At 39.1% G+C, this 565,817-nt stretch overlaps 2 protein-coding genes across 7 annotated transcripts; both read right to left on the bottom strand.

Annotated features, from left to right (window-relative positions):
* Positions 1-91,705: 91,705 nt before the first annotated feature.
* On the bottom strand, positions 91,706-400,344 carry HS6ST2 (heparan sulfate 6-O-sulfotransferase 2). 6 transcript variants are annotated; one of them, XM_045583508.1, is made up of 5 exons: positions 399,802-400,344; positions 398,455-398,973; positions 171,789-171,821; positions 129,698-129,784; positions 91,706-94,721 (listed from the first exon to the last, which is right to left on the bottom strand). In XM_045583508.1, exons 1-5 carry the CDS (start codon positions 400,269-400,271, stop codon positions 93,824-93,826), a joined length of 2,007 nt encoding a protein of 668 aa, XP_045439464.1. In that variant the 5' UTR covers positions 400,272-400,344; the 3' UTR covers positions 91,706-93,823. The 6 variants fall into 6 exon arrangements, with proteins under 6 accessions (XP_045439464.1, XP_036299351.1, XP_045439465.1 ...); XM_036443458.2 differs by having other exon boundaries at positions 399,844-400,335; XM_045583509.1 differs by lacking the exon at positions 171,789-171,821 and having other exon boundaries at positions 399,802-400,342.
* A 67,659-nt stretch (positions 400,345-468,003) lies between these two features.
* Positions 468,004-471,079, bottom strand: USP26 (ubiquitin specific peptidase 26). Its single transcript, XM_036443514.1, has one exon. The coding sequence runs from the start codon at positions 471,073-471,075 to the stop codon at positions 468,355-468,357; it is 2,721 nt and encodes a 906-aa protein (XP_036299407.1). The 5' UTR covers positions 471,076-471,079; the 3' UTR covers positions 468,004-468,354.
* Between the last annotated feature and the right edge of the window lie 94,738 nt (positions 471,080-565,817).

The raw sequence follows: 565,817 nt of genomic DNA, 5'->3' as shown, positions 1-565,817 counted from the left end.
TTTGGAGTGAAGGTCTCCTGGCCAGTGTAAGCTTCCTCAGACTTTACCTGCAACTGTAACAGCTGCCAGTTGCTTGAAGATTCTAGTTGCCCTGGTGACAATTAAGTGGGAGTGTAACTGTAATTACATTTAAACTTTCATATTTTATATAGGTCAGAGAAAAAAGAAACTTTAAAAAATGTAGTATACTTAAGTGGTACATTTATCAACATGTTTTCTTACATGCTTCTGGCATTTAAAAGGTCCAAACACTCAAGTACAAATATAAGACCTCATAATGCAGGTGATTTTCAGAGGGGGCAGGGATGGAAATTTGGAAAGATTGTTTGTCTTAATATGGTTTCTCTGAAATGATTCCTTTAATGGACTTTGAATGGCATAACAAGGAGGACAGGATGAGGAAAGGCAGGGGAATTTAAATAAATGGTTCATAACTATATATATAAAGTGCCAGGGGTCATTGCATTTGAAATAACCGAACGAACAACCAAACAGGTTGAGTGGGGCAATCAGGCCAGCAGGGGACTTAGTGAGGGACAACCAAACGACTGAACAGCAGGCTAGATGGGGCGACCAGGCCAGCAGGGGGAACAGTGAGGGTCGACCAGGCCAACAGGGAGGGCTGTGAGAGGAGACCAAGCCAGCAGGGGGTGGAAAGTTGGGGGTGACCAGGCCAGCAAAGGAGCAGTGAGTGGTGATCAGTCCAGCAGAGGGGCAGTGAGTGGTAACCAGGCTGGCAGAGGGGGGCAGTTGGACATCCCTCTCACAATCTGGACCACTGGCTCTAACCTGCCTGCCTGCCTGATTGCCCCTAACTGGCTCTGCCTGACTGCCTGATTGCCCTTAACTGCCCCACCCTGCTGGCATGGTTGCCCCCAACTGCCCTCACCTGCCAACCTGATCTTGCCCCCGACTGCCCTCCCCTGATGGCCTGATCTGGCACCCAAAGACCCTCTGCTGCTGACCTGATCTCATCCCCAATGGCCCTACCTAGTCAGCCTGAACTTGCCCCCAATGGCCCTCCCCTGTTGTCCTGGTTGCTCCCAACTGACCTCCCCTGCTGTCCTAATCTCTCCCTCAATGTCCCTCTCCTTCCAGCCTGATCTTTCCTCCTACTGCCCTCTCCTGTTGGCCTGGTTGCCCCCAACTGACCTCTCCTGCCAGCCGTATCTCACCACCAACTGCCCTCCCCTGATGGCCTGATCTGGCACCCAGCTGTCCTCCCTTGCTGACCTGATATTGTCTCTAATAACCCTTGCTTGCCAGATTGATCTCACCCCAATGGCCCTCCCCTGCCAGTCTGATCTTGACCCCAATGACCCTCCCCTGCCAGCCTGATTACCCCTAACTACCTCTGCCTGCCTGATCACCCCTAACTGCCCTACCCTGCCATCCTGATCTCACCCCCAGCTGCCCTCCTCTGCAGGTCTGATCTTGCCCCCAACCTCCCTCCCCTGCCAACCAATTTGATTCTGATTGATTGATTTCTATGCCAATCAGTGTCCAAAGCTCTGCCACCTAGGCAGCCATTGGTTCTTCACAGTTCACCCAGATTTGGTTCTGATTGGTCAGTTTCTATGCCAGTTAGTGTCTCTCGGCCTATCAACAGAGCCTGATCAGAAAGCCAGGGCTGATCAGCAGCCTCAGTGGAGGCCTGGAGAGAAATGGAGGCCTAGCTGATGGCCCAGCCCGGAGAGAAGAGGCAAGTGCTGATCAAGAGCTGCCACACAGGCTATGGATCAGACTCTGCTTCTCTCTTCAGGCTTCTCTCCTGGCCTGATTCGCAGACCCCTCAGCAGTCAGGGCTGGGTTGCCACATCAACCCAGGGCTGACTGCAGGACTGACCTACAGTTTGTCAGTTGGTCGAGCCTCTGGTCATGATGGACCCAGGGTTTTTATATATTAGGATTAGTTTCAGATGTACAATATAGTGTTATGTTATCAGAGGATTACACAAAGAGAGTTTGTTTCTATATTGTCAATTGGAGTGGAGTTATTGGGCCACTGCTGAAATAAGTATTTTCAGAGGCCCCCAGAGGAGAATAAGTTGTGGCAGAAGACTTTACTTACATGAAGTTACATTCCTTTGGTTGTAATGTTCTATGTTCCTTAATCCAGTCTTAGAAAAGGGGCAGCTGTGGATTCAGCAAAGCCAAAAGAAGGGCCAGTGTCTAGATTGTCCATTCCATGGCAGAGCTGGATACAGCATAAGGCTAATCACAGTTCATTTGTTCATTGTGTGCCCCTCAGGAGCACAGACAAGTGGCAAGAAAGAGCCAAGAATCAAGAGAGAGTGCTTTTTTTGTCCATGAGTTTAAATATTCAGGTTTCACACCCGTGCATTAGCCATGCCTATTCTGGCCACTGACTTGTTTCCAGGTGTGACTGACAAGCAAGCAACTTCCCATATCATTCAGACCCTACTGGGCATGGATCAACACTGGCTTTGTCCAGCCTTTCCTCCATCGATCACCAGGGAACAGACTTGGAGATTGTTTGTTTGTTTTAATTGTTAAACACTTTTAATTTTTTACTAATAAATTTTTATCATTCAGATTATTATATATTTCTCTCCCTCCACCTGGTTCCCACCCCACTCTTTGCCTTTACCCCTCCACACTATCCTCATCCATAGATGTACGATTTTTGTCCAGTCTCTTCCCACACACCCCACACCCTTTTCCCCCTGAGAATTGTCAGTCCACTCCCTTTCTATGTCCCTGATTCTTTTATATTCACCAGTTTATTTTGTTCATCAGACTTGTTATTCACTTGATTTTTAGATTCACTTGTTGATAGATATGTATTTCTTGTCACTTTGTTGTTCATAATTTTTATCTTTAACTTTTTCTTCTTCTTCCTCTTCTTAAAGAATATTATTCAGCATTTCATATACTACTGGTTTGGTGGTGATGAATTCCTTTAGCTTTTTCTTTATCTGACCTTTAATTCTGAATGATAGCTTTTCTGGGTAGAGTAATCTTGGTTGTGGGTTCTTGCTACTCATCACTTTGAATATTTCTTGCCACTCCTTTCTGACCTGCATAGTTTCTGTTGAGAAATCAGCTGACAATATGTTAGGTTTCAGATTGTCAAGGGCCAGGCCATTCATATGCAAAAGCATCTGGACACAGCTTGGGTGGGGCTGCAAATTGGTTGGGTTGGGGTCTCCAGGAATCACCAGGGTGGAGCAAACAACAATAGATGACCATCAGCCCTGCCTGGAAGAGGTCCCGTGTCTCTGGGTCCTGCAGCACTGTGCAGGAACAATGATTGCTGCAAGCACCTCTGAGAGAAAGCTTCCCTCGAGTTCCTCCCAATGCCAGACAGTCTAGTTTCTCCCCGTATAGTTCTGGGTCCCCAGAGTCTCACCTGGAACTGGAGTTCAGAGCAGTCGGGAGCTTGTATCTCTCTCTCAATTGAAAAATACAACACTGTGCTCAGTTTCCAGCCCTTTCCATGTGCACGCACCTTCATACCTCTGCACTTCACTTTTGCACCTCCACCCCTCCTCTGAGTCTCAGTGTGCTTTTCTCTTTTCTTCTAGTTTAGGGGTGTCGAACTCAATCAGAGAAGGGGCCAAAATCTAAAATCCAGCCTAAATCGTGGGCCGAATGGTTTACTGAACAGTCATAAACTGTCATTGTGATGGAAACGCAGCGGAGTGCAGTGATGACAGCGCGGTGCAGGCCACATTGCAAGGCCTGGCGGGACGGATTTGGCCCGCGGGCCTTGTGTTTGACACATGTGTTTTAGAGGCTTTAGTCTGCTGTTTTGACTTCTCTTTTTTGGTTTGTCACTTCAGTCTGTTTGATCTTTGTTCCCCCTTTCCTTTTTGTATTCCATTTTTGTTTGAGGACTTATTCTTCTTTCCCAATGCTTTTTGGCCTTTTCTTCCACCAGTTGCAGGAGCAGGGTTACCTGACAACCTCATTGCTCTCTTGGATTCTTCCTTCAACAACCCTTCAATTTAATTGACCTTACTCTGGGGCACCTTAGAGAAGGGAAGGCTCGATCTGGGTGCTTGCAGAGAGCCTCTGGGTAGCTGAAATGCTGGGCCCTTGACCTCCCCTAGCCTTTCAGTAACTTTTGAATACAATTTTTGTACAATATGATCTCAGGATTAAGACAAGTACTCCAAAAAATGTTGAACTTTAGTTTGCTGGCTTTTTTCCCTCAGAGACATGAGTTAGTCATACTGAATTTCTTTCTGTGTATTTTAGAATTGACCAAATATGTAGATAAATTGTGGATAAGGCCAGCCAGGTTTCTCATTGTCAGAGAAGAGACTTACAAATATAGAAAATGAGGGAAATAGAATGAACGCTTTAGTGTTGGATAGAATTTGGAGGTATCATTGCAACCTAATAGATTTTAATATAGATATAGGCATGTAAATACCATCCATGCTCTCACAAATGGTAATACCTCAGTCTTTTTTTATAGCTAATATTCTATTATGTGTACCCCCCAGGTATTAACTAAGATAATATTTGCAAATGTGGTATGTGTGCCTTAATGTTCTCTGAAAAAGTAATCATTATTAAAATTATTTAATAATGCTTATTGTTTAGCAATGTGGACTTATTTAATCTTCATAGCAAACCTATTGAGGTAGATTCTATTACCACCTCATTTTATAGGTGAGGAAACTAAAGTCCAAGGTCATACAGTTTGTAATTTGTAGATCCAGGCTGTGAGATTTCTCTGAATGTAGCATTGTATTCTTAAACATGATGCTGTGTTGATTGTCATTTCTTTTGTTACTTAATTTTAATTTCATATATTCTTTTTTTAAAAATATATTTTATTAATTTTTTTACAGAGAGGAAGGGAGAGAGAGAGAGCTAGAAACATAGATGAGAGAGAAACATTGACCAGCTGCCTCCTGCACACCCCCCACCGGGGATGTGCCCACAACCAATGTACATGCCCTTGACAGGAATCGAACCCAGGACCTTTCAGTCCGCAGACGGACGCTCTACCACTGAGCCAAATCGGTTTCAGCTAATTTCATATATTCTAACACTTCTCCAGATTTTAAGAATATTTACAGTTAATAGTTTAGGATTTATTACAATCCCATGGTGGCTCTCTATTTAACACAATACTATTTTGGTTTTATATAATTTGTATACCTTCCTTTCTATTTTCTCCTTTATATATTACTAGAATCACGGTGCACAAAATGTGTTCCTTGGGGAAAGGGGGTTTTCCTCAGCACAGACTGTACCTTCTCCAATCTGGGACCCCTTTTGGGATGTCCGACTGCCCATTTAGTCCTGATCCCAATGGACAGTCGGACATCCCTCTCACAATCCAGGACTGCTGGCTCCCAACTGCTCGCCTACCTGCCTTCCTGATTACACCTAACCACTTCTGATTGCCAGCCTGATCATCCCCTAACCACTCCCCTGCCAGACTGATTGATGCCTATTTGCTCCCCTGCCAGCCTATTTGCCCCTACCTGCCCTCCCATGCAGGCCTGGTCACCCCTAACTATCCTCCCCTGCAGGCCTGCCCGCCCCCTCCCTGCAACTGCTCTCCCCTGCAAACTTGGGTCCCCCTGCCAACTGCCCTTCCCTACAGACCTGATTGCCCCCAACTTCCCTCCCTTGCAGGCCTGGTCCCTTCCAACTGCCCTCTCCTGCTGGCCATCTTGTGGTGGCCATCTTGTGTCTACATGGGGGCAGGATCTTTGACCACATGGGGATACCCATCTTGTGTGTTAGAATGATGGTCAACCTGCATATTACTTTTTTATTAGATAGGATAGAGGCCTGGTGCATGAGTGGGGGCCAACTGGTTTGTCCTGAAGAGTGTCCCAGATCAGGGTGGGGGTTCTCTTGGGGCATGGGGTGGCCTGAGCAAGGGGCCTGTGGTGGTTTGCAGGCTCGGCACATCCCCCAGCGACTGGGGTTTATTTATATTCTACAATTGAAATTTTGTAGCCTGGAGTAGATAGAGCCAAGCCTTCTGCTCGCTCTGTGGCCATAGCCATTTCTGTTGGGATTTATTTACCTTCTATAATTGAAACTTTGTAGCCTTCAGCAGAGTCCTGGGCAGGCAAGGGCAGGCAGAAAGCTGCTTCCTCCATCACCAGGGAAACTCAAGCCTCCCTCCTGCACTCCTTGGCCTCAGCCATCTTGGTTGGGTTTATTTGCATATTTGCTCCTGATTGGCAATGGGTGTGGCTGGTGGGCGTGGAGAAGGTACAGTCAATTTACATATTACTCTTTTATTAAATAGGATTCTTGTAGCCTTCCTTATATAAAATTATGTGGAAACTTTCTCATTTCACTTCTCTCCCCCCCCCCCCCCCGAATCTTCCTTAGACTTGCACTTAATGGCCTACATGTGACAGAATAATGATTTTATACAAGAAAATGAGCATAATGTTTCCATTTTGTTTCCAGTCTCATTTGTGAAAATGACTGAGCTTTTAGGAAGCCTGCCTTGAATGAAACTGGTACTTGCAATCTTATCTCTGGTTAAACTATTAAAATAGGACTCTGAAAGTGATTGGGGAGTGTCTAGAAATAATTTGCTTCTCTTATGCTTTACTGTTTGCTTCCTTTGGTAAGAGATAGGTTATTATTCTAATCATTCTTTCAGCTTTATATATTTAAGCATGGTAAATAATTTCTGTAAAAGTGACAATAGATATGTAATAGCTATTGGAGTTTGTGAGGGATACTCTGACAGTTAAATTTTTGACTTATCAAAATTCCAAAATGTGAATTAAATTTTGGCAAATTTACTCCTAAATACTAGTTTTAGAAATCTACAACTTAGCTCCATTCACAACGGATTGGTTCTTCCTTTCATAAATTTGCAAATATATGAGGCAATCAAATCTATGTGTAAAAAACAAATCCACTCATTCTTTTAAGCCAGTCATGAAGCAGTTGTGTTTGAACTCTTCCTCTTTCAGGAAATTAGGATGTGTGATTGTATATTTTCCTTCTCACTCTTAAAGAAATAACTAGCATTACATGAAAGTGGTAAAGAAATTATTTAAAAACAACAACAGTAGTTTGGTATAGTAAAGGATGCCCCACACTTCTCTAAAGTTTGTTCAATTTTCTTTAATTTTTAAAAAATTTCCCCCTGGAATGGACTGACTGTTCTTGGGGAAAGAGAGGGAGGAAGAGACTGAACATAAACTGTGCACCTATGGATGAGGACAATGGAGGGTGGGGAGGAGACGGAGGGTGGGGTGGGAACCTGGTGGAAGGGGGAAGAAATGAGGAACCTTTGTAATAATATGAACAATAAAGATTGATTAAAAAAAAATTCCCCCCGTTCCTCAGATTGCATGCTGTGGTCTGAATGCCCCCCTAAAAAAAGTCACATGTTGAAATTCTAGCCCTGATGTGCTGGTATTAGGAAATGGGACCTTTGGGAAGGGATTGGGTCATGAAAGTGAAACCCTCATGGAAGAGATTAGTGCCCTTATAAAAGAGAAAATGAAGAGATCCCTCATATTTTTCCCCATGTGAGGAGACAATGCAAAGATGGTTGTCTATGAACCAGGAAGTAGGCCCTTGACAGATACCAAATCTACTGGAACTTTGATCTTGCACTTTCCAGCTTGCAGAATTGGGAGAAGTAAATGTATGTTGTTTATTCTATGGTGTTTTGTTATAGCAGCCAAAATGAACTAAGACATTGTATAATCTCTATTGGTCTATATTCAAGTTCACTGATTCTTTCTTTTGGTACCTCAAACCTACCATTGAATCCTTATAATGAATTTGTCATTCAAATTATATTTTTTAATTCTAGCATTTCCATTTGATTTGTTTAACTATGGTGCCAGGAGGCTTTTCTTAACTGTTTCTCTGATTTTCTCTCTTAAACTAGCTGCTCTGCTATTTTGCTTATATCTTTGGTTACCAGCCACTATTGTTCTCCACCAAGATCTTCATTGCTTTCCAGAATACACTCATGCATAGAGTTCTCCATACTCTGTTCCAAATAAAGTTAATACCTGCAGGCAGAATTGTGGAGAACTTCACTCTCTTGGCCTTCCTCTCCCTCCAACCAACCCCTACTCCCAACCCAGGCGTAGTCCTTGCACTATTCACATTGGAGCTGGGGCCAAGGACCTACTTTTTCTGGAGTGAAAACATCACCCTATGAGATTGCTACTGAGAGGTTGTGGCAATCTCTGATCTTCCCGGGTTGTCCCTGAAGGTTTGGAAATTTTACCTTGTGAGCCAGTTAGGGTGGGGATAATTTAGGCCAGTATTCTTAGTTTGCTGCACTTAGGGTAGAGCTTCCACCCTATAAGAAGGGACGTGGTTGGAGGAAGGATGCAGTCCTTTTGACCACTCCTTCCTGATATAGAGCATCTACAACATGATGTTGGGGAAATGAGAAACATTAGAATCCTGATTTTCTCATGTTGAAACCCTGGCCTCAGACTGGAAATGGTGGAGAGTTCCTGTCTTTTTGGTTGCACATACTCAAGTTAGAGCTTCCATAACACAGAACTGTGAGAGGTGATCAAGTATTTTGCTGTTCTTTCACAGTTTTGGTAAATTTACTTTAATGAATATTTCTCTGTTTGCTATATGCCCTTAAAACAATATCCAGAGATTTTAAATGATTGTTTTATATAATTTTTAGCAGTCCAATTGTTGTTTTGCTGGAGATGGGCTCTGCTGAATTCCTTATTCCACCATTCCAGAATTTCTGCTCTGGCCTCCCCTGTTGTTTTTGTTGTTGTTGTTGTTGCTCGTTTGTTTTTAATAGGATGAAACGGAAGTCCAAAGAAATGGTAAATTGTCTACATAGCAATGAGGCTTTGACCAAAATCCAAATCTAATGTTTTTCCCTCCACTATTTCAGGTGCGTCAACTAAAAAGAACAGTGGTTTACTTACTGAGTACAGTATATGTTATCCATGTAAAGGATCGAATCATAGGTAGATCCAATATTCCAAGTTTAAAATTAGTTCATTAAATTAATGTGTCAGTTGACCTTACTGTTTCCTTTGTTTTTCTTTTGATTATTTTCTGCTTCAGTGATCCACCCTTTCCCAACTTTATCTCCCAACCCACACCTTGCATATACCAAAGAAAGATTATTGAGCAGTGGTGAAATTTCTAGAACAATTATTCTACTGAGAAGAGACACATAGCTTTGAGTCTTTCTGTGAGTATTGAAATTTGAACTTGTATGCTGCTGTAGTGAGTAGAATCTAGGCTTTGACAGAAAACTCAGTTAAAGACTATAGCTTATCCATTTCCTGTTTGGGTATTTTCAAGCATATTGGGCAATTTTTATGAAGCTCAGTTTCTGTATATGAAAATTGGAAATAATAATATTCTACAGAATGTTGTGAAGAATCATTGTAGTCAGGAGTATATAGAGCCTGGCAAGGACCAGAGACTTAATCTGCAGCACCTTCTTTCCATCCTCAGTATCATTGCTATTAAAGAGAAATTTATTATTAGGGTTTCACTCACTGTTCCTTTCTGCAGATTATTGCTTAATTTCTTATTCCTGATGCTATCTCTTTTGGATATTATGCTGTTCAATTGATGCATGTCCTTGGTATTTGACATAATGTTGTGCTTTACCTAATAATAAATGTAGTCCTATATATAATATTCAAAGGGCAGATCATCCTTGGAGATAGTCTGAATTTCTATCCATTTTGTTTTAGTTTGTGAATCTGGTGTTTCTACTTCCACCCAGCTTCTTGTCTATTTTCAAGGCCATCCCATTAACCTCAGTTATCAGAGAATCTAGAAATAGTTCTGAAGTAATTCACTAACTTAGTAGTCTAAAGTTCTAAGGGCAATTGTTTTATGTAAGTGTTTTACAAGATTCACATCTTTCCAAACAAGCAATTTAGTAAATCTGTCCAGTCTAAGTGTGTTATGACTAGGCTAGATTAACCTCCTCCCATTAAAAGAGAAATACAGAATTCTATGCTGCAGCCAAAGGGAACTGGCTAATGTCCACTAGGGATAAACAAAATAGTTGCTTAGTCCGAGGCTAACATTTTGTTTCTTAACCTCAGAATTTTTAATGAAATTGATATGAAACTCCCAGAGTGGTTAAATGATATGTATGTGTGTGTGCTTGCTTTGGAGGAGGATATGGAATATCCAAGGCCTTGGAGGTTCATGAACATATCAAGACAAGTCACCAAAAATAACAATAATAATTAAGAATTACATTGTGTTTATAATTTTGAGGCCCTATTTTAAGTGGTTCATAATTATTCATTCATTTTGTGCTCACAAAATGCTGTGAGGTAGTTTTGATTATTATTCCTGCTTTATAAATGAGTATTATGAGACACAGAAAAGTGACTTGCCTGTGGTCAAAGTTGTCATAGAAACTAAAATGGCCAACTTCAAATTCATTTTCAATTACTATTCTGCCTCTTGAAAATGATGTGGACTAAGAAGCATTCAAATGGCTTTTCATTATTCCTAAAACTGCATTCTTTTTTCCCCAAAAAATGTTTATTTTGGTAAAAAAAAATTATAAAATTAACTTCACTATTTTTCAGTGTATAATTCAGTAGTGTAAATAACTGCTTCTCTTTTTAAAGCTATTCTTTCTCTCTGCCAGTTTTATTGAGGAATAATTGGCAAATAAAAATGTATATATTTAGGGTGCACAATCTTTAACCAAGTAGTGTAAACAAAGGCTACCAAGTGAGCAAATAGCAATGAGTACTCCTCCTCAGCATGGCTCAGTGGGGAAGCCTCCCACTCAATCTTGGGAAGCTCTGCTCTCAATCCAAGTAGGAGAATGCGTGTATCTGACTCTAGGGTCTCATGCTGTCAGCCCCAGAGATGATAAAGAGGCCACTGAGAGGGAGCTGCTGGAGCAGGTGCAGCAGACATAGGTTAACTCTTGACAGCTATCTGGGGAGTTTCTGCATGACACTTTCAGGAAAAGAAGCAGAGTACATGCTGATAGTTTAGAAGCTTACCAGAGAAATGCTAAGTGATATCCATAGGAAAGCCCAAACCCCCAGGACTACTCTGAGGCCAGGTCAGTGTGTGAGTAGCTCTCTCTCTTCCTAGAGCCCAAGAAGACGTTAAAGAAGTAATTTTCAACCAGTGTGCTACGGCACACCAGGTGTGCTGCAAGAATTTTTAAAATATGCAATACCCAACTATTTAGTCAGGGGCACTGACCTCTTTTCCCTTAGGTTGTAAAATAAAATTAAAAAAATGACAGCAGCCAACACACACAATAGCTGTCCAGTGTAAATGAATAAAAAGTATACCCATTTTTTGTCAGATGAGCAAAAAAAAAATATATATATATATAAATATATATATATATATATATATATATATATATATATATATATATATATATATATATTGGTGATGCCACAGAATTTTAATAATTAGTTTATGTGTGCCATGAGATGAAAAAGGTTGAAAGTCACTACATTAGACTCCTGCCACTTTTACTGCAGCAGACTGACAGGGAACTCATAAGGAAAGCAAAGGCAGTTTTCCTGGACACTCAGGATGCTGGATAAACTCCTCCATCTGAACTCAACCTTGGGAGGACCCACATGCCAAGAGTTGCCCTGATTCTGAACCTCTGATTGGTGAGGCCCATGTGTCCTTGACATCATTAGAATATGGCTGCTGACATCATTAGATGCTCTTTGCCTATTTAAACAGTGTCTGTCAGCATAGGATGCATTCTATTTGTGTGTTTTACAAATGTGTTTATTGTTGATAGTCTTACAGATGTCTCCCATTTTCTCCCTTTTTGCATCCCTCCACCAACCCCCCATCCTAGGTTTTCTTCATGCTATTTATTGTCTATGTCTATAAATTTGCATAGATGCATATATGTTCTTTGGTTAATCTCTTCCTGTTTCCTCTCCCTCAACCCTCTTCCCCAAAACCTGTTATTCTGTTCCATGCATTCAAATTCTGGCCGTATTTCATTCATCAGTTTATTTTGTTCTTTAGATTTCATTTATAAGTGAGGTCATGCAATATTTGTCTTATTCTAACTGGCTTATTTCACTTAGCATAATACTCTCCAGGTCCACCCATGCTGTCCAAATGGTGAGAGATCCTTCTATTTTACAGCTGCACAGTATTCCATAGTGCAAATGTACCATAGCATTTTTATTCACTCTACTGATGGGTACTTGGGCTGTTTCCAGATCTTGTAAATTGTGTTGCTATGAATAGAGGGGTGCATATATTCTTTCTGATTGGAGTTTCTGATTTCTTAAGATATATTCCTAGAAGTGAGATCACTGGGTCAAATAGGAGTTCCATTTTTAACTTTTTGAGGAAACTCCATAGTTGTTGCACCAGTCTCTATTCCCATCAGCAGTGCATGAGGGTTCCCCTTTCTTCACATCCTCGCCAGCACTTGCCGTTTGTTGATTTGTTGATGGTAGCCATTCTGATACCTTAGTGTCATTTTGATTTTATCTCTCAGATGGTTAGTGACTTTTAGCATTTTTTCATATGTCTATCAGCCTTCTGTATGTCCTCTTTGGAGAACTGTCCATTCAGGTAATTTGCCCATTTTTAATTGGATTGTCTTCCTGGTGTTGATGCATTATATTTGTGTTGAATCTTTTATTTTAGAGGTTAGTGCTTGTTTGTTACTTTATAAAGAATTTCTTTCATGTGATGTAGGTACCTAAAAATTAGTTAAAAGACCACAGAAGTCAGAGTTAACAGAAGCACATTGTGATAATTTTTTTGCCTACCAATGATTTTCGTCTGCCATTTGCTCTATTGTGGAAGGGTTGGAGAGGGGAAAAAACTCTGATGATTCATCCAAAATTTAACAGTCAGTAGTTGTACCAAAACAGATGCAAGGAGACATATTTTCTACCCATTTCTTTACACCCTTGTGTCCCCATTGGTGAGTGTCTTACCTGAGAGTATATTGTATCCTATGCCTTTAAGAGAAAGTGAAAAATAATGTGTAATAAGCTAGTTACACACATCTAGGATGTCATTCTCAATTGTTAATTCAAGCAGGAGGCTTATCTAGCTTTTTGTCTAATCGAATGAAGGCATTTGATACCTTGTCTATATTCAAATTGATTTCCTCTTACAAAATAACAAGTGCAAATGACTGCTCAACATGGATTGATTGATGCTATACCCTAGAGGCCACTGACTTAAGATCCCATCTGTTGAGAATCTCAAAAAAGATTTTGGCCCATTGTCCTGCAGTGGAATTACAGTGGGGAAACAAAGGAGCACAGAAGTTTGTTCAACTCCTACCCAGTATAAGGAAGAGTTATACCTTATTTGTGTTGTGATATGTGTTAGCAGAAGCCAAATTGACCCTGTGCTAATAGGGATTTTTGTTCTCGTGCTTCCATTCCTACATCATCTCCTCTTATGCCCAACCAGTTCCTTCTCCTCTTCTCTTTTTTTGACTTTCCTCTGAGTTCTCATTTTCTCATCTCAATTTCTTTCTTTTCCCTTGCCTTCTCATTTACATTTCAAATTATCCCTGTCATTGTATTAACAGTATTTAATTTACATTTCCCTAATGAATAACAATGTTTAACATATTACCATGGCTTATTTACCATTCTTATACCTTCTCTACACAACCTTTAATCAGGTCATTTACTTCCTTTAGGTGGAATTTTAGAGTCTCTCTCTTCTCTCTCTCTCTCTCTCTCCTCTACACACACACACACACACACACACACACACACACACACACACACTACAAGTTCCTTGGCAAATATCCTACATAATAAAAGGTTAATATGCAAATCGACCAAACAGCAGAATGACTGGTCACTATGATAGGCACTGACCACCAGGGTCCAGATGCTCAACACAGGAGCTGTCCCTGGTGGTCAGTACTCCTTCACCGGAGTAGCATAACTCAGCCTGGCTCATGGCTGGCGAGCACAGTGGAGGTGGCAGGAGTCTCTCCCACCTCTGAGGCAGCACTAAGGATCCCTTGGGGTCTCAGACTGCTAGAGGGCACAGGCCAAGATGAGGGACCCTCCCCCAGTGCACAAATGTTATGCACTGGGCCTCTAGTTTGATTTATAAATCTTTTTCCCATTCTCTGGCTTATCTCTTATTTTTCTTAAGATTTTATTTTCAAGAACAGAGTTTTTAGTTTTGATGAAATCAGATTTATATGTGCTTTTTTTGGTATCATATCTGAAACTCTTTGCCTAAATAAAGACCCAATAATTTCCTCCTATATTTCCTCATACATGTTTTAGGCTTTACATTCCTTTCAAGGATAATATTTTGAGTTAATTTTTGTGTACATTTCATTGTAGGGATAAAAGTTTATATTTTTGCATATGGATACACAATTTTCCAGGATCATTTATTAAAATTGATTTTTGACAAAACTACAAAGGCAATACAGTAGGAAAATGAAGTCTATCATTTCTCTACTGTATTGCTTTTGTAGTTTTGTCAAAAATCTATCTCTTGATTCTTTATTCTGTTTCATTGGTCTGTTTGTCTATCTTTACAGAAGTACCACACTGCTTTTATCACTGTAGCTTTATAGTAAGCCCTAAAACAGGAAGTGTTTAACCCTCCAATGTTGTTCTTTTTAAAAGTTATTTTGACTATTTTAGGTCTTGAATACACATGTCATGTGAATTGTAAAACAACTTGTCAAATTGTACAAAAAGCCTGATGGGAATTTGAGTGGGATTTCATTAAATCCACAGGTAAGTTTTGAGAAATTTCACTTCTTTACAAAACTGAGTCTCCTAACTTATGTACAGGATATAATTCCCCATGTATTTAGGTCTTTTTTAATTACTTTAACCAATGTTCTATAATCCCAGTGTCAGATTTATCCCTAAGTACTTCATATATTTATGCTCTTACACAGACAATAGTGAAGGCCTGGGGAGGGGTTGGTGACTGAGACAAAATATGTGAGCCGGGACCGGTTTGGCTCAGTGGATAGAGCGTCGGCCTGCAGACTGAAAGGTCCCGGGTTCGATTCCGGTCAAGGGCATGTACCTTGGTTGCAGGCACATCCCCAGTGGGGGGTGTGCAAGAGGCAGCTGGTCGATGTTTCTCTCTCATCGACGTTTCTAACTCTCTGTCCCTCTCAATTCCTCTCTGTGTAAAATCAATAAAAATATATTTTAAAAAAATATGTGAGAGTTAGAATAAATTAATGTAGACATGTGATTACGACCAGATCATAGGGGGCTTAGAATTCCAGATAAAATTATTATTATGATAGACAATTAAAAGTTTTTTTTAACAGAAAACTAACAAAATTCACAGGTATTTAAGTGGATGTTTCAAATATCTTACCTGCCTTGTAGGAAATACACCTTCTTCTTCCTTATCACAGTATCTCTTGCCATTTGATGAGAGGCAGTAGAATGGACAGAGCCTCTAGAATAAGACAAACTTCCTTTTTTATTTTTATTTTGCATTAGTTTCAGGTATACAACATAGTGGTTAGACAATCATATATTTCACAAAGTGTTCCCCCACTGATATTTCAAATACCCAACTGGCACCATACATAATTATTACAATGTTAGTGTCTATATTCCCTACACTGTACTTTACATCCCCATGACTATTTTGTAATTACCAAACTTTATTTCTTAATCCCTTGACCTTTTTCATTCAGTCCCCCAGTCTCCCTCCCCTCTGGTAACCATCAGTCTGTTTTCTTTATAAGTCTTTTTCAGTTTTGTTTGTTCATTTATTTTGTTCTCTAGATTCCACATGTAAGTGAATTCATATGGCATTTGTATTTCTCCAACTGACTTATTTCACTTAGCATAATAATAGCCTCTAGGTCCATCCATGCTGTTGCAAATGCTAAGATTTCATTCATTTTTATGGCTGAGTAATATTCCATTTATACATGTAAACTTTTTTTTCATATAAACTTCTTTAACCACTCATCACTTATCAACATTATCCATGGGTTGCTTTCATATCTTGGCTATCTTATTGAATAGAAGTGTAATATGCAAATTGACTGCACCTCCACTACACCCACAAGCCATGCCCACCAGCTAATCAGGAATGAGTATGCAAATTAACCCAACCAAGATGGCTGCAGCCATGGAGAGAGCAGGAGGCTTGGGTTTCTCCAGCAATGGAGAAAACCAAACTTCCGGCACACCCTGGCTGACCTAGGCCTCCACTCAAGGCTACAAAGTTTCAATTATAGAAGATAAATAAATCCCAGATATCAAGGCCTCCCCTTGGGTTGGCTGGGGTGTGTGGCCAGCCTGCAAACTACCACAGGCCCCTTGCTCAGCCCATCCCATGCCCCAAGGGAATCCCCACCCTGATCTGGAACACCCTTCAGGGCAAACCATCTGGCACCCACCCGTGTACCAGAACTCTATCCTAATAAAAGAGTAATATGCATATTGACCATCACTCTAACACACAAGATGGCTGCCCCCATGTGCACACAAGATAGCCATCACAAGATGGCCAGCACGGGAGGGCAGTTGGGAGGGACCAGGTATGTAAGGGAGAGCATTTGGGGTGATAAAGTCTGCAGGGGAGGGCAATTAGGGGTGACCAGGCCAGCAGAGGAGGGATGTTGAAGGTGACCAGGCCTGCAGTGAAGGGCAGTTGTGGGCCATAAGGCCTGCAGGGGAGGGCAGTTGGGCAGGTTTAGACCTGCAGGGGAGGGCAGTTAGGGGTGACCAGGCCTGCCTGAGAGGGCAGTTAGGGACAATCAGGCTGGCAGGGGAGTAGTTAAGGGGTGATCAGGCTGGCAATCAAAAGTAGTTAAGGGCAATCAGTAAGGCAGTCAGGGAAGCAGTTGGGAGCCAGCAGTCCTGAATTGTGACAGGAATGTTCCAGATTGGAGATGGTTCAGGCTGGTCTGAGAGACACCCTCCCATGCACAAATTTTGTGCATTAGGCCTCTAGTCTATATATATAAAAGCCAAGTGATTAGAACTCTGGTATGACCAGAACAACTGGTAGCTATGATGTTCACTGCAGCTGGCCCATGGGCCTGGTTGGAGGAGGGTGGCCACTCCCCCTGACTAATCCCAGCTGGATCAGGGGTGGGACTTGTTGGACAACTTCCCACATCCCTCCCCCATGCTGGTCCAGCATGATCGGCCCCCATTGGGGTGAGCTGGCCCAACCCCACCCATGCATGAATTCATGCACCGGGCCTCTAGTTATTAATAATGCTGCAATGCACATAGGGATACATATATTTTCTGAATTAGTGTTTAAGATTGATATATATATATATATATATATATATATATATATATATTGATATATATTGATATATATTGATATATATTGATATATATATCCAGAAGTAGAATTTCTTGTTCATAAGACAAATCCACTTTTAGGACATACAGATGGCCAATACAAAAATATGTTCACCATCACTAATCACTGGAGAAATGCAAATTAAAACCCCAATGAGATATCACTTCACACATGTCAGAATGGGTATCATCAATATATCAACAAACAACAAATGCTGCTGAGGATGTGGAGTAAAGGGAACCCTCATGCACTATTGAAGGAATGCAGATTGCTGCAGACAGAATTCCTTTAAAATCTGCCTCTACCACTTACTCATGGGGCATCTTGGCCTACCTTGATTTTCTCATCTGTAAAGTCATCTTGTGAAGATTCAGGAAGATAATCTATGCAAAGTATTTGACACGTGTTAAGAACAACATACATGTTAGACATTATTACTATTATTATGGCAAATTATGGGGAATCCTACTGCTATTCTCTTTCTCTAGGGTAGGGGTGTCGAACTCAATCAGAGAAGGGGACAAAATCTAAAATCCAGCCTAAATCGCAGGCCGAATGGTTTACTGAACAGTCATAAACTGTCATTGTGATGGAAACGCAGCGGAGTGCAGTGATTACAGTGCGGTGCGGGCCACATTGCAAGGCCTGGCTGGACGGATTTGGCCCGCGGGCCTTGTGTTTGACACATGTGCTCTAGGGAGTTTCCTGCTTTTCAGCCAGAAACAATGGATCTTTTTTTCTCAGAAATTTTACTTTCTTAGAGGCAGCAATAGTACAGATCCTTTTAACTATTATATTAAATGCATCTTAAACATATCACATCATATCCCACATGTAGAATTGGGATGAAGATAGAAAGAAATTATTGCTGAAAGCTTGACTATTACTGTGTTACCTCACGAAATGGAGTCATAATGTCACCACTCAAAGTCTTTTTCATATATCTATTTCCAAAATGCTTGTAGGAGACTCACACCATGCTTGTCAGGAACATTGCCCCTATCTCAGCATATATATACAAGCCCAAACTGAAAAAGTTAAATATTATATCATCTTCAGTAATTTTTGATGGTTGAATAAAAAAAAATACTCTCCTGTAGATGATCTCTGTACTCTGCAGTCGAAATTTCAAAGTAAGAATCACTAGTGTCTTGCTTTCATATTAGTGACAGAAAAGGAAGATGGCTTATCTTTGCATCTAGTAAGGCATTAAACAGTCTGCTAATTAACTTTTGCCCATCACCAATTTTTATGTAATTTTGCCAAGGATTGAGCTACAAATTAATTCTTGTGGATACACACAGCACATTAAGTGATCATCATGTATAATGATAAGTCATTAGCAGATTGCCTTTAGCTAAAATGAAATTACCCTTGGGAGAAACCAAGATGGCGGTATAGGTAAACACCTGAAATTGCTGCCTTACACAACCACTTCAAAACTACAACTAAAAGACAAAACAGACATCATCCAGAACCACAGAAAGGCTGGCTGAGTGGAAATTTTACAACTAGAAGGAAAGAGAAAAGCACATTGAGACTCAGAGGAAGTACAGAAGTTAAGTACAGAGGTACGGAGGCATGCACGAACAGAAAGGGCTGGCAACTGAGTACGCTGTTGTATTTTTCAATTGAGAGGGAGACACAGCTCCTGCCTTATCTGAACTCCAGTTCCGGGTGAGACTCTGGGGACCCAGAATCATATGGAAGGAAACTGGACTTTCTGGCATCAGGTGGAACTCGAGGACTGCTTTCTCTCAGAGGTGCTTTCAGCAATTACCAAGGGACACTGAGACTCAGGGGCTTCTTAAGGGAGGGCTGAGGATCAGCCATAGCTGTTGGCTCCACCCTGTTGATTCCCTGAGACCCCGCCCCACCCAAGCTATAACAGAGGCTTTTGCATATGAATGGCCTAGCCCTTATCAATCTAAAATTACCCAACAAACAGCAGCTAGGTCAGAGATCCCCAGAACTTCCAAAATAAGGCCCAAGGCTCCACAGCAGCTTGCATTGCTTTAGAACTGGGCCTCATCTGGGAACCTCCAAAACCCAAACAAGGAAGAGTGATCTGCAGATCTTTCCATAGCTTCTGCTGGGTGGCCTCAGGCAGATGCTAAATTTGTACCTTCTTGGATATATAAGAGCTAGTGTACCCAGTGGTTAGAGTGGGACCATCCAGATTACAACTCCTCAGATCAATAACGGACACACTCAAGGGTCAGACTAAGTGAGCACCAAAACCCCACTGAATAAAGTCTTGCCACATAAGGGTGTCTCCAGCACAGAAATTCTCCCATCATAGACACAGTTGATCCTCACATACAATTGGCCTAAAGGTCAATTCCTCCCAGTGATACCAATAACAATCAAGGCTTAACTACAATAAGACTGTGCACACAGCCCACAAAGGGGTCACCAAGAGTGTCCACCTCAGGTAACTGAGGAGGCTGAGCTACTGGGCCCTATAGGACATCTAGCACACAGAGCCACTCTTTCAACTCAGGGAAGCAGCCAAAATGCGGAGACAAAGAAACATGCCACAAATGAAAGAAATGGAGGAAAACAAACTACTGAATATAGAGTTCAAAACCATGGTCATAAGGTTTTTCAAGAATCTTCTAAAAAGCGCAGATAAATTTAGTGAGACCCTAGAGGATATGAAAAAGGACCAACTAGAAATTAAGCATACACTGACTGAAATAAATAATAATATACAGAGATCTAACACCAAACTAGATGATCACAAGAATAAAGTCAAAGATTTGAAATATGAAGAAGCAAAAAACACTCAACCAGAAAAGAAAAAAAAAAAATCCAGAAATATGAAGATAGTGTAAGGAACCTCTGGGACAAGTTCAAGCATATCAACAACTGAATTATGGAGGTGCCAGAAGGAGAGAGAGAGCAAGATATTGAAAACCTATTTGAAGAAATAATGACAGAAAACTTCCCCCACCTGGTGAAAGAAATAGACTTACAAGTCCTGGAAATGCAGAGAACCCCAAACCAAAAGAATCCAAAGAGGACCACACCAAGACACATCATAATTAAAATGCCAAGAGCAAAAGACAAAGAGAGAATATTAAAAGCAGCAAGAGAAAAACAGTTAGTTACCTACAAGGGAGCACCCATACAATTGTCCGCTGATTTCTCAACAGAAACTATGCAGGCCAGAAGGGAGTGGCAAGAAATATTCAAAGTGATGAATAGCAAGAACCTACAACCAAGATTACTCTACTCAGAAAAGCTATCATTCAGAATTGAAGGTCAGATAAAGAGCTTCACAGATAAGAAAAATCTAAAGGAGTTCATCATTGCCAAACCTGTATTATATAAAATGGTGAAAGGTATTCTTTAAGAAGAGGAAGAAGAAGAAAAAGGTAAAGATAAATTATGAACAACACATACATATCTATCAACAAGTGAATCTAAAAATCAAGTTAATAAAAAATCTGATGGACAAAATAAATTGGTCAATGTAATAGAATCAGGGGCATAGAAAAGGAGTGGACTGACAATTCTCAGGGGTAAAAGGGTGTAAAGGATGTGGGAAGAGACTGGACAAAAATTGTACACCTATTGGGGGGTAAGGCAGAGGTTGGGTTGGGAACTGGGTTGAGGGGAGCTATGGGGGGGCGGAGAAAGAGGAACAACTTTAATAATCTGAGCAATAAAGATTTATTGAAATGACAAATAAAATTACTTATCAGGCTCAAGGCCTTGGACATCAAATATGAATTTTTAAGCAATTAGAATGGTAGCATCTCTTACTTGTGATCTCCCTGAAATAATAAGTTGATGTTTAAGTTATAATTCAGTAGTGGCTGAGAGAACAATTTGCTGTGTATTTTTTGTAATACTATCAGATTTTTCATTTGAAAAATTTTAGTTATGCTAGGATGTCTTCACCATTTCCATTTCTGGTGTGGATTCTAAGTGTGAAGCCCTATGTGACTATACATATCACAGACCAATAAAGCTGGCCCTGTTCCTAGATTTTTAAAATCCCAGAGTGGGAAACTTTGCATATAAAATTCCACCTTTATGTTGAGTCAATGGTCCAATGATCTTCAACACTTTGCAGTAACTACGATTTCTGTTACCTCTTTCATCTCCTGTCCTCCTCTTTATATATATATATATAATTTCAGAGAGGAAGGGAGAAGGAGAGATAGAAACATCAACGATGAGAGAGGATCATTGATTAGTTGTCTCCTGCATGTTCACAATGGGGATTGATCCTGCCACCTGGGCATATGTCCTGACTGGGAATTGAACCCTGACCTCCTGGTTCATAGGTCAATGCTCAACCACTGAGCCACACTGGCTGGGCTCTTGTTTTTTTCTTAACGACTCTTACACTTTATCTTGAAAAGAACAATATGTTTATTTTAGTACAGTAAGAATGTCTAGACTTTACTTCCTTTCAGATTTTGTCTTTGATACCCAGATTTAAAAATCTTGCTGACATGAACTTTGATGATAAAACCTCCACTCCATAGGTGTTTACTCTCATTGGGACTTCTTTTTATCTTAGTTTTAAGGTTTGTGCCAAATAATTTGATATTATAATGCATGTAGGTTTTCTCTGTTTTTCTAATCAAGAAATATATAAAATTCTTCCTTTGTTTATGATTATGGGTTTTTTAAATTGAATTTTAGAGCCACTTTTCTCAATTTTAACCTACCATATTTTTTGGACCATAAGACGCTCCGGACCATAAGATGCACCAGTTTTTAGAGAAGGGAAATGAAGGAAAAAAGATTCTGAAACAAATAGTGTCCTAAAATATTTTATGTGCATTAAAACCCAACATCACAGTCATAAACACATGTAATCAACCCTGTAAAGTAAACAGCAGCATTTAGAACCATTTTAGAGCCGGGCAAGCACACAGAGACCACACAGAGCCGGGCAAGTAAAAAAACTTTTTTTTAAAGTATATGTGTAGGCTATATTTGGACCATAAGATGCAGGGACTTTTCCCCCCCCACTTCTGGGGGAAAAAAGTGCATCTTATGGTCCGAAAAATACGGTAGTTACTTCCTTTTTATACTAATCCTATCTCTATACATAGCATTATTTTCTTTTGTTGTTATAGCCCCAAGTTTTGAGTTGATTTTCATCAATTACTCAGTAATTGGATTGAGCATCTGCTAAACTTTTGATCTAACAGATTGGCTTAGTTGAAAATCTTCAACAAGGTTGTGCACTTGAAACAGATTTTTCAGCATTGGTGTATCCACTTGTAGTAGATTCAGATTGCATTGTTTATAGAAAAAAATAATAGGAGTATTCCTGATTTCCCTACTGATGTGTTTTTTAATAGACCTCTTCTTTTATGGATTTTTTTTTAAATAATTTTGTTTTATTTACTATTTTCAACCCTTTTGCTATTTCCATAAACACTGCCCCATTATGTATCTTAATATCCCTGAAACTTTTGGTTTTTAAGTCTTATTTGTAGAAGTGTCTAGCACAAAGCTACACATGTAGAGATTTCTCTGGGAAAATTTCTTTTAAGGTATTCTTAAATTATGCAGTAATGTTCTTAATAAAGGCCTTTTACAGGAGCACTACTTACAAGAAGATCAGATTTTCTTGTCCTTCTTTGACTTCTTAGCAAAGAGCACATATTCCACCTTTGCTCCACTCTTAGACCACACTCTTTACTACTGAAGAGTTAATCATTACTTTAAAGTAGAATGTCACTCATTGGTATTCATGAGATGAACTCCATCACTTTCACTTCCCAACACTTCTCCTCACCATCAGAGGAAACTCTGACTTATGGTAGAACTCGGGCTGCTGATCACAAATGTGGAAAACAAAGCACAGCAGAAATAGTGAGGTCTGTAAATACAATAAATTATCCTGGGGTTACGGATCCCTGTCAATGTTATGTAGCCACAATTCATTACTTATCAAACTCTACAAGACACTAAACCTCTTTTTCTTCTCTGCTGATTGTCAACTCAGCTCAGATTTTGCAAGGTTCACCATACTTTTGGAAAGCAAGTGGGTCACAACAATCATAAAGCAAGTCCAACACTCTTATAAAGTTCAAAGCATATTTGGCAGAAGCCATACATATGTGTGATATTATATCAAAGAAGCAAAGCTTCTAAGCTGTCTGCTGAAGGTAATTCCCCCCACCTTTTTGCATTCCTTCACCTGCTAAACTCAAGGCTTGGGGTGAACTTATAGGTGAAGATAGATTACAGAGGAATTCCATCCATCTACTAATAATTGATAACAGGGTAGTGATTGAAGGTTAGGGAATTTCAAATAGGTGGGGGAGATTATAGAAATTATTGACTAGTCTACTTTCAAGCAAAGCTATTGGAGGATATCTAATTCTTACAACTCTAAGTGAGATGTGGCATTTATGGTTTTACCTAATGCAATTTGTGTGATAAGCAGTCTGAAAGGGCTCCCAAGGCTTAGCTCAACAGCTGTTGCTGACCACCCAGTAGAGCAGAGATATATCCATGGTGATCTTATTGTTTCAGCCAAAATAAGGATTCCCATGGGGCCTAATAGTTTAGCATATTTCTAGCATCCTTAATATATTAATTACCTCATCATATAGGGGGAAATCTGTAATCTCCTTTCAGAGATGTTGAAGGTAATGATATTTGCTATATTATGTCAGTAGGGGGTAGATAGTAAGAAAAGATTCAAATTGGAGGTTATTGAAACACCTCTATTCTTTGACATGTCTTATTTTCTCCATTCTTTAATCATGTAAATGACCAATAAACAACCTTCCCAGGGGCGTGAAGTATGTGATTGATTGCACATTACAGATGATGAGAAGGATGCTATACTGAATGAGACAAATAGTAAAATAAGCAAATTTTATGGAAAGACATTTTTTCATTTAATGTCCTATTAGTTTGGGAACATTTGAGGGAGAGGGGAGAACAGACAAATGTGACAATTTAGAGAACATCTGTAGCTGGGTATGGGTGTGTGTAGGCCAGGGATTTGATTATTTAAAGCATACTAAGTAATACATTAAATCATTCTCTCCTCCCCTTTTTCATTTATTCTAAAATGTGCATAGATGAGGCAACAAAAAATGGTACTGGTTTAGAGAGAGAGAGAGAGAGAGAGAGAGAGAGAGAGAGAGAGAGAGAGAGAGAGAGAGAGACTCTAAAGCAGTGTTTTTCAACCTTTTTTGGGCAAAGGCACACTTGTTTCATGAAAAAAATCACGAGGCACACCACCATTAGAAAATGTTAAAAAATTTAACTCTGTGCCTATATTGACTATATATAAAGTAATTCTCTTGAATAGGAATCAAACACAAAGAAAGTATTTTATAATTACTTTATTATGAAATATTAAGTAAACAAAATAGTGAAAAATTATAAAATTCTTGTCTTGTCTGCACCTACGGCACACCAGGCAACATCTCGCGGCACACGGCCGCGGAACAGCGGTTGAAAAACGCTGCTCTAAAGGATGCCATCTTGAAAATCTTGAAAATATATAATTGCCATCTTGAAAATCACAGAGGCTGTGGCTCAGAGAAAGGAACAGAGGACTTTGCATTGGGTGTAGTAACATGATAAGTCAGAGATGGCTGTGGAGAGCAATGGGGAATGGACATGGAAGGGAAGCCCAGAATGATGGAATGCTAACATGGTAGAAGTCCCAGAAATGCATTAGAGCCACAAGAAAATAAATAGCTATCTATATCCATGGCTGATAAAGAAGAAACCAGAGGATTTTTGGACGGGCTTTAGATTCCAAGATAACAAAATGACTAGATGGTTTAACATTCTAATCAGAGCCTATAGATCAAATGAAAGCTGTGGTTCCTGATCCTGGAGTTGCAGGTTTTTTGTTTGTTTGTTTGTTTGTTTAATTTAGTAGCTATAGGTGGGAATCATAAATATAGTATTAAGGTCTTTAGCAGATTATGGTACTTGACCAGCCTTGCCAACTGCCATTTTAGACACACATAATTTCCAAAACAACCTAAGCTATATTATCCCCGTGTTTTGAAAAAAGTGATATAATAAATACAGATTTTTAAGGTAATTATTATTTTTAATATGTTATATTTTATCAGACAGGTCCCTTTCTTTTTAAAAAAGTATAACTTTAAGACCTATAGCCCTGGCTGGGTAGCTCAGTTGTCATCCCAATACACCAAGGTTGCAAGTTTGATCCCAGGTCAAGGAATTTATAAGAATCTCTCTCTCTCTCTCTCTCTCTCTCTCTCTCTCTCTCTCTCTCTCTCTCTCTCTCCTAAATTTAAAATATTAAAAAAATATTTTAAAATAAAGACCCTATATCTAAACAAGTACCCAGTAGATCTACTTCTGTTTGGTGATAGAACACTTAAATATTCAGTATTATTTTTTCTTATTTTCTTTTCTTTTTTTGTTGTTGTTTGTTTGCTTGCTTGCTTGATTGGCTGTTGGTGGTGGGAGGTGTTTTGCTTATTTTGTTTTTTGGCTTATTTGCTTAGCAGGGGAAAAGACCAGATTTGAATAGTTAATCCTCCATCCCTTGAGTTCAGAAAGAATAGGAAATAGTATATGTGTTCATATACAGTAAACAAATTACAATTATGAAAAATACAAGTAAATATACTGGCAGCTTTCATTTACAATAGCTAAAAGGTGGAAGCAACTAAAAGGTAGAAACAACCCAAATGTCCATCAATGGGTAAATGGATAGTCAAACTGTGGTAAATACACACAATGGAATTGTATGCAGCCTTAAATAGGAAGGAATTCCTGTCACATGCTACAACATGAATGAACATTGAGGAGACTATGCTAAATAAAGTTAGTTATAAAAATACAAATACTGTATGATTCCAGTTATATGAAATACTTAGAGTAGTCAAATTCATAGAAACAGAGATTATAATGGTGGTTGCCAGGGTCTGAGGGGAGAGGAAAAATGGAAGTTGATTTTTAAAGGGTATAGAGCTTCAAAATGAAAATATTCCAGAGATCTGTTTCACAATGCTGAAGATATACTAAACACTATGAAAGATAAAAAAAATTATTAAGCTGGTAGATTTTATCTCATGCAAGGTTTTTTAAAACCACAATTTCAAAAAGAAAACATTGGCTATCTCTCACCACCATCAAGCCATACAGAAATTTCTCTTCCAAGTATGTAATAATTTTGAACTCTGGCATGCATTTGTTCTGAGCTTCCAATAACTTGTTTTAAAATAGTCCAGAATCCTGTAAGCTATTAAATTTATAAACTCTTCTTTTTCAGTATTTTCTTGACATCCACAGTTGTCCCATGGTTCCCCTTTCCAAATATTGAGTGCACAAATAATTTATTTCTTTGTTTGCCTTTTCTGAATTTCATTGTGAAATAGAAAGTACCTGTGGGAAATGCAAACTTCTTGCTCTTCCTTACTTTAATCCTACATAGCCTACTTCTAGCTCATATGCAGCAAAATAATACTTTTGTATCCCTGGCATGTACATCTCCCAGGTAATCACAATGTTCTCGCCCCCTCCTTGATTATCCCCTTGCTGATCCTTTTTCAATGTCATGTCCAATTCAATTTTCTTTATAAGAAGTCTTTGTAATTCATTTCTTATTTAATCATGCCATTGTACTTTTCAGAGATCCCTTTAAATTGTTTTATCTTTTCAGATCTGAAGGTTCCCAAACAATGTATTTGCTGTATTAGAAGTGGGAGTGGATCCTGTAAAATTATCCAGAAATTAATTTATGAGTGAAAGAATATTTTTTCATAAGAAAATTTGGTTATTGTAGAATCCAGAGGACTTTGACCATTTAGAGTGTGAAAAGTTGTGGACTCTTCTTAATAACATTTTGAACTATTGCTATCTTTTGAATAAGAAAATACACAGTGACACAGTGAGTGTAATAACAATTGTATCAATAACATCTAGATACATTTGAAGAATAAAAGCATATAAATGTGATGTACTATTTAACCAGAAAACTTTTATAGGTCATATAACTGTAGGAAGCTTCTCCAACACCATACCACCATCCCACTCACTGCCCTTCAAGAGATCTTTGATCAGAAATTTAGCAAAATTGTTATTTAGACTAATCCCTGGTTACAAGTAAGTTATACATAAGTAACTCCAAAGAGAGGGTGATGTAACCCATCCTAAACACCCCCAGCAAAGGAAAGTCCATAGGCTTACACTTCCCATTCCATAAGCTATTGTGGCAGCACTTAATAATTTCATTTTAGACTCCCTGCCTGCCTCAGACATCCAAAGGCAGTAACCCAAGGCAGATTTTATTTTATTTTTCCAGCCCTGCTCTTTCCCGAGTCAATATATACAATCATTTTCGGGGTGACTTCTATTCCCCACCTTCATGCTTCAGAGGTGAACAGCAGGGAGCCAGTTATAGGGATATGGATTAAGAGATACCAAGTCTCACATCATATGTCATTTATTGTCATTTTGCCTGTTGATCTTGGACAAGTTGCCTAAGTTCTCGAGTTTTCATTGTTAATTAATTACAGAGACAGAGGAAGAGAAAGGGGGAGAGAGAGAGAGAGAGCGAGAGAGAGATATGAGAGAAACATCTATCCGTTGCTTGCTGTACGTGCTCTGACTGGGCCTCAAACCCTTAACCTGGCTATATGCTCTGACCAAGAAGGGAATCCTCAAACCTTTCATCAGTGCATGGATGATATAATAGATACTCCAATCAGCTGAGCCACACTGGCCAAGGCTCTCTGATTTTTTATAACCTTGTTCAGTAAATGGAGATGGAAGTATTGTAGTTGACATTATGCTGTGGAGCTTAGGTAATTAAAATTCTGGCTCTGACCTTATGTTTTCTAAAGACTGTGAGCCTGATAAACAATTGTCTTATTTAAAATCATTAATAAAGTTAGTAAAGAAATTGTGCTCAGTGCTGACCCTTTGATGGAGAGTTATACCAAAACTAAAATCAACATGTGTAGCTATTAATTACGATTATAGTCTTTATGGAACTTTAGTATTCACAGGGTTTTTTTTTTTATTAAAATATTTTATTTTTAAGATATTGTATTTTTTGTTAAGAAAAATATAGCTGATAGTAGATTATCATGAAAATAGCACTAGACATAAATGAGATATCTGCTATTGACTGGTTTTATTATCTTAGATAACACTCAACTTGTCAGAGCCTGTTTCTTCATCTATGAAATGAAGAGATGGAGTAGCAGATTTAAAAAGCCCATACAGCCAAAATCAGTTTGGCTCAGTAGATAGAGTGTCGGCCTGCGGACTGAAAGGTCCCGGGTTCGATTCGGGTCAAGGGCATGTACCTTGGTTGCAGGCACATCCCAGGTGGGGCGTGTGCAAGAGGCAGAATGATTCTCTCTCATCGATGTTTCTAAATCTCTATCCCTCTCTCTTCCTCTCTGTAAAAAATCAATAAGATATATTTTAAAAAATAAAAAACCCCTACAACTCTGCTTTCTCAGATTCTATTTGCAGATCACATTGCAGTCAATTGAGACAAATTACATTATTTTAGAAAACATATGTTTAACATAATTTGTGACAAAAATGATACAATCATAGTAGGCTAGTAAGTATCTAAACAGCTATTTTATACTTACCAACTGTAAACTCATGATTTGCAAAATGATAAATACTGGAAAATTTTTAAAATCTGAGCCAAGACCTTGAAGGTCTCTAACATCATTCTCCACCTAAATGAACTAAGGAAACAGAGAAACAGCTAATTCCAGGGATAGAACAAGGAAAGTACAAGATAAGCCTGGGACATCTTGTTATATCAGAAAGCAATTCAGTGCAAAAAAAAAAAAAAAAGGGTATGTCACTGGACTCAGGAACTAACTTGGAGGAATGCTCACTGGCTAAATCCAGGACAACTTGAGCATTAGTATAATTAAGTAATAATTATAAACTCTTGTGGAAAAAGTAGAAAATTATGAGGTCATATCAATAATAAATAACTAGGGAGGAACAAAAAATTCTTGCCTATAATCCAATGCTGAATGCTAACTAGTAAATGAAGAGGAATTGCTGTAGTTAAAAGGTCAGTATTTTGCAAGCAAAATAAAGGTTTGGTAAAATAAAAATCAATGGATGTTAAATCTCGGTATAAATTCTAAAGAAGAGCAAGATATTTGCATGAAGTTTGTGTCTTCCTATAGACTACTTATTTGTTGCAAGGGTGGAGTAATTATATATGGGAGAAATTGGACAACCATTTGGCCAGGTGACCAACATTAACATCATTAATCATGGACACATGAATATTGTGAACCTTCAGATGTAATACTCTGAGATCACAACACCTATGTAATATTCTAGACTAGCATGCATAGCCTGAATATGATCATGAATCAGACTAACCTCTCAAAAAGGAACATTGGAAATGTCAATATCTTTTTGTTAAGCCCTAGCCAGTTTGTTTCAGTGGATAGAGTATCTGCCTGCAGACTGAAGGGTCTTGGCTTTGATTCTGGTCAAGGACACATGCCTGGGTTGCGGGCTTGATTCTCAGTAGGTGGTTTGCAGAAGGCAGCTAATCAATGATTCTATTTCATTATTGATGTTTTTACCTTTCTCTCCTCTCTGAAATAACACACACACACACACACACACACACACACACACACACACACACACATAGTACGGCTGTAGAATGTTCTAGAATAAAAAGGACTAAACAGATATGACAACTAAATGCAATACTTAATCCTAGACTAAATTCTGTCCTGGTGGGAGAGAAATGTTATAAAGGATTCTATTAAGCAAACTAAAAATGGTTTAATATTGATATTAAATTAAAGTAGTATCTATCAATGAAAATTTGTGGTCTATAAATTCCCTATAGAACCATACAATGATATATTTAAAGGTAAAGGAATGTGATGTATAGAATTTATGTTTAAGTGATTCAGGAAAAGAGGAAATTAGGGAAAATGAGAGAGAGAAAGAGAGAGAGAGAGAGAGAAACATAAAGGTGGTAAAATGTTTAGGAAAGTTAAAGCTAGGTAAAGTTATACCCATATACTTTAAACTATCAAACTTTTGCAACATTTCTGTATGTTTGAAATTATTACCAAATAAAAAGGTACAAAAAACTTTAAGTAGTCAAATATTTCTTAAATACAACACCCCAAAACATAATCCATAAACATACTAGGCTTAATTGGTAAATTGGACTTCATCAAATATAAAAACGTATACATTCATTGTGAAGAGAATGAAAAAACAAACCATAGACTAGGAAAAATTTTGGCAAACAATATGAAAGGCTTGTGTACAAATAAAAGACTTGAATCCAAAATTCAGAATGATTTGCAAAGTAATAAATACTGCTAACACCATTCTCCAAGTAAGGGAACTAAGGCAATGAAGATAATGGCAGAAAATGCAGAATGTTAGAAATAGAGAAAGGAACTCTCACTACTAAATAAAACAAAAAATAAACCAATAAAAATAGAAAAAAATAGTTGAACAGATATCCCATCAAAGAAGATATACACATAGCTAATAAGTACATGAAAAGATGACCAAACTCATTATTTGGTAAATTATTTTTTTAAAATATTTTTATTGATTTCAGAAAGAAAGGGAGAGAGGGAGAAGCATCAATGATGAGAGAGAATCATTGATTGGCTGCCTCCTGCATGCCCCTTACTAGAGACTGAGCCCACAACCCAGAACCCTTTAGTCCACAAACCAATGCCCTATCCACTAAGCCAACCAGCCAGGGCTGGTAAATGATTTTAACCATAATAAGATCCCACTGCACACCCAGTAAAGTTAAAAAGTCTGACCATATCAAATGTTAGTGAGAATGTAGAAGAATTGGGACACTTACATGCTGCTGGTAGCAATTTAAAAAGGTGCAACCTTAGAAAATATTTTGACATTTAGTTAAAAAGTCAAATCTGAACTTATTATATTAGCCATCCACTCAACTCAACGGTATTTATCTAAGAAAAGTAAAAGTATATTTCCACACAAAGACTTTATAAGAATGTTTATAGAAGCTCTGTTTGTATGGCCCAAATCTGGAAAGTACTCTAATATCCATCAGGAGGTAAATGACTAAATAAATTATGACAGAACACTACTCAGTAATAAAAAAATAATTAAATACTGATACATGCAACAACCTAGATAATCTCAAAATAATTATGTTGAACAAAAAAAATGCAGACAAATGAAAGCACATATTGAATGAATATCCTATATAATAAAAGGCTAATATGCAGATCAACTGAATGGTGGAATGACTGGTAGCTATGATGCTCACTAACCATGAGGGGGCAAACACTCAATGCAGGAGCTGCCCCCTGGTAGTCAAGTCGCTCCCACAGGGGGGAGCACTACTCAGCCAGAAGCCTGGATCATGTCTGGCGAGCACAGCAGTGGTGGTGGGAGCCTCTCCTGTCTCCATGGCAGCACTAAAGCCATCAGTTGGACATCCCCCCAGGGCTCCCAGACTGTGAGACAGCACAAGCTGGGCTGAGGAGTGCACAAATTTCGTGTACCAGTCCTCTAGTATCTATATAAAAGTAAAGAAAATACAAATTAATCTGTAGTGATAGAAGGCAGAAGAGTGATTGCCTTCAGCAAAAGGAGATGGGAGAAGGTACAGGAGGCAAGGATTTCAACAGTGCACGAATAAATTTTTGGGCTGAACAATATTAAATACTAGAGGCCTGGAGAGTATTATGCTAAGTTAAATAAGTAAGTCAGAAAAAGACAAGTATCACATGATCTCACTTATATGTGAAATCTTATGAACAAAATAAACTGAAACAAAATATATCCAGAGACATGGAAGCATGCAATAGACTGAGGATCCTCAGAGGAAATGATGGGGCAGGGGGAGGGAAGAGATCAATCAAAGAACTTATATGCATAATAGAGACCAGGTGCACAAAATTCATGCACTGGAGAGGGTGTCCCTCAGCCCAACCTGTACCCTCTCCAATATGGGATTCCTCAAGGGATTGGGCCTTAAACAGTAGTCAGACATCCCTCTCACCATCCGGGATTGCTGGTTCTCAACTGCTCACCTGCCTGCCTGATTGCCCCTAACTGTTTCTGCCTGCCAGTCTGATCGCCCCCAACTGCTCTCTCCTGCCAGCCTGGTCATCCCTAACTGCTCTTTCCTGCCAGCCTGGTCACCTCTAACTGCTCTGCCCTGCTGGCCTGGTCACCCCCAACCACCACCCTCCCTTGCCAGCCCAGTCACCCCTAACTGCCCTTCCCTGCCAGCCTGGTTGCCCCTAACTGCCATCCTCCACTGGCCTGATCACCCCTAACTGCCCTCCCCTGCTGGCCTAGTCACCCCTAACTGCCCTCTCATGCCAGCCAATCACCCCTAACTGTCCTCCCCTGCCAACCTGGTTGCTCCCAACTGCCCTCCCCTGCAGGCCTGGTCCCTCCTACTGCCCTCCCCTGCCAGCCATCTTGTGGTGGCCATCTTGTGATCAAATGGGGATGGTCATCTTGTGCAAGGGTGTGATGGTCAATTTGCATATTATGTCTTTATTATATAGGGTAATATCAATTGAGGTGATAGTTTAATCATGGGTATATAAGTATGCCAAAATTTATCAAAATGTACATTTTAATTATGAATAGCTTTTTGTGTGTCAATTATATTTAAATTAAATTGCTTTTAAAAGTGGTTAGCACAGTGGCTGGTACACACCAAGCATTCACCACATATGGGTTCTCACCTCTTTCCTCTACTAACCCCCACTCCCTATTCTTTTCTATGCCAAAGAACATCAGTTTTCATTATATTGGGGATTTTTTTTTGTCAGAAATTTAAAGACCAAAATAGAAACAAAACAAAAAAATAAACAAAATCTGAGCATCAGTTAATTCTGTTTACAAAAAAAAGTAGCAACAATTAATAATTTTCCTAGATTTTAAGATCAATAAATGGATAGATAATAGATTCCTGCTCCTGCACCACCTTCCCCCTCCCTATACTTTTCATCCTGCTTCCCCTTTTTCTCCTTATTCTTCTTTTGACAACTAGATTTTGCAAATTTGATGAAAACAACAGCCAACACCTTGGGATATGAGCTTCCAGGTCAATTAAAGAGCAAGAAAAGATTTCAGATTCCATCTCAGAACACCTGCAACTCAAAAATTCATGGAAATGTAAGCAGCTACATGTCTATTAACAACAAGTTGAAAGGGGTTAATTGTTCTTTATTTCTTTTTTTACAGATTGAGATTGAGGGAGGCAGCAAATTATTCTATCTTTTTGGGTGATGCACTCTTAGTTGAAGAATGAGATGGGATGGGTAAGATGGGTTTGAGATAGATCAGAGAGTGTTCCCTCCTGAACTGGAAATAATGTCCTTGGAAATAAAGAAACTTTGAAATTCTCTTTAAAAATCACAATCAGTTATGATGTTCACATTAAGGTTTAGGCTAATATATCTGTTCTCTGCAAATATTGACTCATGAGTAGAAACTGACAGTACTGAGGAAGATTTCCTGTCTGCACAGGTTCATCAGATACCACCAAAATGATGCAAAGAGAGATTTTTGTCAATCTTTATTCCAACTTTTTAGATGGGTCACTAAAGTTGTCATAGCAATATATACTAATACATACACACACACACACACACACACACACACACACACACACACACATATATATATTAGAGGCCTGGAGCACAAAATTTGTTCATCGGAGGGGTGTTGTCTCAGCCTGGCCTGCACCTTCTCACAATCTTGGATCACTGGCTCCTTACTGCTCACCTGCCTGCCCACCTGATTTTCCTAACCACTCTGCAGGCCTACCTGATGTCCCTAACTGCCCTCCCCTTCCAACCTGGTTACCCCTAACCACCTCTGCCTCAGCCCCTGTCACCATGGCTTTGTCCATAAGGACATTCAATGGATGTCCAAAAGATGTCAGGTCTAATTAACATATTACCCTTTTATTAGTATAGATATTTAATGAGAAGTATTATACAATAAAGGCAAAGTATTGAAAGACAAATAAATGAGCAAAAATTGCAAGACAAATATTAAATCCAAGTGTTAACTTAATTTTATCAACCAGAAGAGTAAGTACAAATAGGCAGAATAGCATATGCTAATTGTGAATATATTAACTAGAAAGTATAGTTTTTAATATTTTGGTGTGTTTAAATAATTTCACATTTCTGAAAAATAAAATAGATAAAGCTCTTTTATGACATATGTTTTCTGGTAACAGATAAATTTTATATTTTTCATGTAGTGCAGATCAGTAAACCAGGACTTTCTCTAAAAATTTCTGTAACTCTTTGGGGTTAAAAGGGAATTTTATGACAGCATAAAACCTAAGGGGTCTAAATTAGCACATAGTAGACCCAAGGAATAGAGAGCGTGAGCTGGCAATTTAAGAAATAATGCTCTGAGATGAAGTAGGCATTTATAAGGTTATAAAGCTCCACAGTTGGGCAAAGTTTTTTCTCTGTTTAAATAGAAACACTAGAATTTGTATTAACAGTGACAGGACTGTGAGGATTAACTGAGTTTAAGTCCAAGGTAAGATTAATGGAGCTATTGCTTGGCCAAGGAAAGAAAACCAGCGTAGAATTAGTTCAATATTTGAGACTAAAAAAATATAAATTGTTACCTATATCTTTTGTATCTTCAAATTCATGTTTACATTTTTATATGGACACAACTTCTAAAGATAACTGCCATATTGTACTTTTGTGGTGGTTTAAAAAAACAAATAAAATAAAATAAAAGGAATACCATTTGGTTGCTTTTTAATTTTTAATAAAATTAAAATTGTTTTTTTAATTTGCTCCTCAATTCTGTAAACCCTGCTGAGAGATGAACTATGAGGACCTATGTTATACTGACAGGAGTCAGTAATAGGGCAGTGACCTAAATGGCAGATGTTAATCTAAATGACAGATATGGTAGTAAGGAGATGCTAACCTATCTCTAAACTGTTGTGTGTTCCACAAGTGTCACCTGATCTGGTGAAGCTTTATCAGAATGAAGATTTTCAATTCATGGAACCAGTCATGAAAAATGCCTACTTGGTCTTAAGTGTAATTACATTGAGTTTTAGTTCATCTTTGTGTCACAATATTTCCCCGTTAATGTCCAACTAGAAAATAAACAAAGCAAGCAAATAAAGAAATTGAAATAGAGAACAAGCTAATAAGATAACCAGGCAATTTATTTTCCCCAAAACAAGACTTTGGAGGCCTAGATAGTAAATTTAAAATACCTCCAAGATTCCAAAGAAACAACCAACACATTCTTTTTCATGCATGCAAAGACTTTAAAATCCTGTAAAAAATAAATAAAGAAAGAAAGAAAGAAAGAAAGAAAGAAAGAAAGAAAGAAAGAAATGATTCTTTGAAAATTCAACTTTGAAATTTGAAAATAAAGGCAGTAATATGATCTTATAATGTGAAAGAGTTTGTTTTTTTTAGATTGCTAAAATGCTCAACTTTTCAAAAGCCAATCTCTATCCCTATCTTTTCACTTCATGCTTTTGTTACCCTGTGAATATCTATTTCTTTCTTACCCAATCATTGTTTTAATATTATCTTTTTTAGTTACCTCTAACCTTCTTTCTTCGCCCTCCATTAATTGGTTATAATATAGAACAATGTTTTTAAAAAAGATAACATGCAAATATAATATAACCTTTTAGTTTAAAAACAAGATGAAAAACAAGATTGCTTTTTACTTAAGTGATCTTGATTTCCCCCCCCCCCCCCCTGTGGGTCAATGGCCAGTAGAAAATTTCTCCACCCTTTATTTATTTAGCCAGTGTTAGGCACTAACAAAGATAGTAGGATGAGGAACCAGCAGGAGTCCAGGAAAACTTCTGTTCCATTTTGTTTTTTTATTAAACTCTTACCTTAAACTCATTTCCTGAGCAATGAAAGAAAAATATTCTTCCAATTACTCTGTTGGCCCTGCCCCTGTTCTATGAACAGACACTACTTCTCTTTGTGGGAGGGATGTGGCTCCTCCTAATTGCATAATGCTTTGGAAATATAGGAAGATTGGGCCTTTACTTATAAAAAGAAATGTAAAAAAGAAAAGAAAAGAAAAGAAAAGAAAAGAAAAGAAAAGAAAAGAAAAGAAAAGAAAAGAAAAGAAAAGAAAAGAAAAGAAAAGAAAAGAAAAGAAAAGAAAAGAAAAGTCTGATGGGACTGGCCATGGAATTTCCTATCCAGAAGAATCTGGGAGAGTTTCTAACCCTCCTGTTGTTTTACTGGTCTCCTCTCCACCTGATCCTCCGGCTCCCCCACATCCTGTAGCTGTGTTGCCAACAATTCCACAGGCTCTGGGACACTTACATTGATTGAAATACTGCCTTCTGTGTGCTTGTTTAAGCTTCGAAGGAAATTGTCACATGCACCTTTGTAATCAGGAGATGCCAATTTGAAACTGAGCATGTTCACAAACAATATTCTATATTTAATGTATTTCCTCCTATAGGTGCCTGCCCTTGTTATTCAGCATCTTTTCAACTCATAAGATTTTTAAAAAAATCTATTTTATTGATTTTTTACAGAGAGGGAGGGAGAGAGAGAGAGAGAGAGCTAGAAACTCGATGAGAGAGAAACCACTGAGCCAAACTGGTTTCAACTCATAAGATTTTATTCTAGAGACTGACTCACTACTTTAAGTGTGTATTCTTATGTTTATCTTATGATTTCTAAACTTAGAATTATATAGCTCCTTTAACACTTTAAGTGCTTATCATAAGCTTGAAACAAAATAAAAAGCATTATTATCCATAGAAATCTAAGAGTTCAATCATCAGAGAATCTTAAGGTTATACAAGACCTTATTTTAGTTGCTAGGTATGTTTTTAAGAGGCATCAGAACAATACCCATAGGGAAACTAATGGCCTCTTCAAAATGGCCATGGGATAAAAAATGACTTGGTTGTTTCTCCTAGTTTCTGATCCTCAATTCAGACTTTTTATATTTTAGCTATCTTCTCAATTTGTAACTTGGTCTCACCTAGTGACGTCTGCATATGGACTTTGGTTCTCTTTACAACCTATCATCTTAGACCATGGACTGTACCTACAAACCTTCTCATTTCTTTCCATTACAGACCCCACTGCTCCTGATTTTGAAGTTGACTGAGTTGCCAAGGCCAGTGGCTCTAAAACGGAAATCATATTAAAAATGTATGTACTACTCAGCTATAAAAAAATAAAAAAACAAAAAAAAGAAGAAGAAGGAATTCTAACCTTTGTAACAGCATGGATGGATCTGGAAAGCATTATGTTATGTGAAATAAACTACCTTCATTCTTTCTGATTAAGTAATTTTTCCTACCTTGTTATCTAATCTTCTGCTTCCTCTAACGTATTATTTTTTTCCTCCAGTGTATTCTTTATTTCAGATGTCATTCTTCATTTCTGACCATAGATTTTCATGGTTTCTATGTCCTTTTTTTTCATGCTGTTGAGCACTTTAAAATACATTACTTTATGCTTTTTTTTCTGATAAATTGCTTGGCTCCATTTCATTTAGCTATTTTTCTATTTGAGGCCCGTTTCTTTGTTTCTCCATTTTTGCTGTTTCCTGTGTTTGTTTCTATGTGTTGGATCAGACCGCTATGACTCCCAATCTTGGTGGAGTGGCCTTCTGAAGTGAGACTCAGTGGTGTATTCTCCTTTACCTTCTGATCTGAGTGCTCTAAGAATGTCCCTTGTGTGGGGTAAGTGGCTCTCATGTTTTAATTGGGTGGGCTCAGCCCTTGGGCTGGCTAACTATGAGGCTCAACCACAACTACATCATGCCAACATTCTACAGATGCTGACAGAACAGCACTTTCTACCTCTCTTCCTATCCTTCCTCCATGTTCCCAGCTCTCTCTATTTCAGGCCAGCTACATTTTTACTGCTTTTACAATCCAATTGCTTTGCAGTTTAGCCACAAATTCAGTCAAGTTTTGGGAGCAAGCAGACGGAGCTTCTGGCTACTCTGCAGCCATCTTGGAATTCTTTGAGGATGGCCATGTCTCTCATCGCACAGTCATGTTGTTGAGGCCTTAATTATTAAAATCTGCATTGTGAATAGGCAGTCATAGCAGCAGCAGCAGTGGCATCCCATAAATAGATATGTTGATGAATAGTTGAATCTTTGAAAGCATCCCTCAAATAGAAGGTTTGCTATTACAGATAGAGTCTGTTAAGAGTAAAGATGTAGAGCAAAGTGAAAAAGAGGGAACCATTATTAGTTCCATTCTCCTTTTTTTAGGGTGATGGGACAAAAATTGCTAATATGTGGGGAACACATCCTTTTCTCACCTATCTGGAGAAGCTTGCCAATTTTTCTCATACCTGTATGTCGCATAACTGAGATTTGCTTTGCTCATTTATCTATTTTATTTCTTATCTCCCCCTGCTAGAGGCAAGCTCTGGAAGAACTGGAATTTTTATCACTTTTGTTTCATGCTGTATCCCCATCATCAAGAACAGTGTTTGGCATGTTAAGCATTCAATCATGATTTATGTAATGAGGGAATAAATAAATACTGTGTATTCTTTGAAGCTTTTAGCAAATTCAATAAAAATAATTTAAAATATTTGATGGGTGGCCAAAGTATGTCTTTCAAAGTGGTGGGTTGGGGGGTGGGGCAGAAGTACAAAGAATTCCACAGTATCCTTTGTGTAGGTTTTTTGTTGTTTTATTTTGTTGTTTTATTTTTAAGCAACTTATGTTTCACAAGAGTATCATATAATCTGGACTTCAGAGTACTAAATCCTCAGAAGCATGAATCACCCTAAGCCTGACAAACTTTAATTAAATTTGTGTATCTGTTATTTCCACAAAGGCATGTAATGTTGTTTTTTTAAAAAAATATTAACAGAAATTAGTCTTACATTTCCTTCTTCCTTCCTTCTTTCCTATGCAGAAATGAAAAACAAAGTGGATTTGAGTTTGATATTTTATGAGTTTTAGGAATTTGCCTTGCTTCTTAAATTTTTAGTGTTCACTAACACAGTTGGTGAGAGGATGGGTCTGCACATTTAGCAGTTTTCTGTTATGTCTAGAGCTGGGATCAGGTTTATCTTTTTCAGTCTTCCCAAAACATGTCTACTAGGTACTCCATGTTCTATTATTCCTTGAATTAATCAACTAGGACATAAGATAGTCAGATTTTGTAGCCCTTGGTCTGTTAAACTCTTGCTCACCACTTCAGGACTTGATATTTAGCTGACTATGAACTTTTAAAATATGCCTATTATAGAGACCTTCAGAAATTATATAGGGAAACATGCTTAGAATAGGGTCTGGCTCATAGCAAGTACACAATAAATGCCAGCCATTATCATTATCCCTGGTTCAAAATTCTAAGTCTTTCCTGACTAAAAAGCATTTTGATGTAAGTATATTTTATTCATTGCTAAAATATTAATTGTGTACTTACTATGTGAAAAATCATGTGCAGATAGTTAAACAAAATGATAAGGTACTGTTGTTTCATAGAACTTTAAGATGATAAAGAATATTACCAACTATCTGAGCTGCCTATTCCCCTCCTCAGTTAACTGTAAATGCTTTTGAATATTGTAATAAAATTATATTGATACACACATTTTCTTCCCATCAGAGAGAGACTCTGAACAGAATAAACTGGTGAATATAATAGAATCAGGGGCATAGAAAGAGAGTGGACTGACAATTCTTGGAGGTAAAGAGGTGTGGGGGTGCTGGAACAGTGGAGGGGGGGGGATAAGGGCAGAGGTTGGGGTGGGAACCGGGTGGAGGGGAGCTATGAGGGGAAAAAAGAGGAATAATTGTAATAATCTGAACAGTAAGTATTTATTAAATAAAAAATAGAAAAAATTCTATGGCTCAGAAGTTTTTTAGAGGTATTCTTTTGTTAATGGTCACACATTCTAGTTACAAAATTGCTACTTTGATTTACAAGGATCTACTTAGAGCTTAATATGTAAGTTTTCAATTTATAAAGCCGATGATATAATATTATTTGTAATATCCAGGATTGTTCTCTCCTTTGTGAATTAATTATGGACATTTCTTTTTGAAGTATTGTACCAAGCAAGAAGTGTAGTATGGAGGAAATGAAGAAGTAATGGAGATAGAGACATGTAATTTAACTTTTGCAGCCCTGTTTGGTTCCTGGTCAATCCTCAAGCCTACCACACACATTCTTTTCCAAATGAAGTAAATCAAGCGAGTCAATTTTCTCATCCTATTCTTGTGCATTTTTCATAGGAAGTGTTGGCTCAAAAATTCTTAAACTAATACATGGTTCTCCATCTGTAAAAATATAATTCAACACCTTGAAATTAAGTAGCGTATTTTCCGGCGTATAAGACGACCCCCTAATTTTACAGTTAAAACATAGGTTTAGGCCTATATTCGCTGTATAAGACTACTCCCCTCTTCAAAGAAAAGACTTACTTTGCCGTCAAGATCTGCAGGTAATTTTTGTGCAATAATGGTCTTTTGCCCCCGATTTTCGTTTGACTTTTTTTCGTTTCAAAAGTCGTCTTATAAGCCGGAAAATACGGTATAAATAGTAAAGTTTTTTGAAATGTTGGTTTTGTCTGATTTAGTAATTACTATCTGGATTGTATCTGAAGATAACATTTTGGCTTTTTGTTGAGTTAGTTGGATATAAGCCTGGTGACACAGCATGCATGCAGCCTGTACTTTGTGCACTTTTAAAGCAAAAGAAAGAGCCAAACCTTTTGGGAATATCCTTGGCTTGTTTTGTGTGGAGCTGTCAAACTCTATAACAATCAATCAGTTATTATTTAATTGACATAGAAAATTATGTACCAGCTCTCAAGTCATGTTTGGGCATGATAGTACATAATCCATACCTGTGTGTGCTTGCTCTACTTAATGTGCATGGCGATACCTGTCAGATTCCACCTGTAGGCAGTTTCTGTGAAGAAACAAACTTTAAAAAAAGAAATAAACCTTTTCAACTGTATCAGTGAACTTAAATTTGTACTTTTAAAACTGAGAGAAATTTTAAACTCACATAAGCAACATCTTCATTTTGGAGATGAAAAAAAAGGAGGCCATAAGTTGGGGCTGAGTCGCCTCAAAACACAGAATAAGCTAGAAAGAAGTAGAGCCTTGCTGGAATTCAGCCATTTTCCCAAGTCAGTGCTCATTCTTATGTGTAGGCTGCATGAATGGGCCAAGTCATGACACAATGTTTGAAGTCAATAACAGACATAAACATTTTATATCCTGTAACATTTCCCAGAAATAAAAAAAAGATAGCATTGTTATGGCATATCTGCCAAGAAGCAACCTCAAAAGTGTCAACAAGAACCTTGAGGATAGAGGGAAAATGTCTGACAGTTCTTATAAGGGCTACCAAGTTTAGTTATTAGTATCAGGCTCAGGTGAGTTTTTGAATCTTATAGCATGCTAGACTACATTTTTCTAATTGGTCATTGACATTGAGTTTTTATACTCATATTCTTGATTACTACTAAATAAGGAAAAAGTAAACTTTGAAAGATAGTAAAGATAACTTGGCCAAATGATTTGCAAATTATTGGTGACTATAATATATTCATATTGAGAAATAGGATAAAGCCACATTGCTGACTGTTTTCCCAGGATGATCATTTATGAAACTTGGGCACATCAAAAATTATACATTGATTTATATATTGTTATTTTTTTATTTTATTTCATTGTTTAAAGTATTACAAATAGTAGTACTAATGTCTCCTTTTTCCCCCCATTGACCTTCCCCTCATCCCACCATTCCAGTATCTTGCATCAATTGGTTATGCTTATATGCATGCATACAAGTCTTTTGGTTGATCTCTTACTTCCCTCCCTGCCAAACCTCCACAGCCTTCTCACTGTAATTTGAAAGTCTGTTTGATGCTTCTCTGCCTCTGTATCTATCTTTTTGTTTATCAGGTTACAATGCTCTTTAGTATCCATAAATGAGTGAGATCGTGTGGTAGTTTTCTTTCGTTGACTGTCTTATTTCTCTTAGCATAATGCTCTCCAGTTTCATACATGCTGCTGCAAATGGTAAAAATTCCTTCTTTTGTAGAGCAGCATAGTATTCCATTATGTATGATAGATGTACCACGTTTTTTAATCCACTCATCTGCTGAGTGGAGCTGTCAAACTGGGCATTTAGGCTGTTTCCAAATCTTAGTTATTGTAAGTTGGGCAGTTACAATAGGTGTGCATATATTCTTTCTGATTGGTGTTTCTGTTTTCTGGGATATATTTCTAGAAGTGATATTACTGGGTCAAATGGCAGTTCTATTTTTAAATTTTTGATGAAACGCCATACTGTTTTCCACAGTGGCTGCACCAGTCTGCATTCCCACCAGCAGTGTATGAAAGTTCCTTTTTCTCTGCATCCTCTCCAACACTTGTCATTTGTTGATTTGTTTATGATAGCCTTTCTGACAGGTGTGAAGTGGTACCTCATTGTTGTTTTGATTTGCATCTCTCAGATGATTAATGACTTTGAGCATGTTTTCATATGCCTCTTGGCTTTCTGAATGTCCTTTTTCAAAAAGTGTTTATTTAGGTCCTTTGCTCATTTTTTGATTGGATTGTTTAACTTCCTTTTGTTAAGTTGTATGATTTCCCTGTAAATGTTAGAGATTAAACCTTTATCAGAGATAACATTAGCAAATATGTTCTCCCGTGCAATGGGCTTTATTGTTGTTCTGTTGATGGTTTCTTTTGCTCTACAGAAGCTTTTTATTTTGATGTAGCCCCATTTATTTATTTTCTCCTTAGGATCTGTGTCTGTAAAGATATTGCTATGACATATGTCTGCAATTTTGCTGCCTACGGAGTCTTGTAGAATTTTGCAGTTTCCCACCTTATATCAAGTTCTTTAGCCATTTTGAGTTTTTTTGTTTGTTTGTTTGTGTGTGTGTGTGTGTGTGTGTGTGTGTGTGTGTGTGTGTGGTGTAAGTTAGTGATATACTTTCATTTTTTTGCATGTATCTGACCAAGTTTCCCAGCGTCATTTATTAAAGAGACTGTTTTAACTCTGTTGTATGCTCTTGCCTCCTTTGTCAGATATTAACTGAGTATAATAGCTTGGGTCAATTCCTGGGTTCTCTATTCTGTTCCATTGGTATTATGTCTGTTCTTGTGCCAGTACCGGGCAGTTTTGAGAACCATGGCTTTGTAATACAGCTTGATATCTGGTTATTGTGATCCCTCCAACTATGTTCTTTTTTCTCAGGTTAGCTATGGTTATTCTGAGTCTTTTATTTTTTATTTTTTATTCCAGATGAATGTTTGGAGAGTTTGTTTCAGATCTTTGAAATATGCCATTGGTATTTTAATAGGTATTGCTTTGAATCTATAGATTGCTTTAGGTAGTATAGACATTTTAATGATAATGATTCTACCAGTTCATGAACACAGTATCTTCTTCCATTTGTTTATGTCTTCATATCTCTCTTTTTTCAATGTCCTGTAGTTTTCTGAGTACAGGTCTTTTACATCCTTAGTTAGGTTTATTCCTAGGTATCTTAATTTTTTTGTGTGCAATGATAAATTGGATTGTTTTTATTTTCCCCCATTTCTTTTTCTGCACATTCATTATTGGCTTATATAAAGGCCATAGATTTCTGGATGTTAATTTTGTATTCTGCTACATGGCCAAATTAATTTATTAGGTCTAGTAGGTTTTTTTTGTGTTTTTTTTTATGGAGTCTTTGGGGTTTTCTATGTATAGTATCATATCATCTGCAAATAAGGAAAGATTTACTTCTTTTTAAATTTGGATGCCTTTTATATCTTCTTCTTGTGTGATCGCTATGGCTAGTACTTCTAGTCCTATGTCAAATAGGAGTAGTGAAAGTGGGCATGCTTATGTTGTTCCTGTTCTTATGGGAAATGAGTTTAGTTTTTGCCCATTGAGTATGATGTTAGCTATACACTGAGTGGCCAGATTATTATAATCTCTGAACACATAATAATCTGGCCACTCAGTATCTATTCTATATAATAAAAAGCTAATATGGAAGTTGTCCCCTCAACCAGGAGTTCAACCAGCAGGCAGGCTGGCCAACCATTCACGTCCCCTACCGCTAGCCAGCCTGGCCACCTTACCCATGCCTAAAGTCATGCATTAGGGCTCTAATCTACACTAATAAAAAAGAAACAGGCAAATGGATTATACCTCCACTACACCCACCAGCCAATAAGGAATGAGTATGCAAATTAATCCAATGAAGGTGCTGGCTGCCATGGAGCTGAGCAAGCACAAGGCTTGGGTTGCCCCTGGCAATGGAAGAAGCCAAGCTTCACACCTGCCCTGGCTGGGCCTGGCCTTTGATCAAGGCTACAAAGTTTCAATTATAGAAGATAACTAAATCTCAGATACCTGCTTCCAGCCGGCCCTGGCCTCTGCTCAAGGAGGCGCTTAAAAATAGAAAAAAAGGAGAGGCTGGGAGCCTGGGTCACCAGGGGCCGTGGCCATCATGAAAATAGCCCTCAATCCCTCACCCAGGGTGGCCAGCCTGAAAATGGCCCTCAGCCCCTCCCCCTGGCTGGCCAGGAACCCTAATGGGAGCCCCTCCACCCTGAAGGGGCTGTGGCCAGCCTGCAAACAGTCATCAGCACCTCACTCAGGCTGTCTAGGCATCCCAGCAAGGACCCTTACCCTGAAGGGTCTAGAGCCACCCTGAAAACAGCCTTCAGCCCCTTACCCAGGTTGGCCATGCCTCCATGGAGTAAGGGTTCTCACTGGGGGGCATGGCCAAATTGAAAACAACCATCAGACCCTCACCCACTCTGGCCAGGCACACCAGTGGGGACCCTCACCCTGAAGGGGGTGTGACCAGCTTGAAAACAACCCTCAGCCCCTTACCCACACTGTCCACACATCCCCAGCAGGGACCCACACCCAATGGGTCATGGCCAGCCTGCAAACCACCACAGACCCTTTGCCCAGGCCACACCATGCCCCAAGGGAACCCCCACCTTGATCCAGAATACTCTTCAGGGAAAACCAGCCAGCCTCCACCCATGCACCAGGCCTCTATCTATACTAATAAAAGGGCAATGTGCTAATTAGACTGGGAGACCTTCCAGGAGACCTTCCGGAGGTTCTTCTGGCCCAGCTGAGGTAGAGGCATTTAGAGACAAAAAGGGGAGGGCAGTTGTGGGTAATCAGGCCAGGATGGGACAGCAATTGTGAGTGATCAGGCTGGTGAGAGGCAGTGCCATTGAGGGTAAGTATACCAGCAGGGGGCCAGTTTGGGGTGAGTAGGACATCAGTGGGGGTCATTTCGAGGTGATCAGGACAGCAGGGGGAGGGGACGACAATTTGGAGTGAGCAGGCCAGCAGGGGTGCATTTGGGGCATGCAGGCCAATGGGGAGGGAAGGTGGAGCGAGAAGGCCAGCAGGAGAGGAAGTTGGGGGTGAGCAAACAGGAAGGGGGGCATCTGAGGGCAAGCAGGCCAGGAGGCAGAGTGGTTAGGGGCAATCAGGAAGGCAACCAGGCAGGTGAGAGGTTAGGAGCCAGCCATCCTGGATTGCTAAAAGGATGTCTGACTGCAAGTTTAGGCTCAATCCCTGTAAACCAGCAAAAGGACACCCTTCAAGGGGTCCTAGATTGGAGAGGGTACAGGCTGGGCTGAGGGACACCCCACCCTGCATGAATTTTACGCATCGGGCCACTAATATATATATACACATTATATATTATATATAATAAATACAATCTCTTTCTATGAAGCCAACATTACCCTAATCCCAAAACCAGATAAAGACCTTCCTGGAAGGTCTCCCAGTCTAATTAGCATATATATATATACTGAGTGTCCAGATTATTATGCATTCAGAGATCATAATAATAATAATAATCTGGCCACTCAGTGTAGTTTTGTCATATAGGGCTTTTATGATATTGAGGTATGATACCTCTATTCCCTCTTTGCTCAGAGTTTTTATCAAGAAAAGGTGTTGGATTTTTGTCAAATGCTTTTTCTGCATTGATTGATATGATTATCTGATTTTTGTCCTCAGTTTATTTATGCGATGTATCACATTTATTGATTTGCAGATATTGCACCACACTTGCATCCCTGGAATAAATCCCACTTGGTCATGGTGTATGATCTTTCTAATGTATTGCTGAATCCAATTTGCTAGAATTTTGTTGAGTATTTTAGCATCTATGTTCAGCAAGGATATTGGCCTGTAGTTCTCTTTTTGTGGTATCTTTATCTGGTTTTGGGATTATGGTAATGCTGGCTTTATAGAAAGAGCTTGGAAGTGTGCCTTCCTCTTAAATTTTTTTGAATAGTCTGAGGAGGATAGGTTTTAGTTCTTTGAATGCTTGATAGAACTCCCCTGTAAAGCTGTCTAGACCCAGAGCTTTTGTTTGCTGGAACAGTTTTGATCACTGTTACAATTTCTTCAGTAGCTATTGGCTTCTATGGGTTTCTTTATTCTTCTTGGTTGAGTTTTGGAGCTTGTATTTTTCTAAGAATCTGTCTGTTTTATCTAGGTTGTCCTTTTTGTTGGAATAGAGTTGTTCATATTATTTTTTTCTGAATTGTATTTCTATGGGATCAGTTGTTATTTCACCTCTTTTATTTCTGATTTTGTTTATTTGTGTCCTCTCTCTCTTTGCTTTTTGGTAACCCTGGCTAGAGGTTCATCAATCTTGTTTATCCTTTCAAAGAACCAGCTCTTGGTTTTGTTGATCTTTTGTATTGTTTTGTTTTGGTCTCTATTTCATTTATCTCTGCTCTGATCTTTATTATTTCATTCTTTCTGCTTATGTTTATGCTGGGCTTTTCTTGTTGCTCTCTTTCTAAATCTTTGAGTTGTAGGATTAGGTAATTTATTACTATTTGTTTCTTTTATTTTGTGGTAGGCTTGTAGACCTATGAACTTCCCACTCAAGAGTGCTTTCATTGTGTCTAAAGACTTTGGATTGTTGTGTTTTCATTGTCGTTTGTTGCCATGATGTTTTTTTACTTCTTCTTTGCCTCTCTTCTAACCCAGTCATTGTTTAATAGCATGCTGTTTAGCCTTCAGGTGTTTGATTTTTTAAATTGTTTTTATTGTAGTTGATTTCTAGTTTTATGGCACTATGATCTGAGAAGATGCTTGATATGATTTCCATTTTTTTTTAAATTTGAAGAGACTTTGACTGTGACCCAATATATGTTCTATCTTTGAAAATGTCCCATGTGCACTTCAGAAGAATGTATATTCTGTGACTTTGGGGTGAAATGTATTGAAGATGTCAATTAAGTCTATCTGATATAGTGAGTCATTTAAGATTGATGTTTCTTTGCTGATTTTTTGTTCAGAGGATTTGTCCAATGGTGATAGTAGAATACTAAAGTCCCCTATTATGGCTGTATTGCTGTGAATCTCTCCCTTGATATCTTCCAGAAGTTGTTTTTTTTTTGTGTGTGTGTGTGTGTGTGTTTAATGTATTTGGGTGCTCCTGTATTGGTTGTATATGTTTAACAGAGTCATTTATTCTTGATGGATTGCTATTTTAGCCTTTTTTAATCTCTTGTTATGTCCTTCACTTTGAAATATAATTTGTCAGATATAAGTATTGCTACCCCAGCTTTTTTTGTTCATTTCCATTCACCTGAAAAACCTTTTTCAATCCCTTCACCATTAGTCTATGTGAGTACTTTTTTTCTGAGGTGATTTTTCTGTAGACAGCAGATATATGGGTCATGGATTTTATCCACTTAGCTAGCCTATGTCTTTTGATTGGGACATTTAATCCATTTACATTTAAAGTTATTATTGATAGGTACTTGCTTGTCACCTTTATTTTTTATGCCTTTGTTCCTTTTTCCTTTCCAATTTCTTCTTTTCACAGCAGACCTTTTAGCATTTCTTGCATTGCTGGTTTGGTGGCAATAAACTTTTTTAGTCCTTTTTTGTAAAAACTAGGGAAACAACATAAATAACAATCCAGGAAAAAAAGATATATAAATGTCCAGCGTTATGCATGAAATGACAATTTAACTAATAATTAAAGACTTGGGGAAAAAGGGAAGCTTTTTTTTCCCCCTAAGAAATAACAATGTTAGTTTGTGTATATTTTGAAACACTTAGGTTTGGAAAGAGAAAACATTATTTGGGTTCTGTTGTCATAGATGTCATCATTGTAATTTTACTTTTCATAAACAGCTAGCTATCAGATCAACTGAAGCCCTTCTGGGGTGTTTAAAAAATTAAGTGCTGTGATTATTTCTAAGTCCCATGATACTGTGTAGAGTTAAATAAGAGATACACCTGTATTTTAAAAGTCTGTAACTTCAGTTCATCTGCACTGTGCATATCCACAAAGCCATGTCCTCATTGGGAGATGGAGAGCTGGCATGGAATTGTGAAATTTCTCCCAATGGTACTTGGACAGACTGACATTGACAGTGCTACAATAATACTTGATACTTAATCACAGTTGGGATGTTGTCAGTTTCCTCACAAATCAGCAAAGCCTGTGATATGACACATAATCCACACCAAATCCTAGTGGTGTGAGTCTACATTTTCTTTCTTTTTGTTTCTTATTGTTAGATTTTTCAAACATACAGAAAGGTTGAAAGAACACTCATATATCTACCATTAGATTCAATAATTGAAGCCACCATATTTTAACCATAGTGGAGATGTGTTTGTAAATACCTTTCTATATCACACACACACACACACACACACACACACACACACACACACACAAATATGCATATACAAAAATGAGATCATACTTTACATGTTCTTCTGCAATTTTTAAAAATTTTACTTTAATATAGATCATAAATATTTTCTTGAGTATCACAAGTCATGTTCAATGGCCCTTTAGTGTCTGTTCTATGGATCAATTATAATTTTTATGATCAATTCCATAAGTTTGAACATTAGTGTTTTTACATTTTTTCTCTAATAAAAAAAGATAAATAAAATTCATGTAGTTTTTTGTTGTTGTTGTTGTTTTAATTTGGGTAAAAATTTTATGAGATAAATGCCTAGAGTGGAAATTGAGTTGTCAAACGATATGTGCATTTCACATTTGACACTGACTTCTCAGTTGATATCTGTGTACAGTTGTTTGGGATTTGTAATAATCTGACCTGAAGATAATCTAGATGGTTCTACCACAGTGTAATAAATTCTTATCAATATAAAGTAATTTCAATTAAGTCTGACTGTTCATAAAATTTATTTTATTTGTCTTGCCTCAACTTTGTCCCCATGCTTAGCCTCTATAATAAAAAGAGGCAAATATTAGAGGCAGAGATATCCACTCCTGAACAGAAGATTTTATTAAACTATTCCTTATCAGTAATTGATTCCCATTATATTTTAAACAGCAAGTCCTACACTTTTATTTTGTAAAACAGTGGTTTGATTTTGTCAATGAAATTAGCTAATACACTATGCTACTAGCTAATACACTAATGCAGAGCACATTTTATGGGAAAAAACACTAATATCTAAACTAGTGCCATAATATTTACTAATTTCACTCACACAAAAGCACGAGCTGGGTCTATGTAATCAAAGTGAAGTGGAGAATTAAAGTAATTTGAGATAATTCAGACCAGAAAATTTTACCTCAAAACCTTTCACTAATTGCATCAATTATCTAATTGAAACAAATCTTAGGACATTGAGGCTTGAATTATTCTAATAATTGATTTAATTTTCAGTTAGTTTTGAGTGTGAAAATACACCCATATTCACTCTACCTTGAACCTTAATAGTAAGTGACAAGCGAATGCACCCCTCATCACTGCAACTGAAATAATTTATCAATTATTTCTTCACATTGGCATATCCCAGCTATAAGACTGCATTGGCATGGTCATGATAAAGCTCTATGGGGAAAGCTTCAATTTTCTACAACTTGAATTATGCTATTGGATGTTGTTTTTTGGAGGTTGTTTTCCTACACTTCTAATATAGAAGTTGTTTTCCTACACTTCTATTTTTGTCCTTTACAAAACGATTTTTTGCTTTTTCTATATATCTGGCATCTTGCTGGAGAAGCTGGAAGACTTTAGTTTGGGAGAAGAGGAGCAGGGGAGATTTTTCACTGCTCACTTCTTCTAATTCAAGATTTCATACAGTACAATTCCCCACATTAAGTATACCCTCTGAACTGGCTGTAGTAGTCCCTCCATTCTTGAGGTTGAAACAATTTTCTCCTGCTCAGCTGGCATGGCTCAGTGGCTGAGCATCAACCTATGAACCAGGAGGTCATGGTTTGATTCTTAGTCAGGGCACATGCCAGGGTTGTGGGCTTCATCCCCATTATGGAGTGTGCAGGAGGCAGTGGATTAATGATGCTCTATCATCATTGATGTTTCTATAGCTCTCTCCCTCACCCTTCCTCTCTGAAATCAATAAAAATATACTTAAAAACAAAGAACAATCTCTTCTTCCTTCTTCGTTCTTCTCCAATTACTAGTAATTTTAAGCAGTTCAGAAGCACCAACCATTTATTTGCCTACTCAGACTTCATCACTAATAAGTACCTAAAGACTTATTATCAATAAGTACCTAAAGTCCACTAATAAGTACCTAAAGTCCAAAGCAGTATCACAAACAGAAACATTAAGTACAAACAACTGTAGAAGTTACTTCATTCAACAATAATTTAGCAGTACTGAGTTGGGTCCTGGAAATACATGATAAATAGAATCCCTGTCCTCCAAATCTTCAGTATAGATAGGAAGAGACACATGAAGTGGCAAATTTTCAATCGAAGCTGAGACTGTTTCAAGAGGGTAACTGATCAGAGAGTACTAAAAGAACACAAAGGGACCCCTGACCCAGGCTGATTCTGAAGTTTAGGGAAGACTTTCCAGGTAATGAAGTTGGGCTTATTTTAGGGCAACAGGACAGCATTCGTGGGTTATAAGAAGGGAAATGAAGTTATGAGATAACTGGCTGTGTGTCAAAGAAATTGGTGGGAAGTGGATAGGATGGCAAGAGCAAATGCAGGAAGATTGATTATCAGGGTATTACAATGGTTCAGAGAGGATGCAATTAAATATGTAGATAAATGAAGAGTGGAGAAAGATATTAGGTTAGGGAATCAGCAGGATTTGATGATCAACTAGATGTGTGGGAGGGGAGAAGGAGGAGAGGGAGGTGCTCAATAAGACTCCTTGGTTTCTGGCTGGGGCAATTGGGTGGATGGTGGTACCATTTACTGAGCCAGAAAATATAAGAAGAAGAGATTTGGGGTTGTATTTAAAAATCGCTCAATGAGCCATTCCTTATTAACAGCAAAAGCTTTCATATGACCTTGAGCCAACACAAAGTATTAGATGTCAATTAAGACTCACAAGAATCAAAAATTTTATCTGATATGAAACTTAACTAATACTTCAAATAATACAGGTTATTTAAAGATAAAGGTAAATATACTGGCAAAGCATAGAAAAGTATGAGATCAGCAACCCTCTAGTGTAAGTGAAGAATATTTCTTTAATACAAATAATTGCTGATTCAAATTTGTTCATTTTATAAATTCAGGTTTTATTATCTCAGATTTTCTGAAATCGAGATCTACTTCTAGTTATATTTACAACTATTGTCAAAGTACATGAGAGAGTATTATTAATGCCATCTTTTTATTATCACTTTTAAATGCATTTGCAGTAAAATGGAGGCTTAAACTAATTATATAAATACTTTTTAGTTGAAAAGTAATGAAATATTCCCAAGATTACATTTTTTTCTTAGAACCTTTCTTTCTTTCACTTTGCTACTAACCTTTATAAATTTAGTTTATCATGATTGAACTCTTAGAAATTAGCTAGAAGTCCTAACATCCAGGGTGCAATGTCGTTAGTATTTCCAGACTTGCAGATGGTCACACTAATGTTTTGTTTGTTTTATTCTTACCAGAGGTTATTTTTTAAAAGTTGATTTTAGAAAGGAAGAGAGAAAGGGAGAGAAAGAGAGAGAAAAAGAGAGGGAGAGAGGGGAGGAGAGAAGAGGAGAGGAGAGGAGAGGAGAGGAGAGGAGAGGAGAGGAGAGGAGAGGAGAGGAGAGGAGAGGAGAGGAGAGGAGAGGAGAGGAAATACTGTGAGCTACTTCTAAATATGAGATCAAATATGAGAGATGTAACTTATATGTGGAAATGTTGAAACTTCGTGACTATTCCCATGGTACATTACCACATAGAATAGGTGTTTGATATTAAATTTCAAATTGTTGCTAATTGAAACTGTAATCATTCTCTAAATGAGTATAAATAAAAGAGATGTGCTCTAAATAATCTGTTCCAGGCAAGCATTCTCCATTTCCAAGTTAGGGTAAACTTTAAAAAAATATATTTTTCTCACAAAACTAGATTTCAGAAAGGTATACCAAATCAGAGTAAGACTGTGGACATATGAATATAGTAAATAAAATGGGAAAGGTTCATTTATGACTCCTTTAAATGTCAAATTAAACCAGGTCATCATTGCCAAAAACTTTCTTCTCTCTTTTTATGAAAAGAAGACATTTTGTTGTAATATAGGACATGACATTTCACAAATAATTTTTCAGCTGATTAATTATAAAAAGTAAATTTGTTACAGGAAAAGAAAGAAGCAAAAGCTAACATTTTAAAAACTAGGCTGTTTAAAGACATCACATTTTGATCATTTCAGCTGTCTAATGGCCATGCATTAGGTGATTAAATAGAAAAATCCTAACTTTAATTACTCCCTTAATCCATACGGTAGCCTGAACTAGAATAGCTGCCTAAAAGCTGTGTTATCTCGCTTATAATCCAACAAATTAGTTTAAGAAATAGATTTTCTCAGGCACTGAATTCAAACATAAAGGCATGTTTTAGGCTGAGGGAAGAGCAGCTCAGTCTACCATGATGCTACAATGTTCATGTGCTAACGGACAAGTGCTGAAAGGATGAGACGGTTTGTAACTCACACCTGAGGTAATCTTCAGGATCTGGGTAGAAACTCACACAGGTCCAAAATAACTTAAGAACTACAATGCTTTCTAGGAACTCTCAAAATCAGGTGTTTTAAAAGATGTTTGGAACAAGGAGATGGGAAAATAAAGCAAGAGTTCCTCATAAGCAAGTAATTTTCTGGTGTGGGGGAGACCAGGATTCTTATTTCAAGGACTCAGGAGGTGAATGGGGGAAACTAGAGGGATCAATTCTTCATCTAATCACTTTTTTTGTGACTGGGTCTATCTTTTCCATTAAACTGCGGACTCCTTGAGAGCAGTCTATTTCTGTTTGGTTTAATGCTGACTCCTCAGTATAGGTAGCACACAGTAGTAGGTGCTCTTCAGATTCCTAATGTATCCACATAAAAGAAGCTTGAGTAGGGCTAGGAATCAATGTACCTGTCTGTGAGTAACCTTGACTCGTTCCCTTGCAACACAAGGGGGAGTGGAGAAGTGAATCCTAAGATGGCCCAACCCTGACTGAACACTTAACATTACTGAAAGAGCTTTCAAAATGCAAATGGAAGGCTTAGTCCCCTGAAAAACTCATTTAATTTGTCAGGGCTAGGGCTGGCCATTGGTGCTTTTTACTAGTTGTCCAGGTGATCCTAGTGCATGGCCAGGTTAAGAAGCACTGCCCTATAGTAATATTTGAGGAATTCAATCCACTGGTGAGTGTGGGTCTCACGTTAGTTTGCCAGAGAATCATCTTTTTGTTTAACAAATGGCTTTTAAAAAATATATTTTATTGATTTTTTACAGAGAGGAAGGGAGAGGGATAGAAAGTTAGAAACATCGATGAGAGAGAAACATCGATCAGCTGCCTCCTGCACACCCCCCACTGGGGATGTGCCCACAACCCAGGTACATGCCCTTGACCTGAATCGAACCCGGGACCCTTAAGTCCGCAGGCAGGCCGACGCTCTACCCATTGAGCCAAACCAGTTTTGGTTAAATAGCTTTCTTGCTCCCACTCCAAAACATCTTGAATCCGTGGGTTTGACAAATGCTTGAGCTAAGAATCTGCAGTTGTAGAAGCATGTGATTCTGTTGCAGTAGATCAAAAGACCACACCTGAAAAAAAATAAATAAATAAAAGGAGCCACTGCCTTTGTTCTCTGAAGGTACCTGGCTTATCTTTGAGAAAAGAAACCTAAATGGCAATGGGGAGATTGAGGGCTTTGTCTTTAAAATGAAGTGGAACAGATGGGCATTACCATAAACACGATTGTTTCCTTTTCATCCAGCAGCCTTGAGGAAAAGAGCATGAGTACATTATTCTCATTTTTAAAGATTGAGAGATTGAGACAGAAACTGACCCTAAGGCAGGGCTATATTAGATTGGGAAAAATCAAAGCCCTGATTTGATTTGTGTCAAAAGCACTTTAACATCTCTGACCTAATTTTTCCTTACTAATCCCCTTATGAAGTAAAGTGGGGGCAGGTGTCATTCTCCTCAAATCTGACCTTATTTGTGGGAGGAGAAAACCAGCACATGTATGAGTTTTCTTAAGTCCCCACTACCAATAGACCTCTCCCATCTTTAATGCCTCAAGTTCCAGCTTTAGCAATCATTTCTTGGGGTTAAGTTGTGTCCTCTCCGTGTCTCTTTTCATGTGCAGATATTCTAGCTATGGCTTACATGGCATTGGATATTTTTAGCAGGTGGTCTCATTTGCTATAGGGGAGAGAACATGCAGTAAAAGAGCACTGAAAACTAAGTAAAGAGGGAGCATTACCCAAAGAGGCAATAGACCCAAAAGTAGTGACTATGGAAAAGGGATGTTTTATGTCAGCTTCACCTATTTTTTCATGTTACCTGGAGCAAGCTCTGGTCCCCAAGTGCAGATGTGGTGTTTCAGGGACTTTGCCATATTGATTAGAACTGTGTTCAGGGACACATTCCTCATTAATAGCAAAAATACCAACATTGAAGAGGAACTAAATTGCCTTAAAATTAAGATACTATTTACTTGCCATCTTTTCTTTTTAAAATGTTGACCTTTGGAAAATCTAAAGTGTTTCAATACTGAATCAGTCTGGGTGACATTCAATTATACCCTTAACATAGAAAGGACACCCTCTTATTTTCCTCCTTAGGCAAAGAAAGCTACTCTCTTGAACTTTCATTATCCCTTTGTTAATTAAAAAATTAGCATTTGCTTTCCAGACTCTCTTATTCTTATCACATTCTTTGGAAATAAAAAGAGAGGATGGTCGGGATATGACCTTAGTAATGTCAGATAGAGATTGTATAGGATCAAACAGAAAAAAATATGGATGCAGAATTCAGAGCTCAATAATTTTTCCAGCTCTAGAGGATGGAAAAGCCTAAATATGGGTCCTTCATTGTGGAATCTGCTTTGTGGTAGATGTTCTCATGGAGATATGAGTTCACACAGCAAGTTCAAAGCAAAAATCTGGACAATGTGTGCTCTTCACAGATGTCAAGGTATAAAGCCCAAGGTACAATAGTTCCATGTAGCATACTGGAAGGTCAAGGTCAGTAAGAATGGTTTTTATAGATGAAAGGGTATACCAGGCCAGAAAATGCCTATGGTGACCAACAATAATAAGATTGCCAAGCTGTTCAAAGAAATGTGGGTACACTACTTATAGACATTAGGAGCTATAATCTTAAACCTGAGACACAAATGACAGAAACATAGACCATGAGGAACTGGGTCTTAAAGGGAAGAACAAGAATCCCCTTCAACTCAAAACTAATCCAAAGACAGCTGAAGTTCTGCATTCTTGGTCCCAACTTTGTTATAAGCTGATTTATGGAGCCTAGGCAATTCACTGATTTACAGAATGAAGGGATTAAGCTAGATCAATTGATTTAAACCATGGTATGGCTTATCATATGTCATTCATAGGAAAGAAATTTTAACGACCTTTGCCACACTTAGAGAAATGTATCCTGCAGAGAAAACTCATACATGTGTAGGTATCAGAGGAAAAGTTTAAAACTTACTTATCTTGGGCACTGTTTCTCAAAATTTAATATGTTTCCAAATCACCCATGGATCTTGTTAAAAGTAGATTCAGATTCAGTGAGTCTGGGGTGGAATCTGAGGTTCTGCATTTCCAAAAAGCCTCCAGATGATGTCGCTGTTGCTGGTCCATGGGCCACACCATGAGTATCAAGTATATTGAGGATCATACAAGCTCTGAAATTCTATGATCCTAATGTACCGGTATAATTACTATGTCCCCAACCCTCTGTCTCCTCACTCTAAGTCATGATCAGCCCAATATATCAGGTTTTGATGAGTCTGCTGTGAGGCCATGTAGGTAAAATTGGGAACTAGGAAGATCATTTCCCCAGCCTGACTCCATTGTTTCTGTGCTGTATATAACATGTATGTCAGTAGTCCTGACTCTGGGTTCTATGATATTATCAGCTCTTGGCTTTGGTAGACCTCCTTGCTATGTCAAATTGGTGGAACAAGTTTACAGTAACAGTCTCTCTGGGATATCATGGCATCATAGTCCGTTTTCATCAGAGGCAGGTTCTTAAAAGCAGAGAAAGAAACACCGTTGAGGAGAAAAAATGGACAATCCATGTGGAAATTTTCTCCAAGACTTCTGCCAATAAAATATTAATTTCAGCCAAAACCGGTTTGGCTCAGTGGATAGAGCGTCAGTCTATGTATTGAAAGGTCCCAGGTTCGATTCCGGTCGAGGGAATGTACCTTGGTTGTGGGCACATCTTTAGTAGGGGGTGTGCAAGAGGCAGCTTATCTATGATTCTCACTCATCGATGTTTCTAACTCTCTATCGCTCTCTCTTCCTCTCTGTAAGAAATTAATATATATATATATATATATATATATATATATATATATATATATATATATTTAAATACTGTCCTTTCTCACATTGATGTGTCTCTCCCCCTTCCATTCTCTCTAAAAAAAATAATCAATGGAAAAATATCCTTGGGTAAGTATTAACAAAAACAAACAAACGAACAAAATATATACTCATTTGACTTTACCTGTATGATGTAATGAATTTTGCCTTCTATTTTAGTTGAGTCCTCCTTCTTCAGCACTATACTAGTTTATATACCCAAGGCCCACCATAGCACATAGCGCAGAGCAATTGTTCAGTAAATATTTGGTGAATGTATGAATGAACTAATTAATGAGTCAAGCAATTGGAGCTACAGTATGCTTAGAGGAAATTTCTTTGGGGAAGTCAGCAGGAGAAACAATGGAAACAGCAGGAGGCAGAGAGCAGGAAAGCATGAATTCATTCAGGCATAGTTCTCTTAAGTGTCCTGCCCTTGTTCTGCCCTTTGTTCTTCTTTAATACACAACAGGATGCACCTGCCCAGACATGGGGACTTAGCTTTGTAGATAGGAAAGCTGATACAAAGCCCCTGTTAATTAAAAAGGTTTTGCAATTGGAACTGTCTTCTAACACAAAGTGCCTGCTTCTTGATGGGTTTGATGTTTACATGTTTTGAGAATATACGGTGAACAGTCCCAGGATTATCTCCTAATCCTGAATCCAGCAAAGGAAATAAGATCTATCCAATGTCACCACTGGTCTGTTATTTATTATTTCAAAACCAAAAATTAAATTGATGAATAGCCAGATGGCCAAGAAAACCAAGTACACTTTTCTAATGAAAATAACCTTTAAGCTTTTCTGCCCCAATTTCCTCTGGTTTCTTATTCCTTGTTCCTACTTATCTCTGAATATCTAGCTAAGTAATAGCACTGATGCCCAGGCTAGCACTTTGAGAATGATCTGCTCAAATAATTTACACCAAGCTATGAAAATCTAGGGGAATTTCCATTTTGAAAACGAATACTAATTAAAATAACAAGATGGATCAGAAAGAAGATGAGTGTGGAGAAAGTGGAGGTGGAAAGAAAATTCTCATGGATCTCACTTAGAGGTCAGGTAGCTAGGCCACCCTACCTCTGCCATGCCTACTAACTAGAACCTGTCTAGCCTCACTAAATAGATTTACCATCAAGATATAAAAACAGCTGAAACCGGTTTGGCTTAGCCTGCAGGGGTCCTCAAACTTTTTAAAGTGGGGGCCAGATCACGGTCCCTCAGAGAGCTGGAGGGCCGGACTATATGAACTACTAATTCCTACTGTAACACCTCGGCTGCGCTCACTGCCCAAAAAACCTGGCGGGCCGGATCAGACTCCTCTGCGGGCCGCATGTGGCCCGCGGGCCGTAGTTTGAAGACGCCTGGTAGAGCGTCAGCCTTTGTACTAAAAGGTCCCAGGTTCGATTCCGGTCAAGGGCATGTACATTGGTTGCGGGCACATCCCCAGTGGGAGGTGTACAGGAGGCAGCTGATCGATGTTTCTCTCTCATCGATGTTTCTAGCTTTTCATCCCTCTCCCTTACTCTCTATAAAAAAAATTATATATATACATATATATATATATATATATATATATATATATATATATATATATTTATATATAACAACTTGTTATAGCCAACCTAAATCCATTCATTGAACAGTTGCATTTATGAATTAGCCTAGGAAAATATCTCCTATTGATATATTGAAAGGTAGAAGAATTGCCATCTATTTGGCTTGAAGAGGACTCCTCTGTGGCCTCCTGGCTGCACTAAATGTCCTGGTCCTCAAATTAGACAGATTAAGGTCTAAAAAGACCAGAGAAGTTGGAAAGTATTTTGCAAGTTTTCAATTCAGAAATCAGTGTGCTCCCCTGTGACCAAAGCCCAAACTGAAGCCACTGTGCCGTAGACCCAAAGCAGAGACTGTTTCTGCTAAAGCCTCACCATACTTACTATGTGGGATGCTTTATTTTTCAGGGCAGAGAGTAGAGGGGAGAATAGTTAAAAGAGCTTTAGAGGAAAATCTAAATTCTGCTTCCAGCATTACTGATTTTCTCTTTGAAAATTAGCAGCTCTCTAGTAAAACCCTTGATAGAGCTCCATTTGGAATAATGTGTGACAAAGAGTAGCTACTAATAGCCCCTAATAATGAGTAAGTGGATTGCTCAGAATATTATGTATTTAATGAAAAGTAATGGCTGTCTCACTGCAGCAAGAAGAGGGATGCTAAGTGGATCTCTACGTGCGTGTTCCTTTTTGTGCTGGCCTTTGTTAGATCATACGCACTTGAGAAAAACCTAAATAAAAATGACTCACCCACCTGGCAGCAACTACTACAAAATGCTCCCAGAAATTGCTTTCAGTCCATTTTTTGAATGCTTCATGGTACTTCCAATTTATGGTTCTATAGGTTGGAGACCATTGATCTAATGGAAACAGACCAGAAAGTAGGGACATCTAATTTTTTTCCCTCTGAATCAAATCTGCACTAAAAGGCAGGATGATGGCAATGATGACATCTGTGTCACTGTCAAGAAAATGAGAGGCTTGGGCTCAACAGCCTTAAAGTTCAGTTCTTGGAGATCAGGTTCTAAATGTTGCCAAGTTTCTGCTCAGTTTGGAAATGGAAAAGTGATATTACTTAAGAGAACACTTGAAACATATAATACACATGTGTCAAACACAAGGCCCGCGGGCCAAATCCTTCCCGCCAGGCCTTGCAATGTGGCCCGCACCGCGCTGTCATCACTGCACTCCGCTGCGTTTCCATCACAATGACAGTTTATGACTGTTCAGTAAACCATTCGGCCCGCGATTTAGGCTGGATTTTAGATTTTGGCCCCTTCTCTGATTGAGTTCGACACCCCTAATAATAGATCAGTTGATTGAAAGCATATACTTTGCAGGCTTTCTGGTTTCTGTACTTATTCAGCATGCCAGAATGTGGGAATAGCACCATAGCACTCTTCTTGCCTTAAAAGTATTTGAGAGCTGCTACATCTCCACTCTCTTATTTGATTAATCATGTTTTCATAACATAATTTTCATCATCTTTGTGGTGTGGGGAGTCTTCCTTCCAGGATACTTTAATTCATGTTATAATCAACAAGGAGGAATAGAATTAGTCCTTCCTAGAATTATGTCTTACCTCCCCAATGCAGTGACAGTAACAAGACTAGAATTAATTGAATTCTGCTATGTAGCATGACTGTGCTTTATACCTATTATCTAATTTAACCCTAACATCATCTCTAAAGGGTATGTATAATTAACCCGCACATAACAGATGAGAAAGTAGAAACATAAAAAAGTTAATACAGTTTATGTGTGATCAAACCAGAACTTAAATCCAGGTTATTTTACTCCAAAGTCCATGCTCTTTCTACTACATTATATTTATTATCATTAAAATATAATGTACCCATTCACAAGCCTTGCCTAAAGCTTGGGAAGAATTGTGCCACAATTCAAAGATAAATGAATTATAAAATGATTTTTAAACCAAGTACTACAACTAAATAGTATTCATATTATACATATCATTATACATATGAATATGTATTTACATTTGTATTTGTATTCATGAAAAAATTGTATATGTCTTATTCAAAAAGTCACTGACAAATACTCTTCCTGTCTTGGAAGCTAATTTTTCTCTCAGAGATAGAGAACCATGTTCTCCTACAACTCAACTCAGCATGATGACCATTCTTCTTTTTTCTTTCAGTAAATTGTTGCTATGACATTATTATCTTTGTTAGCTTTGCTTAATTGTGATACTAAGGTACCCCAAATATTACTACTAATAAAGCTTAAAATACAATAAACCAAACATGTAATTCATATAAGAGACATTCTAAAAAGCAAGCAAACATATTTGGAATTGGTGTAATAAACAAGGAAATATAAATTAAAACAAAAATGAGGTGCCCCTTTTCTGTTTGGGGAACTCCTACTTTCATGCTAAATTTGCCCATGTTGCAGAAAAAAATGTAGTAAAATATATTTAATCTAGTTCTCCTTTGCATTCCTATGGAAATATATGTGGGCCTCTGTTATAGCACTTGCCATGTTCTCTTCTCCTTATCTACACACAGGATGATGAATTCCTCCTAGGAAGTGCCCAAATTTTATCTCTGTGTCCACAGTACCTGACACAATACAAGTTCAGTAAACATATGTTGAATACATGCACCATTTATATATGTTATTCAACTAAAAAATGAAAAAAATAATAATTTCTAGACTGCTTTCAATGGAAACAAGCATACCCATTAGCTACTGGAATCAGTATACATTGATACAATATTTTATGACCCAACTGTATAAAAAACAAACATAAAATGATAGCCTCAAAACCAGTAAACTCACTTCTAAAAATTTATCAATGCATATTTGCACAAACACATTTTAGTAGTATAATGAGATGAATGCTGAAGTGGCTTAAAAGTCCAACAATAGGGAAATTATTCAGAAAATTATTTTAGTTTGGGGGAATATTAAGCAGCCATTGAAAATGAAAGATAAGAAATCATGTAACAGGGAGTAATATTAATATTTGTGAAACACTGGAAGGATTCAAATTACCATGATTACAATTAAGTTATTAAAGTATATAAATACAATTTGGGAAGTAATGAGGAGAAATGAAAATTCATAATTAGTTGGTAAAGGTTGAAAACATTTTTATTATTTTTTAAAAATATAATGTTATTGATTTCAGAGAGGAAGGGAGAAGGAGAGAGAGATAGAAGCATCAATGATGAGAGAGAATTATTAATCAGCTCCCTCCTGCACAACCCACAGTGGGGATCAGTCCACAATCGGGCATGTGCCCTGACCAGGAATCAAACCGTGACCTCCTGGTGCATAGGTTAATGCTCAACCACTGAGCCACACTGGTCAGCATGTCCTTTAATGTGATCATAACATTTTAAACAAAATTTTGAAAGCTAAATTATAAGTGGATCTTATCTGTAAAGCAGATTATGGTCCTGAGATTCATTTATAAGTTAGATGTCTGGTACACTGAAATAACATGCACGGTGCTTTTGGGGAGTGTCAAGTGATTTGAAACTATCCTACTGGAGTTAGCCAATTATTGTTAGAGATTGTGGGAGTTTTTGAGCACTCCAGAGAAGTCGTGGACTATGCCCCAGATAGTTTTCAGTGCTGACACAAGGCCAGACCTTGAGATATGGTCTCATGGCTCCTTTCCCTTGCACCTCACAAAATAGCCTTGCAAGATAGAACACTGTCAGCTTTCTAAAGAACAGGATAACCCTGTAAATAACATGTTCTTCAACAGCATGAACCTAACAGTATTTGGAAAAACTGTTTTGTTTTGGGTTGCTTTCTCTGCCAAAACAGGATGTGTTTAATGTGCTTAAAAGTGGTCTTGCACAAAGGGTCAGGGATGCTCTCTGAACTCCCTGCATGGAGAGAGAACAGTTACTGGCCGGCTATTAAAGGCTCCCTAAATTTTAATTTGGTCTGAACTCCAGTAGTCATTCATTTGAGTCCTCTCCACAACAATTATAGCTCAAACAGTGTGAGTTTCCAATGGAAAATCAGTATATTTGATAGGACGTTAATATCCAAAATATGTGAAGAACTCATACAACCCAACACCAAAAAAAGCACAAAAAACAATCCAATTAAAAATGGACAAAGGACCTGAATAGACATATGAAAAGATGCTCAACATTACTAATCAGTGAGATGCAAATTAAAACCACCATGAGATATCACCTCACACCTGTCAGAATGACTATTATCAATAAATCAACAAACAAGTGGTGAAAATGTGGAGAAAAGGGAACCTTCATGAATTGCTGGTGGGATTGTAGATTGGTGAGGCCAACATAGAAAAGAGTTGGAAGATTCCTCAAAAAAGAAAACTACCTTATGACCCAGAAATTCCATATCTGGGTATATATACAAAAAAAACACAAAACACCAATTCAAAAAGATACGTGCACCTCTGTGATCATTGCAGCATTATTTACTACTAGAAGCCTGGCGCATGAAATTCATATGCGGGTATGGTCCCTAGGCCTGGCCTGCAATCAGAGCCATCTTCCCCAGCTGCCCTCAGCCAGCCCTGACCCGCACCACCACCCACCGCCTGTTCCCTGTTCCCCATCAGGTGATTGGTGCCTGACAGCCAGTGGAAGAGACCAAGAAATCGGCTGTTCCCAACCATTTGCCAGCCCTGAAACTGTCGCTGGTGGCCATCAGGCGATCAGAGCCTGCCAGCCAGGGAAAGGGACCAAAAGATGGTGAGTGCACCTCATAGTGACTGGTCTAGAGATCATTCTGGCTGCTATGCAGTTAAGGTCAATTTGCATATTACCCTTTTATTATATAAGATAGAAGCCTGGTACATGGGTGGGAGCCAGCTAGCCTGCTCTGAAGGGGGCCCTGGATTGGGTTGGGAGAGTCCCCATTGGGAGGCAGGGCCTGCCTGGGCAAGGGGCCATGGGTGGTTTGCAGTCTGGCTACACCCCCGGCTTTGTCAGGAAGGATGTCCCAGAATGACATCCAGAAGATGTCCAGTCTATCTGGTGTAATTAGCATATTACCCTTTTATTAATATAGATAGCCAAGATATGGAAGCAACCTAAGTGCCCATCAATAGACAAGTAAATAAAGAAGTGGTGCATATGTACAATGGAATATTATTTGGTCATAAAAGCAAATAAAACCCTACCATTTATGACAACATGAATGAACCTATAGAGTATTATGCTAAGTGAAATAAGTCGGAGAAAGACAAATACCATGTTATATACAGAATCTAAAGAACAAAATAAACATAACAAATTAGAAACAGAATCATAGATGCAAAGAACAAATTGATGGCTGCCAGATAGGAGGGTTTTGGGGGGCTGGGTGAAAAAGGGAAAGGTTTAAGATGTACAAATGGTAGTTACAAATACTCATAGGAATGTAAAGTACAGCATAGGGAAAAATAGTCAATAATATTGTAATAACTATGTATTACAGGTGGGTTGAATTATCTGGGGGATCACTTCATAAATTATGTAATTGTCTAATCAATTACTTCACACAAAAAAAACTAACATAAATTAATATTAAATGTCATTTATAATAAAAGTAAAGTTTTAAAAGAAAAAGAAAGAAAAGCAGTATAAAACTATATTGTTGCAATAAAATAAAAAAGGCCATTTTTTACTTCTTTTGAACACTGATGGTACTTAGGAAAAGCAGTATAATTAGAGGAAGATGAGAAACGTGGGCAGGGACTTGTGTTAAGATTATGAAGGGGTCTTTGGATATTTTCAAGGACTTTCACAGTTTAAGGCACTGGTTCTTTGTATAATTTCATACTATAATGTATGAATTTCTCCTTGATTCAAGTGCATCACTATCATTACTCTTAGGCATTTCAGACATGATTAGGTGATTTTTTTATTCTTTGTGACACACTAATGAGATGAGTACAGTGGGAAAGAAAAATTTTTTTTTTCCATAAGGTAATCTGAATAGAGAAAGAAAAACTAAAGGTGGTTGAAGCTGGAAATTTTAAGAGAGGGACTGCAATAAAATTGTATAAATATAAAGACAAGGCCATGCTTATTTCTGAAGATCTAGCAAAATAAATATGTTGATTGATGTTCCTGCCTTTAAGAAAACCAAGGCCTGCTAGTGTTGCTCAGTGGTTAAGCATCGACCTATGAACCTGGAGGACACAGTTCTGTTCTTGGTCAGGGAACATGCCTTGGTTGTGGGCTCAATCCCCAGTGTGGGGCTTGCAGGAGACAGTAGATTAGTGATGCTCTCTCATTATTAATGTTTCTATCTCCCTCTCCCTCTCCCTTCCTTTCTGAAATCAATAAAAATATTTTTAAAAGCTGAAAATGTTGAATGAAATATTCCAAACATTTTAAAAGTTTCATTAAGCTAGAAAAAAGAATTAGTAGTTACCAAACCAAAATGTGAGGGCTGGAACTTAGAGAGCTAAGCTGAGCATTAATAGTTTTTTTGAACTAAGGGCATTTACTAAACAGGGAGAATCTCAATTTGAATTTTTATGGACTCCTTAGATATGTGTGATAGAAGTTTAAACTCAGAGCCACAAAAGGTAAGGAGTCTAATACTGATTATTTAATTGTAATGTCTTGTGAAGCCAAAAGAACAGAATAGGACTGAAACATATAGCAAATGTCTGTTTATATCATGAAAAGAATACATGAGGCTAGTTCTATAATGTCTAATCATTGCTAGAAAGGATAGTAAGAATATGATCAAAATGTTTTTGATATATTAAGCATGCATGTTTTCATTTCAAAGATAGCCATTGAAAGCATTGAAGTTGAGTCTATAACTTTCAAATTAGAAGAGGAGGAAATGGAATACTTATACACCTTAAATCCATCTAACAACAGGTAGTACAAATAAAAACAGGAGAGCTGAGACAATTTGAAAGCATAAAATATTATGGTAGATATAAATCCAAAAAGGTCATTAATTATATCAAGTGTACATAGATTTAAAGCTCTAGGTAATAACAAAGATGTTCTGACTAGATTAGTAAAATGATCAACTAAATGTTGATCATTTTACTAATCTAGTAAGAGGCTCATCAGATGAATAAAGATATGGAAGGGTGAAAGTAAAATAGCAGATGAAGATAGATATTTCATGAACATGCTAAAGAAGAGAAATACATCATTACTAGATTATAGCTGTTAAAATTTACTTTGAGTCAAAAAGTATTTCTAAAGATGAAGAGGATCACTTTGTAATGACAATAAGCTTAGTATATTTTTAAATGGAATACTACACAGAAATTGAAGTGAATAAAATACTGGTACATGCAGGAACATGGATCAATCTCACAAATATGAAAATTCTAAATTTGTATTTCTTGGTATCATAGTCTCAAAATACAAATGGCCTATAAAAAGAAATAGAAAATTCCACAGTAGTGGAAGATTCTATGCACACTTCTTTCAGTAATCCACAGGAGGAGCAGGGGGGAAAGGAAATATAAAAGATTTAAATAACACATATAACAAATCGTCCTAAGAGGTAGATATTTTAATACCCCCAAACTGCAAAATTTTCCAAGCATACATAGAATATTTTATAAAATTAAAGCTTCAATATATTTTTAATCTTCAAAACTATGCAATTAATTTTGTCTTACAGCAATGCAATAAAACTAGAAATCAATAACCAAAAGGAAACTGGAAAATATATTTGTAAATTAAGAAACATTTTGAATGGGTGAAATAAATTATAAGGCAAATTAGAAATTAATGTGAACTGAAAGTTAATGAAAACCACACTAAGAGACTACAACATTCCCACAAGACTGGCAAGAATTAAGCAGTCTGACAACACCAAACATTGATGAGTCTGTGGAGCAATGAGAACTCTCCTATGCTGCTGATTAAAATGTACAACAATGGAAAAAAATGGTTACCTAGATGAACATTTGCATACTTTATGATCCAGTGATTTTATAAGTATATGCCCTAGAGACTTTTGCACATGTGTCCCAGGATACATGCACAGGAAAGTTCATAGTACTATTGCATGTAATTGCTCAAAATGGGAAGCAGCTCCAATGTTGGTAATAATAACATAGATATAATAATGTTAATAACAATAATAATTTTGGATGAATAAACTATGGAATATTTTTAAATGGAATGCTGCATAGAAATTTAAGTGAATAAAATACTGCTACATGCAGGAATATGGATCAATCTCACAAATGCAGAGTATACTATGCTATTCATAAAAGCAGACTGTATAATTCCATTTACATAAAGTTTTTAAAAAGCAGGCAGATTAAACTTTAAAGGTATATACCCAGGTGGTACTAATGGAAAGATAAACAAGGAATCATTAAAACAAAGTCAGCATTGTGGTTTCTGGAAGGCTGAGAAAGAAGAATGTGGTTCAGGAAGAAGCAAAACTTCCAAGATGTTGGCACTATTCTATTTTTAACTGGGGTGAAAGTTGCACAGGTGTTCTCTAATTATTGTTTAAAGTATGCCTGTCACACATGCACTTCTGTGTGTGTGATGTATTTTGTAAAATTAAAAATATATTAATTTTTTAAATAGAGAAAAGAAGGGGGTCACTTCCTCTTTAACTTACTTTTTCACACATTCATCAAGGATTTACTAAACAGATATTAAGTTCTTACTATGTGCCAGGTCCTGTTCTAGAGAAGACAGTGGAGATGCAGGAATAAGGAAGACAAAATCCTTGTCTCAAACCTTTTGTGTTACAAATGATAAAAAATCAAACTCAAACTAGCCCATGTCCCTCAAATGTCTTGAGGCAGATTTAATCTCAAATGAAGTTTGATCTAGCAGCTCAAAAATATTACCAAGATTGTTCCTGTCCCTCTGTCCTGTCCACCGCAATGTTGGCTTTATCTTAAGATTTCCACATTATGCCCTCCATAGCATATGTTCCACTCCTGATCATAAATAGCTATAGCACCACAAGCCCTGTGGAAGAAAGAAGCATTCTAGACATTCACAGCAAATGCCCTGCAGTTTACCTTTATTGCACCATTTTAAGCCTGGATTATATTCCCAGCTCTGAAAAAATTAGCAGAACTTTGTGTGTGTGTGTGTGTGTGTGTGTGTGTGCGTGTGCGTTAAATTATGCATTTAGGCTTTGAGTAGGCAATGGAGTCAATTTAGTAATTCCAAGCACATAGCTAAAAATTGTATTTGGAATAAGGACACATATGTAATACCTTAATCAATAAAGAATTTTTTAAAAATTGTATTTGGAGTGTTTCCCAAATCATGAATCAGGGGGCTATTGCAAGGAGGAGGAATGGAAGTTAGAAAGGCCAATAAAATCATTCTTACAGTTCCCACTGTCATGGAGCACACATTATTGGGAGGGGTGGGGAAGTCAGAGAATAAGTAAGTAAACAAATAAATATATAAATAAGATAGTTTGAAATAATGCTAATGCTATGACAATAATAATAGAATAGAAGCTTCAAGAAAACAGGAGTTCTTTTTTGTTAATGTTTTGCTCACTGGAATATTCCACCTATCTAGTCCACTGCCTAGCACATATAGGCCAGAAATAAACGTTGAGTTGAATTGAATTGAATGGTAAATAGGGTAAAATGACAGTCATTGCTCTGTATTACACATTCTCTGCTCACAGTCATTTCTCTGCCAGGGCTCCTTGTTGGCCACATGCCTTTATTTCTGAAGTTCTTCCCACCTGGAACTCCTTCATTCTTCCTCTGTTCATTCTATACATCTTCCCAAACTTTGTCGAAATCCCATCTTCTTCAGGAGTCTTCCATGACATATCTGCTGTTCTTTGATTTCTTTACATTCTAATTATTCCCTGCCCCCACCAATATTTATCAACTGTGTACATTTTAACCCTGCTTTTATTACATTTTGTAATTTGCCATATGCTCTTTTGTAATGTTACTTAAAATTGTTCTATCATTGCATGTTTTTAATCCCAAATAAAACATAAATTACCTGTGGAGAGGCATTGGTTCTTTTTATAGCCAAACCATTTATTAGCTATATTTGAGCTTGAATAAATGATTTGGCTGCTTTGAGAGTAAGGTTATATATGGGAAGTATCTCTGTCATAAGGCTGCTAAAATAATGTATGCCAGTACCATGTGGTAAGTACTTGGTAAACAGCAGTGATAATTATATGATGACTAGAGGTCAGGTGCATGAAATTCGTGCATGGGTCAGGAGTTCCCTCAGTCCAGCCTGAACCCTCTCCAATCTGGGACCCTTCGGGGGATGTCCAACTGCTGGTTAGGCCCAATCCTACAGGACATCCCTCTCACAATCCGGGACTTCTGGCTCCTAACCGCTTGTCTGCCTGCCAGCCTGATTACCCCCTAACCACTCCCCTGACAGCTTGATCAATGCCTAATTGATCTGATAAAAATCAACTAGATGTTGATCTACTTTCCCCAGTTTTATGGCCTCTTACTAGTCCTCATCTTCAATGAATCTTCTCAGGTATTTGGTACTATTATCATTTTCTTCTTTTTGAAACTCCTTTTCCTTTTGACTACTGAAAAATATCTCTTGTCTTTTCTTCTGTCTGACCATTCTTTGTTAGTCTCTTTGTCAAATTGTTGTTCCTCAATTGAATAGATATTGAAATTTCTAAGAAAATTTTCCTAGCTTCTTTTTATTTTTATCACTTTTTACATTTGACATGGATAGATTCATCTTCTCCTAATATTTCTATTACTATCAATGTATATGATAATGAAAAAATCTAAATTATGTAGCCAAATCTCCCTCCTAAGCTCCACACAATTCCACATCTTACTCTAGTTCTCCCATTTTGTGAATGGAAATAATTCTGCATTCCTTCTCTATTTCTAGCCACTTATCCAAGTCAGAAAGCCACAAGTGTGTTGAAGGAGCTAGACTGGTCTTACTCATATGTGGAATATAATGAACAAAATAAACTGATGAACAAAATAGATCCAGAGACATAGAAGCATGGAACAGACTGATAGACTTTAGGGGCAAGATGGGGATGGGAGAGTGGGTGGGTGGGAGAGATTAACAGAGGAATTTATATTCATATTAGAGGCTTGGTGCATGAAATTCATGCACAGGGGAGGAGGGTCCCTTCAGCCCAGCCTGCATCCTCTCCAATCTGGGACCGATATCTGACTGCTGGGGTTCTAGCCTAAACCAGCAGTCAGACATCCCTCTTACAATCCTGTACTGCTGGCTCTTAATCATTTACCTGCCTGCCTGCCTGGTTACCCCTGTTTCCCCAATCTCCCCTAATTGCCCTACCCTGCTAGTCTGGTCATTCCTTACTGCCCCCCCTGCAGACCTTGTCTCCCCTAACTTCCCTTTTTCCAGCCTAGTTGCCCCTCATGTCCCCCCACCTCCCTGCTGGCCTGGTTGCCCCATGCAGCCTGCTGTTCAGTCCTTTGGTTGTCCCTCACTAATCTCCCTGTGGGTCTGTTCATAGGCAGCCATCTTGTGAGGGCATGAGGATTAATTTGCATATTACTTCTTTATTATATAGGATGGCAGTGATGATGATGATGATGATAAAGGATTATTTCCTCCTTCTTTCTATATCTTTCCCTTCAGTACTTAGCCCACTTAAGGGTACATAATAAGGGCCTAATAAAGACTCACTGAACTTCTCAAAGATTCCCACTCCTAAAATGCTGCAGGCTTGATGCCTCTTGCTTGTTTGCCACCAGTGTGAACACCCAGCCTCCAGCCTACTTTTATTTCATTGTCAACAGGGGGGAAGCCTGAAACACAACCAGCTAAGCCATCACACTGCTGAAGTGGAGAAGCCAGACAGAAGAAAGCAGCAGGAGCAGGAGCCGCCTGTGCCGTGACACAGCCATCAATTACAGCCATGGCACTATTATTGAACTAACAAGCACCTAGCATTAGTGTGGCCTGAGTGACTAAAGAGACACTCACTCAGTAGTTTCCTAATTGACTCAAATGATGATCTGTGTGTTGCCTGGGTACTGGCTGAGCTGTCACTGGGAGTGTAAACAATGCTATTACACTAAATTGTGTGCATCACCTGGGTCATAAATCAACTGATACTTCATCTGTGAGGGCAACAATGGCAGAAATTAAGGCAATCACAATGCCATGGAGTGGTATTAACAGAACAAATGAGAACTCTGTCTCCGAGTAAAAATCAATCTGAACTTTGGGGGTGAAAAAGCCTTGCCTAAACAATTCTGTTTACTTTTTGTGCAGTAGCTCCTGATTACTCAGTTAAATCAGGCATGAGCATTGTGTCTCCAAATGTAAAGCATAAAATGGGTATTCAGTTAAATCAGGCATGAGCTTCGTGTCTCCAAATGTAAAGCATAAAATAGGCAGGCTTTTCCTCTAATTCTGGCTCCTCTATCAGCTGCCTCATTGGGTTTAGAGTACACCTACTGTGGTCACAGATACAAACTTCCCTGCATGATAATTTACACCTAATACCTTATCCTAGTCCACCCAATCCAGCATCACTACCCATGCCAGAGTGAGATTTAAGGCTGGGGAAGATCACTACTGAACAATCAGATTGAGTGAGTAAAGCCTGAGATCCTGGCCTAGACATAACACTGGCAGGAAAAGCAGTTCTTGAATGTATTCCAGATATGCTCATTCTAGTAGTTAAGAGCATAAGTTGTGAAATGAGATTGAATTTTGCCACTTATTGGTTATTGGCTTTCAGCAAACATTTAACTTCTCTGGGGAAAGAGACAGGATCTACATTATAGAGTACTTATGAGAATCAAATAAGATCATGCATACATGGTATTTGGCATGCCTGGCACAAACTAATTGTTTAATAATAATAAATGTTAATCCTTATCATAATTATTGGCAGGGGCAGTGCTGATATTGAGAGTAATGGCTCTGACCACACAGTTAGTTGTACTCTAGTTGTACTAATGCTATCATGTAGATGAGCTTGTAGCTGCTCAATCAGGCTGGTTTTTAAGGAGAATTGGCTAGTTTCATAGACTATAAGTGAGCTAGGACACTTGCAATTTTAAAAGAGAAAAATATTGCTAGATATATTCACTAATGAATTCTACCAAACATTCCAAGAAGAGTTGATACCTGTCCTTCTCAAACTCCTCCAAAAAGTTGAAGAAGGGGCAATACTTACAAGCACATTTTATGAAGCCAACATAACACTGATACCAAAACCTGACAAGGATAATACACACAACAAAGTAAACTACCAAGATCTCTGATGAAAACAGATGCAAAAATCCTAAACAAAATACTAGCAAATCTAATACATTAAAAAAGCAACCTATCACAATGAACTGAGGTTCATTCCAGGGACACTAGGATAATTCAACATATACATATCAATCAATTTTATACACCACATTAACTAAATATAGGATAAAAATAATATGATCACATCAATAAAAACAGAATAAGCATTTGACAAGATACAATATCCATTTGTGCTTAAAACACTAAATAAAATAGGTATAGAAGAAAAGTACCTGCTATGTTATAGGCACTGCAGTAGATGCTTTCTATCTTATTTCAAAACTACACACATCCATGTAAGGTAGATATTATTATGCACATTTTATAGATGTGCAAACTGAGACTTTATAGGTTAGTAGAGCCATGTAAGTGGGAAGGTTGGAACTAGAGAGCCCAGGCATGGTGAATCCAAAGCCCAAGTTCCTTGAGATGTGAAAAATAATGATGAGTTTTGGGAACCATGGACTATTCACTTTGGCAGAAATATGTGTGGGTAGTGAAAGAAAATAGGCTAGAGGAATAAGTAGGTCTCAAGTCCCACAAGGCTTTGAAGACCACGATCAATTGTTTAGACTTCATCCTGACAGAACGGAGAGTTCTGAAGGTACTTATGGTGGGGGAGTGATATGATCAATTCCATATTATAGGAATATCTATTTTGCAAAAAGTATGGGGGTTAAATTTGGAGATGAAGATTAGAAATATGGAGGATAGTTAGAAAGCTGTTATAGCAGCTCAGTGGTAAAGCTCTAGAACAGGGACATAAAGCATTGCAGTATTTACTGTTTGGGTGAATGGGCTTATAAAAATTTCAGAAATCTGAGTAACTTGTCTCCAGAATCTTTACAAAGCATCTGCTGCTGTGTCCATTCTTTCTTTTACTTCCCTGTTTTTAACCATCTGTATGATTCAAGATTCCACAAACAGGGAGCTATCTAGGAAGGAGATCATAATGCAATAGAAAGCTATTATTTATTAATGGAAATATGTCTCAACAAAGCTATGGGCAGTAAGGAAACATATGCTTAGATGATGGTGGAGGTAAAATAGAAGAGTGGTGGCAGCAAGCAGTGATTCTGCAAGTTCCACCAAACGAGGCCATATGGTCTTTCAAGTCATTGGACAGGGAATACTTCTCAGTTCTATATATTTTATTTGGATTCTTGACAAGCAATGAGGAAGCCTTGGGTAACAGAGTGGCCCGCTTCACTTTAATAGGAGGATTATATATGTTCTGGTTGGTTACCTGACAGCACTTTGATTCCACTTTAGCCACTTGAATGCACTAAATGGCTTAAGCTACAATGAGGAAAGGGGAAAGCTCACTAACACTGACATTAATAAAAATTCTTATACTAACTTATTGAATGATCTCCAGCAGATAGGTCATCCACATTTTCAGGGCCTCAAATGTTTCCTCTGCATGTAAGGCAGCACAATGTTGGCATTAGAAACATAGACTTTCTGGCCAGACTGCTTGGGTTCAAGTACAACACCACCACTTACTAGCTGTGTGACCCTGGGCTAGTTATTTGATCTCCCCATGTCTGAATTTCCTCATCAGCAAAGTGCGGATGTTTGCAGAGTTGTTATAAAAATTAAATTATTTATTATCTGCAAAGAACTTAAGACAGTACTTGGTAAATGTGATATAAATGTTCACGGTGGGTATTATTAACATCTAGTCAAAGAAGCAAATGGACCCAAAGTTCTGAAGCATTTCTAGAGTCCTCCTTTCTTCTAACCTGAGCCTCTCCCCGACCCTGGCTAGATTGTCCTTATAGGACACCCATACTCTCTTAACTATTGTATGACCTCTGGCTCCATGCCCACACTTAAGATGCCTCCTCTCTTACAGCCCATCCACATGCTTGCTCTACCCACCTCCTGTGCAGATCCTGCTCCACATACCCTAGCCACCCTAAAATTTTCTTATAGCTGAATTATTTGTGGTATATATTCTAAAACCTCTTTAATTTTGTCATGAATGCAATTATTGCCTCCCCACTCCACTGTTATATCTCTGAGGGCAGCAGTGGGTTTTCTATTTCTGAGATGCCCCACAGTAAGCCTACGAAAAGAACTGAATAATTAGTTGATATCAGAAGAGCAAGAGTTGAGTTTTCTCAGAATCATTTCTGACTACAGTTAGCCTTGTGTGCTAACAGAAGTAGTGTCAGTCTACATGGTGCAACTGGACATGTTCAAGAAGATCTCCTTGTCCAAAATATTTCCCTTACTAGGGCAAGGCACTCCAACATCACTAATCTATGTCTATGCCCTAAGTTTTGTCCTCTTTCTAGAACTCTTTTGAAAAATGTAAATATTCATAGGATCCTTATAAGATGAAAAATGTAGCAGGATTCAGGATGGGAATATGTGAAAGAGTAGTGGGGGAAAAACATGTAACAAAAAGTCAAGTGTCAGAGTTTCAATTCCTGGGTTTTCTAACTCCTATGGAGAACTTTCATGAATCACAACCCGTGTTTCTTTCTATTAAAAGACATATTATGATACATAATTCCCAGGTCTCCTTTTGGCTTTAACCTTCTCTGATTCTACAAGTGAATCAAATAGTGAAAATTCAGGGGCACCGTTAGATAGCTATAAAAATAGTTCTTGCTTGATAAACCATCTTTCGTGACCTGAAATTGTTGATTGGTACAATGAACTCAGAAATAAATTTTGACATTTATAAAAAACTTAAATACGTTCACATTCTTTGATCTAGTAATCTCATTTCTGTAAAATCATTAAAAACACAGCAAACTTTATGAATGAAAACTTTAAATATAGTGATATTTATAATACTAAAAACAGAAGCAACTTAAATGCTAAATCATGTTGAAAAGTTTACTTAAACTGTATATTTCACTTATTTGATTATCAAGTTGCCTTTAAAAAATAACAGCAGAGGAAAATGTTTATGCTATTAAGATAAAAAATGTTAAAATATAAAAATTACATGTAGAATATCCTCACATCTATGTAAAATAAACAAATCATAAGAAAATTATGCATAAAAGATAGAAAGAAAATATAATAAGTGGGACCTGAGTATGAATATTTTAATATAAGAATATAGTTGTTTTATAACAGAAATTACACTATTATATAAAATACTCTAACAGAATTCAATATGCCATAAATTATGAGATGGATGCTCATTTTGTGAACATTAAAAATGTCAATAAGTTATCTCAGACTACCCAACTTCAGTCTTACTAAAGAGTGACCTAAAGATGGTCAACTCTGCCACTTTTACTTAAGTTGAATAAGTCACTTAACTTTTCTGAACTTCTATTTACTGTTTACTCCAAGTGAAAACAGAGGTTAATTGTATAATAAAATTTAGCGCAAAGCCTGTCTCATAGTAAGTTGGTTATTATTGGTTGTAATAATATTATTAAGTTTTCCCTTGATTTATGTAGAAAAAACTTACAAGAGATTTTTTATTTTTGTTTTGGACTGTGTTTTTTTGGGGGGGTCTGTCCAAACATGAAGATGGGTTGGATGTATGTCTACATCCATAGCTTCACTTCTCTAATTTTACACTTTACTTACATTAATGAAAATAAAATCATGATATGAAGGAGGAGGAGCTCTGACTATCAAAGACCAGAGAACAGGTTCTGACTGTGTATTTATTGTAAAAAGACTTACTGTTCTATGTAGAGAAAAAGCACAGTGTTTATGCAATTGGAGATTAGTCATTTAAACTCTGGATACCACGCCCCACTGTAGGATTAGAAGGGGCTTCTCAGGCATTATCCTCCTACCTAGCACTATATTCAGGAACTAACAATTGCATTTCTTGGCATAAGTGGATTATAACAAACTACCTATTTGAACACTTAAGAAATAGATTATATCTTTACACTTTTCCCCTGCCCACAAAAGATTTGAAATAGCTACGTTTAAAGATAAAATGGAGAGAGCCAAATCAATGAATAAGATTCTGCTAACAACAGAATTTGAGAAAAATGTTATATATGTTGTATCAAAGGAAGTAGAAATAGTGAGGTTCTTTCATTGTGTGGGAAATCAGTGCTGAAAATCTCTCTCTCTCTCTTCTCTCTCTCTCTCTCTCTCTCTCTCTCTCTCTCTCTCTCTCTCTCTCTCTCCTCTCACACACACACACACATAATCATAGCAGGCAACATGGGCTGCCTAAACTTCCATAGGCACATAATAGATATTGAACAATCTTAATTGCTACTGGGCATTAAAAATATCTCTTAGGACTTTCTTTTAAAAAAAAAATATATATATATATATTTTATTAATTTTTTACAGAAGGAGGGGAGAGAGATAGAAACATTGATGAGAGAGAGACATCAATCAGCTGCCTCCTGCGCACCCCCCACTGGGGATGTGCCCACAACCAAGGTACATGCCTTTGACCGGAATTGAACCTGGGACCTCTCAGTCCTCAGGCTGACTCTCTATCCACAGGGCCAAACCGGTTTCGGCTCTCTTAGGACTTTCATCCTAAAGTATTTAAAGAACCATATAGATTCTTTGAAGAATGACTATACCATGTTTGGAAATTCTTGGAATCTAGAGTTTATATAAATTTAAAAAAGATATAGTTACCACCTACCTTTTCAGAAAGGGTAAAGGATCAATGTAGACATAAAAGATAAATCTAATTTTATAGGGTAACATAAAAAATAATTCAGAAATAAAAATAAAGGTAAGAACAGCACAGTGTATTGAGTAACAATCAACACTACATTATGAAGAAAAAAATCCTGTTGATCCAATGTAATTTTTATTGGTAATAGACGACAAGCTTAATGGATTTGGGGTAGCAAACAGCATAATATGTATTGAATTTACAAAGGCTTTTTATTCTGCTCCTGGCTATGACCTACTCATTAACTACCTTGAAAAATATGATTCAGATCATATACAATTGGCACTAGAGGATGATATTGACAAACTCGTTTTTGATAATTCAATAAGAACCAGAGGCAGGGAAGCACACTGTTGTTTTTCTCAAGATAGTGACCTAAAGCTGATGCTACTTAATATGTTAATCAATACTTCATTGGGTGGAAAACAAAATATGCCTGTTAATTATAGAAAAATATAATAATGAACAATTTTAAGCCAGAGATAAGAACTTACATGATAGATGGTAGCGATTTTTAACCTTCACCTGCAAAAGCAAAAGAAAATAGATCTAGAAGAATATAGATTGATGGGCAGAGGAAGATAAGGCACTAGTCTTTAACACATACTATCTTTTAGGATAAGTATAAAAGGAGGTCCTGGAGAGTTAAGGTGGGAGAGCAAATAAATTATGGGAATCTCAGAGAAGGAGTTATTTATAGATACACAGATCAGGGTAGCTAGTGGAAAAGGCTGTAAAGTCATTTACAAATATAACTACAGGTCAGAATCTCATGGCAATGTATGACGGGCAATCTATATGCCTGTTGGGAAAAAGTACACCAGACCGCAAATTGCTAAATATGTCTTAGGAGTGTGTTTAAGGCAACTGCTCAGTGAAGAAAATAAAATAATCAGCTAAAATGGTTATCATTCATCATGGCGATTTTTCCTCTGAGTGTAAATATTATAGTTAAGGAATCAAATGTGGATTGACCTTTGATGGGCACTAACATGCAAGAACATATAGGATACTCATAAATGATGAACATTAAACAAAATGTAGTATAAGACGGATGCTTTTAACAAATTAAAAACCAAGATAGAAGGCCCCAGGGGGTCATAACGGAAGTGTGGGCAATTCTATGGATACAGGAATGGATCATGTCATTAGCAGTCCTTATGAAGAAGGAAGGGAGCAAGAAATAGGGTTGGCTAAAGTGACAATTCCCCAGATCTCTGGAAAGCAAGTTGGAATTATTTTACAAAAGTTCATATCTAGCCAGATCACAATGACAAGTACAAAAATGTATATGACTATGTGTAAGTGCAATTTGGAAAGCCCTAACGTAAGAAAAGACACAAAAGGTAAAGAGTAAACTATTCTTCAATTAGTTAAGGCAACAAAAGAGGCTAAAAAAAAATGTCCTTCATGCTGCTAACAGGTACTGTGAATCCATCTACAACATTCAAACCCCAAACAGCTGAGACAACACTTACTTGAATTGAGACTCTTGAGCCATCTTAATCTGCTGTTATTTTACTGTCCTGTACAAAACTTAAGTGGCATAAAGTAAATGAGCCTCAAGAGAAAAGTTCATGGTTAGAGGGATAAAGCTCTGTATTCCATTCCACCCATCAACCCACTGAGCATATCCAGTGGCAGCAGAATCTGTTATATAAAAAGTGTCAATTTACACCACAGTTTAATAGCTTACTGCATAAGTAACAAAGCGAAGAACTCATAACTAGCTGACAGATTTACAGATTGTATACCTGATACACATCACCAGGATTTCAGAGCCAAGTATGACTACAAATAGGTTTTATTCATTCTCAAACGCTGCAGATAACATTTTGGTAAAACGTACAAATTCCCTGGCTCTCTTCCACATTTGCTATCTTTCCAGTGCTTAGGTCCCATCTGGAAAAACAAGAAAGTTGTAATATTTAGAGGACCAGGATTCCCCCTATTACAAGTAGAGTGTATACCATGTGCACAGTCACTGCACCATCATGTGGCCATGCCTGTAAACTGCACACAACTTGTCAAGATCCTCTCTGCTAAAATTTTGTAAAAGGTCTGTTACCATCTTCTCTTCTCTTGTTCTCATCTCAGCCATAATTCCATAATTGGAAAGGAAAAACTATGCTAGCTATGCTAGCAAGTCTTACCCAATGTCCAAATCTCTCTCTCTCTCTCTCTCTCTCTCTCTCTCTCTCTCTCTCTCTCTCTCTCTCTCTCTCTCTCTCTCTTTCCTCTGTCCAAATATCTCTTGTCAAAACTGTCTCAATGCCCTAACCTCAATCAGAAAATTTTAAAGTCAGATAAAGGGACTTTCAAAATAAATTATTCACAAAGGTACTATTTTCTTTAATCACCAATATTACCTACCCTGAATAGCAGGTCTATGTTTGATTTTTGAACAATTCTGCTATAATACTATATAGCCCCTGAGAAATTATTAAAAAGCACATGTAACTATATACATTTTGTTTCATCAGCAAAAAGACCCTAATAAACAAAAAAAATCAGCTTAATCACTGCAGAAAAAAATTACCTTATCAGGTCAGTAGAATGGCATCTCTCTGAGGAATGTGATGATGTGAAATATTTAAATGTTTGGACCAAAGCACACTGAGGCTGATTCAGTTCAACAGGCAACTCCAACACACTCAAGCAGCTTTGACTGAAGCTCATTATTATCTTCTACTATAAAGACTAAGGAGTATTTGATAGCTTCTAGGCTCCAAAGAGTGAGGGCTGAGTCAAGTTCATTGTGTTGGCTTAATGGGCCCACTTGCCTAGGCTGAACTAAATTTCCAGTATACCCTTCCCTGTGTGTTTTTGTTGGAGTTATTCACAAGAGACATTCTCATGGGAGATGTGGAGGGCAAAAATGAAGCAGCAAACATGTAGCAGTTCACACATCTTGTGGCTTATCCATTTTAATTTTTTTTTTAGAAACCCCATACAGTTTTCCATGGGGTGGAGGAGCAGGAAGAGATTAACCAAAGAACTTACTAGTATATGCACATATGTATAGCCCATGGACACAGACAATAGTGTGGTGAAAGCCTGATGTGGAGTGGGGGGAAGGGGACACTAAGGGAAAAGGAGGGACATCTCTAATACTTTCAACAATAAAGAAATTTTTTAAAAGAATGAGTGATAGAAATGACCTCAGACAGCGTTACTCGCTATCTCCCCCAAATGTGCCTAACCCTATCAAATTTTCAAAAGTGTATATAAATCAAAGGATGACAAGATATTAAGCATTCACAGAAAAGACTACTGTGCTGGGGTAAGTTCTGGGATGAGCATTGATTGATACAGGGCTGAGGGGAGCACAGAGGAGAGGTGACTACATCCAATTTGGAGGTAAGGGAAGACTTGACAGAAGTAGAGTCTGATAAATGAGCAGGGATTAACCGTGATAAGAGAATGCATTTTGTGTGTGTGTATGTGTGTGTGCATGTGTGATTGGGTGGGAGAGCATGTAGTGATAATAGAGAAGGCAAAAGTGAGGAGGATAAAGAATAGCATTGAAGGCAAAGAGAACAGCATGTGCAAAATACCTAGAGGTGAAATGAAGGATGATTGGGAAACTCAAATTGCTCTTCTTGGCTTGTGAATGGAGTGTGAGGAGAAAGTGTTGAGAGATAACACAGTAAAGTCAGCAGGGGTCAGATCATGAAAGGCATTTGGAATGACAGTCAAAGATGTTCACTGAGTGTGCTTTATTTAGAAAGATTCCACTTTGTTGGTTATATACCACAAGTGATTAAAATTGAATACATGAAATAATGCTAAAATTTAGTACTAATACTAAAGATAATCACAATTTTCATATCAAAAATGGAAACATATGGACTGATAATGATATAGAATAACAGAAATTATGAGTACAGAGCTAAGTATACAATGTGCATCTGCTAAATAGTAATTCCTATAATTATTGAAAATAGACACTGGTTTCATCTATCAAAAAAGGGTATCTGCCTACTTTCACAGATGTTACTATGTCCAACAAAGTGCCTACCATGTATGAAATACAGCTCTAGACCCCATGAAGGAAGAGTGGGAGAAAAATAGAAATAAAAAAAAGAAAGAAAAGGAAAAAAAATAGTTTCTGCAGGGGTTTTAGGTAAAAAATATATATATTTTCCTTTTAATGACAAAGAATCCAATTACTCGGTAACTTATCAGAATACAATGAATGGAATGGAGAAGAATGTAAAACATTACCAAGAAAAACAGTGTAGGTGTTCCATAAAATGTAATGAATAAATAAAACATATTAGTAAAAAAAAATAATCAATTCTTTCTGGGCTATAAATGTTTACCTATATTAATCCAATAAAATTGCAAAGTACCAGAACTCTGTTCTAAAAACACTTTGCATGTCTTAACTCATTTAATCATTACCACAAATCCATTGGGTAAGTACTATTATAATTTCAGTTTTACAAATGAGGAAAGTTAGGCTTGGAAAGATGAGGTCATTTACCCTAAGTGATACAGTTAATAAGGGGTTCAGCCAGGATTATGATCCCAGGGAGTATTATTATTATAGTGGGAATACCAGAGAAAGTTCTACTTTGGGCTGAAGGTCAACAGTCCATGGAATGAAGAGAGTGCAAAATAAATGGATGTGCTAAAAATATTTTATTAAAACACTAGAGGTCCAATTCACGAAATTCATGCAAGGGGCTTGATCCTTGCAGCCCCAGCTGCCTCAGCCTCCCTCGCAGCCTCAGCTGGCCCTCACAAACCTGGCTTCATCCAGAAGGTTGTCTGGACAGTCATTAAGCTGTTCAGTCTAATTAACAAATTAGCTCTTTATTATAGAGGATTAATATAGTAAAGACCAAGAGAGATCGGAAATAGGATCTTAATTCTGCAAATAATTCCCTGTGTGATCTTAAGCAAGTCACTTGCCCTTTCTGTGTATCAAGGTAAACCTATAAAATGAGGGAAGGAGGGCAGAAATGTGATATGGGTTTGCGTGGTATGGCATTATAAGATAGGTGCGTCCCAGGTCATACAACTACTGTAGTAAATGGAGGGTCAGAGTTGTCAGAGCTGAAAGAAGTTTTAAAAAATGTTTTCAGATAATTTCCAAAGACTTGTTGCTACTCTAGACACATCTTACCCACCAAGTACAGAGACCATAACTCCTTTAATTTAGAGAAGTAGAGTGTATAAATAGATCAGTCTCTAATAAGAAATGCAATATATCAAGTTCCAAGGGCCCAACTCAGACTGATGAGCAAAACCATTTTGTTGAATATTAAAAATATTCTCTAATGCCCTAGATTTGAACCAGGAATAATGCCTTTTGGGGGGAAAAAAAAACCAACACACAGAGCTATTGATCAAAAATCCTGACATCAAGGGCCAAGGTTGACTGCTTTCATTTTTGAGGCCTAGAAGAATATTTATGGGGCTAATAATACTGGGCTCAAGGATCAGATGATCTCAGGCTACCTCTCGAAGGGCAAAGGTACCAAGCAATTCCCTTCCAAGAATGTGGCCTGGATGTCTGTGTGTCAGCAACAAGTGTTGAGCAAGGTGAAATCCAAAGTTCCAGAAGGAAGACAATTATTTTGTAAATATTCCTAATTGGGAAATAAGCCATTTGTAATTAAATTTCAAAGAAGCCAGAAATGGTTTCCTAGTTTGTCTATATCAGGAGCTCAAGGCCTTCTATGAGTATATGTTATTCCAGAGGAAGCTTCTATTATAAAAGAGAACTCCATTTGGGATAAAGCAAAGGCTTTGGAATCAGACAGACTTGGTTGTAAAACTTAGACTCTCCATTTACTAGTTGTGTGGCCTGGGACACACCTTTCTGAACCTCAATTTACTTCTCTATATAAAAGAACTAATAAAACTTACTCTTCAGCATTTTTATAAATAATGAGATAAAGCTTCTTAAAGAGATACATACATAATGAAACATTTACAGAGGATGTCTAAGAATCTTACATAATAAAAGAGTATTATGCAAATTAACCATCACTCAGCCACACCCAAAAGCCATGCCCACCAGTCACGCCCAACATCCAATCAGAGAAAGTATGCAAATAAACCCAACCAAGATGGCTACAGTCAGAGAGCAGGAGGGCAGCTTGGGTTTTCCAGGCAAAGGAGGAAGCCAAGCTTTCCACCTGCCCTTGCTGCCCTACCCCTCCTCTCAAGGCAACAAAGTTTTAATTGTAGAAGGTAAATAAATTCCAGATACCAGGGCCTCCACTTGGGTCACCAGGCAGTGAGGCTGGCCTGCAAACCACCATAGGACCTTTGCCCAGGCTGCCCCACACCTCAAGGGAACCCCCACCCTGATCCAGAACACCCTTCAGGGCAAACCAGCTGGCCCCCACCCATGCACCAGGCCTCTATCCTATCTAATAAAAGAGTAATATGCAGATTGACCATTTTCCAACACACAAGATGGCTTCCCCCTTGTGGTCAAAGATGGCTGCCCCATGTGACACAAGATGGCCACCACAAGATGGCCAGCAAGGGAAGGCAGTTGAAAGTCACCAGACCTGCAAGGGAGGGCAGTTGAGAGGGACCAGGCCTGCAAGGAAGGGCAGTTGAAGGTGATCAAGCCTGAAGGGGAGGGCAGTTAGGGGTGACCAGGCCAGCAGAGAGGAGAAGTTGGGAGCAAACAGGCTGGCAGGGGAGCAGTTAGACATCAATCAGGCTGTCATGGGAGTGGTTAAGGGGTGATCAAGCTGGCAGGCAGAAGCGGTTGGGGGCAATCAGGAAGGCAGGTAGGCAAACAGTTGGGAGCCAGCAGTCCTGGATTGTAAGAGGGTAGTCGGACATCCCTCAAGGGGTCCAAGATTGGAGAGTGTGCAGAGTGGGCTGAGGGACGCCCCCCCCCCCAGCCCCGTGCATGAATTTCGTTCACTGGGCCTCTAGTTACTTTCTAATATTGTAGACTATAGGGAAATAAATGAGGACATAGATTAACCAAGATTGGCAAAAAGTTGATAACTGCTGAAATTGAGTGACAAAGAAATGGGGGTCCATTGTGATATTTTCTTGACTTTTATAGAGGTTTGAATCATCCTACAATAAATGTTTTAAATAATGCATAAAATGAAGAGATTGAGCTCTGCAGTTTTAACTAGGTTTGCTATGCGTTCCTGCCTCTAACTAACTGAATTATTGGGCAAGTTAATTAAGCTCATCTGGTTCTCAACATATTCCTTTTTTAAAACATGGAAAGTAATTATTCCTCTTTCATAGGGTGGTTGTGAAGATTAAATGAAATTATGCATGTAAAGGACTTAGTACTGCACTGGAGATATAATACAATTTCAAAAAATACTATCTGTTGCTATTGTCCTTGTCTATTATTAATACTAGTAATCTGGTGCACAAAATTTGTGAGTGTGTGTGTGTGGGGGGGGGAGGGCTGTTCCTCAGCCTGGCCTGCACCCTCTCCAATCTGGGACCCCTCAAAGGATGTCCTACTGCTGGTTTACAGGGATCAGACCTAAACCGGCAGTTGGAATCCATCTCACAATTTGGGACTGCTGGCTCCAACTGCTCACCTGCCTGCCTGCCTGATTGCTACTAACTACTCTGCCTGCTGGCCTGCTTGTCCTCAAATGCCCCACCCCCCAGCCAGATCACCCCAACTTCTCCCCATGCCAGCCTGCTTATCCCCAACTGCCCCCCTGCTGGCCTGCTCACTCCAAACTGCCCCCTCCCACTGTCCAGGTCACCTCCAACTGACCCCCATTGATGGCCTTGCTCATCCCCAACTGGCTCCCTGGCTGGTCTGCTTACCCCCAATAGTCCCTGCAGTGCCATCCTGGCCTGATCACCCCCCAGCTACCCAAGGTCCCAGCCCTTCCTTTTTTTCTTTTTCTTTTTTCTTTTTTCAGTGCCTCCTTGAGTGGAGAGCAGGGTCTGCTGGAAATAAGTATCTAGAATTCATTTATCTTCTATAATTGAAACTTTATAGCCTTGAGCAAAGGTCAAGGCAGGCAAGGGTGGGCAGGAAGCTTGGCTTCCTCCATTGGCCAGGCAACCCAAGCTTCCTGCTTGCTCCAGCTCTGTGGCTGGCTGTCATCTTGGTTGGGTTAATTTATATACTTGCTCCTGATTAGCTGATGGGCATGGCTTGTGGGTGTAGTAGAGTGATGGTTAATTTGCATGTTTATCTTTTATTAGTGTAGATTAGTAGTAGTAGTAGCCCTGAGCATGAATACGTGCGCCAGTAGCTCACTGCCACCCTCCAGTAGTTCTCTGCCGCTGCCCTGCACTCCTGTAGCTCCCCCCACCCCACTGTCCCCACTCCCCTTATAGCTTGCTGCCTTTCCCCCTCTTGTAGCTCTCTGCTGCCTGCTTGTAGCTAGCTGACCCATCCTACTGCTGATCCGTGATCCAGTCTTTATGTGGTCGGTTGTTATGTGTCAAGGTGTAATGACTATTTGCATATTATATCTTTTTAATATAGGATTATTATTATATTACTAGAGGCCCGGTGTACGAATTTGTGAATGGATGGGTTCCCTCAGCCTGACTGGCAATCAGGATGATCAGGGTTGTCTCGCCCAGTCCAACCTCTCACGGTCCCTCCCCCAGGCTGGCTGGCCACAGGAGGTTGGCTGTGGGAGCACACTGATCAACAGGAGGCAGCTCCTGCATTGAGCATCTGCCCCCTGGTGGTCAGTGTGCATCATAGCTACTGGCTTGCCATCCAGTCATAATGGTTGCTTAGGCTTTTATATATTTATTATTAGTAGTGGTATTAGTATTAGTATTATATTAAGGACCCAGAAGAGCAGTTGGTATGCAGTAGATGTTTAATAGATAGTATTGATCATCATCCTAATTATCTTCAGCATCACCAGCAGTTGAACTCTTCACATCTGGTCAGAATGCACCTTTAAGCTGAGCTCTTAATCTCACCAGAATGTTGGTAGATATGAGCAGTAAAGTCTCCTGGCTGAATAAGAACTGTTTTTCCTTAGAGGAGTGGGGCTGTTATAACTTTAGCCAGCAGCTTAAGTTCAGAAATGTCCCTCCAGGAGCAAGTCCAACTAAGTACCTCAAGTTGAGCTGTCAAAACCTCCTCTACAGAGCGTCTGTGAATAAGAGACAGTTGCAGATTAAAGACAGTTGGAGATATGTAGTTCTACCAGTGAGCTTTATTCATGGGGGGTTGGAGCAGGGCTCTCGGCCTGAAAGAGACACAGTGGGAATCACTTTCATAAAAGAACCTTTTCTGACCTCCCTCCTGGCTTTCTGCTTTATTGGGCCTAACTCACATTAAAGTGCTTAAATCAGGTTTGTCAAATGAATGGACTATAGAACATAAATTACCAGAAGCTGGCACTGGGTTCATAAGTAAAGCTGGTGAAAAAGAAAAGCCTCCAGACTCAGGATGGGAGTGTTTCCAGAGTCTAAATCTGGTCAAGCCACTACATGGAGCATGGTGGCTAAAGCTATGGGAATCAAACAGGGAATGAGAGTAGAGCTTCTAGTGTGATCTGAATGACCAATTTGTAGTCATGCCTTATGGAGATTCCATCAGCTTGAAATGTTCCTACCTTAGGTCGGCTTCCTATGTTCTGTACAGACACATTCAAAGTGGAAACTTTCACCTGCTCTACTTGCTTGCTCTGATTGGTAGCTACTTGCATTTGATCTAAAGCTTATTAGAGTTCATTAAAACTCTATTAAGATGGCAATCAGCCTATGTAAGATTTTACATATAACCTGTTAGAATCAATGATATCTCAAAAAATCCAATTGAAATTCATTTTGGAAGACCCAGTCCTGAAAAGGGAGTAAAGAACTCTAACCTGAAACAAAGGTTCAAGCAGGGTGGCATTCAACATCAAGTCTGGGAAGAGCATTGGGTTCAGATCATAGAGAATTTAGTGCATTTAGCTGAGTCTGGGCCTTCATTTGCAGATAGTAGAGAGCCCCCAATGCTTTCTGAGGAGGACTGTGATAATCAGACCTATCATTTAAGCAAGTAGCTCTCAAATTTTACTAAGCATTTTAGAATCTCACAACAAAAAAGAACCTCATTTTACACCTGAGATTTTGATTCAGAAGATCTGTGGGGCCTGTGAAATCTGCATCTTTAAACAAATACATCAGGGAGTATTCTGAGGCTACAAGTCCATAAATTAGATTTCAAGACAGTTTTAGGAAGGTGTGGTGGTTAATAAAGAGGCTGATCATTTGAGAGTGGTTAAGAAGGTATTATGACCATCCAGGTGGGCAACAGAGAAACCTGACTTACAGTGGAAGTGCTGGGAAATCAAAACAATGTCCACCCTACCAAGTTCCTGGGAGTTTGAGGAAAGCATGGTTTCAACTGCATTGGGCTCTGTGGAACATTGGGAAACTACTGATGTTTGTTATGTCAAGCTCATTCTCAATAAACTGTATTCCTCTTGACTACTTAATGCTGAGGCATCTTACTTAATTTTCCTTCCTACCTGTGTAGCTTTGTGAAGCCTAAATCTGCCTCTTGAACCAAATTAAGGAGTAGTTGCCATGTAATGCCAAGGACATTGATGGACAGAGGATCCTGCTCTAGCTAGTTTCAAGGAGAGAAGACCTCTTTCAGGCCTGAGGAAAAAACCAGTCGTGTGTTTTAATTAATCCGTGAAAAGGTCGGTTAGGATTGGCTCCAGCTGGCTGTTTCAGTCCTGCCTATGGTATAGCAATCTCTTTTTACACTAGACATATCCTCTCATGTTCTCTCAAGTCACATGAAATTCAGTGGAGCATTTTTAAATCACAAAAACTGTTAAACTTTTCTTAAGCCCAGTTAGGCACCATTAAATCTTACCAAGTTTAGTGAAGTCACAAGATTTAACCGGGCATAATGATCATTGCATTTATACAACTTAATGAGACTTGATGAGGATTATTGAACCGTATCCTGCCCTTAAGGCAACAACATCAACATTTTAAAATTCAAATAGCATAGGAGAAAAATATTCTTTTTCTTTCTTTTTTTTTTTAAGTGAAGTGAGCTACCTGAATTTACAAGCCTTGGGTATCCCCTTCCCTGAGGGTTCTTCGGAACTGTGAATCTGATAAATTATTATGTGCTAATTTTTAATGGGTTACTCTCCTTCTTACCTCCTAGGCAGCAGCATATATGCATTTTAATAGGGTCTTCTGGACAGGCTGCTTTCACCTAGAGTACAGACTTGGAGTGTGGGAATTCCAGACACCAACCTAGACCTGTGATGGGGGCAGTTCAACCTTTGGGCCTCTCTCAGATCTCACTGTACAAAGAGGCCCATACTCTGGCAATGCTGGGTTGAGAGTTGGGTTGGAAATGAAGGAGGATGGCGGTGAGTCATCTTTGGCTAAGTGCAATAAAATAGATTCCAAATTATCCAGGGACGTCAGATAATGCATTTTCATTGCTGAAGAGAGAATTGGTGACTCACTTGGCATTTTGTAGATCTTTCAGAATACTCATCACTGGCTACATTCAAATGGGTATTTATACATTTAATTCTGTAACATTTGGTAATATATATAGTTATTTTTAGACAAGTTCTTTAATTGATTACAATAGGACATATACTACCTTTTGCTTCTTATCTTGCCAACATTTTCAATTCTTGATCTCAGAGTCAGTCTTTAGCTATTAACCACATAGGCACTCATTAGGCATCTAGCCTTCAATACTAATAATAACTATCATCATAATACTATCAAACACATACAAGGCTTATTCTGTGTCAAGTACTGTTCCAAGTGCTTTACAAATATGAACTCATTTAATTCTCACAACATCCCTCTGAAGTTGGAACTATTATTTTCTTTATTTACAGGTGAAGAAACTAAGGCATGGAGAGATTAGTGACTTCCCTAAGGTCACAAAACTAGTAAGTGGTGAGATTGGGATTCAAACCTGGCAATATGGATCCAAGGCCTTCACTTGCAACCTATAACATCAGCAGTACTCAGTTTGGGGGCTTAGGGCAAACTATCCATTATATTCCAGTTTTATATAATAGGAAAACCGTGATATACTTTTGAACTTTTTTTTAAAAATTGGAAATTGAGTAACAATGACAACAACATGGTTTCATTTTTCCTATCAACATGATGTGTGTGTGTGAGAGAGAGGGAGAGAGAGAGAGAGAGAGAGAGAGAGAGAGAGAGAGAGAGAGAGGAGAGTTGGGGACTAGGAGGAATATTAGATTTGAATGTGCATAAGATAAGGAAGTCTGGAAGAAATCACATAATTACACTCAATATTTTGGGATAATGAGAGTTGTGTAGGTAATTTCACTTTTTAATTTACATACTTCTATGTTTTAATTTTTTAGAAGCATGTGATAAAAAACACACTGAAAAATTAATTAAGCTTTTAACTATACTCTGTGACACACCATTTGGTTTAGACGTCCATAATCCTGAGAGAAAAGATCAGATTCTTCCTTGTTCTCAAGCTTAATGCACTGACTTTCATGTAATATACACCAAATGGCCAGATTATTATGATCTCTGAATGCATAATAATCTGGCCATTCAGTGTATATCCTATATAATAAAAGGCTAATCTGCAAATTGTCCCCTTGACCAGGAGTTCGACCAGCAGGCAGGCTGGCCAACTGCCCATGTCCCCCTCTCTCTGGCCAGGCTGGCTGGACCCCACCCATGCAGGAATTCATGCACCAGGCCTCTAATATATACAACTGAGTGGCCAGATTATTATGCATTCAGAGATCATAATAATCTGGCCATTCAGTGTAAATTTAGTAAATGTTGTGGTTTTGGGAAGTATGTTGTTTGAATCACACCTCTGTATTCTCTCAGACTCTGGGATCATTATAAATTCTGCAAAGATTTCACTGTTTAGGAAGTTTTAATTGGCTCTCCAACTCAAAAGTTGACCAATTTTTTTTTTTCTTTCCAGGGCAAGAAAGTAAATATTTTAGGCTTTTCAAGTCATAAGATCTCTGTTGCAACTACTTTTGCCTCTGTAGTGTGAGAATAGCCAGAGGAAATATGTAAAGAATGTGCATGACTGAGTTCCAAAAAATTTATTTACAAAAGCAGGTGGAGGGCTGCATTTGGCCCAGGTCCATATTTTTTGAACCCCTGCTCTAGCTACTCAGAACAGTGTCTCTTGTACTGAAAAACAACTGATTTGCTTTGACAACAATATACTATTCTCAGGCAGTTTCAAGGGTTTTAAACATTTGTGAAGGTCTGATTGATATATTATAAATTTACTTTAGAATTGTTAAGGTGTTGATCTAATTAGTATTACCTTATTCCACAATCCCATGAGGTTACATTTGGACTCAGAATGTAATCTTGTTAGATGATTTACAAATATTTGTTTTTTGTTTGTTTGCATAGTTTGATCCTTAGTAAAACTGATAGAAATTCCCCCTTAAGACAGGGCAATAAATCTGTGGGTTGCACGTCACATCACCCTGGACTACTCTGTTGGTCTCTTCTGTGTTTCAGGTATGGGAAAATTGTAATTGTCTCAAACCTGTCATGTGATGATTTTGTTTCTTTACACCACCACCCATGGAAGGAAATCATCTCTGTGCATGTACTGATTTTGTAGACTTCCCATCCCTCCAAGATAGCCCTGCTCTTATTTGGTTATAACTCCTATGGAGAATCCTAAGTCCTTAGATACTTGGCTAATGAATTAATTATTCATTATAGCTCCCCTCTGGGCTACCTCAATAGCCAATTTCCTTAATAGCCAACCCTGAACTTGTGATCTGAAGCATAGTACAGGTCTTCTACCTGTTCCCACTTCAGTAATAGTGCCCAGATCTCCAAGGCTGCCCTCTTCAAGGGAAAAAGTCTTTATTTTCTAAATATTGTATATTTCTGTTAACCATTCCTCCCAAGAGGTTGTGGGACCCTTATACAATCAGGGCCATTGGTCACTCAATTATTACTCAACTAGAAGCCTGATGCACAAAGATTCGTGCAACGATGGGCCTTCCTTCCCCTGGCTGCCGGCACCACCTTCGCTCCAGCTGGAGCTGCCTTTCTGCCTTCACTCCATCCTGGAGCCACCTTTCCACCTTTCCACACTACCCAGATGCTCAGAGCTGCTGGGGGTGGAGGGGTACAGAACACCTGCTTCCCTCCCCACCCCGGGCCACTCAGCACACATATGCAAATTAACTCACCATCTTTGTTCGGTTAATTTGCATACTCACTCCCAATTGGCTGGTGGGCATAGTGAAGGTACAACCAATTTGCATCTTTTTCTTTTATTAGTGTAGATAAACAGCTGATGGGCACAATTTTCTAAGTATAAATAGTTTACATGCTGAATATAGTTAAATCCCCCTTCAATCCCATGGAAATAATACCTAAGTTCTTTTTTGAAAAGGGCAAGGACAAACAATTCCCATCAATAATTTTAACCATAAGGCTGAAGAAAAATATGCATTGGCTATTATTAGAGTACCTTGTGTTCCATAAGTTTAAAAATCAACACTTTATTGCTTACTTTTAACCTTTCTCCTGTGGACACAGGGGATAGATAAGAAATAAGAAGTGCTATTTTTCCTTCCTGCATGTTCTAAGACATGCACATATCTAGTTTAATGAATTTTAAATTCAAACATGCATTCATTTGCATAGTATAATGGGTTGAATGTGCCCCCTCTCCGAATTTCATCTGTTGAAACCCTAATCCCAATGTGGTGGTGTATGTAGGGCTTTTGGGAGGTAATTAGGTTATGACTGTGAAGACCTCATAGATGGGATTAGTCCCCTTATAAAAAGAGGCCATATAGCTAGTTAGTTGTTTCTGCCATGTGAGGAAACACAAAATGGCATTCTGCAACTGATAAAAGGATCCTTACCAGAACCTGACCATGCTGGCACCTCGATCTCAGACTTTCAGCCTATAGAACTGCGGGAAATAAATTTATGTTATTAAGCCACCCACTTTAGAGTATTTTGTTATAGCAGTCTGAGCTGACTAAAATATGATAGTAAACCTTGTCTTTCATGAACAACTCTGTTTTACTCAAAAGAGGAAAGAGTGTGGATTCGCAGAGGAAAGTGACCAAAGTAAAGGCCATTTAGATTAGAATGGATCATCTCATTTCCATGTGAGGTGGCCAAAAGGAAAAAAAGGAAGTTCCTTGAGAAAAGAGAATTCTGTCTGTGACGTCATAATGTCTAGAGGCTACATACCTCAACTATAAAAAAGAAATTACTCAGAGTCTGCAATTTAAACTTTATTTCATACCTACTGTTAAATTACACAAAATTAGTGAATGGTTTGTAAAGCTACACCATTTGGACAGATGTTTACAGTTGAAATCATAATGCTGACAAAAAAAGTATATTTATAACATACCCTATATACAATAATCAATACAGACAGAAAAAAATGCACTTAATCTCTGCAAACCATGCACACCACAGCAACAACACAAAATGATTTTCTGAAACAAGCTTTTCCACTGGCTCAGGCTTCATCTTACTTTCTAACAGTAACTATCAGTTTTAAAAGCAAACATTATCAATTAAAATGAAACAAATTTGAAATACCACAGTGATCTACAGAGTCTTTATTTTAAAAACACAATGTACACAAAATAGTTTCACTCTAAAATACTTTGACTTGAAGGTATGTTTTATTTTCTCAAACTCTTTTCAGTTTTTCTGTTCTTAGAATTCCCAGGACTACAATACTGTCAGATAAAGCAAAATTTAGGAATTTTGGCACAAGCTCAGAGTCAAGAAAATTTATTTTCAACTCAAATACTCAACTTCTTGTCCAGCTTGTGGCCATATTATTACAGATGAAACTAGATCATGCAAATGAGCAGATTGTACAAGATGGGTCTATGGTCACACTTCTAAGCATGGCCCTTCTGAAAACAAATGCCACTTCCAGTTGCCTTGTTTGATCAACAGCAAGGGGGTTAGTTTAAGTTCTTACAAAAGTACAACAAAATCTGTAAAATGCTTCATAGAACATTGGGTTATGTACTCCCTGCTCAATTCATAATCAATACCCTAAAGTATTTATTTGTAGACTAACTTTCCTCAACTTATATGCTGATGCTTAACTTCATGGCAGAACACTGTCTCCTTTGGTTCTTTCTTAAAGCAAAACCTGGTAGAGGGTTAACCTCAAAGAATCAAGGTACAGCATTTGGTGTTATTGAAAAACTGGCTATCCTAATGCTTAGTCTACCATTGTTTTTCTTGTGTAATTGTCTACTATCTGTCAACACAAAAAAGAAATAATGGGCTAAAAATAGCCAGCCCAAATGGAAACATTACAATTAAAATGTACAAAAGTAAATAACAATTCATTCACATTCAGGTTCAATTCTATTTGATCAAGAATAACTTCAGCAATATTTTTAGACACATTATCCTATTCAAGAACTTCTTGATAAGGACTCCACTACACAAATATTGATAAGACAATTCTATAGAAAATCCTGACTTTTATCCAGGATTATATATCACAATAAATTCAGCAACACACCATTTAAATGACAAAGGAAGATTCTATAAATGTGTTAGTTTGGAATGAGCACAACTCAGAAGCCTTAAAATGAATGAGAAGCAGCGCCAAAAGATTCCAGAATTGTTGACATTACAGTGCCCAGAAAGTTATCTGGAAATTAGGTCTTTACATTGGTATTCCATTTAGAATAAAAAGTGTCTTGTTAATATGAGATACACCCTGTTTAAAACCTTTGAGAGTAGAAGGTAGAAAAAGTTTTAAATTTTAAACATCTCTTACATAACAAGATAGTGTCTTGTTCTACTTGAAAAGCCAATACTTTTACATACAATTACCCATGTTTGGAGAGAAATTTTTCATTTTGCACATTTTGGTAAAATGTAGAAAATGAAAGGTTGTGTGTTTAATTTTAGGCTTTTAATGTTTATATTTATGCTAACGCCTGAAAAAATGCTTCTAAGACTGAATTTTAATAGCGTACCATAAATAATTTAAAGTCCATTTTTTAAGCGATAAGTTGTCACATTTTGTTTTCATTTTGTCTTTATAACAAATTTAAGAACTTCTTACAACAGCTAAAGAGCAATTTCTCTTGATTCTGATTTGGCTTTTGGATTGTGTAAATACTCCAACAAACCAAAAATAAGTGGGGGGACAATTTAATTACATATTGAATGTTTTTCTACCCACACACAGTATAACATTTAATTGAAAGACAACTGTAAAGGCAACATCTTAACTCTTACTAGCTTCCAAATTGAAGGAAGCAAGATGTGTTTGGACACTCTTCTTTTCAGATATGCCATATTTTTACTGGCGCTTTGGGATGAGTGAGCAAAAGACTTCGTGAGCCATTTAACGCCATTTCTCTACACTGCCTATGTAGTCATTAGTGCCATTGCTGGTGTTGCTATCGCTCTGCTCTTGGCCTGGGTCCTGCTTCGGGCTTTCCCGGTTCTCTTTCTGGATTGAATTCTGACTTGAATTCTGAGTCAGATTCTGAAGCAGATTCTGAATCAGATTCTGAGTCACGTTCTGATTTGCATTCACATTTGGGCTCTGACTCTGATTCTGACTCGGATTCTGGCTCTGGCCCTGACCCTGGCTCTGGAAATGGGTCTGAAGGAACCTTCCCTTCAGGAATTTGCGTTGTTCCTGACGCTTCCGCCTAGCATCTTGATGATCTTTCTGCCTCATAAACTGATACCTTTGCAGAAAAAGATCTTTCGCAAAGCTGTACAATTCCATATCCAGAAAATTCAGTCCCTCAATTCGCTTTTGGGTTTCCTCACTGATTTCTACACTAGAGGCCCTAGTGGTATTATATTGGGTAAACGGCGAAATAAAGTTCATGTTGAAGGTTTTCTCAAACAGATATTGGGTCTTCCGCTGAAATTCAGTTAGGCCGAAGAATGCCATGTGCTTCAGATTTGATTTGGCACTTTCTAGGAGGACCTTGTTTCTTTGCTTTTCTGGCATGACAGAGAGGTTGTAGCAGCCTACGAGGGTCAGGTCAGAGAGCATGCGCACCTGGCGGTTGTTGGCCAGATTATAGGGACAGTCCATGAACTCTTTCAGAGGGCAGCCAGACCAGTCATCACCAGTGTAGCAGCTGGGTAGCTCTTCGGAGGTTGGGGGCCTTCCATCACAGACATGCAGCGATGCTTTCCATGTCGCCCCTCTCTGGACATGCCTCCATTCACTCAAGTACCGCGACACTGGGTCTCGGAGGATGGTGATATAGTGGAAATTCCTATGGAAAAAGCACAAAGACCAACAGTCAAGGATATGGGTAACATAGTGGCCTCAGGGAGGTGTATGTGATGTTCACTGGCTGGTAAGGAAGGCAAAAGGGGAATAATGGAGAATTGGTGGCATTTGCCCTGTGAACTGTGCTGTAGTCTCCTCTCTTGAGTTTCACTAGCCTGTTCAAGAAAGCTAATTCTTTCAACTAATTAGCTGGTATTAAAAGTTTAGGCCTAGGACATCAGTTTTGTCATGCTTCACATGCTCTCTGTTTCTCTCTCCAAACAATGACAAAATCCTTTCAGTGGCCCCATTTGCTAAGTAGGCAACCATTTTATTTCAAAACACTACCGGCAAACTCCCATTAAATAATCATGAAATGGAGACTCAGTGGAAGTGATTTTATTGAAGTGTTATGGAATTGATAAGTGAATATAAATTCTAATCTTTCTTGCTAAATACACAAATGCTTTTTTTTCTCAATATCCAATATAATCAGAAAATCATCTCATTTAAAAAATATTTTTATTGATTTCAGAGAGAAAGGGAAAGGGAGAGAGGGATAGAAACATCATCAATGATGAGAACCATTGATTGTCGGCTTCCTGCACGACCCCTACTGGGGACTGAGCCCACAACCTGAGCATGTGCCCTTGACCAGAATTGAACTTGAGATCCTTTAGTCTGCAGGCCAACACTCTATCCATTGAGGCAAACTGGCTAGGGCTTAATCAGAATACCTTATTTTTTTCTTTATTGATTTATCCCCCTTTTTGCCCCTCCCCCCCACTCATACCCTCACCCCCCGGTGTCTGTGTCCATTTGTTAGGCTTACATGTAAGTCCTTTGGTTGAGAATATCTTATCAAAAAACAAAACCTCACTGAAAGATTGTCTGATATGATATCTTTGATTTTGGTTGCATAAACATCATGGCTTATACATCATGGAAGTGGAATGCATAGATAGGAAGCAGTCCAGGGCCTCCAGAAATAAACATTGTGACTAATTACTGACTGAAATAAACATGGTATCTGCCAATGGCATATATGCAAGCTACTACCTTGGTTTCAGTCTTCACTCAGATGATACTTTTCCCGGTAGGAAAATTAACTCTGCAGGTATCAAAATGCTCCCTTTCTTTACCCACTGAAAGGACAACTCGATGTCAGCAAGAGCACAGGCTTAGCTGTGTGATTCTCTTCACTTTAAAGCTGAAAACTGATAAAATTCTTTGTTCAAATAACAAACATTAAAACCACGCACGTGCGCGCGCACACACATGAACACACACACACACACACACACACACACACACACACACACATTCCAAAACATTAAGCCTGTATGTGATCAGGTATGCTCAAGGGGAGAAACAACAAGGGGGTGGGCTTTTAATAAGAAATTAATTTCCACCCTAGCCGGTTTGGTTCAGTGGATAGAGCTTCGGCCTACAGACTGAAGGATTCCGGATTTGATTCCAACCAGGAGCACATGCCCGTGTTGTAGGCTCGATCCTTAGTGGGGGGCATGCAGGAGGCAGCCGATCGGTGATTCTCTCTCATCATTGATGTTTCTATCTATCTATCCCTCTCCCTTCTTCTCTGAAATCAATAAAGAAATATATTAAAATAAATTTCCACTCAGTTGCAATGCATAAAAGAAGAGGAGATAGGAGGGCATATTGTGGGAGGAAAACAAAAATAAACACTGAATATTAGCATTTAGTTCCTTAAAATAGCCTGGGGAATGGCTTACAGTTTTTTGAAATTTATTCATTCCCATGTGAAAGGCTGGTGGCTCTACACACATGCACAAGGAGCCAAAAGGAACCAACTCCATCACCCAACTAACTAAACCTGGGAAATGTTTCTTCCTAGTCTTGGCTTTTGAGCAACTCGGGCACCCTGGGACCTATGCTGTAGGCATGGGAGGTTGGTTGTGGGAGCGCACTGACCACCAGAGAGCAGCTCCCACATTGAGTGTTTCCTCTACCTGGTATGACCTTCCTTCTTTGACTGGAAAATTCTACTCATCTTTCAAGTCCCATCCAAGTACTATATTTCTTCTGGGAAAAATTACTGCAACCCTTGCTGCCAGCCATCACCTCTTCCCTGTGTCACATAGCAGTTCCACACTTAGCCTGTACTGGAACACTTTTGATACTAAATTGCAATTACTTGTTTGTATTTCTGCTTAAACTATGTTTTCTAGGACAGGAGCTCTGTGCCATCTTATTTATAAAAACCCTGGGTCTGTTACATCCTCAATAACCAAGAGACTCAAGCAACCAGAAGTCAGTCCAGAAGTCAGGGCTGGGTTACCGTGGTGACCCACCACTGACTGCTGAGGGGGGCTGTGAACCAGGCCCGAAGAAAGGCATGAAGAGAGAAGCAGGGTCTTATCTGTAGCCTCTGTGGCAGCTGTTGATCAGCACTTGCCTTTTTCTTCCTGGGCCTGGTCAGCAGCTGCACCTCCATTTCTCTCCAGGTCTTTACTGGGGCTGCTGATCAGCCCTGCCTTTCTGATCAGGCCCTGTTAATAAGCCCAGAGATGCTGACTGGCATAGAAACCATCCAATCAGAACCAAATCTGGGTGAACTGTGAGGAACTAATGGCTGCTTAGGAGGTGGAGCTTTTGATGCTGACTGGGGTAAAAACTGACCAATCAGAACCAAATCTGGGTCAACTATGAGGAGCCAATGGCTGCCTAGGAAATGGAGCTTTTGTCGCTGACTGGAATAGAAACCAACCAATCAGAATCAAATTGGCCTGCAGAGGAGGGCAGTTGGGAGTGAGATCAGGCCAGCAGGGGAGGGCAATTAGGGGTGATCGGGCAGACAGAGGCAGTTAGGGGCAATCAGGCCAGCAGGGTAGGGCAGTTGGGGTGATCAAGCAGGCAGGGGAGGACAGTTGGGGTGATTGGGCTGGCAGAGGAGCAGTTAGGTGTTAATCAGGCCAGCAGGAGAGTGGTTAGGGAGTGATCAGGCAGGCAGGCAGGTGAGCAGTTAGGAGACAGCAGTCCCGGATTGTGAGAGGGATGTCTGACTGCTGGTTTAGGTCTGACCCCACAGTTGGACATCCTCCTAGGGGTCCAAGATTGGAGAGGGTGCAAGTGGGACTAAGAGACCTCCTCATGCACAAATTTCATGCACTGGGCCTTTAGTAAAGTATAAGAACAATTGTATGTCAAAATTTAGATAATGTAGGTAAAATGGACAAGTTATTAGAACATTCAAGTTATCTAAACTAATTCTAGAATGACCCTTGACCAGGTGGCCTCACTGGGAGCAATTAGGTGTTGATAAGGCTGGCAGGGGAGTGGCTAGGTGGTGATCAGGCTGGCAGTTCCACAGGATTGGGTCTAAACCGGCAGTCATACATCCCCCAAGGGGTCCCAGATTGGAGAAGGTGCAGGCTGGGCTCATGGATACACCCCCCTCCCCCCAGTTCACAAATTTCATGCACTGTGCTTCTAGTCCTTCTATAACTCTCACACTATCCATTCCACCTTTGTACCTTGGCCTTTACACCTGGTACAAAGCAGAATCTCAGTAACTCCTTCAATTGCTTATTTAATTTACTATTCTGGAAAAATTGGAAACTAAGAAGGATATGCCTGATCATATAAAAACTTTGGCAAATCTTCTAAGTGCCTTGCAAAAATTACATAAAAAAAAATTTAATCACTTTCAATATTTTTCTAGAATAAACAAGCATGAACACAGAAGCATCTTGGAGTGAAGATGAAGAGGGGGCCAAGACCACCTTCACATATTCTCACTGCTTTTCCTAGGACCTGACTTAGTGGCTGCCACTAAAATTCATCTCAGTGAAGACACACTGTTAATGAATGGCAGTTCTTGTTCCCAAGCAGCCTTTAACAACAAAGGTGACTATTCTCAAGGGCTTCCTCCTTCCACTCCAAGATTTGGTATTCATTCATTCATTCAGTACATAGTTATCAAGCCTTTATGTTAGGCGTTAGGAGATAACTTAGTGACAATTAGTATGATCATTTGGGAAAAAATGAAATTTATGAAGTTCAGTGACACATTTGGATTAATCTTTCAACCTGCTTTTCCAGGCATGCATTAAAATGGGGGCTGCTGGGTGTTTTGAACCACCATAGTGGAGTCACCTCCATGCTTAGTTGACAGTCCTTCCCTAGTATGTTTTCCTGATTTAAGCCTACAGTGACATCTTCTGGTAAATTCTAGAGTGCACCTCAGTTCCAGTCTGAGATGCTCCTTTCTAACAACTCTCCCTTACCTTTCAGAGCAGATTAATGACAATCAACAGGGTTAGTGTCAGGAACAGAGATTTCTAAGTACCATTCCCACATGGAGAGAGAGAGAGAAGACATCACAGAAAGGCAGAGACAGACATTCCAAGAGTCTTCATGTTCTGGCTGTATGACTCCTTTCACTCTCAGGTCCCTAGTGTCTGCATTAGATGAGCACAGACCAATGTGGGCAGCCTGAGTCTCTACACTGTAGGGAATATCATGGAGGCAAAAGGAATTAAAGGACCCTCCACATAGGCATACATGCAGGTGTGCATGCATACACACTTCTCTGTGATAATAGCCACCCTACATTCAGATGGCAATAGATCTGGAGATTCAGTGATTGCCAATGGCCCACTTCCTCCAGGGAAAACAGGCCCAGAGGCACAGCTTGCCATAACTGGAAACACTTAATGCTACTTGAAAAATAATCTCATAAATTAAAAGGAAGATCTGCTAAAGGGCAGGTCTCCAGGATTGTCCAGTGGCCTCCAGAGTTGCATAATGTGTTGGTACTGAGAAGGCAGGTAAGAATAAAATCTGGGAGGTTTAGCTGGGCAAAGGATCCAGGATACCAATTCCTCAGAGTGAAGAGTTGTTAAGGGAACATTAGCGAAGTGGTCTTCCCACCCACAGCAAATAATGATATCCAAGCCCAACCTTATGGGAATATATTGGGAATCAAATAAGCTCAGGGACATGGGTGGCACTTTTCCACTGGTTAGTTCAGTTTAAGCACCTAATGTGTGCCTGGCATTGAGACAGGCATGGGGGACAATGACAAGAGTAAGAGGTGGGAATCTAAGCAGAATATCTATATATATAAAAGCCTAGCAACCATTACAACCAGAACGACCAGTTAACCAGTTGCTATGATGCACACTGACCATCACAGGACAGACGCTCAATGCAGGAGCTGCACCACGGTGGTCAGTGTGCTCCCACAGCCAACCTCCCATGCCCCCCCCCCCTGCCCAGCTGGCTGGCCAACCTCCTGAACAGCCAGCCTGCACCCCACCCAATTGGCTCTGATGGGGGAGCCTGCTGGCCAACTTTCTGAGATCCCTCCCCAGCTGGCCTCCCAATAGACCTCAATCACCAGCCAGGCAGAGGGATCCTACTTGTGCATGAATTCATGCACCAGGCCTCTAGTTTCAATATAATGTTAGAGCAAGTACAAGGCACAAAGAAGGCAACTTGCAATGATTTTTAGCCTAAACTGATGAAAGAAGAAGAGTTTGTGTAACTTATTTTGAAAAACAAGTAAGAATTAGATGAGGCAAGAAGAGAGAAATGGAGTACGAGACAAAAAGATCAGCATGAGCAAAGGTACAGATATATAAACTACCATGTTGTGTGTGGAAGAAGTGCATTAAAAAATCTTATTGGGAATTCCAAGATGGTGGCAGGAATTGAGGGTGAAGATGTAGCAATAAACCTGGTTGTGGAAGGCCTCAGATGCCATATTTAAAAAATTAGACTTTTGTGGGTGACAAAGAGGCTCTTAAAAGGTTTTAAGCAGGGAAGTGTCATGATGAGATCTGTGTTTTAAAACAATCACTATGTATGGTGTGTGAAGATGGAATTAGAGAAATTAACTTAGGTTACTGTAGAAAACAAGACCAAGAAAGGGAGGCAGACTAGAAAAATATTTGAAAGATAGAATTAACAAGACTTGTGACAAAATGAAGGTGAAAGGAAGAAGGGATTAATGATGCTTCCCAGATCTCTTGAAAAATGTCTGAAGTGACTGCAGAACATTTAAAAAGAGAGTTGAATGGACGGATCTAGTACTCAGAGAGTGATATGAGCTTAAAATAATGATGTGTTGTCTGCAAGATGTGGTAGTTTCAGGATGTGAGGACCTGTTTAGGAACCTTTCTTTCTTTCCTTCCTTTTTTCTCCCTCCCTCCCTCTACCCTCCCTCCCTCCCTCCCTCCCTCCTTTCTTTTCTTCCTTCCTCCCACCCTTCTTCCCTCTCTCCCTCCCACCCTTCTTCTCTCCTTCTCTTCCTCCCTCTCTCTTTCTTTCTTTATTTCTTTCTTAATCCTCGCCCTAGTATGTTTTTCCCATTGATTTTTAGAGAGAGAGACAGACAGAGAGAGAGACATCGATGTGAGAGACACACAGACAAATCCACTAGTTGCCTTCCACACGCGCCAACCCAGATATGTTTAGGAGTGAGCCTGCAACCCAAGTATGTTCCCTTGACCAAGAATCGAACCCACAATCCTTCAGTGCATGGGCCAACTGTCAGGGCTAGAGACTGGTTTTTAATTCCACACATATGGCTCCAGATATTTAAAAGAAAACATGTAATACCCAGAGGTTTTTCTTCTTTGTGCTAAATATGGTTCTCAACTATTCTCTACCCAGTTTCTACTGCCCTTTCTGTCCTCTTCTTTGCCTGTGAATATATCCCACTTTATTGCAATATGCCCTCCAGGCATAGTCTGACAAATAACACATAGGGACAGTATAACCTCCCTCTCACTCTTGACACCATTTTTCTAAATGTGGCCTCATATCACATTGGCCTTGTTAGCAGACATGCCATACCACTGACACACAGTCAACTAAATTATTTCATTCATTTACACATATACCATTTTGAAACCCAAACTACCTTATCCTAGCCTGACGCCGTTTATTTATGGTCCCATTTCTTTTTGTTAGAATACCGTAAGTCTAAGCCTGTCAAAATGTATCCGGATTTTGACTGTACCCCACAATAACATCACCATATCTTGTCATTCCTTTTGGCAATGCCCATATCCAGGCACTGATGAAAACAAAACAAGATGCAAGTGAAAGCAGGTCTGGGGTAGTTGCTGGAAATCTCCTTTCAGATTGACATAACCCCAAAGGTTGTTGCTGAATGGATTGATTTCATTTTAAATCAGTGAGCCAAGTTCAGTCATAAGAAAATCACACTCAGTCTGTTTCATTTAATAGTATTTGGATGGAAATATCTTGTGACTAAAAGTGTCATTTAATTTAGATGACCAGGAATCACATCTTTAAATTGGAGACATGACTCCCAATCAGTTACCTGGGTTAATGGCCATTGTTTTTTTACTCTGTATGGCTTTGCAGGCAGAGCACAGTGAAATGAGCTATCCTGCACAAGTCTAGGCCAACTTTTTCCTGTCATTGATAAGTAACTGAGGAAACAGCAGCAACCAATGAAAGAGTTGTCCCAGCAAGAAACCTAGGGGACACCCTGCCTCCTCTGTCTTGCCCATCACTAACATATGAACTTTCCCCCAAGTCCTGTTGACTCTAATTAAAAAACAAAACAAAACAAAACATTTTTATTGATTTCAGAGAGGAAGAGAGGGAGAGAGAAAGCGATAGAAGCATCAACGATGAGAAAGAATCATTGATTGGCTGCTTCCTGCACACTCCTCTACTGGGCATTAAGCTTGTAACCCAGGCATGTGCCCTGACTAGGAATTGAACCATAACCTAGTGGTTCATAGGTCGACCTCAACCACTGAGCCATGCTGGCCGAACCTGACTCTAGTTCTTTAATAGCTTTTCAGTCCATCCTTTCCAATGCCCAGTGTCACACCCTCATCACTTCTTTACTAGATCACTGTAGTAGCATTCTGGTCCACCTCCCCACTTCCAGTGTCACATTCATTTCACACACCCCTATAGCATACATCTGACCTGTCATTCCCTAGTTAAGACCTCTCAATGGCTCCATATCATCTATGATAGGGGTGTCAAACTCAATCAGAGAAGGGGCCAAAATCTAAAATCCAGCCTAAATCGCGGGCCGAATGGTTTACTGAACAGTCATAAACTGTCATTGTGATGGAAACGCAGCGGAGTGCAGTGATGACAGCGCGGTGCGGGCCACATTGCAAGGCCTGGCGGGACGGATTTGGCCCGCGGGCCTTGTGTTTGACACATGTGATCTATGACATGAAGTCTAAGCTCCTCCCCATGGGACCTGGCAACCACCTTTCTCTCTCTTGTTTCTATCAGACATTTTCCTCCTTTTCCTGTGTGATTTTACATCTCCCTCCCCTCCTCTGAATCCCAGGTATTTGGCAATATCTGGAGACATTTGCTTGTCACAACTGGGGGCAGATGCTACTGGCATCTAGTAGGTCGAGTGTCAGGATGCTGCTAAACATGTGACAATGCACAAAGAATTATCCAACCAGATATCAATAGTGTCAAGGTTGAGAAGCTCTGTTCAATATTCTATGCCCCAGGTATGTAAAAGTAATGTTAATTTTCCAAATTGGTCACAGGCAATGATTCTACAGGTCTCTTTCCTTTGCATATGGAGGGCCCACTCTGTGATAGTTTGTATCTGTAATTTTGGAGGTTATCTGGAAAAGCCCTTAGAACTCAACTCAAAGATTGACTCTTCCTTGAAACCTTCCTTGGCCTTTCTTGGCAGAATTCACTGCCCTGATGTTCCTCTGTTCCCACTGCACTGGTATTCTCCCATTGTAGCATTTATCACAATGTGCTGAGGTTATGTAGCAATTTGTCTGCTTCTCCCATTGTACTATGAGCTCTGGGAGGACAGGGACCAGGTATCATTTATCAACATTATCTCCTCTGAACCAAGCACAATGTTTGGCATCAAATAAGTGATTAATAAAAGATTGTTGAATGAAAGTCTGCAGCAGAGCTTAGGATCAACTAGGAAAATACATACATTTTTCTTTGATAAGGAAAAGCCACTAGATGTCAGTATTAAATAACAGATATACCATTTTATGTCTGTGATGGAATATTTTAAAGAGATCTAGCTACAAAGGACATCTGGTAATATTTAACAGCTTCCCCTGATTTTCTGTGCAGTATCTCACTATTTAAGAAGGCTGGGGAATTTAAGAATATTAAATGTAAGGAAATGGACAAAAACATGAACCATATATTTTTTTTTTTACAGATTATCCTGCAATGAGTACCTGAGTACTAAGTCATGCAATCCTAGACTTTCAGAACAAGAAGGAACCTTTGAGATAACAAAACACTTAGGTCAAACCCTTATCTTTTGAGGTGAGGAACTCAGGGTCCTGAGAGAGGCAAGAATTTGCCCACAAGTCACAAGTGGCAAGTAGCCTGTGGGAATCAGTCTAAGTGCAAGGAATATTGCTGGGCTGAAGGCCTGTATTTTGATAGATTCTGTCTTTGTGTTTGTTAATTACCTAGGACAGCAAATAAACCAAGCCTGAAAGACCTCACTAATCCTCATGAAGGGAAAATATTAGGCTCGTGAGAGACAGCACTTATACCAATTGCATATCTAGGAGCTGGGGGCGCTTGTGCCTAACACACATTAGTCCTTATACCAATTGCATATCTAGGAGCTGGGGGCGCTTGTGCCTAACACACATTAACTCCCAACAATACTGTGAATTAGATAATATCACTCCCATTTCAAAGGATGAAGAAACTGAGACTCAGGGAATGAATAGACTCAGGGCCATGCTACAAGTAGGGGTACTTAAACTTGAACCTAGTTCTCTCTGACTCCAGAACATGTATTCTTCCCATTCCAGTATTGGGACACAAACCTGTTAGTTCTGCCTCTACAGACAAACTACCGAAGTGGTTCTCAAATTGTGGTCCCAGACCAGCAGCCATCAGCATCACTTGTAAACTTGTGAGAAATGCACATTCTTGAATCCATTAACTGAAGCAGAAACTAGGGGGTTGAGCCTGGCATCCTGTTTTAATAATCCCATCAGGAAATTCTGATGCATATGCATGAGAACCACTGTCCCACACATGTGGCCTCAGAGATCAAAAGTCTCTCAGAGATTCCAGGGAATACCCAGAGTGTGAGTAAACCGAATTTCCTCCCAAGAGCAAGTCTGAGCTCCTCACTGTACTCCTTAGACAAGCTCTACGGATGCCCTTTTCTGCCCAGGGAACTTTGCCTGAGAAAAGTTATGAGGATTATGCTGGAACACTTACTTTAAGGCCACTGTTTAACGAAAGGCTACAGTAAGATTTTTCTTGTGCTACTCAAAGGGGAATAAGTACCAAAGCCTTTTTTTTTTAATGGAAGAATGCCAGCAAAACTATACCACTTAAGGTCATAGGAGTGATCAATGAAAAGTTAATTTAAGAAAGGGAACAAATCTGTAGCCCAAATCAATAGAAATAAAGATTTTATTATATCCGTAGCTTAGTTGCTTTGTGTTGGATTTTTTTAAGTTCAACCTTTGCACATCTTGTTTTTGGATCAAGGATGAGTGGTAGAAAAATAAGAACTGTGGTCTGTTGTCATAAGTCTCCAAACAGTAGGAGTTCTGCATGACATTGAGTCATTAATGCTGAAGGTCTGGTCTCCTTCCTCGATTAATGATGTCTGAACCAACCACATGGAATCTCCACTGCATGTAAATGACTTGGTCAAATCAAGGAATATGAATGTCAGATCAAACGACATTAATATATGAGCACAGAATAAATAAAAGCACATGTAAGTAAATCAAAAGGAAATATGCCTCTGGTGGGAATGGATCCTTCAAGCCCTGGAGTTGCCACTTTAACTGCTGCTCTTGTGTGACTCAAATACTGGCAGTCTCCAAAGAAGAGTTCCATAAGCATTGTGATCAGCAGAGACAGCAGTCTTGTAAAAGAAGTGTAGGACTTTGAGAGGGGACTATTTTGAAATGGGTGGATACTCACTGCATGATTGTTTTTTGGTACATTTGTCAACAGTCTTGTGGCTTAGTCATGCTTTATCTAGTCATGCTTTATCTAAGCTATCACCTTCCCATAGAATGGGTTACTTAGAGCAGCAGCATCCATGATTTGATTTGATTGTCTTTACAACACTAGGAAAACCCAAATGATCTGGACACTGAACCTCTCCCTTTCCTCCTCAAGTTGATGTTATGGTCAGGATCTCTTGGTCAACCCAAGAGATGTGAGGAGAAGGACCAACTCTTTGGAGCCCACTGATCTATAAGAGAAACAAAATTTTCACTGGAATGGGTTGCCTACAGTCCTTAGCAAGACATAATCCTTCCAGGATATAAAACCAAGTTGGAAGAGGTTACAGGTCTTGTACACACCAAACAAGTTATTCAGTTCTTCTTGCAGATATTTTTTGCTATTCTTTTTAAAAAATATATTTTATTGACTCTTTACAGAGAGGAAGGGGGAGTGACAGAGAGCTAGAAACATCGATGACAGAGAAACATCAATTAGCTGCCTCTTGCACAACCCCTACTGGAGATGTGCCCACAACCAAGGTACCCTTGACCAGAATTGAACCTGGGACCTTTCAGTCAGCAGGCTGATGCTCTATCCACTGAGCCAAACCGGTTTCAGCTTTTTGCTATTCTTTACACCTCACCCAAAGGAATAGTTTTGTGTTTATAAGCTAATAACTTTATTAACAGCTTAGTTAATTGATTTCCCCCCTCTAACCTATCTTGTGTATTGTGGGGGGACAGTAAACAGAGCACAAATGTGTTTACATTAAACAAAAGGACATTTTTCTATGCCATTCTTCTTTCTCTTACAAAGTAGGAAAATTATGTTTTCTTCTTCCTTGAAAAGGAAGCAGGATTTCTAATGTCTGTAAATTCAAACCTAATGTGGAATTCTTCACATAATAAGTCCCGGTGATATTTACTTCTTTTGAAATAAATCTAGCTCTCTTCCTTCCCAAAGCACAGTAGGCTCCAAAGTACATAAATCTAGTATGGACTTGCAAACAGTGAAAAAGCCGATTTCTTCAACAAGATGTGAAATTCCAAGCTTTATGACCCGTAGTTATCAGGCTTTATCCAGAGTTCATTCAATTGCTTGGCGGCATGAAAAGTTTTGCAGCTTACAATGCCTCCTGAATTTTTTTTTTGCATTCTAAAATTATTTTGTGAGTCTCGGTTCATTAATACTCAGTGTGCTTTTTGAGGTGGAAAGAACTTCTACAGAAATCCCACTTGGGTGTGTAGATAAGGAAGTTAGGGCCCCATGAAGGGAGGCTTGGGAAATGTCTAAGTGCCACCACAGGAAAGTACGCCCAGTTCCCTCAGCTCCCTAGCAGGCCAGAAATGGCCTGAGGCACAGGCAAGCCTCGGATGGTGGCTGCCAAGCCCCTCAGGGCCGCCCAAGGCTCAGGTAACCAGGGGTGGCCAAGGCTTGCTCTGCTGGCAGCAGACATGTGATAGGGGTGTTGCCTTTCCCTGATCGCTGGGTTGCCTCCCACCCCTGAGTGCTACCAGACTATGAGAGGGGGCAAGCCAGGCTGAGGACCCCCCCCTCCAGTGTATGAATTCTCATGCACCAGGCCTCTAGTGTGTGTGTGTGTGTGTGTGTGTGTGTGTGTGTGTGTACCCCCAAAATATATATACACTTTGAATAATTATTAATTCCAATGTGTTAAGGACAGAAAACATCAATTCAACTATCAGCTGTTAAGTGCATGTGTGGGTGTGTGTACACAAACACACATATACATACTTAGGTCTGTTTTGGGATATAACAATAAATACCAGTTACTATTATTGTTGTTGCTATTTAAACAGATAATGGTATTTAGCTATAATACTTTATTTAACCATCTAAAACCACAGCTAGTGAATGTCTGTCAGGTCTGCGTAACTGCTGAACACAACTCTTGCCCACTGCGCTGGCTGATGCTCTATTTGGTTTTTGGATCCTCATTACCAGGCACATCTGAGCCTCCAGAGTGTGAGTGCTTGCTTTGCACAGCCCAAGGGCACAACTAGTCTGGTCAGAGTAGACATTTAAAGTAGGATGTAGTTGAATATGCCAAATTGTGAAAAAAGTGGCTGATTCTGTGGTTTTGGTGTACCCACGAGAGAGCCTTAGGAATGGGATCTGGGCACATCAGTGCTGGGGCCAGCAGAGGGATGCAGTTGGCAACCATTTTAGCTTAAGCTTCACATTCCACAGACGAGGAAACCAGATAGCAGGCTCCCTTGCCATCTGCAGACTGTGAGAAATCCAGAGACACATGGAATCATTTCTTTAGGGACCTCCATAAAGACAAGGAATCAGGTAACAGGGCTTTTTCATATGGTAGGCAGTCAATAAATATCATTTAAGGTAATTCTGAGCAGGCTGTAGCCGGTTGCACTCATTCACTTGGGCCTGCTGTCTGGGAAGCAGGCACCTTGAGTGCACTTGGGAGAAATCGTTAGAAGAAAACTAGTCAAGATAAATGCCTGCTCTCAGCATTGTGCTATTTTCCAGAACAGCACAGGGGAAATGTTATCCCCTAAATGAAGGCTGCCTTTCTTGAGTCGAGGGTTGATTTTAATGAGCTCTAATACTGTTTTAAGGTGATGAGAGAGATGAAGTGAAAGCCCTGGTTTTTGTGTGGGAAGCAGACCTTGTTAATCACTTAAACTGTAAGGAATTGTAACCATTCAGGATTTCAAGGGCTGGCAGGGCTGTGCCTCCTTTCCCCTGGGAGAGATTTTTTTCTGCAGATACTGAGGCTGCAAAAGGTACACATACTGGGTAACAAGGTTATGCTGTATGTGTGTGGAAATAAGCATTATACTGTATACAGTACCAGGTACAGCGTGTTTCTTTACAGTGATAACTTTGTGAATGGAAAGAAACCTCACTCACCCCCCGCCCAATCTCTCTACCTAAAAAAAAAAACAAAAAAAAAAACAGATGTCACATTTGAGTGAGTATAGGAAAGGTCACCAAAGACAAGAGGATCCTGCTTGTGCAGAAGGAATTATTTTGAAGGGTCTGTTAGCGCTAAAAGCGTACAAGAATTCTGCAACTTCTGCGTGTCAGAGGTTACTTTTCAAGGCATAGATAAAAGACTCTGGCTGCCTGTGTTTAACATTTAAGGCAAAAAAGAGAACCTATCCTGAAATCATTTCGTTTGCAGTGGGAAGTTTAGGGGGCCAAGCACCCTTTCCAGCCCCTCCCCAGTCAAGAGTGCTCCTCCAGGTTGCAAGTGAATATCACACTGTAATGTCTTGAGTCCTAGAGAAAAAAGGTATTTTTGTTCCTGTCCAAAATGTGCCAGTGTGGGCAAGCTTACAGGACGTGAAACCAGACAGCTATGTATTTTGTGAAATATGTCACGGTTCCATTTGGTTGGTGAACACATAAACATCTCACGATTTTTGACAGAGTGTAAATTCTTTTTTTAATGGCATTTTATAAGCACCTTCTTGTGCAGAAGGGGACTCTCTGTTACTGAGGAGGGGTGTGGTCATCCTATAGTCACAGTGAGGAGCAGTTCAGTGAGCAAGAAGCCTGAGAGTACTCCATAGCTCCCTCCATGCATAGGCTGAGCTCATGGCTGCTCTCTAGATGGTGGAGAGCCATGTTCTAGGTGTGTAAGCTGTCCCACCTGCTGATACACAAAGCCTCTGTGAAGGGAACTGATGGGAGCCAGACAACAGATGCATATTTTATAGGGTAGTGGGGCTGGCAGGCCCTTTGGAAGTCAATCGGTCCAATCCCTTTACCAAGGAGCACACCGATGCCCAGAAATAAATGATAAGGGCTTTTCTGGGGTCACATGGCCTGTTCTTGGCAGAGTCATGAACCAAAACCCACAGTGTAACTCCTTCCCCAGGTTTCAGAATATCATGCTGGTTTTGCTCAGTGGATAGAGCGCCGGCCTTCAGACCAAACAGTTCCGGGTTCAATTCCAGTCAAGGGCATGTACCTTAGTTGCAGACTCCTCCCCTTCCCAGGCCCTAGTTAGGGCACATGCAGGAGGCAACCAATCGATGTTTCCCTCACATAGGTTTCCCTCTATCTTTCCCTCTCTCTTCCACTCTCCCTAAAAATCAATGAAAAAAGTGTCCTCACATGAGGCTTAACAAAACAAAAGAATATCATGCTCAAGGCGACTGACAATCATCAGCTTCAGGAAAATGGAGCCCCCTTGTTTAGTAGAAGCTCCCTTATTCTCCAGTGCAAGATTCGAAAGCCATAAAGAAGGACTAAAAGTCAATGCTCCCACTGACAGAGATATCTGACTGATTTTCTAACCTAAGGCAAATGCTAGAGTGTGGCACCACCCTCGGACTCTTCCATTAATCATTCCCTTTGAAGATGTCAGTGGGGAGTCAGATTCACTTACATGCCACATGAACCACCTACAGAGATTTGCCTCCTGGCTTGGCTTTTCTCTATGCAATTGAGGTTAATTCTCTGAGATAGTGACTCGCAGCAAGTTGGATTTAAAGCCACAGATGATTACTCTAAATGACATCCCCCTTCCCACAATGGTTTTTCAGAAAGGTCATCTGAAGAAAATCCATTGATATCAGTGCCTGGGAGAAGGAAGGAGGAGGGAGAGAGAAAAATAGGGAAGGGAGGCAAGCCAGGTGAATAACAATCAGAAGTTTCATGAGAAAAGGTGAATGGCTCACCATTCTTATTTCTTTTTAAAAAAAAAATATATTTATTGATTTTTTTACAGAGAGGAAGAGAGAGGGATAGAGAGTTAGAAATATCGATGAGAGAGAATCATTGATCAGCTGCCTCCTGCACACTCCCTACTGGGAATGTGCCCGCAACCAAGGTACATGCCCTTGACTGGAATCGAACCTGGGACCTTTCAGTCCGCAGGCTGATGCTCTATCCACTGAGCCAAACCGGTTTCGGCTCTTATTGCTTTAGTTTCCTACACACTCCCTTAAAGTACATAGGACAACACATAGAATTACAGTTTTTCAGAAGAGAAACTTGATTGAGCCTCAAAGGAAGTGATTTGCCCAAGGACACACAACTAGTCAGCAGTGGCTTTAGGATGAGAACACAAGTCTCCTAACTCCCAATTCAGTGTTTTCCTCACTATCTTCTGTTGTACATGAACATATATAGCATTTTGTCTTTTAAACCAGGCTGTACATTTCTAAAAGTCAAGATGACTAGGCACATCTCCTATCTCTCAGCACAGGACCAGCACTTGATGGGATTGCAGACTGGTGGGTCACGTTGACTGAATGTGTACCATGAAGCCTTGAATTGCCCAGGATGGCCCTTTCTGCCTCTCCCACTGTACATCATCAGCTCCTCTTCCCAGCTCATTCACCATTAATCAGAGCCTGGGTGCATTACTCTGCAAGTCACACACGCCCCTTATTGCCAACATTACATTTTCTCTGGCTTCCTACAGTTCCTCAGGCCACAATTTTGGAATTCCCCAGTCAGAAGAGACTGTTGTACGCAAAATACCACCTGACAGGGTGAAGAAGGTCCCTTTACCTCAAACATTTCTCCACTGATATGTCATGCTTAGTTAATATTTATTTTTTTCCTTCATTTTGGCCAGAAGATATTGTCCTTCAATCTTCTCTATCCCCTGTCCTATGCCTTTTGCTTTATCCCTGCTGGACTCTCTCAGCTTAGGCTACTCAAAATCTTAGCTCTAGAAGGAACAGAGATTAGAAAAATTCTTTTCATCAAGGTGTCATGTACTTAGCAACACCAGAAGGATTTCCATTTTGCAGAGGCATCCCGCTGAGGAGCAATGCTGTGCCCTCTGCACTTAGAGAATTTCTGGCAGCAGCAAGGCAAATACTATGAAGTCGGAGGCCTTCCTGAAATCATAGCCTGTAAGTGACTGGCCATTGCATTCAGCTGAAAGGCTGCTTCAATAGTCACATTCAGGAAGCCTGTCCCTTTCTGCTCAAACAAAGCACAGCAATTTAAAATGAGGACATTTGGTGACAGTTTTGATCAAACCTCTTTTCCTTTTCAGAATCATGAATCAGTCATGAACACACTAAGTGAAAACAAGATTTATCTCCCTAGATGTACTTTTGAAGTCCTGTTGTTCCCCTACCCTACCTCTTTCCATTTAACGTTCAAGAGTCAAAGTGTGAATAGAAATATGTGTGGGGAGAATACATCGACCTTCACCTTCTGTGTGGTGGGAAGAATGTGTTGACAGTTGAAATATGGGCAGGTACATTTTGGAGTGGCTGGTGTTGCTGCATTTCATTGTACCAAGCAAACGTCTGGTGATGAATGATTCACCTTTGAGGCTCTTAAATGTGAAATATTTATATTTCTAATTTCCTTTTCAAGGGTTAAAGATCTATGATTCCAAATCTTCTTGAAGGGACAACACCCTCTTTGTCCTCTTCTAAAAATGTATCTATGGTAATTTTTTTTTTTTTTTTTAGCAAGGCACATTTTTTTCTTCTCTCATTAGATCCTCATATGCCTGTGAAACAAATAGGCCCAATCCATTTCATAGGTGCAGATATTAGTGCACAGAAAGGTGAAAGATCACACAGCTCATAAGTCATCAAGTTACATAAGTCTGAAACCCATGTCTAGACATTCAGACTCATTCTGCTACCCTGTGACACTTGGCTCATTTATTTGAGAATGAAAGGCATTTAGCATAAAACAGTTCAGAGCTTTCCGCAAGACCCTAAAATAGGACCTGCAACCAGGGCCAGCCTGTGGGGTGGCATGATTTTCAGGGGTGCTGGGAGCACAGCCCCTCCCTCTCATGGATGGCTAGAAAAACCACAATAGGAGGTTTATTCCTTTGGTTTTAGCATCTACCTCACGTGTGTCTGGAGGGGGCAGGGGATAAAGGGTAGAAAGTCATAAGCCATGAAGAGTTACCAGGCACTTAGATGGGGGGAGTGTAAATGACCTCTAAGATAGCCCGCCTATGGATTTAATAATCAGGAGCCACATTGATGAGGAGGAAGGGTGTGTGCAGGGCATTACAGAGATGGTCACTGAGTTTCAAGGAAGAAAATAAGACTGAGAAGAAAAATTAAGGACACCTAAGTCAAGCTTGATTCCCTTAGAATTTTGCTGGGGCTAAGATCCTGTCAAAAATCTTTGGTTTAGCCCTAGCTGGTTTGGCTCAGTGGATAGAGTTTTGGCCTGGAGACTGAAGGGTCCTGGGTTCGATTCTGGTCAAGGGCACATGCCCAGGTTGTGGGTTCAATCCCCAGTAAGGGGTGTGTAGAAGGCAGTCAAACAATGATTCTCTCTCATTATTGATGTTTCTCTCACTCTCTTCCTCTGCTTTCCTCTCTGAAATATATATATAATGTTCAAAAGAAATATCTGGTTTCAAAATAAATGTAGCCCTAACCGTTCGGCTCAGTGGATAGAGCGTCGGCCTGCGGGCTGAAGGGTCCCAGGTTCGATTCTGGTCAAAGGCATGTACCTTGGTTGTGAGCACATCCCCAGTAGGAGGTGTGCAAGAGGCAGCTGATCGATGTTTCTCTCTCATTGATGTTTCTAACTCTCTGTCCTTCTCCCTTCTTCTCTATAAAACATCAATAAAATATATTTAAAAAATAAATGTAAAAGCAATGGTGTAAATGAAGAAGAACAAGGCTTTGCAGAGAATATTACCAGGCTGATTTTAGATGAATAATATTCATGATTTATCACTAAGTTACTGGTCCAGTCTTATCTTCCATCCTATCTCTGATCCTCTGCACATGGACTCCCACATTCTAACCAAACCAAACTCTTCCTCCCTATCTTCATTTTGCTGCTTTCTGCTTTTGCTTATGCTTGTCCCCCAGTCACAACACTGTCTGCTCCTCTCTACCTGTCTGTTCAAATAGGACTGTCTTCTCAAGGCTCCCTTCCTGGTGATGTCCACAGCTGAGGCAAACATACCTTCCTTTGAACCTCCAGGAAGGGTTATCCTGACTTCTCTTAGGGGACCTTGTTCATTTGACTTTGTAATGTAAGGTATTCATGTCTAAGTTTTCTCTTCCGTCCGAGGCTATGGGCATCTTGGAAAGAGGGCAAGGCCATGTCCCTTTTATATCTCTTCTCCTCTCTCTCATGGACTAGCTGGCCCACAGTCATGAGAAAAGGCCAGCCATTGATAAATGCTTTGTAGTTAAGATCTGCCTCTGAAGTCACACAATTCTGGAAACAAGCCCTAGCTTATGTAACCTTATGCAAATTATTTAACCCTCTAAGTATTGGTTTTATCTGTGAGCGCCCATTTCGCACTGTCTTGATTTATAAAATGAAATAACCCACGTAGAGTGCTTATCATGATGCAGGACATCTGGTAAGTATCCCACAATTATCTGTTATCCATATTACTTTTCTCTTAATAACATGTGCAGTCCTCTCATGTTTTCTTTATCAATAACTAAGAGCCATTATCTTAGAAGCAAAGGGAGTCATGTTAGGAGGTTTGTTAAATGCCCTACCACTGTATTTACAGTGACATTTATCCCATCAACATGAGGGAAAGGCAGGAACTGGTTTCAACTTGAATCCGATATTTCTGTAGCCCACATGCTGACTACCGTCAAAGCCTCCACTCCCTGGGCGGCGGTTGTAGAGATGGAATAGCGGCAGTTTTTCATTTTCCGGAGTCCACTCACCCTTCCAAGAATCTCAATGCCTCATTGATTCATAATACACTGCATAAAGATTTCATTTTTCCTGCCCACAGTGATACATTATGGAGGCAATCTGTTTTGCCACTGAAAAGTTTGCTTAGCAGAAAAATTTGGAGTTTTGACATTCAGGAAATTACAGTCATCTGTAAAACACGATTGATATGCCAAGGCTAACATTTTCATTGCACTCGCAGAGCCAGAATAACTATGATAAAACATGTGTTACCCCACACACATTTTGGGATCTTTTAAGAAAACATTCGTTAGCTCTGAGAACCCCTCCCAAGACTCCAGGCCTGTAAAGGTTGTGCCAGTGGGCTGTTCGCCATTCACAAGGATATGTCCACTGCCCCAGCCCAGACTCAGGTGCCAATACAAAGCTGTGGCCGAACACATATTTTAACTTGGTCTTAAGTTCGAGGCTGGCATTCTTTATTTCCATACCACCAGGTTAAAGATATGAAAGGGAATCAGGAACATGAGTTAAAAAATTCCACCCCCACGGTGGAATACTTAGGCAGTCACAAAAGAAGCAGGTTTATATTAGAACTAGAAGTTGAAGGTTTACAAAGAAGAAATTAGACTGTTCTCTATTTTTCTTACATTTTAAATTTGCTCTCTCTATAATTTTACATCCAAGCATCTCTTTGTGTCTTTCCAGGTATAATTTTCAGTGTTAAATGGTATCAGAAGCCTAAGTTTCTGGATCTATCCACTTGTTCAACATATGGTTTCAGAATGATGAATTCCATCAATTTAGCTGAGGAGTATGGGTGACCTTTATGGCCTTACTGAGAGAGCTATCCACTCAGAGTCAGCTTTAGCAAGGTTATGGGGAGTTTTTACTTGGCCTACATCCATTTAGACCCATAGAAAGTACACATGCACATTATGTGGTTATGGGGGTAAAGGTACAAGTGACACTGCCCTTGGTTTTGAAAATGGCTTAGAGTGATGATCTCTACCTGATCCCAGGTTGCCTTTTTCAGGTACTGAGGAACACATCCTGCCCAAAACATGTGAGTAGATCTGACTCATGGATCAAGCAGTCTTAAAATCCTCAGGGAAGTCCAGCATGCTCCCACACTCAAACAATTATAGCGAGTGCTCACTGACCTTAAGCTATAAGTCAGACATGAATCTAAGTAATTAACATGCAGTAATTCATTTCATTATTACCACCATTCACGAGGCAAGTAAGATTATTGTCATCCTCTTTTTATGGATGAGAAAACTGAGGTACCGAAAAGTAAAGCAACTTTACCAAAGTCACACAGGTAGTAAGAGATCGAGCTGGGATTCAAACTTCCCAAAAGGGTGGAAATAGAACTCATGCTCTTAATGGCTATGCTTCACTGCCTTGCTTAAATTTGGTTTTGAAAGACTTGTTTACTCAGTCCTATTGCCTGGATTCTTATTTTTAAATACTCATCTGAGAATATGCCGGTTTTTAAAATTGATTTGAGAGAGAGGGGAAGGAAAGGGGGGGGGGAGAGAGAGAGAGAGAGAGAGAGAGAGAGAGAGAGAGAGAGAGAGAGAGAGAGAGGCACTTCAGTTGGCTGCCTCCCATATGTGCCCCAACCTGGACTGTGAGGAGACCGGGGTGGGGGTGGGGTGGGGAGAGATAGGCACACACTCAATAGAAGTCTGAATGGTGTAGGGTGGATGCTTGCCTGTCAGTATAGCCTGAAGAACAGTGGATTGGCTAGGGGTTGGGCCCCATCAGAAGCATGTGAAATCTTGGAAAGGTGGTTGGTTAGTTTGAAGAAGCTCCTGGTTAAAATCTCCAAAACCCTAGCCAGTTTGGCTCAGTGGATAGAGGGTCAGCCTATGGAATAAAGGGTCCTGGGTTCAATTCCAATCAAGGGCACATGCTCAATCCCCAGTAGGGGGCGTAAAGGAGGCAGCTGATCAATGATTCTCTCTCATCATTGATGTTTCTATCTCTACCTTTTCTTTCCTCTCTGAAATCAGTAATAAAAAATAATTACAAAAGAGTCCCATCTTTTGTTTGCTCTTGTGCTCTTGCTCTCTCTTGCTCTGTGAATAGCACTCACCAATGGTATGTTTGCATGTTCTCTCTTCACAGTCATGTTGTTTTAAGCAGCTGCATGGCCTATGGCTATGTAGAGCTCACATGCAATGGACTCCATCTTGGAACAGTAGCTAAACTAACCAGTTGCTGCAGGACAGAGAGAGATAGGACCTTAGAGGGGAACCCCCTTAATTTTACATCATTAATAAAGCTTTCCACAAAACTGCATCCTCCCATGGGGGTCCTCATAAAATTCATTTCTTTGGGGCACTGCAAGAACTCCACTTGCACCAATAGCAAAACCATTAAAGGGGATCATTTAAGCACTAGTATGACTGACATCTTAGGTGACTTATAATTATTAGTTCAAAATTTGTGCACTAGGGAGGGGGGGTATTCTTCAGCCCAGCCTACACCCTCTCCAATCTGGGACCCCTTGGGGGATTTCTGACTGTCAGTTTAGGCCCAATCACTGTGGGATCAAGCCTAAATCACCAGTCGGACATTCCTCTCACAATCTGGGACTGTTGGCTCCCAACCGCTCGCCTGCTTACCAGCCTGATCACTCACTAACCACTCCCTTGCCAGCTTGATCGATGCCTAACTGCTCCCCTGCCAGCCCGATTGCCCCCAACTGCCCTCCCCTGCTTGCTTGGTTGCCCCTAACATCCCTCCTCTGTTAGCCTGATTGCCCACAACTACCCTCCCTCTCCTGCTGGCCATCTTGTGGTGGCCGTCTTTGACCACATGGGGGTCAGCTATCTTGTGTGAGGGCATGAGGGGCAATTTGCATATTATCTCTTTATTATATAGGGTAAGCACAAAACTTCTTAGACAGTAAAAAAACAATATATCCTTGACCCTGGCCAAGTGGCTCAGTTGGTTGAAGCATCCTCCCTTACACCAAAAGGTTGCAGGTTTGCTTCTTTCCTGGTCGGGGGCATACTGGAGGCAGCCAAGCAATTGATATTTCTTCCTCACATCGATTCTCCTCTCTCTCTCTCTCTCTCTCTCTCCAATAAAAATATCCTACAAGTATAAGTATTGAATATGAAATAGGAAACTTTTACTTGAAAAGAAAGGCTGTTTGGATGTTGCAGATGCCAGGGAAAGGAACTGAGAGGACACCCAAGGGAAGAACAGAGTCAGTGCCTGCTGGACACCAATTCCAGCATGTCATATAATTGCAAGAGTTTCACCAAAATGTTGGTGAGGCTTGGGAGGTTCAACAAGGGCTGAGCCACAAATGTAATTACCTGTTAGAAAATGGTTTCAGGAAATTTCCCCAAACCTAAAGATTTGTATATATTATTGTCTGCTGCTAGACAGTTCAGGGCATCTTAAATCTACATGTTACACCTGAACAGCTGTAGGCTATTCCCCACTCTGACAATGCTTCTGTAAACCTTACCCTTTGAAGTGTATAACTCCATCTTGCCTTAGGACAAATTGTGTTAATAAATAGCACAAGGCCCTTGGACAAAGGGTAGTCTTCAGTTCCTTTAGCTGAAGCTCCTCTGACCCCAAATGCCTTTCAAAATTATCTTTCATCTTTGGACTCCATCTTAATCTATGCATCAGCCCCTTTATCCAGACTGCAGAACCCTTCCTAATGATGGGAGAAGAACCCAGGCAAGTGCCCAAAATACTTCACTCACTTAACAATTCCCCCAGAGTTTATTGGCTAAAATGAGAAACCACCAATCTATTCATGTCCTTATACAGTCATTCTTCTCATTTATATAACATATATAAACTCAACTTTAAAAAGCAGTTCTTAAATACTTCTAGGAATGAGTAAGAAAGCCTTTGGAAGTAGGCAGAATATAAAAAACCATAGTGGGAGGAAATTATAAAGCCTTTCTTTTTGTTTATCTTCAAGATGTCTTACAAATTGATTTAGAAGGCTTTATTGTTCTGTTAGTCACACATTTGACTTACAGCAGGTTTTGAAACCCAAAATCCATAAAAAGGATTTAGTATTGTGAGAAAATTCAAGGGAATTCTCATCTAGATGGTTTCTGTGTTCACTGTGCTGAGCTTGCCTATCACCTCGCCTACCTCCTGATACCACTCAAGGTACTGAGGATGCTGCTGAGGTTTTGGAACTAGCAGCATCAGTTCTAGTCAGCACCCTCATCATCCAGGATGAGGAAGGCAAGTGACTGTAACCTCTCAGGGGCTGCTTTCTGATAAGAATTTCACAAACTCCGTGAGTAGTTGAGAGATGGGCAAAAGAAATGCACCCATAATGTCCTGGTCCCACTTAATTAAGTAGCACTTTTCTTTTCAGTCCCTCCTGCTTCAAACATATACCAACTATGCCCATTTCTCTCAGTGATCAGTCTTCAGGACCTCAAGAAAGCAAGGCCCTTGTGAGACTCTTCAGACACCAGTCACAGAGGGGCAGCTCCAGCACTCCTCTCTCCCCGTAATTTCCCAGCTGTTCTTTCCATCCTAGCCCCCTCCAAAAAGTTCTGTAGCTTCATCAATTCAATCCCTTTCCCACTTAGCAATTTTCTTCATTCCTGTCCCTAGTTTCACTCACACCTCCCTTTATTGTTCTCTTTCCTCCAACTCCTGGGTGATCAATGACCCAATAGCATTTACATTTACAAAGCAATTGTATTTACATAACAGAGCTCTTATCAACAGCTGAAAGAGGCACAACTATAATACATATATAATAAAGAGTGCCTATTCATCATCCACATTTACAGTACTTTCCAACAGTACAGACTGTTCTAGAAATTGGTATATGAGGGAAGAGAGCCTTGCAAAATTTATCACTAAAGGTAATCAATGAGTTTCAACTAATACGTTCCATACCTCCAGGTGAAAATATACTGAAAGTATGGGGAAACCATATTTAGTCCTTAAAGTTTCCTGAATTTAATTTGACCTTACATTGATTTTATTTAATACAAAGTTTATATAATAGGAAGTCAGTAGCAATTGAAAATATCAAGGCTAGTCTTCACACATCAGGGCATTTTGGTAATATCTAGTAAGGGCAGTAAATTCTCATTTATCTGAATTGGAAATGTAACATATATTAGCTTACAGAAACTTAATCAGTGTGATAAAATTAAATGGGCCATTCAGACATGCCATCCTGATTAAGGCACTTGCAATCACTTCACAATTAACAGAGATTTGTGGTGTTAATGATTTAAACTCTGTTTCCCCCTCTAGGGATTCAGCCTTGGCACTTTTTTTTTAACTAGACAATTAAAAAACTCCATCCTTTATTTTGAAAAATGTTGCAACAGTGTTATTGACATTGATTCTCAAAGAATGCAGAATAGTTAATAGCATGTGTTGCTGATTTTTTCCCCTTTAAGAGTCCCTGCCTTCTCTCTGGGATTAGGGTTATTTATCTTGAAGTGTTAGCTCTTAGGAATGGTAATAAAATTTGGCAATAGGGAAGTGACCATTTTTATGTATTTAAAATATTTTTATTGATTTCAGAGAGGAAAGGAGAGGGAGAGAGAGAAACATGATGAGAAAGAATCATTAACAGGCCGCCTCCTACACACATTGAGCCTGCAACCAGGGCATATGGCCTAACTGGGAATTTAACCATGACCTCCTGATTCATAGGTCAATGCTCAACCACTTCCAAATTTGGCAGTGACCATTTTTACATGTATTAGGGAGAAACTCCACTTTTATGCTTTCTGCAAACGTTTTCTAGGTTTCCTTGAAAGGGCTTTGCTTATGGCCCTATTCAAAAATTACTTTGGCTAAACTGTCCTGTTCTGAGTAGAAGACTATAGAATTATGCCATTTCTTCTAAATGTGTTATTAATAGACCATGATAAACAGTAGTTTCAGAGATGTGAATTATATCCCACCCTTTTCAAAACTATTCTTCCCAGTGCACTTCTCTGAAAATGCAGCAGTAGTAAATTACCTGGGAAGGATCTTATGCTTCTAGCTCTATTATTTGTGTAAATAGGGAGTGGGGGGGGGTGCGGTGGGGGAAGCTGTCTAGCTACTTATTTCTACTTTAGTCAGCAAAGCCAATACCTACATTTAACAGCAGAGAAAACAGTGATTCAGAGAATCAAGATGGTAGAATTATAATATTAAGGATAAGGTCTGGCTTTAGAATCCCAGTCTTTCCATACTCAGGGCTTGTCCCTCGTTCTTCTTGTGTTTAGCTCAGTCTCAATTATGAAACATTCCAAATCATTGGAATATGCCTTAAAGTATGATATACTATTGAACAAGTGACTCAGTTAATGAAGTTAAGGACAAGAGTGGAGGAGAGGGAGGAACACAAACAGGATGAGGGAGATTATGTGCTGAGATGGGGTGAGGGATCTGACTTCCAACAGATCCCTTAGCAGCCTGCTAAGGCAAGATGATTCTAATTTCCACCAAAAGCACTATCAAGCACTATTTCCCAGTTACTAGGCAAGGACAAATGATGGTTTGAAATATAAAGGTCTGCAGGGTAAGGGCATTCTACAAGTACTCCTGACACCTGTTGAGTCCTCCACTTGGTTCAAAACCAAAAACCCCAACCCAATGCTCTTTGCTTAAAATAAGCTCAAGAATATTTAAGGCTCAAAGAGAAGGATTCACTCATTTATTAATCTATTTATTTAAAAATAGGCCAAAGTCATCTTAACATTGTCACATATTGAGTTACAGTGCATTCAATTTCTGCCCTAGCAATAAGATGAAACAAGAGAATACGTGTTTTCCCCCCAGGGCGTATTGAAGGCATTATATTCTGTTTACTAAAAACAATTTACAAAAGTGTCTTATATCAGTGAATATACTGAAAGGCCATGATGTACTCTGGTACACTCTGTGGGAGATTAAAATAAAAAGAAAGAATTATACCAACTCTTCCTTATGGAGCCATAGCCATATGTTAGCTGGAGAGATCAGTAAATGGGAAAGTTAACAATAAGAATGAGAGAGCTATTATTTCCAGAACTCTGTCTTGTATTATCCAGCACCCAGTCTTCCAGCAGCATCTTCAGTTGTACTTTCCTTGCAGAATACACCACTTTGTTTCTTGGATTCTATTTATCTGTGTATATTACTACTAGAAACTGAGAAGACTGAATTTGTGCCTCTTTTAACCCTGCTATCTCCATTTCCTCCCCTCCTCTCATTTCTACCAACATATTCCCACCCCACCTCAGCCTCTAATACTGTGCTCATCACATACTAGATGTACAAAATTTGCTTATTGAATTAATATACACACTTTACTGCCTGATTAAATTCTAAATGGATATTGTTCAAGAGAAGGGAGAGATGCTCTCAGGCTGTATTAGGAGAGACATTAAAGAGGAATATTGTGTTTTGCAATATGAGTAGTAATAATAGTTCCATTAAAAATACTTTTTTATTTATTTCAGAGAGGAAGGGAGAGGTAGAGAAACATCAATGATGAGATGGAATCATTGATTGGCTTTGCACGCCTCACACTGAGGATCCAGCACACAACCCTGGCATGTGCTCTGACCAGGAATTGAATCGTGACTTCCTGGTTCATAGGTCAGTGCTCAACCACTGAGTCATGCCACCTAGGCCAGTAATTCCATTTAATGAGCACCAATATGAACCAGAAAATTTGCATGTTATCTCACTAAATCCTCAAAAAATCTCTAATAGAGAGAGGTCCACTGAATATCCCCATTTTACAGATGAAGAAACTGAGGCTCAAATAAGTTAAGTAACTTATCCAAGGTGCTAGATCTGGAATACAAACCCATATATATCTAACTTAAAAAACTCTTACCAATAAACTAAGATTTATTTTTAAATACATTTTATTGGCTATAGAGAGGAAGGGAGATAGATAGAAATATCAATGATGAGAGAGAATCATGGATCAGTTGCCTCCTGCACCCCCCTCCATCAAGTATCTAGCCCACAACCTGGAATCAAACCCAAGACCCTTCTTCAGTCTAGAGGCCAACACCCTATCCACTAAGTCAAACAAGCGAGGGCTCCAATAAACTAGAATTTAAACAGGTTTAGTTGAAATATATCATTCAAGATATGTGCAAGGTATGAGGAAAAAAAGGCATTTGGGAGACAAGGAGGAGACAGCATAACCAAGAGGAGCATTGAGGCTGATAACACTAGTTATTAATAAGGTTGAGTTAGTCAGTGAACATGAAACAATGGAGAGTTTAAATTTCTAACAAAGGTGTGTATAGGATTATATAAAACTAGAGGCCCAGTGCATGAAATTCATGCATGAGGGGGGGGTCCCTTAGCCCAGTCTGCACCCTCTCCAATCTGGACCCCTCAGGGATGTCTGATTGCCTCTCACAATTCAGGGCCACTGGCTCCTAACTGCTCACCTGACTGCCTGTCTGATTGTCCCATAATTGCTCCCCTACCTGCCTGATCACCCCTAACTGCTCCCCTGCTGGCCTGATCACCCCTAACCACCCCTGTCTCATCCCATACCTGGGACCAAAGATCCCTCCTCTGGCCGGTCACAGGCACCCAGAACCTGGGATTCCCTCTCTCTGGCTGGACACAAGCCACCTACAGTTCCCTGTGGCTCTGGGACCTCGGGGGAGGCAAACCTTGTCCCTCTCCTAGGTGGCAGCCTAGCTGGCCCCCATTCATCTCTTGCAAGCTCATTTGTGCCTAGCTGGTCCCCATTCCTCTCTTCTGAGTGAGTGTTGAGTGTCTAAGCCATTACAGCATGATGGCATGAGGGTGTGATAACCATTTGCATATTATCTCTTTATTATATAGGATACCTACAACGACTAAAAATTAGGGGGAAAAAATGTGTGTTTTGTAATGGCATTCAAGTTAACAATGGAGACTTTGGCCTAAACACCTGACTGGATATTTTCTGGGAGAGGATAACTTTAGCAACTAAAATAATCCTCTCTCCTAGCTAATAGTCTTTTCTTCCCCTAAAGGTTTCATTATTGCCTAGAACAGAGGCCAGTTTGAGGAAATAAAATGGAAACAGTGTATATTCATTTAATCTTTAGAGCAAAACTTTTCCCCTCCACATATTTCACGTCCAGCATAGATTTAGACTGTAATCTCAGGGAACAATTACTTGTCAGTCTCGTTCCTTTCATTTGTTCAGAGTAATTTGGCCATATGAAGGGAAATTTAGTTTGTTTTTGTTTCTTCTTCTTCCTTATTTTCTTTGCTTATTTATTTTGTCTTGTTTTTAAGACCTTGCAGAATTAAGTAACGGGACTGCATGATTTCCCAATAGCCAGAGCTGCTGTAATTGGGGAGAGCTAAGGCATGGCAAATAAAAGCTGTTATCCCATATTCTGCTCACTGGGTATTCTCAGGCTGAATCTATACCTGTCATTATCAAACTCATCTGAAGCAGCAGGCCTTTATATAGTCAGACCCTACTAGAAAAGAACATGAAAATGGACTCACTCAGGAAGAGGTGGAGTAGATGCCTGGAGCCCCATCTATTTGCTACTTTAGGCTCCCCATCACTCCCACTTTCAGCAGGTTTAAAGATCCTGCCTCAGAACCAAGGAACTGTACAGAATATAGACAGAAAACTACTGGTCTACTCAAAAAAAGAACATGGTAAGGGTATTTTCAATGGCTCAAGGAGACCAGGTAGTTTTTAAACCTCTTTTAGCCCTTCATCCATTAGAAGCCACAATTTACTTTTCAGTGATTCAGGAAGAGGGGAAATGAAACAGAGAGGGAGAGAAAGAGAGAAAGAGAGAGAGAGAGAGAGAGAGAGAGAGAGAGAGAGAGAGAGAGAGAGAGAGATTGATGAAGAGGGAGGATCATTGATAGACTACCTCCTGCATGCCCCACACTGAAGATCGAACCTGCAATCTGAGCATGTGCCTCAACCGGGAATTGAACCATGACTTCCTGGTTTATAGGTGGGCACTCAACCACTGAGCCATGCCGGCTTGGCTAGTAATACATTATGATATCAGTTTATAATTTTGTCATTTGTCTTTTTCTATAAGGAAGCAATTGCAGGAGGGAACAAAGGGGAGAGTTAAAAAAAATAGGAAGGCATGGAGATAAACAGGTATCAGTTTAATGCTTTGGTATGTCACAAGCCTTTGTGATATTAGACTTAATCTAATAGGTAAAATAAGATACTACTGACATCATCATCACATAAAATTACAATAGTTATTTGAAAAGTTCAATACTTAGCCATTGATTGCTATGTTCATACAACATACATTGTGAAGTGAAAGTGCACATGTACACACACACACACACACACACAAACACACACACACACACACCGTTTCATACACAGAGGCAAAGCTAGGTATTTCAGTGGTAGTCACAGCCTTTAGTCTTAGAAGTAATATAAAGATCTCAATGAGAGGAAATAGCATAATCATGAGATCATAGTATGCAGGACTAGATTCTCTTGATGTATATATAAACAGCTAAATCTGAACATAAAACTGTACCACTCTGAGTTCACACTAAAGAAAAGAGACCTTACCTCTTCTTTACTAAAGCAGGAAAGTTTTTATTTTGGCTCCCGCCAACCAAAACCAAAAATGTGTTTAGTTTATTTATAAAGGTATATGCTCCTGACTACTTTCATCTAGAGACTGCTGAATAGATAAAGAGGTCCGTTTGTTATGAGACAATTTTAGCAAAGCCAAGTTAGAGTCAGTTTTCCTGTGGCTTCTGCTACCAGTGTAGGCTCTGGGTAGATCGGTGAAGTGAACAAGATTTGACTTGGCTATCTCATATTTCCCTTTTGTATTGCTTTTTCTCCATTTTAGCATCTTTCTCTCTCTCTAGCCTGATTCATTTAGCCAGCATTTATGGTATTTAGTTCAACATTTACGGTATCATTTACAAGGCGCTTTGCTTGGGTGGTCTGTCTAGACCTGTAATATGCATGGCATTCACTAGTATTTGAAAACTGAACGAGGTCTTTGTCATTCCATAGCCTGATTCTATGTGAAAAACATTTCAGGCTGAGAGGAGTGATTGATTTACATCAACCGCAGCAACTGTCTGCAATCTAATGTTTAAATTGATGCCTGTGAATCAATTTACACACACACACACACACACACACACACACACACACACACCACCTCAACCTTGGTTGGCTGATTTGAGGGAGACCAGCTGTAGTGATCTACAAGTTCTCTTTATTGTTTCCTGAATGAAGTGGTGTGTTAAAAGCTTGAGATCACTCAACAAACATGTTGAGAAAAAGTGACTGTCCAAACACAATTAAAATGATGGTCTTTTAGAGAAAAGTAAAGCATCTAAAAATTGCATACTATTTCCTTTTTTTCATTATTACTGATACATTTTTTAAAAGTATAATGATTCGAATTTCTCCCCCAAAGTCTCCATTTACGCAGCGGCTAATAGAACCAACCCACACAGATATCAGGGTATATGGAGGACAGTGCACTCAACCAGACATCCTGAGACAAGGCTCCCAGCCTCCTTTGGCACGGTTAGTTGAAGTAGTATCTTGCTATCTGGGAGAAGAACGGTGGCATACATTGTAGAAAAAGCATAGGACAATTATGAGAAGATTGAAATTCTAGGCTGACCTCTGTGACTAACTAGATATGTGACTGTGGGAAGTGTCCAACCCTTCTTAAATCTTCATATACTTATCTTTCAGCAAGAGAGTTGGTCTCATGTAAAGTACATTTTGATACAAAATGCAAATTTGTAATGGCTCTTGTGGCCACCTCATATGCTCAGCCTTCACCATTTAAGTGCTTGCTGGGAACGATGCAATTGGTCAGTGAGTGGATTGTCTGTAGCCTGATATGTTGGGCAGAAGAGAATCACATTACCAAAGAGAACCAAATGTGAGGTTAAATGCAGTGACCTGGCCTGGTTGGTCATGGGTCAACCTTGGCAAAACCTATACTTCCTGTTCTCAGAGGTATGGTTCTGCACTGGTAGGTGTTTGTGGGTTTTTTGTTTGTTTTTTTTGTTTGTTTGTTTTTCTGTTCTGTCAATTTGGTTCACTGTTGGCAGAGAAGCAATTGGGTATACCTCCCTCAAAGTCATTTCCAGATTAGGTGGCTCTGCCTCTCAGACACATCCTATTCCATCCCTTCCTCCCCAAAACAGAGGGTTGGCTCTCCAGTTTAAGGTCCAGGCAATGAAAAAGCAAGCAGAACTGCCACAACTTTCGAGCTGTAGGCTTCTTAAGCTACTCAGCATGCTACACTGCATGTCAGTTGCCCCAAATAGATTGAAGTCAGAAAACACAAGGCATAATTGGCCATTCAGTTTTAACTTTGACCTAATCCACAACTCCAACTTGTTCTTATCAACACCCAAGGATTCTGCTCAACTTAGTGACTAATTTGCATTTTCCACTTCTGACCTAGACTTGCTACCTGGTAAGTGGAGATAATTAGAGAGTTTAGGGGTCATTTCTCAGAATAGTTCATTGACTTTCCCACATGATGTCTTCCCCACCTCAATCCTTGCATTGCCTCTAAAATAGCACCATATGATTGTTTCACCTCATCACAACCCTCCATCTCTCCTCTAATAAGACTGTGAACTCCTTAAAAACACTTATTGCATCTTGTTTTTCTCTATTTTGTCCCAGGGTCTAGCACAAAAGCACAAAAAAGCTCAATATTCTGTAGTTATTATTATTATAATAAATATTAATGTTAAAATAGGGTTTTCCCAAAATTTTTCATTTGAAGACCCCATGTAGGCTCACAATATCCTCTCTAAACTTCAATTTCCTCATAGTATAATAGAAATAATAATGGTGCTTATTTCATGAGCTTTTGGTGGGTTAGGATTTATGAGACAAAATGTATCAAGAGGTTGACCTACAGCACTCCCTCACCACATATTAGATATTATTTTTAGCCATGATGTATATTTGAGGCACCTTGACTTTTGAATTTTTTTCTTTGAAAAAAACAGGAGACCCAATTTCTTTTCAGAGAAAAAAAGAACACTCTATCTCCCAGCTTTATCTGGTCTCAGAATAACTGAGGAACTCTTAAAGTCTGCTCCATATCCCACTGTTATTAAGTCAAATAACACAAGAAAATCCAGCTGAGCAGCAACCTCAATGCTGACTAGTGTGAAAATACACCACTGGAATATGTCCCGGGGTATGGAAATCTACCTGTTTCCATCCCACCACCTCGCACTCCCAAACAAACAAACAAACAAACAGAAAATACATAGGAAATAACCACTTTGAATTATAAAAGTGATGCCTGTGAATCAATTTACAGATAATGTTCTAGAAAATGTGAAAATGCCCTTCCCCCAATAATTTCCCCATGTTCATGGAAGATCAGTACTGCTCCTGTTGACAAAAATATCCTTGGAAGGAGAAAATGTGCAGAGACAGAATTTTTTTTTTATCCCTCTGAAAACCAATGGGAGATAAGTAAGAAAAAAAGATAGCTTGCATACATACCCATGAAGGGTATATTGGATATGGGAAAACTTTTTATTTTACATCAATAGTCAACAAAAATAACGAAGAATTAAAAAGAACTAAAAATCTGAGTTATGTACACGGCAAATAAGGGACACCTAGCTCTCAATGTGTGAAGAGGGAGGCCCTCACCCTGGTATAAGCTTGGGATGTGTCCAAATGCAGCAAGTGCAATAGAAGATTGTGTTTATCTACTTAAGAATGCATTTATGCTGGCCTCCCACTGTTAACAACCTGGATATGGTATTAGGTATGCATTCTCTATGTCATTTTAACTCAAATGTTACCAACTGTTTCTTTTGTGGCTCACGCTGAGATTCTGCACTCAAAAAGTATGAGGCTAGGTTCCTACAAAGCCAAAAGAAACAAAACAATGCCCCTTTCAAAATTCAACAGCAGTCATAATTATATAATACATCAGGGTCTAATAAATGGGAGGTTGCATCCTGCCTTGTCAGTGTCACGACTGTGTACAAGGTACCTGGACAGGGCCTGTCATTTCTGCAAGCATGGGGTTGTTAAATCTGATTCTCCAATGCTGTCTCTATTAACTGAGAGTGCAAGCTGATGATGCATTGGGGCTAATGCACCAACATTCATCTGCTTGGGAATGTGTACATCAATCCAAAGGAAGGGATGCCTTCGTAATTCAGACAGCATTTTGATTGTGGTGCTCAGTGATAAATTACTGAAGTGACTTCTAAATGATCTCTAAGATTTAGTCTTTTGTCTTCACCACTGCTTTTTATATTCTCCAGGATAGCCCACATTCAACTTTATATGCAAACCTGAAGTGGTATTCAGGAAGAGAAAAAGAAGGGGCTGGGAGGCAACCAATATATCTTTCACTTTGGGGATTGAATATAAAATCACATTAAAAGTGCAGCATTTATGGTCCAAAGCTGAATACATAAAAATTATGACCATTACAGGTTCACCTTTAGTAACAAAGCCATGCTCTTGTAGTGACATATCTTATTGCTAGATTAGGGCTTTTAGCATTATGAAGGCATCTTTCACCTTCTCCTAGATGTGTCCTGGGTGCTTGTTCTGAGCTTTATTTCTGCCTGTCACAATTTCCCACACCCTAGAGAGAGACAGCTTACAGACAACCAGAGTCATTCACCAAAGGGCTGTGGCCACTTTGAAAGGGAAGTGCCTAATTGGAGATATTTCATCTGCAGGGATGACACCATTTCAGATTGCCATGCTCTGTTGAATCCAAAGAGTGAGAGCGATCAGCCAATGTTGTTTTCTGGAATTAGCCCAAAGCAGTAAATACAACATTGCAAATATTCAATGAATACAAGTTTTGGTGATACCAAAAAGACAGTTTCAGGTAGGACATGGTACATGCTAGTTACAAGAAAAAAATAATGTAAATCAGAAATATGGTTACAATGTACATGCACATTGTATTTAAACCAGGACATTTATGGAATGGCTTTAGAGATTCTTCTAAATCAATCCTATATCTTCATATATTGATCAAATACAAATTTTCATAGGTTTTGCAAATTATAAAGTGATTTATAAGTGCTGCTTTTTTCCTTAATTTTTTAAACTCATAGTCTAAATCTTGCATTGATATAAGTCCTTGCCCTTTGTAGTCAGCCCTCAAAGCTATCTTTCCAAAGCCATCTCTTAACTTTCCTCTCTCTCTCCTTCTCTTTCTTTAGTTCTTCCCACATCCAATATTCCTTACTCTTGCCTCACTCATTTAAATTTCCCAATGACTAGCTCAGTGAGAGGCACACAGGAGTCATTCCGCAAATCTCTTTTGAATGAATATGAATGAATGACAAAATGAGGACAGCACACAGCTTTGTGATAGCTATGTTAGTTGTACAATGGCATTTTTCACTTACTTCCCACTCTTAGATGTGTTCCGCGCCTTTTTGGATGATGGAGAGTTGGCATCTGGATTAGTGTTTGGAGAACCCCGTCTATCCTTACTATACCCACAGAAAGAATAAAAATTATATACAACAATGAACACAGAGACAGAAAGCAATTAGTCATTTCAATTAAAGACTCTAAAGGTCTCTCTCTCTCACCTCTCCTTTTTCTTAATTTCTTTCTTCTCAAAATAAAGCATGATCTTATTGAATGATGTCATCCAAAGGTAAAGAGAATGGGAATCATTGTTCAAGTTCAAAGAAAGCTATCATTTTGGCATTCAAAGCTTGAGCTAGCGGATTCCATTAATGATGGCACCACAGCCTGGGCTCCAAGGGAGACTCTAGCAATACTGGTCTTAAACATAAAATCCGTTATTTTCAGTCTGGATCCTCTGTATTATAAGTTCAGTTCTGAAGCTGCTGTTAGTGAAGTATAAGGATGCCAATTGACTTCTAAAAGTCTTTGGGAGATACTATCAGATGCATTAATAATTTTCATTCATAATGTTAACACAGGAAGGCCATGAATTCAGTTTTTCTTTCAGGAGAAGCATCACCTGCTTCATGAGTAATTGGATTTAAATCTCCACCTTCAATAACTCCACAGCTTATGTCAAACCTTGGAAACAATTACAAAATAAATCACTAGGATGGCCTGCTTAATCTCATCAAGTTAATAAATGCAGACAAATTAATCACTTGAAAGTAAACAAAAAGGAATAATTGAGTGGAGTCTTCTTGATTACTTTATTCTATTTCCTTTATCAAACTATTTTTTTTACTATTATCTTCAATTCAGCTGCTTTGCCTTGAAATTAATGCTTTATTTCATCTTTGGATTTCCATGGAAACCAATTCAAAGCATTTGATGATGTGTGGAATTATTTATCCTGACTTAATCGGAAAGATTTCTTTTGTTAGTAAGATCTACGTCAGCATAACCTTTTATGAAAAGTGCAGAGAAAAAGAAAAATGCACATATTAGCTTTCAGTGAGTATAACAGAGCCATCCAAGGGCATAGAATATTGTCTCAGAGAATGCTAAAGAGCTTACCAGATGTTTATGGCTCTTTTAAGTACCTCAGAACTAGGTTCCTGCAAGTAGCTGTCTTTATATGTAAGGCGGGCCTCACAAAAGATATTCTGCCCTGTACCACTCAGCTTTAAGTGTGCATGGATGTGATTGGAACAAGAGAAAATCATGGATTCCTGGTTATACAGATACAGATGTGTGTGGGCACATACAAGAGCTAATCAGGCAGGTAGCAAGAGCCCCAGCAGGTAGGATTCAATGTGCAGGAGGTCCCAAAAGCAGTTCTTTGAAGTGAGAGACAGCAAGATGAGCTTTGATACTTGTGCTGGGGTGGGTGACTCTTGAGAATGTTGACATACCTTTTATCACAAAAGAGGTGTGAGAAGTCCACTGATACAAAGTGGTGGGATTCTGCACTTTTCTGAAAGAATATGGCTACATTCTGAGTGGAGATTACAGTGTGAGTTCTATAATCTCCACTCATAATGGACTGCATCCATTATGACTTCCTGGGAAATAATTCTTTAATCGTACCTGGCACCATACCAGCTCTCCTGCTCCTTCAGCACCAAGCTCAGAAACTAAGGAATAATATTGAATAAGTGGATAAAAGACTTGTAACTCAGAAGAATTCAAAACTATCTCTTTCAGAAGGTCAATGCAGTCTAATGCAAAGGGCACACTCTGGTATATGTTCCAAATGTGAGCAAGTCTCAGTTTCCTCACTTCCATACCCTGGTCACTGGCCACTGAGTCTTCCTTCTCCTAGCCCCTCAATAGAACTGGAGGTGGCGGGAAACTTTACTGGAAGCATTCTGAAAAAAAAAAAAAAATGGGTCTGGTCTTTTGATCCTGCCTGCTACTAGGTTCAGAGTAGGTGGTCATCTAGCACTCCACAGAGTCACTAAGTTCAGGCATTCAGATTCTTTTGAATTAAAGAACTTTCATCCCCACTGCTAACTTCCCATGTCTGTGCCTTGGGCGCAAGGGTCCTTTATCATCTGCATGACAAGTGATCCTGTTTAAGCTCAATGCAGGGCACAACAGGACATCAGGGAAAGCTGTCAGCTGGCAGTGGCAGTCTTATTATTGTTAACTGCTGTTCTGGAGGGGGGTGGTCCTTCAAAGATGCAAATGAGGAAGTCAATGACCTACTGGCAAATCCTGCAAGCGCTGATCTGAAGGGAATGAAGAAGAAAAATTGTTCTCAGAGAAAAATCACATACAGAAGGTATGGCACCAAGAGTGGGGGTGAACAAAATCAAATCAAAATGTTTTTACCGTGCAAACAGCAGATCCATTCACAGTGGCAAAATGTATATGAATGAAGGGAGGGGCCAAGCACAACTTGTAGCAGGCTTGGATCCTAGGAGTTTAACTTTGTATACATAACTATTATATAGAAAGGTTTGAAGAAAAAAGAAGCATTGTTCCAGGCTGTGTAGCGTAAGTATGGACAAGATGCCTTAATAATGACAAGATGAGAGAGAAGATCCTTGAGTTTTCCAGAAGTGCCCCATGAAGTGTAGGAGATAACCCCGGAGCTGCAGACTCTCTGGGAGTCTTAGGAAAACACTGGTTGAAGACCCAAACATTAAGATACTACCAAGGACTCTGGCCACTAAAACATCCAGCAATCCCAGTGACTTAAAAGAATAACCCCTGTCTGCTTTTAGGTTACATGGGTGGTAATTTGGAGTATATGAGATGGGTAATGGGATTTCCTTGAATGAGAGCTAGTTTTCAACCATCTAAAGCAGACCAACCCAAGTTGTCATCACTTTATCTTTCTCTATCAGTCCTCTTTACTTTCATCTCCTCTTTGGATTGCAATCTGAAAGGCTGTGGCCTGAAATCCCTGAGGGCATGGCTCCAGGCTTCTTCCATTACTCCTGAATAGCTATCCTCTTCTAAGGTTAAGATTCTTTCCTCCTCTCAATACCAGATATCAAGCTGTATTACAAAGCCACTATTCTCAAAACTGTCTGTATATGAACAGACATATAGACCAATGAAATAGAATAGAGAACCCATAAATTGACCCAAGCCACTATGCTCAATTAATATTTGACAAAGGAGGCAAAAGCATACAACAAAGTCAAGACAGTCTCTTCAATACATGGTGCTGGGAAAATTGGACAGATACATACAAAAAAAAAAAAAGAAACTAGACTACCAACTTAGTCCATATACGAAAATAAACTCAAAATGGATAAAGGACTTAAAGTAAGACAGGAAACCATAAAAATATTAGAGGAATACACAGGAAGCAAAATATCAGACATATGCTAAAACAATATATTCACTGATACAGCTCCTAGGACAGTGGTTCTCAACATTTTTAGTGCCAAGACCCTTTTATACAGTTCCTCATGTTGTGGTGGACCACAACCATAATTTTTTTTCGTTGATACTTCATAGCTGTAATTTTGCTACTATTAATGAATCATAATGTAAATATCTGTGTTTTCCGATGGTCTTAGGTGACCCTGATAGTGGTTCTCAACCTGTCGGTTCATGACCCACAGGTTGAGAACCACTGTCCTAGGGCAATAGAAACTAAAGAGAAAATAAACAAATAAAACTACATAAAAATCAAAAGCTTCTTCACAGCAAAAGAAACTACCAACAAAACAACAAGAAAGCCCATTGAATGGGAGAACATATTTGTCAATTCTATCTCAGATAAGGGGTTTTAACCTCCAACATTTACAGAGAACTCATACAACTTAACAAAAGGAAGATAAACAACCTAATCAAAAAATGGGCAACGGATCTAAATAGATACTTTTCAAAAGAGGACATAATTCCAGCCAGAAAACATAAGAAAACTTGCTCAAAGTCACTAATCATCCCAGAGATGCAAATCAAAACAACAATGCAGTACCATCTCAAATTTTTCAAAATGGCTATCAACAGCAAATCAACAAACCACTAGTGCTGGAGAGGATGCGGAGAAAAAGTAACCCTCATACACTGCTGGTGAGTATGCAGACTGGTGCATCTACTGTGGAGAACAGTATGGAGTTTCCTCAAAAAGACTAAAAATGGAACTGCCATTTGACCCAGTGATCCCACTTTGAGGAATATATTCCAAGAAACTAGAAACACCAATCAGAAAGGATATATGCATCCTTGTATTCAATAGCAGCACAATTTACAATAGCTAAGATTTTGAAACAGCCTAAGTGCCCATCAGCAGATGAATGTATTAGAAAACAGTGGTACATCTATACAATGGAATACTATGCTGCTGTAAAAAGGAAGGAACTCCTACCATCTGCAACAGCATGGATGGAACTGGACAGCATTATGCTAAGTGAAATAAGTCAGTCAGAGAAAGATAAATATCACCTTATCTCATTCATTTGCTGATTATAATGAACAACATAAACTGATGAACAAAAACAGATCTAGAGACAAAGAAGTATAAAACAGATGCTCAAACCTCAGAGGGAAGGTAGGGGAGGATGGGGTAAGGGAGAGAGATCAACCAAAAGATTTGTATGCATACAGATAAGCATAACCAATGGACAGAGACAGCAAGGGGTAAGGGCATGTATGGGAGTGGGGTGGGGGTGGTAATGGGAGGATATGGACACATATGTAATACCTTAATCAATAAAAAAAAAATGGGGAAAAAAGATTCTTTCCTCCCTTCCTGCCTCATCAAAAGTCTAGAAAAACAATTCCAGGACAGGTCCTCATAGGAAAAGTTAATGAGTACCAGCACTTCTGTCTGCCTGCTCAGCTGTCTGCCACCATCTATCAAGTGAGCTCTTTTCCTCAGGCCCAACCAACACCAGAAAAGTGGGGAGAAATCTGCAGTATTCTGTACATTGTATTCAGGTGGGGAATCTGTGGCTAACCTAACTCTTCAGCATTTTCAAAGTGTTTCTGATTAAATAATTTGATGCTGAAATGGTATTCAGTGTGCTTAACCTAAAATGCCAATCACATCCACTCCAATCTAGAATTTTCTATTATGTCAGAGAGGTACTTAAGGGAAAAGAACCTGGTGATTTCAAACACACCCCACTCCCTTTCTTGATGGGGGGCATACAGAAACTTCTGCATTTCCCATAATACTTTATAAGCTCTTTTGAAATTAATTTATATCAAATCCATGAAAAAATAGTTGTGGTTCTCTAACTACAATAGTACTGACATTTTAAAAATTAATTTTCAGGTTCCTAGGAAGTTGAAATTGTATTTCAGAAGAGAGAGTTTGTCTATAAGACTTACTGTCTACAAGTCTTTTATTTGGCACTTAGCATGTGGTGCTTGTAGCATTGTTTATATTTATCTTTCTTTCCAAATAGCTCGAATGAGGGTGCCCAAAATATTTGAACAGATAAACAAAAAAGCTGCATTTGGGTACAGTTGAAAAGGACTGATTATCAGTGTCTGGCACTGTGTGAGAGAAAGAAGTGATGACACATGTCACATATTTTCCACCCCTGAAGAAGAATGGTCTGAGAGGACTGGATTCTAGTTACTGATGGTTGATCAACATGTGGATCACAAAGACAGAGAGCTTAGAAGGGATTCTCAAGCAAGCTTTCTTGTATAGTTGGCTAGTGTCTCTGAATAACAACAATCTTGTATAGCTCTTGATGTTTTCCAGTGTGTTTTCTTGTAAGTTGTAACTAAAAATGAAACCCAAGCTATTGTTAAGGGGTTATTTCAAGTGTCTCTGGGGAAATAGTAGCTACTCTGTGCTCCCTAGAGATGACTCTCGACTCCATCAAGCTGCCAGGATGAGAAAATACATTTAAAATACAAAAACCCTACCAGAGATAGAAGCTCATCTAATATGTTTCCCCAAACAGATGTTTCTACAACTTATCTACCAGTGGTCATCTCTTGAGAGGCTTTTTAAACTCATAATTGTTTCCCCCAAAAAATCTTGCTTTTCTATGTTCTAATGGGCTCACATTTTGAAGTATTTTTGCCCTGGTGCTATTATTGAGCAAGACAGCTCTTCAAATATTGATTTCCTTTAATTAGAGCTGATGAGATTTCTTTATTTCATTTTTCTATCTAGCTAGGTTATATCCTGAGTGGTTTCTTTCTTTGCTCCAAACTTTTTCATTTTCTTGTACCCTAAGTGTCTAAGTTAGAGTCTATGCCCCTTTAAGTGTCCTGTACCATTATGTATTTTTTTCTTCATCACCAAGCAAAGAATGTTCAGTTCATTAAACTGTGCTTTTGTTTAGCTTCCTCCCCTACTTTCCTTTGCTTAACTGTGGATAATGACTGAGGTTTTCATGAGAAGAGAAAAGTTCATCTTTATTGCTATGAAGTCCAATGTAACTGATCTCTCGGAAGCAACCTCCTCTGATCAAAATATTTATTCAGGAATCTTGAGTTCTTATTCACTGACAGCAAGCATACAATTTTTTTCTGTATTAGTATTCTCATCTATAAAGCTGAGTACATTAAACTGATGAAGTAAACCATTCACACATAAGCTCAGAATTTTTGGAAAGTGCAAGTGAGACACTTGCATTAACTTGCCCTCTCCCCTTCCTTCCATTAACTTTTCACTCTAACAACTCACCACAGAGGCATCAGGGACTGGAGCAATAAGCTTATTGAGTTATTGTTGCTATTTTGGTCTCTTCACCTCTTGACACATGCTGTTTCTGCCCAGGGAAGGCAAGCATATCCCTGAATGCTTCACTGGGATCAAGAACGAAAATGAATCAGTTCTTAAATTATACCTTTTGTCATTTATGCTGCCTGTTCACTTACGTCTTTACCAAGAATTTGGACGCTAGGTTACAAACAATCAGGGGCCACTGGAATTGTATGTTACTACTATTGCATTCACATATAGCTCTGGGCTCCTCCATCAGATAGGGGATTGAAGAGGAGAAAATCATGGTTTTGGTATTACATAGTTTGAGGTGATTAAAACATGAAATATATTGGGAGCATGAACTGGAATGGTTGTTATAGAGGTGGAAAGAAGGAAATCATATCTATCTATCTATCTATCTATCTATCTATCTATCTATCTATCTATCTATAAAAGCCTAAGCAACTATTAAGGTGGAATGACTGGTCGCTATGATATGCACTGACCACCAGGGGACACTCAATGCAGGAGCACCCCCCTCTGGTGGTCAGAGAGCTCCCATGGGGGAGTGCTGCTCAGCCAGAAAATGGCTCATGGATGGCGAATGCAGCTGCCATGGCAGGGGCTTCTCCCAACTCTGTGGCAACGCTACTGCGTGGCAGGCTGCAGGCACAGCGGGCCAGGATGAGCAAGAGTGGCATAGCTCCCAATCCCAATTCGGGCTCCGCCCTGGCCTTCTGCCACTTGGCACACTGCTACATCCCCCGAGGGGTCCTGGACTGTGAGAGGGATGTCTGACTGTCGGCTTAGGCCCAATACCAGTGCCGTTCTCTGTAGAAGACAGTCAGTCTAAACAAGTCAGTGACTCAGGAAGTACAGGGCACTTAAGGTGAGCTTGCCTCTAAGCTTGACTCATCCACTCAATGGTGTTTGCAGAACAGACAACCGTGGCCCAGCCTGTGCACAGGCAGTAGCTGCTGAAGCTTAAGCAGCAGGCTGTGCAGCAGCAGAAGGCCATCCAGCCACAAGCCCCTGAGACGTCTTGGAATGAGAGAGGGCACAGGCTGGGCTGAGGGACTTCCCCCCTCCCTGGCTGACCCCCCCCCTCCCGTCAGTGCACCAGGCCTCTAGTAGGAAATAACTGAACTTCAAAATTGACTACATATGGAGGATGAGAATAAAGCCTAATGAAAGCGGCTGAGAAGGTTTTGAAAGAGACAGATTAGTTGGGAAGGGAACCTGGACTATAGAAGATGACAGATTTGGTTTCAAACACATTCCGGTGTATAAGACGATCTCCTAATTTTACAGTTAAAAAATAGGTTTAGGCCTATATTAGCTGTATAAGACTACCCCCCACTTCAAAGAAAAGACTTACTTTGCCGTCAAGATCTGCAGGTAATTTTTGTGCAATTTTGGTCTTTTGCCCCCGATTTTTGTTTGACTTTTTTTTGTTTCAAAAGTCGTCTTATAGGCCGGGAAATATGGGTAAGTTAGGGTGTTGATGGACAGTGACCAGCAGGCAATTAGAGAGATAGCACTGCAGCTCAAGAAGAAAGACAGGGTCAGATGTATAGTCATTGCTCCAAAGTGGTAGTCAAAGTAAGAAAAACAATGAGGCCTGATGGGACAGCCATCCATTGTGATTAACAAGTAAATACTTCATGGTTGGGACAGCATATGCCAGAATATGCTTTTTTTCAACCCAGTGTATGAGGATTTACAAAGGCTTATATCCCAGGGGGCCAAGTAAAAGAGTCTGACCTAGTTAAGTTAGTTTGTAAAGTTCAGTGGTAAGATTAATGAAGGAAATCCCAGGCCTTGATCCTTGTGTGGGCCAGTGATTTTCTTCATCCCATGCCCATAGCCTACTTCTCCCCATTCTCCTAGTCCAGCCGGATTACTTACAGATGTCGAGAGGAGCTGGGTGCCAAGAGGTGAGTTGGGTGTCAATCATTGTCAACCCATTCCCATGACAAAAACACCTCACAATGTATATTCAATGCTGCTGTCATTGTGGTGTAAGTTGGGCAGACTGACAGATGAATAAAACTGAGCTGTAAACTCTGGCTTTACTTGCAGCTCACATCTTTTCCATTTTGCTCCCCTTTACCAAGAACTAAACATATGTCAGGGACTATACCTTTAATGGCACTAAATTCCACTCCTATTTTTCTGCATGATCCCCTTCCTGTTTCCTGTTCTCAGTCTTTTCACTGTTTCTCATTAACTGGCACCCTCAGTCACCTTTTTAAGCATTCGGGGTGGAACAAGAATGTCACAGCTAGTAGCATCACCACACTTGTGGGTGGGGACAGCCTGTCTTTGAGCAAATCAAGGACTTTGCCCTTGGAAAGCCAAAGTATCCTAGGCTTCTTGAGTTGACCTTAGTTCAAGAGGGCAGTGGTTAAGGAACTATACTATATGGCCATTACTTTTCCTAAAGTGAGGCAAGCTTTGGCCTTTAATTAGCCCTGGGTCTGCAACTTAGCCAATGAATCACTTAACATCTCTAGGTTTCAGTTTCCTCATCTGCCAGTCCTATTTCTTAGGACGATAGCATAGTTTTGAAAAGTATAAAATGCTGAACAATGTATTCAAGCAAAAATGCTTTATTTGTTTGGGGCCTTGGAAACACCATGATAAGTGTGACAAGGTTCCTCCCCTCAAGTGACCCAAAGACTAGTGGAGGAGGTGAGTATGTTAAAAGGTACACAACACAATGCAACAAATGTGATAAAGCCAGTGTTAGAAAGTGCTAGAGAACTAAATTGAAGTGGCCACCTATAGTTAGGGAAATCAGGAAAATCAGAAGTAAAGCTGAGTTACTAATAAAAATTACGAGTATGAGTTCCCATAAAAAAAGTGTAAATTAGAATATAAAATCCAGGTTTTGAGTGTTTTCACAAGATACAGTGAAATTATTCCCATCCTTAGTTTGAAACACTTTTCTCCCAACAGTGGCTCATAGACTTAATCATATGTTGCAATCACCTAGAGAACTTATACATGCAGAAGGTGGGCAGAGTTTCTGATTCAGCAGGTCTAGGATAGGGCCTGAGCATTTACACTTCTAACAAGTTCCCAGGGATGTCTATGCTGCTGAACCATGAAGCACACTTTGCGAACCGCTGCCTCAAAAGAAGCATGAGACAGCCATACTCAGTAGCAAGATAACAAAGAGCCCTATCCATAGTCCCTGCTTTCCAGACAAGGCAATGAGAATCTGCTGGATAAAGTGCCCTCGCTATACTACTCCTGAGTCAGAAAGAGGAGATCGCAATGGACTGCCAATAGACATCCTGCTCTAGAGAAGCTCCTCTTTCCACCGGAAGTGGCAATTACTGCAAACACCACAGAATGGAGCTCAATAGCAGGTGAGACAACATTGGATTTGGCAGCATTAATTGAACTTGAAGTTCTATTTACTGATAATGTTCTGGCATAATTAAAAATTCACAACTGGAGCCCAGTTGGTAAACACGGTACATTAGGGAATCCCTAGAGTAAGTCAGAAAAATCTCAGTGAACCCTTTAAGGAAAAGCCAAAGAGGCCACTGATGTGGCAGGAATTAAAACAGAGAAACAAGACAAGTTAGTTAGACCACTTATTTAGAAGTGAGATACTGACATTGCACTGCAGGATGATATGAACCAAGGGCATTAGGAGTCACAGTGGAGATGGGGGACTGATCATTTATTCATTTCCTTTTCCCTGGTGAAGTCACTTTCCATTTACTTTCTACTAAATATTTTCTTATGGGATTTTCAAGAATATCCACTCTGCTGCACATTATCTACATCTATCTATCATCTATCTATCTAAAAGCTTAAGCAACCTTTCAACTGTTAGCTATAATGTGCACTGACCACCAGAGGGCAGACACTCCGACCAGTAAGTTAGCTGGATGTTGGGGTCCAGCGGATAAAGACTGGGAGAGACAGGCCAGATCCACCCTGGAGCCCTCTTGCAGTCCCTCCCTGGCCCCGATCGCGCACTGGCAGGGTCCCTCTGCCTAGCTTGTGCCCTCTTGCAATCTGGGACCACTCAGGGGATGTCAGAGAACCAGTTTCATCTGATCAGGGCAGGCCGAGAGACCCCACCGGTGCATGAATCCATGCACTGGGCTTCTAATATATATTATATCTTTAAGGACAGGGCAAATTGTGTTCTTATAAAGTTTCTTATAACACCTGTCATACAGAAGTTATTCAGTAACTGTTGACTGACCATCATCCTGATACATTTGGCTTCTAACATATTTGAGCAACTGAACTAACACATATTAGAGTTTAGGTTTAGTAACATATTCATGTGACTTTGATTTTTTTGTTCAAATGACTTATGTCAGAAAACACTGTATGCCTAAAAAGGTGAAAGCTATCCTGGTACCATTTCTCAGATCAGTGACCACAGATATGAAACTCAAGTAGGGAAAAACCAGTGAGAGTTAGAAACTTTGGATAATGGTGTTGCCAAACTATTAATTGGAGATACCTTTGAGATTGTGAAATGAGTATAGACACTGGAATCAGTCAGAGCTGAGGTTATTCTGTCTTTGTCAGAACTGGAGTGACTTGGAGAAGTTGAGTCACTGAGGCAGGTTGGTCTTGCCTAACAAAGGCCTCTGAACTTAAGATTGGGGTATCAGGACACAATTCTCTAGCTACATGTTGGTGTCCAAAGCCAGGAGTGTTAAAATATATCTTTGTTGCTGAACTCAGCATCTTAAGTGCTTTTCTATGGAGATGAATGTATTGAAAATATAATGGCTCCTTAGAAGTCAAGTATAAGGGCCATGTCAGCAAGGTGTTGAAAATACTTTCTAAAGAAGCAGAAATTTTCTCTCAACCATGCTCCAATGGGTCTCTTAACAGCCCCAAGTCTCTACACCAAAGGTGATTACTACACTTTTATCTTAAAATTGAAAGTGTTTTAATTTTTAAACTGCTCAAGCTTCACTCATTTAGATATCGTACATTTATTTAAATGCATGTTATTTCTAAGTAGGGTCTCATTTGCAAATGCTATCTGTTCCATGATGTGTACAGACTACTTCTAATTTTCCTTTTTGAATTAAACCCAATAGTTGTCTTCTCTCTGTTGTCTTAAAATTTGGAAAACTAAGAATTATTTTACTGTGCGTGTTCATAAAAGATTAAATTCTAACAGTTCATGGGAGCAAAACATTTCTTGTTGTATCTCTTCCACTAATCACTGTTGATAGTGAATGCTAGACTTTGGCCCTGGCTGGGTGGCTTAGTTGGTTGGAGCGTTGTCCTGTATACTCAAAAATTTTCAGGTTCCATCTCAGTAGGGGCTCTTATGGGAGACAAGTGATCAATGTTTCTCACACTGATTTCTCTCTCTCTCTAAAAAATATCAGGACACATATCTTTGGGTGAGGATTTAAAAAAAAATGATATATCTTGTATAATTTATAACAATATACTTATATCCATGACTGAGTTTTTAGTAACAGTATAGTCTAAAACAAGACTCTAGCCAAAGACTGAGGCTCTCTGTTGAATATACCCAACCCCATTCAAAGGAAGATGTTATAGAACTACTGAGCATAAGTGTCCTTAGAGTTAGTAAAGTCTGGAGAGGAGAAAAGATATACACAAGGATGCAACATTAAGTTAAAAATAGAACTTGGCAGGCACCTAGCAAAAAGAGCCAGAGCTCCCACAGAGTACAGAGCAAGGAAGGAAGGTGTAGGACCAAAGATGAGGTAACATTAATAAATTATGCTTCCATTTGCAAAGTTAGTAGTAAAAACAAACAAAAAAAATGGTGAACAAGCATCTCTTTTCCTTTTTTAATTATTTATTATTTATTGTGAGGGGTGAGTATGTAGAAGGAAATGGCAAGTTCACTTTGTGGTTATATTGAGTTTTGTGTGCCTGTAGGATGCCCAAGCAACATGTTTCATTGACAATTGGAAAAATGGATGCACAACTAAGCTGGGTATAGATATCTCAGTTGAAAATGGTCTACAGAGACTGAGGCATCTTTAGAATATTGGTGGTAGTTGAAAACTGTATAATAGAAGAGATTACACAAAAAGAGTGTGTAGAATGAGAAAAGAATGGCCTGGGAAAAAAGTTAAGAATAAACTAGAGTGGAGAAACTGGTCTCCCGCAAGCCAAAGGAGACACTGGATCTGGGGGCATGAGTGTTGCAATCATAAGAGACTCATTTGCTGATTATAAGCCAGTTTTGTGTCTTGGTTTCTAGCTACTGCATGTTTCTTTTCCCATAGTTACTTTCTCATGTTACTTTTGATTAGTTGTAGTCTTTCATCAGTCCTGCTGTCCTTTATAGTGCCAAGAGTATTTGATAGACAACAAGCCTCTTGATCATATACAACTTGTTCTCATCAATTCCTGGAAAGGATGACCTGAAATATGCTGAAGGAAGCATCATGCACCAAACAAATCCATATTATAGGCTTTGGATATATTTTTTCCCCAGTCTGGCTTTATTTATTTTAACAAAGATCAATAAAACAATAAACTGTAATAGTATCTAAAAAAATGAAAGAACTGTACTAAAGTTTATGCAAATATGGTTGCTATCATCTCCCAAATAAACCATTGGTCTGCTTTTCATTATTGTTCCTGTTGTTTGCTTCCTCTATTGTGTGCAAAATCAGAAACAGGCCTTATTGTTCTCTGCTTGCCTTTAAAACTTCCAGAAAATCTTGGCTCGGGAATAATTAGAATTTTAGTCAGTCATTTGACATGACCAACTTATTTTGCACCCTTGGGAGGGCTGATTGTCCTAACAGTCATGATATTACCTCTTTGTAAGATCGGTTCTATGCTTTGAAAAAGACAGCCCTATGGTTCCTCCTATCTATAAACAATCAATTTCCTACTTAACTTTTTAAAATTCTGTACAAACTGGATATCCATGCATTTTTTCTCAGTAGCAAACAATGAAATCACAATGCATGATCTCATTGTCTGAGGGTACTTCTTGGGAAATGAAAAAATAGAAATACAGAAAACTATAATCAGTGATAAAAAGATGAAAGACAGAAATGAAGCTTATTACTGTAAAAGTCTGAATGAAGTAAAGAACTAAGTCTTTGTGGAAAATGTCCATATTACTGGCCAGGAGTAGATCCTACTGTGGAAAGAGCCTTCCCTATTCCTTACTTCTCTCAACCTTTGTAATAAAATGATTGTCTTAACTCTGCTATGAAAGGATGCCATGAATATTTAACCATTTCCAGATTCCTCTCAATGGGGGACATATGAGTCAGGACACCCCAGTGCTGAATTGTAAAGAATTACTCTAAGTCATATAGGCACATAACTTAAGCTGTAAAGGGGCAGAACCCATTGAGACTCAAGAATGTCAGCTAATCATCAAGACCTTGGGCATGACCAGTTCTTCAGATTGCCCAGAAAGTAGAACTGAAAATTCTAATCAGGGAAAACAAGAATTGGGAGGAGAGACAACCAGAAAACTGCCTAAAAGGGACACAATTGTGGCTTGGGAGCATAAGAAATGTGCTTTTAAAAGCTCTTCAATGTTTCTCCAGGCATACTTAAAATTATAAATTGTGTGGCCTGGTCTATTGTATGCTAATTATGGTTTTCCTTCTTTTTTGAGCATGGTTTACTTTACTAAAGTCACCTTTGACATTCTCAGCTTGTCTAAGGCTTATGGGAAAAGCAGTTCAGCATTAAATTTGCAGAAACTCAAAAGGAGATGAAATCCCAGAAGGAAAATGTGACCCTATTGCTCTGAACAAGTTTTGTTGTTGTTTCTTTCTTTGAATTTCCCTGAGGAGTTCTTGCTCTACTCATCCTTTGTAGGCCTGGGTGGGAGTTTTATTTAAATTAATGGCACATGTCCTTTACTTCCTACTTGCCCTATTGTCAAGCTTCAGCCATATCTTGTACATTGACCAACTGCCCATGGTTCCAGAGATAGGTTACCCATAGTCTATGCAAGACCATAAGCTGCAGCTTGGAGCCTGACCCCCTCCAGTTTGTTTCTGGGCACAGTAGAAGTTTTTCTCCCTGAATATCTGTTCTGGAATAGGCTTTCTCTTTCAAAAAATTAGTAGATAGAGCAATTAATTCTATCAGGTGATTGCTACAAACTGAATGTCCAATAAAGCACCAACTAAAACAATCTTAGAATCAGCCGAAACCGGTTTGGCTCAGTGGTAGAGCGTCGGTCTGCGGACTGAAAGGTCCCAGGTTCGATTCTGGTCAAGGGCATGTACCTTGGTTGCGGGCACATCCCCAGTAGGAGGTGTGCAAGAGGCAGCTGGTCGATGTTTCTCTCTCATTGATGTTTCTAGCTCTCTATCTCTCTCCCTTCCTCTCTGTAAAAAATCAATAAAATATTTTTTTAAAAAATTAAAAAAATAAAACAATCTTAGAATCAGTAATTGCCACAGCTCAGCCAATCCTCACACTAGAAATTTTTTTATTTAAATGGAAATGCCCTTCTTGGTAGTTTTATCCAACTGGCTCCAGAGATAATAAAAAACAGGGAGGTTCATACTACTCTATGCCACATGTCACTTTTTCTGATACTTAGAAATATAAAAGTTATAATTAAAGATTTATATAAGTAAAAGCATCAAATCTAGTGGGAAAATGGGGGCTATAACTAACAGAAACACAGTTAATCCCAAGGAGCTCAAGGTACAGAGTCAAATATCATGGACCAGTGAGAAGGCAGGATGGTGTTAAACCATCACAGACTAGGCCACATAAATATATATATATTAAAATCTACCTATAATATGACCCAGGATAAAGATCAAGATCAATGAAAATATTTTTAAAAGCGAAATCCATTATCAAACTTTTGGACTACATGGTAAGTGAAATTGAGTGCTAAGGCAAGCTCTGAATTTCCTAGCAACCAAGGCCATAGAGAAACATACTGGGTAACAGCATTCTGAACTTGTGATAAAAAGGAAGGGTATCATTCTGTCAGGGAGTCAAACGTATTCCTGGTACCAAGTCTAAACAAAGGATTTTTTTTTTTTTTTTTGAAATACGAAGCATTTTCCATGGGGCAGAGTCTTACACAGACTTTTTAAAAGGTAGAGTGGAGTATAATTTCCACACTGCCAAATTCACCCATGTTTATTTAGTAGCTGAGGAAACGGTATTAGAGTAGGCAGCTAAGCTCATGTGGTGTGGGTGCATGAAAGTTGCTGGTTTCATCCTTCCTGGTGATCTAACTTGACAATGGGGAGCATAGACCTTGGACCAATGGTTCCACAAACCACTTGCTCCTTGGACAGTAATAAGAAATGCTCCCATTGCCAAGACTGGTTTGGCTCAGTGGATAGAGTGTCAGCCTGAGGACTGAAGGGTCCCAGGTTCGATTCCGGTCAAGGGTATGTACCTTGTTTGTGGACACATCCCCAGTATGGGGTGTGCAGGAAGCAGCTGATCAATGTTTCTCTCTCATCGGTGTTTCTAACTATCTCTCTCCCTTCCTCTCTGTAAAAAAATCAATAAAATATATTTATTTTTTTAAAAAAGAAAGAAAGAAATGCTCCCATTGAGTCATCTGTGTCAATGGATTTGAGAGTTTCCTTCCCCAGCACAGCTCATCTGTCTGGATCCTGTTCCACATTAGCAGTTATATCTCCTGTCAACATCCTTTTGGGACCTAGTTATGTGGCCCAAAACCTCAGAAAGCACTTCTCTTCATTTTCCTTGGGTCTCTTTCTAATTCTCTGTTCAGGACTCTTGGGACATAGAACTCTCGTCAAACTCTACCATCTATTCTCTTATCAGAATCTGCCCCGTGTATTGACAATTCTTCTATGCTTCTTATCAATTCCTCAGGGCAAGGCAGTGGCTCATCACCTGAACTGCAAATCTAATTATTTGGAAGTTTAGAGGCCTTTTTGTTTCTTTCTTGCCCATAAGTTTCCAAGGAACAGAGTAAAGAAATATATATCTTTCCCCAAAGGCATATTCACTTGTAATCAAACAGGACACAAAAAAGGCACTTGAGCAAATAAAAGGCTCCCTCTTTCAAGACCTCAACAAATTAAAATCCAAATTAATTAATTCTTTGGACCTTTAATTGTTTCTGTATTAAATATACTGGGATGATTTTTCATTCCAGTCCAGGTTGTTGCAGGCTCAATAATTCACTTAGGGAATTCTGACATAATGCATTTAGCCCTGCTTGTCTATGGAGTCAAAAGGAGTAAGTCATTAGCAAGTAAGAGGAATTAATTAGACTTTTGTAAATGGATACTCATGAAAGATGCTGGTTTCATCCAGATTTTTAGAAGAACCAGGCTCAGAGTTATGTGGCAAATGGATTACCAATATATATAGATAGGTAAAACAAATGTTTAGCAAGCACACCATGGCTTACTGATCCTCTTAAAGTTGTCACCTAAAGAGACTGTATACATATTCCAATGATGCTGCTGGCATTTACAACATTCTAGAGCTCTTCCCTAGAACCCTTTTCACAAACAGCTATGAAACACATGATAAGTATCATTCATGTCTGTGTAGTCACATCTCACCTTTGGTCCCAACTATGGGACCCAGGTTGGTCATCCAATTAGTACATCAAAGCTACCTTCTGATGATATTTGACTGATTCCAAAAACCTAATCCACCCTCAATGGACAAAGATGTCTCCCCTCTGAGCAGAGTCAAGAGCACACGCTACAGCAGTTGAATGTAGTAACCGATGCAGTGACATGGAAAGTCTGCACCCATTTCCACATTTATTTATGCTATGCTTGTTAAAAATAAGTTCATTCCATTCTCTTATTCACTATAGTGCTTTGATATAATTTTTTCTAATTAGAAATAAATCCTTATATTTGTAGTCCTAGATAACTTTTTGTGAGCTTTTTTAGTGGGTAAAGGTGAAAGAACCAATATCATGCTAACATGCTCCCCATCTTAAAGCTCCTCCCAACATGTGCTTTTTCACTGACTTCTCTAATGGAAATAGTTCTGCTGATACGTGAGGAAACATCCATATGTCAGTGCCTTCAAAGGTCCATTAAACATAATGTTATTTAAAAGCACATTAACTATCCTAACCAGTGTAAAACAACAACCAGGGAGGTACAGAAGTTTGCAAACTAATGTAGAGTTTTAGGATGCCAAATGAGAATGTAAATCACAATTCTCACTAATTAAAACTTCGACCTTTTGATTGCTCCTGGATTAAGTTCAGTGTGGCGATTTTTCATCCCTGCCTGGGCTGACACAAGCCCAATAATTCACTCTGGCATTCTGACTTCACTTGCTTGGCTCTGCTTGGCTGTGGAGTAAGCTGAAGTATCTCACTGAGGAGTGCAAGGTATAAATTAGACTTTGGTAAATAGCAATTGCGAATGATGCTAGCTCCTGATTTCATCCAGACTGTTGAGGAGCACCATATGGGGAATTGGAGAACTAGAATCCTCGTTCTAAGTCAACACACCAGTCCCTTGATTGATTGGCATGCCTTTGTTCACACAAGTGAAAAACAGGGGGGTAAAAACAAGGCAATCTCATCACTTCAAAGAATAACAATGGTAATACCTGGTAAATGGAAGATTATAATAATTTAATTATTTTATAATTAATATATGGGATGATTCTGATTTTATTAGTATAAGTCAATGTGTACAAGTTCACAGCTCTAAGCTACTATTGTTTCAACAACAACCCACTTACCACCTGCTATGGACAAAGGTCCAGTGATATAAGAATGTATTTTATGCTCTACTGATTCTAAAAGACATTACGGATTTGTACTATTAAATTCTAGGACTGCCGAAACTGGTTTGGCTCAATGGATAGAGTGTCGGCTTGGGGACTGAAGGGTCCCGGGTTCGATTCCGGTCAAGGGCATGTACCTTGGTTGCGGGCATATCCCCAGTAAGGGGTGTGCAGGAGGCAGCTGATTGATGACTCTCTCTCATCAATGTTTCTAACTCTCTATCTCTCTCCCTTCCTCTCTGTACAAAATCAATAAAATATATTTAAAAAAAAATTCTAGGACACTCAAATGAGCCCTTTCCTTCCCACTTAAAGCTCAATCATGGTACATTTAGGAACAATATACATATGACCCTAATGTGCAAATAGACTGAATGGCGGAATAACCAAACAACCAGTCGCTATGACATGCACTGACCACCAGAGGGTGCATGCAGAACATGAAAGTATAATAGTTGGCAGCATGCAGCAGAGTGCAGAATGTGGCAGGCATTGGCCACAATGGGATGGTGGAGCAGGTGAGCAGAGGCGCCAGACCAAAGCAGGGTTCTGGTTGCTCTCATCAGGGTGAGCCTCTGATGGTTACTGAAAATTCTTTGTCCCCACACACCATGATCCTGCCTGGTGCTTGCACCCACTGCTGGCACCTGGCGCTGGCCCCAATTGCTGGATACTATCAGCAGGTGTGAGCAGTGGCTACTGACCCTGATCTCCCCTGAGGGCTTCTCCACTTCCCCCTGCTCCTGAGGGGTCATCAGGGCAGCAGCCTCTGCTCGCACCTGCTGCTGGCACCAGCCCCAATCACTCTGCACCATCAGTGGGTGAGAGTGGGGCCAGCAGCCTTAGTGCATGGCAGCAGTAGCAGCAGGAGCAGAGCTGCTGACAGACCAAGGGCTGTGGCAGGAGGGGCCAGGTGAGGGTGCAGAAGATGGGCCAAGACCCTCCCCTGTGCCCACAGCAGCCTCGTGGCCCACAGTTCCTTTCAAGATGCACAAATTCATGCATTGGGCCCTAGTAAAGAAATAATTTGTTCAAAATGGTCTGGTTTTATGCATCTCTTATACACCACTAGAATTTCTCTGTTGTGCCCACTGCATTTGAGGGTTTTCCATTCTCTGCCAGTCTTGGGCATGTTTGCCCTAATGCCTGGATAACCTCTATTCAATTTTCATCTCTCCTCATGGGTCATCTAGAATAGGAATTGATGACAGTCTCTTGGGGAACCCAACAGTAGTAGAGGGGACGAGGGTTTGAATGGACCCTCTGGCTTATTACTTTATCTTGGGAAGAAGCAGGATGATGAAAAAGGAGAGCCAGGGAGCCAGGGATACATTCTATTATACTATGTTTGTTAAAGCAAGCTTCGTTATCTTCTAGTATTGCCTGGCTCAGTAAAAGCCCTTGCTGAATAAACCTTTGAACTTAGAGGCAATATAAACATTCTAGGCTCATGAAGGACACCCTTCTGTTAAGAAAGGGGGAAATCAATAGAGTGTGATGGCTGAGGGATCAATACTTCTCTGAATGAATTTCATCATAAGTGACACTCCTTTGGGATAAGGAAGGGGCTGACTGGAAATCATTCAAGGTTATCAACTGAACAACAATATCTAGAATGTTCAGGTGATCAGTTGAAATTTAAATCAATGGTAATACAAGAAAGCACAAGAAAGCTGCATTGTTTGTAAACTGCCCGCACAGAAGACACCAGTCCACATTTCCGATAATCCTCACACCAATCTTCAGTCAAGTAAGCAGACCCAACAGCATATGGCTGTGTTTTTATTTCAAAGAAGAAAACTCCTGAAAGCCAAATTCAAGCTTGTTCTGATGATTTTAGCCAAGCTTAAAAGCCAGGGGGTGAGGGTGGGGAAAACCTTTTTCTTAGACTTCACAAGAGCCAAAAGCAAGAGAGCTATAGAAATCTATAGACAATGGCAAGATATCCAAAAATAAAACATAATTGGAAATGAAAGGTCATAATTGTATGAAGCTATTGATTTGAAATATAAGAAACTAATGGATAAATTACGAAGCAGAGTACTCATTAATCTAGTTCAAAGAGGCAGTGATGGACATATGAAGCTAAAAGGCTCTTGACCCTCTTAGCTAGGAGAATAAATCCCAACTAGGCACTGAATCCATCCTTTTCTCTAAGATCTAAGCTGCAGCTAATATGGGTACTTGGGGGAAGAGGTAGAAAGCAGAAAATTGCCTTCATTGTATGGGCATAAATGACAGCTAATCAATGCAAAGTATGTCTTTAAATTGCATGACACATGATTCATAGGTTGAATGTCCCAACATGCAAAATGTGCCTTCCCAACCTCACAGTGCTAATCATCAGTCTCATTTATCTCTTGAGCTTCTATCCCCAGTCAGGATCAACCTTCCTTCATGCTTAGTGAAGATGTCCAGAGAAAATCATTTTAGGGTAGTATTTAAATTCTTGCATGAATTCCATTATTTAAAAAACGTCCTTGGAAAGCCCAGCGGTGTATGGCATTGCTGGGTGATGTCATAGTGAATATATTAGTAATTAGTCAGAAATCAGTACAAACAAAATAACTACCTGTCCCCACAACCTGCCCAATAGCAAAAGATGTTGCTGTAGATGTACATGTACTTGTGAAAAAGTGTTTTTTTCCAAGTTGCTGACTTAACTATTCATGCTTAAACCATAGCTAATTAATACAAAATGTGTCCTTACCCAACCTACAGAGCCCAAGTTGCTTGATTCTGGTTATAGGAAGCCGGTCATTAAAAGGGGGAAATGACAAAATTTCAGTTTTAATCTCATTTGGAATTATTAGGAAACTTAATATTACATTAGAAAATTTCAACCTCTATAGAATACAATTCATAGTTAGACTATAATTATAAAATCCCATTTTTCTAATTTGATTATAAAAGTATGGTTGGTAAATGTGCATGCAAGTCATTGATTTAGGTGTACTGAACCAGAATCCCCCCAGCTCAGAAAAAGTTATTTAAATCTTTTAAGATCATGAAGATACTTCCACTTAAAGCAGGATCTGGTGAGTTTTGAATGTAAAAAGCCAGATAGTAAATATTTTCAGATTGTCAGACTCTGCTGCTGCAGCACAAAAGCAGCCACAGACAATATATAAATGGGTGGCTTAGTTCCAACAAAGTTTATGTATTCACATTGAAATTGAAATTTCATTTAATTTTGAAATATCACAAATATTTTAATTTAAAAAAAATTTGAAAAAGAAAACATTCTTAGCTGACAGGCCATGCAAAAAAACATGCAATGGACTGGGTTTGGCCTGGGGGCTGTAATTTGCTGACTTCTAAAGGAAAACTCAAATCAGTAACAGCCCTAGGAAATGGAAAATGTCTTCCGTTTCCCAAGGTACTATCTTCCAAGCAGAAATCCTGGGAGATTCGGGTGCTTTAAGTGCAAGTATCAGCTGTTTACTCTAGTGAATGGATACATTTGTAAAAAGGAAACATTACCTTCTTTTAATTCTTATCTCATACAGAGGTTTCTCCTTAATGTGGTCCCTTTTCCCTTTCTAAACTTCCTGTCTTTACCTTCTCTCTTCCAAGTTTTTCAATAACCACAGTGTATAGCATTTAAGAGAAGTCTCTGGAAACCCATTATCAGTATTTATTCCTGACCTAGAGTCTTCCACTGATGTGTCTTTTAGAACTGCTCACCCTCTCATAAGTCCATTCCAATTCTGAAGTAGTTTTATGTCACACACAAAATATTTTAATGCTTTTCCTCACAAATCCTTTTGGAAATGACAAGAACATAAAAACCCTACTCAATCCTCTTTTGGAAAAAAAGGAATTTAAGCTGCTCTTTAAAAAAGCAGCCCCTATGTACAATACAGTGCCATTTAAAATTCCACTGGAAAAGCCAGTGACAACACTGACAGTTTCATTAAAATTTATGGTGAAAGGCAATGGGCAAACTGCAAAGTACTATGCAAATGTTAGCCAGAATTGGTGGTAGATACTATGCCAAGTGTCAAGGATGCAAACTTGTCAGAATGAATTTTTGTGAAAGTGCCAGTGTTATTACTGGGCCACTGGCTGCGTTGTTCACCACGAGCAGAACACCTGGGTTATAGACCCATTGATAGCTATGTTACTACTGATGACTAACCAAGGACAACGGACAAGTCACCTATCTTCTGTGAACCTTCATTTTGTACAATGGAATGGTTTGTAAAGATCCTTAAGGACTCTTCCATGTTATAATTTCTAAGTGTTTTCTATTGGAAACAATGGCAACAGGAAAGTGAAGCTTGCTACCTACCTCGTTTTTATTATTTTATTATTTTTATTTTTTCATTTGTTTTTTTTTCTTATTTTATTTATTTTTAAAATAAATATTTATTGTTCAGATTATTACAATTTTTCTCCTCCCCCCCATAGCTTCCCTCCACCTGGTCCCCCCCCCCCCCGCTGCCCTTACGCCCCCTCCCCCCAGCTGTTCTCATCCATAGGTATATGATTTTTGTCCAGTCTCTCCCCGTACCCCCCACACAGACACCCCTTTCCCCCTGAGAATTATCAATCAAGGGACATAGAATGGGAGGGGATTGCTACCTACTTCTTAATGTTAGGAAAGTGGTGAAACAAACACCTCAAGCTACTCTTATTTGGTAGTCCCTAGGCATTATGGGAACAGAGTAGGCTATATAGTTGCACTTTCCCTACACAGTCAGTTGCTTCATGTGACATTGTTGCTCTATTGCTGTCAGTCTTTCCAAAATGAAGTCTAGATCTTGTAATTTATTACTATTTATTGCATGTCCAGGAGGGTAAGTAAGCACAGCACAGTTCCAAACAAGAAAAAGTCAATAAATCATAAGGTTTTCCAGAAACTGGTATCTCTATGGGCTGTGGTATTCAAATGCCTTTGGCCTAGAAGAAACCATGGGACCAAAAATACTTCCAACAAATCATTCAAACAATAGTCTCCAAGGGTTTTCTCTTTAACTGTTCTTTATCTTGAACTTCAGGCAAATTCTCCTCTGTTCTGTTCAAAGTAAACCTCTTCCCCTTCACTTGGTAAATCTTAAAGAGTTACATATTTTTAACAGTCCCTCACTCCCTGGGTGTCTTGTCTTAGTCTGGCAAGGTACATACAACATGAGTGATCCATATGTGAGGGATTAAGGGGCATTGTGGCTGGCACACATTGTTCTCTGACTTGTGCACAGCTCAAAAAAAAAAAAAAAAAAAAAAAAACAAAAAAAACAAAAAACAAAAAACAAAAAACAACAACCAAAAACAAAACAAAAAAAACACTGGCTAAAACCCCTCGGGGGGAATAAACAACAAAAAGAGCATCTGTTTTCAGGTTTGTTACTTGGGCTGGGGGAGACAAGGAGGCTGGTTGTTTATAGAACAATTTATGGTTGCAATTTCGATAGTTGATTACTGGATTTCTTAATCCAGCTTCTAATCACAGATCAAACACAGGTTCCAATGACTATAAGGGGTGTCTGTGTGGGGGGTACGGGGAGAGACTGGACAAAAATCATATACCTATGGATGAGAACAGCTGGGGGGAGGGGGCGTAAGGGCAGCGGGGGGGGGGACCAGGTGGAGGGAAGCTATGGGGGGGAGGAGAAAAATTGTAATAATCTGAACAATAAATATTTATTTTATTTATATAAATTAATAAGAAAAAAAAACAAATGATTTCTTTTTAAAGAAGTCATTTTGTACATGATTACAGTCTCTTACTGAGGGCTTTTGCCTTGAAACAAGGAGCTCCCATCCTAGGCTCAGGGTATCAGGGATCAGGACAAGTGATGGGGTTGCAGCTCTTCTGCCCAGACAACACAGGCCTTTGGCCTAGAACTGTGCCCCTTTCCCACTGGTAGTTGTCTCTGTGTGCTCAATGCAGTTATGGTAACAGTAAAGTAGTAACTATTGCAACATCAGCCCACTCCCTTCTTCCTTTCACTGTATTCTTTGGACACACAGCTATTTCACCGCTCCCTGCTTGATCAACTTACATGACTCCTTTTTGCTTACCAATCAGGTCTGCCTCTCAGCACGACCTCTAAGGTCCTTCATGATGAAACCCAATTTTACACATCTTCTAAATGCCATGCCACCGCCCTTTCCATGTCATCTGTGGTAGTCCTTGCTTCTGGGCCTTTACAAAGCTGCTTCCTCTGCCTGTAGAGCATCTTCTCCACTCAGCAAACTCCTGTTTCCCTTTAAAAATCTACAGTTGTTGCATTTTCTATTGTGTGGGCTTCTTTTTAAAAAATATTTTATTGATTTCTTACAGAGAGGAAGAGAGAGGGATAGAGAGTTAGAAACATCGATGAGAGAGAATCATCGATCAGCTGCCTCTTGCACACCCCGCACTGGGGATGTGCCTGCAACCAAGGTACATGCCCTTGACTGGAATTGAACCTTGGACCTTTCAGTCTGCAGGCCAACGCTCTATCCACTGAGCCAAACCGGTTTTGGCTATGTGGGCTTCTATACAGACAACATTAAACCCTCTTGGCTCCATTTTGTTCAGATATTATTATATCACATTGAATCATAACATTTACCTATGCTTTTATCTTTACTTCCACCTTTTGCAGATTGTGGGCTTTTTGAGGGTATGTGAACTATGTTTCATCTTTGCATTTCCTCTACCTCTTTTATACCTAGGCCAATTAACACTCAGCAAATATTTGTTGAATGAATCTGGATGACCTATAACTGTATAGAATGCATAGGGAGTCACAGAAAGAACCTCTTTTGTAGGAGTATGAAACAACCTCAAAGGATGGTAGAGTGACTACCTGTTCTTGGCCACATGTATGATCCTGTCTCTCTTCCCATATAGGTAAATAAATGTCACACAAAATAAGCATGGTAGACACCTGGATAGGCAGGGCCAGGAATAAGTTATGAATCATAATCACTTTTAGAAAAGGTGGTTTGAAGTCTATAATTGACTTTTGTAAGCAGAGGGGGGCTTAAGAGCAATGCTAGGAATGGGAACAGAGGCCTGCCAAGACTTCCCACCCATTGGCTTAGAAGTTCCTCCAAGCCCATGCTGCAGAAGTGACCATCATACAGTTCTCAGACAGCAAAGGAAAACAGCATTTACCACTGGTGCCAAAAGATTCTAGGAGTAAAGGGTTGCAAGGGAGTCTAACCTTCTCCACCTGGTGTTTAGGGAAAGATTTCAGAGGTCAGAGTCTGAAAGAAGGAACAACATATAAAAAGAAAAGCCATCTATGCTTGTGTTCAAACTTCAGCATCAGCATCAAATAAAGGAAGATAAATAAAGGATAAGAAGGTTAGACCCAATTAAAATTATTGGGGGAATGTACTTTTACCACTGAGTGTTAACTATATAAACACTCCTTAAGTCATTAAGATTTTGCTTAACCACAATGATAGCTTTTGAATTTAAATAAGCATTTAAGTGCCCCTAAAAAAAGAATTTCAAAAAGAAAGTGAGCTAGTTAATACACAATTAAAGATTGTCTCATCTCCTTAAGAGGCCTAGGATGGTCTGTGCCTCCATCTCCCCAACCCTGTGTGAACCAAAACCATCTAAATCACAGATTTAATACCATGTCACATATCAGTACTGAGGAAATGGGTCTGCAATGAATACACAGGTGTCTTATTTTACAACCATATTTCCTGAAAAAAGCCTGAGGCAGCTATCACAACATTCAGCAATTTAATGTGTTCTAATATAACAAATTATCTTATATAATAAAAGCTGTGACTATAATGGCATAACGACCAGAATGACCAATCGACCAGTCGCTATGAGGTACACTGACCACCTCTCAAGCCCCCCATCCCCACCCAATCCCCCAGGCCTGCAGGCTGTGATCACAAGATGGCAAACAGGGAACCGGGGTAGGTGGTGGTGGAGCCGGACTGGCAAGCGAACAGAAGATGGCCCTGATTGCAAGCTAGGCCTAGGGACCCTACCCATGCACGATTTTGTGCACTGGGCCTCTAGTTTAAAAATAAGATTCCCGCCTTCATTCCACAAACATCTACTGAGAAACCATTGGGTTTCAGGCTCTAAGCCTAATGCTGGAGACACAAGAGTGAATGAGACAACAGCACTGACCTAAAGCAACAATAAGTCTAATAAGGGGGGTGGAGGGTTAGAAAACAACCTGTCTCCTCTTCCACTACTGATTGCACCTGCTCTCTCAAAGGTCATCAATGTCTGCCCACTGGCCAAGTCCAGTGACCTCTTCTTAAGAATCAGACTTCTTGCCTTAGCTGGTTTGGCACAGTGGATAGAGCATCAGACTGTGGACTGAAGGGTCCCAGATTAGATTCTGGTCAAGGGCACATTCCCAGTTGCAGGATCAATCCCCAGTAGGGGGCATGCAGGAGGCAGCCAATCAATTATTCTCTCTCATCATTGATATTTCTATCTCTCTCTTCCTCTTCTTTCCTCTCTGAAACCAATGAAAATGTATTTTTTTTTCAAAAAGAAGACTTCTTGGCAATCTTATTCCTGTGACATTTGAGGAAAGACTTGATTGAATTTAAGAGCCAAGTTCTGCAAATATAAAGGGGAAAGCTTCCCAGGCAGGGAAAGGAGCAAGTGCAAATGGCCCAAAGTAGCAGCAGGCCTAGTATATTTAAAGTAGGCCAAGGAGACAGGTGTGATTAGAGAAGAATGGGCACAAGGCAGAACAATAAAATATGATGTTGGAGAAAAAATAGGAGCCAGAGTGTGCAGGGACTTGCAGGCCATGGGGAGGCCTCAGTCTTATATTCTTCATGAGAAAGGGGTGCCATTATAAGGTTTGAATAGAGGAATGACAAGATCAGAATATTTTATCTTTAAACACACACACACACACACACACACACACACACACACACACACTCTGAGTGGCCAGATTATTATGATCTCTGAATGCATAATAATCTGGCCACTCAGTGTATTTCTCTTAAATACCTCATTTATTTGATATCAAAGATACTATAAATTGTGTAACTGATCAGTTTTCTCCTTTGCACTGGCTGATAGAAAGCTCAGGGTAAACAGGTTGTTGATCTCCAGCAAAAGTCTAGAATACTTTTGGTACCCATTTGAGATACAAATACACTGAGTAACCGGATTATTATGATCTCTGAATACATAATAATCTGGCCACTCAGTATATATATTAGAGGCCTGGTGCATGAATTCATGGATGGGTGGGGTTCAGCCAGCCTGGCAAGGGGGAGGAGACATGGGCAGTTGACTGGCCTGCCTGCTGGTCGAACTCCGGGTTGAGGGGACAATTTGCATATTAGCCTTTTATTATATAGGATATGCACTGAGTGGCCAGATTATTATGCGCTTAGAGATCATAATAATCTGGCCAGTGTGTGTGTGTGTGTGTGTGTGTGTGTGTGTGTGTGTGTGTGTGTGTGTATTTGCTTTCAGAGATAGATAGAAACCTCAGTGATGAGAGAGAATCATCAAAGATTGAGCAAGGAATCCAGGAATGTGCCCTGACAAGGAATCTAACTGATGACCTCTTGGTTTTTGGGGCAATGCTCAACAACTGAGCCACACCCAGGTAGGCTGAATTAACATTTTAAAAGGATCCCCAGCCTGATTACTGAGTAGAGAACAGGCTATAGGGGACCTATGATGGAAACTGGAACCAGCTTGCTGCCTTTTAAAGCAGCTCATGCAAGAAATGATAGTGGCTTAGACAAGGATAGACAAGTAGATGGGGTTGAGAGATGGTCGGGTTCTAAATAGTTTAAGAAGGAAAAGTAGAAGGAATTTGCTAATGGATTAGACGTGGCCTAGGAGAAGAAGAGAAACGTGAAAGACATGCTGAGAATTTTGGCCTGAGCTACTGAAAGGGTAGAGTTTCCATTTACTGACATGGGAAAGATCGTGAGAGGAATAAATTTTGGGGAAAAGTCAGAAGTCTGTTGGAGGCAGGTCAAGTTTGAGATATAAATTAAGGTCCTCAGTAAAAACATGGTGTGGGATGTTGGGTATCAGTGTCTGAAGCCCAGGGGAGAGTTCAGGTTGGAGATGCACATGGAAGGCAGGCTGGACCCAGCCTTTCAGCATCCTCTCCAAGCAGACTCCATATTATTCAATCCACACCATCAACTACTTGGTATAAAAACAAACTTTCCTGTAGTCAGCTTGGCCTCCTCACCTTCCTTACATATCACACTCACCCTGGTCTTGTCTCAGGACTCACTTGGCCCACAAAAGTTGGAGTTTTTGTGATGACAAAAGCCAATTAATGAAGTAATATAGGGACAAGTGTGATGTATTATAGAACATGTTATCCTGATGAACTATGCTGCACTGAGGGAACATGTTTTTTTATGGATTTACTTTTCTTCTAAGATGTATTTTTAACAGCATAATGTGAAGAGCTACATACATTCAAAATGACATCCTAAATACCCTAGAAGTTTCTGGAGAAACAATCTCAATAAAATTCAACTGGAGGTCAACCTACTATCAGGCCATGCACACTCAAGCTAAAGTCTTGTGCTATTATTTTGGAGGGAGATGGTAAATTGTAAGCAAAGCAATAAAAATCATAGTGTTTTGTTTCTTACTCAGGCCGAAGAAAGTGAAATAAACCAGATACTAAAACCTGTCTGAAGACTCAATCTTTTTGTTGCACACAATTTGTCTACTCGGGAGCTCCTTACTAAAGTCATTCCCTGGCCGGAAACTTGACAAGCACTAATTATCCTCATCAATTCCCAGACCCTGCTGGCAAAATTCACAAAAGTTTAAAAAAAGTAGTAAAATTTGAAAGCCTGGAAAACATAGTATGCTCAAAAATATCTATATAGCTTTAGAAACACAGACAGATATCCAGACTAAATGCTAGGCTAAACAAACAAACAAACACAAAAAACAACAACAAACCCCTTTGAGGTTCCTCATCCACAAGTGGTAAGAGTAGTTTCTCTCTACCACTTTCTTAGAGAGGATATTTGATTGGGGGAGCTGAGGTTATGGTCATATGTACAAAGCCTGACATCTAATGTCTCCTTCCATCTGGGCATCAGAGGCCATTAGAGATCTTCACACCATGCTCTTCTGAGCCTGTGGAGGAAAGAGAGATGGCCAGGCCACTCAGAAAATGCCTCAACAGTGGCCCCGGAAAGCTGTGCCAGTGCCAGGCAAAGGAAAGGTACCAATTTCTCAGGTCACCATGGCAATAGCAAAAGAAATTAGATGATTTTCTGTGTCTGGCTGTTGCTCTTTATGATTCATAGTCCACTGGCCCACCATAATTTTGTACTTCTCTTGTTCAGCTAGCATATCCATATATGTGGCTGATGTATCCGTTTGCATGCCTTCCTACCTGTCTGCCTTTTCATTTACCAAGAGTAAAGCTAGAGAGCTGGTAAGTTCTATAGAGGGGTGTCTTCTAGCACACCCCTTCTTTTTACAGTTGGAGAAACCGAGGCCCAGAGAGGAGTGACTTAACCAAGGTCTCACCATGAATTTAATAGAGTTGGAATGTGATCCTTGGTTGTTTTTCAATTTTTGGTCTCTGTACTTCTATGGCTAAGCCTCTTGCTAATTTGTCTTTATTTCTGCTCCTCTCTGTATGTTTGTCTCTGTCTCTCACATACACAAACTTTGGGACATTAATCTTGGTTTGGTATGTGTCCTACTTTTTCATCATTTAAAAAAAATAAAATGATCACATCCCTATCACATAAATAATTAGTCAACCCCCATTACTTTACTGCACTGCCTCAGCTCCAAGCTTTGGTCATGTTTTGGTAATACCTCCTTTGGCCAAAAAGGTCAAACAGAGTATATTTGTTATTCCACAGACATTGCTTTCACCTGTGGGATTATTACAATTAGGAAATATCTCAAGGCTAGTTTCTTAAATTCATTTTTTGATACTTCTTCTACCCCTAAATTGACCTGACCTTAGAGTAGTTGAAATAAATACTATTCATATTTCCCCATGACAAATTGAGAATCCACTTTTAATTTGATCCATACTTTCCAATGTAACCTGTTGAATATTGATTGTTCTCTCATTCCCAGTTTTTAAAAATAGTACTATAATCTGCTGCATATTATATACAAAATAGATTTCAACTTGAAAAGTCTCAAAGAGAGAGAGAAAACTCTCCAGTGGTTTTGCAAATCCTGTAGAATGTGACTTGCCACTTTCTGTTTTCTTTGACTTTATGTGGGAAGGGAAATGAACATATCAGCTGTGATGGCTGGTCTTTCCAGTTTGTTGTCTGTTTTAGATTATAAGCTCCCAGAAGACAGGACTCCTTTAATCCTCTGCTCAGTGCCTATTTAGTGCCTGAGGCAACGAATCAGTGCTTTTTGCTCAGCTGCAGTTGCTGCCAGAAATAGAAATGTGTTGCAAAAAGAAAAGAAAATCAAGGCTGGCTCTACACAACAGGTCAGCTTAGAGTTATTCAGACCCAGTCTGATTCTACATTTAAGGAGAAACTTTAGAATACTCCCTATAAAACCTTCATTTGAAGCTGGATTTCACCATTCTACCTGCCTTTAAAAACTGAAAATAAATGTAATATGTATACATGTAAATCATACCAAGGCTGCAAAGAGATTTGAGGTAAAGAAAATGAGTATACCTGCTCCATCATTTTCTATAGCAACTTACAGAATAAATCCCTCAGTAGCTTTTAACCAAACAACCTCAACCTCCTGCAGAATCTTGGTGCCACAAATTGTTTACTATTAGCATGCTCCCTATTCCATCACATTTTTTGATCTCCCTAATTAGACTGTGAGTACCATAAAAGCATGCTTTACTGACTTGCTTTGTATGATCTATATCCACCACTTCCGTGTTTCCCCGAAAATAAGACATCCTCCGAAAATAAGACCTAGCACATGGAAAAATAAGACATCCCCTGAAAATAAGACCTAGCTCATCTTTGGGAGCAAAAATTAATATAAGACACTGTCTTATTTTCGGGGAAACAGGGTAGAATGTAAGCTCCCTGAAAGCAGAAACTTTACCTATCTTATTCAATTGTCAAATCCCGAGCACTAAGAGCAGTACTGGGCTATGGCAGATGCTTAATAAATACATCTGTAATGATTGAATGAATTAATAGTAAGTAAGTCGCTGATCACAGTACTGGAAGTCACAAAGTTGGAGGTTTTTTCCTGGTTTCCCCAAATCTACTGAAGGCCATCACCTGTTTTCTCCAGTTTCTATATGAGTCAGTGCCAACTCACCTGCTAGATTGAAGGGTAAAAGAAGATGTGAAGATTAATATATTGCCATGATGGGAAATAGCTCCTCCATGAGAAGGGGAAATTAGAGATCTTGTGCTTGAGACCATAGGACAGAAGGCTGAGAAAGAGGACCATCCCCTAATTATCTTGATTTCATTTTGCACTCAGAATAGAAATGCAGTGATCAGTACTCACATTAAACTATTAATACATGGTTCATGTGCATTGAATTTTTCTGCTTTGAATTTAAAATCTGCCTAAAGAGTATTATTTTATTTATAAATATTTTACTAAATATACTAAAGGAGACACTGAAGGAGCTTATATAGAAAGGAATAAACGAGGCTTCTAGAAGTTTCCTCATGGTGGCTTTACATGAGATTTTATGATCACTCAGTTATTAAATCACATGGCTCTTTAGTGATATACCATTGCATGGTTTTCAGAGAAACTTCCTCAGAAAGCTCCCAACATCCCTCCCATCTCATTTCATTTTCTCATAAAAGATACCAGCATTTATAACTAATTTTGAGGCTCTCTCACTTTATTTCACTCCTTATGACTTTCCAAAAACCTTTAGTGTTTCCTATATAACCAGAAATTAATTCTCAGTAATTAGTCAAGAAAGTTATTTAAGCAAAAGAAATCACAGTGACCACTTTCCTTTGCGTTAGACTCAGAGGTAGGCTAATGACTAAAAGGTATACTAATATGTGAGTCAGAAAATGGCTCTTGCCTAAAGCATCACAAAATGTTCATTTCTTCTCTGTAGCTTTTGTTCCCTCTCATGCAAACAAGGTATAATGGGCTTAAGCTCTACATTTTATCTCATGCATCATCCATGACACTGTCAAATCAACTCATATGAAAAAATGGGAGAAAGCATACTCTCAGGCCCCTTATGTGCATTTACATTTTAATATAGAAACCATCAGTAAAGGCCAATGAAAGGCTCATTTATGCCAGTTTATGATAACTCTGACATTCCAGGGTTGCACAGGAGCAGCCTTCTTCTAGGACTCCTGACAAATGAATAAGAGCTCCCAGAGAAGAGAAGGTAAACTGTACCCGAGCAGAAATCAAGTCTGAAATTGTAGAAGCCATGAGAAGAAATACCAATGTGTCAACAAATGCCATTTACACGGGGTTTCTAGCGTACTTGTGGCCAAAATTATGAAAGTTGAAAAGTTTTCAAACCGCATAGGGCTTTGATGAAGCTCCTTTATAATTCCAGTGTCTACCTGACAAGGCGATGCTGAGCTGTCTGGAAAATCGATGGAGCAAATTGGACAGTAAGCCAATGAAATTGAAGGTACAGGAAGCCCTATGGTGCCACAGTGACAGTCATATTTTTCCCTAGGTGTAATTTTAGGATTTCAAAGCAGAGCCATTTGCCAAATAGGAAATCTTTCAACTCTGGAAGCGGAACTGAAATCATCTAGTAATTTCTAACTTTGAAATAGTATTCTCCATTTTACATGCACATAAGATCTCCTGTGATCCATAGTTGTACTATAAATACCCTGGACAAGACAATGAGACCAAACTAATAGAAAACATTGCAGACAAAAACCATCTAGAATAGCGAAATAGAAAGATAAAGCAGAGGCAACAAATATACCTAGAAAAGGATTCAAAGTACTGAGAAACTAAAATAAAAGGCATTTAAATATTTTGATGAAGAATGGGCTATAGCTGTAATTAAGAATGATCTTTAAAGAGATGATGTATACATTTAACTGTGGCTCTCCAGTCTATAGGCACAATCATGCTTTTCTCCATTCATTTCAATGGAATCTTGCATTTTGGGCTCTATTTTCAATCTAGACACTCTTATCTGTGTGACCTGGTATTACCTATCATCTGGCCCTAAACCTTCCAAAAAAATGCACTTTACATATTCCTAAAGGATTTGGCCCACCTTCATTGATAAAGTTCCTTGAGAATAATGAATTCAAGTGCTGTGAACAGAAGTAGTAGCAAGAAATAAACTGCAAAAGCAGCAAACAAGTAAGCAAAAAAAAAAAAAAAAAAAAAAAAAAAAAAAAAAAAAAAAAAAAGCAACTAGCATAGGTAATTGCAAATCAAGGCACTGAACAAGATGCAGTTGGCCTGAGTTCTTGCCTCAAGTCTACCACTAACTGGTTGTGTTTATTGGTCTTTGCGGGTTCCATACAGGAACTCCCTGGGCTGTCTCCCTCACCTCTTTCCTACTCATTGTCTAAGTCAAAATTCTGTGACTCTGCATCAGACATGCGCATTCCAGAATTTCCAAACTCTCTTGAGTTCTCTTCCCTTTCAGGTTTTCTTAGCACAGAATCATGCCCAGGTTTTCTCTGGATTTGTAAAAGTTTGCATTCTTAAAATCTAGACATGTGGCTGATTCTTTTGTTTAGAACATGATCAAATATCTGGCTAGTAAGTGGAATAGTGGAAACAAAGAAGGGAGTCACCAGAGGTACTTTGAATGTTGGTAAATTTCTACCTGTTCCACTTTATCTATGCCCACCTTGCCTGCTTCCACATCTTATTCCACAAACCCCAGTGCAGCAGATGTAGGAAGGGGGTGGGGAAGTTAGGGAAGGCAAGCTTTCTGACTCTTACTCCAGTTCCTAACTGGGCTTTGGCTAGGTGCGGAGGAAGACTGTCATTTTGAAGCCAACTTATAAAAACTTCCTTTGTTTTAGTGGTATTTGGTTCTTTTTGAAGATTTCCTGTGGGCAAGCTGAAAAGACAGCGGACTTCCAGATGTTCATATATAAGAAGCTGACAATTGCATCTGTGGTGTTAAATTGTTGCTCTAGCTGGTGGAGGTTAGAACAAGAAGCAATGTTTTAACTTCTTGTGACATTTACAAGAATTGGAAAACTGGCTTTTGCCGGAAAACTTATGCTTTATCTAAGCAGCTCTGAATCACTGGAAAATGTTCCTACATCGCCACTTTATAAAATTAAACAGAATGTTGGAAAGAAATCTTGGCCCATGACTCTGAAAACGACGAATTGTACCACTTTAGAGCTAGAAAGAACCTTAGGGAGCCTCTACTTGGAACTCTGGTTTTAGAGATGAATAAACTAGAGATGAAGCAGGCTGAGAAAGAGGAAGCAGCACATCACAGGTCCTACAGCTTATTTGTAGCAGCGGAGTCTGGGACCAGGTTTCCCTACTCCCTGTCCAGGGCTCTTCCTTCTCCAGAAGTAGACAAAACTAAATGCCACCACAATTGCTAACTTTTTTGCTTTGGTTTTTTTCTTAACAGGTAGTTTGCTTTGCGTAGCAAAAATGCTTTGAATAATCAACTAAAATATCCCTAAGGAATAAGTAGGCCCCTTTATATTCTACCACAGGGAAGAGGATGAACTTGACAAATCCTAATGGTGACAAGGACAAGAAAAGTGTGGAACAGAAGTCTAATAAGAAGGGTGTGTTGGGTTATACTTTAGGACTAGCTAATGAAAGGTTATCCTAATGAAAACATGATCAGAAGTACCAAAATTAGAATTGGTATCAAGTCTAAGAATGTATAAAAAACTAGTAGAGGAAACCAAAAAGCTTAAGACAAATTGTTAGTAAAGTTTGTACAAAACCAAAAGAACAACAACACACAAACAAAAAGCAAAATTTACTTTACCACTCCCCACCCTCTGAGATTAGCTTGTTCATTTAGTTTTATACTTGTTTATGTTCCACATCCCTCCAATGTGTGTGTACGGGCACCACCCCCCCACACACACACCCTCTAGGAAACAGAAGAACCAGGACACTGTCTTATTGTCCCCAGTGTATAGAACAGTGCTTGAAAAGTCCTAAGTGCTCAGGGGATACAGAGTAAATAAATTTGAGAAAGGTAAAACAAGTTAGACTATAGTTAATACAAACCAGGAGAATAAAGACATCTAAGATTACAAACTCAAGGTTGTTTTTATTATTCTTATTTCCTGTCAGAACAAGAGAAGTATACCAATGTTTCAACTCATTTAGGACAAAGGAATTAAGAACACTGATCAATATATGCACCATTATGCTGAAAGCTTGTTCCTTGAAGATCCTCAAGGGGGTGTTAGAAAGAGGGTGTGCCATCTACATATCCATAGCAGGAGCTCTGGGGCATCAGGTTATGTTTTCAGGATTACAAATGTAATGAGGGATCTTTGCATCCCCAGAGTGACCATGAAAGGTACTTTAAAATTGACAATCGGGTGGAAGAACACTTGGATTTAGGAGTTGCAATCAAATAACCATTCTAAATTTTTAAAGAAGTTGGGGTGCACCAATGAAGGCTAGAAACTCATCTGATTTATTAGGCCATTGCATTTTGTAGGGTAAGACAACCTCAGAATACTTCATTGGGCAGGGACTCAACTAGAATGGATTTACTTCATTTTTGAAGGTGGGAAATGGCTCACCCATCTTCAAAAACAATATCGTTCCCTGTGCTAAAGCTATAAGCTAGGTCTGTAGTTTCCATACAAGTAGTGTATTTACAAAGAATTCTCTTAACAATGCTATACACATTAGTCAAGATTTGCTTATCCCTTTGCTCTAATTAAGTTTCAGGGTTAGACAATTATTCTTAGTCTGGTGAGAAACACTGAGAGCCAGCTAGAAATGTACAGTACCAAAGTAATTCAATATTTACTAAATTTAAAGAAAGTAACCAATTTATGTATAACATATTTGCCAATATTTTGGATAATGGTTTAATCTCCAAAATTTACAGAGAACTCATACAACTTAACAAAAGAATGATAAACAACTCAATCAAAAAATGGGCAAAAGACTTAAATAGACACTTTTTGAAAGAGGACATACATAGAGCCAAGACCAGTTTGGCTCAATGGATATAGCATCAGCTTGGGGACTAAAGGGACCCGGGTTCGATTCCAGTCAAGGGCATGTACCTTGGTTGTGGGCATATCCCCAGTAGGGGGTGTGCAAGAGGCAGCTGATTGATGACTCTCTCTCATTGATGTTTCTAACTGTATCTCTCTCCCTTTCTCTCTGTACAAAATCAATAAAATATATTTTTTTTAAAAAAGAAAGAAAGAGGACATAGAGAAGGCCCAAAGTCATATGAAAACATGCTCAAAGTCACTAATAATCCAAGAAATGCAAATCAAAACAACGAGACACCATCTCACACCTGTCAGGATGGCTATCATCAACAAATCAACAAATGACAAGTGCTGGAGAGGATGAGAAGAAAAAGTAACCCTCTTACACTGCTGGTGGGAAGGCAGACTGGTGCAGCCATTGTGGAAAACAGTATGAAGTTGTCTCAAAAAGTTAAAAATGGAACTCCCATTTGACCCAGTAATCTCACTTCTAGGACTATATCCCAAGAAACCAGAAACACCAATCGGAAAGAATATCTGCATCCCTATGTTCAGAGCAGCACAATTTATAATAGCTAAGGTTTGGAATTAGCCTAAGTGCCCACCGAAAAACTGTGGTGCATCTACACAATGGAATACTATGCTGTTATAAAAAAGAAAAAAAAAAACCTTTACCATTTGCAACAGCATAGATGTAACTGGAGAGTATTGTGCTAAGCAAAATAAGTCAGTCGGAGAAAGATAAGTATCACATGATCTCACTCATATGTGGGATGTAATGATTAACATAATTTGATGAGTAAGAATAGATCCAGAGACAAATGGTAGAGGGGAGGTTAGAGAGTAATCAAAGCACTTGTATGCATTCATATTAGCAAAACCAATGGACACAGACCCTGGGGAGGTAGAGACTTGCCTGGAGTGGGAATGACTGGGTGGAGGGATCAATTGGAGAAAAAGGAGACATATTTAAAACCTTAGACAAAAATAAATGAATAAACAAACAAACAAACAAATAAATAAGATTGTCAGCAAGGTTATAGTCATTGAATAATTTTTCACATGCTGCAGGTATTTCTAGACCAAATTCAATGCTCAATGTACCTATATATAACTAAAGAAAAATACAAATACATAAGACACTCATGGACAAATATACTTTGTGTTCTTCATTTACAGCCCATTGCACCAGAGAGAGGAGTTCCTAGTAGGTATTCAGTAAATATATGCAGAATGAATGAAAGAAAAAAATATCTACCCTCTGAAGTATTTTCACACATTCAAAATCTTAGGCATAGCTCTCGCACTATGTGTGTTCGTGTCTATGCATGCATGTGCTCTCAAAATTCCCACATGCTCATCCTTCAGGTTGAATATATCCTTCCTCTTGGCAGGTGTGTTTGTATAACAAAACACTGAAACAAGATTAACCACACAAATAGTCCCAGGAAAATTAATTTTAATTAACATTCTCCTGAAACTCGCCAACTTTCCAACACCTAAAAACTGAACTCAATTTTCATTAGGAAAGCTGTTTACTCCTTCTTAGAAAACACACACCTTTTAAAGTTGCAAGTGCCAATTTATGTCTCTAGTTCATAATAACATAAATTCACAGTGAACTTGTGATGGTTTCCCTGGAAAGCTCATTTGAAATCACTTGCTTAATTTAAACTACTTTTACTTGTGCTTGGACTAATGCCCAGCACTTCTTTGTTTTCAACTCTGAGCACTACTTGAAGCTACATTGCCCCATCTGCATTCCTGACACAGGATGACAAAAACCAGACTACAATCCAGTCTCCTCAGAGATCCTACCCTGGAGATGCTCAGCAGGCAATTGGAAATTGGAGTTAGCCTGGAGCTCCGGAATGAGTTAAGAATTGAAGAGGTCAATTTGAGAATCAGTCGTGTCAAGGTGAAAGGTGAGTTATGTGAGGAGATGAAATTACCCAGAATGAGAACATAAAAAGAGAAGAGAAGCAGATCAATGACAGAACCTTGGGAACTGCTCCATTTAAACAGTGAAGGGGAGAGAGAGGCTGTGTGTGTGTGTGTGTGTGTGTGTGTGTGTGTGTGTGTAAAAGAGACCCCAACAAAAGAAACTTAAGTGTTGAGAAGAAGACAGAAGATGAACCAAGATAAATTATTAATGCTTTCAAGAAAGAGAAAAAGTGAAGAAGTGCAAGAACCTTCAAAGGGTTCAAGAAGACTGAAACCATAAAAGGAGCCATTAGATTTTAAAACATGGTGGTCACACATGACATTTGGGAGAACAGTCTTCCCAATGTCATTCTTATGGACTCAGAGAGTGTCCATATGTTTATGTGTACAGGTATACACAATGCATGTACTCCAAAGCGCCATAAGATTAAATATTAGTATTGAATGAGACTGGTCCTGGGTGTACCAGATAATGGCAGTAATAACCACTACTATTTATTGCCTGTTTACTATGTGCCAAAACAGTGCTAAGTATACAATATCCCTGATCTCAATGTAATCCTTGCATAATCTTGAAGGTGGTTACACTTAACATGTGAAGAAACTGAAAACCCACAGAAGTAAAATAAATTACTCAAGGTCACACTGCTACAAAGTGGCAGCACCAAGATTGAACCAAAGCACATACTCTCAGTCACTCACTAAGTGGATGTTAGCTAGGTAATCTATGCATGAAGGGAAAGTAACTAACTAATATTGGTTGTCTCAAATTGTCAAGTGTTTTGTGTAGGACATCTCCTATCACATGTATACCATCAACATTATGGCTATGTTTAGGTAAACTTCATGAAGTCATATTTTAAGAAATCTGATTCAAGTTTTTGGAAAATAACTCAAAGCTATATGATTCCAAAACAACTAGTTATAATTCAAATGTATTTACTATAATTGTTCCCAATGGTTTGAAAGATTAAAAAAACACACACAAGTGTGGTGTCATTAATTTGGTGGTTGTTACTGATATTCAAAATACTGATAATCAAACTCATCTCAAAAATGAGGGGATTCGACAGAATGATCTTAAACGCTTCTCGCCTTGACATTCTATGACTCTCATATGAAGAAATACCAATAATTTTAAAGATATAGAATATGAAGTAGAATGTAAATGCAGCAGCAGAACTGGTTGGTATGTCAGCATCCTTTTATTCCCTATAGTTAAAGTATTATAAAAACTAGATTTTGACTGTTCAAGATATTGATTGATAACTTAAACAGAAGTTTGGAAACTCCATCACAAAACGATACACTGAAAATTCAGCCAAATAATTTGCTTACAACTAACTGCAGACCTTATGGTACAGCAGGGTATAGGAAAGACAAAAACTCTGGCAATTATTATTATTATTATTATTATTATTATTATTATTTGCTGTTTACAGGAAAAAAAAAACCCCAATAACAGCACAACGCTCTCTTTCAAACAATTAGTATCACTGTGAATTTTGCATCCATATAGCAATAACAAGGCAATTGGGATGGCTTCCACTGATTGTTCCCTTCTCTCTCTGGATTAAAAAATCCATTCAGACAGCTAAATTACAGCAAGTATTTATGCAAATTTTAATTATGAGGCAGAGATTATCATTATCCTGTATATTTATAAAATTGCATGACCAATAGACATTACCAAATGAATTGTTACTTTATTATTTTACTAGTGGTTGAAACTGTGCTAGCCTTGGAAATAGTTTTCATATATCATTCAGTCCACCAGAATTAAAAATGGCCCCATCAAAATTTACCAAAGCCATTTCTTTTCTATTGCATTGGTACTTCTCTCTTCCTTTCTCACAAAGACCAGGTATAAATTACTCTGATAATAACGTCTGGTCAAATCAATCATTATCATAATAAAAATAGAGTATTCAAGATTTGCTCTGTTATGTAGTAAAACAGTTGTAGAGAGATGGTTGTATCATGCAGCAAATTTTAAAGCAAAAATAAAACTAAATTCTTAACATGTTCCCCATGAAAGCAAATTTTGAGATAACAGTTTCCATTATCTTAATGATCATCCACTCTGTTTTATTTTACAAATGAGGAAATCAAGGCTCACAGCATAGATAAGACTTAAGCAAAATCACCCTACTGGTTACTAGCAGAACATAGTACTCTTGCCACCATGATACACTCGATCTATGATCTTTAAACACATTCCCATACTAATATTGTGTTACTAGGTGTTCGTGTGTCTATATCATTTGCCTCAATAGAATTATAGTCTGACTATAGAACTAAACACTGAATTTACTAATCTCAGCTATGAAATAAACCAACTGAGGTCCTTGTAGGAATATGGAAGCCCAGCTATTGAAAGCTAAATTGGACATCTAATAAATGGTCTACCTGTTCTATTTGAATGAGAGTCTGCCCTAGTGGAGGAGTCCCAAGGCTCCAACCTTTGCTCTTGCTTACCTATTGGGCCAGGGAGCATAGGATGGAATATAGGTGGGTAGAAGAGAAAGTAGACAATGGTAAATATTTCTGGAGCCAATAAGCCTACAATAGGCCAAATCTTCACAGTACTGGTAAAGATCATGATCTTAGAAAACAATGTGCCAAGCAACTACAGCACACATTTATAAATGGCTTATGATTCTCACAGCCTCTTCAGCACTGGAGGTGATATGATTGTACAACTGTGGCACACAGTTGTTGTCTACAAAGGCACTAACCTGAAGCATTCTCAATACCCCACCGACCTCACAATTAGAAATTTTCCTGTGTTTAATCAGATCTGCTCTGCTGTAGAGCTCATGTCATAAAGGTCTCTGGACTATGGGATTACTCTATCCTGCAAGTCTGCATACAGGGAGGGGCAAAAGTAGGTTTATAGATGTGAGATGCAAAATACTGTTATTCTTGTGTTATTATTTATTTATTATTACTTTTTATACTTTTATTGATTTCACAGAGGAAGGGAGGAGAGAGAGGTAGAAACATTAATGATGAGAAAGAATCATTGATTGGCTGTTTCATGCATGCCCCCTACTGGGGATCTAGTTCGCAACTGGGGCATATACCCTAACCCATAATTGAATCATGAACTCCTGGTTCATAGGTTGATGCTCAACCACTGAGCAACACTGGCCAGACAGGTATCATTATTTATTAATTATTATATTATTTCCCATATGAACGACTGTAAATCTACTTTTGCCCAGCCCTGTATTTACATACTTTAAAAGCCCTGATATTTTCAAACAATTGATTTCCCTTCAATAAAAATCTAACTTAGTCCATAAATCACCATCCAGCCTAGCAACAGGCAGATGTGCTTGAGAACTGTGAAAAATATAATGTTGGTGGGTGATGGGGCCTTCTTCACAAAACACTCCACAGTGTCATCCTTTCTGTCAACGGAAAGGAAAAAAAAAAAGAGCTAATAATCTACTGCCAAACTGTCTGGGATGCTGGTCCTAAACATTCATCCAGTCTGCACTAGGTCTACATGTCTAAGACTACATTCATGTCTGGGTAGTTTCAGCTGTTTTAAGCTAAAGAAAATAGTCCTGAAAAGAATTTGTCCCAAGCTCCTAACCTACTTATTGTATTGAAATTAACCTGATAAGCAACTACAGAGTCTATTCTAGCTTACTTGGGTTCAGTTAGACTAAAGATGCATTGTCACTTACCTCATTGCATCTAGAATCTGAAAAATCCTCCACCTGTTAAAGGAACAGTGAAACCAGGTGCTAGCAAGAGCTTGGTAAGAAATAAGTTAAAATAGTAAGTTTTCCTGTTTGCTTTGATAGCATGGTTTCTTTTTTCAGCTTTCAAACCCACAAGGAACCAGTTCATGGATGCCTCTTTCACTTTGGTCCTCATTTAGCTATTCTCAAATAGTGGGGGAATTATGAATCAGAGTGCTGAAATGCTGAGCCCTAAGAGCCAGATCAATGGAACCTTATGGACTGAGAATGACAGATCTACCATTCAATCCTGCTAATTCTATTCCCTTTCACAAAAGCGATGGCCATCTAAGCAAAACACAAAAGTCAATAAACCAAACCAAATGCTATGGTATCACTAACATGGAAATGCATGATTGATAGGACCCTGTAGGTAATGGTGGTAATTTTTCATATAATCAGGAATATATAAAACACAAATAACAAAGGAAAAGAATAAAAAAAAGATTAAACTTTGCTGTTGTTCTCCAAAAAATGATGAAATTCCAAGCACACAGTGATACATAAAGCATTACTCTAATCCTTTCTACTCAAATGCAAAACATCCATCAAAGTAAACAATGTGTCTCTCCATAAAAATTTTTTTTAGCTCTTTTCATAATATGTCTTAAGAGTCACAAAATTCCAATTCTACTATGTGAATTTCTGATATTGGCAGGGACTGTGAAGTTGTGCATGGGTCAATTGCTAGTTTGAGGGTTCAAATGGGTTCAGTTAGCTTTTGTATTATATTGAGCAAAAGATAATATAACACTTTTGTACCCAAAACGAGTTACATGGCCTATACATTTTCTTGAGAGAATAGTTTCTTTATATTAAATTTGTCTGGAGGCTTTAGAAGTGAGGTAAGAGAGATTTTTGATAGCATTATGAGCAACAGAGCCTTGCATCATCATTTGAGAAGCAACAGAAGACTATTATTATCAGTTCCCACTGTGGCTAAGCCTTATTTTCCCTGGTTCTGTCAGTTGGTAAGAGGGCCACAGAAGCAAGTGTTATGAAAAACTAAAGTGATGGTGACTCCTGATGCCAGATCTGTTAGATATAATCCCCCTATTAGCTGACTTACCATCCAGGGCCTTATATATGCTCTTCTTCTATTCCAACCATGAGAAAGAAGTAATCAAAAGTTTTGTTTTTTTTTTAATTTACCCCAAGACTTAGTTTCCCTACACAGTAAAGAGAGGCTAATACCCCTTCCACTATACTCGGTTTCAGGAACAACAACAAAGTAACATAATTTGGGATAAAAAGATGCAAGACAAAAATAAAAAAGATGAAGCTCTATGTTGATTCTTAGTACTATAAAATTCCAAAGTCACATACGTAGCACTTTCTAAAACTGTAATTTTAATTATGCTGCACTAACAGAAATCTTCAAATAATATAAATATGTGCAGAATTGATTTACGAACTATTGCATCTCGAGATTACTTTTTAATTTATATGTATACTTCTCAACTGTCTATTAAAGTTTGTTCAGTGATTGCACTGAGGAGACTTTTAGAAGTTCAATGTCTTACCTGGTTATCCAGGCAGAGTATTCAGTGGTGATACGGGAAGATGTTATAGGTGCATCAATTGAAAGGGCAGGAAGGCATTGGAAGTGAATCAAAGACCATGCATGAAAAGCAAAAAAGAGGGAGAAGCATACTGATTAGAAAAAATGAATTAACTTTATGAACTCATTTTATATATATATATACACACACACACTTTAGTAAGGCTCTTAAATGGAATCTTTTAAAAATACCCTTTAATAAAAAGATATGACATTTATGTAATGTAACAGGGGTTCTAAATAGCACTACAATGGCAATCATATTCAAATGAATGTATCAAATTAACACATTGTACACCTTAAATTTATACGTCATACATCAAATATATTCAATAAAAATCAGCCCCCAAAATATTGATTATTTATTATGCAGCATGCATTGTTAGAGTTACTGAGTTGTAGCAGTGAACAGAACAGACACAAACCCCTGCCTTCACAGAGCTTACAATCTTATGAAAGCTTTTTAGGCCAGCTGATAGGAAAAGAGTTCCATAGAAATATAATGTATGTTATTAATGCTCAGAAAGATTTTCTCCTCATTTTACTTATGTCTCTATTAATGTATGGAGAACATATCCTATGGCATAAGATTCAACATTTGTATTATAAATAACACAAAATTTTGGTGCACAAAATTCATGAGGGAATTAATTAGAGGAAATATTTTAATATTGCTATTTGCCCTTTCTCTATATAAAAGTGTGAGAGATAAAGGAAATGAGTTCAATGTATATGAAAATAATACATAAACAAAATGATGTAACAACAACAAATTCATGATATAAAAACAACATTGATGCAAATAATGACTGATAAAATGATTCAACTTATTCTAATATCTCTCTGTATACCACATTAAGAGTGAAAACACTTTCAGAGTGCTTGACTAATTTCCCTTGTGCTGAAGTATTTACAACTTTAATGTCACATGCTCTTCGAACTAGAGAGAAAGCAACATATAACTGACCATGTCTGAAAACGGGTTCAGGTAGGAATGTTCCTACTTTGTCTAGAGTTTGTCCTTGTGATTTATTAATAGTCATCACAAATGCTGGCATCATGGGAAACTGTCGTCAAATTAATTTAAATGGGAGACCAGTGTCAGATGGGGACAAACCAATTCTTGGAATCAGAACAACCTCTCCTTCTGCAGATCCTGTTAATACTTCAGCTTCAATAATGTTAGATCATAATCTTTTGATAATAAATCTGGTACCATTACAAAGACCCCATTTAGTATTAAGATTTCTCAGTAGCATGATGATTGCACCCACTTTCAATTTTAATTTATGACACGGCATTCCTGAAGGAGTGATACCATTAAGAAATTCAATGGGAACATTTTTCTTTTCAGCATTATCTGTTGAGTCAATGGAATCATCACTCAAATAGGTGTGAAAATCTCCATCAAGTATATCCAAAATTTCTTCATTTAATTTTTGAACATGCTCATTTTTGGACAAAGAATCTCACATTTATATATATTTTAATGTTATCTATAGATATACTATTTCCAAAGGTGGCTTCAATAATAGATCCATTACAAATCATTTCATGGGAAATTTCAATAATATCCTTTCCTAAATGAAAATTGCTATGAAGTTTGCCATCTCCACGTTTTACAAACCATATGCTATAAGCAGAATACTCTGATCTCATATTTGTTTTAAGAGACAACTTTCTGAAACATCCCCAAACATCACAGTACCTTAAACTCATTTGTATTATGGCCAATCACATAGCATGAGGCACATGATTGCATCGTCAATTGTATCTTTCCAGATAGTGTCGTCAAGTAATAATACTCACTGTTTAGCAGCTTCATGAAATGTATCATAAGTTACACCTCCTACAGTTCACATATCCTCAAAAATTTTTGCACCTTTTACATGCAGAAGCAAAAGTCTAAGGTAATATCGTTCTGGTTCTCTAAAGCTCACAGTGAACAGTCTACCTAATACTTCATTCCATCCTTTCGGATTTTTGTCCACAAAGAATTATTAAACACATAATGCTGTGGCATCTCCCAATAATAATAATTCTCTGCATCAGAGTCTTCTCTATTCAGTAAGAATCAAACCATCAAAGTTGAGTTATGTCTTTTAGCCCTATTTAAAACTTGAGCAAAATCATTTGCATGAAAATACAAATTTTGATCATTTGGCAAATGAATAGCTAATCTTGTGATTGCATGAGATTGGTCATGCATTCACATCCCCAAAAAAGTCTCCAAATAGCCTCAGAAGTGTTCACATACCTGGAGTCAATGAAGCCCTGTACTTCGTCATGATTGATAACATTTTTTCCCAGAAATTTGAATATTTGCACAATCATGACCTTTATAGAAGTATTTAAATAAATATTTGACACTTCTAATTGATGCACAGACTTCAACATTTATATGACAGTTATATTTGAGGTCCAAATACGGGTTATAAAGGACAATCCAAATATTATAGACAATTTTATTTTCAATAGAAATGGTACTACCAGATCTTGGTTTGTATTTGGGATATCCATCAATATTTCCAATGGTCACATTTTGAAATGCTTTTGGATATCCCTTTGAACATTTTCCATTTTCCATACATGGACTATTTGGATTTTGTATTCCACATGGTCCCTGTACCATATTTGATTTTACAATTTGAAGAAGTCGAGGACACTGGTCTTCATCTGGAATTTCTGCCTTAACTATGTGGCCAATGTCATCTTCTGAATGTAATTTGGACTCATTATCTAATATCAATAATATGTGAGCATGAGGCAGTCCTCGTTTCTGAAATTCAATCACATGAATCTTAGCTATTACTTTGCCAAATAAATGGAATTTACATACATCATTTAAAAGAGAGTTCAGTTTAATATTAAAAACTCTGGCTACCAAGTCAGGTCTGTTTTCAACTTTTTGCCAGTGTTGTAAATTGTTTGTAATATCTGCCCATTTGGGGTTGTATGTCATGGTTATAAATAAATCGGGCTTGCCATTTTTCGATACCTCAAACGTCCCTGCCTAAAAATCAGAATCCATGGTTTCTATTCATGGTTTTACCAATGATTCATTTTATCTCAGGCAAATTCCCTTCTCCATTCTCCCAGGGAACCATATGAAATGAGAGATTTCTAAAAATCCTCCAGTTCCAATATTTTGTAATTCTCTAACAGCTTTATCTTTTATTTTGGTGCCAAGTTAGTGAAAAATACAGCCATCTCTAGTCATTTTCTCAGTAAAACATGTCATTAGAAGTTCAGAGAGCTCAGAGCCCAACATTCTGAGCTTATAAGAACATGGCCAAAACAATAATCACCAAGTTGAAATGTAGCCAATCATCATTCTTTCCAGGGCAACAGCTTTGTTTATTTGAACTATAGAGTGGCTGGTTCTTTAGTATGGAAAAGGTACACAAGGAAACTTAACTAAGAATACTGTAACAAGAAAAATCTAATTGATCAATAATTGTTGCCCCGCCCCCATTTTTTCTTTCTGCTCATGCAGTTTCTTCATCTGCCATGTTGGTGATTGCTGTCAATCAAAAGAGACCTCCATAGCTACACACTCCCAGATAGAGGCTACATAGCTGTTCAGATTTTGCAGAGGGTGCTTAAAAATAAAACAAAACAGCCGAAACCGGTTTGGCTTGATGGATAGAGCGTCGGCTTGGGGACTGAAGTGTCCCGGGTTCGATTCTGGTCAAGGGCATGTACCTTGGTTGAGGGGAATATCCCCAGTAGGAGGTGTGCACGAGGCAGCTAATCAATGACTCTCTCTCATCGATGTTTCTAATTTTGTATCTCTCTCCCTTTCTCTCTGTACAAAATCAATAAAATATATTTTAAAAAATAAAACAAAACAAAAAAGTACCCATAAACACTGTTTTGATCTGATTGCAAATCTGTGGTAGATGATAATACATTCTGTGGTAGTCAATTACCTATCACTGTTCCAGAGCTGCCAAGCAAATGGCTCATTCATCTTCTCGGGTTTCTGACACTAGGCGGGTTTGCTCACCCTCCACCCAACTCCCACACTAAGAGTTACTGTACCCTTGACTGACCACCCCTCTCCCCAGTTAGGATGCTTTCCACCCTTGTCATTTTCTAACTTACTATACTACTGCTTAATTACCTGTCACTACCTTTTGAATCTCAGGTCATATTTTCTTTTGGTTTCTGAAGAAAAATACAGGATATCCTACTGAAAACTTATTCTGCGTGTTTAATCTGCTCCCCTAAATAGTAAGGGGTTTCATGCCTACAAATCCCTGGTAAAGGATTGTTGTTCAAACTGGGGGGCGGGGGAGAGAGGCCAGACTAAAAACTAGATGATTCTTAAGGCCCCAAGAAAAATTGCTACTTGCAAAGTGTTAAAATGCTTTGCTACTTGCAGTGTAAAAATGCTTGGCCTCTGCTTTTTGCTCATGCACAAGCCTGAGAAGTGGTATGGGTTCATGGAATAAGCCCTGAAGTCACACAGATTGGGTTCTAGTCCAGGCTCTTTAACTTACTGTGTGACACTGCTCAGGTCCCATAACCTCTCAACCTTGATTTTCTCAGCTACAAATTGGGAACAAGTATAGGACCAACCAATATGGCATGGGCACCAACGAGTGAAAACAGAAGCCTGCTCAATCAGAAGAGAAACCAAATGTAAACAACCTATCTATACTTGCCAATGTGTGCCTCACAAGATTGTTTTGAGAGTTAGATGAGACCATGCACAGAAAACCTATAGCCAACTATCAGGTCATGGGTTAGGCTCAATAACTTTGTTTAATCCTTACTTGAGGGAATGTTGAGAGAGAGAGAGAGAGAGAGAGAGAGAGAGAGAGAGAGAGAGAGAGAGAGAGAGATTTGCCTCCATACAAGCCCTGACTGGGGATTGAACCTGCAAATTAAGTATATGCCCTGACAGGAATTGAACCTGCAAACTTGGAGCACAGGATGATGCTCCAACCAACTGAGCCAGCTGGCCAGAGCATATCCATAATTATTTTTATCTAAAGAAGAAGATGAGTAAAAGAACTGTCCATAAGTATAGTGAACCTATGGCAGGCCTAGGTCAGGGCTCACAACCCCCTGTTGCTGAGCCATTGTCCTACTCTGAGAACAGAACTAGCTTTGTAAAGCCAGTAGTCAGGCATACTTGCATAGAAAAGGCCACACTGAAAGCATCGACTTTTATTGATATGGGGAGGGGTGTCTCTCAACATCTATGTTCTATTACTTGGTCTGCTTTCTTCCTTGTATTATTTTAAGCCTGACAGAAATGATGCATGTTCTGAGATAGGGAGCTTCTCATGGTCTGCCTGAGAATACTGAAATCCACAACATCCTTTCCAACTTTTTTTCTAAGGGTATTCATTTTAATCCCCATTGGCACAACTGTGAAGTTTCCTAAGTTTGTCTTGACTGCTCCTCTCAAAGTTCCCCTTTTCCTCAAGATACTAAATCTGGCTTCTTGACCCATTCTCCTGGCCTACTTTCCCTGCCAGGTAGTAAGAATTTTATTTATTTATTTGTTTATTTTTAAATATTTACAGAGAGGAAGGGAGAGAGATAGAGAGCTAGAAATGTCGATGAAAGAGAAACATCATCCAGCTGCCTCTTGCACACCCCCCACTGGGGATGTGCCCACAACCAATGTACATGCCCTTGACCGGAATCGAACCTGGGACCTTTCAGTCCACAGACCGACGCTCTACCTCTGAGCCAAACCGGTTTCGGCAGGTGGTAAGAATTTTCAATTCTATCTTATCTTTGGGCAAGAGCTGAGACTACAGAGTCTTCTAGACCCACAGAAATGACCCTCTAATGCACATGTGTCAAACACAAGGCCCTCGGGCCAAATCCGTCCCGCCAGGCCTTGCAATGTGGCCCGCACCGCGCTGTCATCACTGCACTCCGCTGCATTTCCATCACAATGACAGTTTATGACTGTTCAGTAAACCATTCGGCCCGCGATTTAGGCTGGATTTTAGATTTTGGCCTCTTCTCTGATTGAGTTCGACACCCCTACTATAATGGTTCAATATCCAATCCCATGGCAATTAGAGGTGACATATTGGGCTACGGATTTTCTTCTCCATCTCTCCATCTATACCACCTAAATACAATATACTGTATACAATACAATATATAACACAGAGCTATTTTAGCTATGTCAAAACCATTTGGCTAATAGTTAGCTACTGGTTTCTTGTTCCTTAGAATTACTGTGATTGAGGAAAGACAAATGCAACACAAGGTAAGAGAAAGTGGCCTGGACTAGAAGTCAAAAGACTGAGGTCCTCCTGCCAACAACACTGGTGAGACGTTGGGCAGGCCCATTCTCCAGGGGGAAGATGGCACTCAGTTTCCCTAGCCACACAGACAGGGTGTTGGAACATTGCTTTCCCAAAAGTGCCCGTTCATTTAATGTTCTAAGACTTTATAAGAACTTGACTTAGTCAGGAGCATTTCCTATGAAATGTAGCCTGGATCCTTACAAAGTGAGGCCTGGAGAAAAAAAAATGTTTTTGCAGTGCTGCTCTAAGAGATTTGGGGGCCAAAGGCAGAATAGACAATTTTGTCTTCAGCGGCCCACTCTTCCAATTAGATATTGAGTTCCCATACTGGCTCCTCAGGGAATTGCACATAGACACAACTGAGTCATTCTGGCCAGTGCCCAGCATGCAAACAGGAGTCACAACTGATATTGAAAATTCTTTCTGCAGTCATCAACCACAGACTCAGTGGCTGAGAGATATCATTTTGTATTCTTCTAGAGGTAATTAATTAGTGTTCCGCAGCCACTTCCCGAGACACTATGGGAGCAAGGATGTGCCACAGATCACTGAATGAATGCCATCGGTGGCAGAGCCAAGGCAACACGCTACCTACTCTGTATCCACCAGAGTTTGTTGAGGGGCAGCAGGCAGACAGGCATCTGAGCCTCCAGACACAGCCATTCAAAAGAACTCAGTGAACAATGGCTGCAAAAGTCTTGGAAAACAGCCATAAAAGACCCCAAGGATGTTAAATTCTTCCTTTCTAGTAGCTGTTAAATTGTAAATACATTTCCCTAAACGTCTCTCTCACATTTTATTTTCTGCCTTAATGCACTTTTACTACATCCCATGGTAACAATCTGTGATTCTTACATTCATTTTACTCTGAGAAATGATGCCTAATGCCCTGTATTGCCAAAACACCAATCACGTTTTGAAAACCATGTGGATCTGCTGAGGAAAATGGCTAAATAGCCCTTTTCAAATAGTGTTTTTTTATCGGTTGGTGATCCAGTCAATTCTCAGTTGCACATATCTTCTCTAAGTCTTGTCTGTTGTCTGCACTCATTATTGAACCCCCTCAGCTCACACCTACCCGCGCCCACCAGTTTTAGTAAAACTCGTCCATTTTGGCATCATAAGAGTGCCCTCTAGTGCTGATCTAATTAAGAATCTGGAGATACCAATCTACATTCCCACCAACCATGCATGAGGGTTCCCTTTTCCTTCACATCCTTGCCAACACTTGTTGTTTGTGGATTTATTGATGGTAGCCATTCTGATAGATGTGAAGTTTCATTATGGTTTTAATTTGCATGTCTCTGATGATTAGTGACATTGAGTATCTTTTTGTGATGGAAGACTTGACTTGAGATGGTGAACACACAATACAGTGCAGAGATGATGTGTTGTGGAATTGTGCACCCGAAACCTGTGTAATTTTGTTAGCCAGTGTCCCTCCAATAAATTCAATAAAAAGAGGAAAAAAGTAATCTGAAGATAGTGGTTCCTGTTTTCATGGGAAATGGGTTTAGCTATAACTTGTCCTTGGCTATGTCAAGATACATTCTTTCTGAAAGCAGTGAAAGGAGTGTTTTGTGATTGAATAAACAAAGCAAAAACAAAACAAAACAAAGTCCATAAAAGAAAATCTGGCTTGTCCTTCTTCATGAGAACCATTTCCACTCATGATGCGGGGGCGCTGCTTGAATTGTAAAATAAAGACATACAGATGCAGGCCGACTCCATCAGTTGAAAGGTGACAGTGAGTTTGAATTTTGAATGTGTTTTAGAGTTCCCCAGGGGCAAAGATCTGTATTTGTATATTAGATTTCAGCAATGTGTTTCCTCAATTTGATCATATAAATTCTTTTGCTTTGAAGGAACAATAGACCATTAAGAATTCCTTAGAAATATGGGTATAACAAGGCTTGGTTTCTGTCTAAAAGGGCCTGAAAAAGTTTCACTTATAAGTGTGTGTGTGTGTGGTTTATTTTATTCTACATTGTTTGCATATTTCAGATTTTAGGGTATGAAAGTTCTACAGTGAATGCTTTTTCAGCTCTGGTTCAAATCAGCAGAAGATTTCCTCTGCAAATTTTACATTGAGTTTCACAATGGGCTGCTACTCTACTGAATCCCAAGTATTTTATGCTAATACAAAGGATGGTAAACTAACAATTTAAGATATAATGGCTTCATTCACTTTCTCACATGTTTAAAACACAAAAACTTAAAAAAAATCTCTAATATGTAATGGTTTGGCAAGTGCTAAAATAAGGATAGAGATTGTTGTCAGAAAATACTCAGCCAAGTTACTAAGAGGATCAGACAGTAGAGATACATGTAATGGTCCATTTTGGATACATATCACTTGCTTTTGGCAAGAAGCTTCCATCTCTGCTGAAGTCAAAGTATCACAGAAGCCACTGGACTGGGTCTGAGACTTCCCTCAAGTCAGCCCCAAAATGAGTGAATTGACAGGTCTGTGAAGAGGCAACATTTTTGAATGGAAAGGGCCCAGGCTTTGGAGTTGACAGAACTGTCTGAATCTCAGCTACTCTACTTTTCTTAGGTCACTTCGTTTTTTAACCTGTGAGTCTCATTTTTGTCCATAAAATTGAGAACTCCCTGTGATATCCAATAATATGTAATAGAGGACACAAACTGGGTGTTTTATAAAACCTGCTGAATTCAATACACTCCCACAATTTCAGTTTAAAAAAAAAATGAAAACTTCCCTTCATTGTCTGGATATCCCCAAAGATCTAAGTGCCTGAGCAAGTAAATGAAGCACCTATATAATGACTTCATTGTTAAAAACCTGTCTTAAAGACTTAAAGCCACTGCTGTTGTTGCCCTCATATACCCTGTGAGTCTCTGACAATGTGACAGATCAGAAGGCCCAGCACTGTGCTTAAGACCCCTGGCTAGTTTTTTTTGTTGTTGTTTTGTTTTATTTTGTTTGTTTGTTTTTGCGGATATAACATTCATAATTGAATTTACTTTGCTGCTATTGATGGATGTGCTCTTTAAAAATCCATGACCAGCTCAACATATTTGTCAGCTTTGGATATCATTCGATGTGAAGATGTCATACCATTGTTAGGGCAAAGCCTTTGTTTTCTCGAGGAAAAAGGTCTTACTTTTGCAGGATTCTCAGATTCATGTCTTACCTGAGGGTTCAAAACCAGGTACCAAATTACAGGACAAGTTTACTAAATTATCTGGAAGAGTGCACAGAATCACTTTTCTAGAATTATGGGAATTATACCCAAATGACAAACAATAACAATCATACTATTAGCTAACATATAGCTTACTATATGCCAGGGATCATGCACTTTATATAAATGATCTCATTTCATCCTGAACAAAAAAGTCTGTACTCTTTGCATAGATGAGAAAACTGAGGCTCAGAGAAACGCAAACTAATAATTCAAATCCATTGTTGTAGGATGCCAGCACTCAAAGCCATTATCAAGTAAGCTGTATTGTTCCTGTGAGGTAGGTATCATTCTGCTCATTTTACAGCTATGTCAGGTAAGGATCAGAGAACAACTTGCTCAAGGTCACACAACTAGTAAGTGAAGGTGCTAAGATGGGAATATTCAATATTCCATGACTCTGAATAGTATGCCTTCCTCCATGTCTCAGAGGCCCGAATGTGGAAGAAGTCACTGGATATAATCGCTCTGTGCATATCACACCTGCACTGACAGCTGGGGTTGCACTCTCGTTAGTTACTGTACACGCCTGCAAACTGCTTTGAAATAATTCCTTGTGTGCTTCTCTTCAAGGTTCTCATGGGACCATATTTCATTGTGAATTCCAGGATAAACTTACAGGCTGTGAGTGCCAAGCACTTGAATACGCAAGGAAGAGGGGTAGTAGCTCATTTGAAGATGAAAAGCTGCTGTAAATCTTCACCTCAGCTATGCTGCTTCCCTGGGACATAAATCAGGTGGCAGTGGGTGGGCTAGGAGTCTATAGGGAAAAGGAAGTTGGCAGGCAGACCGGGTGTCTGTCTGTCTGTCTGTCTGTCTCTCTCCCAGGGAGGGAGGCTTCTTGCAGTTTTATATATATTTATCTTTAGGAAAATGTGATTGAATTACATAGGGGTTAAAGCCAGAAAGTCCAACACAAGATGACCAAGAAAAAAAAGTGGAAAAAGCTACAATGCACATGCTTCATTCCAAGACCCATGTAATTACAGTGGTAAGAGGAAAATTGTTGCCTTGGGAAAGGGATGTGATTGCAAAATAATGGAGTCCATCTCAAGCATAGTGAGCTAGGCTGTTCACAATTTGATCTTGACATAACTGTAAAAAATATGTTTCTCACATCAATGTCTCTTCCTTCCTTTCTCTAAAATCAATTTATTAAAAAATTGTCAAAGCCGAAACCAGTTTGGTTCAGTGGATAGAGCGTCAGCCTGCGGACTGAAAGGTCCCAGGTTCGATTCCGGTCAAGTTCAGGTACCTTGGTTGCGGGCACATCCCCAGTGGGTGGTGGTGGGGGTGCAAGAAGCAGCTGATCGATGATTCTCTCTCATCGATGTTTCTAACTCTCTATCATCTCTCTTCCTCTCTGTAAAAAAATCAATAAAATATATATATTTTAAAAAATTGATCAAAATTGGAAGTTACCCTTAGAGACCACCACACATAATCTCTGCATTTTTTCAGGCCCCAAGAGAAAAAGGGACTTTTCCAAGGTCACAAATTCAGTTCATAATAGGGTTATAGCCATATCCTAAACCTCATGACTTACAGTTTAGGAGTTTTAAAAGTACCAGTGTCTTCTATAAGAAAATTAATGCTACAAGGATGGGCGTGAAAAGACCAGTTGGGAGCCAGCAACAGGGATCCAGGCATGAAGACTCGGCTTTGTCTTTTAATTAGAAAAATAACATTGTAAGGTGCTCTTCCTAACTCCTTGTACAGGTAAGGAAATGGCCTCAAAGAGAAGAAACATTCATAACAGAACTAGCCCAACAGAGGGCAGCAGCCAAAAATTCAGGTATTTTGGGTTTGAGGGGTGGGGTGTTGTTCGCTTTTAAAAAAAATTAAGGTGAAATTCATAAAATTAACTATTTTTAATCATACAGTTCAATGTAATTTAGTACACTCACATATGTGCAACAACCACCTTTATCTAGTTCCAAAACATTTTCAACACACACACACACACACACACACACACACACACAATATACCCATTAAGAAGTCACTCCTTCTTCCCCCATCCCCTCAACTCCTAACAACCACCAATTTGCTTTTGTCTCTATGGATTTCCTATTTGGATAATTCATATAATTGGAGTCATATAATGCATAGGCTTTTCAGTCTGTCTTCTTTCATGTAACAAAGTTTTTGAGGTTCATCTATGTTGTAGCATGTAACATCACTTCAATTTTTTTCTTTTTTTTAAGGCTGAACAATCTGCAATCTTATGCATACATCTCATTTTGCTTATCCATGGATCCATTGTTAGGTATTTGGGTTTACTTCACTTTTTCATTGTCTCTATTAATGTTGCAATGTCCAAGTTTTTGTGTGGAAATATGTTTTCATTTCTCTCAGGATATACCTAGGAGTAGAATTGCTACTCATGTGTTAATTCTATATTTGACTTTTTGAGGAATTGGCATACCATTTCCACAGCATATGTATCATTTTATATTCCCAACAACAATGGCAAGGGTTTCAATTTTGCCCAGAGATTCAGTTTTATTTTTTACTTCCAGAAAAGAGTTATATTAAAATGGAGACAAAATGAACCAAAATGACAGACACTTATGCTGGGCATTAGGGGCTGGGCCACTTAATTAATGAGAAACAAAGAAAATGAGGACAGAGGTAAGATCCACCACCACCATGACCAACAGCAGCAAAAATAACAACAACAACAAGACTACTCTGGGAGTTCTTCTGCTCATGCTCACAACCTGAAGGAGAAAGTGGGCAGGTCAGCAAGATTGGTCATAATCTCCTGTGATCCATGCCAATAGGATTCACGGCATCTTGCCTGCCAGAGAAGTGGGAGGAAAGCATTCTCAGCTATATGCCAAGCCTAGCAAAACCCAGGAGAAGATTTTTTGAAAAAAGGGGGGAAAAAAGACATGAAATCAATAATGACATTGCCAGTAAGGGAAAATAACATCACAGCTTTCCCTATTAGACAATAAGTTGAAAGAAGCATCAATGGGCTGAGGATACTTGAATTCCATAATATTTTACATTGGCTCCTGTCCCTGAGACTAAAGATCTGACATAAATCTTAGAAACAAGTAATAATGATTAATATTCAGCTCTAAAGATGACAATATATATCACTGAAATCTGCCCTTATGGCCTATCTCTTGCCCCCAGTGAACAGACAGCTTAACAAATATTGAATCCACTCTTCCTCTAGCCTTTATCACACCTTGGGCAGGTGAGCACCACTCAGAAGTGGCATTTAGTCTTTCAAGTCATATGATGCCATTTTCCTGAACTGCAACTATCTGGGAAAAGTTGAGGCATGATCTCATAACCCTCTACTAAAAGCCAGTGAGTCCACATTATTAGGAAAGAAGAAGACCAGGAAAAGGATCTCAATTGTAAATATTTCTCTCTTTTCTGTATCCAGTGCAGCTAGAGAGCAGTCCAGCCGAAACCGGTTTGACTCAGTGGATAGAGCTTCAGTCTGCGGACTGAAAGGTCCCAGGTTTGATTCCGGTCAAGGGCATATACCTTGGTTGCGGGCACATCCCCAGTGGGGTGTGTGCAAGAGGCAGCTGATTAATGATTCTCCCTCATGGATGTTTTTAACTCTCTATCCCTCTCTCTTCCTCTCTGTAAAAAATCAATAAAATATATAAAATATAAAAAAAAGAAAGAAAATGAAATAGTCAGACCCAGAGATAGAAGGAAAAAGCTGGGGCCAGGTGGGACAGCTGTCCTCTGATGGAGACACAGTGACCTAGAGCCAATACAGCATGTTTATTTTATACAGCAAAAACCAGGAAGTTTTACTAAAGCCCAAGACAATGGAGATCGTGTGCATTCTTGTGGCTTCTTTGTCATTGTCACTTCAGGGTGGGCCTGGATAATCATGTTTGTTACTGGTGTTTGGTTGGATTTATCGATAGATAATAAAACCCACCCCCTGATGCCTGAGCTGAAGGTCAGATTGACAACACATCTGCCTCTGGCAAAGTGTGTTTCCAGGATGTGTTTCTGCCAAGTCAGCTGACAATAATTAAATAAATGCTCACATGCCTTCCCAGGCAATCTCTAGACTCAATGATACCAATCACATCTCAAATCCTTAGCTCTTCATTAACCTAAGATTTTGGTGGGTGGCTATCAAACACTTTTAGAGGCTGGACCTCTTTTTAATAAATTTTCCAATAACTCCATTATATAAAAATCATAAAAACTGAATTGCTTTACCCTGGCTTTGTGGTTCAGTTGGTTGGAGCATCATCCCATACACCAAAAGGTTGTGGGTTTGATTCCTGGTCAGGGCACATACTTAGATTGTGGGTTTGATCTCTGGTTGGGGTGTGTACAAGAAATAACCAAAAGATGTCTGTCTGTCTGTCTGTCTCTCTCTCTCTCTCTCTCTCTCTCTCTCTCTCCCCCCCCCCCTTTTCCCTCTCTAAAAATCAATAAATTCATATCCTTGGGTGAGGGTTAAAAACAAACAAAACTTAAATGCTCTATTTGAAGTGGGGATGGGGTAAAAGAGAGGGGGTTGGAGCAGAGCTGCCATTCATTGCCCCACAGATTAGGTACTGTACAACTCTGGGAGCATCCTTCACATATAACAGCCATTCTCAAAGTGTGGCATAATGACAATGGTGGTACCCAAGACCCATTTAAAGGCTTTTCGAGATCCTCTTTTTCCAAATACATGTTTATGTAAAGCTGCATTTTATTCATATACTTCAGTCAAATAATAGAATAAATAGAATGCAGAAGCTGATATGAGAACCCATCTGTGTTCTTTGAAGCCACATGTCAAAGAAATTTACAAAATAGAAAGCATTGCCATTATTTTTTTTTTTGCTTTTGAAATCAGTTACTTTTCATTAAAATGTTTTATATTGTTATTTAAATGAGTTCAAATGTGGTTTTGAAATTTTCTCAGTTTAAAATTCAAATACAGAAGAAAGGCAAAAGTGCATCAATATAAAGAGAGAAGATCGAAATAGATAAAATCAGAAATGGAAGAAAAGTAACAACTGACATCACAGAAATAAAAAATGATTGTAAGGAAATATTATGAACAACTATATACAATAAATTGAATAACCTTTAAAAAATGAATAAATTCGTAGAAACATACAATCTTCCACACTGAATCAGGAAGAATCAGAAAATCTGAATAGATGCATTACAACAAATAAAATTGAAGCAGAAAAATACCCAAAAAACCCTCCTAGTGCCCTACCCAGTTTGGTTCAGTGGTAGAGCATCAGCTTGCAGACTGAAGGGTCCCAGGTTCAATTCCAGTCAAGAGCACATGCCCAGTTGTGGGCTCGATCCCCAGTAGGTGGCGAAGGGGGAGGCAGGAGGCAGCCAATCAGTAATTCTCTCTCATCACTGATGTTCTTATCTCTCTCTGCCTCTCCCTTCCTCTCTGAAATCAATAAAAATATACTTTAGACGAACTACAAAACTCCTAGCAAACAAAAGTTTTGGACTGGATGGCTTCACAGGAGAATTTACCAAATACTCAAAAGAACTAACACTTATCCTTCTCAAGCTATTACAAAAAAATTCAAGAGAAGAGAAAACTCGAAAGTTCTTTGTATGAGGCCAGCATTATTCTAATTCCAAAATCAGATAAAGACACTGCAAAGAAAGAAAATTATAGGCAAATATACCTGATGAATATAGATACCAAATCCTCAACAAAATATTAGCAAAGCAGATCCAGCAATACATTGGTAGAAGATCACACACCATGATCAAGTGAAATTTATTCTGGGGATGCAAGGTTGGTACAATATTTACAAATCATTTAGCATGATATATCACATAAACAAAATGAAGGGTAAAAATCACATGATCATATTAATACTGTAGATGCAGAAAAGTCATTTCATAAAATCCAGCTCCCATTTATGATAAAAATTCTCAGCAAAGAGGGAATTGAGGAAATAAACCTCAACATAAGAAAGACCATATATGAAAAACTCACAGTCAACATACTCAACAGGCAAAAATTAAAAGCATTTTCCTTAAGATTGGGAACAACACATCAAAATAGTAGGAAACTCCTAACCCCAGCAATCAGAAAATAATTTTTTAAAGTCATTCCATTTATAAAGGAAGAAGTACCAATAAAACTGTAATTATTTGTAGATGACATGGTACTGTATATAGAGAACCCTAAAGATTCCAGCAAAAATTACTAGAACTGATAAATGAATTCAGTTAAAATAGCAGGATACAAAATAAATATCCAGAAGTCAGCTGCATTTTTATACGCTAATAATGAACTATCTATCAAAAGGGAAACTAAGAAAACAATCATATTTACAACTGCATAAAAATATAACTGATCAGCCTGGCCTCTTCATTTTAGAAACCAAGAAGCTCCTCAAGCTAAAGTTCAAGAACAGTTGGGGTCACATTCATAACTCTGCCCATGGTTCAACATTCAGATTTTCTTCCTTTATTCTGGGCTGCCACCAAAATAGAAATAACAGCTATCATTTGTTCCACTCTTTTTGTGCCTGGCACTGTGCTAAGCACTTTATAAAATTCGGGTTAAGCCACCAGCAGTGCCTCTTTGTTTTCACTTTGCAAGCATATTTTCTTTGTAACACTCTGTTTATTAAAGCAACAGTAAAAGAAAAAGTAAGTAACAGTCTGTCCTCCTTCCTCCACCATATTCTCCTCTGAATCAAGCTAGCCTCGGCCTTCTCATTACAAATAATTGAAGCTGGCACCTGTTTCCTCAGCACATCTTGATAAGCAGCATACAACCCACCAGAGAGGAGATTTTTAAAAACAAAGAAATCAATTAATCAGGTTCTTGTATAGTTCAAGGAAAAGGTCCACAGGGGCAACAAATGGGAAGCTCAGAGCACCACCTTGGTGGATTGTCAAGTAGTGATTCCAAAGAATATGCCTTTGTGCTTCCTGCCCAACAAGCACCTCCAATCCTTTAAAAAAAAAAAAAAAAAACTCTGCTGGGAGGTGGTGAGCTGAATATACAGGAAAGGGGGGTGCACAAAAGTAGGTTTTTGGTTGTAATACAAATAAATAATATAATCCTATCTAATAAAAGAGTAATATGCAGATTGACCATCAGTCCAACACACAAGATGGCTGCCCCCATATGGTTAAAGATCCTGCCCCTATGTGGACACAAGATGACGGCCACTAGATGGCCAGCAGGGGAGAGCAGTTGGGAGGCACCAGGCCTGCAAGGGGGGCAGTTATGGGCAATCAGGCAAGTAGGAGAGGGCAGTTGGGAGGTACCAGGCCTGCAAGGGAGAGAAGTTGGAGGCAATCAACCCTGCAGGGGAGGGCAGTTAGGGGTAACCAGGCTAGCAGAGGAGGGAAGTTGGGGGCAAACAAGCTGGCAGGGGAGCAGTTATACATCAATCAAGCTGATAGGGGCGTGGTTAGGGGGTGATCAGACTGGTAGGCAGAAGTAGTTAGGGGCAATCAGGAAGGCAGGCAGATGAGCAGTTGGGAGCGAGCAGTCCTGGATTGTGAGAGGGATGTCCGACTGCCTGTTTAGGCCCAATCCCGGTGGGCAGTTGGACATCCCTCAAGGGGTCCCAGATTGGAGACAGTGCAGGCTGGGCTGAGAGACACCCCCACCCCCGTGCTCGAATTTTGTGCACCAGGCCTCTAGTAATAAATAACGTTACAAGAATAAACTGTGTCTTGTGTATTCACAACTGTAAACCTACTTTGCCCAATCCTGTACAGTTGAGTTAATTTCTTTACCATAGGAGTGGCAGCAGCAGGGCACACAGTGTCAGAAAAGAGCCTCCCCAAATTCTCAATCATCTCCCCAAATGGCAGGGCTGCAAGGGCCCACAGAGACAGGCTAACCAAAGTGCTAAAGTAGGAGCACACATCAGAATCACCAGAGAAGCTGTTTGAAACAGACAGGACTGCAGCACCATGCTCCAGGGAAAATTCTGTTTTAGTAACTCAGGAATGGATCCTGTTTCTGGGCACTCCTGGTGGAAACCAATCAGAAGCCAATTGCCTCAGTTAGCAGATGCAGAAACTGAGAGATGGAGAGAGAAAGAGCTTTAACTAGAACACACAGAGTTCAAGAAAAAGCTGGGATGAGAATCCAGATAACCTGACCCTTAGTCCAGCACCCCCCCACACACACAATTCCAGACTCTGCTCAGTTGAAGGGGAAAACTAGGGTGTGTGTGTGTGTGTGTGTGTGTGTGTGTATTGTGTGTGTGATGGGAAGTGTTAAAGGCCATTTAGAAATAACCAAAACGCCTTCTATCTGATTCATTTCACATTTTCCCTCTTTCTTCTACCTTATAGGTGAGTATCCTGAGGGCCAGAGTCAAGAAGGGTAAAAATCTGCCCTTGGTCAGATTTAGAACCTGTATCCCTGTGCTTTTTTGCCTATGTTCATTCCTTTACATCTTGACCCTTTACCCCTATTCTGAAAAAAAAAATGTTACTACTAGAGGCCCGATGCATAAAATTCATGCATGGGGTGGGGGAGGGTGTCCATCAACTCAGCCTGCACAGTCTCCAATAAGGACCCCTCGAGGGATGTCCAACTGCCCACCAGGATCGGGCCTAAATGGGCAGTCGGGCATCCTCTCATAATCCAGGACTGCTGGCTCCCAACTGCTCTCCCACCTGCCTTCCTGATTGCCAAAAATAAAAGGTAGTGTTGCAATGAAATAAATTATTTACATAGGTGGAACTCCTCTTTGAATTTTGCTATCTTAAGGTTACAAATTATTTTCTGGCCTTTATATATAATTAAGTATAGATGTTCTTGAAGCTTAATGTCAGTTTAAATTTCAGTCCTTGGAAAGTAATTTGATTGCATGTTCAATGAACAAACCATTTCTTATCAGTTTAAAAGACCCAGGCTCATGCATCATGAATCAAAGTTGCCTTTATAAAAACTAAAATGGTCAGCCAAAGTAGATTTGCTACTCTAGTTTAGACAGCCCTTAAAGGAGAAAAATCAAGCTTTTGGTTCTCTGTCTTAAGTACGAAATGTCTTAATTTCTTTTGGTATGGGTATGATAGCATGAGTGATATATTTTTGCTCTCCCCACACACAAAGTCAGATAAAGTTCTCATTATGCCATTATGGATTAAAGCATTTGGAGGACTGAACAATTCCTTCTACCCTCTAGGCCTCAGTTTCCTCATATATATATAAGGATATCTCTGAAGTTCTTTCAGATCTAATAGTAGAAGGTAATCAGACACACAAAGGTTATCCCTAGAAGTGATATAAACTGTCTTAGAAAGCAGTTTATAAAGTTTGAAGTTATTTAAGTTAAGCAATCAGCAGGGAAATTTGACACATGGGTTCGGTTCTTTCTTCCCTCTGTCCTCTCCTCATTTAGAACAATGTCAACTGTCCCAGCTCCTTTCTCAATGACTCCAAGATTATTCCCACTCCTTTAGAAAACTCTCTAGTTCCAGAAATCTATTCTTCCCATGCATTCTCCCATTTCTTAGGGTTCCTCTTGTAAGCATGCACATATACCAGGGCTCGTAAAGGGAATATTAATCAATACATGATCAATACATTTTGTTAAATAAAAATAAGTACAGGTCGTTAAATAGTGTATCTAGTATGATCCTATTGCTCCTAAGTAAACCAAGCATCCCATTTTTTAATGATATGGCATAAATCTAAACTAGGATGTGTTTCACTTCCCTCTGAGAGTTAAAAAAAAAAAAGGGAATTTTGGAAGTTACAATATAAGTACTTACTAATGGGTTCTCTGTTTTATCTTTCTTTGCTCTAATTGAAGGTATTAACATTTACAGAAACACTGTTTTCCAAAATGTGTTGAAACACTGGTTTTATTCAAATTCCTTGTGTGGTTGTGATAATAGTATTCAGAGCAAGAAAAGTCTTCTGAGTCTAAAATATTCTACATTAGAAAGACTGGATAAAATTTAACAGTGTGTGGAAACTTTTAGAAGAGCTGCAGTGAATCTGGATCTGAGGTGATTCACTCAAGCCAATTATAATTATTTTATGATTTTTTTTCATTTAATTCTAACAATACCTTAAGATAAGGTATTATTATTATTTCCATTTTTCCATAAGCCACAGAGAGATTAAGCTATGCATGCAAGGTCAAAGCTAACAAATTATATGGCAGAGTGGAGATTTGAACCCAGTCATTTGTTTCTAGAGTCTATGAATTTTACCTATGCTTTAAAGGTAGAATGATGTCAAAAAAAGAAAGAAAGAAAGAAAGAAAGAAAGAAAGAAAGAAAGAAAGAAAGAAAGAAAGAAAGAAAGAAAGAAAGAAAGAAAGAAAGAAAGAAAGGAAAGGCCTAAAGATATTTAAACTTGGGTTCTAGTCTCAGTCTTATCATGCTAGATAACTTCTAAGGTTAAATTTCTTTATCATCAATGGAATCCATAAAATTGCCAACTGATTAGATATGCAGATGGCAAAGAGATGATGGTGATGGAGTAGTCCAAGATGATATTGAAACTTCTAACTTTAAAAAAGTGAAGGTATGATGATTTTGGTTTTAGATGAGTAGAACTGGAAGTTTGGTAGTACATATACTAGTATATCAACATATGTGTACCTCATCTATTAAAAAATCCACATTATTAACCAGTATGCCTAATATATATCCATGCAGCCTTTCAACTGGAACTTAAGAGATAGGTCTGGGCTGGAGACACTATGGCTTTCCTCACAGCAATGATAGTGAGTGAGATGTTAAAGTGAATGTAGAGAGAAAGGCGAAGAGCAGAGGACTAGGTCTCTAAGAAATTCCAGTTAGAGGTATGTAGAAGAAAGACCTAACAACAAAAGAACAAACAATAACAACAACAACAACAAAACAGAGAAAATGGCATGCTGTTAATCAATACAAGAGAAGACAGGAATTAAAAATGGGAGGTAAAGAGAGGGAGTAAAAGGTAGTAAAACTTAGCTGAGAGATTAGTCACTCCCTCATGGCCCTTTCCCTTCTCTTAAGACATGTCTTTCCCCCAAGAGTTCTCAAGGTAATGGCGAAGCTCTGCTTTTCCCTATAGTAGGCACTCAATGTTTTTACTGGACTGAATCATACTGCACTGACCTGTTTGAATAATCACAGTCTTAAGGGTTGTCTCTTCACAAGCAAAGGCAATAGAATGCCTTAAAAGCATAGGAACAGGATCAAAAGCAGTTGCAAACGAATGCACAATTTTTATGAAAAGAATATGCCACATTGGCCTTTTAACAAAACCTGTATAGGCCTGGGTATCATCATTAGCTGTGTCATATCTATGAATGAGAACAGTGGCAGAAAGACCTAGAAAGATACAGTATGTGAGAGGACATCAGGAGAGCAAGAAGGAGTTATATCTTTTACAGAGAGAAAGTTGGTGGGGTGATGAGGTTAGGGCACAATGATAAGAACATTGAGTGCCTATTATATCCAGGGAGGAGGGACATAAGAAAAGATAAGAACAAAAACTAAATAAAGAAGGAATTTAATTTTAATTTCATTTCAATTTGTATTGTATTATTTCTTGATTTTTCAAACAGACTTGAAAAATGCAAACACAAGAACAAAAAATAATGAGATCCTGTCAATATATAGAATCAGTTGTCAACTGAGTCACTGCTCATATACAGATGTCATTTGGTGTACCAACTTCCCAGAAGGGAGGCTTGTATGTGCCCAGAATTACCTTTATCATACTGAAGAGAGATGATCAACATCAAGGCAGCAGAAGTATGTAAGGGTAGGAAGTAGGCTCTATAAGCAAGACACCTGTTAGAGAGCCTCTGGAGCAAAAGGTCAAGAATTTAGAAAGTCAAAACAGGTGTTAAGAACGTGTACAAATTCTAGGAAGTTACAAAGAAAAAGGTGTCTAAGATACCAAGTTGCAGAATCTAGTCTGCAACAAGGAATTCATGCAATTAATCATGCATTTGGGATCAAGCAAGTTCGAACAGTCTGAGCACACAAGCAATCTAAAATAAAGTGGTTTGAGGGAAGTTCTTCACACCAATTATCAGGGTTTAAAGAGAAAAACCCACTACCAAGGTCTACCTCTGTTTATACTTCCTATGGAAATCCCAATGGAGATTGGGTATGGTTGGACTTGAGCTTGAGGACACTACAGAGAATTAGCAGTTGGAGCTGAAGAGTGAGAGTACCATGGTTTTTCATGATAATTCAGGTTTGAACACCATTCACCATCTCCATAAAAAGAGGGCTTTGCAACATTTCAATTATGATCTGAGCAACTAAACACCATAATAAAGGCCATAGTAGTCTTCAATTTCCCTTTCTCTAAAATGGGTAAAGGGTGGGAACTCAATGAGAATATCATTGATAGTTATTTACTCTATGTTTGATCCAAAGACTTAAGAATAATCCTATTAATAATACTAGGTCAATACCCAGTCTCCTAAGTGAGAAACATCTTTTAATATCACACCATGAGAATGAAAAAAAAATACACACCAGCTTCTATAGCTTATTTGCACACTTTTGCCTATTTTTAAAGTTAAACATCCTTTGAGTAATCTCTGTTTTAGTTTGCTTAGCCTATAAATTACTCATTACCAATCTATCTATACTAATAAAAGGGTAATATGCTAATTACCCTGGGAGAAGTTTCAGACAAAGTGAGACCTTCCTCACAAAGCTATGGTGGCAGGGCTGAGGCAGAGGTGGTTACAGGCTATTAGGTAGGCAGAGGAAGGCAGTTGGGGTGATCAGGCTGTCATGGGGGCAGGTGGGGACTAGCAGGCCAGCTTGGAGGGGCAGTTGAGGGTGATCAGGCCGGCAAGGAGGGGGGTGGGAATTGGGGACAATCAGGCTGGCAGGCAGAGTGGTTAGGGGCAATCAGGTAGGTGAGCAATTAGGAGCCAGAAGTTAGGACCCCTGAGGGGTCCCAGATTGGACATTGTTCAGGCAGGGCTGAGGGATAATCCATGCCCCCCCCCCACACACACACACACGAATTTCATGCACATGGCCACTAGAATATGTATAAAAACTCAAGCAACTGGCCAACCATTCTACTGTCCAACTGGTAGCTATGTCATGCACTGACCACCAGGGGGCAGACCCTCAATGCAAGAGCTTCAGAGCTTCAGTGACTTGGCATCTGCAGTTCTTGGGTGATGCACCAAGAACCAGAGAGGAGGGAGCCTGATTCTGGGATGCATCACCTGAGAACCACCCTCTCTCAATCTGGGACCCTTCAGGGGATGTCAGAGGGCCAGTTCTGGCCAGATTCCTGCAGGCCAGGTTGAGGGACCCTACCTGTGTATGAATCCATGCACTGGGTCTCTAGTATTCTTATATACAGGTAGCTGACTATATTCCTAATGATATGCTGCAAGTTGCAGGGTTCCTGGACAGGGCTGGTAAGTAATAGTGCAGACTCCAACAGGGTTCATTGCAAATCACCTCCCATCTTACAAAGCTGATTGTGTTGCATATTTTTATGCATACACATTGCCTAACCAAACATTAAGCCAATGATATTACTTACAGAATAAATACTCAAACAAACCTAACATGGAAGAGTGGTATCATGTGATGGGTCTGAGTATCTTGGATAAATACAAGATTCCTCCTTGCCCTTTTTAAAAATAATCTTCAAAATGTAAAACTGACTTTGACCCATATGTCCAGATTGGACATATGAAGATAGAAGAATTGATTTTATAAGAACATAAGGAGACAAAACTCTTGGGGCATACAAAGAAAGAAATTTCATTTTGGACCAAAATGTGGCAAACTTAAACTCACAGAATGATTATTTGAGCTGAAAGATACCACAGAGCTCATCTGACTTAACTCTTTCATTTTACAGATAGAAACACTGAGGCCTAAAATGGAGGTGCTCATTGGCAAAAATCAAATAGCTAGGCTCTGAGGAGCCAAGCAAAAGAATCTTAGACTGAGGATAATTTGGGTTCCAGGAACCTCAACAAGCTAAGGAACATAGTGAAAAATGACTCCAAAGTTAATCTCTGTGTCCATGCATTGGCCTGTGAACCTCTCATTTGTAAATTGCTTGGCCCTTACACACCCCAACATCTGTTAGAATACTGTTTCTCATGTTCTTAAGAATGGACACGCATTGCTGTCATGACAACTTTTTGGGCAGGGTTGGGCTAATGTGGAGTTGAGACATTAGTTAGCAGCTGGGTGGTAGCAAATATGCACACTAGACTCTTTCTGTCTCCATTTTGTCAACTGAAGACCTTCCTTTCACTCTAGCTCCCCTACCTTTAGCAACATGGTAGAAGAGATGGTCAGGCACTGTGGCACAGGCCTGACCCTCCAAACTTATGTTCCATAATACATTCAGCCTAAACACCAGTGTGACTAAATTTCTAACTGAAGCAACCAATTGTTTTTCTGAACCATTTCGCTGAACCTTCAGGTCAATTCTGGGAAAAGTCAGACCAGCGGAAGGGACAGGCACAGCTGTTAGGGCATTTCTCTGGCTAAAACATGCCCTCTCTCCCTAGGGTAAACTGTAGGCCGTAGACTAGGGCAGGGAAGTGTCAGTGGTGGTAGCCAACAGATTAGTCATGGGAGGGCTGGTGGAGTCTCCCGCTGAGTTCTGAGATTGAGTTCCTGGAAGTGGGCTCCTCTGCACTAGGCAAGACTCCAGCCAGGTTTGAGCAGGACCTCACTCTGTTAGCTCCCATGGCCAGTTCCTATACTAAGACACACTAAGCTGGTTCTGTTATTCAACAACCCTTGAGTTAAGGCCAGAGCAGGTTTCTGACCTAATTCTGACCTGTGCCAACATCCCTCAGTGTGTCAACTTCCTCTTGAACGCTCATTACACGGCAAAAAGTCGGTCTATACTCTGTGTCTTGTTTATCCTTTCTTATAGCCCCTGAGATGGAGACCATTTGTGTACATGGAACAACCTATAATAGACCCAATATCAGTTTGCTTTGCTCAACTCACAGACACCCTCCCAAGGTCAGAGAAAGTTGACTTCCTGCCTGTTACTTTCTCATGACAAATCCAAATAGATCTGTGACTAGACCTTGCAGAAGTGTTCAAATGCTTTCCCAAGGCGGGATGCAGAGCTGTGGGAGAGAATAGAATAAGATTGTTGACAAACAATAAGGGAACCTCTGCATTTTGATATCAACAGTTAATCTACTGTGTCACATCTTTTAGGAAACTAAACTAAATGTAGTGACTGCTAAGACATTGAAAACTTGTTTCAAAAATAATTTTGTAGGGCAAATCAATCTTATACTGGCCATTGTATGCCTTCTTCAACAATGAGAAGTCTATGAAAACAACATTTTGTAAATATGGCTGCAGGTTCCTGAATGGAGACTGCCAGAATTTGCAGCAAGGGAGAATCATCTGCTTTCTTATTCTTTCCCCTAAACTCTTTCCATATTCATCCTACTCTGGGCCTTAGGTAGTGTATAGCACCACATCCAAGCCCAACTTCCAGGGCCCAAGATACTATATAAGAGGCCCATGGAGAAGGCTTCAAGCTATAGCAAGACCAACATAAACTCAAACAAAGGAAATACTTGTAGGAAACTAAACACTGGATACTATGGAGGAATGCTGAATTAAGTATGTTCCTTCTATTCCCACTTTACTGAGAGTTTTTAACAAAAATGGGTACTGGATATTGCAAATGCTTTTTCTGCATTTATTGATATAATCATGTGATTTTTATCTCTCATTTTGTTTATGTGATGTATCACATTTATTGATTTGTAAATATTATATCAGCCTTGCATTTCCAGAATAAATCCCACTTGGTTGTGATCTTCTTAATGTACTGCTGGATCCGATTTGCTAATATTTTGTTGAGGATTTTAGCATCTATGTTCATCAGGAATATGGGCCTGTAATTTTCTTTCCTTGTAGTATCTTTATTTGACTTTGGAATTAGGATAATGCTGGCCTTGGTAAGAGTTTGGAGGAATGGAACAAGCCTCTCTCTGAGCAGGAGGCAGGACACCTACATTTCAGTCTTGTCTTTGCTATTGACTAGCTATGCAACAAGTCACTTTACCATTGAGTGTCACTTCAACTCAGGATGCTCATTTGAAAAATGAAGATAATTGCACTTGCCCTTCCCACCTGCCAGGGTTTTGAGATAAAATGGTACATTTAAAAGCTTCATAGACTATAAATCACTAGATGCATGTCAGGTATTATCACTATTGTTATACTTTTCAGATGCAGCTACCTAAGGTAGCGAGTGAGTTACTTATGCACAATATTAGAGGAGAGGCATGTGCCAGGAAGTCACTGAGGGCATGGCTGTGGCATCGGAAGGGTTGACACCAGATGCACTCCAAGGTCTTTTTAAGCTCTAACTCTGTGAGTCAGGAATGAATAGGCTTTTTAGTAATTGTCTCAGTGTTGTCGATGTGTTTGAGTTCCCCAAGCCTCATTTTCTTTACTTCTACCAGGATTTTCTGATTATAAAAAAAACGTGGATAATACAGAAACATATAAAGAAGAAAAAATTGCCAATAATCCTGTCTTGGAATTGATCACTGTTTACAGGGTATATTTACATCCAGTAATTTTTCTATGCATTTTATTCTTTTTCAAAATTGGGATATTTTATAAAATGAAGGTATTAGTTTTGTGCCCTGGCAGTATTTTTAAAAATATTATGCCATAACTATTTTCCTATAACTTTAAGTTCTTAAATAGTCCCTAAAAAACAAAGTTTTTATTAATAGCTAAGTAATATACTAGTCTATAATTATACCTTAAATTTTAGACACAGAATCCTATAGCTTTTCATACTGGAAATGTTTCAATAGAGACCCTTATACATAAATATTCCTATTATTTTTTTTCTTTTAGTAAAATATCTAGCTGCACAGCTGTAGAGTCAAAGTATATGAACATTGTTAAGTTTCCTGATCACATTGCCAGCATGTTCCTCAGAAAGGCTATGATTAATTTATGACTCTTACCAGCATTGTATAAAAACAACTATTTCACTGCATCCTCAAGCCTGGAAATTTGGATTTTAACATTTCTCAGCCAATTTTATATGGAAAATAATTTCATTGTTAGTTTTAATTTATAGTTCATTGATTGGTAGTTAAGTTGATATTTTGCCTTTTATCAGCTATTTTTGTACTTAATCTATTGAGAATTGCCTTTTATATTAGCCCCTCTAAAACCTACAATCCACTATGCTCTTCAGGTGTAGTCAGCTCTAAGTCATCAATACCAAATAAGAACAGAGGTCTCCTGAATGAGCCCAACCCAACCCCATCAGAAGCTCTTAGATCTTCTCTCCTTGCAAACCACACACAATGGCAGGGGGAGGGGAGTGAGGGAAGGGGAGCACAGGTTGGTGTGTATACTGCAATCTGTTCATGATTTCTGTTTCCCTGTGTTTATTTTTTCTCTGCTTCTTGCATAAGAGCTAATGAGTAGCAAAACTGAAGAAGAAGAAAAATGAGAGAATGGTTAATCCCTTAACTAGGCTTGAGAAATGGACAGATTTGCCTTCAGAAAAGGGAAAATCATGTTTAAAGCTGTGCAGTTCCCAGTATGTACCACTTGATGGCAATCCTCCATTGGTTAGGCACTTAGCTGAGTTTTCTCAAGGCTAGGGAAACTGAGGAAGCAGCTGCTAAAATTGAAAGACAGATACATCAAGGCAGCTAACAGTTAAATACAGGTGGCCCATAGATATCACCAGAAACGTGGACCATTGATGTGCAAGGAGATGAAAAGCAAGGACCATGTATTATAGACTATGAGACTGTGGACATTGGCTGAGGAGGATTAGAGAAGAGGGAATCCATTTCTTTGGGGCTGTGGAAACTGTGGGGGCAGAGGGGGCTGTGAAGGGGTAGTTGCTGCTGCATTGTAGGAACTGGCATTGCCCCAGCCTGGCAGACTGTGCTGGTAGAGCTGTTCAGGAAAGCAGGGGCAAATTTCCTGGGAGCAGAGTGGAAAGCAAGTTAACAAGGCCCTCTAAACCCAAAGGCAGCATGTTGTAAAAGAAACAGCACAACTTTTGAGGCAACCAATCTTGGTTTTGTTTCAGCTTGGATGATCATACGTGTGTGATCTTGAGCAAGTGACTGCATTTCTTTGAACCTCTGTCTTCCTCTATACAATAGAAGATAATAATTACCTAACAGCAGACAAAAAACACACACACAAAAAAACTACTACTATGATGATGATAATGTCCCAGTCCCACACAAGGATGCAAAAAGCAGTACATATAATAGTTATTAAGATTTCTATCAGACAGTCTTGAGTCATAATATGGGCCTGCACCTTATTAGTTGTATGTTACCGTCAATAAGCCACCCCTCTGTTCTGTAAAAAGAGGATAATAATAATACCTATTCTGCAGGACAGTAAAAGTTTTAAAACAGAAAATGTACATAAGGTACACAGCACAGTGTCTGACACACATTCAGTCATTGGTAAGTGCCACTGGGAGTGGTAGTTATAGTCTTATATAAAAGTTTCTTATCAGTCTTTGGAAAACAAAGTAGAGAAAGGACTTATACTTCTAGTACATCTAGTAGTAAGAGGAAATGGTCTTGTGTGGTCTGTCAGTAAATGGAATCGGGCAGAACAATTGTCTGCAGGAGTCAGCACAGAACACAATCCAAAGATGGTATCTGTTATTTCAAACCAAGTGCCATTTGCCTACAGTGTGTTTTTCTTTCTCATTTTTTAAGGATCAAGTTTGAGATAGTTCTCCCACGAATTCAGTTTGTTCTCTTGAAGTCACTAGCATAGTCAAAGGTTAAATCTGAAGGGAACGTTGAAGCCAAACTCCTCTGGAAACTGAGAACTAAGAGGATAGGCAATGGCTTGCTGGAGTCACAAAAAGAATCAGATGAATATCAGCAAATGGTTCCAAGGCTATCAAGGGGAGTTCTGCTCTCTGTAGCCTGACCTCTAGGAAAGCCACCACATGGCTGGTCTTTTATAGAGCCTATTACATAAAGGACAAACAAGGATTCTGTATATCTAGCCTTAAAGTAACCGGCCAAAATTTCCCCGAACAACAGCTGCAAATATGGGTTTTATTTGTGCTTTTCTTAATTCAAAGCTTGAGTCTCACTTTTCATGCATCAATTTAAGGACACAATGATATGGCTAATTCAAAAATCATGCATGGACATGTGGTTTTCCATGGCACTAAATAATGTTCCTAATTTCACGAAGCCCAGGTCAATATTTAAAATCATCCACATTTTTCACATTCCCCAACACTAAAAAGATTTAGGAGTACAGGGCAGGAGAGTGCTGTCTAGAGGTATTATTTCAGGTAAATGCCTCCACATGGATAACAATGCCTGTTTGAGGGTATAGATCCAACAGTCGAATCAGGTTTCTCAAAAAGCCAAGTGAGAAGGGTAGCATATCAATTCAAGATTCACAGAAACACAACAAGTTCAATGGGAAAGATGGTGGCATGAATATCACGATAGCCAGCCTCTGCCAGACCCAATCCTTTAAAAATAAATATCAACATACTCGCCTACTCAAATCCTCAACCAAAATTATCAGGAAAGCAGATTACAAAGAGTTGGTAACTGGCTGTTCTCATGAGCCAAAACCCAGGGATCTTTGATAAGGAAGAAGGTAAAGCTGCAGGATGAGGTTTGGAAGAGCAAATAGGCAGAACATGTGGGAGACCTGGTTTCAATGGTGCCCCCCCTCCCATTGTATTTTAAGGTTTTAGCTGATAGGAAGCTCAGCATCAGCAACAGAGGGATGCATGGGGCAGTGTTATGAGAAGGCCAGGCTCCAGAGCAGTACAGGTCTGGTGCTGTACAGATACATTTTGTATCTCACACTCCCTGCTGGAGAAAATGGCAAGCTAAAGCACAACTGAATAAAAGGGACTGGAATGGTGGCAAGGAGTAAGTAAAAGATATCATACTGAGAAGTGGCTGAAAACTAAGGCAATTTTCTAGCAACTACCAGGATAATGATGGTGACTGATACTCACAATAATCACCACCACTTAGATATCAAGCACTGTGCTAAATGTTTTCATCATCTCACTCTTCAGCTATGACAGATGATGAGGAAAATGGGACTCACTGAGATATTTTAACTAGACTTGCTCAAGCCATTTGTCAGGAAGTGGTAGAGCCAAATTCAAACCCAGGCAATCAGACACCCAAGTTTGTTTGCAGCATTATTTTTTTTAAATCATCAGGGTTACTATTTATTGGATGATTTCTATGTGTATGTATCAAGGATATTATTCTAAGTATTTTCCATGTGTAATTTCATTGAACCCTCTCAACAACCCTATGAAATGCTTAAATGGATAGAGGGAATCACTGGAACTCAGATACGTCAAGTCATTCACCTAAGTTCACACAGCTAAGAAGATGCAGAGTCTGATTCCAGGGTTATTTCCTCTCTCCTTGCTAAAGAGAAAACTTTGTGCAGTAATAAGTTGCAGAGCCCCAGAAATATGAAAAGAAATGAAATATGATGAGGAAAGACTTATCCATCCCCGTGGTGTCCCAGTACAATTGATGTCTTTACTCAAATCTGGTTCCAATGGCTTGAAACAACTGGGCCCCAGTGATTGTTAAAGATGCTTTTGGCATTGATTGGGTGTCTAGCCCCCCAAGCTACAATGCTGCAGTTCAGCCTTCCTGAGTAACTCCACTGGCCCAGTCAATCAAATAACTTGTCAGTCCTACAGTTGGTTGGCTGGATTGGTTTTTCACTCCACTGACCTCTTTGACTGCACAGAATATATTGACAAGCTGCCTCACAGTTATGTAAACACAAGCCCCATTCCACCAAGAACTCTCTCTGTAAGCCCCAAACCTTAAAAGCCCCCAAGTCAAATACTTTATTTCACCATGCACCCACCACACATTCAGAGCAAAGATATAAATGAATGGAGGGCAGGCAACAGATACACTCTTGCAGTTTAAAATTACTTAAACTTTTCATTACAACTGCTTTTGTCATACTATTCTGAATATACTTTAGAAGGAATTTTTTTAACTATATGTGAAATTCTGTAATCTCCAAGGAAGTACCAGTTGCTGTGGCTGGCCAATAAAGTAAAAAACAAAATCATTTGGCCTTATAAAGCATGGTGAGAAGAGAGCATCTCAACCAGGTCCTTTTACCCTTACCCACATGCTTGATTATAGACTGAAACACAACTCAGACTGAAGCAAAGCTCCAGGTGAGAGAAGAATTAATATTACTCTCAAAATCTATAGTGTCTTGAACCTTTACAGACTTGGGGGAAATCCTAAAATTTCTGGTTTAAAGAATTGCCCATTTTTTGAACCCTGAAAGTAACTGAGAACAAGGAATGAACATATTGTCACCTTCTACTTAGGTCAGTGGTTCTCAATTCTGGCAGCACATTAGAACCACATGGAGAGTTTTTTTTTTTTAATAAATCTTTATTGTTCAGATTATTACAGGTGTTCCTCTCCCCACTTTAGCTCCCCTCCACCTGATTCCCACCCCACCCCATGCCCTTAACCCTCGCCACTGTGTTCATCAGTGTAAGATTTTTGTCCAATCTCTTCCTGCACCCCTCACACCCATTTCCTTCTGAGAATTATCACTCCACTCCCTTTCTACGTCCCCGATTCTATTATATTCATCAGTCCTTTCTGTTCATCAGATTTTTTTATTCACTTGATTTTTAGATTCATTTGTTTATAGGTATGTATTTGTTGTCATTTTGTTCATAATTTTTATATTGCTCCTTACACTATCTTCATATTTTTGGATTCTTTTTTCTTGTTTTTCTGGTTGGGTGTTTTTTGTTTCCTCATATTTCAGATCTTTGGTTTGATTCTTGGGGTACATTGATCTACAGTTGAATTTCTATATATTTTTATTTCAGACAGTGTATACTTAGTTTCTGATTGGTCCTTTTTCATTTTTATTTTTATTTTTATTTTTTTTTGCATTCTCATTAAGGTCCTTGAAGGTCTCACTATGCTCCTCGGAGGTCTCATCAAGTTTCTCGGCAGTTTTTAGAAGATTCTTGAGTAACCTTATAAATGTGATTTTGAACTATATGTCCAGTAGTTTGCTTTCCTTCATTTCTTTGATTTGTGACATGTTTCTTTGTCTCCGCATTTCAGCTGCTTCCCTGTGTTGATAGACTGGCTTTATGTGTTAGGTGACCTCTAGAGGCCAGTGGCTCAGCCTCCCTAATCACCTGAGGTGAATGCTCTTGGTGCACCCCTTTGTGGGCTGAGTGCAAAGTCTTGGTGTAGTTAAGCCTTGATTGCTGTTGGTAGGAATTGAACTCCAGGTCAACTGGCTGTGAGGACCTGCTGTGTCTATAATGGAAGAACTGCTGCACTGGAGACAAGATTATGGAGCAGGACTTGTTTCAGTGGGGCTTTGGTGCTCATTGAGTCTGCGTCTTGAATGTGTCACTTATGGATGTGAGGAGTTGAAATCTGGTTTCATCTCATACTGACCATTAGCTACACTGGCTTCTGGATCTCCAATGGGATGCAGGTTAGCTACTGTCTGAGGCCACCCAGCAGGAGCTATTGCAAGGACTAGAATTTTCTCCTCTTTGCTTGGGGTTTGGAGGTTTTAGAGCTGTCTAACCAGAGCTGCAGTTTGTTAGGTTAAGCTGAGATAGGAGAGGCCATTCATATGTAAAAGCTGCTGCGTGGAGCTTGAGTGGGTTTGTATATTGTGCGGTGTGGGATCTCAGGGAGTCACTCGGCTAGGGCGTGGCAAACAGCGATGGCTGCCAGTCAACCATCTCTGTATCTCTGAGTTTCTGCACCCCCTCACCCCGTCTCTGTGTCTCCCACCCCAGCACAGTAAACAATAATTCCTGGGCGCAGCTCTGCAAGAAAGTCACCCTCACTTTCCGACCTGATGGCAGACAGTCGAGCTTCTCCTCATAGGAGTTTGGAACTCCAGCATCTCCCCAGAAACTGGTTTCAGAGTAATCAGAAGCTTGTCTCCCTTTGGGTTGTAAAAATCAACGCCCGCCACCAGCCTGGTTCGCACCCCTCCATACCTCAACTTTTCAGCTCTTGTGCACATCTCAATGCTCTTTTCTCTTCTAGTTGTAGAACTTCTACTCAGCCAGCTTTCCCATGGTTCTGGGCGATAGACGTTTTGTTTTTTAGTTGTACTTTTGAAATTGTTGTGCAAGGCAGCAGTTTAGGTGTTTACCTTTGCTGCCATCTTGGTTTCTCTCCATATGGAAAGTTTTAAAAATACTGATGCCCAGGCCTGAACCATCAATTGCTCTGGATAGGGCCTGAGCATAATTTTTCCCCTATTTCCTCTGGTATTTTTACTTTGTCTTCCCTAAAACCTTTGATTAATTTTCCATTTTTTTAGAAAAGGCTTGAAATGTGCCATAACTGTTGAGAATGACAGACACAGGCTAGGACAAATTGAACAGCATGCTATTAGCCCCTTGTGGCCCATCATCAGCTGTCCCTCCTACAGCTTTGGCTCTGCAGAAAGAAGATGCCTGGTCCACTTTCCTGGAGCAAATGAGTCTAAGCCAAAAACACTGCCTCCAATGACCCAGGCTTTCAGGAACAGGAATAACAGTAAGTGCAAACCTGCAGAGCTCACTAGAAGGTCAGACAGGGAACCAATGCCAAACCTTTTAGTTAAGAGAGGCAAAACATATTCTGACCTGAAACTCTGGTATCCTCATAAACAACCCATCCCTGCCCTACCACTTCTGCTTGGAAGATACTTCGCCCATGCTGTTCCACAAAGGATGATAAAATTCAGCCATAGTCTGCTGGTATAACTATGTACTATTGAACAACTCCCATCGCATTTCCTGAAGTCTACAATCAGAGGCACCCAAAAGAAACACACCATAGGATTGTACTAGTATGCCCCTAGGAGACATATCTTGACAGAGAAGGCTATTCAGAATTTGAGCTAGCAAAGTCTTGGGAAGTACCATGCCCAATAAGTAACAAAGAGCTCATTTGAATTTCCCATTTCTCCCCTCTGGAGTTGTTAGATTTTTAATTTGCTGCAGAAACAAGAGTCAACCTTTGTTACCATGGTCACCTGTGTCCTGGGTCATTCAAGAAACATTTATTGCCAAAACTGGTTTGGCTCGGTGGATAGAGCATTGGCCTGTGGACTGAAGGATCCCGGGTTTGATTCCGGTCAAGGGCATGTACCTTGGTTGTGGGCACATCCCTGGTGGGGGGGGTGTGCAGGAGGCAGCTGGTCAATGTTTCTCTCTCATCGATGTTTCTAGCTTTCTATCCCTCTCCCTTCCTCTCTGAAAAAGTCAATAAAATATATATATTTTTAAAAAGAAACATTTATAATCTACTATGGGCCAGACCCTGTGCTATGCACTGGGGACATTGTAAGGACATGGTCCTTGTCCTCAAGTACCTCACAGTCCAGTGAGGAAGACAGATATGTAAACGATGACATACAATGTGATAAAGATTAAGGTGGGGAGGGGTTGTGTAGCTCAGTCTTAGAAATCAGAAAAGGTTTACTGGAGGAGGTGATCCTAAAATAGGTAGAACACTTCCTTCCACTATGGCAATTAGAGGACAAAACCAAGGGGATTAGGTCACTAAAAGGACTTTGTCTACCTGACTATTCTCTGAAACTGAGGAAGTTTATTGATTCTCAGGGCGTATGAAACGGCAATATTCTCACTGTTAGGGAACTATCGCTAGAAATAAATGAGGCAGTTTATCTGGGGAAGGGGAAGCACCAAGTAAGCTTGTTCCTTTCCTTCGTTCTTTTCCCAGTTGGAAGCAATTAAAGCACTGCCTTGCCCCTCCCAGAGAAAATGTGCTGCTCTGGACTGCTTCTGAGAGAGCAACTGAAGCATGTGATTGATACAAGTGGGACTAGAAGAAATAACCCTGAATTCTACTTCTGGATCTGTCTCCATGAGCTGTGTGACCATGAATATGTCCCTTCCTCTCTCTGAGCATCTGTTTTCCCATTTGTACAAGGAGGGGTTGGGCTCAGCACTCTCCAAGACACCCTCCACTTCTGATTCTTCTGGATTCTTGGCTTGACTAAGGATAGATACCGTAGGCATGTGGCAACACACACACACACACACACACACACACACACACACACACACAACAGTCAATCAGTACAGTCGCTCTGTCATATCTTTGTAGATGTTGGGGTTCACTATAGCAGCGTTTTTCAACCGCTGTTCCGCGGCACACTAGTGTGCCGCGAGATGTTGCCTGGTGTGCCGTAGGTGCAGACAAGACAAGAATTTTATAATTTTTCACTATTTTGTTTACTTAATATTTCATAATAAAGTAATTATAAAATACTTTGTGTTTATTTGATTCCTATTCAAGAGAATTACTTTATATATAGTCAATATAGGCACAGAGTTAAATTTTTTAACATTTTCTAATGGTGGTGTGCCTCGTGATTTTTTTCATGAAACAAGTGTGCCTTTGCCCAAAAAAGGTTGAAAAACACTGCACTATAGGATGCTAATCCTCAAGGTTCCACCCCCCCTCACCACCTCATTGGAGGTTAATGTTCTGCTTCTCACTGGGGTAAGAAAAAACAGTAAGCTTGCAAGATTTGGAAAATAAAGCTACATGAAAGGCATACTATTAGTGGCAAGTCATTCATTATTTTCTCTAGTTTAAAAAAAATAGAAAAAACAGTTGACTTTTTTTTTTCAAAATAAAGCTGCTGCTTCTCTGCCACAGTGCATGGACCAATCAGCACACCCATAAATCAGACATCAAATATTTTCTTTCTTCCTCAACAGAGCTCTCTCTGTGGGAACAGAGTCTAGTATCAATAATAGCATTAAAGGGGAACTACCCTGCAATGCAGCTAAGCCGCAATTCAAACCTGCCAATCAGACAAAAAAAAAAAAAAAAAAAAAAAAAAAAAAGTGATTCAAAATCCTCTGACCATTACGGTCTACCTCTTTGGAATGACGCTTTGATTTCTTTCTGTCTTTTCATCTTTTTTTGGCTTTTCAAGCCAATCCTGAACACTTTGGTGATATTCAGGAGTTCATTAGGAGTTTGCCTCTTGTTAAGACTTGCTCAGAAAAGGATCGCCGGTAATGGAACCAAAATAAATCTTCTCAGATTTAACTCCTCTCTCCCATAAAGTTGCTTTCCTTGGCTGTCACCACCATTGACACCATTTAAGGGAAGGTAGCTACATACCAACCTTTGGTGTCCAAGGAGGAGCTGCCCACAATTACGCATACTTGCCCATCTACAAATGCTGACCAGGTCAGAGCTGTATCTTAATGGGTCACAGTTGAAAAGAGCCTTTCTACAGCAAGAAGCTCTTTATTTAGTGCATTTCCTGGAAAACCACTCTCTACGGGAGGCCACTCGTCTCCTAACTATGGCTCCAAAATACACCGACTGTGTGCAGGCCTTTACTCACACACTTGGAATAGCTTTCCCATCTGAGCCAGCTCAAATATCAGCTCCTGAAAGCAGGGTTTCCTGACCCTCTCCCCTCCCAAGCAGAAGTAATCCTTCCTTCCTCTGGGTTCACATGGCACACTTTGTTCTTACCGCTATCATGGTACTTATTACATTACATGAGAGCCAGTTGGTGACCTGTCTGTCAACCCTGAGAGACTGTGAGCTTCTTGAGGACAGTGGCTACAGCTAATATGAGAACACTTAACCTTGGGCTCAGCCCATAAAAAAGTTTTGGAACTTGAACTGCATGGGGAGGGGGTGGTAAATGCAGTCTACAGAGCGAAGTCCTAAATAGGTCCTTTATGGCTATAAAATTAGGTGACTCTAAAAATGAAATGTGGCCAAAACCGGTTTGGCTCAGTGGTAGAGCTTCGGTCTGCGGACTGAAAGGTTCTGGGTTCGATTCCGGTCAAGGGCATGTACCTTGGTTCCAGGCACATCCCCAGTAGGGGGCGTGCAAGAGGCAGCTGGTCGATGTTTCTCTCTCATCAACGTTTCTAGCTCTCTTTCCCTCTCTCTTCCTCTCTGTAATAAAATATTTAAAAATGAAATGTGGTCCCACAGACACACTGCATTTGGGGCTTGAGAAGGAACATATTCTGGCCTTAAGAACCTGGTATAGAAATAACCATTTCCACCACAGCTAGTTTGGTTCAGTGGATGGAACGTCAGCTTGCAGACCAAAGGGTCCAGGGTCAAGGGCACATAGGAGCCTGGGTTGCAGGCTCCTCCCCAACTCGGGCACCATCAGGGTTTGTGCAGGAGGCAACCAATCAATGTGTTTCTCACATTGATATTTCTTTGTCTTTCCCTCTCTCTTCCACTCTCTCTAAAAATCGATGGAAAAATATCTTCTGGTGAGGATTTTTTAAAAAAAGAAAGAAGAAGGAGGAGGAGGAGGAAGAGGAGGAGGAGGAGGAAGAGGAGGAGAAAGAGGAGGAGGAGGAGGAGGAGGAGGAGGAGGAGGAGGAGGAGGAGGAGGAGGGGGGAGGAGGAGGAGAAGAAAAGAAATAACTATTCCCTCAACTAAACAGACCAGATATTAAGCACTTGTCAGGTGGACCCACATAATGCATTTCTGATAGGCTGGCAGATGACTGCCAGCCCTGAACTGTGGGGTACATGCCTAAGAGGAAAGACAACAGTGGGGGCAGGAGAGCAAGACAGTCTAGGTACATTTATTTTGAATTGGGAGATTCACTTGTGTAAAAGCAAATTAGAACCCTTGGCAGGGTCATTCTGCAGCATTGAAGATCTACAGCCATGGCAGCGTAGTGGGGGGAGTGCCACTGGTTACAGTTGCTGGGCTGTAAAATATCCCTTGGAACAAAGCATTTTAATTTGAAGCGATTCTCTCAGGAGCAGCTGACAAAACTTTCAAGGAAACTGGCAGAGGTAGAAGGAAAGGGCTTTGAAAAGAACTAGTGAAGTTTTAGCACAGTCTTGAACGTGAGCTAGGCCCAGTTGGATACTCGTCAGTGTGTTGCAGAAACAAAGCAAATTAACCAGGGTAGGGAGCCTAGGAAGCTACATTTTCCAACTCCCTCCTTGAAATTTCCTGTAAAACAGCAGAAGCCAACAGCCTCTGCTGCAATCTGTGGAGACAGCCTTGTGTCTGAACTGGGCAAGGTTCAATCTGGGCATGTGTACTTATAACATTCCCAATTCCAGGAAGAAGCCTGTGAACCTGGTAGGTGTTAAATAGATATAGATGTTGATTAGCTTGATGTTCTGAAGGAGGTGTTTTGTTTCATTTTTTTATAAATATATTTTATTGATTTTTTTACAGAGAGGAAGGGAGAGGGAGAGGGAGAGAGAACTAGAAACATCAATGAGAGAGAAATATCTATCAGCCACCTCCTGCACAACCCCCACAGGGGATGTGCCCGAAACCAAGGTACATGCCCTTGATGGGAATCAAACCTAGAACCTTTCAGTCCACAGGCCAATGCTCTATCCACTGAGCCAAACCAGTTTTGGCTTATGTTTCATTTTTTAAAAAGGAAAGCTGCCAACCATCATGGAAAGCCTACAAGCCACCTTGCATGGTTGGTACTAAATCAAGAGGAAATGGGTTAGGGAATGAAAAATAACCACTAGCCACAACAATCTATTTTTAAAAGTATGACACTATGTGGGCTGTACAGTAGTGCTGCTAGCTTTGTTTTTGTCTACAGACATCTGTTTGGGGTTTCTTTGACTCTGGTACTTTGTTTCTGTGATGTGATGGACCAGGGGTCTGGGAATTGGGTAAAATAACTTGCATGTATATGTGTAGCTCCCAACTCAGGCATAACATTGTCTTCAGAAGGGGATGAAGCTATCAAAAGGATTTTTAACAAGTACCCAGGAAAACTCCCCTGGCCCCAAATTCCCACCCACCACCACTCTGAACCTGCATCTGGTATCTAAAATTATACCATTAACCCATCAAGCATTTGGCTTAAGTATTCGCCCATGCGTTTGAAGGCTTAATACATATCTTTTGAATTTTTATTAGTAGAATATACAATAAACTATAAACATCAAGTTGCATCATATTTTGCTACTCAGCTCCTTGATAGCATGGCAACCAGACCAGGCAGGCTGTGCAAGGAATGGTGAACTGACCAGAAGATAAGGTCCAGGACATGGTCACTAATCTGAAAGAGGAAAGGAGACATATGATAGGCACATGGGTCCTAGTAGAGAAAGGCAGATGGATATTTCACAGGCCAAGGATTTGTTTTAGAAACACTCTAAACAGTTTCTTTATTTAAAAAAAAAATATATATATATATATATATATATATATATATATGTAATTGATGTTTTGTTTTGTTTTGTTTTGTTTTGTTTTACAGAGAGGAAGAGAGAGGGATAGTTAGAAACATCGATGAGAGAGAATCATCGATCAGCTGCCTCTTGCACACCCCCTACTGGGGATGTGCCTGCAACCAGGGTACATGCCCTTGACCGGAATCGAACCCGGGACCCTTCAGTCTGCAGGCCGACGCTCTATCCACTGAGCCAAACCGATTTCAGCAGTTTCTTTCTTTTAAAAAAAAATCCTCACCCAAATATATGTTTAGAGAGAGAAACACTGATGTGAGAGAGAAATATCAATTGGTTGACTCCTGTGCATGCCCCAACAGTGGATAGAACCTACAATCTAGACATGTGCCCTGACCGGGAATCAAACCCACAATCTTTTGGGGCACAGGACAATAGCTCAGCTCAACCTCTGGGTACATAAAGAAATAGCTGGGTAGAGAACAGCTGCCATTTTCAATCCACTCTACCCTCCAAGAGCCCTTAGAAGCAGTGTGCTCCACAAGGGGGGAGGGGTTGTTTCCTGTGACAACAGCTGCTTCTATCCCCTGTCTATGGCCCAGTTCTCAATGAGGTCATCCAACCTTCAGCTGCACAATCAAAAAAATTAAAGAGGAGGCCTCTTGAGTTATGATTGCTATGAACACTAAACTCCATCAGCACTTTCTCAGGACTGCACCTGGGAAGGCAGATACATGATGCTGCCCGTTCCCAGGGCTGCCCCTGGCTCCTAGGAACCTGAGTACAAAGCCCAGACAGGAGTCCCCACACATTCCAAATCCAAAGAATGCCAATATGCAGCTTGAGGAGACAGGTGTGAAAGAGGAAGCAAGCCCCTAGCCGCTCTCCTCTGGAAACCCCTTCTTGACCAAGGAGCCTCCTTCTTGTGGGCCCAGAAGAGGAAGGACAAGAAACCGTGGTCCTGTGGGATATCACCTTGGAAAACTATCATGTTTTGTGCTGCATCTTCCAGGATGTTCCCAAAGGCAACATCTTGCTCCTGAGCCATTTCTCATTTTCTAGTCCGCAACTGGCAGGCTTCCTGCAACATGTTTCCAGAGTAATTCCTGGGTCTGTACTCGAGTGGACACACCCCCATGTCAGCCCCAAGCTACAGAGTTTGGGCAATAATCGCTATCATTCATTAGACACCTCTCCTATGCCAAGCATTGGCTCGGAGTCCCAATGAGCTCCTCTAACCTTATAGCAACTCTACGAGCCCTCCCATTTTATAAATTAAGAAACTGAGGTTTTTATGGGGCTAGGTATCTTGCCCAGATGTCTCAGTTAAGGAATGCTTGAGTTGGGATCCAAACCCAAATCTGTCTGAAGCAAGAGCCAAAGTTCTTGTATGTGATACCGGATGGAGTATGTGGCATTGACTTTCTACAACTTCCTCTATTATAACCCCCAAATGGCAGAGCTGTTAAAAAACAGACATCAGATTCAGCCACTTATTCCAACGGAAAGCACACTGCCTGGCTTTGAAGGATCTTCTTACCCAGATGCACATGAGAGATGAGATGATACACTCTGAGTTAGTGTCAGAGCTATCTACTCCTGGATCCTAATTCCCCCAAAACAAATCCTTCCACAAAAGTTGTCAGCAACCGGAAAAACTCAAGTCAGCTTAACGATTGTGCTTTCACTGCTGCAGTTTCACTTGAGAGAATAAAGTGAAAGCAGTGTCTTTACCCAGCTTTCTGTCACAGTGTGACAGCCTCTCCAGTCCTAGGAACAGGGTAGGGGAGAGGGAGAGATGGGGGATAGATCTATACCTATGACATTTTGCCTTAAATGGATATTTGTCCTCGCTTATCAGCACTGGTGTGAAAAGAGGAACCAGAGCAACAGGAAGGACAAAACGGACTTCAGTCTCATGAGCTTCTGAGATAAAGGTCCAGGCTTCTAGAGCTCTATCTGAGGGGCAGACTCAGACAGCAAAGAGCCTATTCTTTTTGCAAAGCTTTCCTTTGCTGGCATAAAGCAGCCTCCGGAGAAGCTCCAGCTAGCTGGGCACAGAGTGACAACCTTTCTCGGATTGTGCCCTGTGTCTGTGTCCTCGCCACAAGGCTGTATGGCTGCAACTTTTGGAAATACACACTAAGGTGTTTCTAAAATAAGGTGACCAGACATCCCGCTTTTGGCGGGACAGTCCAGATTCTTAACAATTTGTCCCACGTCACACGGCGTTTTTTTAAAAAAAAAAAATCCCGATTTTTAAAACACAGCGGGACACAGGACAAATTGTTAAAAATCGGGACTGTCCTGCCAAAAGCGGGACGTCTGGTCACCTTATTCTAAAACTATTCCTTGTCAGAAGCCAAGGAATGTAACTCAGCTTATTCTAAGAAGCTCATGGGGAAACACTACTACGGTTTTATTTATATACAAATAAAGAGAATGCAGGCCAAAAAAGTCAGTGTGTATGGATCTGTCCCAGGAAACAGAGCTCTGGGAATCTGTTTTGCGTTTAGAGAGTTGGGCAGGACTAAGGCGAGGCAAGTGATGCAACTGACTTGGGTGTAAAATGTAAGGGGGGGGGTGTCTCAAACCACTAAGTAATCAAGATCGTTTTTAAAATAAATATCTGTATTTTAGAATAGTTTCAGATTTACAGAAAATGTGTGATGATAGTATTGAAAGTCCCCATATTCTCCATACCCAGTTTCCCCAATTATTAACATCCTATATCAGTAATACACCTTTCTAACAATTAATGAGCTAATATTATTGTTATTAGTAACTGAAGTATATGCTTTATTTAGATTTCTCTTCCGTCCTAGGACCACACATTGCATGTAATTGTCACATCTCCTTAGGCTGCTCTTAGCTGTGACAGTTTCTCAGACTTTCCTGAATTTTAATAACCTTGACAATTTTGAGGAGTACTGATTAGGTATTTGGGAGGATATCCTTCTATTGAATGTTTCCTGATGTTTTTCTCAAGATTAGACAGGGACTTTGAATTAATGGAAGATCACAGAGGCAAAATGTGATTCTCATCTCATCATATGAAGGGTACAGGGTACACACTATCAACATGATTTATGACTATTGATGTTGTCCTTGATCACCTGACTGAGATAGTGTTTGTCATGTTCATTCACTGTAAGGTTACCAGTCTTTCCTTTTCCACATTTTATTCTCTGAAAGAAAGTCACTATTCATAGCTCACACTTAAGAGTGGAAAATTTATGCTCCATCTCCTTAAGGGAAGAGTATCTACACAAATTATTTGTGATTGTCCTACAGGGGAGATTTTTCTTCTCTTACTATATGTTAATCATTTATTTGTATCAATATGGGCTCAGATATTATACTTTGGATTATGTTCAGATACTACTTTAGTTTGTTTCTCAAGTAATTTCAACATTGGCCATCGGGAGATCTTTCCGTTGGTTCTGGTGCCAATACTCTCAGGGTTGTTTTACTTTTTGCTGGTTTGTTTGTTTGTTTGTTCCAGCACTTCTTTACATTCTAGCACTACAAAATGCTCCAGGCTCATCTATTTTCTGCCCCAGGCCTAGAATCAGTAATTTCTCCAAGGAGCCCCTTGTCTATCCCTCTAGTATGCTCCCACATGCTCTTGCTGTCTTGTTCTCACACATGGTTGTGATCTTTCGTTTTCTCCCTCTCTCATTCCCTTTATCTGCTCCCCATGTTGCTCCCTTTCTTACATTCTTGCTCTTCCATTCTCTTTTGCATGTGCGTGCGTGTGTGTGTCCATTTTCAGAGACAGAGTCATTTACCTAAATACACAAAGTACCTCAGAGCAGAAGAATAGACATGAAAGGTTTTTCCCCCCACAACAAGAAAAATGCCACTAGGTCCAAGACCCTCAAGAGTGATCTCAGAAAACTCTTAAAACCCTTGAGGCAAAGGTGCTGTAAGGATATAGATGTGTAATCCAGCATTGTCTATCACAAATAAAGCAGACAGCTTCATTAGGAACAATCAAAACTACCAAAGGGGAAAACCACTTCACAAGCAGCAGGAGTGTCCCCTGGGAAGTCCTAAAAGCTGGAGCTCTTTGAGACTAATTGTCTAACTCACCCATAGGAACAGGATGCTAAGGCTGAGGGAGGAAGACTTGTTAATTCACCTCAAATGTGTCACCAGCAAAAGAACTTTCTACTAAAGCCAGCATCCCTGGGAAGCAGCCAGCAGAGGGCAGAGCCTTATGTAGAGTTGCTATAGTATTTCAGACAAAAGCCTCAAGGATAGAGTCACTGGATAAGCTTTTGATTTCTGGCACCAAGACAGGCTGGGAGGAGGATCACTTAATCACTTTCTCTCTGGGCCACTCTCAGCCAGAGAGCAGAGATGAAGCATGGTTTGTGGCACTCAGGCAAATGCTGCAGAATCAGATGGGTGGGGGCATCCTGAACAGCAAAATGGGAGAAAAGAAGAGAGTACCTGGTAAAGGCTGGCCCACTGGAGTGTCTCCCCCTTCCTCCCCACCTCCCCTTTCCTTCTCTCTCCTCCTTCTCTTTTCCATAAAGGAAAAGTTAAATAAAGATCTAGTCTTAGGAAGAAGAGATTTAGTCAGCTCTTCAGTGTTTTTATGATAATCCTAAAAGTCTTTTTGAGACAAAAACATACCATGGGCTAAAATAAAACTTGTACTATTCAGAAACTTTCCTCCTTATTTGAAATATTTTCTTTTTAAGAGAGATTCCAAAGTCTGTTTGGAGCACATTTATAGGAATCCATCTAACTGCAGCAACATTAAAAAAAAAAAGCATTCAATTTCCAGAATGCAGTCTGATTTTTATTAAGCTCTTTCCTCCAGGAACAGAAAGGATTAATTCTGTGGGCGCCACTAAACCTCCTACCATGTGAATAGGAGACAAAATTCATTATTCCCCAAATGAACAAACACGAGAAAACAAAATACCTCTGAGCATAAAACCTTCAGAAATTTCTATTTATTAAACTCTAGATATGGGTTTTCAAGAACACTTTTCAAAATAATCTCATGGATGAAATTTAGAACTAAAACTATTAAAAATTAGTCCTATAATAACACAATGTATTTTCAATAAAATATAATGGCCACTCAGTTAAAACTCTCTCAGTAAAGTGGAAACTATGCATAAATAGAAATGAGTGAGTGACAGGCCCTACTTCAGAGTTACTACTTTTCAATTACTCCTTCCTGATACAACTTTTGTAAAAAAAAAATAAATAAATAAAAAAAAATCATACTATTCTGATCCCTCCTTCCATATGATTCCTGAAAGCAGTGTTTCTCCACGTTCAGTTCCAAAACCAATTACAACAGAATCATTTGGTGTTGCTTGCACAGGAGTTGTTTCTCTGGTCCTACCATGATTCTTATTCTAAAGGAATGAGGTCCAAAAATCTGAATTTTGAACAGGCACACTTGGAATTTTTGAGTCAAGCTAAATTGTAAGAATCACAGACAGAGCAAAACCCAACAGCTGAAGCACAGTTCAAAAGACAGATCTCCATAATGTATCTAGTTCTAGAATTAAGCTGCCCAAGGCAGGTACATGGTTTCTCAGGAAGCAACTGCTCTTATATATGTGTCCATCAACAAATGAATAAAGAAAATATGATACACACGGACACACAATAGGATACTATTCAGCCACTAAAAGGAAGAAAATCCTACCTTTTGCAAAAGTCAGAAAAGGAAAGACAAATACTGCAGGAACTCATATGTGGAAGCTAAAGAAATCCAAGCTCAAAGAAATAGAGATCAAATTGGTGGTAGCCAGAGGTGGGGATAGTGGTGAAGGTAATCAAAAGGTAGAAACTTCCAGTAATGAGATTAATAAATTTGGATATATGTGCATCATAATGACTATAGTTAATACTGTATTATATATTTGAAAGATGTTAAGAGAATGCATCTTAAAGGTTTTCATCACTAGGAAAAAAATGTAATTATGTGAGGTGATGGGTTTTAACTGAACTTATTTTGGTACTATCTCACGATGCACACAAATATAAAATCAAATCATGCCCTGGTCAGTTTGGTTCAGTGGTTAGAACATTAACTTGCAAACTGAAGGGTCATGGGTTTGATTCTTGGTCAAGGGCACGTGCCTCTGTTGTAGGTTCAATCCCAGATCCTGGTCTGAGAGACAACCAATTGATGTGTTTCTCTCATGTAGAGTATTATATGTCAACTATATCCCAATAAAACTAGAAACATTTTTTAAAAAGACATAGCAACCAATGAGGCCTGACTAGAATAAATTTTTATAAAAACAAACAAACAACAACAACAACAAAAAACCCACAATCTTGAACCCCAAAGAGACATAAAACCTGCCCAAAAGAGAGAAAACTATGCCAAAAAGCTTGCCCAGGAGTGCCTTCTCAAGCAAGTCCACAACTCCTTAAGGCAAACTGGCCAACATACAGGGCCCTTCATGGACATTTGCCAAATCTAAGGGCATTTTCACTAAAGTACCTTCTTAAATGTGTATCCTTCTTCCCATTTCTTACTTGAGTGCTGAGCCTACTGCTGCTGACTTATCAGTCTTGTCCCCTCCACACACAGCCTGGGATGGGAAGCCTATACATTGTCCCACTGCAAAGAAGCAGCCAGCTACAGGGCACCTGAGTGCCAATGAACTGGGGCCCTCCACCCTAGGTGGTGTGAAGAATTCAGCAGCTGCAGAAACAACCAGAAACTTCAAAGGGTCGAATTTTCCCTGAGGGTTATCTGGAACATACCTCCCAAGAGACTAAAATTCCTCTCTTGGAATGCAAAGAGGCTGACCTGCTAACCTTCTTCCTGGGCTTTCCCATAATTTGTTTACAGGGGGCTTAGAAAATCTACTCCTCCCCTCACTCAAAGTCTCAAGGCCCCTTTCTCCACAAGACAAAGAAAATAATGTGAAGTATGACAGACAGACATCAAAGAAACCATTGCTGGGTTGTGCAGAGTGAGAGCAAAGCTTCTGATTTTTTCATTCTGTTCTCTGATAAGTTAGTCCTATGATATCAGAGAGATATTTCTTCTAGTTAGGAATGCATTTCTGATTGTTTTTTGGCAAACTCTTACTATGTAGAATTTACCTTCCTGAAATCCTCTGATTTCTGGAATGGCTTATCATCTCAAAGAAATAGATTTAAAAACAAATAATTTAGCTGGAGAGGATGGGGTGGGTTGGGAGTGAGAGTAGGGAGTTAGCGCTTAATGGGTACATGGTTTCCTTTGGGGTGATAAAAATATTTTGAACTAGATAGTGCTGATAATTTCACAAAATTGAGAGTATACCTAATTCCACTGAGTAGTACAATTTTAAAATGGTGAATTTTATATTATGTGATTTTACCTCGATAAAAAAGGGCAAGTAATTTGGTGATGTTAAAGCTATCTCTGTGGTCCTAAGCAGCCAAGAAAGAGAACCAAGACAATACAAAATACTCCACAACACAAACAGGAAAGATCACAATACTGGGTGATAATAGCCAGTAATTGTTGATTACCTGGGGCCTGGCACTATGCTAAATTACAAGCCTATAAGTTAGGTTCTCTTTATAAGTCATGAGGAACCTGAGTGAGGCTCAGAGAAGTTAAGTAATATGCTCAAAGTCACATACCTAATGAGGAAAGTGTTGGCTTCCACTCATGGCTATCTGGGCTATGAATCCAGAGTACATTCTTTCACAGCTGACATCTCCTGGGGTAATATATTACCTGTATATTTATACACAGAAAGAAAAGAGTTCTTTCTGCCCATAAAACACAGTTTAAGTAAAAACTGAGCTCATAGGAAGGAATGGCACATACCACAAAAAGCAGAGTTAGGCAGACAGTAGCACCGGCAACCAGAAGCAGTGATGTGGGGCCGGTAGGGGCAAGAAAAGAAGGAGAATATGTACTCAAAGTGAAGAAAATATTGTTTGTGGCTGGGGGAGGAAGAGGGGAAGGGAGAGGGAGAGGGCGGGGGAGAGGGAGAGGGAGAGGGAGAGGGAGAGGGAAAGAATGTTTGAGGGAGAATGAGAACTGTTTGATTCAATGGAAGAGAGCGGGGTTGGTATATGCCCACTTTTCTACTTTGCTCTCAACACACATAAGTCATTCACCCTTGGAGCCTGGGCATCCCTCATTTGTCAGTGTTCTCGCCTGAGGGAAAAGGAATTTGAAGCTCAGGAGAAAGGCACTGCCTTTTTTAACCATCTGTTCCATTTGTAACCCACAGCAATAAAATAATAAAACTTTGATCACTAACCAAGACTTGCAAGTACTCCATTTGGAGTGATGTGGTTGGTATTCAATTCACCTTACCTACAAAGAGAGCACTGTTTCATGGGATATGATAAAAGTGAAAAATCACTTTCTATGAATCTTCTATCTTACACAAAGAATAAAGGGAAAGAAATGACTCTTGCCTCTGCTTTGGCGTTGGGAAGCCTGCAGAGCCCTGGGTAACTGACCCTAGAAACTTCCAGAAAGATGCAGGAAAAGAAAGAAAATTACCCTTCACCTATCTAAGCGTAATTCACTAGATTGAAGAGCTCCAAAGGGAAAGTACGTCTGTTCTCCTTGGTGCGACCACATCAGCAAACTCCCAGAGTAAAAAGAACTTATGGTTCTTGGAGACTGAAAGGGGCCCTGGGAAATGACTGCCCAAAGTCAATAGGCTGCTGTGGGAGGGGAGAGGTTGCCAATAGGATCCCACTGAGAGAGAAACCCCAGGAGCCCACTGGGGCAGGGGCCCAGCCAGCACTAGAGCTTTCTGGGAAACCAATCCTGGAAGTGGGCATGAAGTTCTTTGACCCTGAAAGTGGGGATTCCAAACCCTGCCATTTCCCAGGCCAATCACCCTCTCAATCAGCATCTCTACTTCCCTGTGGGTAGAAGTGGATAATGAAGTGCTTGTTTGGCTCATGCTGCTGCTTGACAAAGGGAGTTTCTCCGCAATTGGTCCATGTGAGGAAAGTTATTGCATCTTCTGAACTGTTAGGTCCCAAATGGCAATATCAAAAAACAATGGCTACAGTCACTGCCTTTGAAGACAGTATATTTATAGCCACTTCCTGCTAAATGACAGGGAACACAGAAATGGCAGAGCAATGCATCATTGGCCTTATAAAAAAAAAAAAGTGTCTGAATCCTCTCCAAAACCTCTATTAAAAATATCACTCTTATAGGAGTCGACATGCTAATTAAAACTCACCTTAATTTCCCCATCTGTAAAATGCGGGTAATTATGCATATATCACAGGGATACTAGTTAGGATTAAATGGGTTAATGCATGCAAAGTTCTTGGCACAGGAACTGGAACATGCTGAGCTCTCAAGAATATTGACTATTATTGAAATAAAATAATTTATCATTGTTATTCAGCATTTTTTAAAAGCTTATCTCTTCTGAATAAAATACACAACTCCATTTATTAGAGAAGTACGAGATAATCCATCACATTCCACTTACTGTCTTTGCTTGAATACAAAGACAATTGAATGCTCAAGTGCAGTGATCATTCTAATATTACTAGATTTTGAGCTCCTTGAGGACAAGAGCTATGTTTGTTTGCTTTTACAATATATTTTTATTGATTTTAGAGAGGAAAGGAGAGGGAGAGGGAGAGGGAAAGGAGAGAGGGGAGAGGGAGAGGGAGAAGGGGAAGGGAAGAGGAGGAGGGAGAGAGGGAGGGGGAGGGATGGGGGAGGGGAGGGAGAGAAAGATCAATATAATATATATAATGAGAATTATGTAAAGTTCCTGGGCCATAGTAAGAACTCAATAAATGTGAACTGCTATGTAGGAATTAGCTCTAGGCTTGGATAATTGAACAGCTTAAAATACAAGGAAAAACCCTGGAGAGCAGGCATGGTTTTAAGCCTTGAAGAGTGGGTTGTGGGGCCAGCAGTCAGACATTAAAGGGCATGATTTATTCTTCATTTGTAACATGATAAAAGCATAGGCTCTCTCTCTGTGTCCCATGATTAAAATTTTAGGAATCAAATGAGCACATGCAAATAAAATTACTTTGGGAAATGCAAGCATTCTGTGCAAATGTAAGTGGTATTCTCATTGGGCATTTCCAGAGGGGGAAAAATTATATTTAGTTCACAAATACTTAGTTTTTCTTTTAATATATTTTTATTGATTTTTTACAGAGAGGAAGGAAGAATTATAGAGAGTTAGAAATTTCGATGAGAGAGAAACATCAATCCACTGCTTCCTGCACACCCACCACTGGGGATGTGCCCGCAACCAAGGTACATGCCCCTGACAGGAATCAAACCTGGAACCTTTCAGTCCACAGGCCAATGCTCTATTCACTGAGCTAAACCGGCCTTGGCTATAAATACTTAGGTTTTAATCTTCTGGGCTTTTCTGCTGTTATGCTAGAGTGCAGAGTAAGTAGCACACAGTTCAGACCCCAGATGTCCTCTTTGCAAGACCCTCTGATCTGCTCTTAAATCTCTCTAAGTCCCACCCTGTACAGATGTTTTTAGATGGGCCTGCCACTTTGAATGGATCTTACCACCAGGCCATCACTTTAGGAACCATCTTACAGCTGTGATATGTCTAACCTTGTCCACTGTGACCATGCTAGGGTAAGGACGCTGTGACTGAGGATTTGGAATCTGACTGTCACAGCTAATGGCTAAGCCCACAAGACTTGGAAGCTACCTGTGTCATCCCTCTTTTCATTTGGCAGATGAAGTGGTGGGAAGAGTTGACATTCATCAACAAATAGAAAGCAATCTCTGATAGAGATAAAACAGTCAATACACTTGCATATCAATCAGAGAAAATATGCTTTCTTGAAATAATTCATATTCAGTGCATGTCCTTCCAGATAGCATGATGGTGTGGAATGTGAGCTGTGCAGGAACAAATGTCCCTTAGAATACCAAAATAGAATTATACATACTTCATAATACATCCTTGCTTTCTAGATCCTGTGAGACAATTCTTATAGCCTGGTTACTTGATTCACTGGACTGCTAGCATTTCAACATTAAGAAACAATGGATTTTCCATAAGAAGAAATAGCACAATTCTATTTATGGGAGAATCTCTTGTATTCAGAGCAAAAAGAGACATAAAGATCTTCCAAGTTTTATCCTTTTATAAAGGGAACAGAGGAAACAAGAGGGCAAGTAACATACCCAAGGTCACACAGCCAGTAATGGCAGAGCTACAGTTTGAATCCAAGACATACTAAACATTGTAGAATGGGACATAATACAGGAAACCAGCAATTAAAGGCACTTAATAATTGATATTCTTATACAAACACTAAAAAAAAAACAAGGGTGTGTGCTGTTTCTTATTCTATATGATTGTTAATATCTTTTCAATATTGGCAGTTCAAGAGTTTGTGCTGTGATGTCTGCATTGTATCTATCAGGCATCAAGTCCTGGTTCAATAAAATTTAAGATTTAGAGGTACAAATTGTCTATGTACCCTCAAGCAGCCAGTTGAAAAGCATAAAATTCAATGGACCTCTTTTTTTTACATATTCTGTAGGGAAATAGCTCTCCTTATTTGTCTGTTGAGTGCCCTTGCAGAAATCCTTGCAGGCTAAGTTGAGTTTTCTCTACCCACCAAGTTAATGGACCCCGACTCACAGAGATTGGCTTTTTCTTCCTCTAAGAAATAATGGTGCAATTTCAGGGAATGTCTTCCATGTGGGTTAAATATATTTTTTAAAAACAATAGTAATTATCGGGGTAATTTTCGTGATGTTCCTCCCAATTCCACTTCTTGTGGACATTTCCACCCAATGAACAAGTCAGAAGTCACCCAAAATCTCCTCATTTTATTCTGTCACCTCTCACTTCCTCTGGCTTAAATGAATAAAGAGGATCTAGTCTGGTATATTTCAGTTCAAGCTTTTCTAATTCCAAGAATTTCAGGTCATCTCTAGCCAATGTGGCTAAGTTGGTTTGAGTATCGTCAAGTGCATGGAAAGGTTGCCGGTTCAACTCCCAGTCAGGACACACATCCAGATTGCAGGTTTGGTACCCTGTCTTGGTGTGTATGGAGGGAGCAAGCAGTCGATGCTTCTTGCATCTATTATTTTTCTCTCTTCTCCTGCCCCCTCTCAAAAAATCAATTAAAAAATTCAAGTCAGTATAGCAAATGTATTTTTGAGTACTAAGCACTATGAGAAATGAGATTAGGGATGTAAAATGCCTACACTAGCACCCATGTCCAAAAGGAGCTTGCAGATTGAGAAGAGAGAGATGCAAACTTCTTATGCAAAATGTCTTCTATGGGAGGCACAGATGGGAAGTCTATGAAAGGAACAATTATTCCAGCTGAAAAAAATCAGACATACCTCAATGACAAGAGACGGTCATAGTAAGATTTAAAGGGTGATTCAATTTAATTGGAAATACATGTGTGTTAATGCAGGAATAATTTAAAAAATAATGCTAGCTAACATTTGTTGAGCACTAAATGTAGGTTCAGCACTATGTTTGTTTCACATTATCTCATGTAATCATCCTAACAACCTTGTGTTGACTGATAGTTATTGTTATTCCTTGAAGAAATTAGGGCCCAAGGACTTCTAGCTAGTTAGTGGCACAGCCTGGATTTGAAGCCAAGCAGGCTGATTCCAAAGCCAAACAATTTTCTAAAAGTGTGGTCTGCATAACTTACAATCACTTGGTGAAGCTTGTTTAAAGCACAGATCCTGAGTCCAACCCCAGGTCAGGAATCAGAATCCCCATATACGAAGCCTAAGAATCTATCTGTATTTTATACAAGACTAGAGGCCCAGTGCACAAAATTCATGCACAGGGGGTGGGAGGGTGTCCCTCAGCCCAGCCTGCACCCTCTCCAATCTGGGATCCCTCTCACAATCCAGGACTGCTGGCTCCCAACTGCTCGCCTGCCTGCCTTCCTGATTATCCCTAACTGCTTCTGCCTGCCAGCCTGATCACCTCCTAACCACTCACCTGCCAGCCTCAATGATGCCTAACTGCTCCTCTGCCAGCCTGTTTGCCCCTAACTCCCCTCCAACTGCCCTTCCCTGCAGGCCTGGTAGCCCCCAACTTCCCTCCTCTGCCAGCCTGGTCACCCTAACTGCCCTCCCCTGCAGGGTTGATCACCCCCAACTTCCCTCCCCTGCTGGCCATCTTGCATCCACATGAGGGCAGTCATCTTTGATCACATGGAGCAGCCATATTGTGTGTTGGAGTTATGGTCAATTTGCATTTACTCTTTCATTAGATAGGATAGAGGCATAGTACACAGGTGGAGGCCAGTTGGTTTGCTCTGAAAAGTGTCTCAGATCAGGGTAGGGGTTCCCTTAGGGTGTAGAGCAGCCTGAGTGATGGGCCTGTGGTGGTTTGCAGGCTGGCCATGCCCCCCAGTGACCCAAGTGGAGGCCCTGGTATCTGGGATTGATTTATCTTCTATAATTGAAACTTTGTAGCCTAAGTGGAGGCAAAGGCAAGCCAGGGCTGTGGAAACTTGACTTCTTCCATTACCAGGGAAACCCAAGCCTCCTGTTCTCTCTGTAAGCACAGCCATCTTGGTTGGTTAATTTGAATACCCACTTCTGATTGGCTAGTGGGCATGGCTTGTGGGTATAGCAGAGGTGCAATCAATTTGCATATTACTCTTTTATTACATAGTATTACCCAGGTGAAAAACCACTGCAGTATAGAGCATCCACTTGCACAAAGGGAAAAAAATTATATATATATATATATTTTTTTCTCTCTCTCTTTTTTTTTTTCTATGTGTCTGATTGTCTGACCGGTCACTATGACATGCACTGATCATCAGGGGGCAGAAGCTCAATGCAGGAACTGCTGAGCTGCAGTGACTTGGCAACAGAGGTTCTCAAGTGACACACCCCAAAACCAGAGAGGAGGGGGCCCAATTCCTCACAGGGCCACACTATTCCACATACAGCAGTGGGTTATGTTGTTGCTGGGGCACTGTCACCGGAATCTGGTTTATTGCACATTTGCATATGCTTTCCACACCCTGTAAAACAGCAACTTTGCATAGTACCCTCTCGCACTCCAAGATCCCTCAGGGGATGTCAGAGAGCTTGTTTCAGCCAAACCTCACAGGTCAGGTCCCCAAAGGCCAGGCTGAGGGTTCCCACCCGCTGGAACAATCCTGCTCACTCCACAGATGCCTGGGAGGGACCATGGGAGGTTAGCTCCAGGGCATGCCAGGCCCATCTTGCCTAATCCCACACTACAAGCCACCTTCTAATTAATTTATTTTCAATGTGCACCAATATTTGCACCAGGTCACTAGTATTACTATAAAATACATCAAGAACTTCAATATTATTGATAATTTTTTTTCATTATTAACTTGCTAAGTCATTCATATTTGCCTTGGTATGGCTTCTATCATATCTAACAAAGGCAGCACTAAAAAGCTGGCCATCTGGGATTTGAAGGAGGAAAACAGTAATAAATGGATGCCAGATAATAGAAAGGGAAGCAGATTGGATTTCAAAGGCCATGGCTATGGAGGACAGTGTCAGAAAGTAGAATCCTATGGCCACATCAGTCTAATCTGGTCCTGCCACTAATGAGATCATCTGTCCCAGAAAAACAAACAAACAAACAAACAAAAAACCACTTGTCCTCCCTCAAAGAGAGTGCCAATGGAGCTATGGCTCCAGCAAATTCAATATGGCCAAGAACTTGTGTCCTCAAGGAGCAATGCTTCCATTGTTGTCACAGCAGCCACTCCTCCCAACTGCCCTTTCATGAGCCTCCATACCAAGTTAGTGCTCTATGCATTGCATACTTCATCTCATTTAATCCTCACTGTTCCCCTTTTTATTCTTACTTTCCAAATGATGAAATAAGCACAGAGAGGTTAAGCAAATTGCCCAAGATTATACAGTTAATAAGCAGAAGATATGGGATTCAAAATTATTCATGGCTGAACATGAAACCTTGTTTTTTTAACTGTGATGTATGGGCTTTCCACTTAACTGAATAGACCCATCCAGGCTCTTTTGGAGATAAAATGCCCTCCTCTTTATCTAGAAGGCTTTGGTAATTCCCCAAGGCATACATGTTTAGAGTGGGCTCCAATAGATCAAGCCTCAGAGTAAATGTGCTCTGCCTGATAAAAGAGATGTCAAATACTTTATCAGACCCACCATACCAATGGAACTTAGCTTATAGTTTGAAGACATGAATAATTTAAAAAATACAGTGTGGCCTGGCTGGCATGGCTTAGTAGTTGAGTGTTGTCCTATGAACCAGGAGGTCACAGTTCAATTCCAAGTCAGGGCACATACTCAGATTGTGGGCTCAATCCCTAATGGGGAGCATGTAGCAGGCAGCCGATCAATGATTCTTTCTCATCATTGATATCTCTCTCTCTCTCTCTCTCTCTCTCTCTCTCTCTCTCTCTCTCTCTCTCTCTCTCTCTCTTTCTCTCCCTTCTTCAATAATAATATTTTTAAAAAATAAAAATAAAAAATACACTGTGTCCCCAAAAGATGTATACACACTTTAACAGATGATAGCTCAATTTTGAAAAAAAAATTATTTTAAAGAACACTGATTTGTAATTACTCAAAGTGTGTGTGTACATTTTGGGGGACACCCTATATATAGCACGCATGCTGGTAAATTTTATAAGGAAAATAAAAACAGATATAATCCTTACTATTTCAATCCTGACAAACATCTTTAGAAATATTATTAACCCATTTGACAGATGAGGAAAATGGAAATCAGAGATATTCACTCAACCAACAACTGAACTATGCATACCCGGAACTCTGCCACCAAAGGTGGAACTTCTTCCACTGGAGTATACTGACCATCCAGAACAAGGCACAGCACTTCAGCTTTCTTATCATGTTCAACTTCTCATTTATCTCACTTTCTTTAAAATATATATATATATATATATATATATATATATATATATATATTTTTTTTTTTTGTTTTGTTTTGTTTTGTTTTAGTGAGGAAAGAAGAGGGAGAGAGAGATAGAAACATCAATGATGAACACTCTTAAGTTTTCTTTCTAAGAAGATTTGTTTGCATACATAAATCTAAGTTGTGGGCTTCTCCTAAGCATTTTTTAATGTTTTAGTTTTCATCAAAATTCTAGGCATAAATAACATTCAAATTTGCTTCTTTTACGTAATACTAGAGGCCCATTGCATGAAGATTCATGCAACAGACCTTCCTTCCCTTGGCTGCTAGCACCGGTTTTCCTCCTGCACCTGGGACCCAGGCCTTTTCTCTGGCACAGCAGAGAAGCCAAGCCTTTTCAGTCTTGAGTCTTCAGTCTTGAGTCTTCAGTCATTTTCAGTCTTCATTCTGCACCTGTGTATGCAAATTAACCCACCATCTTTGCTGGGTTAATTTGCATACTCACTCCTGATTGTATTGTGGATGTTGTAGAGGTACAATCAATTTGCATATTTCTCTTTTATTAGTGTAGATGATTAAAAGTCCTGAATAGTGTCTATATGAATCATCAAATTTCATGAAAGCTTTTCTGTTATAGCATTCCCCCTTTGAATAAAGTACTGATCCATTGATTAAATCAGTTTCAAAAATTGAATCAGTGAGGTAAAATTGGCAGGCAGGAAGGTATTACCAGACACTGATTCTTTTTCCTCAGGGTGAGCTCTATAAATGTGTAGCAACAGAATAGCTTTGCAATCTTCAAGAAAGTCTATGGTGCTGAAATGAAACCCATTAGACAAAAAAATACCTTTTTCCAACCACAAATTACCCTGTGCTTTATGAGTAACAGATAAACAAGTAAGTTTTGAAAGTGAGAAGACAATAATATTCTCCATTCAGCAAAGGTTTTCGCTCACAAAGGCCTGCAGCATTAGTACTTTAAAAGAAGAGTTAATTTATCCTCATTCTTTTTAAACCTGGGGGCACTGAATATGTGTGTCTCAGGAGGAGAGAAGTCAGCACCCATCACAGAAATAAACCAACTTCCATCCTGTAACAGGAAAGTGTCTCTGGGGAAAGCGGGTTCATCAATTGCATCTCAGAGCTATCCACTGCAGCTTTTCCAGCCACTGACTTCCTTTGCAAGACATTTAAGAAATCTTGAATGCCCTATCTAATTTCAAATAATGTAAGGTGCCCTGGTCAAGTGGCTCAGTTGGTTGGAGCATCATGGCACACACCAAAAGTTTTCAGGTTTGGCCGAAACCGGTTTGGCTCAGTGGATAGAGCATTGACCTGCGGACTGAAAGGTCCAGGGTTTGATTCAGGTCAAGGGCATGTACCTTGGTTGCAGGCACATCCCCAATAGGGGGCGTGCAAGAGGCAGCTGATCGATGACTCTCATTGATGTTTCTAACTCTCTACTCTTTATCTCTCTCCCTTCCTCTCTGTAAAAAAATCAATAAAATATATTTTTTTAAAAAAAGTTTTCAGGTTTGATTCCTTTTCAGGGCACATTACTAGGTATCAAGTTTGATCCCTGGTCGGGATGCAAAGGGAGGATGTTTCTCTCTTACATCTAAGTTTATCTCTTTCTCTCCCTCCCTCTCTCTATAAAATCAATAAACATATCATCCAGGGGATGATAACAAAACAAAACAAAACAAGACAAGACAAAACAAAAACACCACACCAACTACAATAGTCATTATTCAGTGATGGCACAAGGGACAAATAACATCCACTCCTAAAAACTTTGGGCTTGATAGGCAATTCCAGGCCAGCAATAGGCATGCACTCACAATTCCATGGAGACAGAATGAACTCCAGGTACCCGGAACGAAATGGCTGCAAGCAGCTCAGTAGATCAGAACCTGCAATGGTCCTGAGAAACTGATTTTCCTAAGTCTTGGTGTCAAAGAATTTAGGCAGCCAATACTGTATTCATAGCAACATATTCCTAACTTCACCTTTTCTGTGATGAGGACAGATACTCTTCTGTTGCTCTTTCATGAGTGCTAAAACTCACCCATGAAATATTTTCTTATTCTTCTCTAAAAGGGTGCTCAATATCATCATTATCACATCTTAACTTGATGTTGGCATAGTGTAGTTCTGCATTTATTATGTCATTTGATCCCCACAAAATCCTTAGAAGATATACCAATGCCCACACTTTTCCCTGCTACTGGATTTTATCTCTTCGAGTACAATAACTATGTTTAGCTCGTCTTTGTATCACTCATAGCACCAAACAGGCTCTAACATATAGTAGAGAGTCAATAAGTATTTGGATTGCCTTTCTGAATTCATTTCAACACCATTTCTTCAGAGCACTCTTAGCTCTGTAAAGATAATTCATAAATTTATATAAATAATCAACCTGGCCCTAACTTAACTGGTTTGGCTCAGTGGACAGAGCGTCAGCCTGTGTACTTAAGAGTCCTGGGTTGATTCCAGTCAAGGGCACATGCCCCGGTTGCAGACTCAATCCCCAGTAGGGGGCATGCAGGAGGCAGACAATAAAATGATTCTCTCTCACTCTCCCCCTCTCCTTTCCTTTCTGAAATCAATAAAAATATTTTAAATAAATAAACAACCTGCACCATTGACTATTGTTGGCCCCAAATCATAATACTACAAAACTGTTCTCCTAAATGTTATTTAATTCTTCTATTGAATCTCTCCCCCACCCCAGTTATGGTGGTCATTCTGACTCTCTTTCAGGCAAAGATATGGGTTGGTAAGTCTTTCACTTCCTTGAGTCTGCCATTTGGTAATAACTCCTTGTTTCTGAGAAAAACTCATACACTGCTGGTAGGTGCTTAAATTTGTACAGCTTTTCTGGAAGGCAGTTTGGCTAATATAACAAGAGCTATATGATGTCTATATCTCTTGACATGATGTCCAAAACTGTTAATTAGAATAATAAAAATATAAAATATCTTAAGTAAGTATCAGTAGAGAAATAGTAAGTTGTATTAGAAATGTTATGAAAATATTAAAATATTATTTTCAAAGAATAATGACTGGTAAGTGGTCATGGTATGATGCTTAGTGAATTTCTGACACAAAGATAGGCCTGGAGTGTAGAGTTTATGAGGAGAGACAGATATTGTACCAACAACTATAATTGTAATTATTATAAAGAAAACTATGACCAAGTGTGTATGCACAATCCACATACTAACACAGTGCATGGCATATAGTAGTTGTTCAGTGAATATATTTTGATTGAAATAAAGAATGAATGAATAAATGAATGAATGTAAACAAAGAGTGTAAGAAAGTCAAAATGGTGCTCTCTGGGGTATGAGACTGCAAGTGATTTTCATTTTCTTTTGTAACATCTTTTGGGCTCTTAAATTTGTTTTCTAATATATTACTTTTAATATCTGAAGAAATAGCTTGAAGAGATATTATCTATAAAGGGCCAAGGGCTAAATCTATTAGTGTGAAAGAAAAAAAACATATAAGAAGTGTACAAACTATTTGGAGGTCCTTGGGGGTATTTCTCAGATCAGAAGTTTTTTTTTTTCCATAGAATGACAAGCAGCAGCTGTTGAAACTCTTTCTTTGGGCTCTGCATATAACTTCAGAAAGGAAAAGAACTTGTAATTCTTCAGTTAGTCTCACAAGAAGGAAATGGGAATAAGATCACAAATATGTGTTTACTGTCCTGAGTGGAGGATCATATCTCAAAGTCTAAGCTGGCTGCTTGGGCTTGGATTCTATGGAGCCCTGCTCACACTGAAAGCCTTTGGCATGTAAAACTGGCAAAGCTTTGGGGAAAGTAATGTCACCAAATCATTTTGAAGTAGTTTTGTAAGGAGACTTCAAGATATTTTATTAGCATAAAAATAAATTTGGGGGTGAGTTCACAATTTGTAATTTATAAGAGCCTTTAGCATGTATTTAACTACTTCATTTTGATTTCCTTTTGATGTAACTTAGCAATTGATTTTATTTTTCGCTATCATTATTCATGAATTGGTACAACAGAACACTTTAATTTCAGAAAAGCAATTAGCATAAAATGTGACTTACTGTGTCCTAAACTATGTGTTCTATAAATGGTAAATGGCTGTAATTACTATAAGATGAATGTCATATATTGGCTACATTCTTGTAATTATTATAAAGGAATGGCATGGTCATGGTCTCAAATCAAATTTAAAAGGCATAAAATTCAATTTCATTTTCTCAGCATCTGTGTGAAAGTTGAGCACATACAAAATGTGGTTTCAAATGTAATACAATGGCTCAGAAGCAGTTTCAAAACACACATTGTGAAATGACATATTTCTATAATTTTCCCAGTGTGTGTTGTCTTATGATGACCACACTCTGGATCAGAAAAAATGCAAAAATCTGGTTTAACTGATTCCTAATCCCTCTTTGTTATTTCCTCTATGAGGAAACAAAACACCATCACCTCAAACTAAAGATGCAAGAAGGGAAATATTGTACTAGCAGAGCCATTTCTGACACAAAGGAATAACACTATAAGCCTTTCACACTTGTGTTCCATTGATATATTTATATCATAAATTTAAAATACAAAATTCAACACGAACCCACTATTTTGGCTATACTAAAAACGACAGGCCAAGAGATATATAAAAACATACTCAAAGTCACTAATCATCTGAGAGATGCAAATCAAAACAACTATGGGGTACCTTCTCCACCTGTCAGAATGGCTATCATCAGCAAATCAACAAATGACAAGTGCTGGTGATGATGCAAAGAAAAAGGAACCCTCCTTCACTGCTGGTGGGAATGCAGACTGGTGCAGCCACTGTGGAAAACAGTATGGAGTTTCCTCAAAAAAATTTCAAAATGGAACTGCCATTTGATCCAGTAATCCCACTTCTAGGAATATATCCTAAGAAACCAGAAACACCAATCAGAAAGAATGTATGTACCCCTCTATTTATAGCAGCACAATTTACAATAGTTAAGATTTGGAAACAGCCTAAGTGCCCATCAGCAAATGAGTCAATTAAATCAACCGAAGGACTTATGTGCATACATATGAGCCTAACCAGTGGGACGTGGGGGCACGAGTTGGGGGTGGGGTGATTGGCATGGGGAGTTAAGACAAATATGTGATACCTTAATCAATAAAGAAATTTAAAAAAAACCTGTGGTTCATCTACACAATGGAATACTACTCTTCTTTAAAAAAGAAAGAACTCTTACCATTTGCAACAGCATAAATGGAACTGGAGAGCATTATGCTGAGTGAAATAAGCCAATAGGAGAAAGATAAATACCACATGATCTCACTCATTTGTGGAATATAGTGAACAACATAAACCAATGGACAAAAATAGGTCCAGAGACAGAGAATCATCAAACACACTATCAAACCTCAGATGGAAGGCAGGGGAGGGTAGAGGGTAAGAGGTCAACCGAAGGACTTGTATGCATGCATATAAGCATTACCAATGTACACAGTCACTAGGTGGGTGAGGGCATGTTCAGGGGGATAGAAGTGGATGGAGAGAGGTCAATGGAGGAAAAAATAATAATATTGTAATAGCTATGTACATGCCATTGAGGTACTTGAAATATTAGGGGGACCACTCTGTAAAGGATATGATTATCTAACCACTATGTTGTGCACCTGAAACTAATATAAAATAATACTGAATGTGAACTATAATGGGGAAAAAATGGGGAAGGGGATGGAAAAAAAAGATAGGCAATTACAAGTTTGTCATTGGCAAAAATGTAGAGCAATTGGAACCCTTAACCATGCTGGTTAAAATATTGCAGGCACTTTGGAAAACAGACCGTTCCTCAAAAAAATTAAACATAAAATCACCATATAAGCTAGCAATTTCACACCTAGGTATATACCCAAGATAAATAAAAACACATGCCCACCAAAAAACTTGTGCACAAACATGCAGGGTAGCACTATTCACAATAGTAAAATATGTGGAAACAACTTAAATATCTCTATCAATGAATGGATGAGTAAACAAACTGTGACATATTCATACAATGGAATATTAGTAAACCATAAAAAGATGAAGGACTGATACTGCTACAACACTGACAAACCTTGAAAACATTTAGCTAAATAAAATAAATCAGGCACAAAAAAGTACATATCGGACAATTCTGGAAATATTCAATACTAGAGGCCCAGTGCACAAAATTTGTGCATGGGGGGAGTGAGGTCCCTCAGCCTGGTCTGCACCCTCTCCAATCCGAAATTCCTTGGGGGATGTACAACTCGTAAACTGGGACCACTGGCTCCTAACTGCTCACCTTCCTCCCTGCCTGCCTGATTATCCCTAACCACTCTGCCTGCTGGCCTGATGTCCCTAACTGCTTCCCCGCTGGCCTGATCACCCCTAACCACCTCTGCCTGCTGGCCTGATGGTCCCCTAACTGCTCCCCCCTGCCAGACTGATTGCCCGTAACTGCCCTCCCATGCCAGCCTGATCACCCCCTAATTGCCCTTCCCTGCCAGCCTGATTGCCCCTAATCACCTCTGCTTGCTGACCTGATTGTCCCACCACTGCTCAACAGTCCCCAGTCCCACCCCAGACTAGCCCCCCTTCATGTTGAGCGACTTGGGGGCTGGGGAAAAGGGGGTACCAAGAGGTGCTCCACGCATTTAATGGTGACCAGTCACCCGTTCAGTCGTGATGCCATCTAGCTCTTTATATACGCAGAGTGGCCAGATTATTATGATCTCTGAATGCATGATAATCTGGCCACTTAGTGTATAGCCTACATAATAAAAGGCTTATATGCAAATTGTTCCTTCAACCAGGAGTTCGACCAGCAGGCAGACGGCCAACTGCCCAAGTTCCAACCCCCTGGCTCGGCTAGCAGGACCCCACCCATGCACGAATTTATGCACCAGGCCTCCTATATGCATTCAGAGATAATAATAATCTGGCCACTCAGTGTATATATTAGGATTCTGTATGCTGTAATCTATATCTCTATAACTATTCTGTAAGTATGAATTTGTACTTGTTAATTTCTTCATCTTTTCATCCAACTCCCCAACTCCCCTTCCCTCTGATAACTATCAATTCTCCATATTGATAAGTCTATTTCTATTTTATTTATTTTCTTCTTTAGATTACATATATAAGTGATATGATATGGTATATATCTTTTCCTGACTTATTGCATGCTATTGCTAAGGGTAATATTTCATTCTTTTTATGACCAACAAGTATTCCATTGTATTTATGTACCACAGTTGTTGTTTTATACACTCATCTATTGATGGACACTTGGGCTGTTCCATATCTTGGCTATTGTAAATAATGCTGCTATGAACATATTGGTGTATATATTCTTTTAAATCATCATTTAGGTTTTCTTAGGATATATTCCTTGAAGTAGAATTGCTGGGTCATAGGCAGTTGCATTTTTAAACTTTTTTAGTAACCTCTACACTGGTTTCCATGGTGGTTGCACCAATCTGCATTCCAAGAATAATGTCAACTATATGCTTTAAAAGGGTGGATTATATGTTATGCAAATTTTACATCTCAATAAAGCGGTTATTTAAAAAAAACAATATTAAACAAACAAGCTGAAAATAAAGGTAATTACTCAAATAATATGTGCCAAGAGTTTAGAATGTATTAATTCAACAGCACATTATTCAAAGAAGAAAATGTTGATGGCCTATTGTATGCCAGACACTATTCTTTGTCCTGAGAGTACACAAGTGACCATAACAAAGTCCATGCCCTGAGAGAGAGGACATTCTAATGACCCAGCTTTGTAAGTGCTGGCAGATGGTTTCCACTTTAGGTTTATAGGAACTCCCAATGAGAAGGCTTTAGGAGCTGGGAGAAGAGCTCCTAAACAATCTTGTTCACTTACAAGAAGTGCTATTTGCTCTTTTCTGTTCTCCCCACACATTTCTTATTACTACCAAGTGCGAATATTCCTGCTTCCAGAAAATAAGCTCCTACATACGGTAGCTCAAAACTGTTACGAAGCTAAATTCCAGTCCTCATGCAAGGACACCTTATCTATTCGGAGAAAGCCATAGAATGGGTCATGAAAGACATGGACAACTGAACTTGAGGTTAATTTAAAAAACCTTCGGTGAACTGATCAGCATGAGTTATAGCTACAAACACAATGCATTTTATTTAACTTGGGTAATAGAACTCTTTAGAACTGTTTAAAAGGAGTATCCCCCACAATTTAGTATTTTCTCATGGTCCATCTCTGCCTCCATGGTCTACAATGGTTACTATTGCTTATAACACTTAGCAGTTTTCAAGGCCCTGATTTCAGAACCAAGAGCATCTTGTCCATCCAAACTTAGTTCTCAATCTTCCTCTAAAGGTACTGCTTTATGATCCAACCAGGGAGAGCATCCAGGATTTCCTTATAGACACCATGCTAGTTCTCTTCCCATGCTACTCAAAATGCCCACACCTTTCTCTCTATGTTACTTTTCAAGGCCCAGTGTAAGTTTGACTTCCTCCAGGAAACTCTCCACAGCCTTTCAACCCATATTGGCCTTGGGCTGTTCCACACAGAACTTCTCAAAAATCCCAATTCAAGGATGGCCTCCTTGAGGGTAGGTATCATATGATTGTCATTCTTCTCCCACCTCCCTTAGCACATTAGAAGTCAAATAATTGGTAAGGGCCAGTACTGATTCTAAAAACTTATTCTACTTCAGATATATGAAAAGAGCATATTAGGGATTTTCTTTTCTAAGAGAAATTATTAAAAATATTTCTTTATGGGAGACAATAAAAGAAAATGGATATAGGTTCCTCTTCTTTCCTAAGTAAACTGAGCTTGAATAGCCTCGAGATCTTCAATGACTCACCATCTACTGAGGCCACATCATTCCATTATTAAATGGCAGGCTGATTAGACTCAGATACATCTTAGCAACTGTATGGCTTTACACTTCCCCATGACATTTTCTATTTTAACTTTCAAATTTTAATAACTTTGAGAGTTAGCTATGATAGAAATAATATCTATTGTTATTTCGGCTAACAAACCAAGTGGATTTTCCTCCTTCAGCTATCATGTGATTCAATTATATCTGTCATAGTACAGGATTCATTGTTTTACAGCCATTTCCATTGGTCTCAGATCATGAATAAAATGTACTGGGACCTGGCGGTGTGGTTCACTTGGTTGAGCATTGTCCTGTGCACTGAAAGGTTGCAGGTTCGATTCCCAGTCAGGGCACATACCTAGGTTGCTGGCTCAATCCCTCGCTGGGATGCATACAGGAAGGCAACTTATCGATGTTTCTCTCCTTCTCCTTTTTATGTTTTTCTCTCCTTCTCCTTTCCCCTCTCTTTAAAGTCAATAGGTGTGTCCTCCGGTAAAGATTAAAAACAAAAAGTCCTGGGATTATGTTGCTGCCCTAAACTTTCATATATTTACATTTAACTACTGGTTACATATAGATGGTTTGCCAGATTAACCCCTAAATTATTAAAATGTAAAAGTGCCCATGATGTGCTTTATGAATACCTTACGTGCCATAAACTTGTTAATCTAATCAACATGGATATTATACATTTTTTATAAAAAGAAACTCTGAAATAAAAGTGTTCTTCAAGTGTGTTTTACAATCGTTTGAGATAAGGATGGGTGGATAATCAAATAATTTATTATCACCCTACCATGTTTGGCTCAATGGATAGAGCGTTGGCCTGCAAACTAAAGGGTCCCATGTTTGATTCCAGCCAAGGGCATATGCCTGGGTTGTGGGCTTGATTCCCCCCACCCCCAATAGGGGAAGTACATGAAGCAGCCAATAATGATTCTCTCTCATCATTGATGTTTCTATCTCTCTAGCTCTCTCCTTTCCTCTCTGAAATCAATAAAAAAAATACTATATTTAAAAAAAAAATTTGTTACCATATTGTTGGAGGATAATGTAGGAAAATTGACTGAGAAATACTGAAAGATAATAGAGAACATAGCTGAAAAGAGAACTGTTGGAAGACACATTGCTGAAAAGAAGAGTGTCAGAAGAATATGGATTTTAGCCCCAAGAGCTAATCTAAAAGATTTAATGAAGCATATTAATTTGAAGAACAAGACAATTACTTTCAAAGAAAAATCTGCAGCATATACATCTTCTCATCTCCAAAACTCAAGCAAAGAAGACAAACAAATCCATAGAGCCCATACATACTATGATGTGATGATGTCTAGTGCACACACAACTAACAAATGGCATAGCTATCAATAGATTAGGAATCTGTGCTATGCCACAGATTTTACCCTCTCTCTTTGTAAAAGCAGGGATATAGTAGCTTACAGCCCTCTTCAGTCCATCCTCCTTTTGACCCATCTTAGAAACTATACTCAGAATCACTATCAAAGTACTCCTTGCATCTAGTCACTATTTTGCTCAGAAATCGAATATTTCTCACCTATTAGTCTGGCATTCAAGCAACCAACCTATTTTATTAGCCTCATCTTCTACTATCTGCCTTTTCCTCCATTCAAGCCAAGCAATCCATTCACTAGAACTTCCCACAAACCCACCAAATGTGTTACTGTCTGGAACCACAGCTTTGGCCCTTTTCTCCACCTGGAATGTGGACCTCTCTGCTTATTAAAATACCACTTAATTTTTCTGAAGGTCCAGTTTAAGTCTCTGACCACTACAGCCCATTCATTCCAGTGAACCCCCCACACTTACTTACTCATTTGACAGTGGCGTACTAACTTGTATAACAGATCACTTAACACCAGTGATTTCCTTTTGTCCTCTCTTGCTCACCACCTCCCTCCTTCATGAAAAAGCATTTTTAAAAATTCCCTCTTAATTATGCAGGCCTTTAGAATTGTTTGCCCCAAACCTAAACTCAGTCCTCAACTAATTTCATACAGCAATGATCTGTTAATGAATTTTTTGAACTGCTGAGAACACCTCTGGGATCTTATTTTTTTCTGTTCCTCATCAATCAAGTGAATGGAGCTATGTGAATTATGCTACCCACCCAGAAGTCTTCAATCTGTTATAGTTCTCAATAACCATCTTTTCCTTTTTTTCCCTCTGGAACAATGGTCATTTAGCTAACTGAGCAAAGGAGTGCCTGTGGATTTCAAAAGGGAGGTGATTTTGCAACCCAGAAGAAATGGAAAAGAGTATAGTTTCTAAGATGGTTGTCATAACTGGAAAGGGGTGCTACACATCCTATAATGTTGACCTTAAAATGTCCAGAGGACAACTTCCTACAACAAAGAATTAACCTACCCAGAATGTCAATAGTACCAAAGTTGAGAACCCCTGATTTTCACAAACACAAGTGTTGTCTACTCAACTGGATTAAAATAGTCATTCAGTGTCTAACACAGTGCTGAATATCTATGACAACATTCTTGCGGAAAATCTGTTTATTATATGTCACCATTTATCTGGTTGAGTAAAGAGAATAAAATGTAATCTAAAAACCATAGGCTAGTTTTATCCCACTTTTATCTAATGGAACTTAAATACCACACTTAAGGAATGTCATTTTAGACTAATCTCAATCTTTTATCTTCCACTCAGTTGTGGCTGAACAGATTATAGACAATTAATTCAGCCATTCATCAGACATCTAATGAACTCCTATTGTATAGCAAACACTGGGCTAGTCTCAGTTCTCAAATTTTGGTGTCACTGGGAAAAGCCATGTCACTGTCATAGCATACATTTTCTCTTGAAGCAATGCTGCAATCTTTATCATTGGTTAGCCATCAATTATATCACAGATATGATCATGCAAGGGACATACAATCATAACAAAATTACAATATAGTTTCTCTTTAAGTAAACACTGGTCTCTGGCTACAATGGTGTATATACTCAACATGCAAAATACAACTCTAATAATTTATAAATTCAACTCAAACCTAATACAGCAGCCAGAAAAATAACTATCAAATACTAGATTGAGCAATAAATGTATTTACCGTTTACTACTTTGGAAATACTTGGGGAGTGGAGTGCAAAACTGAATTTAAAGCCATAGATTTTTTTTTAAAGAATAGTTTGTTGATTTTGAGAGAGAGAGGATGGGAGAAGAGAGAAACATCAATATGAGAGCAAATCACTGAACTGCTGCCTCCTGCATCCACAAGCCTGCAACCAAGGCATGTGCCGGGACCAGGAATTGAACCAACAACCACTTGGTGCATAGCATGATGCCCAACCAACAGAGCTATACCAGCCAGGGCATCAAGCCATAGATATTTTTAGAAAAAAACTTGTATTAAAGAAGTTATAGTAGGCCTTTTGTTTTCTCCAGGACCTTCTTGGCACTTGGCAGCTATCAAAACACTTTACACTTCTAGAAAAGCTATATAAAAACATTTAGATGATCATCAGCACTAGTTTTATTAAAGGTGCCTCAAAACACTTTTTTTCAAAAAATCATTAAAGCAGAGATAAGAGAGTTCCCTAAAACTTAGAAATGAACACAGAGAAAGTTGCTGTGTGGGTGGTAACTTAAGCCACGCCCACTTACCCCAACAGCATAGAGTAAAGGGGGCAAAAAAGCAACCACCATGGAAACAAGGGCTGAATCAAGTCCAGAGGAATAGGCTGTTGCAACTCAGTCTAGGATAAATACTCTGTGTAGCTGGGCAGTAGCTTTAATTTTACAACAGTCCATTCTGAAAACAAGAGACTTAATCTTTGAAAATTGCTTCATACCTCATTAATGATACTTTACACCCTTTCCTCAAACCCATGGAGGACCATGCAGTAAATGAAGCTGCTCTGAAGTAGATTAAATGAGTGGGCTGCATCCTAGCAGGTAAAACTTCAAGAATTAGTAAAAACTAATTTAAGAAGTAGTAAAAACTCATAATTTTTACTGGGTACAAATATCACATTACAAGCATTTCAAGGAAAATGCCCAAAAGAGTACAGTATAACTGTTAGATGCTCATATCTTAGAGAGCAATTTTTAATTGGATCAAAACCTCTATAGTCTTTTAATAAAAAGCTCATCAGGATCTGAGCCATAAAATAAACTCGAAACGATTCCAAAGTTTCTTTAAATTGAGGCAAATGCAGTATCTGCAGAAGTTGATTTGGGGTTGATTCATTTGGGATTTTTTTTTTTGCATGTTCTATGATCATCCACACAGATCCCCTCCCCATCTTCTCCTTGCCACACACAGCACACACAATAATGATGGCAATAACGGTTATGTCTTGAGACTTTACCATATCCTGGTCTGTATTAAGTACTTTACATGGATAAATTCCCTTAATCTACCTATAATATTGGTACTCTTACTATCTCCAGTTTACAAATGAGAAAAGTGAGGCTCAAAGAGGCAGTAAGTGGACTAAAGCCACATAACTAGCCAAATGGCAGTGTCACAATTCCAGTCAGGCAGTCTAACTCCAAAGTCCACTTCACTGCTGTAGCTCTACTCTCAGTCAGCTGTCAGCTACCCACTTCCACTTGCATTTCTTCCCCATATGGTCCTCTATATCTGTCAGCTGAAATTCCTGCAGGAGTGACTGCTTCTAGCATTATGGGGAAGGCATTAGAAATCATGCACATGTAAAGTCAGCTGCATGGAGAACATGCCAAGCCCATCTCTGACGGACATTGGAGCAAAACTTTATTGATCTTTTTTCAGTCTCCACGAAGCCAACCCTTCTCCCATCAAGATCTCTTGTGCCTGGCTGCCATTTTCCCCACTGTCCTTAAGCTGGAGCTTCCTTTTGGCTCCTTGAGACGAATGTCCATCATGCATTTGGAGAAGAAAACCTCCCTATCAATAGTCCAAATAATTTCTGGACCCAGACTCTCCTTTAACACAAAATTTGTCCTCATATTTCTTTCATCTTGGCTGAAAACAATGTATCTGATCTCAGCCCACAATAGCTACCATTTATAGAGGGCTTAACATGTGCCAGGTACCAGGCTAAGCACTTTGCATAAATCCTATCATTGAAACTTTACAACCATTTCATGAAGTAGGCACTAGTATCATTCCTATTGTGAGGAAATTGAGAAGCAGCTTGATTAACTAATTTGCCCAAATAACTCAGCAAGGAAGTTCCATAGCCAGCATTAGGAACTGGAGCTGCAAGACCAATGTTGACTGGGTCATTTCACTTTGGAGAGACTCACTGAAGGAAATAAGAGCCCCTACTTAATGGGGTTGTTATGAGGATGAAATTAAAAATTGCATGCAAAATCTCTGTGTAATATCTACACAATATAAACCTTCAACAATGGATATTTTCCTTTCCTTTCTGATAAGTAGGCCTCATGGGATGAGCTGCTTTTCACAGGTCTCAGCCTCAACATGACAGAAGAAAGATCCAGGCTAATGAACTGGGACAGAGTCTTGAACTACTCTCTCAGAAGTAGGGGTTCAATTGACTCTGGGTTTCATCTTTGCACCAAAGTGCTACTATTCTTATACCTACTGTCAAGCCTATCACTGCACGACCTGGGAGAGGCAGCACACAGTGGCACATGCTATATAGCTGAACTAATTAGCAAGCACACTGGATTTAGTTGTGCTCTAGACCAGCAACTTTCAACCCTTCTAAATCTCATGGCACACATAAACTACTAAAATTCTGCCTCACACACAAAAAATATTACATTTTTAGCCAATTTGACAAAAAACTTATATTTTTTATTGATTTACAAAAAAAAAATAGTAATAATAATTACCTCTTTTGCTCCAACGTGACGTTTAAAAAAATCAAGTGCCTATACTTGCATATAAGGATTTATGGTACCAAAAATTATCCAATCAGACACAACCTTATTATGTGATGTGACCAATAAAATGCAATTCTAACCTATATATTTACAGCTCAAGACAGGACACTGACACCAAATGGCTACTCTGTTGGCTGTTGTCATCTTTTTATTTGACAATCTAAGGGAAAAGAGGTCAGTGCCCACGACTAAATGTAGGGAGTGGCTATAAGGTTAAGCCTTGGACTGACCTGTTGACAAAGCCACAAACAAGTCCCAGCTTAGAGGGCACAGCCCTCTTAGCATAATTAAGCTTGACCTTATGATGCTCCCTAGATCTTATCCGGGTAGCTAATGGGCTGTGGGAGGTGCAGCAAGTGCTGCCAAAACAAGTGAAACTCACAAATACACTGTAACTATGGTGACCACTATCTTGTTTACCTCTGGCTATAAAATAAAGGCTCAGCTTGTCTTCTGGATTTTTCTCTGTGGCCTTAACCAGGCACAGGAGATACACCTAGACCTAGCTTATTCTCTTTGTCTTCCTTTTCTTCAATCCTTCACCGCCTCCCCCCGCTTCCCCCTCAGGCTCACTGAATCATTGGCTCTGCTGGCACGGCACAACTAGTCAGATACTGCATGTGACCTTAAGGACATTATACTAAGTGAAGTAAGTCAGACAAAGGAAAACTAATACCATATGTTCTCACTTATATGTGGAAGCGTAAAAAAAAAAAAAAAATGCCAATGTCATAGGAAGAGAGAGTAGATTGGTGGATACCAAAAACTGTGGTGTGGGATAAATGTGGCGAATGAGAAGATATTGGTCAAAGGGTTCAGTCTTCAAGTTTTAAGAGGAATTAGTTCTGTGGATCTTATGTATATCATGGTGATCATAATTAACTAACAATATTGTATTATATTCTTGAAAACTGCTAAGAGTGTAGATTTTAAGTTCTCAGTACATGCACAAATTATAATTATGTGAGTTAATGGATGTGTTAACTGATCTGTAATAATTTCACAATATATACATATTTTATTTATTTTTAATTTCTTTATTGATTAAGGTATCACATATTTGTCCTTATCTCCCCATTCCCATACCAAACCCCTCCCCATGCATGCCCCCACCCCCTGTTGTCCATGAGCACTGGTTAGGCTCATTTGCATGCACGTAAGACCTTTGATTGATCTCTCCCCCTTATCCCCAACCTCCCCTACCTTTCTTTCCTTTGAGGTCAGACAGTCTGATCTATGCTTCCTTGTCTCTGGGTCTGTTCTTGTTCATCAGTTTATGTTGTTCATTATTTCCCCTAGATGAGTGAGATCATGTACTACTAGAAATACACTTACAAGATATACATATTTTAAATCATCAGGTTGTACACCTTAAACACTTTGAATTGTTATTGAATTTGTACACCTTAAATGTATACAGTATTGTTTGTCAATTAATCTTAATAAAGCTGGAAACAAAAAGGAAATGTCCCCACAGACAAACAAGATCCTAAAAAAATAACTAGATAGTATTTGAAATCTTTGCATAATACACTCAACCACCTATAAGGTACCAGACACCCCTAGAGAAAGCATTCTGGTATCTGTCCTTTTCCATCCACCACCTACCATCACCTCCTCCCTGGTTCAGTTCAGAAAACTGGAAATTTTTGTCCACAGCTATGGACCCCTGAGCCACTCAATTACAGGCCCCAATTGTAACAGTTACTGTTAATACATTTGTTAGCTCTCTCTTAGCCTCTCAATATTTGGTGTAAACCTCATTCAGTTATACTTTCAATTTTAAGCTGCATTTGAGTCTTTTCAACTTAATTGAGGCAGAAAATGATTAAATGTTCTATCAAAATCAAGTATTGCTGTTTAGCTTTACTCATAACTCTCAGAGAGCCCTCACATGGTGACTCCATCTCACAAGGCTGATGCTGAGGCCAAGATGTGGCCCTCGGAAGTGTTCAGAAGATCAAAATATAAAGAAATGAAGCATGAAATTGCTTTGAAATGGTGAGATAAAGATGAATTTTTCTTCCCAATCAAATCTTCTCTGGAAATACTGACAGCAAGTTTACTCAACACCCTTGAAATCTAGTCTCTAGCATTTTTTTCACACCTTGGTCTCCTGTTCAGCACATCAGCTTATAATGAAGCCCATTTACCTTTATGTCACTCACAAAGAGACACACATAAACAATATAGGACACTTGGAGGATGGCTTCTAACATGACTGCTGAATTGAACTGAAGTGCAGAAATACCTTCTGCCAGCTCCAAAACACTCCTTGCTCAAATAGCAGCACCATAATGGAGAACCGAATTCTGGGCAGCCCACTTCCAGAGGTAGGTTGGGTTCACCCCCTCTCAGATGTAGAACTAGTAGTATTTTTAAAAAGTAGAGAAAGAGAGAGAAGAGTTTGCTTTCACACTTGTTGTAATTGTTGGATTATAATGTTATTTGGTCAATTTGGTTAACTGGAGTCAGAAGACCTGGGCTCCATTCTTGAATCTTGCCACTAACCAGATATATAATTTTGAGAGATACAGACAAGTGATTATGTCAAAGGTCTATGCAAGACTCAGGAGCAATGTGACTACATGCAAGTCACTTAACTTCTCTGTTCCTTAGTCCTTGATCTATAAAATGGGAAATACAATGATCTCTGCCTGAGTAGATGGCTCTACCTGAGTAGATGACTCTTTTTCATGATGTTTACAGAATCATTGTTTGCAAACAAAAATTACTTAAGGAAATAGGTACATATATCTAAAATGATCACTTCTGGAGATGCTGAGAGAATAGCTAAGAAGAAACTTTAAAACCTATACTGATTTTTAAAAGCATATTTAAATAATTATTAAAACCCTCTTCAAAGAAATCATATGTTAAGATATATTCAATTCAAAAACATAGAAAGTGACAACTAGTTCTCATTATATAAGTATTTTTGGTAATATATTCAGGGAACCCCTCTATGAAAAAAATGTTGCGAATAGACAGACCATGGCCTAGTGAGACAAAAGCCTTAATTTTTACCAAAATTTTAAACACCTGATAACACTGTTATGCTGTAACTATTAAATAGATATTTTTAGTAGAATTAGAGGCATACTGTTAGCAGCCCCTTCATAATTTCAATCACAAAGTAATATTCCTAGAAAATATGTGCTCATTGATGAGGTTTTAACATAAAAATATTTTGTATTCATCAACAATGGTTAGAAATCACCATCCAGTTTATAAAGAAGAATATTTTTTCAGGTGTCCAAATAATACTACCTTATTTTGAGATAGTTCCCCTTAAAGTCAGAAATTGGAAGTATCTTGTAGATTGAACAGACAAAAATGCTTTAATTTTCCTTTCTTTAAATAAGCAGAAAAAGATGATCATGAGTAAAGGGTATAGTTCAATGTTTTAGGTTTTTCATGATAAAGCAGAGTGAAAAAAAACTTTTTTTCTTGAAAGTTACAATTTCCTGTCCTATCTAATAAAAGAGTAATATGCAAATTAACCACCACTCTGCTATATCCACAGACCACACCCATCAGCCAATCAGGAGCAGGTATACAAATTAACCCCAACCAAGGTGGCTGCAGCCACAGAAAGCAGGAGGAAGGCTTGAGTTTCCCTGACAATGGAAGAAGCCAAGCTTTCCACACACCCTGGAGGGCCAAGGCCTCCACTCAAGGGTACAAAGTTTCAATATAGAAGATAAATAAATTCCAACAGAAATGGCAGCAGCCACAGAGCTGCAGAGAGCAGGAGGCTAGGGTTGTCCCAGGTGATGGAGGAAGCCAAGTGTCTGCAACCTTGGCTTGCCTTGGTCTCCTCTCAAGGCTACAAAGTTTTAATTACAGAAGATAAATAAACCCCAGATACCAGGGTCTCTGCTTGGGTCACTGGGGGGTGAGATCAACCTGAAAACCACCCAGGACCCTGGCCCAGGCTGTCCCATGGCCCAAGGGAACCCCACCCTGACCCAGAATACCCTTCAGGGCAAACCAGCTGGCCCCCATCCAGGCACCAGGCCTCTATCCTATTTAATAAAAGAGTAATATGCAGATTGACTATCACTTCAACACACAAGATGGCTGCCCCCATGTGGACACAAGATGGCTACAACAAGATGGCCAGCAGGGGAGGGCAGTTGGGAAGGCCAGGCCTGCGATGGATGGCAGTTGGGAGCAGTCAAGCCTACAGGGAAGAGCAGTTGGGAGGGGACCAGGCCTGCAGGAGAGGACAGTTAGGGGCAAACAGGCTGTCAGGGGAGCAGTTAGGAATTAATCAGGCTGACAGGGGAGTGGTTAGGGGATGATCAGGCTGTCAGTCTGAAGCGGTTGCGGGCAATCAGGAAGGCAGGCAGGTGAGCAGTTGGGAGCCAGCAGTCCTGGATTGTGAGAGGGATGTCCCAGTCAGACATCCCTCAAAAGGTCCCAGATTGGAGAGGGTGCAGGCTGGGCTGAGGGACACCCCCTCTGCATGAATTTTGTGCACCGGGCCTCTAGTATGTAACATAAAAGATTACCTTGTAGCAACTTTTTTCATTAATAGAATCATTGTATTCTGGTGGGGGGAAAATATCCAGCCTATTTCAAACTCACAGGGAAGTAACCTGATCCGGGCTTTGCAAGGCCCTGGGAAAACATGAGGATGGGAATAATTTGGTACTGATCTACATGGAAAGAGTTAATTTTTTATCACAGATTTACTGATCATTCATATACCATACAATTTGCCCATTTAAATGACAGAGTTCAATGAGTTTTGTGTATTCACAGAGTTATGCAACCATTACCACAATTTAAGAACATCTTCACCACTCCAGAAATAAATTCCATATTCTTTAGTTATCATCTCTCCACCTTTCCCTAGTAACCACTGATCTGCTTTTTGTTTACATGAATTTGACTATTCTGGATATTTCATATAAATGGAATCAAACAATATGTGGCCTTTTGTGTCTGATTACTTCTTTCACTTAGCATAATTTCAAGATTCATCCATGTTGTAGTATGTGTCAGTCCTTCATTTGTTTTTATGGCTTAACTAGAGGCCCAATGCACAAAATTCATGCAAGGGGCTTGTCTCTCACAGCTGGGGCAGCTTGCCTCAGCCCTTGCAGCCCCAGCTTTGTCTGAAAAGTCAGCAGTCCAGCTTCATTAGGATATTATGGTTTTATTATTATAGATAATACAACATTGTATGGATATACAACAGGTTTTTTATCCATTCATCAGTTGGATTTCTACCCATTGGTTCACATGAGGTTTTAAGGTATAAATGTTAAGTTATCAATTAGGACTCAAAATAAGGTCCACAACAAGTACAGGGGAATCCCTGGAATGTATCCTGGAGACAAGTCGCAAATCTCCAAATTAATTCTTTATACATTCCAGGCCCTCTGCTAGATTCTGGGCTTACTGACAAAAATGGATCATGGAGCCTTCATTCAAGTAGAAAGAGTATTCAGAGAAAGAGACTGAAATAGAAACAGAGACAGATATAGTTTCCTTTTATGATGGTCCATCTTCCTTTATTATCTTGTTTTGCCTCCTAAAGTGTTGATCAGAAATCAGATTTGGTAGGAAAAGGCATCACCCTAAATACAGGGTGGAGCAAAAGTAGGTTTACAGTTATTTATATAAAAAAAGAATATAATAATTAATAAATAATAGTACAAGAATAAACATTGTTTCGAGTACTCACAATTACAAACCTCTTTTTGCCCATCTGTATTTATATAGGAACACTAGAGGCCTGGTGCATGAATTTGTGCACAGGTGGGGTTGAGACACGGGAGGTTGGCTGGCTGGCCCTGTCCCCGATTGAGGGATTTAAGGGGGGAGCAGCCAGGGGGAGAGGCTGTGGGTGGTTGGTGGGCCCTGTCCCCGGGTTGCATTCCCGGTTGAGAGGATGATTTGCATATTAAGCTTTTATTATATAGGATTTGGCTTGAACTCTACATTTGGACTTCATACATTTTTTTTATATATAGTACTCTAGGCATGGTATACAGATGTTAAATGAAGCACAATTTGAGTCAGAAAAAAATATGTCTGATGTTTTAAAATTAAACATTTTTCAGAATAAGAAATCAAAGTAGCTATGTTGCCTAATATGCCAAGGAAAGAGCCAACGAGAAAGCTAATCAAAAGCAATCTAAAATTTGCCTTTGTTTGTGTTAAGTTATTCCTTTTGGGAGTTCAACTACTTAATTATAATCCTTGAATTGTGTTTGAGTCATTCTTGAGAAGACCATATGTTCCCAGATTCTAGTAAAATAGATATTCTGTGCCATGTTTCCACACTCTGCCATTTGTAAAATTAGCTATTTCAAGGAAGCAAAAGGCTACTTGCCATTTTGCTGGATCAGTGCTTCATTTAATCTGCTTGCATATGCTGTGTGTAGAATTAAAGAATACACAATTTTTTTCTCAAGATAAATAAATTTGAATTCAAAATGGATACAAAGTTGTGTCTTGAGAAGCAGGGTTCATTTAAATCTGAAAAGAGCCCCTGTATCAGAAATGTGGTATTTGAGCTTGGATGAAGGCTTCCTTCTAAAGGACAAGGAAGTTTATCACCAAGGGAGAGGACACCACTACTTTTCTCTTATCTAAAGGACAATGTCAGCTACTTGAATATTCCTTTTAAAAATATATTTGTATTTATTTCAGAGAGGAAGAGAGAGGGAGAGATAGAAACATCAGTGTAACAGAGAATCATTGATTGGCTCTCTCCTGCCTGCCCCCTCCTGGGGATTGAGCTGGCAACCCTGGCATGTGCCTTGATCAGGAATGGATCAGTGACCTCCTGGTTCAAAGACTGATGCTCAACCACTGAGGCATGCCAGCTGGGCAACCTAACTATTCTTTCTTAAGTTTCTCATAATCACTTATATGTATGTGGAGATTTAGACTTTTAAATACTTTCACATATATCTCCTCATTTAATCTTTACAATGGCCCAGTAATACATAATGGGGAAAGATTTTAATATTTAATGTATAGATGCAGAAGTTATAGTTAAGTGACTCGCCCACAGTCACATGCTTCATAAACTGTAAAGCTAACTTTGATGTCATACCTTCTCAAACCTAGCACAAGGTCCTTTCCACAGCCCGACTGAAGTCTCAGTTTGAGAGTCCATAAAATCCTGTAAGTGGTGGAATTCATATAGAGACAAGGAGAATAGAAGTATTTTCAGCTTCTTGTCCTACCCTATCCCCCTTAGGTGGGACCACTCCTTCCCTTCCACTCCCCAGAGTCTGGGAGGGAAGAGATGGTGATGATGATTTTATGCAGGTATTTCAAAGCCATCTCTTGCATTCTTCTTACCTCTCCTTGACTGCACTACTGGGGGCTGAAATAATAAGGACTGATTGGAAACCTCCCTGGAAGAGAGGTTTCCAGGGCAGCTTAGGCAGATCTTGCTGGCTGCACAGGAGCCACAGCAGATGTACTCAAAACCCTCCACCAGAGAAGCTGTGATCCTTTTGTCAAATTTGCAAGTGCTCTCTTGCTGAACTTCCAAATAGTAAAGAGCAAGGGCTCTGAAGTCAGAAATACCAGGAATTAAGTTTCAGCTCTGTGACTTCCAAGTTATGTGACCTTGATCAACTTAGTGTCTGGGCCCCTCATTTTCTCATCTGTAACATGAGGATAATATCCTATACCTCATACGTACGATCCTTATGAAGATGGCATGAAATAATGAAAGTAAAACTCAATGTGGTGCCTGGCATGTAGCACTCACTGACCATTGGCAGATACTTTAAATAAATTCTCAAAGCTGAATGATATTTATTGTATTAAGCATGGTTGAGTGAAGTGGGGGTACAAAAGGATGGTTTGAGTAAAGTGGGAGGTACATTTCTGACATTCTTATCCTAGTTTCTCCTCTACTTGGCAGATACTGCTGGCCAATGAATCTGCAAATCACATATAATTTGTTTCTGTTCTCCTTATGAAAGGTCATTAGTGATATTTCCCATTCCACCTATGGGATTCCGCCTGCCACCTGAATACCATTTTCCCCTTTTTAATCTCCCCCCCTTTTTTTTTGATGGCACTATGACTGGGTCTGGCCTAGGGTATATTTAAAGTATCCACCATATACTTTCAATAGAAAGGGAATGACTGTTCCCCGAATGTGTTGAAAGTGGCAATTATATATGGACTGGTAAACTTAACAAGGATGTTTTCCAAAGAACTTTTTCATTTGTATTTACAGTGCTCATCACATAAAATTCAATGCTCAAGTTTGGATAGTAGTGTGGCTTTGAAACAAACAAAGCTCCATTCATGAAATAGGCCTTAACTGAGATATATTCTGAGCCGTCCAGACAGATGGTCACAATTAAAGTCAATATGGTTTCCATGGAAACAGAGCACTGAGCTATGAGAACCACCATTATCCATTCTCTCTATGTATGGCAACAAGTCTATAAATGCAGGCCCAACCTGTGGAACAAAGGCGACAGAGTTGTTCAGGTGCCTGAAAGGGACAAGAGGCATGGATCCTACATTAGGAACTGAGAGCTTACTGTAAACCCAAAGTGCTACAATCATAGTAGGGAAAGGAAAATATAGAGAAGTAAGGGGTAGATTTGTAAATAATTTGCATTACCGTCTTTGAGCTAGAATAATTTAGTAGTCCCTGAATAGCCCATCTGCTTGTCCTTAAAAAGTGGATTCTGGGAAGGTAAATTCATTTTGACTGAAGGAGGTACTGGGCTGAATTCAAAGTAATAAAAGTAACTCTGATTCCAACAAGTCCACCAATGCTAAAAAGACACAAAGATTCAATTAAGCGATGTCCTTTCTCCTTGATTGCAATGGGTACTTGTTAAGTAAAGAGCCTGGCCAGTGATGCTCAGTGGTTGAACATTGACCTATTAACCAAGAGGTGATGGTTCGACTCCTGGTCAGGGCACATGCCCAGGTTATGGGCTCGATACCCCAGTGTGGGTTGTGCAGGAGGAACTGGGTCAATGATTCTCTCTCATCATTGATCTTTCAATCTCTCTCTCCTACTCCCTTCCTCTCTGAAATCAATAAAAAAATATTTTTTTAAAGAGAGCCACATTAATTTTTAAAAGTGGTAACCTTAAAGCAACGTTGATTGGATAGAAGCCATAATATCAAGCCCCTTATGTTTTCAAAGTCACATGAAAACTAAAGTCTTCAGAGACTGCCTAACTGCAGATTGATCACTTCACCACCCTGTAAAAAGTGTCTGCCAAGAATACCCTCACTATCGGAATTCTGGGCTCTTTCCCCTGTCTGAAACTTGACTAGGAGAGGGGAATCCCCTTTAATACCTAACTGTGTAAAATTACAGCTGCCATTTTGAGACTCTTCAGATGAAAGTAAGAATTTGGGCCCAGTTCTTTCTCTCGAGTATGCTGGTGGAATGTGTCTACTTGTGAGAAAGAACTGATCGAAAGGGAAGAAGAACATTATCATTAATTCCTATGAAAGAGGAGCTGATCCCAGTATTGAATTCTAATTGGCAATCTGGAGGGAAGGCCCAGAAAGGGAAGACCATTAAGCTGACTGAAATGGAGAGTGGAAGCCTCACTCAGTAGAGTAAGGTTGCTTTTCTCTTCATTTCACCCCCACTTCTCAGTGCTGGATGCTCCCAGGAAGCACGGCTCAGACACATGCAAGGAAGGAAGCAAAAAGGATTCCTACTGCATGCTACAGCATAGAACCTCACAGTGACGCAGCATTTTAATAGAAGTCCAGGATTTTAACAATTTGTAAATTAAATTTAGGGATTAAGATTGAGATTGTGATTCTCATTTATCACCCATTCTATCAAAGAGGAAATTGAGGTCCAGATAGGAAATGGGACCTCCTAGTCCTGGTCACTCAATAGAATAGCCAGCAGTGATCTTTGTCCTTCTGTTTGCAAGTAATTATTTGTCCCTGGTGTCCTGCTGCCTCTTTGTAATTATATTAGAATTTTTCTTTTTTTATATTTTTAAGGTGCAGTTGTTTGTGTATTATTATACTAATTCAGTCTGCACAGCACATTGATGTACTCCAGTATTGCCTTATGCATGTTACTTTATAAAAGTATCTCCTGAAATATGTCTAAATATGTAATTACTTAAAGGGGAAAATGGTTCAGTGAGCCTTTAGAGAATATATCATTTGAGTTAGCATAATAAAAAATGGATTCTGTTAAAATGAAATCATTTTAGAAGACAATTTTTTTGCTTAGGCTGATATCAAGTCCAAAGTGGATAGCCTTCCAGATCTTCTAATAAGCTACCACAATCTAGCCGTGATGTCCCTAGCACCCATATTCCCAGAGCACGTAGAAAACAGAGTTGCATATCATCATTGATTGGCTGCCTCCTGCATGACCCCTAATGGAGATAGAAACCCAAACCCAAGCATGTACCCTTGACTGGAATTGAACCTGGGACCTTCCAGTCCACAGGTCAGTGCTCTATCTACTGAGCCAAATCAGCTAGGGTAGTAAAAGGGCCTTTTAGAGGAAGGCAGGACAGGCCCATGAACAGCCTCTCCCAGTTATGGATGTACTACCAAGGTCCTAGGAGGCTGAAGCCTGTCTCTACTTGATGAGCTAAGCAGCCAGTTTCTCTCCTTAGTTTTTCCTTCATTGGCCCCTCTAAGCTAGAACTTCCTTTTATGTTTTCTTAGTCTCCCAAGAAATTGCTCTCCTTTATCTCTTTTCCTAGTTTTCTGCTTAGTTTCAAGTCCCTAGTAATGCCAAGTCTGCAGAATATCGCTTAATGGATATTCCTCCAAGAGAAATGCCCTAGTCACAAACATGGTGCAAAGAGATGGTATAGGAAGTCAGGCAGATTTGCCTTGGGGTTACAAGAATTCCTTAGAATTCCCAGCTGATGTCTTGGACAAGGGACTCCCTAGCCTCAGTTTCCCCATCTGTATAAAAACAGTGATCTACCTCATAGAATGATTGATGGTATGAAATGAGAAAATGTCTGTGAATACTTTGCAAATACCTGGCAATGGTAAGTACTCAAAAAATTGCTAGTTTTCCTTAATCAGCAGGCATGACTTTAAAATATTGTTTCCTGTACAAAGACACAGCCTAAGAGTAGAGGGTTCTTGCTGGCCAACTGCACAACTTCCCTTGCAGGGCATAAAACTCCAGGCCATGATTTTTATTATTAAATCAAAACCTTATTGATAATTTATATATGAAAATCAATGACAAACTAAAATCACTGGCTTTATTTACACCTTTGTGCCTATGCCTGTTATAAAAGTGTGATTCCAGTGAATAAATAAAACAAAAGGATTGCTAAAACCTGCTTTTCTTACTCAGGCTTCATGCCTAAGATTAGGAGACTGACTGATTATGTGGTAGTGCTATGCCCAGATTTCATGATCCCCAAGGACCACCAGGGAGCCGAGTCTGATGCAATAGCAGAAAGCCTGTATTCCATGCTAGCATGGGCTCTGTCCCACTTACACTGACAGCACCATGGCAGAAGAGCGTGAGCTTCAACAGATCAAAGGGTTTTATAGGGGTGGTGATGTCACTGCTTTGGCTGACGCTGATTGGTTGTGTAAGGGCTAGGTTCCAGTTAAACAAAATGGAGGATCAGGAGTTCCGCCCTGCCCTCTCATTCCGATGAGTTAGCCCCGCCCTGCCTTTTCAGTAGTTCTCAGCATTCCAGCACAAAACTGTCATAATTGCCCCATGTCAGCCCTGTCCATTCCCACACCCATTACTTAGAATCTTATGCTAAGCAGTGGTACAGATACATGGACACTGACCACCACCTGGCCCAAACACAATAACACAGGAATCATAGGCTGGAAGCCCTTCTGGGCCTCATAAGGAAAGAGGCTGAAGTCATTACACTGCCTGATGCCAACATCGTTAGCCATGCCTATTGCTGGTCTCATACTTAACCCATTCATAAGACAGAGACATCAGCTTTGTTCTACAGACTGGTAGTTTTGGCATCAAAGTGATTCCTCTTTAAAAGAGCTTGTTGAGATAGACAGATTTCTACCCTGTCTCCAAACCTCTTCAAAATGGAAGTCCATCAGTACCATGGACAAAGAGAAAATTCTGGTGTGTATATATAACTACTGATTGTCACTGTCCACAGATATTCAGTGTGCCTCCCAGGGAACAATAAGAAAGGAAGGAGAACTAGACAGCAAAAGGGTATAGGCCCAGTTCTATAAAGAAGGCTCTGATATGAAACTTCAAGGTGTAAGGTAAGACTGATGAACTTGGAGCATGAGTTTTATACACGTGTGGTCATGTTTGATCTTCACTGGCCTTTTCAGCTTGGCCTACTGGTTGTACACAGAAGAATGGGATATACCCAGGGAAATGAAATATTACAAAGAATAATAAGTTTTGAGGATCAAATTTAGAGCATCCCAACTATAGTTAATACAGTATTTTACACTTGAAAATTGCTGACAATAGATTTTAACCATTCTCAACAGACACACACACACACACACACACACACAAATTATCCATTTTAACTATGTGAGGTGATGTTTATGTCAATTATCTTGATCTCTTTTTTTAAAATATATTTTTATTGATTTTTTTACAGAGAGGAAGGGAGAGAAATAGAGAGCTAGAAACATCGATGAGAGAGAAACACCGACCACCTGCCTCTTACACACCCCTTACCGGGGATGAGCCTGCAACCAAAGTACATGCCCCTGACCGGAATCGAACCTGGGACCTTTCAGTCCGCAGACCAACGCTCTACCACTGAGCCAAACCGGTTTCGGCCAATTATCTTGATCTTGATAACCATTCTACAATGTATATGTATTTCAAATTATCATGCTGTACACTGCAAGTATAATAATTATATTTGTCAGTTATTCCTCAATAAAGTTAAAAAATAAAATAAAATAAACACATCTCCCTTAGCACCAGTCTTAAAGTGCAAAAGCCCAAAGTGCAGAAAGCAAGAAGAGGGGAGAAGTCAGAGGTTCAGGGATCTTCCCAGAAGATCTGTATCAACAGCTTCTCTCCGCACTTCCTCCCTGCCTTCCACCTTCCTCTTGTGGCAAGTCAGATTTGCCCCTCCTTCCTTCAGCTTTCCCAGCTTAGTACCCCTCCCTGACAGAGAGACCCAGGTTGTTATGTCTGCATAGCTCAGATAAACACATACCTTTCATCTAGGAAACCAGACCTCCAGATCTCAAGGGGCCCTTCCCCAGCCCCATGCCATACCTCATCCATATTGAAATGACATTTCATTAAGGCCACAGGCCAGACAGGCCTGAAGATCAGTTCCTAAACTGGAAGCATTCCCATACTCACTCCCACAATTCAAAATTGGGTGTTACATTTATGTGTCTTGATAATAACACAATTTGGAAAGCATATTAAATTTAGTATCTTATAGGTATTCAAATCAATTTTCAGGACACAAACAGCTATTAAAGGTCACCTTGGTTGAACATACTGAATAGACTGGGGCATATTTAGTATATAATATTTCATCTTCAAACAGAATATTGTACCCAAGTCAGCAGATGATTATTAATATTAGTATCAACTTGTAGATCTCCAAGGCTGCTCCTAACCTGGATTTTCAAAGATTCTGCACTTCTCTATAGAAATTTCATTTTTAGGGAGAACTAGGTGCTAAGGTGGTGTTTGCTGAGATCAGACCTTGCCTCTGTGTGCCACATTCAAAACCAACTCCAGGGAAGTGCAGTATAACAAATAAAAGCAACTCAATCCATCTTACGAAGAGAAACTAATCATCCAATAACTCCACCTTACAGAAATGTTTCTGACTGAGAAAAGGAAAATGAGGGAATCTATAAATTCATCTAACAATGCTGCCACTACTTCTGAATTCTTCCTGATACCTCAAAGGCACTAAAGTAAACCCTTAGCTAAAAATGTCACAAAGCCTAATTCCCAGTTGTCCTTCATGGACTTATGTCATTTCTTCTCTTTTAAATCACTCTCCATACACAAATGCATACAGAGTTTGGGGATGATAGTGGCGATGATCTTCAAGTAATTCTCAAACTATTTGATGCTGTTTCAGACAGTAAAATGTTTTAGAAATTGGCAGGTAGTAAATTTTTAGCTTTCCAGGCCATAAAGTCACTATTAAAAATAGTGAATTCTGCTGTTGCAGAGCGAAAATAGTCACAGACTATTTGATTACCAGTCAAGGCACATGCCTGGGTTGCAGGCTTGATCCCCAATGTGGGGCATGCAGGAAGCAGCCAATCAATGATTCTCTCTCATTATTGATGTTTCCATCACTCTCTCTCTCCCTCTCCCTTCCTCTCTGAAATAAATAAAAAATATTTTTAAAAAGCTAAGGAGTTGAAACTTGACTTTCATTACATTTTCAAAAAATATTTAAAATGGTTGATTCTTTCTAGAGATGACTGAGATAAAATAATAAAGGTAACCTAAAGAGAAAGGGGCCAGAGATACTGGAATGAAGGTGAGTGTCAGCACGGTGGAGGCTGGAGAGAAAGAAGTGGACAGCATCAGGGCCCATGGTTATAGAGACATGCTTCTCTCTTTTCTCAATTTCCGTAGCTCTTTATTGAGTTCATGCCAGAACAGGAAAAATTGCTGAATGGCAAAATTGAAAATGTTAACGCCTAAAAGACACTAAATGATTCAAGAAACAGCTGATCAACTCTGCTGTGAGGAGCAAGCACGCTGCAATACAATATGCAGATGAACTATTATAGAATAGTATACCTGAAACCTATATAATTTTAATAACTGTCACCTCAATAAATTTAATTTTAAAAAATCCACAGGGCATGATTGGCTGAAATGCAGGCAATGCAAAAGGATACTAAGAAAGTGACGGACCCTACCTGCTTTTGCTCAATAGATAGAAGATCAGCCTGCAGAATCAATCCCGGGGTTGATTCCAGACACATGCCCAGGTTGCAGGCTAAATCCCCAGTAGGGGGTGTGCAGGAGGCAGCCAATCAATGATTCTCTCTCCTCATTGATGTTTCTATCTCTCCCCTCTCCCTTCTTCTCTGAAATCAATAAAAATATTTTTTTTAAAGAAATTAGCGGAGGGTGTTCTGGGTAACAGTGCCAAACAGCACTAGTGTAAAAACCTCATGGGAAGGTAATGCAAGGGAAGAGAGTACGATTGCTTTCACTCCCTCAAGAGGGCTCAGAGAAACTCAGAATCAGTGTCTGGCCATTTGCTCCCAGTGGGGAGGCTACTGAACCCTCTTAGGCAACTGCATTTGAGGCTCCCCAGCCCAGAGGACATTTCAAGCTCGCCTAGCCTGGTGCATTCACTTTCAGCCTGGAAGTGTCCATGCAGTCTTTCCTTGCCCCTTTACAAATTTTACCCTCATGGAGCTGCTAAGAAAATGGCTCTCCCTACTAGTAGTTGGAGGTTTGAGTGGAACAACTCCCTTTTTGCATCTCTCATCCTTGCCCCTGAAGATCAGGTCTGTAAATTAAAATCTCCCTCTGAACAAGACCAAGAATGAAGAAAAGCCAAAGAGAAATGCAAAAAAGGGAGTTGTTCCACTCCAACCTCCAACTACTCCCCATAAACATCTTTTCCACATTTCGAGTTGTCACATTCCACACTTAAATTAACATTCCTTTCTCTGAACAGAGGGGAAAAGAGTCCAATTTGTTTTGGTATTTTATATGTGTCTGTGATATGTGATTCCTGTAACTGAAGGGTCTGGGATAAAGGAGATTTTTATCTTGAAACTCTGCAGTTCCTTACACTCCAGACCCTGTTTACCTAGGAGGGCATTATCCACTCACTTCACTGTCCAAGGATTATTGCTTCATTTTTTCCAGCACTTGGAAAATCTACACTGTCAAAGACAATAGGAAAAAAAGCCTTTTTGAGCCAACTGATACTTTACAGCTCAGAAATCTAGGATCCTATAGTTGCTTTGGGAGTTAAGATCCAGCTAATATCCCCTGAAACAAGGAAGATGACAATACAGGGCAAGTTTAAATTCGCGCTCCCCAGAGAAAAAGTCCACAGAATGGCAAACATGAGGAAACTGAAACTAAATAGTGAAAGGATGCTAAATCACGGCCCGCAATTCCACATAAACAGAACTGGAATGGAGTTGATTCTCAAACCAATGCTCTGGATCATTGCCTTCTCTCTCTCAGCTCTCTCCGCTGGGTGGAGAACAGAGAATGAAAATCGCACCACTATCCCCAAACAAGATTGCATTGGCTGCAATTATGGATTTCAAAAACATGTAAGGCAGGAGTTCTTATGTATCAAACATAAAATGGAGGATTGGAACTGGGGATCAGATTTTAAAATAACAGTATGGGTGATTCTGATTTAGATGGCTGAGAACCACACTGCATGGAACACTCTTTATTGAATCAAAATCTCTTGAGTAGATACCAGAAATATGCAGAGATTTATTCAACAAATGTATTTTGAGCACTGATTATGTGGTAGGCACTGTGTCTGGTGTCCCGGATCCTAAAAAAATTATTTTTTAATAAATGTATTGGTTAATACATTGGTTAATAATTATACAGGTTTCGGGTGTAATCTTCTATAATACATCATCTGTGTATTGTACTGCATGTCCATCACCCAAAGTAAAGTCTCTTTCCATCACCATTAATCCTTGATACACCCTCTTCTACCTCCTCCCACCCCTTTCTCTCTAGTAATTCCCATACCATTGTCTGTATTTATGAGGTTTTATTTTATTGTTTTGCTTAACCCTTTAACCTTTTTCACACAGTCCCCCAACAGCCTTTCCCTCTGACAGCTGCCAGTCTATTCTCTGTAGCTATGAATCTGTTTCTATTTTTTTGCTAGTTCATTTTGTTCATGAGATTCCACATATAAGTGAAATCATATGGTATTTGTTTTTCTCTTACTGGCTTATTAATTCACTTAGCACAGTGGTCGGCAAACTCATTAGTCAACAGAGCCAAATATCAACAGGACAACGATTGAAATTTATTTTGAGAGTTAAATTTTTTAAACTTAAACTATATAGGTAGGTACATTATTATTAACTTAATTAGGGTACTCCTAAGCTGGCCTTTTCTAAAAACCCAAGGAGCCAAAGAGCCGCATGTGGCTCACGGGCTACAGTTTGCCGACCACTGGCTTAGCATAGTAATCTTCAGATCCATCCATACAGTAGCAAAAAGTAAGACTTCCTACTTTTTTATGGCCTAGTAGTATTTCATTGAATAAAAGTACCAATACATTTTTATCCACTTATCTACTGGTGAGCACTTGGACTGATTCCAAATCTTGGCTGTCTATCTATATAAAAGGCTAAGTGACCAACCGTATGCCCATCCGACCATCCAACCAACCAACTGGCCAGTACATATGCTGCACACTGGCAATTTAAAAATAAACGTTGACTCGCACATGTGCAATAGATATAAAGCTCTGGCTGGCACCAATCACAAGTATGCTTTAATTTATAATACTATATTATATACTATTTTGACATGTAACTTTTTGCAGTCTACATAATTACCACACATAATTACCACATGATTCTTCTAATTAATTTCCTTTCAATGTGCACAAATCCATGCATCGGACCACTAGTTGTAAATAATGCTGCATTTCAAATTAATGTTTTGGGTTTCTTCAAATATATTTCCCGAAGTGTAATAACTGGTCATAAAGAATATCCAATTTTAATTTTTTGAAGTAATGCCATACTGTTTTCCACAGTCACTGCACTGATCTTCATTCTAACCAACAATGCCCTAGGGTTCCCTCTTTTCCACATCCTCACTAACACTTGTTTGTTAACATATTGATGATAGCCATTCTGACAGGTGTGAGGTGATATCTCACTGTGGTTTTAATTTGCATTTCTCAAGTGATTAATTAGTGATGTTGAGCATCATTTCCTATGTCAATTGGCTAATCTGTGTGTCCTCTTTGGATAAATATCTATTTGGGTTCTTTGGCCATTTTTAAAGTAGATTGCTCTTTTTTTTGGGGGGGGGTGGAATTTTATAAGTTCTCTATAAATTTTAGATATTAACCTCTTATCAGATGTATCACTGGCAAATATGTTCTCTCATTCAGTGGGTTGCCTTTTCATTTTGTAGATGGTTTCCTTTGCTGTGCAAAAACTATTTGGTTTGATGTAGTCCCATTTGTTACTTTTTTTTGTTTGTTTGTTTCCTTTGTCTGAAGACACGTATCAGAAAAAAAATATATTGTTATAAGAAATGACCATGATTTTACTGCTATGTTTTCTTCTAGGATTTTATGGTTTTGAGCTTTACATTTAAGACTTTAACTCATTTTCAGTTTATTTTTCTATATGGTGTAAGAAGGAGGCCTAGTTTCTTTTTTTTATGTGCATCTGTCTAATTTCCCCAACACCATTTATTGAATGGGCTACCTTTGCCCCATTATATGTTATTGCATCCTTGATCAAATATTAATTTACCAGAAAGCATGAGTGTATTTCTGAGCTCTCAATTCTGTTCTATTGATCAATATGTCTTTTTTTATGCCAATACAGTAGGTCCTTGAGTCATGTTGGATATCCGTTCCTATGGTGCAACGTAATGTGATTTTCGCTGTAAGTCGGAACCCACCTACATAAGCTCCTATGTCACTCAAATGGAGCACATACATAGCAGTAATGAAGTGAAACAGTAAAAAATAAATAAAAGAACAATTCCTGACCTTTACTTGTGGTAAATAATAAAATACATAAAGCACATAAGTACCTACATTGAAATGATCAAACTTTTTTTTTTTAAATGGGAGATGATGATGTAACCACAAAATGATATACACCCAAGGACTACCTGTACCATTTGATTACTATAGCTTTCTATTATAGTTGGATATCAGGTTGTGTGATTCCTCCAGCTTTGTTCTTTTTTCTCAAGATGGCTGTGACTATTCAAAGTCTGTCATACTAGTTCCATATAAATTCTAGCTCTGTGAACCACACCATTGTTATCTTGGTATGAATTGTGTTGACTCTATAGATTGCTTTGGGTAGTATGAACATTTTAATTATGCTAATTCTTCCAACCCATGAACATGGTATATGTTTCTGCATCTTCTTCAATTTCCTTCTTCAGTGTCTTACAATTTTTTGAGTACAAGTTTTTAAAATCCTTGGCTAAATTTATTCCTAGGTATTCTTGTTGATGCAATTATAAATGGAATGTTTTCTTGATTCCTCTTCTGGTCCTTAATTATTGGTTTATAAAAATACAATTGAATTCTGGATATTTATGTTATATCATGTTTCATATTGAATTCATATATTACCTCTAGTAGTTTTTTATGTGGAATCTTTAGGCTTTTCTAAATACAGTATCATGTCATCTGCAAGAAATGACAGTTTTACGTCTTCTTTTCTGATTTTGATGCCTTTATTTCTTTGTTGTTGCTATTGTAAATTCTTGCCTGAAGATATTTTTTTCCATTTATTTTAAGAGCTAGTGGAAGGGAGAGTGGAAGGCAGAGAGGGAAGGAAGAAGGAAGGGGGGAGGGAGAAAAATATCAATGTGAAAGATACACATTAATTGGTTGCCTCTTGCACATGCCCCTACCAGGGCAAGGGTTCAAACCTGCAACCCTGGTACATGCCCTTGACCAGGAACTGAACCAACAACCCTTTGGTGCACAGGCCAATGCTGTAACAATGACTGGATGCCTTTTATTTCTTCTTGTCTGATTGTTGTGGTAGGACTTCCAGTACTATCCTATATAATAAAAGGCTAATATGCAAATAGACCGAACATGTAACAACTGGTGGCTATGATGTATGCTGACCACCAGGGGGCGTTTGTGGAACATGGCAGGCGTTGGCTGCAGCAGAATGGTGGAGCAGGTAAGCAGGGGCTCCAGACCCAGGCAGGACACCGGTAGCTGTCATCTGGGGAGCCTCTGCTTGTTACTGAAAATTCTTTGCTCCCGCATACCGTGGTCCCACCCAGTGCTTGCACTTACTGCCAGCACTGGAGCCACTGCTCACACCCACTGCCATGCAGCCAGCACTGAAGCCACCACTCACACCCGCTGCTGGCATCCAGTACCAGTCCCGATCGCTTGGCACCATCAATAGGTGCAAGCAGCAGCTGCTGGCCCAAATCATCCCCAATCACTCCATGTCATCAGCAGGTGTTAATGGGCTAGCACTATCAGCACGAAGCGGTGGCAGTGGGAGCAGGGCTGCAGGCAAAGAGGGACTAGGAGCCATGATAGGAGGGGCTGGGAAGGGGCACAGAGGATAGACTGAGACCCACCCCTGTGTCCACTGTAGCCTCATGGCACCCAGTTCCTTTCAAGGTGCACAAATTCATGCATTGGGCCCATTGTGTTGAATAAGAGTGGTAAAAGCGGACATCCCTGTCTTGTTCCTGGCCTTAAGGAAAATGCTTTTAGTTTTTGCCCATTGAGTATGATGATGGCTATGGGTTTATTATACATGGCCTTCATTACCTTGAGGTATGTTCCCTCTATTCCCACTTTGCTGAGAGGATTTTTTTAAAATATATTTTATTGATATTTTACAGAGAGGAGGAAGGGAGAGAGATAGAGAGCCAGAAACGTCGATGAGAGAGAAACATCGACCAGCTGCCTCTTGCACATCCTCCACCGGGGATGTGCCCGCAACCAATCTACATGCCCTTGACCGGAATCAAACCTGGGACCTTTCAGTCCGCAGACCGACACTCTACCACTGAGCTAAACCGGTTTCGGCTGAGAGGATTATTTTTAATCACAAATAGGTGCTGGATTTTACCAAATGCTTCTTCTGCATCTATAATATGATCACATGATTTTTATCCATTTTATTTACATGGTGTATCATGTTGTTGACTTAACAACTTTGCAGCCCTGAAATAAATTGCACTTGATCATGGCATATCTTCTTCTTTTTTCTTTTTCTTTTTTGGTGTTGTTAACCCTCACATGAGGATATTTTGTCCACTGGATTTTAGAGAGAGTGGAAGGTAGGGAGAGAGGCAGAGAGAGAGAGAGAATCATGTATGTAAGAGAGACAAATCTATTGGCTGCGTCCCACATGCATCCCAACAAGGTACGTGCCCTTTACCAGAATCAAACCCAGGACCCCTCAGTCTGAGGGCCAATGCTGCACTTAGCCATACCAGCAAAGGGAGGTATATTAGATTTTAAATGTATTGCTGGATCTGGTTTGCTAATATTTTGTTGAGGATTTTAGCATGTATGTTCATCAGGAATATTGGCCTATAATTACGTTTTTGTAGTAACTTTATCTGGTTTTGGAATTATTAATAGGATAATGCTGGCTCATAAAATGAGCATGGGAGGTGCTGTCTTCCTCCTCTTGAATGTTTTGGAATAGTTTGAAAAAAGACAGGTGGTGGTTCTTCTTTGAATGTTTGGTAAAATTTATCTGTGAAACCACCTGGGAGATTTGTTTTGTTGTTGTTGTTGTTGTTGTTTTTATCATTGTTTTAATTTCATTTGTTGTGATTTTTCTATTCAAATTTGCTGATTCTTTCTAATTCAGTTGTGGAAGATTGGGATATTTCTAGGAATTTATTCATTTCTTCCAGATTGTGTAATTTGTTGGCATATAGATATTTGTAACAATTTCTTATAATCATTTTCATTTCCTTCCTGTCAGTTGTTACTTCTCTTTCATTTTTAATTTAAAAGTTTGGATCCTCTCTCTTTTTATCTTGAAGAGTCTGGTTAAAGTCTGGTTGATTATTCAGGTTGATTTCTCTCTATTTTAAAACAAAATTCTAGGATGGTTTTGGGAGAAGGTGAGTGTAAAATCCACCTTTCACCATCATGGATACCCCAGACATCTTAAAGTATGTCTCTAATGCCACACAATGTGGCAAAGGGTCTGAAGAACAAAAACCTCATACAATTAGCTAAATATTTCTAGTTTCTTCTTATGGTTTATTTTCTTTCCCCTTCATGTTTTTCTTGCTTGGATTACTATTCTAAGAAAGGTCTCATCCAAGCAATAGTATCAACTTTATGATCCTATCACATGCCCCATAAACCACCTTGATGCTTCATTTCCATTACTATCAGCTTTCATGGGACAGAAATAAATATTATAATGAACAACAAAAAACAAACCAACAATGCCTTCCTGCCCTGCATTGAAAAGTAATGTTATCAACTTTAATCCAACTGCATTTTTCTTTGTGAAAATTAAATGACTATACAAGGTTGTCTGAAAAACAGCTTTGTAAAAACAGCTTTGTAAAACCAAGCAGCCTGAATCCTAAACTAAAGTTAAGAAAAAATATATGTGCTCTCGGATTCACAACCCTGTTTTCTGAACCTTTCATGATGGTCGTTTCAATCTTGTTACTAGACTAATATTTCTCATCTAAGAGATACTAATTTTTTTGAAATGTTGTCAATGGATCACTTGCATCAGCATCACTTATTAAAAATATATATTTTATTGATTTCAGAGAGGGAGGAAGAAGGAGAGAGTTAGGAATATCAATGATAAGAGAGAATCATTGATTGGCTGGCCTCCTGCAAGCTCCTTCCTGGGGATCAAGCCCACACCATGGGCATGTGCCCTTGACTAGAACCGAGCCCAGGACCCTTCAATCCAAAAATCTATGTTCTATGCACTGAGCCAAACCAGCCAGGGCCATCAGCATCACTTTGAAATGCTTGTTAAATATGCATAATCCATTCTGGAATAGATTAACTGCCTTATGACTCCAATTCATGGCCTCTCTGTATTCCTGTCCATTACCCTGTAATTTTGTAGACCCTTCCCACTTTATATCTGAATTCAGTTATGTGTTTTGCTTTGGCAGATGGCATGTTAGCAAACAGGATGCAACAGAGTTGAAAAGCTCAAGTGTATTTCCACTTGATAGGCTTGCTTGCTTAGACCACAAGAACAAGCCTGGGCTAGTTTTCTCAAGGATGAGAGGACACATGGAGTAAATACATGTCATTCCTGGAAAAGTCAATCCATAGCTGACCCATCAGCTGACTGTAACTGAGTACAGCTATGATCAGCCAAGCCTGGCTCAGATCAACAGAACCATCCAGACAATGTTTACCCCAGCAATGTACAAGAGTTCAGTTTCTCCACATCTTCACCAACACTTATTATTTTCAGGTTGTATTTTGTTTGCTTGCTTGCTTTTAACCATGCAATTGGCTATAAAATGTGGTTTTGATCTGCATTTCCCTAATAATTAATGACATTAAACATTTTTTCTGTGCTTATTGGCAGTATGTACATCTTTTTTAGGGAGAAATATCTATTGAAGTCCTTTGCCCATTTTTTTATGGAGTTGTTTTTGTTGTTGTCGTTCCCATGTGGATTTTGTATGCTGTAAATGGAGCAAGGTTCCTTAGACAAGTAGAGAATTCTAAGTTAAAAGAGAAACATAATCATGAATGCCTCAAATTCTTAGTTTATCTGTGCATCCTTTCTTCCTAACCCCATTTCAGAGGAAGGGCTCGAGTCCACAGCTAACCTTCTCTCTATGGTCTGGCTTCCATGCTTTGTTGCATCTTTATTAGTTATCCTTCAATTCTCCTAGTTTTGTTAATCCTCATATGAGGGTATCTTTTTATCCTCACAGAAAGAGTGGAAGGGAAGAAGTGAGGTGTGGAGGGGAGAGAAACATTGATGTGAGAAAGACACATTGACTGGTTGCCTCCCACACATGCCCCAACTTGAGGCAGGGAGTGAACTATAGAACCCAGGTACATGCCTTTGACTGGGAATTGAACTTGAGACCCTTTGTTGCACAGGCCAATGCTCAACACCAGATAGGGCAAATTTCTCCCAATTTTAACTGTCTCTTTACTGACTAATTTTTCTCAAAATATGTGCTCAAATTTGATCATCCCAAAGATAATTTCCCCTTGGATCTGTTTTGTACTTAAGAGTCTACCATCACTCTATACCTTACTAGGCAAGTTTCTATAAAAAGTAGTCTCTTATCAGTATCTCCAGATATCCATTTCACATTCAATTTTCAAATTGCTGCCACATGATTTACACTCCTAATAGTCTTGATCTGCTTCCCTCAATAACTTCTTTAATTGCTAAATCCAAGGGATAGTTTTCAGTCTCTCTGACTTGGCCACCTTGTAGTATCTGACAATGTCAACCACCCTTTCCTTACTGAAATTCCCTTCTCCCATGATTTTGATGATCTCTGTCTCTCAGTCTTGGTCTTCTTCAGCTGGTTCCTCTTAGTTTCAGATGTATGCTACATTTCTTCTTCTCAGATCACATATTTACAACATGTAGACATTCTCCAGTGTTATATCTCTGTTCTCCCTCAAGTTTATGAGCCATGTAACCATTTGATTATTGGACACTTAAATCTGGAATTCTTAGAGAAGGTTCATCTGCAACAATACTGAACTGACTTCCCTTCCTTCTCTAAATCCATGCCTATTCCCAGATTCCCTATCTTATTGAATAACAGTACAAACCAACACATTATGCAGGATGGAAAACCATGGCTTCATTTCTGAGTCTCCTTCACCCTCTCCCTGACCACATCAGATTGATCATATGTCCTAACTAGTCAGCTTCTATCTTGTATGTATCCCCTCCTCTCCATTTCCATGGCCCTAGTTCATGTCATTACTACATTTTACCTATTACAAATGTGCCACAGTTTATTATTTTTGACCTCTGATCTCTCCTCCACTTAAGTAGTCTTTTATGCTACTACCACAAAAAGCAAGCAAACGAATGAACTAGTAAATAAATAAGCTATAGTGAAAACATGTTTCCTCCATGATCAAAAACATTAAAAGCTCCTACTTTCCAAAATATCTAAAATGGTGCAATAGTCCGAGATTTATGTGTATGTAGGAAAAATGTGGGCCTTAGAATGAGAAAGAGACCTCGGTTTGAATCTAGACTCTGCCATTTGTTAGGTGTGATCTCAATTCATTTACTCCACCTCTCTGTACCTGCTTCCTCAAGATAAGTTACCTTAAACCTATTCAGTACTTATAACTTCACAGAGCTTGGTATATAGTAGGTGCACATAAATATCAATTCTCTTTCCTTTTTAATACTGACTACAGTCCCAATCTATGTTTTCAGGCCCACCTCCTAAGAAGTCTCCCAAAACTCTATGCTCTAGACCACATGTGTCAAACACAAGGCCCGCGGGCCAAATCCGTCCTGCCAGGCCTTGCAATGTGGCCCGCACCGCGCTGTCATCACTGCACTCCGCTGCATTTCCATCACAATGACAGTTTATGACTGTTCAGTAAACCATTCGGCCTGCGATTTAGGCTGGATTTTAGATTTTGGCCCCTTCTCTGATTGAGTTCGACACCCCTACTCTAGACACATACAACACTTTGCCTTTTCCCCAACCATGGCAAATACTTCCTTTCCCCACTTCTGTTTTATCCTAGCCTGGAATGACTTCTTGCATCCCATTCAGCCTGATAAAATCCAACACAGATTTCAAAACCCTCATGAAGCCTTTCTGATACCCTCTATGTATCATGTATAATTAATTTGGGTCAGTTCCTGTTGCTTGCCTTGATTTATGGCTACATATCTGTTCACCTGCCATATCTGTTCACTTGACTGTGAATTCCCTAAGTATAAAGACTGTTTCTTAAATATTTTTATACCCAGCACCTAACAATCAAAAATATGTGTTGGAGAGGGCAATGGGGGGATAATACCTTAATAATGAAAAAATAAATATATGTTGGAACAAACTAAATAGAAATTATGTATGAGTACAGTCGGGATTTATAATTAGGAAAAACAAATTTTAAAACTTCTTGGAGAGGAGGAACCAAGATGGCAGCATAGGTAAATACCTGAACTTGCTGCCTTGAACAACCACATTAAACTACAACTAAAAGACAAAACAGATATCATTCAGAACCATGGGAAGGCTGACTGAGTGCAAGTTATAAAACTAGAAGGAAAGAGAAAAGCGCACTGAGACTGGGAGGAGGTGCGGAGGTGAGGAAGTGTGGAGATACAGAGGCATACGTGGAAACAGGCTGGCAACTGGATATGCTGTTGTATTTTTTAATCAGGAGGGAGATGCAAGCTCTTGTCTGCTCTGAACTCCAGTTCCAGGCAAGACTCTGGGAACTCAAACTCATATGGGGAGAAACTTGTTTGTCTGGCATCCGGCCAGAACACAAGGGAGGTTTTCTCTCAGAGGTGCTTGCAGCACTCATTGTTCCTGCATGGTGCTGAGGGACACAGAGACCATTGTTGTTTGCTTCACCCTAGTGATTACCTGAGACCCTGCCCCACACAATTTACAACCCCAACCAAGCTGTGCACAGAGGCTTTTACATATGAATTGCCTGGCCTTTGCAATCTAAAACCTAACAAACTGCAGCTGGGTCAGAAAGCCCCAGAGATTAAAAAACAAAACAAAACAAAAAAACCACAAGGCTGACAACAGTTTGCATTGCTTCACAGCTGGGCCTCATCTGGGCACCTCGAAACCCCAAACAAAGAGAAGGAATCTGCAAATCTCTCTGTAGCTTCTGCTGGGTGGCCTCAGGCAGTGGCTGACTTTGCTCCTCCTTGGAGATCCAAGAGCCAGTGTACCCAGTGGTCAGAGTGGGACCATCAGATTACAATTCCACAGATCCATAAGAGACACACTAAGGGGGAAGACTCAGTGAGCACCAAAGCCCTACTAAAGCAAGTCATGCCCCATAAGGGTGTCTCCAGCACAGTTCTCCCACTGTAGAGATAACTGGTTCTCACAGCCAATTGTCCTGGAGGTCAATTCCACCCAGTGATAGCAACAGCACTCAAGGCTTAACTAAATCGTTTGGGCAAAAAATGAAAAAGGATCACAAGTCAAATTTATAGAAAAGATTCATTTATTAATTTTCGGTAGAGAATATGTTTGTATATTTTCAGAAAACAACTCCGAGACCATATGGATTCCCATAACAGAGAGGAATTCATAGGAGTGTTCCAGCCATGAAGACAGAAGAGAAACAATCCAGAGATGGAAGATGCTGACGATGCCTTGCCATACTAGCAGTAAGCAGCTGTGCATCACTGCAGGTTGCCCAGGACCAAGCCAGAGAGGGTTGGACCGGCATTACCACCATTTGCCCACCATCCAGAGCTGAAATATCATTGGTGATATGTACTCATAAGGAACTGTTTGACATAGAAATTGAGACTCAAAAGGACTGTTGGCCCAGAAAGAAACTCACTATAGACTGATTCATTTGCCTCTCAGCATAACCATTATTGCTTGTCTCATTTTCAGTTCTTATAAGTATATTTCTAGTATCACAGGAGCTCACTCATCTAGGTGAAATGACGAACAACATAGACCAATGAACAAGACCAGCATTGATCAGACAGTCGGACTTCAGAGGGAAGATAGGGGAGGGTGGGAAAAGGGAGAGAAAGCAACCAAAGGACTTGTGTGCATGCATATGAGCCTAACCATTGATCATGGACAACAAGGGGGTGAGGGCATACGTGGGGAGGGATTTGGGATGAAATGGGGGAGATGATGACAAATATATGATACCTTAATCAATAAAGTAATTTTTAAAAAATTAAATAAAAAAAATCCAATCCGACAGTATGTGAAATGACCTAGCAAAATTGCTCAATAAATAAGCATTTAATTAAAACACACACACACACACACACACACACACACACACACACACTGCTGTGCATACAGACCACAAAAGGGTGCACCAAGGGTATCCACCTCAGGTAATTAGGGAGGCTGAGCCACTGGGCCCAAAAGGACACCTACACACAAGTCCACTCTGTCAACACAAGGAATCAGCCAAAATGCAGACAAAGAAACTGGTCATGAACGAAAGAAATGGAGGAAAACAAACTAATGGATATAGAGTTCAAAACCACAGTCATAAGGTTATTCAAAAAACCTCCGAGAAATTTAGCGAGACCCTCAAGGATAAGAAAAAGGACCAATCAGAAATTAAGCATACATTGACTGAAATAAAGAATAATATATAGAGATCCAACAGCAGACTAGAGGATCCCAAGAATCAAGTCAAAGATTTGAAATATGAAGAAGCAAAACACACTCAACCAGAAAAAGAAAAAGAAAAAAGAATCCAGAAATATGAAGATAGTGTGTAAGGAGCCTCTGGGACAACTTCAAGTGTACCAGCATCCAAATTATGGGGGTGCCAGAAGAAAAGAGAGAGCAAGATATTGAAAACCTATTCAAAGAAATAATAACAGAAAACTTCACCCACCTGGTGAAAGAAATAGACTTACAAGTCCAGGAAGCACACAGAACCCCAAACAAAAAGAATCCAAAGAGGACCACATCAAGTCATATCATAATTAAAATGCCAAGGGCAAAAGACAAAGAGAATATTAAAAGCAGCAAGAGAAAAACAGTTAGTTACCTACAAAGGAGTACCCATACAACTGTCAGCTGATTTTTTCAGCAGAAACTATGCAAGCCAGAAGGAAGTGGCAAGAAATATTCAAAGTGATAAATAGCAAGAACTTCAACCAAGATTGCTCTACTCAGCACAGCTATCATTTTGAATTGAAGGTTAGATAAAGAACTTCACAGACAAGAAAAAGCTAAAGGAGTTCATAACCACCAAATCAGTAGTATATGAAAAGCTGAAGGATATTCCTTAAGAATAAGAAGAAGAAGGAAAAGGTAAAGATAAAAATTATGAACAAGAGCCGAAGCTGGTTTGGCTCAGTGGTAGAGCGTCGGTCTGTGGACTGAAAGGTCCCAGGTTCGATTCCAGTCAAGGGCATGTACATTGGTTGCAGGCACATCCCCGGCGGGGGTTGTGCAGGAGGCAGCTGGTCTATGTTTATCTCTCATCGACGTTTCTAGCTCTCTATCTCTCTCCCTTCCTCTCTGTAAAAATTCAATAAAATATATTTTTAAAAAATTATGAACAAGAAAGTAACAACAAATACATATCTATCAGCAAGTGAACCTAAAAATCAAGTGAATAAAAAAATCTGATAAATAAAATAAACTGGTGAATATAATAGAATCAGGGGCATAGAAAGGGAGTGAACTGACAATTTTGGGTGGGGGAGGAGGTTTGGGATGTGTGGGAAGAGCCTGGACAAAAATCGCACACCTATGGACGAGGACAGTGTGTGTGTGGGGGTGTAAGGGGAGGGGTTGGGGTGGGAACTAGATGGAGGGGAGCTATGGGGGGGGAAGGAACAACTGTAGTAATCTGAACCATAAAGATTTACTTAAAAAACATTTTAGTATCTAATGATATATGCCTTTTCATATTTCATATAGGTAATAAAATAATAACCTTTAACTAAGTACAACTATGATCACCCAAGCCTGGCTCAGATCAACAGAACCATCCAGCCAAGTTAAGTAGTGCATATTCTGCTACAAACATTATCAATATTCTATGTATTTTATATACTACTTTGACTTATCTAATCTTGAAAACAGACCAGTAAGGTAGGTGCAATTACTACAGTTTAACAAAAAAGGAAACTGAGGCCCAGAAAGTTTTAGTAACTTGCCTGAGGTTACACAGCCCATAAAAGTGGAACTGATAGTCAAATCTAGGTAGTCTAGCAATACAATCCAGTATTGTAATTAACATGGAAGCATGCTAAAATAGCAGGATACATAATCTTGGCTTTGCTGCGTATCCTTGGGCAAATCATTTCCCTTCTCTAAGCCTCACTTTCTTATATGCCAAGTGAAAAGTTTGTATCCAATAATCTGCCTGGTCCCTCTCAGCATCAACATTCTATGATGCTTTGATAGGTATGCTTTATCTGCTTGATGTCACTTGGTAACTTGTGAACCCCTCAAAGTATGTCTTCTGTTTTGTTTAATTTGTATCCCCACAGTGGTTGCCTAGGGTTGAGGGAGAGGGGTTGATTAGAGAGTGATGGCTAAGAGATGTGAGGGTTCTTTCTGCGCTGATTAAAAATCTTCTAAAACTGACTGTAGAGATTGTTACAAAACTCCATTAATATACTAAAAACTATTGAATTGTACATTTTAAATGGATAAATTATTTTATGTTTATTATCTATATCTATAATAATAATATAATAATATGCTAATTAGGCTGGATGTCCTTCCTGAAGAAGCCACGGCCAGAGGGAAGCCAGCCCGGTCCCTGGTGCAGGTGCCAGAGGGAAGCTGGCGCCTGCAGCTGAGGGAAGGAAGGCCTACTCTTGCATGAATTTTCGTGCATCAGGCCTATAGCATTTCAATAAAGTTGTTACCAAAAAAATTGGATTCCCAGGATAAGTCTGCTCAACAGATTTATTTTTAATATTGCATAATTGTACTATATGGCTTTCAACCTTCTGATTCTAAGAGTCTATTAAAGGAATGACTTATACATACTTAATCCCATTTCAGAGGAAGTGCTCAAGTCCACAGCTAACCTTTGCATGTGAACTGGCACTTCTAATGGTGTGTTCTACTTGGCAGTTTAAATAACCTCCTTGCCAACTTAATTTCTTCTTTTCCTAAACTTAACCAAATATTTTCTTCACACAGTCTGAATTGTTACCGTTTGTATTAATCGAGACTCGATGAAAAAGGTTTAACTGTATTTCTGATCACAATGTTCACTTTTATACTACACATGGACTGATTAAACTAGGCCCCAATATTTAAAATTATAAATTGCTTTGAGTTCCTCAAGTGAGAGACCTAATAGAAAAAAATGTTGTCACTACTGTCATTAGTCCTTTCAATACAAAATTAGTTATTTGATCCAAAGAGAACGGACTCTTTGTCACTAACTGGTTTTGTACCACAAAGGAAGTAAAAGAAGCATATTATTTACTGGGAAAGTAGTCTGCAATTTGTGCAATGGTCTCTACTGGAGGGCAGTTTTCTTAAAATATTTGCTGGCTTATAATTAGCTCATGCATCTGATTAAGTTATCAATTTATAAAACCTTCAACTTTGAAACCAACTGTTAAGCTATTATACTTGATAAAAGGCAGCTCCAAAACCAGTAACTTTGGACTTCCCTGCCAGAACAGAGTAATGAAACTTCCTGGCCCTAAGCAGTCCAACCACCAGCTGAGTTCTGTGCCTCAGTACAAAGAAGCCCATCAAGTCAGTAGGTAGGCAACAAAAGCACATGCACTCGGCCTATAATTGGCAGTGATCAGAGAAGAAAATGAAAAGTAAAGTAAGATCGCAGCAGGCAAAATTAGGGGAACAGTGGAGGCCACAAAGTTAACCCTGGAATATGTAATCAAGGTGATTAAAAACTCAAGCTGCTCCACCTTGTTACTCACCAGCTTGCAAACTCACTATGCAAGCTTCATAATCACTACAGATTTTTCTGATTTTTAAGAACTCTTCACCTTAGAAATTCAATGACAGTCAAATTTGCAGTGGGGCAGTTGGAACAAGATTGTGTCTGCCTACAACCTCCCCTCGATAATGCAGACATATAATACAGATACCCATGTTTGAATCATGCCAATATGCAAAGTGTTTGGATAGCTTCTGCTTAGTAACTTGGAAATAAGAGGCAGGGGAAATTATGCATAGTAATCAAGACATAGTAATCAAGACAACACATAGATTCATGGCATCTATGAAGTTCTATAGTACATACTGACAGGTACCTTATAACCACTTTGAACAATGTAGCCTGCCTTTGGGGGGAAGAATGGACTTGGGGATCTGTACAACAGCCCTCCATAGAGCCCTCAGTGAATGCAAAGTGCCCAAGATTTGTCACGTCACCCATCTTGACAAACTCTGATAAATTATATTTTGACCATATTAATTATCCTCACTCATCCAGTCAGGATTTATTAAATCCCTACCATGGGCCTCAGACCTTTGAGAATGATTCCTAAGATACAGTCTACATGGAGTTGGCAGTATGCAAATCAATTCCATTCAACAAATATCCATAAAACACACTATGTATCAGCCACTGTGCTAGGAGACACAGAAGTGAGTAAAAAGGAACTCGTAGTCCAAAGTGATTAAAAGCAAAGATTCAGGAGCCAGAGTGCTTGTCTTCTAATGTTGTCCCAGTGTGGTCATTTACTAGCTTTATAACTCTGGGTAAGTTGTCTCTCTTAGTCTGTTTCTGCTTTGTAAAATGGACATGATCATCATACCTACCTCCTATGGCTATGGTAAGAATGAAAGGAGTTTGATTATATATGGAAATTATTAACCATCTTTGTGTCATCAACAAGACTGGCCCATCTTCCCAGAATACAGACATGTACATTCATATATGATTTGAAAAACCTTATGACTTCACCAGAGACCTATGTGAAAAAACTCTGATTTCGTGGGAGAGACCTCAAAAAAGTTTAAAACCCCAATACTCTTATGGTCTATAGACCTGATATTAGGATTACAAACCATTTTAACTTTCTAGAGAAACAAAGGAAAGTAGTGATTAAGAACATGGGCTGTAGGTAGAGGACATCCTGATTGCAAGCCTGCCCTTACCACTTAACTGTTGTGTAACTATAGGCAGGTTCCTTAAGTTTTCTGAGCCTCAATTTCCTCATCTACAAAATAGTATCTACCCTATAGAATGGCCGGAAAAAGTAATAAACATAATATTTTGGTTGTGACTGGTCAACATTTCACAGTGGTCACTGAAACTAATGATAGCTATTACGGATAGGCAAAAACTCCACCAAAACAAAGAATAATGGTCAGGAATGGCTCTACATGGGAATTAAAACGAGCATCTGAATGCATTTTCTTTTGAAAATTATAAACTAAAACATCCCTCCTACCTGGTACAACTAAATCGCTATTCGTCTATAATGGGAATGCATGCAAAACTCAGTCAGGAATAGCTGTGGGAGACCAAAGGCAAGAGGTTGGTATTTAATGGCTTTTTCAATAAATACAAAGAGAGTGTACTTTCTGTATTATCAGAGCTAATATAACATGCCAGGAGAAATAGGTAGGTGTGACCAATTGAGAGTTTTTTCCCATTCCGCCAGACTGTTGAATATCTCACCACATCCTTTGTCATCCAAATCAGCAGTGAAAGGCACTGTCGGCCAACCTCCAGTACATTCAGCAGATAGGTTGCTTAATTAAATATGCCACTGAATGGGTTATAGAATTCTATTGCTTATTATGACAAGTGAAAGGCAGAAGGGGCAATTTCCTGGGTTTTTATTTAAGATGTATTTTCAATGTATCCTCCACAAAGCATGTCCCAAGGCTGCTCTTGTTTTTATGAGTTATTTCTAAACACAACTTTACACAGAATGAGCTAGTTGATGAAAACAAGCCTAACGTCAGTAACGCTCCCATTGTCCGCATACTGAGAACCAATGCATGATGGGTGGATTAGGCCATTTAGACTGTTGCAAAGCGGTGTTGAAAAATAGCCTCTTTTTCCATCATTGTTGGTGTTAATGCCTTTGGACTAGGAGTGGAGAAGTGTTCCTTCGTACCAACTGGGGTATGGCATTTATATACAGCAACAAGTCCTAAACATGCTGAATTACAGGTTAAGTAAATATCATTAAATGAAGACTTGCTAAACCTGGAATTCACCAAGTGTTGAAAAGAAAATGCTGGAGCCAAAAAAGCAAAGTATAAAGCCATATAACGGTCTGGCAAAATGTACAAAAGGTCTGGCTTGGAAGGCTTTCTGAAACATTGATCTGGGGGAAGAGATGGAGGGGCCAAGGCCCCATCCATAGTACCATCTGTATGTGATATGGACAAAATTAACTAAGAACAAGCATAACCTGAACTTCCTTGACAGCTAACTTTCCTGGAACAAATGTAAAAGAAAGGCAAGGCCCCATCAACATTGTCTTTTGGGCCATTTTGGAAATTGGGAAGGAAAATCCTCCTTCCTACGTTCCCACCTGGAGACATAATTGTAGCTGACACGCTCCAGGTAACCTTCGTTCCCAGAGCCAAACACTTGACCTGACAAGGGGACTTACATAGGAGCCCTCTCCAATACCCGCTTCCCTCTCCCCTTTAGTTTAAGCTGCTGAATGCGTGATAACACACGTCTTTAAAGGTCTTTAAAGCGAGGATGGCAACAAAACACATTGATAAGCCCACCCAGTAGCTTAGCAACTGTTTTTATTTCTTTAGGCTTTTTTTTTTTCAGAGAAGTAGAAAAAATAAAAAGAGCTTTGTCAAAGTGAATGTCACGCTACCACTACTGTATTTCTTTCATGGCAGTGGAAGTGAGAAGGCGGTCTGGCTAAATGGTGATTGTGAGCTGTGAAGCCTTCTCTTCAAAGGCCAAAAGGGGGAAGGCTGCAAGCCAGCAGTGGTGGCTCTTCTCTTCTTTAAAAGGCTATCCTGGAAGGCATCTTGACTCTCCGCAGCCGGAGGAGTACTGAAGGAAAGCAGACTCTCTCTCTTTAGTGTCAGGCTTTTAAGAAAATATTTGAGCCAAAACTGGCTTGGCTCAGTCGATAGAGTGTCGGCCTGCGAACTGAAAGGTCCCAGGTTCAATTCCGGTCAAGGGCATGTACCTTGGTTGCGGGCACATCCCTTCTTGGGGGTGTGTGGGAGGCAGCTGATTGATGTTTCTCTCTCATCGATGTTTCTAACTCTGTATTCTTCTCCCTTCCTCTCTGTAAAAAAATCAATAAAATATATTTTTAAAAAAGAAAATATTTGAGAAAGTCCAATCCTGTCCATCCAAAGTGCCCCTGCTTCCTTGCTACTGTCTTTGGACAAAACAGAGAGATGAAAGACCTCAACACACAGGGCCCAAGCCAAAGTGATCATACCTTCCTTAAAGTGCAAAAAGTTGGTCACTGCTATGGATCCAGCCTAAAGATAGGGTAGATGGTAGGGCAGGGAGCAGCCATAGGACCAGGAAAGATCCATGTAGATGTTTAAACCCAGGGGAAAGAGAAAGGGAGAATGGAAAAGTGACCTTCCTTGTAGGCACCTAAGGAAGTCCATGTAACATGTGGGAAATATGCACAGAGCAGGATGAAGACCAAACCACAAGGCTACCATGTAGAGAAATGGCAGAGCTATCCAGGGGAGGGGGAGCAAATGGAGCTTCAGCTGGTTGCTATCAAGAATCAATGTAATGAGCTAACTCTATGGTGCTGTAAGCATGAATGCCTGCTCTGATAAGTGATAGGGATATCAGGGGTAATGGGGCATGGTCACTGGCCTATAATCAGCCACAGTTGGAGCAAAGGCCTGAGCTGCTCTTCCATTCAGCCCCAATTGAGTGGCTATTAGGCTGGTGGTAGCGTTTATAGCATTGGTGTGAGAGCATAAAGGGTAAGATGCTTACTTTCACTTACCTCCTGTCAGAGCCAGAACAATAGGGATGCCCTGTATCTAATCTCCTTGTCCCTGGTCACCCAGTGTCACTGCAAGTAGGAAACAAAAGCATCTCTTTTGCCTCAGCTCCCATTAACAAATAAGCTTTGATTATGGAATGCAAACCTCCTTCTTTTTAATGTGACTTGACTAATAATGCTTGCCACCTCCCTGCCAAAAACCCTTTTTAAATATGGGAAAATTTCTTTTTAAAAAAATATATTTTATTGATTTCTTACAGAGAGGAAGAGAGAGGGATAGAGAGTTAGAAACATTGATGAGAGAGAATCATCACTCAGCTGCCTCTTGTACACCCTGTACTGGGGATGTGCCTGCAACCAAGGTACATGCCCTTGACTGTAATCGAACCCGGGACCTTTCAGTCTGCAGGCTGATGCTCTATCCACTGAGCCAAACCAGTTTTGGCAGGGAAAATTTCTTACTTTCAACAACTTGAAAGTTAGTCGAAAGCCATTTTTCTTGTCTCTAATGAAATTATAATTTCTCCATCCCATTCTCATTCTTTGGAGACAAAAGATGTCACTTGAGTGGTCCCTATCACAGATCTTCCAACCCATCAGGAGTTGAGATCTCTAAGTCCAACACTTGGGCTGGAGAAAGCCAAAATGAAGAGTTGAAAAGAGTCATTTTCTAATGACTAGAACAGCTAACAGTTACAAAACATGCTATGAGCCAAGCAACGTTCTAACACTTGACAAAACAAACTTTTCATCTTCATAAGAACCCAAGGACACAGGTACTATCATTGTCCCTGTTTTACAGATGAGAGAACTCAGCCACATAGAGTTTAAATGATAAAGTTAATAAGTGATCAAGTAGAGATCAAAATACCAGGAGTTCAGTTGTAGAGTCTGTATACTTATGCCATGATAACTCAGGAAAGCTGGCTCTGTCTAGTAGACCAAGTGATTTATGCCTCCCTTCCCTCCACTGGTTCAGAGCTAACTCTACCTCCATCCATCCATGGTTTCAAAAAGGACAACATCTCGCTTGCACATAGGAGCTAGGCAAACTGAGGCCTTGGAGGAAAGAGAAGAGTAAGACCCAGTCCAAGCACCTGTCAGACTCTGACTGAAAGGAAGGGATCCTGGCAGCTCCCCAAGCTCTGCCTGAGCTCCTAATATGTGCTATATCACTTTCAAATATACCCAGATTATTACCCCAATGCTTCAACTTAACCGTCCTAATGAAATATGAGTGGATATTAACTAAGCTGTAAAATCCATAAAAACGCTGCTTTACAAGAGACGTTTACCTATGAATCAGCAGTTGGGTTAATTCATTATTCAGTAGGCTTGTTATTTATAGCTTATTACAGCTTGGTAAATTATTTACATGTGCTTGTTTCTGTGCATGATTTTCCCCTTAAGAGAGGGGAAATGTTTATCAACCACACACAGGGAGGTTGTTTCAGTCAGAGGCCTGTTGTTAAAATAACTTGGGCTACTTTATTTTTCTCACTTCCTGCTCAAGACTTCCATCTGGCCAGGGCAGTGTGGCTCAGTGGTTGAGTGATGACCTATGAACCAGGAGACTACCGTTTGATTCGAGGTCAGGGAACATGCCTGGGTTGCGGGCTCAAACCCCAGTGGGGGTGGGAGGCATATATACAGCTGACCAATGATTCTCTCTCATCATTGATGTTTCTATCTCTCCCTCTCCATTCCTCTCTGAAATCAATATTATATTTATGTTTTAAAAGACTGACATAGATTTTAAAAGGAAGAGCCAGGGCTTGACAGAACTGTAACCAAATCATACCCTGAGCCATTAGGGGGAACCGACAGTCACTGTGGGGCAGCATTTTCCAGTGGGTGTTCTGCTGATATCACAAGGTCCATGGGATATGGGTAATTAAATAAATGTTCTGGAGACAGATCCATTTGGTTAATACTGGGTTAAAGTCTAAATTTCAAAGCTGCAGAACTGCTAAGATGCCTTTAATACATTAATGTGCCTCTTAAATCTCTAAGAGGAAGGCATGTAATGAATTATGCGATGAGAGCCTTTTTATGAACAAATCTCAGGGGACTAGAACCCACTTTAGAAACACTTTTCTAAAAAGAAGTATTCCTCATGCTTAAAGAGAACCTACTTTTGGTAAGTTGAGGGCCTGAATTCTGCCATCTTGTCCCTCCATGAGAAATTCAGAAGCGGGGTGGTCAACATGGGCCTATGGATGTAACACAGAAACCGTGTAGTCCAGTTGCACCTAAGATCTACATCATATTATTCACCACACCATTGTGGAATTGTTTAATTGCTTCATGTGTTTAATTCTGTTCTAAAAAATGACTATACTAGCATAATGACAATGCTTCACTATAGCAGTGCCTGCGTTTACCTCTTTTGGTTCTTTCTTGCAGTATAGTACATAAGTGAATGGCAACACCAGTTCCCAGGAGATGAAGCTAAGCAGCAATTAAGTAGCAACCAACTATTTCAGGCCTTAGATTTCTAGGTTATTATTTCTTCCAAAGAGAAGTAGAAAAACAGACAGCATATTATTGGGCACAGAAGGCTAGGTCGGCTAAGGTTGTAAAGTTAAATGATGACAGAGGTCAGGGAGAAAATGCATAAAGGAATTAAAAGTGGTGGGACCTTTGAGACTAGGCATAGTGGGCCTGACCCTGTTCAGTGAACAGCTTATTAGATAACCAGCAAGAATGCCTGACCACTATGCTATGGTCATCTAAGTATTTTTTTAAAATGATTTTTATTCTATGATTTGTTCTCTTGGAACCGTATACAGAGTAGGATTTTAATTTCAAAAGCCAATGCTTTTCTTTTAAATATGAGTTTTAAAAAGATTTGTTGCATTCATAAGCACAACTTTGTTCTATTCAGCAGGGTCAACATATTTTTCCATTTGAAGGACATCTGATTTTATCAAGATTCATAAGACTACAGAGTCCACGTACCAGAAAGCTATTTCATAGCAATCACTGCTGAAATCCATCTTTTAATTCAGGGATTACCTGTCATCTACACTGAGTGGCCAGATTATTATGATCTCTGAATGCATAATAATCTGGCCACTCAGTGTATATCCTATATAATAAAAGGCTAATATGCAAATTGTTCCCTTGACCAGGAGTTCAACCAGCTGTCAGGCCTGCCAACCGCCCATGTCCCCTCCCCCTGGCCAGGCAGGCCAGACCCCACCCATGCAGGATTTCATGCAGTGGGCCTCTAATATATATACACACACTGAGTGGCCAGATTATTATGCATTCAGGGGAAAGCAGGTGGGTGTAAATGGAAGAGAGTACAGAGGGGATAAATGGTGATGAAAAAAATCTAATAAAGAGGTAATATACAAATTGACCATCACTCCAACACACAAGATGGCCACCCCCAGGTGGGTACAAGATGGCTGTCAGGAAGGGCAGTTTGGGGAGACCAGGCCTGCAGGGGAAGGCAGTTGTGGGGTGACCAGGCTGGCAGGGGAGGGCAGTTAGGGGCAATCGGGCCAGCAGGGGAGGGAAGTTAGGGGTGACCAGACTGGCAAGGGAGGGAAGTTAGGGATAACTGGGCCAGCAGGGGAGGGCAGTTGGTGGCAATCAGGGTGGCAAGGGAGCAGTTAGGCATCTATCAGGCTGGCAGGGAAGTGGTTAGGGGGTGATCAGGCTGGCAGGCAGAAGCAGTTAGGGGCAATCAGGCAGGCAGGCAGGCGAGCAGTTGGGAGCCAGCAGTCCTGGGTTGTGAGAGGGATGTCCCAGATTGGAGAGTGTGCAGGCTGGGTTGAGGGACACACACACACACACTGTGTGCATCAATTTTGTGCACCAGGCCTCCAGTAAAATATAATAAATTAAAACAAAGAGCAAGGCAAAAGAAATTCCACCTTTCTTTCTACAATTCCTTTATGTGAACTCTGCTACAGCCAAACTAATCTCACTTCCTTACAAGGCTTCTGATAGTTAATGGGTCCTACACTTTGCTTCATACAGATTGCATGAACTATTTGTTCTCCCCTTTCTCCATCTCAGATAAATATTGTATTTACCTAATGTTCATTATGCTCCACAAACTATCCTTGACCACTTCAACTAGCAAGGACTACTTTTCCTCTAAACACACAATCCTTTACTACCTAAATCACTTGCTTGAGAATCACAATAAATGTCTTGTAGTTGGACACATCATAAATTACAACCAGAATGTCTTCACTCTCCATGTGTGATTGCTTTGAGGGAGAGGCTCTACTGAACAGTTTTGTATTCCTCTTCAGTGGCTAGTAGAGAGCAGGCGTCCAATAAACACTGATTTTTTTATTTGCCTGTGAACAAACCTAGCTCCATCTTTATAGGAAAAGTTGCAGTATAATTTTCTTTAGGCTTCTGCTATCCAGGATGGTAACCAGTAGCTACATATGGCTAGCAAGCACTTGAAATGTGGCCAGTCCAAAACAAGATGTGCTATAAGTATACATTACAACCTGATTTCCATTACTTAGTACAAAAATTTGTAATATCTCATATTATGTGCTAAAATGATATTTTGGATATATTAGATTAAATAAAATATAGCATTAAAATTAATTTCCTGTGTGTGTGTTTTCCATTTTTAATTTGACTACTAGAAAATTTTAAATTATATCTGTGGAACACATTATAGCTCTACTGTATGTCACTGCAATGCCCTTTGAAAAGATAAAGCATGTGAACACACTGATAATTAGATGCAATAATTATTTTCCCACTCTTCTTTTCAGAGAACGCCTATAACAACATGCTGGTGTTTGAATTGCATGTCTGTTCTGATCTAGCACTATAGATGCAGACTGTTCACAGGATATTGGAGAGAATGGGAGCCCCTGGTGGGTGTACCAGATGGGGGCCTGTCTTCACAGAAGTTGGAGAAAGAATAAGCAATGGTCAGTCCATCTTGTACCAGCTTGGTGATTTTTGTTATTAAGAAGATTGAAAGCTCCCTAGAGAAATACTAAATTAAAATATGGTCAAGTGGTTTATGCATATGAGTGGGAAGGGTGGAAAAGAAACAAACTGAGTGATTAGTGTTGGGTAATTATATTGACTTTAAGGCAGTAGTTGGGAAACTACAGAGCTTCTATTGATGAGATATCCTTCATCAGCTCTTCCTATATTCACAAAGACCATTTGTACATTTATGTTGACAGTTTAGTGTACAGAAGCCAGTTTTCTTAATCAGAAACTTATCTTTGTTGCAGTATTACTCAAGCCTAGGAATTGTTGATTGCTCTGTGCATGCAACTTCTACATGTGCTGTGGAAGCTGCAAAAGATATCTGCTAGTGCTCCAGCATTCAAAGGTCATATGCTAATATGCTTACTATAGCCTACAGTCTCTGGGAAGACTTCACAGGAGAATCCAGGCTCATGCTGACCCTCATGTGCAAGCTTCACTGGCTAAGAGACCATTTTTTTAGGGTGCAAGATGTTACAGCAAAGGACAAGAAGGATGAGAAAGAAAAGGAAAACAGGAAGTGGATGCACCTCTTGGAATGTAACACTACCAGGGAAAGAGAGAACAGCAAAGAGGAAATGTAGCCTTGAGACTTTGGGCATGTTTCAATTTTCCATCAGCAAAGGGAGATAATGTCCTCACTATCCTTCTGTGAATATTAATTAAGTTATAGAATATGAAATCACCTAACACTCATTTTGGCATATTGTAGACACTCCATTTTTTAATTTTTTTTATTAAATTATTATCTGTGTACATATTGACACTCCATTTTTAATTCCCTCCCTCATCTTTCATTTTGTGCTTAGATCTCTTTCTTGATTTCTATAATGGACACCTGAATTTTAAACCTGCAACCACTGCTGAGCTCTACATTCTTGCCCATGACATTCCTATCCTTGATTTAGATCTCTGATTTATTACAAGAAAGGACTTAAGATGCTTTTAAACCTAGGAAGAGCCAGTCCATCTCAATAAAGATGAAGATAGCTTAATTCATTCTGATATGTATGCCTCTAATAACAAAGTATCAAATACATGAGACATAATAAGAATAACCCCCTCTCTCACAGATGAAACAAATAGACAAAAAAACATAGGGATATAGAGGAATTGAAAAAAAGATCAACCAATTTGACCTAATTGACATTGATAGGAAAGTCTAACCAATAATGGCAGAATGCACATTTTTATCAAGAGTACATGGTCAATTCATCAAAACAGACCACATTCTGAGATGTGAAATAAGTCTTGTCACATGTAAAATGATTTAAATAATTCACAGTATATTTTCTGACTGTAACTGGATTAAATTTAAGATCAATAAAAAAATCTGTGGAAAAACCATGAAGGAAGCTGAGTAAAGCTCCTATGAAAAATTAGGAGCTATGACTTTCACAAAAATCAACAGCAAAATAACCAATTTGTCTCAGCAAGAGTGTATTCACTCTCTGAACCCACATTTTAAAATGACTGACCAAAACAAACACACCATTACTCAGCCCAATCTTCCTCACTCTATGAGACATCTTTTGAAAGATTTTTAAAATGTATTTGTATTTGTGAATGTAATAGATATGCTCTTTTTCTCTTGTTGATCCCTTCTAGCCCACCCCAGGCCTTCAGTCCACTATTGTGTCCATGGTTTATGCATATATGCATGTAAGTTCTTTGGCTAATCTCTTCCCACCCAGCTTCCTTCTCTCTAATATTCATCAGTCTGTTCCATGTTTCTATGTCTCTGGATCTATTTTGTTTATCAGTTTATTTTATTCTTCAGATTCCTCATATGAGTGAGATCATATGATACTTATCTTTCTCTGACTGGCTTATTTCATTTAACATGATACTCTCCAGGTCCCTCCATGCTATCTCGAAGGGTAAGAGATCCTTCTTTTTTTCTGCTGCATAGTATTCACAGTGTAAATGTACCACAGTTTTGTTTTTTATCAATTCATCTACTGATGGGAACTTGGACTATTTCTAGACATTAGCTGTTGTAAATTTCACTGCTGTAAATATAGGGGTGCATACATTCTTCTTGATTGTTGTTTTGGGTTACTTACAATATATTTCTAGAAGTGGGATCACTGGGTCAAATGGAAGTTCCATATTTAATTTTTTGAAGGAACTCCACATTGTTTTCCACAGTAGCCGCACCAGTCTACATTCCCACCAGCAATGTATTGGAGTTCCCTTTTCTCCACATTCTAGCCAGCACTTATCATTTGTTAATTTGTTAATGATAGCCATTCTGACAGGTGTGAGTGATACCTCATTGTTGTTTTAATTTACATCTTTCTGATAATCAGTGATCTTGAGAATTTTTTCGTGTGTCTCTTGGCCATTTGTATGTCACTTTCACCAAGTGTCAATTTAGATACTTTGCCCATTTTTAAATTGGATTGTTTATCTTCCTTTTGTTAATTGTTTGAGTTCCTTATATATTTTAGATATTAAACCCTTTTTCAGATGTATCATTGGCAAATGTGTTTTCCCATACATTGGACTAGGATATATCATTATAAATCTAGTTACGCAGGACTTCAGTACTAACATGCAATTCTTCTCTGGCAAAGTATTGTAAGATCTGCAAACCAAGCATTTTAACTCATCTACAGAAAGAAAACAGTCATGAGCCTTGGGGAGGTTATTTCTTTTTAAAGTCAGCATCACTCTTGCTTTATTTCTGCAACACACCTTCTTCATCACACCGCCATGTTACCTCACATGGTTCAGAACAGATGGCAGTCATTTTAATTCTTGGGGAGGAAAAGCAGTGGTTATGTTGTACCTAGTCCGAAAGCGATACTAAGACAATATGAGCATAGAATAAGCTTAGCACAGTATAGGCAGCTGGGCTCAAATGAAATAAAGACCATGCAGATCTACTCAGCTCTGCCAATGTGAGGTGGCAGAAGTCTGGGTGGTGCCAAGGACATGAAGATCTTCCCTCAGAGATTTCCTGTCAAATCATTTTAGATGAAAAACATTTTTAAAAATCATTCAAAATTGAGACACTTTCAGGACAATGGTTACCTCAGAGAGGAGGTAGAAACTTACTGGGGCAGAAGGGAACCTTCTGGGGATGATGGAATTATCATATATATTCAAGTTTTATTTTGATCTGGGTAGCATTTGCACAGATTCACAGATGTAACAATTCACCAAGCTAATACAATAAAAATATGTGAACTTTACTCTAATTTATATCACATTTTAAAGTATTTTTAAATAATTAACTGTACCAATGTACAGGCATAAAGGAAGCCTCAGGACTAGACACTGCCAGCCATGTCAACTGGCACAGCTCTTTTAGAAAGCAATTTGCCACCATGCATCAAGAGCCTTAAAATAGCTTTAGAATCTTTGACTTAGTAATCTCATTTCCGGGTGTCTCTTCTAAGTAATTAATCTGAAACATGAGAAAAACTATGTTCAGGATGATGGTCAAATAACTAAATAGAAGATGTACTTGCTTGTAAGTGAGTATGTTCTGTGAACGTCAGGTTAAAAAAGCAGGATACAAAACCTTTTGTGTGCATTATGATTTTTTCTGACTAAAGAAATATAGAAAATAAAAATGATGGAAAATACCACACAATTTCAAAAATGTTTACTCCATAAAGATAGAATTTCAGGTGGTTTCTATTATGAGTTTCTGTCCTATTGTTGTCTTAAGAGTCACACTGTGGAGAGTTTGTTCTAGGTCTGTGAAATATGCTGTTGGTATTTTAATGGGGATTGCATTGAATCTATAGATTACTTTGTGTAGTATGGACATTTTAATCATGTTGATGCTACCAATCCTTGACCACAGTATGCTCTTCCATCTATTTATATCTTCATCTGTCTCCTTTTTTCAATGTCCTATAGTTTTCTGAGTAGAGGTCTTTTACCTCCTTATTTAAGTTTATTCCTAGGTATCTTAATTTTTTTTTGTGTGTGTGTGTGTGTTTGTGACGGTAAATGGGATTGTTTTCTTAGTCTCTCTATCTGTGAGTTCACTGTTGGTGCATAGAAATGCCATAGATTTCTTGGTGTTAATTTTATATCCTGCTACATTGCCAAATTCATTAAGTCTAATATTTTTTGATGGAGTCTTTAGAGTTTTCTATGTACAGTATCATGTCATCTGCAAATAATGACAATTTTACTTCTTCTTTTCCAATTTGGATGCCCTTTATTTCTTCTTCTCTTCTAATTGCTAGGGCTAGCACTTCCAGTACTATGTTTAACAGAAGTGGTGAAAGTGGGCATCTCTGTCTTGTTCCTGATGTTAGTGGAAATGATTTTAGTTTTTGCCCATTGAGTATGATGTTGGCTGTAAGTTTGTCACATAAGGCTTTTATTATGTTGAGATATGATCCCTCTATTCCCAATTTTCTGAGCTTTTTTATAAGAAAATGGTGTTGGATTTTGTCACATGCCTTTTTCTGCATCAATTGATATAATTATGTGATTTTTGCCTCCCACTTTCTTTATGTGATGTATCACATTTATTGGTTTGCAGATATTGTACAAGCCTTGCATTCCTGGAATAAATCCTTCTTGGTCATAGTGTATGATCTTTCTAATGTAATGCTGGGATAAAAAAAATCTCAAATAGCTGAAACAATCCTGAGAAAGAAGAGCAACATAGGAGGGAATCTCAATACCAGATATCAAGCTGTATTACAAAGTCACTATACTCAAAACTGCCTGGTACTGGTATAAGAACAGACATATAAACCAAGGAGATAGAATAGAGAATGCAGAAATTGACCCAAACCACTAAGCTCAATTAATATCTGACAAAGGAGGCAAGAGCATACAGTGGAGTCAAGACAGTCTCTTCAATAAATGGGTAAATTGGACAGATACATGCAAAAAATTTAAACTAGACCACCAACTTACACCATACACAAAAATAAACTCAAAATGGAAAAAGGACTTAAATGTAAGACGGGAAACCATAAAAATGTTAGAGGAATCCACAGGCAGCAAAATCTCAGACATATGCTGAAGCAATATCTTCACTGATACAGCTCCTAGGGCAATAGAAACTAAAGAGAAAATAAACAATGGGACCACATCAAAGTAAAAAGCTTCTGCACAGCAAAAGCAACCATCAACAAAACAACAAGAAAGCCCACTGCATGGGAGAACATATTTGTCAATGTTATCATCAATAAGGGTTTAATCTCCAACATTTACACGGAACTCATACAACTTAACAAAAGGAAAATAAACAACCCAATCAAAATATGGGCAATGGACCTAAATAGATACTTTTTCAAAAGAGGACATAAGGAAGGCCAAGAGACATATGAAAAAATGTTCAAAGTCACTAATCATCTGAGAGATACAAATCAAAATGACAATGAGGTATGATCTCAGACCTGTCAGAATGGCTATCATCAATAAATCAACAAATAATCAACAAATGAAAAGTGATGGAGAGGATGTGGAGAAAAAGGAACCCTCGTGCACTGCTGGTGGGAATGCAGACTGGTGTAGCCACTGTGGAGAACACTATGGAGTTTCCTCAAAAATGGATTTCCCATTTGGTCCAGTGATTCTACTTTTTGGAATATAAGCCAGTCAGTGAAAGAAAATACCACATGATCTCACTCATTTATGAATAATAAAGAACATTATAACCTGATGAACAAAGATAGATATAGAGGCAGAGAAGCATGGAACAGACTGTCAAATTGCAGCAGGAAGGCTGGGGTGGGGGGAGGTAAGAGATCAACCAAAGGACTTGTATGCATGCATATAAACATAATCAATGGATACAAGACACTGGGGGGTGAGGGCATGTATGGGAGTAGGGTGGGGGGGGGGGGGGGCCTGAGGGATATGAACACATATGTATTACTTTAATCAATAAAAAAAAATTTTTAAGGGTTACTTTGTGTATGTGCACAACACATCCATTTTCTGCATTTTCCATTAAATATAATTATATTAGTTTCTAAAAAGGGGTCTTAGGATGGGCCTATTCATTCTTTTAAAATATACATTGTGTAAGGTGCCTCGTTAGCGCAATAGGTAGCGCCTCAGTCTCATCATAAAATATACATTGTGTGTGTGTGTGTGTGTGTGTGTGTGTGTGTGATTTTTTTAAATTGATTCCAGAGAGGAAGGGAGAGGGAAAGAGAGATAGAAACATCAATGATGAGAGAGAATCATTGATTGGCTGCCTCCTGCATGCCGCCTCTTTCCCCAGGGGATTGAGCCCACAACACAGGCTTTTGCCCTGAGTGGGAATCAAATCTGTGTCCTCCTGGTTCACAGGTTGACATTCAACCACAGCACACTGGCTGGGCAGGATGGGCCTACTCTTTAACAATTGTACCAAGGTCATTGGTATGAAGCCAGTAAAATGAACATCAGCTTAAAAAAAAATGATACTTCTCAAAGTGATACCACACCCTATATAGATTTTCTCTGATTAGTACCATATTTTAAATATCTCAATATTTTCCACCATTAACTGGTTTGGCTCAATGGATAGAGCATTGGCTTGCGGACTAAAGGGTCCTTGGTTCGATTCTGGTCAACAGCATGTTCCTTGGTTGCAGGCTCAATCCCCAATAGAGGGCATGCAGGAGGCAGCTGACCAGTGTTTCTTACTCTCATGATGTTTCTCACTATATCCCTCTCCCTTCCTCTCTGTAAAAAATCAATAAAATATGTTTTTAAAGTATTTTCCAGAGCACTTTTACATAAATACATCAAATTCAGAGAAAAAGGCAATGATAAAAATGCAAATGTAATGATGCCTCTGAATCGCTGGGATCGCATAGGCCACCTTAGGAAATATAGGCCACCTTAGGAGATATATCTGGCCACTTCCCATTTTTAGCCACTGGTTTAGTGGCTAAAAATGGGAAGTGGGGAAGTGGTCAGAGATAAAGCTTCACATGACCAAGTCTGTTCTTTAGATCCCTTCCATCTCTAAGAAATTTTTATCTGCTCTTGATTTATTTTGCTAGGTAGAGATAAGAAAAGTGAGACATATATTTTTTCACTGCCTATCATAAAAGCAAGCATTTTTCAAGTGTTTTTCATCATCTCCTGGACTTCTCCCATTTTGAACCAAAATTTTTAAAATTCCTGTCACTTCTCAGGACTTCTAGAGATTTCCTCCTTTCTACCTGTAGGAAATTTGAGGATGATTTCACTTCCCCCCTCCAGGTTTTCCATTAGCTAAAGCCATTAGAAAGACCTGAACCTTGTCTTTATGAGGCCTCCTTCAAAGTGGGCTGTCACTGGGGTTGATGGTCTGGTTACAAGATTGAAGACTTGGGCGCTGTAAAGAACTGCTCTTGAAAAGTCATTAGTGAGGTCCCCAGGCCCAAGTTTTTACACTCAAAGCAGAAATTTCCAGGGCATTTTACCCCCACCCCCACCGTGAAAACATAAATGCCATTAATTTGCATGTAATTTCCCAGGCTGGGAAATGGTTACAAATGCAGAATAGAAGAGAAGGTAGTGGGAGCAGGATGGGGGAGCATGGGGGTTGCTTTGTTTTAAAGAATTCAAAAAAGGAACAAGTATCAAAAAGCTGGCTCAGGAATTTCATTTTTACAAAACTTTTCTTCCTTTGACGTCTCAAAAACGTAACTGTACATATGGTGGCCAGTCTATACTTTCAATACAGTGGATTAAGACCCAAGTCATAAACATGAGAAGAAAGAGGTTTTCCAGAAAAAGGAAACAACTCTGAAATACTGTGATGTTATTATATGCAGAGACAAAATGCCACTAACTGACTTTGTTACTAGCAAAGGCAAAACACTTAACTAACCCAGACATCGGTCTCCTCATCTTTAAAATGAATGGTTCCGACCAAGGAGTTTGTCAGTTTTCAGGTTCTCTGGTATAAAATGGGAGCCTAAGAGTGAATTTAAGTGAAAGGCTCTATTTCTAAGATAAGGAAGCCTAATAACATAGCGGCTTCTCCTCAGGCCCAGCCACTTATAGACATTCCATAGCACACAGGCCTTATCCAACTACATTTTGGATACTGTCCCTCAGTTCTCAGAATGGTAATGCTTCGGAAATGGTTCTTTTCTACTAAAATGTACTCAACAGCTGTACTTAATGAAGACTTAGAGGAACACACACATTCTGTTCCAGAAGCAAACAAAGGAGTCAGGCCTGTCTCAGGCAGAAGCCACCCAAGGCAACAACGCCTCTCTTCACAGTGAGTTTTCCCACCTGTTAACAGATGCTTAAAGCAACAGGATGAATATGAAACAGCTGAGTTGGACACCAAAGTAGACCAAGGCAGCTGTTCCTTGCCTTTCAGTATAAAAAGCATGACAGTCATGTTGAAAAGGGTCTGCCGGTGTATAAATATGATCACTTTGCACATTCTCTTCTCTCTGGCAGTTTTTAGGACTTAAGAAATTTAACTGTAAAAATTGTAGAACAACCGAAACTTTTATATGTGATAGACAGAAGAAGACAAAATAATAGGAGACAAATGAGAATAATAACTGTTACTAAAGGAAGGAGAACAGCTAGGCAATCTCTGAGCTTCAAAATTAAACTTCAGTGAAAAGACTACATTTTATCAAATGACTCACTTGAAAGAATTCATCTTCCCACTTACCTGAATATTTTAATAAAGGCTAATCTCATGCCTGCTTCAATTTATAAAATGGATTTAAATCAAGACATGTAAATGGGAACGCATGATGATTCTGAAGGGGATCAGAATATGGCACCCAAATTATGTCACTTCGGCATAGGGATTAAATTGAGCTAATGGAAATTGAGAAACAGTAGATACAGCAAGAACTCTCTGCCCTTCCTCTTTCTGCCTAAAAAAGCCTGGCATCAGTTTCCTGTTGTGAAGCTATCCTCCCTCCACTCTCCCGTACTAGGAAGAGAAGACAAATATTATCACTAGAGACAGAAAGTCAGCACAAAGATGGGCCTGCACAACAGACCTTACCAAAATAACCTTTATCTTCCATTAGTTTGCCCTATATTTACCTTCCCATTATTTTCCACCCCTAGAAGCCACAAACCCCTTTTCCTTTGTCTTGTCACTTCCCCACAAATATATCATCCTTCGTTAAAATGCGATGTAAGCCCCAGGTTTAACCACCCATTTGAGTCTTTATATCTTTTCTATGAAGGCCTCCTTTGGGTAAACTGTAAACTATTAACATTAAATAAAATGTTTATGTCTTTGCTCCCATTAACCTGTCTTTTGTCCATGAAATTTTCAGATGCCACCTGCATGACCTCAGAAGGTAAAGGAAAAGAATGTTTTTTTCCCCTACAATTCCAAAAAATATTTTTCTTTCACATTCTGAAACTTTGAAAAGCTCTAAATCTAAACCACGGAGAACATCAGTTTTGAGGGGGAAAAAACTTGTTAAGATTATGATATTTATAACTTTCTGATATTTTTGTCTTGTATTTACCATGTTTGACAATTCTTGTTAAAGCTAAAATGTTAATAAAAAGGCTGAATATTGATATTTCATCCAGAACACACTTTATGCTAAATTTTTGTTTAGTGTAAAAATAATTTTATCCCTTCTATTTTATGATTTACATTTTAAATTCTGTGAGTTTTTAAAAACATTCACATAAATTCACTTTTACTTATTTGCCTTTTAAATACCATTTCATTATAAAATATTAAGTACATATGTGATCACTGTTGAAAATATAGGAAAATAGCGAAAAGAAAAAAAAAAAGAGTCCTGGCCAAGTGGCTCAGTTGTTTGGAGTATTGTCCTGTAAACAGAAAGGTTGTGAGTTTCCTTCTGGGTCAGGGCATATCCCTAGGTTTCTAGATCACTCCCTGATCAGGCACAGCATTTTTCTTTCTCCCATTGAGCTCTTGTTCTCGCTCTCAATTCAATAAAAACATATCCTCAGGTGAGGGTTAACAATAATAAACAGAAAAGAAAAATTCAAAAGTAACCTCAAATTATATCCACTGCTAGCTCTCTGGCAAATTTTATTTCCTTCTACTTTTCTATGTATAAATGTTTTGTGGTTGTATTTGGTTTAACAACTTTCTTGCGATAAAATTCATATAACATACAACTAACCCATTTAAATGTACCATTTGATATTCTTTAGTGTATTCACAAATTTGTGCAACCTTCACCACAATTTTAGAACATTTTCATCACTCCAAAAAAGAAATCCCATGCCCCTGAGCCATCAACCCCCAGTCCTAGGCAACTACCAATCTCCTTTCTGTTTCTATATTGTTGTTCTAAATTTCTAATTATATTATGTGTTTTTGTCATTTTTTCAGCATAAATTATAACAAGCATTTCATGTTAACTATCAAGTATACATTAAAAATATTGCAGTTGATTTAGGGTAAAATATTTAACCACTTGTTATTGGAAACTTAGATACTTTCCAACTCCCCTTTATTCTGATCAGTATAAGTTGTTTTGGGTGTAGTACAAAAACAATTCATGAGAGATTCAATTATGTGAATGAAAGTCCAGGCCTGTGACAATAGGGTAACACCAGCATTCCTGTCAGCCTATATTTATCCCTTTCTAGTGCTCAGCTAGAATTCTGCCCATGGAACCTATGGCATGAGTGGCTAACCTTGTCAAGGAGAAACTAAGACTCCAAACTGACCCATGTGACAAGCTGTCAGATGCCAGATGCCTTGTTATCTTCCTGATCTGATCACTATCACACACAGAATACCTTCCTCCATTTCCCCCTGCAATCTGATGCCCTAGACTTCAACCAGAAGCACATGGCAATTAGGAAACCTGCAAGAATCTAGTCCTCATTCAGGAAGGAAGTCTCAAGAGGCTTCCATAGACATTCACAGAAAGGGAAGTTATACATTCCTCCCTCTCTGAATATAAAAAATGATGGACAACAGCCCTAGCCACTGTTGCTCAGTTGGGTGAGCATCATGTCATGCACCAAAAGATTGCACATTTGATTACGGTTCAGGGCACCTGCCTACGTTGTAGGTTCAGCCCAGCTCAAGATGCCTATGAGAGGCAATGGATCAATGTATCTCTCTCACATCTATGTTTTTTCTCTTTCTCTGACTTCTCTTCCTCTCTCTGTAAACTCAATAAAAACATTTCAAAAACAACAACAAAAAATGATGGAAAACAAATGGGACTACATCAAACTAGAGAGCTTCTGTACAGCAAAAGAAACCATCAACAACACGAAAAGGGAACTTACCATATGGAAAAACATTTTTGCCAACAAGACATCTGATAAGGGCTTAATCTCCAAAAAATATATAGAACTAATACAACTCAACACCAAGAATACAAGCAATCCAATTAACATATGAGCAAAGGACCTAAATAGACATTTTTCCAAAGAGGACATACAGATGACCAAGAGGCATATGAAAAAATGCTCAAGGTCAATAATCATCAGGGAAATGCATATTAAAACTACAATGAGGTATCACCTTACACCTGTCAGAAAGGCTACAATCAACAAATCAACAAATCAACAAATGACAAGTACTGGCGAGGATGTAGGGAAAAGGGAACCCTAGTGCACTGCTGGTGGGAATGCAGACTGGAAAGCAGTATGGAATTTCCTCAAAAAAATTTTTAAAAATTGCACTGCCTTTTGCCCCAGCAATTCCACTTCTGGGTATTTGGTAAGAATCCCAAAACACCAATCAGAAAGAAAATATGCACCTTTATGTTCATAGCAGCATTATTTACAATAGCCAAGACCAGAAACAACTCAGATGCCCATCAGTAGATAAATGGATAAAAAAAACAAAAAACTTGTGCTACATATTTACACCATGGAATACTACCCAACTGTAAAGAAAGAAGGCATTCTTACCCTTTTCAATGGCATGGAAAAACCTGGAGATTATTATGCTAAGCGATATAAACCAGTCAGAGAAACACAAATACCATATGACCTCACTTCTTCATGAAATCTAATGAATAAAATAAACTGATGAAAAAAATAGAACCAGAAGCATTCATACATGGAACAGATTGATAAATGGTAGAGAGGAGGAAGGGTGTAGAAAACTAGATAAAGGAACATGAAAGGATTAACTGAAGAATATACACTGAGTGGCCAGATTATTATGCTCTCTGAATGCATAGTAATCTGGCCACTCAGTGTATATCCTAGATAATAAAAGGCTAATATGCAAATTGTCCCCTCAAACAGGAGTTTGACCAGCAGCCAGGCTGACCAATCACCCATGTCCCCTCCCCCTGGCCAGACTGGCCAGACCTCACCCATGCACCAATTCATGCACCGGGTCTCATACATACATACATACATACACACACACACACACACACACACACACACACACACACACACACTGAGTGGCCAGATTATTATGCGTTCAGAGATCATAATAATCTGGCCACCCAGTGTATATGCATAGCTCATGTACACAGACAATAATGTGGAGAGCAGCGAAGGAGAGGGGAGGGGCTAGAGAGTGGTTTGCATAGAGAGAAAGGGGGACATCTGCAATAGGGTCAACAATAAAAATTATATAAAAACAGAGAAAACCCAGCAAATCTGGATGGACCATGAGTTTTCAGATCACTATTTGCAGTAATCCAAAACTAATAATGACTACTGTTAAGGTCATAACAATTCTAACTATTGAAAACATTCATTGAGCATTTGCATGCTTTTATATGCTATCTCATTTAATCCATACAATGAAAACTTGGAGGTACATATTTCTATTTTCTATCTATCCCCATTTGACAGATAAAGAAATGAAGGTTCCCAGGCTAAGTAACCTGCCCAAGATTACTCAGACCTCTGTGTCCTTCCTAAGTCCCTCTCCCAAAAAAATGTGGCATAGACAGAACTCAAATTCATGCCTTCTCCATGCCAAAGTGCAAGCCCTCTGATTCCTTTAAATATCATTTACTTGCTACATAAGAGGAAAAAGGCAGAATCATGTCTTTCTTTATTAGACCTATTATGTACCAAGACCTGGATAACATACGTCCTTATATAGAACTATTCCAAACCACTGTGAGTTAAAGATATCTCCATTTTACAGTTCAACAAATTGAGACTTTAAGAAGTCAGTCCAGCTGGCATGGCTCAGTGGTTGAGCATCAACCTAGAACCAGGAGGTCAAGGTTCCATTCCCAGTCAGGGTACATGCCAGTGTTGTGGGCTTGATCCCCAGTAGGAAACATGCATGATTCTCTCTCATCATTGACATTTCTATCTCTCTCTCCCTCTCCCTTACTCTCTGAAATCAATAAAAATATTTTAAAGAGGTTAAATTATTTTGTCTGGGACTTTATAGCTAAAACATGGCCCAGCTGTGATGAAATCCCTGATTCCAACTAAAAAACAATCTTACTTTTAAACCAAAATTTAAAGAAAAATGACTTGGCTTTCAGTCATTGATAAAGTCAGGGCCCATGGCAACAACATTATTTGACGGTCCAAATATCGAGAAATTTCTTTTTGGCCAGTAAAGGAAAACAGGTTAAGCTTAGCTCAGTGGGCAATACTTTTTGAATACTTTGTTCCCAAATGTAAGATAAACTCAACAGAAATGCTATTATCTTTTTCATTATTTGAGAATTGCACAGCACACATAACTGTACTTTGTCAAAAGCTTCATAGTTCACCTTTACACTTAACAACCCTCTTGGGAAACAGCGAAATATGACAATTATGCAAAAAGCACTGTTGAGCCAATTACATGGAAAAGTGGGTGTACTTAATGGGAAAAGGGGTTTGGCAAAACTTAAGCTTCTGTCTTTAACAATGAAGAGTTTAAATTCTAAGACATAGGTGGCTCTTGCTTCCTCTCCAGGTGTTATTAGCACAGGAGGGCTCCTCATCCTTTGTTTTCAGCTTTTAGCAACCCAAGTGCTTCCTAATGGTATTTTAAGTGAGTTGCTAAAATGTTCGCGATTCATTTAACCATGTGGAGCTCCGCGGAGGTGATTTTCAGGGATCAAATAAAAATAAGCACTTAAAAGATTTCTTCTCTCATCAAATGGTGAGGAAATCCATGCCTTTTTAGCAGGCTCCATGTTTAAAAAGGTTAGTGTGGCCTTTGGAAAATACCAGACTGTGCATTCCATACGCTGTTAATGATACCCGGGATGTGCTGAGACTTTCCAGTACGTCTTAACCTTTTTAAAATGGGGCCTCCATTGTCTTACCTTAATAAGCAGTTTGTTCACCTTATGTCTTACAAAGGCCGCCAGGGTGGAAAGCACATATGAGATGTAAAGCTGCGTGGATGAACAGTGTAACAGAAGGAGTACATTCAGCACCAATTATACCAAACACAACCTGCAAAGCTCACCCCCACCCCCATCTCTGACCATAACCCAGTAATGGCAGCTGCTAGCTAAAACAGTACTCCCTGAGATTCCTCATCTCAGCATCTTCCTGGAAGTTCTTATCTAATAGTTACTGTATGCATTTAATTCTCATACATTTGTCTCTCCTCATAGCCACCAAACTCCTGGCTTACAAGTGGTCCCTGTAGTTGAGAGGACCAAACTGATAAGAAATCTGCTGGATTCATTTCACTCTCCTGTTTCAATGCCTCATATTCTGGTAGCAAAGACCATACATGGCCTGTCCCGACCACTCTTTCAAACTGAGTTCTTATTAAACCATATACATTCTTCTGCGTGGCACCAGAGTCCCCTATGTTGGACCAGCTGTTCTCTCCTCCAGGCTCCCATGGCACTTCTGGGGAGGCAGCTGAAAACTTATTGAGCATCAGCCATTTGCAACACTTAGTGCTGGGCTTTAGGGTTGTCCTAAAGTCCATGCTCTCAATGAGCTCAAGACCAAGTTGATCACAGGTCTGTGGAGTTCCTGTGATGTTGATGCAGAGACCTTTTCCACATGTGACTTGAATTCTTTCCCTAACAGTGACTGACTCTCAAGGGTCCAGGCAACCCAGTACTCTGAAGTTTCTGGGTGAAGGAGAGTGAGGCTACAAGGAGGATGAAAAGACAAATGATGAAGACAAAAAGGCCATTTTGAAGCCTCTTGGGTCTCTCCACCTCCCAAGCCAAGACATTCTCTTTTCCAGCCTTCCTCGGTGTCCTGTTTGCTGTGAGAGGCAAGACCAGCCCCATACGCCAACGCACAACAGTTTGTACACACTTTTCACACAGGTCCAATGTATTTTGTGTGCCATCTTGCATCCCTGTTCTGCCCAATGGCTGGTGAGTTGCTTTGAAGGAAGCAACTGAGCTTACTATTGTCTTTTCTATCCCCTCCAGCATCTAACACATTGCATGGCACATCCTACACTCTCCCAATTGCTTGTAACATGAACAAATAAATAAAGGCAAGTGATGATGAAACCCGTTTGGCTCAGTGGATAGAGCATCGGCCTGCAGACTGAAATGTCCCAGGTTTGATTCTGGTCAAGGGCATGTACCTTGGTTGCAGGCACATCCCCAGCAGGGGGTGTGCAAGAGGCAGCTGATCGATGATTCACTCTCATCGATGTTTCTAACTCTCTATCCCTCTCTCTTCCTCTCTGTAAAAAATCAATAAAATATATTTAAAAAAATAAAGGCAAGTGAGTATTGAATTGCTTAATGGCAAGCCTCAATTATAAGACTAAGGAATTTGAACTTGGTTGTGCATAGCTTTTTTATGAGGTGATTCAGAAGAAATAAAGCATCTAAAAGGAACTATAGATTCATTTTTTTCCTATAGAATTAAAAATTCTAGCTCCCACAGTCTAAAATGTGATATTAAAACTTTGTTGGACAATCTGTTTGTGGGAAATGAGGAGCCATTTAGGATTCGTCAGAGCAAAGAGGTTTACTTGAGCCTTGAGGTGGAGAAAAATGGTATTATAAATCCATTTTAAAAAGAAAAGCCAAAAACGCCTCGAAAGCATTCTGCAGTATAAGAGAAAAGCAATTTACTTGTTACTGCCTCAATTTCTTAAATCATCTGGCTTCATAGAGCAACACTAACTCTCTTTAAATCTACCAAATGAAATTCCATCCAATGACTCATTACCCAGGGCAAGGCACAAATTGTGATTTCTTATCCCAGTAGTTCCTCCAGGAAATGAGGGGGAAATGATTGTCTAGTACAACAGCAAAGCTCTATTTGTGTGTAAATAGATGCCATTCATACACCTACCTGATTCTGATTCGTTATGTCCAGAATTGGGACGACTAATAAAAAATGGCCCCATGACTGCTTATACAGGTTTTCCTAACTGCATATTGACTCCTTGCCACTGTGGGACCCATGGTGCCCCACTGGCCACAAATGGCAGTAAAGTTAAAATAAAATGCAGTAAGCTTGGCTTCACTGTAATTGAGCACCTGGTAGTATCACTAAATCCCAAAATCAAATGAGGACCCTTCACAGCAGGCTCACCTGAACGTTCCTTGTCCTTTCCATTCATTAGCACTTGTCTCATATATCCAGGCAAGCCATCCTGTACAGAGTAACAGTTGGGAAAAGAAAACCCATAAACTCAGATATAATCTCTCATTGAAACAGAACCGTGCCCAATGGAGAGTTCTGAGAATTCTCAGCTTGACCCTGTTCCCCAGAATCGTCCTCTCATCTCGCCAACTGTTTGCCATACTCTGCAATATTTGATCCAGCCCTATCCTGTAAGAATGCATTGTTTACTGAATGGATTTCTGTAAATAATTAACTCGAGTATGCAAATAGACATAATATCCACGTTTTTTTCTCCTCAGGAAAGAACTGTTTTCTTAATAGCACAGGCAGAGTTGCAGTCATCCAATGGCTATCTATTCTCTGCATTGTATTTTACAGCCATTGTGTTTTTATGGTTATATTCTCCACTTACACAAAAACGACATTTTAATTATTATAAGTTCTTTAACCATCTAACTCTTCTGTTAACACTGGCTTCAACTCTCCCCCTACTGCCACCCGCTACATTTCACCACACTGGCAATCCTGCAGCAAAGCTTCATAACACACACTTTCCCTTTCTCCCTCCACACATATCTCCCCTACCTTCCCCACCCTTTTCCTGCCAGAAAGAGTCATGGGTTCTGTTTCAAAGACGTCATTCATCGAATGAGATTCTAAGAACTGCGCCTGGTTCCCGTGTATCCAAAAGCATGTAGGTTATTAGCAATGTATCTTGAGCAGCAGATGGTGTTTACAGACATGGGAGCTAAGAGAAATCTAAAGGATAGGCCTGTATTAAGAAGTTGTCCAAGGGGGCTTTTGTCTCCTAGGACCTTGAATTATAAATTATAATATGTGAATTAAAATTAGACTCCACTTGGCAATGCTGAATTTAATATTTTATCATTTCAACTTAGATTTTATATTTTCCCTCTACTAACGGACTTAAACAGAAATTCCGAATTTACGTGTATTACTAATGCAAGAAAGTTTTCTTTTTGCTGAATCACACTTGAATGCGGAAAAACTGATTCTGGATTTTGACATCATTACACTCAAAAAATGCAGGTGTAGATGACAAGGGTAAAGAACATCCCATCTTCCACCACCATTAAATTTGTTGCCTATAGCAAGAGTTGTTCAAAGTAATGACATTCTGGAGCCAGAACAGGAGGGTAAAAGGTAGATCAACATTGAAGTGGAGTATCCTCTTCAGAAGGTAACCTCAGAAGAACTAAGAAAAGCAGCTGAAGACCTGTAAAATGCTCCTGACTGAATCAAGCCCCTTTTTGTTCTAATCCACTTATGCCAAAAAGAATTCGATTATATTAACAACTATATTTAGTTGGGTGGGGGTGGGGGGACTCAGAATAACGAGATAAATAATGCAGGTTCCAAAAATTTCAAACATTTTCAAATGAGGCAGGTTTTGTGTCTCCACCTCCATTCTCCTCTACTCCCTGTTTCTTTTATCCTTTTCCTTCCTCTCTTACTCCCTCTCTTCTTCATCCTCTTTTTTCTCTGCCTCTTTTCTCTTTCTTTAAAAAGTACCTGACATGCCTAGCTGACATGGCTCAATGGATGAGCATTGGTCTATGAACCAGGAAGACAATTTTCAAATTCCTGGTCAGGGCATATGCCCAGGAGGCTGTGGGCTCAAGGAGGCAACCAATGGGTGGTTCTCTCTCATCACTGATGTTTCTTTCTCTCTCTTCCTCTCTGAAATCAATAAAATATATATTTTTAGAGGTTCCTGACACATTTTTAAAATTATTATTACTAAAAATTTTTAATATTATTAAAATTAATATTGCAAGGATACTGTTAGGATTAATTGAAATTGTGTGCATGCAAAAAATGTCTAGCACAATGCTTAACAAGTTGGGGATGCTTATGAAATATTTATTTTACCTTCTTTTTCTCTTCCCTTCCTTTCCCCCATCTTCCTACTTCACTTTTTCTATAAACACTGTTCCCTTATCCAGCCATAACTGGGAACTGAAGGCAATTCTAATTTATACATGCAGGTTAAAAAAAAAAGCATAAATATAAGGTCTTATTCTTAAATGAAAGTTTATGCTCCTTGTTCTTAATAATAAAAATGGAAATGTTGAACTTTTTATATTTTCCTCTCATATATAAAGTTTATGAATCATGTTTTTTTTATTAACTTCACAGTGATATTTCACAAAAATACCAAAAACAATTTTAAAACTGCAGCAGATCAGTAGAAAACATTTTTACAGAGCTTCATTTTTTTTAAGTGCAACAAAGTTCCTTTTAGGTTCTAGTTATAGATGTTGGGGGGCGGGGGGAGGCTGGCTGGTATAGTTCAGTTGGTTGGAGTATCCATCCCATATATCAAAAGGTGGTGGGTTTGATTCCCTATCAGGGCTCATACCCAGGTTGCAAGTTCAATCCCTGGTCAGGGTGTGGGCAGAAGGTTATCAATCGATGTTTCTCTCTCTCCCTTCATCTCTCTAAATTTCATACTTAAAAGAAATTCAGCCTCCAAGTTATTTTTATGATAAATAATTAGCTAGTGCTATTATGCTGAGATGTAGTAGAAACTCATATTTTTCAAGAGTTCCAAAGGGGTCTGTCAGATTTAGTGTTCATTTCTCCAAAGGTCTCCAATGAGATTGCTCCTCTTATCTGCAGTTTGTCTTTTTCCCAAATCAAGAAAGTATCTTATCAGTATAAATACTGCTTACTTATTCCATCTTTGGATTTTCAGACCCTATGTACCTTGCAAATATACTTAATGGATATCAAACTGAGCAAGAAAGGTACTACTGATTTTTCTGTTGGAAACAACCACAGGCATGATACTGATTATGGCGTTAACGGCAAGGCGGCATTGCCTGGAATGAAGCTCATTATCAGAATTTGCCAAAAAGACTTTTGCTAGCAATGAGACTCTCAATAAAACTAACAGCTGGTTGCAGTAATTTGGTAATCTACCAAAAAAAAGGGGGGGGGGAGCCCCAATAACGATGATTCTCAGAAGTAAGGTTAAGTTTAATTTAAAAAAATGTTTTTATTGATTTTAGAGGGAGAGTAAGGGAGAAGGATAGAGAGATAGAAACATCATTTATTGTTTGCCTCCATCATGCTCTCTACTAAGGATCAAGCCCACAAGCAAGGCATGCTGTTTCCTCACTGGGAATCAAACCAGTGACCTATAGGTTCATGGGTGGATGTTTAACCACTAAGCTACACAGGCTGGGCTAACTAGATGTTCAAATCGCCCATTGAAAGTTTAAAAGGCAAGCAACCATGTGTCATGTTTTATGAAGATAAAAACCATCTTTATTGAATGAGTTTTGCAATTTATTTTCAAAATAAATCAGACTATGCTATTTAATAAAAGAGTAAATGCAAATTAACCATCAGTCCACTACACCCACAAGCCATGCTCACCAGCCAATTAGGAGCAAGTATGCAAATTAACCCAACCAAGATGTCTGCGGCCATGGAGAGAGCAGGAGGCTTGGTTTCCCCAGTAATGGAGGAAGCCAAGCTTTCTGCACATCCTGGCCAGTCCAGGCCTCCACTCAAGGCTACAAAGTTTCAGTTATAGAAGATAAATAAATTCCAACAAAAATGGCTCTGGCCACAGAGCAAGCAGGAGGCTTGGCTCTACTCAAGGTTACAAAGTTTCAATTATAGGAGATAAATAAATCCCAGATATCAGGGCCTCTGCTTGGGTTGCCAGGGGGGGCATGGCCAGCCTGAAAACCACCACAGGGCCCTGGCCCAGGCCACCCCATGCCCCAAGGGAACTCTCCATCTTGATCTGGGACACCCTTCAGGGCAAACCAGCTGCCCCCCACCAGTGCAACAGGCCTCTATCCTATCTAATAAAAGAGTAATATGCAAATTGACTATCACTCCAACACACAAGATTGCTGCCCCCATGTGGTCAAAGATGGCTGCCCCCATGTGGACACAAGATGGTTAGCAGTGGAGGGCAGTTGGGAGGGACCAGATCTGCAAGGAAGGGCAGTTGGGGGTGATCAAGCCTGCAGGTGAGGGCACTTAGGGGCCAACAGGCTGGCAGGGAGGCATTTAGGCATCAATCAGGCTGGCAGAGGAGTCTAGGGGGTGATCAGGCCAGCAGGAAGAAATAGTTAGGGGCAATCAGGAAGGCAGGCAGGAGAGCAATTGGGAGTCGGCAGTCTTGGATTTTGAGAGGGATGTCCAACTGCCCATTTAGCACTGATCCTTTGAGGGATCCCAGATTGGAGAGGGTGCAGACTAGGCTGAGGGACACGCCCCTGTGCACAAATTTGATGCATCGTTTCTCTAGTTCTTTTATAATATACTAGAGGCCTGATGCTTGAAAATTCGTGAAAGAATAGGCCTTCCTTCCCCACAACCCGCTGCCAGCAATGGCTTCCCTCAGGCACCCGGGACCCAGTTGCTTCACTCCAGCCCTGGCTTTGTTGGGAAGGACATCCAGAATGACATCCAGAATGATGTTTGGAAGGATGTTTGTTCTAAGTAGCATATTTATTATTACAGATAGGCCTACAACAATCAGTTAAATATATTATCTAGTATTTTCATAGAAATGTACTGATGAAACTGATAGACAGAACTGACACACCCATCAGGTGAAGATCAAAGGAAATATGAAGTGACCATAACTCTTAAAGTCTAAGAAGATTGAAGATGAAAGAAAGTAAGCAGGTAACCAACTATGAAGACATGATACCAAACATAAGTGATTAAAGGGTTAGAAAAATTCAACCCAATGAATGTAGAGGTTTTGTCTATATGAAAGGGAGAAAGAACAAATAAATAAAAACACAAGAAATTTGGTCACTACATCGACCAGTTTTAACTAACAAAAAAAAAAAAAACCTCACTCTACTGCTTGCCAGTGGCTACTAACAACAGCATAAGGTGGCAAATGCTCCTTGACAAGGTTTATCACCCCTCTGTGGTGGTCATATGTGTTCAATTTTGGTTTTAAAGCAGGTCTATGCAGCCTAACTTCAGCACATTCATTTTTCTTGCAATAGTTTTCTTTGCTTGTTTGCTTATTCACTTACTTACCATGCTCAGTAATTTGGTCTCTAATCACCAAACAGCTTGTGAGTAGTACCCTTAAATGTTAAATCTAACTCATAATATGAATGCACTGTGCTGTTGTGAGGACATTTTATTACCATCTCTAATTAAATATTTTGTCAAACTATCAGAAAAATATATTTTTTTTTATTCCCAGCAAACTCAGAGAGAGAAGGACAGAGAGGAAATGATATTCAGAGGCTGTCCTGCTTTCTTCCTCCCTTCTCCCCCTAAACTGGATTATGACAGCTCTGCTAATGAAGATGGTAGCCTTTCTGTTATTAACAAGCACAGTAGAATACTCTCATTGGTGCATGCAACAGGAGCGGCCTCTGCAGGATTCAGGTCCTGGTGACTCTATTCCCACGCGAGGGTCCTGTCACACTTGGGATAATTAAACCTGCCCAATCCTTACCTGAAATTTATGATATACATGGAACCAGAGGGGGGTGTGTAGCTCCATTTCAAGTACCCTGATCTATAGCTAATGATCTAACAGCAATGTACTTATGATAAAATGGTATTAAGAAAACATTCTATTTCTCTAAGGAGCAGGCAGGGTCACCACACACAGAAATAAAGTTACTCTTGCTCTGTACTTACAGCCATTTCTATGCACATGCCACAAAATAAGCTGCTTGACTCAGTTCCATTCCAGGCAGTCAAGCTTTTTTTGTATCTGTACACAGGAGGTATATCCAACTCTTACTTGGCTCACCTATCTTCCTCATCATGTAAATGACAAGCAACCACTTTTTTTTTTTACTACAAATAGATTCTTCATAATTCTTATATTCATTAAACGTCCTAAATGATTTTTAAAAAGCTATAAAGAACATTTGGCTGACAAAGTAACTGAACATTTTTTCAAGGGCCTGAATGCTACTTAAACTCATGTTTAACACTGTATTTTTTTGCCTTTTAAGTAAAAAAAGCTAAACTTTTCTTCAAAAACAAATAACTTATCATAAGATAAATAACTCATGTATGTATTTCCATTGCTGACATACCTGCTAAATACTGTACCATGAACATGGGTTTTAGTGTGTGCTCTGAAAATGTAAGAAATGCTTTAGCGTTTTGTAAAGAAACAATAACAACAGTAAAATGGTAATGGTTTTTATTTTTTATTTTTGAAGGGAGACTTACTCATCTACATACATATACATGTGCACAACTACTGGAACTGTGTGCCAACGCAATGCCTTACTTTAAATATATCTCTATTGATTTCTGAGAGGAAGGAAGAGAGAGAGAGAGATAGAAACATCAATGATGAGAGCCAATTATTGACAGGCTGCCTCCTGAAACCCCCCAACAAGGGATCGAGCCCATAACCTGGATATGTGCCCTTGATAGGAATCAAATCTGGCCTTCAGTCCCCTGCCCAACACTCTATCCACTGAGCCAAACCACCTAGGGCTGCAATGCCTTTCTTAAAAACTTAAGACAGTGGGTAGAAATAGTTCTATAACCTAAATTTGTAAGCTGGTTGAAGGACCTACTGACAAATCAATAATCAGCTCATATGAATCAGTACTGTGAAGTGGGAAAAACTAATTAATTAGGCATTAATACAACTATATTTCCAAGAACAACAGGTTGATGATGGTGTATTAATTTGGGCTGGTCAGAATACTACTGGAATCCTATCTTCACTTCTAGTTGTTATGGCCTTAAAAGGGACAATGGCAAACTATACAAAAACAACCAACATGAAGAAGAGCCTGAAGTCACAGATATATGAAAAAAGTTTGGAAGGCGATTGTGCTTGGAAAAGTCATCTTGAGGATGACATACTAGTTGTGCCAGTTAATAATGTGGGTTTTTTTTTTCAATAGATGTAGTTATAAATATATATTTTTGATTTCATATGTATGCTATTTTGTTGTATTGACAGAAAGCTTCAAAACTTCATATGTCATATTTTCGAACGGTGTTAACATCATAGATATTTTCACACTTAAAAATGTCGAAATTTGTGCCAAGAAAAGAGCATTTGCGGGAAGTTTTAATTCATTACTTTATTTTGAAGAAAAAGTTATCATATACTTCATGAAGCTTATGGTGAACATGCTCCATATCAAGATACTGTGAACACTGGTTTAAATGCTTTAAAAGTGATGATTTGGGGGAGGAATAGAAAAATGGCAGCAGGATAGACAGATGGGTCCCAAGCCTTGTCCTGGAGCAGAAAGAAAGAACAGCTGAGAGTTGCACAGGGAGTATTTGTTGGCAAGTTAAGGGATGGCTAAACTCAAAGAGAAGGTGGGGGACAGCTGGAAGGGGCACTGCTTTTTTTATTTTTATTTTTTATTTTTCCTCTTCTACTTTCTCTCCTAATCCCTAATTTGCTTGTCTCTAGTGGTAACCTTTATTGGGGATTATTAATATTGTGAATGTATCTCCATTCAGTGCCTTGTGTTTTGTACGAGATTGTGTTGTACTTTGTGCCTTTAAATCAACGCAGGAGAGACAGAACTGCATAACAAGACCTACGGAGAAGAGAGATCATGGGGAGACAAAGAAAGAACCCAAATATTAAAGAAAGGCACCAGAAAAGGAAATAAATCAAATAGAGGCAAGGAACATGTGAGAGAAAGAATTCAGAGAAATGGTCATAAGGTGGCTGAAAAGAATGGAAGACAAATTTGACAATATGAGTATGAACCTAGAGGAGATGAAGAAGAACAAAGAAAAAACAGAAAATGATATCACTGCTGTAAAGAACTCAATAGAAAGCATCAAGAGTAGACTATAAGAAACAGAGGTCCGCATCAGTGAGACAGAAGACAAGATGGGAAAAAATACCCAAGTAGCACAGCTTTAGAAAAAGAAAAAAAATGAAAAGCAGGAAGAGAGCCTAAGGGAACTTTGGGTCAGGACAAAACAAAACATCCACATAATTGGGGTTTCCAGAAGGAGAGGAAACTGAGCAAGGAATAGAAAACCTGTTTGAAGAAATAATGACAGAAAACTTCCCTGATATAGGGAAGAAAAGACCCACACAAATCCAAGAAGCTCAGAGTCCCAATCAAAATGAACCACAAAAGACTGACAACAAGGCACATTATAATTAAATTGGCAAACACCAATGACAAAGTAGGAGTCTTAAAAGTGGCCAGAGTGAGACAGAAAGTTACATACAAAGTAACCCCCATCAGATTAGCAAATTATTTCTCAACAAAAACTCATCAGGCCAGAAGGGATTGGAATGAAATACACAAAGTCATGCAAATGAAGGGTTGGCATCCAAGAATACTATACCCAACAAGGTTATCAATCAAAATTGAAGGTGAAATCAGGAGCTTCACAGACAAAAAAGGACTAAGGGAATTTATCACCACCAAACCAGCAATGCAACAAATGCTAAAGGGTCTGCTGTAATAAAGAATACAGGAAGCGAAAAAGGAACACATGGGTAAAAAATAAAAATGGCAACAAATAAGTATCTATCAATAATAACTTTAAATGTAAATGGATTAAATTCCCCAATCAAAAGACACAGGGTAACAGATTGGATAAGAAAACAAGACCCATATATTTCCTGTCTACAAGAAACCCACCTCAGAAAAAAGACACACAGAGATTGAGGGTGAAGGGATGAAAAAAGGTTTTCCATGCAAATGTAAATGAAAAAAAAGCTGGAGTAACAATACTTATATCTGACAAATTAGATCTCAAAGTAAAGGACATAACAAGAGATAAGGAAGGCCACTTCATTATACTAAAGAGAGTGAACCAAGAAGAAGAAATAACTCTGGTAAACATATACGCATCCAACACAGGAGAACCCAAATGCATTAAAAAAAAAAAACAAAAAACCTCTTGGAGGATATCAAGGGAGAGTTTGACAGCAATACAGTCATAGTTACTTTAATACCCAACTATCACCATTGGATAAATCCTCAAAACAAAAAATTAGCAAAGAAACATCAATCCTAAATGATTCACTACACCAGATGGAATTGACAGTTTAAGAACATTTCACCCCAAATACACAGAATATACATTCTTTTCAAGAGCATATGGGTCATTTTCTAAGATAGTTCATATGCAGGGACATAGGCAAAGTCTCTTCAAATTTAAGAAGATAGAAATCATACCAAGTATCTTCTCAGATCACAGTGGCATAAAACTGTAAATCAACTACAATAAAAACAATCAAAAAAAAATCAAACACATGGAGACTAAACAGCAAGCTATTAAGCAATGACTGGGTTACCAGAGACATCAAGGAAGAAGTAAAAAACATCACAGCAATAAATTACATTGAAAATACAACAATCCAAAAATCTATGGGACACAATGAAAGCAGTCCTGAGAGGGAAGTTCATAGCTCTACAAGCCTACTGCAAAAAAATAAGAAACAATGATAATAAACAACCTTGCCCTACAACTCAAAGAGTTAGAAAGAGAGCAAGAAGAAAACCCCAGTGTAATCAGAAGGAAGAAAATAATAAAGATCACAGAGGAGATAAATGACATAGAGACCAAAGAAACAATACAAAAGATCAACAAAACCAAGGGCTGGTTCTTTGAAAGCATAAACAAGATTGATGAACCTCTAGCCAGGCTAACAAAGAAACAAAGAGAGAGGACCCAAATAAACAAAATCAGAAATGAAAGAGGTGAAATAACAACAGACCCCACAGTAATATAAATGATTGTTTAAAAATACTATGAAAAACTTTATTCCAACAAACTAAATAACTTGGAGGAAATGGACATATTCCTAGAAAAATATAACCTTCAAAAACACAATCAATAAGAATCTAAAAATATCAATAGGCCAATAACTATAGAAGAAATTGAAGTGGTCATCAAAAAGCTTCCAGCAAACAAAAGCCCAGGGCCAGATGGCTTCACAGGAGAGTTGTTCCAAACATTCAAGAAGAAATAAAACCTGCCGAAACCGGTTTGGCTCAGTGGTAGAGCGTCCGTCTGTGGACTGAAGGGTCCCGGGTTCGATTCTGGTCAGGGGCATGTACCTTGGTTGCGGGCACATCCACAGTGGGGGGTGTGCAGGAGGCGGCTGGTTGGCGTTTTTCTCTCTCATCGATGTTTCTGGCTCTCTATCTCTCTCCCTTCCTCTCTGTAAAAAAATCAATAAAATATATTTTTAAAAAAAAAAGAAGAAATAAAACCTATCCTCCTCAGACTATTCCAAAAAATTCAAGAGGAAGGAACACTTCCCAACTCCTTCTATGAAGCCAGCATCACCCTAATACCAAAACCAGATAAAGACAACACAATAAAGAGAATTACAGGCCAAAATCCCTCATGAACACAGATGCCAAAATTCTAGCAAATTGGCTCCAGCAGTACATCAGAAAGATCATACACCATGACCAAGTAGGGTTTATTCCAGGAATGCAAGCAAGGTACAATATCTGCAAATCAATAAACGTGGTATCACATAAACAAATTGAGAGATAAAAATCACATAGTCATATCAATTGATGTAGAAAAAGCATTTGACAAAATCCAACACTTTTTTTTATAAAAACTCTTAGCAAGGTGGGAATAGAAGAGCCATACCTCAACATAATAAAAACTATATATGATAAACCCACAGCCAACATCATACTCAATGGGCAAAAACTAAAACCATTCCTTCTAATAACAGGAACAAGACAGGGATGCCCACTCTCACCATTCCTGTTTGACATAGTACAGGAAGTACTAGCCATTGCAATTAAACAAGAAGAGGAAATAAAAGGCATCCAAATTGGAAAAGAAGAAATAAAGTTATCCTTATTTGTAGATGACATGATATTATACAATACATAAAAACCCCACAAGACTCCATAAAAAAACCAACAGACTTAATAAATGAATTCGGCGATTTAGCAAGATACAATATTAATGCCAGGAAATCTATGGCATTTCTATATACCAATTTTGAACTTATAGAGAGAGAGACTAAAAAAGAAATTTCATTTACCATCACACCAAAAAAATTAAGATACCTAGGAATAAACTTAACCAAAAAGGTAAAAGACCTATATGTGAAAACTAAAGGACAGTGAAAAAATATATAGAGGAAGACATAAACAGATGGAAGAACATACCGTGTTCATGGATTAGTAGAATCAACATCATTAAAATGTCCATACTTCCCAAAGCAATCTGGAGATTCAATGCACTCCCCATTAAAATACCAATGGCATATTTCACAGACCTAGAACTCTCCAAATATTCATCTGGAATATAAAAAGACCCTGAATAGCCACAGCTATCCTGAGAAAGAAGAATAAAGTAGGAGGGATCTCAATACCAAATTTCAAGCTGTATTACAAAGCCACTGTTCTCAAAACAGCCTGGCACTAGCACAAGAACAGACATATAAACCAATGGAATAGAACTGAGAGTCCAGATATTGACCCAAACCACTATGCTCAATTAGTATTTGACAAAGGAGGCAAGATCATACAATGGAGTCAAGACAGTCTCTTCAATAAATGGTGTTGGGAAAATTGGACAGATATGTGCAAAAAAAATGAAACTAGATCACCAACTTACACCATACACAAAAATAAACTCAAAATAGATACAGGGCTTAAACCTAAGATGGAAAACCATAAAAATTCTAGAGCAAAATCTCAGACATATGCCAAAAGAACTTCTTCACTGATACTGCCCCTAGGGCAATGGAAACTAAAGAGAAAATAAGCAAATGGAACTACATAAAAATAAAAAGCTTTTTCACAGCAAACGAGCCATCAACAAAGCAACAAGAAAGCCCACTGTATGGGAGAACATATTTGCAAATGTTATCACTGATAAAGGTTTAATCTCCAACATCTATAGGGAACTTATACAACTTAATAAAAGGAAGACAAATGATCCAATAAAAAAAATGGACAATGGACGTAAATAGAATATTTTCAAAAGAAGAAAGAAGGAAGGCCAAGAGACACATGAAAACATGCTCAAAGTCACTAATTATCCCAGAGATGCAAACCAAAATGACAATGTGGTACCATCTCACACCTGTCAGAATGACTATTATCAACAAATCAACAAACGACAAGTGTTGTGGAGGATGAGGAGAAAAAGGAACCCTCCTTCACTGCTGGTGGGAATGAAGACAGGTGAAGCAACTGTGGAGAACAGTATGGAGTTTCCTCAAAAAACTAAAAATGGAGTTCCTATTTGACCCAGTAATCCCACTCCTAGGAATATATCTTATGTTCATAGCAGCACAATTTACAATCGCTAAGATTTGAAAACAGCCTAAGTGCCCATCAGCAGATAACTGGATCAGAAAACTATGGTATATCTACACAATGGAATACTATGCTGCCATAATAAAGAAGGAATTCTTACCATTTGCAGCAACCTAGATGTAACTGGAGAACAGTCAATGAAAGAAAAGTTCCACATGATATCACTCATTTGTGGATAATAAAGAACATTATAAACTTATGAACAAAAAGATAAATACAGAGATAGTAAAGCATCAAACAGACTGTCAAATTACAGCGGGAAGTTTGGGTATGTGGGAGAGATAAAAGATCAATGGAAGGAATTTTATGCATGCATATAAGCATAACAATAGACCCAAATCACTGGGGGGTGAGGGCATGTATGGGAGTGGGGTGGAGGGGCAATAGTAAGATATGTACCCATATAATACCTTAATAAAAAGAAAAATGGAGAGAAAAAAAATAAAGAATCCAGAAACACCCAGCCCAACAACTTTTGTGAGCTTCTTGAAATACTCCTTCCAACTCCAGGCCTGTGATTTTATATATAGTAATAGATGCTATATTTAGTAGTCTCAAAACTCTCTAAAATGCCTTCCTTGAGTCCACAGTCAGATACCAAAAATATCTTATTAAACATATTATTCATAAAATTTATTTTCTCAGCCCCCAACAAATTAAAAGTAACAAAATGAAGAGCCCTTTACAAAAATTATGCTATACACCATGGGTTGGAAAGTTTTACTTATAAAGGGCCAAATAAATATTCTGGGCTTTGTAGGCCTGTCCCTATTCAAACTATTTGACTCTGCTGTTTTGTTTTGTTTTGTTTTGGTTTGGTTTGTTTTGTGTTTGTTTGTTTTTTTCAAGAAAATAGGGTAGGCAAAATGTAAACAAATAAGTTTTCTAATAATCCTTTATTTATAGACACTGAAATTTAAACTTCATTTAAGTTTTACCTGGGACAAAATATTCTTTTTTAATTTTTCAACCATATAAAAATGTACAACCCATTCTTATTTTGCCTATCATAGAAAGATAGGAAACAGATTGGATATGGCATGCCAACTGTAGTTTGCTGACCTCTACTCTATAACTTAGAATGACAAAGTACACATTTGGCCCTTGGAATAAAAACATTTCCAGTATCTGTTAATTTCACTCAAGTTGAAGATCTTATTCCTGAGCAATGTCCAATAAATGAGACATCAGAACTGCCTTAGTATGATTCTTATACTAAGCTCATGTATTGAGATTTTGTTTGTGGGATATAATATAATTGAAAGCTGAAATGAAAATCTGATGATCTTGATCACATGTGAAGACAATTTTGTCATAAAGCTTAGCAACTGGAACATTACTCAACCTGATGCAGAAATGAGGATAGCTGCAAGAAAGTGATCCTTAAAACAGATCACAATAGAGGCAGTAGGATCTGCCAACAGTCAGTCTCCATCTCTGTCTAGGCATGTGGAACCAATAGCACTGGAATGGTACCTGGAGTGAATGGACTTTGCTAAGCAACAATCTAGTCATACTTGCCCCTCTTCCCCAAGCTCTGTGGAGGTCAATATTTTTCCTTCTGCTGGTGTAGCATTTGGATATTCCATTTGCAGAGCAGTGGTGTTTAGCTAAACTCTCTAGTTACTCCAAATGGGAATTCTAGACCACACTAGTTCTCTATTAGAGAAGTTTGAAGTAGCAAAAAAGTAAAGAGACTACGCACAGCACTTCCCAATGACACTGCCAAAGAATACTGTGTCTGTCTAAAAAAACAATTTTCTAAGAAGAAATTTCCCTGAATTTGGTAATAACTATACATCAGAAGCAACAGAGGCTCATGCATGAAGGTGGAAGTTTTAAAGATTTGGCTGGCTGATGGTATGTGCCAATCTGGCCAGTACATAAAGATCTCAACATGCTATAGTGATATGATTTTTAACCAGAGGAAATTAAATAAGAATAAATGTAAGGTCCAGGCTCAGAACAACAAAACTACCTTCACAAGTACAGTAAAGGGAATTGGAAAGAATATGGACACATGTGGCTTAGAGGGATGTCAAATATGATGAGGCCTTCAATAGAACTAGCAGGATCTTGGGTTGTATTGTTGAAACAATGTAGAGTATAAAGAGAAATCAGTGCAAATGAGACCATATCTGAATATTGTTAAGGGAGATATGAAAGAATTGGAGCCTATTTCAATCTGAGGGATAAAAGGGAGGGAGAATATGAAAACCACATTATCAGAGGAATGGTTGTGCAACATCCTACCACCTTATCTAATGAACCAACCACACTACGATTGGGAGGGATCCTTCTGTTATCTCAAAGGCATCATTTCATTCTTCATTACTTCACTCTAGTGCATTAGAGGACCCTGGAAAGAACCCAAACCAGATCAGGAAGAGTGGGAGTGGGATACCATAAAAATCTCTGAAAGGCTGGCCTACTGCAGAACAATTTGACATCTTCTATGTGGTGGCAAGAAGCCCAGCTTGCTTGGATGAATGGGAGCAATTGGGAAGAAAATTTCAACTCCATACATGGAATGGGTTCAGAGACTCCCGTCTCTGAAAGCATCATGCATAAGCAAGGATGACAACTTAGTTGTAGAAGCAGCTGGTGCATCAGATGTGGGTGGGCGGGTGGAGTAGATGAATTTTCGGAGTGCTTCCAGCCCGGAGATTCTAACAAGTATGCGAACAAAATGCTGCCAACACTGTGCTCTTTTCAGATCAGGCTAAGAAAGCACACATAAATCACATGTACTGAAGATGCCTACCTTTACCCAGTACCGTGTTTAACGCAGAATCAAAAGATCACCTGCTTTCATTGTACTTTTGGAAGGAATATTGGTATGTCTGATAATAAAAAAGGAAGCACCAGTGAGCAGGGCCTCCACTCTGCCTCCCTCAGCACTACCTCGGTGCCTGGAGATGGGCCCCTCCAGGGTGGTTGCCCCTCCAGGGTGGTGAGCCTGCTTGTCATCAGCACATGCCCAACACATATGCAAATGGAAACACAAAGAAAATATATTGCCAGATCCTGCTGTTCAAAGGAATAGTGCCCTTTAGCATTCCTGGCCCTCTTCCACAGGGTGGTACCATCCACTTTCCTGGCACAGAGCCTCAGAGGCGCTCAGCATACATTCGTCTTGCTGTCACTGGGCCATTTTCATAAATGTGTGTCATGGACTCTTGGGGATTACAAATGGGAGGTCTCTTCACTCCCCGAACATAAGAAGTATGGTAAGAAGGCCAAAATATATAGCTTGCAATTATACAGCAGGGACTGTCAAGAAAATTCTGTGCAGACACCAAGAGCATCCTTACTCATACCTATAACTAAAAGTGAACAGCATTGTAGTAAAAAACATACAAACAAACAAAAAACAAGCCTAAAGTAGTGGGAGCACAGGGTTTTCCAACTCTGGAAACACCACCCTCCTAAAATACCAACATTTCAGCAACTGCAAAAATCAGTCAAAAGCTAACTGATAGAAGAACCAAATGTGATTAGAAATGTATATGCTTGCAGAGTTCTCTATTCTTTCTAAATAATGCAGGTGAACATAGCTGCATTTCACACTCTCAAATGTGCCCAAGTTCCAATACAGCATATATTAAAAAGTAAAATGAGAAATCTCCTTGAGCTAGGAAAAAAGAGTGGGAGAATCTTGGTAACTAGAAAAAATTCAAACACTGATTTGAAGGTCTTCTTTTTCCTTCTTCAACAAATAATGACAGAGTTCAGCAAGCCACTGAAACAAAAAGCAAAGATGGATAAAAATCTCCTTTTAATGTCTGCTTTTCCCTTTGTTTTATTTTATAACACATTCCTTCTGGTGATTTTTGATTGCATAAATAATTTATGCTTTTCTTTCTTTAGGGAACACAGCATATGAACCCTCCAGTCCTCCTCCCAGACAATGCAAAGAAGCAGTCAAAATCTGGATGCAAAGAGCAGAAGGTATTCTAGCTACATATACTGTATGTACTTCATGGCTTCCAAGGAGCCAAACATTGAACTGAATATGGAAAAAATGAAATGGGGAGTTGACAGCAAAAACACTAATGCCTTTTCAAAGCAAAATTATTATAATCACAAAAGCCTACATTAGACTATAGGGGTTATGGTAACAATTAGACAATCTTTCCTACCTGTGGGAACCTCAACGTAATGCAAATATTAGCACTGAGAAAACAATAGTTTCAGCTTCCACCCTCAGCAGAACCCAACTATTCAATAAAGTAAAATATCTGGGAAAAGATGGAAGGGTTCAATGGGCACATTGACTTTATATATTATTTATTTGGTGACACTACAAATATCAGATCTGGTTTAGCTAACATGCAAATAATAGAGTTTGATAAATATTTATTGTACATATCTTCTGTCAACACAGGATATTTTATTATCTGTCAAATGCACTTTGTAAACAAACTACCTAGCACAAATCGGAAAACTTTTAGAAAAGAACTGTGTTATACATCTAAACATACTAAGACTACACACAATTTGTCTTCCCATATGCTGAAATATATAGGACTGAGATGTTTTAGAAATTATTTAAGATACGAAGTCCAGAAAAGTTACTTGACTTGACCATGGTCACTCAGCATGTCCATGAAAAAACAAATGTTTAATTTCAGTGAGATTTTGTGTTTTCAGAAAAGTATAGTCTATGATTTTAAAATATTCTCAACTGTTATATTTTAAGATAAATTTGCAAGAAAGAACTTCATTTTCTTTCAATCTATTTTCCAACCAATGTGTTAATATGCAAAAATAATGACATGCTGATAAGCCAACTTCCCCCACTTTTTATTCTCTTTAAAGTTTACCTCTGGCTCAGAATACTTCTCTGGCCACCATATGAAACTACCAACATATTTTTGCATTCTCTCTTTTTATAAAAAAACAAAGACTCAGGAACAATGACCACAGATAGACAATGCAATATGCTAAGCAGTCTGAATTCCAATTTGTGTGGCTTCTGAGGACCTCAATTTCTTCATCTTTAAAATGAAACAAACATCTACCAATCAGTTACTAACTATTCTGGGATCTAATTCCTAATTTTGTTGACTTGCACCACTGCCAAGTGGAGAGAGGGATGGAGGTGGGCTTATTAAAGAGAAAACGTCTGTGAAAGCACATATGGGAAACCTACATATTCATATGTATGGACATAATTTACATTAAATGTAAAGGCTAAAGTCTAGATTAAGAAATGGCTATGTTTATACATCTACACACACACACACACACACACCCCGACATCATAAACATCAGCATGGAATACTGCAGGTCCTTGAATAACTTCATTTCATTCAATGTAGTTTCGTTATAGCCTTGATGAGATGTGGCAGGAACCTAGTTCTTACTTATATCAATTAGCCTCTGGTAAAAATGATAAAATAGGTACTTCAGAGTTGCAGAAGCTACAAAGTTAACTGAGGACTTTCTGTATTTTCTCCCCACTAGTAGGTCAAAGTATGCTGGCTTGGTTTTGTGTACATATCTACTTCTCAGGCATTGCATGTTGAAAATTGGTTTATTTTCCCCTTTTTTAAAAATCAATCTTGTACAAATGGCCACTGCTTTTCTACTTGCCTAATATTCTCTGCCATTTATTATCATACACAAGCACACAATTGGAAACCTATTTTTGGCAAAATTAAGAGCTATTAATCTGTGTTGAGATTAGTATACACATAAAATCTGTGTTAAGAATATATTATTAGTCATACCCACTGAGTTCCTATGATCTCAGCAAATATCAAGAAGCTACAATTATTTCCATATGATACTAAGGAACACATTTCAAACTATGAGGATGTGCCAGGGAGAGGGAGAAAATCCAGTTCTAGTCAGATTGCTCTATTTTACCCAAAAATACCCAAAATTCCTACCAGAGATTCCAAAATCAACTTTAGAAATAAACACTAACCTCTGTATATTTTTTTACACAGTTACAACTTGCAATGTCCCTTAAAAAAAAAAAGCATTCCAAAGATCACACTTTCTAACATCAGAAAAACCTGGGTTCAAACTGCTGCTATGTGAGTGTGGGGAAGTAGTTTCAGCTCTCAACTTCAGGCCTGTTGTGATGATTAAATTAAGCAATGCATGGAAAATATCTAACAGATAGTAAGAACTTAACTAACATTACTACACTCCTGTTGGAGGTTACTAATGTGGGCAACAGAAATAACATTCATAGCCCAAGACAATTAAATATTCCTTCATAAATTGTCTGGTTTCACAGCTTCTTCAACAAGGACAACATAACCCACAAAGGGAAGAAAATTGGTTTCTAGGAAGGGTCAAAATAACTTTAGGTATTACATTGGTTTGTGGCCTTTCGTAATCTCACCCTACCCTTCTCCCTCTAAAAATCTAATTCTTAGTATTTAATTTCTGTTGTTAGAGATAAGTTAAATAGAATTAAACTTCCTCCTTTCAAGGATGATAATGAAAAAAAGTTTGAGAATAAATGGTCTATATTCTTTGCATTACTGAAAAGATGGGGAGATGGGAAGATGGTGGCATAGATAAATGCCTGTAATTGCCCCCTTCCATAACCACATCAAAATTACAACTAAAATACAGAATAACCATCCTCCAAAACCAGAAAGCTGGCTGAGTGGAAGTACTACAACTAGAGAAGAAGAAAGCAGAGACTGGTAGGAGGTGTAGAGACACGGAACTTGCTGGTCCAGCACCCACTTGTGCCACATTTTTAATTGGGAGGGAGATTCTCTCTGTGCAGGCTGCCTGGAGAAGCAAGGGGTCCCAGCCCCACATCAGATCCCGAGCCCAGGGTCCCAGAGCTCGGAAAAGAATTGCCCATAACTACGGGCTGTAAAACCTAGTACAGATTGGAGCTCCGTGACACAGAGCCTGCAGGAGAGCCAGCTATTCCTCTTAAAGGGTCAGTGCCACGAACTGAACTTACAAGGTCCTGCTTCCTCTGAGCTCCAGAACCAAGGGGACATAACATGACGGTGAGGCATTGGGGTAGGAACTTGGGTGTGGCTTTCTCCCAGACAGAGGTGCTTGCAGGAATCATTGTTTATGTCCTGGGACCTCCCTGGTCACAACGCTGACTGGCAGCCATTTCTGTTTGTTCCTCCATGATAATTCTCATCCAATTTACAACCCCACTTAAGCTGCCTATGGTGGCTTCTGCATTTGAATGGCCTATCCTTGCAACTCTCACACAAACTGCAGTTGAATCAAGGAGCCCCAAACCTATTAATAAAAGGCCCAAGACCCAACACCACCAGCAGCCTGCCTTGCTTCATAGCTGGGCCTTGTCTGGACACTTCCAAACCTGGGCACTTCCAAACCCAATACAAAGAGGAGGAATCTGCAGATATCTCTGTAGCTCTCCTGGTTGGCCCCAGGCAGTGGCTGACTTTGCACCTCCCTGGAAACCGAAAAGTTAGTCTACCTAGTGGTTAGTGTTATGCCATACCAGATTACAACTCTACATATCCATAAGCAACACACTCAAGGGGCAGACTCAGTGAGCACCAAAGCCCCACTGCAGCAAATCCAGCTCCATAGGGGTGTCTCCTTCATAGCAGCTCTCCCACTGTAGCCACAGCTGGTTCTCACAGCAAATTGGTCTGGAGGTCAATTCCTCCCAGTGACACCAACAGCAATCATGTCTCAACTACAAGACTGTGCCCACAGCCCACAAAGGGGTTCACCTAAAATTCCCAGCTCAAGTGACTAGGGAGGCTAATACACTGGGCCCTATAGGACACCTACTACACAAGGTTACTCTAACAACTGAAGGAGACATAGCAGCTCTACCCAATACATAGACACAAACAGAGGGAATCAGCCAAAATATGGAGACAAAGAAACATGTCACAAATGAAAGAACTGGAAGAAAGCAAACTACTAGATATAAAGTACAAAACCACAGTTATAAGGTTACTCAAGGATCTTCTGGAAACCTCCAAGGGACTTAAGTGAGACTTTCAAGGATCTTTGTGAGAATCCCAATCACATGGAAAAGGACCAGTCAGAAATTAAACATACACTGAATGAAATACAAGAATAATATACAGGGATTCAACAGAAGAGTAGAGGTTTCCTAGAATCAAATCAATGATTTAAACTATGAGGAAGCAAAATTCATCCAACCAGAAGAACAAAAAAGAAATGAATCCAAAAATATGAAGATAATGTAAATAGCCTTTGGGACAACATCAACCATACTAACATTCAAATTATAGTTGTGCCAGAAGAAGATGGAGAGCAAGATACTGAAAACCTATTTGAAGAAATAATGACAGGAAACTTCCTCCACCTGGTGAAAGAAATAGACTTATAAGTCTAGGAAGCACAGAGAGTCCCAAACAAGAGAAACCCAAAGAGGAACACCCCAAGACACATCATAATTAAAATGCCAAGGGCAGACCAACCGAAGGACTTGTATGCATGCATATAAGCAAAACCAATGGACAAAAAACTCGGGGGGGGGGGCATGTATGGGCGTGGGAGGGCAATGGAAAGATATGTACACATATAATACCTTAATAAAACAATAAATATAAAAAATAATAATAAATAAATAAAATGCCAAGGGCTAAAGACAAAGAGAGAATCTTAAAGGCAGCAAGAGAAAAGAAGTTAGTTACCTACAAAGGAATGCCCATACAACAGTCAGCTAGTTTCTCAACAGAAACTATGCAGGCCACAAGGGAGTGGCAAGTAATATTCAAAGTGATAAATAGCAAAGACCTTCAACCATTATCCCTCTACCAAGAAAAGCTAACACTTAGAATTAAAGGTCAGATAAAGTGTTTCACAAACAAGATCAACCCAGTATTACATGAAATGTTAAAGAGTATTCTTTAAAGAGAGGAAGAAGAAAAAGATAAAAAATATGAACAACAAAATGGCAACAAATATATACATATCAACAACTGAATCTAAAAATCAAAATAAATTAATAAGAAATCTAATGAACAAAATAAACTGGAGAATAAAAAAGAATCAGAGGCATGGAAATGGAACAAACTGAAGATTCTCAGAGAGAAGGGGCGTAAAGAGGTAGGAAGAGGTTAAGCAAAGATCTTAGAAGCATATATGCATTACCTATGGACACAGACAATAAGGTGGTGAAGGCCTTGGGCAGGGCGAGAACCAGATGTAGGGAGGACATCTGTTTTAATCTCAACAATAAAGATTGAAAAGAAAAGATGCACTCTTGGATATTTCCATCTTACTTCCTACAATAGGTAAGGGGTAGGAATAACCACAGAGGGGCTTTAATATGTATAAAAATATGTTACATAAATATATTGCATTGTTTCAATATAATAATAGCAAATTTTATTAGGCTCTATCTTTATAAATCTTTGTATGTCCCTCTTTTGACCTTCTAATTTCCAGCCTTATTTATTTTTTAAATTAATATATTTATTGAGAATAAAATTTACGTACCATACTATATACAATCTACCCTTTTTAAATTTTTTATTGATTTTATGTTTTAATATATTTTACATTTATTTTTATTGTTGACACTATTACAGATGTTTCACATTTTCCCCTTCTCTGTCCACCTCCTCCCCATCCCCTGCCCGCCCTCCCCTGACCTTCACCACACTGTTGTCTGTGAGCATGGGCTATGTGTATATGTTCTTTAGCTAATCTCTTCATCTTATTCTAATTCAGTCCTATTTCTAATTCATTACAGGAAAATATCAACATATTACTAGCTTTCCTTTTCATCAGGACTTGGGATAAGCAGTACTACTATATAAAAACAGTCTTGGAAAAGATGCAGATTCAATCTAAAGCTTCATGCTTGCCTATTCGTATGACTATCCATCCAATTGTGATCTCCTTCATATAAATCCATCCAGCTATCTCTCATGAATCTGTAGGTGTCAAGAGTCTTCTCCTATTTTGTCATCAATTAATGGGCCTGGGGACCCATCCCAGTATAGGATTTAGATTATGATCCTGTAGTTACCTAGAGCCATTCTATAAAATGGATAAAATGGAAGCCACAGCCATTCTTTCTCTTAAATATCAGGGTTCTCATTAAAGTGAGAGACGGGTTCCAAATGGAAGGCCAACACATACTAGTAGCTGATAGCCTCGGGCTCTACTGCCAGTCTGAGATCTTCCCTGCAATCTTTGAGACATTAAGTAGCTTCAGCTCAAGATTTATTTAGCCTTTCACTTATGGCCAGCTGCCCATAATTTGTAGTCCTGGGGGACAGCATGAGCATGGATAATTGAAATCCACAATCTCCCAAAACACCATGGCAAAGAGTGTCAGCCCTTTCCTCGTTTAGCTATTTCACTTGCAAGAGCTGTAAGATGAAAAGTAAAATTTTTCTTTTCCTTCTGCTCACTCCCCACTCCAATCCTATACAGATGTTGAATCCAGAGTTTACAAGAATAAAAGGTAAGCACGTAGACAGCAAGAAGCAAAACGAAGCAGAATATTCCCCAATAATGATTAGCAGGCTATAAATAATCAAGAACTGGACTCATTGTTTCCCAGAAGCACCAAGTTTTCTAAAATGTTACATGTGATTGTGAGTGAATTGTGTCCTGGGAGGTAAAGCATTGTGAGCCTTGGCCTGTGACTGTAGGAGGCAAGAAAACGGGAGCCACTTAGGGACTTATAAACATCAAAAGTACAAACAGCATTAACTGGTTTGGCTCAATGGATTGAGCGATGGTCTGTGGACTGAAGGGTGTCAGGTTCAATTCCCGGATAAGGGCACATGCCCGGGTTTCACGCTTGACCTCGGTAGGTGGCATGAAGGAGGCAGCCAATCAATACACACACACACACACACACACACACACACACACACACACACACACTAGAGGCCCAGTGCATTAATTGGTGCCTGGGTGGGGGCAGGCCAGCCTGGTCAGGGGGAGAGGACGTGGGCAGTTGGCCAGCCTGCCTGCTGGTCGAACTTCTGTTTGGGGGGACAATTTGCATATTAGCCTTTTATTATATAAGATATACACTAAGTGGCCAGATTATTATGCATTAAGAGATCATAATAATCTGGCCACTCAGTCAGTGTGTGTGTGTGTGTGTGTGTGTGTGTGTGTGTGTGTGTGCGCGCGCCCACACGCTCGCACACGTGTATATTAATACAATTACCCAGCCATCAAGGCTCAGTGGTTGAGCATTTACTAATGAACCAGGAGGTCACGGTTCGATTCCTGATCAGGGCACATGCCAGGGTTGTGGGCTGGATCTCCAGAGTGGGGAGTGCAGGAAGTATGGGATCAGTGATTCTCTCTCACCATTGGTGTTACTCTCTCTCCCTTTCCCTTCCTCTCTGAAATAATTAAAATATTTTTAAGTGCAAACACTCACAAACCATACTACTGTACTCTCCATTTAGAAAGAGGACCAGCAGCCCAGTTTTACAGCATTTTGAAATCTGTGCAATAGTCACAGCTTTCCTTCCATCACTAGTCACAGCACTACTCTCTACTGAGATTTTTTAAAGACTGCCATCCTCACCGTCCTACAACATTCATCTTTTTTTAAATAAAGGGATATCTTGTTTGAGGATACTCAAACTTAATTACTTCTCATCTGTCTTCAAGGATTTTGGTACTAACCTACTCATGTCAATGTAATTGAAACAGCAAAAAGTACTTGGTATGGCCTAGTGTTGTGGAAAAAGAAAAACAGCTTCTAGTCTTGGGTCTGTCTCTAACAAACAGTGCGATATTGAGTAAATCTCTGCACTTCAATGTCCTCACTTATGAAATTGAGATAATAATTCCTGCCCCCTAGGCAGAATAAAATAAGTACAAAAGCATTTTAAAGAACACAGACTATTACATGTGTATAACTTATTTCCAGGCCCATGAATAGGAAGTAAAACAGCCATAGATTTAATGTTTGTGTGGCTCCCCCGTTCCAAAGATAAAAAAAAAAAAAAATCATATGACAAAACCTAATCTCCAATGTGATGGGATTTGGGGGTGGGGCTTTAGGAGCTTGTTAAGTCCTGGCAGAGGTGATTAGGTCATGAGGGTGAGGGCCCTTATAAATGAGTCCCTGGGGAGATCCCTTGCCCCTTCCACAATGTGAGGATAAAAGTGAGAAGATTGTCTATCAACCAAGAATTGGGCTTTCATCAGGTTCTAAATCTACCTGTGTCTTGACCTTGGACTTCTGAGCCTCCAGACTGTGAAAAATAAATATCTGTTGTTTATAAGCCACCCCAGTCTGTGGTATTTCTGTTATAGCTGCCTGAATGGATGAAGACAAAGACATAATGAACTTTTGGCCTCTTCTACTCTATGATGATATGATAATAAGTAAAAATTAAAATGGACACAGGGAAACTTCCATTTTTAAAAACTGTAGGAAGACTTTCTTTTAAATTACAGACATGCTTCAAAAAGTTCTACCTAAAAGTGCTCATTATAGAAAACAAACAGCATTGTTTTGTTATGCCCTTTATAAAATGTTACCATTTATTCTGCAATCAACTGACTAAAATTAGCAGCCAGAATGTTTTGATATGTTCTAATAGACAGGAAATGATTTTCAAATCCCTCAAAAATCACCTATGTTCTCCCTCACTCCTGGCATCCAAGAATTATATTGCTCATTCTGAATGGCCTTTTGATAATTTCTGAAATGCTAGAGGAAAGAGCCAAATTTACATTTTCCATGGGTAGATCAAAAAATGTCATAGTTAATGTACTTTGATCTCTCATTAAAATGTATTTGGACTGAGTTTTAACACTCATGTGGTAAAAGTTCAAATTTGGTAGCCTGCAACCTTCAACTCTCCCCACCCAATGGGTTGACTAAAGATATTCCATGGGGTGAATTTTCACTCAGAAGATCTTCAATAGCTCCTCAATCCACTTATTAAGGTTAAATTCTTCAGGAATCTCAATGATGATAAGAGCTACCACGTACTGAGGTTCCACAGTGTCCCAAATATCATGGAGGTGCTTTACAGAACTCCTTTCATTCATACAACAATCCTTCAAGGTAAAAAGAATGATGACATTGAGACTCAGAGAAATTAAATGACTTAGTATGCAATTTCCCTAATTGCTTAAGGAGACCAGTAAGTTTCATGAGAGGAGGGATCATGTCTGTTTTGTATACCAACATATTCCCAGTGCTTAATATAGTATCTGGAAAATAGTAGGAATGCCATAAATATTTATTTACTGGTGGAATGCAATGACACTATGAACAAATGGTTACATCAACATACAAAATGTAACCAGCCAGGGGGTAGAAAAACAAATGATATATGGAATTATAAAGATAAATAATTTTTAAATAATGGTGATAAGCCGTTCCCAGTTGTGCACTAACTACAAATTTGTGAAGTTGTTGGACTGGCTTCAACTCTCTTCTACTAGGTGCTGCAAATTAATATGGCCTAAATCGTGACACCCATCCCAGTTTCCATAAGGAATTTGTTCAAAACAGTTTAAAGTAACTTTTACTGTTCCTTGGTTAGGGAGAGAACTGGTTTTGTGAATTAAGTTTTTCCTTTCTAATTCAGGCAACCTAGTATATGAAACCCTGAGTTGTTCAGTGCTTTGTTCATTGCTATTTATAATGCTCACAGCATCTCAAAAATAACCACAAAGACAGGACATCATTAGAGTTTTCATGAAAATTCAAACTTCACATGTAATTATGGATCAAACATATAATCTTCATCTCTCTAGACCAGTGGGGTTCTCAACCTTTCTAATACCGCGGCCCTTTAATACAGTTCCTCATGTTGTGGTGACCCCCAACCATAAAATTATTTTCGTTGCTACTTCATAACTGTAATTTTGCTACTGTTATGAATCATAATGTAAATATCTGTATTTTCCGATGGTCTTAGGCTCTACAGCAGAGGTTGCAAGATCGCAGGGTTGCCTAAGACCATTGGAAAACACAGATATTTATGTTAAAATTCATACCAGTAGCAAAATTACAGTTTTGAAGTAGCAACGAAAATAATTTTATGGTTGGGGGTCACCACAACATGAGGAACTGTATTAAAGGGTCGCGGCATTAAAAAGGTTGAGGATCACTGCTCTAGACCAACCTCATTTAATAATTAAATCTGAATTAATTTAGTTAGAACACATTTAGTTGCCTTACTTAGGCAATATATTAATATCAGTCATACCTTAATATCTTAAAACTGAATATTAAATAATATAAAAATGATCACTTTACTGCACACATCATACAAATTATACAAGATTAAAATTTTCCATATTTTCTTAATACTTTACAAATTAATCCATTCTTTAAAAAAAAAACACAACTGTGTTTTTTCAATAAAGACTAAATGCTACAACAAGGAAGTTTCCTTCTTTTTTTTTGTTCTTTAATTCTTTTTTTGTTTGTTTGTTTAAAGTATTACAAATAGTAGTACATATGTCTCTATTTTCCCCCCATTGACCTTCCCTCAGCCTCCCCTAACCCTCCCACCCTGGCACATGCCCTTACCCCACCCCACCCCAGTGTCATGCATCCACTGGTTATGCTTATATGCATGCATACAAGTCCTTCAGTTGATCTCTTACTCCTCACACCCTCCCCAGCCTTCCCGCTGTAATTCGACAGTCTGTTCAATTCTTCTCTGACTCTGTATCTATATTTTTTGTTCATGGGGTTATAATGTTCTTTATTATCCATCAATGAGTGAGATTATGTGATATTTTTCTTTCACTGAGTGGCTTATTTCACTTAGCATAATGCTCTTCAGTTGAATCCATGTTGCTGCAAATGGTAAAAATTCCTTCTTATTTATAGCAGCATAGTATTCCAGGGTGTAGATGTATCACAGTTTTCTAATCCACTCATCTGGTGATGTTCACTTAGGCTGTTTATAAATCTTATCTATTGTAAATTGTGCTGCTATGAACATAGTGGTGCATATTCCTTTCTGATTGGTGTTTCTGGTTTCTTGGGATATAATCCTAGAAGGAATTACTGGGTCAAGTGAAAGTTCTATTTTTACATTTTTGAGGAAACGCCAATACTGTTTCCCACAATGGCTGCACCAGTCTGCATTCCCACCAACAGTGAAGGAGAGTTCTTTTTCTCCCCATCCTCTCTAGCACTTGTCATTTGTTGATTTGTTGATGATAACCATTCTGACAGGTGTGAGGTGCTATCCCATTGTTGTTTTGATTTGCATCTCTTGGATGATTAGTGACTTTGACCATGTTTTCATGTGTCTCTTGGCTTTCTGAATGTCCTCTTTTGAAAAGTGTCTATTTAGGTCCATTGCCAATTTTTTTTATTAGATCATTTATCTTCCTTTTGTTAAGTTGTATGAGTTCCCTATAAATGTTGGAGATTAAACCCTTATCAGAGATAACATTGGCAAATACTGTATGTTTTCCCATGCAGCAGGCTTTCTTATTGTTTTGTTGACAGTTTCTTTTGCTATGCAATAGCTTTTTATTTTGATTTATTCCCATTTGTTTATTTTCTCCTTAGTCTCTCTTGCCCTAGGATCTGTGTCTGTAAAGGTATTGCTATGAAATATGTCTGCAATTTTGCTGCCTATTTTTTGTATTAATTTAATCCTACTAGGATTTTTATGGTTTCCCATCTTACATTCAAGTCCTTTAGCCATTTTGAGTTTGTTTTTGTGTATGGTGTAAGTTGGTGGTCTAGTTTAATTTTTTTTGCATGTATCTGACCAAATTTCTCAGTACCATTTATTAAAGAGACTGTTTTCACTCCATTGTATGCTCTTGCCTCCTTTGTCAAATATTAATTGAGTATAATGGCTTGGGTCAATTTCTGGATTCTCTATTCTCTTCCATTGGTCTATATGTCTATTCTTATGCCATTACCAGGCAGTTTTGAGAACTGTGGCTTGGTAATAAAGCTTGATGTCTGGTATTGTGATCCCTACAACTTTGTTCTTTTCAGGATAGTTGTGGCTATTTGGGGTCTCTTGTTTTTTATTCCAGATTAATCTTTGTAGAGTTTGTTCTATTTCTTTGAAATATGCTATTGGTATTTTAATAGGTATTGCATTGAATCTATAGATTACTTTAGGTAATATGGACATTTTAGTGATGTTAATTCTACTAATCCATGCACATGGTATGTTCCTCCATTTGTTTATGTCTTCCTCTATCTCTTTTTTCAATTACCTGTAGTTTTCTGAGTACGGGTCTTTTACATGCTTAGTTCAGTTTATTCCTAGGTATCTTAATTTTTTTTGGTGCACTGGTAAACGGGATTGTTCTTGTTTTTGTTTTGTTTTTATTTATCTTTCTGTAAGTTCATTTTTGGTGTATAAAAAGGCAATCCATAGATTTCTGGGTGTTGATTTTGTATCCTGCTACATTGCCAAATTCATTTATTAGGTCTATTAGTTTTTTGATGGAGTATTTGGGGTTTTCTATGTATAGTATCATGTCATCTGGGAATAAGGGCAGTTTTACTTCTTCTTTTCCAGTTTGAATGCATTTTATTTCTTCTTGTCTGATCACTATGGCTAGTACTTCTAGTACTATGTCAAATAGGAGTGGTGAAAGTGGGTATCCTTGTCTTGTTCCTCTTCTTAGGGGAAATGAGTTTAGTTTTTGCCTACTGAGTAGCAAATAAGTTTTTTGAGAGCTAATTACTATTAATAAACTAACCACAACCCTTCTGGTAGCCAGGCAAGACAATGTAACATTAAACAAAGCTATTGTGCAAAACTCATTACAAAAGAAAAACAATATCCCCCAAATCCACAAAACACTCAAACTGCATCAAATCAGATACCAAATTATTTGGAAATTAAATTATCTTTGAGAGTGTATTTACTATCAGCAATCAAGATTTAAACAAATAAAATTACAGAAGAAAAATAGCCAATTTTCTCCTGAGTATTTATTGTGGTTAAGCAGGCAATCTCCTGCAGCTCAAGAATCCAAGGCTGTAACCCTGGGAGCTTCTTTTGGGACAGAGGACTAAAGGAAATGAACAAAAGAAGGTTGATGCTGTAATGGGAGAAAATCTAAAGTAATACTTCAAAAACTGAATAATAGCTCATTGTGAGCTGGATACTCAAGGTGGAAATAAAACATGCATTGTCTTTGGGCTAAACAAATCTATGATAGAAAAAAAAAAAAAGAATGATCTAGGTTAAAAACATTGTTGTGAAATACCCAAAATATGAGTCATTTAAAAAAGGGCATCCTTGTTTTCCTTACAGCACTTAATATTTTGAATGTGATAAACACATAACAAAGAAAACAATCAAAGGTGGAGAAGATAGTTGAAGAAAAAATAATAGGAAAGAAAGATGAGAATGTTTGTAAAACCTTCAGTGTACACAGGAGGACCCCCTTAGTCCCAGAGAGAAAAGTGATTTGGTTGAGGTCACACAGCTAATTACAGGCACATTTGGGCAAGCACAGAAAGCTCCATGAAGGCAGAGGCTTTTGTCTGTTTTGCTGATTAGAACAGAGACTGAAACATACTAGATGTTCAAATAATGTCTATTGAAGCAAGGGAGGGAGAGAAATTAGAAGGAAGGATCAATTCAAGTTAATTCAAACAGTATGTCTATTATGTTTTATTGGGAGTTTCATTAAGGTGAGGGTATAACACACAGCTCCAGGAGTTTGCAGTCTATTTGAGGAAAACAAATGGTAGGCATGAAAGGGTGACTAAACTATCAAATGTTATATGCTGATAGGCAAATGAGTGCTGTGCATACCCACAGTGCAAGGAAGTTGATAAGCTGCAGGAGTAAGGGAATTTTGCTGTGTGTTTTTTTAAAATATATTTTGTTGACTTTTTTTACAAAGAGGGATAGAGAGTTAGAAACACTGATGCTGCACACCTCTTTCTGGGGATGTGCCCGCAACCAAGGTACATGCCCTTGACTGGAATCGAACTTGAGACCTTTCAGTCCATGGGCCTACACTCTATCCACTGAGCAAACCAGTTAGGGCAGCAGTCAGGAAATTCTTCATGGTGAAACAAGCCTTACCGTGTTTCCCCTAAAATAAGACATCCTCCGACAATAAAACCTAGCTCATGGAAAGATAAGACATCCCCTGAAAATAGGGCCTAGAGCAACTTTGGGAGAAAAAATTAATATAAGACACTGTCTTATTTTCGGGGAAACAGAGTAGTAGTCGCCAATAAAGACCTTACTATGACTGTAACTCCAAGTTTGTTGACTACCTAATTATTAATGACGTTTCTTCACATTTTTCAAAGTGCATTCAGTTTACATAATCTCCTATGGTCCTCACAAAGCACTAGATAGGTGCTGGGCAGAATGCAGTGCTGATCTCTACTGTAAAGAAGAGAGAGGTCACATTCTCTGAAAAGAGAATTCAACCCAGCACTGTAAGTGGAGGCACCTATCCATCTCCAAGAAGTTGGGAGTCTGAATGTGAATGCTGTTAGCATCTATGAGAGGAGATTCAAGTTGGCCACAGACTCCTTAAGTCAAAGGGATTATTCGGTAGTACAATAGATCAAAGCACAACCAGGAAATATAGAGATAATGGAGAAAAAGTAGGCACTGCCTCTCCTGCACAAGTTGAGCCATTCTCTCCCTTGTTCTGTAACAAGTGATCTGGAGAAAAGTCACTCTCCTCCTGGGATACCCAAGGCTACCGATAGCACATACAGTGCCTTTATGTGAAAGACTAAAAGCCTCCCACTTTGCTAACATAGCCTTATTCAAAAGTACAGGGATTGGTGAGCAAAGCAAAGCTACATTTCAGCTACCACTCATTTCCGTGGCCAGGTGATTTTGTATAATGTACAAACTGTACTCCCACATATACTGGCTCTGGACAAAGCCCATCCTGTATTTGATCTGCTGTATTAGAAGGTGCTTCCTTTTATAGAATCCAAGTCCAGCTCCTGCTGGGATTTGTTGAGTTTTTTTCTAGCCACAAAGGAAATAACTAAGTCTCTCTTCCCAGTGACAGCCTTTCATTTCAAACACATGTACTGCTTTTGTGCCCTATTCAATCAACCCATCACATGTAGCTATTTCCTTGGAAAGAAAACCAAACCAGCCAGCCACAGCCAAACTATGGTGTCATCAAAAGCACCCAAAAGGGTCTTGACATGCCAGAACAACTCTATACAGACAAAATTCATGATTCATTTATCAAATGCTAATCATGAAAGGTGGGAAAAGCAGAAGTCTCTGAATATGCAAAATACATAACCTTTAAAGAACCGTAAGAGTAAGAATAAAAAGGAAATGGAGAAGAATTGAAGAAACACTGACAGAAATTTAGTAAATTATAAAGATTTTCAGACATGTTAGCTTAAGTGACTAGAATTGCTTAGGAAAAGAAGAAAAAAGCCCAGCCAGTGTGGTTCAGTGGTTGAGCATAGACCTCTGAACCAGGAGGTCACAGTTCAATTCTCAGGCAGGGCACATGCTGGGGTTGGGGGCTCAATCCTCAGTGGGGGCATGCAGAAGGCAGCTGGTCTGTGATTCTCTCTCATCATTGATGTTTCTATGTTTCTCTCCCTCTTCCTTCCTCTCTGAAATCAATAAAAATATTTTTTAAAAGAAAGGAAGAAAATGTTGGGGGTTGGATGAGGGAAAGAATTATATAAGGAAGGGAATGATGGAGGGAGGGATGGAAGGAATAATTGTTTATATCCATTTGCATAGATCTGGTTGTCTGGTTACGGTGTTGAAGTTTACCATTAAGAGTGACTCTAGAGAAATCAAACCCAACACCTTCCTATTCATTCTGCATTTATCATATTAATTTCAATAGTAGCTCTGTCTGAGCAATCTGTGTGAAGGTGTAGTTTGTTGACTTTTTATGGTCTGCAAAATGGCCATAGTAATGGGTATATCTGAGCATATAGGTGCCATATTATCAGTCTGTAGCTGATTTGTTTTATGGTGCTTTAGCTGGCTTTTGTATTTTCTTCTAGTATTTCATGTTCATAATGTACAGTTTAATTTGCCACAGCACATTCTACCAGATGACCTCTTCATTCATTCCCATTAACTCGCAGACTCTGAAGACACAGAGACATCGTACAATACATAGTTCTCTCTTGACAATCATCACATAATAAATCTCTGAGCATAAAGCAGTAGTTTCTTTTACTGGGTATATTTCACTGGAGGCTGGATAATTCTGGTTACTTGCAGCTCACCTAAACTAGGAGTAGGTGGCCGAGGGCAAAGAGAGAAAAATGGGCAGCTTCCAATAAGCAACAATAATAAATGAATATAATTCATGTCTGTGACTTTCTGTTCATGTCTTCATTTCAGTTTTTGTTTATTGCAAAATAGACATAGGTAAATAAAAATAAAAATAAATCACCCACAACCCCATGACTATAATATACCAACTGTTTTAATTTTCCTGAGCTCCCCTTGTAGTCTGGTTCCATATGCATGTGTATCTTTGGACATGGTTGAAATTTTAGCCGACATACAACACTTCATCTAGCTGTTTTTCATGAGTCTTTATGTTGCTACATAGAGGTCATAATAATCATTTTAAGAGATGTGTAATATTCCACATTGTGTATGTAGCATAATTTACTTAACCATCCCAACTAATGACTGGATATTTTACATGGCTTTCCTTTCTTTACTTATTAGGGCTAATGCTATAAATTTCAGTCTTCAAAATTCAATAGCATGTTTTCCATATTAAAGATTTGGTGGTAGAAGGAGGTGCATTTTTTCCTTAGGTTTTTTCCTTCAGACAAATTTTCAGGAAGTGATTATTAAGTCAAAGGAAATGTGCGTTTTTATGGTTCTTGATTACTTCATCACATTTGCTTTCTAAATTGGAGAAATTCCAACTGCCACAACCAACATGAATACACCAGTTTTACCACCTTCACCCTAACCCAGAAATTTTCAACCAATGTGTAGGTATGCCACAAGAATTTTTAAAACATGCAATACCTGATTATTTAATAATGGGCACTGACCTCTCTTCCCTTAGATTGTCAAATTTTAAAAATGACAACAACCAACACAAGGATAATCATCAAGTGTGAATGCCCTCTCTTGAATATAAAAATTTAGGTCACATAATTAATTTGCATCTTATTGGTCACATCATATAATACGGTTGCATCTATATGGCTAATTCTTTGCTGGAAGCCCATTCCAGCATGTCATATTATAATTGCAAGAGTTTCATTGAAAGGTTGATAGAACTTGGGGACTCAACAAGGGCTGAGTCACATATGTTACCACCTGCTGGAATGGCTAAAGGCATTTCCCCAAACTTGAAAAGGATGCATTAAATTGATTGTTTACTGCCAGACAGTTCAGGGCATCTTAATCTACATGTTATTGCCTCCTGATGGCCAAACACCTGAACAGCCATAGGCTATTCCCCAATCTGACAATGGATTGTATAGGAAATTTTACACTTTGGTGTGTATATCTCCACCTTAATAAAAAGCAAGGGTTCCTGAGACAAGAACTTGGTTTCTTTAGCCAGGCTCCTCTGTCCCCTCTCCCCCATATGTCTTTCAAAATAATGTTTTATCTCTGGTACTCTTATTTAATTTACGCACAACCCCTTCTCCAGGTTTCCTGAACCCTTCTAGATGCCAGATCAACACCACGGGTGTTTATTCTTGGTACTAGAAATCCTTATATACGAGTATAAGTACCTGAATTTTTAAAAGTCAACTATAAAGCAAAAGGAACAAGTAATTACTATTATTTTTTAAGCAATCAAAATTATACCTATTTTTGTCAGATAGGCAAAAATATATATTTTACTGTGCTGCAGAATTTTAGTAATTAATGTGTCCTATGAGATGAAAAAGATTGAAAATGACTGCTCTAACACAAAGAATTATTATTTTCTTAAAGTTTTAGTAATTCAAAGGGTATAAAATGTTCTTTTTTCACTTATTTTGTACCTCTTTGAAAAGCCCCACTCAACTATCCCGCATATATTTTACACACTACTTGTATCTCCTGTTGTGTAAATTGTGTAGTCACATTCTTTCTCATTAACTTACCTGGGTATCCTAAAGGTTTTTCTTATGGATAATGCAATTACCAAATTTTCTCTCTTATTTGTTGCAAATATTCCCAATATCTGTTTTCCTTTTATTCTAAGTATATTTTTATTTTTCATGTCTTTATTTCTTAAAAAGTCAAATCTGTAATTTTTTTCCTTCATGATTTCTTCATAACTTACCATATAACAGATGGTTTCTCAAGTGATTTTTCAGCTGGCTTTTCCTTATAATTTGATTTTTTAATAACTGTATTCTTTAATGTTTAAATCATAGCTACTTGAAATCTATTTTTGTATAATATATCAGGTTAGGAGCTTATGTTTAATTTATTTGACAACCAGTTTTCCCAAGCCATTAGTTAAAGCTTTTTCTTTCCTTATTCTTTTGTGATGATCATATTCAATATCTATAAGTATATAAATAGAAATATCACAAATAAATATATATTCTTTTTCTTTTTTCTTTTTACAGCTTTATTAAGGTATAATTGACAAACAAAATTCTATAATTAAAATGTACATCATGATGATTTGATATATGCATAATTGTGAAAGGATTCCCCTACCTAGTTAATTAACACAACCATCACATACTTATCTCTTCTTTTATTTTTTTGGGAGGGAGAACAATTAAGTTCTACTCACTTATAAAATTTCAGTTACACAGTATAGTGTTATCTATTTTCATACATTTCCTTTCATTTCATTAGCCATAATACTATTTTGGGATGAGAGACACGCTGTTTTAATGACTGTTGCCCCTTTGGTGGGTATTTATCAGCTTTCTTTCTATTGATACATATGGTTAACTGCAAATGTACAGGAGGTGTTTCTTTATAAATTTGGACACAACAGGAGCAGGTACAGTCTAAGTGGTGGCCATAGAGTCAAGTGATATGGACACTGGCTTCAGAATCAAATCTCAGCCCTGCCATTTACTAGTTCTGTGACTTTTGAGAAAATTATTTGCCTCTTTAGATCCACAGCTTCTTTACATGTAAAAAAAAAAAAGTATAATAAAAGTACTTATACTTAATAACTGTGCCATCCAATATGGAAGTTACTGACCACATAGGCTATTTACATTTTAATTTAACCACAACCAATCCAAATTAAACATCAGCTTCTTGGTTGCACTAGAAATATTTAAAGTGCTTAACATTTACATGTGGCTACCAGAGTTAGATAGTGCTGATATTATAGAACATTCCATCACTGCAGCAATTTCTATTGGACAGACCTGCACAGTGTTGATGTGATGACAAAATAAGATACTTCATGAAAAGCACTCAGCATACTCCTTGGCACATAGTAAGCATTTAGGGTAACTGTAGCTGTAGTAAGGAAAGGGTAATATACAAGTGTTTGCAAATAAATATGAATGCACCCACTAGAAAAATGGAAAGGGTTTTCATCAAGAAGTAATAGTTGTACCTCACATTAAGACAACATTTAGAAATCAACAGCTGAGGAAGCAAAAGAAACACAAGAGTCTAATTAAGGTAGACAGACAAGGCCTCAACCTTGGAAGACAACTCAAAAATGTGTTGTGATTCTTTAGGATTAAGATTTTGCATCTCAACAGAACAAGCTCTACTGGAAAAGAGATCATACTTATGCAAATATTTCAACTCTCTTTTCCATGGAGCATGCACTAGTCTAGAACTTGGTGCTCTGAATGGAATACCCAGTAAAAGGTATATCTGATGGGTCTGCACAGTCAGGGTCAGCTGACAGTTATAAGTAAATCCATGAAACTGAACTTTATAGTTACTGGTCAGAGTCTTATAACTTCGGTTAAAAACATTCTTTCAAAGTTTCATATACTTTCAGTAAGCCTAATATTTCTTACATTACCAGCAGCATAGAGGTGCACCCTTTGTCAATAAATGTGTTAAACCCTGGTCTTTGTACTGGATTTTGAAAGCTAGTCTATCAACTCACTCTCCATTTGTTAAACAACCTATGTGGGAAAGATTTAAAGTAATGAGCTGTCTTCTATGAGCTTTTTAAAACCTTACCATGTTACTGCTAGTGAAAGACTTGATGAGAACTAAGTGACTCTTAATTTTACAGATTAAGGCATAGAGTGGGAAGAGAAGAGAAGTGACTTACTCAAGGTCTCAGCTCATTAGTGTCACTAGAACCCATGTCCACTCATTCCCAATCTCTAATGGGTGCCTATGAAACAAATCAGTGGCCATGGTAGAATTTTGCACGCATTACAGGAAGTCTTATAGTTTAACAGAATCCCTTAATATGATGTTAACTCAGGATGTTTGTTGATTATTTAATATATTTAACTAGAGGCCTGGTGCACAAAATTCATGCATGGAGACGGGGGTTCCCTCTGCAATGATGCCAGAGTCCCGTGCCTGGGCAACCTCTGACCAGAGGCCCAACCTCTCTCCCTCCGCAGACCAGGGCCAGAGGCCCGCCCACCCACCTGCCCTTCTTCCATGGGCTGGGGTGTGTGGGATGCTGGGGCTCATCACTGGGGCGATGCCACCAACATCCAGCACCCTGGCCACTATGTGATGGAGTGGTGGTTAATTTGCATATTACCCTTTTATTATATAGAGTGCTCACAACCAAAGTAAGTTCACTGAGAAGCTGATATAGACTAAATTCTAACCACTAATATGATGGCATTTTGAAGTGGTGCTTTTGTTGGGTGATTTGACTATTATAGGATTTGTGTCAATTCAAAGGCACATTAAGGATGGCTGTCTATGAACCAGGAAGCATGTTCTCAACACTTAACTTACTGTTGCCTTGATCTCACACAACCCAACCTCCAAAACTGTGGTAAATATATACCTGTGTTTATAAGCCACCCAGTCTATCTGTTATAGCAGCCTGAACAGACTAAGACAGAAACTCACTCACTGAACAATTGAGATAGTAAGAAACTACCAAGTTCACTATATGTTTTTTTAAGTAAGAAAAATAAACTTAAATGAGATCATTTCACAATTATATTACACAATGAGGCTCTACAGCCTATATACCTTTAACAATAAAAAGATCACCATGAAACAATTAATAAAATTATTTTGTTCTGGACAAGTTGATCAAAGGACAAGTTCTGCAGAGGCCCAGAACTTCCTTCTGCAAATTCTCAAAAGTAAAGGCAATGTACTGAAGAGCTATGTGTCTGAGTCTTGTGGAAAGTCAAGCTATTTCCCAACCCAGCCCATCACCTTCTGAAATCTTCCAAAACTACACTGAGGTCAATTAAACGTTTCATGAATTTTAAAAATTAGCAAGAAGGGGGAAGCTTTGGCACTGATAAGCACTGAAACATGTAACATGGACATTCTGTGACTGGGTACTCAGTGGAAAGTCCACATAAGGTACCAATTTCTCTGTTTTGCTGTCTTGCTGATACTGCAAAACCATATGGTCAGTGCAGGATACTCCAGGTCACTCTTTCTACTATAATGGTGATATAAGCTTGCTGCTCTTTCTATCCCCACTCATCCTCTCAATTTTCTCTCAGGAAAGACAAGAAACTAAATTATTTATGGATAATAATGAAAGATCCTGGGTCCTGCTTATGTATCTAAATATTTTATTATTCCAGAACTCTCATTCTCAAGGTTTTCCTTATCATGAGACCTGTGGTTATAAAAGGATATTAAAATATTTGAGAACTGGAAGCCTCAGTGTAAACTTAATTAAGATGCTTTTGATTAAAGTATCCAGTCATACTCATAGAAACTATATGCCCAGCATAGACTTAATTTCAAAACACGTTTGTTGATGGAACAAGAGAGTAAGAGAATGAATGAATGACTAGAGCAACCATCAGATAAAAAAACATATGAACTGGTTAAGAGTAGAAGTATCAATCTACTCAATGTGGGACTTGAAGAGTATAGAGTTGACTTGGATTGAGTGAAATTGTGAGCAGCTCACAATTCAGGCACCTATAAAATGAAGCCAAAGCTTCACTGTCCTAGCAGTAGACAAATTGACTCCTGGAGTGATGAGGCATCCTCTTTATCCATTTGACGGCTTTCAACAATTCCCTCCTACTTCCTGAGAATAGCTCTGCACACAGATTTCTCAAGAAGCCAGAAGACACTGCCTTCTTCCAGGTTTATCAATAACCCTGAAGCTGCAGACTTGCTCTAGGTCCAAGAGGGCACTTCCCCAACAGCCTACCTCTGGCCTTGGGAATTCTCTGTGTATACTTCTGGACAAACAAGTGATCCATAAAAACTGTCAAGAAGAATTTATCCTGGAGTTGCCCTTGAATAAGGAAGAGTTTTAATAGATAAGCAGAACTATCTATGCAACTTCATTTCAATTTTGCTATTTTTTAAACATGTGTTTTATTGCAATATAATTGACATACAATATTATATTAGTTCCAGGCATATAATATAGTGATTTGACATTGGTATATACCTGATGATGTGATCACTCCACTAAGTCTGGTAACCATCTATCATTTGCAAAATTATTATAATGTTATTGACTAAGTCTTCACCAAAAAAAAAAAAAATAGGACTAATAAATGAACACAGTAAAGGTGCAGGAAAATTTACTGTAATTCCTTAGGACACAAGAGGAGCTGAAGACACTGGTCATAGTAAAACTCTCCACACAAACAGCCCAGCTAAACTCAGAGGTACTGATGGGCACTCTCTCAAGATCCAGACCAAATACTTCCTTTACCCCTAATGCTACTGAAGCTAGGACAACTACTCCACTCAAGAGTCCTCACAACCCTTCCTGTGTTTCCACCCCTTCAAACCAGCAATGTGAGAATGGAAAAACCAAATCCCAGCTCAGTCCTTGGTCCAACACAATATCCGGCCAAGGTGACTACCAAAGGCCTCCCTGGACTTGGCTGAGTGTTCTACCTACCATGTTGGAGAAGTTCTTCCACATCATATATATATAAATATATATATATATATATATATATATATATATATATATATATATACACACACACACACACACACACACACACACACACACGATTTTTTTTTACAGAGAAGAAGAGAGAGGGATAGAGAGTTAGAAACATCGATGAGAGAGAATCATCTATCAGCTGCCTCTTGCACACCCCCCACGGGGGATGTGCCCGCAACCAAGGTACATGCCCTTGACTGGAATCAAACCTGGGACGCTCTATCCACTGAGCTAAACCGGTTTAGGCTCACATCCCCTCTTTCAGAAGGGAAACCCATGCAAAACCGGGGCACCAGAGAGTCAGGGACATACTTCAGAGCAGAAGCCCAAGAATAAAGGGAGTAAAATCCACTTCCTTGTGAAAAGAAACCTGGTGACTCTTCTCTAAGAAGAAGCATAATTCACAAAGTCATGAAACTGAAAAAGGTGCCAAAGCCTGGGGTGACAGAAGGTGGCCGGAGTGGGAATTCAGGTTGGAGAATATGGTCGCAGGTGGGGCATGCATGACCAACTTGTCAGTAATCAAAGGACTACAAGGTGCTAAGGTGTCCCTGGGAAAAGTAGACAGTTCTAGAGAAGTTAAATTGAATCGAAACATGGAGTTTACAATGAATGCTCTCTTCAGTTCAAGGTTCAAATTCAAGATTTAAAGGGTTTGAAGACCTTGAATTACAGGCCAACTTCCTGGAAATCGAGCCCTGTTATGTGCAGGGGCAGCCCTGTTTGAGACTGTAATGAACTGTTTCCATGTCCAGCATCTGCTAAGGCTACCAGGCTGATGTGAAAAATGTCAGGAAAAACAGCCAGTTGCTTCCTTTATCTTTGTCTGTGTCAATGGCACCCATGATGTCTGAGCACTTTATTATGGACTGAGGAACTGGTGAGCTTGCAATTAACACAGACCTTTCTGGAAAAACTCCTCTTAGGGGCCCTTTATGAATGGCAGAGGTAACCTTGAATGAATTTGTTTTCTTTAGCTGATAGATACAGCAGGGGGTTAACACATCTGTAGAAAAACTCACTTAAGGCCAAAGTCTACAGTGCAAGACTTGGACGAGAAGTGGATGTCCAATTTAAAAATCCAGTACACTTTTAAAAATCACAAAATTTCTCGAGCAAGGTGGAGGTAGCGAGGGGTCCCTTGGTTTTACACCAACATTCTGTTTTCAGTTAGTCCTCAAAAATACTGCCTCAGGGTATTCAAAAGGATGTGAAGTGAAAATCAAAAGAGAGAGTCATCAAAAGAAAAACTTAACTTCCTTGGAAAAGATGCTGTAACTGACAGGTTTTGCCAGTTGGTCATTTTAATGCAGGAGATTTGAAAAACAATCAGTCCTACTGTGGGAAAACCCTGCATTTCTCAAGAATGAGAAAATCCTGAAATACAGCTTTTCCAAAATGCAAATCTATAATCGTGTCCGGTGACAAATATGGGCTTGCTTAGGTAATCCTCTGAGCGCTCCCAGCCCATTATGGTGAAAATTCAAGGGACAAAGAAGACTGGATGATGGGCAATTTATGAAAGAAAGGAAGGCCCTAATCCACCGCTACTTTAGGCAAACTTCATTAACCTCTGGGACACCAGTCCCCATTTACTAAAGAACTGAGACCTATCCAGAATTCCACAGGCATCAGGTGCTAAATTAATTGGGATCTGGATCTGGTGAACTTTCTTTCTCTGTCAACAATTATTTCAGGGGTAGAGCTTTAAGTGATCTGCAGACAGAATAACAGCTTATTTTCAAGTAATTGACATGATGGGGGGGGGGGGTGTTTACATCTAGGATTGCCTTTCCTTGCAAGTTTTCCCTAGTTTTTTGAGGCTTGATTGCCTTTGGTCTGAAGAAAGAAAAAATGAGCCAAAGGGTAAGGGAGGTTCTGGGAAGTATGTGTGGGTGGGGAAAAGAGGGATACAGCAAAGGAGGGGAGTGCCCAGTCCTGAAGGGACTCCTACCTACTCTTTTATGGTGGGAGGGAAATGAGAGACAGCTTGAGGGGGCTGAGGATTGAGTGACTGCTAAGAAATCAGCTCTCATTCCAACCCACCAGCAGAGGCCTGATTACTCTTTGATTTTAACCCTTGGTTTACCGTGCCAAAGGAAAATCACACTCCTTTGCTGGCAGCTGCCATCACTGTTTCAATATAGATAACACGACCATCAAGTGGGGAATTCGAAGGAGGAAACGTTTTTCTTTGTTTTCTTCTCAAAATCCACAGTGGGAGTCTGTGCAAGTAAATATAATATTTCCTCAGCATGAAGGACATGGATTCTAAAAGAATAATATTTAGCTTCTTTTATTGGCTGCCATTCAAAGACCTGGAAACATTTACTAGCAAATTTAATTACTTTTCATTTTATAGCTGAGAAGTTGGAGCTAGCAAGGCTAAAAAAAAAAAAACTTGTTGTCTAATTCAAGATTCAAGCAACTTGACTACAACACACATTCCCCAAGTCCTGAGAAAGCTCTACATTAAGATAGTCCACAGAAGAGAATTCCTATCCAGGTCATATTTATTAAATATCTTCTATTTGCTAAGCACTTCCACATATGTTACCTTATTTAATCCTCACAAGAACCTAATAAGGAAGGTATTAGCATCTTTATTTTACAAATGAAGAAAAATTAGGCTCTAAAAATGGAAAACTCTATGCACTAAATAAGGGAAAGATTCTTATTAAAATCATTATGCTTCTCATTTAAGGTTTCCTCTGCAGTTATGCTTCTTATTAAAGTTCCAATCTTTTAATCTTCACAGCACCTTTTCAAATTATGCACATCACATATTATTAATATTTACAATGTATTAGTTGAGGAAACTGAGATAAAATGAAATTGTGAGATCCTCCCTCCCCCCAACTGGTGGGCAGAGTTATGACATTACTGGCATCTGCCACAGAGGCATCCCCAAGACATTGAGCCACCAATCAGAGCATGCCAGAGTGCCCTGGAGCCCACTCCTTCCTGTCCCCACTGGGTCCAACCCTTTCCTGTTCCTCCCCTCAAAAGGTTCCCCCAACCCTCCAAGTGCTGCTCATTGCTCCATCTCCATCTGTGGAGGCAGCCCAGCTGGGTCCTTTCTCCTGTCCCCACTCCTTCAATTCTGATTTCTCTACCTCCGTAATGAGTCCCGCTCATTACTGGGTAATAAACTTTAATTTAATATGTCTTGGTGGTCAGTTTCCTGCACCTCAAACCTTACAGAAATACGTAAAGCTCACACTGCTAATCACTAGCAGGTCTGGGTTTAAACAATTCCCTTCTACTCTAACCCTTCAGCTCTGTCCACTTATGGTTGGAGGCCATTTGGCTCTATCAAAGCTCCCCAAAAGGATAGGCTCATGAGTCAGGCACTGTGCAATCCCAGGATCAGATTCAAACTGCATTCTGACTTTTCTCAAGTATCTGCAGTCTCATGGGAACAGTGGAAAGGAGCTCATTGAACTCTACAAGAAGCCACACCTTGAATAGAGGATAAGAGAGTCATAGATGAAACCCCACAGTACCAAAAGTGACAAAGATATCAATTTCAAATGTGGACGGAGGTGAAGTTGAAGATGTTTCTTAGTCGAGATGGACTTGAAGACCCAGTAAGAGATGGAATTCAGTAACATTCCACAGGAATCACAGAAGTAATAATATTTAAAAAGAAGAGAGGGAAAGTGCCATTTGGAGAAATAGGATTTTTTAAAAACCCTCTAGCAAGATATATTCCTCCAAGTAATAAGCAGTTGTAAAAATTACTGCTTTCAATCAAGACTGTACAATTGATTCAGTTCATATTCAATGTGAATTTTTAAATGAAGATTCTATGCTACACAGAGAATGTGTTTGTGTGTTTTTTTAATGCTCGAGGACTATAAATGATAAGAAATGCAATGAAATGCATCTAAATTACACTAGAAAGCAAAATAGACTCTCAAATATCATACAGAACATTATTTTAAAGAAAATAAGATCATTTGGAATATACCTCAAGGATAATAAACCTATCACATTGTCAAAATCTGGAACATGCCCAATAAGGTACCACATCCTACACACCACATATAGTCAATTTTCTTGGATATTATAATTTTAATACAGAGCACTCCAAAATGCTTCCCTGACACCCTGAGACAGTCTGGATTCTGAAATAAAAACTAGAAAATCAGTAATGATGACCAGGATAGCAATATTTGAAAACTCCACTTCCAAGGTGAAGAACATTGTAAAAAGAAATTAAATAGCCTGGCTGGTTTGGCTCAGTGGATAGAGCATCGGCCTGTGGAATGAAGGGTCCCAGGGTCCATTTCAGTTAAGGGCACATGCCTGAGTTGTAGGCTTGATCCCCAGTAGGGGGAGTGCAGGAGGCCACCAATCAATGATTTTCTCTAACCCTTTCCCATCCTCTTTGAAATCAATAAAAAAAAATTTTTAAATATATTTTATTGATTTTTTACAGAGAGGAAGAGAGAGGGATAGAGAGTTAGAAACAGATGAGAGTCATCGATCAGCTGCCTCTTGCATGCCCCCTACTGGGGATGTGCCCGCAACCAAGGTACATGCCCTTGTCTGGAATCGAACCTGGGACCCTTCAGTCCACAGGCTGACATTCTATCCACTGAGCCAAACCGGTTTCGGCAATAAAAATATGTTTTTTAAAAAATAAATTAAACTTTACCAAAGCCAGCAACACCTCATTTGCTTCAAGATCCCCAAAGAGACTGCTTTACAAAAACTAATACAAATCACAAGAATTACTAATTACGAACATTTAAGGAATTAACATCTATACTAAATTATCAAATTGTAATGTAAAACCCAATTTCAAGGGCTTTCAACCTCTTCTGCCAAGGCAGAATAGTGAGTTCTAAGGTCCTGGCTTAAACCACATGCAAAGTTACTAATTGTGCAAGGACTAATCCCTTGAGTAATTCCACCTTGTAAATTGAGTCCTACTAAGGCAGGATGAACTTTGAAACCTCCTCCTCCCCCACTGCCTAACAGCCACCCCACGAATAAATCCTGTGCATCATAAAGAAGACTGCCTGTTCTAAAGAGTAACACATTTTCAGACCCTGGTATGCATAGAATGTGTGGCTATATCTCACTCCTGAAAACATACTGTTTGGATCATATTTTAAATCCTACCACATCCTGGTAAGTACAACAGGAAATTGACACCTTCTCAGGACTTGATTGAAAGCCTACACTATTCAACCACAAAGAAGTAGTTAAAACAAAGGGAACACAGGGTTTCCCTCCAGGAAGCTTATTAGCCAAAGCTGTCATGGTTCAAATCAGAGGAATCTGTATTTTCCGGCTAGAAGGAACATTAAGCGATCAGCTTAGAGTATGCTTTCAGCATGTTTTCATATGTCTCTTGGCCTTCCTTATGTCTTCTTTTGGAAAGTATCTATTTAAGTCCATTGCCCAATTTTTGGTTCAGTTGTTTATCTTCCTTTTGTTGATGACTACCCGGAAAATGTTTGAGATTAAACCCTTATCGGTATAACATTGGCAAATATGAGCCTCACTTCACCATGCTGCTGAGACTGTTCCTTTTACAATCTAATGGCAGTCATGAGAACATGGAAGGGAAGCTGAAGGTCACTGGTTTTGAACTCCAGGGAAGCTGGTATATACTTCTGCTTGGAGGTTGGCTGACAATCATTTGGGAAAGTTATCTATATAGGTCATAGTGCTTTTATTTTTACCTAATTATACCTATCAACTAGCATTTACAAAGGGCTTCAATTATGTAATTATCTGCTTGGGAACTCACAACATCTGAAACAAATAAATTGCTTATATTACCATGTACTCTTCTTGGTCAAGGGTGTGATAATAGGGAAGTTCCAGAACCAGTTGAAGGACTGCATATTTATGCTAGAAAAGTGGTCCTTAACTTATTTGGCTTAATGGGTCCAAGGAGTATGTGAAGAAGAGCTCCAGATTCTTTCCTCAGAAAATGCACATACGTGAATGATTCTGCATTTACCAGTCATATTGGACACGGGAAGTGTAAAAACTTCCTGAAGCACATTCAAGGTATCATTAGCTTAGAATGATACCAATGTCAGCAAGTGAGATAAAAAATTTTATAACGTGGTTCATTGGCATCATCTGGAAACCTGGTGGAAACACAGAATCCCAAATCTCATTGCAGAGGTACTGTATCAGAATCAGCATTTTGTAAGATTCCCACGTGTTGTATATAGCCTCATCACATTTGAGAAGCATTGATGTACACAGTAGAAACATCAGGGAATAAAGAGGCAGTGAGATGTGCTAGAATGAAAATGAGGACCTGGGCTCTGAGACCAAGCTCTACCATTTGGTAGCACATGACCTTAAACAAATCACTAAATTCTCTGAGCATACTTCCTGAACTCTATCCATACTCAAAAAGGTTTTTGTACCCTACTTAGAGTAATCACTTGGCAAATAGTGCTTAATGTTCTTACTATTAGAATTTTTATTACATCTTAACAACTGTCACATGTCAGTGCTTAAGTAAACTTAAAAAAATTGTGTGTAGTAGTTGTAAGTGGAAGGAAATGAGAGGAAGTAGTGTGCAACTGCTCTAAGTGGGATTAGTGGCCCAGATGACTTACGGGTCTTATGCAAGCAAAATTAAGGGTCTGCAGCTCTACTGACCAGTTGTCAAATGTATTCCTCTAGAAATAAAGGGAATAACTAAAATAAAGGCTCGGGGTATAAGCTCAAGTGCTAGAAGATAATATTGCCCAAGAAGCCCATCAGAGTTCTTCCCAGATCAGGAGACACCCAGGGGCTGGGTGGCAGAGGGAAGGAAGATGGGACATAAACAAAGAAAGTCTAACTGAAGCTGAGAAAGACAAGAGTGAAAAAGACTGAAAATGGTATTGGGTGTCTATCAAATACAACTAAAGTCAGTGTCCATTTAAAGTTTTTTTAATTTTAATATATTTTATTGATTTTTTACAGAGAGGAAAGGAGATGGATAGTTAGAAACATCAATGAGAGAGAATCATTGATCAGCTGCCTCCTGCACAACCCCCACTGGGGATGTGCCCGCAACCCAGGTACATGCCCTTTACCAGAATCAAACCCGGGACCCTTCAGTCCGCAGGCTGACGCTCTATCCACTGAGCCAAACCGGCCTCGGCTAAAGCCAGTGCCCATTTATTATGGGGATACAGGTTACTGTGTTTCCTACTTACACAGTCCTGAGACTAATTTCCAAATGGCAAGGGACAGAGGAAGGAGACAAGATGGCGACCTAACAGACGGACTTTTTCTGACCCTGGTCCCAGAACAGATAAAAGCAGCATCTAAGTCACTCAGGGAATATTGATTGGCAGCTAAGGGGCAGCGGAACTCTAAAGGAAGGTAAGGAAGGGTCCACTGGACAGGATTTCCTGACCAAGCAACCAGCGCTGCGGCGGCAGAGACCTCTCCCGGAGCTACGGGCTCAGAGGGAAGGCTGCGCCATCTTACCAGGAAAGGAGGATCTTCTCTGAGGCCTGGAAAATCCCACAGCAGAGGAGACCAACGAGCAGCTGTGACGCCCCAATCAGAGCAAACACGTGGATTCAAGGGAGTTCTTTGATCAGAAAGGAGAAGGAACCACAGAAAGGAGAAGGAACCACGGAAAGGAGAAGGAACACCACATAACCAGACATCCTGAAAAGAGAAACCATGGGGAGACAAAGAAATAGGCCGCACATGAAAGAAAAGCAGGCATCACCAGAAAAGGAAGTAAACGAGTTAGAGGCAAGCAACCTACCAGAGCAAGAATTCAGAGTAATGATCATAGGATGGCTAAAAAGAATGCAAATGGCAAGGGAAAGAACCAGGTCCAGAACCCAAGTCTTTAAATTCCATATCCAGTTCTTTCCACTACATTGCAGGAGCTTCATTCAGAAATTACCAGTAACCTAGGTTCTCTATATAATGTGCTTGGAGTTTCACATAATATGAGCATGTTCAAATCCACCTTTGGCACCCAGCAGGTCAACACTGGAGTGCTTCAGAAGCAACTGCAGGTTATATTTGTGAAGTCCATTTTGAGGGTATGTCATCACAACACAGTCCCAACAGTTTTACATTTAAAAAAAAAAATTAGAGCCCAACCAATTTTGCTCAGTGGTTGAGCATTGACCTATGACCTGGGAGGTCACAGTTCGATTCCTGGTCAGGGCACATACCCCAATCCCCAGGATGGGGCATACAAAATTAATGATTCTCTCTTATCATTGATGTTTCTATCTCTCTCTTCCTTAACCTTCATCTCTGAAATCAATAAAAACATACTTTAAAATGTTAAGACCAATTTTGTAATGGAAAATATTATTAGGAAAGTCACGTACTTCATTTCAAAGAATGATATAGTTTCCAAGGGATAATATAAATGGCTGGATGACAAGAATTCCAGTTTAATGTGAGAAGTAGAATATTGCCAAGAAAATGAAGTGAATGTTATATTTTTAAATTTCACTTCAAATGCAGCGAACTTTATTTTACCTATAAAACCAAAATCTCTTCCTTCTACTTGTCACTCAGCTCGAATTCCATCACTGATCTCTTGGGTTTAACTACTCCAATAATGTAAGAAATTAAAGTTTTCTTCCTCTAACCCATTACTTTTTACTGTCACTTAAATTTTGTACAGAGATCGTGCCACCAAGAAAGAGGTAGAAATTGCATTTAAATTTTAAGTGTGTTTATTAATCTGAGCATGGAGAAAGAAGAAATTCTTATTTTACTGCATATAATGGCTCCTCATTTTTCTAGCCTCTTTGGAGAAAGTAGTGATCACTGCGATGACTGAAGTTACATCTCAATGAGCTTAAATTATTTTTAAGTTCTAACTACATCCATAGAAATCGTTCTAAAATGTCATATATTTCTCTGACTTATTCAAAATATAAACGACATTCATATAAAATGATTATAATTCATCTTTTTCATATGTGTGTATAAAGTATATGCACATACTTTATTTTGTGGTTCATATGCGGTAGGCATTTGATAGAACTACATTTTGTCTCAATGCCTATAGGAATATAGATTACTGTTCTAGGATACTCAATAATGATAGCAGCATGGAAACAACTATCTAGTAGCTTGTTGTACTTGTTAGATTCATCTGTTTCTTCTTTCTCCTATCAACTGTCCCTTCTGCCTACAGACACTGACCTATGGTTTCCAATGTATTGCCTTAGATCTTATCAATAGACTGCGAGGGATTCTGCATGTCTACAGTGTAGAGTGCATGAACTAAATGGAAACTATTTACACAACTCAAGTATCTCTTTGCTTCTACAAGAGCACCATTCTAATATTGTCACCTTGCAGATCCGCATACTAAAAATTTGGAGAAAGGATAAACATTAGAGTAGAAAAACAACCCTAGTACATCACTGGTAAGAATGCAGACTGGTGCAGCCACTGTGGAAAACAGTATGAACTTTCCTAAAAAAATTTAAAATGGAACTCCTGTTTGACACAGTGATCCCAGTACTATAAATATATGTTAAGAAATCAGAAATTCCAATCAGAAAGAATAAATGCACCTTTATGTTCATAGCTGCACAATTTACAATAGCTAAGATTTGGAAACAGTTCAAGTGTCCATCAGCAGAGGAGTGGATAAAAACGCTGTGTTACAGCCAGACTGATGGGGTTCAGTGGAGCATTGACCTATGAGCCAGGACATCATAGTTCCATTTTTGGTCAGGGCACATGCCCAGCCAGGTTGCAGGCTTGGTCCCCGGGGGAGGGGGATGCATGCAGGAGGCAGCAAATGGGTGATTCTCTCTCATCATGGATGTTTCTCTCCCTCTCCCTTCTTCTCTAAAATAAATTTAAAAATATATATTTTTTAAAGCTGTGGTACATTTACACAATGTAATACTACACAGCCATAAAAAAAAGACAGAACTCTTACCATTTGCAACAGCATGGACGGACCTGGAGAGTGTTATACTAAACTAAATAAGCCAGTCAGAGAAATATAAGTATCACATGATCTCACTCATATGTGGATTCTAATGAGTAAAATAACCTAATGAATAAAATAGATCCAGAGATATAGAAGCATGGAACAGACTGAGGAATGTCAAAGGGAAGGTGGGAGTAGGGGTGAGAGTGGGAGGGGAGTGATTAGCTAGGGAACTTATATGCATAACCCATGGACACAGACAATAGAGTGGTAAAAGACTTGGGGGGGTAATTATAGGGTGGAGGGTGTCTATGGTTAAAAAACCCACAAACAGAGGGACATCTGTAATGCTTTCAAAAATAAAGATAAATTATTTTAAAGACAGATTAAAAAAAAAAAAAAGCAGTGGAAAACTGCCAGGCCAGTGTGGCTCAGTGGTTGAGCATTGACTCATGAACCAGGCGGTCATGGTTCAATTCCTGGGTTGTAGGCTCAATCCTCAGTAGGGGTCATGCAACAGCTAACCAGTGTTTCTCTCTCATCATAGATGTTTCTATCTCTCTGTCCCTCTCCCTTCCTCTCTCTAAAATGAATAACAAAAAAAAGTGGAAAACCTAATAGCCTTGAAGGAAAAGGGTCATATTAATTCAGCATTTGCTTAAATTAGTGACTCAATGAATATTTTGTGATTGGTATTTTGGACAGGTTATAATATAAATATAGGGGTCTTATGTCATAACAACTCGAAAGAGATTCAATGTACCATATGTGAAAGTCAGAAAGGTGATGTAGCCAAATCCAAATCAAGTACTGATAATTTATGTATCAGGAAGATTTCTGCAGAATGCTGTCCATCAAGAAAGATGACATAAAGAGCTAAGGTCTTTTTTTTTTTAAATATATTTTATTGATTTTTTTTTTTTTTTTTTTTTTTTTTTTTTTTTTTTTTTTTTTTTTTTTTTTTTTTAGAGAGAAAGGGAGAGGGATAGAGAGCTAGAAACATCAATGAGAGAGAAACATCGAACAGCTGCCTCCTGCACACCCTCTACTGGGGATGTGCCTGCAACCAAGGTACATGCCCTTGACCAGAACTGAACCCGAGACCCTTCAGTCCGCAGACCGACGCTCTATCCACTGAGCCAAATCGGTTTCAGCGAGAGCTAAAGTCTTGAACATGAGCTTCAAAGGCAGCAATTATCAAGGTCTACGCAGGGGACTATAAGAAAACCTACCACTGAAAGCAGAAGGAAGCAAACTTGACAAAACTATAAGATGCTACTCAATAAGAATGTGAATCATTTTAGAGGTTGATAGATACCTGTTGTTGATTAACATGCAGGCTCTTCCTGGGTCAAGGATAACCTAAAACAGATATTGGGTGGGGAGGATACAAAGAGTACCCATTGGTGTAGAAATTATTGTAGAAGTACAGGAAAGCTCTAGCTCTCCTTAAAATTCAGATGGAGATATGAAGGCCAAAGTACAGAGTATGGCATCCAAAAGGCCTGGGTTCTGGTCCTAGCTCAGCCAATTACTAACTGCATGTTCTAAAAGCACATAATTAAACCTCTCTGAATCTGAATTCCTCATATATAAAACAGTAATAATAATAGCACAATGTTAAGATTTTGTGAAAAGAATATATAAAGTATTCAGCATAGTAAAGATATTTAGAAGATAAAACATCTGCCAAGACTGGTTTGGCTCAGTGGATAAAGAGTCGGCCTTCAGACTGAAAGGTCCCAGGTTCCATCCTGGTCAAGGGCATGTACCTTGGTTGTGGATATGTCCCCAGTGGGGGGGGTGCAGGAGGCAGCTGATTAATGATTCTCTCTCATTAATGTTTCTATCTCTCTGTCCCTCTCTCTTTCTCTCTGTAAAAAATCAATAAAATATATTTTTTAAAAGAAGATAAAATATCTTCTATGAATGGCAGCTCTTATTATTGAGATACTTGATACCTCGTCTCTAAACACACAGAAACAAAAAGGGAAGGCAGCTGCAGAAGTAGAGAACATACCAAAAAATGGGGATGTGAGGCCTCTCAGCCTATGCTAATGTTCACCACTTCCTTCTACCCTATTCTATTTACAACCCTAGTGACAGATGAATTTCCTACCAGTTTGATCCTGAGGTGACTGGATTCATTACAGTTTCAGATGAGTCACTTCAGCTGCTAAATATCATCTTAAGCAGGATGTTGTTGCTTTGAGTGAGTGCTGCAAATGACTTTACATTTCCCCAAGAGTTTAGAAAGCAAGATGTTTTATCTTCTAAATACCGTGTTTCCCCAAAAATAAGACATCCTCCAAAAATAAGACCTACTTACAGGTTTCCTTCTAAGTGAAATATAAGGCATCCCCCCGAAAATAAGGCCCCCCTAGGCTAAACATGAGAGATTTGGTCCACTGATTCTGAAAGAAATGGAGTCACAAGAAATTCACCAGGAAATTCAGGAATTGGATTGTTATGATGATGTTCCAGAAGATGATGACATGCTTGTCATTGAATAAATGAGTACATTCTTGATACTGTAGGATTCACAGTTTGTCTGATTTGTGTTGACAACTACCCTATTACCGTACCGTATACAAGTAATAAATTTCCTTTATTTTCATTTAACAATAAATGTGTACCGTATTCTTCTTCATGGAAAAATAAGAGATCCCCTGAAAATAAGACCTAGAACATCTTTGGGAGCAAATATTAATATAAGACACTATCTTATTTTCTGGGAAACAGTGTATCTTTACTAACTCCTAGGTTCAAAAAAGGTATACTTTTCATGGTACTGTCTTTATTGACTTAGAGGAAAAATATATATGCTGCTCTTAATTTTAATATGCTGAAGAATCAGCACTGGAAAGGCCAAACCATGTAAGTTTAATCTGACTTCTGAAATATGTATTAATTCCTTCTTCCAACCATATGGAGGAAAAAGAATCAAACAACTAGAAAACTGGACAAAATATAAGGGGGGAAAACATGGTTCACAAACATTGGAAAACAGGCCATGCAGAAATGTGATCCTTGAGGGAAGGGAACAAATAAGGTAAATACTGCTACTGCCCTATCTTATTGCCTGGAGTGGTTTTCCATGCTGCCCCATAAGGAGGGGGAATGCAAACAGCCCAATGAATTGTGTGTGTTGAACAGACAGAGATCAGAGGGTGAGGAGGCCAAAGCAGTTAAAACTTGTGGCAGGGGAAATGCCAGAGAGGAGAGAGCTTCACAGGAGAAAATTCCACAAGAGAGGTCTCCTTGTGTCTTTAATTGAATTTTAATCAGCTCATGCATGGTGAGGAACACTCAGGACCAAGGAAAGAATCATTAAAAAATAAAGTAGAAAGAACAATTCCCAGAAGCTCACAAAGGGGCAGGAGCAGAGTAGAAAGACCTTGTAATAACATGAGGTATTGATTAGAGCCCTCATAAATGTATTGCTTCAGTAGTGGGATAAAATCAGCCCTAGGCTAAAAGCTGCACTGATAATATCCCAACAAAGCATAAAGCACGCTTCAAAGGAATCAAACTGATTTCAACAAACTCTTATCCAAGTTCAAAATTCAATAATATTTGAAGTAATACAAAATCCAGCACCCAATATAAAATTCTTAATATCCAAAATCTAAGAAAAAGTATTAGACATATAATGAATCAGTAAAGTACAACTCTTAAAAGCACAATCAATAGAAATAAACTCAGCAATGACAAAAATCATAAAATTAGCATATAAGAACACTAAACCAGTCACAAATATAATTCCATTTGATGAGAAACTAGAGGAAAGATTGGGTATGCTAAGTATAAACATGGAAGATGTAGAAAAGGCCCATAGTAAACATCTAGAAATAATAAAATGTATATCATATGAAATATAAAATACATGGGCTGGGATTACTAGTGCACTAGTAGAAGAAAAGATTAGTAAATTTAAAGACAAAGCAACATAAACTACACAAAATGAAAAAGAAGAAAAAGACTGGGGAAGAAATAAAGTATCAGTAGCTGTGGGAAAATACCAAGAGGTCTAATGAAGTCCCAGAAGATTTGAAGAAATAAAGACCAAAAATGTTTGAAAATTTTATAAAAACTATAAATGCACAACTCTTAACATTTCAATGAACAAGAAGAAAAAGGAGAAAGACAATTCGTTGCCAAAACTTCATCACTATAAGAAATAATAAACAAAATTATTTCATCATGGGAGAAATACCACATGGAATAACGGAGATATAAAAAGGAATGGAGAGCAATGGAATTGATAAACATGTGAGGAAATATAAAATATATTTAAAATACCTTTCAAAAATAACTATTTCTTTCAAAAATAACTATTTAAAACAAAACTAATAGCATTATATTACATTATATTCTGTATCATGTATATAGAAAATACACAAAAGCTGAAAGAAATTTAAAATATTATATTGTAATATTTTCATATTGCATGTGAAATAGTATAATAGTAGAATTTTAAAGTATAATAGTAGAATGTTAAAAGTTAGAAATATGTTATGAATGGCAGCTTCTAAAATGGCTTCCATAGTCCACTCTGTCATCTGTGCCTTTTTGTAATTCCTTCTCTTTAAGTGTGGAATGGACTTAGTGACTCAATTCAAACAAACAGAACAGAGTAAAATTTCTGGGATGTGGGAGGGAGGGAGGGAGGGGGGCAAAAAAAATCAATAAAATATATTAAAAAATAAAAAATAAAAATAAATAAAAATAAAAATAAAAAATTTTCTGGGATGTCACTGCCAAGATTATGCTACAAAAAACTCACACTTCTCTCATGTTTAACCTCTCTTATAATCTCTTATTTACTCTGATGGAAGCACCTACCATGTGGTAAGCTGCCATTCATAGAGGTCTATGGGGAAAGGAACTGAGAGTGGCTTCTGGCCAACAGTCAGTGAGGAATTAAGGCCCTCAGTCCAACAGAATACTAGAAACTGAATCTTGCCAACAACCACATGAGTGATCTTGGAAGTATATCCTCCCTCACTCAAGCCTTCAGATAAGGTGACTGCAGCCTCAGCCAATACCTTGATTGGCATCTTGTGTGAAACCTTGAGTCAGAGAACCCAGCTAAGCCATTCTGGGATTCCTAACTCACATAAATGGTGAAATAAGTATTTGTTGCTTTAGTTACCAAATGTGTGGTCAATTTTGTTAGGCATCTACACATAGCTAGCATAGTTATAAGTTGTACACTCTATGACCACTGGGGTAAAAACAAATTGAAAAGTATAACTAATGAGCTCTTAATAGAAATAAAATGGAATCTTAAATATATACTATCTCAAATGATAACAAGATTAGAATTGAAAATGATGAAACATTTATTGGGCATCAAACATACTAAAGAAAAAGGGTCTACTGCTAAGAATATGGAATCCCTACCTGACTTTAAGAAATTTTGCATTCTCCTTTGGGGGCAGGAACTCAGTCAAAAAAAGTACACTATGGAGGACAATTCTGGTTAAGGTACCCAAACATCCTATGCCTTGGTAGTTTATGGGCAGAATAATCTATCAGGTACAGGAGAAACCAGGGAAGTAGATTTGAGATGAGCCTTGAAGATGGCTAAAATTTCAGCAAGCAGAGATGTGGGAGACAGGCAAAACATTCTAAGCAAACAGTAAACAGACTCAAAGGATTAGTTTAGAAAGCTAGTTGTGTATCTTTTGAAGGAGAGAGCCAGAGGATGGAAGGCAAGAGATTTTATAGCAGACCTGGAATACTGGTTTTAATAGATCCAGAGCAGTAATTTTCAACCAGTGTTCTATAACAATTTTTAAAAATATATATTTTTACTGATTTTAGAGAGAGAGAAAGGGAGAGTGAGAGAGAAACATTGATCAGTTGCCTCTTGTATGCATGATTGAACCTACAATCTGGGCATGGGCCCTGACCAGGACCAAACCAGTGACCTTGGTTCACAGGACAAAGGTCAACCAACGGAGCCACACCAGCCAAGGCAAGAATTTTTAAAACATGCAACATCTGACTATTTAGTCAGGCTCACTAACCTCTTTTCCCTTAGATTGTCAAAAAAAAAAAAATGGTAACAGCCAATACAAGAGCCTTTTGTTGTGAATACCCTACCTTGAAGCATAAATATATAGGTCATATAATAGAGTTGCATCTTACTATTCTTATCACATAATAAGGTTACATCTATTTGGTTAATTCATGGTACCAGAAATCCCTTTATACAAACATAGGTACCTTATTTTTTTAAGTCACTTTGGAGCCAAAAGGTAGCTAATTACTGCTTTTTTGTAAATCAGTCAAAATTATAACTTTTTTGTCAGATGGGCAAAAAATGTAATATTTTGGTGTGCTACAGAATTTTGATAATTTATGTGTTCCATGAGATGAAAAACTTTAAAAATACCTGATCTAGAAAAAAGAAGGATGTATAAAGGAGGATGGGGCTACAAGACCAAATTATGGAGAGGGAGCAAGGACAAAGACTGAAAACTGAACCTGGAATTGACTGAGGCACAGGCAGAGACTACTCATCATGAATTAATGACAGAATGAGACTGTACATAGCCTCAGATTCCTCCTCCACACAGTGCTTTAGGAAGCTACTACCAAGACATCAGAATTGGCATAGAAAATATAATGTATCTGTCACCTGTGACCTAATAATTTAAGAAGCCTGGTCTGTAGAGAATGAAGGATCTAAGGAGCTTATTTTGGCATCCACTATTGTAAATATTTCTCTTTTCTCTGTGTTCAGGGCAGGTAGAGTGGTCCGGTTCCTGAGTAGGAACTGCTAGGGATTGAGAAAATGAAAGAAAGAGACAGACACAGAGAGAGATAGAAGGAAAAAGATGGGGCCAGGTGGGATAGCTATTCTCTGAAGGAGAGACAGTGACCCAGAGCCAATACAGTGTGTTTATTTTATATTGCAAAAACCAGGAAGTTTTACTAAAGGTCAAGACAAAGCAGATTATACACATTCTTGGGTGGGCCCAAGTCATATTCATTCTAGGTGCTTGGCTGGATTTAGTTAAGGTAACCCATGCCCTGGCACCTGGGCTAAAGGTTAAGCTAACAACACCCCTGCCTCTGGCAAGGTGTGTTTCCAGGACTTGGCTCTGCCAATGTCATTGGATTCAGCTGACAATAATTAAAGAAATGCTCATGTGCCTTTGCAGGAGCTCTCTACACACTATGAAGGGTCATTACGTGTAGACTGAAAAGGAAAAAAAAAAAACAAAAAAAAAAAACAGGTCTTCCTGTAATAAAGAAGGCTGATAAAATAAAATAAAATGAAATCTTGCCATTTCCAACAACATGGATAGACCTAGAGGGTATTATGTGAAGTGAAATAAGTCAGATGGAATAAGACAGACAGCTGTATAATTTCACTTATATATGGAATCCAAAATAATAATAATAATAATAATAATAATAATAATAATGGAACAAATAAAATTAGACAGAAACTGACAGAAACAGAAAACAAATTGATGGTTGCCAGAGAGAAGGGGGATGCAGGATTGGGCAGAAAAGGGGAAGGGAATCAAGAGGTACAAACTTTCAGTTAGAAAAGTTACAGAGATGGGATAATGTACAGACATTGTAATAACTATACATGGTGACAGATGGTTACTAGTGGTCATTTTTCATAGTGACCACTTGGTAAGGTAAATAAAATGTTGAATTAATATTATATTAGTGCCAAAACAGGTTTGGCTCAGTGGATAGAATGTCGACTTGCGGACTGAGGGGTCCAGAGTTCGATTCCAGTCAAGGGCATGTACCTTGGTTGTGGGCACATCCCCTGTGGGGGATGTGCAGGAGGCAGCTGATCGATGTTTCTCTCTCATCAATGTTTCTAGCTCTCTATCCTTATCCCTTCCTATCTGTAAAAAATCAATAAAGTATAGAAAATATATATATATATATATATATATAATATTAGTTTCAGGTCATACACCTGAAACTAATATAATATTGTCTATGTCAAATATAATTTTAAAATAATTGTTTTTTAAAAGAAGGAAAAATCTAGTTTTCCAAGTAGCAAGACCTCCTAAATCCACCCTGTTAATCAATGTTTTTTTTCTAAAGGGAGAACTTATATTCTCCACCTGATAAAGAGCACATAGGAAGGGGAGATGGGGCACAAAGAGATTAGCCAAAGAACTTATATACATACTAGTGGACCAGTGCAGGAAATTCATCACAGGGGTGGGGGAGGAATGTCCCTCAGCCCAGTCTGCACCCTCTCGAGTCTTGGACCCCTCAGGGACCCCTGGGACCCTTCGGTGACCACTACATGGACTATTTGTATTCTGTATTCCACATGGTTCATGTACCAGATTTGATTTTTAAATTTGGACACCGGTCTTCATCTAGAATTTCTGCCTTAACTATAGGTCAATATCATCTTCCATACATAATTTGGATTCACTATCTAATATCAATAATATGCGAGTGTGAGGCAGTCCGAGTTTCTGAAATTCAATGACATGAATTTTAGCTATTACTTTGCCAAATAAATGGAATTTACATGTATTTAAAAGAGCATTCAGCTTAATATTAAAAACTCTGGCTACCAAGTCAGATTTATTTACTTTTTTTTTTGCCAGCATTGTAAATTGTTTGTAATATATGCCCATTTGGAATTGCATGTTATGGTTATGAATAAATCAAGCTTGCCAGACTTTGTTACAATGGCCATAGCATGCTGATATCTCTGCTGCATATTTCTGGGACTACCCTCAAAGGATGATGGAAGTATTATCATTTTACCAATGGCATATTGTCATTTTCAGATCTAGGTGTGAGACAATCCATCAAACCACTATATTTTTCAACTCTCAACTTAGATTGGTTTGCTTTAATAAAATTTATTCAATTGGCCTCCATTTTTAAATATGAATACACAAAACTGTTGAGTTAATTTTCCTGCATTTAAAATAGGATTGAAGTGTCCTGCACAGAGATATGAAATCTATATTACTGCATTTGTGTGACTTGTGTCCTTACATTTTGTCTAGTATCATTGTCAATTACACTGTCATCTCTGAGTCTTAATGCAATATCCATTCCCCAGCCTTTTTCACCATGTGGAAAAATGGATAGGATATATAATTGCTTCTAATGTAGGAAACAGGATACTGATTTGTTTCATTTTAGTGGTATTCAGATTATTCGGATCTGTTTTACAATGAATGAGCAAGTATCTTTCAAAAGGAGGTTCTCCATCTTTGTTTCTCACTATAACACAACCTTGGTTATACAAGGAGAATTATGTCTACCCAGATCACTATTGCCATCATATTTCATCGCCACTGTTACTTCATGGGAGCAATACTTTTGCTGCTGCTTCAGATTGGGCTTCCTTTTCCACCTCCTGTAGCATCTTGTACAATTTTGTTAATTCGTTTATTTCATGCATGAGACTGTTCATGTTGATCATGAGTTTTTGTGAGCAGCCCTGATTTTCTGGCATTGCTAATATTTTACTTGTCACTTTGGCCTATCTAAAATATAGAGTTGAGCAAAATTCTTAGAAACACCATCTAAAGGATATAAAATTCCAGTATGGTGATAAACTTGTCTGTGTATCTTAAAACAGTATGGCCCATATCCTGATGGCAATGCAGTATTTTCCCCATTGAAGCAAAAGCAAAAGAACTATTTATGGAATGAATATTTTCTATAATATTTTTACTGTCAGAATCCTCATTTGTCATTAATCTTTTTAAATATGCCATCTTGTGATGGTGTTATGGGGTGAGGGTTAATTTACATATTGTCTTTTTATTATATAGGATACCTAAAGCCTATTGTCATAGACAATAGTGCAATGAGGGCCTGGGGTAAGGTAGAACCTGTGGAGAAAGGCAATGGAAGGGAGGGGAGAAGAGACATCTGCAATACTTTCAACAATAAAGGTAAGTAAAAAAATTTAAATAGAGCATGTAGGAAAAATTTCAGCATTAACATTATACTTGAACGGAATGTTTTTTCTTTCAGAAAAAGACAAGAATATCTTTTCTAGCCACTTTTTAAAAAAATTATTTTTATTAAATTTATTGGGGTGACATTGGTTATCAAATTATACATATTTAAGATGCACAACAAATCATCTGTACACTGTAGAGAATGTGTTTACCACCCCAACAAGTCTCATTCCATCACCATGTTACCCTCTTCTATCTCGCCCTATCTCTTTCCTTCTGTTAATCACTATACTGCTATCTGTGTTTGAGTTTGGGGTGTTGGGTTTTTTTTTTGTTTGTTTGTTTGTTTTTTTGTTTTTTTGTTTGCTTAATCCTTTAACCTTTTTCACCCAGCCCAGCCCCCACATAACCCCTCTGTCTTCTCACAGCTGTCAGTCTGTTTTCTGTGTCTATGAGTCTGTTTCTATTTTCTTAGTTTATTTTATTCCTTAGATTCCATATATAAGTGAAATCATATGGTGTTATAGCCACTTTTATTCAGCATTGTACTGGAAATTTTAGGCAGGGCAAATAGGCAAGACAATGAAATAAAGGGTATCCTGATTGGAAGGAAAGAAGTAAAACTATTTCTATTTGCAGATAATGTGATCTTGTATATAGAAAGTTATATGGAATACACTAAAATTTTGTTAGAACTGACAAGCATATGAAAATTGCAAAATACATGATTAATGTATAAAAATCAATTCTATTTCTACACAGTACCAATGAACAAAATGAAACTAAAATTAAGGAAACCATTCCAATTATAATAGCATTACTAAAAATAAAGTATGTAGAAATAAATTTAATAAAAGAAGTGCAAAATATATGCTCTGGAAACTAAAATACATTATGTAAAGAAATTAAAAGGACTAAAACATCCAATGTTCATAAATCAGAAGACTTGATTCAGTCAGGATGACAATACTCTCCAAATTGATTTACATATTCAGTGCATTTCCCATTAAATTCCTACCTTTCTTTGCATAGAGAAGCTGATCCTAAAATTCACATGGAAATTGAAGAGACCTAGAATTTCCAAAACAATCATGGGGAAAAAGGACAAAGTTGGAGTACTCATATTTCCCTATTTCAAAACATTGATCAATACAGTGTAATAGTGACATAAAAATAGACATATAGATCAATGAAACAGAATTGAGATTCCAAAAAATAAACCCTCATATTTATGGTCAATTGATTTTCAACATGGATGCTAAGCCAATGGGAAAACAATAGCCTTTTTTAACATCATAATATCAATTCTATGACAGGATTTATGACTAATGTAGCAGTACTAAAATATGACTTTCTGTTTGCATGCCAATATTTCAAAACCTACAGGTTGTCTTAAAAGATAAAATTAAAAATTAAGCATTTTTACCACAATTCTGCTTGTTGGCTTAAAAACATTACTGTGTATTTTATGTCATGGTAATTGATATGCTCAATTTACAGATTAATCCTAGCATACATTTTCACCCATATATACAAATTAAAGATTATGAAGCTAACACCTCATGTGACCATGGTCCAAGTTTATCTACTGGATAACGGTCACAGTTCAGTGGCCCTCTGGTTCCTTGATTAAGCAACATCACTTGTGTGCCCAGATGTCTCCACATCTGTTCCTGTGACCATTATCTCCTTGCTTCTGGCTATCTGATCTATTAGAATTTAGTTTCTCTTGTTTATATTCTTTTCTTAAAATCTGTTTTTTAAAATATATTTTTTGTTGATAGTATTACAGATATTGCCCATTTCCTTCCCTCTACTCCCCTTCCTCCCACCCCCAGGGCTTCACTTACTCTATTGCCCATGTCCATGGGCTATGCATAGCTATACTAATAAAAGCCTAAGTAGGTGGCCCTTGCACCCTCATGTCATCACAGGATGGCTGCCCCCATGTCATCACAAGATGGCCATCACAAGATGGCCACCCCCACATTATCACAAGATGGCCATCCCCAGATTGTGACAAGATGGCCAGCAGGGTAAGGCAGATGTGGGCGAACAGGCTAGAAGGGGAGAGCAGTTGGAGGTCATCAAGCCAGCAGGGGAGTAGTTAGGGGGTGAACAGGCTGGCAGGCAGAAGTGGTTAGTGGCAATCAGGCAGGCAGGCAGGTGACTGGTTAGGGGCTAGCAGTCCCAGATTGTGAGAGGGGTGCCCAACTGCCGGTTTAGGCCCAAGTTCTGGTTTAGGCCCTGAGGGTTCCCAGACTGGTAAGGGTGTTGCCTGGTCATAGGGACACCCCCATCCTGTGCATGAATTTTGTGCACCAGGCCTCTAGTAAGCATATAGGTTCTTTGGTTTATCTCTTCTCATCCCCACATCAAAGTATGTCAGTCTGTTCCATGCCTCCATGCTTTGGGTCTAATTTCCCTCTCTGTCAATAATGTGTGATTCAGCTTTTTGTGTAGCTGGAGCTTGTTCATTTTCACTGTTATTTAGCACTCCATTGTATGAATATACCACAAGTTTCCCATGGTCCTACTGATAAACATTTCTGGTTTTTAATATTGCCAATTATGCTGCTATTGATATTTTTGGTGTGTGTCTTATAATGCAATACCAAATTTCTATAGTTATAAGTGTCACTGCTGAGTCACAAGGGTATGCATATTTTGAATTTTATTAGATAACTAAAGGCCTGGTGCACAAAATTTGTGCAGGGGGCAGGGGGGGGGGGGCTCAGCCCGGCCTGAACCCTCTCTAATCCGAGACCCCTGGAGGATGTCTGACTGCCTCTAGCAATCCAGGACCACTGGCTTCTAACTGTTCACATGCCTGCCTGCCTGATGACCCCTAACCATCTCTGCCTGCCTGCCTTATCACCCCTAATTGCTCCCCTACAGGCCTGATTGCCCCTAACTGCTCCCCTGCTGGCCCGATCACTCCTAACTGCCTCTGCCTTGCCCCACACCTGGCTGGTGGCAGGCAACCAGGACCCTGGCTTCCCTCCTCATGCCCAGCTGCAAGCCCCCAGGACCCAGGCAGGCTTAGCCCAGGCCAGCCACAACCTCAGGTGACCATGGGAGGGCAGCTTTGCCAAGGCCACAGGCACTGTCAATCAGGACCGGGAGTGGGCAGCTTGTCCCTCTCCTGGGCCACAGCCTAGTTAGTCCCCATTCCTCTCTGGCGAGCTCATTTGTGCTTGGCTGGTCCTCATTCCTCTCTCCCCAGTGTTGAGTGTCTGAACATTACTATGTGATGGCGTGGGGGCATGATGACAATTTGCATATTATCTCTTTATTATATAGGATATCAAATTGTTTTCCAACCCATGTGTACACCTTACACTTCCAGAAAAGACTCCATTCCCACAGTACCAAAGCTTGTGTATCAGATAACTTTATTTTTGCTAATTTTATGGCATAATGGTGTCTAGGTGTAATTTTAATTTGCACTTATGATTATTACTGAGGCTGGATAAATTTTAATTTATTAGACATTTAGTTTTCTCTGCTTATTGGTCTTTCACATATTTTTTCTTTCTTTTTTTCCTCCAACTGTACTTCTCTGTATTCTGGATATTCAACTCTGTGTAATGTTTTTGCAAATGTCTTCTTCCAATTTGTGCCTTGTCTTATTATTATCCTTATGATATCTGTGTTTTTTTAATATATTTTAATATATTTGATTTTAGAGAGGAAGGGTGAGAGGGAGAGAGATAGAAACATCAATGATGAGATAGATTCATTGATTGGCTGCCTCCTGCACACCCCACACAGGGTATTGAGCCCTCAACCCAGTCATGTGCCCTTGTCTGGAAACCCAACCTGGGACCCTTCAGTCTGCAGTCCAACGCTCTATCTGCTAAGCCAAGCCAGCTAGGGCAAGAATTACATTTTATAATATGAAATCCTCTAATCCATATATGTAGTTTTTGCCTCCACTTAGGTAGGTCATATTTAATGTTTCGCAGTAAAGTTTATAAACTTCAGAAAGTTCTTGCACAGTTTTGATACCTTTCCTAAGCATTTAACAATCTTTGGTGTTATGCCAAATGGCATCTTTTTCTAAACTTTATTATTTATATATTGAAACATAATTGGCTTTTATACTAATTTTATATCTAACAATTTTGTTTAACTTTTACAAATTCCAAATATTTATTGAAGGTTACTATAGATTTTCTATTTGTACAATCATATCTGCGCAAAATAACATTTTTTTTTCTTCCTTCTCACTTCTCATACCTTTTTATTTTTCTTGCTTTACTGTGCTGTCTAGGACTTCCAGTGAATTACTGATGAGGAACTGAATGTAGACATCCTTGTCTTATCCCTTTCTTAAATCTTCTGTAATAACTCCAAAACTCTAGCAGCCAAAACAAGGCATCAATATTCTGAGGCAACAGATAGAACTGTGATTTGGTCATGCCATTCGTTCGTAGACACTGAGTTTTCTCCTTTACCCAAACTGTAAGCCATTAGCTCTCTTAACACCTTCCAATGCAATAACGAAATCCTCTGACTATGGAATCCCATAATTTTTTGTAAGTGGCTCCACGTTACAGTTGTTGAGATATAACAGCTCATCACGGGTAAAGACTTGGAGTGTGGTTATTGTGTTGCTGCCACCAAAGCCAGCTCACCTCAATGTCTTCTCTGCTTGAAGTTGCCAGAGTGAGAATGTTCCAGGAGAGAGTAGGGAACTGCCAACAATAGCCTTTTCAGCAAATGGTTTTGAGTCAAGTCAATATTCACGTGCAAAAAAACTTTTTAACGTGGAATCCTACTTCATACCATATACAAAAATTAACTCAAAATGGTCCAGACAGAACTATAAGATATAAAACTGTGGCGAAAACATAGCTGTAAATATTTAAGGCCTTAGATAGGCAATAACTTTTTGGATCTGATAACAAAAACACCTACAACAAAAAGAAACAAAATGAACTGGACATCATCAAATTTAAAAACATCGGTGTTCCAAAGAACATCATCAAGAAGGTGAAAAAACATTTCACAGAATGGGTAAAAAGTTTTACAAATGTAATAACTGATAAGAGACTTGGATTGGACTTTATAAAAAACTATTTTATAACTGACTTCTAAAAAGTCAAATAATCCAATTTAAAAATGAACAAAGATTCTGAATAAACATTTCTTCAAGGAAAAGATACAAATGGCTTTTGAGCAGATGAAAAGATGATCAATATAATTAGTCATTAGGAAATGCAAGTCATAATTACTATGAGGGATCACTTCACACCCATTAGAGTGAATGGCTATGATGTAAAGACAAATAGTCAGAAGTGTTGGCAAGGATACTAAGAAACTAAAACCCTCATAGTTTGCTGAAGGGAATATAAAATGATGCAGTTACTTTAAAAAAAAAAAACTTGGGAGTTCTGCAAAAGCTAAAACAGAGTTACCATATGACCCAGCAATTCCACTCCAAGGTATACACCCAAGAGAAATGAAGATATATGTCCACACAAAGAGCTCTACACAAATGTTCATAGCAGCCAAATTCACTAGTCAAAAAGTAGAAACATCTCAAATGTCCCCCAACTGATAAATAAATAATGCGGTACAACCCATAAAATGGAACTGTGGGTGAAAACAGAGCCACATACTAAACTTGGCAATCTCAGAGGATTCCTACATGATGACCTTATAAACTTAGAGACTGAAAGTAACCACATAGGATGGTCTGAAATTAAGACTTTCTAGCTAAAAGCAGTTTTTGGTGAGTAGTCATGTCCTAAGCTGGTATTTTTCCCTAACCAAGGTCAACCTTTACCTTAACTGAGCCTGTGTCTTTTTTTTTTTTTAATCTATGATAACAAACCTTTGGGATATCAAAGTAATTTCTTTTTTTCCAGACCCTTGGAGCACAACCACTGCACCAGAGTGAAAACCACAGATCCCCTCATTGTTATTATTATCATGTTAATTGTTAACTGCTAACTATCCTAAACCCACAAATGTAAAAAGTATGAGTCCTGCCCCTCACTCAGTGGTTGGACATCAACCTATGAACCAGGAGGTCTGGGCAAGGACACATGCCTGAGTTGTGGGTTAGATCCATCAATGATTCCCTCTCATCATTGATGTTTCTCTCTCTCTCCCTCTCCCTCTCCTTTTCCCTCTCTCTTCTTCTCTGAAATAAATAGAAAATATATATTTTTAAATGTATGACTCTATTAATTTTTTAATATATTTTATTGATTTGTACAGAGAGGAAAGGAGAGAGATAGAGAGTTAGAAACATCGATGAGAGAGAGTCATCCATCAGCTGCCTCTTGCACACCCCCTACTGGGGATATGCCCGCAACCAAGGTACATGCCCTTGACCGGAATCGAACCCGGGACCCTTCAGTCCCCAAACCGACACTCTATCCATTGAGCCAAACCGGTCCCGACATGAGTCTATTAATTTTACCTTTTTATCCAATCCCAAAGTTTCTTCCACTTGAACCTCCTCCACACCACCACCACTTTGCTTTCTATCAACTCCTAATCTATCACCAATAGATTTCATTGAATGCCTATACTTCTTCTTTTGATTGTAATGTATAAAATAAGGTGCAAAACTGCCATCCGCTGGAGCATTTTCTCAATCCATTGAGATTTTGCTTCCCCGGCAATTGTCATCAATCTTGCTCAAATAAATTCACAAAAGGTTCTACAGGTTTAGATGTTTCTTATGCTGACAAAATATAATTCAGCAATAAAATTAAATGAAGTACTGATTGATGCCACACATAGATAAACCAAGAAACTAGTCACAAAGAATCACATATTGTATTTTCCCACTTACATGAATGTCCATGATACTCAAATACAGTAGATTGATTCGTAGTTCCTAAGGCTGTGAGAAATGGAAAGACTGAGGTTGGGGGGTGAAGGCTAAAGAGTATGGAGTTTCTTTCTTTAATAAAAATAGCTTAAAATTTATTGTGGCTTTGGATGCACAACTTTGCGAATATAATAAAACCACTGAATTATACCCTTTAAATGGGTGAATTGTATGGTATGGCATATAAATTATGTACCCATGAAGCATCCATCTTATATAAAAACTTCTGTTTGAAATTTTAACCCTGCTATTTGGCTTCTGTAAATGCTTTCTTGCTTAAATAATAAGAAAAATAAGACTACTCCCACTTCAGTGAGGCCATTAAACCTTCCCTGAGTGAAGTTATCAGTGTTGGCACCAGGCCAGGCCTTTGGTTGAGATCTCAAAGCTGCAGCACATCGGGGCTCTTTAAGAATTTGCAAAAGGAGCAAGAAACACCCTAATTTTAGAGACAAAGAAGGTGAAAACATATAAATAGGGAAAGTTCCCCCATGTTGGGGTCCAGAATTTGAGAGACATTTTTCTCTCTCTAAGCATTGCTTGGTTCTTCTTGGTTTCTGTAACACCCAAAACAGTTTTGTTTGTTTTTTTAAAGAACTAGGAGAAAGCTTGAGAATTCTATCAAAGTAACTGAATAGTACATGGGTTATGTGTGCCATTGTTTTGTCAACATAAGAAACATTCAAACTTCTTGAGAATTTTTGTGAGTTTATTTGAGCTAAACTATCAATTGCTGGGAAGCAAAATCTTAAAGGATTGAGAAAACGGTACAGAGAATGGCAGTTTTGCGCTTTATTTTCTACATTATAATCAAAATAAAAGATGTAAGCGGGCTATATGAAATCCTTTGGTGATAGATTGGGGGAGAGGGTAGAAGGCAAAGCTGTGAAACCTCTAGGATTGGATAAAAAAGGTAAAATTAGAGACATAGACTGTAGGGAGTGGTCCTCTAAGCATAATTAAGTTTGATCTTCTAACCACTCCCTAGATCTTTCCTGGGTAGCTTATGGGCTGTGGGAGGGGCAGCAAGTGCTGCCAAAACAAGTGAAACTTACAAGAACATTGTAAATTACCTTATTTGCCCCTGACTATAAATAAAGCATCAGTGTTGCAGCTGGATCTATTCTGTGGCCTCAGCAAGGCACAGAAGATCCACCCAGACCCAGCTTATTCTCTTGTCTGTCTTTTTCTTCATCCTTCACCGCCCTCCCTCAGCCTCGCGGAACTTCCCCTTGGCTGTGCTTGAGCAGCACAACAGACACCTTTTACATAGATGGGTACTGGCTGATGAAGAGTCAACAATTAACATGATAATAACAATGAGAGGATTTATGGGTCTCTGCTCAGGTTGGGTTGTTATGCCCAGAGGTCCAGAAAAAGGGAAGTTAGTTACTCTGACTTCCAAAGATATGTGATGGTAGATGCAAAAAGACAATAGACAGGCTGAATTAAAGTAGAGATTGATTGGCTTTTATCAGGGAGGATTCTAGCATAGGACATGACTACTTGCCATAACTGCTTTTAGTTTAAAAAGTTTTCATTTCAGCCCTAGCCAGTTTGGCTCAGTGGATAGAGCGTCAGCCTGCAAACTGAAAGGACCCAGGTTCGATTCCTGTCAAGGGCACATGCCTGGGTTGTGGGCTTGATCCCCAGTGGGGGACTTACAAGAGGCAGCTGATCCATGATTCTCACTCATCATGGATGTTTTTCTCTCTCTCTCCCTCTCCCTTCCTCTCTGAAATCAATAAAAATATATATTTAAAATAAAATAAAAAGATTTAATTTCAGATCATCCTTTGTATATAGTTACTTTAGGTCTTTGAGTTTGTAGGCCACCACACAACCCTTCCCTGAGCTTGTCAGGTTAGCATATGGCCCCTTTTCATCCAGCTTTCTTAAATTAGAATGAGAGCATATGCTTAAAAGCCAGATCCATAGTAAAACCCCACTGGAACCCCAGGTTTGGGATTAGGAACTTCCAAAGCCTGCAGTTTACCCCAACTATCATGAAGCCAGTCACCAAGCTGTTTCTTCTGATTAGAGACAATGGGTAGCTATGAGGTGCTAAAGCCAGGTGAACATGTCAATGTGATTTTCTGCCAGAGTAAATCCTGCTAATTAAGTAAAATACTTTAAAATGTTTATCAAAACAGGGCTACTACTCAGTGGTCTCAAAACAAGGAAATGCCAGGATTTTGTTGCCTGAGGTTTTTCCAAAGTTCGTTAAATGTGCTCTACTGAGAGGTCTTTCAACTGTCAACTCGGCATTAAATTGATTTATCTCTTGGCCCAGTGGCCACCACGCTGGTGTATTTCCTGCAGCTGAAATGAAATTAGCAACAGAAGACCATATAGTAAGGTCAAATGAAATGAAGTAAGCAAACACAATGCCTTTGCTAAGAACTATTGTTTTGATTTAAACACACACACACACACAACTCTTGTTAAGGAAAAATTTTGCTAACTGCATTTATGAAAATAGAATGTTTTCCTGAGGCTGAGAAAGGTAGGGGGAAGAGGCATATGGAGGCATATGTTGTGAAGCCTTCCTCAAACCATAACAAATTGAGAGCTGTGGTTTAATATATAACCCAGATGGTCAGTTTTGTAATGATTTTAAGTTTACAGCATCTTCTTTTTTTTTCTGTGGCATTATATTTCACTTGGCAATAGTTCACATCCTGGTTTCCCTCCAACCATTTTTCAAAAGCAAAAATGTGCATTACATCATCTTGTGGTTTAGTCTTGGTATATGGAGCATTACAGCAGCAACAATAATTTCTTGTAACCCACCTCTGGCCTGTAGTGAGATCCTTAGGGAAGCAGTATTTCATGCAGCATAATTTTACCACCACCAAGGATGGCCATCACTTATATAGCTGCAGAGGAGGTAGTAAATGAGGAAATCAGAAACCCGCACCCGTCCAGCCCAAATACCATTCTTAAGTGACTATAAGATGATGATATGAACGTAAGTTCCTAATGTATTCATCACTCCACCATTTGCCATCCCGGAATCCTGAAAGCCTTCAAATGTGGACTTAAGCTTCATAATATGAGAATTTTACTCTTTACTTTCTACAACTTGTAAAAACAGTTTGCTATGAATCTTGACTGTCACCAGCCTTTCTTGGAATCAGGATTAAACCGCATAGCCAAACAAATCTAAGGATCCTATTTTAGTAAAATGCATTCTGCTTTGTAACTGGGGGAATTAACCCAAATCTCAGAACCAATTCTTATTTTTAAATACATTCTTCAGCTTTTTGAGGCATAATTGATTATTAAAATAAAATATATAGCAAAAAGATTTGATACACATATACATTGTTAAAGGATTCCCACCATCAAGTAATTAGCATATTCATTGACTCACATAGTTACCTTTCTTTTCTCTTTTGATGAGAACATTTAAGCTCTTCTCTTTTAGCAAATTTTAATTATATAATATAGTATTATCAACAAAGTCACCGTATTATACATTAGATCTTCAGGCTTTATTCATTTTGCGATTGATTCTTGTTTAAGTGTTTTGTGTGGCCAACTTTTGTGAGTATCAAAGAATGTAGCCTTGAAAATCATTATACCATAAAAAAAAGGAGGAGGAAACAAATAGCTTTGATTTGGGCTCCATTATCTTTTTCCTTGGCAATGTGTGAGACAACTTATAATAAACTCTTCTAAAAAAACACATTTTAATTAAATCACTATCAATGAACACCCTTAAGATCCATTATATGGAGGACTTGGATTTTGTTGATGCTTACATGAATCCCATGGGTGAAATTACAATTGCGTTAAAATAGTGATGAATAAACATTTTATGCCTGTGCATACCACACATAAAACAGAAAAATAAAACTTGCAAAATCAAAAGCAAGTTAGTTCCAGAACAGGAAGTGAAATCCTGGCCTTGTTTTGCTTTGTTCCAGGGCCTAGCCCACACAGGGGATGGTTTTATGTTTCTAGCAGCAAGTGGTTCCTTGCCTTTGATCCATTTGCCTCTGTAAATATAAGCATCTGATGAATGCAGGGGGAAAAAATACTTCTAGGAATCCTGTGGTATGATGTATGTTAACAGTCTTAGAGTGGAAATATTTGTCAGTATTTTACCAATAACCTGATCCTACAGGCACTTAAAAGGCCTATCTTAATTTTTTTCTCACTGCTCCTGGCTCCTTTTTACACTCCATTGATCCAACCTCCTCTTACCAAAAACTCAGTAGGTAAACAAACAAGTTTTAAATGGCATCTGGTAACAAAGTCTTACTTTAAATACACCAGCAAAGTAACACTTGCCCAATGGGTCTGTCAAAGAATTACCTCCAAAAAAGGCCTAAGGAAAGATCTTATCAACAGCTCTTGGGGAACCAATTTCAGGGTCTTTGCATTTGCAGTTCTTTTAGCCTGAACAACCTTCAGTTTCCCATGGCTAGTTCCCTTCTATATCTCCGGAATTTCAGCTCAAATGCTCTTGTAACCTCCTTGTTGCAGTTATTCCTGAGCATCCCTCTTAAGGCGTTCTTTCCTCTTACCACAAAACCCTCTAACCCTCTAGTTATGTTCATAGTATCACGTGTCAAACACAAGGCCCGCGGGCCAAATCCGTCCCGCCAGGCCTTGCAATGTGGCCCGCACCGCACTGTCATCATTGCACTCCGCTGCGTTTCCATCACAATGACAGTTTATGACTGTTCAGTAAACCATTCGGCCCGCGATTTAGGCTGGATTTTAGATTTTGGCCCCTTCTCTGATTGAGTTGGACACCCCTAGTACAGTCAAGCAGACTATGGCGTCTGCCCCTCACTAGGGTGACCATGGGCAAGTCACTTAATTCTGCGAGTCTCCTGACTCTCATCTGGATCAGGAAGAAGGCACAGTAAAGTGTAAAGGGAAACAAATTCTAGGTTGAGAATTAGGGAACATCCACTTTAATGTTGATTGTGCAACTAAACCAGTGGTGACCTGAGACAAGTCACTTCCCCTTACAGGATCTCTGCACCCTCATCTGTTCATTGTAGGGAATGGACTCAATGAGATCCATCCCAGCTCTGAGAGTGGCCTATTCTCCATCTAGATACCCTGCATTTTCACACTCCTATCTCCAGTTCACAGCTGCCTTGAGGTTGAGCCCAGGTTAGCATTTCTGGCTATCACTTGGGCTATATACCTCCCCTCTCCCAGACAACATTCAACTCAACTCAATACAGTGCATTGTTTAATGAGAACAGTCTGTAGCACCCCACTGTGTGTGGCTCTGGAAAGATGTTTATTTTACTACCAACAAATCTGTGGTTTGTGGCTCAGAATTTAACCTTCTAAAATTGCACTAATATTTCTCTTGGAATCTTCTTGCCAAATCCAAATGTCAATCTTTGTGGCTTCCATTTACTGAACTTTGTCCCCTCCACTGCCCCATTATGGAAACTTCAACCCATGGCTTCTCTTCCTGCCTCTGTGTTCTCCTGCCTTTCCTGATAAATAGCTAGTCCCTACTATCCTTAGGTAGCAACTTCCACAGCTCAGGTCACCATAGTCAGTCAACTTATGACCCCAAACCTATGTCAGGTCATGTATAGGATATGCATCTTAGGATATAGTTAATTAAAACAACCTAATAACCCATGATTAGGGATTGAGAAAGATGTTACTCAAAAAAAGCATGTTCCATCAAATCAAGTACAATTATAGTCTGTCCTAACAAATGGTTGATTATGTCCCCTCTCTCTGCCTATCTTCTCCCCTCGGATTTTTTATATTGCCTAGTCTAAAATGCTGTTCTTTTACCCACACTTTTAAATTTTGATTCAAGTCATCATAGAATGATTTCAATTTAATTCAATAAAACTCCTTGACTAAACATCTTATCTTAGAGAAAATGTGAATATTTGTTTCAATAAAAGCAAATCTGTATGTTAACTTTTATTCTACTATCTCAAAGGCATAGAAAAAAATGATGAAAGTACCATCATGTTGCTAACATTTACTACCCTGACTGTGCTTTCTGTATGATATCATCGCTTCACCCACGCACATACAAGTACTTAAATTGACCAGGGAGTTATGAAATCTGCTAACAATTACTACACTGACAATATACCTTAGCAAAGCAAGGCAAAGAGGGGCCCATATGTGAGAAGCACCAAATCAGTTAACTCATTTCTGGCTCTGAAGCGTATGTTCATAATTGAAGGAAATCAGAGTCTGTAAATTTTCAGGCTAACCACCAAATGTTATTTAGGGTGACTAATGTTTGCAACTAAGTTTATTTATGATTGTGTATTTGGCTTTCAAGATCCTTTAAGAGAAATTAACATCATAGAGCTTTGTAGATGGAAACTTTCTATTCATCCACAAAGGGAACAAGGAGGAGTGGCAACAGCCAACTCTTCAACACTGGCCCTGACTAGAGGAACCATGGCCAGCAGGTTCTATTTCTTGGTGCGACCAGATCTTTGTCTTCTCATCCTCAAGCACATTCAAAAAGCCTGCTGAATAGGGCTTGCACTCCCAAATGCAGACCTGGCACTGACTCCACTCACAAAGGGGATCAAACGCATGGATGGGGTTTTTTCTTCTTTTGCATAATTTATTTTGTGTTAACATTTTATAAACATTTCTCTGCCACTTTGAAATTGAAATAAGAAATTAAGAATATACAACTCAGGTAAAACTGCTGTTTGAATTTTTAAAACCTGCTAAGGCAATTTTCCTGTGCCTGGGACCATAACCTTTGGAGATTAACCACTGAGTTCTGCTTCTGCAAGATAGGGCCACATTCCAATGTCCAGCAGGATGTGACTGGAAATGACCCTGCAGGCTGACCCCAGTTTTTAGAATATAATCTTTAGGATTTAGAATTTAGAACAAAGGAAAATTCCTGTGGTTTGAACTGTTGCAGAGTTCCCGAGCGGTCGGACGGTGCAGGGGGAGAATTTGAAGAGACTTGCTTTGTTCATAGAGAGATGGGCTTAGGGAGGATGAGTTCAAGTTCTGGGCAAGGTTACAGGCAGAACTTTCTTTCTTTCTTTCTTTCTTTCTTTCTTTCTTTCTTTCTTTCTTTCTTTTCTTTCTTTCTTTCTTTCTTTCTTTCTTTCTTTCTTTCTTTCTTTCTTTCTTTCTTCTTTCCTTCCTTCCTTCCTTCCTTCCTTCCTTCCTTCCTTCCTTCCTTCCTTCCTTTCTTTCTTCCTTTCTTTCTTCCTTTCTTTCTTCCTTTCTTTCTTTCTTTCTTTCTTTCTTTTTATTAAAGAGCCAGCCCTATGTGGTTATCTTGATGCTGGCCTTGAAAAACAATGCTGTTCTATCCAATTGAGAAGGTACACCTGGCATGGTATTGAGATTGTGGGCATATCTGGTCTCTGGCCTACAAGGTCAGACAGCTAAGTTTATCTTCATCATTCTTCAAACGGGCTAAGCAAACTAGAAAGCAACATTTTATCTAGGAAGAACAGCAGAAAATTCCAAACAACAGTTTGTTGCAGAATGGGGGTTTTCCGTCTCAGAACCTTTAAAATTAACTACCTGCCCCTAAAGCAGCGTAGTCATGTGGAGACCACCTTCTTGTGGTGCTCTCGCAGCTGTCCTGGCCAGATATTTCAATAAATCCTTGCTTGCTTTTTTTAATTAATCATCAGCCTCCAGTGATCTTATTTTGAACCCAGGATTCAACCCCACAACAGAAATGATCATCCGTTTAAAACTTTAGAAAATGGCAATGTCCCGTTAAATTTCTAAAAGGAAAATGTACTTAAAGAAGGGGAAATTGCAGCAAACCAAGAAGCAGCCGAGTGTAAAAAGTCCCTCAGGCTATCCTGTAACCAGCCTGAATTGGAGAACGATCACCCAAAGAAACAGAAAATCCTCATATTAGCCATTGGACCTTCTCACAGTTGCCCTTTGGGGCCAGCCTCAGCTCCTCCTTGGCTTGAAGCTCTCACTGATGGTGCAGGACAGTCATTAACCCATTGTCAAACCTTAGCTATCAATCTCTGTTACTATAAACACCTAGGTTCAGTCACACCTGCCTGTCATACATAGACCTTAAAACATGGAGTCCCAAAGCAATGTTAGCTCAGCTTGGGATCAGGTTTATTTTAACAGCAAAGAAGTTTCATTTGGTTGTAATGTACATGCCAGGAATGGAGGACTTAATTCCTTAGGCCTGTATCTCCTCCTTTGATATCATCAGGAACCCTGAGGATTGTCCAAACTGTCCATTCTAGAAGAATCAGATGACAGAGACATAATTGACAGCCAGATTCAGCCGAGGAACAATGGTGGCATGGACCCTAAGAGGCAGAATTGCCAGAAAGACCAAGCTTATCTGACAGCGATAGATGGCCAAATGGCTAGTAGAACACTTGGTGCTGAGAGCTAATGATTTCCAAAGAGCTATAATTTTCATGGTAGGAGGCATTTTCTGTCATCCTTTTCTCTAAAGCAATGTTTCCCAAAGTGTGGTACGTGTACCCCCAAGGGTATGGGAAGAGTTTGGTGGGGGTACACGTTGCCCCGGAGTTTGGTGAGGATATGCACTGCACCGTGCTTAGCTATGTTCTCATGAGTACAAGAGGTACTCAGAGTTACAAAAATTATAGAAGGGGTACACATATGTCAAAAGTTTGGGAAACACTGCTCTAAAGTAAGCCTTCATAAGCACATTTTTTAAATTACATTTTATTGGGGTGACACTGGTCAACATGAACATATAGGTTTCCTGTGTGAATTTCTAAGTTACAAAATTTGCATATAGCATCGTATGTCCACATTAGTGCATTCTAATTGAAGCCCCTTTGCCACCTTCTTGGAATGTGGTCAGGTAAGACAGGGTCTCTCTTACTGTGTGGTCTTCAGGGAAGCTCTGTTGGCTGCTCTGTTTACTCTGCCAAACACCCCTCCTCCTGCTGACAGACAGCTAGTCACCCCCAGCTTAAAGATCCCTGTTGTGGATGCAAAAGACAAGAGTACTTCAGAACAAATGAACTGCTTGAGGCAAGAAAGCCTTGTTAAGGCTTCAGATCACACTTTCATGTTGCCCTAAACCCATGTAGATTCTAAGTGAGGTATGAGCCTTTCTGAAACTGAACCTGGGATATAGTTGGTCCTGCCACAGCGCACAGTGTGGCTAGAATCAGTCCTTAATTTTCAAGCTAACAGAGAGGAACAATATCAAGGGCCGTGTAGAAGAGGATGTAACGAAGGGACAAGTCATAATAGATGGGGTAATACGTTGAGTGATGTTTTACAAAATCATTTTCCTAATTATGTTTCCTTTAAAGGATCATGGAAATAACTTGCTTTTCCTGCTTTGGCAGTGGTAGTCTTTAAGATGTGTGGAATAGGGGGAAGGATTCCCCTAACCAATCCCCCAAGGTTAAAGTTCACAGTATAAAGACAGGCTAATCTCTTCAACTGGTTAGAATATTCACTTCATCCCATAAACACAGCCAGAGTTTAATATCACAAGAGAGGATAAAAGATGAGATGTGGCTTTCAAAGTTGCTACACTATAGTCATATAAACTCTCTGAATGAATAGATTTTCATGATAAAATTTTTCAATTTAAGACTTCTAAAGCACAGAGAGCAGCAGCACTGAGCACTAAAAGCCTAAGCAACATTCTCTTGAGTTTCCCCTGAAATATAATGTAACTTTCATGTTCCTTATTTCCTGAGTCTTATAGGAGTTGAAAAACTTGGGGGAAAGTGTTTTGTGCAGCTTCCATTTCCCATCCTCCCCTCACAACCTTCCAATAATGCATGTGAAGGTACTGTGGTGTGTTTTTTTTTGTGTGTCTTTTTTTTACAACTTTGATCTTCCATTAGCAAATTCCTTCAAGTAAAATGCACTTCATTCCCCCCTCCCCCTCGCTCTCCAGTTTTAAATGGCCATTTGAAATCTAAGCAGAACCGGATGCTCAGGCTGCAAAACATCCATCTGAAGCATGATTGCTCTGCTGCCATTTGGGAGGCATTTCACTGGGCAAATTTCTACCCTTGGAAGCACTTCTCACTTAACTGAATAGAAGCTGCCTGAACACATTTGAAAACCTGATTTACCCTTTTAGATCACATCTGATTGATCTTCCCAGCACTTCCCTCTAGAGAAAGCCAGCTGTAAGCATTAGTTGGTGTATGGAAAACCTTGAAAATATGAACAACGAACAACCCCTGCAATGAGTGGCTGAATTAAATGGGAAAGAAAACAAACACTGCCAAACATCAGCATAGCTGTGTTCTCTCCTAAATGTGGCCACACTCTAGAGGTAAGAGCCAGAAGGAAAAGGGGGTTCAAAGTGAAGACTGGAGAGTTGCAGGGAGCTAAGAATTCCTGAGAGAGATCCCTCCCACCAATTCATCCACCAAAAAAAGAGGGGGATGCCTTTTTTTCTCCTGCTCACCAAGGACAGTGGGCTCCTTTGTTAAGGCCAAAACAAACCTAATCCTGGAAGTGTGACATTCTGCTGTAGCAGCAGCCACACTATGTGCTGTGCCTGGCAGGGCCAGCTATATCACAGGTTCGATTTCAGAAATGCTCATACCTCACTTAAAATCTACACACAGCAACCATCTACCATACCCGGGATGCAAGCACAGCAAGAAAGATTTGAAAGAAAAAGAACATGGCAAACCATCTTTTACGTATGAGATTTATAACAAGTTGTTATTCAATGTACAATAAAATCTTCAGTAATTCAATTTAAAAAAAAAAAGAATGTGAGAAAAAGATTTTGGATTGACTGGGCTAGAACAGAAAATATTTTTCCTAGAAAACATTGAGGTGTCTCATCTGCCAGAGAAACTGAAATAAGGAATATCAAGTTGCTGGAGTTTTACCATAAATTACATGAAAAACTTTATTTGACTGGATGGATGGATGGATGGATGGCCAACTGTCAGGCTAGCTAACTGACTGGCTGGCAAAATTGATGATTGGATGGATAAGTGGATGAATGGATGAATGGATAGATGGATGAAATAAGGAAGGGAGGGAGGGAGGGCGGGCTTCTGCAAGGAGCTCTGTCTGCATGAGTTAGCCCCTATGACTTGTCACCACCACTCTAAGCCCTTGGCTTCTCACTTGTCACATTGCTTTGCCCCTGCCGCTGCTCCTAATATGAAGACAATCTAGCAACAAATGGTTGTTGCTTTATCTTACATTAAAAAAAAAAGTATTTGAGAAATATCACCTTGGTTGCTATGTAGACAATTGAATGGACGGGAAAGAGTCAGGGAAACCAGATGAAACCTATCACAATAATCCCTGCAACTAATCTTGAAGATGAATTAAATTTTCAAGATGAGGCAGAGACCAGGTTCCACCCTTGATACTTAAAGTGGAATATACAGACCAACAGCATCAGCACCACCTGGGAGCTTGTTAAAAATTCAGAATTTTAGCCCACCATCCAGACCTTCTAAATCAGAATCTGCATTTTAGCAAGTATCCTAGGTGACTCCTGTGCACAGTAAAGTTTAAGAAGTACTGGTTTAGGGAGTGAGTCAGGCTCCTTGGGAAGCTAGCTAAGGTAACATCCAATGAAAGATAAAATTGGATTTGGTTTTAAGAAGGTTGGAGTTTTGATTCTGGAAAGTTATTTTGCTTATTCAACAGATGCTGACTACAATGGATAAAAAGTCCCAGGCCTTAGAGAGCTCACATCTGGTAAGTAAGTAAATCACTCACTCACTCAATCAATCAATCAATCAATCAATAAGGCACTGGCACTACAGAGCAGAGAGTGCCAGGTTTGAGGCATTCCCAGGCTACAGGTTTGGTACACTATCCAAAATACTGCTCACCTTCCCATTTCCATCCTTGGAATCAAGAGTCAGCCAGGACTTGCCTGGTTAGGCTCAAGTTAAACAGAAAAGACCACTCTTTGAAGTTGCTCAGCCAATGAAAATTGCACATAATCCTTCAGCCAGAAATGTCAATGACTTAGGACCCCTGGGCTTCTTTCCTTCTAATTGTGTAGTTGGAGGTAGGAGAATGTTTTATAGAGTAAATAATGCTGATGAGCTGTCATTCATATCTGCTGCCTTACAGATTAAATCTTTGAAAGGAGCAAAGTCAGAAAGGTGTAGACATAAAACAACAGTGGCATTTTCACAATTAAATACTCTTTCAAAAACTTATTAGATGGAAAGGCTTTCTTCCATTCACAAATGGCTGCATCCATTTATCCCACCCCTTCAGTTTAATTCATTGCAAACAAGTAAGCAAAAGGACCACTAGGCCTTGGTCCTTATCTGAATCTGACTGGCATTTCAGTGGCTCCCTTCTGCTGGCAGAACAGCATTTTAACTCCTCTTTGCTTTCTTTAATCTCATATTTCCCATCTCTGTTTACTGGTGTTACTAACCCCTGCCATTTTGTCTACATGTTCTGCTCCTCCAATGATTCATTAATCGACAGTATATTTACACATCTACTTAATTTGATAACATATTTCTCAATAGAACTCAAAATGGTTTGAAAGCATGATCTAATTATCAGTCCAGCATCCTCTTGAGCTCAGTGATAGCAACCATTCATTTTTTGCCTCTCCATTAAGGAAACTGGAGTAGTGAACACTAAGGGGCTTAGTCCAGAGTCATTGTGTTGGCCTTAGAATTGAACCTTGGAACCTTTAGTGCCGTCCCTCTGCAAGCCTTCCTCATATATAACAGCATCTGTAAATACATTACTCAGGTGTGCAATTAAAAATAAATCTCTGGGTATCATGTGCGAAAGCACGGGACTTAACTACAAAGTCTGTAAGGAGTAAACCTGCAGGGGGAGTTGGCTGAAGGCATTCACCCCTGCCTTGATTTTTCCAAACAAGTCTGAGCCCCCAGGTGTTTACTGGAATCTTTATGCTTAGTCTTTAGACGTCCTTGCTTAAAGGACACTGTAGATGCACGTGTCTTTTCAAGGATGCTCACCCTACTGATAATATCTAATAATTAATTTTAGTTCAAGCTGTTGTTTCAATAAAAGCCGGAGTAGGCAGGTGAATGGGGCTGTTTGTTTCCTATAACCAAGCATTCCCTTAGCCCTCTCTTTCACAGAAATGTGTGTCAGAGTAATCATTCATCCGCCACTCAGGGTCTGCTGGTCAGCCTCAGCGGTATCAGGAAATGTCCTTAAAGCTCCATAAAACTTTTGCAGTGTCTAAATTTCTACAAAAATGTTATTTTCCCCTGTAGCATCCAACACTAGATTGAGTATCTTATAAAGATGACATGACTCCTTACAATAACTATTCCCTAGTTAAAAGTCTTAACTGGATAAATTCTTACTCTTCAGTTGTTCCACATCATCAGAGGTAAGCTAAAAATATCTTCAAATCCTTTGGATATGACCTATTAGCTAAATTTCATCTCTTCCCAAAATAACCAGCTCAGATTGGAAACCAGGAATCTTTATGGGACACACTCAAATGCATCAAATCTTAAAATGTATCATAGACTTAAATGTAAGTTAAAACTATAAAAGTTTCACAAAAAAACAGGTGAAAGTCTTCAAGAATCAGGGCGAGGCAGAGAATTCTTAGACGAGGCACCAAATCATATTCCATAAAAAAAAAATGATAGATTGTATATCATCAAAATCATAAATTTTGCTATGGCAACTACTAAGTAAATAAGATGAAAAGACAGGCAAGGAACTAAGAGAAAATATTGCAAACAATATATCTGACAATAGACTAATATGCAGATATATAAATAACACTCAAAACTCAACAGCTGAAAAAACAAAGAATTCCCTCAGAAAATGGGCAAATGGCATGAACAGACATTCCACCAAAGAAGGCAGATAGATGGCTAAAAGGGTGTTAAACATCTCTAGGTATCAGAAAAAATGCAATTTAAAGCCACAGTGAGATGTTACTAAACACTTATCAGAATGGCTAAAATAAATTAAAAAATAGTGAAAACACCAAATGATGTGGAGAAACTGGATCCCTCATATATTGCTGGTAGAAATGTGAAATGATGTAAAGCCATTCTGGAAAAGACAGGTAGTTTCTTATAAAGTTAAACATGCATTTACCAAATGACCCAGCAATTGCATTCTTGAGCATTTATCCTGGAAAAATAAACATTTATTGCCCCACAAAAGCCTATACATGAATTTCATAGCAATTTTATTCATAGTACCCCAAAACTATAATCAGCCCAGATGTCCTTGAATTGGTCAATAGTTAAACTATTACCATGGAATAAGCTTCAACAAAAAAGACTGAACTGTGGCTACAAGAAGCAGCTTGGATGAATCGTGAATAAATTATGCTGAATCATAAGAGGTGCCCCAAACCAGCTCTCACTCCTAATACAGCAGAAACATGATGCCCCAGTACTTAATATGAAGGTCACCAGTTGCCAGAAACCAATTCCAGCATGTAATAATTACAAGAGTTCCATCAAAAGGTTGATGTGACTTGGGCAACTCAACAAGGGAGAGCCACACCTATATAGTTTACCTGTTGGAAATGGCTGAACGGCACTTCCCCCAAACCTAAATAGGATTGTTAACTGCCAGACAGCTCAGGGAATTTTATTTTCTCCTGTTGGCCAAACACCTGAACAGCTGTAGGCTATTCCCCAGACTGATAATGCTTCTGTATCCTTTGATACCTTACCCTTTGAAGTGTATATTTCCACCTTGCCCTAGTAGGATAAATCGTGTTGAATAAAAGCACGGGTCCTCGGTCAAGGGAGAGTCTTTAGTTCATTTAGCTGAAGCTCCTCTGACCCCCAGTGCCTTTCAAAAATATCTTTTGTCTCCAGACTCTTTAATCATCTTTGTGCAGCCCCTTTCTCCAGAATGCTGAACTCTCTGTAAGACTGGGAACCAGTGGCTCTGAAACCAAACTGCAAGTTTGGAGGTGGCCATTGCAGACCCCTGAGCCCTGAAGCAGATGTGGGTACAATGATTATCCCCAAAACTGCATCTGGGAGGGAGACGTGAGAATCACTAATAGGCAATCTGCCATTTTATTATGGCAATAATTTGTCTTTTTCTCAATGGTATTTCTTTTTCATACCAAACTTAAGCTTTTTACATTTCAATTTGAAATTCCTACTATTTATTGAATATTTTTACCTGCTTAAAGTTCTGGAAGACTATTTGTTTTCTTCCTTTTAGGTTTCTGTTGCTAAGCTAAATTTGGAGAACATCGAGGTATATAACCAAGAGCCAAATGATGTTATAATTGTGCATACTGTGGGCTTTCTGACTTAGCAGATTTACTGCATATAAGAGCTCCTCTCAGTTAACCACAAAGGGCTGCATGTTGGAGTCAGACCCCAGTAAACCAGAAGAGCTGGATTTCTGTGGCCCCTGGCTTGTTTGCTGTCAGCATGGAAACCTGACTTCTGTGACATTCACTAGAGAAGATATTCTGACACAAATGTCACAACCTATGACCCCTCACCCAGTCCACTGATACCTTCCTACAATGAATAATGGTTGCATCACTGTGGTTTAAAAGAAAAACAAACATGACATTCAACAGAGCATCACAGCCTTGGTCATTCCAATCTCAAAAGGGGAGAGATTGTCAACTTAACTGCTTACTTTGATGCATACAAATCCCTTATGCAGCCTTGAACTTAGCATTCTGCTGAGCTCTGCAAAATTATGAGCCACTTTCGTACAACAGCATTAGGTGAAGTGTCTGCAATGCTGAACTCTCACTGAGATGAGCTGACTAATCTGGCTACATTAAGCAGTCTAGCTAAGCCACATACCTTGAGCTCCCCACAGGTCAAAAGCCTATCCCCTCATGTACAGAAGGAACTGCTGGAAACCAAAAAGTGTGATTTCAGTCTTACCCTAAATGGATCTTGTGACATCCAGGTCTCTAAACCCTTCAATAATAATTTTTCAAGGCCATCTGAAATAAATAGAAGTCTCACTCAAAGCAGCATATATGCAAATTCTGGCACTTTAAATGGATTCTTTCCTTAAGTGCATAAACCAGAAAGCATGGGAGCAATTGGATTAGAAAAGCAAGGGTTTAAAAAAACAAAAACAAAAAACCCTCTAATTGGCATTAAGTCACCAAACATTGTCAAACACATATCACTTGCTTAATTATTTTGTGTGTGTATGTGCATATCTTTATAACTTCATAAACATATAAATGAGAAGATGCAGATTTAATGTATACCCATATGGCGATAAATACAAAAACTGCCATAAGATTGCAAAATGCCATACTAATACCAAATGGTACCTTCTCTTTTTTCTTTTGCTTTGATTCCAAGTCACAAAGAACAAGTTGAGGGTGGTAGAAGTTAAGCATGGATTCTTACCTAAAAGGAGAAATACACACAAACGGTTTTGTCTAAAAATTTAAAATAATTTTATCAATAAATACCTTGCTTCAGCTCCATATTCTCTTACAGTCTAATTAATATATTTTATTGATTTTTTACAGAGAGGAAGGGAGAGAGACAGAGAGACAGAAACGTCGATGAGAGAGAAACATCGACCAGCCGCCTCCTACACATCCCCTAACGGGGATGTGCCCACAGCCAACGTACATGCCCTTGACCAGAATCGAACCCGGGACCTTTCAGTCCGCAGACCGACGCTCTACCACTGAGCCAAACCAGTTTCAGCTCTTACAGTCTAATTATATTTCATTAATCTTACAGCTTGTTTATGCGTAAAATCATTTCCACATGCCCATTACAATTGTTACTATTTTATGTAAATATCCTACAATACATCATTCACCCAATATGCTTCATTTCAACATGCTTTAATGAGTTGGAGTTGACCTATTATAGTTACAATGTACTGTACCATGCTCAGCAAAACCAAACACAAAACTAATAAGTATTTTTGCCTCTAGTGAATCCAGAAAATAGGTTAAGATAGTTTTTCAACCTTCAAGATATTGTGCCCGTTAATCTGCTACTTAGCAAAGTCTGTCATAAAGCATATATGAGCTAGCCATCATCCCAAGGTCATAATAGGTCTAGTTGTATTGGGCATGTTTTTACCATTCTTCCATGCCTTCAATCTAATTTCTTTGCTGCCCACACTAAAGTCAGCCAGCCTGATAAGCTCATCCTCATTTTCATATTCTCTTTAATGGCACTCTTCTAAGCTGCCTCTTCCAAAAGACAGAGGTCACTCCTAAGGGAATTTACTACCCTTATTTAGTTATTCCAGTAATAAAATATACTTTTATTCTTTTCATGGTGAGCCCCTGGGATAAAAGCAGGCTTCAGAATTCATTTTCTCTGAGACCACTCACTGAGTTTTGAGAGCAAACATCTTTATTGCACTGACTCCTCGTGCTTCAAGATTACATGAGCTGCCCTGGGTGAACTGATTCAAGCTGCCCTCCAAAAGTCTACACAGACCAAATGGAGCAAAAACAAACAAAAGAAAACTGTCACTTATAGAAACAGGCCACACTCAGAGTAGAGTAACTGATATTGCTAATGAGCCCACCGCCAATATTCCACAACAAGATAGTTTGGCCTCTTACAGATCTTATAAAGTGTGTACATCACGTTAAGTCCACATAGGGTAAAAAGTAAAATACAGTTAAGGTTTTTATTTTCCTTACCTGAAAAACAATGAATCTTTTCTCTAATATAATTCTTTAAAATTCTAAAACATAATTCTTCTGTGTAAATTAGTGTTTGAAAGCATTTGCAATACCTTGGATATCTAACTCTTTTTGTAAGAGAGAGTAAAAAAGATCTTCAGGATTCACCTTTAAAGAGTGATTTTTATTAAACTTTTTTTCCTTTTTACATATGTTTTTATTGATTTTTTTTTAGATAGAGAGAGAAATAAAGAGAGGGATAGAGAGATAGAAACATCATGAGAGAAGAACATCATCAATTGGCTGCCTCCTGCTCGGCCCCTACCAGGGATCAAGCCCACAACCTGGGCATGTGCCTTGTCTGGGAATTGAACCAATGATCTATTGGTTCCTGGGTCAACACTCAACCGCTGAGCCACATCAGCCAGGCTTAAACATTTTTCAAAGATGCTTTTAAAAAATCAGTTAACATGTTGGATCCTGATATCTTCAGATAGTCACTCCCAGACTCCATTCCACTCAGCTTGTATAGATACATCAAAAAAGAGGGTAAAGGCTTTGGGAGATTTGTCTGGGAATTTAGAGGCTATTAAAACATACCAAACAGGCCATGAGGCCTAACAGGTTTTAAATGTCAGCTCCAGTATTGACTGGCTGTGCAGATTTAGGTGTGTTATATATTTTGTTCAATTCTGTTTTCTCTTTTAGTTTTGTTTTTGTTTTTTTAAACATCTACCTCAGAAGGTTATATTGAGGATTAAATGAGAAAAAATATTATGTCCCTAATACCCCTAAACATGAATAGATCTTCATGGAAAGTCTGGCCATGCTACCTGGGTCAAACAATCACCTTACAGTAATTCCCTTTTCCTAAGTCTTTAATTCACTGTTGCATGTGAATTTAAAACAAAACAAAACAAACCAAAAAAAAAAAAAAAAAACTTGATGTGGTAAGTGAAGGATTGGCAATACTTCCAAATAATTCAGACCACTAATAGTCTTTCTCGTGCTCAGATATTGCTTCATCTTTATGCCAGACTTTATGCCTTAGTAATAGATAGTTTATTTTCAGAAATGTTCCATGTGTGTTTGAGAAGAATGTATATTCTTCTACTTGGGTGCAGGACCATTACATTGAGCTCGTTAACCATGTTGATCAAATTTTCTGTATCTTTACTCATTTTTTGTCCATTCATCTATCAATTTCAGAAAGAGGTTAGTAGATTTTACAATTTCTTCTTATAGACCTGTCAAATCTGGTTTCATATATTTCAGAACCATGGTATTAAGTGCATACAAGTTTAGAATTGTTATCTGAAGAATTGAACTTTTTCATCATTATTAAGTGATGGTTTTTATCCCAAATAAAGGTTTTTGTCATTAGTCTATTTGGCCTCATATCAATTTGCCTATACCAGCTTTCTTCTGCTTAGTATTATATTTGTGTAGTATATATATTCCAATCCTATCTACATATGTTTTAGCTTTGTCTCATATATACCATATAGTTAGATTTCATATTTTCACCAATTGTGATAATCCATGTCTTCCAACTGGTGAATTTAGTCAACTATTATTTATTGTAATAACTGAGGAGTTGACTGCCAAGATCAAAGGACCATTTAAAACTATCTCCGTGTTTCCTGGTCACACTAGTCAATTTCTAAACACTATTTGCTTCCATTGACTGCTGTAGGAAGTTAACAAAAATCCAATGATCTCCATGAGTGGATTGGAACTGACACACTATACTGAAGATTTTTTCTTTTTTTTTTTTTAAAGCACAGTTATGGAAGAAAGTCAATTAATGCAAGAAATGCTGCACACAGGCGTAATCCATTTGATGCAAATCAATGCTTTGCACATTTCAAGTGCTTTGCATTTCTTTCAGAAAAGTTGATGGAAGGGATTAATTAGGACTAAACTCTTCATAAGAAACAGACCAATTCTCTTAGGCTCACTAGGACATTTCTGCTAGTAAAATTTAAAAAACAATCAAACTGAATAAGAAATCCTTTTCATAGACATTTACATTGGGATAGAAAATGATTCTTGACAATTCAGAGTAAATGTAGTGCAAATTATTCTCTTATAATGTTTCTCAGAATTGAAGCTTAAATTGTGACTTAAAAGAGAACCAACAGTTTAATCAGAAATATGTATTTATTGGTAATTCCTATGTGATCATATGTGATACATTTATATTATAGGGTAGCAAGTTCAAAACTATTGCTAAGGTATAAATATAGAATTTATGCAGAATTTGCATGTATTGAGTTTTATTTTGAATTTACATGTGCCTATATTTGAATATTTATAATATTCCAGGAAAAGCACAGTGGAATGTACCAGACAGATTTATTTAGTGTTATGCTCTGAAATGTGTCAAAGTCTTCAACACTGTTCTTCAAGACAAAATGGCAGAGAAAAAAATGGGAGGCAATAAGACCAACTGAATAATCCATAAAGTCCAATATTTAGTAAAACTAAAGAAGTCCTTTTGACAATAAATAATTTTGACTCAAGTTTAGACAAATATTTCTCCGAGCTTACAATGAATGGCATTTTATTAGAAAAAAATATACCATTAATTGGATTCACACTATGCTTTAAGAGGGAACATTACCATTCACACCTTTCCCCCCAAATTCAGTGACTAAATATCTCAATTTATCACAAAATGGTAATACCAGCTTTTCAACTGTGAAGCACATTCTTTACAATATCAAAATAACTTGTACCCAGAATGTAGTTTGAATGGAGTTTCAACATTATTATGCAACTCCTAAGATATTATAGTAACCCCTAAGATATCCAGAGCAATTGGGTAATTAAGTATTTAACCAACTTAATTTATAGTTAATTGAGGGTGATGCTCTTTATGAAGTGAAACTGTCCTAGAAGGCAATGCGCGTACTATTAAGTGCTCTAAGCTCTCAGTTGTGGAGATTTAGAACTAGAGACCTTCACCAGCCCCAAGACTGCACTCTTCTACCCAGACCATTAACTTTGATATCAGCTTGTTTGGAAAGAGGCACATGAAGACTCAAAATCCAGGCAGTCGTGGATGTCTCTGGCTGAATAGAATAAGCCTTATACTTCCAACTGTGTGCCAGTATTAATTTCCTGTTCCATTTAACTTTTAAACATAGAAGAAAATAAGAAACCCACTCAAATAACTTTGGAATACAACAGGCAATCATCAGAAAAATCAACAGACAATGCCTGACTAGTCACCTCTGCCTTTCAGCCTGAAAGTTTATTTAGCTGAGGCTGCTTTCCTCATTAAGGACTCCCAGGATATCAAGAAACTAATGAACTAACCATCCATAGTCTCCAGGAAACTAAAAGTACACGAGTGTAATTTATCACCGTCGTAATAAAACATCATTTTTTAAATTGTTCGTGTTCACTTTTATTATCCAAGTAGTGCATTCTTATAAAGGAAATTTAGAACCTTCAAAGAAGCAGAATAAGAAAATAAGTCACTAGTCAATCTATTAATATCATATTTTATTTATATTCTTTATGCTTAGATTTGGGAGGGGCAGGAAGATGATTTGAGTAGCTCCTCTTTACTTCCCCCCTCTCTTAACATAATTATAGTTATACTGCATCCATAATTATCTTTTTCCTTCAGCATTAAATCACTAACAATTTTAAATACTCTATAAAAGGACATTTAAATGGTATTGTAATAATTCATCAAGTAAATGCACTGAGTTTTTTTGAATCATGTGGATGTTCAGATTTTCAATTTGTTGCATTCATAAATAACTCATTACCTTCCTAGTATATCCTTATAAAACCATATGCGTTTCCCCAATGGCACTTGGCACAATTTTATGCAATTAATTAAGTTGTTTCATGTCTATCTTTCCCACTCCATGAGAGTAGGGACCACGTCCCTGATTTCTCAGTGTCCCCAAGCATATCGTACAGTGATAGGAAATATTCAAGGAATATTTGTTGAATAAATTAATGAATAAATAGAATGAAAAACATGTATAAGACTATGTTTTTCAATAAAACCCCAGAAATCATGACTCAAAGAAAGAAATATTTTAATATTCTGTTTGTATTATCTCATTTATTCCAAAAGAATCATTTAAACTTATATTTGCCACCAACAATGTATGAAAATTATGATATATACAACTTGTCAACATTTTTTGTTTGGTAGTGATGGTAATGTACATTGAGTTTTTGGTTTTGTTTTGATTTCTTTAAATCAGGGTTATTTAAAGGGGCAAAAGGTTTCCTACATTTAATTATTTAAATCTGCATTTCTTTAATACCAGTGAGATTAAAACAGTTTTTCTATGTTAGTAAACTAATTGTGGTCCCCATATTTTAAACTGTGTGTTCATACCCTTTGTTTATCTAATTGGTTCATAGGAGTTCTTTATACAGGAAATATGTCATTATTTTGTTTTTTTTATTTGTTGTGCATATTTGAATCAGTTTGATATGTGCCTTTTCATTTTGGCTATTTTTTGACTCATAAACATTTCTCAATTTTATGTAATCATAAATATATTTATCTTCTATTCAAACCTTTTATTATTATTATTGATTTCAGATAAAGAAAGATAGAAACATCAATGGTGAGAGAGAATCATTGATTGGCTGCCTCCTGCACACCCTCCAATGGGGATGAAGCTCACAACCAGGATATGAACCATGATCTCCTGGTTCATAGGTCTAAGCTCAACCACTGAATCACACGGGCTGGATAATCTCTTTTCCTGACTAAGAGTCCCATGTGTGAATTGCAGTCATCATTTAAATAATGCTAATTGTGAATTAAGATTAACTGGCTTTGATAAAACATCAAAGATGGTGGCAGAGTAGATGGCTCTTTCTTGCACTTCCTCTCAGAACACCAAACTATAAATAAAAACTAAATTGGGGAACTTTCACCCTGAATTTCCAACTGAAGACTAGCTGAAGAAGAGACTTTTAACAGGAAGGGCAGAAACCACTTGGGTAGAAGGGCAGGGTTAAAAGAGGTGCTGACAGTTCCCAGGAGCAGCAGGCCTAGGGTGAGGAGGGATCTCTAAGCTGCAGGGGAGGAGTTCCCCCTGAGAGGAGTGAAGCCTGGACCCCAAATTGGGCTCCCCAGCCTGGAGCACCAGAGCTAGAACAGCAGCCCACATAATATCCAGCTGTGAAAGGCAACTGAGACTTGTATAGCCAGAGAGAAATGGAGCCTGTCATTGAGAAATGCACTTTTTTTTCTTTACAACTGTATTATAACTTTATTTAACTTAGTAAAAGCCCAAATCGGTGGTTTTTAACATGTATCTGAAGGTTAAAATCAAAGAATACAAAGTAAAATACCAAAAAAAAAAAAAAGCATTCAACTCAATACTACCAAACTCAATGGTACCTTCAATACTACTAAACTCCTGTGAAAGAAGCCATGTATAAAGACTAATAGCAATATAATAAGTGAGTTTTTTTAAAAAGTTCATTTACAACAAACAATAACAAAAAAAACACAGCACAGGATTTTTCTTTTCTTTGCAGTCACTCACCCAAGGCTTTGGTGGAAGTTGCCTGAGGAGAGTCTGGGTGGTAGGCCTTAGGGGGAGATGTGGAAGAGCAACAGCCAGGATACCCATGCATGCGAGGTCATCACCACAACCCTGCTATGGCAGAGCCATTTTTCCTGAGATGCCAAACCCCTCCCAGCAGTAACAACCCTGGGAAAGGCAATTACCCTGCCATCTGGGATAGTTTGCCCCACCCTCAGGAATCCTGCTCCCCCCACCCTTGGGAATCCTGCTTGCCTGATCCCACACAGGATCCCTGCTGCGAAGGCAACAGCAGAGGCCAAGCCTATGGGTCTGAGCAGACTGAAGGGGCATCAGTGACTGGCTTTGGGGTAGAGCTATTCCTCCCTCTTTTCTGGAAACCTGACTGGTGCTTGCCCCTCATGTGAGAACTGCTAGAAGCTTCCAGCTTCCAGTAGACCACACCACAGTATGTACAAGGGGCTCCACTATGCCGATGTCAAGGAAATATTCTGGGACAGACTCAGACGTGTGGCTCTGGAATGGCAGAGCACAGCCACCATCTTCCCTAGAATATGAATAGTGCCTCCTGTTCCCAGGAGTTCCAGAGGTCTCATTCTCCAGACTCCCACAAATGCCCTGTCAATGACTAAGTCTGACAGCTGACCTGCAGATGGAGGCAAATCCTGGGTTGAGGCTGATCCCTAGGTGCCTTGGGATGTTTGTTGACTTCCCTGGCCCAGTGCTAATAGCCCGCCTTACAATGTAGCTCGGCCCCTCCCATGCACAGCCCTGTAGAGGCAGCCACAAACTTGTGTATCGCATGAAGCTTCCAACAGGTTGCAAGAGCCAAACATTGTCATCTTCTGATGGTGCCTAGCACTAAAGTACCTCCCAGAGGGCCAGGAATCAACTTGCAAATGTCAGCCTCAGTCAACAAAAGAATAGGACCCAAAGGGAGATCCTAGCAAGCACTAAACTCTACAGAGACAAACTCCACTTTGCTTTTGTCTCTTAATTTTTCTATGTATTGCTTTATTATCTTTTTCTTTCATTATTTCTCTATTTCCTGTTCTTACTCTATTTTATCTTTCTCCTCTTTTTCTTTTCCTTTATATAATTTCTGTCCTTCCTCTTTTTTTAAATACTGTTTTCCTTTCCCTATTCTTTATTCTTATTCTTTTCTCTGCCTTCTTTCTTTTTCATAGTCTTCCCCCTTTTTTCCTCAGATGTTTTTTTCCTTTTATTATTCTTATTCTCTTTCCTAATTATCTTTTCTTTCTCTATTGTTGTTGCTGTTACTGTCTTTTGTATGTTTTTATTTTTTGTTTTGTTGTGTTTTGTTTTGTTCTGTCAGAACCTGCACAACAGCTAGCATTACATGGTTGGGGTTGAGCCTTCCAGTAAGCCAACCTGAGGGGAGATCCCAAAAATGTAAGGTACCTTTAGGATTTTCTATGTACAATATTATGTCATCTGAGAACAGTGACAGTTTTACTTACTCCTTTCCCATTTGAGTACCTTTTATTTATTCTTCCTATCTGATTACTGTGGCTAGGATTTCCAGTACTACCGTTTCCCCGAAAATAAGACAGTGTCTTATATTAATTTTTGCTCCCAAAGATGCGCTAGGTCTTATTTTCAGGGGATGTCTTATTTTTCTATGAAGAAGAATACGGTACACATTTATTATTAAATGAAAATAAAGGAAATTTATTACCTGTATACGGTATGGTAGTATGGTAGTTGTCAACACAAACCAGACAAACTGTGAATCCTACAGTATCAAGAATTTATTCATTTATTCAATGACAATCATGTCATCATCTGGAACATCATCATAACAATCCAATTCCTGAATTTCCTGGTGAATTTCTTGAGACTCCATTTCTTTCAGAATCAGTACACCAAATCTCTCATGTTTAGCAATAGCACTGTCTTTAAATGATGCATACCAAACTATATGCCAGTCCGGGCGGCCCTAGCGACCAGTTTATGGTAAATTAATTTTCATTCTGAGACAGAGCCTAGGGGGACCTTATTTTCGGGTGGATGCCTTATATTTCACTCAGAAGGAAACCTGTAAGTAGATCTTATTTTCGGAGGATGTTTTATTTTCGGGGAAACACGGTATGTTGAATATGAGTGGTGAAAGCAGACATCCCTGTCTTGTTCCCTATCTTAAGGAAAACAGTTTTAGTTTCTGCCCAGTGATTATTAAGTCAGCTGTGGGTTTGTCATATACGGCCTTTATTAAGCTGAGGTATGTACCCTCTATTGCCACTTTGCTGAGAATTCTCATCATAAATGGGTGCTGGATTTTATCAAATGATTTTTAAATCCGTTGATATAACCACGTGATTTTATTCCATCATTTTGTTTATGTACACAAATATTGTACTGACCTTACATCCCCGGAATAAACCCCACTTGATCATCATATTTGATTGTTCTAATGTATTGCTGGATCCGGTTTGCTAATATTCTATTAAGGATTTTAACATCAGTGTTCATCAGGAATATTGGCCCATAATTTACTTTCTTTATAGTGTCTTTAATCTGGTTTTCGAATTAGGATAATGATGGCCTGGTAAAAGGAGCTTGGGAATCTTCACTCCTCTTGAATTTTTTTTTTTTTTGAATGTTTGGTAAAATTTACCTGTGAAACCATCTGGTTCAAGACTTTTGTTTGTTAGGAGCACTTTCTTAATAAATGTTTCAATTTATTTAGTTGTAATTAATCTATTCAGAATTTCTAATTGCTCTGATTCAGTTTTATAAATAGTGTACTTTAAAAATTTTACCCATTTCATCCAAATTGTCCAAATTGTTAGCTTATCGTTGTTCATAATATTTTCTTGCAATTCCATGTATTTCTGCGGAGTCAGTTCTTACTTCTTTCAGTTCTAATTTTTTAGGTTCTCTGTCCTTTTTTCTTGGTAAGTATGGTTGAAAGTTTGTCAATCCATTTTATCTTTTCAAAGAACCAGTACTTGGTTTCATTGTAATGTTTTTCTAGACTCCTGTTTCCATTCTGATCTTTATTACCTCACTTTGGGCTTTGTTTGTTGTTCTTTTTCTAATTCCTTTAAATGTAAAGTTATATTGTTTAGTTGAGATTTTTATTGTTTCTTCAGATAGAACTCTAATGCTATGACATTCTCTCTTAAGACTGCTTTTGCTGTGTCTCATAGATTTGGGGCTGTTGTATAGTCATTTTAATCTATTTCAAAGTATTTTTTAAATTTCTTCCTTGATCTCATTGTTAACCCATACATGTTAGTGTCCATGTCTTTGTCTGTTTTTCAGTTTACTTTCTTGTAACTGATTTCAAGTTTCATACCATTATGGTTAAAGAAGATGCTTGCTTGATATGATTTAAAACCTCTTACATTTAGTGATATTTGTTTTGCATCCTAACATGTGGTCTATCCTAGAAAATGTTCCATGTGCACTTGAAAAGAATGTATATTCTGCTTTGGGGTGAAATGCTCTGAAGATATCAATTAAATCCATCTGATCTGGTTTGTGATTTAAATCCACTAACTCCTTGTTTATTTTCCATCTGGAAGGGCTATCCATTGATCTCAATGGGGTGTTAAAATCCCCTATGACTGTATTACTATCAGTGTCTCCCTTTATGTCCATCAGATTTGCTTTACTTTTTTAGGTGCTCCTATGTCGGATACATAAAGGTTTACAAGAATTATATCCTTTGGTCAAATAAATTTCTTTAGCATTATGTAATGTATTTCCTTGTCTCTTTTATGGCCTTTGTTTTGAGTCTATTTTGTCTAATATATTTCTAACCCACATTATTTTCTTTGTCATTTGAATGAAATTTCTTTTTCCATCTCTTTAGTCTGCATGTATATTTCAATCTTAGGTCAGCCTCTTGTAAGCAGCATATAGATGGGTCTTTGTTTTGTTACCAATTCTGCTACCCTATGTCTTCTAAATATTCCCTACCTATTCCCAGAAGTCTTGAAAAACAGATTTCTCCTTTATCTGGCCTGTTGCTCATAGTTTATAAAGCAAAGGGTCTTAGAAAGTATCTCATTTAAATATCTCATTTTTACAGACAGGTATGAACTTGACCCAAATCACAAGTTCCTCCTCACCACTGATCTATCTATACTACAGTGTTCTGCAATTCACTCACTAGTCTTTATGGACTTGAGGCTGAAGATGGCAACTTTGGTTTTTTTTACTTTGTCTTGCCTCTTATCTTCCCAAATTGCTGTTAGCACTGCTAGTTCTTAGTACTTACTCCACAAAGTTTGCTGATTCGATCTAAACTGTAACATAAACAGATGGACTTAACTCTGTTTTTAAATATATTCTAGTAAAGGTATGCCATTTTAAATACATTATTGATATTCAAATCATGTTCAAACAAAATTCTTCTTTATTAAATATCTAAAATACCAAAGTGTTCTGTTCTATTGTAATATTTGTGAGAGAAAGAATGACATGTCTTTCCTGGAATATAATGGGCATTGTTACAAAAATGTTGCCTAATGACTAACAGATATAAGAGATGACTATCTTTAACGACATTTCATATTACCCAGGTTGAGAACAGATATCTATAAAAGACACTCTAAAATCGTTATTGCCACATAACAGCAATAATATAAAATTATACTAAGAAATGCTAACTCTAAAGGACTTTTTTTTACTTCCTTAAGAACTCAGAGCTTTGTTGGGACTCCAAATAACATATTTGCCCTTCATACAAAGATGCTAACTAATACTGTTGAAGTTCTACAGATGTTATCATGGTGAATGTCTCTCCCTCTCCTGTGAAATAGTGGAAGGGTATAACAGCTTTTATCAACGATAACTCAGGAATTTCATCCTCAGTATGTAAAGCTGTCCTGGGAGAGCCAAGTGGCCTTCAGCCTGATGGACAACATTGCTGGTTGTAACAGTGCATTCACTCACTGCCTCTTCCTATACCGCAAGCATGTCAATTCATCATGTTTTATTGCAAAATCTAAAAAGCAAAGGAGTTGGAGCATGGGTGTGTGAGGTCTGAGCAGGCACATGCACTATAGAGTTATTATTAAGACATAGCATTTTCCAAATACCATATGATTTCACTTTATGAAAAAATCTGAATAACAAAATAAGAACAAACTAAATTGAAACAGACTCAAATACAGAGAACAGACTGATGGTTGCCAGAGGAGAGGAGCATTGGGAGATTAGGTGGAAAAGGTGAAGGGATTAAAAAGTACAAATTGGCCCATCATGTGGCTCAGTGGTTGAGTGTCAACCTGTGAACCAGGAGGTCACTGTTCAATTCCTGGTCAGGGCACATGCCCAAATTGCAAGGTTTATCCTCAGTGTGGAGCATACAGGAAGCAGCCAATCAATAATTCTTTCTCATCATTGATGTTTCTATCTCTCTCTCCCTCTCCCTTCATCTCTCAAATCAATAAAAAAGTATTTTTAAGAAGTGCAAATTGGCAATTACAAAAGAGTCACAGGGATGTAAAAGTATAACACAGAAAATATAGTAAATGATATTATAATAACTACACAGGGTGCCAGGTGGGTACCAGAAATACCAAGGGAACACTTCATAAACTTTGTGAGTGTTTATTATACTGTCCACCTGAAACAAATACAAAACAATATTGACTCTAAACTGTAATTTTAAAAAATTAAAATAATACTTTATTGATTTCAGAGTGTAAGAGAGAGATAGAAACATCAATAATGAGAGAGACTCATTGACTGGCTGCCCCCTACATGCCCCCTTCTGGGGATGGAGCCTGAAACCTTAACCGGGCATGTGCCCTTGGCCAGAATCCACCCTGGAACCCTTCAGTCTGCAGGTCAATGCTCTATCCACTGAGCCAAACCGGCTAGGGTTAAATTTTTAAAAAAATTAAATAAAACATAGCTCTTTCAAAATAGAGCTACCTTTTAAAAAGAAATGAAAAAAATTCAAACATTTACAATATTTAAAAAGGAAAAAAAGAAAGCTTTTCTCCATATAAATGCCTTTTAGTCCTTTCATATTAGTGATTACCTACTGAATTTTAGATAACAACTAATTACTCTCCCATGCAGCTACTGGAAAATTTAGAGATGCTAAAAGTCTAGGATGCAGCATGAATATGATGATCAGATACTTTAAATTGTATCGATACTGACCTCCTCCTCCTCCCACCCACACTGTGTGTGCAGGCCAGCACCACACCTTGTGAAGAAGAATAACACTACGACAATTTCTTGGTGTCCAATTCTCAATTCCTCCCACATCAAGAGATGGACTAGAATTGACTACAAACAGAAGGAATTTGGCTTTAAAAAAAAAAAAAAGCCTGCAGAATTTACGAGTTTTGACAGCTAGTAAGCAACAGTGTTTTATTACATTTTCAAAAATAGTCTTAGAAATTCTAGACTGAGCAGGACTCTTCTCTCTTCCCAAACAACATATTGGCAAACAGATGCATGAAATGAAATTCCAAGTTGTTTTTTTTAAAAAAGAAATGTTATTCTTAATAAACAACTTGTGCCTTTTGCCAACCAAGCATCTCTCTTTGCCCTCTCTAGGCAACAAGGCCATAGTCGTTTTTATTGAGCAGTTATATATCACCCAAACACTTTACTATATGCTGAGACAGGATTCAGGCCTCTCATGCCCTACTAATGCTGATGGGTGGTTATGACTCAGAATGTGGGCCTTGTCACTGGTGAAGGCTCCTCTGACATTTATTTACCAGGTTCCCAGCATCCTTTTATTCTTTTCTGTTTTGTAGTGATTTTCAACATAACAATCAAAAGTCTCTCTACAACTTAGCCAAGAGAACTAATCCTAGTGAGCATAACGCCTCAAAGAGATGGAAATATCTTCTTCCGACGGGTGTGGCAAGCCTGGTCCAATCTCTCATCCAAACTCACATGTGTAAAGTTACTAAAAACGGTGATGATATAGGTGACAACGATATCAGTTAACATTTGTTGAGTGTTTATTTTGTGATATTTGCTAACATGAAATATCTCACTGTACTCATCAAGGCACAGTGAAAAGACCAACACATCTATGAAGTCAAACAGAATTGGAGTAAGATTCCTTTTGTGCCACTAAAGTGCTCAGTTGAGAAAGTCATTCAGCCCCTCTGGGCTTCACAGTTATTTGATAAATGGGGATACTTTTGCCCACTGCCCTCTTCCCAAAAATAGTGCATGTTTACAAAGAGATACCAGATATAAGAAATGTGAAAGCTCATCAGAAACTGGAATGTGCTCTTCACACATATCAGGCTTGGACAGGCTGTGGTCCAAGGTCACACAGCTGATTCATGGCTGGCCTGGAACTAAGACCCAGGTGTCGGAGCTCATAGGCCAAACAGGCTAAGCTGTTGTTCACCTCGGTTCAGCACAGTAGACTTCTGGACGCAGGAACTCCCAATGGTTGACTCTCTCATCTCTTGAGACTAGTTCCTAACCCTCACACATCAGTGCTAGTACAGTTACCTCTGTCTCTAATTTTCACTACATGCGCGTACACACACACACACACACACACACACACACACACACACATATCTCACTTATACATCTCTTGGCTCATATATTATCAGAACTCACAGAACTGGTCCTGCAAGCATGGATTTGTTAACATCCTGGGAAGTTCTGGAACTCTCAGGCTCTCACTATTCCTCAAAATGAATATTTCTGGAGATGGGTAAGAATTAATGAAATAAAAAGGTGCCCTTTGGATATTATGATGTTTCTTTAGCAAAATTTCATTTTTGCAAATATTGTAAGATTCAGGAACTCTAAAAAGTGGTTCTTCTTTGATTAGACTAGATGGCACTGTGGTATCACCCATTTTATGACCAAGAAAATCTCATTCTACCTGGACAGTGCTGCTCAGTGGTTAAGCATCCACTTATGAACCAAGGGGTCAAGGTTTGAGTCCTAATCAGGGCACTTGTCCAGTTTGAGGGCTCAATCCCCAGTGGGGGCATGCAGGAGAAAGCCAATTGATGATTCTCTCCATCATTGATGTTTCTATCTCTCCCTCTCTCTCCCTTCCTCTCTGAAGTCAATATAAAAATATTTTTTAATTTATAAAAAAGAAAATTTCATTTCCCCCAAATGATTTTACTTTGATTTGCAGCAATCTAGGAGGTGTGTCTATACAACACCTTGACCTACATGTCCAAAAGGATTTTAAAAAGCATATGTGTCCTGTGGAACTCAATTTTACTTCTCTGACACAGTCACAGCTGTGGAATTTTATTTTTGCCCTAAAAAACTTTTTATATCACCACCACTCATTACACCTACAAGTTTCATCAGCAAGATAAATTATTTGCAATATTCCAAATTGTTTGCAATCTTCTTAAACACCAGAATATTGTGGTGACCGTGACTTACACAATTCTCATTGGACTGAGACAGCAAATTTCCCGAGGCCAAGATTCTCTTAAGATGACAAAAAAAAAAAATCTGTTAGCACTGGAAAGGAGAGGATAATTCAACAGATTCTGCCAGAATTTCAGCTTTCAAGAAAGGGCACTGTAAACTGAGGGAAGGGAGAGTAGGGAGTGATGATGCCTCTGAATCTCAGTGGCCACCAGAAAGTCAGAGGGCTCCATTTGCCTGAAGCTGGACAGAAGAAACTGCACTGGTTATAGCATTCCAAGTGACACCTGCAAAGCACTGCTTAGTCCAGGGCTCTGTCTAGTCCAGAGCACCTCCTAATCCAGACCAATGCCTAGTCCAGAGCACCTGGTACTGAGTATCACCCATGGAGGGTTAGCAGGGAGTGTTGAGAGAGGGTCCAGACAGGCAACCACTGAAGCAGCAGCATCCTCAAGAGCCCCTGTTGTCGCTTAAAAGGGAAACAAAGAGTACAGCCAGGACTTTACCTGCCCAGAGACCCAGTCCAGAGGCTCCCTGGCAACTAGACTTACCTTGCCCATTCCCTTACCTGCTCAGCTTATTTGTTTTGGGAAGAATGGGAGCTCTTGCTGGAGCACTTGCACTCCAACGCACCCTCCCCAGAACCACCTTATGGTACTCCATGACCTCCACCAACCCGGCATTGCAGATGGACAGAGGAAAATGTGCTCACTTCAAAAGCAAGTGGCTACTAGCTCTTCATAGATCAGGTTTTTTCGCACCAGTCCCAAATTGCAGCAAATGGGCAGGCTGCGCGTGGAGATTGGGGCTCAGGGTTTGTAAATCACAAGCAGTTTCTCAAGGATAAACCCCAGGTGGAGTCGGGGCAGCGTCCCAGCCCGCCCACAGGCCTTGAGGATCACTCTTGCACTGTAAACGGCCTAGGATGCCTGGCATGCAGCCACTAGAGAGGGGCACAAGCTGGATACACAAGCTCTCTCCTGTGTCCTCAGAAAGCGGCAGAGGGAAACCCACTCTCCTGGGAGACTAGAGCCACAAGAGAAAAAAGGAGTAGGAAAAGGGGACAAAAGTCAGCCAGGAAGAGAAAAAAAAATAAAATAAAAGAAGAAAAGAAAACAGAAAATGGTGAAATAGGAAAAGGAGGAACAAAGTGAGAGAAGAGATTTCGATGGAGAAGGCAAGATCAAAACAAGATGGGGAGCATTAGAAAGAGGGAAGGTAAACAGAAGTGAGAATAAAAGGGGGAAAGAATTCGGGAGTGGAAAAGAGGGGGGAAAAGTTTAAAGGAGACTTCTTCAGAACGGGGTGTGGAGAAGAGCTAGGACAGGTGGGATTCAGGGATATTACACACATCATGGTTCTTTCCTATGTGCCCTACCCTGTCCCAACATCAGAGTGGTGGAGTGGGGAAGGGAGGAGAGGGGGGGAGAGGGGAAGGACGCTTGTTGTGGGCTTTCCTGCACCCGCTCCCAGCCACCAAGCTGGCCAACCCTCGGACAGTGCATAGGCTTCCCTTGCTGCCAAGGCGCCTAGATCGCCGCGCCAGGACATCTGGCGCCTGCCCAGCAGGGGCGCCACCCCGAGGGCTCAAGGTGAGCACTGGGGTCTCCAGCACTCTGGCGCTGCAGAGCACCATGTCAATGTGGGCGCGCACTCACCTGGATGGTCTCAGCTTGGCATCGCGTTTGCCATCGACCACGGCAGGCACGCAGCTGGTGAGCTCGGTCCAGTCGGCGTGCAGCCCGCAGCTCCAGCCAGTGGAGAACCTGGAGAAGAGCCAGGTCTCCCGCTTACCGGGCCGGTGGCAAGTGCATTTCTTCTGACCCACGCGGCACTCGCACGGCTGCTCCAGTTGGATGTTGCGCACGAGGTGGCGGCCAAACGTGGTCCCTCCGGTCTTCTGGATGTGCAGGAACACGATCAGGTCATCGCCCTTGATGTCGAAGTCTACCTTGCGCAGGAGATCGCTGCGGCTGAAATTGTAATGGGGCACGAACCGGGCGGAGCTCTCATCCTCAGAGCGGTACGGGTCCGGCATCGGGGAGCTGAAAGCCTGCAGGCGGAGGAGCTGACATTCTGTGCCGGGGCACACGTACTGGAGGACGATCACGGCGAAGAGGAAGAGCATCACCAAAGCCAGCAGCAGCTTGTTGGATTTCTCATCCATATTCCCGACGCTGAGGGAAACCCAAGCTCGTTACGTCAATCCCGCAGCTTAGCCCGCACCCGCCGCGCGCCCGCGATCCCCCACCCCCTGGCGCCACCGTGGAGCCCCTCTCCCCCCTCCCCTCCACCCGGAGTGTTCTACCGCCGAGGCAGCAGCAGTGGCGCCCTTCCCCGCTTCCTTCCTTCCTTCCCGGCAGGCTCAGCGCTGTGGCTTCTGCCGCACAGCCTCCCCCACCTCCACCCCCAACTCCTTCCCGCTGCTCGCCTGCCCTCTCCCCGCGCTCGCCCTCTCCCCGAGCCGGAGCCGTTTCGCGGGGTTTAGTACCCCCCCAGGACCCCAGTTGCCTCGCTTTCCAACTCACACACACCCCAGTCTGAGCCCCTGCGTGTCCCCCTCCACTTTCGGGGGCCCCGTGGCTCCCCATCACCATCCCGCTTCACCCACCGGGACTCTCCAGAGCTTCTTTCTTCCCGGTCCTCTAGGCGCTCAAACAGCCGCCTCTTAGCCCGCCTCGGCGGTCTTCCTCCCCGAGACCCCAAAGCCTGAGCTCTTTCCCGCACCCGGGAGCCCACCTAGGAGGGCGCCTGGAGTGAGATCGCAGCCGGGCAAGCCGAGTTCCCCCCGGGGGGAGGGAGTCTGCCGGCAGCCAGACTTGCAGGCAGACTCCGCGCCGCCGTGCCGGTGGTGACCGGGGAGGGAGCAGCAGCAAAGCCAAAAGCGCGCTGTGTCCCTTGTCCCTTCGGAGCGCCCCAGCCCCTTCGCCAAGGGCCACCTGGAACTTTTCTCCTTTCTCTTCTCCTCGCAGCTGCCCTCCCCTCCCCGCACGGTTCCCGCTCACCGGAGCCCGGGCTTGCGAGTCCGACTTTCGCCCATAACGTACCTGGCCAGGGGGCCGAAGATCTTGGAGAAGATCGCACCGAGCACGTGCTTCAGAGAGTGGCCCAGCGCTGCCAGGCCCCGAGTGAGCAGGGCCCGGCAGAGGGAGCCCAGGTCCCAGCGTCTCCGGAGGTCGTGCATCCGCCCGCGGCGGCCTCGGGGCAACAGCGGGAAGAGTGGGGCACGCGCGGCTCCCGCCAGAGAGGAAGACGCCTTTAGGGGCTCCTCCGTCGGCGGCTGGGAGTTGAATCCGCGAGACACACCCCTAGGAGGGTCCTCGCGGGCTGAGGCGGCGACTGATCGGGGCCGGCTCTCTGCCAATTCAGCCTCCCCTCTGGAATGCCGGCAGGGACAGGTGGTGCGGGCGGGCGCTCCTCGCTCCGGTTGCAGTGACGGCTGGAGCACCCCGGCTGCACACGCAGGCAGTGCCATTCCCCCCTTCAGGCAACTCAGGGTACTAAGGATCTGGAGCGAGCTTGAATTTATGTAATACCGCCTCGCGCCTAACAGCTTTGAGCCACTTCACAAGCAGGGGGCTTGGGTTTCCTCTTGTCTTGCTTAGTAAGGGCGATCATTACAGTGAGCGCATCACTCCACTTTGGCTTGCTATTTCAAAGTCCCCTAAAATAGCCAAGGCGCCCATTGGACCCTTTCCCTCTCTCTCTCTTTGCCAATTTCCTTTCTACAACAGAAGCGGGGGCATTTTCTGAAAAGGTACGTCAACATGAAGGGAGAATCACTACCAAAAAAACATTACAGAATGGGAATGTGAGATTTTTGCAGAGCAGAGACAAACCGCTCTCTTACTACTGAATCCCTAGCATCAAGCGCGTGCCTACAGAAAGGCTTCACTTATATAAGGTTTATTGAAGGAAAGATACATGGCTAAATACTACATTGAGTGGAGACATCTAATCCTGTATGATGTGACAAATGAGGAAACTGAGACTTAGAGAGAGGAAGAAATGTGCCCAGGGTCACAGGGCAGAGCTGCAGGGTTTGAAACAAGGAAACTAGAAACCGTCAACCCATCCCTCTAATAAATAGGTACATCCTGCCCAAACCGGTTTGGCTCAGTGGATAGAGCATCAGCCTGCAGACTGAAAGGTCCCTGGTTCGATTACAGTCAAGGGCATGTACCTTGGTTATGGGCACATCTCCAGGAGCGGGTGTGTGCAGGAGGCAGCTGATGGATGTTTCTCTCTCATCGATGTTTCTAACTCTCTATTTCTCTCCCTTCCTCTCTGTAAAAAAACAATAAAATATATTTAAATAAATAAATAGGTACATCCTCAAGCCCAGGTGTCCAAAAGGCTCTTTTCACCCACAGGACAAGCAATGTAAGGATTAGCAAGGAAAGAAGAGATGTTCCCAGAACTAGATCCTCAGGACTCAGACTATCCCCATATGACTGATCAGGTGGAGCTTGCTGTATATAGGGAACTGGTGTTTCTGTGAATGAATGGCCACTCTATTCAGTCCCAAGGCTGCAGAAGTGGCACAGGTTGGCAACAGTGTTTCAGAACAATGCTGTTGGCTGGGGGTGAAGGTCAGTCATCTGAGTCCTGGGGTGGGAGCAAGTCCCTTCAGAGACAGGCTCTCCCTGTATCTCCCCAGGAACATTTGGTCCCTCGCTGAACTCTGCTCCATCCCTCCTGTTCTTTCTGTGTAATGAAGCAGCAAACACTGGTCTAGGGGTCCTGAAAAGATGTCACTTCCTGGCTGGGCAGCCCTGGAATAATCATTTGCTCCTACTGAGCCTCAGTTTCCTCTTCTGGAAAATAAAATTCATTCCTCCTTTTGGACCATTTGGGTCACTGTGATGATTGATTACCTTTGGGCAATTCCAAGTGTGAGGCTATGTTTACCTGACACTCTATGCTCAAATGTGCCCACGGGCCAATTAGGAAGGGGCCCTTGTTGGGCGGTTTTATGGCTGTGCCCCCCCTTAACTTCCTTCAGATCTTCCCAGTCCTCTCATGTGCCCCCAAACCTACTGGGAACAGTGACGATCCCTTTGTCCACCTGTAGGATAAAACTTGGGAATCCTATATTTCAGACGGTTCACCAGGTTCCAGAGGGACACTCTGAGGAGCCAGGTGCAGCAACTTGGCTTTCCAGAGAGCTCCCCTGATTCCCCAGGCTGTAGGACATGCCTATTCCCCCTGAGGGCCAGTGAGGGTAAGAGTCAGGGAAGTGAGAAGCTATGGGAGTAGCGCAGGAGCTCTGCTTACTAACTGTCCCCACCTTCTCTTTGACCAACCACATGGTCAACCTGTTTAGTCCATCTAATAAATGGCTCTCATCGCGGTGTCATTTGGGGACCCCTCTGCCATTACACCATTATCATGGCATTAAGTGAGATTCCTAGGAAAACACTTCTGAAGCAGGTGGGTGATGCCTTCATGTCTCCAGCAACTTACTCTGGAGATTCTACTCTAAGAGAGATTTGTAGGATTAGAACATGCCTTGGGTGGAGGTGAGGGTGAGGGGGTGGTAGATAGTATGAGAAAAAAAATCTGGATTTACTCATTTAGATGGTAAAAGGAGCACATACACACACACTTACAGTCTGACTCTCAGAGAAAAGGGCAGTCAGGCTGGTAATTGCAGGGCAAAGAAGGGACAACATTGTGCTGTCCAGTTTCTGATAACTAATGTCACTAACATTCTAGTGTGAATGTATACAGCAGCTCACTGGAACATCTTTGCATTTTCAAGCCTTTCTTCATGTTCTAAGGAAAACAAAGAAATGCTTCTCTCATTGTAGATTTCATCTATCAGGGCTCCTTAAAGGGGAAGAAAATTGTCTTTTGGGGCAACAGGGATCCCAAAAGTCTGAGAGGACTCCTTCTGGGGTAAAGAAGCTTCCTGTTAAGTAGAAGAGGGAATTCTTCCTGTATATGTCCCAAAAACTGTGTTTTCTTTAGACCAGGTTAAGCCTTGGCAGGAAGTTGCAATGCTTCTTGCCACCCTGGACTGCTTCCTCTCAGGAACTGAATAACAAAGGTCCTGATACTCAGAAATCAGCCTTATGTTGAAGATTGGGCTGGGATGCAAAAGAGAAAGAGAATTGTCTTCTTGAACTGTCAGCACTTTGGTTTTCCAACTCCTTATTTCTTAGACCCACCTGAGTTGTTGTTGTGTGTGTCTATTGGGTGTCCAAAAATGTATACACACACTTTGAATACTTATAAAAGTATTGCTTATTAAAATACATTTTATTTTCAACATTGAGCTATCAGCTGTTCAAGTGTGTATATATTTTGGGGGGACACCCTGTATATATGGAATTCAGAACTCGAAAGATGAGAACTCTGCAGTCTGAGCAGGGCTTCTGGTTGTCTCCACAAAAGGTTGATGATTCTGGGAGTGAGAGTAAAGGTCAGCTTGCCTTGCATACTAAGCAGTGTACCTCCAGACTTTTATTTGGTTGCTGTAATCTGAAAAGATAGCAAGAGGCATTTGAAAGAGCAGAGGCCTGGGAATCCAGAGACCTGGGTTCTTGTCTTGACTCCGCCACTAATGAGATCTTTATGACGACGAAGAAGCCACTTGCTTGCTCTTGGGCTCAGCTTCCCTATGTGTAAGAAGGCAAAATAAATATTGTGATTCGGTGGGCACTTTCTTGCTCTAACATTCAAGGCCACATGCATTCTTGTCTTCCTCAAGGGCCAAAGGGCTGCCAAACTCTGAGTCTTATCTCCAAGGAAAGCGTAGGCCTTGTCCTCAATAGTTTCTGTGACATTTTGTTGGGTCCCACCAGGCAATCAGCAGCTGAACTTATTCTGGACCTTGTAAAAGGACTGCCATCAGGGTCTCCTGTTCAAATAGGAAGAGAAACAGTGAAAACTTAATGTCAAAGAAAGTGTTGGCACTCTTTGGAGTTTAGCATAAAACACTAATGAAATATGGATTCCCCCTTATCCTGAGCATTTTGCTCAACGTTGTCTTTCCAGCTGTCACTAATTTTTTAATAATGTTCATACTATCAATAATAGGTGATTTTTTTGTCACAGAACTGGAAGGTTTGCAAAGTATTGAGTCAGTTTGTTTCTGTTTTTATGAGTCTCTCCAAATTTAATGAGCAGCAGTACTTAATGAAAACGCTGTTCTGAAATTCATGTTTCCACATTGCAGACAGGTTGGGTATATATATCACTTTCTACAGTCATCTATATTCCTCCCAGAAAACACTGAGTTTTATTTGTTTAGCTTTACAAACCATGGGACTTGGAAATTTAAAGAGGAGATGATGTGTATGCTAAATGATTGTATGTTGCAAAGGCAAGATAAGACATGGAATGCGGTCATGGAAGATCCTGAGCATGCAGACCAATGACCATCCTTCTCCTGATGCGGAATTCCAACCATTTCATGGACATTACAAGTTTTTATTTATTTATTGTTGAGAGTATTACAGATGTCCCTTTTTTTTTTCTCTCCTTTGCCCCAATCACCCCAGGTCTTCCCACACTACCCCAGGCCTTCACCACTCTATTGGCTTGTGCTCATGGGCAATGAATATATGCATATAACTTATTTGGTTAATCTCTTCCCACCCCTCCCCTTCCCTCTGATATTCTGACAGTGAATGGAAGAGTCTGTTCATGTAGGGGTCTTAAAATTATGGTAACACAAGGCCTGCTACCACTGGCAGTAGGACACTTTGCTTCCGTGAGTCCCTTCACCTCTTTGGGCCTTAGTTTCTGCTCTATAAAATAGCCGACCAGATAACTTCAAAAAGCTGGTTTAGTAGTAGGGTAAAGAGGAATCCAATCTCAAATGAGGTGTTTTTTTTGTTGTTGTTTTTTTTGTTTTTTTGTTTTTTTAAGGAGAGACCATAAGCTTGGAGAGCCCATTACCTTGGAATTTAGTCAGCACTCACTGAGGTCTTCTTGAGCCTCAGTTTTCTCATCCACGAAAATGGGGTTAATGATAGCTCCCTCACTGGGTTGTCATGCGAGTTAACTAAAATAATCTAGTGAGAGCACTTAGTCTAATTCCTGAGAAAGTAGACCTTCTATAACTTCATTTCTCTTCCCTTTTGGCTGACAATAGCTTTGATTTGAGCCCTTTGATATATTTCTCACAGTAGTAATATACACATATTTAATCACAGGTAGCTGGCCTAATTGTGACCTAGACTGGATTTTTTTATCTGTCATTTCTTTATCTGCTGTCATTTCTCACCAGCCCTTCAGACCTATCCAGTACGCTCCTGGCTAGTTTCCCGTGGGGTGGATAACCTCATTCATTGAATCACACTGAGAAGTGAAACATGTACACATGACCCCTACCAGGATATATCTATAAGAGAGGAGGTAGAGGACAATGTGAAGGATTGTTGCAATGAAATACTCTGAAACCTGTATAAAGAGCAATGGAGGAGATGATTGACATGCTGAAATGCAGAGTAGAAGCGTTAGAAGTGGAGAACTTATAATGCCAGCTCCACTATAAACTATGGACACTAATTTTCAGGTTCACTCACTTCAAAATTAATAATTGGATCTGACCCTAGCTGGTGTGACTCAATTGGTTGAGTGCTGTCTTATGCATCAAAAGGTTGCCAGATTGACTTGACTCCAGGTCAGGGCATATACCTGGGTTCAGTCCCTGGTCGGGGCACATACAGAAGGCAACCATGAATATTTCTCTCTCAAGTCAATCTCTCTCTCTCTCTCTCTCTCTCTCTCTCTCTCTCTCTCTCTCTCTCTCTCTCTCTCTTTCTCTCTTCCTGTCTCTAAACATGTCCTCTGATAGGATTTTTAAAAATAAATAAAATTGTTACAAAGTTAGTAGTTCATCTGGCCAGGGCACTTTCAATTTGATCAGCTGGTCAAACCACAACAGTTAGATTGAAAAACAGGATCAGTTTTTTGTTCATCCTGCATGAGCCAGAGCTGAGCAAGCCCATTATCCACTCAGCCCTGGGCCAGCAGCACCAGCTCACAGTGACAGAATAAAAGAGCACCAAGCTGAATGCCATGAAAACAGTGTTTGAAGTCTTAGCTTTGCCTCTATATCATTGTGTGAACCTTGAACAGTTGCTTAATGTCTCTGGGATTTACTTGCTGATCTTGGTAAACTAAGGGACTGCATTAGGTTACCCTGAAGGTTCATCCCAGCAAGAGCTTTCTGTGATCTAAGCTATGCTAATAGCTAATGAGAACAGTTGGGAAAAAACACCACTCAAATTTAGCTTTTGTGGGGGCAATGTCGGCAAAAAACCCACTACCAAAGATAACCCTCCAGCTAGTAGCTGAGTCAGAAAAGTAGAAGGACTTAACTGAGGAGGAAACATTCTTAGATCACGTGGGTAAGACAGAAATTCGAAATAAGCCTTCTGGGCTTCTACTGACTTGGGTGAAAGTCAAAACTGAAAGACTGGGAAAAAGAATTGAGAATTGACCTCTAACTGACACAAAAGCCCTAGGTAGGTTTTAATAATGAGAATAATAACAATAAGAATTGCCTTGTCTGGCCCACTGTCTCCCATTTGTTTTGGTACTATGGAATCTTGGCAGAAGAGCAGACTCATTGCTGATCTTCTGACTGGCCTCCTGGGGAGGTCTAATTTTGAATAATAAAATATAAGAGCTGAAAATTATATTTCAGAGCAACATGAAGGATTTGAAGGAAGCTAGCCTCGAGGCCAAAGTTGCTCACAGGAAAAGGATTTATTTATCACTAAAATGGGCTTGAAAGGGAATGTCATAAAAATAACCCAGTAAAAGAAGTAAATTAATTTAGAGAAATTATACATGTCACAGACTAAATGAAAATTAATTTTTGATAAGAGGAAGACCAGAGGCTAATAAAGACCTTAACTGGGCTTCTCAACAAAACCTAGATTTACTTTTAATGTACATATTTTCAAGATTCACACTTTATCAAATGGCTTTAGGATGCATAAAACTATATTAAAGCAGTGTGTGTGTGGGGGGTATGAACTTGGTAATGGGAATGCATATTGGTGCAGCCATTGTGGAAAGCAGTATTGAGTTACCTCAAAATATTAAAAATGGGGAGAAACCAAGATGGTGGCATAGGTAAACACCTGAAATTGCTTCCTTGCACAACCGCTTCAAAACTACAGCTAAAAGACAAAATGGATATCATCCAGAACCACAGGAAGGCTGACTGAGTGGAAATTCTACAACTAGAAGGAAAGAGAAAGGCACACTGAGACTCAGAGGAGGTGCTGAAGTAAAATGCAGAGGTACAGAGGCGCACATGAAAGGAAAAGGTTGGCAACTGAGGAAGCTGTTGTCTTTTTCAATTGGGAGGAAGACAAAAGCTCCAGACTGCTCTGAACTTCAGTTCTGGGTGAGACTCTGGGGACCCAGACTCATATGGGGAGAAACTGGATTGTCTGGCTTAGGATGGAACTCGAGGGTGGCTTTCTCTTAGAGGGGCTTGCAGCCATTACTGTAGGACACTGAGACATAAGTGCCTCTTAGAGCATGGCTGAGGATCAGCCATAGCTGTTTGATCCACCCTGTTGACCCCCTGAGACCCTTCCCCATCCAAGCTGTGTGCAGAGGCTTTTCCATATAAATGGCCTGGCCCTTTGTAATCTAAAATTACCTAATATACTGCAGCTGGGTCAGAGAGCACCAGAACATCCAAAAGAAGGCCCAAGTCCCCATAGCAGCTTGCATTGCTTCACAGTTGGGTCTCATCTTGGAACCTCCAGACCCCAAACAAAGAAAAAGAATCTGCATATATCTCCATATCTCCTGCTGGGTGGCCTAAATTTGCACCTCCTTGGAGATCCAAGAGCCAGTGTACCCAGTAGTCAGAGTTGGACCATCCATATTACAACTCCTCAGATCCATAAGGGACACACTCAAGGACCAGACTCAGTGAGCACCAAAGCCCCACTAAAGCAAGTCGTGCCTTATAAGGGTATCTCCAGCACAGAAGTTCTCTCATCGTAGACATAGTTGATCCTCACAGCCAATTGGCCTGGAAGTCAATTCCTCACAGTGATACAAACAGCAATCAAGGCTTAACTACAATAATACTGTGTACACAGCCCACAAAGGGGTTCACCAAGAGTGTCCACCTCAGATAATTGGGGAGGCTGAGCCACTGGCCCCTATAGGACACTTAGCACATAAAGTCACTTTATCAACACAAGGAAGCAGCCAAAATGCGGAGACAAAGAAACAGGTCACAAATGACAGAAATGGAGGACAGCAATAGAGTACAAAACCACAGTTATAAGATTTTTCAAGAATTTTTCTAGAAACCACCAATAAATTTAGTGAGACCCTCGAGGATATGAAAAAGGAGCAACTAGAAATTAAGCATACACTGACTAAAATAAAGTACAATATACAGAGATCAAATAGCAGACCAGAGGATCCCAAGAATCAGGTCAAAGATTTGAAATGCAAAGAAACAAAAAACACCTAACCAGAAAAGAAAAAAGAAAAAAGAATCCAAAAATGTGAATATAGTGTAAAGAGCCTCTGGGACAACTTCAAGCCTACCAACATCTGAATTATGGGGGTACCTGAAGAAGAGAGAGAACAAGATATTGAAAACCTATTCAAAGAAATAATAACAGAAAACTTCCCCCACCTGGTGAAAGAAATAGACTTACAAGTCCAGGAAGTACACAGAACCCCAAACAAAAAGAATCCAAAGCGATCACACCAAGACACATCATAATTAAAATGCCAAGGGCAAAAGACAAATAGAGAATATTAACAGCCACCAGAGAGAAACAGTTAGTTACCTACAAGGGAGCACTCATAGGATTGTCATCTGATTTCTCATCGGAAACTATGTAGGCCAGAAGGGAGTGGCAAGAAATATTCAAAGTGATGAATAGCAAGAACCTACCACCAAGATTACTCTACACAGCAAAGCTATCATTCAGAATTGAAGGGCAGATAAAGAGCTTCACAGACAAGAAAAAGCTAAAGGAGTTCATCACTGCCAAACCTGTATTATATATAATGCTAAAGGGTATTCTTTAAGAAGAGGAATAAGAAGAAAAAGGTAAATAAAAAATAATGAACAACAAATACATATCTATCAACAAGTGAATCTAAAATTCAAGTGAATAAAGAAGATTGAATCCAAGATGGCTGCTCGGGTGGGCACCTAGCCGCAGCCGCACACAACAATTTCAATAAAATACAACTAAAATATAAAATGGACATTACCCAGAACTACAGGAAAGTCGACTGACTGGAAATTCTACAACAAGAAGCAAGGAGAAAACCAGAAGGAAGAGAGGAGGAGTGTAAGAGCCTAAGGTACGGAGACACGTGGCGCACACGGAGAGGACGGAGCCAGAGAGGAGGGAGGCTGAGTGCCTGGCTGGTGTTCCCTAGCTGGAAGGAGATAAAAGCTTCAACTGTGCTGGGCCCCAGTTCTGACTGCTATGAACCTCAGTTCTGGGCCAGACCCCGGGGACCCAGGCTCATCCAGAGGGAGCTAGGCTATAAGGCAGAACCCCAGGGGAGCGGCGAAAGGAGGTCCCGGAGGCGCGCACATTGAGCGCAGAGAAGGGATGGCCGGCTGTGCCACGAGATTGCCCTGGCAGGAAGGAGACAGGGGCTCCAGACTGCTCTGAACGCCACCTCCAACTCCACTTCCAACTGAACTGAACTCCAGTTCTGGACCCATTGGAGGAGAGACTAGACTGTTTGGTAGCAGGCGATTGTGGGCACCTTTCTCTCAGAGGTGCTTGCAACCAGTTCTGAAGGACCCTGAGTCTCAGGAGTCGCATAGGGCGGGGCTGATGGAAGCCAAAGCTGTAGGCTCCACTCTGAAACCCCATCCCATCAGGAAAGCTGCCTGCGAAAATGCCTAAACCAAATAGATCAAAAAGGAAAGAAATGGAGGACAAAAAGCCACTGGATATAGAGTTCAAAACCACACTTATAAGGTTTTTCAAGAGTTTCCTAGAAAAGGTCGATAAAATAAATGAGACCTATGAGGATATGAAAAGGGATCAACAAGAAATAAAGAATACATTGTCTGAAATAAAAAATATTATACAGAGTCCTAAAAACAGAATAGAAGATCGCAAGAATCAAGTCAAAGATTTGGAACATAACGAGCCAGAAGACACTCCTCTGCAGAAGCTAGAAGGCAAGAGAATCCAGAAAATTGAAGATGATGTAAGAAACCTCTGGGACAACTTCAAACGATCCAACATCAGAATTATGGGGGTCCCAGAAGATGAGAGAGAGCAAGATATAGAAAACATACTGAAAGAAATAGTGACAGAAAACTTCCCCCACCTGGTGAAAGAATTGGACTTACAAGTCCAGGAAGTACACAGAACTCCAAATAAAAGGAATGCAAAGAGGACCACACCAAGACAAATCATAATTAAGATTCCAAGAGCAAAAGACAAAGAGAGAATATTAAAAGCAGCAAGAGCTAAGCAGGTAGTTACCTATAAAGGAGCACCTATACGATTGTCAGCTGATTTCTCAACAGAAACCATGCAGGCCAGACTGGAATGGCAAGAAATATTCAAGGTGATGAATAGTAAGAACCTACAGCCAAAGATAATCTATCCAGCAAAGCTATCACTCAGAATCAAAGGTCAGATAAAGAGCTTCACTAATAAAAAAAAAAGCTAAAGGAGTTCATCACCACCAAACCAGAATTATATGAATTGCTGAAGGGGGTTCTTTCAGAAGAGAAAGTAAATAAAGATAAAAATTATGAACAACAAATACATAACTATCAACAAGTGAATCTAAAAACCAAGGAAATTAAAAAAAAATCTGAGGAACAATATTAACTGTTGAATATAATAGAATCAGAGGTATGGAAGGGGAGTGAACTGATGATTCTTGGGGAAAAGGGGAGAGGGGGATGTGGGAAGAGACTGAACATAAACTGTGCACCTATGGATGAGGACAATGGGGGGTGGGGAAAGGGCAGAGGGTGGGGTGGGAAGGGGGAGGAAAGGAACATTTGTAATAATATGAACAATAAAAATTTATTTAAGAAAAAAAATTAAAAAATAAAATTCAAGTGAATAAAAAATCTGAACAGAATAAACTGCTGAATATAATAGAATCAGGGTCATAGAAAGGGAGTGGACTGACAATTTTCAGAGGGAAAGGGGTGCAGGCGGTGCCAGAAGAGACTGGACAAAAATCATACACCTATGGATGAGGACTGTGGGGGATGGGTAAGGGCAAAGCATAGAGTGGAAGGGAGGTATGGGGGGGGGGAGGAGAGGGACAACTATAATCTGAACAATAAAGATTTATTTTTAAAATTTTTTAAATGGAACTGACTTATGACCCAGCTATTTCATTTCTGGGAATATATCAGAAGAACCTGAAACACTAATTCTGAAGACTATACACACCCCTATTTTCACTGCAGCATTATTTACAATTGTCAAAATCTTGGAAGCAGCCCAAGTATGCATCAGTAGAGGAGTGGATAAAAAAGTGGTGGTACATTTACACAATGGAATATTAGGCAATCATAAAAAAGAAGGAAATCTTACCTTTTGCAATAGCATGAATGGACCTGAAATGAAATAAGCCAGTCAGAGAAAGACAAGCACCATATGATTTCACTTATATATGAAATCTAATGAACAAAATAAACTATTAAATAAAAATAGAAATGGACTCATAAATACTGAGAACAGACTGACAGCTGCCAGAGGGGAGGGATCTTAGGAAGGCTGGATGAAAGAGGTGAAGAAATTAAGCAAAGAAAAAACTCATTAACACAGACAACAGCATGGTGATTACCAGAGGGAAATGGAGGTGGGGGGTAGAATTGGGTAATAAATGGCGATAGAAGAATATTTGACTTGGAGTGGTTATCACACAATACAATATGTATGATAGAATTGTACACCTTAAACCTATGTAATTTATGAATCAATGTCACCCCACTAAATTCAATACAAATTTTAAAAGACACTGAACATTTATCTTCGTTAGGTCCACTCCAACAGGAGCCAGGCCAAGAGACATTGTGAGAGTTTAATAAATTTTATTATATTATCTCACAGAAGGCTGAGACCAGTATGTCTGTGTCAGCATCGAGGGGGTGTTTATGTTTTCTTATATAGGGCCTGGGTCAGGGTTGTACTAGCCATCTGGGATAGCTGCCTGAACAATAGGACGTCCTTGGAATATATCAGGATGTTTGGTGGGAGCAACCAAGTCGTCAGAGGGGAGCACCTGAGTCAGTTGGGGAGTGTATTTTAACTTCTTCAGGTGCAGGCCATTTGCTTCAAGCTATAGGAAAAATAACAATATATTTCAGAAAACATGTCCAAACAAGAGAGTTAAGGGTAGTACATCCTAACAATCTTCCCTGGATAAAGTTGCCTTAGTGGGAATCATCTTGTGGAAGATTTACCTGAAGTAGAAAACAATATTCAAACCCCTCATGAAGAGACAAAATGCAGTTGATAGGGCTAAATGAAGGGTTAGAAATGTAGCGGGATGGTCTAGGCAGGGGAAGGCAATATGTCAAGGATGCCAGCTCCAGTGCTCTGCCTAGTGATAAGTTATGGCTGGATTTGATGATGCCTCTTGTAAGCTTAGCAAACTATGCCAATAATGCTTAGCAAACTATGTGAATAATAGCTGCTGTACTGAAAACTATGTCTGGCTCTCTACTGGACACTTTACATGCCTTCTCTCAAATAATTTTCCGAGCAAACCCATGAGATAATTACTTTTAGACTTATTTTACAGATGAGTAAATTGGCATTCAGAGTTACAACCACTCAGCTAGGGAAATAGTGGAGCTGAGACTTGAACCCAAAATCTGTCTAATTCCACAGCCTGTAATAACTATTGCTCGAATGATACTCATCCAGCTTAAGGGTGTCTGGACATGAACTGGAGGGTATGAAGTATCCTGTCCAAAATGAAATATCAGAAGACTTAGAGGCATCATTGTAAGCCAAAGAGCTGGCAAAGAGAGATCAGTGTGTGTGTGTGTGTGTGTGTGTGTGTGTGTGTGTGTGCGCGCGCGCGACACACGCGCACCCACACACTCATTCTCATGTTCTGAGGAGACTGAAGGACATAGAAAGCAGGAGCCCAGAGCCTAAATTTTAGGAAGAGAGAGCAGAGATCTAAACACTGCTGATTGGATCATTTGATGCATACATAGCTTTGGGACATTACCCACATTTGCATGATACTGTTATTTTTTGGAAGTGTCAGAAGGAACTTTGTCCGGTTTACTATGCAATAACCTTCTAGAAGGCTAGGACCTTGGCTTCTTCATTTAAAGAAATTCTCCATAGTACCTGGCAACAATAATATTTGGTCTAGAGCCTTTCAGTTTACCAAATACTTTCACAAACACTAGCTGGACCTTAACCACTTGGCAAAACAGATGTTATTGTCCTCACATTATATTATATGTGAGGAAATAGTCTCTCTGGGGCCGGGAAGAAACTTGGCAGAGGGCACACAGATTGTGTGGAGTTGCCACTATTGACTATTCCTTTAACCTCCCCACGAGAACATACACTATCACAAAGTAATGACCAAAGCACCTTACAAAGGATCTAACACTGAGTAGATGCTCAAGAGATGTTAGTTTTCCCCTACTTGACAACTTATAACTAAAAAATTTTGTTTTCTTTCTACTAAATACATCCTACCGGAAATGCCAATCTCTTTACTAGAAACTGGTCCATGTTCTCAGAGAACTTACATCCATGTAAGGAAATACAGCTAACATGCATGGACATGAGGATAGTGAATGACTGACTAATCTGCTGCACTGGCTATAATGCAATGATATCTCAGAATGGGCTGGAATGGTTAGAGGTTCCCCAGCAAATATTGGAGGGGTCTGGAATAGCTAATCGATAAATTTCCCCCCTCCCTTCTGTCTTGGTCCCAGAAAGAGGAACTTTCGTTGACATAAACTGCTTTTTATTGATTTCAGAGAGGAAGGGAGAGGGAGAAAGAGATAGAAACTTCAATGATGAGAGAATTGTCGATTGGCTGCCTCCTGCATGCCCCACACTGGGGATTGAGCCCACATTCAGGCATGTACCCTGTCCAGGAACTGAACCATTGACCTATGAACCATATCAGTTGATGCTCAACCATTGAGCCACACTGGACAGGCTGTTTTTGTTCTTGTTTTATTTCACATGAGTGAAATCATACAGGTTTCACCCTAGCCAGTTTGGCTCAGTGGATAGAGCGTGAAAGGTCCCAGGTTCGATTCTGGTCAAGAGCACATTCCTGGGTTGTAGGCTCAATCCCTATTGAGGGGCTTGCAGGAGGCAGTCAATCCAAGATTCTCTCTCATCCTTCAAACAAACAAAATAATGTTTCTCTTTCTCCCTCTTCCTTCCTCTCTGAAATCAATAAAAAACATTTTTTTAAAAAGAAATAAATCATACAGATTTCATCCTTTTCCATCTGACTTATTTCACATAGCATAATACCTTCAAGGTCCATCCATGCTGTCCCAAATGGCAATATTCCATCTTTCTATGGCTGAGTAGTAAATTTTTTATTCAACACTAACTTCATAAAAAAATGGATACCTAATACAGCCAGATTTCAACAAATGAGGAAGACTTAGCAAAATATAGAAAATGTACTTTAAAGGAGTTATTCTATTCTCCAAGCCTCCTTTATTCTCTGTTATACACTAGAGTTCATAGCCTAATACGCAAATTAAAACTGAGAGTAAGCAATTCGAATTGAATCATGCCCCCTGCCAATATTCCCAAAACTAATCTGAAATGACAAAGCTGGAATCCTTCTAAGGAGTATTTACAGACCATTCTTCATGTAAAAGAACATAAGAACTTCCCCAAAGCCAAAGAAATAAAATGCTTTGAGCAGGTCCTTTTCCTGCCCTTCCTGTCTCAGAAGGGTGCAGCAAAGGCTCTTGGTCAGTGCTACAGGCTGCTCTTTTATCTGTGTAACCTTAGTGTCTTTGACACTGGTCAAGTGTCAGGCTCACTCTCCAGTATTCAGGCTCCAGTCAGCTGCCTCCATTGTAAGTCTTTTGCAATTGAATGGATGGCTTGGCCCTTATGTCTTGAGGCCTTGGAATCTCCTAGGCAGGGATTGGATTTCAATTTCCATGTCTACAGTGTTTGTACCAAGGTTATTAATAATATTCTATACAGGGATATCATATTGAGAGCAAGCTGGAATCCACACCAAAAAGCCTGCAGCCTGAAACTAAGCTTAGCCAAGCTCCCAGGAAGACATCCAGTCACCCTAAGCAGATAGCCACCCCCGGGAAACTTTGATATGTGTCCAAGTCAACTCTGTCTAGGACAAAGCATCTTCCTTTCTATATCAGCCCGTCTCTTCCAGACTTTCCACTCACATATGGAAGTGTGTTTCACAGCCCAAAGGGGAAGAAAGAAACCTGAGGAACACCTCAGGTGTTACCTCCAAAAAGGTGTTAGGGACCCAGAGGGTCTCCTTTTCTAAAATGCAGTTAAATATGGTACATCCACACAATGGAAGACTATGCTGCCATAAAAAAGAAGGAATTCTTACCATTTCAGCAACCTGGATGGAACTGGAGAACCAGGCCTGCAGGGAAGGGCAGTTGGGAGTGTGTGTGTGTGGGAGGGACCAGGCCTACAGGGGATGGTAGTTAGGCATCAATCAGGCTGGCAGGGGAGCAGTTAGGCATCAATCAGGCTGGCAGGGGAGTGGTCAGGGGATGATCAGGCTGGCAGGCAGAAGTGGTTAGGGGCAATCAGGAAGGCAGGCAGGCAAGCAGTTGGGAGCCAGCAGTCCTGGATTGTGAGAGGGATGTTTGAATGCCTGTTTAGGACTGATCCTACCTGGATCGGGCCTGAATGGGCATTCGGACATTCCTCAAGAGGTCCCAGATTGGAGAGGAGGCTAGGCTAAGGGACACACACCTCTGTGCATGAATTTTGTGAACTGGGCCTCTAGTATTGTAATAACTATGTATGGTGCCAGATTAGATTTGTGTGTGGGGGGTGGTTAATCACTTCGTAAGTTATTTAAATGTCTAACCACTATGCTGTTCACCTGAAACTAGTATAAGACTGAAAGTCCACTGTAATTGGAAAATAAAAATGGAAATGGAAAAACATGCATGAGGAAGGGGGGGAGAATCACTGAACTGTATATTTAAAATATAAATAAAATTTGGCGGGGGAAAGATTGTGACTTAGACCAGTCTAAGAATCAATAAGACTGTTGGAGAGTACATAGCTGTAGTGGAAAAAACACACTCTCTGGAGTCAGACCAGGATTTGGATCTCAGCCCTACTCCTTACCAGCTATATGGATATAGGCAAGTACATAGCCTTCCTGAGTCTCAGTTTCTTCCTCAGTCTAATAGAGGTGATAATAATGTGCTATCTAGTATGGTATTCAGGAAAAATTAGAGAGATAATATACCTTTTATAGGAACTGGCAGATGATCGGTATACAAAAAATGGCAGCTCTTGTTATTGAACAAGATAGGAGAGGTGGCTGGGTCCTTCTTAGTGTCCTTCAAATCCTGAGTGCATCCGCTCTGGCCAAGAATTACTTTTTTTCAGATAAGTTATTGGATAGATACATATGTTTTAAATGTCTATTTCTTTTTTTAATATACATTTTATTGATTTTTTACAGAGAGGAAGGGAGAGAGAGAGAGAGAGAGAGAGAGTTAGAAACATCAAAGAGTCATCGATCAGCTGCCTCTTGCACGCCCCCTACTGGGGTTGTGCCCGCAACCAAGGCACATGCCCTTGACCGGAATCGAACCCGGACCCTTCAGTCCGCAGTCCAATGCTCTATCATCCATTGAGCCAAACCGGTTTCAGCATACATATGTTTTACTATTTCTTCTAACTTCACGTTTTTAATTACTGTTTCAAATGAACTTATGACTGCAGCTCTATAAGATTTCAATAATCATAGAAAACAATAATACTTTTAGCCTCCATACAATTTTATTCCCTTCCCCTGGGCAATCACAGTTTTCCATTTGTTTTGTAGGTTGGTGGCATTTTTGTAAGAAAGTGCACTTAAGAACACCCATATAAAAATAGTGTTGTTTTGTGTGTGTGTGTTTTTTTAAATAAAATGTATGTTTCAGATGTATGTTTTAATACTTTATTGAAGTATAATATGCATGTGAACATGAGATAAGTGTACAGCTTGATGAATTTTCAAACTGAACATGCATGCAATCAGCACTTATGTAAAAAATGAACCATCACCCCAGAAGCCTCTTTTCTGCTCCCTTCCAATCAATAAACCCCCAACAGTAGCCACTATTCTTTTTTATCTTCACTGGAGATATTTTATTTTATGTTTCTATTTACTTTAGAGAAAGAGGACAGGGAAAAGAGAGAGAGAGAGGAAGAGAGAGAGAAACATTGATCTCTTGTAAGCTCCAAGGCCAGAGATCAAACCTGCAGCCTAGGTATGTGAGCTGACTGGGAATTGAACCGGCATCCTCCCACTACACAGGAGGATGCCTCAACAAATCGAACCACTCGGCCAGGGACAGTGGCCACTATTTTGACTTATATCAGAATAAATTAGTTTTGCCTGCTTTTGTACTTGATATAAATTGAAACATACAGTAGATTAGTTTTATGTTGCTGTTTAACAAATTACCACAAACTCCACAGCTTAAAACACATAACTATCATCCCAGATTCTGTAGTTCAAAAATCCAGGCTCATTGTAGCTGGATTCTCTTCTCTGGGTCTTACAGTGTCTGCCAGGGTTGCACTCTCCTCTAGAGCTTAAGTCCTCTTCCAGGCTCTCTGGTTGTTGAAAGAAATTTCCTTGTGGTTTCAGGACTGAGATCTCATTTTCTTGCTGGCTGTCAACAGGGGGTCATTCTCAGCAACTACAGGCCACTCACATTTCTAGTCACAAGGCCCCCTCTATGTTAAAGCCAGCAACACAGAACTTACTCATGTTAACCTCCCTTGTGCTTCAACTCTCTTATTTCCTCTTCTGCAAGCAAGCAGAGAACATGCTCTGCTTTAAAAAATACACACACACACACACACACACACACACACACACACACACACGAAAAACAACCCAAAACTCATTTGATTAGGTCAAACATACCTGGATAACCAGCCTATTTTAAGGTTCACTGATTCAGCAAAATTCCTGTATAGCAGTAGTTAGCTAAGTGTTTAACTGCATAACTAGTGGAAGGTATGTGTACGCTAGGCTCCAGAATTCTGCCTACCACATGCAGTATTTACTCTTTCATGTCTGGTTTCTTTCACTCATTATGAAGTTTGTGCAATCCATCAATAGTGTGAGGAACAGGCCTTTTGGTGAACATGCACACATATGGAAATAAACATTTTTGTTGCAAGGCACTGAGAATTTGGAATTCTTTGTTACCAAAATAATCCAGCCTATCCTGACCAATACAGAAATTTGGAAGTGGAATTGCTATGATCAAGGGCAATAGATATTGCCATATTCCCCTCCAATAAGGCAGTACCATGAATATTGTATAAGAGTGCCTTGTTTGCCTCATCCTTATGATAGAAATCTGTGTGCATGTATAAATTTTGGCCAGCCAGGACTTTATTTTGTACACTTATATAATAAGGATTTTACCCTGTGTGAGGATCTGGAAAAGCATGCATAACCCCATTGCCTGCCTGAACCACTGCTATTACCACCAAGCACTGTGGGTGATCTTTACTGTGCTCTATTTTTTCATGACATATATAACTCCCAAATATTTCATGTATTTACTAATTTATGATGTTTATTGTTTGTTATCCCCACTCATTAAGATATAAGCTTCTGCAGAGCAAGGACTTTTGTTGCTTTATTGCTATATCCTAAAGGTCTAAAAGAGTGCTTAACATATAGTAAGTGCTTAAAAATATTTGCCAAATTGAAGAAATAAATTTTACCTAATATGTGAACTTTAGATCATAATTATTAATTATAATAAACTAGAGGCCTGGTGCATGAAATTCATGTGGGGGTGGGGGGGTTGTGAGTCCCTCAGCCCAGCCTGCATTCTCTCCAATCTGGGACTCCTTGAGTGATGTCCCACTGCCCATTTAGGACATCCCTCTCACAATCCAGGACTTCCTCTCTCTCTCACAGTCCCAACTGCTCACTTGCCTGCCTTCCTGATTGCCCCTAATCACTTCTGCCTGCCAGCCTAATCACCCCCAACCACTGCCCTGCCAGCCTGATTAATGCTTGCTGGCCTGGTCACCCCTAACTGCCCTCCCCTGCAGGGTTGATTGCCTCCAACTGCCCTCCCTTACAGGCCTTGTCCCTACCAACTGCCCTCCCCTGCTGTCCATCTTCTGGTGGCCTTCTTGTGTCCACATGGGGGCAGCCATCTTTGACCACATGGGGGCAGCTATCTTGATCTTGTGTGTTGGAGTGATGGTCAATCTGCATATTACTCTTTTATTAGATAGGATAGAGGCCTGGTGCATGGGTGGGGGGCAGCTGGTTTGCCCTGAAGGGTAAATCCCAGATCAGGGTGGGGGTTCCCTTGGGGTATGGGGCAGCCTGGGCGAGGAGGGTCCTGTGGTGGTTTGCAGGCTGGCCATGCCCCCTGGTGACCCAAGCATCTGGTAACTGGGATATATATATCTTTGCAATTGAAACTTAGTAGCCTAGAGTGAAGCCAAGCTTCCTGCTCGCTCCATGGTGGCAGCCATTTCTGTTGGAGTTTATTCACCTTCTATAATTGAAATTTTATAACCTGGAGTGGAGGCCTAGGCTGGCCAGGGCAGGTTGGAAGCTTGGCTTCCTCTATTGCTGGGGAAACACAAGCCTCCCTCCTACTCTCTGTGGCAGCAGCCATCTTGGTTGGGATTAATTTGCATACTCTCACTGATTGGCTGGTGGGCATGGCTTGTGGGCACAGCTTGTGGGTGTAGTGGATTGTTTGTTAATTTTCATATTACTCTTTTATTAGGTAGGATTAATTTTACAGTTCTGTGATCATACTTTCTAAATCAGACAATTAAGTTACTCTCCAAAAAAGGGGTTTTCTGGATTTAAATGTGGGAAAAGTTTTAATTATGTATTTATATCCTTTGAAATTCCTTTGCCTTGCTTTATCTATCTAGTTTTTTACTTTACCTGCTTGTGTTAAGGAACTTAAAAATAAACTCTAAATTCTTTTTGGATATGCCTATAAAATTGAGACTATTGCAGAAAACCAGATTTAGAGATGTTCTCTTCATAGAGCATTGTACCATACCAATACAGTAAACATTTATCCCTGCAAATTCCATCCTGAAATAGCTTTCCTTCTCACTGCGACTAATCAATATGCTGCTCCTCCTTCAAGATCAGAGTCAGTTGGGATCCAGAGCAGAGCTGTCAAAAAGAACTTGCTGCAACAATGGAAATATTCTTCATTTGTACTCTCTGATACCATAGCCTCTAGCTACTTGTGGCTAGTGAGCACTTGAAATAAGGTTAGAGTGACTGAGGAACTACATTTTAAAAAATATATTTTTTATTGATTTTTTACAGGGAGGAAGAGAGAGGGATAAAGAGTTAGAAACATGGATGAGAGAGAAACATCCATCAACTGCCTCCTGTACACTCCCTACTGGGAATGTGCCTGCAACCAAGGTACATGCCCTTGACCAGAATTGAACCTGGGACCCTTCAGTCCACATACTGACAATCTATCCATTGCGCCAAACTGGATAGGGCTGAGGAACTACATTTTAATCCAACTTAATTACAAGTCATTTTTATTCAATTTAATTTTAAGTAAGTTAAATTTAGATGGCCACATGTGACTAATAGCGAACATATTGAACAGCACAACTCAGAGGAAAGATATAGAGGAGTGAAAGCCATTTTCTATCCTTGGATTGTGGCAGCTAGAGGGATCCCGAGACTCAGATGAGAGAAGAAGGTGCCAAGTCATTTTCTTCACAACCTCTTCCCAAAAGTGATGGAGAAAGATGAACAAAGTGTTCTTAACTCTCTCTTCTCATGTAGGGGAGCTTGGTCTGGGGGACAGAAGGACTCATGCTCTTATAGTCATTAGACATAGCCTTGACTTGTTTTTCCATGTGATCATTGGCTTAGGCTGTGATTATGCAGGCCCACTGACTGCAGTTTGAACTCTGGATGTGAAATGGGAATATATATATAATTTCAGGGAGGAAGGTAGAGGGAGAGAGAGACAGGAATGACAATGATGAGAGAGGATCATTGATCGCCTGTCTCCTGTACACCTCCTACTGGGGATGGAGCCAGTAACCCGATCATATGCCCTTGACTGGAATCGAATCCTGGACCAATCTGCAGGCTGATGCTCTATCCACCGAACCAAACAGGTCAGGGCATAAAATAAGAATTTTGGAGACATGGGTTTCACAGCTCATACTATGGTTTGTGTAGCTCACCCTGGGGGCACATGCAGAGAGGTACTCTGTCCACCTGTTGGAGAACTGGATATTTCAGAGGGGATAGTAATTACTGAAGCAGGTAATGGAGTATATGGAGGTAAAGATAGGTTATCTAATAAATTTTAAAAATAAACTTGAGGTTTCACAAAAGCAAAGAAAAAGAATATTACCTGCTTTGAGTTACTTCTTGGAGCAGAGAATATCTGACTGTACTGTGCTGTTGTAAAATTAATTTGAAGTTGAGAGACTGTAATATATTACACCTATCAGTTTCTGGATTATTTTACAATCAACATGTAGGATATGAAAATAGAAAGATGCCAATAACATATTAATGTGGTATTCGGTGTTCAGTCTTCTTTATGCAGCAAAATATTACAGCTGAGCAAAAAATGATCAAAAAGTTGGTTTTCTTTTATACAAAGAAACAAGAAGAAAATTTGAACTTTAAATTATACCATCTGTCATTTTCTAGTGCTTGACTGTTGCTCATTAAGAAAAATTCTAAGCTAGAATATCATTTTTGTCTTTTGAGCTCATCAGAATGTGTGGTATTCAGCAGCCTTGGTTTCTTTCTTTTTCTTTCCTTTGCCTTTTTCCCCCCATATTGGCAGCTGCCAAAGAAGAATGGGACACTCTACCTCATGGTGTTTCCCTTCTAATTTGAGTTACTCTGTAAATATATGTCCATGTACGTTAATACCCAAAGTACCTATAGACATGAACAAAAAAAGGTCAAACATCCCATTTTCTCTTTTTTGCATGCCATGCTGGTGCAAGAAGGTATGTCTCTTCTCTTGGACAGAAGAGAATCCATATCTAGCTCTACCATAAATTAGTTGTGGAATCTTAGGGAAGTTAATTTTCCTGATTCTCAGCTTCTACAATTGTTAAAAAGAAGATACTAATGAAAGGCACAGGATGGCTGACTTAGTTTCCCTTCTCTCCCAGCATGCCATGGTTCTGCTCAGTGAAATATTTCAACCCTCTCCAACAATGAATGCTGATTTGATGTGGACATGGTAGGTAACTGGCAGGTAGCAGGCACTCAATAAACATGAATTTGTTCCTCCCTCCCCTCTGTTCTCAGCAAAGCAGCTAGAACTGGATGTCAAACAGCAGCCCCTTGTTCTTAACCCTGCCCTCTGTTGCCAGGGATAAAATGAAGGCACAAAGCAAGAAGCACTCATAATCACAACATGCTTACAATGATGACCTAGGTCGAAATGGGCCCTGTGAAAAATCAAAAGTCAGAAGTTTATCTTCATTTGTTTCACTCCATTCCCCACACCCACACCCCTGTGGATCTATTCCCCAATTCTCATGGCTCAGTATTCTTCTCACACCCCCCCAAAACCCACCCTCAGATCCTTCATTCAGATTATAGTGTAGGTGAATGATAATCCTCCTTGCTCCATGTATATTTGCACACAGTTCAGAATCTTCAGTTAAAATGTATTGTTCTCTGAGTATAAAATCTCAGGCATTAATAGTGAGTGAATATTCATTTCAAAGACCTTTTCTGTTTTGAAAATAAATCCATGTAATTAAATGCCATAAGGATGAACCAACACTACAATACCTTCTTGAACCATGGTCATGGCCAACTATTTTCTTAATGGAGATTCCCAAAGTTATTATACACAGGAAAGAAATCCTTCTAGGTCCCTGTCAGTTTGAAGAAGTGGGGGTGGCAGAGAGCAATTTGTCAGTCATTGGTATAAAATAAGTGTGACAGAATAAAATGCTTCAGTTTGAAGAGAGGTTTTTGTGAGAAGGCAGGTTAGAGATAGAAGCAAGGTTGACACCAAAAGAATGAAAAGAACTGGAGGAATAGGTCTAGGCTTGAACAAACAGGGTTTGAACTGGGATAGAGAATGATAAAGAAATCTGGATTTGCAAATAAAGTCTTTAGGGGGGAAGCAAATGATTTTTAAGAGACTAGAACAGCCCTTCACTACCTTTTGTGGGTTATGAAAGCACCCAGGTTTGAAAATCTGATGAAACCCAAGGGCCTTCTCTGGAGAAAAGTCAACACAAGCATGAATTTTACAATCAAACTCGGAGTTTTCAGCTCCCACCCCAAACCCATGCATGGACTCTAGGTCCAAAATTAATCTAGGTGATCAGAGATGGTAAAAGTGAAGCTATTCAGTCATTAAAGTTTCCTATCCTCTTGAATGTGTAGACCTGGGATTGGGAAGGGGCCTGGGCCTGTCTTCTGAATGACTCATGTTTGTATTGGTTCTAAACAATCCCAAAATAGCCTTGGCCTCTGGAATTTATTAAGGATCTATATATAAGATTTGAGAGCTCCCCTGTTACTTTCTATCTCTATCCACTAACTAACGTATTGAGAGACTCATAAGTGCTAAAAACTTTATATTCCTTGCCTAAATCTGGTCTCAAAACAACAAACATATACTCTTATTATCCCCATTTTATATTAATATATGACAAAACTGAAGTTAAACTATTTGCCCATGTTCATAGAGACAGCCAGTGACAGAGCCTGAAGTCTGGGTAGTCAACATTTTCTATGCAGATGATTAGATTCAGCCTGGACATTTAGAGCAACATTTAATCATTGTTTTGGGTAAGAAAGGTGTTCAAACGTTTGATTTTAAGTTTGCTTTTCTGGTAGATAGTGAAGATTCCAGCTGTTGGAATCATTGTCGAATATTTGGGTAGGCAAGTGGGAAATCCACCTGTGGTGCTCACCTTTTGTATTCCATCAGTTCACATGCTGCTTCTTTAAACACATGACCCCCTGGGCAACTACACAGGTTTTTGAGTACAAAATCATTTCTACTACAGAAATGCATACAACTTGTTGGTTTTGTAGAAATGTGGTTTTTTTTCAATCATTTATTTTTATGTTCTCTTAGATTTTAGTTAATAAGGTATGTCTTTTGAAAGAGGAATTATATTTTAGGAAAGAAAATCAGAGTCACCAGTGGTGTGGGGCAGCTTCCTTCCCAATTGATGACAGAGGTTTGGATCTATGAGGAGATTGTGTGAAAAGGTAACAATTATTCTTGGGTTCAATACTTGGTATAGTAGCCTATAAAAATCAATTCTCTTAAACATTTAAAACATCTCATTTATTAACCTTTTGAACAATCTCACGGAACATAAAAGAGATATGATCATAAATAGCAGACATTTTACAGAATAATAAACTCAGACATTGCAGCACATAAATAACAGATTCCTGTTGGTTAATTTAACTTGTCTTTATACAAAAATCAGGTACTGTCCCTCTTGTTCAATCTGCTGCCATCTGAGATATATTGGGCTTTCCACCAACTTTATAAATAAATAGAATTAAAACTGCCTACAATAAAATTAAAAATAATTTAAAATGTTTTATTTTCTCAACTTCCTTGGAATGGCATGGTATCCAATTTAACTGATGTCCATGAAATACCCAATGTGCTGAGTTTTGCTGTGTTCCCTGTATTAAAGCACACTTGTAAAAGTCTTTTAAACATTTTCTTACAGCTACCTGGAATGACTATCCAGTCATCAACTCTGTTATTTTAGCTAACAGATTTAACACGATTTATCCACATGTTTCTGGTGAATAAAATGGTCTCACAATGACACTCTGCTCTGGCATGTAACATGGTAAAAAGTACTGTAAATTACAAGGGTGTTGCTTCCTGAAAGACAGCACATTCCTTAAGAGGAGACTGAAGGGGGGGGGGGGCGCGGGGAGAAGAAGTAGGAAGGGAAGATAAAGGGAAAAGAGGAGGAAAAAGTGGAGGAGGAGCAACGAGGGAGGGAAAGAAGGAGGAGAAAGAAGAAGACATGAAGGAAGAAAAAAGAGGACAAAGAGGGGTGTGGGAGAAAATTCTTGAGAGTTGAAATATGGAATTTTAAATGAACTTATTTGAAATGCAGAAGCAAATGAGTAATGAATTATCCAACAACACAATGCCTCACTACCAGGGCCCACAAGCAGGTTGAGGTGAGTTAATAGAGAAATAAGAAAGCTACACTCCTGGCTAGATGAGACAAATGAAATCACAAATCTATAGAAGGTGCCAACTCCCACAAAATGTCCAAGTGGCTTCAAAATGGTTGCATGTCCTTTAGGAGATTCCTCTTAATTGATAGCTAAACTCCATAGAATAGTTATTTTACAATATATTATCAGATACTAGAGGCCTGGTGCACAAAATTCATGTATTGAGGGGGGGGGGTTTCCTCATCCCAGCCTACACTCTCTCCAATCAGGGACCCCTTATTGGATATCTGACTGTGGTATCAGGCCTAAACCAACAGTTGAACATCCCTCTCACAATCTGGGACCATTGGTTTCTAACTGCTCACCTGCCTGCCTGCCTGATTGCCCCTAACCTCTCTGCTTGCCTGCCTGATATTCCCTAACTGCCTCTGCCTGCCTACTTGTTTGCCCCTAATCACTTCTGCCTGCCTGCCTGTTCACCCATAACTGCACCCCTACTGGCCTGATTGCCCCCAATTGCTCCCCCGTGCTGGCCTGATTGCCCCCAACTGCCCTCCCCTGCCAGACTGATCACCACCAACTACCCTCCCTGGCCAACCTGATCTCACCCCCAACTGCCTTCCCCTGCAGGCTTGATCTTGCCCCCAACTGCCCTCTCCTGCTGGCCTAACTGCCTCTGCCTCAGCCCCCACCACCATGGCTTTGTCCTGAAGGAAGTCAGACATCCAAAAGATGGCCAGTCGACCCAGTCTAATTAGCATATTACCCTTTTATTAATATAGATAGATATATAGAATAGGATTGCTTAAATGGGCAGGGGAGAAAGGCTTTTTCAGCAGGAGAAGATGCTCTTGGCAGACAAAAGTACATAATCCCTATATTATGTACTGAGAGCCAGCCATATGCACTATATTGCTGAACCAGTCATTTAAAAATTGAACTACTTCCCTACACCTTACAAAACAGCTGTTGTCCTTAAAATGCCTCCTTAGCCCCAACCTGAGGTTCTGCCTGGTAGTTCACCCAGATTAGGTTCTGATTTGTCAATTTCTATGCCAGTGAGCATCAAAAGCTCCACTTTCTAGGCAGCCATTGGCTCCTCACAGTTCACCCAGATTAGGTTCTGAAAGGTCGGTTTCCATACCAGTCAGCATCTCCAGGCCTATCTCTAAGCCTCATCCGAAAACCATAGCAGCTGTGAATCAGGCCCCATCTCTCTCTCTCTGTCTCTCTCTGTCTCTGTCTCTCTGTCTCTGTCTCTCTCTCTCTCTCTCTCTCTCTCTCTCTCTCTCTCTCTCTCTCTCGGCCTGATCCGCAGCCACCTTGGTAGCGGTGAGGTCATTAGGCCTCTGGCCACCCCAGGCCAGAGGCTAATGACTTCACCGAATCTGCCTCGCCCCACCCCCACCCCTGCCGCCCCACCTGCCTGCCTGCCATCCACCAGCTTTGCTGTGATAGGAGCCTGTGGGCTGCAGGGGAGGGACCAAGAGGTGCTCCAGGCACTTCCTGGTGACTGGTCATCCATCTGGTCATTTAGGTTGTGACAGCCTCTGGCCTTTTATAATGTAGATTACATGAAAAGCAGTTATCCATGGTCAAATTAATGTAGGAAAAAGCTGAGTTAGATAAAATAAATATGTAGTTGTAATGGCAGGGCTTCTTGGACTCTTTTATGCTGATTGAAGTTATACATCTCCCATAGAGGAACATAGCACATTACAGTTTCCCAAACATACTTGTCAGTGAGTGCATTGATCACAAAATTGATTGATGTAGTATTTCCTGAAAGAATTTGGAAAATATGGCTCAGTAATTTAAGGTGATTTTTAGGGTATCTGGTTCAAGGATATGGAAGAGAAAAGATGAAGCAGAGGAACTAAAAGGTGGGCAGAGGAACTCAAAATACAAGCTTTTTTTCTTCTTATATTTATCTTGACTGGCCTTGGATTGGTCATGGTAAGAACCCAATTCTTGGTTTATCTGAGGGTATTGGACAAACCTATGAGATCCTACATATGTATAGCCTCTTTTCAACAGCTCTACCTGTGAACAAGGATTATTCTGGGTCTAGGCCAACACATCTAGAATGAATTCAGAGTGCACACAACTGGGATTTCCTAACAATTTTCAGGTGAGGATTAAGAAAGAAGAAAAAAAGAAAGAAGAGAGAGAGAGAGAGAGAGAGAGAGAGAGAGAGAGAGAGAGAGAGAGAGAGAGAGAGAGAGAGGGAAAGAAGGAAGGAAGGAAGGAAGGAAGGAAGGAAGGAAGGAAGGAAGGAAGGAAGGAAGGAGGGAGGGAAGGAAGGAAGGAAAGAAAGAAGGAAAGAAAGAAAGAAAGAAAGAAAGAAAGAAAGAAAGAAAGAAAGAAAGAAAGAAAGAAAGAAAGAAAGAAAGAAAGAAAGAAAGAAAGAAAGGCAAAGGAAGGTTTTGTCAATTCTGTAGTCATTTGCATAATGTCCAAGGACAGTAGCCTGAATTTGTCACAGCTCCTAGGCACTTTGCCAATAATCAATGGTTGATGAGACTGGGGAAAAGAGAAACAGAGCCAAGGAAAATGGCAGCCCTGGTCAGTGTGGCTCAATGGTTGGAGTGCCATCCCATAAACTGAAAGGTCATGGGTTTGATTCCTAGTCAGAGCATATACCTAAATTGTAGGTTCAACCACCCACATATTTCCTGGAAAGTGACATTTCCTCCAAAGCCCTTTTATTGTGCCATTTCATGTATTTGGAAAGTCAAGCTTTCATGGAACAAGTTTCTACAAAGGACGGGAGTGTTAGGTTAGTGAAATGTAATCTTTCTGCCCTACTTCTGGTGCTCTGATGTTTTCCATGTAATTGTCCTTGACATTTAATTGAAAGCACCATGTTTTTTACTAAATAACCCATTTGAGCCCTTGATGGTCACTTAAGACCTACTTCACTGCCAGCTGGCACTCATCTGAGGCTAAGAGTATGTTGTAAATGTATGCTTTAGCTCTGTGAGCTGCAGCCATCTATCGATCTTGTGGTTCTTGGGGAAGTGGTGTCTTATTATGTTTTTAAGTTTTATCTTCTAATGAAGGTTCTTTGGCGTCCCATAGTTTCATATCTGCAAAATCAATTATGACTTCAATAGCGCTGACAATATACTAAATTTGTGAAAAGAAAATAGAAAAATTACTAGCTGATGGATAAGAAATTGTTTTTGACACTTAGAAACAGAAAATGTTTCTCCATATCTCTTCTAAATGATGTTTGATGTTGATAAAAGAATTTATGTAATTTGTTCGATTGTGGGCACCATTGCATACTAATTTTTAATAGTAGTAAAATATGTTATGATAGGGAATAATATTCCTTCAAAAGGTTTTATTCCAGCCTTCTTTTTTCTAGGCCCATCATATCAATTCCATAACAATGAACATATTTTTGCTGGAATTCTACTGCAGGAAAGCCGGAGGAAGACATAATTAGGCACCTAGGATTAAAGTTGAAATGAATGAGACAATAGACCTTATTCCAAAGGTTTGTACTCATTCAGGAGAGGCATAATAGTCAAGATTAACAAAAGCCAAATATTGCCTTAATAATTTGAAGGCACTTTTGATAAAGAAAGACACAAATGTAGGGTTTAAGGTTTTGGGAAACCTTAACAGGAAAATGATCGTATGCTTCCCTATAATGAGACCAGAGTAAAATGCTATTCTATCGCAGTTACCCCACAGTGGTTGGTGTTGAAAGTCTGAAGACAAAGAAATTAAAAATTCCTACAGATGGAAGTGAGTGCTTGTTCAGTAGCTATTTCTCCATGGAATATGAGGAACTGGGCAGCAGGAACATATCTCATCAAGTCAGTCAGAAGACAGAGAAAGGCCCATGCTCACTGAGCTCACCAATGTGTCTGCACCAAGGGAAATAGTACGGTAGCAGTTGCAGAGAGCTCTGTGGGATGCTGCTAAGGTCTTCTTTCTTGCTCTGGATACAGGCTTGGCAAAGGTCACCTTGCTAAGCTAAAAACAGTGTTGCAGATGGTGGGAGCATGCAAAGGAAAGGAACTGTGAAAGCGTGTGTTCTGAAAATAGTAAGAGAAATTCAGTGGAACAAAGAGTATGTGATCAAAAGGGTTCCATAGGAAGCCTCCAACCATATTTTAAAGACATTCCTAAATCCACCCTAAGCTTGGATTTAGATTTAGAGAAAAATCCAAGAGCAGTGAGAACAATATAATAGTATAAATGTGGAAAGATTGAGAGATGTCCTTTCTCATTTTTTCCCCTTGGGGGATTCAAATTCATCAGTATGGACCTAGTTCAATCACCACTGCCACATCATCTCTTAGATTCTCTGTCCAATCTCCTCACCATTCTGCACACACGCGCGCACACACACACACACACACACACACACACACACAGGGAGAGAGAGAGAGAGAGAGAGAGAGAGAGAGAGAGAGAGAGAGAGAGAGAGAGAGAGACTCACCCATGCATGTTTCACAGATAATACTTCCTCCTCAATGTTCACATTTCGCCTTTTAATTGCCTTTATTCTGGCACCTAGCCCACTCCAGTGAATGAACTATTCATATACATGCCTGATTCATAAGCTAGAACATGCCATATGCTCAAGAGCAGAAAATGTGTTATCCATCTCTGTACATTGCCTAGCACATAGTAGGAATGAAATGTATATTTGTCAGATGAAAGAAATTGCTGTTCTATTTCTACAGTCAAAATAGCAGTCTCATATTTTGATTTTGCTCCTGCAAAGAGAATGTTTAGTGTTCAGATTTTCTTCCTTAGCGCTTTGGGAGAACATCACACATGCTGTTCACAGGCAATTATTTCTATTCAATTGAGATTTGTGCAAAAGTTACTCAAAGGAAGTTATGTTTATCAATGTAGTTTACACTACATTACAGCAAATGCTTTGGTATTCAAAATCCATCTTACTTTTGCCTCATTTAGTTTTGAAAGATAAGTCAGGAAATATTCTTTCCCCTTTAAGTGGACATGGTGAGCCAACAAAATACATTTCAAACACATGCCTTCATTGTCCATTTGTCTTAGATCAAAATTAGATGCTTCTCCTTCATTATCTCATAAAAGCACATGATTTATTAAAGAAACTGAAACAAGTGTCATTAAAACTGATTACCCTAAGTGAATAGTGACATATATGTGGGTATGCAACTGTCATTATGATGTTAAAGTAATCCGATGACCAGTGGGATATTGTAATTTTGTGACATTGTATAAGATTTAAAACAGAAGTCATTGGTGAAATAGTACCTGCCGCTCTGAAATAGGCCCTGAATGATGACCAAGAGGAAATTTGTCTTTGACTCTACCCACTGAAACAGCCCCCAGGTAAACAGGCTGCCTCAGCTGCTGAGAGTCCACACTACTCCAGACTTCAGGGACAAGTCTGGGGCCACATGTCTTATTCAGAAACCGGGAGACAGAAGGGAGCACACAACAGAAACATGGAAGAATGGTCAGTCAGGCAGGGACAGCTCCGTTGGGCACACTTTTCCACAGATATTCCAAGCCCCAAATGGAATAACTGCTTCCTCCTTCCTTTGTTTATTGTGCCCTTGATCCTGCCTTGCCCCACTTTATCTGGTTATTTGGCATCAATGATCTCTTTGGTCTGGCATAGCACCCCTTTCTCACTGCACTCAACAGATTCTCCACCTCTCAGAGCTTCTCAACTTGAAAAAAAAAATCTTCTAAATGGCAGCACAATTCCTCTCTTTTTACCTTTCTAGCAAAACTGATAGGAAATACACTATACCCTTGTTCTCTCTCCTTCCTCATCACCCCTGACTCCTTACTCCTGAGTGGATATGATGCCCCAATTATACTAGTTTGCTTTCAAAGGACAGAAATGAACATCTCTATCTTGATTCTCTATCACATCTGACCTCTCAGAATCATTTGATGACTTCTTAAAATTCTCTTCCCACTTAATATCCCCAATATTTACATCTCCTGGCCTTCACTAATAAACTTGTCACCTACATGTGAGCATTTCAACACTGTCCTCACATTTTCTCTCCTCCCACTCATAGATTCTTCTTTCCCCATGATTTGGATGACCATAGCCCTGTGGCTGAATCTCAAATCTATGACTCCAGCAACCATTCTGTCCCTTGCTCCCATTCTTACTGTCACACAGACAAAATTCCCTCTTCACCACTTGTCCTCTGTCCCTGTGGCATTGTGCACTGTAGTGGCAAGCATTTTACCATTGTGATCTAAATTTAAGAGAGTCAGATACTGTGTTTCCCCGAAAATAAGACATCCTCCAAAAATAAGACCTAGCGCATGGAAAGTTAAGACATCCCCTGAAAATAAGACCTAGCACAACTTTGGGAGAAAAAATTAATATAAGACACTGTCTTATTTGGGGGAAAACGGGGTAGAATCAGGATCAACATCCAGCTCAAACTCATCTTTCTTGTGTGGCCTTGAATAAATCTCTTAAACAGTCTGAGCCTTAGTTTCCTCTTTTGTAGAATTACAGATTATAACTTATTCTTGTTTCATGAGGTTATGATAATTAACTAAATCTATAAAAAGCCCCTGGTCTATAATAATTATTCCTTAGGTTTCAGCTGGTAATAAGTGTTTATTGAATGAAGGCATGAACTATGGGAATGCCTTAGGCACTGTATAGTGTGAAGGTTGGAAAGGAACATAAGATATGAAGAGCTTTGAGCCCCCTCACATTCTACAACATGGAGTGCAGGCACCTCTTCTAAATAGGCCAATGCAACCCAATGAAGATGACTAACCTTACAAAATATTACTTTAAAAATATTTGCTGTTACAGAAAGCATATAAGTAATATAGTTATATTTCAGCTTAAGCTATTTATCCATTTTAACCTACTGTGTATAAACACCATTATGAGATTATGCCAGTTTTTGTTGATTACTTAAATGGAAAACAATTATCTCAGTGAAAACTGCACAAACAAAATGTACCATCAAAGAAGAAAAATCACCATTTGATTCTGTTGAAATTAAAGCAATCTCTTCCCTAACTCAGCCAGGTTATCTTCTTGAATAAAACAGGCTTTTTCTTCTAAGTAACTTTCTTATACAAATCAACTAGTCTTCTCCCTAATGGATTTTTCAGGGGGAGAGGAAATCAGTACTTTGATTAGCAATTTGTCTTTGCTTTATTGACTGCTCTGGTGTTTTTACCCAAAGCTATTTTTTAAACAAACTTTTTAATTTGCAATCATTTTACATTTACAGAGAAGTTGCGGAGTTGTTGTACACCTGTCATCTACTTGTCCCTAAAGTAAACATATTATATATCAGTGGTACATTTGTCAAAATTGAGAAATTAACATTGGCAAATTACTCTTAATTAAATTACAGACATTCAGATTTTATTGCCTTACCATTTTCCTTTTTTTTTTTTTTTCTATTCCAGGATCTAATTCAGGATACCATATTGCATTTAGTCATCATGCCATTTTAATAAATGTCCCACTGTAATGAGTAACACAAAATACTTATTGTCAAAAGGTTCTCTGAGCTATAGCAGTATATAAAACCTGAGAAATTCAAAGTGGGGTGGAGAAAGCTGGCCAAAATGGAATTTAGGCCAGTCATCCAAATAAGCAAAATTAGTTGAAAACATTTTCAGATAATGCCAAAGTGATATGTTAAACATTTTGCTTCTTCCACTTCCCCCATACAAAAGCTTTTTCTGGTTTGGTCTCTCCCTCTTCTGGTTGCATCTCCACAGGCAAGGTTTGACTATTCTTTAGTTACCTCACTCATTATCAAATTGAAAGAAACAAATAATTGTTTTAATTCTCACTGGAAACACAACTGTGTGACTTTGAACAAGTTCATCCGCCTCTCTTGGCCTCACTTTCCCCATCTGCACAATTTTTGGGTTGTTAATGGCTGCCAAGTGCTGGTCATATCAGATATAAATATCTAGGCAGTTGGGCCTAAGGAACACACACACACACACACACACACACACACACACACACACACACACACACCAGGTGATATGGATGCATAGCAGGGTCTGAGACACATTGGGATAAATAAGCTTCATACTTCCTTGGGTTCAGAGGCAAAATAAAGAACACTAGAAAGTGTCCTCTAACAGGAGGACACGAAAAGGGATTAGACTCTTTGTGGAAGCAGGTCTGTGTTTCCTGGGACTTCCAAGACCATCTAGTTAAGAGAACACTCCCCATTTCCTAGGTTTCTGTTGAATTCTACCTGGGCATTCATTGTGTAATGCATATTTAGCATGCACAGTAAAAGTATTGGCTTCTAAAAAATATATTTTTATTGATTTCAGAGAGAAAGGGAGAGAGAGAGAGAGAGAGAGAGAGAGAGAGAGAGAGAGAGAGAGAGAGAAACATTAACGATGTGAGAGAATCATTGATAGGCTGCCTCCTGCATGCCCCCCACTGGGACATGTGCCTTGACCAGAATTGAACCCGGGAACCTTCAGCCCACAGGCTGATGCTCTATCCACTGAGCTAAACCAGTTAGGGCCAAAGTATTGGCTTTTTACTCATTCTATTTAAATTCAATTTTTGGGAAAGTAACTAAAGAAGGCAAGATTGTCGTTTTACAAAGACATTAACATTTTAGTAAATGACAACTTATCTTTGCTATATTAAAAGTTTCTGATTTGATTACTTTCTATTCTTTTCCTGGGAGTGCAGCAAAATAAAAAGGAAATTGTTTCACATAATACAGTAAATTAATCCACTTACTTTATTTGTCCTCTGCCTTTTAAGAAATCCTCTAAGTTACTTTGATAGCTAAAACAGAGTAAGAAAATAATAGTGAGTTGATTTTCCCTGGAATTGCTGCAACTTTCTCCATTTTAATTCTTAGAAACTCAGAACTGAAAAAAACACACAAAATTTAGTGATCAGGGAAGCAAACAGATTATTGATCAAATTTTTATTAAATGGAGGAAACTCAAAAAAGTAAAGGTGCCAATAACTGAGCAATGACATGTGACATTTTTACAAAATTAATGATTAGTCAATTCATATCACAAACATTTGAGACGCCCAATCTTCCTACAATTTACTGGTGAAGAAACTTAGGCTCAAATGTGCAAGGTCACACACAACTAGTAGATGAAACAGGTATTCAAATCAAAGGTGAGGTCTCCAAAGCCATGCTTCAAAGATGTTCATGGGCCCAGGCTGGTTCTGCTCAATGGATAGAGTATTGGCCTGAGGACTAAAGGGTCCCAGTTTGATTCTGGTCAAGGGCACATGCCTGGACTGCAGGCTCAATCATCCCCACTGGGGTGTGTGCAGGAGGCAGCTAATCAATGATTCTCTCTCATCATTGATGTTTCTCTCTCTCTCCCTTCTTTTCCAAAATCAATAAAATATGTTTAAACAAACAAACAAAGATTTTCCTGGAAGCTTTATTTATAACAGGAATGGATTGGAACTAGTAGAAAAATGCTTAAATGACCTATTGTATGTAGTCATTAAAATGTACAGACACACATATCCTGCTGATAGGAAAATAAGTTGATACAACAATTCCTGAAAGTAATTTAGCAAATATTTATTAAGTATCTTCCCAAAGTTCATACTCTTTGGCCCAGTACTTCACAGTCTAGGATCTTGTCCTAAGGCAATAATCAGAAACTTGGGAAAAAAGGCTTATTTTAAAAAGTACTTATTGAAATAGTACTTAAAAACTGTAACAAAACTAAAAGTTCAAAATATGATAATAACTTAAATAAATTATGGTTCTTTATATGCTATGGTGTCACACAAGCATTAAAATTGGTGTTTTAACGACATAGGAAACTTTACAATATTGTAACTAAAAATAATGATAAAAAATTGTGTAAAATTATGATAATTATTTTTTACAGAAAAACAAGACTGAAAAAGAAATACATCAACATATTTAAAGTGTCTTAAAAATGGAAAAGCCATTAAAGTAGTTCTCTTTGCTTGGTGAAATTAGAGATCATCCTTTATTATCTTCTTTGTAATCTTCTGAATTTCAAGTTCTCTTTAGTAGGAAAAAATCACTTTTATAATCAGAAAGAAATCGGTGCTATTTTTTTTTTAAACAGAAATGAAAAATTCAGATTACAAAAATAAATAACAGGAAATGCTATGATATGTCAAGTAAAACCAGAAAAATTGCATATGCAATAAAGCTTATGAAAATACATATGTAAATATTTAAATATAACTGTAAAGAAAGGGCCAGATGAGAAATACAGCAAAATATAAAAAGCATTTGTGTTTAGAATTTTTTTAAATGAAGTGGATTTCTTCTCTTTTTTTTATTTTCAAAATCTCATTAATTACCATGGTTTAAAAAATAATGTCCAAAACTTCCTCCATCTCCCTGCCCCCAATAAATCCCATGACCACAGAAGGTGCTGTGTGGGTAAGAGCACACAAGCTATATAATCAGACACATCTACACACCAATTTTGACTTTGAAATTTACTTGCTGTGTCTCCTTAGGCAAATAGCTTAACTTCTCTGAGAAATAACATAGTGTCTAGCTCCTTAGATTACTGCAAGCATGAAGGGAGATAATGGATGCTGACTGTTTATCAATTGAGCGCATCAGTCTCAAAAAAAAAAAAAAAAAAAAAAAAAAAAAAAGGCTTTATGGCCATGAGAGTAAGGAACATGAGTTTAGGAATTTCGCTAGAATGTCTTTAGCTTCACTCTTGGTCTCATTTTGCCAGGCCTCAGAAAGGTGGAGGTAAATTTGGCAGGTCTTCTGGACACCGTGTGTAACATAAGGAAAATAATCAACAGTGTGGACGGGAACACTTGGAGGAATATGTGTTCTTCCCTGTCTTGCTAATAATCTAACTTGCAATGAATGTCTCCATAGTTGATAGATCTCCTCCAAGGAATCCCACTTTTGTTAGTGTACTCAACCTCTAGTTATTAAATTTCAACTCAAAGATGTATTTGTTTGTTTGCTTTTATCAATGACTGCTTTTCTTCTGTATAGACATGACTTTAAGAAATAATGATGGGTGCTCAGACAGGTCATGGAGAGGCACACACATAGACACTCACAGGGATGACCTCCAATATCTTTCTGCTGGCATTCCCTGCTATCTGATGGTTCATAATTAAATTTAATCCTTTGGGTCGACTTCACACTCTCCTAAAATGGAGTATATGTATATTCTTAAACTCAGTGACATACTAATGGCATTATTATTTTTTTTTTAGAAATTTACTCTAAGCAGACACCTGGGATTAAGGTCTAAGGTAAAATGACTTGTGAAAACAAAAAATATTTTCAAAATTTGGGACACCTGACTGAGTGTAGCCTAAGTGTAGAGTAAAAAAGTAAAGAGGTAAGGAACACAAGGAAACTGCTCAGTATTGTGGTGGTGAAGAGCAGCTACCCTGGCATTCATTGCATTCAGCTCTAAAATGGCCCAGAGGCACAGGCCTTCTTTACTGAAACATCATCTTATTTTTAGAATATAGTGGAAACTAGTCATTCAGGACATGGAGTCCTCATCAATCACACATGGGTTCCACGTCAGAATTGTATCTTTATTTGGAACCTCAAAGGATATGACTTCAGATGATGATGTCTTTTACCAACAGAAATATAATGATAAGATGATATACTACAAATAATAATCAGCACATAGCCAGTTCCAAAAAAAGCCCTCAATAAATGGGAATAATTATTATTTTGTTCTTTGAAGTCATTCATATTATTTTTTAAAAAAAACTATATTTTATTGATTTTTTACAGAGAAGAAGGGAGAGGGATAGAGAATTAGAAACATCCATCATCTGCCTCCTGCACACTCCCTACTGGGGATGTGCCCGAAACCAAAGTATGTGCCCTTGACCGGAATCGAAGCTGGGACCCTTGAGTCCGCAGGCTGATGCTCTATCTACAGTTTCAGCCATTCATATTCTTAAAACCTTCTCCAGTTCCAAAACTCTTTGCTGTGATAGAAAACAAAGACACAAACATCTTTATCTGTGGAAGTTGACAGTGCATAGAAATACCAGCAGCAGCAATTCCTATCTCAGTAGTGCCCCAGGCTTTCTTAGAATATAGTTACCTTAACTCACATAACTCTTATAGAGTCAAATCATGAGAAGACACCATACACTTGGCCAACTTTTCCTATGTTCTTGGAGTCAGTGAAACTGGGCATTATAAATTTATCTGAACTGTGACAAAGATTCATTATCAGACTCTCATTACAAGCTTGAGGTATTCTGAAATGGAGTCAGGTTAATTGTCACGAGCCATCTGTTCACCTAATCCTTCACTACCTTACAAAATCCTCACTAACTATAACAATATTTAAGGGAATTTCTGGGAAGAGAGGCACACACTATGGGGACACTATGCTGAGTGGTACGTAGGTGAGTGTAGCTTGGTAGGAGTGACCAATAATAAGAGTTAGCTCAAAGAGTGACCAATTTCTTAAAACAGAGAAGGTAAGAATCTATACTAATAAGAGTGTAATATTCTAATTAGATCAGGAGAACTTCTGAGAGACCTTCCAGATTTCCTTCCGGACAAAGCCACTGTGGTAGGGCCTAGGAGGTCATTAGGGGTGAGTAGTCTGGCAGCTGGGGAAATAGAGGGTGAGCAGGCCGGCAGGAGGGGCAGTTGGGGGGTATCAAACCAGCAGGGGGGCTGTTGAGGGCAAGCAGGCTGGCAGGGGGCATAGTTGGGGGTGATGGCAGGAGGGGCAGTTGCGGGCAATCAGGCCAGCATGCAAAGTGGTTAGGGGTGGTCAGGCAGGCAGGCTGCAAGCAGTTATGAGCCAGCAGTCCTGGATTGTGAGAGAGATGTCCGATTGCCAGTTTAGGCCCAATCCCACAGGGGTCCCAGATTGGAGACAGTTTAGGCCAGGCTGAGGAACACCCCCCATGCATGAATTTCATGCACCAGACCACTAGTAAATATATAAATAAAGTGCAGCTGCTATGGAACACCAGGACATGAGACATTGCATTTTGGGCCCCTCTTGACTGAATAGCAAGACTAGAGTTACTGACACCTGCAGCCCAAAATATTTATGACTCCTCAGGAGAGACCTATACTCAACTAGTCATTGTGGCACATCTTCGCACAGGACTGGCAGTTTTGTTCTCCTTTCCAATGGGGGGAAATTTTAATGACCATGACTGGTGAAAGTGTAAACCATGGTAAGTTATACAGAGAACATGCAATTTTAGTTAACTAGAAATTTTATGCAAGCCACAGAAAGAGTATTAAATTTTTAAAGAACAAATAATTCTAAAAATGGTCTTCCTCTAATTTACCTCTTTGGATTTTGACTGTACTATGACTTTATCAGACCAGGTAGTATGGTATAACAAGAAACGTGCAGGTTTGACCAGGAGGCAATTGTGTGTACATGCTTCCAGTCCACATTCTCACGAGTTCTGGACTAATCTTCTGCAGTGCCATTGTGCGTTGGCCATTTCATGAGCAGGAGCAGGGACAGCAGATGTCCCTACTACCCCCAGAGTCCCAAATAGGCATTTGTGACCTTCATAAATTGGCCAAAAGGACTATTTCTTATAGGGAGGTATTAGATTACTTACTACCTTTTTTACCTTAACAAAGGAGATAACCCTGGTCTGGAGACCTCACACCTTGCCCCAGAGACTCCATACCTTGCCTCCAAATCTCTGTCCTTAATTCATCAGTTTACAAACTTCAGAGCTCTGCCCTGGAACATTGGACGATGCACTTGGTAGAACCACAAACCTCCTTCATCATCCTTATAACCACTGTGAATAATAAGTCTACAGATGGGAGCTTTAAAACCACAAATCATTGGGAAACATAATTATTTTATAAAATATTAGAAACCACCCAGCCAGTGTGGCTCAGAGGCTGAGTGTGGACAAATGAACCAAGAGGTCCCTAATTCAATGCCCAGGTTGTGAGCTCAATCTCCAGTAGGGGGTGTGTAGGAGGCAGTCAATCCATGTATCTCTATCATTGGTATTTCTCTCTATACATCTCCCTTCCTATCTTTTTTAAAATCAATATAAACATATTTTCAAAAGAAAACAAAGCAACAGTCATGCTTCAGTCACAGAAACAAGGGTAGCTCGGGAGAACTCAATAGTAGATCTTCTAAATAGTGTTCTCTCTAATGAAAGAGCATTAATGAGACTTAGCAGGCGATCACTTAGTCTTGTGGTCTAGTTTCAATCTCCAAAATTAATAGGACAAATACTGAGATTGGTTAAACTAAGGTAAAGTGACAAATATCAAACCAAGTAGCTACAAAAAGGGATTCAGTGACACAGAAAACAGAAGAGTGTGGGAAGTTCTCAGAGAACAGGTGCCTGCTAAAAGTTCAGCTTAAGACTACTGCCTTCCACAGTACAGGACACAAATACATTATATACATATTTTGATATCTTCTCATATGTAAAATTCCAAGCATCTTTCTGTAAGACCAAGTACACATAAGTGGTAAAACAGCCAATGTCCAAGACAAAGTCAAATACAAAGGCATAGCACTCCAAGAACTAATGTATCTGACCTCCTTGAGTTGGATTCTTCTAGGTGAAATCCATGGTTTATGTAAAACTGCTGTTACTCTTTGATATTCAGAAAACTATATGGACGAAAATTAACCTTAAACACAACCAATGCAAAATGTTACAAATAGAAAATACAAGGCAAAACAATACAAATCGAAAAATGAAAACAATTATGCAGAAGCTATAAATGGCATTTTCCATTTTCTCAATTATAATCATTCTTCCCTTTGAGTTCTTCAATCTAAAATCATTTAGACTAACTGCTTATACAATTAAAGGTTCTTTCCATTGTTACATCTAATCTTAGGTGCCAAAATCCATTCATTCTGCATACTAAAGGAGAAGCACAGGTACTTGGATGTTGGATAAAACTGTATTCTATATCCTGTAGTCTCCAAATTGATACTATTGTAGAATAGAGTCTACAACAGGCCTTTACAGCATTCTAAAAGGCTGATTAAAAAAAGGAGATTGAAAAAATCAGTGAATCTCATGGGCATCAAGCCACTGCTGGTCTTTGGTTAAGTTGATAAGAAGCAGTACATATCTTATCAATATTTCAAGTTGATAAGAGGCAACAAGTTAATAAGAAGTAAATATTATTTAAAAGAAGAGCCAAGATATACAACCCAAATTCAAAATATTAGGTGGCTTTCCTGGCAGCAGTCACTAATTTTTATGCTGTGCTACTGGGGTAAGCACAATGGGCTGAGAAGGAAACCCTAAATCCAGAGGCATCTAGAGATCATTCAAATTGCCATTATATGTCTCATGCATGTTTTATATATCACACATATAGGGAAATTAATTAAATTACCTCACATCAGGCATCCTACAAAACACTAAGGACTTCAGTGATATTTGTATTAGGCCACAATTCAATAAAATGCACAAAAACAACAAATTCTGCCTAGCAGAATCCCATGAAATTATGCCATATTTATTTCATCAGCCAGGTAAAGGTTTGAGAAAAATTTGAAGTAGTTCATGTGTAGATATGAGTTAATGGAATAACAAATTATATATCAAAATCATAGGTGATCCCACTTCTTTCCTTCTAACTACTGACACAAGCACCCTGAAATTAACTCAGGAATGTAAAGATATCCAGGTGCTCCCACCACACACACAGGCAGCCCGCCATCATAGGCAGTCTGACAAACAAGAAAATTGGCCTCTTCTAAGAAGGAACATCAAAATAAATAACCAACAAACAATAACATAACGGTCATGCTGCCCACTTTAAAACTTTTTTTAATGTATTTTTATTGATTTCAGAGAGGAAAAGAGAGGGAGAGATAGAAACATCAATGATGAGAAAGAATTATTGATCAGCTATCTCCTATACATTCTCCACTGAGGATATAACCCACAACCTGGGGTGCCCGGACTGGGAATCGAACCACGACCTCTTGGTTCATAGCTCCATGTTCAACCATGGAGCCACACTGGCCAGGCCAAACTGCTGCTTTAGATGAAGAACCTGTACTTGCATTTCAGGGGTATAGAGGGCTCCTTTGGCTTCTGCTTGACCTCCTAATCATGGTGGCTTTTGTTCATGTGTCAGGAAGCCAGGGTAAATTTAGACAAATGCTTAATATGCAGTCACTTTTTTTTCTATTATGCTTTAGATTATATCAAAGAACAAGATTACAACAAATATAAAAAAATATTTGGAGAAGCCTCAAAATCTCTCCATGTAAATGATTCTAAATGTGCTTTGTGTCTTATTTTCCTTGACAGTCAGATAGATATAAAAAGAACTTAAACCCAGAAATTTCACAAACACAAACAATTGCATATATGGTATAAACTCCAGAATAAGAGCCCAAGATCTAGAAACTGCACAGTCCATACATTTCTATATCCCTCACTATGATAAATTTTAGGAACTGTGTATAAATCCTCTTCCTTGAAATAAATGAAATAAGAAAACACACAAAAAAGTGATTTTTTAAAATCCTCTTTCAATAAATCTTTATTACTGGTTATATGCATGGTGTCCAAATTCTTTGCATAGATTAAAACCACATGCCAATTTCCCAACATTTACATTACATGCTGATGCAAGCTATTATCCCCAAGAGAATATGAAAATGTTGCTGATAAAAAATTAAAGGTTTGAATTTAAAACAAAGTGACTGATTATAAAAACTTCAGCTGATGCACTCAAAAGAAAGAGCATGAACTGTTTCATAGCTCAACTTCGATATTTTATTTTATTTTATTTAATTTATTTATTTATTTATTTTTGTGCACTTACCTGGGAGCCCGGCTGCAGGCAGAGCCCTCACTCCTGCGCAGAAGGGCGCACTGTGGGCTGCCTCAACTTCGATATTTTAAATTTCTTTCAAATTTTGGAATTTTTCAATACTTTTAAATGTTAAAAATCCTAAATTTAGTCAAGTTGATTTCCAAATAGTACTAATATGATTTCACAATGGTTATGCAAAGTCATGTTACCACAAAATGAAGTACAAAAGGAAGTACAAATATCTCCCAGAAATGGCTGCTGTTGTTATATTACTGTGTTCTTTTCCAGATTGTTTTCTACACATATACTAGTTTTTATTACAATGAGATCACCCAATACTAGCTGTTTTGCAAATTCCTGTTTTCATATTCCTTAAATATTTTTTGGTAACTTTAGATATAGTTTTGCTTCAATTCTAACCACAAAGTTAAATTTTCCTTTTCTTGGCTGTACTGAAATGGATGTAGCTGCAAATAATTCCAGGATGGGTGCAAGCAGCTAGAGCCCAAGAAGTACCAACAAGTTTGTTATTTCAGAAGCTAAATCATTTCTAATGTTGAAGGCAATCAAAGCATTTTACCAGCCTTGAACATAACTCCAAACTCTCTCCAGTCTGTGGTATATCACCTTTTCTTTCTTACCCTTCAGATATTTTTGAAACCTACATTATTATATTCCTGTCATCCACTCTTCTATAGTCCTTTTCCCATAAATCTCAATTATTCTCTTACTCGAAAGTGCTTTGTTGTACATGCCAAATACTCTGAACTGAAAGAGACCTGGCCAATTTTATTTTACAGAAAAGCATCACAATGACATGCTTTCCTCTCCTCCACAGTAAGGAGGAAGAATGTTTCTTCCTAAGCTTAGTGCCTTTATATGTATCTCCTTAGTCCCTATCATCTCTCTACTATGAAGGAAAGTTGGTAAGCACATAAATGTACTGATGATTGCAAAATTGCTGCAAACTGCATAATAATAACACAACTAAACAGAGTACTCCATTACCTTATTTATTAGAAGCAATTAAACAACTATCTTAGATATCTGAGCCAACCAGGTGTCTATATAACATGCCACCCCACACACTGTTCAAACTGATTCTTATTGCTATGGTTTGGTTATCAATCCTAGATGTTAATTATCTGAATTTTGTACCTTGAATGGGTCCCTTCATATTTTTTAAAAATATATATTTTATTGATTTTTTGCAGAGAGGAAGGGGGAGAGATAGAGAGTTAGAAACATCGATGAGAGAGAAACATGGATCAGCTGCCTCCTGCTCACCCCCTACTGGGGATGTGCCCTCAACCAAGGTACATGCCTTGACCAGAATCGAACCTGGGACCTTTCAGTCTGCAAGCTGATGCTCTAACCACTGAGCAAAACTGGTTTTGGCCCCCTTTATATTTTTATCATGGATGCACTATCTGCCTAACTTCTGATTTGGGCTTCTGGCCTAGGCAATGCCAAAGGGTTTATTATCATCTCTAGACATGGAGCACATCTCAGATACAGTCCTCATGCCCTAACATGGAGCAACCTGCACCTAGAGGATCTACTTTCTTTCAAGGACAAGTAGGATGCCATTTATTCTGTACATAGTACTATTTTTGGTATCATCTGATAATCCATTCATTCTCTCCTTTGAAGAGTTTAAACTTGAGTAAAATCAAACTATATATGTACAACTCTAATCATGAAACAGATAATGTTTTAAACCCCTATCTTGACTGGACTTTTTTTTAAAAAAAATTAATATTTTATTGATTTTTCACAGAGAGGAAGGGAGAGAGATAGAGAGCTAGAAACGTCGATGAGAGAGAAACATTGACCAGCTGCCTCTTGCACACCCCCTACTGGGGATGTGCCCACAACCAAGGTACATGCCCTTGACTGGAATCGAACCTGAGACCTTTCAGTCCGCAGACCGACGCTCTACCACTGAGCCAAACCTGCTTCGGCTTGACTGGGCTTTTCTAGTTTTATCAAGTACCTTTAAGAAAGGTAGTTACTATGCTTCATGGCTCTAGAAAATAAGTATCACATAAGTTCTTTCTAGGAAAGACTTGCAAGTGGTTTTGTTTTCAAAGAACTAGCTTCAATAAGGAGATGCTGGCAATACAAAACAAACACCTATGTATGTGAACTGGAATCAAAGCCACGAAGAGACTGTTCTTAGTAACCCAGGTCACAGTCAACTAATCAGCTTTCAAATGGAAAGTCTGGGTAAGAGTTTCAGTGTTATCTGGACAAAGTTGGGTAATTAGATGGGAAATAGGGATGAGCTGCAAAATATGAAAAAAGCCTGGAATACATTGTTGTTAAGGCACTTGATCTACAATAGATTGGCATGTCCATATCTTGAGAAGAAAACTAGTATACAAATAGGGATGAGTTGCTGGGAGACAAAGAAAAAAATAATAGAAAGGAACAGGTTCCAGTGTCACCCTTTAAAATAAGATTCTCTGCCTGCTTTCTGGAAGTAAACTATATGTGTACCTAGTAGGCCTGTTAATGTCTATCTTCTTTTGGGATAGAGCAGAAAAGTTTTTTAAAAATATATATATATTTTTATTGATTTCAAAAAGGAAGTAGAGGGATAGAGAGGTAGAAACATCAATGATGAGAGGGAATCATTGATCGGCTGCCACCTGCACACACCCCATACTAGGGAATGAGCCCACAACTCGGATATATGCCCTGACTGGGAGTCTAACTGTGACCTCCTGGTTCATAGGCCAACCACTGAGCCACACCAGCCAGGCAGAAAAGTCTCAATGCTACGAAAACAAACCAACAGTGGAGTCTAGTTCAACACCCTTATCAACATGTGAACAAACAAGTCTGGAGGGGTTGGGTGGCCTGACAAATGATCCACTACCTAATCAATATCAGAAATAGATGTAAGTGGGGTCCAACTCTCCTGATATCTAATCTGGTGCACTTTATCTGTAAATTCTGCCTCTCAAAAAATTTATATGGCTTGTGTAGTCAATAACGTCATTAGAAAAAACTATCAATTCAAAATTTATTTCTTTTTAGATATGACCCTCTGGCAGCAGATATTTTACCTTCTGAAACTTAATAGCACTAATTTGTATTTAACTGAGACTGAATCAATAGAGAATTCATATTTGCATAAATTTGTTGTATATATTTAATGTTAATGGATTTCTATCTTCATGCCCTTGTTTAGTTTGACATTTCAGTATGGCTATGCTTATCTGTAAGCACCAACTAGCAGGAAATGCTGGACTAATGGAAAGAATACACGATGCACTACAAGCAGTCTGAAGCCATGGCAGCATTGCTCTATGGAGATAGCATCTGACTCATTCCAAACACAAAAGGTTCTAAATAAAATTCTATTTCCCTTTTATGATCATCTTGGCAGAAATGGTAGACAAAGGTTCTTAATCTGTTATCTGTGTTACCAAATCAGACCTTACCTAAAGACTGTCTATTCTAGAAACTCCCTTGGAGGAGAATGTGATTAAGTATCAACATAAGTAGTTTGAGACAAAGAAAAAGGGAGCTACTCAAAACAAATAACCATCCCAAACTTGCATGCTGCAAAAGCACCAAATGTCCTTCCCTCATGTGGGCAGTTTATATGGCTCAACGAACTCAGGATTCCAGGTTTGTAAATTGTCTAGTGTACTCTAAATCACAAATGCTGTGATAGACCCTACTGAAGTCCAAGCAAAATGGCATCTTGGGTTCATGGTCATTGTGCATTTGTCTGAGAGCAGAAGCACTCAATAAACAATGTATTTATGGAACTAGGAATCCTATGTTGAGCAGAAATAAAAGTATAATCACACACCCTCACTGCTCTCATTCTTAACATCCATGCCTACAGTCCCAGAGACTGCTGTACACACAGGAAAATGGAATTATTTCCCACTCTCTAGAGAAGCTGCATTCCCCACTCCCAAGGGGAGAATAGGCTGACCATTTTGAATACTAGGTGTTTGTATGTCAGCAAATACCCATATTCATCGCAGCTTCCTGAAGCATTTATGAATATAGGTTAGTCATATTTCAGCCACAATATGGGAGATAAGACAGCCAGAAGATCACATAGGTAGGTTGTGAGGAATAAATAATGAGAAAGCAGTTTGTGAAACATGAAGTATGATTCTAATGCTCAATAGCAGATGATACTTTACTTGTCAATTAGCCAACTTTATCACAAGCTTCCTGGAAGGAAGGCAAATGCTAGACGTCACCAGCACAGCCCCCAGTTATGGATTAGGTCATAGAGAACAAAGTGACTTTCGTGGGAGCTGTTTCATCTCAAATGAAACCAGGTCATTATATTTTTCCTGAAGACACCCAGTTCTTGGGATCTCATGACCCCCATTTATTGTTCAAAATAAACTTCATAATAAAGTAAAAGCGGATTTAATCCATTTGTTTCACCTGGAAAAACACCACTAGCAATATATTGCCTTTTTTTCTTCACAAAGAAGGGAAGTTAGTACCAAATACTCAAATCTATCATAGTTTGGTAAAAGGGCAGAATATAAAGTTAGAATTAAAAATAAGGATTCCATACTTACAATTCATTTTCCAGTACTGAAGCCCAGGAACTAACACCATTTTGAAACACTGGTATATAACAAACAAATAAGTGAAACTAAACTATTTGTGAGGCTAACACCACAGAAAAATGTAATAAGCAAGAAATGACACAGGCCTGGAACTACTGAAAAACAACCAAACATTCTTGCAAAGTTAAAGTTACAACATGAATAAAATAAGCACTCTGTCTCCTTACAGAATTTATAATCAAGATGACAAATATGTATGACAAAAAGAAAGGACAATGCCTTCTATAAAATATTAGAGGAAGAACCAGTCTCCATTCTTCTTTCTGTACCTCCACCCTCCCTACTCCTACAAAGAAGGAAAACATTTCTTCCTTAGTCAGCTACTCACTGTGAATTGCATATTCATTGAAAACTATTTATAAAGGTTTCTGCTCCCTCTTATGAAAAGCACTCTCTGTACATGTTCACATATGCTTGAGTGAAATGTTATGATGTTTGGATTTTGCTTCAAAATAATCCCATGGTGGTAGGAACAAGTAAGGGGGAGAGATCAAACCTAACCAACCATAGGTTGATACTTATAGTATATAGATGATGGGAACAACTTGGACAGCATGGCTTAATGGTTGAGTGTTGACCTATTAACCAAGAGGTCATGGTTATATTCTCAGTCAGGGCACATGCTCAGGTTGTGGACTTTATCCTCAATTTGGGGCATGCAGGAGGCAGGCAATCAATGATTTTCTCTCATCATTGATGCTTCTTTCTCTCTCTCCCTCTACCTTCCTCTCTAAAATCAATACAAATATACTAAAAAATAAAAATAAAAGCTTAGATGATGGGAACACAAAGTGTCCTTGGCCCTAGCTGGACATCTCAGTTGATTAGAGCATCATCCCAATATGCCAAGGTTGCAGGTTTGATTCCCAAGTCAGGGCACATACAAGAAGAAACCAATGAATGTGAAAGTGGAAGAACAAATCTATGTTTACCTCTCTCACTCTATCCCATTATTTTTCTCAAACCAATAAATAAAAACATTTTAAAATTAGTTTATTTTTAATTAGTTTAAAAATATTTATTTGTATTACTTTTCAACTTTTGTGTTTGAACATTTCCCTGATAAATCTATGAATTGTAATCTGCTTGGAAAGCAACCTCAAATGCCGATCATCATGAACAATAAGTGCTTTCTCACATTTGCTCTCCTCTGGAAAGCAGGAAACCAAATTGAATCCAGCACAGTGTGCATTGGAAGGTGGACTCAGAAAGAAGGGGTCAGAGGCTCTGGAGATGTGTCTCACCAGACTTGTCACCATCTGGCTAGAACTACAGATCAGATGATTATTGACAGGAGACTTCAGACCAAGGGTCCCCACAAAGGTTATAAAAGCATCTGAATGTGAGTAACAAAGGCAAGTCTAGTGGCCCCTTGATAACCTCTACAAAGACTTGCATCCCCAATCACAAATGTGAAACAAAATCATTACCTGCCGCTAATGCCAACCAATAGAAGATGGCATTACAGGGAATAAAGGTATGGGACAAACTTGGGATGATTATTTCTAGAAGAAACAAATAAAATAATCTGCCAATTTTATGCTTTTTAAAAAAGGATTATTATTTTATTTTATTTTATTTTATTTTTTAATTTCTTTGTTGATTAAGGTATTACATATGTGTCCTCATCCCTCCATTAACACCCCAACCCACCCACCCCCACTCATGCCCTCACCCTCTGGTGCTCATGTCCATTGGTTAGGCTTATATTAGTGTATATAAGTCCTTTGGTTGATCTCTCCTCCTTTCCCCCACCTCCCCTATCTTCCCTCTGAGGTCTGGCAGTCTGATCGATGCTTCTCTGCCTCTGGATCTGTCCCTGTTCATCAGTTTATGTTGTTCATTATATTCCACATATGAGTGAGATCATGTGGTATTTATCTTTTTCTGACTGGTTTATTTCGCTTAGCATAATGATCTCTAGTTCCATCCATGCTGTTGCAAATGATAAGAACTCTTTTTTTTTTTTACTGCAGCATAATATTCTATTGAGTAGAAGTACCACAGTTTTTTAATCCACTCATCTGCTGATAGGCACTTAGGCTGTTTCCAAATCTTAGCTATGGTGAATTGTGCTGCTATGAACATAGGGGTGCATATATCCTTTCTGATTTATGTTTCTAGTTTCTTGGGATATATTCCTGAAGTGGGACCACTCAGTCAAATGGGAGTTCCATTTTTAGTTTTTTGAAGAAAATCCATACTGTTCTCCACAGTGCAAGAGTTCCTTTTTCTCTGCATCCTCACCAACACTTGTCGTTTGTTGATTTGTTGATGATAGACAATCTCACGAGTATGAGATGATACCATATTTTTGTTTTGATTTGCATCTCTCAGATAATTAGTGACTTTGATCATGTTTTCATATGTCTCTTAGTCTTTCTTCTGTCCTCCTTCCAAAAGTGTCTATTTAGGTCCATTGCCCATTTTTTGATTGAGTTGTTTATCTTCTTTTTGTTAAGTTGTATGAGTTCCCTGTAAATGTTGGAGATTAAACCTTTATCAGTGATAACATTTACAATTATGTTCTCACATACTTTGGGCTTTCTTGTTGCTTTATTGATTTCAAGTTTCATTTGCTGTGCAGAAGCTTTTTATTTGAATGTAGTCCCATTTGTTTATTTTCTCTTTAGTTTCCATTGTTCTAGAAGCAGTATCATTGAAGAAGTTCTTTTGGCATATGTCCGAGATTTTTCTGCCTGTGGATTCCTCTAGTATTGTTATGGTTTCCCTTATTATGTTTAAGTCCTTTATCCATTTTGACTTTATTATTGTGTATAGTGTAAGTTGGTGGTCTAATTTCATTTTTTTTTTGCATGTATCTGTCCAATTTTCCCAATGCCATTAGTTGAAGAGACTGTCTTGACTCCATTTTATGTTCATGCCTTCGTTGTCAACTATTAATTGGGCATAATGGTTTGGGTCGATTTCTGGGCTTTCTATTATATTTCATTGATCTATATGTCTGTTCTTGTGCCAGTACCAGGCTGTTTTGAGAACAGTCGCCTTGTAATAGAGCTTGATGTCTGGTACTGAGATCCCACTTACTTTGTTCTTCTTTCTCAGGATTGCTGCAGCTATTCAGGGTCTTTTTTTTATATTCCAGATGAATTTTTGGAAAGTTCTTTCAAGGTCTGTGAAATATGCCATCACTATTTTAATGAGGATTGCATTGAATCAGTAGATTTTTTTGGGTAGTATGGACATTTTGATTATGTTGAGTCTACCAATCCATGAACATACTATGTTCTTCCACCTGTATATGTCTTCCTCTATCTCTTTTTTCAGTGTCCTTTGGTTTTTCACATATATGTATTTTATCTCCTTAGTTAAGTTTATTCGTAGATATCTTAATTTTTTTGGTGCGAAGGTAAATGGGATTGTTTTATTAGTCTCTCTTTCTGTAAGTTCACTATTGGTGTAAATAAATGCCAGATTTCCTGGTGTTAATTTTGTATCCTGCTATATTGCCAAATTCATTTATTAAGTCTAATAATTTTTTATGAAGTCTTTAGAGTTTTCTATGTACAATATCATGTCATCTGAAAATAAGGACAGTTTTACTTCTTTTCCATTTTGGATGCCTTTCATTTCTTTTTCTTGTCTGATTGCAATGACTAGTACTTCCAGAACTATGTTGAATAGGAGTGGTAAGAGTGGGCATCCTATCTTGTTCCTTTTCTTAGGGGAAATGGTTTTAGTTTTTGTCCATTGAGTATGATGTTGGCTGTGGGTTTTTCATATATGGCTTTTATTATGTTGAGGTATGATCCTTCTATTCCCACCTTGCTGAGTGTTTTGATCAAGAAGGGGTGTTGGATTTTGTCAAATGCTTTATCTGCATCAATTGATATGTGATTTTTATCTTTCAATTTGTTTATGTGATGTATCACATTTATTGATTTGCAGATATTGTACCTTCCTTGCATCCCTGGAATAATACTTGGTCATGGTGTGTGATCTTTCTGATGTATTGCTGGATCCGATTTGCTAGAATTTTGTTGAGGATTTTGGCATCTATGTTCATGAGGGATATTGGCCTGTAATTCTCTTTCATTGTGTTGTCTTTATCTGGTTTTGGTATTAGAGTGATGCTGGCTTCATAGAAGGAGCTTGGAAGTGTTCCTTCCTCTTGAATTTTTTGGAATAGTCTGAGGAGGATAGGTTTTAGATCTTCCTTGAATGTCTGGTATAAGTCTCCTGTGAAGCCATTTGGCCTCGAGCTTTTGTTTGCTGGGAGGTTTTTTGTTTTTTTAAAAAATATATTTTATTGATTTTTTACAGAGAGGAAGGGAGAGGGATAGAGAGCTAGAAACATTGATGAGAGAAAGACATCGATCAGTTGCCTCCTGCACACCCCCTACTGGGTATGTGCCCTCAACCAATGTACATGCCCCCAACTGGAATCGAACCTGGGACCCCGCAGTCCGCAGACCGAGGCTGTATCCACTGAGCCAAACCGGTTTCGGCATGCTGGGAGCTTTTTGATGACTGCTTCAATTTTTTCCATAGTTATCAGCCTATTGAGATTTTTAGAATCTTCCCGATTGAGTTTTAGAAGGTTGTTTTTTTTCTAAGAATATGTCCATTTCCTCTAGGTTGTCTAGTTTGTTGGAGTAGAGTTGTTCATAGTATTTTTTAACAATCCTTTGTATTTCAGTAGGGTCTGTTGTTATTACACCTCTCTCATTTCTGATTTTGTTTATTTGAGTCCTCTCTCTTTGCTTCTTGGTGAGCCTAGCTAGAGGTTCCTCAATATTGTTTACCTTTCAACGAACCATTTCTTGTTTTCATTGACCTTTTGTATTTTCTTTGTCTCTATGTCATTTATTTCTGCTCTGATCCTTATTATCTCCTTTCTGCTCACTCTAGGCTTTTCTTTGTGTGTGTGTGTGTGTGTGTGTGTGTGTGTGTGTGTGTGTTTCATTTTTTTAAAATTATTATTCTTTATTACTCAGATTATTACAATTGTTTCTCCTTTTTTCCCCCATAGCTCCCTTCCACCCGGTTCCCACCTCACCCTCTGCTCTTACCTCCCCCCACCATTGTCCTCATCCATAGGTGTACGATTTTAGTCCAGTCTCTTTCTGCACCCCCACACCCCTTTCCCCCTGATAATTATCAATCCACTTTCTTTTTTTGCCCCTGATTCTATTATATTCACCAGTTTGTTCTGTTCCTCAGTTTTTTGTTTTTTATTTTTTTAATTTTTTAATATATTTTATTGATTTTTTACAGAGAGGAAGGGAGAGAGATAGAGAGCTAGAAACATTGATGAGAGAGAAACATCGACCAGCTGCTTCCTGCACACCCCCTACTGGGGATGTGCCCACAATGTTCATGCCCTTGACTGGAATCGAACTTGGGACCTTTCAGTCCACAGACCTACACTCTACCACTGAGCCAAACCAGTTTCGGCAGTTCCTCAGTTTTTTAATTTACTTGATCTTTAGATTCACTTATTCATTTATATATATATATATATATATATATATATATATATATATATATATATATATTTGTTAATCATATATTTTTTACATTTTTAATTAAATTATTATCTGTGTACATATTTTAACATTGCCCCCCCTCCCATACATACCCTCGATCATAATTTTTATCTTTACTTTTTTTCTTCTTCTTCCTCTTCTTAAAGAATACCTTTCAGCATTTCATATAATACTGGTTTGGTGGTGATGAACTCCTTTAGCTTTTTCTTATCTGTGAAGCTCTTTATCTGCTCTTCAATTCTGAATGATAACTTTGCTGGTAGAGTAATCTTGGTTGTAGGTTCTTACTATTAATCACTTTGAATATTTCTTGCCACTCCCTTCTGGCCTGCATAGTTTCTGTTGAAAAATCAACTGATAATTGTATGAGTGCTCTCTTATAGATAACTAACTGTTTTTTCTCGTTGCTGCTTATAAGATTCTCTCTTTGTCTTTTGCCCTTGGCATTTTAATTATGATGTGTCTTGGTATGGGCCTCTTTGGATTCCTTTTGTTTGGGGTTATGTGTGCTTCCTGGGTTTGTAAGTCTAATTCTTTCACAAGGTGGGGGAAGTTTTCTGACATTATTTCTTCAAATAGGTTTTCGATATCTTGCTCTCTCTCTTCTTCTGGCACCCCATAATTCTGATGTTGGTACACTTGAAGTTGTCCCAGAGGCTCCTTACACTATCTTCAACTTTGTGGATCCTCTTCTCTTCTTGCTTCCCCGAAGGAGTGTTCTTTGCCTCTTTGTATTCCAAATCTTTGACTTGATTCTTGCGTTCCTCTAGTCTGCTGTTGGGTCTCTGTATAATATTTTTTTATTTCAGTCAGGCTATGATTAATTTCTAATTGGTCCTTTCATATGTCCTCGAGGGTCTCATTAAATTTATCCACCTTTTCTAGGAAATTCTTGAAAAACCTTATAACTGTGGTTTTGAACTCTATACCCAGTCCTTTGTTCTCCATTTCTTTCATTTGAGATCTATTTCCTTTTATTGTCATTTTCCCTGCTTCCCTGAGTTGGTAGGGTAGCTTTGTGTGTTTGGTGTCGTATATGGACCAGTTGGTCAGCCTCCCCAGTTACCTGAGGTAGACACTCTTGGTGGTCCCCTTTGTGTACTGTGTGTACAGCCTTGTTGTAGTTAAGTCATCTAAGACTGCCCGGTTTGGCAGCCCCTTGGAGGACCTGCAGAATCTAACTGTCCCTAGTTCATACACACACACACACACACACACACACACACACACACACCCCACATCTATACTCTCCTCTATGGGTTCCTCACTCTCTCATACCCTCTCCCTCCCTACCTTTCTGCTGGTCGCCATCTTGATCTCCCATTTTATGCTTTAACTCATTCTTTGTACTGACTTTGAATCTGGCTAAATTAGGGGACAAATAATCATGAATGATTTGGGACTGATTTCCCGCCCGCCCCCCCTCCTCCCCTCCCCCTCCCCTCTAAATACAAACCCATCCACCTTTTCTTTTGCTTTTCTCTATTGCAAAAGTTAAAAAGATAAACACACATTTACCAGGACCTCCTGCAGATATTGGTGGCTATGTGCAAAGTGTGTTGTCTGGGGATACAATATCTGGATTAAAAGGAGGAACCAGCAGGCCAACATGCTAAGGAAGGCAAAGCTGAAGGCCCCTCAGTGATACCTGCTACGAGACATAGAAGGTTACAATATTGTTCAATTGGGATTTTTGTTATATGCAGCCAAATATACTCTTATTTGGTTCAGGAAGAGAAGCAATGGCTCTCTAAGTAGATAAGAACCCAAAAGGGATATGTGTGCTGGGAAATGTTTAGCAATGGGCTCTCTGAAAGGCAAAAAGAAAATACCTGATTTGTAGGTTTTTCCATTTCCTATGGAGTAAACAATCCCACCATGGCCAATTTAAGCTATCAATGGATACCACTATCTGTGTCTTGGAAAGAAATGTGGATAAACATCTGGTATTAGTAGGAACTGGCTCCAGCACACCACTGGATATGCCCTATCTAGACTTCACAGAAATCCAGACTCAATCAAATAGCTTAGAAACTGCCTGTTACTCCTTATAGAAATGGTCTTGGAGCCCTGAATGGTTTTTCTCAATGGATACAGTGTCAGCCTGCGGATCAAAGGGTCCTGGGTTCAATTCTGGTCATGGGCACATACCTTGGTTGCGGGGTCCTACCCAGCACAAGCAATATTTATCTCTGTATTTCCTCTCTTCCACTCTCCCTAATAAATAATCAATGCAAAAGTATCATTAGTCTAGGATTAAGAGAGAGAGAGAGAGAGAGAGAGAGAGAGAGAGAGAGAGAGAGAGAGAGAGAAGTGGTCTTATAAATGTTGGAAATGGGGAGAAAACAGTGTAACACAGGGGAAAAGAACAGGAAGGAGGGACAATGGGAAATGTATTTTTTGTTTTAGAATTAGTAATTACTTAACAAACTGGAAAACGTTAATTTTGAATTCTAGCTTTCCTTGGATATCAAGAGCTTTAGAATTTTAACGTATCAGCAACTTGGGAAGGAAATGCCTTGTGCTCTTTGGTTATTTCACATGACTCTTAAATTTGATTTTATAACCATCATATAACCCTAAAGTACTGGTGCCTCCATGTTTAGCACTTAACAGTTAAGAGTATACATAATATTTTCACACAGGTTATTTAATTTAATCACCGTTATCATTCCTGGACAGATTATGAAACTGAGGCTTAAATATAAAATAGCTTGTTGAAGGTAAGTGAGCTTTAGAATTTACCCTTTATATAAGTAGAGTTACAGAAAAAGGGAAGATTTCTATTTGATTGTAGAATCTCTACTTATGAAAAAAAATGGTTAGTATGGTGTTTTACAATAAGTACAAACATGGTAACTTATTTTTTTCTTTATAGAAACTGGGCAATCTAGCACAAACAAGAACAAAACCCACAGAGACATCATATAGAAGTTATTAGTAATTTTCACATTTTATTCTTTAGACTTCATATTATAGTTGTCAATTTTAAGAATAATGGTTCAAATCCTTGGAACTTCAGTTGTACTTCTAAATAATTGCTTGTAAAATGAAAAGGGCAGAAAGAAAATTATAAGCTTCTAAAAGATGCAACTGAAAATCCTATAGAGACGATAATCACTTTCAAATTGGTCATAATTATTGCTAAAACATAGTCTCTGCTTAATAAACTTTTTGTTTCCTACTTATAATTCTCTCTGCTGAACTTCAAATTCTTCCTAAGAATTATGAATATGATCTGAAATAGATAAACATATGTGGTCATTAAAGCAAAAATCTAAGTGGTCAATGTGACTAAATAAAATATGCTTTATTCCTAGCAGATGCAGGAGTGATTTCAGGGTCCAGGTCTTAACCATTACATGGTGAAAGGTGTAGGAGTGAATTCAGAATCCAGTTTCCATCTCCTCAGTATAAGACCTCAACTGCCACCAGTGAGAGGGAAGTGGAGCTTTAGTAAGTAAGGATTTCATCTTGACAATTAAGTTGCTATTACCACAACACTTGGGGCAGACCAGCCTGCAAAGAAAAAGAAAGTTTTCATAGGTTAGAAGAGATGGTTAAGAGGATGGAGAAAGAAGCTAAAACTAGTGAGAGGCCATTAGAATGTGATATTATGGGAAATGGCAGTCTGGGAGATAACGGAGGTTACTAATAAATGGAGGTTACTAATAAATGCAGAGGCATTGAATACTGCGTGAAGTGAGAGTAGACATAAAGGTAGGCTATGAAAGATGAGAGGAATTAATCCAAAGCAAAAATGATCCATTATGTAATGGTACCTGTGAACTAAGGTTCTACATAGAGGGGCTACAGAACAATGGGCTTACATTTTTGATTCGGCAGAGTGGAAAAATATCTGCCTCAAAACCTTACAAAGGATTATGGGAATCAGGGACAATTCTATGTTCATTTTGCTGCTTTCCTAGGCTCTCTGGGTATACCCTGATGAAAAGACATCAATTATGCACAAGAATACTCACTATGTACCAGAGGAACTACTGATGGCCTGAGCTATAATACCTGAGGAGATACTTGTTGCCATGATGCTCAATACTCTGTAGTAGCAGTAAAATCTAAGGTATAGAAAGCCATTGTTACATAGGGCCATTTGCTGATACTTTCATTACCACCAACTATTTTTTTCCTAATGCAAATCAGTCAACCTCCTCTACACCAAAAAGACTGTAAGCAAAAGGGAGTGGCATTGCCTACCCAGCCTATGCACCAAAGCATCACAGGTTTCATTCCTAGTCAAGAGCACCTACCTGGGTTGTAGGTTCAATCCCTGGCCCTGAGTCAGGGTGTATGTGGGAGGCAACCAATCCATGTGTCTCTCTCACATCTCTCTCTCTCTCTCTCTCTCTCTCTCTCTCTCTCTCTCTCTCTCTCTCTCTCTCTGCCTCTCTGCATCTCTCCCTCCATCTTTGCCTCTCTCTCTTCCACTTTTTCTAAAAATCAATGGAAAAGATTTTCTCACGTGAGGATTAAGAAAAAGAAGGGAGTGGCATATTATTATAAAAATTCTCAATTCCTTTCTTCAGTAGAACTTTGAAGCCTTAGGTTTTCAGATAAACTATCTGAATTGCCATTCTGGAGCAAGCATGACTGTGGAATGAATGTATAGCCTGTTTTTAACTTTCAAGTGAAGCAAGTGTTCTGTAGGATATGTAAAGAAGTGATCAAGGATTTTAAACAAGTCTAATATTAATATTAGGCAAGATGATCAAGGATTAGATAAGCCTCTGAAGGAACCTATTTACTTCCAGGTATTTGGGAATTATACTGCTGAAAACATACAATTATTAAGCCCTTAACACTACAGATGGATTCAGAGTTGGGCAATATACACTTTGAGCTATGTTAAAGTGTTCAGAAAATTGAGGTTCAAAATTTTACTAGCTCAATAATCACACAGGATTATAATCCAAATAAGCAGAGGCCTGATGATACTAAAGTGAGGAATCTGCCAATTATTGATGTACTAGAGGCCTGATGCATGAAATTTGTCCAAGGGGCTCAGAATTGCAGCCTTTGCTTCACCCGGAGGGTCATTCAGCTGTCCAGTCTAATTAGCATATTATGCTTTTATTATTATAGAGTGTTTCTTAGCTCCAAATACAAGCTCTACTATAACAAATATAATTCATTTAAACATTTCTCCTTCACAGTGGGCACAAAGTTGAGCTTGCCAGTAGAGGGCGGTGGAGAATCATTGCAGAAGGAAAGGGACTCTCCCTTATTTCAGGCAGTTGTGCAGTGGGTCAGCACTGTGGATGTAAGAAAGTCTGGGTAAGATTATTTCAAATTCAAATGGGTATAAAATCTGAAGAAATCAGGTGAACAAAATGATGCACTCTGTGAATTTTAGTCAGCTTTTTCCTCCAGCCACTTGACTGTTTGTTCAAGTAGTTTATTGAATTGAAGGCTGTGCATGGGTAAAATAGCACAGAGTTCCCCTTAGAAAGGTTGTCCTGACTGTATCTACAGCTCAGTGTGTAACCAACTGATGGCACAGATCAACACTTATTCCTGGATATGGCAACATTTCTTTGCAGACCAGCCAGCCACTTGTTGCCAAGTTGATTGCATGGATTTCTTCCAGGATAGAAAGAGCAAATATTTGTCCTTACTGAAATAGGTATATGTTCTGAGTATGGGTTTATCTTCTGTGAATAATGCTTCTGCCAGCACCACCATCCATAGACTTACAGAACACCTGATCATCGTGGCAATCCACACAGCCTTGCATCTCATCAGGAAACTCATGTCCCAGCAAGGAAGTGTAGCAAAGGCCTCATACCATGGAAATAACTGATCTTACAGCATCCATCATTACTCACAAGTAGCTGGCTTAATAGAAAGGTGGAATGAATTATTGAAGACTCGGTTATCGGGCAAATAGAGAGAAAACTCCTTGCTAGGTTAGGGTTCAGTTTCACGGGATGCCATTTATGCTATAAATCACTGGTCATGTGGTACTCTATCCCCATACTCAGACTATATGGGTTTAGGAATCAAGGAGTTGTAACAGGAATGGCTTCTCACTATTACACCTACTAACACACTTCCTATATTTTCACTTCCAATTCCAGGAATTTTTAGCTCTACTGGTTTGAAGATAATAGTTTCCAAGGGAGGAATGCTTCCACCTGGGGTCACATAAATGTTTGACTGAACTGAATGCTGAGCATTGGATATTTTGGTCTCCTTGTGCCACTGAACAAATTGGCATTAGAGGGAGAGAGAGAGAGAGAGAGAGAGAGAGAGAGAGAGAGAGAGAGAGAGAGAGAACATCAATGTGAGAGTGAAACAATTGATTGCCTCCCACTTGCCCTACCAGGGATCAAGCCCATAATTAATCCAGGCATGTGGCCAAATGGGAATCAAACCATTAAACTTTAGGTGCAAGGGTTGATGCCCAACCAACTGAGCAACACTAGTCATGCCATCATTTTATTTTTTATAATTATGTTCTTGTTCTTTTCTGCCTTCTTCTTAAGTCCCTTTACCATTTCTTATAATGTTGGTTTGGTGGTGATGAACTCCTTTAGATTTTTTTTTTTTGTCTGGGAAGCTTATCATTTCATTTCATATTTAAATGATAGCCTTGCTGAGAAGAGCACTCTTGGTTGGAGGTCTTTGATTTTCATCACGTTTAATATTCTGTGCCAATCCATTCTGGCCTGAAATATTTCTGTTGAGTAATTAGCTGACAGTCTTATGGGCACTTCCCTGTAGGTAACTATATTTCTCTTGATGATTTTAAGATTTGCTCTTCATGTTTAACTTTTGTCATTTTTACAATGATATGTCTTGGTGTAGGCATCTTTGGGTTCATCTTGTTTAGAACTTTGTGCTTTGGTGTTTCTTTGTCTTTGAATCTAGTTTTGTTCATCAGTTTATTATATCTCATGTATGAGTGAGATCATGTGGTATTTATCTTTCTCCAACTGGTTTATTTCACTTAGCATAATGCTTTTCAAGTACATCCATGTCTTTGCAAATGGTAAAAGTTTCTTCTTTTTTATAGCACCATAGTATTCCAGTGTGTAGATGTACCACTGTTTTCTAATCCACTCATCTGCTGATGGGCACTTAGGCTGTTTAGAAACCTTAGCTATGGTAAGTTGCACTGCTATAAACATAGGGGTTCATATATCCTTTCCAATTGGTGTTTTTGGTTTCTTGGGATATATAGTCGTAAAAGTGGGATCACTGGGTCAAATGGGAGTTCCATTTTTAACTTTTTGAGGAAATTCCATACTGTCTTCCACAGGGGCTGTACCAGTCTGCATTCCCACCAGCAGTGCAAGAGGATTCCTTTTTCTCCGCATCCTCTCCAGCACTTGTCATTTGTTGATTTGTTGATGATAGCCATTCTGACAGGTGCGAGATAGTACCTCATTGTTGTTTTGATTTGCATCTCTCCGATGATTAGTGACTTTGAACATGTTTTCATATATCTCTTGGCCTTCTGTATGTCCTCTTTTGAAAAGTGTCTACTTATGTCCTTTGCACATTTTTTAATTGGATTGTTGATCTTCTTTTTGTTAAGTTGTATGAGTTCCCTGTACGTTTTGGAGATTAAACACTTATCAGAAATAACATTGGCAAATATGTTCTCCCATGCAGTGGACTTTCTTGTTGTTTTGCTGATTGGTTTTGTTTGTTTTTGTTGTGAAGAAGCTTTTTATTTTGATGTAGTAATTTATTTTCTCCTTTGTTTCTATTTCCCTAGGAGCTGTAATGGTAAAGATATTGCTATGACATATGTCTGATATTTAGCTGCCTATGGAATTTTTCTAAGATTTTTATGGTTTTCCATTTTACTTTTAAGTCCTTTATCCATTTTGACTTTATTTTTGTGTATGGTGTAAGTTGGTGATCTGGTTTCATTTTTTGCATGTATCTATCCAATTTTCACAACACCATTTATTGAAGAGACTGGCTTGCCTCCATTGTATTCTCTTGCCTCCTTTGTCAAATATTAATTGAGCATAATATATTGGGTCAATTTCTGGGTTCTCTTTTCTGTTCCATTGGTCTATATGTCTGTTCTTTTGCCAATACCAAGCAGTTTTGAGAACAGTGGCATTGTAGTATAGCTTAATATCTGGTATCGTGATCCCTCCAGCTTTGTTCTTCTTTCTCAGGATTGCTGTGGTTATTCAAGGTCTTTTTTAATTCCAGATGTATACTTGGAGAGTTTTTTTTTCTAGTTCTGTGAAATATGTTGTTGATATTTTAATGGTGTTTGCATTGAATCTATAACTTTCTTTGGGTAATATGGACATTTTAATGATGTTGATTCTACCAATCCATGAACGTGGTATATTCTTCCATTTGTTAATTTCTCCCTCTATCTCTTTTTTCAACATCCTATAGTTTTTCAAGTATAGGTCTTTTATGTGCTTAGTTCAGTTTATTCCTAGGTATCTTATTTTTTTGTTTCAATGGTAAATGGGATTGCTGGTTTTTTTTGTTTTGTTTTTGTTTTGTTTGTTTGTTTGTTTCTCTTTCTATGAGTTCATTATTGCTGTAAAAAAAAAGTCATAGATTTCTGGGTGCTAATTGTATATCCTGCTACAATGCTGACAAGGATATGAGAAATAGGAACCCTTTTGCTGGTGGGAATGCAGACTGGTGCAGCCACTGAGGAAGGCAATATGCAGTTTCCTCAAAAAGTTACTAGGAATATATCCCAAGAAACTAGAAACACCAATCAGAAAAGATATATACACCCCTATGATCATAGCAACAATATTTAGAATAGGTATGACTTGGAAGCAGTCAGCAGATGAGTGGATTAGAAAACAATGGTACATCTACACAATGGAATACTATTCCATTATGAAAGAAAGAGCTCTTACCATTTGCAAGAGCATGGATGAAACTGGAGAGCATTATGCTAAGTGAAATAAGCCAGTTGAGGAAAGATAAGTATCACATGATCTCACTGATATGTGAGATATAATGATCAACAGAATTTGATGAACAATAATAGATCCAGAGACAAATGGTAGAGGGTGGTTAGAGAGCAATCAAAGGACTTGTATGCATGCATATTAGCATAACCAATACAGACACTGGGGTGGTGGGGGCTTGCCCAGGGTGGGATTGGCTGGGGTCAATAGGGGGGAAAGGAAACATATGTAAAATTTATTTATTTATTTTTATTTAGACAATAAAAATAAATAAATAAATAAATATTGTACTTTGTCAAATGCTTTTTCTGCATTGATTGATATCATTACCTGATTTTTGTCTCTAAATTTATTTATGTGATGTATCACATTTATTGATTTGCAGATATTTTACTGTCCTTGTATCCAAGGAGTAAAACCCACTTTGTCATGGTGAATCTAATGCTGAATCTGATTTGCTAGAATTTTGTTGATGATTTTAGCATCTATGTTCATCAAGGATATTGGGCTGTAGTTCTTTTTCTTTGCAGTGTCCTTATATGATTTTAGAATTAGGATAATGTTGACTTCATAGAAAAAGCTTTGAAGTGTTCCTGCCTCTTGAATATTTTGGAACAGTCTTAGGAGGATATGTTTTATTTCTTCAAATGGTAGAATTCTCCTATAAAGCCTCCAGATCGTGTCTTTTGTTTGCTGGAAGATTTTTTATTACTGCTTCAATTTAATCAGTAGCTATCAGTCTACTCAGGTTTTTTTTGTTTGTTTGTTTGTTTTGTTTTTATTATTCTTCCTGATTTAGTTTTGTAAGCTTATATTTTTCTAAGAATATGCCCATTTGGTCTAGGTTGTCCAGTTTGTTGGAGTAGAGTTGTTCATTGTATTTTTTACAATCCTTCATATTTCTATGGTGTCTATTGTTTCTTCACCTCTTTCATTTCTGATTTTGTTTATTTGGGTTCTTTCCTTTTGTTTCTTGGTGAGCGTGGATAAAGGTTCATCAATGTTGTTTATCCTTTCAAAGAACCACCTCTTAGTTTTATTGATCGTTTGTTTGTACTGTGTGTGTGTGTGTTTGTGTGTGTGTGTGTGTGTGTGTGTGTGTGCGTGCGCGCGCGCGCGGGGGGGAGCGCCTGTGTGTGTGTCTTTATGTTGTTTATTTCACTCTGATCTTTATTATTTCTTTCATTCTGTTCACTCTGGGCCTTTCTTGTTGCTCTCTTTCTAATTCTTTAAGTTGTAGGGCTAAATAATTTATTACCATTTTTTCTTTGTTTTTGAGATAGGCTATGAGTTTGGCATGCTTTCAGAGCTATGAACTTCCCTCTTGGGACTGCTTTTACTGTGTCCCATAGATTTTGGATTGTTTTGTTTTCATTGTCATTTATTACCAGGGTGCTTTTTATTTCTTCTTTGATCTCTCTGGTAACCCAATCATTGTTTAATAGTATGCTTTTTAGCATCCAAGTGTTTGGTGTTTGTTTGTGTGTGTGTTTTTTTCATGGTTTTTATTGTAGTTTACTTCTAATTTTATGCCATTGTGACCTGAGAAGATGCTTGATATGATTTCTATCTTCTTTAATTTGAAGAGATTATCTTTGAAAATGTCTCATGTGCACTTGAGAAGAATGTATATTCTATAGCTTTGGGGTGAAATGTTCTGAAGATGTCAGTTAATTCCATCTGATCTAGTGAATTACAATATTTAGGATTTATGTTTCTCTGCTGATTTTTTGTTTATAGGCTTTATCCAGTGATGTCAAAGGGGTATTAAAGTCCCCTACTGTAACTATATTGCTGTCAATCTCTTTCTTGATATCTTCCAGAAGTGTGTGTGTTTTTTTATGTATTTGAGTGCTCCTGTATTGGATTCATATATGTTTAACAGAGTTATATCCTCTTGTTGAATTGCTCCCTTTAGTACTATGAAGTGTCCTTCCTTATCCCAGTATAGCCTTCACTTTGAGGTCTATTTTTCAGATATATGTCATTTTTTATACTAACTATCTCCTCAGTTAAGTTCTTATTGTGTTCATCCATTTTTTTTCTCCAAGTGCCTTCAGCATCTTTGTAACCATTGTTTTGAATGTTGTATTTAGAATATTGCTTACCTCCATTTCATTAATTCTTTTTTTTGTGCATTTCTCCTATTCTTTCATTTGGGGCAGTTTCTTTGTCTACCCATTTTGGTTGCATCTCTATATTTGTTTCCATGTATTAGATAGATTGGCTTTATCTTCCTGTCTTGATAAGGTGACCTTAAGGGACTCAAGGGTAGTCTTCCTGATCACCTGAGTTAGGTACTCTAGGAAGGTCCCTTGTGTGAGCTGTTAGATCCCTTCTGTTGCAGTTGTCTTGATTGCTGCTTGCCCATTTGTGTGTAGTATTGATCATCATGCTGGCTGACTATGAGAATTCACCCCAACAACAGTATATGAGCTGCTGTGCAGGTGCTGACCACACAAAGTGGAATTTTCTCCAGCACGTTTTGGTGTCTATTGTTGTACTGCTTGTGGAGCTGTCTCATGCTGTGATGTAGTCTAAAGCCTTCCACTGAGTTTGTTGGTTCTTAGTGCTATTGGGAGGGCCTCTGCTGCAGATCAATGTCAGACACTGCCTGTGACTGTTCCTGGGTTACCTGTTAGGAGCTACAAAACAATCCACAGTTTGTGACTACCTCTGCTGGGCCTGGGTGTGTTGGGGAGGAACAAGCTGCATACCAAGGCCAGCTTCCACAAGTACCTAGCTTGGCAGCAGGTGAGTAAAACCCAAGGCACCCTGAGATCAGCTTATTCCTACCAGCTTCATGATAGTCTCAGCCACTGAAAAAGCTATGCTAGTTGTATGATGTAGGTTCTCAGTGAGTTACAAGATAGGGGAAAGTGATGTTCACCAGGTTGACAGAGATTAACTGTCAGCTCCAGTGTAAAGTCTGTGGTACTCAGCAAAATTCTCAAGGTACACCAAGGCCAGGTGCCACTTGCCTGAAACTATGGGCCGTTGTGATAGGGTAGAGTCTCAGGGAGTCATCAGCATGAGGCCAGTAGATTTTCATCAGGCAATCCAGATGTGGCTTCTTCTGTAAATCTTGATCACAAGACTTCTATATAGCTAGACTTCAGTTGATGATTTGAGTTGATTGTGCTATAATGTACTTGTAATTCTGGTTTTGTCCTGACAGGAGGTGAGTGTAACTTCCACCTACTCTGCTGCCATCTTGGAAATTCACTCTTGCTTTTCTTATGGCTCACTGAGTTTGAGGGCTTAGGTAATACATGTGATGTTTAGTTTTATGTGTCAATTTGGTGGGTTATAGTTGCCAGTTATTTAATCAAACAATAACATGTGTTGTTGTGAATGCATTTTGTAGATGTGTATTTTATAGTCAGTTGAATTTAAGTAAATGTTACTTTTGATAGTGTGGGTGGGCCTTATTCAATTAGTTGAAGGCCTTAAGAGCAATTTTAAGTTTCCCAAAGATGAAATTCTGCCTCAAGACTGCAGCAGTGCAGGCTGTCATCTTTCCCTATGGATTTTAGACTCAAGATTGTAACATTGACTTCTGCCTGTGTTACCAGTTGGCAGACATGCAATACGGAATTCAGTCTGGCCAGCACTAAATTGCATGGCCAATTCCTTAAAATAAATCTCTCTATTCATAAATAGAAATAAATATGTATACTAGAGGCCTGGTGCACAAAAATCATGCACTGATGGGGGGCTTGTCCCTCAGCCTGACCTGTGCCCTCTCGCAGTCTGGGACACCTTGTTCCTTACCACCCACCTGCAACAGAGGTGGGACAGTCTCCCACTCCCACCTCTGCTATGTTTGCCAGCTGAGTCTAGCTTCTGACTCAGCAGTACTCCCCCTGTGGGAGTGCACTGACCACCAGGGGGCAGATCCTGCATTGAGTGTCTGCTCCCTGGTGGTCAGTATATGTCATCGCAACCTGTCATTCTGCAGGTTGTTCTGCTGTTCGGTCAATTTGCATATTAGGGTTTTATTTCAAACTTAATGTGTTATATGTGTGTACATATAACACATTAAGTTTGAAATAGTAACCTGTATATCAGGTATAACTTCTTTATATGAGTAGATTACTTAGGCTAGAACTCTATCTTGCAATGGGAGGAGGCCTTGTCCTGCATGGACACAGTGCTGTTGCTGCCTAGCAAAGTGATGCCCAGTGCCTGGCACCAGGTGTGAATCCCTTTGTACCCCTCATGCATTGCTTCTGAATTGAAGTGGCAAACAGGGTCACCTGGGAGTCACATTCCCACTGCTGTTTGCCAGCTGCTGCTGAAACTTTCAGTGGGGGAAATAATCTACTCTGCTAGGTTACAGAAACATATTTTGCTAAGACTTCTCTTTTGAAACATTTTTTTTTACTCTTAGAGTCAACATGGGGAGCAGAAGTATGACCAGGTTGGTAGAGAATGGATATAGACACTAGAGAGTGATCTGGACCACGGTCCTGGTGTGAACCTATCTGAACTGCTATCATCCCCTAAAACCATCTGCTGGTTCTTATTGCTATCCAATCAGCATATTAAAGATTATCCTGGATTATGTGGGTGAACCAACTCTCACTATGCTTCTTAAAAGTGGAAGACAGAAGAAGGAGACCCAGAGGTAGCAGTTTGAGGACTCATCCTGACATTACTGGTTATGATGGTGGAGAAATGAAGCTATAAATGAGGGCAGTTTCTAGAGCTAGGAAATACTAGGAGGTAAATTGTCTCATTAGAGAACCCAGGAGGATTGTAGCCCTTCCAATACCTTGATTTTAACCCAGTAACACCCATCTGGAAGTCCTGACCTCCAGAATTATAAGATAAGCTTATATTGTTTTAAGCCATTAAGTTTGTTGTAATTTGTTACAGATGGAACAGAAAACTAATACACTGAATGACAAAGGAAGTTTTTTATAGCGATGGATCACCTAGAAACCTGATCTGTAAATTAGAGAACCAATTACAATCCACAATAAATAACAACCACTGAGTCATTGAAGAATTATTTTAATGTTTTATTTGAAATAACAACAAAACCAACAGATAGTATATAGCCACTCAGTGTGCAGTCACAATTTCTTCTTAAGGGGCAATGATAGATTTCGTCCAAGCCATCTGTCCAGGATAGATCCTCCTTCTCATGGGTATCCCAACCATCTTCTTCACCTTTTGATTTGCCCTACTTTCAGAAGTGCTACACACTGAAGAGCAGCATGTTCAATATGTATTGTACTCTATATGCCACACCAAAAAATTTTAAGCCTCTTAAAAATATTGGCATTTTCATTTTCCTTTCAAAACAGAATGACTTTTCCCTCACTCTTATCAAAACTTCTACTTTGATGCCTATGTAACAGGGCTCAGATTTAACTATTCTAGAGAAGTCAAAAGCTTAAATTTAAGAAACAAAACTGTTACTCCACTCCTCTAAATATAACTTCAGTCTTATCCTTCAACCAGTCCAGCTGATGAAGTATTGCACAGGTTGAACTAATCTCTCATTATTGTGTCTACAACATCTTCTTCCATGAGAGTGATTAATTCAATCTATTAGGAAACTCCTATTTACCTCAACAATCTTAATGTTCCATTCATACCTTCTAGATACAAGCTCTGATCAGAATTCCTAAACTTTGGAATCTGGTGTTCCCTCAGAGGGCATTTTCTAACTTTCTCATACCATTAAATTCCAGTCCACCCCTTTAAAGTCCTTTATGACTAAAAAAATCAACAAGCTTTTGGCTTAATAAAGACCATATCCCATACACAAGGAGGGATACCCATGTTGGTAATGGTAGGATCAAAATTCAATCCCTCACTGTGGTGTGAGATAACCCCTTAGTACAAATATTTTGTTCATAACACAGGTACAAGTTGTTAAAGATCTACTGCTTGAAAGGGAGGTGAAGTCTGGGTTACAGAGATGATACATGTTTAATATCAGAATGATTAAATCTCTGAATCACAGGGAATGCTAACAGAATATGGTCAACCCAGGATCCATGAGACTTTTACTCAGAAGCAGATCATATTCAGGTGCACATTTTTAATATTGTGTCAAATCCCACAAACCCATTTTAAAGCATGTATTGATGTCTGGCAATGTTTCTATCTCTCGCTCCCTCTCCCTTCCTCTCTCTGAAATCAGTAAAAACATTTTTATTAAAATAAAGCATTTACTTCTTACTCATTGAAGGAAGAAGGCCACCATGTTATAAGGTACAGAGAAGTAAGAGAAATATGCAACCGGTATTATAGTGTTAAATGAAGAGGATTATTCAAGGCTTCAGTTAAATTTTTGGTAATCAATGTTTCTTTGAGGCCATGCAAGCATCCCTCTAAGAAGACCAAAATGGCAAAGTGGGCTCGGTTAACAAAGAACAGCTTGCTAGCAAACAAATAGGAAAAGTTGGTCAATTTCTTGAGGGCAGTTCAACTTCTTCATCCTCAAGTTTTAAGTTTAGTGATATAAAACCCATTTGGAATAGAGGAAAAGGAGATCTTCAGCAAATAATCTGGAGACTTGATTTGGTGTTCAATCTCATCTATATCTGACCAAAAGATTCATAATTTCACCTCTTTATCTATTATTTATTGCCAGGATCCCAGCAACTACATTTTTATTGCTGGGACGTCAACAACTGTTTTATCTTGTTTTGCCAAGAATTCAGAATCAACTTTTCTATCAAATTGCTAAGTATGATCAGAAGAAGAGTAATTTTTGTGTTTTGATATTAACAGGTTTACAAAGAAAATACATACATGAATATAATACAGAAAAGATGTAATCAAACACCATTACAAAATGTAAACATTTAAAATATACATCAAAGCTCACCAATACACTGTACACACTACAGTAGTGGTTCTCATACTTGCTCAAGCATCAGGATCAACATGAAATTGCTACCCATCCCATCCTCCAGAGGTTCTGAATAAGTAGCTCTATAATAGAAAAAGAATTTTAATTTTAGCAAGTTCCTCCTGCTTTTGATGCTGTTGGTTCAAGGACCACACTTGGAATCCACTGCATTAGAATATGGAAAGCACAATTCTAGTCCACTAGCAGAAAAGGACGTTGAGAAACTGGAACTGTGGGATTGAGGTGTCTATATCAGGGTTAGAATGGAGATTTTTCTATAAGTGTTTCTGCTTGAACTTTGGTCCTAGATGTTAACTGCTTCTGCATCTTCAGCTAAAGCTCATAATTTTCTTTCCATGGAAGTAGTGGTAGCTAGTGTAGCAGTCAAGCAGATTTGTGCAACTAGGAGTTTTTCCTTCTTATTCTTTCTAATGGTTTTTCCCTGCCTTTGTGCTTTGAGGCTGGGAGTTCTCTTCCGTTTCCAACAGCTCTTCAAAAATCGTATTGTGCATGTAAAAGAAGATGTACCCAGTGCTAATCCTAGTCTCCCTCATGAGAACTTCCTGGATACTTGACACATCCATATCATTATAAGTGAACCACACTTTCCTTTCAAAATCATAGGCATCACTGATATAATGGCCTGAATTTAGGGTATTCCCAAGATGGCTAATAACACCAATGAGCCGATAAGCATAAGCATCTTTTATCTTGGGATTTGGTTTCTTGGCCTTAGCTCCTGCGTTTTTCTTAGCTAAAAAGTCTTTGGGTTCCAGGTTTTTGTTGGAACACGATGCACCTGGTGAATTCTTATTGGCCTCCTGGAGACTTGGTTCTGCAGGTCTTGTAAGGTTATCTGTATACATCTGGGCATCTGTATTTGGAAGGCTTTGAAATAGTGCCTGCCAAAGGGCTTCTTCATAGATTCTTACCTTTTCACACTGCTGAGTCTGTCCAGGTACATTTGAGAACTCTTCTGAAATTCTGGTTTTTTTATCTTCATAAAAATCTTTAGTAGTCTCCGTGATACTATCAACAGCTGCTTTCTCATATTTCTTTAGTTTTGGATCTCTAGGGACTTCTTGAAGATGAACTTCTGCAGATGTGTCTGGGCCACTGGTGGGTTTACCTTCATCTTCATGGGCCACAGTAAGGTTGGTATTTTTCAGATTCCTCATTAAGCCTGGTACTATTAGGTCTTTATCAATGGCTGCACCATATCCTAAGTTTACCAATATGGACTCTGTTGCAGTCAGTTGAGAGTGTTTTCCTATATTGTTTTGCTTCTGTTCTTTGCTTAACCCAAAAATCTGGTACTTTTGTGATTCAGACTCTTTGTCTGATTCACTGTGTAGAGCCAGGCAATCCTTGGATTTTGAGATCAATTTTAATGAAGATGTCAATGACCTAAGGATTTCAAAATTAATCCTTTGGGAGAATTTTAAGAATTTTAAATCCCTAATACGTACATTTTTGTTCAAGGGAAAAGGTGGTTTGGTACTTTCAGTGCAATGAGAAGACAATTTTAAATATTTAGAAACAGTGACTTCTTGGTCATCCTTCCTTAACGACCAAAACTTATTAAAGTTATAGCGTTTCAGATGAATAATAAGGACCCTGGGTAGCTTACTGAATTTATGCATTGAAACAGAAGTCTTGTGGTTACACTTCCCACATTTATACTCAATCTCTTCTTCTCCAAAGAAAAGATCAAGAGTAGATTGAATAGACAAAGGATGTGTTTTTCTTCCTTGGGGGAGGTTGATGGAGAGATAATTACTAACTTCTGTCTTGAGAACAACCTGACCACAGGCTTTACAAGTAATAGAGTGCAGCAACTCAACCTCAAAATTAGTGATGACAGGACAAACAAGCCTTTTGGTGACAGCACTGCCAGGAAAAAACTGCTGGGCTGAATCTTCTTCCTCAGATTCAATTTTAGTCTTCCAAATTGTATTTATTTTTTCCATGTTGTCTTTCATCTGATCTAAACATTGACCTAAAAACTCATGAGCATCATTCTGTGTGTCGTCAGAGAATACCTCTGCAACTGTTGAAATGGCATTTTTAATATTGACAAGTAATTTCACCTTGGTTTTTATGCTGTAAATGTCTTTCAAAATAAGCAAATGTGACAGGAACATGCTAAGAGCATCAAGGGGAATTTTACTCCATGGGAAACCCTGATAGAGTAAATCATAAGCAAAGCATGGAACAGAAAATAGGCACTGTAAAACTGCATTCATGTAACAGGTATTTCCCAAATTGGGGAGGCCTTGACATAGTTTATCTGGGTAAAAGTCAAAGGCCATCTTGAGTCTCTCCCACTCTGGATCATCCTTACTACACAATAATTTCAACAGAAGTGTCAAATATATTTTCTCAGAGAGAGTTTTAAGAAAACAAGCGGCATCTAGGTAAGGGTTTCCAGTAGAATTGGTTTCTACTAAATAATCCAAATACTTACTTTCTTTTAACTCTTTCAACCACATTTCTTTAATTATATACTTCAAAGTATTTCTCTTGGATTTCTTGTTTCTTACAGATTTACTCTTTTTCCGAAATTTCTCATGTATCTCTGAATCAGGTGAGGACATCCTTTTTCTCTTCCCCAATCCCTCTTTTGATAACTCTTTACAAGTAAGCATTGATAATTCTGATGTATCCAAAGGCAACTTCTGAAGGTCAGGTGTTATACTTCCTTCTCCTAGTTCAAGAAATCCACTTATTAACTTCTGATAGATTTTGTGAAATAAAGTTTTATTGATTTTCTTCTGTGTTTTTATGCTGGCAAAGACATCTCCACCCCTATCAGTTCTCATGGGTGATTGAAGATTTTTTTGATGGACTCTATCTAGGAACTTTGTCAATTTTTCAGCATCTCTAGAGGATAATTTTTTAATAAACAAGAAGCTATTATTTTGGAAAGTTAAATGCAGGTAATTTTTATTTTCTCCATAGGATCTAAAGACTACATTTTTAACATTATTACTTAGCTGAAAAGTTGCATATTCTCCAGTGCTGAAATTTATTATCAATCTAATTTTCTTCTTTCTTTTCATTGTTTCAATAAATGCTTCTTTCGATTTAGACATCCCAGTCTCCATGTTCCATATTTGAACAAAACCTTGTACTTTTATAGCAGCCATATTTTCTTTATAAATAAAATATATGTATCCTGAATTATTGATAACCTTGAAGTTCCAAATTGTTTTGCAAATTCACCTCTGGAGACAACACTAAAGCAATGGTACTTTAGTTCTCTATACAGAGTGATTCTATTTTCCAGTGTTGGTTTTATACTAGAGCCTCTTCAGGTTCTGGATACCCACATATTTAGTGTTGAGGGCATGAGGGCAGAATCTTGATTCCCAAAGTAGAGCCACTATTGAAAAACAATTAAGAAAAATTATTTAAGCTATCAGAGAAATGTTTGGCTAGAATTCAAATTCTACTCCCATACACTAAATCTCTTTTCCACTGCAAAATAATAAATTCTGTATTAATTTCCCCACTTCAACTGATATAATTAAACACTTGGAAGGCTTTCAATACTTGGGTGAAGAACATAATGAACAGTGTCTCAAGTGCATGTATATAATATATTAATCCTCCTGTCATAGAATGACCCCACAGGGTAACCACAATGTGTGAATAAGAAAGTAGAAGGTACTATGTGGCCCTCAGCCCAATAACAGATGAATATCTCTATTTTATTTTTAATCCTCACCCAAGGATAGGTTTATTGATTTTAGAGAGAAAGGAATGGATAGAGATAGAGATAGAGATAGAGATAGAGATAGAGATAGAGATAGATATAAATAGATATGAAATGAGATGAGAGAGAAACATCGATTGGTTGTCTCCCATATAGCCCCTGACAGGGAATTGAACCTGTAATCTAGGTACATCCCTGACCAGTAATCAAATCCAAAACCTTTCAGTTTACTGGATGACACTCCAACCAATTGAGCCACACTGACCAGGGCCAGATGAATATCTCTTGATATCCAGAAAGCTAGAGGACTTTATACATGGGCCACTAATAGTTAATCAATCTACCTCCTTCAAAATGCAGTTATGTTCCTTTCTTTCACATGGAACTGGGGAAAATCTACACACTCTGCCCCATGTGGGATTCTAAATTATCACTGCTTAAAGCAGGTATCAGAGAACAGGCTATCTTTAGCTTCCACAAGCTAAGATGACCTGGCATGGTCTAAGATATCTACATTTTCATGATAAGTACCGGGTAATTAAAAATGTGAAGTCATGTTGAGCAAGACCATGAAAAACTCATCACAATTTTGAAAGTTTGTTAAAATGATGACAGAGAATCAGTTCAAGATTGTGTTTAATGTGCTTTACTCCTGAATAAACAAACACAAGTATAAAAGATTTATAAAAACAGGATGTGATGAGTGGAGAATTTCTTATTGGTTCCAATGTTGCCTTTACTGTTCCTATGGAGGCATGTCCAAAGTTTCAAGGTCAGTATAATCCATGTAGAGTGAAGAATTCCCCATGTTAATAAAGGAAATAAGTCAATGGCCTGGGTCCTTTTGGTCATTATAACAGGGGCAAAACCAAGTTAGCACTCAATAAATTTCTTACTAAGTCCTAATTAACATATTTCTACTTTCTGTTCCTTAATGCATCACCATATGGCCTAGAAGTAAACTGGTTGTGCTCAACATGGGTGCAATATTAAACAGACCATGGGTGTATTAAACAGACCATCTCCAGGATCTTTGGTCCTGCTTTTATCATACCTGCAAGCATGTTCATATTCACCTGTCTAAAGTAGAATCATCAGTAGATTCCAGGGTCAGCTGGGCTCAGGAATACTGTCATGAAGCCATATAGTAAACCTGGACCTCAAACATAAGCAAATGGGAAAATCATATGAAACAACTTCTAGCAGGTCTTAGGTCTCATAATCTCTTTTCCAGAAATTATTATGTGGACACCATCAGACATACTTAGCCATCCATGGACAAGTAAATACAAGGTATTTTACCCAGAACCTGGGCAAGCAAGTGTGAGATCCATTTTGTGCTTCACAAAACATGGAATTCAAATGTAAAGTATCCATTTTCATAATCAGACTTTAACATTGTTCTTCTGATTGGCTAAAATTGCTTCCACATTCTACACCAATTAATAACATTTTGTATATAACATAAAGTGCCTAGTATTCACCTTCCACAAGGTAGAGTAGATCAATTTCTTGAAGTAATCCTATTTCTCTACTCCCCAGTTGCCTTCCCTTTTAAACCACCAGTGAGACATATGTCGACAAGTTGGTTGTATCAAATTTGCCTAAGTTGGATCATTTCTGGCATGAGAACTTGCAGCATTCTGAACTTCAGTCCAAGAACTCTCCAAACAAGTTCTTAGGTTTGAACACACACCACTCATCTTCTCCTTAGAAACCTTTAATTAGTCTAACTAAGTGATAAATCTGTAACCTCAATTTAAAAATATATATATTTTATTGATTTTTTTACAGAGAGGAAGGGAGAGAGCCAGAAACGTCGATGAGAAACATCAACCAGTTGCCTCTTGCACACCCCCTACTGGGTGTGCCCGCAACCAATGTACATGCCCCTGACCGGAATCAAACCTGGGACCTTTCAGTCCGCAGACCCACGCTCTACCACTGAGCCAAACCGGTTTTGGCTGTAACCTCAATTCTTTGCATATTAACATTTCTATGTACACTGCCTGCTTCAGGGCAAGCCAGATGCATCTGACAATTCTGCTCAGTATTTGGTGGGGGTCCCTAACATTACTCTAACAGAAAGTAAGTAAAAGGAAACAGTAAGACAGCAAGCCACTGATGTAAGGAAAGAGAAAGTCCAATCAGATTATGAGGAACAGCACCATGACACTGCATATGATCACTGCATCCTACATGTCAAAGTAGAACCACTAAGTGTTCCAGAAAAGGGTATGAAAAAAAGGCCTCCAAATGATTAACTAACTGCTTTTCAAATGGTCAACATGGTCAAATGGTAAAAAAAATATACAGAAAACTTTCAGCTAAATATCCCAGCTTTCCAAAAACATCATATGTGACAAGGTGTTTAAGACAAGGACAGACTTTTGAGTATGAAGTAAGTAAAGAAATTATTTCCAAAGCCCTGCATTTTCTAGGAAGATATTAAAATGGATGTCTGATATACTGCTGTCCCTAACGACTAATATATCACCCTGTTGGTGATGAATATTTCTCTGTGCAATGGCTCCTTCCAATAGCCACAAAAATAAGCCCATTTGTATTGAGCACGGAACACATATGTTAAAAAGACACTGTTTAGTGATCCAACAAAAATTTAGTCTATTTAGTATCAAAATCAATGCCCCCCACTGCCTGCTTCTTCCACACTTAACCCTCTATAGGACACCTTAGTGACTCAAAAAAAAGTTATATTAGTGACTAATATCCCACAGACACCATAGTCAACTCTAGAGTATCTAACTCATTGAGAAAAAAAAAGTATAAATAGCAATTTCTTGCCCATCATATATAGATAGGTTCCTATAGCTAACTCTGGCAATAGGGCCCACATAACTTGAGCAAAATCCCTATACTCAAACCAGTGGGGGAGGTTCAGATATACTCAATCACTCAAAATTAAAAATTTCTGGATAACTAAGTAGTAGACCAATCTGAGTTAATAAATAGGTCAGCACATAGCACAACAAATGCTTATATCACAAAGCTATGACCAACAATTGATTGGAAGTTATGTTTACTCTACATAGTTTATTTATTTTTTTTAAATATATTTTTATTGTTTTTTTTTACAGAGAGGAAGGGAGAGAGATAGAGAGCTAGAAACGTCGATGAGAGAGAAACATCGACCAGCTGCCCCCTGCACACCCCCCACCGGGGATGTGCCCGCAACCACTGTACATGCCCTTGACCGGAATCGAATCTGGGACTTTTCAGTCCGCAGACCAACGCTCTACCACTGAGCCAAACCGGCTTTGGCTACTCTACATAGTTTAAATATCTTCTTAAATTTTTTCTATTATATTATGTTATTAACTTGCTCAGCAAATCTGAGTAATACCAAAGGAAACTTCTGCTCAGTCTCTGTCCAAATTATGAAAAATTAAAATTCGTGGAATCAATTAATGAGATTTTTATTTCATCAAATATTTTATCTATTAACCTATGTTCAGAGGAGTGGGATTGCACCCATCCATATACAAAAGTGCACATGAATCAAGGTGAGAAGACAATCATATTTATCATGGTGGAAATGGTGCTGCAAAAACATTCAAGCTTAACTGCAAAATCAAGTAATCTGTATTATTTATATATAGTTCTCATTGTCCTACTTTAATGGTTAGTAATAGTTTAAACTATTTCTTCTCCACACACAAAAAAGTATTAATTGTTCCAATTTTAACCACTTGAGAAAATGAACATGTAATCCAAGAACCACTTCTAGCCTGCATTCAAAAGTTTTAATCTCAGCTGATCTGCATTTATCAGGAATTTTAATTTCTAATGATAGCTGAAATAATTTAAGACCCTCTTGACATTTCCATTCCCTGCCTTCAAAAACATATTTAAGAGACACATGTATCAAAAAATGATGTTTCTGTTCACTCATTCTTCACAGTTCAACTTGCTTACATTCCAATCCAGAATAAAGGAGACTTCTTTGAGCCCACTGAGCATTAAGGTTAAGAAACATCTTGCTCGGGGGGGGGGGGGGGGGGGGGGGAGGAATGGCGGAATAAAGACACATATGTAACACCTTAATCAATAAAGAAATTTAAAAAAAAAACCCACATCTTGTTGATGCAGAGCTGAGGGATCTAATCATTGCTCACTTTCCCTAGCACATTTTAAGCTTAAATCACCTGCTTGATTCTTCTTCATCGCCCAAAGTTTTGGGGGGCTTCCTTTGATTGTTCTTTTTAAGAAGGGTTTAAACTAAAATGTATCAGTTCCATAAGACTCCACTGAAGAGCATTTTGTGACTCTTCTATACAGCCTAAAATAAACTTCAGCAGTAGTGAATTCCCTCTTCCCTTGCCACTCCCACACCAAATTCAAAATATATGGATGACAGACATATTCAAAAGTCAGCCCAGGCCAAATGTAGCTGCTCAGTTGGTTTGGAGTGTCGGACCGTGCATCAAAAGGTGGTGGGTTTGATTGCCAGTTGGGGTGCATACCCAGGTTGCCGTTTTGATCCACAGTGTAGGAGGCAGTTTATGGATGTTTTTATCTCACACTGATATCTCTCTCTCTCTCTCTCTCTCTCTCTCTCTCTCTCTCTCTCTCTCTCTCTCTCTCTCTCCCTTCTTCTCTCTAAAATTAAAAATTAATTACAAAAACTTTTTTTTAAAGTTATGAAAGCTGCCCTAACTGGTTTGGCTTAGTGGATAGAGCGTCAGCCTGTGGACTGAAAGGTCCCAGGTTCGATTCCCGTCAAAGGCATGTACCTTGGTTGGAGGTGTGCAAGAGGCAGCTGATCGATGTTTCTAACTCTCTTTCCCTCTCCCTTCCTCTCTGTAAAAAATCAATAAAATATATTTTTAAAAAGTTATAAGAGCCAAAGTGCCTTTCTTTCATTTTACCTATAAACTCAGTCCATTATATTTGACTGATCTACTACTAGTGCAACTCACTGGGCTAGCTGCTGATCTCAAAACATAGCCAGAAACTCATAAAGCTGCACTATTCCTATGAAATCTGGAGCCATGACCTACGGTGTCAATAAGCTGGTTGTATGGATAAAAACTTCTGGTACAGCTGAAACCGGTTTGGCTCAGTGGATCAGCCTGCAGACTGAAAGGTCCCAGGTTCGATTCTGGTCAAGGGCATGTACCTTGGTTGCGGGCACATCCCCAGTAGGGGGTGTGCAGGAGGCTGCTGGTCGATGTTTCTCTCATCGACGTTTCTAGCTCTCTATCCCTCTCCCTTCCTCTCTGTGAAAAAAATCAATAAAAATATTTAAAGACAAACAAACAAAAAAGTTCTGATACAAATGGTCTGCTTCACTGTTAATTTACGAATCCACTTTACATAATCTTCTTGGTCATTTAGTATTTGCTAAAATTTTGCTCTATGCTGTGTATTATGATTTCCTGAGTGTCTGATCCATGCTGGGTATTGTGGCCAGTGCTCTCAGGGACAAAAAGGATGTGAGCACTTACAGTACCTAAACAACATTTGACTCTAAATATCAAGTGGAAACATCACAATAAAAAAGGCCTTGCTAGGAATATATCCCAAGAAGCTAGAAACACCAATCAGAAACGATATATGCACCGCTATGTTCATAGCAGCACAATTTACAATAGCTAGGATTTAGAAACAGCCTAGGTGCCCATCAGCGGATGATTGGATCTAAGAACTATGGTACAGCTGCACAATGGAATATTATGCTGCCATAAAAAAGAAGAAATTCTCATCATTTGCAGCAACCTGGATGGAATTGGAGAACATCATGCTGAGTGAAACAAGCCAGTCAATGAAAGAGAAACACCACATGACCTCACTTATTTATGGGTGCTAAAGAACATTATAAACTGAAGAACCAAAAGATAGATATAGAGACAGTAAAGCAACAAGCAGACTGTCAAATTACAGCCGGGAGGTTAGGGAGATCTGGGGGAGATAAGAGATGAACCAAAGGACTTATGTAACTGCATATAAGTACAACCAATGGACACAAAACTCTGGGGATGGAGGACATGTATGGGGGGGGGGGCAATGGTATATGTACAAAGATAATAATTTAATTTAAAAAATAAAAAAGGCTTTGCTTCTAGTGGGGACTAAGGATCTGCAGGAATGTCCTTTCACTGCCATTTTCTGGAGCTTGACACATACTGAGGGTGGGAACAGTGTTTGGTAAAAAAGAAGATCTCTAGGAGTGAGATTTCTCAGACTTACTTCAAAATGATGAGGCTTAGCCTCATATTTATAGAGCAAATGCGAAATTGGCCCTTGGGAAGAATGCCTAACAGCTCAAGAACCCAAAAATACAGAATATCAATTCTATATTAAGACCAATTAATGAGAACTTTTCAGGTTTTTGTAGTATTTACCCTCTGTAACCTGTATTTGTATTTCTCACCATTTTGTGCTTTCATAATTTCAAGAGCAAGAAACACTTGAGAACCAATAATAACATACCTTTTAAATCTGAACATACATTTCTCACTCCGAAGACATTTATCACAAAAGCAGAACATTTGAAGGTAGACAAATAAACTCTAGAAGGCCCTGTAGGCAGTAAATAAAAAAGACTGGTCATATACTTACTGTAGAAGTTTCCAATAACTTCTGGGTATTCCCAATAATCATAAGGAAGAGCTCTGAAAAACAAAAAAACTCCAATTAACATTTATTTTTATTTGTTTATTGTTGACACAATTACAGATGTCCCCTATGTTTCCCCCCCTTTAGCAACCTCCACCCAGGTCCCACTCTCTCCCTCTGGTCATCACCACACTGGTGTCTGGGTCCATGGGCCATACATATATGTGCTTTGGCTAATCTCTTCACCTTTCATTCAGTCTCCCCACTCATCCTCCTCCTTCTGTCAATCTGTTCCATGCTTTTATGCCTCTGGTTCTATATTGCTCGTCAGTTTATTTGTTCATTATTTTCACATATAAGTGAGATCACTTGGTATTTTCTTTCTTTGGCTTATTTTTCTTAGCATGATAATCTCCGGGTCTATCCATGCTATCTCAAAAAGAGTCCTGTATTTTTATTTTATATTTTAATTTAATAAAACTTTATTGTTCAGATTATTACAATTGTTTCTCCTTTACCCCTCATAGCTTCCCTACAGCCAGTTCCCACCCCACCTTCTTCCTTTACCTCCCCTGCACTGTCCTTATCCATAGGTACCATTTTTGTCCAGTCTCTTCCACACCCCACACACCCCTTCCCCCTTGATAATTATCAGTCCACTCCCTTTCTATGCCCCTGTTTCTATTACATTCATCAGTTTATTCAGTTCCTCTGATTTTTAATTCACTTGATTTTTAGATTCACTTGTTGATAGATATGTATTTGTTGTTCATAATTTTTATCTTTACTTTTTTCTTCTTCTTCCTCTTTTTAAAGAATACCTTTCAGCATTTCATATAATACTGGTTTGGCGGTGATAAACTTCTTTAGCTTTTTCTTATCTGTGAAGCTCTTTATCTGCCCTTCAATTATGAATGATGACTTTGTTGGGTAGAGCAATCTTGATTGTAGGTTCTTGCTATTCATCACTTTGAATATTTCTTGCCACTCCTGCCTGGCCTGCATAGTTTCTGTTCAGAAACCAGCTGGAAATCATATGGGTGCTTCCTTGTAGGTTATTAACTATTTTTTCTCTTGCTGCTTTTAATATTCTCTTTGTCTTTTGCCCTTGGCATTTTAATTATGATGTGTCTTGGTGTGGTCCTCTTTGGATTCCTTTTGTTTGGGGTTCTAAGTGCTTCCTGAACTTGTAAGTATAATTCGTTCATAGGTGAGGGAAGTTTTTGGTCATTATTTCTTCAAATTGGTTTTCAGTATCTTGCTCTCTCTCCTTCTGGGACCCCCATAATTCTGATATTGGTACACTTGAAGTTGTCCTAGAGGCTCCTTACACGATCTTCAAATTTTTGGATTCTTTTTTTCTTTTTGTTTAACTGGTTGAGTTGTGGTTTTTGTTTGTTTGTTTGTTTGTTTTGTTTTGTTTTGCTTCTTTGTACTTCAAATCTTTGACTTGATTCTTGCATTCCTCTAGTCTGCTGTTGGGTCTCTGTATAATATTTTTTATTTCACTCAGTGTATGTTTAATTTCTAGTTGGTCCTTTTTCACATCCTCAAGGGTCTTGTTAAATTTATGGGCCTTTTCTAGGAAATTCTTTTAAAAAACCTTATAACCATGGTTTTGAACTCTATATACATTTGTTTTTGTCTATTTCTTTCATTAATGATCTGTTTCCTTGTTTCCTCATTTTTGCTGCTTCCCTGAGTTGTTAGGTTGGCTTTGTGTGCTAGGTGTCCTATATGGTCCAATGGATCAGCTTCCCAGTGGACATTCTTGGTGCACCCTTTTGTGGACTGTGTGTACAGACTAGTTGTAGTTAAGTCTTGATGTTTTTGGTGTTACTGAGAGTAATTGACCTTCAGGCCAGTTGGTTGTGAGGACCCGCTGTGTCTATAATGGAAGAACTGCTGTGCTGGAGACACGTTTATAGGGCAGGACTTGTTTCAGTGGGGCTTTGGTGCTCACTGAGTCTGCCTCTTGAATGTGTCATTTATGGATGTGAGTAGTTGAAATCTGGTGTCATCTCACACAGACCACTAGATACACTAGATTCTGGATCTCCAATGGGGTGTAGGTCAGCTATTGTCTGAGGCCACCAAGCAGGAGCTACAGTGAGAACTACAGTTTTCTCCTCTTTACTTGGGGTTTGGATGTTTTTGGAGCTACAGTTTGTTTAGTTAAGTTGCTATAGGGCAGGCCATTTATATGCAAAAGCCACTGCATGGAGTTTGGGTGGGTATGTAAATTGTGTGGGGTGGAGTCTCAGGGAGTCACTAGGCTAGAGTATGGCAAACAGCGATGGCTGCCAGTCAGCCTTTTCTGCATTTCCATGTTTCCAAGGCCCCGCACCCCATGCCCCAGGGCAGTAAACAATGATTGCTGTGCGCGTCTCTGCAAGAAAGTCACCCTCACTTTCTGATCTGGTGGCTGACAGTCCAGCTTCTCCCCGTAAGAGTTTGAGTCCCCAGCATCTTCCAAGAAACTGGAGTTCAGAGTAATCGGGAGCTTGTCTCCCTTCAGGCTGAAAAAAGCAGGGCACTCAGTAGCCCACCATCAGCCTGATTTGCATGCCTCTGTACCTCAGCTTTTCAGTGCTTGTGTATGTCTCAATGCTCTTTTCTCTTTCCTTCTAGTTGTAGAACTTCCTCTCAGCCAGCTTTCCCGTGGTTCTGGGTGATAGAAATTTTGTCATTTAGTTGTAGTTTTGAAATTGTTGTGCAAGGCAGCAGTATAGGTGTTTACCTATGCTGCTATTTTGGTTTCCTCTGTCAGAGTTCCATAATTTTTATAGATGCATAGTATTCCATTATGTAAATGTATCACAACTTTTTTTTTTATCTACCCATCTACTAATAGGTACTTGGGCTGTTTCTAGATCTTGGCTATTGTAAATAATGCTGCTATGGACATAGGTGTGCATATATTCTTTATGATTTATATTTTCCAATTCTTAGGATATATACCCTGATTGCTAGGTCAAAAGGCAGTTCTATTTTTAATTTTTTAAGGAAAATCCATATTGTTATCCATAGTGGCTGCACCAGTTTGCATTCCCACCAATAGTGCACAGGGGTTACTTTTCTCTACATCTTCACAAAACTTATTTGTTTATTTATTGATGGTAGCCATTCAAACAGGCTCACAATAACATTTATTTTCAAATTAACATAGTGGCATTGGATAAGCCAATTCTACTTTCAGAGCCTATTAAACTAACTGGAAAATAATCATCTGTGCTTCCTTTTAGGATTCCATTCTATAAGTCTGATTCTATGTAGAATAATATACTAACAATATGTGATTTTTATTGACTAAATTTCAATACTGTTTATTCAAGTTGTAAATGTTTTTGATCCTTCAGATTAATGATATATGACTTGAAAAAAGCACATTGGATTTCCCAAGACAGTCCAAACAAAAGTTATTTTATTCACCAATTAGATGACGTGTATTAAATTTGTGCTTGGAAATTACAGTAACCATATAAAAATATTAGAGGGAGTAGCTGAATATGCTGGGTTTGGCAAATGGGAAAAGGTGATTCTGAAACCCCAAAAGGCATTCATCTATCCATTCATTCCCTAAACAAATATGTATAGCATACTGGCAAGCATTGTGTTAAGCTTATGTATAGAAGAATAAAAAGACAGGAAAATATTTGTTCTCATAAAACTTTTATTATATACTATGCAGCTGTAAAAAAAAAAAAAGAAAAGAAAAGAAAGTATTCTTACTCTTTGAGACAGCATGGAGAGAGACCTGGAGAGTATTACACTAAGGGAAATAAGCCACTCAGAAAAAGATACGTATCACATGAAGTAGAACAATGTAGCAGGGATCACAATACCAGATATAAAGCTAAACTACAAAGTCACTGTTCTAAAAAATGCCTGGTACTGGCACCAGAACAGACATATATACCAGTGGAATAGAACAGAGAACCCAGAAATCGACACAAGCCAGGATGCTCAATTAATATTTGACAAAGGAGGCAAGAGCATACAATAGAGTCAAGACAGTCTCTTCAATAAATGGTGTTGGGAAAACTGGACAGATACATGCAAAAAAAAAAATGAAACTAGACCACTAACTTACAGCATACACAAAATAAACTCAAAATAAAGGACTTAAATGTAAGATGGGAAGTCATAAAAATTTTAGAAGAAGCTATGGCAGCAAAATAGCAGACATTTGTTGTAGCAATATCTTTATTGATACAGCTCCCAGAGCAATGGAAACTAAGGAGAAAATAAACAAATGGGACTACACTCAAATAAAAAGCTTCTGCATAGAAAAGAAACCATCAACAAAAAAACAAGAAAGCCCACTGACTGGGAGAACATATTTGCCAATGTTATCCCCTATAAGGGTTTAATCTCCAACATTTACAGGGAACTCATACAACTTAACAAAAGGAAAATAAATAATCCAATAAAAAATGGGCAAAGGACCTAAATAGACACTTTTTTAAAGAGGATATTCAGAAAACCAAGAGACATTTGAAAACATGCTCAAAGTCACTAATTATCGGAGAGATGCAAATCAAAACAACAATGAGGTATCATCTCACACTTGTGAGAATGGCTATCATCAACAAATCAACAAATGACAAGTTCTGGTAAGGATGTAGAGAAAAAGGAACTCTCTTGCATTGCTGGTGGGAATACAGACTGGTGCAGCCACTGTGAAATGCAGTATGGAGTTTCCTCAAAAAATTAAAAATGGAACTCCCATTTGACCCAGTAATCCCTTCTAGGACTATATTTCAAGAAACCAGAAACACAAATCATAAAGGATATATGCACCCCTATGCTCATAGCAGCACAATTTACCATAGCTAAGATTTGGAAACAGATTAAATGCCCATCATCAGACGAGTGGATTAGAAAACAGTGGTACATCTACATAATGGTATACTATGCTGCTGTAAAGAAGGAATTCTTACCATTTGCAACAGTATGGATAGAACTGGAAAGCATTATACTAAGTACCTAAAATAAGCCAGTCAATCAAAGAAAAATACCACATGATCTCACTCCGTTATGGATAATAAATAATATAAACTGATGAACAAAAATAGATACAGAGACAGAGCAGCATTGAACAGATTGTCAAAATACAGTAGAAAGGCTGGGGAGGATTGGTAGGGAGGTGAGAGATCAACCGAAGGACTTATATGCATGCATATAAGCATAACCAATGGACACAAGATACTGGGGGGTAGGGGAGACCAGAGGAAGGTCAATGGGGAAATAACGGAAACATGTGTACTACTCTTTGTAATAATTTAAGCAATAAAATACAATTAAAAAAAGATTAAATTGGTAAGAAAGAAAAAAAGAATGAGAGTGGAAAGTTGAATGTTAGGAGTATGTAGACAGGGTTAGAGACAAGCATGATCAGATGGAGGAGGGGGAAGAAAACTATCCACTCTTTGTTTTCACTCTCCCAAGTCTGGGTCAAAGGTCGACACATAAAGAGGTGCATTGCTTCTAGAGCATTAGTAATTAAATCCTGTCATTATGTTTGGTCCCAGCTTTAGTGCGCATGGCTTTTCCAAATGATTGGATCAGGGCAGACTCTGCTTCTTTCTCTGGTTTAAAGGTGCATTTCTGCACTCAGCAAATGTCAGAGTCATTGTATAGCAGGGGAAATGCCATTACTTTGCCTCTTGACATACACTGCACATAAATCTCTCCATAGGAGGCCCCAACCAAGATGGGAAGAATTCTCTAGGCTAGCAAATTGTTCCCAGGAGTTATTTAAGCTTTCAGCCTTTTCTGAGAGACAGTTTTGGCAGAGCTTTTTTTGGTTTGTTTTTCATTCTTTTAAATTATTCTTAAGTATTTTGTTAGTACTATTTATGAGACATAGTTGATTAAGAGACCAGAATGCAAATTATTTTCCAGAAGTTAAAAATTATTTCATTAAGAAAGATTGAGCTTTCATGAGAAAGTGCATACTTGTTACATTCAAATCATGATAAATGAGGCTTTGTGGAAATCAGTTCCTTTTCTCAAATTGCAACCCTCCTAGTATTTTTTTTCACATTTTCTGTTAAGTATTGCATTTATTTGTTTATTCACTTATAACCAAAATATTTGATGATACCTAGTCAATTATTGCTACTGACTATGAACAAGATCTGAAGATGAATCAATAGAATATTTCTGACCTCAGATAAATTGTAAAACAAAAATACAAAAAATGGCAGTACATGGAAAATCATATTATGTAAAATTTAACTAGTGTTATTTAAGAGACCAGATATTTTATGGACTCTTGTAGCAATTTCTCTCTACAGGTAATGCCCTAATAATCTCCCTACTTCTGTATTAGTTTTACTCTTCCTTTATTATTGCATCTGAGTCCCACTTCATTCAGAAGATTGCCAGGCCTGATTTTTCCTGCCTCAAAATTCACAAAGCATTCACTTTTTGTAAGACTGTCACTTAGCCTGTGCTACCTTGCATTGCTGCTTCATATGATCCAACCACAAACTTCATAGATATCAGAAAACAATTAGTTTGTTTTCAGTCTGTGTGGAGTGAAACTTTCCTTTGTTAAGGAAACATAAAGTCAGACAAGTAGGAGTTCTTCAATGGTTGGGCTCAAATAATTTCTTTTTCCTTAAGAAAATACTGTCCAAAGATTTAAAATATGGGGTGTCAGGACAGGAAATGGTGAAATTAAATGGGATGGAACTGTTACTGGAACATCAAACTGAACATGACACCAAGACCAGGTGACATAAGACAGGTGACTGACTAGGTGAAGACTACTATCTGTCACATTTAAAATGCATACAAAGCTAATGAAGCCATTCCGTTAAGATTTTGTCCTATAGATATAATTGCAAAACTGTGTAAATCTGTATAACAATTGGCATTTAATTTACATAATTTAAAAATGACCTATAAAATGAGACTTTTCCCTTTGTCTTGAAATATCGGCAAAGGAGCCAAAACAGAAACTAGAACCACATTATATAAAAATAGGTACACATTAGAAGACAACTGATCACTTTCAAAGATTATTTGAAGTAAGAAAATTCATTAATAGGGAGCACTGTGACATTTCCCCTGCACCTATATTCAAGTCAACTGTGGGGTTGAGATTGGGGTATTGTTTCAAAAAGAGATGTGTGATTGCAACTCACACCCTGTCTACATACTTATTTAGTAGACAACATGTTTAAGTCCAAACTCATGTACCAGAGTTTGAGAGACTTGGGGGAACTTGACATGTTTACTCTGGAGGTGGACAAATAAAGAAACAGGTGTCTTTTTAAATTGAGAAGTCATGATGCAGAATTAAGTGGCCCCATGAGAGGGCAAGATGAGGTAATAGTGAACACAAGTTCCATTCCCTTATTTGGAGAGAAAATGGTACAAGATTTGATATACTAAGTGGAAGATGACAAGACCATAACTTCATGGAAAAAAATCATCCCAAAGGAACTGTTTGCTAGAAAAGGGTGACCTTCCAAGAAAGAGGCTCTTAGATACATATCAGGAGAATGAGAAATAAGGGGTATGTTATAAAAGATTAGTTAGATCACTGGTACTTTCCTCTATAGCAAAGTTCCCATCCCCCCCCCCCAAAAAAAAAAAAAAACAAGTTTGAGGAGATACTTTGAAAATACTAAAGGAGTGAATTCTGTAGCTCTGGATAAGTCAGGGATGTTTTTGGTCTCAAACAACACAAGGGAGAGCTATAGCATTTTCCTTTCCAAGGTAAGGAGGGCAGCAATTCAATGCATCTTCAGCTTGGTTAAAGATATATGACACATGGTAGTAATGCAGGTCCGACCCTCTCTGGTTTGGTCCTGGGCAATCTTCAGCAACGCACAGCTGCTGCCTGCCAGTGTGGCAAGGCAGCATCTTCCATCTCCACCATCCAGAACTGAAATATCATGGCTGACAAGTACACATAAGGAACTGTTTGACATTGAAATTGGCACTCAAATGAACTGTTGGCCCAGAAAGAAACTCACTACAGACTGATTCATTTGCCTCTCTGTATAACCATTATGGCTTATCTCAGTTTCAGTTCATATATGTGTATTTCTTGTATCACATGATCTCATGCATCTAGGAGAAATAATCAACAAGATAAACTGATGAACCAAAACAGACCCGGAGGCAGGGAAGCATCGATCAGACTGTCAAACTTCAGAGGGAAGGTAGGGGAGGGTGGGGGGTATGGGGAAAGATCAACCAAAGGACTTGTATCCATGCATATAAGCCTAACCAGTGGTCATGGACAACAGGGAGGTGGGGGCATACGTGGAGAGGGGTTTTGGATGAGAATGTGGGGATGAGGACAATTATGTGATACCTTAATCAACAAAGAAATTTTTAAAAAAAGATAAATGACACAGCTTAGTAAGAGCTGTGAGGGAACTTGAACCACTTTTGGAAAAAATTAACTGGAAAATGTATTAAATGCCACAAATGAAAATCCCTTATTATGCCTTCAAAATACCAATCTTTCTTATCTGAAGTATCAGTTGCCTGACCAGAAGAAATACAAAGTTGCCTTAATTTGTTCATTGTGTTTTTTAAAACTTGTCCTGATATATCCTTAAGAACAGATTCCCAAAACTTAAATCATACCTCTAACCCCTAAAAAAAGGATTCTCATTCATCTTTCTACTTAAGGTCCTTCATTCTACATACTACATCCTTTTCCTTTTTGCTGCCATTAAAATAATAGTGTGAAGTGTGTGTGTGTGTGTGTGTGTGAGAGAGAGAGAGAGAGAGAGAGAGAGAGAGAGAGATCAAATCAAAGAAAGTCAGTGTGTCCTCAGTTATCTGAAGCTTTGCAGCTCCTGATTCTGAGGTCTCTAACCCACCACTTGATAAAAAACATGGTTCTGCTCTCAGTTTGGTCATTTTGATAAGAAAAGGAACTCACAAAGCTCAAATGAGAAAATGAGCAGCTGCTTGGACTTGCATCCTTCAACAGAGTCCCTCAGAGTCAAACAAACCACCTCACACCTCTTGTCCCCCTGCTGATATTTTGGAGATTTTTATGTGGTACTGCTAATAGAGGCCATTCACAAAGTATAGCAGGCAAGGATCTAAAAAGCTCATCTCAAGTTTTGAGCTACATTTATATATAAGGCAACATGCCACCTTGCTTCAGAGGGCTCAGAAACCTTAAAGAAATATATGCTGAACCTCATCCAAGGACTTTACTTCTTTTTCCTTCCACAGAACTATGGCAAAATGGGAGTCTTTAACTTGCCATGAATGAACACTTAAAGAATAAAAGAAGCAATGAGTGGCCAAGCAATAGTAGTCTTTAAAAAGAAATACTAGGTTACCATGCAGACTCTCTAAACTTAAAACCAATGACCAGCGGAAACTGGTTTGGCTCAGTGGATAGAGCGTTGGCCTGAGGACTGAAAGGTCCTGGATTTGATTCCAGTCAAGGGCATGTACCTTGGTTGCGGGCACATTCCCAGTAGGGGGTGTGCAAGAGGCAGCTGATCAATAATTCTCTCTCATCGATATTTCTAACTCTCTATCCCTCTCTCTTCCTCTCTGTAAAAAAAATCAATAAAATATATTAAAAAACAAAAAACAAAAAACAATGACCAGGGCCTATCTCAAATGTTACCTCCTTCATGAAGTTGTTCATCATTCTCTCAATCTAGTGCTATTCCTCTCCCCTTAATTTTTGTTTCTTGTCTCTGTGCATTTTAAAATACATAGCACCTGAAGAGCAGCAGGACACATGTATTCCCCCAGTACATATACCCCATACAGCTTCCTGTCTACATTAACTTGAGTCTACTATTCCTCCATTTTCATCAATATGACTTTACCATTTGCAAAGATCCTTGCCCACAAAGATCCAAGTTGTAAATAGTTTTACTGTCTATTTCAGTAACACTTCAATAGAAAGCATCCACTGACAGTTTATATCCTTAGACTTTTTGAACTTCTTGCCTCCAAATCTCTGTCCTGCCATTCTTACCTGTTCAAACCCATTTCACATCATGATCTTAACACATCCCTAATCAAATCCCCACTTCCCACTGGGGAAATCCTCTAAGTCCCAATATCCCAGGTTTCCCCATTCTCTCCTAAAACTGTTAGATTCTGTCAATATGGAATTCTCCCTTACAGTGGTAAGCAATAAACTCAGAGAGTTTTTTCTTGGCAACATGTTGTCCCAGTGATATTTTGGGGAGCCTGTATTCCACATGCCCATTCTATGCATGTTACATTAAATAATGAATTCATGGAGTGAAATGATGGGTTGGTTTGGATTTGGGAGCAATAGGGTAATTATTTTTTAAAAAGTTCTTACTTTGAGGTTGAATTTGAAGCCACTGAAAGGGATTTGAATTTGATTGTTTTTATGTCCCTATTTCATGATTACACTTATATGCCTTTCACTTATCCATGCATTTGACTGGACACATGAGAGTACATGTGACAGGGCGCACATACCTTAGTGCAGGGGCTAATTTAGAGCCAACACTACAGTGGAATTGCTGCTTTCTTTTCCTTAGAGTCTACTTGTTTCTGCTCAATAAGCTAAACACTTGTGTAATTTGGGGACCCACCTATGTTTGCTTCTCTGAGAAGTTGTAGGGTAACTGTGCAGGCCTCAGCTGGGCGTGTCAGACACAATGTAAGTATAGAGGAGGAAAGAAAAATAGATTCATGACAGCAGGTCCATCAATAATACATTGATTTACTGAGTGTCTCCTGACAAAGGTCAGAATTCATGAGAATTTCCTTGGGAACTTGCAATTTTCTCACTGACAGAGATTTTGAGTTGTATTAGGCATTTTCTACTGCAGCTGTTTTCGGTAATTTCCAGTGCATTTTTTTCATTTATGCTGAGGGATGACATATTTAGCAATTTCCAAACACTGAGGGAGAGGGATATTTCCCATAGAGAATCATGAAATTTGCACCACAAAATACTTGTCCAAGCTCCTCATTTCCAAATGAAGAAAATAAGCCCATGGAGAAATGACAATGTACATACTGTCAAAGCACACATTCTAATGGCTAAGACCTGAACTCATATTCTAGGTGGAATTTTTCCAAGGCACAATGAGAATTTCCATTAATGTCTTCTGGATATGTGAAAACAAACAAAGCACATATCTGGAAGGAACCAATAAGTTCTCAACTTATCGATACTTATGCTGGCTACTTACTTCCTTGCTGAGGACTGGAAAAACATGAACATAGACTGAATTAACCAGCAGAATGAGTTATGGGAAAAGTAGAATTTCTTTGGTGTGGATAAAATGAGGCTATGCTCAAGAATAGTAGGCATGTCCTAACTAATGCACTACAGTGGGTTGCTACCAAGGAATTAATATTCAGTGCTATGGCTTTGTTTTGTTTTTTTATTATGAAAAGGGGGTTAGAAATGATGGCAGCTACCAAAAGGATATGTATACTCTTCTGAGATACTTTCATCTCTGGCTGTAGCCACAAGGTCATTAATGATGATTAATTGAGACAGCACAGGCAAACCAACTTAATTTATATTAAGAAATCGAGAATGACAGTCCAGCCAGTATGGCTAAGCAGTTGAGCATCAATCTATGAACCAGGAGCTAGCAGTTTGATTCCCAGTCAGATCACATGCCTAGGTTGTGGTTCAATCCCCAGTAGGGGGTTGAGGTGGGGGTGATGGAGGGGTGCAGGAGGCAGCTGATCAATGATTCTCATCATTGATGTTTCTCTCTTTCCTTCTCCCTTCCTCTCTCTGAAATCAATAACAATATATTTCAAAAAAAAAAAAAGAAATCAAGAAAGACAGCAATAAAACAGATAATGTGCTCATAAACTTTTAAATAGATAACAATCAGTTTGACATATTCCATTTATTATTTGTAGAATAGCCCAGTTAAATAAGTGATAACAACAACAACAAAAAAGGAAATTCAAATGCATGGCTACTCTTATCTCTTAATTATTTCAAATAATCCACATTTTTTAAACTAATGCCTTCTTTTTTGTCCCCAGCCCCCATCTTGCCTAAGGCTACTTACATATGTTTAAACCAGGTGTTTCTATACATACATAGCTATTACCTAAAATCTAGGTGATCATAGCCTATCTCCCCTTTGTTACTTTTATAACATCTTGTTTCTGCACTTTTCTCTTTCACTCTAGCTTTTCTAAAACATTTTAGGGTGCATGCGACATTGTTTGCCTTTAGCAATTCCTCATTCACTCATTTAAGCCTCAGAAGCAAGCAATTACCATCTAGCTTCTGAAAGAGGCAATGCCTTTTAGCCATCACATAAAGTAAAGCAGAATTAACGTTAAAATGTGTTCCTTCAATGTCATCACAATTATTACCAACTGATAGTCTTTTAGGCCCTTGCCATATTGTTGTGTTAAGTGTTAATGCATTGAGTAAAAATACCTTGGGTTACCCATGCCACCATTTTCTGCCAGTCAGATATACTAAATGAATAACAAAATATAGGTATAATTTTTTGAACTGAGAATCAAGCCCTGACAAGTGTGACTCAGTTGGTTGGAGAGTCTTCTGGTACACCAAAAGGTTGTAAATTCAATTCCTGGTCAGGGAACATACCTAAGTCTTGGGCTTGATTCCCAGTCAGGGCACACATGAAAGGCTATCAATTGATGTTCTCTCGTGTCCCTCTCCCTCTCCCTCTCCCTCTCCCTCTCCCTCTCCCTCTCCCTCTCCCTCTCCCCCTCCCCCTCCCCCTCCCCCTCCCCCTCCCCCCTCCCCCTCCCCCTCCCCCTCCCCCTCCCCCTCCCCTCCCCCTCCCCCTCCCTCTCTCTCTCTCTCTCTCTCTCTCTCTCATTCTCCTCTCTCTAAAATCAATGGGATTGTCCTCAGGTGAGGCTAGAAAAAGATGAGAAGAAATATTAAGAGAAAGATAGAAACATATAGAAAGCCATGCTCTTCTACTTAACATTAGAAGACAAGGTGTCTGGTGACTGCTTCCCTACTAGCCAACTCTGAGAATTGGGAACTACCTTTTTTTCCTTTACTGAACCCATTTCATCTAGTACATCACTGTGCAATAGAACTTGCTGAAGAGATAGAAATGTACTATATCTGTGCTGTCTAATATAGTAGCCACATGTGATTATTGAACACTTGAATACAGCTTATGAGACTGAGAACCAAAATTTTAATTGCATTTAACTTAATTTCAATAGCTGCAAGTAGCTATTAGCTACCATATTGGACAGCTTAGATCTATAAATATGTGGTTGTAGGCATAGCTAAATATCTTGCCAGTTCTGGAAATTATATTGTGATGTCTACTTCTATGTGGCTCATACTGTAGGTTGGCTAACCCAACTTCCAGCCACAACATTTCCCTTTCAAACTCCACTTCCATAGTGTTGAGGACATTTGACACAGCTGTCAATAGATAGCAGCAGGAGTCTACTGAGTTTGTGAGCCTTATAAAGAAGAGAGATACCTGATAAGATTTGTTTTGCTATTCAACATTCACTCTTTTCCTTTTCACCATTTGATTATCGATACAAATATGACAGCTGGAATAAGGAAGCCTTCCTATCTCATGAGACAACAATATGAAGATGAACACTGCAATAAAGCTTTATTTAGTTCCAGGAGACAAGTCTGAATATGAAATAGAAGCAAGAATTGAAGAGTGGAAAGATTTCTTAAGAACATGGTTCCTTGAAGATGTTATTGAGCCACTGTAATAACCATCATATTTATTTAAGCTAATGTAGTTCTGCTTTGTTACTTGCAGTTGAAAGCCCAGGACCACTGGATATTAAATACCCTGAGGTTTAAGTCCAAAGGTTGAAAGAGGAAAAGTTGTTTTAGATTAGTTGATTAGAAAGCTAAAAGTCCAAGATGGCAGAATAAAATACAGATCATAAAAGAATGGATCTTTAATCATCTGAAGCTACTTACACAAGAAGTGAATTTACCACCAACAAACTTTTTGTGATGTGACTTTGTAACTGGGATTGTATGCAGCAAAACTTTTTGTTACATATAATCAAACATGTCTAAATTATATTTAGGTTTAATCACTAGTTCCATATTCATATTGGGAAGAAGCTTTAAATGGAAATTTTGACAGCCCAAGATATAATATTATGTTAAGACTGAAATAATTAAACTTCTGCTTATTTAAGCCACTAGAGATACTTCCAGTAAATGGTTTCCTGGTGTTGTTTGTCTCTATTTTACATTCATGTTTGTTTTTAATATGAAATAGATAGGATTTTGATAGTCAATGATAGAGTAGTAAAAATAGAGAGATGAAATTGTAGAAATGAGTAATCAGCGTCAACAAGGGTTAGCAGTGGGAAAGCATAGAGCAAGTTGCAAGAGCAGTTAATACCCCATTGGATGGAGAGTTTGGTGCTATGACTCACTAGGATGGACCACAGTGTGGTATCAGGATGGGGAATGAAAAAATGCTATGAGGACAGAGCTTGAGTTCAAGAGAGATTGCACTAGACAATTGGTTATGTATTTATGGAGCTCAGATAACACACATGGGAGGAAATTCGGATGACTTTCATTATCACAAGTGGTAGCTGATGCCATATGTGTGACCGACTGAACACAGTAGGTCTAAATGTTTATAGAGCTTCAGAAGGACTTGAAGAGCTCACTTGAAAGTGCAGAAAAGGGAGTGAATGTTTCTGCGATTACCAAAAATATGGGGGAAAATGATGTTTATTCCTGTTAAAGACATCACAAAATGAATTTTATGATTTGGGAAAGAAGTCCCTCCACAGATATCACTGGGAACTTTGACTTGATTGTCTTTGGATTATTTTCAGTTTGAAAGTGAATGAGTATGTGATTCTAGCACAGAGGTTATTTATACAAAAATTTCCAGGAAAAGAAGGAAGACAGCCATGTGCATTTCAGTGAGAGTGCTGAGCAGACCAAGAATAGGATGTAATGAACAATAACTGATTTGTCAGCACGCAGGCAATCAGAGCACTGCTTGCCAATCATGGTAACCCATAACCCCGGTTCCATGACAGCCCAAGAATGGTGCAGGGAATGCATACAAGAACCATGTGGAGAAAATCAGATAACCCTGAGTCTAAACATCTCTCCTTACAATGTGGACAAAGGGAAGGACTGGTAACTGTCTCCTCTGGCCACATAAAGTGGGCCTTTTTGTGTCAAGGAAGAGCCAAGACTCAAAAAACTAGAAAAAGTTGATCTGTGAAATAGAATGCAAGAGAATACTATATGTGAAATTAAGTGCCATCACATGATTTCTCAGTGACATGACATACATTTTCTTTCTTGCTTAAAAACTACTTTGAATAGCTTTTCTTTCTGACACCTCCAATTGAAAGCAATTCCACTAATGTGTGTATAATACTTGATTCAGAATATATGGTCACTGTAAGAGACCCATAACATGGGTATGTTAAGAAAGTAAAATAATAGCCATGAATCTAGTATGGATTCACATCTTAAAATATGCATAGAAAAATATAGAAGGCTAATATTTTCTTATTTTTAATCAGGCTTTTATAAACAAGAGTGCATACACTAATTACATAAAACAGCATATTACCATTAGGAGAAAACAGGGATGGCAACAAAGCAGATACTACAGGTGGAGTTGTGTTTTTCTCTTTAAATGAAAAAAAAAAGTCACTTGTGAGTCCTAACTTTAAGAAAGAATAAGCTTCCTCTGGAGCTCTTGAGCCTAAGGGACATGAGTTAGTTCAGTGCCCACAGTACAGGGGTTGCTCGGAAAACACCAGCTGTGAATACTCCCATTACACTCTATATCATACTTCTACATGGTGGTGATGGGGGGGGGGGACTTCCAGAAACCCTTTTATTACCTGGTAGTTATCTTATTTTCTGGGTAGAGGGCTACTATTTTCTAGTGCTGATATAAAACAGACTCATACCTGAGATGAGCAAAAAGTAAGATTAATCTCATGTGAAAATCCAGGAGCCAGGTCAATCAGGTCAATGATCCTTTCTGAATGTAAATAAATCTCACCTCCATCTCACCTCCATCTGCATGCCAGTGAACTTCTCTGAGGTTGGTAAATGCAAGAACATAAGAACTCTTGGTGTGGATGAGACATAAAAGATCCTTAACCTCATAGCCAAGTTTGTCAGATAAGAACAAGCAGGTCAGAGAGGTTTTAAATTTCTCATCCAAGATTAGAACCCAAAGCTCCTACCTCTAGGTACTTACCTAAATGCAGTCTCCTAACTAATAAATAATTACACTCTTCCTTTCCAATCTATTCATTCAATGAAAGGAAAAGGTACATTCCAGGGATGAGAATGAGTACAAAGTCCCAGCGTCCAAGGAGTCATGTTAGGGTGGAGGAGAGAGTTGGGGTAATGAAGATATTTGTTATTTTAGTAACTAAACACTGCTGGATAAACTCCAAGAATTTTTTTTTTAATTATTTTATTGTTTAAAGTATTATATATAGTAGTACATATATCTCCTATTTTTCCCCATTGACCTTTCCCCAGCCTCCCCTTCTTATCCTCATTTCTGTTTTCTAATATACAGAACTTGAGGTCCGGTGCACAAATTCGTGCATGGAGGGGGGGTGTCCCTTAGCCCAGTCTGCATTCTCTCCAATCTGGGACTCCTCAAGGGATGTCCTAAACGGGAAGTTGGACATCCATCTCACAATCCAGGACTGCTGGCTCCCAACTTCTCACCTGCCTGCCTTCCTGATTGCCCCTAACTGCTTTTGCCTGCCAGCCTAATCACCCCTTAACCATTCTGCTGCCAGCCTGATTGATGCCTAACTGCTCCCCTGCCAGCCTGTTTGCCCCTAACTGCCCTCCTTTTTAGGCCTGGTCACCCCTAACTGCCCTGCCCTGCAGGCCTGGTTCCCCCCTCCACCCCCCCCCCCCCCGCCAATTGTTCTCCCCTGCAGGCCTGGGTCCTGCCCAGCTGCCCTTCCCTGCAGGCCCGGTCACCCCCAACTTCCCTCCTCTGTCAGCCTAGTCACCCCTAACTGCCCTCCCCCACAGGCTTAATTGCCCCCAACTGCCCTCTCTTGCAGGCCTGGTCCCTCCCAGCTGCCCTCCCCTGCTGGCCATCTTGTATCCACATGGGGGCAGGATCTTTGACCACATAGGGGCAGCCATCTTGTGTATTGGAGTGATAGTCAATCTGTATGTATATTACTCTTTTATTAGATAGGATAGAGGCCTAGTGCATGGGTGGGGGCCTGCTGGTTTGCCCTGAAGGGTTTCCCGGATCAGGGTGGGGGTTCCCTTGAGGTTTGGGGTGGCCTGGGCGAGGGACCTGTGGTGGTTTTCAGGCTGGCCACACCCCCTGACAACCCAAGTGGAGGCCCTAGTATCTGGGATTTATGTATCTTCTACAATTGAAACTTTTTAGCCTGGAGCAGAGCCAAGCCTCCTGCTTGCTCTGTGACTGCAGCCATTTCTGTTGGAATTTGTTTACCTTCTATAATTAAAACTTTGTACCCCTGAGTGGAGGCTTAGGCCTGCAAGGGCAGGCAGAAAGCTTGGCTTCCTTCATTGCCAGGAAACTTAAGCCTCTCTCCTGTTCTCTGTGGCTGTAGCCATCTTGATTTGGTTTATTTGCATACTTGCTCTGATTGGCTGGTGGGTGTGGCTTGTGGGTGTAGAGGAGGTATGGTAAATTTGCATATTACTCTTTTATTAGATAGGATTAGGGTTTGTTCCAGGTGCTACGTTTCTTACATGTGGGCAAGCGATTAACAACCTTCCAGGGATTCAAAAGTAGTGATTCATTTAGATTTCTTGAGATACCAATTAATTCTTGAACTATAGATAGGGCTGAAAGGATGGGAGTGTCATTGGTCTCATAGCCCAAATTAATTTTTTTCACCTCCCTCTTTTTCACTTCCTTTCCATTTTCCCTCCTGAGTTTTAATGATGCAAACAGCACTGAGGTACCATATCATCTTCCATACCTAAACTGCAATAGATTCATGTAATAATTGTACAGCACTTAGCATTCAAGCCACAATTGCTATCAGATTTGACATGCTCTGTTTTAATGGCCAACAGAAAATACTATCAGAAACCTTTATAGGAAAGCAGAGAACATCTTAACATAATAATACCATCTTAACAATTCACTGGAAAGCACTATTGGTGTAGCAGCTTGTTTTAAGATTCTGTTCTTTGCCAAACTTCTGATGCACTTTTTCCTTCTTATTGCCCATAACGAACCTTATTCTCTTAATTTATTACTCAGAATCTGAATGATTTATGAATTAAAGATCATCTATTTGGATAAATAATTTGGTTTATAATGCCTAGTGATATAACCTAAATAATCATATCAAATCTTACCCTTGAAAACCTTACCCTTGAAATCCTTACCCTAGTCCCACATGCTACTCCATTCAACCTTGCCCACAGAATAACTGGTTCCTAGCAATTGTCATTGAACTACAATGTTAACAATAAAATTACAGGTGTTACTTATCAGTGAATACATCTGTTACAGTCCTAGAAAACAGTCACAGAGATGGCTGCTGTTGCCATACAGGTGGCTAAAGTTCCAGCTTCAAAGGTGGTCTTCAAGTACAGTAGTAGCTAGTTAGGGAGCTAGGATACTAATGACATCCTTAAAAGAATGCATTTGAAATTTTCAAGAGACATGCTTATGAAAACTTGGAAATGAAAAAAAAAAAGTCTAAAGTCTCAATGATTGATTGCACAGCCAAATTTGCATTTACTGAACAGGGGAGAAGACATGGGAAAATACTGCTTTCACTAAGTTTTTAAAAGAAATGATGTGTAGTAGTTTGGGGGGTTTGGGGGAAAGGACAGAATTACTTACATATAGCACTGGTCTCTTGACTGAATCAGGGGTGCCCTAGCTCTGAGAACGTTGCCAGTGACCGATTATGGTGGTACAGATGATGCAGCAATGGCCTTTGCAGCGGCAGTCATTACATTAGGTGTCAAGCGATGTAAATCACAACAAAGAATGCAAATCCTCACCCTCAGACCAAGATTAGAGTCAGCCACGGAGTTGAATTATTATGTGAAATGCTTATCTGCTATTAAAACAAAGAGACAAGCCAAATTGGTCTTTCAACAATTTTAAATGCCAAGCTTCCACACAGAGAATTTCTTTATCTGTGCTTTACATGCAGGCAATACTCCAGCTATTGCTCCCACTGATCCTCCCCATGGTTAGGGAAAGACAAATGGAGAATGTCTTATTAGGCTCAGGCTGCCATAACAAATACCATAAACCGGGTGGCTTAAAAGCCTGAAATTTATTTTCTCACAGTTCTGGAAGCACAGCTTGGCTTCTGGTGAGACTTCTCTCTTCCTGGCTTGCAGATGGTTGCCTTATCACTGTGTTCTCACGGGCCTTTCCTCAGGGTGAGTGTTTGGAGAGAGAAAGAGAGAGAGAGAGAGAGAGAGAGAGGGAGAGAGAGAGAGAGAGAGAGGGAGGGAGGGAAAGAGATCTCTTTCTTTTTCTCTTCTTATAAGGCTACCAATCCTATCTGATTAGGACCTCACCCTTATGACTTTATTTAAACTACTAGAAGTCCAGTGTGCAAAATCGAGTGGCCCCACCAACCCACATGCGTGCTCAGCTCTGCCCACCTGCTGAGCAGGTTGTTATGGCGTTAGGGCCATTGGGTTTTGATAATATAGATATTACCTCCTTAAAAGCCCTATCACCAAATACAGTCAAATTGGGGGGGGGGGGGAATTCAGTGTATTTTTTTTTTGTGGTGGACACAATTAAGTCCCTATCAAAGGTTTTGTCCTTTGAAGATGTGAGCATGATTCATATATATATATATATATATATATATATATATATATATTCTGTTCTCTGTACATGGGAATAATCAACAGAATCTAATAAGCAAATGTACCATAATTGGAGTTCTGTAGCTATGCATGAAAGACATAGTCCATGCAGAAGAAAAATGAGTAAGCAATCAGTAATATCTGGTAGCAATTTTTAGAGTATGGCTAATAAATGCTGGCAGTAGAATTCAGGTGCCATTAAACTGTAGACACATATGCTCTCCTTCCCAAATATCTGAGTACTCCCATTTTCTACCTCTTCTCTCCTACATCCCTTGCTGCCAATAAGGAAGGTGTGGTAGCGATTGGTTTGGGTCTTTTTTTCCTTTCTGCCTGAACCTCTTACCATTCCACACCCTCACTCCTTTCTGGTTCATATTAACTTATTTTCTGAGATTCCTAGGAAGAGACAAATAAGGAATTTCTTTTTATCAGCACTAGATTAGCAGCCCAGTGACTCAGAGGCAGAGGTTAGCAATCAGAATGTGGTATTTTAAACCGCATATAATCATAAGGTTTGAATCAGGTGAGTCATTTTTATTGTAAATTTAAAAAAAAACCACCCAGAAGTGATTTTCTTTTTTGTACTTGGGATGCACTGTATTATTAGACACTATTATGATTGTTATGATTATATGCAACTCTTCTATTTTTTACTCACCACCAAGACTGATTTCCCTTAAGGGAAAATAAAAGGCAAGTTGGTTTCAATCTCGATAAATTTTGCCTCCGTTCTTTTGAACACCCATATTAATTCAACAATGTTCCCAATATTAGTGAGTGACAATTAAATATAGCTTTCAAGTGCATCCACTGGTCTGGCTAAGCCATGCTTTCTATCATCTTTGTCCCACTTTCTATTGCAATCATACCAGACTGGAAACTGATCCCTAAACTTACTGAGACTTCTCATGAGCGTGACCTTGGCTCTACAGAGATGCCTGTATTTGCAGAGAAGCCAGTAATCTTCAATGAACCCCTAATCACGATTCATTTAAGTGTTTATATTTTAAATAAACTTTATTTTACAAACTTTTAGAGTTAATTCCCATTGAATCAATAGTGATACTCTGCTTTTATTTCTGATATTAGTAATTTGTGGCTTTTCTTTTTATATCTTGATTACTCTGGCTACTTGTTAATTTTATTGCACTTTTCAGAGAACTGGATTTTGGTTTCCTTTATTTTTTTCCCTCTATTATTTTCCTGTTTTTAATTTTACTGATTTCTTCTCTAATTTTTATTCTCTCTATTTTTTCTTATGTTTGCTTTAGTCCAAAAATATTCTTTTCACTAGTTTCCTAAGGTGTAAGCTTAGATGAAATGATATTAAATCTATCTTCTTTTCTATTATATGCATTTAATTCTATATTTTTCCTTTAATTACTGTTCCTGCTGCATCTTCACCAATTCTGATAAGTTGTATTTCCTTTTTTGTTTAGTTTAAATATATTTTTAATTTCACGTGGGACATCTTCTTTGATCTATATGTTATTTGGAAATATGTTGATTAATCTCCAAATATTTTGGGACTTTCCAGCTATTTTTCTATTACTGATTTTTATTGTATATTATGTGGCCCAAGTACATACTTTATATGATTTCTATTCATTTAAATTTGTTTAGGTGAGTTTTATGGTTCAGATTGTTATCTATGTTGGTGAATGTTTCATGTGAGTTTGAGAATATGAACTCTGCTGTTGTTGGATGGAGTAATCTATCAATTAGATCAAATTGACTGATGCTATTTTTCTGGTCAACTATACCCTTTCTGATTTCCTACCTGCTTAATCTATCAATTAATGAAAGAGGGACATTGAAGCCATCAATTATAATAGTGGATTTATCTATTTCTCCTTGAAGTTCTATCAGTTTTGTCGTATACACTATGACAGGTGGTTGTTAGGTGCAAGTGTGTTAAGGATTGTGGTATCTTCTTGGATAGCACTGACTCCTTTTTATCATTATGGAATACTCCGTGTGTTTTTAAAAATATTTTTTTATTGATTTCAGAGAGGAAGGGAGAGAGATAGAAACATCAATGATGAGAATCATTGATCGATTGTCTCCTGCATGCCCTACACTGGGGGCAGAGTCTTGACTGAGAATTGAACCGTGACCTCCTGGTTCATACGTTGATGTTCATCCACTAAGCCACACTGGCTGGGCTGGAGTACTCCCTTTTATCTCTGATAATTTTTCTTGTTCTTAAGTCTACTTAGTCTGAAAATAATACCACCCTGTGTTGTTGGAGCGTTGTCCCATACACCAGAAGGTGGAGGGTTCGATTCCCAGTCAGGGCACATGCTTGGGTTGTGGGTTTGAACCCTGGTTAGAGCGAGTGTGGGAGGCAGTCAATTAATGTTTCTCACATCAATGTTTTTTTTCTTTCTCTCTCAAATCAAGAAAAACTATATTTATAAAAAAAATAATACAGTTACTTCATCTTTCTTTTGTTTGGTGTTAGCACCTTTCTCTATTCCTTTACTTATGAACTAATTGAATATTTATATTTTAAGTGGCTGTCTCATAAAAAACATATAGCTGGATAGTACATTTTCATGCTCTCTGAAAATGTTTTGAAATTATATATATATATATGTTTTTTTAAATAAATCTTTATTGTTCATATTATTACAAATGTTCCTCATTTCCCCCCCCCCCCCATTGCTCCCCTACACCAGGTTCCCACCCCACCCTCTGCCTTTTCCCCACCCCCCATTGTCCTCATAGGTGCACAGTTTATGTTCAGTCTCTTCCCACACCCTCCTTTCCCCTTTTCCCCGAGAATAGTCAGTTCACTCCCCTTCCATACCTCTGATTCTATTATATTCACCAGTTAATATTGTTCATCAGGTTTTTTAATTCCCTTGGCTTTTAGATTCACTTGTTGATAGTTACATATTTGTTGTTTATAGTTTTTATCTTTATTTACTTTCTCTTCCAAAAGAACCCCTTTCAGCAATTCATATAATTCTGGTTTGGTGGTGATGAACTCCTTTAGCTTTTTTATTTATTTATTATTATTAGTGAACCTCTTTATCTGGCCTTCGATTCTGAGTGATAGCTTTGCTTCATAGATTATTTTTGGCTTTAGGTTCTTGCTATTCATCACCTTGAATATTTCTTGCCATTCCCGTCTGACCTGCATGGTTTCTGTTGAGAAATCAGCTGACAATCGTATAGGTGCTCCTTTATAGGAAACTACCTGCTTTGCTCTTGCTGCTTTTAATATTCTCTGTCTTTTGCTCTTGGAATTTTAATTATGATTTGTCTTGGTGTGGTCCTCTTTGAATTCCTTTTGTTTGGGGTTCTGTGCGCTTCCTGGACTTGTAAGTCTAATTCTTTCACCAGGTGGGAGAAGTTTTCTGTCACTATTTCTTTCAGTATAATTTTGATATCTTGCTCTCTCTCATCTTCTGGGACCCCCATAATTCTGATGTTGGTTTGCTTGAAGTTGTCCCAGAGGTTTCTTACATTATTTCCAACTTTCTGGATTCTCTTGTCTTCTTGCTTTTGCGGAGGAGTGCCTTTTGGCTCTTTATGTTCCAAATCTTTTACTTGATTCTTGCGACTTTCCATTCTGTTTTTAGGACTCTATATAATATTTTTTATTTTAGACAATGTATTCTTTATTTCTAGTTGATCCCTTTTCATATCCTCATAGGTCTTATCGGCCTTTTCTAGGAAATTCTTGAAAAACCTTATAAGCGTGGTTTTGAACTCTATATCCAGTCACTCTTTGTCCTCCATTTCTTTTGTTTGTGATCTGTTTCCTTGTCTGGGCATTTTCGCAGCTTCCTTGAGTTGGTAGCCTTAAAAGTCTCTGTCTTCAGCTTGGATGGGGCGGAGTTTCAGGGTGGAGCCTACAGCTTTGGCTTCCGTCAGCCACGCCTTATGAGGCTCCTGGGTCTCATTGTTCCTCATTGTCCTTTGGTACTCGCTGCTTTGGTACTCGCTGCAAGCACCTCTGAGAGAAAGGCGCCCTTGAGTTTCACCTGCTACCAAACAGTCTAGGCTCTCCCGCAATGAGCCCGGAACTGGGGTTCAGTTCAGTTGGGAAGTGGGATTGGAAGTGGGGTTCAGAGCAATCTGGAGCTTTTGTCTCCTTCCCGCAAGGCAATCAGCGGCACAGTCAACCACCAGTTCTCTGAGTGCAATGTGTGAGCCTCTGGGACCTCCTTTTGGCGATCTTCCAGGTTTCCGCCTTACAGCCCAGGCTACCTCTGTATGAGCCTGGGTCCCCAGGGTCTGGTCTAGAACTGGGGTTCAGTGCAGGCAGAACTGGGGCTCAGCACAGTCTGGAGCTTTTGTCTCCTTCCCGCTAAGGCAATCTAAAAGCAAAGTCAACAGTCCATACTCTGCGCGCAATGTGCGCGCCTCCGGGGGCTCTGCCTTTAGCTGCTCCCTTAATATTCCGCCTTACAGCCCAGGCTACCAGGGTCTGGCCTAGAACTGGGGATCAGGGCTGTTGGGTCTGGAGTTCAGCACAGTCTGGAGCTTTTATCTCCTTCCTGCTAGGGAACACCAGCCAGGCACTCAGCATCCCCTCCTCTCCGGCTCCGTCTTCTCCATGTGCGCAGCGTGTCTCCATACCTACAGCTTTTACAGCTCCTCTGCTTTTCCTTCTGGTTTTCCTTCTCGTTGTAGAATTTCCAGTCAGTCAACTTTCCTGTAGTTCTGGGTAATGTCCATTTTGTATTTTAGTTGTATTTTATTAAAATTGTTGTGTGTGGCTGCGGTTAGGTATTTACCTGTGCAGCCATCTTGGATCCTCCTGAATTGATATATTTAGATCATTTACATTTAAAGTATTGATATTGATGGATTTCTATTCACTGTTTTTATTCTTTTTTTCTTCTTCTCTATTTCTGCCTTCTCTGGTTTTAATTGAGCAGTTTATGATTCCATTTTATCTCTTCTCTTTGCATATCAACAATGCCTAAAAGAAAACTTAGCAATTGGTTTATAACCAATCTAATTTCACCTTCTTTTCTAAAAAATATATATATTTTTATTGATTTTTAGAGATAGAAGAAAAAGGAAGATATAGAAACATTGATTGGCTACCTCCTGCATGCCCCTTCCTGGGGAAAGAGCCTAAAACCTGAGCATATGTGCTGAGCTATGAAACCAGTGACCTCTTGGTGCATGAATTGATGCTCAACTACTAAGCCACATCAGCTGGGCTAATTTCACCTTCTAATAACACTATGCTGCTTCACAAGTAGTACCTTGTTTCCCCCAAAAATAAGACAGTGTCTTATATTAATTTTTTCTCCCAAAGTTGCGCTAAGTCTTATTTTCCATGCGCTAGGTCTTATTTTCGGGGAAACATGGTATAAGTACTTTATTCTAGAGAATTCCCAATTCCAAACTCTCATCCTTTACTATATTGTTGTCAATGGTTTCCCTTATCTGTAATTATGTAATATTCTTCACTTTTATATGAACAGTTACTTATTAAATACATAAATAATTTTAAAAACTACTTTACCTTCATTTATTCCTTTTCCGTACTCTTCCTTTTTTATGTAAATCTGATTTTCTACTTAAATCATTTTCATTATTCCTGAAGAATTTCTTTTAATATTCTCTACAGGGCAGGTCAGCTAGCAAAATGGGACTAAGAAATTAAGCAACTTCTCAGACTTACTTATACTAGTATAAGTTGAGTCTCATGCATTGCATTTTAGCAGGAGGTATTATGACTCACCCAGCATTTCAGAGCATTTGCAAATGACTGGTTTGAATCTAAACCCCACGAAATGAGCAAGAACTGAACTGCTTTAAGGCTCAGTATTCTTATACAGTTGAGAATTAGTGCTCACTTCATCAAGTAGTATTTAAAATTTAATTTTATTCATACTTTAGCTGGCACATAGTAAACACTCAATAAATACAAATTGTTATTGTTGTGGGTGCCACTATTCACAGAACCAAAATCTGAGGGCAAATTAACAATGACAAAAATAATAATCCAAGCATCGTGGATCTGGAGACTCATTGAGATCACCAGGATAGTTTCAGTCTAGCTTCTATAACTTTCCTCCCCCTAAAGCAAAGCTCTGAGACTGCCACTTTTTTGAGTGCCCTAAAGCCACAAGAGCCAAGACTTCTCCACAAATAGGTTCAGGACTCCTCTCCACAGAAGTATATGGACATCTACTTGCTTGCCCTCCATTTCGCCTCTTCCTTAAAAGTACTGACAACAACCTCCAAGAGATTGTTAAAAAGAAAAGAATAATCCAAGATGTAAAATATAAAAAGCAGGTCTTTGGTGTCCTAGTGATTCCTAATACTCTATCATTCTGCTCTTTGGAAATACATCTTGCTCAGCAGATTAGTGTAAAAGTACAGAAGAATGGCAATGGATCATCTCCAGTCCCTTCTTTATGATCCAGCATTTCCCAAGTTCAAGATGCTGAATGCTGAATGACAGAAAGTGGCATGAATCAAAATGGAATTCACTACTGCAGCGAAACAGAGATTCAGTGTATGAGAGGTTTGAGATTTTATGAAAGCATTTCTCTAAGAGCTTGAAGCACTCTTCTGCTGTGACAAGAGACTGTGTGGCACAGACATTTTAATTGTTATTTTCCTAATGGTAATGATTTAAATTTTTCTTTTTTTATTTTGGATTGTAAAAAAAATCTTTCTTCTTACAGTTGCTGCAAGTGCTTAAAAACATCAGATATAAAAAACGGGTATATTTTTACACTATAATTACAGTTAGAAGTAAAAAACAATGATGTTTTAAAAGTTGCATCAATCACTAATAAATGTACTGGGGTAATCTTAAAAGCAAACCATTTCCAAACACTATACAAGCTAAGTTTATCTTAGCATTATTAGGATGGTTTAATATTCAGCTTCAGAATACAGTATAGATAGATAATTATGGTGGTGGGCTTTCTAAATATTAAGCACAACAAAAAGTTTGCTCTATTAATAACCTTGACACATGTTAAAAAGAGACTACAGAAGGAATTTATGAATTTGTTGGAATTGATGATTTCCCAAGTCCTAATATACAGTCCTCTGGAATACCCTCTCTGCTTCATAAATCCAGATATATGAAGACACAGTGTATACATGTTGTTCATAAATGCTCCAATGAAGCAGAATGAACAGTAAAGTCTGTTGAGGGTCTTATATCCCTCAGTACACTTCTAAGTATGAAAGACTTGCTCTCAACTGTAACATCCAAATTTCAAAATTACAATCTGTGTATGCTTTCACAGATTGTGAAGTAAAGAATGGCATGTGAAACTTTTGCCCTAGTAAGAGTAGTCTAAATGAGCAATGAATGGGAAGGAAAATGCAGGAAAGAGTTCTGCGAGAAATAGTGCCTTCTAGCTCCAAATTCTAAGATCAAGATATAAGATCAGAAGCCTCACCCTTATCTCCCAATTTTGCTTTGGGCATCTTGAAGTAGTTTGTGTTAAAAAGTGAAACTTTTAATTTACCATTTCCTGTATGCACTGACAATATGGACTTTCTGTTCAAATGGAGGGATTTGGTTGATTACCAGACAGGTAAAGCTAAGTGTGCTGGAATCTTGTAGAAAGTGGGAGTCTGAGCCAAAACCAGTTTGGCTCAATGGTAGAGTGTCGGTCTGTGGACTGAAAGGTCCCGGGTTTGATTCCGGTCAAGGGCATGTACCTTGGTTGCGGGCACATCCCCGGTAGGGGGTGTGCAAGAGGCAACTGGTCGATGTTTCTCTCTCATTGATGTTTCTGGCTCTCTATCTCTCTCCCTTCCTCTCTATAAAAAATCAATAAAATATATTTTTTTTAAAAAGAAAGAAAGTGGGAGTCTGAATAAGCCCATTAGCTGCAAAGTTTGTAGCTTAGCACAAAACAAAACATCATTGCAGGAAAATTATCAAGAATTTAAGTGACAAAAGGGATGCTATATATTTCTCTTTTTAAATTTTTTTTATTAAATTATTATCTGTGTACATATTTTAACATTGCCCCCCACTCCCATGCGTATCCCCCCTCCCCAGAGTTTTGTGTCCATTGGTTGTACTTATATGCATGTATACAAGTCCTTCGGTTGATCTCTTATCTCCCCCAGATCTCCCTACTCTCCCCGCTGTAATTTTACAGTCTGCTTATTGCTTTACTGTCTTTATATCTGACTTTTGAGTTGTCAGTTTATAATGTTCTTTAATATCCATAAATGAGTGAGGCCATGTGGTATTTCTCTTTCATTGACTGGCTTATTTCACTCAGCATGATGTTCTCTAGTTCTATCCAGGTTGCTGCAAATGATGAGAATTCCTTCTTTTTTATGGCAGCATAGTATTCCATTGTGTAGATGTACCATTGTTTTTGGATCCAATCATCTGCTGATGGGCACCTAGGCTGTTTCCAGATTCTAGCTATTGTAGATTGTGCTGCTATGAATATAGGGGTGCATATATCCTTTCTGATTGGTGTTTCTAGTTTCTTGGGATATATTCCTACGAGTGGGATTACTGGGTCAAATGGGAGTTCCATTTTCAGTTTTTTGAGGAAACTCCACACTGTTCTCCACAGTGGTTGCACCAGTCTGCATTCCCACCAGCAGTGCACGAGGGTTCCTTTTTCTCCACAACCTCGCCAACACTTGTCGTTTGTTGATTTGTTGATGTTGGCCATTCTGACAGGTGTGAGATGGTACCGCATTGTTGTTTTGATTTGCATTTCTCGGATAATTAGTGACTTTGAGCATGTTTTCATGTGGGATGCTATATATTTCAAGGAGTAAAGTTAAGAGCTTAAACTAAATGACTAGTTGATATATATTAAATTAAAAACTGTTAGGTTCATGAAGGCATTTTGGGGGCTTTCTGACAATTAAGAATGAATAACCTGAAGAGTATTATGCTAAGCAAAACAAGCGAGTCAGAGAAAGACAAGTATATAATCTCACTTATATGTGGAATGTTATGAACAAAATGAACTAATGAAAAAAAAAATAGATCCAGAGACATGGAAGTATGCAACAGATTGTTGAATTCCGGAGGTAATGGAGGTGGGGATGGGGAGAGATTATTCAAAGAAATTATATGCATATATGTATAACCCATGGACACATACAATAGTTCAGTGAAGGCCTAGGGTAGGGGCAAGAGCGATGTGATGAGGACAGTTGGGGGTAAAAGGGGACATCTGTAATACTTTCAACAATAAAGATAAAAACTGAGTACATTAGCAACTCATGAATAGAGTGCTTTTTGTACATCTTTAAATTTAAAATTCTTTTGGACAAGGAGACTTCTACACAAGTAACCTCCTCCATTTGTTACTTGTGATGTTTTCAAATATCTCAATGCATGGCCTTGTACTATTTTTATTTACTCAGATTCAAGTAGTGGATGGAGTATACAAATGAGCTGTGAAACAAATTGACAAAATAAATTCCATTAAAAGCCTGGTCATGGTATTGTGAAAGGCAACCTTCAAGATGTTTTTGACAAATAATGAAGTATATGATTGGTCTCTTACGTTGCATAATGTCACAATGTCTCTTATGTTGCAAAAGGAAGAAAGTACATTTTCATGAGAAATTAAGGAGGAGGACAGGGAGAAAAAAAAAGGATTGTTCCTTATTTATTAGAGAATGCACCTAAAGATTAGAAATAATGATATTTGTATCTATTACCATTATGCTTGGAGTCACAGTTATGAATGAAGAACTCACAAAGGTCTATAAAGAATGGGATCTTAAAATGATTCCTGGAATGGGAAAGGAGACAGTAGCCAACTGTGGCCTAGAACAGGGTTTTAAATTAATCATGGGTTTCGTAATATTAATAACGTGTTCATAAAGTATAGAGCAAAGAGCCCAAAAATACAGATATAAGAAGAAATATAAATGTTATGGAGTATTGGTCGAGGAGACCCAATACCTATGTGACCAATAAAAGATCCAAAAAGCATAGAAGAAAGAAAATAGAAGAGAAACGAATAACTAACCCTGGGGTACCATGGTTTTGGACATAGAATTCTACACCAAAAAGTATCAATCAAGTGTGAGGCCCAAATAAAGATATTTTCAGAGAATTAACAGTGCAGAAACTATATCTTAAATACACATTTCTTAGGAGCTTACTTGAGATTTATTCAAGCAAAACAAGGTGATTATAAAAAGGAAAGAAGGCTTTAACAACCTTGATAATGTAAAAGCAAAGGTATGCTCGACAAAGTGTAGTATATAAAAGGGAAAGAAATGAAGAAATAGAAGAGCAAAATAATTGTCTTGTCAAGCATGGAGTTTTGATGCAAAGAGATGGGATGAAGTTGCAGAGGCAGCTAGCAGAGAAATTAAGAGTGATGTAAATTTGGAGGAAAGAAACAAGAGAAAAAAAGGTGATGATGGGTTAAATGATCTATTAGTGCAGAAGACCACAGACAATCTCCTAAGATAAAATTTTAAACAATAATTATTAAGACAGTATACACCATACAAAAAAATAAACTCAAATGGATAAAGGATTTAAATCTAAGAAGGGAAACTATAAAAATCTTAGAAGAATTCATAGGTAGCAAAATAGCAGACATTTGCCATAGCAATATCTTTACTGATACTACTCCTAGGGCAATGGAAACTAAGGAAAAAATAAACAAATGGGACTACGTCAAATTAAAAACTTCTGAACAACAAAAGAAGCCATCAACAAAACAATAAGAAAGCCTACTGCATGGGAGAACCTATTTGGCAATGTTATCTCTAGTAAGTGTTTAATCTGCAAAATTTATAGGGAGCTCATACAACTTAACAAAAGGAAGATCAACAATACAATCAGAAAATGGGCAAAGGACCTAAATAGATATTTTTAGAAAGAAGACAGAAGGAAGGCCAAGAGACATATGAAAACACGCTCAAAGTCACTAATTATCCGAGAGATGCAAATCAAAACAACAATAAGGTACCATCTTATACCTGTCAGAATGGCTATCATCAACAAATCAATGACAAGTACTGGTGAGGATGTGGAGAAAAAGGAACCCTTCTTCACTGCTGGTGGGAATGCAGATTGGTGCAGCCACTGTGGAAAACAGTATGGAGTTTCCTCAAAAAAATTAAAAATGGAACTGCCATTTGACTCAGTAATCCCACTTCTAGGAATATATCCCAAGAGCACAGAAACATCAATCAGAAAGGATATATGCTCTCCTATGTTCATAGAAGCACAATTTACCATAGCTAATATTTGGAAACAGCCTAAATGCCCATCAGCAGATGAATGGATTAGAACTATGGTATATCTACACAATGGAACACTATGCTGCTATAAAAAAGGAGGAATTCTTACAATTTACAACAGCATGGATGGAACTGGAGAGAATTGTGCTAAGCGAAATAAGCCAGTCAGAGAAAAATAAATATCAGATGATCTCACTCATTTGTGGAATATAAAGAACATTATAAACTGATGAATAAAAATAGAGACAGAGACAAAGAAGCATTGAAACGACTGTCAAACTTCAGTGGAAAGGCTGGAGAGGGTTGGGGAGGTAAGAGATCAACTGAAGGACTTGTGTGCATGCATATAAGCATAACAAATGGACAAAGACACAGGGGAGACAGTTAAGGCATGAGCTTGGGGATAGGGGAGGCCAGAGGGAGATCAACGGGGGGCGAGGGTAGAAAAGGAGACATATGTACTATTATTAGTAATGCTTTAACTCACTATAGACTGATTTATTTGCCTCTCAGCATAACCATTATGGCTTGTCTCAGTTTCAGTTCTTATAAGTGAATTCTTTGTATCACATGATCTAATGCATCTAGGGGAAATAATGAACAACATAAATTGATGAACAGAAACAGACCTAGAGACAGAGAAGCATCGATCAGACTGTCAAACCTCAGAGGGATGGTAGGGGAGGGTGGGGGAAAAGAGGAGAGATCAACCAAAGGACTTGTGTACATGCATATAAGACTAACCAGTGGTCATGGAAACAGGGGGTGAGCATGTGTGAAGAGGGGTTTGGGATGGGAATTGGGGGATGGGGACAATTATGTGATACCATAATCAATAAAGAAATTTAAAAAATAAAACAATGAAAAAGGTAGTATCCTACCTAATAAAAGAGTAATATGCAAATTAACCATCACTCTGCTACACCCACAAGCCATGCCTGTTAGCTACATCCACCAGCCAATCAGAGTGAGTATGCAAATAAACCCAACCAAGATGGCTACAGCCACAGAGACTAGGAGGGAGGCTTGGGTTTCCCAGGCAATGGAGGAAGCCAAGCTTTCCACCTGCCCTACCCCGCCTAAGCCTCCACTCAAGTCTACAAAGTTTCAATTGTAGAAGGTAAATGAATTCCAGATACCAGCGCCTCCACTTGGGTTGCCAGGGGGTGTGGCTGGCCTGCAAACCACCACAGGCCCCTTGCTCAGGCCACCCTATGCCCCAAGGGAACCCCCACCTTGATCCCAGACACCTTTCAGGGCAAACCAGCTGGCCCCCACCCGTGCACCAGGCCTCTCTCCTATCTAATAAAAGAGTAATATGAAGATTGACCATCATTCCAACACACAATATGGCTGTCCCGATGTGGTCAAAGATCCTGCTCCCATGTGGACACAAGATGGCCAGCAGGGGAGGACAGTTGGGAGGCACCAGGCCTGCAAGAGAGGGCAGTTGGAGGTGATCAACCCTGCAGGGGAGGGCAGTTAGGGGTGACCAGGCCGGCAGAGGAGGGAAGTTGGGGGCAAACAGGCTGGAAGGAGATTGGTTAGGAGGTGATCAGGCTAGTAGGCATAAGTGGTTAGGGGCAATCAGGAAGGCAGCCAGGCAAGCAGTTGGGAGCCAGCAGTCCTGGATTGTGAGAAGATGTCTGACTGCCCTTTTAGTCCCAATCCCAGTGGGATCGGGTCTAAAATGGGCAGTTTAACATCATCCTCAAGGGGTCTAAGATTGGAGAGTGTGCAGGCTGGGCTGAGGACACCCCCCCCCCCCCGGCCATGCACAAATTTCGTGCACCAGGCCTCTAGTATGTACATAACGAAATAGCCATAAGATCTACTAGTAAAAACAGTTATTAGGGAGGAGAAGTAAAGAAACATGGGAAAGAAGTCTCTTGATCTTCATCACAAGGTCATCCATATGTATTAAAGCATTTTTGTTATTTACTTAAAAATGTTTTATTTTAAATAAAAAGAAGTAAAACCCTTATGGTATCCTTTTTCTTCTCCAGTATGGTGGCATAGTCTAGGCCTAGCCACCCACTTGTTATGAATACAAATACCTTGGGCTCTTCCTCTTTATTCTAAGGATTCCTGAGAATCTACTCATTCCTCACACCCTTTAGCCCAGCAGTCTTGTGAGTCTTTAAGAGTCTTGTCAGCACTCCTAGCATGTCAACAGTGTCTTTGTTACTCTCCTAATAAAATTCTGTCCCCTATAACATTTAATTACTCTAATTTTCCAGTTGATCTAATGTGTTTAATATGAGTTATAGAAATTGTTTTATGAATGACAGAATATTGATGGTCTAATTTATCTTCCAGACATATTAAAACCAGCTAATTTTTTCTTCTCAGAAAATTTTGAGTGTTTGGGTGGCATTTCATTATTATTGGTTAATATATTTAAGCTCTAGGATGAATATAAAGATATTTTCAATTTAATAGGTTTAATATGTCATTATTTGATATTGATGAATTTCTACTTGTTAGGAGAAAATCTGCCAAATATAATGAACTTATTTGGACATCCTGATATTTAAAGCATCAGTTATACAAACCTTGAGTATAAAATAAAATAAAAATAAAATTAAGTCGTATTGGATGAAAATGAAAACACACATCACGACATGAGCAAATGAATATTTGAAGGCTAAATAAATACAGACATAGCAGAAGTCTATTACAAAAATGCAAATATATGAGATACTTAGAATAATTAAAATATTAAAGACAAAAAGTAGAACAGTGGTTGCTAGGACTGTAGAAAGTGGGAGATAATGAGTTATTGATTAATGAGTATAGAGTTTCAGTTTTGCAAGATGAAAAGAGTTCTGAAGATAGGTGGTGGTGATGGTTGCACAACAATGTGCATGTACTTAATGCCACAAACTGTACATTTAAAATGGTTAAAATGGTAAAATTCTGTGTCATATATTTTTACAATAATTTTTTTAAATGAGTATGTACTGTTTGAGTCCATATATACTATATATATTTCTCAAAATGTACACTAATGTACAGTGACAGAAAGCAGATTATTAGGGGAGAGAACAGGAATGGGCAGAAATGAGAACTACAAAGGGGCATTTTCTTGATTTTGGTTTTACAGGTGTAGATATGTCAAAACTTATCAAATTGCATGCTTCGAATATGTGCAGTTTTTGCATGTCAACTAAGCACTCAATAAAACTCTTTGTAAACAAACAAATAAATAAATAAAGACTGACAGCAACGTAGGAACAAATTTGTTAAGAGCTTTCAAAATGTTTTCAATGGAGCCTGTAATAACATAAACATTTAAGATGTATTTTAGTTGAAATGGTTTGTGTGACACTCCATTCAGCTTTCTCACATAGGGTACCATCTCCCTGACCTCCCGCAGTCCAATAACAATAACTTGACCCATTAAATACTTGGTTAAAAAGGACTCAATATTAAAAAGTTTAAAAGCAACCCATCAATAAAGTAAAACAACCATGCAATAGCCCAAAGAATTAATGACATAATAATTAATTATATTCTAAATCAAGTGCCACATATGGAGGCAGACTTGATGCTGCAGCACTCTCAAATAAGTGAGACACAGTTTCTTTGCCTAAGTATCTGTGCTTTGAATGACCTACTAGGAGGTTTTGCTCCCTTTGTTTCTTGTTTTTGACTAGTTCTGGTCAACGTTTTACCTTGCTGGACTGTGCATTTCCTCTGTGCCTAGAACAAGGCTGAGTAAGTAAAACACTATGAGGGACTTTAGGGATCATCCTATTAGAAAATTCTAATTTTATATTACAGAAAATTCAGACTTGAGGAGGTCAAGGGATGGCCCCAACTCATGTGGCCAGTTTGTATGGAACTGATGCTAGCTGTAATAATTGCATCAAGGATAGGTCTAGAATACCTGGTAGACAATCAAATGTCTGATGACCAAATAATTAAAGAATGGAATAGATACCATTAGCAGGATCTTTTTATCCAAAGTAATATGTTGTACTCCTGAAATAGTTCTTGAACCTCTAAAAATTATAACACTCTGGAGATCTTCAAAAGCCTATTTCCCTAGGAGATGGGGTATGATGTCAATAGTTTATCAAATTGATGCATGACCAAAAGAACTTTAGGAACCCACTGCTTTAGAACAAATAAAATGTACCCCTGAAAATTGAACTCATGGTCTTATAGACAGTACAAGCTGCCAAATGGTTACCCTGCGGTGTATGTGCATGGGTACCTGTGCGTGCACTGGATGGGGAAGAGCATTCCCCACAAACAGGCACTATCACAGCTCCCTTGGCTCCCTCTGCAGCCATTTCAAATATGTGCATACATGTATACAGGAGCTCTGTGAAGACCTTGCCTACTTTTGCCCTTTAATAACACAGGGTTAGGTATGACAGCATTCTGTAAATGGCACAGAAAGAAAAAAATATGACATTTTAAAGCAATATCATTATGAAGTTAAACATAGTACTTTATTTCAAACTGTGTGACAAATGAATAATGATGATCATAAACAAGAAGGTAAACTGTGACCTTTGACAAGAAGAATTTTGGTCCTTATCAAGCTCTAAGAAAAAATCCAAACCCCTTTAAAAGTCATTTGCAGATGGCTTCTATCTGACCTACCACCAATTTAGCCTTTTACTGAATCATACACTCCTGAGCTGTAAGAGACTTTTTAGGTCACCTGGGACATCCTCCCCAACCCTCTTCAAGAGGCACTTTCTTGACAGCCTGTGAACACAAACTGGCCTGATTTAGAAACCAGTTCCAATGACAGACAGCCAAGTTGGCCATATGATTATTTTCACATCACCTCATAAAAATGATTTGAAATGGTTTTCTGAAAAAGTAATACAAGCATTTATTACATTGTTGATTTGCATAGAGTTCCTTCAAAACTAGGATAATTCAAATGAAGACAGTCAAAGAAATTGCAATTAAGGGAGAATGGTATTTGGTATTTTACTATAAGCAGTATGATCTTCAGTGTATGACATTTAATCTAATGTAGGTTTTAGTGAGAAAGCTGAGATTGGAATCTCTAAGTAGCAAACTGATAGTTCATCCACAAGAGTTAACACTGGTTTGTACTTCACTCTCGTCGCTCATTTGAATACATAAGCTGAATATTGATTGATTAAATGTCTCCAATCTATTCTCTTAATATAATAGAACTAACTGAACACTTGTTTGTTGAGCTCATGAAGGAAGGAGTGATGGTTGTCCAAACCTGCTTCATGGGATCTAAAGAAGTAAGTATATCTAATGGTTCTATTTATTTCCTATCTTGTCCAATGATTTCCCCAACTTCATAGAAAACATGTGCCTAAGAAAGACACTCCCTTTTGTCTATGCCGTATAGTAACACTTCTGAGTGCTGATTTAAAGCATTATATCCAGATCCAGACCTCAATTGTATTACTTACTTCTATCTTCTAATTATATGCTTATAAAGAAATCAGAAGCACGTAATTATTAAATGCTAGAGGCCCAGTGCACGAAATTTATGAATTGGTGGGGTCCCTAGGCCTGATCAGCAATCAGGGCATATTAGGGCCATCTCACCCAGTCCTTATCAGGGCTGGGCCTGTTGGGGCCTGCCAGCTGCCAGCTGGGGCCTGCCAGACAGGGTGTGAAGGACGGGAAGAGGGACTGTGGAAGATTTGCCAGCCAGGGGGGAGGAACTGGGGGAGGTTGGCTGGCTGTGAGAGGTTGGCCATGGGAGTGCACTGAGCATCTGCCTCCTGGTGGTCAGTTCGAATCATAGTGACTGGTCAACCAGTCATTCCAGTCGTTCAGTTGTAACGTTTGCTTAGGCATATATTGATATATATATATATATATATATATATATATATATATATGTATGTATATATATGTGTTAAACACACACACACACATATACACACACACACACACACACACACACACACACACACATATATATATATATATATATATATATATATATATATATATATATATGTTTAAAGCCTGCTAATGAGCTCTTGGACAGCTAGACTCCTATGAACTTCAACTATGTATATCACATCACTATCTCCTTTCCACCCCTAACCTTAATCCAACTATGGACACAAGCATATAAAAACTCACTATATAAATTTAGATTCTAGAAGAATAACAAAGTATTTCTAATGGATGAATGTCACATGCAGTACATAATAGTTGCTCTAAGTAATGGCATTTCTTCCTAAACATTGATGCATTTATAAATTAGGTGTGTGGCCAAATCATGGTGACACAGATTGTTAACCTGGTCCTTTCTCAGGCCATGTGTCTATGGATAAATTATTTAAGGTCATTGTGTTCCCTTCCTCCATCTGCAGAAGGGCTAGCTTACTGCCTTTGTGTAACTATCAACTTCTGGTAAATGTGAGTTTTGAGTTCTGCAGAGAACAGTGCACAGTGAAATGGAAACAAAAATATAAAGATTGCAGTGTCAGCTCAATCACAATTTGTGTGGTCATTATATTGCTAAGTTTCCATTCCTCACTTACACAGTAGAGAGTGATCTCTTTACAGTCGTAGACTGGGGACTAAGTATTAGGGAAGAGTATTAAAAAAAATTCCTGAATGTGGCCTAACTGTTCTTATCAGGAATTAAATATTCACGAGAACACAAAAATAGATTATCATTATATTGTCAAGTCCTATGACTGAGTGTGACTTAGCTATAGTGTCACACATTCTCAATAGCTCTTGAATGGAGACATTAGATTTTTTTGCCACTTAGATTTTCAGTATCACAACTCACAAAATGGCAGTTGTCAGACATGTACTGGAGGCAACCAATTGATGTTTCCCTCTCACATCAATGTTTCTCTTTTAGTAAAATCAATAAACATATCCTCAAGTGAGATTTTTTTTTAAAAAAAGGCAAGATAACATATGTAAAGATACTCAAATAGTTTTGACTGCCTATTAAGATTTAAAAAAAATAACTTTTCTCTCCATTGTTCTTTCTTCTGCCAACAACCATATGAGTGAGATTGGAAGTAGATCTTCCTCAAGTTTAACCTTAGAGAAAATATAGCTACAGCCAAAAACTTAATCAGAACTTTGTCAAAGACCCTAATACAGAAACATTCAGTAAAGTGTAAAGTGATACCCATATTCTTTACTCAAAGAGACTTTCAAATAATATGTTTTAGGCTGCTAATTATTGAAGCAAATCCATATATATGAAAAATTTATACAATATATAGTATATTTATGTTATGTTTGTTATATATTTTCATATATATGAAAATTTTATATATAAATATATCTGTGTGTTTTGTGTGTGTGTGTGTGTGTGTGTGTGTGTGTGTGTGTGTGTATGTATGTATTATAGGCATCCGTTTGGAAGAATAACCTATCGTAAGCACTAAGAACAGCTTCTTGTAGCCATTTTGCCCTCCACTCCAAACTCCCAAAGGCTCTTCAAAGTGCACAAGCTAATACACAATTTCTACATTACTAAGAAGCCAACGGACATTGCTCCTTCTTCTGTGTTCATTTATTTTCTACAATAATGTCAGAGCCATTAGGAGAAAAATCACACCTGACTATCCAATTAAAAGAGGATTAATCGATAATACTAATTTAAAGTTGATACAGCCTAAGGATAATATAAACTATTTATCTTTGGAGTACTAAATTTTACTTTTTGGTCCAAAATGTAATCTTCCTATGATATTTAACATACATTAGTTTATGGGTTAAGCAAGCTATTCTCCAGTTTATGGCCTATGAGTTTGTTTGTTTGTTTGTTTGTTTTGTTTTAAATAAGCTAAAGTTAACTAGTGAACCAGCATCAAGGCCAGAATGAGAGCTAGAAAGGAAAGAACCAAGATTTCATTTCTACATAAAGAAGGTAGAAGGCTGCTTCTGGTTGGCCAGCTGAGGAGTTTTGTTTTAATCAGTATCTTAGAGTATATTTGCCCCAAATATTTTATCTCATTATGAAGGACTAACCTGAATGAAATCTCCCATGAATTTAACCTTTATTATCTCTCATTATTGACCACTTTCTAAAATAGTAGAGGAAAATTGTGTAGTGATTACATAATTAATTTTTTCATCTAGGTTGAGCCCAGGCATTGAAAAAAGCTAAATGACATTTCAGATGCTTAGTCATCCTACCTAGTAAAAGAGTAATATGAAAATTAATCATCACTCCACTACACCTGCAAGCCATGCTCACCAGCCAATCAGAGGGAGTATGCAAATTAACCCCAACCAAGATGGCTGCTGCCACAGAGAGTAGGAGGGAGGCTTGGGTTTCTCTGGCAATGGAGGAAGCCAAGCTTTCCACACATCCTGGCTGGCCCAGGCCTCCACTCCAGGATACAGAGTTTCAATTATAGAAGATAAATCCCAAGAAAAATGGCGGCAGCCACGGAGCTTGAGAGAGCAGGCTAGGGTTGCCCCCAGCAACAGAAGAAGCCAAGCTTTCCACCTGCCTGGAGAGCCTAGGCATTCACTCCAGGCTATAAGGCTTCAATTATAGAAGGTGAATAAACCCCAACAGAAATGGCTGCCGCCATGGAGCAAGCAGAAGGCTTGGCTTCACTCTAGGCTACAAAGTTTCAGTTGTAGAAGGTAAATATACCCACATACCAGGGACTCTGCTTGGGTTGCCAGGGGGCATGGCCATCCTGCAGACCACCATAGGCCCTTCCCCCAGGCCACCCCAGGCCCCAAGGGAAACCCCACCCTGATCCGGGAGCAGTTAGTAGCCAGCAGTCCTGGATTGTGAGAGGGATGTCCCAGATTGGAGAGAGTACAGGCTGGGCTGAGGGACACCCCTCCCCTGTGCATGAATTTCATGCACCGGGCCTTTAGTTTTGAATAAAGATTCCCCTTCCTACTGAGTTTAGGTGGAAAAACACTGCATTTAGGTAAAAAAAAAAAAAAAAAAAAAAAAAAAAGGCATAAGAATAAGAAACAAGTAAAGTATTTATTAACACAACCATTACAAGTTAGGTAGTACTTATCAATTACAAATTGCTTTTATAAACTTAGAACTAAAAGCATCTACCCACCCTATACGGCTCACTGCCTACATTAATGTGATTTTACTCTTTGGCTGTCTTATCAAACATAATTTTACTATTCTATTGTATTCATTAACATGACTTTACTATTCCAGGTAAACTCTTGCTCATGAAGAAAAACTTTGTAAATGACTCTGTTGTTCATCCCAGAAACATCTGGGAAAATATTCAAATAAACAGCAAGCAGACTTTAAGCAGGTGAGATTAAAATCAAAGCCCTTGAGAAACCAAGATGGCGGCATAGGGTAGACACCCGAATGCAGCCTACCACAACAAATTTGAATTTAGAACTGAAAAACAGGGGAGGCATTGCCCTGAAGCGCCAGACAGCTAGCTGAGAGGAGGCTCTGCCATCTGGGAAGGAGAAAGAAGGCACGCTGAACCTCAGGAACTGTGAAGGTACGGAGAACTGTTTGCGCAAAAAGGCGCTGGCTTACTCCTGGCGCGGAGAGGAAGGGCCGGACCAAGATTGCTGCTGGCTTACTCCCTGCACGCAGAGAGGGCGGGCCGGGCTGAGTTCGCTACTGGCTTACTCCTGGCGCGTGAAGAGGGCAAACAGCTAACTCGGCTGGCTTTCTTGTTATAGAGGAAAACAGAATCACCCTATTGCTCTGATAGACGGCCCCAGACAGGGAGAGGAGAGACTGTCAGGCAGCGGGCAGAGATCTCTTGGAGGTGTGTGAAGCCAGAGGCCATTACTGCGGGACTTGGGGAGGAGCCGAAGGGAAAACAAAGTTTGTCTGCACCAACCCGAGACTCCGCCCTATCTGTGGTTGAGCACAGAAGCTCTCCCAGAGGCTGGCTTTCTCTAAGGAGGGACTGGCCGGAACCCAAAGCTTGTCTGTGCCTTTACCAAAGAGGTGCGTGCGCCTGCAACCGATCTTCCAAAACTCTCCACGAACAGGACTTTTCTAAGGCGAGACTGACAGGGAACCAAAGATTGTCTGCGCCACCCCGAGACCCCGTCCTATTCAAGCAAACTATGGAAACCCTCCTAGCTGAGACACTGCTGATCCTCATAGCCAATTGGCTTGGAGATCAACGCTTCCCAGTGATACCAACAATAAGCAAGGCTTAACAACAAGACTGCACACACAGCCCACAAAGGGCTACACCAAGACTGTCCACCGCAGGTAACTGGGAAGGCTGTGCTACTGGGCTCTACCAGAACACCTAGCACACAAAGCTATTCCATCAAATCAGGGAAACAACTAAAATGCAGACAAGAAGAAGGACACAAAGGAAGGAGATGGAGGAAAAGAAAAGATTGGACATTGAGTTCAAAACTACAGTTATAAGGTTATTCAATAATATCCTAAAAAAGGCCGATAAAATAAATGAGACCTATGAGGATATGAAAAGGGAGCAACTAGAAATAATAAGGGATCAACAAGAAATGAAGAAAACATTGTCTGAAATAAAAAATATTATACAAAGTCCTAAAAACAGACTGGAATATCGCAAGAATCAAGACAAAGATTTAGAACAAAAAGAGCCAGAGGACACTCCTCTGCAGAAGGGAGAAGATAAGAGAATCCAGAAAGTTGAAGATAGTGTAAGAAACCTCTGGGACAATTTCAAGCGAACCAACATCAGAATTATGGGGATTCCAGAAGAGAGAGAGAGCAAGATACCGAAAGAATACTAGAAAAAATAGTGACAGAAAAAACTTCCCCCACCTGGGGAAAGAAATAAACTTACAAGTCCAGGAAGTCCGCAGAACCCCAAACAAAAGGAATCCAAGGAGGACCACACCAAGACATATCATAATTAAAATTCCAAGAGCAAAAGACAAAGAGAGAATATTAAAAGCAGCAAGAGAAAAGCAGGTAGTGACCTATAAAGGAGCACCCATAAGATTGTCAGCTGATTTCTCAACAGAAACCATGCAGGCCAGACGGGAATGGCAAGAAATATTCAAGGTGATGAATAGCAAGAACCTATATCCAAAAATACTCTACCCAGCAAAGCTATCACTCAGAATCAAAGGACAGATAAAGAGCTTCACAAATAAAAAAAAGCTAAAAGAGTTCATCACCACCAAACCAGAATTATATGAATTGCTGAAGGGGGTTCTTTAGGAAGAGGAAGAAGATAAAGATAAAAATTATGATCAACAAATACGTAGCTATCAACAAGTGAATCTAAAAACCAAGGGAATTAAAAAATCTGATGAACAATATTGACTGGTGAATATAATAGAATCAGAGGTATGGAGGGGGAGTGGACTGACGATTCTCAGAAAAGGGGAGTGGGGGTGCGGGAAGAGACTGAACAAAAACTGTGCACCTATGGATGAGGACAATGGGGGATGGGGAAAGGACAGAGGGTGGGGTGGGAACCTGGTGAAGGAGAGCAATTGAGGGGGGGAAGAGGATCACATTTGTAATAATCTGAAAAATAAAGATTTATTTTAAAAAATAATAAAATAAAATAAAATAAAATAAAAGTCCTTGTCCCAAATGCCTTTCATTGTTGCGTCCACAAATCCTAAACTATTATATCATGATCCTTTCCCTATCATAAATAAGCTCCCATACTCAAACAACCAGCTTCAAAATCCAAAACACCCAGGTCTCAGGTCTACATCCTCTTCAGGGGTGTATTATATAGGGAAATATATTTAAGGTTTTAAAGATCACAAAGATTGACCAGGATCCAACAATCTAAGAACTGATAAGAGACAAGAACTTCAATAGTCAGAGTGAGATGGCTCCCATCCCCACCCACTGAAGGAGCCAAAAGACAGGAAGTTATTAAGAAGTTCAAAGTATGCAGTAATAGCAATTAAGAAAATATCTCTTGATTAAGATGAAAATAATCTAATTGATCAGAAGTAAAGTATAGTAATATCAGCATAAAATACTAATACATGTATTGGATGATTTTCCATAGGTGAGTTGGCATAAAGAAGCTGCTTGTTTCCTAGGGGCACATGGCAGAGAGATTTATGGAATGAGGAAAGGGTCATCAAAGATTAAACATAATAAAGTATAGCCAATCAAGACAAGACTGAGAAAATCAAAGTGTAGAGTAAATTTTAGATATCCTGATGGCATTCATGGAAAAGAGACAGAATTCAGTTGAAGAATGGATGCTTTTTGGCAGGCACAATATACATTTGTTTCAGAAATGTCAGTACAATGAGACCCCACAAACAAGAATATGTTGGGAAAACAAGCTCTGAATGAGAAAACAAGAGAAATCAGAAAAAAAGAGCACCAAAGCCCAGCATACAGAACTAGCCCAAAATAAGAAAAAAAAAAAAAAAGAAACTGACCAATATAAGAAGTTAAAACTTAGAAATTTAGCAGAGTACTCCTGAAATAGCAATTAGGAAAATGGAATATTACTAGCAGCAATCAGGACTGCAGGCAAGGTTCAGTAGAAAGATGGAATATGGAAAATTTTAAGAAAATGACAGTGTTTGAGGAATATATTGGAAAAACCTTATCCTCAAACACCAACTCATGTACAAAGTTTTTCCCAGATAACTCAACTCTCTAAACAAATGAGAAGTTGATAGGCCACCTATTCCCAGGCCATTTTTCACAGGCCCAAGAAAAATCTCCAAGAGGCAGGGGAAGCAAAGCCAAAAAAACAGAATTCATAGGGAAAATTGTAAAGAACTATATCTATGGAAAAGAATCCCAAATCAAATTTAAAGAAAATATCCCTCTATTAACTTTTGGTCAAGAATATGTTTGTATATTTTCAGAAAACAACTCTGAGACCATCTGGAATCCTGTAATAGAGAGGAATAGACAGAAGTGCTCCAGCCATGAAGACAGAAGATACACAATTCAGAGATGGAAGATGCTGACGACGCCTCAGCATACCAGCAGACAGCAGCTGCGGGTTGCTAAAGGATGCCCAGGACCAAACCAGAGACGGGCGGACCTGCATTACCACCATTTGTCCACCAACCAGATCTGAAATATCATGGCTGGCATGTACACATAAGGAACTATCTGGCATTGAAATTGGGACGCAAAAGAACTGTTGGCCCAGAAAGGAACTCACTACAGACTGATTCATTTGCCTCTCAGCATAACCATTATGGCTTGTTGCAGTTTAGGTTCTTACAAGGGTATTTCTTGGATCATATGATCTCCCACATCTAGAGGAAATAATGAACAACATAAACAGACCCAGAGAAAGAGAACCAACGATCAGACTCTCAAACCTCAGAGGGAAAGTAAGAGAAGAGGGGGGTAAGGGGAAGAGATCAACCAAAGGACTTGTATGCATACATATGGGCCTAGCCAGTGGCCATGGACAATGGGGGTTGGGGGGAGGCATATCTAGGGAGGGGTTTGGGATGGGAATGGAGGAATAAGGACAATCATGTGAGACCATAATCAATTTAAAATAAATCAATAAAATATATTTTAAAAATTTTAAAAAAGAGAAATTTAAAACAAAATTGGAAAAAAAAACAAATTGTACTAAAATTTCTGTGCTTATTAGTAAAAGGAAGAGTGGGTTGAAATGTACATACATTGATTTTTATAGCAGAAAGGCAATAAATTTTTTTTTTAATTTAAAAAAAGAACCATATCTATTAATAATTTCTCAAACTTTACCAAAGGGAAGTACTCTCTTACTAGTATATACATAGAATGAGCACTGCTATCCCTCTCATAATCCATGACTACTGGCTCCCAACTGCTCAACTGCCTGCCTTCCTGATTGCCCCTAACCACTTCTGCCTGCCAGCCTGATCAACCCTAGCCACTCCAGTGCCAACCTGATTGATGTCTAACTGCTCCCCTGCCAGCCTGTCTGCCCCCAACTTCCCTCCTCTGACAGCTTGGTCATCCCTAACTGCCCTCCCCTACAGGCTTGATTGCCCCCAACTGCCCTCCCTTGTAGGCCTGGTCCCTCCCAACTGCCTCCCTTGCAGGCCTGGTGCCTCTCAACTGCCCTGCCCTGTTGGCCATCTTGTGATGGCCATCTTGTGTCCACATGGGGGCAGAATCTTTGACCACATGGGGGCAGCTATCTTGATCTTGTGTTGGAGTGATGGTCAATCTGCATATTATTCTTTTATTATAATAGATAGGATAGAGGCCTGGTGCATGGGTGGGGACCAGCTGGTTTGCCCTGAAAGGTGTCCCAGATCAGGGTGAGGGTTCCCATGGGGCATTGGGAAGCCTGGATGAGGATTCTGTGGTGGTTTGCAAGATGGCCACACCCTATGGATACCCAAGCAGAGGTCCTAGTATCTGGGGTTTATTTATCTTCTACTATGGAAACTTTGTAGCCTGCAGCGGAGCCAAGCCTCCTGCTTGTTCTGTGGCAGCAGCCATTTCTGTTGGGACTTACGTATTTTCTATAATTGAAACTTTTGTTCATCCGTTCATATTGTTAATTATAATCCACAAATGAATGTACACTATCATGTCATCTACGAATAATTACAATTTTACTTCTTTTCAAATTTGGATGCCTTTTATTTTTTTTCTTCTTGACCTAAGGAAGGCCAAGAGACACATGAAAACATGCTTAAAGTCACTAATCATCCGAGAGATGCAAATCAAAGTGACAATGAGGTACCATCTCACATCTGTCAGAATGGCGATCATCAACAAATCAACAAGACAAGTGCTGGTTAAGATGTGGAGAAAAAGGAACTCTCATGTACTGCTGGTGGGAATGCAGACTGGTGCAGCCACTATGGAGAACAGTATGGAGTTTCCTCAAAAAACTAAAAATGGAACTTCTATTTGACCCAGTGATCCCACTCCTAGGAATATATCCCAAGAAACTAGAAACAACAATCAGAAAGGATATATGCACCCCTATGTTGATAGCAGCATAATTTACAATAGCTCAGATGTGGAAATAGCCTAAGTGCCTGTTAGCAGATGAGTGGATTAAAAAAACTGTGTTATATCTACACAATGGAATATTACGCTGCTGTAAAGAGTAAGGACCTCCTAACATTTGCAACAGCATGGATGAAGCTAGAGAACATTATGCTAAGTGAAATAAGTAAGTCAGAGAAAGAAAAAAAAAATCACATGATCTCATTCATTTGTGGATTATAAAATTAACAATATAAACAGATGAACAAAAACAGAGAAGCATCGATCAGATGCTCAAACTTCATAGGGATGGTAGGCGAGAGTGGGGGTAAGGAGGGGAGATCAATCAAAGGACTTGTATGCATGCATATAAGAATAAGCAAAGGATGCAGACAACACGGGGTGAGAGTGAGGGCAGGATTGGGGGGTAGGAGATAATGGGAGGATAATGACACATTTGTAATACCTTAATCAATAAAGGAAAAATATTAAGATGAGAGATGCTGACAATAGGTAGCTGGAAAGTGTTTTTTACTTAATAGATGAATCAAAATTTCCACTGTGTTAAAGTACATAAATGATCTATGCTCATACAGTACAAACTAGTTATGTGTGGGTGATTTCATTTTGGTCAAAAGTCCAAGGGAACAAATGGGTTTTGAAGTTTCTCTGTGGCTGGTTGGCAGCCTTGGCTTTAACTGATTAAATACTAGTTTCTCTGCACAGATATCTATATTAAACAGACACCTCTAACAACCAAGGCTTCTAACTGGATCTAATTAACACGTGATGCAAGCTGTGAAAATGTTCACCTCAGAAATTGGCAAATGCTATATATTAGGGTGTTAGAGAGCTGGCTGCTAAAATTCACTAGCTTACTACTGTTTTAATCTGTAGACCTTCTTAGTGACCACATATTATAATTACAATGTGAAGTTATTTTCTAAGAAAACATCTAAGCATATTACCTTTTGTGTACATGGTGCTTTTTCATCAAGTACTAAAAACGATTATTTTTCCTACATAAAAGAACCCTAATCCATATAAACTTGCCCTTAAATGTCCATTAGAATCTAATCTCTCTCCAGTTTCCATATAAATAAGAAGTATGAAAACACATTTAATCCAAACATGAGTTTCGTATAGAAAACCAAACCAAGAATGTAGAGCCCGATTAAAATACAAATAATTAGTAACTGTTCACAGATCAGACCTCAGTTGAGTCAACGGGCTGAACTCGCTAGGATTCAAGAAACCAGGTTCTACCTTAACTTCTGAACAGGGCCACTTTCATCTTTCCTATGTTTTTGAATTTTGTGAATATCCAGCCAAATACATAGTAACTTTTAGATTCGTCTGCCTTATCACCACATTTAAAATGCCAATACTGAGTAAAATTACCCACCAACCAGTTCATTTAGTCCTTCCCCACATTTTGCCTTACGTAGATCAAAAATGACAGCACTGAGCAATGGTTACAAGCATATGTGGAACGGGGGTGGGCAGAGGAACAGGTAAGTTTTATACCTTTTTTTGGACTAGCAAGTAAGTTATGCTCACCATCATGTTACTTGGTAAAGAGATTTGGCTGCGGCAGCTCCACTAAGTGGTTTTAAGTGAAGCTTTTTCTAAATAACTCCTGCCACAGTTTTTCACTTAATGGGAAATAGCAATAACCTCCCCACCCCACCCCACCCTACCTCCCACACACATACACACCATCCAAGGCTTTAAACTAATTTAACCTATTACAGGGAAAAGCTTTGAAATGTCAACGTTGACAACTTAGTTTCAAATAAAAAAGAAATGTGCATTTTATTTTTACCTTGTGTGGGGTGAACTTTAGGTTCCACTAAGAATAAAACCTATCTATACTAATAGTAGAGGAATATGCAAATTGTCCAGGGCACCATCCCAGTAACAAACAAACAGGCTGCGTGGGGTGACCAGGACAGCAGGGGGGTTAGTGAGGGACGACCAAATGACTGAACAGCAGGCTGCGTGGGTGACCAGGCCGGAAGGGGGGGAAGTTGGGGGCAACCCAGCTGGCAGGGGTAGGAGAGGGAGTTGGGGGTGACCAGGCCAGCAAGGATGGCAGTGAGGTGTGACCAGGCCAGTAGGGGGGCGGGCATTTGGGGCGACCAGGCTGGCACGGGGGACAGTTGGGGCAGTCAGGCAGCAGGCAGGTGAGCAGTTAGGAGCCAGCAGATCTGGATTTTGAGAATGATGTCTGACTGCCAATTTATGCCAGATCCCTGACAGTTGGACATCCCTGAGGAGTCCCGGACTGGGGAGGATGCAGGCTGGGCTGAGGGGACCACCGCCATGCATGAATTTCATGCATTGGGCCTCTAATGTTAATATAAAACTAGATCAACCAGAGGTATCTTTTGAGACTAAAGGTTAAAAGTCTCTTTTAAAATATCTTGGGATAGTGCATATTTAGTTTTAGCATTGATATTGTCAAAGTTTTTTACCTAAGCTTTTGTTGTTGTTGATCTTGTTTTTAGCTATCTTAAATGAACTAACCACAGCCCCAGAAGTTACTTGTTATAAGCAAGGAGATGAGAATTTTCTAGGACGGCTAGTTAAGAGACACCCTCCAGCCTGCAGAACTTGACAAATCTTAAAATGTCCCACTGGAGGCTTAGCTATGATAGCCTCTGTGTAAGTTATCCATGCTGGCTAGAATAGAACCCAGCTCTCGGTCCCTGGGCCACCTCTTGCTGTACAACAAAATTACAGAACTACCCTAGCTGGGTGACTCGGTTGGTTGAAGTGTCATCCAAAAGGTTTCAGTTTTGCCAAAACCGGTTTGGCTCAATGGTAGAGCGTCGGTCTGTGGACTGAAAGGTCCCAGGTTCGATTCCGGTCAAGGGCATGTACATTGGTTGCGGGTGCATCCCCGGTAGGGGGTGTGCAAGAGGCAACTGGTGGATGTTTCTCTCTCATCGACGTTTCTAGCTCTCTATCCCTCTCCCTTCCTCTCTGTAAAAAATCATTAAATTAAAAAAAAAAAGTTTCAGTTTTGATTCTTGGTCAGGACACATGCCTAGGTTGCTGGTTGGATTCCTGGTTGGGGCATGTATGGGAGACAACTAATTAAACATACATAATCTCTCCCCCCCCCACCCTCTCTTCTTTCTCCCTCCCAAATCAATAATTCTCAAATGAGGATAAAATTTATAGAAATGTGGTTTTCCAAGAGAAACCCATGAAACCTATGAGAATTTGCTGTACCTGAGAAAGGAAAGAAAATTAAGGAAAGGGACAGGCAGGAGACTAAATCAATGACTATGATGGGCCTGCTATGATCTGTGCCATAAATGGTGTTGTGGAAAATCAACAGAAATAAAGACTTTATTCAATAAATGGTGTTGAGAAAATAGACAGATACATGCATAAATTTAAACTAGACCATCTTCTTAAATTGTATTTAATAATAAATTTAAATTAGATTTAAATGTAAGATACAAAACAATAAAATTCATAGAAGAAAGCATAGGCCAAATCGCAGACATTTCTCTTAGTAATATTTTCCTGATATACCAGGATCTCCTCAGCAAGGAAAACACATGGAACTACATCAAACTAAAAAAAAAATTTCACAGCAAAGTAAATCATCAACAAAATGAAAAGACAGCCACTGAATGACAGAACATATTTGCCAATGATATATATGTAAGGGGTTAATATCCAAATTTTATAAAGAACTCATACAACTCAACAACAAAAAAGCAAACAATCCAATTAAAAATGGGCAAATATGTGAATATACACTTATCCAAAGAGGATATACAGATGTACAATAGACATATATAAAGATGCTCAATTTCACTGATGCAAAATTAAACCGCAGTGAGATATCACCTCACACCTGTCAGAATGACTATCATCAATAAATCGACAAACAACAAGTGCTGGCGGGATATGGAGAAAAGGAAAAACTCCTGCATTGTTGGTAGAAATGCAGGCTGGTGCAGTCACTATGGAAAACAGTGTGGAGTGCCCTCAAAAACTTAAAAATTAAACTCCATTATGATACAGTGATTTTATTCCTGGGTATATATTCAAAGAAAACCTAAACACTAATTAGAAAGAATGCTAGTATATGCATTATTCATTGCTGCATTATTTACAGTAGCTAAGATATGGAAGCAACCCAAGTGTGCATCAATATACAAATGAATATGTAGCTATATTCAATGGAATATTATTCAGCCATAAAAAAGAATGAAATCTTACCATTTGCAACAGCACGGATAGACCAAGAGGGTATTATGCTAAGTGAAGTAAGTCAGTTCAAGAAAGACAAATACCATATAATTAACTTATACGTGGAATCTAAATAATAATATAAATCAACAAACAAAACAGAAACATATTCTGAGAACAGACTGATGCTACCAGAAGAGAGGGGTTGGGGGTTTGGCTGAAAAAGGTGAAGAGATTGAGAAGTACAAAATAGTTATTACAAAATAGTCTTGGGGATGTGAAGTACAGCATAGGAAATATAGTCAATAATATTGCCAGGTGGGTATTGGGAATAGCAGGCAGGGGGAACACTTTGTAAAGTTTATAATTGTCTAACCACTGTGCTGAGCACCTGAAACTAATACAAAATAATATTGAATGCAAACTGTAAATTAACCAGTTACTGCATACCTTGCCAGAAAATTGACAGTTAGCAAAGGTAAAATTAAGTTCAGACACAGGACCTCTGCATCAGACAGCAATCTGGGGGAAATGGTACCAACTATGGGGAATGCTTACCAATCAAGCCTTATGATTTGGCCACTGTATTGACAGAGACTATGATCTGAAAAGAAACAAGAGAGAGCATTTATTATACAGGAGCATTAAGTATAACCTAATCAACATTCTCACTTTTTGTCATGATAAACTACTCAAATCTATTCATCACACAGTACTTGTTTTATACACAGGGGTCAGGGACCCTTGGTATGCAACTCTCAAAACTTGCCTGCAGATTCTAATATCTGAATTCATTGAAAATTTTCAACAGTGGCACAGAGCATTGAAATAATATGTTAGAAGCTAGCTGAGCTGTCAGACTATTGCCTTAGAATGATGGGTGTATTTCACTCAAAATGGAAGCTTACTGTATTTTCAACATGACATGTGGCACCAGCAATCTCTGCATCACAGAGAAATTGCTAAGAATGTATTAAAGGGTAAAGATTTGGAGGAGTATTCATCTATTATTACTTTAATTTCTGGCCTATGCTTTCAGGACCTCTATCAAAAAAAAATGCTACAGGGAAATTAGGCTGCCAGACTAACCCCCCACCCCCCTCACAAACACACACTTGGTATATGGATATCATCTCTCTCCCTTTTCCATAGACAGATCGAGGTTTTATAATTACTTTCACATCCGGGTTCTCATACCTGTTGAAACAAAGCCTGAGCAGCACTCTGCACTCCTTAGGCTTCTGTAGTTTTTTTTTTTTGTTTGTTTGTTTTTGTTTTTGTTTTTTCTTCTAAGCCAATCTAGTCCATTCCATCCATCTGCTATCTGCTACTAGCTTTACAAAAAAAAAAAAAAAAAAAAAAAAAAAAAAAAAAAAAAAAAAAAAGAAAGAAAGAAAAGAAAAGGAAAATCAGAACTTTGGTGTTAAAAAGGCAAAGCGATGTTTCTCTGAAATCAGAACAGTCTATGTCAACATGTCTATAACAGTGGCAGTGTACAGAGCAACACAAATGTGTACGGGAAAAGATGCTCCTGCTTAATGAAAGGAACAGGCTGTAAAAACAAGGTCTCTAACACGGAGCTAATCAGCGCTGCCCAGGCGTGACCCTACCACTACTGGTAGTCCCTGTCTCTTAGAGACTCAGGGAAGGGGTTTCAACATCATCTTTAATTACAGTACCAGGGGATACGAGATGGGTGCTGCCCTCTGTTCAAGCCCCTCACTTCACACTACAGAGAGATGCATTTATTTATCTGGCTGGCTCTCACTACTGGTTCCAGTTTCATTTTCTTCACATTATAGGCTCACAGACTAAACAATATTGGACTTTTCCATCACAGGTCCTAAAGAAGCTAATCGTACAAATCTGCAAGATGGCTTGCCCTGGGTAAAAAACTTAGCACCACTGCAGGGAAGTTGCACTCGTTTGGGGGGTGGGGGGTTGGCTGGGATAAACATTCTCTTTCCCTTATCCAGAGGAACTTCTAAATATGGTTGGTGGAGCCAGGGTACCCAATCACGCAGAATGAAAGATAATATAAGGCAGCTACTGCACTAATCTCGGGATCACAAGATCAGACAAGGCTGCTGCCAAAGAAGTTTGGCTGCCTGTTCAAAATGAACCCTAGTTCATTCTGCTTTAACCAAACATCATAAGGAAATCATGAAATATTAAGTTGAAAGGCAATGTCTCCAATTACTATAAGAAGGAGTCTTAAACACATCTGTTTATCCCATTCAATGCCATAGCTAAAGATTCAGGCAGGATTATGGGTAATAAACCTGTGAAATGGGGGGATGAGTTGTTCACCAGATTATTCAACAGCATTTAAAGTGTATTAGTGTCAGTAATCAGTACCACAATAAGTTAGAAAATCATGGACATCAGAAAAACGCTAATATCATTTAGGTTAATTTCATGAATAATTCCAATCATTAAATAACATTGCTACTCTCTGACACAGCGTAGATCTTCAAGGAAGTAATAATAAAAGAATTTGACAGTTGTTAATATTGGCTTCTGTAGCTAAGGCCTGGAAAATATCCCCCATAGGATTCTGTGAGCAAAAAGGCTGCAATAAAAATGCCATCAAGCTTGACACCTGGACCTAAATCCCATTGTTAGAAATTGTTCAAGGTTTAGGGCTCTGCTTAAAATGTTAGTATCCTGATTAGTTAATGTACTGATTCCTAAAACCTCGATATCTCATAGTAACAAAGGCAGAGACAGTTTTCAACCCAACCAACAACAGATCTTTCTGATTTGTAAATATAATCCAAAATGATAATATTTGGAAAACATCAATGTTTAATCAATAAAAGTTTCAATAAATCACTTAGATACTAAACAATATACATAAATCACGTCAACATCAAGAATGAACTAGACAAATTCAACCAGCACCATTTTACCTCAAAGCAAGGATCAGGTTCCTCTGGGTGATTATGGTCCTCAGGTTTTTAAGAAGCAAAAGAGGTGTTTTTAAAAAATTTAATTCTCCCCTCGAATACACGTTAGATGTCACATAACGTAATCCCTGCAAATTTCAAATGCCTGCCCTTAACAACACCCATGCATACAATGGCACAATCGGAGTGCTTAGCCGAAGGGGCCGGGCCAGCAAGTGCTAGAACGAGGGAGGAGCTTGAGAATGGGAGGTGCCAGCACATGCAGGCATGGTGGAGGCTCATGGGAAATGTTGCACATCCAGTGGAGGCCGGGATGGGAGAGGAGTATGGGAAGGGGCAGGGCCAGCACAGGATGGATTGGGGCGGAGCATGAGAAGAGGCAGCACCAGCATGCGGAAGGGTGGGGGAGGAGCATCATATTTACGGCATTATCTGTTGTGACTGACCACTGCTGTCCTTGTTTGTAAATAGGAACCATACAAATAATTTTTTTCGGTGGAAAAACACCGGGGAAAGAGGACCTAGACCAAAAATTTTAAATGACTATTATGTTAAATGCACAACTACACTGTAAAATAAAATTCATAACTACACAACCGTGACAGAAGATACAAAGCACTCAATCTCACTGTTATTTTCCTAATTTACACATTGAAATGTCCCACACTTTTCAAAGGAAATGTATGCAAAAGACTAGGGACAGAATTGAATTAAATAACCTGATATCCAACATCCAATTTTTACAGGTAATGAAATCACAAACGATGTTCAGTGGTGGCCTGTGACGAGTGCTTTCGGTCATTCACTGACCTAAAATAAGATCTCAGTCACTCAGATCGTCAATGTATGCATCTCTACACTAAAAATACCACAGAACTTTTTTTTCCAATTACAAATTTCTTTTCCTTATTTGTTAATTGAAGATAACACAATTTTTTTCTACTCAAAGCTTATGACAAGAACCAAGTCCTACGTGAAATAGAATGAAATGTTGCCAAATGCAAAATGCCTCTGTAAAAGAGCGCCATACAGTAAAATTACAGCCACTAAGTGCAGTCATTGTCATAAAACATTGAGGATTCAGTCAGATGATTAAATCCTGCATTTGTAAATCCAGAATGCATCAAAATGTTTATCATTAGGCACATTTATATAACGGGAACAAGACCAGCATGTAGACAAGTAAATGTATACCAAATACATTATTATATTATAATATAAAATAAAGGCAGTCAATCCAATAGTTTATTTCCTCTACTGTAAACTGAAATTTGTACAAATCTTCCATGAAAAACCTATGAAACCCTCAATAACAAAATGAAACTGAACACAGTGAGGATGAGCAAACAATTAGTTTGTAAAATTAAATGCCAAAAATGCCTCCAATATTGATGGAAGAGAGACCTAGGACATCTGCAGTGTTTCTAAAATACTAAGTGTAAATTAGACTAATCTTTTAAAGGAAAATGCATGGAAAGTGTCAGGAACACATTTGGTTGAATAGAATATTAATACACAAATATATTGCACTAAAATGCAAAATGGCTTCAACAGACTGAAAACTATTTAAATGTAAGGTCATCAGTGAACAAGTCCTGCATGTAGTAGATAGTCATTTTCCTTGCTTTCAAGTTGAAAATACCAAGAAATCATTTTTTCTTTTTAAATTATGTCAGAATATGAGAGAATTGATTCCAAAAAATTAACCACATCAATTATATTTAGGGAAAGGGGGGGGGGGGGGGGGAGGAAAGTTACACAAAACTACGCTTTGAAGGCAGCCCAAAGCCACAGTCCGAATCCAGGGGCAATAGCTCAGTGTGTGAAATTTCTTCTTTTCAGGTAGAAAAGAACAGAAACAGAGGGGCTGAAACCGGTTTGGTTCAGTGGATAGAGTGTAGGCCTTCGGACTGAAGGGTCCTGGGTTCGATTCAGGTCAAGGGCATGTACCTTGGTTGCGGGCACATCCCCAGTGGGGGGTGTGCAGGGGGCAGCTGATCGATGTTTCTCTCTCATCGATGTTTCTAGCTCTCTATCCCTCTTCCTCTCTGTAAAAACTCAATAAAATATATATTTTTTTAAAATAAAAGAAACAGAAGCGCCAAGATCAAGAATTAAACAAATATACAAGACAATTATCATCTAAGGATTTAAAAATAAAAGACAAAATCAACTTTCTGGCAGCCACATTTCAAGTCACCATGAAGTAACATAAAGCATAACACTGAGTCCAGATTCAGCTAAGGTAAAACCTGATCCCAAATCCAAAGACCTCCAGACCATGGAAGTAGATTATTAAAATTAACCTTACACTTTGTCATTGTGTGTGGAAGCGGTCACCACATTCTCTCATCCCTGTGGTGCTGAGGAGAACTTAGTGTCCCTGTACACCCCAAGTAGTGCTCCTTTTTATACCAGCCTATTGCATGCCCTTCATATATCCTGACTGGTTGGGGTGAGAATGATTGACAGGGCTAGTATCTACTCACTCTTTATACATGGAAAACCCGCCCATGTCCCAGAAGTTGGCACAATATTGATGGGAAGGTTTTGAACATGTTTGTATTTGAGTTGGGGGGCGGGGGCGGGGGTTGCAGGAACTGTGGGAAATGCAGAATAAACGAACCACATAGTAATGCATATGAGTATTTCCCTAATTGTTCCCAGCAATGAATTCAAACAATTCTTCAATCGCCATTTTCAGTTTTGTATATCATTGCTTGCTTAGAGAAAGTTCTTCCCTGCCATTTCTGCTTTTTGGGTCAAAAGCAAGTCAAGTACCTGATTGGTCGTAGCAAGGAATTTGCCATCACCCTTAACCCCATTCCCATCCCCACCTCCATCCTTATCACCACCACCACCTAGCCACTACATTTGGGAGTGTTGGCTTAGGCAACAAACACATAATCTAAAATTTGGAAAGAGGAAATTTTGTGAGCTCACAAATATGTGAAAATTAATACACACACCTAATAATCAATGGTGTAAAGAGAAAGAAATCACAAGGGAAATTAGAAAACTCTGAGGTGAATGAAAACTTATGGAATGCAGGAAAACAGTGTTTAGAGAGAAATTTGGATTACAAATGTTTATATTAAGAATTAGGAAATGGCCGAAACTGGTTTGGCTCAGTGGATAGAGCGTCAACCTGCGGACTGAAGGGTCCCAGGTTCGATTCCGGTCAAGGGCATGTACATTAGTTGTGGGCCTATCCCCAGTGGAGGGTGTGCAGGAGGCAGCTGATCCATGTCTCTCTCATCGATGTTTCTAACTCTATCCCTCTCTCTCCCTCTCTGTAAAAAATCAATAAAATATATTTAGGAAAAAATATCTAACACCAATCCTTCACAAACTTTTAGAAAAAGTATAAATGGAGCAAACACTTCCAAATTCATTCTATGAGGCCAGTGTTATCCTGATATTAAAACCTATTAAACATATCACAAGAGGGGGGAAAAAACTACAGAAAAATATCTCAAAAGTATAAATAAAAAATCTTCAGCAAAATACTACCAAACTTAATGCCTTCTGTACACCCCTACTGGGGATCAATCCCACAAGATGAGCATGTGCTCTAATCAGAAATCGAACAGTGACCTCCTGGATCCTAGATTGATGCCCAACCATTGAGCTACCATGGCCAGGAAGAAAATCCTTTTTTTTAATGGAACCCATTCATATTTTATTTTTAGTAGAATCTTGAAGTCCGAGAAATTCAAAATTTACAAACAAGACTGAATTAGCTTTTGTAACAATTTTGAGTGATAAATTAAAGAAAGATATAAAAGATAACCATTTAATATCTGACCCTTTGCTGAAGCCCATACATAAATTCCATAACTCTGAACTTTCAGCTCATTTAGCGATATTTTTTCTTGCTGTCTGTCTTTCTAAAGATAATCACTTACAGTTAGTAGTACATATCCTTTTGTCAAGTGGACAAAACAAGAAATTTCTGGTTATCATTTATTTTAATTTTTTCCCTTTTATTAATTGTATTGAGGTGACACTGGTTAACAAAATTATACAGGTTTCAGGTGTACAATTCTATAATATGTCATCTGTACATTGTATTGTGTGTTCACCACCCCAAATCAAGTGTCTGTTCATCACTATTTATCCCCCTACTAGAGGCCTGGTGCATGAATTCAAGCACCAGTGGGGTCCCTTGGCCTGCCCTGTGGGATTGGGCCAAAACTGGCTCTCTGACATCCCCCAAAAGGTCCTGGATTGTGAGAGGGCACAGAGGAGGCTGAGGGACCCCACCAGTGCACGATTGGAGCTGGGAGAGATGCAGGAGGTTGGCCAGCCTGGGAGGGACCATAGGAGGACTCCAGGGAGTGTCCAGCCCATCTCCCTCAATCCTAATGGGCCAGAACACAGCAGCAAGTTAACCTTCCCGCTGTAATTTGACATTCTGTTTGATGCTTTACTGCCTCTGTATCAATCTTTTTGTGCATTGGTTTATAATGTTCTTTATTATCCATAAATGAGTGAGATCATGTAGAATTTTTCTTTCATTGACTGGCTTATTTGACTTAGCATAATGTTCTCCAGTTCCATCCAGGTTGCTGCAAATGGTAAGAATTCCTTCTTTTTCAAGGCAGCATAATATTCCATTGTGTAGATGCACCATAGTTTTCTGATCCACTCATCTGCTGACAGACACCTAGGCTGTTTCCAAATCTTAGCTATTGTAAATTATGCTGCTATGAACACAGGAGTGCATATATCCTTTCTGATTGATGTTTCTAGTTTCTTAGGATATATTCCTAGGAGTGGGATTACTGAATTATTAACTTGGTAAGTTTATTTGGGGGGGGTTGCTTAAAATGGGGCACACCTGTTCTAAATTCAGCTCTAACAATTACTAATTCGAATACCATGTGTCGAGTTCGATGGCTGTTGGACATAACCAGTTTTTTGGTCCCTTTGCTCCCACAGCACTTGCTTCAACCAGAGGTAGTATCTTGCCCCTCCATGACCTCTTTGTCATGGCGACCTTGCAGTATCTACTGCCTGAGGTCTTGGCAGTCAGCTGGGTGTTGACCTTCCCAAGATGGCGGAAACTCTGAGGACAGTGAGTCAGAGGCAGGGTCCCTAGGCAGAGGCGGAGCAGGGAGGCACACAGGGAGATCTTTCAGACAGGCTGGCTGAACCCAACAGAGTCCCACTTACAGCTTCCCTCCTCCTCTCCTTTCCTCTCCTCCTGTGCTGGCAGGCTGATGGCTGAGTGTAGCTGCAGCAACTGATGAGGCCAGGTGTGGGATCGCAAGGGTGGGGAGCCTGAGGCGTCGGTCCCAGGTGGGCCAGTGGGCATTTCTTCCCAGGGTTTCAGAGGGTGTTGGGGGCAGAGATGCTCCACAGCCTCTGTGCTATGATGTAACTGGAAAGGAGGGAGGCTTCCCCCTTCCCCAGTGCTGGGTGGGACTTTGAGGAGATGCAGCTGTGGATCCCTAGCCCAGACCCACCCTCCCAGAGACAGGTCTTGGGCTCAGGTGCTGCTGAGGCTGCTAGACCATTGAGGGCGGGAAGGAGCATCTGGGTCCACCCATAAGTGAATCCCTGGCTCGGGTGTCTGAGCAGCTGGTGGACAGCAGGTGACAAGAGTAGACGAGAAACTAACCCCAGACCAGATAGGTGAGGCAAGCAAAACTTCTGCCTGGGCGGCACCAGGGCCTCGGAGTTGTGGAGGATAACAAAGCTCTGGCATCTGAGGCCTCGATGTTGGCAGAAGAGTCTGAGAACCTGGTAGGGTGTGAATGTGTCTCTCCTGCATCTACCTGGCACAGGCTTTGCTGCGCCGCCTATGGGGGGAATGTAGGGGCTGGCCCAATTTGAGCTGCTCGCTGCTTGCCACCTGCTGCAGCTCAACAGTCCTTTGGTTGTCCTGGTCGTGACAGACACTGCCTTTTTATATATATAGATAATTTAAAATATATTATATAATTTCATTATTTATTTTTACTTTGGCGATTAGCTGTTCCTTTAAAGGGCTTCTTGCTGGTTCTATCTCTCACTTCTAAGCAACAGAGTGCCTGGGGCTCAGGCCTTGAGACTCTTATCTGCCTACCCTTACCCAGGTATTGATTTCTATCTTATATGTTACATATAAAATATATATATTTATATAATATATGTGTGTATATGTGTGCATATATATTTATATACATGTATATAAACATTTAGCCACCTAGAACAATACCTAACATATAGTAACTACTTGAAAAATGATATTTTACAGATACAGTATCTGGCTCAAAATAGGTGCCAGAAAATTCCTTCACTCCTTTCTTAATCTTAGTTTGGCTTCCATGTATTTATGTGTAGTTTTCTTCCCTTCTTGTACTCCTGAATTGCTCTCATTTATCTCTGGAACATCCTCCATTCCCTACCATTCTCATCTAATCATTGCAACCTTGGCTTTCCTAATAAAGACATCGGGTCAAGCATGCACCGCTTTGCTAATTGACACTAGACACAAATCATGCTGCATGATTAGCCCTTTGCTGCCCTCATCTGGCCTATTCCAGTGTCTGTTACTGTTGACTAGGTGAAGACTAGCCAGCGGAGGCTCAGTCAGCTCTGACCTAACTCTGACAAGGAAGTCATAGAAATAATTTCCTGAGGAATTCAAGCTAATAAACCCCTTTTTTAGGGGAGATAGGGATGGAGAGGCAATAACCAGCTCAATCTAATACCATTAGTAGGGGAAATTCGGTGACTTCAAGACAGTCTGTTTCAGAATTGTTTGGGACTACTCATGACTATATCAACATTATATGGGAAGAAAGCAAAAACCATATGTAAATCCCTGGTCTCATATGATTGCCTTTCTGAGCTCAGTATAGTTCTGGATTGCTAAACACTGGGACCTTACCTAAGCCCAAGTCTATTTCTGAACATCAAAGTTCTCTTCCTATTTTAGAATCAAGTGCTATTCTAAAGGAAGGGATAACAGTGAGAGCACTATCCTGGTTACTGCTTGTTTTCTGAGATGTCAGCTTGGGCTTGCCAAGGGAAATTCATTTTCATGGAGGTAGAAAGCCTGAATCACCTCCCACAACAACTATCAAGAGAATAAGCATAAAATGGTGGGTGTTGGGGAGTGGAGGGATGAGTTAAGAGGGTCAAAGGTAAAGATAAATACAAAAAGGACACCAACTTTCTGTACCTTAAGACTCATAGCAACCTGTCCAAGAGTTTCTGAAGTAGGCAAACTTTTTCCTATTTTTTTTTTTCATTAAACAAATATTTATAGAGTAAAACAAAATGAAAGGTGGTTATTTTGGGAAAAATTAGGCCATCCTTAATTATCTACTTTTAAAAAGTGTATGTGCATTTGCATGTGTTGTGAGGCAGGGGTGATTAGAAAAAGACAGTATTAATCCCAAAGCCAGACAATTAGGACAAAATTTTAAAAAATGCAGATACATCCCATCTCTGAATATTGATATAAGCACCCTAAATTCTCTGAATATTGAATCCCTCTTCACTCAAATTAAAACATTAACACATTATAACCAAGTGAAATTTTTTTTCCCTAAAGGAAAAAAAGTATTCAAGTATTAATTATATATTATTCAATATCTTAATAAATAAAAAAAGACTCAGCATGTGATTATCTCAATAAATACTGAAATATATAGATAAAACTTATTGATATCTGATTTTTCGTGCTTAATAAAATATGGAATAGATGGATAGTTCCTTAACCCTATGTCAAAGAAAAGGTTATTAATTTTGAAACAAAAGAAGCATTCCATTAACATAAAATATAAGACAAGGAACATACTGTGTTGACTATTACTGAATATTGTTCTGGAAGTATTAGACATTATGTTTACAGAAATAAAGAAAACAAGATATATAAAAGAGGAAAAATAGAAAATTATCAACATGTAAAATGATTACATATAATTTAAAAACTAAAAAAAGTTATTTAAATTATTAGAAGACAATTTGCAATGTACTTGATTAGAATTAATAAGAATTTCATAACACTTATATTAAAATACACTCAATATAAGAACATATCTTATTTATCTGATATAATAAAGAGGTAATATGCAAATTGACCCTCATGCCCTCACACAAGATGGATGCCCACATGTGGTCAAAGATGGCCATCACAAGATGGCTGGCAAAGAAGGATAGTTGTGGGCAAGCAGGACAACAGGGGAGGGCGGTTAGGGGCGACCAGGCCAGCAGGGGAAGGTAGTGGAGGGGAGACCAGGCATGCAGGAGAGGGCAATTAGAGGCAACCAGGTCGGCAGGGGAGTGCAGCTAGGGGTGACCAGGCCAGCAGGGGAGGGCAGTTGGGGACAATCGGGCTGGCAGCGGAGCAGTTAGGCATTGATCAGGCTGGCAGGGGAGTGGTTAGGGGGTGATCAGGCTTGTAGGCAGGTGAGCAGTTGGGAGCCAGCAATCCCAGATTGTGAGATGGATGTCAGACTGCTGGTTTAGGCCTGATTCCACAGGGGTTGGGCCTAAACTGGCAGTCAGACATCCTCTCAGGTGTCCCAGATTGGAGAGGGTGCAGGCTGGGCTGAGGGACACCCCCACCCCCAATGCACAAATTTTGTGCATTGGGCCTCTAATATAAGTAATACTAAAGATTGATTTTCTAAAAATAAATTTAGCAAGCTATGTACAAGACCTATATAAAAAAGCAAAATTGGAAAACTCTGCTGATAACCATAAAAGAAGACTAGTAAATGAAAAGACATATAGGCATACCTCGTTTTATTGCACTTTGCTTTATTGTGCTTCACAGATGTTGTTTATCACAAATTGAAGACAAGATCCTCCTCCCCTAACAAAAAGATTACAACTCAATTTATTGTGATACTCACTTTATTGTGATGATTTGAAACCAAACTTATCTTCTTGGAATGCCTATACTTTATTCTTATGTAAAAATGCATAAATTGGTTTTTTTTAAACCAATGATAATAATCTAAATATTCAAAATCCCAACAAATACATTAATATAATATTTTACTTTGGAACTTGAATATATAACTCTAAAATTCATCTGGAAAATAAGCGTGAGAAACTGCCAAAATCATTTTGAACAAGAGAAATTAGATGGTCTAGCACCATTATATATTAAAATGCATTAAAAGGATACAGTTATAAATACTATGCATTGCAGGACAGACTAACTAATGGAACATGAAAAAAATTCTCCAAATGGGCCCAAATGCATATTGAACAAATGGATTGTTATATAGTTTTAAATGTGAGGGAGAAAGATAGTTTATTAATAAATTTCCTAGGACAATAGGCTAGCAATTTGGTGTGAGCATAGGAATTACAGCTAACTCCTTCTTATTTTTTACACCAAAATAAAAAATAAATAAATAAGGACACATGTAAATTGACACCCCATCATCCTTAAGCGATTTCTTAGCATACAATGACATGCAGTCTTGGGACCCAGAAGCCATTTAACATCCTAAGAGCTGGATTAGTAAAACAAAATCTGAGGGAAATAATAGCTCGGTATAGCATTGAATTGCAGGTTATGATCTTTTCTAAATGCTCTCTAAACTTGCCTTTACATACTAATGTGTGATATTTGGAAAGCCAAATAGATATATTTTTTAATTATTTGATTAGAAACATATTAATATAAAGGAAATGGAAACACCAACTAGTAATTTTTCTCCCTGATGTTATAATCATTCTTTTATTTATCTCACTGCTTGACACTGAGAGGAAATCTTTGTTGCTTCCTCAAAGTTTGCATCTATAATATTTGAACATTCTCACCGATGGTGCTCTGAGGGAACTAGCTTTATACTGAACAGCATGTGCCAGAATGCCCAGAGACTTTAGCTTGAGTTTTAACTGTACAACTAACAGATCTGTCACTTTGACCTCAGTTTCCCCAGGTACACACTGAAGAAGTTGAATTAGATTATCTCTAAGGTCTCCTTTGAGTTTAAATATTCAATAATTCTTGTGCTTTAAGTACTTTGCTTACCTTCTTTCATTTCCCTTCCTTTGGGGTTTTTGGTAGATCTTCAGCTAGATTTACCAAGAGAATATATATATATATATATATATGCCTAAGCAACCGAACGACCAGTCGACTGGTAGCTATTATGTGCACTGACCATTAGGGGGCAGAAGCTCAATGCAGAAGATTCCCCCTGGTTATCAGTGCACTCCCACAATGGGGGCACTGCTCATCGAACTTACCCAGTGGCAGCCAGGATGAGCAAGAGCGGTGCAGCACCCAGCCTGGCCTTGGGTTCCTCCCCAGCAGCTGCCTGCCACTTCACACACTACTACATTCCTTGGGGGATGTCAGACTGCTGGAAGTACAACATCCCCTGAGGGGTCTCAGAATGAGAGAGGGTGGAGGGACCCCACTGATGCTTGAATTCTGCACCAGGCCTCTAGTTTATATATATAAAAGCCTAAATGACTGGATGACTGGCCAACTGGCTGGTAGGTATGATGTGCACTGACCACCAGGGGGAAGATGCTCAATGCAGGAGCTGCTGAGCCACAGCAATTTTCCAGAGTAACCTCTTGCACTCAGGGACCCCTTAGGGAATATCGGAGAGCCAGTTTCTGCCCAATCCCTACTGGCCAGGCCAAGAAACCCCACCTGCTGGAGGGACCATATTCACTTCGCAGACACCCCAGGTGTGGCCAGCCAGGAACAGACTGCAGGAGGTTGGCTCCAGGGCATGTCTGGCCTGTCTTGCCCAGTCTGTCCCTCCAGCCACCTACTAATTAATTTCCTTTCAACATGCATGAATCTGTGAACTGGGCCTCTAGTCTAATCATAAAAACTTAAGTCAATTCACAAGTGGCAAAATTCAAAAGGCTGCAACTAGCAGCACTTTAAAACAAAAACAAAAACAACAACAACAACAAAAATCCCTGCTAGTTTCTGATTCTCCCTTACAGTGCACAAAGCTCAGGCCTTGAGTTTCTTTTTATGTACTATTACCCCTGTAGTAATCGCTGCTGCTTTCATGGCCTAACTGCCACCTATAACTCTATAATATACCTCCCCAGGCCAGAACTCTCCTCCATACTCCTGTCATATATATTGTACTACCTATTAGACATCTCTTCTTGAGAGCCTGATAGCCACCTCAAACTTAACATATCCAAAATATCTTCCATGTCTTTTCCTCAAAGTTGTTCAAAACTAGCTCCTCTATCAATCTTCTTATCTTAGTAAGCAGCAACTAAATACTTGGAGGCATAGTTAACTTCACTTTCTCTCACACCCTCCAATCAATCTATTGGCGATACAGAAGTTCCTACTTATAAAATACAGGTTGGGACAAAAATAGGTTTACTAGTATAGCTGTGAGTATGCAAAACACAGAATTTATTCTTGCATTATTATTTATTAATTATTGTATTATTTTCCATACAAACAACTGTAAATCTACTTTTGCCCCACCCTGTATATATGGAATACCATAATTTCTCACCACGCACACTGCTACCACCTTGGCCCAAACAATCATCATCTCTCATCTAGATTACTGCAATAAGTTTAAATATATACAAAATTGACTTTAGAGAGGAAGGGAGAGGGAGGGAGAGATAGAACCATGACTGATAAGAGAGACTCATTGATCAGCTGCTTCTTGCAAGTTCCATACTGGGGATCAGGCTGGCAACCTAGGAATGTGCCCTGACCAGGAATCCAACCGTGACTTCCTGGTTCATAGGTTGACACTCAACCACTGAACCACACTGGCCGGATTGCATTAAGTTCTAAAGTAATCTTCCTGTTACTGATCAATTCTCAATACAGCAAACAGTGATTCTATTAAAATTTTAGACTATAGTAAGCTTTAGGCTTTAATCCTCTAAAAGAAGAAGCCCTTATCTATGTGACCTTATTCCCCACCCTTCCTTCCTCTCCCTATCTCAATTCTAGATAAAGTACTTTTTAAATTGTTTCCAAACACTTCAAAACACACACTGTCTCAGGTTCTTTGTGTTTATTGTTCTCCCTGACTGGAAAGATCTTTTCTATAGCACTTATTACTTTCATACATATTTTACTTCTTTAGTTGTTTATTACCTGTCTCTCCTCTTTAGAACATAAGCTCCATGAAGACAAGGATGTGTCTGTTTTTACAGAGCCGAGAAGAATGCCTAGCACAGAATAGGTGTCCAATAAATATTTTTTAAATAAATAAACGAACTCTCCCAATGACCAGATGCCTCAGAGTATGCCCTCCTTGTTATAGAATGAGAAAAAGACTTTATAAAGTTCATTAGACTGTGAGCAATATGTGTAAAATACTATACACAAATGATTATTTCAGTATTTGGTCAATGCAAAAGGGACACATACAAATTGTTCTAATCACAGAGACATGAAAGACTAATGAACAATGCATTGTTGAATAGGTATAAATAGAAAGAAAGAACTGTAGTTTAAATGAAATCAGAATGCAGCCGAAACCGGTTTGGCTCAGTGGTAGAGCGTCGGTCTGCGGACTGAAAGGTCCCAGGTTTGATTCTGGTCAAGGGCATGTACCTTGGTTGCAGGCACATCCCCGGTAGGGGGTGTGCAAGAGGCAGCTGGTCGATGTTTCTCTCTCATCGATATTTCTAGCTCTCTATCCCTCTCTCCTCCTCTCTGTAAAAAATCAATAAAATATATTTTTTTTAAAAAATGAAATCAGGATGCAATTGCCTGCATCACAGATTTGCATTATCTAAACTTTGAGTACTGTCATTTGGAGAAAATGTCCTTTTGAGGAAAAGAAGTAGGTCAGTATTTAACTACCTTTTCATTGTGGATCCTTTACTTTCCAGTACAATTTTCTAATTATTTCTTTGCTACAATTAAGCAACTGAGCGTTTACTCCTTTGCTTTGAACAAATTTACTCTTTTCAGAATTTAACTATTAACAGTAATGGAAAATTCTGGCTATCTTCCCCATACAAATACAATGAACTGAACAACAATTGGTAATTAGGACTGGATTTTTCAAAATAAGGTTTTCAATTAAGGTAGGTCTACAAAATACTATTTTCATCTCCTTTTGTGCATCTTAGTTGCTGGATGCAGAATTAGAGGTTTAGGCAGATATAATAGATGCTATAGTTAAGAAGAAGGACTCTTATCTAGATTGCCACAGACTTCAGTGCCAAATGATGATTTCTGCTGTGGAAGGTCTTACGTTAATTGTGCAAGATGCTGGATTACATTTATACAATAATATATTCAAGACAATGAAACCATAGATTGAGATCTCCCAGAGTGGTGGAACAAGAAAGAAATATCTAGTCTTACCAGATATATCCAGTGTATATAAACTTAGTATATATGAAAACAAATTATATATTGTTTAAAGTGTTATATATGTCTCCTTTTTCTCCCATTGACCCCTCTCCGACCACTCACACTCCCAGGACAAGTCACCACCACCCCAGGGTCTTTGTCCATTGGTTATGCTACTATGCATGCATACAAATCCTTTGGTTGATCTAGTTTTGTTCATCAGTTTATGGTGTTCATTATATTCCACATAGGAGTGAGATCATGTGACATTTATCTTTTTCTGACTGACTTATTTCACTTAGCATAATGCTCTCCAGGTCCATCCATGCTGTTGCAAATGGTAAAAGTTCCTTTTTTTTTTTTTTTTTTTTTTTTTTACAGCAGTGTAGTATTTCATTGTATAGATGTACCACAATTTTTAATCCACTCATCTGCTAATGGGCTGATTTTCAAATCTTAGCTATTGTAAATTCTGCTGCTATGAACATAGGAGTGTAAATGTCATTTCTGATGGTGTTTCTGATTTCTTGGGATATATTCCTAGAAGTGGGATTAATGGGTAGAATAGGAGTTCCATTTTTAACTTTTGAGGAAACTCCATACTGTGCCAAAGTGGCTACACCAGTCTGCATTCCCACCAGCAATGCATGAAGGTTCCTTTTTCTCCACAACCTCGCCAGAACTTGTCATTTGTTGATTTGGTGATGATTGCCATTCTGACAGGTGTGAGGTACCCCATTGTTGTTTTGATTTGCATCTCTAAGATGATTAGTTACTTTAAGGATGTTTTCATATATCTCTTGGCCTTCTGTATGTCCTCTTTTGAAAAGTGTCTATTTAGGTCCTTTGCCCACTTTTTTATTGGATTATTTATCTTCTTTCTGTTAAATTGTATGAATTCCCTGTAAATTTTGGAGTTTAGACCCTTATTGGAGATAACATTGGCAAATATGTTCTACAATGCAGTGGACTTTCTTGTTGTTTTGTTGATGGTTTCTTTTGCTGTGCAGAAGCTTTTTATTTTGATGTAGTCCCATTTGTTTATTTTCTTCTTATTTTCCATTGCCCTAGGACCTGTATTGGTAAAAATATTGCTACGACAAATGTCTGTCATTTTGCTGTCTATGGATTCTTCTAAGATTTTTATGGTTTCCAATCTTACATTTAAGTTCTTTATGCATTTTGACTTTATTATTGTGTATAGTGTAAGTTGGTGGTCTAAGTTAATTTTTTTTGCATGTATCTGTCCAATTTTCCCTACACCATTTATTGAAGAGACTGTCTTGACTCCATTGTATGCTCTTGCTTCCTTTGTCAAATATTAATTGAGCATAATGGCTTGGGTCAATTTCTGGGTTCTCTGTTCCATTGGTCTATATGTTCTTGTGCCAGTACCAGGCAATTTTGAGAACAGTGACTCTATAGTATAACTTGATATCTGGTATTGTGATCCCTCCAACTTTGTTCTTCTAAAGATAGTATATTAATATTTTAGGGCTTTCACACCAAAAAAGAATTGGAAACCTGAGACAGGGAGAATAACTTGTTTGGCATTTGAAGCCCATGCCTGGCAGGAGTTGGGGGCACTTACTTTTAAATGAATAAATGAAGAATGACACTGCACACTTGCTATTCATGTTAGGATTATTATATAAATGTTTCTTTGGTCAGCCTCATATCCTTGCTCATACGCAAAACAGAACAGGAAATAACATGATGCAAGGTAAGAAAAATCAATCACGGCATCCAAAGTCATGGCACAGCAAAACATACATTGTCTCCCAGCTGTTTTCTGTCTCTCTATATGAAAGTGACTCTGGGAACTCAATATTCCCACTTCTACAGGCTTTTTAAATATTGAATTTATTGGGCATACATTAGTTAATAAAATTATACAGGTTTCAAGTGTATAATTCTATAATATATCATCTGCATATCGCACAGACATTGTGTTAGCAATTCAAAATTGTGTTAGCAATTCCTAGTATTAGGAACTAGATATATATTCTTAAATTTGACCACTCTGCATGTCTGCTTAAAACACTAAAACAAAATCTTAAAAAGGTCACTTCTATAGATATGAAGAAAAGATCTATGTATTACTAATATAAAAGTGTCATTAATTTTCCTAAGGGGATCCTCAAATTTGTTTCAAGGTAATGTGATGTGTTTCCTTCTGCCTGTGTTTTCATCAACTTGCTTTCAAGTAAACAGTGTACATGAACACAACACAATGACTAAATATTTCAATGTCAGTTGCCTATTGCCATATAACAAACAATTTAAAACTTCATGGCTTTATCTCTGTAACTATTTTTCCAGACTGTCAAACTATAGCTGAAAGGCAATGGAGATGGGCGGGAGGCTGCAAGAGATCGACGTATGCATGCATATAAACATAACCAATGGATACAAGACACGAGGGGGGGGGGGGGAGTAGGTGAAGGCATATGCGGAGAGGGGGTAGGGGAAGCTGGGGAGAGGTCAAGAGGGAAAAAAGGAAACATATGTACTATTTGTAATCCTTCAAACAATAAAAAAAGGGAGGGGAACTTCATGGCTTAAAACAACATCAACTTGTTGTTTGTTATGGGGTTGATTGGATGATTTATCTACTTCCTGTGCTGTTGGTTGTGTCTGTGGGATGGCTGCAGGGTCCAGCATAGCGTTCTTCACGGGGCTATCAGTTGGTGCTGGCTCCTGTCTGGGGGTTCTGCTGAAGCTCCTGAGACCTTGATTTTTCTTTCATATGAGCCTTTTGTGAGATTTCTTGGGCTTTCTCACAGTGTGATGGCTAGGTCACAAGATGTATTCCATTCAGGAAGACGGAAACGGAAGCTGTCTCAAGTTTTAACTGTTACCACTGCTATCTCCTGTTGGTCAGAACAAGTCACAGGGCCAGTCCAAGTTCTCCTCTCAAAGAGAGAAATGGCAAGACCACATTGAAAGAGAGCATGTGGGTTGGAAACAATTTTGCAACCAGCTTCGGAAAAACTTCCATTATAATCAAGAAATGTGTCTTTTACTTTTTCCTTTCCTGTTTTTATTCTCTTTGCCCTTTTATATTGGATATTTAAACAGATCACCAAGTTGTACAGGATTAGAATATAAGAGCACAGATATTCTGATCCTAATTCACACACTATGTCAGTATAGATCCAGCAAAGAGAACAGGAACAGGCAATATCTATCTGAGGATTTTAAGAAACTCAAAGAAGAAACAATGATGATGTTTGTTAAAATATGAAGTCTGCAATTCTAGGAGAATACTATGCAAAAAGGAGTTCATTTCCTTAAGTGTTTTTGTGCTAGGAAGCATTCTGAGTATTATACATCCATTACTTCATTTAATTTTCACACCACTTTGAGGCCTGTATTATTCTCTCCATTCTCCAGATGAGGAAACTGAGCCTCAGTAAGAGAGCTTAGTGAAAGAGGTGAGGGTATTAAGCAAAGAAAATAACCTCATAGGCACAGACATTAGTATGGTGATTAAATAAAAAATAAAAGGAAAAGATTATGTTAACTTGCCCAACTATTTACAGCTATGGAATAGCTGAATTTAGTCTGAAAATTCAGGTATGTCCAGGGGTCATTCTCTCCAAAACCCCTCCAATGTCCACTACAATCTTGTTACTCAAAGTGTGCCCTCACAGAATTTTTCCCCATTAGAAAACGTGAAGTCTGAGCGGGCACAGAGAGGGGTTATCTAAAGTGCAGGGCCCAGGATAAGGGTCCCAGTTGCGGATGTCTAAGAAATCAAGGATTCATAGGTCTACAATGAAAATTGGGATTATTCAGGTTGCTGAATATCAGGCTGGCTAGAAAATTTTATAAAAGCTACTAGAGGCCTGTTGCACTGATTCATGCACCAGTGAGGTTCTCAGCTTAGCCTGCACCCTCTTGCAATCCAGGATGTAGTAGTGCATTAAGCAGCAGGCGGCCAGGGAGGTGCCCGAGCCTGGGCTGGGTGGCTTGCACTCATCCGGCCCCACTGTACCTTCTGTGGCTGCTGCAAAGGTGGGAGGGACTCGCACCACCACAGCTGCTCTTGCCAGGTGTGAGCCTGACCACCAAGGGGCAGCTCCTGTGTTAAGCATCTGCCCCCTGATGGTCAGTGTTCATCATAGGGACTGGTCAAACGTCGACCAGTTGCTTAGGGTTTTGGTTTTTTTAAATATATATTTTAAATATATTTTATTGATTTTACACAGAAAGGAATTGAGAAGGAGAGTTAGAAACATCAATGAGAGAGAAACATCAACCAGCTGCCTCTTGCACTCCCCCACTGGGGATGTGCCTGCAATCAGAGTACGTGCTCTTGACCGGAATCGAACCCAGGACCTTTCAGTCCTCAGGCCGACGCTCTATCCACTGAGCCAAACCGGTTTCGGCTAGGTTTTAGTATGTATAAAAGATGAGCTTATAATTAAATGCTGCTTGTTTGAAGAAGACGACATGGTTTCTCTGAGAAAAAAATCAAATAACACTCAACCACCCAAGTTATTTCATGGGATAAGAGAATATATGATCAGTTCATTTATGTGTGTTTACAACTTTCCAGAAGTATATTTCTTAAATGAGAAACAACAAATCCAGAGACTACCTATACTGAGCTATGTGGCATTTAGAAGCCTCTTCAGCCACTGCTCCAGGGGAACTAGAAAGGCTGATATTAGGAGAAGTTTGTTCAAGGTTCATATCCTTTAAGAAGAGGGAAGCAGCCAAAACCGGTTTGGCTCAGTGGATAGAGCATCGGCCTGCGGACTGAAAGGTCCCAGGTTCGATTCCGGTCAGGGGCATGTACGTGGGTTGCGGGCACATCCCTGGTAGGGGTTGTGCAAGAGGCAGCTGGTCGATGGTTCTCTCTCATCGATGTTTCTAACTCTCTATCCCTCTCTCTCTTCCTCTCTGTAAAAAATTCAATAAAATATTTTTTTTAAAAAAAAGAAGAGGGAAGCAAAGTATTATAGAGCTACAAAGAGAAAGTTATTGAGGTGTGATGGAAGGAATCTTCACTTCTGGATGTGATACATTCCATTTTGAATCTTGGTCTGAAACATACAACCTGTATAACTTTGGGGAAGTCATATAACCTGTTTTAGGCTCAATTTTCATATCAATAAATTGAGAATAAGAGTATTTGTGTTTCATAAGGCTTACATCATAAGACCTAGCAGGAAGCGAATAAATATGAGTTTATTTTATACTTATATAATGCTTACTATATGCTAGACACTGTTCTAAGCACTTCCCAAATTTTAATTCACTTAATCCTCATAATAACAATAAGGTTATGTGTACTTTTATTATCTTCATGTATAGATAGGAAAACTGAGGTGCAAAGAGATTGTGTGCCTTGTCCATGGTTGCATAGCTAGTGAATGCAAGCACCAGGACTTGATCCTAAAAGGTGACCAGAGCGTCCCGCTTTTGGTTGGACAGTCCCGATTTTTAAAAATTTTTCCCGCGTCCCGCAGCATTTTTAAAAAGTCCCGATTTTTAAAATCGGGACTTTTTAAAAACCGGGACTTTTTAAAAACGCCGCGGGACGCGGAGAAAATTATTAAAAATCGGGACTGCCCGCGGGACGATCTGGTCACCTGATTAAGTTACTTAACCATTATACTAGATTGAAATTTCTAAATTCTTCTTCATGAAAACCTTTTAACAATTCATCCAAACAAAAGGGCTCTCCACTGTACTTTATTTCCTCCATTAAATTCAAGACTCTGTAAACTATTTTGATGTGAGAAAGGAAAGTAGGCAGCAGGTTGAAAAACACTGAAGGAAGTTGTTTTGTCTCTCAATGGTAATTCTCCTAGGAGTCATTGTAACTCAGAGCTTCAGAATCCCACCCCCGGTGCCCCCAGACTCCAGGGTGTTGCCTGAATGCATTGTCAGCCCACACATCCATTTTGTGTCAGCAGGCTGGTCAAGGAGTTTGACAGAGTTTTCATTCTCTCCGAGGACATAATTTTTTATATACCTCCATTAAATTGTTGATTCTTTTCCATAAAAGTAAAAATGTAGTCTCCAAGGGTGAAACGAAGTTGGCAATTTACCATAATTCTGACTTTCTATTTAACTTAGAAGGCAGTTGAGAGATCACAATGCATAATTTAGCCCTATATATTTTCCTGCACCTGAAACTACCACTTCACAGAAAAGTAATAAAAAGATTACTCCTTGCTATTTGGTGTAGAATTATATCTGGTAAAGAAATAAAGAATAATTTATAGAGCAAAGTGCCAGAGCTAAAGCAGTCCAGTTCAGGTCTAATAAGGATTTACTTTGACTCAATCTGTTCAGTCAAGGAGTTGATAATTTAATGAATAGGAAACTGTCACTCATGGGTATGTTCTGCTTCATTGCTTTTCTGACTCAACTCTCCCACAATACATACCAGCCTGACCTTTACATACTTGTTTTTCTGTTTGGAGATTCCAAACATGGAAGGGTTACTGTCCTGACAAGAGGTAAAGAGTGGACATAAAGGAGATAGTACCTGCTAGTCACTGCCTGGGGCAGGAGAGGGAAGAAAAATTCAGGTTTGAGTCTTCTACTTCCCTGTTAGAGCTTTAGTATAAGTAGCCACTCACCTTGATTCGTGGTTTCACTTTCCAGGGTTTCAGTTATCCGCAGTCAACTGGCCTGAAAATATTAAAAGTCCAAAAATAAGCAACGGAGAAATTTCAAATTGTGCACCATTCTGAGCAGTGTGGTGAAATGTTTTGTTGTCCTGCTCCGTTCGTTCCTGGATGTGAAACATCTCTTTGTCCAGCATGTGCATGCTATATACACTTCCCCCACCTTTTAGTCACTTAGTTGCCAACTAAGTATCAGATCGACCATTTGGTATCTTAGAGCTTGTGTTCAAGTAACCCCTATTTTACTTAGTCATGCCACATTCAAATAACTTTTATTATAGTATATTGCTGTAATTGTTCTATTTTCTTATTAGATTTTGTTGTTAACTTAGTACAGTGCTTAATTTATAAATTAAACTTTATCGTAGGTATAGATGTATAGGAAAAAAAACAACAACAAGATATAAGGTTCAGTACTAGCTGCAGTTTCAGGCATCCACTAGATAAGGGGGACTACTACATTCTCCCTCCTACTGCTTCTTGCTGGCTTTGCTGAGCTTTGGTTCTACCTTTTGTGCTCTTGGAGATTCTGGGTTTGAGAAAAAGATGCAAAATTGTCTAGTCTTCTTTTCCCTATTTCTTTTTCTTTCAAGGTTATTAAAACCTTGCTTAAACCTCAAATCTAACCTTGAAAGAAAAAGAAATCCTAAATATAACCAGCCAAGTCTTCAAAATTAGTTTCCCCTCCTTCACTCCCACTTCTGTTTCTCTCTTTTGGAAAGACAGCGATGCATAGTGGTTACTGCATACAATCTAGGGCCAGGCTCATGTTTCTTAACTTTCTGAGTTTTAGCTGCCTCGTTTATATAATCTTAAATAATAAAAGTGTAATATGAAAATTGTCTCCTTGACCAGGAGTTTGACCAGAGTTCTAGAGTAATATTCATATATGAATATTTTTAAAAAGCAATTTAAAGTAAATGACTCATTATGATTGCACTAGAGTCAGAGACTCACTGCACTTACAACTCAGGTTTTCAGGCCAAGAATCCTGCTAGGGAAGATATGATTCCCTTTTAAGCAGACTGCTCAGTAAACAAAGCTTCATCCCACAGGGCCCCTGACAGGGCTGAAAATTGGTGTTTCTTCACCCATCAAGGTTGGAGCTTTGTGATAGTCTAGATCATTAGCACACAGCTGCAGATGGAGTCTAATACTGCAACAAAACAAAACAAAATTGCTAAGTTTGCGAAGTTTCTCTTCGGTGTACTTTCTGTACTTTCTGTTCGCTATCTTCTCATTGCTTCCTCTTTCTTTATCTTCATCCCTACTTTGAGTATTTATTTCCAATAATCCTAAATTCATAATTCTCATGCTGTTCTGAATCATACTACAATTCAATTAGGATGATGCTATAGTTAAATTAACTTACATTAAGGTGCCAGAGGTTGTGCATTTTGCTCTTTCTAATGTGAAAAGCAGCTACTAAATACCAGGCCCAATACTTAATTAGGAGAGTAGCAGTTCTTCAGAAAAGGTTAACTCCTCATTCCCAGCAGGTCTGCTATGCTGAGGTTGGACCCTGCTTAGGAAGGGGTGGGACCCTAAGAGGTGGGCTGATGAATCTGATTGATACAATAAAAATTCTTGACTCCCCAGATTCTTCTGAATTCTCCAGGCCTACAGAGTCACCCACTCTTCTCTGTGAAAAGCTAGTGCCCTCCCTCCATTGCTTGCATACAATGAAGATGCCCCTGTGTTATAAAACATATCTTTCGATCACCTATTAATGTTCCAGATTGGAGGAAATGAATGAGTTTCTAGAAAGCAGGACAATTAGTTGCAGTGCAGAATCCAGGACTGGACCTTGAACTAGAGGGAGGATAGGTTACAAAAGGAAGCATTGAATAATACAGTTGGAATATTGGCTGCCAATTAGATAAATATATCAGTGTTAAATTTGATGAGTTTAATAACTTCACTTTATTTATGTAAGACAATATCTTTATTCATAAGAATTGTACAAAAAAGTATTCAGAAATAAAAGGGCATGAAAACTTCAACCTATTATCAAATGGAAAATAAGTAGTAAAATTATGTTTATAAATAAGTAAAGAATGATAAAGCAAACATAGAAAAATGTTAAAAATTAATAAATCTGGGTAAAGAGTATATGGAAGCTCTCTCTATTATTATTCTTGCAGCATTTCTGTAAATTTGAAATTATTTCTAAATAAAAAGCTAAACAAAAATAAAAAAAGGACAACATGCCTTGCTAAAACTGCCTTCTAACCTTCAGAAGAATAGTATATTAAAATTCTCTGAATGAATGGCAGGAATCAGTGCCTAACTGATGTAGGGGTGGTTATTGCCATCATACCCCAATTTAATTCACCAGACTGGACACCACAAAAAAATCAGATCATGAAAAATTATATTGGGCTACTATAAACTCAACTAAATACTAGCTCTAACTGTAGCTACTGTGCCAAATACAGTATCATATCTACAGTAAATTAACATAGCCTCAGGTTCATTGTATGTGGTCACTGAGATCTGGAAAATCTATACCCATTAGCTACTCCTTATTTGCCACTCTCTTCTATCCCTGGAAATTCTAATTCCTGTTTGAGCGCTTGACTACACCTCATACAATTGGAATCATACAGTATTTGCCTTTTTGTGGCTGCCTCACTTTACTTAGCAAAGTGTCCCCAAACTTCATCTATATTGCAGCATGCAGCAGGATTTCCTTCTTTTTTTAAGGCTGAATAATATATTTCATGTTATGCAAATACCTCATTTTGTTTATCCATTCACCCTGCAATGAACATTTGAGTTGCTTCCCCTTTTGAATATTGTGAATCATTCTGCAATGAATATGAAAGTATAAATATCTCTTAGAGACCCTGATTTCAATTTTTTTAATATATACCCAGAAGTTGGATTGCTGGGTCATATAAAATATATATATTTAATTTTTTTAAAAATCTTCAGACTACTTTCCATAGTAGCTGCACCATTTTACATTCCTATCAACAATTATAGTGCAGCTGTATTAAACTAAAACAACCATTGGAAAAAAATTCAGAGGCAGCCAAGGATAAGTATAGCCAGAGTGAGCATGTGGGATTCTCTGAAAGTTTTCTTTGTTAACTGAGGGGAAGCAGAATTTACCACCCCAAAATAGACCTCCTGGGAATATTATTTTAAGCAGGTTATTTTGGAGAAACAAGAATCAGAAAGAAGCCTGACCTTGTCTGCCTAAAGGAATTAAAATAGAAAAATCTGCTTAAAGGAAGAAGCTATCATTTTAGCATCATACTATAATCTAAGTGTGTCAAACAGGGAGGAACCCTAGCAAAGTCTGTTAGACTACCCTTTGTGTCTCATTTCTGCGTGGCCCAGCAGAATTTATTTACCAAATGTTTACTCTTTTTCCTCTACCTGTGGATGCCTACTTTCCTTTTAAAGTCCCAGACCCTTGCCTCTGTCTCTTTAGTCCAGAAGGGCACATAAGCCTCAACTTCCCAATTTATCCTCAGGTCCCATATTCTTACAGTATCCCCATATGTATATATTTAATAAATTTGTTCATTTTCTCCTGTTAATCTGGCTCATGTCAGTTTGATTGTTAGACCAATCAGAAGAACCTAAAAAGGTAGAAGGAAAATTATCTTGCCTGCCCCACATAACAATTACTTGCAGGGGAGCACTCATCCATCAAATCAAGATCATAACAAATACCAATGAGGAGGTAACCTGGTATTTATTCAACCATTAGTGCATTTTATCTATTAAATTTTTGTGACCACAGACACTGGGAATGAAAGGAACCACATAAACAGAGGGCTTCTGCTGAATGGAAATTCTCATTTTGGCATTGCTCTGTATGCTTTAGAGAACAAGAAGAAATCAAAATCTGCTTTAAAAACAAAACAAAACAAAAAACACCCTGGCATATTTTACTATACATTTCTAGACTCCTTTCCAATCAGAAAAGTAGTTACAGTATTTTTCTTCTGTTGATGTCAGAGACAAATTCCAGACAGAATTTGTACTCCAGCTATGCTGCTGCTGCTTCAGACTCCTTTAATATTTCTGGTCATGGATTTGGCATTGCGTCTTGGTATTTTTCTCTGCATGCTTCCAAGCCCACAGAGAATGGCGCATGGCTCTCTGAAGCCAGCCTTCTGCTGTGTTGCAGAGCATCACGCACGGAAGACTCATCCTTTCCAGCACTCAACTGAAGCCACATGGACAGTTGTGATAAACTACAAAGAAAATCTGTCTGAGTACTCTTGCTGCCCAACTCATTCCCCTCTCCTAAAGCCAAGAAGAATAAGTAGGCTTGAATCATGAGAGTGGCTGCCTTCAAGTTAAATACATAATGGGAATACAGGCACAGGCAATAGTGTGACCCTGAGGGAAGAGAAGGAGGGAGAAAGAAAGGAGGGAGACAGAGGCAGACAAAGACAGACAGACAAACAGACAGACCGACAGACAGATAGAAATAGAAAGAGACCAGTCTCCAAAGTGGAGGGTTGTTTTTTTTGTTTTTGTTTTTTTGTTTTTTTGTGTGTGTGTGTGTGTGTGTGTGTGTGTGTGTGTGTGTGTTTAAATAAGAAAACCATCCAGTATGGCCTGGATAGCTCAGTGGTTGAGCATCAATCCATGAACCAGAAGGTCACAGTTCAATTCCCGGTTAGGGCACATGCTAGGGTTGCAGGCTGGATCCCCAGTGGGGTCATTCAGGATGATGTTTTCTCTTTCATTGATGTTTCTATCTCCCTGTCGCTCTCCCTCCCACTCTCTCTCAAATCAATAAAAACATATTTTAAAAAAAGAAAACCATCAATCCTTCAAAGACTCTTGGAAGCCAGGTAAGGTGATGTCGGTCTTGTCTGGGAGTGCCAATGCTTCATTGTCCCTTTTTTTCTTTGACATTTGTTGATATAGTGATAGTGACTTTTTACCTGGTTTATATGAATAAATTGTTGCATTCAAATTAGCATTTTGCTTTCATTCTATTCTTTTCCAACACAGATATTGCCGGAATACAATGAATCTCATTAAGGCTTAGAAGGGGGGGGGGGACATGTGACACCATGGCCCATTGATACCACCCTGTAACATTATTCTCTACTAAAAAGAAGTGAGTGTCGTGAAAAACTTGAAAGGCAAGCATACTCCATATTATCAAGTTATTTGTTTCACAGATATATATGTTACTAATTATTTCCATGGACTTTTTACTGGGTTCCCAAAAAGCAGTGGCAAAGACTACTTTGTTTTACCCTCCTTTTCCAACAGGCAATTTTTTACTATGGCTGCAGTGTTTTCCTACCTAGAAATCTTGCTTTGAGAATCCTACCCAGGAAATCTTTAGAGTCTTTTAAAAAGGTGTTTTCTATATAATGTTTTGTTTTTCTTTTAGTGAGAATGTTTAGAAAAGGCAGATAGTTGGCAGTTCAAATACTTTGCTTGCATTTACCATCTTTTTAAATGAGAGAATTACACACAGAGAGAGGCAAGCGCCCACTACCCCAGTGTCTGTGTCCATGATTATGCTAATATGCATGCATACAAGTCCTTTGGTTGCTTCTAACCACCCCCCCTCCACCTCCCTTGCCATTTGTCTCTGGGTCTATTTTTGTTCATCAAATTATATTGATCATTATATCCCACATCAGTGAGATCATGTGATATTTATCTTTCTCTGACTGGCTTATTTCATTTAGCATAATGCTCTTCAATTCCATCCATGCTGTTGCAAATGATAAGTTCCTTCTTTTTCATAGGGGCATAATATTCCATTGTGTAGATGTGCCATAGTTTTTTAATTCACTCATCTGCTGATGGGCACTTAGATGGTTTCCAAATCTTAGCTATGGTAAATTGAGCTGCTATGAACATATATCCTCAGAAACTACTTTAAACAGCTCAAACACTGAGTATTAATATTAGTTGAGTGTGAATAGTAGTCTTAGATCTATTCACAAGATTATGTAGCAGAACCTCCCCTATTCATGAACACTGAATAGAAATACTATCTGCAGAAAACAGTGTCCAGACACCAGTTAATCACACCGCCTCTGGCCCTCCTGGAATAGCTGAGTGCTACAATAGAGTTTTGCTCTTGTCATCACTTGCCCCCCATTTTTGGTAATGTCACTAGAATATAATGCCTAGAAGTGAGTACAGAATCAATGCTAAAGATATTGTGGCATTGATCAGAAGGTGACTAAAGTTTGATAACACAAAAGCCTGAAACAGAATGGAAAAGGGTATGGAGCAAGTGAAGCATTTACCTCAGGCACAAAATTTGAGGGGATACCAACACCTCAACAATCAAAATAAAAACTATTTAAAAGCAATATTGCTAAAATTTCAAAATTAATGCAAAGAATCATGGTGAACAAAATGTCAAAAATTTAACTAAATATAAGATCTGACCCTGTACTTGAAGGACTTGTCTTCAATCATCTCATTCTTGTTCTAACCCTCTTGAAATCTGGTCCAGCTCACACTGGGATAAACTAACAAACATGATGACTTTGTAGTTGGGATGCATGCTTTCTAAGAATATTTGCACAAAAGATTATTTTCCTTCTGATCTCTGTTTCTATGAGTTACAATTTTTATGATTTCGCATAGTATTATAGTGAGATCATATAGCATTTATTTTTCTCTACTTGACTGATTTCACTTAGCATAATGACCATCATGTTGTTGCAAATGACAGGATCTCCTTCTTTATTATGACTTAAAAGAGACTAGTGTGGCCAAAACCGGTTTGGCTCAGTGGTAGAGCGTCGGTCTGAGGACTGAATGGTCCCGGGTTCGATTCCGGTCAAGGGCATGTACCTTGGTTGCGGGCACATCCCCGGTAGGGGGTGTGCAAGAGGCAGCTGGTCGATGTTTCTCTCTCATTGAAGTTTCTAGCTCTCTATCTCTCTCCCTTCCTCTCTGTAAAATATCAATAAAATATATATATTTTTAAAATATTAAAAAAAAGAGAGAGAGATTAGTATGTTCTAAGGCCTGAGGTGGCTCTTTGCAAATCTTTCTCTCCTCCATTCATCTGGGCTTTTTGGAATATGATTTTATTTCTTCCCACAAATAGGTACAGACCCTTGAATCTGGATTGGATTTGTGCCTTGCTTTGGCCAATAGAATACAACAGAAGTGAGAGCCTAGGCCTCAAGAAATCCTGTACACTTCTCCTTCATTAAGAATCTTCCCAGTTGCTATGTGACTAAACCTGGATTAGCTTGCTGGAGGATGAGAGACCACAGAACAGACATACCATTCCAGCTGAACCACATCATCTTAGACTAGCGGGCCTGCAGCTGACCCAGCAGCTGACCACAATTCTAAGAGAAAACTCAGCCAAGTCTAGGTGAACCACCAGCTGAATTCTGCCCAAATGGCCAACCAAGGGAATTTTGGGCTAAATTTAGGGGTATTTTTAAGAATATATTTTCATTGATTTCAGAGAGGAAGGGATAGGGAGAGATATATAGAAATATAAATAATGAAACAGAATCGTTTATCTGCTGCTTCTTGCATGCCCCACACTGGGAATCGAGCCCGACACCCAGGCATGTGCTCTGAGCGGGAATCAAACCATGACCTCTTAGTTTATAGATCAATGTTCAACCATTGAGCCATGCTGGCTGGGGATAACTGGTGTACCTTTAATGTAAACAGGGTCCTGACCAGAATAAACTCCTTCAGTTACCTTGCTACAAACATTAAAACACACACACACACACACACACACAACAACAACAACAACAACAACAACAAACAAACAAACAACAACAAAAACAACCTCTGCTTTTGGAATCATTGCACTATCAACTCTTGTTGGGTCACAACCCCTCTGCTAAGGGTTAGACCTCTGTGGGTGCTGAGAATTGGAAGAAGACATGAGTAGCTATAGGTATATAGGAGAGACTTTATTGCAGACTAAGCAGTCATTGCAGACACAGGACAGTCATTGCAAGTAGTTCACAAACAAAGGAGCCATTAGACAAAGTAGTACTTCAAAGTAGTCCCCTCAAAGCATTCGTGCACCAGCTGGCCAGCAATATATTTTTATACCAATTCAGACAAAACAGACTTCTTTCCAAATGGTGGCATAAGTATTTGGGTTATAGAAAGGTATACCTGCACAATGTGTACAGTAAAACTGCACATGCATACGGCAAATGGGCCTTTATTATCTGGTGTACTTAGATAAGGGTCCCTACAATTTTGTATATAGTAACATGCACCAGTCATTTACAAACCTGGCCCTTTCAAAGGCCAAACAGCAAAATGATTTGCTCAGGTACACATTGGAGACTTTGATTAGAACCAACAGAAGCAGAGTAGCATCACCAAAAGCTTCTATTACAAGAAGGCAGAAAAAAGTTCAGATGAAAAAAATCAGTTCAATAAGACATTGGGAAGGAGCCATGCTCAGAAAATTCTAAATTCAAAGTCACATTGTGGAGAGATGCTCTCAAAGACTTATTTATGTAAGAAGAGTCACAGAAAGGCAGCTTTCTTCATTTCAGAATTCACACAACTAGAGAAGGAGAAGACTAGGGGTTTTGAAAAATAGAGTAAAAAAGACCAGGGACATTTGTGATTGTGTGTCTTTCAGCAGGGTAATCTCTATAATAAAGAGCCAGGGTATAAGACCGTTAGGACAGAAGTTCAACAAAAATGGAAGTCAGTGCTGGTTTGCCATGACTGCTTCTGCTACAGGTGGGGTGCCCCAGCACTGACTGCTGAGGGGGCTGCCATTCAGAGCCAGAGGAGGCCTGAAGAAAGAAGCAGGGACTGATCCATTGCCTCTGTGGCAGCTTTTGACCAGCACTTGCCTCTCTCTCTCTCCCAGTATGGCCAGCATCCATACCTCCATTTCTCTCCAGGACTCCACTGGGGCTGCTGATCAGCCCCACCTTTCTGATCAGGCCCCATTGATAACCCCAGAGATGCTGACTGGCATAGAAACTGACCAATCAGAACAAAATCTGAGTGAAGTGTGAGGAACCAATGGCTGTCTAGGAGGTGGAGCTTTTGACACTGACTGGCATAGAAACTGACCAATGAGAATCAAATATGGGTCAACTGTGAGGAGCCAATGACTGCCTAGGAGGCAGAGCTTTTGACACTGACTGGAATAGAAATGGACCAATCAGAACCAAATTGGCAGGCAAAGGAGGGCAGTTGGGATGTGATCAGGCCTGCAGAGTAGGGCAGTTGGGGGCAAGACCAGGCCAGCATGGGAGGACCATTGGAGATGAGATCAGGCCATCAAAGGAGGGCAGTTGGGGGCAAGCAGGCGGGCAAGGGGAGGGCAGTTAGGGACAAATCAGACCAGCAGGGGAAGGCAGTTGGGGGCAATATCAGGCCAGCAGGAGAGGGCAGTTGGAGGTGAGATCAGGCAGGCAGAGGCAGTTAGGGGTGATTAATCAGGCAGGCAGGTGAGTGGTTAGGAGCCAGCGATCCCAGATTATGAGAGGCAGTTAGACATCTCCCAAAGGGTCCCTGATTGGAGAGGTTGCAGGCTGAGCTGAGGGAAACCCCCCCCCCCTGTGCACAAATTTCATGCACTGGGGCACTAGTATGTAATAAAGGCCAAGTTCACTTGTGATTATCAGTGGATTCAATTTAATAACTTCCTTTGAGAACACTCTGCATAAAAACCACAAACACCTGGGCAGTGGTGGATGGTCATCTTGAATCATCTTGCATACCACAATTAATCTGAGCAAAGTCAGGCAGCAGAACAGGTTCCATTCATTGAGCAGGGCTCTGCAAATCCCAATCAGACACATTTTGGTCACAACCACAAGCAAGCATGTCCACCTGGCTCACAGTAGCAAAGTGAGACCAGTTTTCATACTGTGCTGGAAAGATCAGCAAATTTCCTGACAAGAAAGTTAAATTGCAGCCAGGCCACTCTCAACCTTGAGGAAGTTGCTAATCTGATGAAGTTCTCTAATGGACTGCAGGATTTTAACCTGGGCAGATTGTTTCAAAGGTATGGTCTCCAGCAGCATTATCATTAGCTGAAAACATGTTGGAAATAAAATTTTGGCAACCCTTCCAGATCCACTGAATTTCAAACTCTGCAGGTGGGGCCCAGAAATCTGCATTTTAATAAGCCCTCTGGGTGATTCTGATGCAGGCTCAAATTCGAGAACCACTGTTTTAGGCAGTTGTAGTTGGCTTCATTCCTAGTGTGGAACTTTAGCCCTTACATGGCCAGTTAGAGCAAACCTAGCACTTCTTTGACTGAGCAGGGTTCTTCTCATTTCCAGGAAAAAATCTTCGTTTGATATCTATATCAGAAAGCTGAATCATAACCTTAGTAAACCTTTCTCCAGCAACATAGAGAGTTTCTAGTTACTTACCATGAAGTAACACAGAAGGGAAGCAATAAGATCCTGGTCCTCAGACTTAGAAAAGACCTCAAAGATCATGCCATGCCTCTGAAACTTTAAGGAGCATAGGGTCATCTGGGAATCTTTTCACAATGCAGATGCAGATTAAGCAGGTCTGGGATGATGCTGAGATTCTGTATTCCTTAGAAACTTCTAGGTGATAACTATGCTGGAACTCTAGAACCACACTTGAAGTTGTTAGATGGCAGTCCAAACCCCTGTGTGATGCTCACATCCCCTAGCCAGTAGTTCCCAAATGTGGCTTTGTCTTAGCATTGCCTGAGGATCTTTAAAACACAGACTTCTAAGTTTCACCCCAAACCTCCCAAATCAGAATCTCTTATAGTTGAGCTTTTAAAAAAAAAAAAAAAAAGTTCCTCAGGTATGCTGATACAGCCAGATTTTTAGCTCTTTAATTTGGCTTTTGTGAGTCATTCGCCTATATTGCATGCCTACCATGTCACATGGTCTTGCAGATTCTATTATTATTTGTCCTCACTTCTAAAATGTTATATCAAGGAGGCCAGGGGAAGGTCAATGAAGGAAAAAAGAAGACATATGTACTACTATTTGTAATACTTTAAACAATGGAAAAGAAGGAAATGACACACCTAAAAATGTATCAAAAGAACTTTGGATATTAAACTTACATTGACACATGATTCCTTGTTTGAGAGTGTTAAAAATATTCTAAATATATGGGATTCTTGGCTTTGTGCCCAGGGTCTTAGCTTTTGGGATAGAAGTTTAGGATAAATGACACTTCCAATTATAATTTCTCCTTGAAGAGGTCCTCTCTAACTCACTTCAATATTATAGTAGTTACCTGGAGTAGGCAGCCTGGGCTTTCACAAAAGGCTTAATGAGTTTAAAAAGTTGGATTGAACCTTCTAGTGAAGGTACATTAGAACCATGTTAGCTAAGGGTATATGAATCAGATTAATAAAGCCAGTAAGACTTGGTTTTAGTGAAGAGATAGTGAGGACAGAGGATGTGACAGACTTTTAAAGTGACATTGTCAGAAATTGTTATAAACTATTTTGCTTGATATTGATTGAGCCCTGTCTTTTTTAAAGAGCCTAAACTACATACCGTATTTTTCGCCATAAGACGCACTTTTCCCCCCCAGAAGTGGGGGGGGAAAGTCCCTGCGTCTTATGGTCCAAATATAGTGTACACATATACTTTAAAAAAAAGTTTTTTTACTTGCCCGGCTCTGTGTGGTCTCTGTGTGCTTGCCCGGCTCTAAAATGGTTCTAAATGCTGCTGTTTACTTTACAGGGTTGATTATATGTGTTTATGACTGTGATGTTGGGTTTTAATGCACATAAAATATTTTAGGACACTATTTGTTTCAGAATCTTTTTTTCTTCATTTCCCTTCTCTAAAAACTGGTGCGTCTTATGGTCCGGTGCGTCTTATGGTCCGAAAAATACAGCATTTCAGATTTCAGTTTTAGTTCTGGGATTACAATCTCTAGAAAATTATACATCTGTCATCATTTTCAGTATTTTAATATACACATAAATAATCCTTCCCAGGTGATGTCTTTCCAATTCCTTGAACTCCTCTCCACCAATGATCTTCGTTTCTATGATGCCTTGGCCTTTCACCCCAGAATTTCACTTCTACACTCTGCCCCCTGCAACCAGAAACTTGTTTTTAAACCTCCTATTGTGGGCACCATCTCCTAAATCCCTAACTCTGACAGTCCTTCAACCTCACAGGGTCTTAAAGTCTACGAATATTATTATATTTTCACTGATCCTCAGCCTATCAGATCTTTTCACTCTGTTTATGTGGTCCATCATTATGGTCATTTTCTCGTATATGACCTCAATTCCCTTGTTCCATCTTCTTCTGTTATTCTCACCTAGCAACCTCCCAACCTGGATAAATCCACCTCTCCTCCAGCACTGTACCTGCATCTGTGAAGCTCATTATAGCTGGAGAAAAGCATTGAGCTCTGCTAACTGCTCCAGCTTTACCTCCAGAACCACAAATGTCCAGTGGGGTCTGAGTGCCACCTAGTAACACGCTATCTTTCAAGCCAGTTACTCTCCTACATGCTAGATAATGGTTTCATAACTTCTCTATTTTTTCAACCCTACTACTCATCTTGTTATTCTCATAGTCAAGTGATTGATTGATTGATTGATTACCTTGCTTCCTCTTCCACTGAGAAAATTACAGCAGTCAGAAGAAAACTTCTCTCTAATACCAATGCCAAACCTGTAACACTATTTACACCTGTATTATATTCTCTACTTTCTCTCTTGTTACTATAGATAAGCTGTCCGTGTTTCTATCTCAGGTCACTTGTGTACTAGATCCCCTCTCCTCCCACCTGTGCCATGTCATTACACTAGAAATTCTACCAACTCTCTTCTGACTCATCATCTTTTCCTCTCCACTTAATTATTCTAATTAGTATACAATAATTCCATCCTTTCTGTCATCTAGAGTGCCAACTGATAGTTGAGTGATGAGTAGATGGAGGAAGGGAGAGATGAGAGGCAAAAATATACCTTAAGAAGCTGTTGCACAGTTCAAATGGGAAATGATATAGGTTGAATTAAGACAATTGGAAGTGAGGACTGAATAGAGAAGACTGATTCAGGAGACATTTCAGTGATAGAATAAATAGAGTTTGAGATTCTGTTTTATGGGGCTAGAAAGGGAATTGGAGGGAGAAGAGAAAAAGAGAAGAGCACTAAGATGACTCCACCTGGATGAAGTAAAAATAGCAATATCATCAACTAACAAATGGGAAAATTGAGTTATGTTTGGGGCTTGTATTAATTTTCTATGGCTGCCATAACAAAGTACCACAGACTAGGTGGCTTAAACATCATACTAATAAATCTATTTTCTTACAGTTGTGAAAGCTGGAAGTCTGAGATCAAGGTGTTGCCAGAGTTAGTTTCTTCTTAGGCCTTTCTCCTTGGCCTGTCAATGACCGTCTTCTCCCTCTGTCTTCTCATGGTGTTCTCTCTGCACATTTCTGTATCCTACTCCCATTTTCCTGTAAGGACACCAGTCACATCTTATTAGGATCCACCATAATAAACTCATATTAACTTAACTAACTCTTTAATGACCATATCTCAAAATACAGTCACAATTGAGGCATTAGGAGTTAAGACTTCGACATGTGCATTTAGGGGGACAAGAATCAACCTGTAATTGGGCTTATATTAATTGAGGTATTTGTGTGGCAGAAAGTTGAAATATCTTCTAGTGGTGTGCCAGTGCTGGAAATGGAAGTCTTCCTGGGAAAATCTATACAAAAATAGATCTTCCTGGGAAAATCTATACAAAAAATAAGTGCAAAGGGCCAAGGAATGAACATCTTGGGATGTTTGTATTTGAGTGGCATTCAGATACAAAACACCAGAGCATAGCAACTTTAATAGGATAGCAGGGACGAGCTTTGACTTGTAGAAGCAAGTAACAGTACATTTCAATTGCTTCCATGTAAGCCCCCTCCCTGTCATCTCCCAGCCCCTGCTATTTCCATCTCAAGTATTAAATGTTCACAGCACTATTTCTTACACCTCTCTATCACTGCCATCCCACCAAACTGCTAAATAAGGCTGTAGTTCCAAATTGGTTTAGTTCTATTTAAAGAGCACATTATGCAGCTAAATGAGAAACTCTCTAGGTGCCATTTGAACAGCACTGGCAGATTAATGTTCATGACCTACACATATATACATAAACACATATCTGCTTATAATACCCTCACACAAACCCCAGAGGGGCTGTGAAAGATGTGTGCCCTTCACTAATGGCGGGCCACTGACAAATAAGCCTGTCTTTGCCTTCAGCGGGTCTATGGGAGAACTTATAGAGCTGTAAAATCCAGAGGCAAAAAATATTTTTACCCTCAGCATTATCTTAGTTCCACTTAAGAAATATGTGCTCAACAATGTTGTGCTTTATAATAATTTTCCTGGACTGCCACTCAGTGGCCACTTGGAGAAATACCCAGAGAAGAGCTGCCAGTTCTGTGAATGCTTGAGTGCTTTGAAGAAGGGTCACATATGAATGCTTGAATTTACTCTATTTTCTTGGTTTCGTTGTTGTTAAATATGCAGATATTCATATTAGTTAGTGTTATTAAATATTAAGCAGTAACAGTCTGCAAGGCTAGGATTTTGTAATTGTCTAACTCATTGACCTATTTATTTAAAAGTCACATAATGGGTATTTACCAGAGGCCCAGAAGAAGCTTCAAGAATTGTTCTGCAAATGTTTCTCTAAAGATCCCAA

The sequence above is a fragment of the Pipistrellus kuhlii genome, unplaced genomic scaffold (assembly GCF_014108245.1).
Source record: "Pipistrellus kuhlii isolate mPipKuh1 unplaced genomic scaffold, mPipKuh1.p scaffold_m20_p_19, whole genome shotgun sequence".
Lineage (NCBI taxonomy): Eukaryota > Metazoa > Chordata > Mammalia > Chiroptera > Vespertilionidae > Pipistrellus > Pipistrellus kuhlii.
Note: the sequence above shows the minus strand (reverse complement) of the source record. Positions and strands in the feature narration are given on the sequence as shown.

What these genes read in the sequence shown, in the direction of transcription:
- HS6ST2 (XM_045583508.1), bottom strand. Translation starts at nt 400,271, where the DNA reads ATGGCACTGCCTGCGTGTGCAGCCGGGGTGCTCCAGCCGTCACTGCAA. An exon ending in CAGATTCTAGATGCAATGAG is followed by an intron (nt 129,785 to 171,788) that starts GTAAGTGACAAT and finishes CTGTGGGTATAG; the next exon opens with TAAGGATAGACGGGGTTCTC. An exon ending in AACACATCTAAGAGTGGGAA is followed by an intron (nt 94,722 to 129,697) that starts GTAAGTGAAAAA and finishes CTTTTTCCATAG; the next exon opens with GAATTTCCACTATATCACCA.
- USP26 (XM_036443514.1), bottom strand. Translation starts at nt 471,075, where the DNA reads ATGGCTGCTATAAAAGTACAAGGTTTTGTTCAAATATGGAACATGGAG.